We start from the raw sequence: 505,300 nt of genomic DNA on the forward strand, positions 1-505,300 counted from the left end.
TCGTTTATATATTATTCTGTAGTATAATCATCTTCATCGGTGTATCAGTCCCAAAGTGGATATTTTTATTTTTACATATATTCTTTTATTATTCTTCTTCAAACAAACACCCGGGAAAAATGGAATATTCTAATGTAAATGTTTTTTTTTATATTATTATTATTATCATTATGCTGAATGGTTAAGTTTTTAAATTTCATGAAAATGAATCATTGAAATCATCTTTTTGGAATCAAGTCATTAGTTTTTTTTTCTGAATTCAATCCATACAAAAAAAAGTAACAGTCTTCACAAATATATTCTTTTTATGGTTTGTTGTTTTTTTTTTTTTTTTTTTTTGGTTGCAAACATATTTTGAGGTTGTGTTTGATGAATCACCCTTTCTATATATTTGATATTTATCCATTTATTATTTTTTGTATAGAATTTATGTAATGTATATGATATGTACTATTTATTTGCGGAAAAGAAGTCGTGACCACATTTCCGGACAGTATAAATTTGATTTTAGGAAAATATTATCGAATTATTCTCACACAAAGAGATTTGATACAAAAGTCGAGTCATTCTAGCTTCAAGGCTTCTTCTTTGGGTTTTTTTTTTGGAGAGAGTTTTCTGAATGAATGTAAAAAATTATTTTTTTTTCTCATAATCGAGTATTTCTATGGCCTATAGAAAAGTGACTACTCTGGACTTTACAAGCAAAAAAAAAAAAAAAAAAAAAAAAAACGTGCAATAATAACAAACACAAACACCAATTCGGTTCAGTGGATTCGGTATGTCGAATGTGCAGAACCAGAATAGAAAAAAAAACCTAAATCGCATCATCAGTATGAGTCATACGAACCATGTCTAAACAAGTTGATGCGGACGAATAGATGCTACATTCATTCGAATCTAATGAAACCTTAGAGCAACATACACACACACACACACATCCACACAAGCGACAAGGGTCTGAATTTTCAATTTTTTTTTTGTTTTTTATTCTTTTTTTTTCATTTGCTCGAACTTATTCAGAGAAAAAAATTTCACGGCTGTTTAGTACAATTCAAAAAGTTTGGCCTCAGCGGAATCATTGAAATCATCATATAATGTATGGGCAGATTGTTAGTCACACATACAATACATTTGCTTCAAGCATCACGGCAGGATGTCCTCATCTTTCAGGAATTCAATATAGGAAAAAAAATCAAGACCATAAAAAAATATCATTTTTCTATTGTGGACACAATGATGATAATTAATGATTTTTATCATCATTATATGATGATTAAACCAAGATTAATCGACCATCATATATGCACACATACACACACACAAAAAAAAATTCTTATGCCCAAAAAAACCATAATTATTATTCTAATAGAATGATACGAATGAAAAAAAAATCATGTACATTTTTTCATTTTCATTTTATTATTATATAATAAAATTCAATTCAATTCAATTCAATTTGATCTGATCGATCCATCGATCTTTTTCAATAATATATTTTAGCCAAACATTTCAATGGTATCATTATTATTATTATTATTATTCGTTACACACACACACACACACACACATAAAAGAAAGACGATACAATTGTGGTACGGTATTTTGTTTTGTGTAGAATAATAAAAAACAGATGTGCCGCTTATAATAGAAAAGAAAAACACAAGAGATTTGGTCGACCAATCGACCAATAGATTTGACAAACATACAAACATTCGTCATCATCATCAACATCATGATCTAATGTGTGGATTCAAAAGATCCGGATATATTTTAGTAAGCTTTGCAAACATTAAAGCATTAATGCAATGCATTCGAAACCTAAAAATAAAAATATTTGTTCTTTTCTGGTTATCAGCGTTGTTATATTTAAACAAAAAAAAGAAAATATTCAAAGAAAAAAAATACGAATGATGAGTGCACGTGTTGTTGGTATAGTTTGGGGTCTCTGGTTTTTCTCTTTGAATGTGTAAATGATGAATATCTAAGCAACGTTATTTGAAAGATTTGATAAAGGCGATACGTGAGGAAATACCACCATCGTATTCCTAATAATTTTTTTTGTTGATGATGATAATATGATGTGATTGTCGCTTGAATCCAAAAAGATTGCTTGATGATGATGATGATGATGATGATTAACATCATCATCAAGCAATTCATGATTATCATTATACATATTCAAGCTCAGATTTTAATTAATTCCGATTCATACATATATTTGCACGTGCTATGATGTCTCACATAGGATTCTTTTGTTTTTGAGTTACAAAATTGGCTGCATGTGTGTGTAGTTGGTTATCATGTGTTCATTCTCCCATTTGAGAATTGAATTCTATGTGATTCATGAAATTCACATCTACCAATCTCATGCTGTGTGTATTTGTTTCAAAATAAAAAAAAAAAATAAAAAACACCAAATTCACATGTAACATTTGTGCTATAACAGATGATATGACATTTTTAAATTCTGTGGTTTTAGAAATTTGTCCCTTTTAGAAAAAATGAAAAAAAAATTCGCTTGTATGATTTTTCATTATTATGAACAAATGATAAATTGGTTTAGCTCAACAATTCTCATTTGAATTGGTTGAATTCATTCAAACGAATCAAAGTTCAATAGTGAAAAACGATCATCATCATAATTGTTAGTCATCATTTCAGATTCAGTAATTATCTAAATTGTTTGTTTTTGCATTGAGTTTAAACATGGAAATTAATTACCAACTCAATGGAATGTTTCTAATTAGAGACAAACATACAAACACACACACACACACACATGAACATTTGTTTTGATTACAACTGTAGTTTGTTTTTTCATTTGTTTGTAGATATAATCGAACAAACAAATGAAAAATTTGATGTTTAAATGTTGTTTGAGATATACAACGAATAATAAAAAAAAATCTTGGATCAGAAAAAAATCGAGTTCATTTTTGTGTGATCCAGTTTACTTCTTTTTATATTTTGATTGCTTACATCAAATCATTCATTCATCTGTTTATTCAACGACAAAAAAAAATTTTTTTTTTTTTTTTGAAAGACGAAAAGAAAAGTTTGTTTATTTTCTCTTTCTCTTATACAATAGTAACAGAAACAACAACAACAACAACAACCGAAACCACTCAAAATCTATGACAATTCAAATTTTAATTTCGAGTGATTCCGGATTTCTTTCTATACACTCATTGAAATAATAATAGTGTTTATTCTGTGCCACGAACAATAAGCACATTATATTTCAGTTTTTTTTTTTGATTTTTAATTTTTTTTTGTTCAAAAAGTTTTGAACACAAAAAAAATCAAAACAAAACAAATTCAAAACATCCAGACCTAAATTTAGTTTATATTATTTATTTATATGTGTGTGTCTTGTGTTTGTATGAGTGAATAATAAACCAGAAAAAAAAACAGTTCTTTGTTTGGGTCAGCAAAGTTACCGATTGACATATAACAGTAAAAATAGAAAATAAAGTTCTGCGGAATTTCATTCACAATGACACATGAATGTATAAAACTTGTTCATTATGATGACAGTTTTTTTTTCTCGGAAATGATCCTGAAACTTGTAATAGAATACATATGCACAGCAATACTTGTCATCGATTTAGTTTGATAAGAATTTGAATTCAAATATCCATACTGACAACAACCATACGAATGATGGACAGAAAAAGCTAAATGCCAATTCGACACAATTTCCTTTTTTTTTGAACGGATAGGCTGAATCGTTTGATCATGTCAATCAATAATAATAATAATTGTTAAGTAATTGGAAAAACACGTGCCCATTTTTTTTTCTTTTATTCAACAAATTATACTTGAAATTTTAATTTGACAAAACTGTTTTCGTTTGTAATAGGTTACGAAAACTCAAAAGCTTCTATATTTTGATGAGATTTAAATGTTTAAAATATTTCCCGATATAATGATCATTCAAAATGTTTTCGATTTCAATTTAAAAATAAATTTCTTTTCTACCATTTATGTAGAAAAAAAAACATTCAAGTGAAGGTGATTTAATCCTCTTTTTTTTCTATTTGATCGTAGGAGAAACCAAAACAAATCATGGTGAAAAACAAAATTCTAAAATTTTTTTACAACTTTACTGTACTATTAATATATACTATACTACTCATGATCGGTTTTTTTTCTTTTATTTGTCTCATGATGAAAAACATGATCAAATTGAATTTTTTTTCCTTTTCCGGAATCCTTCCCAGTTTAGCATGTGTATGATTCGTTGCAAAATTACACCTTTTCTCTATTATGCTGTACACACATTCATTCATGTTCATCGGAATTTAATTTTGAAATTGAATTGATTTCTTTTTTTTTAACAATGACAAAAACAAACTAAATGTGGTCACTATTCTCGGAATTCCGAAATATCAAACTTTGAAAAAAAAAGTTTTTTAGATAAAAATCAAAATCACAAACAATCGAAATCATTCAATTGGAACTATGGATAATTCAACAATAGAAATATTCCTTACAATCGTATAGAGTTGCTATTGGTGAATGAAATTCGATCAATATCGTAACGAATTCATACTATAGCCAGATGATCGGTTATTGGATTTTATTTTATTTTTTCTATTTGATTATTTCAAATACAATATCAACTGGCAAAGAAGATGACAACCACAAATGTCAAATTGAATAAGTTATTCGATTATATACAAAATATACCAAAAGTAATTTAATCTAACAAAAATTCTTGTTTCACTATTTATTTTGTATGTGGTCAAAGTGAATTGAGTATCAAATTTTCGTGATACAATGAACATCACCACTTGCATTGTATAGTCTTATAGAAAGATAGTTAATCATCATTGTTATATAATTCTCTGTCATTCAATACATACATGACATTGTAAATATTGTCTAGAAATAAAACAAACAAATTCTTATATATAATATAATGTTATAAAAATATTTGTCCTAGTTTTTCAATTCAATTCAATTTCTGGTTATTTCATCGATATTTTTTGTGTCATATTAGCAATGTAATATCGGTTATATCCAGATAAACAAGAGTAAACATACATAGCCAACACGCACATACAAAAAGATTATTGTATGTTTTTTTTCCCCATTCATTTTGTATAATGTGTGGGCGTATATTATATCATAGATGAATTTTTTTTTTAAATTGTTATACATTCTGATGAAATCGTTGAGGTTGAAAATTACCATCATTTTTCTAAATAAATAAAGGACTTGATTACTAGTAGAGTTTGGTCATTATTTCTTCGTATAAAATGAATGAATGAAGAAAAAAATCGCTGTTTTTAGCTCATATTCATTCCAACAATGAATTGAATAATTCCGACCACACCTTGATTTGTTGTTGTGTTGTATGGCTATGGTATTCTATTATTAACCAATCAACCAGAATCCAATCATTATTATTATTCTTTGGTTATTGACAATATATTGCATGAAACTATAAATTATGATTTGCTATTCATATCAATAGAAGTAAAAATTCCATTGATATGAAATTCAAATTCCATCAATTTAGACGCCATCTATCGATTCTTAAAAAAAGTTTATTTAATTTTTTTCTATAAATGTCAAAAAATTTTGGATTCCAATATTTTATTCATCGAATTTCATCCAAAAAAAGTTAATTTTCAAATGTTTAAAATACACGATAAAAAAAATACAGAATCCATTATTAAGAAATCAGAGTTTTTAGTTTTCTCTTGTTTCACGAAGACGACGAATAGCCGATCGAATGGCTGCAGCCGATGTTGTAGAAAATACATATGCACCACCAGCAACGGTCTTTTTACAGGCCTTACATTTCCAGATACCAACACATGTTCGTTTCATAGATTCCTGAAAACAATTGCAAGAAATATGAATGGTCAATTCAAAGTTTATTGCAGAAAATTCCAAACAACAAACCTTTCCACAAAATGTGCATGTATATTTAGAATGCTGAGTGATTTCCATCTTTTTTACCATTTTACGTAATGATGCACCATAACGAGTAGCATATTTGCCAACAACTCCAACCTTTTTGGTACGTTTCGACTTGAAAAAAAATAAAAGACAATTCCGAATTAGAGAATATTGTAATGATAATAATTATATTTAATAAATAAATATAGAATGAAAACAATCAGTCAATTAAACAAAATAATAACATGAAAAAAAAATTCGCACATACCATTTTTTATTGTGAATTTGATGAAAAATCAAAATTTAAAATGAAAATATACAAAAAAAAATTAGAAAATTGTCCAATTCACGGAGCAACAACGTGTGTGAGCACACGAAAAAAAAGGAAATACAATGAAAATTTTAGCGTGCATGCTCGTAAAAAGTGGTTTATTCATAAAGGCTGTTTCTGAGTTTGTAAATTTTAGTACAGTATAAAACCAAAAAGGGCAGTGCTTTAAGACATTATCACGTGATCTCGATTCAGGATACTAAAATCCTGTTGCGTATGGATTTGACACGCCCAGCCATGTCAATTCTCTGACACACACTCGCTATTAATATATATTTAGGCACGGATTATTTATAAATAGGAATAAATGACATATACGGCAATTAAATCTTCGCATGTTTTTACAGAATAAGGATCGTGGGATATTCGTGTTTCTGTGTGGGTGACACCTAATAAAGAAAGATCTTAGAAACTTGTACAAAATTTTTCAAGATTTTACACAATTTGTAATATGTGTCTGTGAGATTCAACCATTTTTTATAGATGATGGAAAATGACAGTGTAAAGTTATCATGCTATGAATGAATTAAATTAAGGAGGCTAAAAACATGTTCCAGACATGGTGTCATCAACAAACAAGTTCCGTCATGGTGATCCGAATACATTTTTTTCTCACGATTTTATTTTGTTTGGTTTACGACAATTGCCAACATGATGCGTAGCTTTGATTTTTTTCATTCAATCGTTTTGGTTCTTACATAGATTTGATTTGTAAAATTATTCACATGATAGTCATTTACTTTTTCATTCGAGGATATTCGAAACCAAAATGCCGAAAACAACGTATAGCCAAATGGTCAATAGTGAAATTGATGTTTGTGCCGATTGTAGCCAAATAAGTAAGTTTTTCTTTCTATAGACCATATCTTTATTTCTAAATAAAATCTCTATTTCTATTGGATTATTATAAACACACAGACCCCACTTGGGCTTCAATCAATCATGGCACTTTTTTATGTGATCAATGTGCCATCATACATCGTAGTCTTGGTAGTAAGTATCCAAGTAGAAATTGACCCATGATTTTATACTTTAATATTTCTCATCCTGATCCATTTCGAATAGGGATTATATCACAAATCAAGCCATTGAATTCAAACAATTGGAAATCAACTCAATTACAGATGGTATTTGACTTGTATCGTAGTGGTTCCAATTCCATTTGGGAACATACGCTTTTGGATCCACATGTATCATCTGGTAATCATCATCAAACGACTCACAATAAAGCTCATCTACGAAAGAAACCACATCCTAATGATTTATTGCATCCAAATAAAAGTGATTTTATTCGAGCTAAATATCAATCATTTGCCTTTGTGAACAAATCTCATGGTATCAAAGATGATGTTGAATCCGAAGCTGATATTAGTGAACAATTGCATTCGAGTGTACGGACACCGAATCTTAAAACAAGCCTAAGGCTTTTGATTGCTGGCGCTAATCCGTAAGTGTTGTAGATAAATGGATTGACCAAAAAAAAATAATTTTTATCGTAGGAATTACATACATTCAGAGAAATTTAATTCTCCACTTCATATGGCCGCAAGATCGGGCCAAATGTCTCAGATAGAATTATTGCTTGCTTATGGTGCCAATTCAATCATTGTTGATTCACGAAACAAATCGGCGATCGATTATGCACGTGATGCTGGCCATCATGACATTTTTCATCGATTAATTGAACATCAGTTTGATTTGACGGATACATTGACTCGTTTTATTTGTCAAGGTCGTCAACCTAATCATCGAAATGGTGAACATTTTCTCTTCGTAGATGTAAAGTCGGAATTGATCAATTATTTTGACAACACTATCGATGTTGGCAACGATAGTAATCAACTGCGAAATTCAACTGAAATGTTTCGCAATGAACTACATCAAAGCTTGCAATCATTAGGGCATAAGTTATTTCAAGAATTAACACGTGATGTCTACGATGAGCTTGATCGACGTGAAATAAATGCCTTTGTTACTGCAGCTTATTCCAATGAAAATGGAAAATTATCTATTCTACATCAACAATTGATTATACCATTTTTGCCTGTTTATCAGTATTTTTCCACCACTCGAAATCAAGGCAGACAAAAATTGGCCCTACTCAATACAAAAGAATTGACATTGTTGATTGTCGATGTTTTGAATGAAGTACGTCGCCGTGTTTACAATATACAATATGCATCAGGAAGTTTGAATAATAATAGAAATACGGATAAAGATGATCGTAACCGTAATCATGAAATTGAAAACAATGATTCAGAACCTCTTTATGATTCCGTACCATCAGAAGAGGATTATGATGATCTTAATTTTGATAGTGAATTGAACACCATTGTCAAAAATCGAAACATACAGAATCTAAATAGTATACCGGTAAAATCTTCGGATATAGCCATGAAACAAGATGTTTCCAATCCTATATCAACCAAGGAGTATAATGCCCTGAAAGAACAGGTTGTAAAATCTTCAGAATTGATTGAAGCCTTTCTCAACGAGAATAAAACAATGCGAATGGAACTTAATCATTTACAAACAAAATTGGATAAATTGACAGTTGAAAATGTTCAACTTAGACAATTTATACTTACACCATCATCATCATCTGCTAATCCTTCAATGAAGTCATCAATGATCATGAATGAACCAAAAAGTACATCAATGTTGATTGAAAGCACTGAAGATTTATTGAACAGTCATAATAATATTGTATCCTATCTACATAATCAGCAAACAACGAATCGTGTTAGGCCCCAATCAATGTCAACAATTACCAATGATTTTTCTTCACAATCGATGGCAATGATGACAATGTTGAATAAATCACCTGCATCATTAAATCATGCATCACCTTCGAGTTTATCGGTATCACCATCAAATTCTATGGCCAATTATAATAATCCTAATAATCAACGAAATTTATCACCTCATAATTATAATATGGCATTCAGCAGTAATAATAATAGCAATGATCCTACCGATCATCGTCTTCATCATTCATCATTTATAGATTCATCATCATCATTATCTAGTCAGTTACAACAAACATCGAATAATAGATCATCATCATCTCCTCATTCTCATCAACACCAACCAACCCCACCCAAACAACATCAGCCTGCGTCGCAGACAAATCAAACAAATTTGAATGAACAGCGACCATATTCAATTACGGCCGGAACCATTTTGGCTAATTCAAGTCTTTCGAAACCAAGTGCCTCAAAAACTACTTTGCCTACTAAAGATGAGGTTATTAGGAAAATTGAATTTATAACAAATGGAATCAAAGAATTGCTTATTAAAGCGAAAGAAGAAAAACATAATGAGTATGTTAATGCATTTTTACATAATTTTATTTTGAAAAATTTGTTACACAAATTTGTAGCTTGCTTGGCATAAAAAAAACTTGTTCTTTTTCGTTGTTCAGAATAATTTTGATTGACATTTCTAATTTTAGATTTCATCATTGTTCGGAACGAATATGTAATTATGTATCAGATATGATCAACTTATTCCCAGAGGTAAGCATTCATTCTTTCATAATGAAAAAAAATGCTACTAGTTCTTTGAACAGCTTCGCAACACAATGATTAATATAAAGAATAATTAGAGATTTCTCATAACGATAATGTTAATCAACTTTATTTTTGTTTTGTCCAAAGTCGATAGAGTCCTCTAATATGGATAATCTATTACAATTGAATCAGGCATTCATCGTATTACAAGGCAATGTGATTCATTTGAATGAATTGTGTCATTCATATGAAAATCGTCCTCCACCACGTTATCAACATAGCAATTCAACTCCTAATCACAAAGAAAATAATCGATATAATTACAATAAAGTTATCGATAAGGCAGCCGAAGTGGCATCATCGGTGAAATCGATCATTAACCTGTATAACATACAGACGGCGACGACAGCCACCGCCACCAATATTCAATAATTCAACATTTTAAATGATGGCTGAACTTTATATTTACAATTTAAAACATTTGTTATTGAATCTTTTTCATTTGATTTTAAAAACACTGAATTATTCACTCCAATTAATTCATCATTTTTTATTTTCTTCGAGAAAATATAATTATTTTGATCACTTTTTTCAAAAATAAAAATCTGTATTTTTCGAATCGCTCACAAAAATTATTCATTTGCTTATGATTGCTGCTGATCTTTGTCGTTATTTTTTGTTTGACTAGTCGTTCCATTATTAATGCTGCTATTATTATTATTATTATTAATATTCGGCATTGATGATTCTGTTTCAGGGTTTTTCATCTGTACATTGATCGATACATTAATCCTGTTCAACAAGTTGTGCAAAAATAAATTCATATTGTTGATGCCATTGTTAATATGATGAAGTGTTTTGACAGCTAATTCTGATGTTGCTGGCTAATTTTGAAGAAAAAAAAATTAGAGATTTGCAATTATAGGAATCTAATCCAGTGGCTTACCTCGCTTAAGATTTGATCAGCACGATTTTTTGCTCGTTCCAAACGATTATTCGTATTACGCAATAAACGGCTAAGGAATAGATCACGTCGTTCACGCGAAACTTGAAAGGCTGTCTCTAGAATTGTTTGAAGATGTCCAACTTTATCCACAATATCTTGTCGTAATTTTTGACCTTCAAGTTCATAATTGAGATTGGGTTGCTTATAAAATGGTCTCTCATCATTTAATTCCTGTGACGGTGGTGGTGGTGGTGGTGGAAGTTGATTATTGATGGCTCCAATAGCCGTTTCATTACCATCGATGCGTGATTCAGCAAATTGAATATCTTGCTGTTGTTCATTATCTACGATTGGTTCCGGTGGTTTAGGTTTTCTACTCTCAATACGATGAACAAAACGTTCACGAACTCTAGGAAACAATCGTCCTGCACTTGACCGTCGTTCACTCATCTATTATGTGTGCAATTTGACAAGCGATGATGGGTTTAGTATTTGGATTATAAAGATTAATCGAAACAAAATCATTATTACTGACTATAATTAATACTCACAAATTTTGTTAATCGAGGTCTTGAACGATTACGGCGATGTTCGATCAAATTTTGGAACGCTTGACTGGCTCGATTTACAATTTGTGATACTAGTTTGCCCCTAGCATCTGAACGTCTTTCAATAAATGAAGGCCGTTCAATTATACGAATTTGAGGTCTGAAACGAGGATGAGAAAAATAATGAACAATATGTGGATCATTTGTATATGAAATATATTCATTTGTATGTGAATAAGGATAATAATAGTGAAAACGAGATGGCTGAATATTATTAACAGTGTGTGATTCAGGAACATGATGATGTCCATATGAATACGCATATGGATAGGGTTTCAATCGATCACGATTCCTTCGAGAATTAAGATTATTATGATGGGTAGGACGTTTGGAAAAGGATTTGATTCTAGATATTCGAGGAGGAGAAAGAGAAGAAGTAGCAGGTGTCATGCGAAAGTGAGAGGAGGGAAAAGAATGATCAACATTTTTCACTAACAATAATTCACGATCGACCAATTCCATATTTGATTCAGATTTTTTATCTTCTGGATGCAGCTGCTGTTGTTTTTCTTTGTCATTTAATGATGATTTCGACAATGTTAGGGAATTATTATTATTATCATTAGTAGTATAATTGGAATCATAATTCGTTTCACCAGTAACATTAATGGCAGTGTCAATTTGTTTTTCCGCATCGATAATTATTGTCTGTTGAAAAATCAATGCCATACCCAATAATAGTAGCAGACAATAATAGCATGAAAATGACAATGAAGATGTTGGTACTGTGAAGACACTTGGAACTATGTTCTTAAGAATCGACATCTTTATTTCCAATGTGATAAGTGTTCGTGTCAAAACTTTGTTGACAACAATAACGATAGAAAGACAAGCAGAAATAATAACGGACAAATTAATTTCACTTTCACACACTCATTCACTTTTTTGTTATCGCATCATCACCAGAATAAAAGTCATTGCACTGGAAAAAAAATTGAAATTCGATTATTACAAAAATTCTTGAATCTCTTATATTACAATCTAGAATTTTATGGTGATGATATTAAAAAAAAAAGAAAAATGAGGAAAGAAAAAACTTATAATTATGTAGTCGGAAAAAAATCAACGAAAATTGAATGAAACCTTATTTGAACCTTTTTAAAAGTGATGATAGATAATGGTCAAACTAGAAAATAAGAACAAATTACATGGAACAATTTGTTTGATAATGACGATGAAAACCAGGTGACATTTACAAGGATAATAAACAGACTAAAAAAAATGCAAACAATTTTCATTTCCAATTGGTCCAAATGGTCGATCCGAAACGAAATCCCAGAAAAAGGCGAAAAAATTTAAGAAACCGAGGGAGAGAGAGAGAAAGAGAAAGGCACTATTTATTTGCACGGTTATTTTCTCTTTATCCATTTACTAATGTACCAATTTAGTTTTCTATTTTCACTTTCTCTCCGGTGACATTCGAACGGAAAATAAAAATAAAAATTTCCATTTGTAAATTTGATCAAACGAACTAAAAGGTATTCATTCATTTATTTAAACTTGTTTTTTGAATATCTTTCTTCATACACGAGACCATGTTTGTCCGATTTTATTTATTCGTTGTCCGAACATTGGATCAGACTCTAAAGAGTTTGAGAATTTTTTTTTTAATTTGAATGTTTTTTTGTTTCGAAAAAAAATCACTCATTTTTGAACCATTTTAATCACCGTACAATCTATGTTGACAAGATAGATCAACAACAACAACAAAGCTAGGCTATACAAGATTTTAAGTTATGATATTTAAAATTCAAAAAAAAAAAATAAATGGAGAAAAAACTGGACGCAAACAACATGGATGGATTAATCGATCCATCCAATCATTTATGTTATTTTTTTCAGTTGAAAATGGTGACTTTTTTTCTCATACTTGCTATTTTATTACAATTTTCTCCCGTTTTATTTTTTTTTCGATTAAAAACAAACACTGATTATGTAGTTGTTTTTTCCGTTGTTGTTTGTAGCTATCAATGAAATGGAATGGTCAGAAAAGAAAAAAATTTTCAATCAAACGTTATACATTTGTACACTAGGAAGTTATTTGAACCTGGCCATGTATCTTGCCGTTTGTTGTTGCTTGTCTACGACTTGAAGCCATTTCAATGAGAAAATGAATGAATAAATGATAAATTATTTTTTTCTTTCATATGCCATTTCGAACATACATTCAATGTCCAATGTCAATTATTATCGGCCCCGTGTAGCTACGTTCGGGCAATAAGTTGAACCACACTGTGGTGAACAAATGATGATGATGACAAGACATGATGATGAAGACGATGTTTATGATTGTGGAGAAAAAAAAATCAATTTCCTCTTTCATTACAAAAAAAAAGTAGATTAAACCTTTTCGAAATGAATCGAGTTCGAAATGAAAATTGTAAAAAAACAGGCCACTATAGACAATCAACTATAGCTATAGCCATCGATTGAATTTCGATCAAATTCGATCTCTTCATTCATTTATTGTATTCAGTTTTCTATTGGATTTTTTTTTAACAACTCGTTTATATTTTATATAACAAATTAATTATTGATATTTTGACATTAACAGATGATGTTGTTGATGGAAATCGGAAAAAGTAATCCAATAGAACAATTCGATTGAAGGAAAAAAGTTCAATTTGATTTGATTTGAATCAATATAAATACGAACATGATTCGATGATGATATAATTATAATATTACCTATCATCAACAAATCAATGCGTTGACATTGAAATAAAATTCAAATTAATGTTACAATCGATACAAAGTAAAATAAATTCAAATAGACATAGTCATCTTCTGAAACATTTTGAATGGAAAAAACAGAGCATGAAAAATTCAAAAAAAATAAGTCTGAGAGACGATTTGAAATAAAATGAATCGAATTCATAGCTTCATATTTCATTCATTCATTTCAACAATTCTGAATCATGGGTAATTAGTCATTGAATGTGTATTGTGTATTATATTTCATGAATAACAAGAATATTTATTGGGAACAAAAAAAACGCTAGAATAAACTAGAAAGAAAATCATAACTAGACAGTCAAAAAAAAAAACAAAGGACCTTATATTATTATAATCTATATATGATTTTCGTTTCTTAAGAAAAGACAATGACATGTTGAAGAGGTCACGTCAATCAGTAGTCATCGCCATTTCGATTTCCTACATAATGTTTTTTTTTATCATCGACTTTCAATTTTTTTGCATTTTATTTCTTCCGCAAACAATTCAACACAATAGCATCAACAATGATAATAATAATTGACATATAAAAACAAAAATGAAATTCTTGTCAGACGATTAGTCGTCAGAGAGAGTTATCGTCATAATAATGATGATGATGATCGTAATTAGAAACATGCAAACATGATTCTGTAGAAAAAAGGAAAGTAAGAAAAAACAATTGCCTGCTAACCGCCTATGGTGCATTCTATGGTGTATTCTATTTTCCACTATTTTTTTTAAAATAAAATGATGAGCATGAGCATAATACGCCCATATAATGATTTTTATTCGAAACTAAAAAGGTTTTTTTCCTTTTCGGTTAACAAGAACAAATGTGCGCACATGTTGAATAGTCGATTGCCGGTTTCGCGCCGGTTTGGTGCCCATGGTTTAGTTTTGGGTGGTTGTGGTGGTGGTGCTAGTACCCTTACGTCATCAATGGCCAATGGATTGTTGTTTCGGCACGCTGATATATTTCTATTTATTAGATATATTTGCCTATCTATACTATCTATAGATGAATAGACACATAAATAGAGATCGTTCTCGGAAAGAATTTTTAAACGAAACATAGCCAAAGTCAAAGCAAACCTATCACCAAATAGGCCACCACCATCATCAAACAGTCATTCATTCATTTAACTTTGTTCTGGATCCGATTCCGTATCTCAAAATTTTTTTTTTTGACAAATGTTAATTTTGTATGTGTGAATGTATGGTTAAAAAAAAGTTGTGATTACGTTTAAAAATTCGGACATCATTACATGTGAACAACCTATAAGATCGAAATTTAATTCTCACTTCATGACATGCAACCAACAACCAAAACCAGCAGCCATAAACCACAACGAACAATAAAAACAATGTTTTTTAAATGAATCTTTTATTCAAGCTCTACGGAGCAAAAAATCAAACCACCGTCACATTGAGATGGAATTGATGGAAACAATATCGATACTGGATAATTAAAGTAAGTTTGTGTCGAATTTTTTTTTGTCACGACAAATAAGAGAATGGAAAAAAATCGATTTTTATTTTGCCGTTCGAATTCTAATAAATGATTGCTCAAAATAATGATCGTGATCAAGCTGCTATCGAATAAAATCTGATTAATTTGAAAAAAAATATTCTGATAAAAGAACTAGAAGAAGAAATAGGCATTCAAACGAACCGAATATAGGAAAAGTGTGAGCGAGAGATAAAAAGAAAATAAAAGAAAAGGGTATTGGAAAATTGGCTAAGTTAATGAAAAAGATTGTTTTTTTTTTGCAATTTATCAATTTCGTCGTCAATGAATTCGAAAAAGAATAACCAGCTGGTGTTATATTAGAACAAGAATTGATTGAACGTGTGATGAATAGATTTTCATTTATTTAAATAATCCTCGGGTAGAAAAAAAAAGAAAATTAGAGCTTCGTACGAAATTCCGGAATGAAGAATAAATAAATTAGTGAATGGATGAGCAAAAAAAACAACAAAATGATGTACGGATGATCATCCTCAGCATCGAAGTTTGAATTCAATTTTTTTTCTGTCTATATCAAATGAAAATAATGTTTTTTTTTCACACATACGTCCAAAATGACACCGCTATCGGAAATTGTTTACTTTTTTTTTACTGGAATGCTACCATGTTGTAGTCGTTCGATTCTAAAAAAGCCAATTTATATCCCCCTTTTTCCCGTTCAAATAACTCTTCAAAGCCTGAATTTTAAATCTGAACAAATGAAACTTTTAATTCAATTTTTTCTGTTTTTATATTCGCACATTTATTATTATGGATGATATTCTCATCTAGTTCAATTCCATACACATTAAAAAACAATGGATAACGTGTGTTTGTTCAAACTATTCAAGTTGTTTCGCGTTTTTTATTTTCATTTGTTTTGAATCTGATTTCAATTCTCTGTCTATAAGTTTGCAACAAAAAACAAACTTGGCCCACATACACACACACACACACACACAACATACAATAAAAGCCAGTCACTGATTTTGAATTGAATTGAATCAAACATTGGTTTTGGTGATGAAAAAAAAATCCGTCTTTTGTTCTTTTTTAGTTGTTTTTGTCTGTGACGGCTATGCCAATAATATTTGTTCAAACTAAATTGAAACTTTACATTGGTCACAATAGTACATGTTTGTGTGCAAATAATAGGAACAAAATATCCGAATAGAATAGTTAATTTGCAATAATAAGCTATTGTTATGTTTCATAATAATGGCCATGGCCACCTATATGTACACACAGGTCAATGTCGATATCAAATAGAAACAGTGAAAAAAAAGGCAGCCATTGTTATGGAAATAGAAAAGAATTTTCTAGAATTTTTTATTTTTTTTTTGATACCATATGAACACCAGAAAAGATGATATTTGTAAAAATGGATAGCAAGCGAAAACTTCATACAAACAATATTATATATTGTTATAAAAAAAATAAATTAAAAACACTATGGTAATATGAGAATGGAAATAAAAATAAACCGATCGCAAAAAAAAATTTTGAATCAAATTTAAAACTTTCATGTTGAAAAAATTTGGAAAAATAATTTTCAGTTTAGAATCACAGCTGCAGAAAATGAGATTAATGATAGAATGTGAAAAGCGTTAAATTCTAATGAGAAATTCTATATCACTCATGAGGGAATGGTAATTAATTTTTGTTTCTCCTTCAATTCGTTTGAACAATGAATTGTCATTGAATCAGATGATGAGGATGATGATTATCAGTATTATATTCTATAATGGGTTCCAATCAAGTAAAACAAAACAAAACAAAAAAAAAAAACACCAAACAAATTTCTTTAGGGCAAATGTTCGATTTTTTTTTTGGTCTTCTCATAAAGAAATATGACAATGTGAAAATGTATGTGCCAAAACATCATCAAGATAACCTAATTTTATTTTTCCTTGAGCCTATGAAATAATTCATTTCGTTTTACACATTTTATTAATGAAATGAACATCAGTGAAATATTGTCTAATTTATATGTGTTTTTCAAGGACCACCATCATTATATTGTTTTCATTACATTTGGAATTTATATTCATAAATTATTTGAGCCATATGATGAAAATGTGTCCCATCAGAGAAGGAAGAGGGAAAAAAACGCACCCACATTTCGAAGTTCATTTATTTATTTATTTTTTTTAAACAATTTTCCTTTATTCAATAATCTTGAAGAGACTAATTAATTATAAATAGAGCAATCTTATTGATTGCGCTATCAGTTGCTTTTTATGTTTTTATTTGAATATGATAATCTTAGCGATTACATTGAACATGCAAGGATCGATTTTGATCAATAAACAAAATCATCATTATCAATTGATTGATTATTAATATTAACCATTATTTTTTTTCCAATTCCAAAACTAATTAGGAATTAAATTGCCTTCATCATCAATGATGATGATGATGATGATGATCCAAGCTATTATATGAACACACGCAATGCAATACAAAAACAAATACAAAAAAAAAACAGAACCAATAGAAAATATAATGTTTTCATTATTGCTAAATTCTATCAACAAATTGAATTGAGAATGAAAAACAAAAATACAACGTTTAGGTTCATTTCGTTTGGTTTGTCGTTTTGGTTTTTTTTTCGTTCTGTTATATCCTGAATAAATATTATTATTCATATTCATTAATGAAATTGATGGTTGAAAAGCGGTTATTTTGTAAAGTGAATCATGTTTACATACCTAAATTAAATTAAATTGATGATTAATAAATAATTGTCTTTTTTTCCAATTCTATTTCTATATATGTCTTCCAAGGAATCCATATCCATATACTTATTTATCTTTCGACATATTGAATTCAATATTAATATTATGTCATCATTCAAAACTACCATTCGATATATCGAATCGTTGGAAAAAAAAGTTGAATATACAAATTTGAATTGAAAATTTTTCAAACAATAATAAAAATCAACAGCAATAATCGATAATATAATCATTAGATTCGAAAGGGAATGAATGAATCGAATGAATCAGATATTCCATCATCATCAACACCACCATTACAAAGTGAAATGGATGCATTGCTTCTTGGTCGAATTAAGGTAGGTAGCAAAAAAAAAAAAAAACAAAACAAATATGTAATGCAAATATATGCCAATAATATAGACCAACAATATTAACTAAAAGTTCATGTCATTGTTTGAACGATGGTAAAAGCAAATATTTGACCATCTTGACAAAGTTTTTTTTCCTGTTCTTTGTCTTCAATGTTTCGTTTGCGTTTTGTGTTCTAAAATTCTTTTCAACACGAACATATAGACAAAACATATAGTTTCAATTACAATGATGATGATTTAGGAAAAAAAATGAAAATGTAATTTTTTTTCGTAAAATAAAAAAAAAACTCTAAAAAGAACAAATCTTACTGAAGCCCTGAAGCGTCATGATAGATTTTCTCTGTTATAATGATGATGGTACTTTTGAATTTTTGATGTTGATGAAGATGACGGCGAAAATGACATTTAGTTACATTTAGTTTTATATGTTGAGAAAAAAAATCATTGAACGGAATTAAAATTTTTTCGAACGATAATGGCATATATGAACAATATATAGGAAGAATAAATCCATCCGATAGGTAACTACCTCTAGCGACCCTGATCTCAACTAAATTCACAACTATGCAAGAAAATGAATGATATTGATCCTGAAATTAGATAGTTGACGGTTGTAAATTGGTTCTAACAATTTTTCATAAATAATATTCATTTATTAGTAGTTTTATCTAGCAGGTGTATGCAGGCTACAGATCGATAGTAGAAGTTTTAGAAAATTTATTCTACGAAAACTTAGTCAATCACAATTGAGTATTGGAAATAAAAACTTAATATATCGAGTATTGATTGAATACTATAAAAATGATTGTGAAACACTCAATACAAAGTATGAATTAGAATTATCTACTATACTATGACGCTAACGTTTGTGTGTAACTGCAACTTTTACACTCGCCAAGTGCTTGCACTGTGTACTAGCACTGTGTATTAACTTGGCATTTAATGCGGCGAAGCTGAGCCGGTCATTCCTACTTATTTTCAGTAAAAACATAACTATTTAGTATGAGCTACTCAGTGTGTGTGTGTGTGTGTGTGTGTGTCTGAACATATCGAACAGTGGGGAAAACTTTTGAATGCCTCTGAACAGTTCGTCCAGCTCAGAAGTAGAAGTCGCTTCCAAAGAAACGCATTCTGTGGTATGTAGCTTTGACAAAGCTTTTTTTCATTGTTCTAGCTCAGCACACTTTGCTGCAGATTTTGCATCCAATAGATGGTGCAGTCATTCAATAGAACATAGAAAGAGTTCGAATTCGAATTTTTCGAATTGATTATTGTGATAATGTGTCACACGTGATTTTCATTTTGTGTGCCTGTGTGAGTGTGTATTTGATGAAATCTTGCCTGAAGACTGCATTCATTGGAATGATTTTTTCTGTTTTTGTTCCCGTGATCTATGATTTACTCATCGTTTGGTAAGTTATTTCGATTATTTAACCTGATTACACCTAAAATACCTGATAACTTTTTTCATTTAAAATAAAGAAAATGGAGCATTTAAGATTCAATGTTGAGTGTCTTCATGCGATGAACCCACAAGGTTATCCTATAGGATCTATAGACACAAACTTGGATTAAACATTGGATCGATTATCATATTCATCCGCAATATTGAACCACAGAGTGGTTTGCTCAATGGCACGCGTTTATTTGTAAATAGACGCAGCATTGAAGCTCGAATATTGACAAGGAGACTATGATTCATTTTGCAGCAAAATGATCGAGATCTTAAGCTACCATTTAAATTGGTGCGTGGACGATTTCCTGTCGTATTGGCTTTTGCTCTGACAATTAATTAATGTTTTAAGGGAAATCTTTCGATAAAATAAGTGTGTACCTTCCTACACCAGTATTGCAACATGGAATGATTTATGTGGCTTTTTGCCGCTGCAAAAATCCTAATAATCTGAAGATTTTCGTTCAGGAAATTGAGGAAAAGATCAACAATGACCACAGTATCTATACCAAAAATATCATATTTCTTTAACTTATCAATTAGCAATATAATAATTATGCTGTTCGGTGTACACAACTTTTTCAACGGTATCAGGTGCAATGCACAAGTGATGGCTGACCCTGCGGTACCAAACCGAAGGCCGGAAGCAACACGCCGTGCATAGAAACCCACCGTCAGGCACGAAGCGTTAAAATTGACACCTTTGACTGGATGCCAAGTAGGGGGGGCGGCGCAGCCGTCCCCACCTGCGGGTATCCAGTTATATTGACCGTCAAGGAGTCAGCCCCGCAGGGCCAGACCAGGACAGGCGCGAAGCGCCTGTTCTCGGGCTGGTAGAATATATTATATTCATTGTTGTTTACGGCAAAATAAAACGGAACAAAAACTAATGCAGCTGCTGATATAATAATCGGCTGAATGAAAATGTATTCCATTCACTATTTCAACATTAATTCATTCAGATGAGTATTTTTAATCAGAATCTTGATTTGTTTCGGAATTTTGTCCATATTTTATTTTATTCGCATTCATGCATGCTAACCGTATTTTATATATGAGGGTATAATGAAAATGAAAATTTTTCATCCATTACACTGTGTACAGCCGAAAACAAACGATTTTTAGATTCAAGATTACATCCGTTAAGAAAACAAAAACAACCGAATATCATATGAAATTCATTCGCCAAAAATGATTCAAGTTCTTCATTCCACATTTTCTTTTATTTTGATTTCATTTTCAACATTGAATATTTTTCTTAATGTTTTTTTTTGTCTGTAAATTTAATAGTCTGTTGTTTGTTTGTATGGTCTTAAGACGAAAAACTGTTTTATCAATCAATCAATCGTCAAGCGTGAAAGAATGAATAGAAAAAGAAAGATTCTTAGTATACAATAAAATGTGTGTGCATGTGGTAATTTTTGTGAATTTATAAACGGCCACAGTGTTGGATTGCTTTCTTTTTGTCTCGGAATTTTCTATTCAGTATTTAGTGAGCACAATTCATTTTTTTTCGACCCGAATTCGAATTTGATGATCCACAGATTCAATTAGATCATCAATCCACATTCTAATGATTTTTCTTTCTACCATTTTTCTCGCATCAAACTCCATCAAGTTTCATTAAATCATGAAACTAGCTAAAAAAACTTTGGCGGGCTTTCTTGTCCAACATTTTTTTTTATGCATCTGCTTATCCAAATACAGACTCATTTCAATTTCATGCAATATGTGTTATGTGTGTTTGTATGTGGATGTTAAAATTCTTTTGATAATATACAACATACACACACACACATCACATTTCTTCAGATTCAATATGATGCCATACATTATCATCATCAACATCATCATATCACATGCGCTTGAAAGCACGAACAACCAACTAACCAAACATACAGAAACATCCAATTCTAATACGGATTCTGTTCAGAATTCTGGCATCTATCTTTCGATTCTGACTGGTTTGTTTGTTAGTTTGGTTGGTTGGTTGGTTTGCTGAATGACTGACTGACTGAATGAATGACTTGATGGCTGTTTTATTTTATTTTATTTTTTCATCTCATCACCATCATCAACATTCAATGTGTTCTTCATGTTGATTTCATGTTTATTCACCAAATTTATAGTTCCATGTTCTGTTTTTTTTCCACTTCGGCACTTGTATTTTTGTGTTCATTTATTCAGCTATTCTGGTCTTATGAACAGATTGGATTTTTTCTTTGAAGGGGTATTGATGTCTGATCCAGAAACATTGCAACAAACTTACAAAATCAACAAACAACGGTATTCACATGAAATTCCGAACAAAATAATATTATGATGAAAAAAATGTACATCATAGAATATCTGCATTCGTGAATCTAATTCATCATTGAATATATTTAAGATAGTAAAAAATAATTTTAAAAGAAAGAAGAAAAAATTTATCTGACAAAAAAAACTATCAACAGCAAGTTTTTTTTCATAAATAAAGATTTTTTTTCCTTGATCCATCTATAGGTATCTGTAAAATTACGAAACCAAATGAATTATTAAATAAATTGAATGAATTCATTAATATTCGATTGATGAGAAAAAAAAATTTCACATTGTTTTATTTGTCTATGTAAGAGTAGCAGGTGTGTATGTGTGTGTGTGTGATTTCAAATCAATCTTTTTTCAACTGTTCGAATTACATTCTCTATTCAATAATTCCATTTAGAATTTTTTCGAATAAAAAATTTAAATTTTAAATTTTTCATGTCATCATCATAATCATCAGCATCATCAGCATCAGCATTGTTATATAAACATTGAGTGTGTGTGTGTGTGTGTGTGTGACTGTGAAAGTGAGGAAATTTGTCTTCATAATTGCATGATGACAATGGTAAAAATGAAAAAAAAACAAATTCGATTAAGATTTTCACCAACAGTGACTACGACGACAATCGACGATTAGATGACAATGTAGAAAACAAGAAATAAAAATTGAGGACATGATGATGATGATAATAATTATTTATAATCACATCAGTTGTTAGATTATCACCATCATATCATCATCATCATCATCATCATCATAATGATTTAACATCATCGACGCAGATATTTGACCTGAATTGCGTTTTAAATCTTTTTTTTCAACTGATTTAAACGAATAAAGTGTTTCGCCGGTACTTGACACTAATTAATTGATCTGGTCGTCATATCAACTTTAATTTAGAATTTAAGATGTTCAATCTTATGACGATTTATATGGATATGAAAAACCAATTGAAATGAAATGTTTTTATTATATTTGTTTTAATTGATGGTTTATCTTTTTTTGTACTTTGAATCAAATCATTATTTAACTATAATATATCTGTTCACTATTTTTATTATTGGAATAATATTTTTATCAAATTGGGAAAAAAATTTGCATTTTAATTTTTTTATTAAGACAAACATCGTTTTCTTAATAAAATGATTGTTATTTAAAGTGTGTGTGTGTGTGTGTTTGAAATATTTTTTTTGTTTGTTTGTTTGCCAGTTTTCATCATTCATCAAGCAACAAGCTGTTTAAAATACTTTATTATTATCACGAATCAAATTATATTACATCGTGTTTTTTTTGTGGTTGTGAATTGTGTTGAATCGTTTTGTAATTGTTCACTAATCATCAATACAGCCATCTTATCATCGAATTGAATTGTATTTATGCGTGCCTTTTTCTTCTTTTTTTTCTCATCACAAGAGATCAAATATAATTTGTTTATTTTGTGTATGAAACATTTTATCTCTTCAATCACCTCGACAATCAATTTGAATCATTCCATTCAACTACAATAATAATAACAAAACCAACAACAATTATGACAAATACTGATGAACAACAAAATAATGTAATCACATTTTTTCCATTCTGAATTAAAACACTCTTTATTTGTGTTGAAAATCAGAAACATTTGCTTATGAATGAATTTCTAGATACAGATAAACAAACACATATTAATAGAGAATATTAGATAAATAGTGATTATTGTTGCACCACTGTCATCAAAGTTGATAGACTTTCAATATAATTTATGATCATCATAAACAAAAAAAAAATTCCATTCTTTCACAGTGATTCATTTTTATTTCATTTAGATAATGTTTGTATATATATATAAAGAATCAACAACATGAAGTATAATTTGAATGTATGATGAGGATTCTAACATTGACAATCAGCATTAATAATCTATATATTGTCCCACAATCATTATAAACTACATATATATAAATTGTCATGAGTTGGACATTGAATTTGTCCATTTACTGTCATGAACATGAATAGAAATTTTCGACCACTTTTCATTTTTATGGGAGGATGATGAGGATGGTGATGATCCATTTCTTTAATTGTAGATGAAGAATTTAGTTTTCCATTATACTATTGTTGCAATGATTGTCGAGATGATGATGATGATGATGGTGATGATGATGTTGAAATATGAAAATAAAAACCAATGTTTATCTGTCTGTTTTTGTTAATTTCATATTGACATTTGCAATTTGAAAATGAAGTATTTTGATGATAATAAATACAATGGAAAATATTATTATTCTGTATCATACACTTGAAATTGATGAGCAAACATCTGTTTCGGCTTCCGTTTGCAATAATATTCTAGATGTCATAAATTTCTGAAAAACATGTTTTTCAAAACATTTTTTTTTCAATATATTCGTTGCCATTTTTATCATTCACGATTATACGACAAAAAAAATAAAACAAAATCATCCATTAATCCAATGATTCCTTTTTTTTAATATATAAAAAAGAAAATCTTCAAATTATTGTCAATTCTGTTATCTATCTATCTTTGCTCTACTATACTCTCTCCATATTGTCATTGTTTCGTGATGTTGCATTAAATAATATAATTTGGCATTATATCATCATATCATTATTATTGTTTTTTTTGTTGCCTTGTTTTGAAAATCAAATCTTCTGCACTTTCAATTATCAATGTACGTGTGTGTGTGTGTAATGTGTGTAGTATGTATATGATGCAACCAAAATTAATTCTACACTCTGTTGTGTCAATCACTTTCATTTTATTTCACTTTATATTCACCGACCTACTATCATCATCATCATCATCATTATTATCATCTTCATTATTATCATCATAATCATTCAATTCAATATAAATTTGCACCATTCAGTCTATTCAATTTTCATGCCGATTTATATATTTGCTTATTAATCTTGCTCATAATGAATAAAAATCAATGATTCATCGCATTATATATAAACAGAGAAAATTCTACGTTATAACAAAATCATCATCATCATCATAATCACATATTCATAACGATGATGATAATGATAATCATAAAGAATATATATGCATATACCTATGGCTTCAAAGGCTTTTTTTTATTTGCTTCGTTTTTTTCTAATATGATTATATAACTAGAAATTTTACTTATAATAAAAAAAAGTGCTAAATAGACTCACCATTTATTCATCATTAATAAATCGTCATTTTTTTCGTATACATAATACATATTTCATTCTACCATATTGGAACAATGCATTCTGTATGACAACGAAAATTCAAAATAAAAACAAAATGTTGTTGATGATGACGAATGATGAACGAAGATTTTTAAAATGAGAATTTACCATTATTAAAATTAATATGGTTCAAACAGATTTTTTAAAACATACACATCAATACGCACACAAATTTGTAGATAAATTCCATCACCACCACCACCCACCAGTGTGTGGATGGATAACAATTCCATCGACACAATGACAGAGTTCGATGATGATAATGATAATGACACTGTCATTCCGGATGATTTTCGTGAAATGCATGTAAGTTGTTTCAGAACAAAATGCAAGAATCCTGCATGTATATATGATTAGGAATGTATATGGGTTGGATTATTTTATGTTTTTTTTTGGGAAAAAAAAGTTTAAAACAACATAATAAAAGATGGTGACAAAATACTAAATTATATCTGATGACTAATAATGGATGTTTTTATTTTTGTTTTTATAATTTTTTTAAATATTTCAATGAAAAAAATCCAAACAATGACATTGATATGAAATTACAACAAATCAATAAATCGTTTTCGTTAGATCCATGAAAATGACAGTTGTCTTTCTGAATTTTTTTTCTGATTAAAAATTAATTTTATCATATATTATTATTATGTCTATGATGTATAGGAGCTTTCAACGGTCGATGTCAAAACAAGCAACTGGAAAGGGACATTGATCTCTATACTAGTTATAATATTATTATCTTCAGCCATTATATTGGCTATTTATATAATCAATCCAGATATTCAATGTAAGAATAATAATCAATTTAAATTTATTAAAAGATCATAGAAAAATTAAATATCATATCATATTTCAATATAGATAAATTGATAAATGAAACCCGAGAAAAACTCAAACTAGATGAATTATTACATGGAAACTATACGGTACAGCCAACATTCAATGGTACTTGGATTAGTGATACAGAGATCACATTCATATCATCGGCCGGTGATTTTGTCCTATATGATGTTCGTGCCGATAAAACGGATACTATCATTTATGCTAGGATTATGGTAGGTATATTCAGCATATATAAAGATATTAAACGATGTAATACATAATCATGAACAAGAATTTAATGTTCAAATATATCAAATATATAAAGTGAATAGTGAATAGGAAAAAAAACAAGCTAGGGTCAACTAATAATAACTTTTGATAGTTGATTGATTATTAGGGTTAGATATATCTGATGTGTAATGATTAATGAAATTGCGTGAATTTTGATTCAATAATACACTAATGATCATAAATCATTATGATGATTATATATAGAAACAACATGAAGTTGATCGTGCCATATTGTCACCAAATCGTCAATATGTTCTATTTATCAGTCATATCAAAAATGTAAGTATCAATGTTATTTGCTTGAATTTTTCGACCGTGAATAATAATCTTTTTTTTTATCATTATTGTTTTATTCTTATTACATCATTATTATTTTTCACCATATAGATATTCCGCCATAGTACAGTGGCCCATTATAAAGCTTATCATCTATCAAATGATACGTAAGTATCGCTCTTGATGACAAAAATGTAAAATAAATGAAAGCATCTATCAAATTCCAACAAACTATTTTCTCTTGTTTTTTTTCTAAATTCAGTATTATAAATATAAGACCCCATGAAGCAAACATTGATGCTAGTTTACAGGCAGCCGAATGGGGCCGTAAAAATGCCCAATTGATTTTTGTATATGCTAACAATATTTATTATATGGCCGATCCAAGTGATAGTCAAACATATCGTATAAGTCATGATGATGATCGTTATATCTATAATGGAATACCCGATTGGATATATGAGGAAGAAATTCTGGCTTCGGGTACAGCATTCTGGTGGTCAAATGACGGCAGCCGTTTAGCATATATACGTTTTAATGATAGTCAGGTCGAAATACAAGAATATCCATGGTACGGTGATCAGGTTGATGTTGAATCACAATATCTTGGACCTATTAAAATTAAATATCCCAAGGTAAGAAAAAGTATTCATTCATTGTAATAATATTTATTTGAAAAAAAAACAAAATAAAAAACATTTTCAAGCACACACACACATTAAAATATAATGAAAATAAAAATAAAAAATGTAATATCTGCATGACTGCTTTTTACTTTTGTTAACATTGCACACGTTTCTTTTCTTTAGACAGCTTTTTGCGTGTGTGTGTGTGTGTGTGTTTTCAATTTTATTTCTTTTTTTTCAATCGGTTCTCAAATAAATGGCTTCATTAAATTTTCTATTTTATTATACATAAAAATCAGCCAGGATCAACAAATCCAACGATAACATTACATATGGTTGATCTGGAAAATTCTAGTTTTGATCCATATGAAGTTTTACCACCTATTGAATTAACAAAACAAAGGTTTGTAGAATGTGTTTGTTTGTACGTGTTGAAGTAAACAATCAATTCAAACATATTATTCTATTCTATTGCACAGCAACGATTATTATTTAACATCAGCCGCATGGGCTGATCGTGATTGTCTGATTGCCGTATGGATGACACGTGAACAAAATTATGCTTCTTACTCATGGTGTTCACCTTCATCATCCGAAATGGATCATAAATGGAAATGTAAAGAAGTAAGTTATAATAACAAATAATGCTAATTTACCCTTTTTTTAAATTAAAAAAAATTTAATTTTTATACCATTGTCCTGATAGAGTTTTCATAAACAACTCAACAATGGATGGATTGAAATTTCATCCATACATGTTGATCAATATGGTAAGAATTATTACATTTTACATGGTGATGAAAGTTCGGAACAATTTGTACAAATTATCAAAGTTAATATTAAGGTAATATAGAAATTTAATAAACATCATCATCTATAACAATTTTGTTGAAATCAATTTTTTCCATGAAAAAAAAGACCGGTGAAAAAAATTTCATTACATCTGGTAAACGTGATGTAACGAAAATATTAAAAATCATTCCAATTTATAATAACGATGGTAGTGAAAGCAATAAGATATATTATTTGGCAACCAGAACAAATAAACCTGGTGAACGACATGTATATAATGTTTTAGATAAAACTAAATGGATGTTTAATCGAAACAACAATGATGGTGATGTTGATGATACAAAGTGCATTACATGTGATCAAATCGAGCTTAATCAATGTCTATACAATCGTATTACATTCAGTAAAAATGGTACATATTATATACGGGAATGTCTTGGACCAAATATTCCTTATTCAACATTACATCTATTGAATGATGATGGTGGCAATAATAATTATACACGTGAATGGGAAATGAATGAAAAACTGAAAATGACATTGAGCCGAAAATTATTACCAACAATTGTTACGGAAATTATCAACAAAACTGATTATGGTAAGTTGATGAAGTGTCAGAATCACTTAATCAACGTATGACCATAATATTCATGTTATAGCATACAATATCATTATTCAATTAAGCTTTTTTTGTTTTGTTTTTTTTCGAGCTGACAATGATGACAAAAATTTTCATATTTTCATTTTCTTCTTTGCTTCTCAATATATATACACACATTATGATGGCTAATGTTTTGGTTTTGTCATCTGATTAACATAATTATATAGATAAGAATATTTTATAGTGATAAATTCTTTCGTCTATATCTATCTGGTGATAGCATAATATATGGCTATTGTTTTCGTTTCACGTTTGCTAAAGTTTTTTTTTTTTATTTAGAAATTGTTTGAATATGAATGTTGTATATTTTGTTGAACTTGATTGAAAGTTATTTCTCGGATCGATGCATTCGAATTCTAGAGATATTTTATTTTTTGCTTTAAAAAACTTTTCACTTGAAAGACATTTATCAGTCAGTTATATTATAAAACAGATGCTCATCTAATTTAATTATATTGACTATATATGGCCGTTTGTTTTTTTTTTCTTTTGTCAACAGTTTTGATTGTACAAATGTTTATGCCTCCATCATTTAAACCGGATAGTGTTGTAAAATATCCATTACTTATACAAGTATATGGTGGTCCAGGATCACAATATGTGAATGAAAATTTTAAAATGAATTTTGGTAAATATCTTGCCGGTAGTCGTGAAATTATCTATGCATACGTAGATGGGAGAGGTAGTGGATTTCAAGGTGAAACAATGAAACATCATCTATTCCATCGATTGGGTACAGTCGAAATGGATGATCAGATTATTGCTGCAAGGTTGGTGTTTGATTCTTTATGATAATTAAAATAATTAAATAATATAAAAATGATTAAATCGAATTCAACAGATATCTCCGAGATAAATATAATTTTATCAATCCTGATGCTATTGGTATTTGGGGCTGGAGCTATGGTATGTATTGATATATTTTGCGTTTTCAATTTCTCACCATGATTTAAAAATTTCTGCAAATCTGAATAACCACCAAAAAAAAGGTGGCTATGCTACAGCTAAAATATTAATCAAAGATCATCATGTTCGATACAGCAGTGTTTGCCTGTGGAATATCGGTAGCACCAGTCACATCATGGCTTCTATACGGTATGATTGTACAATGTGTGACGTCACAACACATGTTATGATTTTGAATATATTTCTTTAAAAAAAAATATTTTGGATACAGATTCTGCTTACACGGAACGTTATATGGGTTTACCAACAAATGAAACAATGAAAAGCTATCAAACATCGGCCGTTATGCATGATATAGATCTTATGCGTAATAAAAAATTTCTATTAATTCACGGAACAGCAGATGGTAAGTATCATTTAAAATGTAATTCGAGTATATAAGATAAAAACAATGTCGACAAACAATGAGAAACCGAAAACAAATCTCCTTGTTAATCCTATCATTTGTGAGTGTTGTCACAAATAAGGCCAAATAAAAAAAAAGAAAAAGATAATAACCATGGTAGTGAAAAAGACACCAAAAAAAATACGTCAACATTGTTATTCTTTTACGAAAATGGTTTCAAGTGTTCTTATACAAAATATTCTACCAACAACCAGACAAAAAGTTTTACCTGAAAAATTGAACGATAATTATGGTTGAAAAAAGAAGTTGTCATTTTCAAGTTTTCAAGTGTGACAAGTGTGTATATCTTTTTCATCACTTCGAATAAAGCTTGTTTGTATACTTGTGACTTATTTAGATGACGACATAGTTCCATAGTTGACTACTATAGTTCGTAAAGAAATGAAAAAAGTCAATATTTTTTTTTTTTTTTTTGCTAGTGAGAAATCTTTTTTTCATGATGTTATTTAACCCTTCAGGGTGTGCTCAGAACATCCGACCATGGGGTGAGAAAAGAAAAAAGGAATATATAAAATCAATACATTATTATATTTTATTATTATTAATTCTCTTTTGGTGTGTGTGTGTGTGTGTACAAAGTTCCTTTGTTGATATTTGATAGAAAAAAAATTTAAAATTTAAATTCCATTCTATAGAATAAAATAACAAGAATCAATCATCATGTGAAAACGTGTGAGAAAGATAGAGAGAGAGAACGAGAGAGAAAAAAAAGAGAAGGTTCAGATCACCCAAAAAACAAAAAAAAAATTCATAACGTTTTTAAATGTTGTTCATTCGTCTGGAAATTTACCCAAGCGTTCGTTTATATATGAAGATCGGAAGTTTTTTTTTTTTTGGTTCGGTTTTTTTCATCATTTCTTTAATTCCACTCATTCCTCCATCGGGAAAAAATGATTATGAATAATATGGAAATATGAAGAAAGCCAAGTTTGTGTGAAAAATAAATTTTTTTTTCATTTTAAAATAATATTTAACACATTGTAATACAAAGTAAATTTTTTTCCTGTTTATTTTCAAAATTTATTTATTAAAAATCAATTGTAGATAATGTACACATACAAAACTCAATGGTGCTAATCAAAGAATTGAATAAAGCCAATATAATGTTCAATACACAAATCTATCCGGATGAAAATCATGGACTACCCGGTGTTAGTGTACATCTTTATGAAACAATGGCCAATTTTTGGAATGAATGTTTCAAATCTGATTCATACGTTGAAGAGATTGGATTACGAAGACGACGTGTATCGAAATTTTAAACAATCAAAATACCACACACACATACACACACACACAATATATTTAAGTTCCAAAGTCATGTGCATAAATGTGGATATTTATGTGAATGTGTGTGGTAGGTGTTGAATGAAATATACAATATATATCCTTCCAAACATTTGTTATCACAATCATTATCATCATAATTTTTTATCATTATTTGTTGTCCAATATAAATGCATTTATTAAATTCGATTATATAATTACACACATTTAAGTGTCCAATCCATGTCCATGTTTTGATAAATGTTTTATGCTTTTTCATCATAATCAGCAGCACAACGAAATCCAAGATTACTTGCTGAAGTATCCTAGAAAAAAAGAAATTTATCATCATTATTATTATATTGTAAATACAAATATATCTTTCAATAAAAAAAAGATGAAATAAAGAACGAAAAATAAATAACTAACTGGTGTATTGAAACTTCTGGCAGCACAACGATAACGATAACAATATGAACGATGACACATGAATGATCCTCCTTTTTTCACTTTGTTTTCGGTGATTATTCCATTGGGAATGGAATGATTCGTCGTCCACCAATCATCATTCCATTCCCAAACATTACCAATTATATTTTTGAAGCCAAATCTATTTTGTTCAGGAAATTGATCGACTGGACAGGTCCAGCGAAAGCCATCATCACCTTGGTTTAAGTGTAAGAAATAGGAAACGATTATTTTGGTTTGTTTTTTTTTTATTTCTTATTGTTATTTGATTGTGTATAGTATACCTGTATTTTCGATTGGAAATTTCCCATGCCAAATATTCATATAATGTTCGCCTTTCGGGTTTTCTTTGTTTCCCCAAGGAAACAATCGACGTTTGAGACCGCCACGACAGGCGTATTCCCATTCGATTTCACGAGGTAAACGTTTACCAGCCCATCGGCAATATTCATTGGCATCATTCCATGATACATGCACTACTGGATGATTCATTCGTTCATTCAAGTCGGAATCGATTCCTTCCGGATGACGCCAATTTGCTCCATTGACTGGTAGCCACCATTGTGCCTGAGCAACGGCTTGAGTAATATTGGCCAAAACTTGTTCACTACACATTAGATCCAAAACAAATGATGTTCCAAAACGTTCAGCATCAGTCACAAATTTGGTCATTTGTATAAATTTTGCAAATTTTTCATTGCTAACTTCATATTTATCCAACCAAAAACTATTAACATGCATCAATCTTTCAGGCGATTCAGCATCCGCTAATATTATTGGATCATTGGTTCCCATGAAAAAATCACCCGATGGTAAAAGAATCATTTGCTGATGATCGATATCAAATGATGATGATAATCTAGAACTAACGCTATTACTGAGACAAATGTCTACATCATCTATAATTTTTGACTCTTGATTTCTATCGAATTGACTAGGACAAAACTTTAAACGATCATTATTGATACCACAGCTACAGCCATAAATGCTGATCGGATTTGGCCATAATAAGAATATCCATAACAATAGAAAATGTATGCTCTCAATAATCTGTGAAATTGAAATAGAATATGATAGAATTTATGAATTTTTCTTATGGAAATCAGTAGAATTATAGTAGGAAATATACGAATGAAATAAAATATTGAAATGAAACCGTATTTTTTTTCTCGAGATCATACGACAACGAAAAACGTCAAAATTCTTTATGGCTTCAGCTATTAGATTCTATTTAGAATCGACAAATGTATATAACTATCATTACAATAAAAAATTCAAATTTAATATGTCTATAGGAATTGTATTTATCCGTTATATTGGCTTCATACGTCATACCATATTTCAGCTAAGAAGAGATGGCTGTGGCAAAAAAAAAACAGTGCCAAAAAATGAATGCACTAGAAAGGAATTTGAAAAAAAACGAAAAACCAAGAGAATTCTTCATAAATGAGTGGATTGAAATGGCATTATCATTATTATTATTTTATATTCAACGAGCAACTCAACGAAAATAAAGGGAAAGTGAGATTGGAAAAAAAATTTGATATTCAATGTCCAGTAGTTATAGCAGTAACTGATTTTGGTTGTTATGTACGATATGGAATTACAATAACAAAAAAAAAGAAAATCTCAATAACCAAGGTAAATCCGTAGAAAAAAACAAAGCAGTATTATGTGGTTGCCATGTTGATTAATGAATTAAACTATGGTGGAATTTTTTTTTCTTTTTACTTTCTCAAAATAGAAACCATAACAAAATGACCAGCAAAAATTTTTAACATAATAATATATATATAAAAAACCAGAATAATCAGCAAAAAAAACAGATACAGAGATATTTTCATTTTCAAGTGGATTCTAATTTGTGTATAAAGGATTTGTGATTCGTAGGTCGAGCATCGAAATAAAGATTCATTGATAAATTCAATTGTAAAAAAAACAACAACAGCAACGACAACAACAAACATAAAATGGAAGAAGATTTCGAATTCGAAGACAAGGTAAGTTTATATCCTATGAGATGAATCAATTCATAGCTTATTTATCGATTCACAATCGTACATGATAAATTCCCATGTGTTGTTGTTGTTCTTGTTGTTCTCAGTTCGATAGATTGATTTTATTCATTTGGGAAAATGAACAAAAAAAAATTGCAATCCATTTATTCATTTCAATTTTGTTTGTTTCATTTGTAATTTGTCTAGTTTCATCAATTTCAAATGAAAAAAGTCTTGTTCTTTTTTTGATCAAAATCTTTTGTGTGATCGAATTTTTTTTCCTGTCATTTTAACTTTTCAACAAAGAGAAAAAGGCAAAAGACAAATTTTCTTTTATCACTTTTACAGAAACAAAACTTTTGGCATTTGACATGTCTTATCATTCCCTAATTCATTGTTGATTTCGTTTTTTTTCTTTTGGTTCAAACGATTGAATTAAAATTGAAATTTGAACGTAAATTTATCTGGTACTAGAAAAAAAAAGTTTGACATCAATTTTTTTTCATTCAACACCAATAATAATAACTGTCGATCAGATTAAATCGAATTTTCAATTTTTTTTTTGAGAAAAATTGTAAGAATTTTGTGAAAAGAAATTTTTTTCAAAGTTTTTTTTTATTAATTTTTCCGACTTATTTCTCACTTTTTCTGCTTTCGCCTTTTTGCAACTATTTTTAGCGTTATTCGAATGAATTTTCGTAAGTTCATCCCATACTAATACTGACTGTGTTTCGTGTCAAGATCGACTAGATTTAAGCTGTTGTGTTCAAATTGAATCCTTGATTTTCAATCATAATTAACATCAAGATTACACACATTACACAACTCATCAATGATGATGATAATGACCATGAACAAATATTTTTTTTATTATATAGGACAAGAATCGATTTTTTTTTCTTCACAGAAAAGCCATTCGAGTGAGTTACCCAGAATAGACAATTGTACAAACGTTCAATAATTTCGAGTAATAATGGCTTTCTTTCTATACTCTCTCATTCACAGTAGTCATCATTATCGTCGTTGTTGTTGTCGTCGATTTAATCTACACCCACAATTCCCCAAAAAGCTATACAAATGAAGTAGAGAGCATCATCATATATTTAATTTTTTTTTGTTCAGTCATAATATACGAGAGCTTTATATATCTAATATATAAATGAGATTGTTGTATAAGACGATTATTACTATGATAATAGTTGACGATCAATAATATCAATGAAGTTGTCTATAAATAATATGGCCGCAAGACTTTGGATTCTTTTTTTTCGTTTTCTTTTTATTCTTACAATCGACATCATCATCATCAATCGAACTCGACTCGATTCGATTCGATTTGTTTTGTGGCTTCACTGTAATCATCATTCAATTTAATTCTATACGATATAAAGGCCAATCTCTGGAGCAATGTATGTAGAGTTATTAAAGCTGTACTGTAGATTCTTTTTTTTTACCAGAAAAAAATGCAAGAATCAAAAATAAAAACGAGTGTGTGTGTGTGTGTGTGTATGTGTGTGCGTGTGAGAGAGAAACAGGAAAAGAAAGATCACAAAAGACAAATTATTGGACAAATAAATGAAAGGCACTAAAAAAAGGTGAATGACCAAAAGTCACGAAATTTTGTATACAAAAAACAAAAAGGATACGGAGACCACTGTGAAGAATAGATTAGGATCAAAAAAAAAAAAAAAAAAAAAAATGAAAAATTATGGAGGTGAAGCCAATGTTTCAGGGACAATGTTTTGTTGTTGATTTTAAACAAATAAGCACAACTTAAGAAAATCTTTAAAAAAATTCTTTTTTTTGCCTTTTTTTGAAACAATAAAAATAAACTTCCGAGTAGCAAGAACTCGAAGATGTAATTGATAATGAAAAACATTGGAAAAGTTTAGGCATTGCATCGGCTGTCATATCAGTAATCTGTACAATCATCATATTGGCCATATTAATTTTGACACCTTGTATGTGATTTTGGATGTTAATTTTATATACATTGAAAAAATTTTTCTAAAATATATATTGTCCTTTTTTTCAAATTAAAAATCAAATGACTAGCACGAAATACCGGTCAAAAACTTGAACCATACACTTTGGCGGAAGTATTGAGCAAAAAAATTATGCAAGCCCATCGTTTCAATGGAACATGGATTTCAGGTAAATGTATTTTTTGTTGTTTTTTTGTTTTCACATCACATTGATTATTTAAAAAAAATTTATTTTTTGTTTTGTTTTGATGAATAATTTATTGGCTATTCATAATGATGATTGAAATGGAATCCAAATCAAATGATACACATTCCAAAAAAAAAACAAAAACAAAAACGAAAAAAAGCCCATGAATTCATTTATTCATTGGACGACAAAAACATTATGCTATACGATTGTCAAAATGAACAAAGTAGACCAATAACAACGAAACTCAATACGGTAATTGTATAGTCATCAAACAATAACTCTATAGCACAAGACATTAATTCATTTCAATGCTGTCTTTTGTATGTTTGGCTTTATTTCAATTCACCAAATAAAGACAAACGATGAAATTGTTCATTTTGAAATATCTACATCACGACTTTATTTGTTGATTATCACGAAAAAATCAAATACAGCACAACGAGTAAGTCGATATATGAAATGAATATATATATACATTCAATTCAACATTAATCCATTTTATTGTTACTCTCTTTTACCGTTCAATGTTCAAAACAAATAAAATTAATAAAACAAAAAAATTTAGGAGAATTTAGAATGCGATCCATCAATGGATTATTATATCTATCGTTTAGATAATGAGTAAGTTTACCATTTTGTTTTTTTTTTGCAGCTAGTGCATTTTATTTATACCACAATACAAACGTTGACGATACATCTGATGAAATATAATTATACAAAATAAAAGATTTAGTGTAATGAATTAAAATTGAATCTTTATAATGATAACAACATGATCAACAACAACAAAAAGAAACAAAACTGAAAAGCTTAATGAAGAAAAAAAAAATAGAGAACATTACAAATATATTTGGACTATTACAATACAATGATATAGATAAATGATGAAGAAAAATGATTCTTGTCAAAAATGAGGTGAATGATAATATGCAAATATTGATAAATTGAAAATGAAACATTTTTGCTCTATTAACTAATGATAATGATTAGACAAAAATGGAAATTTTTTTACCATGTTTCATTTTATCATTCAGTTTTCTGAATCTTTTTTTTTCTATTTTTATAATAACAAACTATTATTTGCAATGTAAAATAAGCAATAACTATGAAAAAGAATCAGAAACATAGTATGTTGCAAAAAAAAAAAATATTCTTGCACGTTTGTAGGTGTGATAATAATGTAATTATATTCAAATTCAATCTCAATTTTTTATGCTGCATATGAAATAATAAATTGATATCATACGAAAATAAAAATCAGAATCTGTTTCACATTCAGCCACATGAATATATAACATGATGATATAATGATTATTGAAATGGCTGATTCAATCATCAATACATGTTCATGTATGGATGTAGTGAAATGATCATATATGATACATGTATTGATTATCAATTTGATTCAATTTGAAATCTATTAGGCTTTTTATTTATGAATAGAATTATATTTACAAACAGATGAACATTATAGTGATGAAAAAAAACGACAGTATAATTATAATTCAATTCAAAATACAATCACACAATCGAATCGTAGTTTTTTCTTCACGAAAAAGTACAACAAAAATGAACTAATGAATGAAAAAAAGAGGATAGAAAAATTTAAATTTACAAATAAAAAAAAAATTCAATTTCCATTCACTATAACGATCCAAACTGACGACCGGATACTATTCCCTAGCACTGGTTTCATTTCCAATTCCTATTTTTTTTTCTCTCACTATTTTTTTTTTCTTCACTTGGTACGTCCCACCATTAGAAACATGATCAATCTTCAAGAGGAATTCATTTCGAAATTGAAACTACTGACACAACAAAAAAATGATAATAACAATAAAAAAGATTCAAGATTGTCATCAAATTCTGTAACGGGAATGCATCACATTCCATCATCATCTTGTGTAATACAAAGCTCCCAATGGAACCCAATGGGGAATATTCTGGTATGTTCTTTATATTTCTTGTTCAGATTTTTCCCCATATATGGTAACTTTTGTTTGATTTGTTTGTTTCGAAATTTTCATTTAAAAAAATTCTTTGGTTCGATTTGAATTTAAAATTTTCTTCCATTTTTTTTATTGGAAATTCCAAATGATTGAAACATTTTTTTTGAGTTAGGATTGTATAAGGTTTTTTTGAGGAAAAGAAAAAACAAGACCTTAAGCATCTTAAAAGCTTTTTTGTCATGTTTTGAAATATTTATAGGATTTATATTTTGATGATGAATCAATTGATTGTGAAAAAAGCCAATAAGAATAGTTTCAGCTCTTTAAACTCTATATTGATGATTGGTACAATCAAGTGTTAACTAAGAACTGCTGAAAAGAATTCTTGCATGAGAAATACTTTTTGATATGATTCATATGGCATAAATAAAAGAATAAATAAAAATGAAAATAAACTGACCGCTTCCATTAGCTCGAATGGTGAAGGATTTCCGTCAATCAATCAATCAATCAATGGATAGATTCCCGATGGCCAATTCTTTAATGAGTTGTATTGAGTAATAATAATAACGAAGTTGAAATAAAGAAATCTGATGGAGAAAACACTGTTGTTTGGTGTTAAAATTAATCATTGAGACAATTCTCATTGAGACCAATAAAAATAATGGTCTTAAAGAAAAAAAAATAATGAAGATAAGCCTCATTAGAGACAATGGAATGATGAGCAATATATTGCTCATGTTTGTTTGTGTGTGCGATGATTCCGTTATCAACAATGTGATTAAAAAAATTAATTTCATTTTGTCATTTTAGCTCATCATGCATAATAATGACATCTATTGGCTGAATATGGAAGCATCAATTGCACCGTTACGTCGTATTACGATGGATGGTTCGATTTCCGATTCCATTTACAATGGAATAAATGATAATATTTATCGAGATTTTATATTTGAAAAACCAACATCATTATGGTGGTCGCCTTCTGCTAATAGACATTATCATCTATGTTATTTACAGGTGAACAATAGTCAAGTACCATTGTCAAATGTAGTCATTTATGATGACAATGATGGCTATTCCACAAACCATTACCGTTATTCTACTGTAAGTTTTTTTTCTGTAAAAAGAATCATTGAAATGGGCAGTTTTTCAAAATTTAACCAACTAGCTTAACAGTTCTATCGGTACGGCAAATCTATGGATTATTCGTATCAATGCACAAACAAATGAATACGAACAAGCTATACGAGTACAGCCTCCTGATCGACTTAATCAGTGGCCACATTATGTAGTACACGTGAATTGGCTTTCAAATGATCAATTGATCGTATTATGGTCATTACGTGATCAACGGCGAACGATTCTTGGTTCCTGTATTGAACGAAATAATTGGAAATGTGACGAGGTAATTTATTTTCATTCACTTTTTTACACAATTAATCTCACACAAAGAATTAATGATCATGTTGAAATCGAAAATCTGACGAATTTATTTCAATTAAGCTTGTCACATTAAGAAATTGGCTACGAATGAATCATGTGCCTAATAGTATAATGCCTGCATCAGCCAAACATTTGGATGAATCTTCATTAGCCACTGGAATCAATAGTGAATTATTGTTCTGTGGACAAACACCAGAGAATGGTGTGAAAACATTTTATCAGCTTTATTCATTCAATGTAAAAGTAAGTCGATAAGATTCAACGAAAAATTCGATGTGTCAATAATCATTTTTCGTTCAATAGACAAAAGTAATTAATTCCTATTTGAATGTGGCCGAACGTTATACCGAACAACGACAACATTATCAGATAATTGAACTACTTGGCTATAATAATCATTCAAAATCAGTGTTTTTTGTTGGACAATCATTGAATCAATCATCGAATGATGAAGGAGAAAAAGTGATTTCCGAACAAGATATGCGCATCAATTTATTCGTTTTTAATCTGGAACATAGCCTTGTACATTGCATTACCTGTCAATTGATTAAGTGTTATCAAGCTAAACATTTGAATAATCAATCTGTCTGTATTGATTTGGCCAATTCAGCTACAATTAACGAGAATGATGCTGATGAAGAATCATGTATTTTTCAACATGTTTACTTTAGTCCATCATCCGAATATGCAATTGTTAGCTGTTTGGTTGGAATTGTACCTAAAATTTATCTTGTAAAATTTGGTGATCAACCGGATCTTGTTGAAAGTGCGTATCGTATCATTTAAAATTATTGACTAATGAATTTTAATTTTTTATTCCATAGATATTATGCTATTTGATGATAATTCTGAATTAGAATCGCGCGTACAGTCAAAAATTATGCCCAATGTTGAGAATTTCATTTTTACTCGTGAGAATGATAATTTAATCAAATGTAAGTTTGAAGGTTCAGAATCTTTATAAAAAAAAAATAATTTTACTCCTAGATTTTCGAATCAAACTATTAACACCGCAAAATTTTGATCATGAAGAAATTGGCAAATATTCAATGCTGCTTGAAATGTATCCATCACGTCATCGTTATCATTATCTACCAAAAACAACTATAAATAGTCAAGGTACATTCCATAAACGTATCTATCCGGATTTAGAATGGGCCGTACATATGGTCACCGAACATGATTTTATTTATGCGTGGCTTGATGGGCAATTCTATCAAGATGGCAATCATTCATTACATGAATTATCATTCGAAGAATTATTGGTAGATTATTCAACCTTGATCGATTTTATTGTCACAAATATGACATTTGTCAATATCGCACAAACCTGTCTTATTGGCCATAATGTTGGCGGATATTTTGTATTAAATTCTTTATCGACAACATCGATCGAATGTGGGATTGCTATATCATCGTTCGTCGATTGGAATACAATCAGTAAGCGTAAAACAAATCTTATGAATGCAGTCATCGTATAAATTTTTTCTCTTAAATATCTATAGATAGTTTTTTGGCTGAACAATATATTGATGTGGATAAAGTACGATCAAATGATCTACAATATTTGCTCAAAATGACATTGAATTGGAAAATGCTCGAAAATAAAAATTTACTCATCATACATGGAACTTCAAACGGTACACATATTATATTATTTGTTTCACAACCAATCTTATAATCAACTTTTATTCATAGAAATGTTTCCAATCAGTCAATCAATGAGGCTGATGAAAAGTTTAACATTGGAAGAACAAAATCGTTACATTAAATTTCATCAGAATCCATCCCACGACGATATGGATGAAATGAATTGGACAAGTCATCATTTCATGGAATTATATGTTGATCATGGAAATTCATTCGACACGTTAATCGAACATTTTTATAGAAAGATCGAATTCTTTTTGTTCCAATGGATAATAGTTTAACTTGATAATAAAAAAAATCAATTTAAAAACTTGTGTGACAATTACAGCGAATTTTCCAATGTTTATGATGGCAAAGAATTCAATGATCAAGAATACGGAGATTGCCCGAAACAATCTTGTTCTCGAGTATGGCACCGGATGGAATATCGATTCGTTCACCATGATTAGCGATAATAATCACGGTTCCTAGAAAAAAGTAAAAACTTAAACACGGTACTCATAGAAAAAAAATTACCTTTTAGAACAACTCTAGATCCGAAAGTCACATCACCACTGACTGTCAAATGGATAAGTTCGACCATATCTGGTATACTAGCGAAACGGGATAAAAAGTCTCGTACTTTTGTAAAATGTGAATCACCAAGTTTGACCAAAGGCACGGATGGAAAAGAACGTAATGGATTCATAATCAATGCACCATCTTTCAACGAATATAGATTAGACATAACCAACATTAAATCCGAAGTTTTTTTCACAGGTAAAAATCGACTACGCGGCACATTTATACCGATAGCACCGCTAAAACTTTTCATTGCTGATCCAACTGCCGTTTCCAATTGAATTATGTCGATACCAGATTCCGAATGCTTATTATTGACAATGATATCCATATTCAACATTTTGTTCTCAACCAATCGTTTCAGTTCAGCCAAATTTATCCATAGATTATTCGTGTTGAAAATCTTGAATTTTTTCACGCTTTTGAATTCATCTACATGAGCTTTTGGAACTTGAGCAATTTCCAACAAACGTACATGACCTTCATATTGAATCAGTGTACCGCCCTTGACATCAGCATGCGTCTTATTTGTTACTTCCATAACATAGGTAGGCGGCGATGAAATGGATGGATTTAGTAAATAGTTCAATATGTTAAGATCAACTGTAGCGCCAAGATTGTCAATGTTCGATAAGAATACATATTTTCGACCTAATGAAAGGGAATAAAAGTTATTTTTTATTTGTAACAAATTCTTATTTAAATAACATACCAGCCTTAAGAAAATCACCGAGAAGGTCAGATTCAAAAAATGATTCATAAAAATCACCATGTCCAGGTGGATACCAATCTTCTGGATTTGAATGCACTGATGTGGAGATGGGCATTAGCGTCTCCTTATTGATGCGTGGATAACGACTTTGCATGAATGTAAAAATGGCCACACGAAAACCTGCATATTTGCGAAGCAATTTCAAGGTGCCATCATGAGTATTAAACGAATTCATCAAGACTAAAGGTACATCGGCATCATAGGTTTTGTTGAGTTTTTCAATTTGTTGGACGGTCAAATCCAAGAATGTTAAATCATTTCGAACTGGTATCACAGATTTCGGTCCCGTACAGCCCATGGATGTGCCTAGGCCACCATTCAATTTAACAACCACCAATTTATTCAGCATATCACGAATTAATTCGGAAGGAGGATCGGTTAATGTTTCATAACGACAAACTGCTTCATCAGGCAGTGGTTGAATCTTATCCCAAACGATTGCTTCATTTCCAACAATGAATTTTTCGAATAAATCTTTAAATCCACGAGCTTCTGTTTGAAATTGTTTTTTTTCATCGTCATTTTTACAGGTTAAATTCAGTTTATCCAATTCTGTGGCCAATTGATTTATGGCATCTTTTTTGGCAATCTCTTTGAATTCTGTAGTTGAACTAATTTTACGCTGATGGCGGCTAGTATTTTGATTGGAATTCATATCCAAAGTCATTGTTGGCTATGAAGGATAAAATTAAAAAAAAATTAATGTTATGTCAGGAATAATAGATAAATAATAATAAATAATGATTGAGTTCAAATTTCATTGTGTATATGGGGGCCTATATATCACCTTAGCATTCAATGAAATATAATTTTTAGCTGAACCGTTCATTTTTGATGAAAAAATTATATTAATATATCAATTATGATGAAGTTATAACTTATCGATGAATATAATATGGAAATTATGCTAACAAGAAAAATTAAAGGATTTCGAATATGAACAAATTCGATGCATTTGATCAGGATGGCTAGTTCTATTTAAATATTTTGTATGTATGATCTGACATGAGCTCATCAATTAATTGACATACAAATGGGGTTTTCAATTTATTTATTTTTTTTTTTTTTGATTATACTCAAATCCGATCAGATGATAATAATTATCCCATTATCACCAATAAATACATAGGGAAAAAAACTATTAATTGAATTGATCTATGGATCTTTTAGTATGAAAATAATCTTGTATGATAGATTTTATTGATATAAAAGAAAAATCAGAAAAATATTCAATAATGTATTATGCGGTATTGGTTTCTTTTAAAATCTCGTTATGAATAAACACTTGACATTATTTAATCTAATCTAATAATACACAATTTGGTCACACCCAAACTTATCGTCAAAACGAAAAAATTGCATCAAGTCTTTTTGTTGTGTTATGTTGATTGTTGATTATCGAGAAAAAGAAGTTCAAAGTTAAACTTAATAAAGTACAAAAAAAAAACAAACTCATTCGTCATAGGATCAGTTTTTTTCACATTTAAAAAACATCAATTTACTAAATGAATGATTGAATCAAATAAATACATCGCGGCGAATAAACATTTGTTCATTATAACAAATAACAAAAATAATATTAATTTTCATCGATCAAAATAAAAATATAGATAGAAAATTGAGTTGATCAATGATTGACATGGCATAAAAAATAATCAGCTACTGATAAAGTTGTTGTATACAGTTATATAGTAGTAGGATTGATAAATGTACTCACGTTTTTTTTTGGTTTAACAACGGTACAAAAAACAAGAACAATTGTAAGAGATCAATTGATAGATATGTATAATAAGATATTAATGATCACTTATTTTGACCATATGAATGCATATATATTTTGTATAAGTTGGATGATGATAAGAATCAAGATAATATACTTGAAATGTTTTTCAAATTATTGCCAATTTATATTCAAATTAAAGAATGTAAAAGAAATGTTCAATGTGCTTGCATGAGCAACAATTTGTTGGAAAATGCCAGCATATACATTTACAGGAAATAAAAAGCCAAAAAGGTTACATTAAATAGTAGACAAATAAGATGACAACATTGTTTTATTTTAATTTCACCATCAATCTACCACTCACCAATATAATAATGAAAATTATAGTGTGATTTTTTTATCAATATGGCCATGATAGCAGTGGTAGCTGAAAAACATGTCATTCTAAACTTTACGACGAATATTGGCAGAAGAAATGAATTTACTAATTCAATTATGATCATGAATTGCATATGTTAATGTTTGGATAAATTCCAATTAAAAAAAAATTCGAACACATGTTTTTCTAAAAACTAGCGGCTAAAAATCACTAGCCGCTAGTTCAGCACGGTGGCCATAGTAAATACTGCCATCTTTCGCGTGACCAAACATTCATTGGTTGCTATGGTTTCGGCGCGATTCATCGTTTATAACTAAAAATTTATTTATAAACAAAAAAGAATTTTTTCAGTAGTATTTTTTTTAAAATAAATTAAATAAAAAAAATATGGACCGTATGCGTCTTAAAGATAGATTAAATACTTCATCAACAGTGGATTCATCATCAATGATATCAAATGGTAATTCATTAGAAGTTTCAAAATTGCCAACTAATTCTCTAATGAATGATATTGATCGTTTAGTATCAAATTCAAAAAGAAAACACCATTTTAAAGAAAAATATCAAATCAAATGTCATCTTAGTGCAGGAGCTCATGGCATTGTCCTATGGGCAATCGATCGTCATCATTCAAATCATGAAAACTCTGATGAGATATCTAGTGCTTGTTCGCCAGAATCACCACTCATAAAATGCTCTAAAAACGATTATTACAATTTCAGTCATGATTTTCATGAAAATTCAAATGAATTACAAAAAATTAGAAATTATGCAATCAAACGAATTTTCATTCGCAATCGTATCATTCCAGTGAAATTGATTCGTGAGATTAAATCCTTACAATTTTTGAAAGGTCATCCAAATGTCATTGAAATACTTGATGTCTGTCCATCAGGCTCTACCATTAATCTGGTCTTTCCATTATTGCCTACAAATTTGACCACTCTAATCTATAGCCCAAAAGTAAACAGAATTTCTCAAGATTTATCTTTGTTAACATCCGAATTTTCCATTCGTTTTTATTTTCGTATGCTCATTAATGGTTTAGATCATCTCCATCGAAATGGCATAATTCATAGAGATTTAAAACCCTCTAACATTTTGATCGACTGGAATGGCCAATTGAAATTAGCCGATTTCGGCCAAGCACGTGCCATTGACTTTATCAAAGAAGATAGCGATCAAGAATTTTCGAATGATGTTTGTACCAGATGGTATCGTGCTCCCGAATTATTGTGGGGTTCTACTCATTATGGCTCTGAAGTCGACCTCTGGTCCTCAGGTTGCATTCTTGCCGAAATGATTCAAAAATATCCATTATTTCATGGAGAAACTGATATAGAACAATTGAGCTTGATAGTGCGGTCTTTGGGAAATCCGGAATCCGGAGAATGGACAAAAAATCTACCAGATTTTACTAAAATTCAATTTGTTCAAGTGGACTCATTCGATACGGTTGTAGAAACTGAATTACCTGGATGGTTGGAGAAATTTTCTGAAAAAAATGGTATCGAATTATATGGATCGGATTCAAGGTTGACACTAGACCTGATTTCCAAAATCATCAGATATGGTGAACGTTGTACAACTAATGACTTATTACAACATGAATATTTTCATTCTCATGATTTTACAAAGGAACAAGAATATGATACTGAAGAAAAATTTCTTATTAAACCCAAGTTCATAGAACATTTATCGGGACCTCCACCAGATATCAAAAAATAATCAAACTAACAAAACTATTGAAAAATGTTTTTTAATCATGTGGCTATTATTGTTGAAAATGAACCAAGTTAAACCAATCACGTGCAATTTGTGTATTAAATTTTTGAACTTGTTCCTTGTAAAATTTTGTCATTTTTATCTGATCATATTTGGGACGAAGCCGATAATCGTGTTGTAGACAAGTAGCAATGAAATTCTTGAAATTTTTTGAATACTTTTCTTTTGTTGTCGATAAAGTTGGAACATCTTTCGGATTCATGATTTTTGTTATGATCTCAAATGCAACTGTCCATTGTCCATAAGGATGATGACCAAGCGCCATTTCCAATAAAGTCATTCCTAAACTCCAGACATCTACACGGCAATCATATTTGAAATTTATTCCAGAATCAGTCGGTGGTTGAATTCTTTCCGGTGCTTGATAAGCAAGTGAACCCATTGTTCGTGATGAAGTCATTGAATCAATCAAACATCCGGAAATACCAAAATCACATAACTTGATTTTACCTTGGTGATTGATTAGAATGTTCGATGGTTTGATATCACGATGAATCATTTGATGAGTTTGTTTCAAATATATCAAAGCGTCAATAATTGATACTGTAACAGAACCGATAATAGATTCTGGTATAATCTGTGGAGAATTGCCGCTTTGGTACATCAGACGATCAAAACAACAATCCATCAATTCCATACAAAGCCATAGTTCGGAATCATAATTCATTAAAATATAACCAAAAAATTTGACAATGTTTTCATGTTGACTTTTGGATAACAACTCTAACTCATTCAAAACATGTTTTCGACTATCATCGTCTAGGCCATTTTCCATATTAAAGTCGAGACGATATTTCATTCGTTTCACCGCGATATGAGAACCGGATTGAAGATGCAAAAAACGCTGAACATAACCAAAATTTCCTGAACCTAAGTCACCAATCTTGCGAAAATCATTTGAAGTTAAATTTGAATATTGGTAGCCATTAATGCAGAATGATGATGAATTACAACGATTAGCTTTTTCGCTGTTGATAAAATCGGAAAGTTTAGATCGAGATGATCTTTTTTCATTGATATGAGACCATGAATTGCCTAATAAATAAACACGGTTAATAAAAACTAAAAATTCAGAGAAAATCTTACCGAAAGAAGGAGCGCCCTTCCTGACCAAATCTGCATAGATTATGTCTCTTGAAGGCTTGCAGTGGGAATGTGGTCCTGAAAAACTTAACGATAAATTTGCATTCACTTTTCGAGCAAGTCGATTTTGTCGTCTTTGTTGAGCATCAACTGAGTAGCATCTTCGATTCAACGATTGTACATTAGTTTCAGAATCTTCGGATTTAAAATCAAGTATCTCGAATTTCAAAGATTCGTCTGAGAATGATGAAAAATTCACATCTAATCCATCAATGATTTCATGTTTTTTGTAACAGATACCTCGAACCTTATTTTCATTTGAAGGTGTGGAATTTGGATCAAATTCTTGATCACCAAAATATCTTGTTCTAACTTTGCGAAAAAAATTACAAATTGTCATAGTGCTGATTGTTGCAAGTTGCTTTGAGTTTGTTTAAACGAAATATTTGGTTCAGCTTCCAAGTTGACAATGTTTGAATAATCACACCAATGTACGCTTGGCACAACATAACACAAAAATAAAAAATTGAAAATAGTTACAACTGACCTATCAAATCCGAACTTGGTTTTGCGAGATCTTAAATACAATTCTTCTAGGTGTGCTCATGTTGATGAATAGTTGTCGTTACCGAGTGACCCTGTAACGTCAATCATGTGGCCTATCATTCGCTCGACTGGACCTCCCATTCGTTTTGTTATCATTTAGTACCTGTTAGGCTCAAATTAAACTTTTTCATTAAGGTTGAAGCACTAACAAAAATAAAATAGAAAAAAAATCTAACATTGGCTAGTATGAAATGAAAATTCAAATTTCATTGAACGTCCTTTATGTACGAATTGAACAAAAAAAAATTTTCGAGTGAAATGTGTGATTCAATTTGGGTTTAATATTTTTTTATTTTGATTATGTAAAAACTATTTTTCAACTTAAAATTCTCAAAAATTAATCATGGCAGAATTGACAAAATCATTAGCATCGACTAGAGAACGTCGATCCAATGCCGGTTCTAATATGTCTAGATTGCTAGACAAAGAAGAAGAGGATGAATTTTATAAAACTCAATATGGTGGTTTCGATGAGGTATGATTCTGTATTTTGCTAATTTTTTTTTATATTAATTTTGACTGTTTTCAGATTGAGAATGACAATGATTTCTCTGCCTCTGATTCTTCAGATTCTGAAAATGTCATCGATTCTGATTTTGATATCGATGAAAATGTCGATCCAATCGTCGATGAAGATGAAGGTGAAAAAATGATCCAACAAGAAGAAAAACGGGAACGCCGAGCTGCAACAAAACGTAAATCATTTTATCGCGAACCTTGTATTAAAAAACCAACTGCGGCAATGAAATCACCATCATCTGTTGTTCGTCGTACTCCTCGAACTTCACTCATCAGTACTGTGCCTGTATCACGAAATACAACACTTCGTTCTGATGATGCACAATCGCTTTATAAAAATCTTCGCGAATCTACAAAGAAATCATCAAGAGAAACGAAAGAAAACCTTGAAGATGAACGACGTCGAAAATTAAAATCCAAGTATAAACGAAAACAACCATATCGACAGCCCACACAAGAGGAACGTTTACGTGAAGCTAAAAGAACGGAAATCGAAAATATGCGTTCCCTGGAAGCTTATAAAAATATGGAAATAGAAAAATCGAAACGTAATAAGACAAGTAAAAAGTTACCCAATGTTCCAATGATTCGTTATCAGTCGTATCGTGAAAACTCAAAAGATTCAGATCCATGCTATAGAACAATCATCTCATTTCCTAATGAAGAAATTTTCGATAATTACTTTGGAAGATATAATCAAACATCTCATAAGTCCGAAATCAATCAACAACCTCGAAAACGTCCTATTTCAGTTCTTTCTGGTCTCCCTATTCGTTACAAAGATCCTTTAACCAGATTTCCTTTTGCTAAAGCCAAAGAATTTAGTGTTATTCGCGATTCCTATGTCCGTTATTTGGAACAATCTACATTGCGAGATGATGTAACAATAAAAAAGTTTACAGACTCTTATCAATTATCGCCTGTATTGGAGTTAAAATTGGACCAAACAAATCAAACATCCAAATTAGTTATTACCGGCAATTCTAATCAATCTCAAGGGGTGACAAATCCGATCAAAGCATCCGCAGCTGTCACCACAATGGCCACAATTCATTCTACAAATGAAACGATTCGAGATGTTTGTAAATATCGAACATTGAAACCGAAAATTCCCATGTCTATTACTTCCATTTCATCCAATACTAATAGCCCTGTTTCCTGGTTGGTGATAACAACCAATAATAATAAGCCACAAGTTCAACAGGTTTCAGCTTCATCAACTAACAGCTCTCAAACTAGTAATAATACACAATGAATTTGTAATGACAAACATAAAATTTAATCATTTTTTAAAGAATAAAAGTATATGAATGAATAAATAAATTGAGTTTTACCCACGTCTATGAATAGATCTCCAAAATGTGTGAATTGATTTTTCGCGCTAGTTTCTTTCATGTGACTTGAATGATATTTTAATTTGTTGAATCTATCTTGATTCAAAATGTCTTCGTCGAATTATCGTAATCAATTGTTGAGAAAATTTCAAATGAATGGCCTTAATGTTCGTCAAGATGCCTTAAATATTTTTGAATCTGAATTCAAACATGGACAACCACCATATGAATCAATCGATGATTTTATCACTGTTCTTATAGATAAAATGTTGACCCAAATGACTTGCGAAGATTATATTATCAATTCAGAAATGGCACAAAAAGCAATAGAAATTTTGCGTGATTCCCGACAAACACAACAGCCAAATCAACAAAACCAGAATCAAATTGTTATTAGAAATACAATCGATTTGGAACAAAGTTTGGAATCAAATTTTAAGTTCCACTATCAACAATTAGTCAAACAACTGAAAAAACTTTCTGTATTTGAATCGGGACAATTTCGTTTGATGACAATCGATGAGCTAAATACATATGAATCGAATATTGAAATTAAATGCATTGTATTCGCCATGATTCGTCATGATCCGTCCAGAATAATGCAATTTTTGTTAGAAGACCCAACTGGTAAAATTCCATTTCAATTAAGTTCTCAAATTGTATGGCGAGAATGGGCAACATTCCAACATGGAATTTATCTAATTGAAGGTTTATATGAAGGTCGAAAGGATTCATTTCAGATTACATCGATTGGTCTTCCTCCACTTCCTATACAATCAAATTCGATCGATAATGTGGCAAATCATGTCGATGACGATGATCGAATGCTCATTTTATTGGCTGATATTCATCTTGATCAACCTACAACAATGGAAGCGCTAAAATTTTTATTTAATGGTTACAATTCTTTGCAACAGGTTCCCGATATTTTCATATTGATTGGGAATTTTTCCTCTACTCCTATTGATAACTTTGATTTCAAGGGTTTGTATGAAAGATTTTCGAAAACTTTTCATCATATTAATGACTTTCATTTGCAGATAACATGAAAAAGTTGGTTAAATTGATATCAACATTTAAAAAATTGTCACAACATTCAAAATTTATTTTTGTCCCTGGTCCAAATGATCCCAGCTCGGTTTCAACAGATTCATTGGTTAAGCATCAATTTACTCCGGATCATTTTCCGACAACAACTACAAGATTGAAGGATTTCCATCTTCCTTCCAACCCATTTTATGTAAGATTTGATGATCGAAAATTATGCATCTTTTCGAATCGAATTGTCAGCAAATTCGCCAAAAATGTCATAAATAGCCACGAACAGCTTCATACAACGAAATTGTCGAAAAATGATCCGACAATCATGAACGATTTTTTAAAATCTATTGGACGTTTAATCATCACCAATGCTCATATAACCGCTGGTCTTTGTCGAAATTACTCCAATTCATTATCTTTGTTTTCTCAAGCTCCTGACCTGTTGATTTTGGCTGATACTGAATCACCATATGTGGAATGTCGACCATTCGAACAAAGTTCATCACCACATTTGACTACCTCACGATCATTCTCCAAAAATAATTTTCAATTTATTGTCTATTATCCCAAAGCCAATCAATTAGAGGAATCACAAATAAGCATTTAAATTGTTCTTTTTAATAAATGGAAAATTTTATTCATTTTTAAAAATTTTGTTTAGCTTGCCGATCGCAATATTTTTCTATTGATCGTCTTATGACTTCAGCAGTGAAATCTACATCATCTTCATTTATGCACATTGGAGGTGCGATTCGAAAAACACTAGCTAGAGGACCTGAGAAAAAAAATTTATAAATAAAATTCGACTTTATATTAAAACAATTTACCTCCTCGACCGACAATCAATCCCATATCTTTACAGTCTTCGATTATTTGATCCATATGATCCTTAGGCATCGGTTTACCATGAAGCATCATTTCCATGCCTATCATTAAACCTTTGCCACGAACATCACCAACAATTTCACCATTATAGTCATCTCGAATTTTAGCCAATTTTTTCAAAAGTCTATTCCCTAGATTATGCGAACGCATCTGTAGATTATCATCATCGATTACATCCAGAACAGTTGAACCAATAGCAGATGCCAAAGGATTGCCACCAAATGTGTTGAAATAAGATCCAATTGTTAAAGTTTGAGCAATTTCAGCAGTGGTGATTACTGCAGCCATTGGAAAGCCATTTCCTATGCCTTTTGCCATTGTAACAATGTCTGGCATAATACCATGCGATTGGAATTCCCAAAAATTAGTACCGGTTCGTCCAAATCCTGTTTGAACTTCATCCATCACCATCAACCCATTTCGTTGTTTTACTAAATCATAAGCTCGTTTAATGTACTGTTTAGGATATTGCACAACACCCCCAACACCTTGAATAGATTCTGCAAACATTGCTGCAAATTTTTTTGGAAGAACTGTGTCCATTACTGTTTGTAGATCTTCAATGTAGTAATCAGCAGCTTGACAATGATCTGCATCGATACAATTACAATGTCGATTAGTTTGAATAAGAGAATCACGACAAAATCGACCACCAACACGTCCTCGATATGGATCAGGGCAGGTAACGTGATGAAAGCCAAAAGAAGTAGGTAAAGGGAATTTCCAAACACCAATAGAACATAATGGCATCGTAGAAAGGGTGCTGCCGTGATAACCATTTCTCAATGCTATAATATCAAATGCACCTGTATAAAGTCTAGACATAGTTATAGCTATATCATTGGCTTCTGATCCAGAATTACAAATAAACAAGCATCGTAATGGTTCTGGAAAATGATTGGCCAATTTGATGGCGAAATCATGTATCTCTTCGGTCAAATATAAAGAACTTGTATGCCATATTTTTGTTGATTGTTGTTGAATGGTTTCGACTAAACGAGGATGGCAATGTCCAATCGATGTCGTTAAGATACCGCCAAACATATCTTACAGAGAAGGAAAGATTCAGATTAATGGTTTTGATTATCGATAATATACAATACCGAGATAACGATTTCCAGAATCATCCCAAACATATTGCATATAGCCTTGCGTTAACATCACTGGTTTTTTATACCATGTTTTGAGACATGGATTCAAATTGATACGATGGATTTGTTCTATTTCAAATCTACTCAATTTAGTCTTTTGACGATATATTTTTTTAATATGCCAATTTTGTAAAAAAATTTATTCATTACTGACCTTATGTTTTTTTGGAATAAAATCACATGGAGGTAATTCTGGGGCAGAACATGTTGATAAAAAACGAATCCATCTAAAACATAAATTCTTCAACGAAGAAAATTGAATCTGAAGGGCCATTTCGTTAAGATAAAAATGACGTCCATTAAATTTTATAAATCATCATCATCATCACGCTTGTCAATCATCAGTACTAGCGATTGAATCAACATTTACATTTTTATCTGCCATCTATCAAATGCTTAATTTTATTCAATATTAGAGGGTAATATTTTATTTTATTTTTTTTTTTTTTTTTGATGATAAGATAAAATCGAGATTCATGACCAAGTGTTTGGCGAAAAACTATTCTGAGATACTTCATTATTTTCGAGTAAAAATCGATTATTGATGACAGATGGAACTACTATCAATAGATTAAATTATGATTTTCAATTTATTTTTGTTAAAAATGATAAATGGATAAGGCAATTTTATCACAAACATTAACATGATTCTTAATGAGAAAAATTATCAAATTCATCTTGTAGTCGTCGTTGTCGTTCCAATTCTTTGCGACGTTTTTCACTTTCAAGTGCACGCAAAGCTCGTTTTGCAGCCGTACATTTGGCTATTCGTTTATTGCGGCCAATTCCAACAAATTTACCCAAACCAAATACTTCAACAGTAACACGAATACGGCGCCCAGAATTGATTTCAGGTTTTCTAAAAAAAAAAAAAAATAGTGTTGATTTGAATTTATTAAAATGAACATATTTGGATATTTATACGAACCCAAATTTGACACTTTGTGGCTGTTTCTCCAATAATACTCTTATCGGACTTTTCGGTACCTTTTCACTGAAATTTTCTACAATAAAAATTCTTTTTAGGAAAAATAATTCAAACAATTTTCAATTCATACCTATCTCAGGTTTCATCATCGGATAATAGGCTTTCCAAACAGCCTCCAAACTCATACCAGAATCCAAATAAATTGCACCAGCAACCGATTCGAAAATATCTCCTAAAGCTTTTGGAACTTCAATATCCTCCAAGTGTTCCGCTTCGTTTTCGCTAACGAACAATTCCCAATAATTATAATTTGAATAAGAATTTTCATCCATATGTTCATCTTCGTTGCCTTGCTGAAAATCGCTTATGGCACTGAGAATCTTTTTGGATTCACCATTGGCAACATTTTGATTATAATAGATGTTAAATTTGCGAACAAAACCATCAATAACTCGATAAAGCTCGGAAGAAAGCATCATGAGATATTTATGAAAATTATACTTGACAGCCAATGCAGCAAAAAAGGTGTTATTAACTAATGCTGAACGAAGATCGGTCAAAGTACCAGGCGAATGACATCGAGAATCTTCATAAAGATATCTTGTTATAAGATAATCAAGAACAGCATCACCAAGAAACTCTAATCGTTGATAGCAATCGGTCACTGTGTTTTCATAATAAGAATTGTGTGTGAATGCTTGCACTAAATAAGCACGATCCCGGAATTGATAGCCAATAATTTTTTCAAAACGATCGAGATGATGTTTAAAATAATTTTCTTGAAGTTTGTCCTCAATTTCTTTTACTTTAGCTGCATCAGTTCGCAGATGTTTGGGAATGATCAATGGTGATCGAGGTTGTGGTAGCCATCGTTCATGTTTTTGATAAGATTCATCTTTATTTTCTGCAGAAGATTCGTAGGGCAAATTTTTGGTTATTATTTTCATTCCCTTCGGTAGTACTTTGAGTCCAAGCCAATCCATGAATTGAATAGCGCCCTGAGATCCAGAAGAAATTAGATATGTTCCGATCAACGCTTCAACACAATCGGCAATGGATTTATTCGGAATTGAATGTTGAGTCAGTAAATTATATGGCACTTTATTCGATGTTGTTTTAACATTATCCGATGATTCTTGTTCGACATTTTCTAAAGCCTTATAGAAAATTGTCAATAAAGAGTTAATCTGATTCATTTATTAATAAATACCTGATAGGAAGGTGGACACCAATTATCGACTGGTTCGAATTTCGAAGCAATCATTAATTCACCAAGATTTATTCGCTGTCCTAAACGATGTAGATTTATATTTGATATCTGTCTGCTACGCAAAAATGACAATTTCCCTTCATTCAATTCAGGACACATACAGAATAAAAATGCCGTTATTGAATACCTATTATTAAAGTGAAAAAACATAAATATTGAAAATATTAAATATATTTTACAAACTTTAAAAATGAATCGCCCACAGTTTCCAAACGTTCAAGATTAATGCCATCGCTTGAATTGGACATTGTGATTGCTTGCAATATCAAGCTTGGATGTGGTCCTATCTGCAGCTGATCGTCGGAAGTATTTTCCATTTGAAGCCATCGTGGTAATGTTTGTAAAGCTAATTGTCGCTGAACTTGAAACAGATCAATCGGATTTTTATCATTTGAAGTAAATTCGGTCAGATTTTCATCTCTATTTGGCAATAATTCACCGAATTTGACTTCAATTTTTGTAGATGATGAATTCTTCTCTGGAAAATTTACGAATTGGCTTCGGTTTTGTACTTGTTGATCAATTTTTTGATCTTCAATCTCATGTTTAATTTTCATCATTTCCAACAAACTTGTATCGATTTTTTTCATTAAAACTGACACTAATGGTTGATTGAGGTTCATATGATTTAAATTTTTGTCATTTTCAATTAAATCATATTCAGGATCACAGAAAACAGAATCACTTTCATGTTTCGAATCGGCCATTTGTTTATTTTGAATTCTGGCGACACATTGTAGCACTTGGTTTTGTTCATCATAGTACATTTCATCGAAAATTTTTCGTTTACGCAAATGTTCGGTATGTTGTTCAGCTAATGAGAATCGGTGACGATAATAATATTTTAGACTTTTCTGCTCAATCTGTCGAGAATCATATAGTAATTCAATTTTCAATATATCATAAATGACCGATTTTGTTTGATATGCATCCATTGTTTGTGTTAAGTTTTGAATTTTTAAATCCATAGCTGTCTTTGTTTTCCGATTTTTGCATCTGGAATATCTATTTGTAAAATTATCATCATCGCCTCCTTCATCATCATAATCATCGTCCTCATCGTCATCGAATGAATCTTCATCATCAAAATTAGAATCAACTAATTCATCTTCCTCATAATCGTCGCTAGAATCATTGAGATCAAAATCTGAATAGGAACCATCATCGATTTGTTCATCACTTTCATCATCATCGTCCAAATCTGATAGCGATGTTATCATTGGCTTCTGCTTTCTATTGTTGGTCTTAGTACTTTTTCTCTTTGATGAACTCATTTCCATATTCTCCGTGCATCTGGAATCATCACATTCGTCAAAATCACGTTCATTATCTTGGATGTCATCAGCTAATCCTGGCATTTTGGAATAATGTTGAATATCTTCGCAGAATTTCTCAAAATCAAACCGAAATTCGGTATTAGATGTTTTGAATTCATCGCTATTAGAATCATCATCATTTCCATCTGATTCATAAACTCTCCAATCAAAATTTGGCCCAAATTTTGATTTTATATTTGAATCAAAATTTTCTTGATCTTCCCAATATGTTGGTGAACCAGCACGAACAGGCAATGTTTTAGCTGGTTCGACGATTGGATTATTTTCATTGTCAACTTCAACTATAGCACTCTCTTCTTCAAAATCATCATCCATAAAATTCTCGGGCAAAATCGGTCTTTGACTAGAATAACTTTTATCAGAATAGCCAAACGGACCACTGATAATTTCAATTTGTGGAATTATATCACTACTGCATGAATCATAATTAATAAAATTATTATTGATTGTCTCAGCAGGATAGGATGAGCAATTTTGATTTTCAATTGTGGTAAAAAGATCATTGGAAGGTGGTGGAGCCATTGATGGATCAAAAGTATCGATGATAAAATCATCGTCTGGATTGGATACAGAAATGACTTTTTGTTTTTCATTTGATACTATTGGATCGAATTGATTTTGTTCGTGTTCTATTTTCGTCTGTTGGCGCGATTGCTCTACTAGAACAGACCATCCAAAATCTAACTTGGGCCATTTTTTTTCTTGTTGTAATTCAACAACACCAATTTTAGCTTCTTTAGCTATTTTGAAACGCAATTCTTCAGCAATCAATAGCAAATTTAAGCGATACAAAATGCAAGGTAAACAGACTGCTTTACGCCAAAATGATGCTGGAAATGGATGAATAAAACATAGCTCAGGTACAAGAATTTGTTTTTGTTGAGGATTTCTTTTTGATTGATGGTCGGAGGATTTTATTGATGATAGATGAATACCTCTACGATTTAAAAAACGAGGGGTCAACAGGTTTAAACGTGCTGATGTGTGGTCAACATCAAGCAATGGTTGCTGAAGATTAGTAATTTGTTTGCCATATTTTTGATTATAGTACTTTTCAAAAGTTTGATACTCATGATCTGGAAATGGACTTTGTGGCGTAAGATAATGACAAATTTCCGCAACATAATAGAATGCTTGAAGTTTATCTTTTCGATATTTTGGAATGACGACTGCATCTCGATAAAGTTGTTCGTCAAAAATAAATTTATTCTCATCATCCTGACGAAGTATACCTTGGTCATATGATTTGGGATCATTTTTGTGGTGCCAAATTAATTCTAAGAATTCCCAATCAATCGTCTTTTGATTATCCTGTTCGGCGTTGAAATTGATTGGAACAATGAGATAATTTCCATTTGAACCATTTTTACGATCGAAACGAAGTGAAGATTTTCCTAATGGTAAAACATTTTCAAATGTATATTGGTGGAAATTTTCAATTTGCTGACGTTTTTCGTCGGTAATTTCATAACCATTTTCAGAATCAGTGATTATTATAGGCACGATCGATATGGTGATTTCTCCCGATCGATTATAGATGGTGAAATCACAAATTGTTGGCAAACTATTTGGCGAAATTATTCCAAATGTTCGTGTAGTTTCAGCCGGATCAATAATGCGGCGTCCTCTAGTATTGTGTTCTTCGGATAATCGATATGTTAATTTCATCTGAAATTCATATAAATACTGAAAATAATAATGATTAGTGGATTCGTCATGTCGAAAGATGTTTCCACGAATAGAATCGGCAACTTTTTTATTATAATATTGACGACGTTTTGATGCTATATTACGGTTTTGAATTCGATTGTAGCGATTTCCTTTCTGATGATAAGGACCGTGACTATGATGATGTTGTTGTTGCAACACTTGATTACCCTTGGGGACACTGATAAAACAATCTTGAAGACCAAGTTTTTCTATATATCGACTTGTTTCCTTTCCGACAGGATAGAAATTCTGATCCAATTCTCCTATTTCTCTCAATGTTTTAACCGCTTCGAATGCTACCGATTGTTTGGCCAATGATTGTGTTGGCTGAATTTCCCCCATAATTTCATCTCGATATGTAGAATTTATAGGAAGATAGAGTCGACAGCGATATTTAGGAACAACTTCGTTGCTATTTTCACTGGATTCATCTTGTGAATGAACGATTTCAATTTTGTAATTCGGAACCAGTTTAGTAAATGTATCACTCGGTAACTTGTTGCAATAGCGGTTTAAAATGGATATAGCATTTTCTAATGTGAGTTGTAAAGTTGCATTTACAGATTGATTGATCTGTTTATCGAACTTTCTTGGTTTATGTATCATTGAAACTGGCAGAGATGGTTTTGATTGTGGTGGTTTAATGAAATGCATAGATGCCAAGGCCATTAAATCAAATTTTCTTGGTTCATTTTCAATGAATACTTGATTGTTCAATGGAACTAATTTGGTGAAAATTCTCTCAATGTTACAAAATTGAAGAAATTTTTCGACATATTCCTTATGGTCACTTTTTTCTACCAAAACCAAAAATTGTCCGCACTCAACACGAACTCGTCCTTTAGATTGAATAAATTGATGAAATGTTTTCGGTGGATCAAAACAGATGACCATATTGCAACGATTCACATCAAGACCTTCTGCAGACATTGATGTGGTTATCAAAAGATTACATTGTTGAGCTAAACGAAATCTTCGGAGCGTTTCTTCTTGTTGTCTATAATAGAAAATCTCATGCAAAGATTTTTGATGCTTTCGATAGTAAAAATTTTTCAATTCATTCTTTCCGTCATCTTCAGCCAAGAACACGTGATCTGGCAAAAGAAACTCGAGAATGCTTATCTTTCCAGAATTGACATCACGAGTGATGGCAACCAATTCTCGTAACCATTCATCCAAGACGAGGGCCATTGAACGGTTTTCGACATAAATTAAAGAACATATATTGGATGGGAACGTAAATGAAGAATGTGATGTTTGATGAGTCGACGGACTAGTCAATTCTTCGAAATATTCGAATAATACATGGGCTAAAAGGTGAAGTTTTGGTGCAGAAATTGAAAGAAACTGTGATAATGTCAATCGCGATTCCGATTCACTAGTCATTGATGAAGTTTCTAATTTCGCCACAATGCCTGCGTCCATGTACGATAATATTGATTTACGAATCAAACATAATGTTGAATGAGCAGCATTCAAAAGTCGAAGATAATTTGATCTTGTTTTGGCCAAAAGTAGGATAGTATCATATAATTCACGATTTACCATCTGGATTAACTTTAGGGCACACCATTCACCAAGCGTTCCAAAAATATAGAGAATATCAACAATCATTTTGGCAATAGTTTCATGATTGATAAGTTGTTCAGTGGTGATGCCTCCATCTAACGAAACGTTTGTTATAAAATTAAAAAATTGCCCAGAATAATTTCGGATCATAAACAGAGCCATACGATATTTTGTTTCATCATGAATAATGTCCGATTTTTCTTTAGAGGCCAATAATGATGGATAACATCGAAGCTTTATACGACATTGAATCGAATATTTGCTGATCATTCGAAGATCGGCATAAGTTTCACATGAACATCCGAGATTGTTTTCGATTTGTTCAATCATTTTTTCAAAAACATTGGAGGAAACGTCTTCCAAAAGTATTGAAGCAGAAAGTCCGAGAATCCTATATTGTTTTTCGTTAGTCTGGGAACGCAGTCGTCTAATTATTCTTGTATAGCAATCGTCGGTTGAAGATGTACAGAGTAAAATTTTATGAACATCATTCAAAATTAAAAGATTTAAATCTTTCGCATTAATCAATTCCTGTTCGATTAGATATTCGAAAAGATCGTCCATCATTAAATGAATATCATATGATTGAAGTTTATCACGCCAAATATCACAAGACCATTGTTTAGCATCTTCAGTTTCTAGGTATTCACCAATGCGAAGATTACAATGGGCATTGAAAACGGATGAATAAAGTTTTATGGAACTTGGCGACTTAGCCAGGAAAAATATTTTCTTAAGAGTTTTGGAGTCAGTATCGGAAGGTGATAGATGTGGATTGAAATATTTAACCAGCATTACCGAAATGAAATATCTTCCTTGACCTGGACGAAGAAAAACAATTGTGTCGCGATTCTTGCATGCTTCATATAATTCAATCTGATGACAAAAATGAAAAAATTTTTTACAATAAAATAAAAGCACGTAGACAAATTGATATCTATGTTTCTCACCTGAAAGGGACGCGGAAGAAAATCTCGATTATCGAATAATGCAAAAGAACGAATCAAACGAGTTGTAGGATGATTCATCGAATTACGATGGCCGAATTTATGCATCGTTTTCGAATTTGATGAAATAACCACATTATCGGAATTAGATGAGGATAAATTTTTGCAATTATTTGCAGCCATTTTATTGGCTGGCCTGAAATGTTTTCTGAGGAAGAATTAGTTTCAGCAAAAAAGCAAATAACAATCCAAATAGTAATAATAATAAATTGGAAATTGGATAGAAAAATGAAATCCACATGTATAAATGCACATTTGGTTATTATTGTTACTGTCTGCGAGTCTGAATTCATCTATTTTGTCTTCATGCATATCAAAACGGGTGTGGCTTAAAATTCGAAACATTATTCTTTCATTATAAACTGTCATTAGTCAGTTCATTCCGCGCCACTCTTATCACGTGATTCAATATTGGATGGATTCTTAAACACCAAAATTATCATCACCATTTATCAATAATTACATCATCATCATTTTATTTATGTGTCTGTATTTTATCGTTATTTCGATCGAGATAACATTATCTTTTTATTTTTTTTTTTGTTGCTAAATGCAAAAAAAGTTATGTAAAGACTATAAATTTCCAGCTATTTATCGTATGAGTTTCTCAATTGTTCAAATCAGCTAGCACTTGCTCATGTTTGAATATTGAATGTTGTAGTTTTTTTTATGTTCCAGATTGAACAAATTGTTATGGAATCTACTGAGCAAAATTACTTCTATCCATCGGAAAATGATAGAAATCCCATCAAACATGAACGTGATAATATTCCACGGGAAAGGATTCGAATTAATGATGATGATGATGATAATGGTGACAGTGATGTTAATGATGACAATTGCAGGCAACGGCAGCAAACGATATATTCTCAGGAAGAGTCTTTGTTATCCAACAATGGTATGATTGACAGGGAGCTATTGCAGCAAAAACTAAGATTCTATTTCATGTCACCATTGGATAAATGGAGGACTAAAAAACGATTTCCTTTCAAGCTTATATTTCAAATGTTAAAGGTCATTTTTGTCACATTTCAATTGGTGAATTTTGGTACAGAAATGTCTGATTATATAACTCAAGATGATCACATTGAAAATGCATTTCGTAATATATTATTGGATGATTGGGATCAAACTCGTGAAGTAGTTGCTTATCCACCGGCAACTGGTGATTATGCTGTTTACACTACCGAACATTTTTATTCGTCGATGGATTTTGCTATAAGAAGATTTTCTAATCTAAGTAAACTTTCCGTTGGTTGTTTCGGTTTCGAACGACGAGAATATCCTCGAATTTTGATTGAAAAAATTTTCTTTACAAAGAGAAAATTAGATCCTACTGATTTTGCTTATAATATTGAAAACAATGATTTGAATTCAGAAATATTAGATATTAAAAATCTTTATCCATCCGGTGATCAAAAATGGTTCGACGAATTCACAACGAAAAGCTATTTTCACTTGAAAAATTTTACATTATCATTCAATTCTTTATTCAAATTACATCTAATTTTTCCCTTGAGAACTATACTGTTTGAAGATGAAACAATACCCAGATGTTTTGATTTTAATGTCACTATAGTCTATGATAACCATGCACACGATGCAATGATCAAAGTTAAATTAAAAATTAATCGTTTGGCTAAACCTTGCCACTATATCTCAGATGATGGAACATTATTAAAGCAAGTTATCGGAATTGGTTTAAATCTCGACCCGAATATGACTTTGATCATGATATTAAACTATACTGTTTTGTTATTCTGTTTAATCTCGACCATGCTTTGTATACGTTCTCTATATCGTGGCCAAATACTTCGTATAGAAACAGAACAATACTTTGGAATGTTATCCAATTCACAGAACCTATCATTAGAAGATAAAATGGAATTTATTGACATGGGTTTATTAATCATATGTATTAATGATTTTCTCATCATTTGTGGTACTATAATGAAGATTCGGATGGAATCATCAGATTCGGTTGATTCGATACTATATACTAGTTGTTCGCTATTTTTAGGCATTGGAAATCTTTTGGTTTGGTTGGGATTGTTACGTTATTTTGCCTATTTTCAATCATACAACATTCTTATTGTAACATTGAAGAAATCTATTCCAAACGTTTTGCGGTTCTGTCTCTGTGCATTTTTAGTTTATGGGTTAGTGTAATTGCTGATCATTAGTTTATAAAAAAAATTGTTTAAAAATTTTATCATTTTACAGAGGATTTTGTTTTTGTGGTTGGGTCGTTTTGGGTCCTCATCATCTCAAATTTCGTACGCTTAGCTCAACATTGGAATGTTTGTTTTCACTTATGAACGGTGATGATATGTTTGCCACATTTTTTTCTACTGATGTGAAAAAATCAAGTCTTATTTGGTGGTTTAGCCGCATTTATCTTTATCTTTTCATTTCATTGTCCATATATGTGATAGTTTCGTTGTTCATTGCCATAATACTCGATGCATATGAATCGGTTCGTGATTCATATAAAGAGATCAATGACTTATCACAGTCAAATTCAACTCTAAAAAAATTTATAGAAGAATATCCAATGGACAATTTTGATGGTGGATTCCATAATAACTCTATTGTTGACCAAATTCAAAATTATTTTCGAATCTGTTTCCGTCCATCATCGAATGCTTCTTAACATATAAGAATTATAATTTAATAATATATAATTTTACGACTAAAATAGTTATGATTTTATAACTCAACTTTTAATTAATATTTAAATGAATAAAATATAAAATAGTGATTTAATTTACGAAAAATTATTTGATTTAATTATTATCATTTTTGTCACATGTACAATATTCCGTGTTGTTGTTAATGGTGTTGAAAATTATGATGCTGTAATTGTGGTGACATTATCATCATATTTGATGATGAATATGCATGATGAATCAATCATTTTAACAGGATCATGATGGCCATTTTTGTTAACCTAACCAACAACAACAACGGAATATTGTACATGTGACAAAAAATGATAATAATTGAATCAAATAATTTTTCGTAAATTAAATCACTTTATTCATTTAAATATTAAATAAAAGTTAAGTTATAAAATCATAACTATTTTAGTCATATTATAAAGTATAGTATATATATGATGATTTCTTTTTTTCGCCTATGATAAAAATTTTTTAAGGCCTCGCGATTTTCTCGGCCCTGTGTACTGGAATGTATTATTATTAAATTTAGATATAAATGTGTATATAAATAATTGGGGGGCAAATTTATAAGTGATCGGACAATTATGGTACATACCACTATCCTCCCCAACAAATAGGTTTTATAAGCGAGGGGGAGGCCAATTTATAAGTGATTGTGCGCAAACCACTATCCACCCCAACACTGACTATTTTTTAAATTACTTTAAGCGCAAGTGTAAATGTGTATATGAATAATTGGGGGGCAAATTTATAAGTGATTGTCCACTATCCTCCCCAACAAATAGGTTTTATAAGCGAGGAGGAGGCAAATTTATAAGTGATTGTCCACTATCCACCCCCAACACTTACTATTTTTTAAATTAATTTATATATATGTAATGTGTAAATGTGTATATAAATAATTGGGGGGCAAATTTATAAGTGATCGGACAATTATGGTCCATACCACTATCCTCCCCAACAAATAGGTTTTATAAGCGAGGGGGAGGCAAATTTATAAGTGATTATGCACAAACCACTATCCACCCCCAACACTGACTATTTTTTATATTACATTATGCGCAAGTGTAAATGTGTATTGTGATAATTGGGGGGCAAATTTATAAGTGATCGGCAATCACTATCCTCCCCAACAAATAGGTTTTATAAGCGAGGAGGAGGCAAATTTATAAGTGATTATGCGCAAACCACTATCCACCCCCAACACTGACTATTTTTTATATTACATTATGCGCAAGTGTAAATGTGTATTGTGATAATTGGGGGGCAAATTTATAAGTGATCGGCAATCACTATCCTCCCCAACAAATAGGTTTTATAAGCAAGGGGGAGGCAAATTTATAAGTGATTTTGCGCAAACCACTATCCACCCCCAACACTGACTATTTTTTATATTAACCCAGGCGGCCGCGATGGGATTTGAACCGACGTCGAATGTGTATATGCGTGTATATGTGTTAATGTGTGTAAATGGGGGAGGCAAATTTATAAATGATGGGGTAATTTTCCCCCTGACCATTATCCTCCCCCATAATATAGAACGTAATTATGGTCGTATATAACAATCATATTTTACGACATTACAGAAATACTTCGCTTAACGCTGCCCCGATTAGCGCTGTTTCGATATAACGCTTTGCAATTACATTACATTGCAATACATTGTTACATTGTATATGAAGAGTAAAAATGCATTATGTAAATTATGCAAAAAAAAACCCCGCTTTGCGCTGTTGTTTCGCTTTACGCTCAATATTTTTGGAACGTAACCCCGCGTTAAGCGGGGTATTACTGTATATTTGTATTATATCACTGTATATATGTAGCATTACTGGCTGCGCATGCTCCTGCCTATTTCTACTTTCCCCTATTTCGACCGAGAATGTCGGTGAGAGAGAACGAGCACGTTTTTCAGCCGAAAATTCCGAGTCAGGAACACTAATACACACAACTCGACAACAAATAAAAATCCGATTTTCACAAACGATCCCACGACATATTTATTATTAAATATTGTTCGTTTTGCATTTAATTGATTCTCACTACAACAATGGTTCATCATTATTATCAATTTGTAGAAACCATAAAGGTGATAGTCCAATTGTATCAGTAAAAAAGATGAATAGGTTTGTTAAATATTTATATGTTTCAAATTAAATTGGTTATAATTTTTTTTTCTGTTAGCTGTTCGCTATTTTTAGGCATTTGTAATCTTTTGGTTTGGTTTCCATTATTACGTTATTTTGCCTATTTTCAATCATACAACATTCTCTTATTGTAACATTAAAGAAATCTTTTCCAAACGTTTTGCGGTTCTGTCTCTGTGCATTTTTAGTTTATGGGTTAGTGTAATTGTTCATCAGTTTAAAAAAAATTATGCTTACAAAATTTTATCATTTTACAGAGGATTTTGTTTTTGTGGTTGGGTCGTTTTGGGTCCTCATCATCTCAAATTTCGTACGCTTAGTTCAACATTGGAATGTTTGTTTTCACTTATAAACGGTGATGATATGTTTGCTACATTTGCTACTCGATGCATACGAATCGGTTCGTGATTCATATAAAGAAATCAATGACTTATCACAGTCAAATTCAACTCTAAAAAAATTTATAGAAGAATATCCAATGGAGAATTTTGATTCTGGATTCCATAATAACTCATTTGTTGACCAAATTCAAAACTATTTTCGAATCTGTTTTCGCTCATCGTCGAATGCTTCTTGACATATAAGAATTAAATTTTACGACTAAAATAGTTATGATTTTATAACTCAACTTTTAATTATTAATATTTAAATGAATAAAATAGTGATTTAAATTACGAGAAATTATTTTATCATTTGTTTAATATTCTACAATTCTTGATATTCTTTATGAAAATTTTCTAGATCAGATTCCGATTTGGAGAATGAGATAATTTAATAAAAAAAACTACAAATAAAAACACGTACTATACGAATATCTTATTCCACATTTTTACAATCTGTTCTTGAGACGTTAAATCTTATACCGCAAATAATGGATTATCTTGATTACAAAATTGATCATCCTTTGGTTCCAGATTCAATTTTTTATATTTCAGATTTCCTTGATACGGATGAAGAACGAAAATTGATTGACCGCGTGATACAAGCACCGAAACCTAAATGGCAATTTCTATCAAATCGAAGCTTACAGGTTTATGGTGGATATCCAAGTACCGAAGGAATGTTGGCTGAAGATTTGCCACAGGTTTGTTAAGGACAGAAATCTCACTTACTAAACAGATTTCTATCATTAGTGGTTACAAGTCTATGCAAATAGTTTACAGAAAATGAATATTTTCGATGGTAATTTGCCCAATCAAGTATTGATCAATCGATATGAACCCGGTCAAGGAATATTGGCACATGAAGATGGGCCATTGTATCATCCAGTAGTGGCTACGATTAATACAGGATCTCATACAGTTTTGAATTTTTATGAAAAATCATTAACCGAAGGTCGGAAATATCGATTCTCTTTGCTATTATGGCCACGAAGTTTATCGATTTTAAAATATGATGCTTATAAAAAATACCTGCACGAAATAGAAGAAATAGATGTAGATAAATTTCCGATCAATAACAACGAAACATTGCCAAACAAAATAATCGTTAATTTCAATTTGATTGGAAAAAAACATTAAAGAACTAATGGATGCAAATAATTGCCTACGACGACAAACACGATATTCATTTACAATACGCTTTGTTCCCAAATGTCATAAATTGAATTTGAATAAAATATTTTTTAAAAAATAATTCCACAAATCGATCATTTATTTATATGATTATAGAAAATTTAATCAAAAATGATAAAAATTTAGGAAGTACCTTCAACAAACATTCAAAATTATTCTATAGGCTTAGAAGGTATCGTCGAACCACTAGGATCATGAATGGTGGTTGATAAACTTGATGTCAAAAAATACATAATGAATGGCTGCAATAGAGCAATAAATATCACCAAATAATATGCTGTTCGAGGATTATCACCATATTGATGCTGGTAGGAGGATTGTTGGCTTTGTTGGAGATTTGTACTCAATGCTCGAATCTATGAAGCATAAACAATAGATAGATTAATCCGACATTATCATGTGTCATGCATACTTACAAGAAAATAACCCAATGATACTGTACAATACATAAATAATATGAGATAACCATTACGTCCAAACATAATTGCAGCTAAAAGTAAAGTATCAATACTGCAATTTTTTTTAATTAATTTGAAAATATCTACTAGTTTTCATTTAAAGTTCAATGATACTTACCAAACGAATTTATATCCACCAAATGCCACCATGTGAAAGAATCCAAGTGCCGAACTTAGATTCATAACATATTTAGCAATCATAATTAGAAAAACTTCCAACAGTAGCCATGCTAGAGCACTTGAAGCATAAATTCCCAATTGTTCAGGAGCAAATTGATTACGCAATCCGAGTATGTAACCGGAGACCAAAATATAAGTTATAAATGCCATAGATGGTATATATAGATCGGGCAAATTAGGTTCATCCCTAGGCGCTACAATTTCAGAATTGTATCGAATTGACCAGTCCTATATCACAAATTTTAGAAGCAATAGATATAGATTTCTATACAAACCTTATGCAAAAATGGTGCAAATATAAGCAATAATTTTTTCATTGCATAATTTGTATCAACGGCAAAATATTGTTTTATGTTGCCCATCCAACCTTTACTTTTGTCAACTAATGATTGTGAATAAGCATCAATGGCAGCCGCGGTCATCGGATTAGATAGGAGTTGTTGACCAGCAGCCATTAAAAATTGTTGATTTGGAAACATTGGCTGATGAAATTGTTGTTGTGGTATTTGTCCCGAAGAAAATCCCGACATTGGCGGCATCGAAGGTGGTTGTTGCCAAGATGATGAGCATGACACCGGTGGAGTAGGTGAAGAAATTCCATAATTATCATTCTGGTTGAAGAAGGAATTCATTTGATTATAATTATTAAACCCTTGTGTCGATGGTGGAACCGGTGGTGAAGACGATGATGTTTTTGCTGCTGTTTGGTCAAAATTATCAGAATCGACAGTAAAATAACTTTCGGTAAACATGGGAGTTGAAGAAACATTGTCAGTACCCGATGAAATATGACGACGAGATGGTCCTAATGGATAAAGAAATAATATTCTAAACATAATTATTCGGGTAAAATAAACAAACCTGGTCGATTCAAATCCATGATGAAAATGTGAAAAATGATCAATAAAATGGTAATGACGTAAATGTTTTAATTAAAATCGTCGTCAGCAATTTAACTGATCACCAATAATTTTCAGACGCGTCAACATCAAATACTATATTTTCGACAAAACTTTTGCAATTCTTATAAAAATTTTTCCTCGGAAAATTTCCACTGTGAGCACTGTTGTCTGAATGCTCTATTGTTGATGAATGTAAAAATGGCGGGATTTTTTCTGCCTTCATCAAATGTGATATGACTTTTTTGTCTGTTGGTTCTTGATTGAATCTTTTCGATAAATGACCGACAAGTGACATATTACGATTCAATAAATATGGGAATACAAGGTTTATTACCATTAATGAAAGGTGCTGAAACAACTGTTTCCCTTTCTAGACTTCAAGGTTTGTCTATTCAAATTTGATTTTCTTATTTTCAATTCAATTAAATTTAATATTCTAAATAGATACTGTAGCTGCTGTTGATACAAATGGATGGATACATCGCGCCTGTTATAGTTGTGCTGATCGTATCTATATGGGGGAACCGACTGAAATGTTTATCCATTATTGTCTTAATTTTTGTAAAATATTAGAAAAACATCGTATCACACCTATCCTTGTTTTTGATGGACAAAGTCTTCCAGCCAAATCTGAAACAAAATTAGCCAGACAAAAACGTAAACAGGAAAAACGTGAAGAGATTGAAGTATTGTTACGCAAAGGTCGTGAAAGTGAGGCCCGTTGGCTTATGCGACAATGTGTTGATGTCACTTTTGAAATGTGTCGTCAAGTGATTGAACGTTGTCGCCAAAAACAAATTGATTGTTTGGTGGCACCGTTCGAAGCTGATGCTCAAATTACCTATTTAGTTAATAATAATTTAGCTGACTATGCAATTACTGAAGATTCTGATTTGTTAGCATTTGGTTGTAAACGAGCTTTGTATAAATTGGATCGAGAATTTGAACGTGGTAAAATGATTGATATGAGTCATTTGAACCGATGTTTCAAAAATTTGAATTTAAGAAAATTTCAACTCATGTGTATTCTATCTGGTAAGTATAAATAGAATAATTATTTATTAATTGAATTCTTGCTGATACTATTCGATTAGGTTGTGATTATGTTTCCAACATTCCTGGCATTGGGATTGGGCGTGCTCGAAAATTTTTCGAATCTTTTATTGAAGATCCAACCGCTGAGAATATGCATGTAATCTTACAAAAATTACCCTCTGTTTTGAAAATGAACGGCAAAATTAATGTTACAAACGATTATATTGAAGACTTTATTCGTGCTTCTAACACATTTGATCATCAAATCGTTTACTCACCTCAATTCGATCGATTAGTCTATCTGAATCCATTGAAGCAAAATATCGATCCCAATGAATTGAAATTATATGGTGGAAATTTTTTTTCTAATGGTGAAGAGAAATTGGACAATAATCTTAAATTTGTCACGAATTATGTATTAGGAAACGTGTGCCCAAAAACCTTGAGTATTTTAGATTCATTCATTCCTCAAAGTTTAACCATTTGGCATTCACCAGAATTCAACGAACGTATTAGATCACAGATGTCAAATCGTAATCTCGAATTAATCATTCAAAATGGTGATAAAAAAGAAGAAAAACGTATCTCAAAAATCAGCCCATCAAAAGTCAAAAGCCCAAAATTGAAAAACAATGGTAATGAAATTATTGATAGTGGGAAATCTGAGAAGAACGAAAATGATACAAATCGAAAAACAAAAACTTCGATTCAACGACGATATACCCGTAATGTATTTCGCAAACGTACGGTAGTCGATGATGGTATTGTAAAGAAATCTAAATATTTTTTACACGAAAAAATTGATGAACAAACTGACAATAGTGATGCAGAGAGCTATCTTCCTCAGCCAAAAAAATCTCGACCCGAATCTTTACAAATTTCGACTGAAGAATTGAATCAATCGTTTTCATCAATTGAGGAAGAAGAAGTCAGAACATTACAGCTATTGAATAGTTGTCAGATTGATAAACCTATTGCGAAAAGTTCATATCGACAATCCTATTCTCTATCTTCAACACAAACATCGCAATCAACATCGACATCTAATTCTCCAACTGAATTACAAATGTCCTCATCAGATCTATTTAATAAATTAATCACATTATCGAACACTCCAGATCGTAACGTCTCAAAGAAAAATACTCGAACAAAATCCTCTTCGTCAGAAACAAAAATCACTGCCACTGATATTCGTAAATTTTTTCCAAAAATTTCTCCATAATTGTAATTTTATTTTTCAAATTGGCAAGTTATTTCATTTATTTAATTGTAAATTTTTAATAAATAAATGAATTTTAAAAATAAAAATTAAAACTTTTTCAATCTGTTAGCTACGCCATCTGACGTTGCGAAACTCTTTTTTTTGGAATTATCTTTCCACAACTCAAAAATTATGAAAATGATGAAAATCAATCATGGATGTATATCTTCAAACCGAGGATATTTGCTTATGGCGTGAAATTCGAAAATTATCGCCCAAATTTTTGCCCAATATTGAAAGATTCTTTATATTTGGAGACAATTGCTCTTCGGCATTGTTGTTGACTAGAGATGAAAATCGTCGTGTGTTCGCCACTGGACAATGGATAAAAAGTTCATGTGACCTGAAAGAAATCGAAAGTCTTCGCGGAAAACAAATATTCGATGTGATTGCCACTGATTTCAAACTATACTTGGTCATTGGAGTTCAACCAAAAAGTGATGACCAATGCAATGTAATCAAAAATTTATACTCGATAATGTATAGTGAAACTGATAATGAAATGAAGCTTGAGATAGAAAATGTTCAAAATTATCATTGTTTCAAAACCAAAATGTTGGCTTTGGACCATTCCAACATTTTATGGCATTCAAATCTTTTCGATCAACAACCAAAACGCTGTCAACCACCATTAATGGATAATGAAGCAATTGTAGATTTTGTATGCTCATCAAATGTTTCATTATTGATGACCAATCGCAATCGACTTTTGTCGTGGACATCCATATCGATAGAGCCGATCCATATCAGCTGTAAATCAGATGATATCACGAAGAATACATCTATAAAAATCAAAAAATTAATTTCCTTTGATTCTGATCAATTTCTGATCATCAGCATTGATGATTATCTTTATCAATTTAGATATACGGAAAACTCAACTAAAACATTCCTTGCTGATTCTGTCAATCTAGATGGTGGTCGAATTCATGATATTATTGGTTCTCCGAATGGCTATGTGTTGGTTCTTAATGATGGAAAATGTTGGGCATACGATTGTTATGATTCAAAAATGATTCGAACTGGCCATCGTTGTCTTTCGGATGTATATTGTCTTTATTTACACAATTCTACCCCACGGCTCACATGGTTGCCAGTGGATTTGAACCAAACAATTATTCAATTCGGTTCATTTAATAATATCAAAGAATCGGATATAATTTTCGAAATACGATTTAGTAATTATATAATCACAATGAATCGTCAAACATTGATAAATCACTTAGATTATTTTCGTGAAAAATTCCAAGATGGAGAATGGTTCGATTTGGATTTCATTTATTTGGATAAATACAGTTACGCTTCATGGTATGAATATTTTCGTTTCATTTATTGTGGTCAATTACGACCATTATCGTTATGGCCTCAAGAAACTTTGATCGAACTTTATGATATGGCAAATGAATTTAATGATGATCGTCTTCGTAGATTAATACCAGAAAAAATCTATGATGAACATGCACCACCATTACCATTGAAAATAAAAAAATTGGAAAATACATAAATTTATATTCGATTTAATTTATAAAATATTTTATTTTAAATAATCATTGTCATATTGTTGTTAGGATTATGTTGATGTTTTTGTTTATGAAAACAAAAATAATAAAACATCAAAAACAATGAAGGCAATGGATGTAAAATCACCATTATAGATGCAAACATTACGATCAATATTTTTTTCCATTTCTCTTTTATAATTTCTATAAATACACAAAAAGAACAAAAAAAAATCAACATCGAAAAAAATTGAGATTAAACTTACTGTCGTCGTTCTGGGTAGAAGAAATACATTGGAAAATTTTTTTTTCAATTTTTGTCTGAAACAACAACAAACTATTATTCAATGATGTGGAATTTTGTAAACTAAAACACAGATTCAATTCTTTTGACAAGCACATTTGTATCGCTATGAATGACAAGAAAAGTATTTGAAATGATTTCATTGTAACAAGAATTGCTTGATCATTTTTTTTGCATTACTGAAAACAATGCTATTCTGGATAAATTTATTCAATTTTTTACTTGTTTATATTGGGAACGAATTTTAGATTTTGGACTAATTGTTGAAATTTTCGATTTAGACATTGTTTTCAGGCCACTGCTAATTGTTGTTGTAGTAGTAGATTTTGTCGACATCAACGGCGATCTTCGTTTAATTGTTGAGGAAATTTTCGATGGAATTTTGCTTTTTGGACTGAATTTAGACTTGACGGATTTCGTTAATTTCATTGACATTTTACCATCTGAACTCATGGCATTCAATTTTGATTGTTTAATCACAATTTTTGATTTTGTTATCGGAGATAAAGTCTGCATGGTAGATGTAACATCATCATTATCATTGTCTTCAGTAGTTTCATCGCCAGTATTCGAACGGTTAAATATTTGTTTCCAACAATACCATCCCAAAAAGAGATACATTAAGACAATTATTATTGATAATGCAATCATCAGGATTATTTGTAAAGCTCCAATGCCATTTCCTTGGCTAATTCCAGTGATTGGAACACCCTCTAAAATGAAAAAAAAAATTATGAAAATCTCAGCAGTTTAAAAATGTTTTCATGCCCAAAAACTACTAACCTTGTGGACAATTGATAAAATCTTCAATTTTAACTTTTACCACTGGTGCAGATTTGCTCATGTTGTAGAATATTTTTTCCTCAATTCTATATACATATTGATCGCCAATGAGGAAAAGATAATATTGAGTAAAAAATCCGATAGCAACATCTTTTGCTTGAAATGGTAATCCATTGCAACTAGTACCGGGAATAGGATGCATAAACAATAGTTCATCTTTTTCAATACAAATATGTTGGAATATAATGTTATTTTTCATATATTTCCAAGCCTCTTCTTCCGGATAAGATTTTGATTCCAATCTGGCAATACCTATGCTTGATTTACCAGTGGCACGATGGTTCCGCCATACAAAATATTCTGGATAACTAGCACGATTAGATATGACAAAATCATCGATATCTTCAACGATCGATTTCGGCGTTGGTATTATGAAATTCAATGTCTCATGAATTAGATTATCATCGATCCAATAATTGAGACTTTTCTGTGAGGATTGATCCATTGCTATGAAACAAAGTGATGTTTTATTCGAAAGTGTCATAAAAAATGCCGAATGTATTTGATCATATTCATAAAACTTGTTGAAACGTTGATTAACATTCAATTGAGTGAATTTGTTTATCATTGCTGATGGGTGAATTCTATCAAGATTTAAGCGAATTTTTTCTTCATCCAACATATCGGCTAATGGCGATTCATATACGAATTTATCTTTAGTTACCAGTATCAAATTGTGTTTGCTGTTCACACCAATGGCTAAAATATTCAGCATATCAAATGTTTTTACATTTTGGATACTTTCACAAATGGTCTGCCAAAAATTCAAGATAATTTCAACGTAATCACGATTTTAAACAAAGACCTACCTTAGAATCTATTGTACAAATAACAGGTTCACTAAGAATGACTATTAGAACAAAAATAACCACAACGGACAGGATAATGGCTTTGAAATTTAAACTGTTTTGAATTCTCATACTGATCCAGGAAAACGACTAAATAAAAACTATCACGCTGAATTTTCTGTACATACTTTTAATTCCCAATCGAATTTCTTAATTTTTTTTTATTTAATTATTTAATTTGATGCAAATTTAATTCATTGAAAATTGCAAATTATTTTATTTGTGAAAATCTTTCAAATCAATGCGTGCACGCATGCAAATTGAAGCTTTTGAGCAACATAACACAGGAAGCTGATTATCACATTTGTTTTTCGAAAAGACGATTTTTTCTCATTTACCGAAAATTTTTATACAATCTTCATATTCATCATTTTGATTATGGCTGTTTCTGATTCAGATGGTGATAAAATTACAATGGCAAACCAAATTTCTAGCGCAAGAAACATTGTTCATGTTTCTTGCTCACAAATCGCTCGATTGACAAATAAAGACAATGGTTTGGTAATGTTCCGTCAACGAATTCATTCTATTATTGCCATTGGAGTGGTTCAAAACATTCAAGAATTTGTCAATCGAAATATCTATACCATTGATGATTATACTGGCTCGTCTATTGAAGTTCATCTTTATAAAAATGATGTTGAAGGTAACTAAATTTGTTGTGATTTTAAAAATCAAATTCAAATATTTTAAAATAATTTATAGATGATATGGACTTTCCGATTCCTGATGTGTCTAAAGCAAATTACCTTGAAGTTATAGGTATGGCTCGTGTAATCGATAATAAATCATTTATTGTTGCATTTCGTATTCGAGTTATCAAAAATCCGAATGAAATCCCAACTCATTTTTTGAATGTGATTCAACAATCATTGTTGTTGGAAAAGCGCATGAAAGTTACGCTTAAAACAAAAGATCAACACAAACAAATAGTAAGCCTTGAATTTCAAGATTATGAAACAAACAATTTAAGCCAACTTGAAAAAACTATTTTGAATATTATTAAAAGGCATGGTAAAGGCATGTTTGGAGTGTCAAGAGATGATATTCGGCGTCATCTGGATCAAGTCAATCCAATCGATATCGATAAAAGCATTTCATTTTTGCAGGACGAATTTTTTATTTTTAGCGTTATAAACAATCGTTTTTTTAAATCCTATTAATAATGAATGATTATCTAATCCAATATCCAATAAATCTATAAGTCTAAACTTTTTTGTCGATAAACATCATTCTCCATCCATCCTGGTTCATGTGAATGTGTCTGTAATGAATGTGAACGATATTTATTCCGTTGTCCAATAAAATATTGATTCAATGTTGATTCTGGTTTAATTGTTTCGAGTACAGTTTGAAAAAGTTTTGGAGTCTTTGGTCGTTCTTTAACAATAGGTTCTACTGGAATTTGTTCAGCTACTTGAATATCGACCATTTCTTGTATTGTTTGCGGTTGATTATCAATATTTAATGTTTTTGTAGACGTTTGTTGCTGTTTTTTGCGCAAAATACGTTGAACTTTGCGTTTCAAAACATTTTCATATTCCGGATAATAACGAAGTGTTTCCCATAGATCTTGCTTTTTCAACGCAAACAACTGTGAATATCCACATGAACGGACATCTGCTGTTCGTTTGGTCTGGCCATGTAGATTGAGGATGGCAATTTCACCGAATACGGATCCTTCACCAAGTGTAACCAACACTCGACGAGTTTCAGGGTCGAATACTTGAATCGTACCTTTGTTAACAATGTACATTTCATGACCAACATCACCTTTACGGCAAATATAATCACCTGGGAGAAACAAAATTGGCTGAAGTTTCAACACCAAATCTCTCAATATACTTCTATTGATATTTTTAAATAAATCTACACGACTTAATGTATGAGAGTGAATGCACAAAGTAAGATCTGTTCGCATCTTTAGCGGTAGTACGCGAATGATTTCCGTTTCATTGAATGTTTTCTGCAAATCCCAAGTAAATTTATACCAAAATCGTACACGTTTCTGAAGATTTACAGGTACTGACAATCTTGTCATGTGTGCGGCAATTTTGTTCAATGAATCAATATAATAATTTTGATTGCGTGTTGCGTGTGCCACAATATCACGAATCTGACCAATGACCATGGCAAATACAAATACACCTAGCAACCATGCAATTAGCATATAAATTCGTTCAAATTCTGTAGTTGGTTTCGGAAGACGACCACCGATGGATGTGGTCGTTCGGAAGGCAAAATAAAAACATCTAAGGTATGGAATTCCTGTGGTAATAAAAAAAAATTAATTAACATGTACAAAAAATAAAACACTCAAACCTTTATTGTTATAAGTCCAAGGTGTATGGCCAAATCCAATCCATTCGGAAACTCGATAGTAAACACATGCACCCAGATGGATAATATATAATTCATAAATCAATGTATGAATTATACGGAAAAGGTATGGGTTTCTCGTTGCTTTATCTACACGTTCGAAAAATTCCCAAAAATCCATAATTTTTATCAAACGATTCAATCGCAATATAAGACTTGTAGCGTGAATATTTCCGCAAAAATTCCAAGCAACTAGCAAAGCGATCCAGTCGAATGGTAGTTGCGATGGAAAATCAATTAAAATGAATCGTCTTGAACGAAAATAATGCTTATGAGTGCGGCCAATCTCATCGATCCAGTTTCCGTTTTCGAGAAATTTTAATCGAGGTTTAAACCAACAACAATCGACCAAATAGATCATATCGGCGATGATGTTGATAATAATCGATTTCAATTGTTCATCACTATTGTAACGAAATACCAAACTATATGGAATCATAGTCGCATTGTAGAAAAAAATAAGCGAAACAATCAATAACCATATAATATAGATAAAACTTTGCGGTTCATAGACCGAATGTTTCAAACGCTGCCAGAATTTTCGTTCAATTTGAACATCATCATTATTTCTCCATTCATCACCGAACATTGATTCGAATAAAGCAACGGATAATTTCTTTCCCTCAATCGGCTCATCAGGACTTTCAGTATCGTCATCAGATTTTGATAATTCATCTTTCGCGTTCATCTCTTCGAAGACACGACGAACAAAATCACCACGATCAGTAAATGCTTTGACTAAATGACGCATTCTTTCCGTGATCCAGGTTGCATGCTGTGCAGAATCTTTCATCTTATCGTTTCGTGGAATAGTATCACCACCACCGCCACTACTAACTATTACAGGTATGGGTGTTTCTTATTTTCGATATAATCAATGATTTATATAAATGAGAAAAATTCGAGTGAACTTGACTTACTTTTAATATTTTGAAAGATAGAAATGGTATCTTCTTCATCGACCACATTATAAGGATAATTTTCATCATCATTTGTTCTCATTGAAGGCGATTTTATTGATGTGGAGAAATGTTCATCTTCCGTTGATCCGGATGATCGCTGCGTTGATCCAGAATTCACTCGTCGTCTGGAAGGTGATAAATCGCATTGTCTAGATAGTGGAGGTTTAAATTTTTTTGATGATTCATTAACTTGGCTTTCATTTCTAAAATTGATTATATTATTTGGTATCATATCCATAGACCAACGAAAAGATGGTTTAGAATAAATTTTAAGATAACGTTTCGCATCTTCAACTTCACCATCATCATAAGATGAACAAGTATTTGGAATTTGAATATTATCAGAATCATCATCCGATTTATTTGATTCTGAATATTCCGATAACTTTTGCTTATCAATTTTTCTATGTTCAAGATTCGGTGTTGACACGACGAGAATATCACCATTATTCGGATGAAATCGGTTGATCGATATATCTAATTCTGAATAATTTGAATCATCTAAATCGAAACTTTTCTCTTGTTCAACTGGAGCAAGAGTAGCATTGTTATCGTCAAGATTTGTTACGAATTTTTTCTTGAACAACGATTCCACTTCATCATCATCGCCATTATTTTCAATGGAGTTTTCAATTTCCATTGTTTTTCGATTCTAATCGATATGGAGCGATAACACAATTTGATTGAATTCATAAGAAACTCTAAGTTTATCTCTTTTTTTTCAATTTTTCTATCTGACCAAATTGTAATGGCTTGGCTGGAGTTGCCGCTGTAACCGAAATTACTATTTCAGGTTATATTTCTACATTTCATTGTTCATTTAATATTTGGTGTAGTGGTAAATTACCGTACACAGTTGTCATGGTTGTTTGTATTTAATCCAGGAAAAAACTAATTTAATTTAGCCCATCATCGTCATCATCACGATCAAAAAAAAAGACTCCGTATTAAATTGACAATAGCCTTAAACAAGAATTATAATAGATATATCACGCTTTTTTCATCTACCACCATAGGACAACAGGTCTTGTTGTGCAATATATATTATCCAAACACGAATGCAAGCATATATGATCTAGTCTGAATCTCAATTTCTTATAATATTTTCTATATGATCCTGGATCTGACGAAAAAATGCTACATCCCGTAATGTTTATTTATATTTCATTTAATTCATCATTATTGATAATGATTGATATTGTTGATCATGACATTATTTTTTTTTTTTTTTTATAAACTAAAGTAAACAAACATTTCGACAGAAGGAAAGAATACTTTCTGTCAAATAATGTTGACACAAGTCATTGTCATCATAATTGTTTAGCCATCTTTCAACGGCTAACCATTATGAAAATTTAAACTTTCAGTTTTTATTTTTCGATTCTTTATCGGTTTTATTAACGATTTATAATCTATGAATAATTTGGATATTGGATACTGTATTTTTTTTGAAATTATGAAATTCTTTTCATTTTCTCTTCATTTTATAATTTTGTGTTTATTGTTTGAATTTTTGTTTCGTTATTATATAATAATATTCCTATTTTATTGGTATAGAAATTGCCGTTATTTTCTTTAGATAGAAATGAATGAAAAATCAAAAAAATTCTACATTTGATTCTTTTTTTTGATTCATTGAAGGAAATGTAGACAATACGACATAATAGCAAAACAAAAAAAAAATACATGATAGGCATACTTCATAATCATCTATCATATAGATTCAATATAGTTATAACCAGTTCGGTTTCAGGATTTCCTGCTTCACTACATCTATATATAGCGTTTATTCAATTCTGTGTGAGTAATAGTTGTAGTGTCATTCAAATGGAATATATATTTGTAACTTTGCTACTACCTCCGTTTGGATCATATACAAATATTATACCAAATCATCGTTATTTACATCAATTATTGAAAAAAAAAGATTTTCGTATTTGAATTCATATGAGTTGTAATTTATTTTCTAGGAAAAAATCGTCAACAAACTTTTTGGTTCATTTCATAAATTACAAAATATTTATTTAATGTGGTAAAGAACCTTGGAGTTTTTTTCGATTTTAAATAACAAATATCGATATCGGTTGAATTTTTTTTTTTGATTAAAATTTGCTTCATACTTATTCATTCCATATGTTTTCAAGGTTGGTTGTAATTGAAAACGATCATTTTTATTGTCAATTTTTTTTTTGCTTTTTCAACTAGATATGGGCAATACGGACACCAAATTATCTTATCGACAAGCTGTAATCAATCTAACTTCCCGATCACAACCAATCGAGCCAGATGATGAATTTTGGTCACAATTTTGGCATGAAAATCATATCGATTCAATAGGCGATGTATTTGCATTGTTGACGGCTCAAGAGATCCGTCAACTTCGCGATGAATCGCCATCAAATCTTTCCACATTGTGTTATAAAGCCGTAGAACAATTGGTTAGGGTTACGGACACATTGTGCAATACGGCCAGTCAACATCGAACAGTACTCACTTGTTCTGCCTTATTGACAAGAATTCTTCCCTATCTTTTTGAAGATTCGGATTGGCGGCAATTTTTTTGGACACAATTTCCGCTTGCAGAATCGACTTCAGTTGATGAAAACAATTCGACTTTATCATCATCATATCATCCCTATAATCGGCCATTGAAATCAGATATTCCTGGATGCGAGATTCTAAACAAACAAATTCCGTTATCGCATTCATTATTGTTAGCTATCGCAGATTTAATGTTTTGTCCAGATTTTACTGTAGCACCATTAGACTCAAAAGGAAATAGATTCGGTGCGCCTGATACACCTCCCGAAGATTTACAATCAATCGATAGTTGTGAATATATTTGGGAAGCTGGAGTTGGCTGTTCCATAGGGTCACCAACATCAGCAACATACGATAATCATCGTACGCAATTGTTACGATTATTGTTGACCTGTTTCTCCGAATCAATCTATTGTTCAGCGGCACACGTTGGTCACCAGCCAAATCGTTGGATACAATTTTTCACTTCTGTCGAGAATCGTCATGCTTTACCATTATTTACATCATTGTTGAATACGGTTTTTGCATATAATCCGAATAGTTTTTTGCCGTTCAATCATCTATTATTCCAAGATTCTAAAGAACCTTTGGTGGAAGTAGCTTTACAAATCTTAATTGTCATTTTGGATCATGACTTTTCAACACCAATCTTATCATCAATAGAAGAGGCAAAAAAATCACCAGTTTCATCGCAAGATAATCTTTTTATCAATTACATAAGCCGAATACATCGTGAAGATGATTTCGAATTTATATTGAAAGGATTCACAAAACTACTAAATAATCCATTACAGCAATCATATTTGCCTAATTCGACGAAAAAAATCAAATTTCATCAGGAATTGTTGGTTTTATTTTGGAAGATTTGTGATTATAACAAAAAATTCATGTATTATGTTCTGAAAACTTGCGATGTTTTGAAAATTTTAGTACCAATTCTCTATCATTTGAATGATGCTCGTGCCGATCGATCACGCGTTGGCCTTGTACACATTGGTGTTTTCATAATTCTCCTTCTTAGTGGTGAACGTAACTTTGGCGTCCGGCTAAATCGTCCTTACCAAGCGGTGGCACCTATGGATTTACCCATTTTCTCTGGAACACATGCTGATCTATTGGTGATAGTATTTCATAAATTAATCACTACTGGTCATCAACGTTTGCAACCATTGTTTGATTGTTTACTTACAATCTTGGTTAACGTCAGTCCGTATTTGAAAACATTGTCAATGGTTGCTTCAGCCAAAATTCTTCATCTACTTGAGGCATTTTCAACACCATGGTTTTTGTTCAGCAATCCAACCAATCATCATCTGGTCTTTTTTCTGCTTGAAATATTCAACAATATTATACAATATCAGTTTGACGGTAATTCCAATTTAATTTATACAATCATACGTAAACGGCAAGTGTTTCATGCGTTGAGTAATTTGCCCACTGATTATGGTATAATTCAACGATCATTGAATCAAGCAAAGCTTCAAGCTTTGATATCAACTAATCATACTTCCGGACAAATGAAAAGATTCAATAGGCAACATTCGAGTCAATCTAGTAAACATCAAGGAAGACCTTTATCCTTGATAGAATCATCAACGGCCCAATCATCAATAATTGATTATGATGTAACGGCATCTCATTCCAACCCATCAACACCCACTGAATGCAATAATGAAAACAAAATATCATCGTTGGTTCATAAGTCTGAATCAACATCAACAAATCATAAAATTACATCAGCACCAGTCGATATGAATATTTTGACTAATGAACCATCGAATTCACCAATTCCATCATTGATCTCGACTTCAACGAATCATATGAATATTTCTTTGGCTGCTTTGCCTAAATTGGAAAAAATGACCGAAAGAACACATCCTAATCATAAAATAGATTCTGAGGATAGCGTAGGTGATAAATTCATTCAAAACAATCCTGAAGATATTGTCAACACTAATCATCACCATTGTCAAGAGCATTTATCAGCCAATCGAACGAATTCAAGAAGGCCAAAATCAATGTCAAGGCAATCATCAACAGCATCGGATGATCAATCTTCTGCTGGTTCATCTTCAAAAGGATCAAAAGATCAAAAAAATATTGCACTAGACACGGGAAGTTGGCATCCTTCGACTGATTGGATTATTTCCTGGAAACAAAAATTACCTTTGCAAACAATCATGCGAATGTTACAAGTATGCCATTTGAATAGCTCTTGTGAAATGATATTTCAATTAATTTTTTCCCATAGGTTTTAGTACCACAGGTGGAAAAAATGTGCCTGGATAAAGGAATAACAGATGAAAATGAAATATTAAAATTTCTTCAACATGGCACATTAGTAGGATTATTGCCTGTACCACATCCTATTTTGATAAGAAAATATCAGACAAACATTGGCACAACAATATGGTTTCGAACCTATATGTGGGGCATCATATATCTACGTAATAGTGATCCACCTATCTGGTATGATACGGAAGTGCGTCTGTTTGAGATTCAAAAAAGTTGAACAATTATATCAAAATAGCATACGTATCACACACACAAACAACAAATCTCAATTTATTGTTGCCCATTTTACATCATTTTCTCAACTTTATATTTGTGTATGTTATATAATGATGGAATGGCTCTTATCTGGATTTTTGAACTAATATTGGAATTTGATTTCTTGAAATTTTTTAAAATTTAAATTTCTGTACATGGTATATGAATGATACAAGTATTCACGTGATTCTCACACACGATTATAATCAAATTAAACAAATTTTTTTTTGTTCCATTTTTTGATTTTTGATTCTTAAAATTATAAATTTCATCATTTTAAATTTGATTAAAAAGATTTGTCATGGATGATTCTGTAATACTTTTGGAAAATGAAGATTCTTTACCATCTAGATCATCAGTTAACAAATGCTTGCAAAGTTTCAATGTCCAAAGAATTCGTAAACGAAAACATGAAGACAACACAAGCGGAAAATCTAACAAAAAATTGGCCACAATGAAACAACTCGATTATCAATTCACACCATGGTCCCAAATCGAAGAACTTATTATGGCTCGTTATTTCATTTATGATTCATTATACTTGGGCAATACTAGTGATTATTCATCCGAAATGGAATTTAACCAGTCGAGCCAAATTTTTAACCGTAAATTTAATTTGGATGCCAAACCAGAAAATATCATTTCTGAGCATTTACATTTGGCACATGGATGTATTTGTGATTGGATACAAAGATGTACAAACTTACCGAACAGATCCGTTCAATTTATCATGCAACATTTAAAATCAATTGAATGTATGGTGAATATTTTACTCGAAGAATTCAAATTGGAGATTATTCAGAATAACGTTGAAAATTCGAATTTTTCTATTCTTTATAACCTTTATTCGATTGGTGTAATCAACTTTTGTAATGTTTTATCAAGTTATTCAGATGAGATCTACAGCATACGTTTTTTAGCTAAGAATCTCAAATGCCCATTATGGATTGTTCAATGTCGCCATGATTTGGCTCATGCATGTTCGAATCCACCATCATTGAAAACGTTAAAAAATGCAATTACATTCGGCCTTCGATGGATGGATGAATATTTTTGGTCGGCAAATATTCATAACGAAATGCAGTTTCGATCGATCGGTCCGTTTCCAGTGTTAGATTATAGTCCACCCCAACATCTCATCTATCAAAATATGGAGCGGCAAAAAATTTATCATAATTGCTGGAACGTCGTTCTTTCACCTGATTGTACAGGAAAACGTGCTGCAAATATATTGAAACCAATCGAACGCTACATGAATCATGATCCAAATTCATTCATTGGAATTGTAGTCCAGATTTTGATTTCTGATGTTTCCAGAGTATCGAATCAGATAATAGATTTAAATTCATTTAGACCATTATTACTTCGTCGTTGCAGCCGATTGTTTCATATAGTATTTGCTTATGAGCCCGAACATATGCTATTACTTTTGCTAAATTTGATCATTGATACTGTAACAGATCTTCAAAAATCAGAAAACATACAATTGGATTCATCATTGAGTATCCAAATCGGCTGTCTATGGCTTGAACAGATCTTCAAAATGATAGTCATGCCATTAGAAAAGAAGCAAACTTCATTCGAAAAAAGTTTTCTTTTGTTACCAGACTCGAAACGTTTGCTACATGAAAATCAATTTGCTTGGTATCGTCTATTTCATAAGCTCGTGAAATTGGATCCCAATCCAATTTTGATAAGAGTCACAAGAATTTTTTATGAACAATTCCTTTGCGATGATCGAAATATATTCTTAATATCCTGGCAGAAATATCAACAAATTTTAAAATTAATGAAAATTTCGATCGGTAATGAATATCACACCAAAAATATGAATCGATCCCAACCTAATGGTAATATTTTGACGGTTGATGAATTAAAAAAAGAAATTGTTTCTAAAAAACGTTTAATAACACCACCATTGATTCGAAAAAATCCTAACTGGAATCGAGTATTCATTGGCGCTTGTTTGAATTAAAATAATAATTCACTATCACTAATTCTTATTATCACAATTGAAGGCTTGTCCCGATACACATGCGTAATGCTTTAAAACTATGTAATCTTCAAATTTGAAAATGGATCCATCCAAACCAAAATGACTCATCATCATGAATTGATTTTGTACTCGATATTTGATCGTGTAACATTATGATCCATTTCTTTTTCTTGTATATACGATAATAATAATAATAATAATAATAATTAATAAAAGAAGAAACTAATAAAATTATAATTTTTGAAATTTGAATAATATTTATCCACATTGATGCAAAAATGGCTTGATATTTGAATCATTCATCCATGACAACGTCATTGGTTTGTTTTGTTTGTATATTGTTCATTCCATTTCATTGTGAAAATCATGAGCATAAATTGTTGAACATCCCATTCCACATTCATTGGATCATCATCATAATCATAATTTTTATCACCAACATTTAAAAATAATGAAAAGGTAATGACAAAAAAAAATAAAGATGATTTGATTTATATAATCTTAACAAACATTTTAGACAATTTATATCAGTGGATATTTTTAGCAAATTGACATCATTTTTGTAATTGTATTCAAAATTGATTTTTTTTTCTCTTTGATTCGCTTAGAATAGAAAATCAATTAGTTATAGGTGAATCATTTAATGAAGTGATGTCATCTTTTGTTGAAGTTATTTACAAGTTATTTTTTTCACCACTAAGATCATTATATTGTCGATCGATTATTGAATCGACGATTGTCATCATATATTATTATTCGAAAATTTTCATCTATGATGATGATGATGATGATGTTTGCAAAACAAAAGACTTTTCCACTTATTCAAACATATAAAATATCCGAACCAATTATAAATATTTGTTCTTGTATAGTCCATCCGTCTCTTTAGTTACTAATACATCAGTTTTTGACCCACTTACCCGTTTATTATTTGTTAGTTAAAATCATCATCATTCATTATAATATCATTCCAGTTCGACTATATATATATATCAAACCCCATTTACGTCAATTGACTCTTTTCTTTTCTCCCTAATAACAAATGAACAATCGATTGAAGTATGATGATGATGATGATGGCAATGAATCATAAAGTTTCTATAAGTATGATAATAATAATTAGTTTTGAAAATCGAGATTTTTTTCTGTTTTTTTTTTTTTTTTTTTTTTTGGTTCTCAAAAGAATGACTTTCAACTATACGAAAACACCAATTGACAACGAATACCAACTAGATCCAAAAATGAAAATTGATCCAGCTATATAGTCTATATGCGGGGAAACAAACATCCTGGGGAAAAACCACAGCTAAAACCGTATTGCGGGTATTCTATGAAGACATATTCTGAACATTCATAGTTGCACAAAAATTTTTTTTTCCTATTCTCGAAACATTCTCAATTCATTTTATTGCTAGTTGATTTTGCTCAGTGTTTGATTTATCAACAACAACAACCTAAACCTAACGACAATCAACAAGAGCAAAAAAACGACAAGATAAATTGCAAATTACAAACCTCCTCAATTATTATATTCATAAGTGTTCATCAGAATAACGAATCAATAATTATAAGCTCTACAGTGCAACTTGGAAACGTTTGTGAATGTTATCAAAACTTATGCACATCACAGAATCTCATAAGTGTTTGATGTATATTTGAATGTGATTAATACTGAGCTCAACCATATTTGTATAATCGATTGGTAAAACAAGATGGAAAAATATTCTAACCTTCGTATCGTACACATTCCATTAGCTTCGATCGATGAAGATGATGACGATGATAATGATAATACTGCTAAGAATTGTGAAAACAAATCTAAAAACATAAAGGAGGTAAGCACTTTAAAACTAATGTCGTCATCACGATCCGAAGAATCAATTGAATGGAATTTTCATCAACAATTGATGAGTCCGATAAGCGATTTAAACACACCGACAACGCCTTTTACACATCATACAGTGACGAATACAACTGATACTGAAGACTTTGGCACCGATACTGGATTCTTTAGTTCAGCATCACTATCTTCATCAAAACGTTCTTCAATCGTTGATTTAGATCTTATTATCTCTAGTCTTCCATTGAATTCTTTGTCATCAAATAAGTTTTCAAATTCTGCATCAATGAGCCATGTTACAGACCATGATGATGGTGAATCATTTTTAAATGATGATGTGGCTGAGGAATCGGATGAAATGACTATTCTCAAAATGACTGATGATTTTGAGGATTTTTCTCGCGATCAAGATTCGATATCTGCATCATTAGAGGATCTGGTTAATTCGTTTGATGAAAAAGTTAAAAATTGTTTGAAAAATTATGATGAAAACGTCGACAAACTCGCTCCCGTTCAGATGCGAACATTAGATGAAGTCATCCAAAATAGACCGTAAGTAAACATTATTATAAATCATTCATTAATAACTTCATTCATAGTGCTTGGTGGACATTAACCGGAAATTATGGAGGCATTCTTCCGATCGATTGGGAGAAACTATCTCCTGAAGATCAAATCAATGAATCAATAACAACGATTATTAATGATGAGTCTGATATAGATGAAGATGATGGCGATTCAAAATTGAAAGAATTGATAGATTCATGTTTGGAAATAGAACAAGGACAGCAAGATTCAATTAAAACGGCTGAACAAGTTTTAAAAGAAATTGATGACATCATCACGGGAAAATCTTTCCAGCAAATTATGAATTGCAATTTGGATTCGAATTCTCATTGCAGTTCTTCACCGCGATGTTCAAGATCATCATCAATTGCATCGTTTGATTATATACCAGTGATTCTTCGTTCGACATTCTATCGATTCTCGTTGGACAAACTGAAAACATTCTCATTGGATCAATTACAAGATTTATATGAAGATCTGGAAGGAAAAACGCAAAAACATTCACAAGAATTAATTAATCGCCTTGCTGAACGCGATGAACTTGAATATGAGAAAGAATTAAAAAGTGCTTTTCTTTCATTGTTGGTCAAAATTCAAAAACGTCGTAAAGATTTTTATAAGAAATATGGTAATAATCAGCAACAAGGGCAACGATATCGGAAACATCGTTATCTGACCACTGTCATACCTTATTGCAAAGATATGAAATTCACTAAGAATATTCAAGCATTACAAACATTAATTAAAAGTAAGTGACTGATTCTGATCGATTTGAATTGAAATAAATTTTTCTTTGATTTGATAGTTCTTAAAGCAATGTTGGACGATTCGCCGGCTGTACCAGCCTTGCTGACTGATTATATTTTGAAATTCATTTGCCCATCAGATTTGAACCAGAATGAAAATGATCATTATCATCAGAACATACGGCCAAAATCATCACCGCAAATTTCACAGATGATAATAAAGAATAAAAAGAATGATTCGGTGAATTTTTCACGATTTCTGAATCATACTTTTCGTGCAGCATCGCTTAGATCCTTTTCATTTCGTGATTCAGTTTTCGGGGATGGATATGTTGCAACAAAAACAACAAATACAATGGCGGCACAAGATCTAGTCGATAATTACGAAAAAAGTCGATCAACATTGTTAACTAATATTCTTGACAAAGCAACCTCAAACCCGGCTTCCGTAATTTTAGCTTGACTTCAATATTGAAAAAATACATTCTTTTCACAAATCATTCTTTTGTTGCTATTGAAAATTGTCTTAAAAGAGTTTATATTTATTTAAAAACACTTACCCACAAATTCAGGATTTGGAATTTTATAGATAGAAAATTCAAAAAGTGCACTCGTTTTTTGCAAATGCTTTTTAAGATACACAACCTTTATTCCAAATTTCATTTATTTTGTCTGTTTTCGTTCAAAACTTTAATAAAAAACATGTTGAATATTAAATGATATAACCGAATATACGTTATTTTAACCGTTATTTCTGGCTTTCGATAATTTCGTTCAGAATCTCAAAAAAAAACTTTCCAAAAAATTGATTTAATCGTAAAATTTCCGTGCATTTTTTTCATTTTGAGAAATATTCCGAATTTTTTCCTAAAAAGAATTTCGCTCAATTTATATTCATTACATCTGATGCATCGATGAATCTAACTATAATGTTTCGAAAATTTTGTTTCCGTGGCCTGAATATTGCCTCAAATTTAACCCCAATCAAATATTCACAAACAAGAGCGTCAACTTTCTGCTTGAAAGGCATTCATGAGCCAGAATATTTGGATTATCTCAAGCCACAAATCCCATTTTATAATCTAATCAATATTCAGGTTTGTACTTGTAAATCTTTACTTTTTAAAACATAATTTTTATTTTTATTTGTTTCAGATAAAAGCTCATGATTTTGCAGTGTTGGAATCATACGGATCATATCTACATCGTTTATCCAATCGATTAGGACTGGTGGTGGTAAAATATTGGTGTGCACCAAATACAACGAAAAAAATTGAAACACTTCAACATGAATCTTCCGTTGTTCAACATGAATATGAATTGAATTTATATGAAAGAAATATTCAAATTGAAAAAGTTAGTTCCCGTATCATGTCATTATTAGTGGAAGTTGTTCATCGATCATTACCAGCCGGTGTTCAACTATCTATACATGAACATAATCATGAATTACATGAGAAAACACGCTATATCACTGATCATGAATTATTGCAATACAAAAAAGAATTGAAACTATTATTGGACAACAAAAAAGAAGATGAAGAGGAATTGACAAGCGGAAAAAAGAAAAAATAGATTTTTTTTTTAATTTTTATTTAAATTTCAAGATTTCCAATAAATTGAATAAACATGACAATTTTTAGTTTGTTAATCTAGATTGCTTAATTTGATATCGATGTTTTTTGGATTGTAAATGTTCTTGGTAAGATTTGCCACCACTGATTTGAACCTGACATAAATCACAATAAAATTGACCAGATATAAAAGTTTCGCTTTGATCGGCATTACTATCATCGTTACTGGCCATTCTTCGAATCGCCAATTCATCTAATAATGAATGAATTTTTTCACGTTCTAGTGGTTTAGATTGAGCTCGTAAACAGTGATCAACAATCCGAATGGCGTGATCACGAACTTTTTCATTCCATTCATTCAGATTAGTTGTATCCAAACGATAAACATTTGGTACTTCACGAATATTTTCAGAAATCAAAAATCGTCGTCGTATCCATTTTATTTGTTTGTTCACGTATGATCGGGTTCGTTGTTTGAGCATCAAAATTCCATGGCCAAGCTTCAGCTGTCCGTCATATGAAAGACGTTCTTCTTTGTTCATTACTAAATAACGATGAAATTCTTTTAGGCCTATCGTCTGAAATATTCCTTCACTGTAATCGGCCTTTTCTCTTTCAATACGCTTGGAATTATAACAATGATGAAATTCAGACAATTCATTTAATAAACCTTGATGAATCATATCATCAACTCGTGCATCTAATCTTTCATCAAGCACTTGTTTGTCACAATCAACCCAAAAAATTATTGAATTTTTAAACCTTAATGGTCCACCATGTCTGGATCCACCTTGAGATCGTTGTTCTTTAAGGATTTGGCTCATTTGGCGACCAGTTTGTTGATACACCTGCAAACATCGAATAACTTTTCTTCGATTATTAACATGCAATATATTCGCTGATTCAGGATCAATTTCAATCAAGAATCGGTGCAATTTTTCATCCGATATTGATCGTAAATTTTTATAGGTCAATTTCTGTTTTTGTAGCAAGTCATTTACAGTGTCAATTTGGTCATCTAAAATTTCTGAATGACTTTCTATCGTATCGATTTTAAATTCATTATCTGAAATTATTTCTTGTTTCGATCCGACCAATGTATCCCACAATATTGATTCAATATAGTAATTTGTTCCGCCGACGATAATAGGAATTTTTCTTTTTGATATAATTTCATCAATCTAAATAATAATAAATTAATCAATTATAAAATAATTATGCCTTGTTGAAACTTACAGATTTCATGGCAAGCTTCTGAAAATCTAAAACTGTAAATTGTTGAAATGGATCAATCAGATCGATGAGATGATGTGGAACTTGTGCTCGTTCATTTGGCAACGCCTTGTTTGTAGCAATATCTAGACCTTTATAAATCTATCAGAAAGAAATTATAAATAAAATAAATTCAAACAATTAAAAATTAAAAATAATAATAATAATTAAAACACCTGCATTGAATCAGCCGATATGATTTCAGCATTTTCATAATGTTCAGCCAATTCTAATGAAAGTTTTGTTTTTCCACATCCTGTAGCACCAATTATAACAATCATTGGATCATAACTGATTGTGGCTTTCGAAACCATTGAACAAAAATTTCGCAAATTCCAAAAAAATCTCATTTATCATTTCATGAAACGAGTGCATTATTCATCATAAAACACATTGCGGAATTTTTCGAAATTCTCATTGAGCAAGATCTGGGAAACATTATCACGTGATCATATTTTGTTGCATCATAATCATTGAAAATGAGTGATTTTGAAATTTGATTGTGTCAAATTTTCTTGCTCATTTCAAATAATTTTTGTGATTAATTCCTGACATAAAAATGGATGACCGTAATGATTTAATTGTGACAAGAACTAAAGTTCAGCATTCAGAAGATGAAAGTAATAGACATCTTTTCGAAAATTTAGAAATGAGACGTCTTGGTTTGCCTACAGAATTTTTCAGTGCAAAATCCAAAAGATTTCATAATAAAAAAAAGAAACGAAATCAAAATTTAATCATCGATCGAATATTGAATAATTTGAATGAATTTCAAATTAGTTCTTTGGATGATTCAGATGATAAAAATATTTCTAATGATAAAGTTGAAGACAAATTTAAAATACAGCATCACCTTATCGAATCAAATGTCAATGTTGAAATGTCTGAGATCTTTGAAACAAATAATTCCAATTTTGATTCTGATGAAAATTCTCAAGACTATGATAATGATGAAGAGAATGAATTGTTGGGAAATTTACAAGAAGATTTGGATGTTTCAATGGAAGAAAATGAAGATGATATTGTCGAAGTTCCAACCTTTGTTATGACAAATAACAGCTACGATTATCAAGATGTGCTGGCAAACAATTCTATCAACGATGAACAAAAAAATGGTGATAATATGATAAACTTGGATTTTGTTACTCCTAAAAAAGGTGGTGATTCAAGAAAGGAAACAAGATCAAAAAAAAGAAAGAAAAAAATCCGTTTTAATGTTTATTGGCGACAACGTTTCATACTATTTTCTCGTTTCAATCAAGGGATCAAATTAGACGATGAATCCTGGTATTCTGTTACTCCAGAAGCCATTGCAAAACATATTGCTGAACGTTTGCAAAACACATTGGCTAAACGTTATCCAAATCGTTGTAATGCCGGTTTTATAATCATGGATCCGTTTTGCGGTGCCGGTGGTAATGTCATACAATTCGCTTTACAATCTTTGATACAAAAAGTATATGCGATTGATATTGATCCTGAAAAGATTGCAATGGCCAAACACAATGCCCGTATCTATGAATGTGATGATAAAATTGAATTTATTTGTGGTGATTTTTTCGAATTGACCAAACATAATCGTTTTCGAGATTTGATCGATGCTTGTTTCTATAGTCCACCATGGGGTGGACCAAATTATATTGACCTTAAAAAATTTTCATTGAATCACATGATACCAAATGGATTCGACATTTGTCGTCATACATCTAAATATCTAACACCAAACATCATTGTGTTGTTACCAAGAAATTTTGATGAAACCGAACTTCAAAAAGTTTCTGATTTAGTTTACAATATTGATTCTAATAAACCAGCACAGCAAGCCCGAATGGTCGAATTGGAACGGAATATGATCTTCAATAAAGTCAAAACAATTACTGCTTATTTTGGTGACACAATTGATGGATTCAATGAAGTTCCTACCAAAGTTTTGTTCGAAACAGAATAAATTTATTTTAAATTTTCTCATTCATATCACAGCTATTTTGAACAATTCGATGTATCCATTGTTTTGTATCTAAAATAAAGTAATTTTTTGTTCGCCATTCTGATTCTTCATATTCGAACCATTTTTGTACGGAAAATGAAGGAAAAAAGAATTCAATCTCACGACGTGCAGTTTCAGGTGAATCCGAACCATGGGTTGCGTTTCGCGTATCAGTTATACCGAATATACCACGAATCGTTCCGGGTTGTTCCAAACGAGTTTTGAATACTTTGGTTGAACCCATAAGTTGGCGCCATTCTTGTATGGCATTTACTTTTGCTAAAACATGGATAGCTAATTCACCACTATTCATCAGGGAAACAAGACGTTCAAAAAAAAATTTTCCTTTATGTTCTTCGTAGAATGATTCTGCTTGCATTCTAGTTAAATGTATTTGAGTAGATTTTAGAAATAAAAATCCATTTTCAAAAATTATTGACCGTATTTCTTGTAAACAACTTGGATCTTTACAGATGTGTGGTTTGATGATTGCCAATGTCAATTCAAGACGTTGATCATCATTGAAGTTGTGTGTAGATTTTAATATTGAATTTTCTCGAATTATTCGCTGACGATTCGTGATTATTCGCTGTATCGATTTTGCGAAAAGATTTATTCGATTCATTTGTATCATTGCAGAACTTAACTCTGTCATATGGTTGAAATCAATGAAAACATCAATTACGTTGTTTTAGAATGGTCGATTTTTTAGAAGCGCTAAATTCAAATAGAATATAAATCCTTATACTGAACCAGGAAATATTTTGAACGCACACAAAATGAGAACGTTTGAATCGATTGTAGCTCTATAATCAAAAAAAAAAAAAAAAACGAAATCAACGGGAAACATATGTTTATTAAACGATCCAATTTGAACGTCTGGTAACTACACAACAAATCGTTACTATGGCAACGTACCAGAATTTGTGTGTATGTATGAAACATTTTATATGATGATGTGATTCAAGTAAATGGTGATTTCATTTTTGAAAACAAAAAAAAAATAAAAATAAATCGACGTTATTTTCCATTAGTATAAAAAATGAATCGGCTAAATCTAAATGAATTAGATCAACAATTGATCAACTGTACAATGGGATCGAAATCCAATTCGTCAATATCTTATGGTCAATTATATGATATTGCTCGATCGATCATTGCTATCGATTTTGATCAAACTATAAATTCGAATAACAAATCCTCTAACGATGGCAAGAATTCTGATCACGATGAACTAGAAAAAACATTGACTAAAATACTGCAATTATGTCAAACGATAATTAATTTTTTATTGGCCGACATCAGACGACTTGAAGTGGATCGTACAGAATTGACCAATCGAAATAATTTAATTCAGGAAAATCGTAAACTACGAAAACTACTACAATTGCAACAAAAATCTATCATATATAGGCGAATGAATTTTTTATCCATTACAAATTCGCCTGATCATGAATCAATCATTGATCAAAATGGAAATAATGGTAATAATGATGACAATAGCTTATATAGCTTAGATCAATTGCCCACCGATTCCAAATCTAGTTGTTTGAATTCATCGAAAATTCAATGCTCATATTGTTCGAAAATTTTCAGTGATTCTCAAGCTTTCACTAAACATTTACAACTTCGTCATTTTAGTTCCAATATTGATGATCCTTCACAATCGCTTCAATCATCTGTAGCTTCAAATCTTTCATTTGTACAGCGTATATTGCAACAACATTGTTGCTTAAAGCAGCAACAACAGGAATTATTACAGTCATCGGATATATCAGTATCAGACAGTAAAATCGAAGAATTGTGTTCAGAAATAGATATTTTGAAAGATAAACTATCAAAAACAGAAACACAGTTGAATGAAGAAAAATCTGCAAGAAGAACATTAGAAAATGATTTGAAAAATAATTTTCAAGAACAAATTCAGTCAATCAAAACAAAATTAGAAAATAAAATTAAAAAGATTCAATTACATCAACGACAACATACCAAAATAGATCATAATAATTATCAAGAAGAATTAATGGATAAAAATCACAATGAAAAAAATCAGCAACAGAAATCTAATGTTCATTCAAAAATGGATAATATGGCTAATAAAATGGAAATTTTTGAAAATGAACAAAAAATGATTACACCTGCAGAATTAATTACAAAATCAAATGAAACTGAGAATGAACCAAGTAAGTTGGAGCCGATGATTGTTACTGAAGAATCTCAATTGAAAAATTCTGAAAATGGAAAACAAATTGTTAATGAAGATGATGATAAAAAATTGAAACAAAATTTACGCATGGAATTGATCTCTCAATTAACTACAAAACGGGAACAACGTCAGAAGCAAATTCCTGTTAGCACAGAAATCAATCATACAAAGAAGCTGCAACAAACAAACAAAGGGGAAAATAATGATTCGGAATTTTCGACGAAAAAACTAGAAACAAAATCATTAAAGCAACCAACGGATAAGGCGGTTGAAAAGAACACAAAGAATAAAAATGAAATGCAACTGAATATTGTCAAAAAAGATTATGTCGACAAAGAACAAACCAAAGCCGATATTTTTAACTCTATCGAAACTCGAATCAAATCTTATCTAGATAAAGAAAATGAAATTGAGAAAGGACAAAAAGAAAATATTACGGATGAAAATCAATTTCATCAAGCAATGAAACGTATACACCAAGATCGAAATCTATTAATACAGCAATCAAGACATGATTATGATTTTGTACAGATTGAAACATCAATCCGAGATATGATCGATATGAAATTGAAGAATGAAATTCAAGAAAATGATAGTCTTCCGAATTCTGATCAAACAAAAGAAGAAGAAAAAGCACAATCTTTGGAGAACAAAATTGAAATCATTGAAATTGGAACTAAAATGAAAAAATCTCCGGAACCTGAAAAGAAAAAAGATGATACAAATTCGACAAAAGAATTACTAAACGGAACGAATAATTTAAAATCAATTCTAAAGGATCCGACAAAAATGGGCAATAATAAACGTAATATCACATTCAATAACGAAGTAATTGAGTTTGAAATTAGCCCGTTAGCTAGTGATAATGATGACGATGATGATGATTGGACACCAACTGATGATCATCTACCGATGGAGAGTGTTGAATCAGAAATCGAAATAATCAATACAAATGAAGACAATCGAGTACAATCAATGAACAATTCCAAACGAATGTTTATCATTGGTGATGATTTGAATCTTACTTTTCGTGGTGATCAAAAAAGTTCAACTACTTTCGAAGGTGAAAAAATATTTCTCAATAATGATGATGATGAAAAACAAAAATTACAAGAAATATCATCGATATCGTCATCGACCACTTCTTCGACGACCAGTTCTGAAGATGAAAATGAACAAGTTATTAGAAAAACGCCTATAAATGAACCGATAAATAACTATAATCAACAAAACATTCAACAAGTGATAAAAGTAGATGTTCATGGTAAATCATTGTTAGTCAATAGTAATGAAAACTCTCCCATTCCGGTTCCTGCAAAACGAAAGAATGTTCCTCAACCAGTTACTACTAACACATTCAATCATGCACTTAATTCGTTACTTGATAACGATAATGAAAAAATAGATAAATCCAATAATGAACAAACACGTCGTGTGTCTGAATTAGCTGAATTGATTGAGAAAAAACTTCAAAGTCCAGCACGATCTAGTCTTTCTCAAAACTCTACTAAAAAACTGCCACCCCTAGGTTCGTTATCAAATCTTAAGAAATCATCCACATCATCGTCGGATAATCAATCAATAATAGCACCAACAGGGAATGTAACTTCAACCAAAAGTGATTCAAGTTTTCTAAATAATACGAATTTGAATTCTCGAAACAATATACTTGATGCATATGATTTATATGAATTCTGAATTTTACATAATTAAATATCGTATAATAAAATTCATTAAAATAAGCATATAGACAAATTTTTTCGAAAAAATAAGCGAACATGAAATTTCTGATGGTCGAATTCTTTTTGAAAATAAAACAATCGATTGTATCGAGTAGGTTATTTTTTTTTTGGAATATTGACATACGCAATCAACGATTGGCGCCCAAAATTTTATTCACGTTAATTTAGTGATTAAATAATAAACAGATTTAAATAACGAAAAAATGGCTAACAATGATATTTCAGGTTCAAAAAATGGTAAGTTTTGAATCGATTTCAAATAGACGATAATTTTTCACTTTTGGCAATAGATATCATATTCGATTCGGAATTTATTCAATTTTATTTGGAAATTCGAAAATCTCAAGGCGAAAATGTGTTTATTTTGTTCAATCATGGATCATACTATACACTTCATGACAGCAATGCTGAATATGTTTCGAAAAATTTCCTGAACACTACTGAAAGTTTGAAGAATTTTCAAACAAAAAATCATCATACCGTTGTGTACACTTGTATCAGTCAAACACGTTTTCCATCATTAATTCGTCATTTGTTGATTGAAAATAATTTTGCTGTTGAAATCTATTCGAAGACAAATCCAAAATCGAATATCAAACAATGGCGTTTAGAAATCGAAGCTTCACCTGGTTATCTGGGCCCTTTTGAAAATCTTTTGTATGAAGCTGATGTCAATATTTCCATTCAATTATCGGCTGTCTACATTCTTGATGATGAAAATGATGATCGAAACAACCATGTTTCCGTCGTTTCTATTGATCCTATCGCATGTCAGATTTTTTTAGGACATTTCCAAGACAATGATTGTCTCCGTCAATTAGAGACTATTTTAGTTCGTTCAAACCCTAAAGAATGCTTTATTCCGAATGCAGGTAATTCCACAAAAAAATTATCTCAATTGTTAAAAAGAAATCGTGTTATGATTCGTAAATATTCAGTTCAATATCAAAGTGATAATTATCAATTGGCCACAGTATTAAAAAATTTAGCTGTACCAGAATGTCGCGAAATGGTCGAAAATTTTCTACAGCAAACTGTCAATATCAATGAAGTATTGTGTCCACTCAAACCGTTATTATTGAAGCAAAAATTGCTTGTCACTGAAGCTGAAAATATAACATCAGATGCTTCATTGAATTATCCGTTTGGTTGTTTCTTTATAAAATTGCTCAACCCAAAACAATTTCTACGTTTAGATTTATCATCCATTCAGCATTTACATTTATTCCCATCGAAACTTGATTCAAAATCGAAACATTCGCTGTTTCAAATTTTAAATCGATGCAAAACTTATTGCGGAATGAAACTTTTGGAGCAATTTCTCCGACAACCATCGACCGATTATACAACCATTCAGACTAGACTAGATATTGTGGAATTTTTCTCGGAAAACCCAGCGATTATGGATTCGATTCGAGAACAGATTCTTCCTCGGATACCAGATATGACAAAATTGTATAAAAAATTAAACACCGGTCGCTACCAAATCAAAGATGTATTTCAACTTTACTTTGTTCTGGATTATCTTCGGCGGCTAAAAACAGTCTTTGACAATCATGGTCAACAATTTCCGTTGGTAGTACAACGAATGTTAATTAATAAACTTTCGAAATATTTGGCTCAAACCAATCGATTATACATGCGTCTGGTTCAAGTTTTAGATTTGGACAATTATGCTCAATCTGGAGAATTTAAACTAAATGTGAAAACATTTCCTGAATTGACGGAAGTTAATTCTTTGATGCAACAATTTGCCAAACGTGTTCGTGAAGAGCATCGAATGTTACAGAATAAATATGATGATGGAATATCATTGGAACAAAACAAAGACATTGGTTGGTTTTATGAAATTAACAAAAAAACTATTGGAACAATTGGAGTTAAATCCGTAGTTTATCGAACGATTTCATCCAAATCCGAAAAAAGTATGAAATTTTTGACCCGATTATTGACCGAGATAAATGACGAATTTTCGACTTTGGGAAAACATTTTGAAAAATTAAGTCAGAATTGCATACGCCTTGTATTGAAAGAATGTCGTAAGTTTTTTATTGTTTCGATTTTTTAATTATCAAATTAATGATTTATCAATCACTATTTCTTATCAGAGGATGATTTGTATCGAATTTCTTCTTTGCAATCATACGTTTCTCTTTTGGACATTTTGACATCATTTGCCAAAGTTGCAACCGATTCTCCAGTGCCTTTCACTAAACCAAAGATTCTTGCACAAGGAAGCAACGAAATTGAATTGAAACAATTTCGACATCCTATTTTAGAGTCGATTAATGGTGGTCAATTCGTACCAAACGATATACGATTTAATCAATCTCGCAAAGTTTTCATAATAACTGGACCAAACATGGGTGGTAAATCAACATTATTGCGATCGGTAGCACTCTCTGTATTGATGGCTCAGATTGGATGTTTTGTACCTTGTGAATCTGCTCGTATTTCTTTGACGGATGCTATCTACACACGAATGAGTTCAAGTGATGATCAATCACTGGGCATGTCAACTTTCATGGCTGAAATGTATGAAATCGCAGGCATTCTAAAATCAGCTACACAAAATTCCTTGATATTGATCGATGAACTAGGACGTTCAACATCTACCAACGATGGATTTGGTTTGGCACAATCAATCATTGAACATATTGCTCGTGAGATCCGTGCTTATACATTATTTGCTACACATTTCCATAATTTAGGATTATCATTATCAAAAGGTTTATTACATCGTCTTCATATGCAATCCAGCTTTAATGAGTTACAACAATTAATTATTCATTATCGTGCATTGCCTGACGAAGAATCGCAATATAATTCACAATCATTTGGTATCGAAGTAATGAAATCGGTCGGAATGCCAGAACATCTCATTCGAGCAGCACAAGATCGATTGGAAAGAATCTATGATTCTACAATTGATTCAAGAATATTCAATCAAGTAATAGATACAATTATTGATGATTTTTCATTATCTAGTTCTATCGAAAAAATTTTTGATCTTGTTTAATTAACTGACATTTATAAAAATAAAAAAATTATGCTCTAAAACAAAAAATGATGTTCTTTACACGTTGATCCACCAAATTCATATTGGCAGCGGATTTAAGATTTGAAACTTTTTGAAAAAAAGAAAATTTCATTACGATTTTTATAATCACATTTCATCCATTCACTAGATGGTGTTAGTGTTCGAATCATCTTTAGCCACATGTTGAGTGAATTCAAGTTGATTTAAACTCATTTTTTCATCATCATTAAGAATGTTTGAACATCAACCAGAATGTTTGATTGAAAAATTAGAGGTTGGCTTCATAGATGAACGTGTTATTATTGATAATTATGATGAGAACCCAATAGATATTGATAATGGAGCGATAATATTATCTGTAAAATGGAAAAATGTTCTGAAACGATACGATTGGATCATAATTGAATTGATTGTCAATAATTATCAATCTCGACGTTTAGTTCAAACTTTATTCGTAGATAACGTGGAAAATATTGATGAAAAATTTTGCTATGTATCGCCACAACTTTGGTTCAATCTCCGATTTCAACCAATAAGCCAAAATCTGGCAAATGTTTTACATAAATATCCTTTGATTGAATCCGATGCTAGAATCAATGTATATAGCTCAGCAAATAATACCGAACTAATCGAACAAATTCAATTTAATCTGATACAATCACCAGATTATCCATTCGATTATGATTACGCCGATGAATTGAGCTCGTATTTTTATTGTGGCAATATTATGAAACAAAGACGATTATTGAAAGTGAACGATATAATTGTAATTAAGATTAAAGATGCAAAGTTTTTCTATAAAAATGGTCCGATATTATCATTTCATCAAATTGGTACTGTCGTATATTTTCAAATATGTCGAGTGAATCATAAAATCTCGACAGAAAATTACTACATGTTGACAACTGAACCAAACTGTGATCGAATTGAAATGTTTAAATCTGCCAATTTACAATCAATTGCGCCCACATTTATGCAATATTACTTTTCGGATAATACAAACTGTTTTAATCATAATTTTTATCAAAAAATCCTTCGTGATCAGATCGAATATTTAGCACTTGAATTTCAGCCATATTTACTTCGCATATCATCACTGCCAATTGGAACATTTTTGCTCAAAAATTATGGTGATCGAGAAACTTCAAGTTATTTGGTTCGTTTAGCAGCTCAACATTGGCATCTGCATGTTTTCGAATGTCATTCCAGTCTAGATTTATTATGTGAAGTACCACAAACGACTGAAGCAAAAATAAAAATTTTTTTCACCAAAATTCGTCAATATGCTCCATGTGTTGTATTGATACATGATTTAGATATGTTAATCAAATCAGACGCATTTGAAAATGATCGTTTAATAAATTTTTTTCGACAATCTTTGTTGGATCTAAACGTAGGAAATGTCTGGCCTATAATCATTGTTGCAACAGATCATTCCCCATTACAGAACAATAATCCGAATAAACATCCCTTATCAATCTTATTCTCTCACATGATTCGGCTGAAAAATCTTGATGACATTCAAAGAAAAAAACTTTTTACCATGGTCATTAAAAGAAAATTCAATTTGCAAATTCCAGATGATTTAACTGAAAAACTACAAATAATTGTTGATTTAAGTATCGGCCTGAATCTTGGCCAAATTATTGCCATTATAAATAACATATTTCGATGTGTTGGTTCCTCAAGTGATTTGGAAAATTTTTTAACATCAACACAAGCAGCATTAAATCGATTTCGCAATGAAAACAAGACGAATTTTACCTTACAAATACCCAAAGTACAATGGTCCGATATTGGTGGATTAGATGACGTGAAACAAGAAATCTTGGACACAATCGAACTTCCATTAAAACTTGGATTCAATTTTGATGAACTTGGTGTGAAGCGATCAGGAATTTTGCTGCATGGACCACCTGGAACTGGAAAAACTTTGCTTGCGAAAGCTGTTGCTTCCCAATGTCGAGTAAATTTTATTAGCGTTAAAGGACCTGAATTAATAAGTAAATACGTTGGCCAAAGTGAAGAGAATGTTCGTACCTTATTTGCACAAGCTCGGGCTTCATCACCTGCATTGGTATTTTTCGATGAACTTGATTCTTTAGCGCCAAGTCGGGGACGATCAGGCGATTCCGGTGGCGTCATGGATCGAGTGGTGTCACAGCTATTGGCAGAATTAGATGGAATCAGTTCAAGACAAAAGGTGAACAATGATTTGGAACCTGTAGAATCATCACCGCCTATAGTTTTTGTAATCGGAGCCACTAATCGTGTTGATCTAATCGATTCAGCTTTACTTCGTCCTGGACGTTTTGATAAAATCATCGAAGTTTCTATCCCTAAGGACCGGCAATCTCGTTTGGCAATCATCAATGCTCTTGTTAAAAATTTCCATTTCGAAGATGAACAAAAAGGCCAAATGCAACGGCATGAAATTGTCAATGAAATAGAAAAATATTTACCACCGTTATTATCTGGAGCTGATTTTTATGCTATCTGCTCTTCAGCTATGATGCTTTGCGTTAGAAGAACATTGTCCGACAATGTAAACCTAACCTGTGATTACGATGAAAGCGAAGATGAAGATCAGGGTCCTAAAAAAGCTTTAAATGTGGAATGTCGACTTGAAGATTTTAAGCAAGCGATTCGCTCAAAATATAATGTAAAATTGTAATGAAAATTTTTTAATCAAATTTCCACTTAAATAAATAATTGTTAAACTAAAAGCCCCAGAAATTTAGCCCGTGGATATTTATCTGCTAATTTTGGCCATTGTACCATGAAATGGTTAGCTAACTTTGTATGATATACAATTTTTCCTGTTAATGATAAAGATCTGGTACGGCAAAAACTTTCAACAAAAACGATGGTTGTTCGATTTGAAACAATCCGACAGGCAATAATCACAGGCATACAGACACCAGGGCCATTACATAATAAGATTCTAGGGCGTATACTTGAAATAATTTTAAATGAATGATATAATGAAATCAAACTGGTCCAAATTGATGAAATATAACTTTGATGAACTTGACGACTTCTTTGGATTCGTTGTAAATGAAATTTGATTGAATTGTTTGTTTGATTGTTCCATTCAGGAAATGTTTGGTCCAATTTATCGACGCTTAGTTTATCATCTTGAGAGGCGACGAATATGATTTCATTGATTGGCACGATTCCAAGAGTTGTCTCACTATTCGATTTATCATGATCGATCAAAGATTTGACTAATGTTAACATTTCATGGGTATGACCACCACTTCCAAGGACTGACATTAATGATTTCGGTTGACCAGATTTTTGCCCCATGAGAAGCAAGAATGCAATCGTTGTCATACAAATGACCACAAATGAAATAAACAAAACGACAAACATTTCATCGGATTAATTATCGTCAAACTTGATATGTTTACACGATTTTACGATCATTATCTCTATGAACGACTCCATCGTATATTCAATATTTTCACTCCACAAAAAAAACTTTTTGAAGGTTGATTCATGGTTATTATTTTCAGAATTTGAAACAAAACTTGGTTTTTTTCAAAAACAACTTACAATGTTGATTACAAGAATTATAACATTATATTCTCGTGGACAAAGCAAAAACATAGCAGCCAAATTTGGTCAACAAATACGAAATGATTCAACGTTTACTAAAGAAGCTGAAAAATTTATGGCCAAACATGCAAAACGTGGCAGTCCTCAAAGTCCATATATGTTAGGCCTTACTTATAAAATTCAATTGACATCAATGTTATCATTAACACATCGTATTACTGGTGTCGGTCTCGGTTTGATCATCTATGGTTTCGGTATTGCTGAATTATTATATTCAAATAAGAATTATTCACAATTGTTGGATTCATATTCGTCTGCAATTCCTTGTACATCGATTTTTAAGGTCATGTGTGGTAAGTAACAATTTTATTTTATTGAATTAATTATTAACTTGATATCAAACAATTAGGAACTGCCTTAGCATATCATACTTTCAATGGAATTCGTCATCTTTGCTGGGATATGGGTTATGGATATTCATTACCACGTCTCTATCTTACCGGTTATGCTGTTCTCGGTAAGTTTACTCAACTAGATTAAAAATTTTATCTAATTGATCACTTATTATTTCGATTAGGATTGACAGCACTTTGCATGGTAGCCATGATGGCTAAACAATAGCTGTATAACGTAAAGATATAAACAGATTCAATAATTGGAACCAAATTTAAAATATTTAGGGAATCTTAAAAATAGACCCTCTTTGTTGATATACTTAAAAATTGGTTTATTTATTTACAAATAAAAATCAAAAAGAAATTGAAAAAAATGAAATTTGAATTACAATCAAAATAAAAAATTGTTCATGAATTAATTAATACTGAATGCTGCGTTGAGTTTGTATGTCATCTAACATTTGGGCCAATTCATCATCGGTAAATCGTCCCTCTAAGCTTGGTATTAATCCTTTAGCTTCGTCTGGCGTTTCAGGAGCAAGGTTAGCAATTTGAGCCATTTCAAATTTATGTAGTTTTTTCTGTCCTAAAATCTGACGAATAGTGGCGATCGTTTCACGGTTATTGAAACGGCTAAATCTAGTTGTATAATTTACTGTTTTGTTGAACACATCAGAGAATTCCTGTTCTTCTTCAGAATTTTCATTCTGTTTGATACGATGTTGCAATAATAAATTCACTTCGGATATCAACAAGGTTTCTGTTGATGGATTTTCAAATTCTTTTGGAAATTGTAGCTCGGCCGCATTTTCTTCTTGAATATCTTGGGATACATTTGTCGTCATTTTTTGAAATGGCTGAAGAAGAATAAATTTATCAAAAAAAAAAAAAAAAAAAAATAAATAAATAATTCAATTAGCAAGTCTATACATACAGAAATGAATGTAGAAAAGAATCAGGTATAAAATTTTTTCACATTGACAATCGCTCATGAGTGGCTGAGAAACTAAACAATCGATATTAAATTAATTTAATCGACCATCACTTGTATACTGTGTTCACTCACACATACATTCGCTTGCCCTTTACATTGGCGATTTGTGGTTGCAAAGGACAATTGATAGTTTTTGTATTCAACTTATTTTGGTTAGTATTTTAAGATTTCATTTCTCTCATTCATTAAATTCTTATTGCGATACAATAATCTTTTCATAGTTACTTATAAAATCGGTAAAAATGTCTGCAGCTGCCGGTCGTTTGGCTAAACCAAAACTCCGCCGTCTCTTGTTGGATAGCCTGAGAATTCATATTCCAATTGCCTTAGGTTTAGCTGTGGCCACACAATTCAGCCTAAAATTTTTTTTCAAGGATGCTCGACGAGAAAAAATTGCTGAATTTTATCGGTAAGTTGATGAAAAATTTAATTTAAAAGTTATTAAAAAATGTATATATGCAATCTAATTTGTTACAGAACATATGATATTGAAAAAGAAGCCGAACGTTTAGAAAGAATTGGATTATATGAAGTTAGAGAATAGACGTAATAATTCAGACGTCGAATTGAGATCAAAACATTGGAATTGATTAGTACTATCCATTGATGATTAGCAATGTCATTTAAATTTATAATTATTAAATGAAATAAATAAAATCGAATGATTTTCTATAATTGTTGATCATATAATCTTGAAATTGAATTTCCATGAAAAAAGGTGGCGGCTAATAAGGTCACGTGATCTAAATAAATCTATCAATAAAGAGAATTGAGTACTGCCCTTTATGTTCGAACCGAATACCAAAGTTCATTAAATGTAACGAGCAAAGTTGAACGAATTTACGAATTTTTTCGATTGATAAAGAAGTGATATCGATTTTGATTCTTTACAAAAACAAATTCAAAAAGTTTTCCAATCATGAAACCGACTAAAACAAACGCTAATTTATCCATGAAACCGAATAAAAAACAAGATGATGTAGATATTGGAAAAACTGTTCCATTCAATTCAGATTTAAATTCTTGTGACGATGTTCGATTTCTTCGTAGTATGGAATTATTCGATATTATCAAACTAAAAATCGACCAACTCAATAAGCAAATAATCTTACAACGCCAATGTATAAATTCCATTAAAACATTTGAAAGTTTTCTTAAAGTACAATTAGAAGATAAAATGATGAACAATGATAAAAGTCAAAAAAACATTAAAACTAAATTAATACAAATCAAAAAACATTACGAAAAATTCGTTAAGACTTTTCATCTTTCTCGTAAACGTTACCGTAGAATTGAAATACGAGAACGACCATCATCCGAAATCTACAATTACCTCTGCAAACTGTTTGATTCTATAAAGGACCGAATGAGTTTCCGCCAAAGTTCGGATCCAATAGAATCGTTTTGTATTTTATTAAATCCTGTCCATATTAATCCTGATGCTCATATCGTGCTTTCAAATGGCAATGAAATTCAGGTAACCAAGTGAATGTGAACTTATTTTTAAATTTTGATTTCGATTTTGTTACAATTTTAGGATGATGATCATTCAAAAAGATCATTTGTTTCTCCCAGAGAATTACGTAGCCGTACATGTCGTCGACGTGAGCTTGATGTCAAAAATCTTAAAAATGATAAAGAATTATTCAACAAAACCAAAGATCAACATGGTAATCATTTAAATGAATATTTAAAAAGAAATACAACTAATGATAAATTGATATTTAGATAAAAAATCCATAGGTAAAAAAGGAAAAGTAAAAAAACAGGTCAATTCCAATTTGAAATCGAATGATAAGAAGAAAACAAATGTTAAAAAATCAAATAAAATATATTACTGTGACTTTTCTGATTGTGATTATCAAACTAAATCTAAATTCGCCATGGATATTCATGGGCAAAAGCATTCGGACGAAAGACCATTTGAATGTGAAACTTGTCATAAATCATTTAAAAATATTTATAGATTAAAAATTCATCAATTGGTACACCAGAATCAACGTTTTCATTGTCCCTTCGAAGGTTGTAACGCTGTATATTCGTGGTCCGATTCGTTGAAAAAGCATATTCTTGTTCATAATAATCAGGCACCCGTTCATCAATGTGATTGGCCTGGTTGTGATTATCAATCATATCGACTTGATCTATTACGGAAACATCGTACGAGACATACGGGCGAAAGAACATTTCACTGTAAATGGCCTGATTGTGGTAAAGCATTCAAAACTAGATCTGTTTTATTTGATCATGTTTCCATTCATAGAAATGAACGTAAACATGCATGCACTTGGTTCGGTTGTAATTATCGTTGTAATTTACCGGGAAATCTTCGTAAACATATTGCAATACATGAGAAGAAACTGGCTAAAAATGTCAATAACGAATAGCGAAAATAATAATTGGATAGACCATACATCCGCTAATGGTAATAATGAGTCGACGTCCAGGATCAATGTTTAGAATTTATCGTCATTATAATTTTAAATGAAAGAATTATGAATCGCAAAACTTGCTATTTTTTCACATAATTTAATTATCTTATGTCAAAATAAAATAATTGCTTAATGATTATTTAAATTAAAAGGAAAAAGGAAGGAACAATTTCCAATCTATTCGATGAAATCAATAAATAAATTTTTTTTTAATACGAAAAACATGTCTATTTCTTCATCAAAAATGATGATTTGAATCAATCAATCATTCATTATTGATTATTACAATTTTTACCGGAAATCTTTTTTATTTAGTCTTTCCTATTTTATAGTATAATATTTGTCAACACATATAACTTGTGAAAGGAAATCAAATGACCAAAACAAAGAAATTCAATGGATAATCAAGATCAGGATAGTAGAGTATTAGTGCTATTATATATTATTCAATGAATATTTTTTGGTTGCCAACACTAAATATGATGATTGTCGAAGAAACAATTTATCCAAATAATGAATCATCATCACCACAATGTAGTGAATTCATTTCGTTTTTCACTTTTCAATCGTGAACTTCGACAATTTTCGAATAATAATAATCATTGGACGATAACAAACCAACAATCATCTCATCTTATCTGACAAGTAGGTGTGGTCATACATGTAATCATTTTTTATACATATTCTTTTTTTAAACAATTTCATTTTGTCGTTGTTGAAAGAAAAAAAAAGATCATGGGAACCACCAAAAAAAAGAGTGGTGTTAATTTTATAGAATTTTGACTTTCGAACATTTCAATGTTTATTGTTGTTTAGGAAAATAAAATTTCTCACCAACAATTTTTGTTGTTGTTGTTGTTGTTGTTGTTGTAGATTTTGGTGATTCGCATTGAAGCGTTACTAATACAAAACACAATAGAAACATTCATATTCCGATGTAAATGATGATGCTAATAAATAATTGTATCTCTTTGTCACACACACGTATATGAAGGTCCATTGAAATCGGGTCTCAACCCAGAACGAAACAAAAATCGATTCACAGCATGGTTGCCACCTACTGTTGCTGTCGATGATAATCGATAGCTCAAAAATCATCAATATTGTTGTTTCCATTAAAAAAATTATCATTCATTTTGTGTCATCTTTACTTATGTGTGGATCGGAATCTATAACAATTTCCAACTACTACTATTATTAACATCATCATGTAATTCTGGAAGTTACATTTATCCAAAAATTTTTTTTGGTTAAAATTTAATCAATTTTTTCCACAAAAATCTATTCACTTGTTTTCGTTAATATAAAGCGGTCAATAAGAATTACCACTCTCTTAAAATGAACATTTGAACATCTAGGCTCATGAGAATTTGTAACAAATAATAATGGTGAAAAAATTTAGGTGTGGATTGTGACCAGTCAATCACTACTAAATTTTATACATTTGTCACAAGTAATAATTATCAACAACCTGTCTATCGTGAAATGATAAGTTTTTGAAACTGGGTCGATGAACGATGGAATTTTCTTCAAAATGCTGGTCACACATTCACATTTATCTCATCTTTTTGTAGACTTTTGACTAGACATAATAAAATAATAATCTAATGAGAGCAAATTATCAGTCAGATTTATAACGGGTCCCTAGACACCCACCATACGATAATCGTTAATGAGCGATTGCAGATTTTGATAGAAAAAACTATTAAGTTTTATTTTTATTTCATAATTTGTTTTTTCCAATAAATGATTATCGAATCTTTTTTGGTTTATATTAATATAGATATGGGTGTGTTTTTTGTGCTTATGATGTTTGTTCTTCTCTCATTTTTTTCTTTTTATTCTACACTTTCCATGTCTGAACTCTGATGTAATCGTTTGTAAGGCTTTTTAGGAACAACCCCTACTTCGAAACCGGAGAAACCAAGATGTAATTTATGTGATGATCGTCGCATTGGTGATTTCTTTGTCGTTACATTTCTAGTTGTGTGTAAGTATGTAGATCGACTGATTATCGATGACAGTGATGATGTTGAATCATGAATTTTGGTAGATAGTGCGGAAAGATTTTGCTTTTTTTGTTTTGGTTTTGGAATATTTCTATATGATGATAGTTTAGGTGATGTTCTAGGCGATGGTATATGGCGACGTGATCGTTGTGGTGGTAAAAACCATTCAAGAAAACTTCTTCGTGTTGTATCTTTATATCCAGGACGTAATTTACTTACGGGTGATCCAAAAAGTTTCGATGTATGTGCTCGATCTGAATAAGCCGAGATTATCGAATCAGATCGCATGTTCGCTGATATACCTCCTCCTTTTGGCATTGACTTTCTTTTCTTTTTCATTATCATTTTTGCCGAAATGCTTTTTCTGTTCAAGGTTTTTTTCTTTTTACTTGGTGATTGGAACTTTATCAATTTCGAATCGTGTTGTTGCTTCTGTTCATCATAATCACTGAACATCATTTGATCATTATTATACAAATCAGGTCGATTTGATTTTCCTGAACCTATTCTTTTTATTTGTGATTTTTTTCCAACCAATATTTTTGCAAAATGTTTGGCCGCTTTACCAAAATCGAATTCTTTTCCCATTTTCATTCGATTTTCCATCATTTTCATTTTAATTTCAATATCTTTTTCATCGTATTCTACTGGTTGCTTTTGTTCCTGCTGCTGTTGAACATCTAGAGCTTGTTGTTGTTCCTGATTAACTTCATTTTCCACAATGTTCTCGGCCTCAGTTACAGGTTTATTTTCAGCCTCACTTCCAACGCCAACATCAGTTTCGATTTGTTGTTGTTGTTGTTGTTCGATCAATTGTTCTGTTTCATTTGTTTCCGTTACATTCGATTCTGGTACACTTTCAATTGGTTCAATTTGCACGGGAGATTTATTATTATTCTTTTTTTTATTTCCTTTATTTTTTCCTTTTCCACCACATAAAATCAATATCATGAGCAATGATATGACTAATATGATCGACGGCATGAATCGAATATAGATCCCCTTTTTTTTACTTTCATATGGCATCAGATAATCATGTTTATTATGTGGACAATTGTGAAAATATTCATGCATCGATATTTCAGCCATCGGTAAACGAATCGAATCGTCTAAATGGCTTAAATAAGGAATAAATACTACCGAATGGCGCCATGGGAGCCAAAGATGTAACATTCGATTATTATCGATGAAACCGAAAGGAAGATGATCATCGAAAATTTTTTCATTAAATCTTTTTTCTGTCATTGGTTTATGTCCATTCAATTGTCTAATCATAATCACTGATGCTTGTTCGATTTGTGTCCAATTATACATTGCATAAGGAATCATTGGATCTATTTTTTTTATCCTTTTTCCATTATAATATGTATCTGGTTCAACTGTGATATTTTTTTTGGATGTGAATTATTAAACATTATTAAAAATTTAATTAGTAAACTAACCATAATTTTTGTTCAGATAAATACTCTGTATACGGGTGATATTTTGACCCGATTGTTTGTCGCGACTTTTAAACAAAAAATAACCGAGTGATTTCCATTTATTTCTACCACCATTGAATCCATCATGATCAATCGAATGATATATATAATCATTATCGAAAAATGGAAAATATCCCGGTTTGTTTGAAATCGAATGAATTTTTCCATTAATCAATAACACTGATTTAGATTCATCATCATTTGAGGATGAATTTGGATGAAAAAAATAATGTTGATATCTTTTACCATTATAATGGAATATATTCAACAATTGTAAACGATGAATTCCATCTGATGGCATTTGATCAGCGTCTAGCATGAAATCTGTAACATTGTACCATTTTGGATTGCAGCTTTTGTGTGGTTGATTATGATCACCATCATTATTAACATTGACGAATGTTAGATTCAATTTAGCTACATGAAAATTCTTTCTAGTAGTATATTCGATATTGTCTAATGGAATTCGATATAGACGATTATTTAATATGACTGTCAAAATATGTCGATGTTTTTTCTGCCAATTACTCTCATCAAATGTTTCAATCGATACTGATTGTAAACGACTTTTGTTGCTCAAAATTTTTGAACAAAAATTTTCAAGTTTTTTATTTTCCTGATCATCAAGTTTTGCTGAATGATTTTCATGTGTTACGGATTTGATGGTTGTATACAATGATGATGACAATGATATTGCTGGTGAATCCATAATGTTTGTCATCAAAAAAATCGTTATAATTGCCATCTGATTCATTATAAATTTTTGCATCGAATAATTTAACCAGGGCAGTTTCTTTTTTATTCTTTTAAAACGATTTTTACCAGCGATGAACAAACCTGAAATACGATTTTCACAACACAAGGAAAAAACATTTATAACCACGATAAAATATCCAAAATAAATATCCAATTTTCTAAGCATAGTATTTGTTTGTTCGAATTTTTTTTTTTAATTTCATCGGCACAAGAATTGAAGAATTTCTGGCAATAGTTTGCGGTCAAGTTAATTTAACTAACTATAAAAAACAATCACAGCAGCAGCAGCAGCAACAACAACAACAACAACAACAATAACAATCAGTCAATTTGCTACTTGTGGGAATTTTGCATACATGATTCGTAAATTGTGCACACCTGTGCGCTACTTATTCTTCTTTTTCTTCTTAGATTTTAAATGATCTCAATTCGAATTGAATTTTGTTGTTGCTTAGTTCGACCGATCATCGTCATCATAATTATTATATTGAACAATTTATTTCTCCATACTAAGAATGTACAAGAGATTATCATTACGCGTATTCAGCTCTTATCATTGACCCATTGATCAAAATGAATGGTATATCTATATACAGGGGTAGAGAGACACACCTTGACTTCTGCTTTCTACTGATACCTTTGGATGATGATTTGATTTTATGGTCAACAAACAATCACAGAAAAGATTACAGCCACAATGCTTCTGGCTTAGTTGATTTTTATCATCATCATCATCAGTGGCCTGCTTTTATTTTACGAACAAAAAGGAAGAATAAAGTTAGTTAATATTTGTTGGTAGTTGATTAGTTCTTGTTCGAATTTTATTTTGATTTTTTGCTCCTTTCAACTTGATAATATTCTATGTACTTACTAAAGTTATTAGGAGAATTTTGTCTTCCATCATTGTGAATTGACGGTGGCAGGTTAACTTTCTTCGTTTTTTATTTTATTTTATTACCAGAAAAAAATTACTATCATCATCATCAGAAAAAACAGCATCAATTCGCGTTGAAGAAGCCAAGCCTTAAAAAAAAGTTTTTTTTCCATACAAATTTCTTCCAGTTTCATTTTCTTTTCTGTCTTTCTCGCTAGTTCTGAATATTCGAAATTCATTCATTCTTATCATCAATTGGCGGTGATGATGTTTTTGGTGTTGTTATTTTTTTTACGTTTTTTTTATTTTCTTCTTTTTTGAGTGGAATGTTGTACCCTCCGGCATCGTTGGTCGCCAGAACACAAATAGATAGCCATTGCTTTCAATGATAATGATGATAGTCATCGTTTCATCATCATCAGTTTATTCAGTTTCTGGTCGGTTTCTATTTAGAGAGAGATAGAGAGAGTGAATGGAAAACTTTGCTTAACTCAGCTTTATAATATCTATCTATCTATCTATTATATATGCTTGTCAAACCTTCGATTTTTTTTTAAACTTTGCCAATTATTATCATTTTTTATTATGGAGATGTCTGGAGAGGTCCATTCTATAATATTCATCAATGATTTTTGTTTATATCTATCTCTCTGTGTATGTATTTGTGTATATGTACAACCTCTCACCTCTCTCTTTTCTCCTTTTTTTCGTAAAAGGAAAATAGTTTGAAATGAACAATAACAAAAAACTAAGATATATAGATAGTGAACTTTTGAAATGACCTCCTATCTTCATTCTAACAAAAAAAAACAGGTAAAAGGTAAAAAAAAATATGAACCACCATCATATGATGATGATGACCTTAACCTTTTAGATTTTACCGACAAATGTAATAGAGCAAAAAAAACAAGCAGCAATAATTGTTGTAACACACAAACACTGCTAGAAAGAGAGAGAGAGAGAATGAAAACAAAAATGAAAATCAAGTGGAGATGCAATTATTTGCCAATCTATCTATCTATCGATTGTTGATACCTGTGGTGGTCAGATCGAATTGTTTGTGTGTGTGTGTGTGTGTGAAAGTCAATGAATGATTTGAATGAAAACAATATGCAATGAATAAAGTAGCAACAACAAAAAAATAGTTTTCTTTTATATAAAATGTTTTTGTTTGTGTCGAATGAAATGATTAAAACATTTGAATACACACATCGATTATAGTCATTGTAATTTTTTTTATCGGAATAAATTTTTTTGTATTAATGTGAAATCTTTATCATTAACACCGTTTATCATTTTTGTCAATGCAGCCAGTATAGATAAACTGACAATTTTTTTTGTTTGTTTGTTGTGGTTGGATTATTACTATTTTCCATTTAAAATCATTACCAAATTTTGATTTTTTTTTATGAACCACATTGACGAGTGATAACGATATAAAATTATTATTATCTTTTCAAAGTGACAAAAAATATGATAAGTCAGGAATTTGTAAAAAAAAATGACGACACAAAAATTGTTTCATTACATATCACATAAAATTTTCGATTTCATTCTTTGTTCCGTAATGTTCACAGTGTCTAAAGGATAAAATGAATGAGAAAGCGAGAGAGAGTGAGAGTATAACAAAAAAAAATCAAATCTACCTCAACCTTAGAATGAACAAATGATTTTTATTCTACTTATTTGAAGATTGTCCGGTATCCAGCTGTGTGTTAGTGAAATGTACGTATTTGTATATAATTGAATTGATGTTCACAATTGGTTTGCTAGCAGTGAACAAGAAAACAAGTCAAAAATCATAATAACAAATATCGCGGCTTCTGATGTGGTTGATGAATTGAAAACAGGATAGCCAATTACAACATCAATGTTTATGTTTGTATTGAATAGAAAGATTTTAAAAAAACGTTTTTTTTTCATCATTTTCTATTCAGAATTAAGAATCGAATTAATCTTGTATCTACAACAGACAAAAGGATTCTAAATCACTTCATGAACGATGATATTCAATACGAATTAAGATATTCAATAACTACTATTGATTGAATAATAATCTGTATTGATCAGATTTTGATTCGATTCAATTTTTTTTTTCATTACTTGTTTGATTGATCGATTCATTCAAAATTGTAGAATCAAAATGTAAACGAAATAACAAGATAGAGTAACAAGAACAAATAGACAATCTTGATTGTTATCTTTTTTTACCAAAGAAGAATTATGATCGATTTTTTTTCTGAAAACAAAAATTCCTATAATTCAATGTTAATATTGATGATCAGATGATGATGGCTAGAAGCAATGTATGGAAAAAAAGGGAAAGCGGAGAAACATAACAAGTGTGTGCAGCATTTTTGAATCCATTTGTTCATGAAGAACATCGAAAGCTAGTAAAAAATTTTATTTTTTTCAAAACCCACCTGACAACGATAATGATGATGAAGATCAGCCGACCTGAAAGTTAATCAATTTGTCAATGAAAATGATCATCAACCAAACCAACCAAATGAATGAATTGAACCTAACTTATTATAGGCTCTCGAGATCATTTGTGTATACAGCTTCGAAGTAAAGAGAGAGAGAGAACAAGAAAAAAATAGCAAAAACAATCAAATTCTTGTTTAATTTCATTTGCCAATTCTTTCAAAATATGGTACTGCCCATTTCAAAAAAAAAAAAAAAAATAGAAAGCGATTTTTTTTTCTTCGTCTCTGGTCATCATCATCATCATCATCATTATTATTATTATTGCTTCAGATACAAACATGGCTGATAATCGCTTCAAACATACATACACACACAGACAGACACAAAATAAGAATATTTGTCCATTTAGATCATTGTCCAAAATCAAAAATTTTCTATGTGAATGTATCACATATGCACAAACCCAATAATTATCAATGACAGGCCAGAAATGATGATGATGATAAAGAACATGGATGCAACGTTTCCTATGTTTACAACGCGAACATCTCGCCCATCATTTTTATATGAAAATTTTGTTCATTTGTACTGAATGCAAATTTCACTTCATTTTATTTTATTTTATTTTTTTTTTTTTTGAGGGTTCATCAAAGTTCTTTCGTATTTAAGAAAAGTGAAGAGAATCAATTCGGATCACATACCATTTTATTTGACATTTGTTATATGGTCTTTTTTTTGTGAAAAGACCATCATCAAGTGCAGAGACAAAGATGATGATAATGATACTTGACCTTTTTTCTGTTGTGTTTATATGAAAACTTTGACTTGTTCTTGTTTTGGATTCTTCATTACAAGTATATTTTATATTCTTTTTTTGTATCACTTTATTTCTTATACCTGTCGTTATATAATAAAATGTGTGTGTGTTCATTTTCAATTGAACTGAATGTATTCTTTTACTTTCGATTTTTTTTCTATTACTTCTATGGAAAAAATAATCGATGACCTCGCTTGAATCAAACGATTGTTGTTTTTGATGATGATCGCAACAACAGTGGTCACCAGTTACCATCATTATAATTATAATCATCATCAATGAAATAGTGCTTAGTATACACACTAGCTACGTCATTTGGGGACGTCAACATCTATTAATTGCATAATAATTGTAATTTATTTTCAAGATATATTTTTTTTTCTTTCTTTCCCTATATATTTGAAATGATTCTATTCATTCAAATTGATTGTACCTTCCATTTTTGGTCAGGCTATAAAAGAAAAAAATTCATTTTCATTCAATGTTCAATGACCATCTATTATCCTTGAAATAGTAATAATGATGATGATCATCATAATCGTTGTTGTTGTCAAAATTCATACAGTGGAATGATTGTTCTAATCAAATCATCATCATCGAATTGAAAAATTCTTTTTTTTTTCTTGATTGATAAGTTTGATTGCAGATCTTTTTCTTGAAAATAATTCAACGATTTTTTTTCGCAAATCAAATTCCATAATAATTTTGACTTTAGAGGATAAAATCCTGATCTTTCGATTCTCGTACTATTATTAGAATAATGATAATCAGTGAAAAAATTAATGAACGTAATTAAAAAAATGAAATTTTTTTTTGATTCCATTTATTAATTTCTATTGGACCATTGATTGAGAAAAAAAAAATTCATCGACAACAGGTGTTTTTGTAACTGATCATATAGCATATCAACAGCATCATCTTTGTGTTTGATGCCTTCAAGGCATCGCGATTGTAATCAGCATTTTACTATAGATAGTTAGGGTATATATAGGGGTATCATAATCATAATTATAATCATAAATTATAAAATAACCTTTACCTTGAATACAGTCGTCGAACCTCGATGATGATGATGATCATCATCATCAATGACTGTATAGACCCCATAGACCGAGTCAAATTTGTATCAATTAATTCCAATTTTTTTCCTTTAACCTTACTAACATTTTCTCAAGTTTACCTACCAGTTTTTATTTCCATCTAGATAAATTTCTTCACCGACGACGATCAATTTGATCATCATCATCGTCTATGATGATGGAGAATTTTTTTTTCATGCATATAAGTGATATTTTTTTGTTCATAGCTTATTTTAGAAAAACTTTCGATTTGAAAATATCAGAACGAATGGTTCCCTTGGTCCATGATATATTTGAACAACAACCAACACACCGTATATAAACCAACCAACCAGACAGACCAGTTTGATCTATTTCATTTTTATTTTACATTCTGTTGAACGCATTTAAGCTAGAATGTTTTCAAAACATGGATAGTTTAGCCTAAAGCCACAAACAAACGGCTATATGGACGATATACATAATAATATATGAATGTCGAAGTTTTGACCGTCGACCACCAAAATGACGACGACGACGACCATCATCATCATCATCATTTTATCGTTACCGTCCCTATTTTTTTTCTTTCGTTCATGCTTCTGAACATTTCGATTCGATCAACGTCTCTCCCGCATTCAACACAGAAACTTATTTTCACTTGCCATTCAGGTTGTTGGTCGGCAATGTATGTATATTGACCAAAGGTCGAAACACACACTGTTTACGTTCTTCAATTCAATTCATTCTAGAATTGGTTTCTGTGCCGAAAAGATGTTCGTTTAGAAGAAATTTTTGATGATTTGATTATTATTTTACATTTATTTGTTATATTGCGTGCTCTGTAAAACTATCTATCTTTCTATCGTTTTTTTTTTGTTGAAACGAATTGATTTTGCTTGTGGTCGTGTATGTGTGCTATTCGATTAATTTTCAAATATGCATTATTGATCGAAATAATAAATGTGTTTGATTTGAATTTATTTTTCGTCATTTCTAAACAAAAAAAAACAATTGATAAAATTCAAAACAAAACAAAAAATTCCATCAAATCTTAATTTCATCAATTGACAGGTAAGAAATGCTTGAATGAATTATTACTAAAAGTGCAAAATGGTATTCGAAATGAATTTTGTTTTATTTTTTTTGTTGTGGTGATGCTGGTGATGGTGGCTAATTTACCATAACATTGAAACTGAATGACAATTCGAATGGAAAAAAAATTCACTTTCATTCATTTTTTCCGTGTATCCATTTTATTCGCCATTATTATTATTATTTTCTTTATATTCTTATTTTGATTTTCATTTTTTTTCTCTATTCGCTTGTTATGGTCCATCATCATCATCACCATTATCATAATAGTCGTTCAAGTCCAATTACTTTCATTTTACTTTGGTTGAGCAAATCAAATCAGAAAAATCTGAAAAAAAATAATGATAAATATTGAAAAGAAAATTCTCCAACCAACAAGAGATGTATAATAAAGAAAATAAAATTCTTTTGTTATATTACAAGATGAATAGCGAAAAAAAAATTAGTTCAATTTTGTTTTTGTTGTTGTTGTTGTTGTTGTTGTTTCTTTTATTGTCGATATTTCTTTCATACCAATTCATGGAGAAATTTTTAACGAAATAGAAAAAAAACAAATCCGATTCACTTTATATTATTGTAATTATGGTCACATGTTTCATTTGTTTGCTTGATACAGAGCAAAATCATCGAAGCAAAATTCAAATGTCTATAGAGAAAAAAAAGAAAGAAAATCGGTAGTCCATGAATATTTATTGTGTCCATAGGTTGAAATTTAATTCTTCAAAAAAAAATAAAAATAAAAAAAATTCTCCTGATGATAATCGATTTCAGATTCATAGCTTCTGAATTTTTATCATCATCTATCATCGTTTCTTAAGGCTATTTCTTCCGTTAATATTCATTTTTTTTGGGGTAATCCATTCGAGATATTTCGAAGTGAGTGAGAGAGGCAGGAATAGAAATTATTAAACTTTCACCATAATATTAAATCCATCTTATATATGGATTATTATTAAATAACATAATGCCTCACGGTAGGCAACTACCATCTATACATAAGCTATATTGTATCCATTTCCATATTAAAACATAAACACAATGATGAATTTAAAAAAAAATGAAAAAACGTGAATCACGTGATCAAGTTTTTGTTGTACCACTTGATCAATCACGAATAATAATAATGATAATCACAAGTAGCTTAGTTAATCGATATCGTTAGTAATATAGGAAGTATATTTATTCATTTACTTAACCAATGGATAGCAAACGAAAAAAAACCTCAAAAATGAAGAATATATTGATGATTCGTGATTCAATATTAAATCACGAGTATCACTTTGCTCGCGTTTTTGCGTTCGCACTTTGATGATGATGATGATGATGATCGTGAAAAGTATTTGGTTTCGCACCACTTTCAAATAATAAGGTGTTAATTGATTTAAATTTAGAATCATAATTATGGTTCAGTGAAAAAAAAACAATAAAAATTAAATAAATAGCAATAGTTAACGAAACAAAAAACTTAAACATTTCCGGCGTCAAATTTCATGTATTGTTTTACCCCATTTTTCTGGTCCTGTTATTTGTTTGTTTGTTTGTTTCTAGGGATAGCCCAATAATTATGTGATATATTGAATTTCATTTTTGGGAAAAACACTCTTTTTTTCTCTCAGTGAAAATCAGTTTTGCCTATCGAATTCGTTAAAAAAAACAAGAGCCCCAAAAAGACCTACATTTCTTACATCATGAATAACACAATCCAAAACAAAAGGAAATGTTTTTTGTTTGTTTGTTCGTATGTTATTCATTTCAGAGTATGGCTCGATTGATTTTTGAATATATGTGTGTGTGTGTAAAAAACACACACCTGGTTCTACTTTTTTTTTACGAAAATGAAAAATTTCTGGTTATTGAACAACGTTTGTTTTGTTGTGTGTGTGTATGTCCACCACAACATCAGGAAAAAAATGATTCCATTGTAATTTCAATTTTTCATTTGTTATTTGCCACATAAGAAAACAGAAACCTAAACAAGTGAGAGTGTAACTGTCTAAAAGTATTTGCGATTCTTGAATATAGCAAGAGAGAAGCAGAAAAAAAATTCAAGAATCATTCAAGCATGTTAGATAAAAGCATTGAACATCTCAAATGAATAAATTAGTTTATCAGCTGTTTGTGTGCTGCATATGTAATAACAAAATTTATTTACGTTTTGTTTTGTTTTTTTTTTTTTTTTGGTGAATTTCAATTCTGTTAATTTTTTTTATATACTGAACTGAATCTGGGTAAGTCATATTCAATTCCAATTCAATTTTTTGGAATTTAAAAAAACATATATTTCGATCATTTTTACTTTGAAATTTTGTTTAGCCTTATCTTTGTCTGATTGATAGATGTGTCATATGACTATTTTTTTTATGTTTCTTTTGGATTATCTTATCAAATCTCACATATATAATGTCATGATTGAGGTTTCACATTAATTAATTTTTTTTTTTTGGAGTGATTACTGGTGAAAATCAATCAATCTATCAATAAATATCTATATCGATCTTCTGATATCTTGCATTTTGAATCATAAATTTCAAGTGCAGCCCTCAACCAATATCGTGTGTGTTTTATCCTTGAAATATATAATTTATTTAATCTGATGATCGATAAATCTCAAAAAGAAAATCTTTAGATTTTTTTTTCTTTTCTTTGTTATTTGATTGCGTGTGTGTTGTTTGGTTTTTGAGATTAACAAAAAAAAAAAAAAAAAATAATTCTATTAGGTAATCTAAATTTTCATTGGTTGTTCATTATCGTTAATCGTCATTATCATTATCATGAGGAGAAATTGTCATCTTAATAATTAGAATCGTTCTGTGTGGATCATTGCAATTGAATATTTGCCAAATTTTTTAATTTGATAAAAACAATTTGTTATTATTATTAATATAATAAATGTTTAGAAGATTTCTTTATAACAAGTATTACAATAATGCAATCAAAAATTATTTTCACATTTCCAAAATGATAAATTATGCTAAGATATAATGATGATTGTGGTTACCTGTGTTACCTGATTTTCATATTTTTTTTTTATCTATAAGTACTTTATTTAGTATTTATATGAGGATCATTTTCGATTTGCTGTTTAAATGTTTGCCATCAGGTTCATTATTCTGTTGTTCATTCGATCTGTTCTGATCATCTTTTATATCTGACTTTGAACTTGACTTTGAAAAAAAAGAATGTCTCAACGATAATTGTTTTTATCAATAATAGTAGGTATGTTTAATGTATACGCGGTATGTCATTCGAAAATTATGATTGATTGATTGTTTTTTTTTTCGTTTTTGGAACACACCAAAGTAATACCAGTAGTTTCAAATGATTTCTAGCCTTTTTTTTATAAAGAGTTGTCATTATTGATCTTTTTGTTTGTTTGGTTTTGTTATTGAAAGCTTTGATTTCCTTGAAACGTTACATTGTATTTAAATTTTCTTTTTTTTTCTTTAATATATTTAGTATTTCAATATTATTAAAGGACCGCACAAGTAGAAGTACCTAGTTGAATCCATCACCATCACCACCACCACTGAATTTTTCATTCTATTTCATTCTATATTTTATGACCTCGCCTATCGATCGGTCTATTCGAGACCTACCTGAAGAAAATTGACGTCTGACATTTGAAACAAACAAATCAAAAAAAAGAGAGATTTCAGATCAAAAAGAATGGCATCAGCAACAAGTAATAATGTCTATCAACAATCACAAGACTTTATTCCAAACAATCATCATCATAATCGGCAAACAGGAGACATTTCAACTTTGACCTTTCCTCCACAAACACCACAACAACAACAGCAACAACAAAATTTTATTACGATTAACCAATTCAATATAATTGACATTCATTGTCAAGCGAATGGACAAACGCAACAACAAATTGCTTCGCCAACGCCTTCATCGTTGCCTATTATGAATAACCAAACAATCAGAATCAAAGATGAAGATAGAAACGATTCTTATTATCATCATCATAATTATCCACAAGGGCCACCATCATCTTCACCAGGTTCATCAATGTCTTCGGATTGTGATGGTCGATTAATGGTGGATAACAGAGATTACATGTCCGAAATCGATCACGCCTGCAAAATATTGGCCATTTCAGCTGGTAAGTTTCATCATAATTTTTATTTGTTTTATTTGTGTGGCTGTAGTTGTTTTAAAAACCTATTGAGGTGAAACAAGATGAATTTAGAGCATTTGATAGCTACTTGTTAGAGTCTGCATATTTTAGTATCTCTTTGAATAATTTATCGAATGATTTTCTGATAATAACCGGCTTAACAGTTGACTTAACTGTGCAAAACAAATTGAAATCTGATTGAATGTGATGTTGATAATGATACCTCCATGATTGTCGTCACAGTGTCACCAGGTCACCCGGTCAATTCGGTTTACCCTAATCAAGAAGCGAAAATGATGTGTAATGCACTGTATGCCACTGGTATCAGTTTGTGCCATACTTACAAAATCATCAAGATTATTTAATCTGATAAGTGTTTGGAATTTTTCCTGAAAAAAAAATTTAATTTTTCTGATCTCCCTGTTGATAAATAATCAAATGATTGGATTTTTTTCTTTGCCCAAATGAAAGTAGAAAACATCATGCAGATGAATTTTTCTAGATAGCAATTGTAGGATTATCGTTTTTGTTTTTTATTCTAGATTTTTTTGTAGATTCACAAAAAAAATATTTTTCTATTAATTCATATCCACAAACACCGGAAATTCTTATTTGCTTTGGCGTGTATGTTTGTGTGTGTGTGTGTGTGTGTGAGTGTATGTTTTGAAGTCAATCATGCATCCATATATATCCTATATATGTTCAGTTTACCATTTATTTGTGAACCAATAATTAAAATTCAATTTTTTTTTCTCTCTCTCTCTCACATACTACATTCGACATGGACATTATTTTTGTGTGTGCGTGTGTGTGTATTATACAGATCCTTACAATTGGAATCAAACGGATGTACGAAAATGGCTTATGTATCAACAACGTTTACATCAATTGAAATCATGTACTATTATTGAAAATGGTTTCCGCATGGATGGCATGTCATTATGTGAGCTAAATCTCGAAGATTTTCATCAAAGAATTTTAAGTTCATTGAATATGACCAACGGAAATATGGAAACATGGAATTATGCCACAGTGCTTTATCAGGAATTGAATATTTGGCGTAATGGTTAGTATTATAATTGTTTTTTATTAATTAAAAGAAAAACAAAAACTAACTGAAAAATATTGTTGAAACTAAATAGCCATTACAAAAATGTTTGAACCGGATTTTACATTTTTTGATTCATCATCATCCACCGTTGAACAATCACAAAATTATGATCAATTTCCTGTAATGAATGATAACAAATCGATGATGTTAGTACCATACAGTCGACAAGCTCAATCATCATCACCAACATCGGAAAAATCATCATCATATTGTAGTAGTAGTAGCTATGGTGGCCAACAGATGTTTAGTTATGGTAGTCATATGGATGGATACCAGAACAATGTTTCACAATCACTGCCTATGAACTCATTTTATGATCCATCATCAAATAATTCGGTCTATTCGAGCAGTCCATCTAGTTCACCACAGAGATCTTTATATTGTTCATCACCTGCCGGTAGCATTTCATCAGCATCGTCGATGATCAATAATAATTACATAACTAACCACATGCAACAACAACAACTCCCATCATCACAGCAATCAGTCGACCATATCGCCTTGAATCAGGGAAAATTTCCAGAAAATTCATATACCTCAATGTATCAAAATGTCTACGGAAATGACCTTTCTGGACATCAGGAACACATGTTTTATCCCCAACAACTTAAAAGTGAATATGGAAGCGATGGTAAAATTTTACTTTTATAAATTTTGATTATTTAAATAAAATATTCGTTTTTTTCTTTAGATGACATGTTGAGCGATGATGATCCAATCAATGGTAAATGTCCCATGATAATTTCTACACAGAAATGCCATCAAACACCAATGTCACATCAATCAGCAACAATGAAAAAACCAACCTTCAATGGTTCACGTCCACATGGTTCTTCAACTTCCATACAATTATGGCAATTTCTTAAGGAACTTTTATCACATCCAAACCAATACGAAAATGCAATTCGATGGTTAGAACGGCCACGTGGTGTTTTTAAAATTGAAGATTCTGTTCGTGTTGCTCGACTTTGGGGTCAACGAAAAAATCGTCCAGCCATGAATTATGATAAATTATCTCGTTCAATACGGCAATATTATAAGAAAGGTATCATGAAAAAGACTGAACGTGCACAACGATTGGTCTATCAATTTTGTCAACCATATGCCATGTAAGGTAATTTGGTAAAATCTGTAAATACTTATGTATTTCGTATTCTGGGTTATATCCATTGATCCATTGTTGTAATTACACTAGAGTTATTAGTGTTATCACAAGAAATTTTTCTTTAAAACAACAAAAAAAACGAAGGTATTATTCGTTTGTTAACCCAATGTTTGTATGTGTGTGTGTCGCCACTTGTAAGGTATGTGCTTTACAATGTGAATTTTTTTTTGTTTTTTTACCATATATCCTTCTTTATTGTCGAAGGATGTATAGAACAATTCCCATGTAACTGTTCTATGAACAGATTTCTCATCCTATTTTTCATACTTTTCCTTTTTTTTGTATTCACGAACATATTCCTACAAATCCAACATCATCATCATAATATATTACTGATTTCATTAATTTAATCATTTTTTTTTTTTTTGAAAAAAAACATTTATATTTTTACAAATGAACTATCTCATTTTCTATTCATTCTATATCTATATATATTTTTTATGACATTTTCTTTTAATAATCCAAATTTTTTTTTTGCCTAATCACCACATCGTCGTTGTCGCATAAAATACATAATACAAAGTTCATTTACTGATCTCCTTGAATTTTTTTCTTTTTTTTTTTTGCTTCGATTGAATCAATGGAACCAAAAAAAAAGAAAAAAAAACACATAAAGATGTTTATGATGAGAAACTAAAGTTTTTTTTTGTTTTATTATTTTTTTTATTGTACAACACAAATTATAATGCAATAATGAAATTTGTACTCGGTTACCGAGCAATAAAACCACAAAAAAATGAATGAATGAATGGATTGAATATTATCAAAGTTTATCGTAAATGAATCAAATAAAAATATCATGCTTATCGTATTAATTAGGATTAGGATTAGGATTATTATTATGATCAATTGAAAAACATAAATCTTGCTGTAATGGTGATGATCGTGATTGTGGTTGTGTTTGTTGTTGTTTGTCCATTTTAATTGACCGATCATTAGAATGAATTTGATTTAATGCATTTTCAATACGTTGTAATGCTCGTCTTAAAATTGTTTCATTGTTATCGAAAATTTTTGATGAAAAATTTATTTGATCATCATTTTCTTTGGGATGATGATTATCATTTAGCATTTGATTCAAAATCATTTGCAAATTATGTTCCAATGATGATGATTGATTGACGACTGGTTGATTGGCGAAAACTGGTCGACTTCTGTCGAAATTTATTTCATCGGATAGACTACGCACATAGGATGTTGATGTATGACGATGTATCAAAGTCTGTAGATTATCGTCATCATCATCATCATCTTCGAGACCATCATCATCGACGTCGTCAAGTTTTTCCGCTTCCTCTTCATACCTATCATCATCTAATGAAGTTGGTTGTTTAATTCGTTTATGACGTTGTTGTAATGTCAATGACGAAAGTAACTCCGTCTGGTGACTAAAATCCTCATAATCATCATCCATATCATCATCGTCGTCGTCAAAATCATCGCCATGAGTTGTGATTGTCGAGAATGTCGATAAGTGATCATCTTCTGGTCCATTATTATTCGACTCCTTCGCTAATGGTTGTGACAACGATAATGGGGGATGACAATTCGTTAATTTTGGATTAGTTTTTAATTCAACTGAAATTTCATTTTCCGATTCTTTTGATGATACATCAACAATAAGATCGTGTTTTTTCCGTTTATCGCATTCTTCGTGATCTTCATGGTTTTTGTTTTCATTGTTGATTTGACTATTTTCAGTGGTATTCGTTTCTATTTGTGTATTATTCAAAGTTTTATTCTTATTCTTTTTTCTGCGTCGACGTCTTTTTCTTTTTTTACTTCGTCCAGTTGTAGTAGAGAATCCAGCGATAGGCAATGTACCAGACTCTATCATCATCATTATTTCAGCAGTGGGAGCCATCATAATTGATTCTGGTGTAAATGATGATGATGATGATGATGAAAAGATCGATGATTGATTTGTTACTGTTGTTGCCATCGTTGGCTGTTGTCGTTGACTTGGTTGGTTAGAATTATGTTGATGTTGATATGAGGCCAAAATAAATGCAGCCAGCTGTTGTCTTAACGATTCTTTTTCTATTAACAATTCATCATTCTGATCTTGTATTTGCTATAGTTAGCGTAAAAGAAAAAAAAATAACAAGAACAGTGTTTTTTTTTGTTACCAACAACAGAAACAACACCGACATAGACCAACCTTGTTCTGTTCTTTTAATTTTTTCATTTCATTTCCTAATTGTTCGAGATTCTTGCGATCCTGTGCATTTTCCATCGATTCTAATTCGGCAATCTGTGTGGTCATAAAAAAACAACAATAACCAAGTAATGAAAAAAAACAGGCAGTTAATCAAACAATTAATACATAAACATAAAAACTAAACAAACGAATCATAAATGAAAAACAACAAACTTTTGCATTTAGATGATCAGATTCTTCAACATGACGTTGTATATCCAGAAAATTCTGTGCCAATTCATTATTCTGGCATTTCATTAGCTGACAATCAGTTTCCAGGCGTTTATTCTCCTTTATCGTCATCATCATCATCATCATCATAAAAATTTAAATGAAAGCAAATCGATTAATAATATGTATGATACGATATAATTGGTGTGTGTGTGTGTTTACTGAATCTTAACAATGTTGAAGTCAAACAACAGCAACAACAACATTATTTTCTCGAATTATAGAATTCCGGATAAATGGATGTATATATGTGGAACAACAAAAATAACTGACAATTATAAAGAAATAACAGCCAATACAGAGAAAAAATCAATAAGTCAGTATATTATAAAAACAAGTGTGGCAAAAGAAAAAAAAACTAGAGTCAAAAGCGAAATTAATAAATGATAATAGCGACAACAACAACAACAAAAAACAACGAATTCAACATAGTGAAACTGATCGACGTATTATAACCAGCCAAACAAAGTTTGCCCATTTGATGGGCGATAAGAGAAAACACCATAGTCGATCGATTCTTGAATGAATGAATTCAAAAGATGATTGATTAAGATTGAAATGATTGGCGGAAACGATCGCCATAAAGACCCCTCTATATGTGTTTGGATCCTAAATGAGCCTCGAACATTGCTATTGTTGTTGTTGCTTCACGTTTAGTAAGTAATAGTTTGGCCCACATATGTATTCGTTATCATCCGAAAAAAAATTCGAAATAAAAAAAATCGATTTTAGAGTGTCGATTTCTTGTCTATTTTTCATTTTGCGCTTTTTCCATAACAAAATTATCAACTAACAAACTATTGGGTGCCAATGAAGCTCTGAGTGGATGGGAATGGCTGAATGAAGAAATTCTTAGCCAGTTTTTTCTTCTATCCTTTTCTTCCGGTTACATACCTCTTCCAGTATTTTAATATTTGAACGAAATTTTGATAATTGTTCTTGTACGGCGTTCATTTGTCTATCAATATCTTGTCGCAGATGGCATGATTGTATGATCATAATTTCTTTTTCACGCGAAAAATCCATCTCAATCAATCGTATCTGATCCTGATATTTTTTCTCCAATATACTGTCGTTGATGATGATGATGATTATAAGCGTAAACGATGTGTGTGTGTAATGAAAACAACGACAGTGACAGCAACAAAAAACGAACAAAATGAAACAAATCGGTTAATCACCCATCATCATCAGAACAGAGCAGCCATCACCATCATCATGATCAATAACGGTACACGCCCAGAATCGAATAAGGAAAATGGAAAAAGTGTTGAAGAGAAAAAAAAGTGAAATTCGATTAATCGATTTATTTTTTGTTTCATCATCATCATCAAAAACTTACGCCAACTTTGCCTTTGAAGCATTTTCCAAACGTAAATGTTGTTCATCTACTTCTTGTGCAAGAAATTCTGCACGACAATTAGCCTGTTCCAATTGTGATTCTAAACCTTCACATTTGGCCATCATATGGTCATGTTGAATCCTATGTGCATAAGTAAAAAAAACGAGAAAAAAAAGGAGAAACCGATATTGATAAGAAAAAAATTGAATAACAAAAAAAGATGTATCCAAATTCAAATGAGCCGCAAAATGTTATCGAGAATAGAAAAATATTCTTTACTCATCTAAGAATGAGACTGAGAATTTAAAATTCCATTGATAACCAAGTCTGACCGATGTTAGTGATATTGAAAAGTTTTTTCATTTTAAAAACACATTTTTATTTTTATTTTTTGTCCATCATATGTACGCATAAATGCATTTATTCTCTATGCTCGTTGGTTTTGTCTTGCCATAACTGAGAAAGCTAAAATTTGAATTTGAAATTTTTTTTTAAAAAAAACAAAACGACAACAAAATTTGTCAAACAAAAATGTCTAATGATTATTGTCGTTAGACATTTTTATCGGATATGGTTGGAAAATTCTAAAAATAAAAATCTTTGTCTATGTTTTTGAATACAATTAAAAAAAATAGTATGTTTTATCGACATTGAAATTTTGAATGACAATTGCATTTTCAACAATCAAATAATTTTATTTGATCGATAATAACTGTATGAACAGCAAATCACAATCATCATACGCACATTATGTTCACGATGAGAGAATCGAATTTATTTTTTTTTCTTTCTCAATAAGTATCAAATTAATATAATATACACTGTGTCTAGGCTTCTTTTAAATAGCTTTTTTCTCTTATAGCCTGGTCCAACAATTACTGTAAAGAAAAAAAAACGAATTATATCAAGCCAATTGATTAACTAGATTATTACAGAATAAAGATGGAAGGAAAAATCCTGAATCGATTTGTGACATATAAATACTTAATCTCTATTTTTTTTTATTAGAACAACGAGACTAACTGGAACTGGAATCAGAATATAGGGAGAGTTTATCTCAATCTCGCTAGCTCTTGTTTTTGTATTGTTTAATTCGATGCGTTTTATCTATCGCTAGCTATCAAAACGATCACAATATAAATCGTTACATGAATTTTTTTTTCTGCCTTTTTTCACATCCGATTCATTGAAGTTGTCGTTTTTTTTTTGAAAGTTATGGTTTTAATGACTAAATCGAATTTATCGATTAGATTCTGTATTTTTTTTCAAGCACTCTTCAGTTTTTTAAATCGTTTTTTTTCCTCTCATTCGATTCTCTTTTTCATAGTTTCTTCCATCTATTGTGTTTCAAATGATGATGATGATGATAATGGTCTTCGTATCCATCTTATCGATAAAGTTTTTCAAGGATTTAAATATTTTAAAACAACAGTGAAAAAAAAATCACTCGATAACTCAATAAATGAATCGATTTTTTTTTGGTTTCTCTCGATTATCTCATCATGTGTCCGGGAATCTAAATAGAAGACATATAGACATTCCGGAAATGGAGATATATTCTTTAATTCCAATTGATTGGTTCATTTTGTTATTTAGATTTTGAAATAAACATTTTCTCATATGTTTTTTAAATTATCATAATTCAACAATCATATAACAATGATCATCATTATCATGAATACGATAAACCAAAATTCAAAAAAAAAATCATAGAATGAATTTAAACGAACAGAAAAAAATAATCGAAAAATAGAACTACTTACTTTAATTGTGCAAATTCATTTAGAATCGTAGCCAATGAGACCTAAAATGATGAAGAAGAAAAAAAGGAAAATGATTTGGTTTTTTTTTTAAAAAGAAACGAAACAAAACTACTAAACAAATTCAATTTGTCTTTTTGTACTTTAATTTTCCACTTTTTCTGGGGTTAGTGCATTTTTTTGGCAAAACAGAATAATAAATAGAATAGAATAAAAACGACTAAAATGAATGTGAATATATTTATAAATGGTTAAAGGAAAAAATTGAGTTAAGCTTTTTGGATGTTAAATGTTTTCATCATTAAAGGCGTTTCTTTTTTTTCAAACTATTCGTGTGATATATATGAACGGATGATTCGTTTAAAAAGTCATCAAAATAATAACGACAGAAAAAAGTTGAATCAAAAAAAAAATTCAAGCGTAAAATAAGAGATAAAGGAATTCAAATAGGCAAAGATCTATGATGTGATCATTCGATAAAAAAAAATAGGAAAATCGTTTTATGCATGCAAACATTTTTTTTCCGAAAAAAAACAATTAATTTTTGATGTCTTTTAAATCTTACTTGATATAATTGAGAAGAATAATGATTATCATTGTAATGATGATGAACATTCGAACATTGCTGTCGTATGGCTAAAACATATTCCAACATTTGTGACCATAATTGTTGAAGATGGATACGATATTTTCGTTGTCCCAATGATTTACCATAACCAAATAGCTGTGTACCATTTCATATAAATAGAAAATCGGGATGTACCAGAAAATAGCGAGACAGAAAAAAAGCAAAAAAAAAAAAACAAAAAACAAACTCAAATGAATTTATTGTACATTTAATTTAGAAGAAAACATTAAATTTTAACTTTCCGATGAATAACCATCATCATCATCATCATCATCATCACTATGAATGATTATTCTTTGTTAACCAGAATGAGTGAGAATGATATCTGATAAACATAACGAAAAAAAAAAATTATCGCTATGAACGAAACAATCTGCGTTGAATGAAACATGGTGGTAATGCCAGAATACTGAAAACAGTCATTTGAAGCGAGGTAGGTCATTTTTCATTTTATTTCATTTCATTTTTTTTTTTTTTTTTTGGGTTTATGCTTTACATATTACGTATCATCATACACATTAATATATTCCTGTATATGTGTGTATTTTTTTGTGTTGTCCATACAGAGAATTCATTCAATTCATACTTTTTCATACGTATGAAAAATAGGATTCTTTTTTTTTATTTTCATTATTTTACTCCTAACCATGTAGATATTGTATTTTGTGTGTGTTCAAAAACAATATATTTTGTCCGATTGTTGAATAATAATAATAACAACAACAACTACAACAACAATGACAGAAAGAATATTGGACAAGCTCTGTGTATATATTATAATCATTTTTCTTGTTTTTCTATTTCAAACAAGAATAATATTTTAATATTTCTATATGTTCCAGAAACAAAATGCAAAAAAAAACGTTATCAAGAACCAAAAATAAAAAGAGAAAAAGCCAAGAGAATTTGAATATAGAATTTTGATAAGTATAAGTGAAATGTTGTTTGTTTCTATAGATTTGATTACTTGCCATCGTAGATATTTTTTTTTTTTTTTTTGCCATAATGTTCGTTTCAACACAGACTAACCAACCGTGGAGCATATATGAATATGAACGGACATATTTGAGGCACACATTTTAAAATTTTTTTTTTATATTTTGATATTTCAGGTCGATGATAGAGAGAGAGTGGATTTATTTTGTTCAGTAGCGTTGTTATATAATAACGTTTGTATTTATTATGGATATGCAAAATTTCTTTTTTTTCAGAAAAAAAATCATTGAAACATATGATACTTAATGGTCCTTTCATAAAGATTGTTCTGTTATACACATTTTCAACAAATGAATTTCATTTTTTTTTAAATTGATAAGAATCATGTTGAAAAAAAATGATGACGGCAAAACATTATTACAATTCTTTTGATTTGAGTTTTGTGATCTTTGTGTTGTTTGGTGCCTATGTGTGTGTGTGTGTGTGTGCAGTGATGATAAAGAATCTTTTTAATTTTATTCTCTAGTTTCGTTTATTCATATGGAAAAAAATAGTAGAATAATATATAGTGACTTATAAAACAATATATACTTTCACTCACACAAACACGTTAGTTCGTAATAAAATTCACTGAAAAAAAAGAATTGCACTGGTTTTAAAATGGACTTGGTGACAACCATGTCCATGTTTTAATATTTCAACGAATACATCAGTTGTTTTCAACCTTTTATATCAAAAAAGGCATAAAAAGTCTTCGTGTGTGTGTTTGAAAAACACTATTTCGTTAGATTGTTTTGAAATGTATGCAAAGTATTACCGGCAAACCAAATATATACTAACATTAGGAACAAAATGTATGCATAAAAAAATAAAATATGCAAATTAGCTCAATTTACTATGTGAATGTGTGTGTGTGTGTATATTTGTATTGTTGTTGAAAATTTTCATCAGTATGATATGATGATGCGAAAATGAAATGAAGCAAACAAAAAAAATATAACAAGAACAACAACAATAGAAAAAGTGGAAGAATCTTTGGGACAGAAAAAAAAATAAAAAGCATAAAATAGTGGCTATAAAAAAACAAACAAACAAAACAAAACAAAAAAAATGCTGACTGTAACGAAAACAATCAATGAGAAAAAAGCAAGAGCAATGAAAGAATGGAAATGAAAGGAAAAAAAATTCGTTTTTATTCTTAAGATTCTTTGATTCAATAGAATCATCATTGTTCAGAAATTTTTTCTTTATCATCTGAATGGTATCGTCATTGAGAAATGCAAGCGGAAATGATTTTTTTTCAAATAAAAAAAATATCCTGTTCACCATCATCATCATCACTTGCTCAATTCAAAATTTTGTTTACTTTTTACTTTTAACTTGAAATTTTGTAAAAGACCAGAAGATAATATTGACATGTTGGTCGCAGTTATGAACTGATGAAACGTTTTGTTATGGAAAAAAAAACAATGATTTGTACATCAATTTGAATCAAGATTGATGAATTCCATAATCCAAAAAAAATGACAATGAATATTTTTTTTATATTATGTGTGACAAAATGTTTAACTGGATAAAATGGATTGATCTACTATGGCGAACCAATATTATCTTATTTTTATATTACGACTTTCATTATCTATATATGGCTATTTATAATTTGCCCAGATAAATGTTTGGAATATTTTCGGTTGGTAGGTTGGATTTCATTTCATTTGGTATTTTGTGTTGTGGCATTTGAAATTAGCATTAACAGTAACAGCAGCAATTACGATGATCAATCATTTTTATATATTTCCGTTGTAGATTTACGGGTATGGATCACCTCTTACTTTTCAGGATAGAAGGTCATTGATTTAATGTTTAATGTCTTGTTCATTCATGGAATAGAGAAAAAAAACATACACACACACACACATATACAATATAAAAAATAAGGCAAACGTTATTTTTTCAAAGTTAAACAGACTAAACTGGATTCATTGAACAATCTATAGGATCAATTCAAAACGATCGACAAAAAAGAATTTTCGATTGAAAATGTTTAATCGACCATGCATATGTTGCATTTTCAATATTATGCAATATGTTCGTGTTCGTATTCGTGTTTGTGTTTGTGTGTGCTAGTATTTTCCATATAAGCCGGTATTTTCAATTGAATCTCTCGACCATTGGCTTTACATCAACATAACATTCTATGCAAATGATACAAGTAAAGAAAAAAAACATACATTGAACATGGCAGAAAATTGGATTCTTTGTGGTCGAATCTATCTGATGATGAGGTTGAAAATTTATAAAAAAAATCGATACAAAGAATGATCATGATCAATCTTCAAAATGTCGATGTTGAATTCGAAAATAAAACAATTGTGTGGCTAAATTGGTCAAATCGATTAAAGTTGTTGTTGTTGTTGTTTAATAAAAACTATTGAATTTCGTATATAAATGAAAATCCGTTATCATATGTCATATGTATGTAATCACCGATCTAAAATATATTAAAGTGTAACGTCTTGGTTGATGAAATGAAAAAATCGGAAAATAAAAGAATCTTACCAAACCGAAAATATTTTCTTTTTTTTATATTTCTGATTAGATTCAACATCAGCAAAATTGAATTGTCAAAGCATGATCCCAAACTATGCAATCCATCCATGAATCGTTTGTTGTTGTTGATCGTTGGCCACACAATGAATTCAAATTCAAAAAGATTGGCACATTTCATTTCATTTGGCATGAAATGAGAAATTGAATAGAGAAAAAAAAAGGAAAAAAATGTCGCCAAACATTTAATAAATATTCATCCATATATATTCAATTGTCCATCAATAACAACATGTTTCTTTTTTTTGTCTGGGAATTTGAATCGAACCTAAATTTTGCTCATCTTCTTTTAAATAGCCTGAATGAGATTTTGTCATTTTGTCTGTCTTCATTTCAGATTCATTGATTTGGTGAATTGAATTGAAACGAAAAATGTAAAAAAAAAGAAAATGTAAGACCGTGATCAATGTGTAAATCGATCGATCCTAAATGTTCGATTCAAGATGAATAAGAAAAAAAATCGAGATAGCGAAAAAAAAATAAATGAATGAATCCAATACGAATATCGATATCAAAAATGGTTCGAATTGAAATGAAATAAATATAAATAAATGAAGATAAAAAATGAAATATGACAACAACAACAACAACAACAACAAAATACCATATTAACCTCAAATATAATAAATAAATATGAAACGGATTCATACATTTGAAATTGCTTTTTTTTCATGGGGTAGATTTTTTTTTGCATTGAAATGGAATATTTTTTTTTTCTTATTTTCTCCATATGATGATGATCAGAAGATATAATGATTACCAATCATCATCATCATCATCATCATGAAGAAATTGAATTGGCCGATTCAGGCAATATGGCCATCAACATCATCGAATATTGATAAGAATGAGAAATTTGATAGAATTGCCAATTTTTTTTCTCACCCGTCTATATATAATAATTGTGTGGATAACCAAGTTTTTGGCTGTCGAATGAAACAAAACAGAATAAGAAAAAAAAACGTTAAGATTATTCGAAATTTGGATATCGATTCCATCAATTCAATAATCATCATCAATACAATAGTTTATTATTCAAGTAGTATATACAGAATTACAATTTAGATCAAAATCGTTTAGAATTCTCTATATGCCACAACATTTTTTATTCTATTTCATCTGATAATGCCACTGATACATTCGTTGAACGTGATTAAATCCACAATACAATATTAAATGGTAGTAGCATGAATCAATAATGTGAATATGAAACAAACCAAACTTTGATAAACATGTACAACACAAAATTACATTCTACTACCATATTCAGCCAAAAAAAAAGAATGATATGGTGAATGAAAAGAATGGATACATGAAATTCGTGTTTGACGTGAAGCATCATGAACACATGTACATTCATTCATTTATTCGTTAGTACCAATTTGAATTTGTCGGTTGAGACTGGTTTGTTTTTTACTTTTTACTTGATTTTTGTTTGTCGTTTTCGACTAGTCGGTGTGTGTGTGTGTGTCTGTTTTTTCATCCGAATCACATTTTTGAATCATCCGATATAACGTATTGCCATTGTGGTTATTTGTTGATGATGATATAACCATTACCTTTATTCACTCTGGAATTTTGTTTGAATTTTTGCATTCAAGAATCATTCTTTTCTTTTTCATTGACCGTTTTTTGTGATTTGAATTATAATATACATTCCATTTAGTCATTGCAAATTCCTATTATCCATCGAATATCTACAAAAAAAAAAAACATTCCTCGTCATCAACAACATCAATACAGGGTAAGTCCACCACTAAAAAAAATTGAACGGTCCGTATATTTGTTGTTCGTGTATGTGTGTTTTTTTCTAATCACTAACGTTAAGTTCATCATATCAATCAGTTTAGTGGAAATCCCTATCATTCAAAAACTACAATGATAATAATAATAATATCCTAGAATTCATTCAAGTTTCAACAACTTGGTTGGCTGAGTTTTTTTTATTTATTGGATGGATGGATGGATGGATGATTCGTTTTCGGTTTGACACGTGCCATTTTTGTTTATCAAATTCTTCTATGCCAACAACCGAACCCAAGTGTATGTGTGAGTGAAAGATGGATTGTAGTGAGAAATGATTTCGACCAAAAAAAAAAGCTGATGATGATAATGATTCCAACGCCCCTTCATCAACATCATCATCATCGTAGTCGAGAATCGATTTTTGAATTCTATTCTTTTTTACACCATGATGATAAATTCGATTCATTGAGTAAAAGTCTATAATTATTATTATTTGAAATAACATTTATCTACAACTACTACTACTAATACTGTGGATCATTCATTTTGTTTTCATGAAAGCAGGAAGTAGACAGATTCGCTATTGAATCAAATATTACACAACAACAACAACAACAGAAAGTGAGAGAGAGAGCAAGAAAAAACTATGGATTTAAAATGGACACACAATGGCAAGAAAAAAAGAGACAGAAAAGATACTGTTCACTAGAGTGTGAAACATTTCCGTTTCCCGTGTACGTTTTTTTGTTGTTGTTGTTGCTGTTGTTGTTGTTGTTGTTGCTATTGTTATTGTTGCTGTCTATGGATTCTTTCTTCTCATTACGGATATAATTTTTTTTTCTTTTTTTTGAGTTTCACAATCACAACTAAGAATTCGTACATGTCACTTGGCTGAATTCATATTTTGTGCATCTCATATTTGATTCGATTTCAGATTTCTTTCAAAAAACTAGGTTTATTTCAATTATTTTTTTTTGTTGGCTATTGCTCATTCTTAACGGAAAAAATGTGATGATGACCTCTACTACTACAACAATGATGATGACCATTCATTGTTGTTATCATCATCATTGTATGTTTGTCTAATATATGTGTGCGGTTGATAGAATCCCAAATTCAAATTGACAATTTTATGATGATGATAGCTTATGATAGAAGGCGATGAAAAAAAGGCAAGCCAATTTTTCTATGAAAAAAAAAACAAAAAAATTTTTTTTTTTTTTGGTCTCACAAGCAAATTTTCTGCCCACACTCGATCACTGATCATCACAATAGTGAGAATAATTTCTTATCTCTTAAGATTCTGAACAACGAAAGAGAAAAAAAAATCAGAATTTAAATGAGCAACAAAAAAAAACGATAAGAATTTTAAAATTGAAAAATGTTCATTCAATTTCTTTCTCTTTACAATTTTTGAATAGGTAAGCAAAATTTATTTTTTGCTAAATTGAAAGTCTCTTTTATTTGTTTGCGTTTAGCAAAAAAAAAAAAAAAAGAAAAAAGAAAGATGAAATTTCCGGTTGATATTTTCATTTCATCATCAATTTGTGTTTGTCGTTGCGAAATAAAATGAAATGAAATGAAATGAAAGAATCACCATTAACCAATAAAAAAAGTAACCAAAAAAAAGGCTTCATTTTTTTTTTAATTTGCATTTCGATTTCCAAATGCAATGTATATATTATACAACGAAATGAAAAAAAAATTGAAATGAATTGAATTGTTGATGTTGTTCATCGTATTCAAAAAATCAATCCTACATATATATTTCTTTTCAAGCACACATTTATATACAAGACAAAAATTAAATGGAACAATGATTTTGAATAATATTTTTACAACGAAAAAAAAGGAAAACAACCAAAGTAAATCAACTTGAAGAACTACAAATGCATTTTTTTCATCTGTTAATAATAATGAAGCAATTTCGAGACAAAAAAAAAAGAAATACCAAAAATTCTATACGGATTCAATTTGAATTAGAATCGGCAATGAATGTTCGATTCGATTACAGTAAGTAAAAAAAAAGAGAAAAAGATTCATCATTGCAAGAATTGTAATGTAACACGATCCATTCATTCATGTAACATACGAAAGAATAATAATGATAATTTTTACCGATGATTGTAAAAAAAAATTCCTATTTATTGGTATATAGGAATTGTTATTTTTTCCTGAATAAAATGAATGAAAACGATGATTCTTACTTGAATGAACGAATAAATAAAATAAACGAAATGAAACGAAATGAATAAATGAATGAATGGATGAATGAATGAATGAATGAATTGAATCAAACGTGAAATGAAATGAACAACAACATCCAAATATATTTCTTGTTAACATCAACATTCAAAGAACGAATTATTCGTAAATGCTAATAATAATAAGATGATTGAAAAAAAAGTTCTGACATATATAGACCAGAGAGAGAGAGAGAGAGAGAGAGAGAGAGAGAGAGAGAGAGAGAGAGAGAGAGAGAGAGAGAGAGAGAGAGAGAGAGAGAGAGAGAGAGAGAAATTCCATTCATAATATCATTCTTTTGAATACCTTTCTTCTTCTTATTCACAATCATTATAATATCCAATCATCATCATGTATATAAGTGTATAGGTGAAATAATCGTTTTTCTCTCTATTCAATCGAAAAAATTCTTTCTTGGATATTTCAAGTGTAGAAAGAATTTTAGCCTAAACGAAAATTTTTCATCTATTCATCGAATATTACAGTTTGGTTTTTGGTACGACATTTTGAATATTTTTTTTTGTGTTAAATAATTCTTGTAAGACGTAATATAGAATTATTTTTTAGTAAGAAAGAAATAAAAATTTCACATTTTTTTTGTTTCAATTTTTTTTATATATATTGTTTTTCTATACAATTTCTAATTTTATGATTATGTTGAAAAAAAAAAATTTTCTTTACAGTAACAAACAAAAAAAATTATCATTTTATTGGCCATCTTATTCCATGAACATATATACCTTGCTGATGACAAACTATAAAATAACAACGATTGATCCACAGAGAGAGAGAGAGAGAGAGAGAGAGAGAGAACCAGCAAAACATCCCTTAGGGATATTCGTTTCATTGTCTTTTTTTTTTTATTTATTTTCTATTTCTTGCCATCGCCCATAAGATCAATATACAAAAAAAAATTCTCTTTTGCAACAACAACAACAACACCAATCATCAAATTCAGGAATCAACAGAATTTGGAATTCAATAATAAAATCAATTGGGGCTATATTCGAATTTATGAATAAAAAAATTTCCTATACCCAATAAACTAAACGTGTTTGGGTGTGATTTCATGGATAAATGTGAAATTTTCATTTGGTGTGGCAACTTGTGTGTGTGTGTGTGTTAGGGTGTATAATAGACAAAAGTTGAATGTAAAAAAAAATAACGACAACAAGTTATCAATTATTTTTCAGTTAATAAATTGGGTAAGTTTCATTAATGAATTTTTCATTTTTCAATTTCGAAAATATTATGGTGCACAATGAATTCCTTCATGATTGGCTTGTTGGTATTATCGTTTTCAAAATATTTTTTTGTTTTCATTTAAATTCATCGTCATTATCGATTTTTTTGGATTTTATAAATTTTCATTGTTGGATTTCTTCTTCATGTTTTTTCATTTCAATTCAATTTTTTCATTTTTTTGGACATTTTTTTTTGTTATTCATTTTTTAGGATTTTTTTTTTGAATTCTTCCTCACTATTGTATGTCTATCAGCATGATAAAATGAATGAAAAAAGGATTTCTTTTTTTCAAAATGTTTCTGCAACCTAATCAATTATAGATCAGCAGCTGCTACAGAATGTTTTTTTTTCTTATTTTTCTCAATCCTAGATTTTTCTTTTCTTTTTTTTCGGTTCCTTTCAAATGATGTTGATCAAAGGTTCAAATGTTCAGAATAAAAAAAAAGGCAAATGAAAGAAAATTAAATTCATCAGAGAATAGCCAAAAAAAATCATATAAAAATATGAACCAAATCAATAAAAACAACAAGACAAATGCATGAAAAGTTTAAAACAACCTAAAAAAAAATTAAAAATTAATTTACCTAGATAGTATTTTGTGAAAAACCAACCATTTTATTGAATCAGTTATAAAGGCTCACCTCACTCTTTCTGTGTGTGTATGTCTATGTTTGAAAATGAAATTGAATCTTGAAACTTTTTCTGATTTTTTTTCGGATATGTGTGTGTGTGTGTTTTTCAGGCTTCATCATTCGTAATCTCGTCACCAGAATAATATCCGCAGAATTTTTAATTGAAACTTTTTTCTTACATGAAAACCTAACGAACTTTTTTTTCAATCAAACGGAAAAATCGATTGTTTTTGTGGATTTTTTTTCAGTATAAATGGTCCAATATGGTTTTCTTTGGTGAGGATGTTGGAACTGTATAAAAAGTTCAATATAAGTTCTGACGTTTTTGTCGTTGTTGTAATAGAATGGCAATTTGTTACTGGATGTCTATTGTTTAATATATGAAACATGAAACAAATAAAGAAAAGAAAAACTTACCTTCAGGATATGTTCACCGTTTGATGAGTGGATCGATTGTTGCTGTTGTTGTTGTTGTTGTTCATCGGAACGATTTGTCAATTTTACAGTTTGATTGGTTGATACACATGAAATGGGATTTTTTTTCATGTTTTCATCATCATCTGCCATGATGATGTTGATTTTATCAGCAGCATTGTTATTATCGACATTTTTTCCAATACCATCATCATCATCATCATCATCAACTACATCATTATTGAATCCAAATGATTCCCATAGATCAATCAATATGCCAGATTCTGTATATCTGTTAAATATTGAGAATAATGTAAACAAAACAAAACAAAAAAAATTTGTCGATAATTTACAAGCAAACAAATGAAATGTGAAAGAAAATTTAATATTCATTTTTTTTTTTTTGACATTGACACATGATAATAACACGAGGTCATGCCATTCCTAAATAGCATACAATGCATACAGATGATACATTATTTAATCTAACAGACAAACAACCATTTAATCACGATTATAACGAGGCTGTCAAATTGTTACGTTGCAAAAAAAAAAAATTATTGTCAAACCATATACAAAATAAAAAAAATATATGTAATCTACTAAACCAAAAAAAATAGAATTCGTGTTGGTGTCAAGACGTTTTTTTTATCCATATAAATATTACTGTGTTTTTTCGTGGGCCTTCATATTCATTATTTGACGTAGAAATATTCCTGTCATAGATAAATGTATGTGTGTGTATGTGTGTCTGTTTATCCAACATACAAATAATGTCTTGCAAAAGTAAATCTATAAATCTTCTGAAAGATATTAATTCGAATATACAACAACAATAATGGCATCATCATGCTAGAATCCTACCATCAGGCAAGATTATTATTAATTAATTATTTTTTATTTTTTATTTTTTTTGCTTTTGCTTTTGCCCGCATTAGCATCATCATCAACAATGTTGATTTTTCTTCCTTTTCCTATTTTATTATAACGTCGAAATGATAGTATGGTAATAACACCAAAATTTATTCACTTGATTCAGAATTTAGACTAGATTTTAACGAATCCTATTCGAATGTGGTTGTCATCACCGCCACCGTCATTCATTCATACATTTGTTCATTGGTTATTCATTGTATTTTAATAATTCATAATTTAAGTAATTAACATTCATTCATCGATTCATTGAGCCGATTCGTGGTCGAAGTGGCTTTTGTAGTAGTTTTGCTATTAGCATAGTGATCTGCACATACAGAATCACGCATTATAAACTAACTATTATCAAGATTTGTGTTCACTAGAAAAAAAAATACATTGACAAATTCTAAAAGCTAAGCAATGTTTTAATAATAATAATAAAAACAAATGTTGAAACGTTTAGTTTTTTTTTCAATTACAACTTATTCCATAAGAATTTTTTTTATCTGATTCTATTTTTGTTGTATTCTATGACGTAACCATTTGAAAATAGTTGTATGAAGTCTGTTTTTCTTTTGGTCTATCATTCTACATTTCTTGAACTTAATGGAATGAAATTACTAAATTGAAATGAATGGATGAATCAAAATGAAATTGGGTACAATCATCATCATCATCATCATTGATGATGATTCACAAAAGAAAAAAAATCCAATCATCAATGATTGAACACACAAAAACATACACACACACACACACACACATACACATTCCATCACTAAAGGACAATCAATTGAATTTATAAATGTCTATATTTGCTGTCTCATCCATTCTATTATATATCTAATCTGGTTTGATGATCGAGGCAATTAAATGATTGAATCCACCGACTTTTACAAACACATGAACACATTCATATATATTGGATTTGACTTAATGAATTTGACTTTTACTTGTCCATCACACACAACATCTATCACCCAAACTATCATCATCATTTCTAGTGTTAATTTTTTGTGTTAATATTTGTTGTTGTCCAAGTTAACATAATAATAATATTTTGGATATACGATGTGAATGTTTATGTTTGTTGTTGTTTGTTGAAAGTGTATTGTGTGTGTGTGTGTGTGGATGTGTGGATGTTAATTTTGGCAAACACATTTTTTTTTTGACTTGTCCATTTCATTCTATTCTTCACATATATAAACAATAATAATAGAATTCTTTATTTAACACTACGTGTCTTGTTCCCTTTCATTGTGTATAATATGACATGTGTATATATGTTGATTGTATCTAAATCTCATAGTGTTGGTGGCGGTGTTTTCATGTCTCCTTCCTCTACTTTTTCTTCTTCTGTGTAAATCCCAATAGACCATTCTCATTTTTTTGGGTTAAGCATAGCAACAACAAAAAAAAGATGAATGACATAAAATGAAATTTGTCAATCACAAACACACACACACCAAACACATACACATATACATTTTTGTTTTCTAAAGAGAATTATTTTTCGGCTCGAATATATTTTCCATTATTAATGATCTTTGTTTGTTTTTTTCTTTTTTTTTTGTATTTTAATGATTCAAGATCCAAAAAAAAATCCAGGATTTTTATTTCTTATCATATAATGGAAATGTGTTGGTTTCTGTTTCAATTTTTTTTCTCCATTCATTCATCCATTCATTTCGGTAACAAACTATAAGATTTAATCGACAAACACAAAACAAACAATGGCCAAATGGTATAGAAAAGGTCTGTCAGATCTATGTTAAAGTCATATCGGAAGGATTTTCTTTTTTTATCGTTTCATTCTATCCTATTCTTTTGTTTTGTTCTAGCAATTTGAAATGTTGTGACAATTTTGTTTTGAGATTTTGTTATGTTTCTCATCATATTGATCAAAATGATAACGAGAATATTGTTACCGAAAATGAGAAAATGAGAAAAAAAGCATTTTTTTCCATTTGAAATTTTTGTCAATTTTTTTTCCCGTCTTGTTCGTTTTATTGATTGTGTATTATATTTAATATAAATAAGAAATTGATTCATTTTGCTTATTGTTTGTAAGATGAATGAAATTCCATATCTATTTGACTGGAACGATTTCTATCTCATTTGATTTCATTGTTATGATGTAGCTAATATTGCCATATTTAGATAATTGCATGTATGGAGATATGATATAGAATATCCTGTCACCTTGTTTTCTTTGTTTGTCTTTATAATAAATAACATTTTTCTTTAGTTCACTTTTTTTTCTCATTTATTTCGGTGTCTGGAAATGTTATGTAACGGAGATATAGAATGAATTCATTGTGTTTGTGTAAAACATTCTTTCATAACTTTAAGTCTACAACATAACTTTTGGCTTCGTTTTTTTTGGTGTGTTTTGTGTACAAACTGGAGTGTCAAGAAAAAAAAAGTTTTGATTAATTTTCTTTCGATTCTCGTGAAAATGAAATAATAATAAAAATTGCCAAACGAAAACAATAGGCAAAGTGAAAAAACTGGAAGAAGAAACTGGTAATAATAATAATAGAAACAACGACAACAACAAAAATCATGAAAGAAAAGTAAACGATGGTGTGATGCGATCAAGTTAATTTTTTTTTTTTTTTTGCTATTTATAATATTATAAATACTGATTATCAGTAAAATGAATAAATGAATCAATATCAAGATGGAGCAACAAACACATGGCTACAATACAGGATATGTGTTTGTATGGTAATCATTTGTTTGTTGCTGTATAAGTGACGTATTGAAAATTATTTCATTTTTTTTTCTACATCCAAATATTATATATCCACATAATGAATAAATTCCGCTATTTATGTATATAGTTTAAGCTTCACAATTATTTTAGTTGTGATAAGAATCTTACATCAATAATGTTTGGCTCTAAACTTTTCTATGATAATGATGATGATGATAAAAGAAAACTTTTAATATTACCACAATTCAATTCAAAACTGTCTATATATGTGTTTGTGGTTCGTAATAATAATAATAATAATATATAAATTGGGATTCAATAAAATAGTCATAGTTAATGATCATGTTGTTGTTGATGTGTTGTTTAGAACTTTATATTCACCGGTCAAACTTAGTTGTTGTTAGTCAATAGAAATATTCTGTTTGATCAATATAGACCTTGTTTTTTTCGGATGAATTCTTTTCGAATAAAATCTACCATCTACTACTGTTATGATTTAGTTACTTTGTGAAAATTCAATAAATACATGAGAAAGAAAAATTTGTCTTGTTATCCAAATGAAACAAGTTAGGTGCCTGTAGAAAATCAGTATCTTAGGCTCAACCATGTTTGTCTTGTCATGTGTGTATAGAATAAAAAGTTTAATATCCGAGAATTGAAAGAAAACTGACACACACACAGTGTATTTTGCCGTTGCCATATGTTGTTGTATTGTAAAGGTTCAAAAATTTTCCGGTTTTTGTATCTCCATATGATGGAATAAAATTTTTTCTTAGTAGCAGTAGCATGGTCCAGATTATTCTGGGCACGAAAAATATGAAATGAAAAATAAAATCTGCTTCATACTAGTGACCCGTTCGTTTTTCTACCCGTTTGAATGAATGAATGGAAAAAAATTTTTCATATCAATCGGAAATGAAATTTTTCTCAATTCCTATTTCATCTGATAATCGGATTTTTGATTCATTTCTGAAGACATAAAACCACCATTGAAAGAAAGAGAATGGGAGGAAGAAAAATAGAATCGATGGCAACTCTTTTGTTGTTGTTGTGTTTGTTATAGTTGTGATTCATTTTTGTTTTCGTAAACTATAGAATCTTATGATATCTAGATTGAAGTCGATTATGGTATATTTTTTTGTGGACATAGAAAACCACATATGAATGAATAAGACCACTGTGACAAAAATATCAAATATCATCCAATTTGCAAGAAAACCACTAAAATGGTGTCGTCGGTTGAGTGTCGATTGAGTGGTTTTACTATTTGTAATTTTGATACAGAATAAATTCCAGCTGTACACATGATATATATAACTAATAGATAGAATAGTTTCAAATTGACAAAAAAAACGAAACAAAAATGTTCATTTTTTTTTCTTTTGGTTCCACTTGTATATCATTTGTGTCTATATGTGTTCACTTGGTTCCCAAGAGATATTTGCAGTTTGGTTTGGTTTTTTTTCTCATATAACTCAGATAGACAGGAATTTTTTTTTTGTTCCTATTGAATATAGTGCACAATATAAGAATTGAGAACATACACACATACAGGAAAAAACACGTGCCAATTTTTTTTTTTTGAATTTCGTTTTCAACAACAATAATATAATTGCCACACAAACACATCATAAATAGGAAAGAAGATTTTTATTCTACTTTTTAGTCAAAATTCCATTTTTTAAGCCATTTCATCGACTTGAAAAATAACATCATATAATTGAACCAAAAAAAAAATTCAAAAAAATAAACCAAACAGTAGCATGAAAACTCTTTTTTTTGAAAAAAAAAATTTCTTATGCCCTACGGGTATCAATGCAATTAGCATCATCAAGAATATACGAATAATATGGTTGTGTGTGTGTATGTGTTTAATTCTGTTTGAAATTCTTTGTGCCAACACCAATCGATTTAAGCAGACCTTTTTTTTACTATATATTTTATAGAATTTCTTTTTTTTAATTAAAAATTCACTTGTATACGAATATAAAAAAAATTTCTACTTTTTTACATCATTCCGAAAGGGTCTGATTAATCAGCTTGAGCTCAAGGCTTTTTTTTGTTGATATGTATTTTATATAGGAAAAAAGTCTTAGAATGGTTAGTTGGCCAGAATTTTGTTGTTGTTGTTGTTGTTCTGTTTGATTCATTTTAAAAACGATAACAACAACAACAACAAAGAATGGGCCATTGTATTACGAAATGAAATACGAGAAAATATTGCAGCCATTGAGCAAAGTTGTGAAGACGAAAATAATTTTCAGCCATATATCTTATTCTGGATATATTCTGGAGACTGATGATTCGATTTTCGTTTCCATCGGTTCCATCATCAGCCATTATATAATGATCGTCAACAACAGCAACAACCAGCGAGTGAAAAAAAAACACTACTGACTAAAACTCGGTTTTTTTTACCCGTCCATATAGCCGTCTATCGTTTGATTTATGAGCCATACTGAATTCAAGTTTTTTTTCAACAGCTCAATATTATTATTTTCACTTACTTTTTTTTATCAAAACACCCATTTTTATATATTTTTTTTTTGGTCCCTATGGTTCCCCTCTCTATCATCACCATTCACTCACCAAATACACACACATACATTTTTGTTATATCGGTAAAAACACGCGCTACGTCGTTTCATATTATATTTCACACTCTTGGATTCGGTTCACTACTCTTTTTTGTTTTGTTTTGTTTTTTTCCATCATCCAAAATGGCTTCTCGATCAACAAAAATCTAACCACTTGTGATATATATAAAGTACCATTATCTTTGATTCTACAACACAATGAATGAATAGAATATTGATATGTTATGAACTTGAACCTTATCTTTTATATTACTATACACTACTATTAGCTCATTTGCCATCTGTCCTTGGATTTCTTTTTTTTTCATTGTTTTCCCAAATATATTATAAACAAAATGGAATAGCCCACTAAATTCACAATTTTACAAACGGAAGTATTAGTAGGCGCGGTTAAAAATTTTGTTTGTCTAAATTTTTTTTTTTTTGGCTCTCTCTTTCATTTTATACTGGCCTCTTTTTTCAATTACCATAAAAACACAATAATGATTACATTGTTGATGATGAATTTTTTTTCCTGTTTTATTCAATTAGAAAGAATAAGATGCCTCCTCCAGGCATCTCATCATCATCATCATTATTATTATTATTATTATTTGTCGGTGACAGTTGACTGATTTGGTGTATACGTTTATTGTTGACAAAATTTTATGATAATCTCTATCAGTCTCTGGATATATTGCTTATATATTAAGCTGCCAAAGCAGATGTTCGGCTGGAAAATGCCCATAACGTTTATCATCAAAAAAAACTTTAATTGATTTGTCTATGTCTGATCTTTGTTGTTGTTGTTGTTGTTGTTTATCAACAGCTAAAAAAGGTTGAATCACCTTTTTTGACATTCATAATATCTTACAGGAATAATGAGATGAACCTTTTTTATGACGATCTATGCAAAAACAACAAAAAAAAAATTCTGATGGATTAAAAAAAGGTCAGGAATCCTTGGTGTTGTTGTTTTTTCTATTCATTTTAATGTTTTTGTTTGGTTTTTGTTTTGTTTATTTTTTCTTTTTGTTTTTTGATAATTTTTGCTTCGTTCAAATATTTGCGTTTCATCAGTTTCCTCTATAGGAAGATCTTTGAATTTTGGAATCATAAATTTGTGTACATTGTGTGCGTGTGTAGCGGATGTTAGGATAGGCGGTTATATTTACACACATGCAGTACCCATCAATCTTGGGTTTCACAATGTTGATGATGATGATGATGATGATATCGGAACAAATGTAAACAAAGTATCAGGACTCAATGAAGGATGATAAAAAAAAATTTCGTGATGTGTGATAATGGTGTTGTCATCAGCATTGTTGATGATGTTCGAATTGAATGCAACAATCGAAACTAAACTTGGCTTTTAACTAATACCCAAAAAAAAATTCCGGTTGGTACCAATTTTCTATTCTTCTACAATCCGTGTCATCTACCATTCTCACATCTATAATAATAATGATGATGATGGAATCTTGTTATTATTATTATTATTTATTTATTTTGCTTCATTATTCACTGTTTTCAGTATCGGTCCATTCATTTACGATTTTTATGGTGAAAAAAATTCTTTCAAAATAATAATAATGGCCGTGATTTGCACAATCATTAACACTTTTTTTCGTTTATGATTCAACAAACAATAACAACAACAAGAATAATCGTATTTATGACCTGAATACATGATTAGATCTATTTATATGTTTTTTATTTTTGTTTTTCAATTTCCTTTTTCTTTTGCTTTTAATTCGTTTTAGTATTTTGTGTGTTTTGCTATTTGTTTGTGTTTTTTTCGTGTTAATTATTCTCTGGAATAATTAAAACGGAACTTCACTGATTGTCGATGTCAGGTTTCGATGATAGAACCTTGCGGGCAAACCTTTATATACTCATTGATTAGTTGTCAAATTAATTTTTTTTTCATCAACAAATTGGATGCTAGAATTATTCTACCGATTCACACCATATTTTTTTTTGTTAATGTTCGGAAAATGCATTGACGATTTCATTTTCTTCTATTTTTTGATTCTCATTTCCGTTTTAATTGTTTTTGGGAAATAAGCGGAAATTTTACCACCACCACCACCACCATCACCTCATCATCATTGATTAACCTCTTTGTCTATAATTAACAAGGAAAGCAATGTCAACTGTTTTTATTCAGACAATCAAATAGGGTTTTTTTCATTTTTTTTTTTTTGCTTTGTTTCAAAGACATTATAATTTTTTTTTTTTGGTTCATAATGCCACAAATTCTATTGCCAGAATCAAGTGAATGTGTGAAGTGATTTCTTTTTTTTTTTTGTTTTGTTTTCGGTTCAACGGTCTTGAATTCATTTAATCATTTTGTAGAATAATTTATATCCATCTTCTTCGTTGTATATTTTTTTTTATTCTCTTTTTCTCTCAGCTTATTGTCTTTTCATATAGATAATAATAAATTGTTTTGAATTTTATCGAGCAAAATATTTTTTCTCATTTATGAATGATGATGATGATGATGAATAAATAATTGAATCATGCATAATTTTTCTTACTATCCACTTGATGATGAATTTTCATCTTTAAAGCTTTTTTTTTATTCAATTCTTTAGCTAGATATATACACCATACCAAAAAATATTCCTATATGCATGGTGCATGAACTAATATTTTGCCCAAAACAAACAAACATCATTCATCAATTATCATTTGCTTTTTTTGGTTGTTGTTCATGTCATAATCATCATCATCATCATCATCATAATAGTCGTCATTGTCATTGGAAATATTATCATTATAATAATCGAAATAGATAGATAGATTTAATATGTAAAACGGCTCATATAAAAAAGAAAATATATTCTATATTTATGAACAGAATATGCAAAATTTATCCATCTAAAATAATGATGACAAAATTGAACTGCTATTGAAAAAAAAACAAAATTTCATTTCGTAAACAATCAGCAACGGGGAATGTGAAAAAAATACGCATTGTTATTCGATTATTCGATTCCACAATTCAGCGAACCATAAGAATTTCAAAAATGAAGAAAATAATCAAACAAAACAAAATGAAATGAAATGAAAAAAAGAATATTCTATCTATCTATCTCTCTCTCTCTCTATTTATATATGATGTTTCATAACAATAGCAAATCATAATGTAATCAGCTTTCGATGAGAAATATTTGAGAAAACAAAAAAAAAAACACTGAAAATTTCGTTTATTATTATTATTATTTTTTTTTTGGTCCATTGTTTTTGTTGTCGTTATTTATAATCAATGGCTCATTGTAATCATCAATGATGAGAATTAAATCAAAAAATTCCCAAAGACACAAAAGCATACACTCACACAGATTTTATTCGTATTCAAAAATTCATAATTCATTATCTTCATTCTGCTTGAAATATTTTTCCTGATGATGATGATGATGAGAGATGAAATTTTGCATTTGAATGAATTCAAAAAAAAATATTTTTCGTCAATTTTTCATCTCACGCTCTAGCAGCTAGATCCATGATTTTTGAGTCAACAATATTTACGATAATAACAATGATGATGATGATGATGATGATTATTATTATCATTATCATCATGATCGAAATAACAATTTTCATTTTTTTATATATTTTTTTTTCATTCTATTACTCCCACTCCTTCTTTTTTTTTCTTAACCGTGAATAGAATGCAAGAAGCTATTTTGGACCAAAATGGCCAAACAATTTTTCCCTTATGATCATGACAACCGTTATAGAATATTGTTCTTTAAAAATAAGATGATAGATAGTTTTTTTTTTAGTTGGTGATTGGAAATACGAAAAAAAACAAAATCGATTATGGAGAGGATGATGATGATGATGATGATCTTTCACTGGTACTGACATTCATCTGTTCCTAAATTGATAGGTGTAAAATAAAAAATGATCATTGCTGGTTGTTGTTGTTTTTCATGAATGTACCAATGAAAAAAAAAATCCTTTTCCTAAGAAACGTGAACGGTGTTCATAAAAAATCCAAATTTCTCAATGTGTGTGTGTGTGTGTGTGTGTGTGTATGTGTGTCTGTCAACCAATCTAAGCGACAAAAATGTTACCCAACAAAAAAAATTACTACTATTATTTTTTGGCACAGAAAAAAAAATCAGATCAAATTGTGAAAATGATGGCAATGATAATGAAAAATTGCAAGAAAATTGATGCAAACAATCGGACCGAAAGAGAAAAAAAAATCAAACAAACAAAGCAAAACCTTGTTTCTATTATAAAACAAGCAGTAAAAAAAATCGATCAGTATAGAAAATTTCATCATTAATCTCACCAATATCATCATCATCAGCATGATCCCGATCATCTTCATCGTCAACTACACATCATATCATTCTCTCATGTGTTTTTTTTTTATTCTACAATACGATAAAACGATTGGCCAGAAAATTTCATTGCTCATTCATACGAATACTATTCGATTCAATGATATACGATGATATATTGACTATGATATGATGATGATGATGATGGATAATGATCGATAATTCACAAAAATGAATCCCATGCCAGTTTCTGTTCTTTTTTGTTTTTTGTTTTATGTCAGATCTTTGTATGTTTACTGATGTTGTACATTATTATTATTATCATAAAACAAATACAGGTCAAATTTTTATTTTTATAGAGATCAAATTGTGTTTATATGTCCAAATAGAAATGTAATGTACTATATACTATGAGGTAATTATAATGAAATTTTATTATTAAAAATTTCATAAATCTGTTTTTGTCGTTTGAATTTTTTTCCATAAAAAAAATTGACTACGACCTTTACTAATTGAAATTGGTGGAAAAAAATGCTTTGAAATTGTTTAAAATCAGGTTATTCGTGCATCAGATTTTGTTTATTCCACTACAGTAAAAAAAATGGGAAAAAATAATATTCGACACTGGAAACTAAATAAACACAATGAAAATGAACTTTATTTATCAGGTTTGATCTAAATCAAATTCGATTTGACAAAGAGAAAATATAATAATGATAGGAATTGTGAATGATCTTGATTTTTCACTCACCATCATTTCATTCTAATAGAAAAAAATTGACATTTTTTTACACATCCTATTTCAATGAAAAATATATTTTGACATTTTTTTTTCACCATCATCAATGATGTGAGAGTTATCAATGATGAGATTTAAAGTTGAATTTTTTTCTTCTACCATTTCATTCATTCATTTTGATTGGATTCAATTCGCGATTCGATTAATCCTGCCGTTCGGATTGAGTTTTAGAATTTTTTTTCATTTTTTTTTCGTCACTCTTATTTCCATTTAGTTTTTCAACATTAAACATTTGACATTTGAAAATTTTCAAGTTTCTCATTCCGCTATTTTTTTCTTATTATTACATTGATTTAGACTTTTTTCTGTTTTTTTCTCCATTTGTTTAGTATTGTTTCAAATTTTTTTTTCTCAGTTGTCATCAAGTTTAAATGGCAATTTTTCATCGTTGTGAAATTGAATCGAATTTGATTCTTTTCCGATTCTTGTTTGTGTTTGTTTGTGTGTGTGCATAGAAAGAATGAATGAATGACATGTGAGAATAAAAAACTTTTTCTGTTCATTTTCAATCGTTTAAGCCATTTATCAATTCTTTATTTCAAACCGGAATATTTTTATTCTTTGCACTGGAATCCATTGATTGGTAACGGTCTTTTTCGTTTTCATTGGATTGTGTTTTAGATTCTGTTTTGGCCAATTTTTTTCTGTGTGCATGTGTTGATTGAAAAAAAAATCAATTTCCAATCAAAAACGATAATCTACAAAATGACAAACAGAATTGAGTAGAATCATTTTTTTTTGATTTTAATGAAAAAAATATTTTCATCCCCAAAAAATAGAAATTGAAAAAAAATGAAATTGGATAAAATTCATTTCACATTTATATTCATTCATTCTTCTAATGACAATGAATGATAATAATTTTCCACTTAGAAAAAAAAATTCCTATGAAAATAATTGTAGAATGAAAACAAAACAAAAAAAAACAAGCAAAAACTTTGAATGTGATAAAAGTGGAAACCCTCCGGAATAATCTAGGTTAAAAATAATGATACTTCAATAGCTGTATGATGATGATGATATGGAATCGCATACTAAATAATGATGATATCATGAAGAAGATGATCATCACCATCATCATCATCATCATTGTCATGTTGATGATGAAAAAATGGTTTCACATGAAAAAAAACCATTGAATCAAATGATGATGTTATAACGAATAATAAAAGCACTTGCATCATTTTGTCAGGATTTGAAGAAGAAAAAATCTCGTTTATTCGTTTTTTTTTCTTCTGTTGAACACTTTCAACAACAAACGAATGAATGAGTGAATAAATGAAAGTAAAAAAAAAAATGTCATTTGCGGCGACGATGAAGTGAATAAATGGATTTTTTTTTGCCTTTTTTTCTGATATATAGTTAAAGTAATTCTGCTGTTGTCTCGTATTCACCATTTTCATTTTTATCGCTTTTAATGATAACGAAAAAAAAATTCGTTAAATAAAAATTATTAGAAAAAAAGAAAGAAAAATTGCTTCAAACAATAACTAATATGTTGGTTCACGCATCATCAAAATATTTGATAATGTTGTATAACTGTCACCATTATATATTAAACCATATTCACATGAAACTATCACATAGTAAATTGACTACTTCCAAATGTTCTTTTAATCAACCAATATATATGAACCCCTTTCTAACCTTTAGAAATAGAAAAGATCAGTTTTCGCCTTTTATCTGTTATCTACAAGCTCAGGCGTAAAAGCTTGTACGTAAAATTTACGTATGGTTGCCTGAATCAGCATAGAAAAATCTTAGAAAATTTTGCTGAGAGCGATAGTTTCGGAAATTTTTCCCAAAAAACGTCATTTATGAATAAAAATAATTTTAATCTTTTTCTTTTTTTTATCTTTTCACTTGTCAAAAACGTTTTTTCTCGCAATATTTTTTGAAATAAACGTCTTTTCTGTTCATTTGTTTATGTTTTTCACTTTATTCAAAAAAAATGAAAAATCATTCGAATGATTCAATTGGAACAAACAATTACTTTTACTGCGTTTACTACAAACAATCTAAATTACCATTACCATTGTGTGAACAATATTGATCATAAAAAAAAGATGAGGAAACTGAACGAAGAGAAAGAGAATCACCAACTTAAAGCAGTTGTGTTTTTCGAAGCCGTGAAAAGAAAAAATCTGTGATGATTAGTGATGATCATAATATTTGCCAACAAAGATGGAAAGAGATGTAGAAAGTAAAAAAGATTATCATTGCCTTTAATAAATATATAGTAATAATAATTTGCTGTCAAGTTTCTTTTCTTTTTCGGCTTCTTCTTCGGGATCCAATCTTTTATATATATGTTCAACACACACACACACACACATGATCATAATGACAATAATAATAACGATGATGATGATAATTATTATAGCCATAATCATTATTATCATCGCTCTATGATTCTATTCAATGTTTTCTTATTTTTTCACAGGATTTACTTTCTTTTTTTTTGATTATTATTATGGTGTCATCACCATCAGCATCGTATATGAAAATGGTTGGTTTCATTTTCGGCTTGTGTGTTTGTTGTACCTTGAAAAATGAATATATAGTGAAAAGAGCGGATGATATAAGAGTTGTTGTAGGAGGTGAAAAAATTATTAATTTTTAACAAATTATAACACCGAAAAAAAGATCATATCATATCACGTCATATTGGATTTCTTGATGATATTTTCTTCTGTTTTTTTTGTTTTGTTTTTTTTTTTTTTTTTTTGGGAAATACAAGTTTTGCCATATTTTTATAGATATATGATGTACATTTATCTATTTTTTTTCGGTAGTAGTCTCGGTATTATAAGTAAGTATATATCAAGTATGAGTTAAGAATCAAGCGAGAAAAAAAGTTTATTGTTACGATAGTATAATACCCGTACTTAACTAACTATTGGAATCATTATTATTTTCTTTTTTGCCTTTTTTTTCTATTTCTTGGTTAACCTCTCTCTCTAGTAAGCCTTGTTATTCTGGTTCATGTTTGCTATGTGCTACATTATATCTCAAGGGAAATATTTTTTTTTTCTTCCAAACATTCAAACGGTACGTTCCAAAAATATAAAAATCCTTTCTTGTTATTCTGTGAGTTCTCATTTACAGAATATACCGTTATCTTTTTTTTCATATATGCATGGAATGCATATTATGCATTTCATTTTATCCAATCTAATTTGAGTGTAGAAAAGCAAAAGTGTTTTTTTTTGTTTTGCGGTTAAAATTCACTATAGTGATTCAGATGACTATCATATAAATGTCATTTTGAATAGCACAATGCAAATATATATATATATATATGGAATGATAGATTTGGTGTGAAAAAAAACCGCAATTGTAGAATAAGGTTATCAAGTTATTATTCTAAGATTCTTTTCCAGTAATACCCTGAAATGTTCGTTGTGGGATTTTTCTCTCCTTCATTCTATTTTTACCAAATTTCAAACTATTTCATACTGATCCATTGAGTTGATTCTGGTGTCTATTTTAAAAATTTTTTGCACTTTTAGCCATAGAAATTTCAAAGAAAATGATCCAGATCATCATCTGATGTTTTGAGCACAATGAATAAACAAAAAATAAAAAAATAAAAATCAACGCTATAGAAAGAATAAAGAAAAAAAAATCACAGAAAACACAAAAGGCAAAAAAGTTTTTTTTCATTCTCAACTATTGCCTATAGCAAATAAGTTCATAGCAACATCATTCATTCAGTACATGATGATGATGATGATGATGATGATGACGGCGACAACAGATCCATAAGTCTGGACCATGTTGAAGAAGAAAGTAAATGAGCGAGGTGAAAATAGTGTGATGATAACATCTTAATGGTCTCAACTTGTATCTCAAAAAAAAACTATAGCAGCTTAGTTTCAATTCAAATGAAAAAAGGCTGTATTATTATTTGATTCGTTTCACTTTGTTCTGACATTATTGTTGTTGTTGTTGTTGTTATTTTCCATTATCAATGTTCCAAGTCAAACCATAACCAAATATGTGCCTAATGTGTCTATGAGAAAGTCAGAATATCATATCACATTCACATCAAGTTGGTGGTGGTGTGTTTGTGTGTGTGTGTGTGGAATTTCATTTTAAGTGCTAGTCTTTCTTTGAAAAACAGAAGAAAGAGAAAACAACAAGAAAAATTATACACTCTGTAAATCGCAAATCGTGCAACTTTTTTTCGGGGTCTTTGCCCAAGTCTCATTTATTTAGTCTTTCTTCTAGTTTCATTCATATATATCCATTATATATTTACCGATCCAAATTCTAGTTGACTGGACCTTTAAGAATCTAAACTATGTGCATGTATGAAGAAATGAAATAAACAGATTTCATCTGCGAAAAAAGTCATCAAGAGTTTTAGCGTGTGTATAGTATAAACTTCTTAATATAAAATCAAGTTTTTTTGAAAATTGAGCAAAAAAACCGGGTTCCTCATCATCATCATCATCATTAATATCATCAAATTTAACTTCTATTGTATTATCAATCTAATGGCTACACAGAATCATCATTATGATCATGATGAGGAACGATTAAGAATTACCCGATAAAATGAAAATTACTATATTCAAATAAAAAAAAATGAAAGTTTTCATTGAGCATTTAATCATTTCCAAAGAATGGCCTTTTTACCACCACTACCATTACTGATTACATTTGTTGTCGATTTTCTTTTCTGAAGATCACACAATCATCAGAAAACAAGAATAAAAAACATTTGACAAATAAGAACAATCTGACATGAAAATAACAAAACAAAAAAAATGATTTTATACTTAATGCCATTTCTTTTCAACTATTTGCAATTAGGATTTTCGTTGATTTCCTCATCATCATCGTGAGGGTTTCAGTTGTTGTGAATGAGTATATATTAATGTCATGATGATGATGATATTACTATTATTATCGTAAATATTACCATCGTATTTAAACTAAATATCTCTTTCCAATATTTATATATACAGGGTGTTTGGAAAAATATGATTTTCAAACACACAAATTCAATCAATTTCATATTGTAATTGATGATTCTTGAAGGAAAAAAAAATTCTATCCTATATAAGTACCAGTGTGCTAAAATGTTATATTACTTATCATTATAATCATGGATATTCTCTGTAAATATTATGACCAAAAATATAATAATATATGGAATAATGACACACTAATAGCTTTTCTTTTTTTTTCTACTTTATACTTATATAATGATGATGATTCTCAAATGTTTTCTTCTGTCGACGACGATGATGATGATGATGATGATGATGATGATGACGAATAATATGATATTGGTTAGCGAGAAAAAAAAGAATCATCAAAGAATGTTAAGTTAGGAACAATGTGTTAAACTAGAATTACCAGACCCTAGGAGGGACAGAAGGACATGTCCTCCTTTCAGAAACTTTCTACACCTAACTAGAAAAATTTTTTAACCGATGTGAAACTGTATTAGTAAGCGAGTTTTCCAATAAAAAAAAACTTTGGTCGATCTGGCAACACTATGTTTTACGTTTGTGTGATTCATTTGGCCATCATCATCATCATCTTCAATCAAGATCTTTGAAGAATCTTTTTTTTTTCTTTACTATATTTGTTTCTCATACAGATTCTCGATGTTTGAGTTTCATTCATTTTGTTTGCGTGTGTGTGTGTGTGTGTGTGTGTGTATGTATGGTCCCGGTATGTCCCAGTTTTTTTCTGGTTTCGTTATCAGTAATTGTCTAGTTTTTTTTCGAGAATAGTTTCCTATTTTCTAATATGAAACACAAACGAATGATGATGTTTGCGTGGATGTGATGTATGTAATCAGTTTGATGGCCAGTAAAAAAAAATGTGTGACCAAAACATAATAATAATAATAATGAGATATATATTATTATATAACGCCATTATATTATGTGTTGGACTATAAAGAAAATAAAAAGAAATTGTCTCGATCTCGATAAATTCTTTTCTTTTTTTTTCTTGAATGAATGAAAAGATATTCCATTGTTTCGGTCATACATTACAAATACAATTTTTTTTTCGTTCATCATCATCATCTTCATCATCATCATGTCCGAAAGGCAGAAAAAACAACGACTCTTAAGAATGTGACTTATTTCCGTTCATAATATATTTTTTCACTGTAATATATTCTTATTGATATATAAAAGTAAATATAATGGTCCTGGTTGTTGTTGTTGTTGTTGCTATTGTTGTTGATGATGATGATGGCTACTTGAATGATGATAAAACTTAAATCATTATCATCATTATCATTTATTCATAGTCAAACACTGTTAATATATATAGCTGATTTAGACATTGAAAACAGAAATCTCATCATCGATACATTTTGATTGTGTTTGTGTGTGTGTGTGTTGAATCAACAACATCCGAAAACTTGACAACGTTTGTCGATTCGGCGGCAATCATTAGGAAACAAACGAAGACAAGATAATTTTGTTTTTTTCCAACAACAACAACATAGCCAACACAATTTCTTATTCACTGTTTAAAAATGTGAAATTTTTTTTTTATTCAGTTTGATTATTCTGTCAGCCGCAAACAGAATTAAATTAAAGTTTCAATAGTAAGAAAAATAGAATGCAATGGAATTGAATCCACAGCTTCAATAATAATAAAAAAAACTAAATTTTTCCTACACACTAAAATGAAAATTGAGCAGTTGAAAATGGTGTTTAAAACAAAAAAAAACCCAAAACAACAACAACTGGTCGATAAATGTCTACGGTCTTTTTTTTCCTGAAAATTTTTTAATCTAAATTTAATTGAATTTTACACACATGCACACAAACAATCGTTATGATGATAATGTTCACAAACGTTGTTCATTGCCTCCGGTATTTCAATTAACATCATTGTACACATTAACTTTCAATTTTTCTTTTTTTTTCGTTTCTTCTTCATGATGCGGTCACGGACCAAAAAAAAAACAGCCATAATTTTTCATTGACATTTCCCAAATGATTTGACACGGGAATCGTATTTTTTTATTTTATTTTAGTAGAATTTCAACAAAAAAAATAAACAAATTTCCATCATCATTTTTTTCAAATTTGATTTCAATTGTTTTTTTTTTTTTTGATTTCTTTCATTCTCTTTCTCTCTTTCACTTTATGTTTAAATCAATTCACATTGTAAAGTTTGAATCATTAACGATTTAGCAACAAATATCATCATCATCGTCGTCGTCGAGGACAATTTGATTGTCGATATGGGAATCGTTCTTATTGTTATTGTTGTTGTTGATGATGATGATGGGCATTGAAGAATAGCCAAAATAGTTTGCAACGACATCTTACATTGCCAATTCTTTTTCTATTACTATTACTACTACTACTACTATGCTATTTTTTTCAACAAACCAAATTGTGTAATAATGATAATAATAATAATAGTAAAAATGTTATGATGATGCCTTAGGATGTGTTGTTTTTATATATTTTTCTCGTTGTTGTTGTTGTTGTTGATGATCATTGTTGTTGTACGAAAATTATTATTATTATTATTATTATTGGTAAATAGAACATAGACAACAACAACAACAACAATTCTAAAACCCAATAATAATAATAATAACAAGAAAAAACTTTCATTTTATATATTATGTATGATTATATTATATTATTATATGAAAACTATAGATACATTGTTTAGACGACGACATGAACATAAAAATATCGATAGATGATTTGTAAACAAGAATTTTTTTTATGAATTCATTCATGAATTGTCGATTATTATTACATTCTTTTAGCGACAATTTAAATTATTTTTTCGAAAATTTTTTTTTGTATCTGCTGTTGTTCTGGTAACAATATTGTTGAATGATGTGTGTGGGTGTGTGTGTGTGGGTGTGTGCAGCATGAATATTCATTCTCAATCATATCATATTAAATTGGTTTGAAGAATTTTATATTCAAAATCTAATATAGTAGTGATTTTTCTTTTTTTGGTCTTTTCCATTCCAATTTTCCATGTCAAAATGGAATTGAATTAAAATTTCAGTGAAGAAAAAAAAACCTCAAAAGCCACAAAACTTTTTCTCTTATTTATTTTTTTTTTCAAAAATTAAATCAATTCTCATTTTTTTTCCATACAATTTACTTGTGTTGACAATGACAAATCGTAATCAATTTTTCAAAACAAAACAAAAAAAAATTAAAAAGTTTTGAAAAGTAGAAAAAAAAACGCAAAATTCTATTATCATCATCATGTTTATTATTATTATTGCACATTGCACTTGAATTCTCGTTCATTTATTTATTCAGTTCTTTCGGAATTCGTTTCGTTTTTTTTGACTACATTGTTTTTTTCTGTGTGTGTGTCTATGGCATTCCAATTTTAATGATTCTGACCATAATAATAATAAACTTGTCAAGTCGTTTCGTCAGGTTTTTTTTTCTCTTTTCATTCCATCCTTATATGTCAACTGTTTGTTGTTGTTGTTGTTCACATTCTTGTCATTGTCAACTTTAGCTGTTGTATAGTTAATTTTTTTTTCTATTATTAATTCTCTAAACAAAAATTTTCCAACAAAAAAAACAACAACAACAATGAAATTATCTAGAATTATTCACAACAACATCTGTTTACCATTCTGTCGTTTGTATTGATTGAATGGATTATAATTAAATTTATATAATATTTGTAAAAAAAGCCAAGATGCAAAAATGTATTCATCATTAACATGTAGAATATATATATAAGGCAAGTTCATAGGTTTATATTCTAAACTTTAGAACAAAAAATGACTTAAATATCAATATATATATAAAACAATTTAAAAATGAAAAAAAAAATCTATAATCACATAGAGTGTCATAACAACAATAACAATAAGTTCAAAGAAAAAAAAATGACAAGTATGAAATTCCGTAATTGTTTCTTTAATTAGTGTTGTTGTCTTGGAAACAACAACTGCAGCCATTTTAAAATGGATATTTTATTTTCATTGTCACGAACTTGTGATAGAATTGTTGTTACTAGAGAAAAAAAATGAACAAAGAAATAACAAAAACAAAAATAACCCGATGAAAATTATCAAAGTGTTAAATTGAATTTTCAATTCCAACAGTCATTTGTTGTTGTTGTTGCTTCAGAATTGCCATTTGTCCATTTGATATTCGTTTATATATGGTTCATATAATGAACAAGTATTAAATTGCATATATGATACTATTGTCTCAAATTGATCAAATTCTTGCGCGCGTTTTTTTTTGTTCTTTTCTGAATGAATGAAACACAAACAAAGAAAAAAGAAAGCGAATTTATTCTATATATATCTGGGATTCAATCATGATAAAGATGAAGAACCAAGAAAGAATATTACTGTGATCATCATCATCATCATTATAATGATAGGGATAATAATAAATTTTGACAGCAATTTTCTTTTATTTCACTTTTTTTTGGTTCAAAGATTTCATATTTCATTCTCAATTCATTCTTCCATCCTTTTATTCATTGTTGCTAGTGTTTTTTTTCGCTTTATATTGGTTATATACAATTTGTCATGATTTATTTTTTGCCATTATTTCTCTATGATGATGTTGTTGATGATAATAATGAGATCTGTCCACCAAACAACAACAACTTTAAAAGAAAAGTCAAATAAAATGATTTTTTGTTCTTGGTTTTTTTCATAAGCCAGACAAGTATTATATTGATACTGATGAAACTAATTGAGTACAATGGGTACCATAATAATTTTGAAAATTTTTCTCCTTTTTTAAATTAATAATTTTCAATTTTATCCATTTTTTCTTTTTCTAATCGCAGATATTTGTATAAAAAGTTTATAAATAACATGATGAAAATTGGACAAAAATTCAATAATTAAATGATGCGTCTACAGCAACAGCATTTCACACCAAGAACAACAACAGTGTCTCAACAACAACCACCACCACTATCCAATACATCACCATACGTCAATTCATCTTCATCATTATTATTGAAAAAGAATAATGTTGTAGAATTAGATTCTAGTTATAGTACGAATGGAAGCTCAAAATCAACAAGTTCAACATCAGCCATTATTATACAACCGAATGCAGCTAGTAGTAGTACATCACAGCCTGATTCATCTTCTTTGTTTTTAGTGACCGGTAGTGGTGAACAAACGGCTAGAAAAATTACATCACATTCTAATCAGCAAGAAAAATTTTCGAAACATCCAATGAATTCAACTGCAATATCAACGTTGCAACGTTTTCAACAACAACAACAACAACTAATTGGTACGCCTACTGGTTCAAATCGTCGTACCACAATGTATAGACTAAGTTCATTCAATGAATCCTCATCATCATCATCACCACCACCACCACTGCCAACATTATCATCATCGACAAACAATGGAGGCGTAACGAATGAACTTCCATTAATGACACCGACATATGAATCGATTGATGTGCATAATTTAATCGATTCTCATCATTCAACGTTTCATGATCCAACAACAACATCGGCAACAATAGCGGCTAGTGCTGCTGTTTATGTTGATTCTAGTCAAGGAACAAGCGATGGTGGCCATGAAGAATCGAATGGTTGTATGTCGGATAATCCAACGGTTACTGTACCAGATAATCATCGTTTATATCCTGGAGCCAATGGTAGTCAACATCATTATTATAGCCGAACAGCAAGTTCAATAATGCCTATGAGCGGTATAATGACACCGTTAGCATTTACACATCATCATCATCATAATCATAATCACCATTATCCACTTGCATCAACCGGAGGCGGTTATTTGACACGTTCATCACATTATTATTATCATCATCCGGATTATTATTATTATGGATCACAAACAAATGCATCAAATACATCACCACCATTATTATATGGTCGTGATATTGATGGTAGTGGAAGCTCATCACTCCGTCCATTATCATCATTCAACAAGGATGAAGATTTTGATATATTCAACGCTATATTTGCCTTGATTTCACTTATGTCACATTGTTGCTGTTCCGGATCGACATTTATATTGGCATATTTCTTATGGCGTCATGAACAGGATATGCTATTATTTTGGCTAACCATTTTTGCTACTGTGGTGCCATCCATTATCGTCAATGTTATCTCACTGAAATGGTAAATCTTTTTGGTTTCCTGTTTTTATTTTTGGACACAAAAAAAAAAGAAATACACATTGAATAAAAAAAACAAAACATTGAAAACACTTAGAGTTGATTCAAAATGCCAGAAACAATAAATAACTTAACAATAGGAGAATGATTTTCAAAGGAAAAACGTCTTTTGTTCCGTTTATTTTTGCATTGTTTTTGTTCGATTCATTTCTCGAATGATTTTCGAGTATCTGTTATTTTTCCATTTTATTTTTCTTGGCACATTTGGATTAGTATCGCTTCAATGATCAGACCTTTATTTTCATTATTTCTGTTTCGGAAATTCTCGATGACTCAATTTAGTCGATGGACCATTTGTATATATGGCCATAGTATTCGACAATTAATCACATTGAACTGACTGGCTCCATTCGATGGTTGGTTGGTTGGGTGGGTGGATAGTTGAATTGTTTGTGATTTTATGAACTGATCGCGTTTGGACGAATAAGCTAGTAGAAGACTATGACAAAAACTCCGAGGTTCATTTACGATACTTGTTTCGATTATTATTCTTGTTTGTTATTGCTGTTGTTGTTGTTGTTGTCCATGGTATAAAATAAAATGGCATTTTTTTTCTTTGTCTAAAGCAGGTTCCGTTAAGTTAATTCTTTTTATTCCGATTTTAGTCGTTATTACTGTTATTGTTGACGAATGTCGCTTAATTGATCATCACAACACATATGTAGACAATGGAATGGGCCATGTTTCTGTTGTTGTTGTGAACGAGCCACACACACACACACACACATACATATAACAAACAGAATCAAATAGCAGAACCAAACATAAAAATAATAATAGTTGGATTTTTTTTTCTGACTAGTTAATTTGATTTCAATTGTTCTCGTGAATTCCGCTTAGGCTTTGATGTATTGTATCAAGGATTTTTATATTTCAGAATAACAGAATGATGAGAGAAAAAACCACCATTACAATTGCAAAAAAAAAACAAAACAAAATGCTAACCAGCCAAATGCAAAGCGATCTGCAAGTCGATTGTAATTCTGGATTCTCTTTGAACGAATAAAAAAAACACATTACTTAACCATTTTTTCCCAATTGGACTGAAATCCGGATAGCCCTTTTTATTTGGAACAAAATCTCTACTTTTTTCCTACTATTGTCGTCAAAAAAAAATCTTATGATGATGATGGTAAAAAAAGAAACAAAATATTGAATCCATTCAAATGTCTCCAAGGGGGAAAACATGAATATAGAACACAAGAAACGGAGAAGAGAATATTGGCTAACAACAAAAAACAAGTCGAACGTCATAGTGGTTGAGAATATTGATGTTGAATGAAATAAAACCGAAAGAGAGAGAGAGAATGAGAGAATATAATAACAATAAAAATAAATGAGCTTTGAAGCTCCCAAGACTCGATACAAATGAGATGAGACAAACACACACACACACACAAACACATTTGGATTACAAAATGCATTTGAAAATCATTGAAAAAAAAAAATAGAAAAAGGATAGTAGAAATGATGAACGATTATGTCTATTGTTTGTAGGATAAGAAAAAAGATTGATAAAATGATTGTGTGTAATGGTTGTTAGACCAAAAAGATTTAAACACACATAAAATTAAGTTTTGAAAATAAAGAAATTTTGAAAAACTGTATCAAAATGAATTTGAATGAAAAAAAAACTTTGCTTTATCCGATGGTTGAAAAGTTCATTCGGAAAACTTTACATTGCCAAAAATGGTAGCATAAAGCAAAAATTATTGATCATTTTTCGATTATCATCGATCAATCAGGTCTGAAATGGTAGAAAAAAAAGAAAGGGGTCATTGTGAATTTCTGATGTTTTAATCTTGGATGTTAAATGTTATTTTGTTGTAGAACTTTTTTTTCTTTTTTTTTTTGGTTAAAAATAAATACATTTTTCGTTAATGTTCAGTTGTTTGATCACAAAATTTATATAAACAAACATTTTGCTGAAAATGGACAATCAAAATCGAATAGAAAAAGTTATTATATTCAATTGAATCACCAAATGTCACCAGATGAAACTGAAAAATGGAGAGGGGTGACGGAAAGGAAGAGGAAATTTTTTTTTCAATAATAATAAATGATAGTGATGACTATGGTCATTATCATCAGCTGTTGTTTGATGTTTTTAGAAAAGTTTTTTTTCTACGATTTATTTCGATTTTTTTTTCTCTCACTGAAAACAAATCAACCAACTTCAGTACGCTAACTAGCAACTTTTCAAAATTACTAATTATTAGTGAAAGCATGCTAAATCGAATATGATATTTATTGAATGAAAACAAATAAACAAACAAAAATTGAATCGAAATGAAAAAAAAATGTTCATCATCAATTTGTTTGGATAACGTTTTCCAACTAACGTAATACGATAAACGACGAATAAATCTTTGTCAAAGTTTTAATCTCTCATGTTTATCTGATCTCTGTCGTTTTTTTTGTTTCGGTGATTCAAAATGAAATAAATGAAGTTCTAAACTGTTTTTAGAAAGGATAGAATTCTGGTCGAATCCAATGGAAAAAAAACGAGAATAGATGAGAATGTAATGAAAAAGAAAAAATCGATTTTTTTACTCCGTTTCGATTCTAGTTTCCATTGCTGTAATAATTCAAGAATTAAATTACAATTGATTCATTTCTTCACTGTACACATGGTCATCAATTGATCATTGTTGTTGATATCCATCACATTCGAATCATTCAGACTTTGATAGTATTGTTTTCGATCCCCATCACCACCAAAAAAAACAAAACCAAACAATGTTTTCCAAGAAAAAAATCAATTGAAACGAAACGATTCAAGAGAATAATTGAAATGAACAAAATTAGTCGTCATCATTGTATTATTATTACAATTAATCAGACTTTCAGAAACTTTCAAGACTTTTTACTAGAAATTCTGTATGAGTTTTTAGAATATTTATATATTGCACCACCACACAAACATATGGATGGATAACTTTTGTAAATTGTTCCTTAGTCTTAATGTTAATGGAAGGAATATATTTGTTTGTGTATTTGATGGGAAATAATAAACAAAATATAGAGTACCACCATCATCATCATCATCACCAGCATCATACACCGAGTAGTAAATTATCATTCAATTCATTAATTGTTTCTTTCCATTCATGCGAATTGTTGTTGTTGTTGTTGTTCATTTGTTCATTTGTTCCAAATGTTAAATTGTGAATACCAATATATATGAATCATATTGAATTATATATTGAACATGTACCATGAAAAAAATATGATCGGAAACAAAATAATACCATCAGATGATGATGATGATGGAGATTAGTGCAATGTGTGTGTGTGTGTGTGTGGGTGCTTCCCGTTTTTTCCAATTCTTCATTCATCCATTTCAATTCATAATATTATCACTGTTCCTTTCAAGCTTTATTTATTAATATTAGAAATGAAGATGTTTAGTTTAGTTTCAAATAGCGGAAGAAAAACAAAAAATTCCAATAATCCTGAATAAGCAAAAATTGATCAAAAAAAAAAAAAAAAAAAAATGACTTAATTGACCACCACTGTAATGTAGCTGAATACAATACAATGATCATATCCTGAATGTTGAATGAACAATCTTCATCGTAATATCATAATATAACCAATAATAATAAATCGACTCTAACTACAAAGACCTAATAATAGTGAGTGTGATAGAAATAATTGAATGTGAATCTATAGATTCTATAGAATATGTGTTGAATTTATGAACCAAAAAAAAAAAAAAAAAAAATAAAGTTCAAAAAAGGTCAATCAATATATTGAGACCATTGGTCTCTAAATGTGAATAAAGAGTAAATTTTTTGTTTTTCATTGAGATGAGTATGAAAAAAAAATTTCTTCCGTAACAAATAACAGAATATAGAGTCATGTTATCATAATAAAAATAGTCATAGTAAAAAAAAAATTTGCCCAACCGATATCTAAAATGTCTATGTGTGTGTCTTGAATATATAATATATAACACATCCGTAACATTCAAATGTTTTTTTTTCTTTGAACAGACAAGAAATGTATACGCTTACTTGCCATGTAAACGTGAATTTGTTTTTTGATACGAATTTTTTAATAATAATAACAATATTTATTTATTATTTTATCACTTGTTTTTTTTTCTTATTTATTCTAGGTTATTGAATGACAATCATCGACAACAACATGAAAAATATCATCAACAACAGAATAATAATAATAATAATAATTCGAATGGAACAACGGCTGAACCATTTCTATTACGAAGGCCAGAAATTGGACCATGTGGTTGGATGTTTCGAATATTATTACACATTATTTTATTGGGACCAGTACTAAGGTAAGGTTGCAATTATTACAAAAATTCTCTACTACCTCTCTAGGGATATTGTCATATTCATTCATTTTACTTTTTCCATAAGACAAAATGATTTAATCAAAGATACTATACAATAATGGAACATAATCGAACAAGTTGAATGTTCATCTTGTTTTTTCTCTGATTACAAAAAAAATAGACAAGGATGACAATGTGACTATAAATTTGCGTATAGAATAAATCGCTATTGAATTGATTCAGAATAAACGTAGGCTAAATATTAATAATTATAGTGAATGAATGGAAAACATTTGAATTACAAATTTGTGATTTTTACTCTCTTTCTCTATAGAGCTGAATAGTTTCTGATGATGATCTAATTCATCTTGGTTTTGGAAAAAAAAGAAATACATTTGATTTTCGATTTTTCATTCCACGTGATAACCAGATTTCCGAAAAAAAAATTTCCAAACCAAATTTAAGATTTTGATTATTCGAATTTACTATTATATTTCATCATAGAAACGAATGAAGGAAAAAATCAAACGAATCCTCAACTGATGAAAGGAAACAAATCGAATGATTTTGTTTCCCTTCTTTTTATTCATTCATTCAATTCGTATTTTTTTCCACTATATAAAACAAATGTTAAATTAAAATTCAGCTGACGAACACAAATAGGAATCAACCGACCGACCGACCAACTAACCACTAAAACGACAAAGAATATGAGTAAAGATTTTTTTTTTACATTCAATTCAATTCTTGGTTGTTGTTTAAGCAAATGATTCAACAATGATGATGTTGTCGTTGTCAGGGGTAAGGCACAGCCACAGCCATAGACAATTGAACATTGTTATTGGTTGAAAAGACTATTTGATGGATAAATGCAGCAAAATAACATTCGAAAAAAAAATGAAAGGGAAAAAATTGTGAGTAGGGGGTTGAAAGAAGAAATATAAAATAATGTGACAAATCCAGATCTAATAATATTATTTGGTTACTATTTTTTTTCTCGTTAATGCGGTTCCATTAAGTCTCTCGTTCAATCATCTTTCATACTTGATTCAATGTTTTTTTTTTGATTCTGATTCATAAAAACACTGAATGTATAGAGTTTCAAAGATCGATTCTAGCGATTGTATTGAATTGCATTAAAAACGAATGAACAAACTGAACGAATGATGATGATGATGATGATGATGATGAGCTCTCTTGTGTTTGTTGTATATATATACAATTCTAGATGGCTTCATCATCATCATCATCATCTCGTAATAATAACATAATCGAAATACAAAAAATTATAGTCAAAAAAAAAGAATCGAATCATGGATTAATGCTTGGATGGGTTATTAATACTATATTAATGTTATATCATATTAGTGGTGCAACAAGCCAATTGATATGCAATCAATCAAAAAAAAAAACTTTCTATTTTCGATTCTAAGCAACTTTGTGAATCAATTAACATTTTCTTCTTTTCGCAGTCAATTTAATGACAAGAAGAAAAAAAAAATTATTATTATTATTCAGAAATTGTGAAAATCTGATTTAGAAAGAAAAAAATTTGTGGAAAAAAATAGACATAAATGTATTATAGATTGGATAAAAAAAAGAAAGAAATTTATTCTGAATGAATGAACACAGTGGAATCATGAATGACAGGAAAATTATTCAACTCGATGACATTTGCTGGATATTCATCGCAAAAAAAGGTCGTTGATTTCATTGGAAATATATTTCGCCCACTTCCACTAGAAAAAAAAATTTTGTTGTTTAATGTCAATCAAAGTTTGTCGTCACTATATTGCTATTGAAATAATGAATCATTTGTTAAGGTTTTCTTTTTTTTCTCTTTTTTATTCTTCATTCTACAGTTCATAGTACAAAAAAAATGCCAAACAAACTGACCAACATGTGGATGTTGTTTGATGAAAATTGACAGATTGAAAGACATGATTCCATACAAACACACACACACACACACACATACACAATGGTTAACCAATGGTCATTTCATTTCATGTCTATATTTTGATTATTGTTGTTATTCTTGAAACATGAATCTTGATGGTCATTCTTTCTTTCTTTCTCTTTGTTCCTCTCACAAAATGACACACACACAAACATGCATATTGAACAAAATGAACATTTCAATAGTGGTAGTCTATCGTCGATAACATCTCATTTCAAAGAAAAAAAAATCCCTATATATACATTATTGAATCAAGAACTTTGTGGAAAAAAAAATTTTGTATATGAAAATGCGATTTCATATCAAAGATTACAAACATTACATTATCAAACGCGTACACATCATAAATTCATTTCTTTTTCTTGACTGTCTTATTTTTTTTCTTTAAAAAATTCTAGCATACTAAGAATTGTAATAAATAGATGAATAATCCAAAAAAATAGAAAGAACGAAATAAGAATGAAAATCAAAGAAATCTAAACGAAAAACGTGACCACTTTCCCTTTGCCTTTTTTTAAACCGAATCTTTCATTTCATTCACTTATAAGTTTCATCTAAAAAAATAGCCAGTTTATTTATTATATTGTATATAAAGACATTTTATCATCCGATTCTTTAATAAAACAAGTAAACAATGAACGGAATGGAATGGAGAAAGAATTCGTCAAAAAAAAAATAACTTAAAATTGTATTGAAACATTTTTTTTCTCTGCTCAAAAATGAGATTAAATTATCTTTTACTGAATTTACTTTAACTTTCATCATTCATTCATTTATTTTTCTTATTTTTTTTTTGATTTCATAACGTTTGTGTTGGTGACTATTTTTTTTCTACATCCGAAAACTTAAAAACAAAACACGAAATATAAGCTTGCGAAATAAAACATTTCATTCTATTTTCATCCAACACATCTCGATAATGTTTAGTTATAGTATATTTTGTGTTCGTTTGTGTGGAGAAAAAAAAATTTTTTTTTTTGATTCGCAAAAGAATTTCAAATTCTTGTCCTTGATGATACTGGAAACATGAATGGTGATGTTTGGCATGTTCATAAATGTTGTTGTCCATTGATACCGATAATCGTGTCTCTGTGTATAGTCAATTTAAATAATCGATTGTGTTACATTCACCAAGCAAAAAAAGCATCAGAATAAAATAAAAAGCCTACAAATTCTTGTTCAATCCAAACAAAATCAATATTTTGTTGTAATCGTTGATGCTATTGTCGTTTTCAAGTGATTCAAGGAAAAAGAATATATTCGATTCCATTGGAAAATAATATTGAATTGCAATTTATCTACATTTTTCTATCTATCTATCTATCTATCTATTATAGAGAATTTACAATTCAAAAGTCCTATACGAGACACATTATTCGTATTAGGAATATAAATGAACTCAATGTGTACAGTGTTGAATTGATTGTATTCACAAAAAAAAAACGAAAAACGGAAAACAATCAAATCACAAATGAAATGTTCACAAAGAAAATGTTGTGCTAAATGAAAAATGCAGAATGAATGAGATTCTAACGAATTTTTGAACTCTATAGAATAGAATTAGCAAGTTGATTAATTTGAATTTGGCAAGAATTCCGTTCTGGAAAATTTTTTTTTTCGTTTATGTTCCTTTCTTCTTTATATTTAACGGATGACATTGGTCTTTATTCTTATAAATTTCTTCTTTGAAATACGATTTTTGGTCTTCCGCTAGCTATGCCGATGTCGTTTAATATGTATATTGTAATGGGGAATATTCGTACCAATCGATCGAATAGATCAAGTTCATTTGAAGTAATTTCGAATGAAAACTTTCTCTCTCTCTCTCTTTATATATATATATTCAATCTTCACTTTGAACAATCGACTATTGTGATTGGCAAAATTTTCCATTCTAATATTGAAAAGAGAAAAAAAAAATAAAGTGAAATGAAAATTAACATTGATATCAGATCCCAAGACTACCGGAAACAAGTCTTTAGAATTGAACAAGATTAAAATATCGGATTTTTTTTCACTTGACAATTTCGAATTTGGAAATAAAATAACGTATATCACACAAATGTATCTCATTTCCGCACGGCTGTTGAAAATTTCCTGTTTCATAATAATAGAAATGACGAAAAGAATGAAATGAATGCCATTTTCCCTGATATAATTCAGTCTGAAAATCTTTTCTAACCAAGAAGAAATGCAAACACATTGTGTAGTAAAACTGAAAAAAATTGTGGAAAAAACGGTGTCGAAAACCCGGTGATGTTGCCCCTCTTTTTGGTCGCAGCCACTTACCGTTAGTTTCCGACACCTAATGAATAGTGATCCATGATATGTTATTTATATTGTGTTCGTCCAAGCGATTTAAATTTTTACAGTTTATAACGATAAGGTACAGGTTAGATGATCTGATAAGAGATAACAGATAGACAAAAAAAACTATAGGAATTTTGTTTGTATAATCGATATAGATGTAATAAGCGGTATAGAGAGTGGTACAATAATCGAACATTGATCAAAATAGCCGATACGCGATGTTGAAAATTTGATAATAATAATAATCTATTTTATCATGTTTTTTTCACATTTTCTTTACTTTGTTTAAAAATCAAATTGTAATAAAATTTGCGGTTGTTTTTTTCTATAAAAATACACATGGATATAAATTTTCATTTATTCTTTTTTTTTGTTGTGCCAAAGCAAAAAGGCAATTATCCACATTGCCATGAAAATTGGATTATTCGATCATCATCATCATCATCTTCATCATAGTTTGTCATCATTATCATTATTGTTATTATTATCATTATTATTAAAGATATAATAATGGATCATTTATTGTTTGTTGATGTTTTAGAAAATTGATGTTCAGAAACAAAAATAAATAAATAACACACAGATGATTTTCTCTGGGCAAGAAAAAAAAAACATTTGAAAATGTCAATTAAGAATTATTTTTATGGCTTTAAATGGATCGTTATCACCATTTAGAAAATTTGGTAAACGAATGAATGGAATGAAAATAAACCACAACCCCAATCAAACCAAACCAATAAGTACAAAAAAAAGACATCATTAAATTTTGTAGAATAAAAATCAGTGTTTGAATCGATTCGAATGGGAAAATTTTTGGAAAGATTTTTTTTTCTGTTTCCTACTCAAAATTGATCAAAGAAAACGAAATTTTTTTTTAGCCAAAGACAATTATCGGATCGAATACCATGTATATATATATATGAATGATGTATCCATGATGTATTCTGTAACCTGATTTTTTTTTATATATAGCACAACAACAATGTTATCAAATTCTTTGATTAAAATACAACAAGATGGCGATGACAAGATGTTATCGAGAGAAAAAAAACGATATTTTTGAATTATTTATTAATTAAAACCAAAAGGATAAGGACAACATAATAGATAGCAACGACAACAGAAAACAAAAAAAAAACTGATGTAATGAATTGTTGTTGTTACATACAAACGACAAACTAAAAAAAAACTGATAATGAATGAAAACTTTTTTTTTTTCGTTATTCTCCAATCTTATCGATTCACACGATCAAAATATAGCTTCGAAAATATAACAAAGACATAGATATCTCTAGAGAGGGTGAGAGAAAAAAAAAATTCAGAAAATTTTTTTCAACATCAATGTTGTATGGACCATTTCCATTCATTCAAATGTAATTAACAAACTCATTCATTTTTAAACACACACACATACACACACACACACACACGATTCTTTTTTTTCTCGTTGTTCAATGTCAGTTCCTATCATTTAAATAATTAATTAACTAACTAATTAATTTAAAAATGCACAGAAACACACATACACACACAAAAATGAACATGTAAATATATAGAATGGAAATCTTAAGTAGTGCCATGAATATAGCCAGATAACAGACAATGAAAATATCGAAACGTTTTTCACATTTTTATAACATGAATAACGACAGCATATCTTTTTTTTCTTGTATACAGTAGTGTAAAACAAAACGAAAAAGAAAAAAATTAAATTGTTTCACTTTTGAGAATTTCCGATAAAAATTAAAAAAAAAAAAAGAAAATCAACGATACGAGTTGACAGGTTTTTGGAAATTTTAACTACCTCTCTCTTGTTAATAATGGTAAAATTATTTCTCTCCATATATCACTAATTCAACTAGGAGTTTATATAATTGAGTTTATTGAATTTCAAATTTATTCAAAAATGATTTGAATAGATTTATGATGATGATAATTGATAATTAATGATTACAAAATTCTTTAAACAAATTTTCAATCGAAAAACATCAACCCTTAACGCCATCTGCCGAAGTTTTTTCAAATTTATTAAAAATTTTGTTTTTTTTTCATTTCTTTTAGATATATCGAACTATTACGATATGGTGTTAAAAGTTGGTCGGATAAACGTCGTCGTGTTGATTATCAACAACAGAATGGTCAAAAAGATGGTGGATGGTCAACATCATCATCTACGGCATTGCCATCATTATCAACCACATTGCCTAGACCTCGTTTTCAATCATCCATTGGTCCAGGTGGTTTACCCGATTTTGAACCAGCAGTGAGTAGTGATCATCCACACAGAGAGATACTAAAATACATTTGTAATTATATCATTAAAACAGCGAAAGTCGGCTAGTCATGAGAAATCTTCATTTAATCGTATCGATTATTATCTATTAACGGTGGCCGAAGATCGTGACACTTCATTGCTAAGTTTGTTTCAATGTTTAATGCAATGTACAATACAAATGACATTGCATCTACATTCACTTATTTCACATTGGTATTTTGAGCATCATCATCATCTCAATAATTACAATCACAATTATACAGGTAAGAATAAGAGAATATTCTTTATCAATTCTTTATAATATTTTTCTATCCAATCTTTATAGAATATGTTCAGATGACCGTGATCTTTTTGGCACTGTTTGAAACCTCTTGGTCAATCAGTTCCTATCATCGAGCCTTACGTCGAGCTTCATATGATAAACGTAATCTATCAGCCTTTGGTACAATTATACAATCATTTTGGCATGGATTAACATTGGCATCCAGATTACTGGCCATTTCATTGTTCCTACATCAATTCGGTTATTGGTTATTACCGATTGGAATCGGTCATTGGGGCATAATGACCATATGGATAATGCATCAGGGAACACATTTCTTTGATTCAGAACTTGGCCGACCAAATCCTTGTCAAGAATATATGTTCAACATGCTTATCGGGTTAATTTATTTATTCATATTCATCAATCTAAAAGACGAACCAACTCGTTATAAATATTTTGCATTTTATACTGTAATTATGGTCGAAGATTTTACATTTGCTGCACTTTGGTTTTTGCGTATAGAAACTGATTATTTTTGGTCATTACGTTCATTGTTGTTTGTTGCCGTACCAATATTATTCATTGTAAGCATTCTAGTCATGCAATTCTATTATTGGTTCGTACATCCAAATGGACGTCCATTGATTGTCAATAAAGCAGCTAGATGTTGTTGATATGCATACAATCAAAGTTGATATGAAAAAAAATGACAAATGACACTCCAGTGAGAAACACGGACATCTTTTTTTTTGTTATAAATTACATTCTCATTGATAAAAATAATAAATTTCATTTTCAATTCAAACTCTTCTTTTAGTCACCCTAAAATTGGTTTATTGATTCATATATGAAAAAAAAAATAAATTTTCAATAACAAAAACTTACCCATCTTTGTCGTATTTGATTGTTAAGAAATTTGAATATGTCGATAAAAGATTAAATAGAATTGTTGATGATGATGACGGTGGTGGAGGTGATGGTTGCATATTTCGTTGATTATGATGATAATGATGTGAAACGATTGATGATGATGGTACAATTTTTTTAATCTCATAATCATTATCATCTGATGGAGATGATGATATTTCATTCGTAATCGATGATAAAATTGTTGATTGATAATCACTATGATTATGATGATGATGATGATGATGTGGAGACTCAGTTATATTCAAAGGTGAAGTATGTTGATGTTGATCACTTTGATGAATATATTGAAAAAGTCCATCAATAAATTCAGCTAATGAAACACGACCATCTTGATCAGAATCTAATTTATCAAACAATTGTTCAATAATTGTATCATTCTGAATGTTCATACCAATATGTTCACAAACACGATACAGTTCATGAACGGTTAGATATCCATCACGGCCAACATCTAATTGTTTCCAAATATCAAGTAGATATTCTTCATATGATAATGTATCATTAATTGTGGTGGTAGTATCCACTATTTCTGAATGACCATCATCACCATTCGAAGGTGTTGTTGCATAAAGTTGATCTAAATAATCATCATATTCATATGGTTCATCATCAATTTTTGGTGTTGTACTGATTACATCCAATGATGATGGTGGTGAGGTATTTGTGATTAAATCCAAAACATTATTGTTGATTATTGTTGGTGATGATGATGATGTTGTTGTAGATTGTGGACAATCATAACGATCAACGTAATAATCATCGTCCTCCATTTTTTTTTTCATTGATTGGATTAAAATTTTATTTATGCAATTTGATTGAATTTATAGAATGTGAATAGAACATCACAAGTCATCACATCGATGATCGATTTTAGTTGATGTGTAAATTCACAATGAACAGGATGGCTAATATATGAACACAATGGTTATCCATACATACAGGAAAATAGGTGATTTGAATTTTTTTTTTTTTTTTTTGAATAAAGTGAAATATTTTCATCAATGGTGATGTGTTTTTTTTGTGTGAATGAAAACAAACAAACAAACAAACAATTTTTGTTGGAATTCATCCGACCAAAACCAGTGGTCTTATAAACGCATTTCAAAGCGTTAAGTTATACAACAGAAAAAAATACTCATATTTTTTTCAGGATACCTTGTTTTAGTCATTATCGTTATGATTTTTATATACGTTCTCTATTCGACCATAACGTATAAATGTTCTTTTTTTACGTATGATATATTATATATCGAGGACGTCAACTCTTCGATGCGTTCTGGTTGTTTTTTTTTGTTGCTGTCATCGTATTCATTTAAAGAAAACGAAATATTTGTTTGGAAAAAAAGAGAAAAAGAACTATGAGAACATATGAGAACAAAAGGATATATGATTCGCAATGGTTTTCAATGAATTGGATTGCATTAAATTGTTTATGTGGTTGGTTGGTTGGTTGGTTGACAATATGAACTGTATAATAAACAGTATATATATACACAGGAGGTTCATTGAAATGGAAATGAGAAATATATTACCTGGGTAAAAATGATGATGATGTTATAATAGTGGTGGTGGCCACGGCGGTAACAGTGATGATTAGAATGATGATGATGATGATGATGGTAAAAATAGAAATCTTTGTGGTTGTCGATTATGGATAATGTTACATTAGTGATGATGGTTGCAAATGAAACAATTATGAACAACAAATGAAGATTTTTCTTTTGTTGGAAAAAGAGAGAAAAAAAAATATATTTCATAAATGATAACTCCAGATGATCATCATCGACAAAGACGACAATGATGATTATGTTGATAATATAATGATGAAATTGTCAAAAGTTCATGGACCTTATTCATCATAATGGCCAATTTTTAGCATTCAAATATGTATGTAGTCGTTGTGTATGAATTCATTCATTCATTCGGGGACAAACAACCGAAAGTAGGATTAAATTTTCCAATTCATTTCCCAGTCATCGAATCTTTTTCTTCTACTCTTCGATCATTGATTGATGAGAATTATTTTAACACAAATACATAGAAGACGAATCATTGGCATAAGATGAATACATTTAAAATTTGAATGAATGAATCAATAAATAAACATGAGGAAAAAGGTCAATCGGATTGTTGTGGTCGTTGTATATACAGTACAATCTATTGATAATCTTTGTGTTGACACCCAACATCAGATTGATCGATATGATCCATGATGTATTTGAAAATACTATTAGAACTGAAGAATAGATGGAAGATAATTTTCTGGGTCACAATATTGCAGTTTTATTTTGGGCGCCATTTATTTAACAAAAATTACGATAACTCTATAAAAATTGTTGAAGAAGACATTTGGACGTATGGCAAATCGTATTGTATTTGTCCTTGATCTTCCCTTTTTTCACAAGGTGTCAAATTTTGGAAATCTGTAGTCCGTAGAGCTGCTGCTGAGATTGGTGAATGAAATGATTGTTGCATGTCATTGTTGTCATTGTAAATCTATCGATTCAAAAATGAACGTAAAGAGAAGATTTGATAAAATTTAAAGAAAAGATATTGTCGCCCTCCTACACACACAAATACTATTCTTTATTCCAAAATGACAACTAGTTGAAATAAATTCACACATAATATCGAACGATAACCAAAAAACGTTACCAATTTGAATCAAAAAAAAAAATCGTACAAGCAAAAAATCTGCATGGCATGGATCTACATTTTTTGAAGTCGATTCGTTAGAAAATAGTAGTGGCGCCTTTGAATATCATCATTGTGGCAATAATGGATGTGTAATAATCATCATAATGGTGTGGTCGTTATCGTCACATTGAATGGTATGCAGACACAAATAGGCATTCTCTTTCTCTCAAACTACACATACAAATACATAATGGATTTACAACAATGATGATGGTCATTTTCTCGATGATATATTATCAAATGAATGAGATTTGGCCTTGGATGATTGGCGCACTCGATGATTGAGAAATAAAAATGAAAATTAGAGTTACTTCTTCTCTTACCTTGCCAGTTCTCATCACCCTTTTTTTCTATTTCAATCGTGGTTATTTTCAATTTGGTAGCAAACAGGTCTAAACTCCTTTCACTTATAATTATCAAAGGTATTTGACACACGGTAAGACAAGTGCGACGGATGATTTTATACTCTAAACTTATGAAGTGAGTAACGATGAGTTATGTAATCCGGGTAATATTTATTTACGATGGCACCATTTTGTTATTTTTTTCCAAAAAAGAAGTTCATTACAAAAACATTGACAAAAGATTTGTTTTGAAGATAATAAAAAATTTTACCAAACAAATTTGTTGTTGGACGCATTAAAAACACTGACAACACCTAGTCACTCTCTCTCATCAATAATTTGGAGTGGGATTCAGAATAGTTCTAGTCAGAATTTGTTGTCATTTTGTTCGAGGTCTGGATTCATTCTATATACCTGTTTGTTCCGTCATTGGTACGCCAAATTGGTTACTGGTATTTTTTTTTTATTTACCCATGGCAACAATATTGTGAACTGTATGTTGTTTTTTCAAATTAACTTAATTTTTGCAATGATTTTTGATTAAAGAAATTTAAAGAATTTTTATTAGCATAAATTTTTTTCACACATAATGAAATTAATAATAAAAAAAGATTTTAAAAATGTTCAAACTGGCTTGATATAAAAAAAACGACAATACAGTGATGGTTCTTAGTTTCGAACAGCATTTACAGTAAAATTACTAATCATTTCATTGATGCGATCTGGAAGTATTCTGGTTGAACGGAATTGTTGCATTTCTTCTTTGGTCATGTTGCCCAACAATTTGCCAGGAATGTGTCGGATGGAATCACGGAAATCCGGTTCATCATTAATTGCGTTTACATAGATTGAAAACAAAGCCATTACGAGAGCCAACATCATGATAACAACGAACATTAAACGGCCAGACATTTTTGCAGAGATTATAAGAGAGAGAGAGAGAGAGAGAGAGAGATTTCAACAAATTCAAAATTTTAAAAAAATTCAAAAATTTTATGATTCAATAGTTGATTATTTTGTAAAATCGTTCAGATATTGCTTTGATTAGTAGTGATAGTAGTGAAGTTGTTGGTTGTGATTTCATTGGTACCGACAAGTAGAGATTATATTTATTTTCAAACGGCATTGTTGATTGATTGTACGATGTGATTATTCTAATAATAATAATATAATTTAATATAATAATTATTTTAAATTTTAATTTGATATAATGATTATCAAATTTAAAAATAAATTAAATTTATTTTCGCTAGGTGTCGACACATTTTCGACACATTTGAATGCAGTATTGTATGAGTATTCTGTGACTATCGATTATTCGTTCATTCATTTGTTTTGCATCATATCGCAGTTTTTGTCATGTATATTGAATCAATTTCATCATCATTTTAATTTATTTAAAGCCATTATATCGAATGTTTGTAACAAAAAATTTCATTTCATCGATTCATTGTTTTATCAATATTCGGAATGGATCGTGTTTCAAAAAGGATAAAATCTAACCAAAAATGCAATCATTCTGTGAATAATTCTAACAAAACCGTTTCAACTTCAAATAATAAAATTATACCCAAAACACAAACTATTCGAAATTCCAAAGTCTCTGAAGAAACCGAACACAATCATGAAAAAATTGTTTCAATTCAATTAAATTCAATTTTGACAACCGATGATCATGTCATTCGTCCATCAAATGTTGATGAGAAAGATAAAGAGAAATCAAATCATTCTGAAAAAAGTGATGAAACATCCGATTCAACCACAACAACACAATTCGAACTATCAAAAGGACATTCAATATGTCCGATTATTAGTCGATATAAAATTGAAAGCATTTCTACTATAAAACCATTTATTCCTTTGAACGATATTTTAAATGAGAGAATCAAAAATGCATTTATAAATGGTATCGATGATCATGATGATGATGATGATGAGGATGTAGATGAAGAACAAGATACGATTGTTGTCCAACCTTTGATAAAAGCTTTAAAAAACAAACAAAAACAACAAACAAATGTCTCTTCATCGCCAAATATCAATTTCAAAAAATGGGCCGATGCTTTCAACAATGATCTGGCAAAATTGTCTGCCATCAGCGGATGATTCTTTTCAGAATTCTAGTTTTGATCGTGATCAAAATTTCGTCAATTGTTCAAGTAACAATGTTATTAATTCTACTAATGAAAATGAAAGAATAGATGATAATTTATCAATTTTGGAAGATAAAAATCCTTGTCCAAATGAAACAACAATTATATCAGATACAAGCTGCAATTTTTCTAAGCAACTATCAGAAAAGCATTTAAAAATTTCAAGAAATAAACCACCTGTACAATCAACACCATTACCTGAAATCCAACGTCGAGCATTAAAACGATTTTCACAATTAGAAATTGCAAACCATACGATCACGAAACCATCTTTCAATGATTCATTGAATGATTATTTCGATAACAACGGGGAGGATATTGAATACAGAGAATTAATCGCCGAACAAGAATCATCACAAAATAAGATGGACAAATTTTGTGACCAATCAGAACAGCACAATTTATTAGCCGAAAAAATTACATTAAGAATACCTCAATCATTACTACTTAATAATAATAGTTATAAATCATTGACACTTGAACAAATCATTGCCCAATTGAATACACACACAAATGATTTTTAAAAATACATGCTTTATTATTATTTTTAATTTAATTTGTAAAAATTAATATTCGTTTGTTATCCAATTCCATCTGTAGAGATAATTTTTTTTTTATCAGATTCAAATTCAATAATAATAATTCAAATTCAAATAATGATGATAATAATGAAAAATGTCAAAATATGTGTGTATGAATAGAAAATTTTTTGAAAAAACGACGGCGGGAAAATGTGGATGATTATGACAAAAAAAAAAATAAAAAGTGGGTATGCATTCATTAAAAATTAATTAGTTTGAAACTCGGAAACTTTGTGAGGGTGGGAAAAAAATACATCATTGATTGTATTTGGTCGTAATGAGGATGGTGATGAAAATTTTTACTTGAATGATAGTATGATTAATAATCAGGTAAAAGGATGGCCATTTATACAAAAGATGGATCAATCGAATAAACAGGATGGATTGAACAAAATTTTGATATGATTTTGAGATAATGATTTCATTTATAATTGCCTAAATTGATCAGTCCGTTGATTGTTGATCCGTTCGAACATCAGTATCAGCATAATTGAATTCGATTCCTAAATTTTGATGAATGGTCCTCGAATCAACAATATCCTGTGGATGAAACCATCGTTTAATGATATCGACTAAACCGATTGTAACTTTTTCGGCAACATCCATTTCAATGGATGAGGGTTCTAATGGTTCAGTCGTATGTCTTAAACGTTTATGTTGTATTTCTTCTAAATTCTGTAAAAGATTTTTCGTTTCTTTTAATCGTTGTTGTATCTTATCTTCTTCAGTGGTTTCTTTAAGATTCTGTTTTTCGGATAAATTTTTATCATTATTATCAATATCGAATTTTTCGCTATTTGAAGCATCAGCATTCGTTTCTGTGGCTGATGGTGTTGTGCTAGATGGTCGATACTCGCCATTCGAAACAATAGATAATAATGAATCAACATAAGATTTCGTTAAATATGAACCATCATTAGCAACGCGTTCTATCTCTTCACAATGCCTAGTTGGTTCGAATTTTTCAAATGTATTAAATAATAATAATGTATCATTATGAGTTATCGTGGATGGACCAGAATTCATATAAGGAAGATGACTACCGAATGGATTTTTTAAGGATTCTTCTAAATAGTCATATGGATGAATACGTTCCGTTTCAGGCTCTTGATAACTAGGCAAAGATGTCGTCCCTTCATTTAGGCGAGCACCAGCTAAATGGCCTAAGGTTATTTGATTATCAAGATCATCGCAACCATAATCATTAACTATGAAAGGTAACGTCGTCGTACCATCTTCTGTTTGACGACAGATAGAAATGTTATTAGTATTTTGTGGGCGAGAAAGGGTCAATGCTGGAATTTCCACTGTTGTGGTCGAAGAAGATGAGGTTTGCAACTGCTGAAGTCTATGTTGGTGTTGCTCTAAAATTTGTTGGGGCGTTGGCTCTTCAACAAGTTTTTCATCAAAACAATAATCGAATCCATTTCTGTAGTTAACAATTGAAGGTTCACATTTTGCATCATTTAATAATGATTGTAAAGATAAAGTTTTTGAAGATTTTACTGGCGTCGATAAAACACCATTCGTCATGATGGGAGTGTTTGATGTTGCAGGTATACTTGTTCCATTCATTATATTTGAAAATTTAGCATTATCCATGCCTAAATCTGAAATGGTCAATGGAGGAAATTGTTTTAAATGTTCAGCTAATTGATCACGTGCAAATATTCGAGTTTTGGCGAAATACCATAAACGAGATGCTTCACAGTAATGCATTCCTGAATGACGGTAATAACGAATGGCATTTTCGCATAATAATCTCACATCATATTTTAATTCGGCTACCGACTGATAAATATTGTGCTCAATCTTTTTGCGAATCGTGTTGAAATCCATAGGATGTTTTACCACTTGTGAATATCCAGGCGTTAATGAATCGATTACAGGCCAAGCAAATAATTTTTGTGGATCTTTCATTTCTAGACGTTTTAATAGCGATAAAAGAAAATTTTGAAATACAATTTGATTCGAAGAGGTTGCTGATTTTCGAAATTTAGATAGTGAAGTTTTCATTTTTTCACACCTTCTTAGATGCTCATACAGATTATTGGAATCACAACGAACATGACCTTTTTGTAATAATTGCCGATAAACCGAAAATGTTGGTTTTAACTTTGTATGTGACCTATGCACATCTTTATTTTCGAGTGATTTTACATCAACAGACAAAGATAATGAAGAATTCAGTGATTGTCGAGAGTCTTCTTCTTGACCACTTATCGTTTGACCATTATTAAGTTCGCCAATCATTTCATCGCCATCCGGCACAAGAGCAGAAATATCTAATTTTGAACATGAATCTACATCAATCAAATCAACCGATGAAAATATAGAATCTTGATTCATTGACATTATGACATCAACATCTTCATCATCAACATCATCGATCATTTCAACTGAATCCTGTTGTCGAATAGAAGAGGATAGAGTTTTGTTGATTTGCTCTGGATATGGATCTCCCTTGATCGATATGGAATGTCCATCGATTTCCATGCAATTACTGTCATTATTAGTTTGATCAATAATATTGAGAGAATTCTTGATAATGCTATTAGATAATAATGAAGATTGTGTTGCCGATGAATCGGTGATGTGCATTGTTTTATTATTTACATTTTTTACAGTGACAATATCATTCATTTTAGAAGTGGTGCTGAATTCTTTACTTTGGTCAATTGAATTTGTTTGCGATGGATGATCATTAATAACATGATTTGATGTGGATAATGATAAATTCTGATGGTGGTGATGATGGTGATGGTGATGATGATGTTTCTTTTTTTTCTTTTTTGCTTTTCGATTATTACTATTAATTCTATCAATCTGTTGGAAATCAACATTATGATGAAATGCATCACTATTCAATGGTAACAGTTCTGGTGGAGTCAATGTTAATGAAGAACTGTCACCGGAAGATATTCTTGCATCATGATCATCATCAGCATTATTTTTATTGATATTATTATTAAGAAAAGATGTCGTTGCATTTGATGATGCAGGTGAATATGAACCAGAGTGGCCAACTTTTAACACAATTTTCAACGGCTTAGTTGATAACGATGATGATGATGCTATTTCCATCGGTAATTGACCATTTGCAGTTGCTGATGATTCCATATTCAAAGAATTGTCAATAAATACAGAATTATTATTATCAACAATCATGGATGTAATGGATGAAGATTTTGATGAATTTTTATGTTTTTTATGCTTTACGGTACAATCAGCGGAAGAATTATTAACATTCGAATTATTATTATTATTATTATTATTAGTGCTCCCACTATCGGTAGATGATGATCCAAATCGTTCGGTCATTTTCATTGTCGATTTAAAATGAAATATCCTAAAATTAAACAATTTATATATAACAAAATGTATAAATTATATTTTAAAATACCTTGATAATTTTGGTGAATTATAATTAGCATTAATGAAAGGAAGGAAGACCATTCAATTCAAAACAAAAGGCTTATATATTTTATATACACACTGTAGAAACGCATCATTCAAACGTTTTTGATTGATTGGGATCTATCACACCAAGTCTTCTGTCAAAATGGTGAACCGGCTAATATGTTTGTATGCAATTTTATGCTATGATATTATTAAAAATGAGATTACAAAAAAATATGGATATTCAGATTTTCAATTTCGACACAAATATTTTGGCTTTCTGTTCTTTTTTTTCAGCAGCAGAGGTAGACGACGGCATAAATGACGACAAATACTAATGAATTAATACTTTTTGGAAGTTCTTTCTTTGAGTATAGTTCGATGATGAAGATGATGATGATGAGTGTCACCAACAACCACCAGTAGCATCAAAATCAAGGAAGAATGTTTATTATTATTTTTATATCATTATTTTGTTATTATTATTATCAACAACGGCCACCACCACCACCGCCACAATAATCAAAAATCTTCATTCACATGAGGGCGGGATTCGTCATTATTGTCAATATATATAAGAAAGATATATACACACATGTGAACAATGCATATATACTTTGTTGCCTTTGTCTTCAATTAGGTTTCACCAGGTTTAGTTTTGTGTAATCGCTGATGTCAAAGAACCAAGCGCGCCAAAAATTGGCAATAATTATAATATATATATCGTTGATTGATAAAAAGATTTAAATAAATGTGTGATGATTCCAATCTTTCACAAACACACACGCGATTTCCAGATGTTGATATCAAAAAAAGTCCGAATCGATGCGATCGAAACATACAACACCAAACGCATGGATTATGGACGCAGTTCATGTGTGTGACAAGAAACGCAAAATATTTGTACAACAGCGAGGGCAAAGGTTACATCATATATATTCGGTATTAAAACACAACTCATACACACTTTTTACACACATTTCGAAGGAAAGAGAGAAACCAAACGAATCGAGAGAAGCAGTTCATAACACACACCACAGGTTTCGTCGTTTTTCTTTTATGATTTTCTGGTGGCGGTCGCTGGCTTATTGTTATTGTAGTTGCTACTGCGGTTTTCACGAAACGGCCACTATCATCAACAACACCATTTTATCCCCTATTTTCGCGATAAGAACCAAGCTACAGAGAGAAAGAGCAAACGTGAGTCAATATGAGCAGATAGGGGATAGACAACAAATAAACACAGACACAAACATTTCACTCACACACACACACATTTGAAACCATGAAACACAAATCAAGCTAAAGCCAAAGCGAAGCGGACGCAAATCAACATTGAAAATCACAATTACAACAATAATGATGATGATGATGATGGTTATGCGTGGTTATGTGTTTAACTGAAAGTAACAAAACAAGTATATTATATCTGTGAGTATATACGACAATCGTACAACGATCCGTGTATGAATTCTATTGTTCACACACAGATTATATATATGCACATGCAAGATTTGTATGCAGCTACCACAATATAATAGCAAAAATTGGATCCTCGCTTTTTCTCTTTGTTTGGCTCGATACTTTAGCGTTATTCATAAAGGACGTATTTGATTTTAAAAATGTTTGATTTTAAAATTATTTTGATAATATAATTAATTAATTACGGATTAATTCACAGCGAATTTTTCATTATAATAATTATATTGAAAATTATAATAAAATAATATATAACGCTGTATCTAATGAAAAAAATATCTTCATATATTTAATATAAAATTGAATTAGTCAAAAATGGTGTAAAATAATTAATGAAAAATAAGGTGTGATGAAATTATTGTTTAGTTTGTGCATAACAAACCAGATGGCATAGTATTAAAAAAGATTATCTACTATTCTATGTCGCTTAAATTTCCACTGTAAACTGCAATTTTTACACTCTGCAAGTATAAAAAACTGTATTAACTTGGCATTTGATGCGGGGAAGCCGAGCTGGACACTCCTAATTATTTTCAGTACAAACATAACTATTTAGTATGAGCTACTCAGTGTGTGTTGTGTGTGTGTGTCTGAGCATGCGGAAAAACTTTTGAATGCCGCTGAACAGTTCGTCCAGCTCAGAAGTAGAAGTCGCTTCCAAAGAAACGCATTCTGTGGTATGTAGCTTTGACAAAGCTTTTTTTCATTGTTCTAGCTCAGCACACGTTGCTGCAGCTTTTGCATCCAATAGATGGTGCAGTCATTCAATAGAACATAGAAAGAGTTCGAATTCGAATTTTCCGAATTGATTATTGTGATAATACATGTGTCACACGTGATTTTCATTTTGTGTGCCTGTGTGAGTGTGTATTTGAAGACTGCATTTATTGGAATGATTTTTTCTATTTTTGTTTCCATGATCTATGATCTACTCATCGTTTGGTAAGTTATTTCGGTTATTTAACCTGATTACACCTAAAATACCTGATAATTTTTTTCATTTAAAATAAAGAAAATGGAGCATTTACGATATTGCAGAAAGCCACAGCGGTTGACGATTCAATGTTGAGTGTCTTCATGAGATAAACCCACAAGGTTATCCTATAGGATCTATAGACACAAACTTGGATTAAACATTGGATCGATTATCATGTTCAGTCGCAATATTGAACCACAAAGTGGTTTGCTCAATGGCACGCGTTTATTTGTAAATAGACGCAGCATTGAAGCTCGAATATTGACAAGGAGGCTATGATTCATTTTGCAGCAAAACGATCGAGATCTTAAGCTACCATTTAAATTGGTTCGTGGACGATTTCCTGTCGTATTGGCTTTTGCTCTGACAATTAATTAATGTTTTAAGGGCAATCTTTCGATAAAATAAGTGTGTACCTTCCTACACCAGTATTGCAACATGGAATGATTTATGTGGCTTTTTGCCGCTGCAAAAATCCTAATAATCTGAAGATTTTTGTTCAGGAAATTAAGGAAAAGATCAACAATGACCACAGTATCTATACCAAAAATATCGTATTTCTTCAACTTATCGATTAGCAATAATAATTATGCTGTTCGGTGTACGCAACTTTTTCAACGGTATCAGGTGCAATGCACAAGTGATGGCTGACCCTGCGGTACCAAACCGAAGGCCGGAAGCAACACGCCGTTCATAGAAACCCACCGTCAGGCACAAAGCGTTAAAATTGACACCTTTGACTGGATGCCAAGTAGGGCGGCGAAGCCGTCCCCGCCTGCGGGTTTCCAGTTATATTGACCGTCAAGGATTCATACCTTTGGCTGGGTACCAAGCAGGGGGGGCGGCGCAGCCGCCACACCTGCGGGTATCCAGCTATATTGACCGTCAAGGATTAATACCTTTGACTGGATACCAAGCAGGGGGGCGGCGCAGCCGCCACCCCTGCGGGTATCCAGCTTTATTGACCGTCAAGGATTGATACCTTTGACTGGATACCAAGCAGGGGGGGGGGCGGCGCAGCCGCCACCCCTGCGGGTATCCAGCTTTATTGACCGTCAAGGATAGACAGCCCCGCAGGGCCAGCCTGGGCAGGCGCGAAGCGCCTGTACCGGGCTGGTTTTTTTTCAATTTTTTCCTTCCGAATTAACTCTTCCGATAGATTTAATTCGCAAAATGATGTTATTAATTTTGGTGATCCTATTTGAATAACTAAACCCTAATAATCATTTTTAAATCGATCAATATCGACATGCATTCGAATTCTATAGCCAATACGGTTAGAAACGGTGATCGTTCCATATTCACTACTGTTCTTCTATATTCTGTTGATTAATTCGTTCCAAATTTGTTGTTGTCGAGAGTATTACGCCGTCAAATTTATAACAAACACACATTCCGAGTGAAAAAGCGAGACACACATTGCACGACTGTTAAATAATAATATTTTTGACATAAAAAAAGTTTTTTTTTAAATTCTCTCATTTCTCAAAGCATTGTCTGATTTTTTTTTTTTGATTGATCATTAAGAAGAATTTGTGTCGAACGTGTTCAATTTTTTTCTATAGTTTTTTTTTTGTATATATTGCTATTGTTTCTAAATGTACAAGATTCATAACCGTTAAATTTATACACATTATTCTATAGTAGGCGTAGGTGGTATATGTCAGAATTATGTGATTAACCTGAATTTTCCATCAATTCGGTCATCATTTTTTTTTCACAAGTGTACCCTTTTTCTCTCATCGAAAAGAGTACCGCCAGCACACTCATAACTATAGTGTCATAGTCATATATTCTATTTAAATCCACTTTTTTCACCTATCTAAAAAGTAACTAATGATTGGCCAGGCTATCATGACCTAAATTTGGCCTTAACGGTCACGATTAGCACGCAAACGATTCTTGTCATTCGGAAATGTGGGCTTAAAGAATACAGACGGTTCTCCAATTATGACATGTATCATAATCTTGCTCATTTTCTCGGCTAACTTATTCAAAAACAAAAAACTTTGAAAAAAAATTTCAAACTTTTGTCAAATTCTACTCAAAAATATAGTTCAACAGAATTGTGCCAAAATCAACAATACTGATTAGATTTTTTTCTGTCGGGTGAGTTTAAGAATTTTTTCTTGATAATTATTAATTTTCAAATCTTAATATCAAGCAGATGTTCACCGAAATTGATGTCCTGAAAGACTTTTATTATTCTTTTCATCATATCATCACATCGAACTCGTTTTTGATTAAATTTCAAAAATAGTACCATTTTCCAAAAATAGATGGCACTCTTATCTAATTCAGCTTTTTTTTGAAAATGAAACAGTAAATTGCATGATGTAATTCCTTTATAGTGATAAACATAAATTTTTCATTTTTTTTGGTTGCTATAGATTCAGATATTGCTTTTTATGTTGAACAAGAATAAATTTGGACAAAAATAATAGCGTCCAGTCCAATATGATGACCCATATTCTTGTTTGGATGATTTTGATATCCAACCTGATTTCATTTTTTTTTCAAAAAAAAAAAAAAAAAAAAAATATCGTGATCATTGTTTTTATATACGACAATTCTAATTCTATCACATAATTTTTTTTTATCATGTAGGTTCAGCTGAATGTTTCGGACACGTTTTGATCCGTATCATTTCCTCTTATGCAATTGGAATCGGAACCCATAGCTCAAAATGGATAAGTCACTTAAACTTTCGAAACATGATATGACCCCATATACATTTCATTTACATTCAAGTTTTGCTCAGCTATTAGCATTGATACGTCGAGGTCATTATGAAGATGTTATTGAATTATTACGGCGTGAACCACAATTACTCAAACTTCGTGATCGTATGGGTCGTTCAGCATTACATCATTGTGTTGATTGTTGGCCGCTGTCAATTAATCGGCCAAATATTAATGCTGATATTGGAAAATTATTAATAAGAATGATGCCTACGATGGTCGAATGGCAAGATCAAGAAGGCAATATTGCATTACATTTGGCTGTAATCAATGGTGATATTGCACTAGTACGACATTTACTTCGATCCATGTCAGCCGTACAGATCAACATTGCCGATTATGAACTACATACAGTTATACATTGGGCTGTGGTCAGTGGCCAATTGGTTGCCATGACGATGGCAATGGAACACGGCGCCAATCCATCAACACCAGATATTTATGGTGCCTATCCTTTACATTATGCTACACAAAATTTTCTCGACATGACAACCGGTAGCAACGTAATTACGAATAAAAATGGATCAACACGTCATCTTCAAGCACAACAATCGCATGAGCAACAATTTTTTGGTTCATCAACATATAATCTTCATCAACTTGAACCTATTCCACTACTATTTCCGGACATAAATTCAAAGTCGAGCCAACAACAATCATCATCGCAACGTCGAGCCGATTCATTACGTATCTTACATCATTTACTGACCAGGCCACAGATTGATGTCAATTGTATTGATAATGAACAACGAACACCGTTGATATGGTCCGCTAGTTCAGGTAAACTTTTCAATCTACTCTTGATTGTTCCAAATATTATTACTGCTCTAACCTTCATTTTTTTACTCATTTATTTGAATGATTTGTCGTCTTTGTTGTTGCCAAATATTCTGAACATTTTTTATGTTACCATAGCATAGACAAGAATAGCCATTGTTTTCGTGCATAATTAACTTGGATTGATAATTTAACCATTTTATATTTGTTTGTCTTTTATTTCACTGCGTTTCGCTCCAATTAACTTAGCAATGTACTGACCAGTTGTGTCTGATATTTCGGAATATTGGATAGAATATTTTTCTATATGATGATGATGATGATGAAGGCGGTTATATTTCCTATTGGTTTTAGTAATTATTTAGTCCAAGGTAACCTCAAAACGAACTGATCCACAAATTCGTTTTTGTTCGTTTGCCATCCGATTTCTCGTGATAAATCTACACGAAAATCTATATGCAATAATTTAAATCACTGTGATCATTAATGAAAATTTTGATAACTTACAAATTTTCATCATTCTGTACTAGTGTCAAATTTATTTTATATAAATGAGTAAGTTGTCTATTTAAAAATAAGGTTAAATCTATGTTCTGGTTAGAACAAAGGTTTCAAATAAAAAAAAAATTTCATTCTATACATGAGAAATGTCTCCACATTTTTTGAAACTCCGTCATTATATTCTAAAAATCATACATATACCTGGATGAATTTTTCATAACTACATTTTGAGATTACCTAAATTTGGATATATTATATTAAACAGGTTAAACGATTGCCCACCGATGCCTTGACCTCGATAGTTTATTATGACAATCATTAGAGCCATATTTTATTCATATAGAAACATATCATGAAATCGAAATCGAATATCATTTCAGTTGTTCGGATTCATAGTTACCTGACGACTAACAATTCTTTATGAATTCTGTTTTTGTTCAATTCCGACTTGGTGTTTGTCAGCTTTTCATACCATCCTTATATTGATTTGATTGAATCCTCTTTTTTTGCTGGTTATTTCATTTTCATTTTTATTTCTATCATCATCATCATTATTATTATCATTGCTTTGTGTGTGAAACATCACGGATCACACTGTAGGTAATCATGATGCATTGTTGGTTTTGGTAAAAGCTGGTGCCGAAATATCTCAACAAGATAAAGACGGACTTTCAGGTAGATTCGTGATTTTTTTTTATTAAATTGATTTCATATTATATGTGTATGGTTAGCATTACATTGTGCATCAAGCCGTGGACATTATCGTTGTGTTCATACATTGATTACAATGTGTGGTGCTGATGTACATCAATTAGATTCCGGGGGTTGTACGCCATTATTCTATGCCGTAGCACTTGGTCATCCGGATTGTGTTCGATTGTTATTGGAATCGGGTGCACAATTAGATCATCAAGATCATAAAGGCCGTACAGCAGCACATTGTGGTGCATCTAAAGGACAATTAGAAACTTTGAAAATACTTCAAGAACATGGAGCAAATTTATGGTTGAAAAATGTTCGCGGTGATTTACCACTTCATGATGCAGTTAAATCTGGACGAGTTGGTAAATGAATTTTTTTTTAAAACTAAAAATTTGAAATATTTTAATTTTGCTATTTTCTTTTCTAGATCTCGTGAAATGGTTTCTTGATCAATCACCGGAATCTGTAAATGAAGTTAATCTGTGTGGAAGATCTCCATTACATATAGCCGCCTTTAATCATAATTTAGAAATATGTAGTCTTTTAGTTTCATATGGTGCTCATATGAATCCTATTATGAAAGTTCGTAATCAATATCTTACACCATTGGATGCTGCTTTGCAGAATGGAAGCGTACGATCTACGACTGCATCGAATTTAAATGAATTACTAGATTATCTTCGACGACAGGGTGCACAGCCATTATCACAAATCGATCGTCATCTTGCAGATCAAAACGATAATAATTTTCCAATGGAAATGGAAAATACAACATTTCAGTTATCACCTTCATCAAATAAAAATATATCGATTACGAATGTTACTCTACAACAACATGATGCTCCTACTTTAGACACAACTTTTTCTAGAATCAAATCTAGACGATCACAAGAAGTGAAAATTCAGGATAATGAAACTGATCAACACCGTAAATCTAAATCAAAACTGGCTCGTTTTGATGATGATCAATCTGAATCGAATTTCTCTACAAAACTGCCTAATCTCGTAAATAATCATCAAACGAATGGACAGGGCGTACAAACCCGAGCTGTTTCATCAAAATCTGAATCCTCATCGTCACCGCCATCTTCATCGCCACCAAATTCGGTTGTGCACTCAGCTACTGCTCATCACCATCACCACCATTTCACGGATCGTATGAAAAATATTCGTGAATATGATACAGTTTTGGAAAATAATAATGGACCAGATGGAGAAACTAAACATCCTACCCATTTGAAACAAGCTATCATAACTAATGTTTATTTGACTACTACAGCACCAATAGCCGCAGCTACTGGAACATTACCACTTACATCATTAGAAAATAATGAAAACACGACCGCTTCAGGTACATCAATCGCAACAGGAACAGCATTACTTCCAGTTTATTATGTAAAGCGAGTCCCTCCATTGAAAAAACTTTCATCATCATCATCCCAAAAACGGACGAAAAAATTAAAGAAATCTCGTGTCATTGGCGATGGCCAAATTTCCGTTATATTAGAAACCCATGATACGTTTCAATCAGTGTCTGGCGATGTACGAGAACAACATACAAGGGTTCAAGATGAATTATCATCTGAAAACAACAAACAATCGAGAAAAAAATCAATAAAATTGTATGAAGACGAGGATAAAAACGAAAATGTCGATGTAGATAAGGACGAAGAAGACGATAAAATAGAAGATAATCAAAGCAATAAATCTGAATATGAAAAAGATGAAGAAATTCAAGAATCCGTAAAATTTTCTGAAACAATTTCCGGACATATTATGGATGAAAAAACACCAGATTCTGGTTTCGAAAATGAAGAGCAGCATCGTAAAATTTTATCGGTTGAAACAAAAGAAAATGAAGCTGAATTAGAAATGAAAAGGAAAAGTTTGTCTTCATTGTTGTCATCCGAATCTAATCCCGCAGATATAAAACGAAAAGATTCAAAATCATGGATAGACTCAAAGATTGAATTGAGTGCGGAAAAAACTAAAGAAGCAATAAATGACACTGCTGATCACTTTAATGAAAATATTCGATCTGATTCAAAAGATAGTCGACCAGAAATTCCACATGAATTAATACAACGAGATTTTGTTCAATCATTCAATAATGATAATGAAGACGAGAATATTGACGATAATAGCGATGATGAAAGAAGGAAACGTTCAATTTCAAATATATTAGATGAGCCTAAATTAAAAGCACAAAAATCAGTTGAAAGTTTACAATCACCAAAATTATCAACAGTCGATTCAATTGAAGATGAAGTTACATCTACAAAGTCCGGCCATGATGTTCATGAACAAAATTCCGATAAACCATTCCAAATGTTGATCATAAACATTGAACAAAAAGTTCCAAATTTAGATGAGGATGAACCAAGAATTGTTGAAGTCACTGATGATCAGGATAAAAATAATAAAGAGGAATTTGAATCTGAAACATTGGATGATCAAATCAAACAAGATGAGAATATAAATCATGATGTGAAAACTGATTCTTCAATACCACCTGATCTTCCTGAAGTGAATGAGATTGAGATCAAACAAAAAGAAATTAAATTCAAAGTCATTGACGATACACCATCCGAAATAATAGAAACAGATATCACTGGAATGCAATCAGAGGAAGCAATGGATACTACTCGCGAGAAAACTATTGATGATAATTCGGATGTAAAAAGCTTTGATGATGGTGATGATAGAAGCGTTGATGATGCTTTACATTCTATTAAAAGTGTAGATTCCACAGAGTTCAAAGTTCAAGAATCGATTCAGACTCTAGATGATCAGATAGCAAAAATTATTGATTCAAGTGCTCCATCAAATTTTGTCAATGACAATGAAGAAAATGAGCAAAAAAAATCACTTACTGAACCGAAAAATCGCGCTTTTTTACGACGAAATTCTTACACAAAAGGTTCCATTGAGATGAATGAAAATCAGCAATCAATCAAACAACAATCTAGTATCAATGATCAACTAAATGGTGCTACCGATTTAGATAACATGGATTATTCTGAAAATAAACTAAATAGTAATCAGCCAGCCTCGTCCACTGTTTTCGAATCATCATTTGGTCCTGTTCGTCAATTAAAAGGCAAGAAAAAATCTTATGATTACGTTCGTCCAAAAGTGGACTCATATTGGTCAGACGATTATCATCGTCAAAATCATCATCAGGATCGTTCACTCGGTCCTATAGTATTGTCTGGTAAACATGGTCATTGCAAACATCATCATCATCATCATGATAAACATGGCGGAAGTATGGGATATCTAGCGTCATCATCACATGATGAATATGCCCGAATCGATCCTAAAATAATCAATCAGACAGTGGAAAAATATTTGAGAAAGTTGGTAGAAATTTATATTTTAGATTTTTTTAAATTAAATTTTTTCCATCATGACTAAATATTTTAGGTACTATTTGGAACGACAATTATTTGAAGAACTATATGATTTAAAGCGCTATCAAATTCGTACTGGACGTACAAACGAACCACAATCGGTTCGACGTTTAGTAGATCGATTTCGTCGTGAAATGAAAGCACCAGGAATGTCAGAGTTTAAAGGTCCATATACTTATCGTGCTTATGAAATGTATCTTTATGGTAATAATTAATATTTTGTAATGAACACTCAATTAAAAAAATTGATTTCAGATTTACTTCGACAATTATCACGTTCTAATCAGAAAAAGCTAGCTTACATGACTAAAGTAAGCCATCATATGTTTGTATTCTATTTCATAGCATTTAATGTTTTATTTATTTATTTATTTTTTTTTGGATCAAAGTCACTTAGCTATGATGATTTAGCCACAAGTTTTGAACGTTTACAATCTGAAACTGAGGCTGCTGCTCAAGCAACATCCTGTGATCAATATCAACGACATAAACGTCAAAATCGTACATATTATTCTTCGAAAAATTTTGGCACGAATGCATCGGATGTTTCTTCCGATACATCTGATATTCCTAATGATCATCATGAATATGGAAATAGAAAAAGTGAACGAGAATCGGCTACTGCACGTCATTCCAAATTCGATCCACTATTAGATTATGATAGACATCCACATGGTTTAGTTGTTGATTATAAATATGAATATCATAAATCCCAACATCGAAGAAGAAATGATACTCAAGGTGAACTAGTAGATGTGATATGTGAGAATCTCTATAAAAGTACTGGTCTTAATGGGTCAAAGATGGATGAAATGGCAGTATCCAGAAAGATAATCCAACGTTCTGGCCAAGAAGATAACGACAATGAAACGAATAATGGTGATCATGAAAATGATTACAAAAAGAAAAGTGATGATAAATCAACAATGGCTGATGATGGACAGAATGTCGTAAAAAATATGGAATCAGACCAAAAGGTAAGGTGGCCTAGAGATAATGATGCAAGCCATAGTTATACTAAAAGAAAATGTAATGATGATGATGGATATTTGTCTCGTTGTTATCTATATGGCCACCATGGACTATCACCATTAAATTTGATTGAATCCAATTCAAATAGTCCGGATAATTTACATCGAAGATTAGTCAGATTAGCACAATCATCGCTCATTAATAACGGTAAACAAAAGAGAAAAATCTATGTATTATCAAAAAAACCGTATAAAGTAGTTGTACCACATGCTAACGAAATACATCAACGATGGCAACAGATTAAAGAACATGAACGTAAACGTAAACATTATATTCGTAATGAACATCAATCATCGTTCACATCATCATCAATAGATTCAGATGTGACACTTTGGTTTGAATTGAATCATAAATGGAGATCTTAAATTGTTAAATTTTATCCCTACTTTTGGAACGTCTGCACAACTTAATTTAACACACGATCTAATAGTTGTAGATTTGATAGTTTCATATTCACTGATTGAAAAAAAAATCATATCTTCGTTTGTTGTTGTTGAATGGATTGTTACCAAGAATCTCCACAAACCTTTATCATTGTTAACATTTGATGTGATAAAAATAACTTTAGAAATAAAATACAATAATAATTTTTCTTTGGCAATTTTTTTTTAATTTTCATTTGAGCCTTATAAGCCGTATAAGGAATCAATTATTCTAATACAAACTCATATAAATTCAATGGAATCGGATCCAAATTTGTTAAATATGTAACACGGTGTATCATTCAAAATGCATCTTATCTTCTGTCATATACATTTCATATAATAAAAATTTCGACTATTAAACGATTAAATCGTAAAAATTTGCAAATTGAAAATTATTCTGATTTTTTTAAATTATCTGATATTTTATTCTATTCTAATTTCATGAAAAAAAAATTTTTCAATTAATTAATTGGACAAGTATTTAATGTTACTTCGCCTTCAATTTTAGCATTGTTCAATGTTTGAGGCATTCCATTGATGCTCTCGATTCGTAAACAACCAAGATAATTATCTTTTACATTGTTGAGTTCAGAGCTTTTTTCTTCTTTCAGCTTTGAAGGTAAACCACCAATGTAAAGTGGATCCTTGGTATCAGTGGATGAGATTCCAGGCTGTCCAGTGCTAATTACTGTTGGTTGATCATCAATGGTTAACATGACCAAATTTTTGATTTTCAATGCCTTAATCGTATGCCATCTACCATCACAAATACCGCCTTTAACATCGTCACTTGCAGTGATAGGAATCTAATAATAAAAGATATCAATAAACAATAAATAAATAATTCATATTTTTTTTTGAAAAAATTACCGCGCCGTTATCGACTGAAAAGAAAAGTTTTCCTTTGTCCAAATAGAGTACCAAATAATCGACTTTGCCAAAAACGGCAGCCAAAATACCATACGGTTTTCTGGGTTTTATCTGCATGATCAACGTGAATTCAACTCGAACCCTAAATTCATCGAACAATTTTATATAACCTCCACCATAATGGAAAAAGTGGCCATTCTCATTTTGCATTGAACATTGAGCAACATCATATTCGCGGCCATCTTTGAATTTATATTCAATATCTCGTACTTTAATGTCTCGAATACAGCCAGCAAATGAAGACATTACATAATTATAATCATTTTTGTCAGCACTTTTCAGATGACTTTTGATTTGTGAACGTAATTCTTTGGGAACTCCACCCACAAATATTGGCGATTTAACATTTAATGCTGAAGTGCCAGCTGTTGATATTACTTCGACCGTTTCTTCGTCAACTCGCAATAGGCCAATTCTGCCTTTACGACTGAATGTTGCCGTATGCCATTGATCATCATTATAATTGGATGGTAAGACGGCAACAGCACGACCAGAGCCACAATCAAAACTATAATGCAGTTTATTATTGAGAAAATAAAGGCCCACAAAGTCAATGTTGTTTTGTGATGTTATGTAGAATAGAATACCATCCGTTTGAGTGGTTTTGAATTTAAGCTGAAAGCCACTTTCACCTTCCAAACCTTTTGCTACATCATTCGTTATTGGAAATTCATAACGACTCGAAAGGGTACTGCCGAATCTTTTTTCTTCAGGATCAGAAGAATCTTGTTCTGCTTGTGGTATTGGAGGCAATACACAGTTTTCTATTCTTGGTAGATTCAGTTGACTAGGTGGTTTTGTGTATGTTTCTGGCATTATTGTATCTTTGAAATTCCTGACAAGAATTTCATCTTCATTGATGGATAATGGACACTTTTTGAAAACGGCATTTTTTAAATTGTTGGAATCGGCAAAATTTAAAAATTTATAATTGATAGATATGTCACCTATGCAGCCAGTAAATTGTGAAAACAAATAATCATAACGATCACTTTGCATGCCACCTACGAATACGGTATCCAATCGAGAAAAATCCATTGGATCATTGATATCGATACTGAATGAATTAATATCATCTACATCCATGTCTAACGTTCTTTGATTAAAATTGATCGTAATAAAGTGCCATTTATTGTCATTATAGTATTGAGAATCGGTACGTAACAATTGATTATTACTTGTTCGTAAAATGAGCATTCCTTCCGATAAATATACAATGACAAACTTATCCCATTGTGCGTTAGTCAAATGCAAAAGCAGGCCCGACTTGACCAAAGTACGGAATTTGAAAGTGATTTGTATCATATCGTTTCTGTCAGCATCGTTTTTCATTGGATCGATTGTTTGATTTTGAAACTCTACATATGCCCGAGTAGAGACCATTTCAATGCTAAAGGAGACCACCCGTACGAACGTTGAACAACCGATAGTCACGCCAAACGATTCTTTATGCTTGATGAGATTTTGTTGAGTTGAATCGATTTGCAGATCTTTAATGCAACCATCAAATCCTTCTTTGGTGACTTCATAATAAGGATTCATTCCTCGGAATCCACCAACATAGATATTATCATCCGTTGTCAAGTCGGTGCTTAATCCCATAGCAAATCCAGATTGTTCATCACGGTTGTCCACCGTAACTAAACATTCTTTGCCTTCCCGGTTAACCTTGATGAAATGCCATTGTCCATCATTGTATGTTTGTTCGGAGGGAACTTTCGTGAATGTGCTTCCCAAATCATACTTGACCACTACTTTGCCATCATTTAATTCGATCGAAAAATATGACTTTTTTGCCGATAAAGGACTTCCAATCAAAAACAGTAAGCCGTTTTTGTTGAATGTTTTGAATTGGAAACTGACAAACACGGTGTCCTTAAAGTTCAGATCGTTTCGGGCCAAAATTATATAGCTATTTCCATTAAAACGTATATTATTTTCAGTGAATGATTCATTAGCCTGTTCATCTCCTTGAATGTTGTACGATTCTTTAGCATTCCACAAGCCCAATGGTTCATTGTCAAGAAAAACGTTGGAGATAACACCATAAAAGTGACGATTTTTGATGGTCGGACTGAGCTGAACGTTTGGAGGTGCACCGCCAATAAATATTCTGGATTGATCTCGGTCCAAATTGAAAACACTAGCCGATCCTGGTGCTATCTGTTGCGATACAGTTTCCACTTTATCGGTCAATACCTTCAATCGTATCAAACGACCAAAACGTTCGACTATGATTTGATGCCATTTTTGATCGTATGTGTTTTGTGTATCTTCAATAGTGGTTGGATTACCTGCACCAAGGTCCCAGACAAGCACCACTCTTCCTCTTCGCAATTCCAAACACATGTAATCATAGTTGATCGATTTCCGTTTTGTTTTGGTCATTTCATCCAATTCTACATCTCGTTTTACCAATTCATTTGTTTCATCAATTGGATTGCCAATGTAGACTAACATTCCTTCAGGATATTCACCTTTGAATCTCATTGAAAACTTGTTGTAAGTTGAAGATTCTACCAGATTTGGTGGATTATTTAGTTCTAGTACAGAATTTTCACCAAATCGGACTCCGACGCGCATATTGTTTGCTTGGTGACGAGCTAGCTGAATTCGTTTCTTCAAATCTGCAATTTTGTTCGAAATTGTCGATTGCATTTTCGAAAATTCTTTATTCAATTCATTGATTTCATCAGATGTGGAAATATTTTTCATTCGTTCGACATCCCTTTGAAATCTGTCGACATAGTCTTTGCTCTCTTTGACATCGCTGACAAATTCCGAATAGTCCTTGATATCTTTAGAGCCATCTTTTAGATTATCTATCGAATCGATTAAGCTATTGACTTTGCGTTGTGTATCTTGTACAATATTTGTAGCTGTTTCTATTTGGTCGATGCCAATCGGTACTGATTCCAAATTATATAGACTCTGATTGACATTCTCAAATTGTTTGCCATTGTCCATGGAAAGCAAATCAGCATGATTGATGGTAGATTCACGTTCACGAAGTTGATCAGCCAAATCATTCAAATGTCTGTCAATTTTCGTAGCTGTAGGTTCTTGATTTATCTCTTTCAGATGTTCCAAGTCGTCTTTGATGGTATTTTCCGTGTTGATTGTTTCTTTCAATTCATTCAACATAAATTCACTTTCTTGGACAGTGGTGCTTATATTATCGTATGCATTGGCTGCTTTCAACGGATCTGTTGCCTGATTTTTTGTCGATGAAATCAATTGATTTAGATAGCCGCTTTGTAGTATTTGTTCTTCTGCATGTTTTTCTGCATCCGATACATCTTTATCTAGTTCCATTAATGAATCGTTGATTTCATCACGTTTTTGTTGAAGCTTTTTTTCACTATCTGTTAACCGATTTTCTTGTTGTTCAATGTCGATTTTCATATTTTCTAATGCAACTACATTTTCTTTAGTTTGATCAATGTGGCTGCTTGCATTTTGCATGGTCGATTCAGCCTGATTCATTTGTGACTTGATTGTTTCGATTCCATTGTCTATAGCTTCTCGTAATCCATTCTGAATTATTTTTTCTGCATCAATCGTATTACTGCGTGTTGAATAGGTAAAGTTTTTCAACTCATTTATCAAACCACTTATGTTATTTCGACGCGTTGATGCTGTTTCAATGTCATCTTTCATACCTAGCCACAATGTGTAGAAATCATTTGCGGCTTTCAAAGTATCATTGAACACATTGGTATCTTTATCATAGCGTGACATATATTCATCAACAAAAGGTTTTTGCAATTCCAATAAAATTTGTTCACTTTCTGCAAGAATAACTTCGGAATTTTGATTGCCAGGATGTTCTGCTATGTTGTTTTCCAAATGCTGTATAGAATCAACAACCTCGACAGCCGATTGAAGAACTAATTTTGCTTTATTTCCAGCTCCGATAGATTCATTGTAGGCTTTGTTCACTTTGTTCAATACGTCGATTGAATTTTTTTCCAAACCATCAGCTTTAATGTCCATTTTTTCAATTTTATTCAATAAATCTTCAGAATCTTTTTTAACTTTGGTAAAGTTATGAATATTGTTAATTCGTTCATCGGTTTCGGCAAATGTTTTGTTAATACGATCTTTAAACAAGTTTATTTGCTCTTTAACACTATTCAATTTACGATATGCCAATACGGAACTGGATGTATTTTGGGTCTGTGATTCAATAAACTCTATGTCTTTGCCAATCTGATCAGCATCATCCAATAATGTGTGTGTACAATCGCCACATTCTTGACATCCAGTTTCCGGTACAAGAACCCAACGATCAGGACAGCTTTCACATTTAACGCCCACCACTCCGGGCAAACACTGACACTGTCCAGTGAATTGATTACATTGTTTTACACGTGAATATTTTTCATTACAGCCACAAGATGTACATCCATATTTGCTGTAACCCCAATAACCGGAAGCGCAAGTCCGACAGGTTTTCCCAGCAGTACCAGTTTTACATAAACATTGTCCAGAATCATCGCAATTTATGTCATGGGATGCTTCTCCACAGTTACACGGTTGACAACCTTGGCATGTTGAGAATCCGTAAAAACCGGAAGCACATCGGTTGCAATCCTTGCCAATTATATTCGATTTACACTTGCATGTTGCCGTTTTATTGTCACAGTATTCTGATCCACATTTATTACAGGAACATTCTGTACAATTTTTCTGTACAATCGAATCTCCATAATAATAATCGGCACAGCGTTCACAATGGTCTCCCGCTGAATTGAATAAACACTTTCGGCATTTTCCAGTGAACGGATCACAACTTTCGTCATCTGTAGGATCGATATTTCCACTGCATTCACATTTTTGGCAGCCTTGACCAACAATATGAGGCTGACCCCAATGTCCAGCACCACATATCTCACATCTTGTTCCATTGTAACCGTCTTTACAAGTGCAACTCAACACTGAACCAGAACTGGATACTTCACAACTAGTGGCAAAATTATTTGATTCAATCGGTAATGGACAGGCACAAATCATACAATCGTTTGGTGTTCCTTGGGTTGCATCCCCATAGTAGCCATCATGGCATCGTTCACAAAAATCACCCACGGTATTATACTTGCAATTAAAACATTGTCCAGTTATTGGATCACATGTATTCGAATGACCATTACATCTGCAAGGAACACAAGCACCCAGATATGGTCCATGTTGAATTCGATAAAATCCTTCTGCACATTCTTCACAAGATGTTCCACGATAATTTCGTGGACAAAGACATTGTTCGATGCTTGTAGCTTTTCGTTTCAATAAAGGATCGACGATTATTCTTCCACCAGTTACAGCGGTCTCCATTCGAAATTGAAATTCTATGACGATTGTATCTTGTGTTGAATCGAAATATTTGACTCGAACATAGATGGCTTGCAAATCAACAAGCGTCATCATCAATTGTTCACGTGTGACTTGGGAGTCATCCAATTTTTTAAATTCTTTTTCAAGCAATCGAATAGTGACGTTGAATTTCTCGTTAATAACCGGTGATTCGATGTTTTCATAAATCAAAGTATAATTTTTGCCGATAAAAATAATGTCTGGCATATGTGATGCTGGTTCATATTCTCTATTATTGTTAACTTTGTTGATGATGTTGTAAGAAAATTCTCCTCCATACGAAGTTATCTTGTTGCCTAAATATTCATCTGGCAATGATAAATACATTGATGATGAGGATGAATCCAATTTGTTTTCAAGTTTTTCTCTGGAAAAACTAGTTCGAATATGAAATTTTTCCGATTCGTAATCCATTTCATAATCTTCATTGATTTTCATTTGATTTATTTCCAAAATATTTTCATCCCTTGTTACATTGAGCAAATCAATCTTTTCCGCTGATATTAATTGAATGGGAACAAAGACCATTGAAGATCCAGTACATCGATCAGTGTTGCCAAAGCAAAAACATTTTGTGCAACCATTTGGATTGCTTTCTTCCAAGTGATATGAATCAGTTTTGCAGCGATCACAATACGCTCCATCAACATTTTTTTTACAATAACATCGGGCAGAATTCTGGTCACAAATTTCCGGCGTTGTACCGCGGATGTCACATCGGCATAGTTGACAGTTGGGAAAACCAAAAAATCCCGGTCGACATTTGTCACAGGATCTACCAATAACGTTTGGTCTGCAAGAGCAAATTCCTGTTTCCACATTACATCGAAGATCACGATTTTGAACACCTCTTGGATTACAAGCACAGTCTACGCATCCAATTATTCTGTCGAAGCCGAATGTTAGTGGCAAACATTTGTCGCAATCTTTACCGGTGACACCTTTAGGACAGATACAATCCCCTGTTTTCCAATGACAAATAGCTGCAAAAGAAACAGAAAAACAAACATTTTAGAATATGCGAAACAAAAAAATCAATCTAACCTGTTGATGGACAATCACATTTCTTGCAGTTGGGAAAACCATAATAACCAGTTTTGCATAGCGTACAATCACGACCAATTACGTTTTTCTTGCATTTGCACTGGCCCCCGAAGTTTTCACACTTATGATCAAAAGAGCCATCAATGTTACAATCACACGGTAATGCACCTCCATTAAAATCGACAGTTGTGGAAAAAACCAAAGATCGACAAAATTCACTTGTATTATTAGGATCAATGTAGTAGTTATTCTTTATACATTCAGCCATAATGTTTTTATGTCCATCCGATGGTTCAGAGATTAGTGATTGTTCTTGAAAATTTTCTGCAGGAATAACCATAATATAATCTAGATAAGTATCAGAAACGTTAGGTGAATTTTCATTCGTCGGAATTTTCAATGTGATTTGGAAATTCTTCTGTATGGTAAATGCAGTGGAATTCCATTCAGCGTCTTTTTGTTTCAATGCTACACGACAGCCGACATTATTTGGACAATGCTCCAAGCTTGCTACTCCACTATATAGGTGTCCATTTTGAATCAAAGCATCAATATTAAATTTCGGATTATTAGGTTGATAATAGTTGAGTATAAAATAATAGGGGCCTGGTTTTGGAACAGAGCCTCTTATATCTATCGATTGCATGGAATCATTCAGATGGACCAATAATGGTCGTGTATCACTTCCTGGATTGACTTGATTATAGTTTGGATGTTCCACAATTTGTGCTGGTTTTTGTCCAAATATTTCAGTTTCAGCTTCGATTTTGATTCCTTCTGATATTAAAGGAAAATTGGAAGTAGTACATCCATAATTTTTGTAATTACAAACGAAACTAGGTTCAATGTAATTATAAGACCATCGATTATCAAATGGTATGATGGTAATAGTGTTGACATTTAAAGATTCGCTCAATTTGGTTGGTAAAACTTGTAACTGTCTTCGTTTTTTATCACCATAGATATTTGCTGAATATTTTGCCAAAAGTTGAATACGCAATCGGAACGGATCATCTGCAACTGCATCGAAAGAAAATATTCTGCCTTCATAAGTTGTTATTGCTTGTCGACAAACAAATAAATATGGACATGCTGATAGAATATTCTTGCTTTCAAATGTCTGATTACGGTTGATATTGGTTAATTCGATTAAAATGTGAATCGATTGATTAAGGTTGTCCGGTGTATGATAGTTAAGAATGATTAAGTTTGTTCCATTTTGTTCGGCAATAAATTCGAATTCTAAATTTGAATTGTTTTCATCCATTTGTGCGAATTGATCTTTAGTTTTCAATTTTGACAAATATTCGGTCGAGTCAAACATTGATGGCTTTTGCTGGCCCGATTCTTTTACAACAAAAGCTTCAGTTACTGGTAAATGTTTGCTATTCACTGGATAGTTGGGATATGAATGCAATATACAGGTGAGATTATTCAACGGATAATAAAGACATGGACCAGTTCTTTTTTCTTGAAACAAGCTTGGATCATAATAGGCTTGTGGAATTAAAACGATATAATCAATGTAGAGATCGAATTTATCAGCTTGAAGAAATACTTGCCAAGGTCCTACGCCTAATGAAATCATTCCATTCATTTGACGACCAGTGACATAAAGTAATTTAGGCTGATTAGTTGGTTCCATCGCTATCGAAACAGTCTGTTCTTCTTCATTCATCCATTCGTTTGGCAAGAATCTAAGAATGCCATTAACTGTGTCGCTATTTTTATTAACATAATTTATAATGATCTTATAAATGCTTGTTCTGGTGATAGTGATGTTGGTGGATATCTCTTTCTGTAAAGGGCTGAAAATTGCATATCCTCTCCATGAATGGTTAGGAAATATGTCTTCATCGTAGCCGAATCTCGCAGGTGAGCCCGTTGGATTGTACCAATCTTCAGTTTCATATTGAAATTGATAAAAAGTGGGAAAATAGTTTGCATCCAATGTTTCAGAACAAGTTTTCCCTTTGATTCTGGATTTACAACGACATAGACCAGTGAATTTATCACAATCCGAGCTGACTGCACCACCAACATCACATTCACAATCGACACAGCCAAAAAGACGAGCTGAATTCAACTGATAGGTATTTGGTTTACACATGTCACAAGTTCGACCTTGTACATTTGTCTTACACATACAAACACCAGTAACTGTATCGCAAATACCGATTCGACTGATAGTTCCGTTTTGATTGCAACGACAATCTTCACAGCCATACGGATTATTCATTTGAAGATTCCAATATAAGTCTTTACATTGGTTACATATTCGACCTTTGACCCGTTCTTTGCATTCACAAAGTTTTCCTATCTCGACCTTATCACATCCACCGAATTCGGCTACTAGACCAGCTGGGTTACAATTACATTCTGGTAATAATAATAAAAATAAATAAGTTATATTTTTGAATAATTCTATGCTTTTTTTATTCACTTACCTTCACAATAAGGAAAGTTATAATAACCTTCCTTGCATTGGTCACATTTTTGACCTTCAAATCTTTCTTGGCATAAGCAATTTCCGGAGTGGTCGCAAGATAGTCCAGTTGAACCACGCCAATGGCATCGGCACTGCTCACAGTTTGGAAAATTAAAATGACCAACGGCACAATCATTGCATTTAGTTCCACCAAAATTCTTTTTACATCTACACTTTCCATTATTGTCACAAGAAGCGGATGTTGAGCCTTCCATATTACAATCGCATTTGATACAATCCGGAAATCCATAATATCCCTCGGAACATTTGCCACAGTAACCTTTCTCATAACCTTCGCGGCAGTGACATTCACCAGTAATAGGGTTGCATTTTTCTTCGGTGGAACCTTCTGGCATACATAAACAAGCTTCACATCGGGGATAGTTGTAAAAGCCTTTGTTACACTTCTGACACTTTAGTCCTCCAAAATTTGATTGACATTTGCATTGACCAGTCTCAGCATCACAAAAATTATCGATCGAATTGCTAAGATTACAGCCACAAGGCTTACAATCTGGAAATCCATAATATCCAGGTTTACATTGTTTGCAATATTTTCCTCCATAACCTTAGTCGAAAAATAAAATACCTTGTCAAACTTGAAAACAATTGTATATAATCACATACCTTCTTTACAAGGACAAGTTTCATCTTCATCACGTAATTCACACAAATTTCCAAGCGTTCCATTAGGGAAACAATGGCATTCCTGACAGGTAGGATAACCGAAATATCCAATGCTTTTAGAAAAGAATGAATGTTTTTAGACCAGATCAATATTTATAAAAAAAATCTACCTGCAACGATCGCAATCAGGTGGTTGGAAATTTTTTTTACACTCACACACACCAGTTTCATCGAAACAATTACCAGTGGAAAAATTCATATCGCATTGGCACGGTTGACATACATCAATAGCATCCAATGATTTGTCTTTTGGTCGATAGAATCCATCACGACATTTGTCACAATTGATTCCTGTAGTATTATGTTGACAATTCGTACAAACACCACCGCCTTCATATTTGCCATAAATGTTTTTGCTTTGATTTTTGGCAGCTACTTCTTCATCGAAATAACACTCATTAGAATGACCATGACAGTTGCATTTTTCACAGACAAAAGGATCATCAATGGTGGCTCTTTTCCATCGGTATTGTTGGTACCCATTACAACATTGATCACACTGTATCCCACATGTATGATGTTGACAAGCACATGATAATTTCAGCGGATCTTGTGGTGAACTTTGGTCACATTGAGAAGCATGTCCATTGCAAACACATTGTCCGCCGATATTGATATCTTTGATGCTGTAAAAATACTTAAAAACGAATCAAGAATGATTAATTAATATTACATTATTGATATAACATACACGCCTAGTTACAGTCGGTTCTTCACGAGCCACCGAAAGTAAATGACCCAAAGTAGTCTTTGGTCTCAAAAATCTCAATCGAATATTTGTAGCTGTAGTCCATTCTTGTAAGATCGTAGACATTGAGAAGTTATCAGCACTTGGTCGTCCATTGATAAGTGAAATAGCAATCTATGTGATAAAAAAAAATTGTCATCAAATTTGGCTGACAAGGGATTGACATCCATACTTCTCCGTTTTCGAGAGGCACCAACTTTGAAAATTTAGTCTCACAAATCAACGAATCATCTCTAGTGATTGGCTGTAAAGTATGCTTGCCAAAAAAATAGCTACAATCTTGTGGTGTATCAGCGAAATATTGCCAAGGCGTATAGGTCTGACCATAATCTCTTGATCTTTCCAGAATCCAGACTCCAGGTCGTGGCGAGTTTCCCATTTTGATAAAAACATATGCAACATTGAATTCCTGAAAAAATTCAGATTTATTAACAAAAAAAAAAAGTTTCATCGTAGTAATGCAATTACTTGTCCTAGATCGAGTGTAAGATTAACTTTGCTATATTGAGCTCCGCGAGAAAGTGGAGGACTTTGCCACCATCTTTCGGTACCATCAATAGCAAACTGAGGTGGATGTGCCCGTCTTGGATCATCTGGATCGCAATAATCACATGCCTGACCTTCAATCAGGTTGAAATTTTCTGATTCTTCAAGTCGATTCGATCCTACAATCTTACAGTATAGTTCCGGTTCCGGAACATTTTCACCACAAGTAGCAGTAGCAGTTATCTATAAAACAAACCATTTATAGAATTGAAATTAAAATAAATTGAAAAATATGCTCACATTTCGGCCTTCTGCGATATTAAAATATGGCGGATTTAATACTTGTGGTTTAACATGGCCATAATTTTGAAATAATAAAATCGATAACAAAATAAAGAAATTCATCCTCTTTGGTTCTTGATTCAACAAAGAGAACCAGAAGATGTTTTAAAGGATTGAAATTTTTTTTAAATTAATTTTCACTGTATTAAAAATAAAAGCATATAGAAATCAACATTGGGTTTAATTCGTTGTAATTCAATTCAATGTTTGTTAGCCCACCACATTTGGTATCAATCAACAAATGGCCAATGTGAACTCTAAAAATAACCAACAAATGTTTTCGATTAGACAAAGTAATGTATCAATGACAGAGACGTTAGCACCAAAGCTTTGATGATTTATAAAGACACAAGACAGTAAAGACCGCTAGAAAACAGATATACGTTTCAATGGTATCATCCAAAGACAAGACAACGCCTATTTTATTTTAAACGAAAAATGTTGAGTTTCAACTATACTTTTGACGATAATGTTCGCATCAATGTCAGAACCAACTAATATAGTTGACAAAAGTTTGTCGGCCATATTGGAAACTTGAACCGCGATAAAGTTTACCAAAAAAAAAAAAAAAAAATGAATGCATTCTAAATTCACATTCACATTAACAATTATCTACCAAATGTTATCTAGGGTTATTGCATTAATGCCATTTGAAAGCAAACTTTGGATATTTATTAGCTTTTCTTACAAAAAAAAAACTATCAAGTTGATATAGATTGAGTTCAAAGTTGAAATTCAAATTTATCTTTGGATGTCATCATCATCAATAATAAAATAAATTGTGATTGCATGAATGTATGATACATTAGAATAAATGCTATGTTATCATAATCATAATATATAATAATTAAAAACTTAAATTACAAAATATATCAGTCATAATAATTGAAACACAAACAAATAAATAATGAAAGGTTCATTACGAAAAAGAATCGTTCTCGATATTTGACCTTATGAACAAAATGAATGCACTCGAAGATCACTCATGGTGAATTTGTGGCCACCAGTTATTGATTAATTGATTTTGGTTCAAAAGCCAATATTTCATTGTATATCAATTCTGTCAATAACAACAACAACAACAAAAACATTAGCTTAGAAATATCATGATTTATATGATAAATATACTTTTCCATTCCATTACGGATAAATTTTGCTCTTCAAACGAATCATCAAATGGATCTGTTAATGAAATGAACGTAAGCAACAATTCAACAATAATTCCACAAGTGAGAACAATTAAGTAAGTATTAATAAAACAATTCATCATACCTGAAGCAGGTTCGTCACTTGGATCAGAATAATCAGCCAAATATGAATGACCCAAAGCTTGTTCAGCTGTAAGCCTGATATCGAACGTGATTTTCATTCATTTTATATATAATTAGGATGCATTTATTCTTACCTTTTGTCGAAATCTAGTTCAAGCATTTTTTCCAATAAATTGATTGCTGATTTATATTCACAATAAATTAATTAATCAACGGGTAAAATGAGAGAAAGCTAGCTTACCTAGAGAATCAGCAGCTGGAAATTCATCTTTGAAAATTTTTTTCTTCATTGGAGGTAATGTATTTATATAATTTCGAGCCTCCTGGCTAGTTATTTTTCTCATAAATTCTTCATCTGGTGTACCACATAATTTCATGATTTTCAACAATTGGTCAATGTCTACAATAGATTGATGAATTGAAATTTGAGTTTAAAAGAAATAAAATTAATATATATATAAAATTACGATCGCTGCCGGGGAATAATGGTCTGCCGGTGATCATTTCGGCCATAATGCATCCAACCGACCAAATATCCACTATTTAAAAAAATTTTTGGTAAACTCATTGAATAAAATAATCAATGTTATTATTATTACTTGTGGAATTATAATGCATCCAATTAAGCATTACTTCAGGAGCTCGATACCAACGTGTAGCCACGTATCCAGTCATTTCAGTTTCAGATTGTCGAGCCAGTCCAAAATCTACGATTTTGAGATCACAATTTTCATTCACCACTATATTACTTGGTTTCAAATCCTGAAGGCATTCAAACTAAAAGTATAAGAAATCGAAAAAAGAGAACATTTTTTCTTACCCGATGAATAACTCCAGCGGAATGGATATATTTTAGACCACGTAAAATTTGATACACTAATAATTTTATATGATCATCATTTAGTTTTTGAGCCTTAATTATCCGATTCAAATCCGAACTCATCAATTGATTAACAAGATAAACTTCTCGAAAGTTATCCAAAGCATTTCCAGAAGTGAAAACATCCAATAAGCCAATGACATTTTCATGATCCATGTGTTTCAAAAGTTTTAATTCACGATAAGTTCGTTTAGCATGTATGGCTGTCTGAAATGGATTGGAAATTTTTTTGATTGCCACATTTTGGTTTCCGATTTTGTCATATGCGGAGCATACTAAACCATAAGCACCTGAACCGAGAATATGTAGATTTTCATAACGATTTGGCACCTCCCAAATACTGTTACCAAGATCGATTCGTACAAAATCAGGCTTCATTTTTAATTTTTTTAAATTTCGTAGTTATTATTTATCACCAATTAGTTTCTTCTTTGTGTCAATAAATTCTTTGGTTAATTGTCTCTTTGATAATCGATTAGATAGTGATCAGTGAAAACACATTTGATGAATATAAAAACTCGTCGTCGAGTTACATCAACAATTTTTTGATTACTGATATATTAATATACTTGCAACTTCAATTGTTAAGCGATAGAGAATAGAGAAAAAGTTGGAAATTTTTTTTTATTAAGATGCTTAAGCATTCAAATATAATAATAATAATAATTACAATTATTATTCTAATTCTACATACCAACAAAAATATCAACAATGAATTGACTATATATAGGATGCTCATAATCTTCATTAAAGACAATTATTACTATCATAACATGATTAAAAACAAATTGTAAAATCAATTTTCACATAAAGTATTTAAGATATATGTAAATCAGAAGCGAAAATGAATTCTTTCCCAAGAACTTTGACAAAAAAAGTTCAGCTAAGGTCAGAAATAATTCCGAAACTCGAAGTAATATTGTTATGGAAGTATCCCATAAACTTTCGGGAAAACATGCTCGCATGCACCAATAAAAGAGACAGAAGACTAGATTTTTCTGGAAGCCATTCATTGTCTTTTGCATTTATATATTTTATAATATTGTTTGAATGAGTACTTTTAATTCGTATATTTTTGTTTAATAAATTTCGATAATTTATTCATCTTTATACCATAAAAATGGCTAAATGGGGAGAAGGTGATCCACGTTGGATTGTCGAGGAAAGACCTGATGCAACCAACGTTAATAATTGGCATTGGTAAACTTAATTGTTGTAAAGTTTTTTCAAATTTATTGAATTTTTCAATAATTCATTATAGGACTGAAAAAAATGCATCACATTGGTCAAAAGATAAATTAAAAATATTACTGGAAGGTCTTATAATTGAAGAAAATGGCTTGGGCCATTGTATAATCAAAGAGGTCAGTTCAATCGATGGTGAAGCTGTTGCTAATAATCGCAAAGGTAAATTGATCTTCTTCTATGAATGGATTATCAAATGCACATGGATTGGAGTGCTAAATGGCGATGCTACTGAATATAATGGAAAATTGGAAATTCCTAATCTAAGCGAAGAAAATAGTTCCAATGACATTACTATTGATGTATCAATCGATGATACGAATAGTGCCCAGGCTGAAGTTCTTAAAGAATTAGTTCGCACCAAAGGTCTCCATATCATTCAAGATAGAATGAAACAATACATTATAGCTTTGCGAGATGAATTTGCCAAGGATATGATAAAACCAACTAAATTGACGGAAAGTGGTAGCATCAATTCATTCCAAACCGAAGCCCAACTTAAAGAAAAAGCCAAATCAGAACTCCATTCTTCTAAACAATCTGTATCGAAAACAGTCATATCAAAAAAATCGGACAATAGTCAAACGGATCGAATCGAGACTACATCACTCAAATTAATTGAAAATTTTAAATGTACAGCGGAAGAAATATACAAAACTTTCACTGAAGAAGTCTTTCTTCAGGCATTCACTAGAAACAAGGTTAAATGTGAACCAGTTGTTGGTGGTCAATTTTCGTTGATGGATGGTAATATTGTTGGAAAATTTACTCATCTTGAACCAAACAAATGTATTCGACAATTTTGGCGACTAAAAAGCTGGCCAGCTGAACATTATTCGCAAGTCGAAATCCAAATTGAACAACAAAGTGATTCGACTAAAATCATACTTGTTCAAACTGGTGTACCGAAATTAAATGTGGATAATACAGAAGAAGGTTGGAAGAAACATTATTTTGAAAGTATTAAACGTACATTTGGATTTGCCGCTTCTTTCTATTAAGTAAAAATCAAAAATTTTCACTATATGTTTTTTGGAAATGATTTAAATGTGTTTACTCTAATACATGAAATCTTAGTTTTTTTTTAAATTTTCTTAAATAATAGTCTTGCAAAAATATAATGTGTATAAATATTGTTGTTACAATATACATATGAATTTGAAAAAAATTGATTCAATTTAAATTTTTTTGCCATCTATTTCCACCTAAATAGATCCACATCAATGTCTTGTGCATGCTGGACAGGTTTTTTGATTTTCATTGAACGAAAATTTTTGAATAAAATTTTGATTAAATTATATTTTTGTAGCAAAAAAAAAACGAAAATGTTCAGACAATCTCAAATCATATTGAAATCATGCATCACCAATCATCGCCACTTTTCTCGACGAGTTGTCCAACCAAACGTTGTGAGAATAATTAAATCTTCGGAAAATTATAAGAGACAAGCAATGGATAATAATAATATTAATCCAGAAGAATATTCTCACAAACATGTTGATGAAGGTTTTCAAGAAACAATTGCTGAGAAAAAAGTTGATAACATGGACAAAAATTGGACGAATGAAAAAATATCTGTAAATATTCCGATATTTGAGAAGAATAGCCATACTAATAATCAATTTAGTGAAACAATCATCAAAACGTTAATAAAAAAAGATAAAGCTGAAACAGTAATGCTGGAAGGAAAAAGGCTAATCAATGATGCTATTGAGAATAATTTGAAAATTACCCATATATTCTTCTCTCGTAAAGATGATTTGAAAGATATAATCGATTTGAAACGTTTAATTGAACAACAAACAACAAAATTGGTCAAAGTAACTTATAAAGAAATGAAAACTTACAGCACATTGAAAACTCCACCAGGAATTATGGCAATCGTTAAAAAACCTTATCAAGATGATTCAAAAGTCAGTAATCAGGAAAGCAATAATATGCCATTGATATTGATTTGTGATAATGTTCGAGATCCAGGTAATATGGGCACCATAATTCGGACAAGTGCTGCAGCTGGTATTGAAAAAATAATTTTAACTGAAGGCTGTGTAGACATGTGGAATCAAAAAGTGATAAAAGCTGCTGCTGGTGCTCATTTTAAAATTCCTATTATTTCGAAAATTAAATGGGATGATATACCATCAATATTACCACAAATATTCGATTTATATATAGCTGATGTTAAACATACATCTAACACCGAAAAATCTTGCTTATATTATCATCAAGTTAATTATTTTTCAAACAATAATGATCCATCAAAAGTTTTGGTCATTGGTAACGAAGCTTTCGGATTAAGTTCTAACTGTTATGAATTTGCACATACAAATAATGGATATCATTTAAAAATACCTTTATCGAATAATTCTGAAAGTCTAAATTCAGCTATAGCATCAGCCATTTTAATTTATGAAATACGTAGACAATTTGAATTTGCTAGTCATATCATGGATTAAAAAAAAATTAAATTAAATGTACAACAATGAATAAAATGAAATTTTTCTATTCAAAAACTATAATGCCCGCGTTCATCGATAGGTTGACCCATATGTGTGTAAATAGAAATAACATCATTCATAGCACAGCCAATTCACAATAAAAGCACTGACAAAAGTGACTAAGCGTTTTCTTTATTTTTATTCGTTTAAAAATTTTTAACAAATTTCCAAGATGAGTGCTATTGGATCAGGGGTAATAATAATGAATATATATTATATTAAAATTAAATATTTTAATTTATTTCATTTTTCTGAATAAACCATTCAGTACGATTTGTCAGCTTCGCAATTTTCTCCTGATGGACGTGTTTTCCAGGTGGAATATGCTCTCAAAGCAGTCGAGAATAGTGGGTTTGTATTTACGAAAAGCTTTTTTAATTCAAAATAATAATCTCGTTTTTTTATCATGATAGTACGGCAATCGCTTTAAAAGGAAAAGATGGCGTCGTTCTGGCTGTCGAAAAAATTGTCACATCAAAACTTTATGAACCAGGAACCAATAAAAGAATCTTCAAAATTGATCAACACATCACCGCTGCTGTGGCAGGTTTGTTGGCTGATGCTCGAACTATTATTGATCGAGCTCGTGAAGAGGCTCGTGATTATCGTTCACAATATGGACTTCCTATACCTATTGAACATTTAAAGAATCGCGTGGCTATGTACATGCATGCATATACATTGTACAGCGCCCTTCGTCCATTTGGCTGTTCTGTTATATTTGCTGCATATGATCCAATGGATGGTCCTAAATTATTTTGTTTGGATCCTTCTGGTATTTCTTGGGGTTACAAAGGTTGTGCCATAGGGAAGGCAAGACAAGCTGCCAAAACAGAATTGGAAAAAATCAAATTTCATGAAATGAATGTTAAAAATTTGATCAAAGAAGCATCAAGAATGTAAGAATATCTTGAATTTTGAAAATTCCTTAAGTTTTTTCATCCGAATTTTTTTTTAATCAGTATATACATGGTTCATGATAAAGAAGGCAAAGATAAACAATTCGAATTGGAAATGGCTTGGATCGGACAGGAGACGAACGGTTTGCATCAATGGGTGCCGAAACCAATCTTTGATGATGCCGTCAGCCATGCATTAAATTTGCTTAAGCAGCAAAGTGATTCAGAAGATGAAGAATCCACATCATAAAAAAAATTCTATTTTTATTTACTTAATTAACTTCAGAATAAAAATTTTTTATTAAAATATAAACATTTTTTGTGTAATAAATGATTAAGATTTAATATATTGCCATGTGTAAGTAAATTTAGTTGTAAAAAGTGTGAATAAATCATTTATGAAAATGAAGATTAAACAAGACCCAAATATTCTAATAGAGCACGGCTATATGTTGGTAAAAACAAATAGGTAAGATAGCAGGAACTGGCTGTAATTGTAAGTAATATGGTATCTGTATATATTGAAAATTAATATAAATGAATAAAATGACAAACAATGGATTATTATAGACAAATGAGCATAGTAAAACTTACTGAATAATTTCTTTTCCCATGGTTCCAACATGTATAGAGATGTTCGAAGCTCATAAACGAAATACCAATGTTTCAATCGATCAATCGAACGTGTTAATAATGATGGCATTTTGTTTATTGATCAAAGTTTGTTTGTTTTTTTTTTTTTTTTGAAAAATTAACAATAGCTAACTTGTCGATTGGAAAAAAATTCGCAATGAAAAAAAAAATGAAATTAATAGTTGTGCATAATACATACATACAAGCAAAAACTTTTATATATAAACGCCAGCGCTCATCATTAGTTTTTCTCTGGAAAATGAACTTATCATTGTAAAAATAGCATTACATATATATGATATGGATATAGCATGCATAATAATAATAATAATATTATTAATAACACCGGTGCACAAAGACCATAATTCATGATAATTCAATCTATAGGTAGGAGTTGGAATTTCATTTTTTATTTCTTCACCTCCGAATGAACGTGAATATCTCAAACTATTACTTGCAATAACAGGAAAAATTATGTATAAAATAACCAATAGTGTTGTTCTACATGTCATGATGAAAAGAAAACACATTCATTCATTCAAATGCTTAGAATATAGATAAATGTGGAATGATAATTGAAATTTTCATAATGAAAACCTCTGACAAACAAATTCGTATTTTCAATGAATATATCTTTGCTTAACCACATTTGAATAAAAAAAAATTCTCATAGAGATAGTTTTAATTCAATTCAGAAAACCAACTTAATCATAGGAAATATGTGTATGTCAGTTAGAAAAGAAAATAGAGTCATGACTATAAATGAATATATAGCTTTGAAATTATGGAATCATGTAATTAAAATGAAACAATAACAATAATAATAATAATAATAATACGATTTTGGCCAAAAAATTAATAATTATAATTTCTTTCACCTTACACCTTCATTTTCCGTTACATCATTATACTCGTACTCATATATTTGATCATTCATTCATTCTATTTTATTACCATAGTCATGAAGTGGAACTATATTAGATTCGATCAAATATAATGAATAATCCAATTCATTTATAATAAGAATTTTACCATTAGAAATGTTATGCACCATCATGTGTGTATATGTATGCGTTTATATTATTTTAGAACAGGAAAATTATTATTAAACAATGCCAATATATACAATTTATTCCTGAATTACGAAAATCAATCGACCGTTATGTGATGATCATGAAAAACAAATATATATTATATATGTGTAAAAAGAAATTATAGCACCGTTTTTCTCCCGTATTAAACACAAGGGATATGCAATTTTCTTTTCTTTTTTTTTGGTCTTCCACATTTTATTTTGGTTCAAAATAATATCATAAAAATTCCCGAATTCATTCAAGGGAAACAACAATTTTGATTAACATTTTGTGTTCTTCAAATATTCTCTCTCTCTCCATCATTTCTTCTATTTTCTATTGTCTATTTGATTTTTCTTTACATTTTTTTTCATTATTCTCTCTCTCTCTCTACAAGCTATAAATGTAGTAGAGACAAAAAATAATATCATCATTACTATAACTTTGGAATGGTTAATATATAAGTATGAACAAAATAATAATATAACCTACTACATAAATATTAAAAAAAAATCCGCGCCAATTGGAACCATACAAACATGGTATATGTGATTCTATATATTATTAAAATATTTTTCATACAATTAGTATATATGATGATGATCATGTAAATCACAAAACGTACACATATTTATATATATATAGGAATAAGAGGAAAAAAAATCAAAGGGGCAATCAGGAAAAAATAGACATTCCGATTCCATATAATAATGTTGGATGGAAAAAAAGCAACGACCATTTGGTGTGTGACCAAACAAATGCAGTAATTCAGAAATTCCACGTTTAGACAAATTGACATACACACAAATACATACCATATGTTTAAGCTGAAAATACTCCGGACACGAGTGAAATATACTTTTATTAAGTTTCTATATGAGTGTATTTTTTGGATGCTTTGAATGTAAACACCAGAATATGACCGTAGGGTTTATAGTAGCGAAATTACGGTACATTTGGATTCAATCACATTGGGTTCATTTCTCTTGTTTGGATGCTTCTACTTTTTTCTTCAATTTCCTTGTATAACGAGCTTAAACAAATCATCATCAACATCATCATTAGTTTTATCATTCCACCATATAAATGAAGTGAATGGTATGAATTGGCCGCGGCCAACATCTTTCCCGATATTGTTGCTACTATCGTTGTTCGGGAATGTAAAATGTGTGTCTAGTGAAATTCACTATCAAATGTACATGCCGCCACCAAATAACTAATACAAGCACAAACATCGATATCAGTCCAGTAAATAATAAGAAAGAGAGACCGAAAACCTAACCAACTCGATGAGAGCCTAGTGTGTGTGTGTGTGTGAAAGAAAGAGAGAGAGAGTGATGATGTTGATGATGGAGGATGGAAATATAAAAAAAAATGAGGATATGAATCGTATTCATATACATGCACATATATAATAGCGTTTGTATGAAGAATTTGAAGCATTTCAATTCTGATGTTTATGATAATAGTTGTTGTGGTGGTGGTAAACTAACTGATTGGTGATTTTAGTTATTGTAATCATTTACATCGTATAATAATATATTTGTGAATACATAAATTACCATACACAAATTTTGTCAAATAAAAGAATTATTTGACAAAATTCTTTTTCTTCAAAACAGCCATAAACATGACCATCAGCAAGCAAAAACAAATGGATTCAATTGAAATTCTTTCATAAATTCCACAATATAATTCATATAATTTTTTTTACTGGTGAAATGAAAGCCTAAATTAATTTTTTGTTTTGGTGCTTGTTGCTCAATAATTTTCCATTTGAAATTGTGACAAATTAAATTCCAATTTGTTCTTATAATCAAAAGTGATGGCAAATTTTTTCCCATTAACCATCAAAAGAAAAAAGATTTTGCTATCATTTTAACTTGATAATCGCAATTGGCCGGTTTGTGGTTTTTTTTCTGGGCTCCGTTTGCCATTTGTCAACAAGATTGTTGTCATGTGTGCCAATTTTTTTTTTGAATATGTTGATCATATGTCACCGATTTTGGTGATATAAATCTTGTTATCATTAAAACCGTCAAAAATTATTAATTTATTTATTATTACTATGGTCACTATGGCATTCAAATAACGATGGTGATAATCATCAAATTTTACTTATAATTTTGGCATTGCCAATCAAGGCATAGTCATGATTTGCCATTATATCAACGTCTAAGTTATTCTGTTTAAAAACCAGCCTGAACCAATAAGGCTAAAGTTCATCAAAACATACCATGAATCATCAATCATAAATTCAACATGCTAAACACATTGGTTGAATAGCCAAATACCATTATTTTGAACCTTCATCAATTTTTTCGTGTCATAGCGCAATCAAAAGGGAATTTTCATCCAATAACACAACAACAACATCCGTATACTACGACCAATTTAGATTTTCCGACCAAATTTTCTTTTTCGATCAATTTTTTAGTATTTATCAACAAGATGGCCAACGCCAAATCTGGTGTTCATGTTATGCAATTGAAACCAATATCAGTTCCTAAAAGTTTAATTGATGGTTGCAAATTTGTCAAATGGGACGAAGATACTGCTATTGGTGTTCCGGTTATTTTAAAAGTTGACAAAAAAGGATTTTTCCTTTATTGGACCGATCAAAACGGCGTATGTAGTCATTGAGAGTGATCAGATAAAAGTAATTATAATAATTGACATTGATTGATTTATAGGAAACTGAATTATTGGAAATATCCAGCATCAGAGATACAAGAACCGGAAAATATGCTAAAACACCAAAAAATGTTTGTTTATTTGACATTGATTTTCAACATTATAATTATAATAATGATAATGATAATCAATTACAGGATGGAAAACTCAAAGAATCAATCAACATTGGACCACAAGAAGTTACATTAGAGGATAAGACCTTGACTGTCGTTTATGGAACCGATTTTGTCAACGTAAATTTTATCAATTTTTGTACCTATTCAAAAGAAATAGCTCAAGTAAGTTTTTTCATTTTTTTTTAAATTTATAACTGTCATTCAATTTTTCGTTTCAATTACTTAATTGGAAAAAATTGTTGATCAGGAATGGACCAATGAGATATTGAAAATAGCCTATAACTTATTGGCAATCAACGCATCAGTCTATACATTCCTTGAAAAAGCTCATACAAAATTATTTTTAATGTCCGATCGTGATCGGAAATTACCTGTAAAATAGTAGGTTATTTCAACTTTTTATTTTGTATATGTAAATATAATATTTTATAAATATTTGAAATAGCATCATGAAAATGTTCGCCAATCATAAAGATGATCGTAAAAAAATTGAAAAAGCACTTGAATCATGTTCACTATCATCCGCCAAAAATGATACAATTTCGTTGGAAAAATTCGACATGAATACATTTTTCGATTTCTACAAATATCTAATCGGTAGAAATGAAGTGTTGGAAATTTTCGAAAAAATGTAAGCCATTTTATTTTCTTAACATCTATCTTGTATATAACTAAAATATATTTTAAATAGATGTGGTGATCATACATTTGGCGACATTAAAGTCATGACTGTAGAGCAATTTGTTCAATTTTTAAATAAAGAACAACGTGATCCTCGACTAAATGAAATTCTTTATCCATATGCGAATCGTTCCCGTGGAATGGATCTTATTGAACAGTATGAACCAGATATACAGATCGCTCAGAAAGGATTCTTATCGTTTGATGGATTTCTTCGTTATCTTATGAGTGATGATAATGCCATCATCCCGTCCGAAAAGTTTGATTTAAATAGCGACATGGATCAACCTTTGAGTCATTATTTTATCAATTCGAGCCACAACACTTATCTGACTGGTCATCAATTGACGGGCAGATCTTCTGTAGAAATATACCGCCAATGTCTTCTCGGTGGATGCCGTTGTATCGAGCTCGATTGCTGGAACGGTCGATCTGATGATGAACCTATTATTACACATGGATACACAGTAGTAACAGATGTTCCTTTAAAAGAAGTTCTTGAAGCAATAGCAGAAAGTGCTTTCAAAACCTCTCATTACCCTGTAATTCTTTCATTTGAGAATCATTGCTCAAACAAACAACAGTTGGCTAAAATGGCAAAATATTGTCGGCAAATATTCGGTGAAATGCTTCTCACCGAACCACTGCCGAGCCATCCCCTTAAACCAGGTGTACCATTGCCATCACCGAATCTATTATTAAAAAAGATAATCATCAAAGACAAAAAAGAACATAAACATAGTCGTCGTAAAAGCAAGAATATGGCTTCAAACCATGAAGAATCAAACATTTCCACAGCAACTTCATTTGATGAAGTCCGTCCAGAAAATACAAATCAAGCAAATATTGGCGGATCGAACAAGCAGCAGAATCAGCAACAACAATCGAGTTCGTCAACTAGCCAACAGAAAACAACTGATCTCGAAACTAATGTCAATGAAAATCATTCAAATGATATGAATTCTAGCTCTGATTTGACCAACAAAAACTATAGCTGTGATATGGAAGATCCAGAAAGCGGTGATTCCAGTTCTGACGATGATGATGTAATGAATGAAGAGCAATCCATTTCAACCGATCTTCCAGTTGCCAAAGAAACGACAGATTCCCCCTTTATATACCGATCTGAAATGTCACAATTGGTTATATACGTTCAACCCATACAATTTAGAGCATTCGATATGGCCGAAAGTAAGATTTGAAAAAAACTCTGTAAATTTCAATTATATTTTAAATCTTTTTTATTTGGCAAATAGAAAGAAACAGAAGCTTTGAAGTGTCATCATTCGATGAAACGCAGAGCACTAGTTTATTGAAAGAACAACCGGTCGATTTTGTAAAGTATGTGTATTAATCACTTCAATTCATTAAGATCAACAAAACCGTCAAAATAAATTCTTTGTTTTTTTTATCAACTAAATAGCTATAACAAAAGACAACTTAGTCGAATATATCCCAGAGGGACCCGAGTTAATTCAAGCAACTTTCTACCTCAAGTCTTCTGGAACAGTGGCTGTCAAATGGTTGCATTGAACTTTCAAACTTTAGGTAAAAATTATCTACCCATTTTCAAAAGGTTCACTAACCATTCATTATTATTTGTTTTAGATTTAGGAATGCAATTAAATTTGGGTATTTTCGAATACAATGGCCGAAACGGTTATTTATTGAAACCAGATTTTATGAGGAGACAGGATAGAAGGTTCGATCCATTTACGGAATCGACTGTAGATGGAATAATTGCCGGAACAGTTTCGATAAAGGTTTTTGATATTTATAAATGATTTATTAGAAACGATCATATTAACTAGCCTATAACCATAAATTATACACATCATTTCATACAGATCATTTCGGGCCAATTCTTATCTGACAAACGTGTTGGAACTTATGTTGAAGTAGACATGTATGGTTTACCCGCTGATACAGTTAGACGGAAAAGAACAAAAATTGTTCCAAATAATGCTTTAAATCCGATTTATGATGAAGAACCATTTGTATTCAAAAAAGTAGTGCTGCCTGATTTGGCTTGTTTAAGAATCGCAGCGTTCGAAGAAAATGGAAAATTTTTAGGCACACGAATTTTGCCCTTTGTCGGTTTAAGACCAGGCTATCGACATATTTCTCTACGAAGCGAATCTATGCAACCAGTGACCTTGCAAACATTGTTTGTGCATATAACTGTTAAGGATTACATTCCTGATGGTTTATCAGAATTGGCAGATGCTCTAGCAAATCCGATAGCTTATCAGGTGGAAAAACATGCGAAACAGTTGTTGTCTTTGATCGATGAAGGTGATGATGTTGGAGAAGAACCATACGATACTACCGTGAACAAGCCGAATTTAGCTTACTGTTCAGATTCAAGATGCGGTGAAGAAATAACAACTATGATAAACCGACAATCATCACAAGCGGAAATATCATTACATTCTTCATTAATGATGAAAGGAGATTCAATAAATAAGATGGAATTAAATGGAGCTTCAAAACCATCATCCAAAGTTTGTTCACCGACACACAAAATGTCATTAATCAGACAAGATACATTGAATCGCAAAATGAGAATCGATGATGATCTCAACGTAGAGAAGCTGAGTTCGTCATTGGAATCTAATACGGCACTTTTGGACGCTGAACCGATCGAGAAATTGAAAAAAACGAAAAACATTCAAAAAATATGTACTAAAATCGATCGTGATATTTTGACGTTACAAAAAAGATTTGAAAAGTTACGAGAAAAAATCAAAGAAAACTATATTCAAGAAGAGGATAAATTGACACCATTTTCGGATAAAAACAAAAAGCTGAATAACATTTCCAAGAGTGTCAAAAAAATCGGGTGAGTAGATGAATCAGAGCTAACCAGTCATTAGCTTTAACTACTAAAAAAACATTTTTGTTTTTAATAATTAAACTTTTTATAGTTCCAGGAAACAACCATCAAGTAGTGATGGTAAAATATCTGAAACTGAATGGAAAATCAAAGTAAGCTTATCCGTTAATTTCATATGTTTATCGTTCATTTAAATTCTAATTTATTGTATTGCACATAGATAAAAGAACTTCAAAAAACATTTTCAATCAACATTTTTAATTCATTTATGGAACAATACAAAGAAGAATTCAAAGCGTTCGAGAACAGATATGAGCAGGTTGGTAGAATAAAAATTTCGACGATATCATTATAAGCAATCAAATTAATCTACTAATAATAACGATTTATGTTTTGTTTGCATATAGTTGTGCATTGCATTGGATAAAGCAATGGAAGATTCTCAAAATTCTCAGAAACAATATCTAACTTCATTACATGATAAAGAAGTTGCGGCACTAATGAAACGGTTAGACTTACAAAACAAAGAAGAATTGACTGTGTTGAGCAAATGTCATAAAGATAAGAATGAACTAGCACGAATCAAACGAGAATTGCAACAAAAATTAATCGATCAGGCTGTTCAAGAACGACAACGACTACAGATACTTTTGGATAAACGAAAAATCGAACTGGTCGAAAAACATAAAAAACAAGAACGAAAATTACAGGAAGAGAAAAAACGAATGCTTGAAGAAAAACAACAAGAATGTAATCAAAAATCTGAACATATGCAAGCACAATTCAATCAATGTGGTGAATCTTTTTTCGTCAAAATGTTTGGCATAGAAGAATGTCAAACTTGAACAAACCATTCTTCATTTAAGTGTGAACCGTTTTATTTTGTGCTTGTGAGTGTAGCATTCGACAATTCTTTGATTCGATTCTTCAAACTGCTGCCACTTTTCCTATTTACAGAATTCAGGTGCAAACATATGCGAAAACTGTCGTGCATCCAAAAAAAAAACAATATACTATTTCATACCTAAATTAAATGCACCAAATATATTATCCTGTCACATGTGAGACGTTGTGCAATACCAATCATGATGCACTTAATTAATCATTTATGAGTAAGAAAAACTAATCAAGCTCAATTTCTTCTCCATCGACAAACACTACAATTTTGAATGCTTGCATTTCGTTCATACACAAGTGTGTGTGTGTGTGTGTGACTGAGAATACAGAAATTAAATAAAGTTCGTTGGTGTTTATTACATTTGTGATCAATCAAAAGAATTTCCAGTACAATTGAATATTGGCAAAACCATCAATCAATCAAACCAGATAAAACATTCTTATGATTATTATTATAATATCATCGTACAATGATGATATTTTTTTTTCTTCGTTTTTATATTTTTTCATTGTTTTTTTTCCATTGAAGATTTAACACGTATTGTCATTTTGTGAGTGCGTGCATGTCTGTGTGTTCTTGTGTGTTTGACATATTGATCAATCTTTTATATTATAGTTGCAACACTCAACATTCTTTTGTGATATTCTCATCTGATAGTTTTTGTCTTCTCGAATATTCTTCATTAAAATTGCAAGAAAAAATATTTTTGGACAATTAATTTATACGAGAGAAAACAATGATACGATATAAAATGAAGATTATTACTACGGTGATGAACACAATACAAATATAATTAATGAAAACAATAGAAAAAAACCACGAAGAATATAGAACCAAAACATTCTCAATTTTTTTTAAATAAATTCATTCATGTGTATCAATAATCCATTTTCTTGACCCTTGTCATCATCATCATCATCATTTTTTTCTTAAAATTTTTTTGTCTGTGCAATATTTATTCGTTATTATTATCATTTGTCTAAATAATGTTCTAATTTTCAATCAAAATTAAAAAGAAAAAAGATGAAAATGATTTTATTTCGAAAAGGTTATTACTGATTTATTTTAATGGTGAATTGTGATGACAAATGTGACAATCATTAATGATTGAGTAAAACAAAACATAAGTCACCTATTATTATAGAATTTATATTCGTAATGATCGATGCTATTAAATTTTGTTAAATGTATAAGTGTATATATAACATTAATGTTATCAAGCGAATATAAGGCGAATATTTAAAATTTTGTCAATGAAAAATGGGCATACTTTTCAACATTCCGTTATATATACACAAACACAGCAAGTGAATTCAAAAAAAAAAAACAAATAAAATGTGAATGAAGATGAAAATGAATGAGGAAATCCTAATACTATACATATGTATTCATCTGAAGGATAAACAGATATCATATACAGCAGTAAATTGCATATTGTATAGAGGTTCGAATTTTAAAGGAACAATCAATGTTGCTTGCTTCATCATCATCAGGATGGATTCTCCATGTTCAAGGCAAATGTTTTTGTTGTTGTCAATGTTGATAATGGTGATGGTGGTGGTGGTGGTGGCGGTGGTGGCAGTGTTGTGAATATTGGAACATATGAACTAAAAAAACGTTGACGCCATATAACGAGGTCCAGATACGTTTTTGGATTCTATATATGATTCCTTTTAAATGAAGACAACAACAACCAATAGAAATTTATTTACATTTCACCAATAGTATTATTATTCTCTACTTACATATAAAATTTATATAAAAGCCTGTAGATTGATGTTCAATACAAATGACATTTCCTTTAGAAATTGAATGAATCAATTTTTTAACCTTGCATTATCATTATCATCAAACATTGTCAACAAAAACATTATCCATTATGACTAAAGCATATGAATTTAATTGGTGTAGAACAGTTCCTAGTGAATTACTTAATGGTAACACGTTCGACGTCTGGGAGGAAGTTTTTATAGGATCAAAGGTAATCAATTTTCAAAAACAAATTCCAATTTATTAACTGCATCAAATAATATTATTTAGGAAAAAGGAGAAATAATCTACGAACAAGATGCATTGGTACAGGTCGACAAATTTGGCTTTTTTATTTATTGGAAATCCGAAGGAAAAGTAATGAAAATATGACACAAGTGTGTAATATGGATGTTTACCTTGGAATTTGATTCATTTTTATAGGAAGGACAAGTTTTAGAATTATGTCAAGTGAATGACATTCGTGCCGGTGGAGTTCCAAAGGTATTCACAACAATTGATATCATAATCTTAATCTTTAAACTATTGTCCGATCAATCTAGGACATCAGACTACTAGCTGAATTACAAAATCGATACAAGTATAATCTTGAAGAGATTTCATTAACAATCTGCAGTGGAACTGATATGGTCAACATTAACTATACGCACATTGTTGGACCAAATCCAGAAATAGCAAAAGTATATATATGACACACTAGCTATTATCAATTATTAATTTTAAGTTTATTTTAGATTTGGCAATTAGGATTACGATCCATAACGAATAATAATAAAGCAAATAATGTTTGCCCGATGATTTGTTTAAAAAAACAGTAATAATTTTACTTTTAAAATGAATATATATGAAACAATAATTGATTATATACTATCGATTAAATATAAATAGCTGGATGAAATTGGGTTTTCTAAGTGATTCCAATGGCGAAATACCAGTTAAAAGGTAATTTATCCGAATGTTATTTAAAATTTCTAATCTAAAACGAAAAAAATCTATTCAATTAAATAACAGTGTGGCTAAAACTTTTGCATCGGGCAAAACGGAAAAATATGTTTACCAATGCATGAAAGAAGTAAATTTACCATTTGAAAAGGTAAATGATAATCAAATTCAAAATTTTCATCAAAAATTAATTTATAGCCATGTCAAATTTTCTATAGAATGATACGATTCATCCGGATGATTGGACATTTGAAAAATTCTATCAACTTTATCATAAAATTTGTCCTCGAAGTGATATTGAAGAATTGTTCCATTCAATGTTAGTATATTGTGAATAATTGTTCATTATTTTTATGATCATTATTTGGTTATCTCGTTGATAGAACGCAAGGAAAATCCAACTACATCAATGCAAAACAATTGATCGAGTTCCTTAACGAGGTAATTTAATTAACGAAAAGAAAGATATTGACAATATTTTTTTTCAGAGACAACGTGATCCTCGACTAAATGAAATATTATATCCAATTTATGATGAAAAACGAGCCTTAGAAATTATGGCCACATATGAACAGAATCCGGACCTAACCAAACAAGGTCTACTCTCTCAAGATGGCCTAATTCGTTATCTAATGTCAAATGAGAATGCGCCCGTATTCTTAGACAGGCTGGATGTATACATGGATATGGACCAATCATTATCACACTATTATTGTAATTCTAGTCATAACACATATTTGACAGGAAGACAATTTGGTGGAAAATCATCAGTAGAAATGTAATAATAAGAATTAATAAGAACAATTCAGATATTGTAATAATAATACACAATATATAATTCAGGTATCGACAAGTTTTATTGGCTGGATGTCGTTGTGTTGAACTTGATTGTTGGGATGGTAAAGGAGAAGACCAAGAGCCAATCATCACTCACGGAAAAGCAATGTGCACGGATATTTTATTCAAAGTAAAATTTGTTTAAAACAACTTATAATTCTATTAAAATGATTTCTATATTACCATTCAACAGGATGTTATCTATGCCATTCGTGATTGTGCATTTGTTACTTCACCATATCCAGTGATATTATCGTTTGAAAATCATTGCAGGTTAGTAATGACATTTATTATTCGATAATTAATTTTTTGTTTTTAATAGCAAAAAACAACAATATAAATTGGCTAAATATTGTGATGAAATATTGGGCGATCTATTGCTGAGAGAACCACTTATAAACTTTCATTTAGAACCAAGAATGCCCCTTCCTAGCCCTAATGATTTAAAGTATAAAATTGTGATTAAAAATAAACGACTGAATCCTGAAGATGAAAAAGTGGAATTGGAACTTTGGAAAAAAGGTCAACTAGCACAAGATGAAGATGAAGAGAATGAAGATCCATCGGCAATCTTAACAACTGAAGATATCGGTAATATTCTTGAATGTTTAATGGAAAAAAGATTTCACTTTAAAATTATTTTATTCAAATTCAAAAGCTTTAGACAAAAAGGTAACAAAAGATTGTAAATCAAATTGGAATGATAAAATAATCAAAAGATGAATCAGTTTATATCACAGGAATATGCTGAACCTGAACAAATAGCAATGGCCAATTATCGATATACGGGAGCTACGCAACACATTCATCCTTATTTGTCTTCATTGGTCAATTATGCACAGCCCATTAAATTTCAAGGATTCGATGTAGCTGAAGAAAGAGAAATTTGGTATGTTATAATATCATTTTTTCGAGGAAAAATATTCTTAATCCATTCATAGTTATCATATGTCTTCGTTTGCGGAAAACACTGCATTAGGTTACCTCAAAACACAAGCCATTGAATTCGTTAACTACAACAAACGACAATTAAGCAGAATATATCCAAAAGGAACAAGAGCTGATTCGAGCAATTTTCTACCTCAAGTATTCTGGAATGCTGGTTGCCAGATGGTTGCATTAAATTTTCAGACACCCGATTTACCTATGCAATTGAATCAAGGAAAATTCGAATACAATGGCGGCTGTGGTTATCTTCTTAAACCGGATTTCATGAGAAGAAAAGATAGAATATTCGATCCGTTTGCTGAATCACCTGTTGATGGCGTTATTGCCGCTCAATGTTCCGTTAGGGTTATTAGTGGACAATTTTTGTCAGATAAAAAGGTGGGCACCTATGTTGAAGTCGATATGTATGGATTACCCACAGATACAATTAGAAAAGAATTCCGTACAAGAATGGTTCCTGCAAATGGCCTTAATCCGGTCTATAATGAAGAACCTTTTGTATTTCGCAAAGTTGTTCTCCCCGATTTGGCTGTTCTACGTATAGCTGTATATGATGAAAATGGCAAAATGCTTGGCCAAAGAATCTTACCATTGGATGGTTTACAAGCAGGCTATAGACATATATCGCTTCGGACTGAAGGAAATTTTCCAATGTCATTACCAATGTTGTTCATTTGTATTGAGCTTAAAATCTACGTACCAGATGGATTAGGTGATCTAATGGATGCACTTTCAGATCCTCGAGCATTTCTTTCTGCACAAGAAAAACGAATTGCTCAAATGAAAGCGATGGGCATTGAAGAAACGGATATTCAAAATCTGGCTCTTATTAAACAACAACGAGATGATGAAATCCGACGAGAAGAATACAAGATTGATAATATTACCATCGATATGGTAAAAGATGATAAATTCTATGTTCGTATCCTTCGTAAACTTAACAAGGAGATGGATAATTTGAGAAAGAAACACCAGAAAGAACGAACACAAATTCAAAAGAACCAATGTCTAGCTATTGAAAAACTAATGAAAACAGCCAAAAGTGTTGATTGTGATGATATGAGTCAAGATCCGACCATGATGGAATTAGTTAGACAGCAAATTAAACAATGGTCAGAGATGATCGATCGACATCATCAAGAAGAATTGGAATTATATAAAACAAACACAATAAGTGAAAGTAAAATATTGAGAAAATTATTTCAACAGCTTCAAATTTTACAAGTCAAACATCTAGAAACATTATTTGAAAAAGAAAATAAAGAAATGAAAGCTAAACAGGCAAAAATTTCGGTAGAAACGGCAAAAGAAGTGGCCAATGATAAAACATTGAGAAATAAAGCCGAAAAAGAACGACGATTAAAGGAGAAAAATAGTAATAATACGAAAAAATTTATTGAAGAAAGAAAAGCAGCGGCCGTTCGACAGAATAAAGAACGGGAAAAAATAAAAAAGATTCATGAAAAACAATGTCAGGACTTGGAAAAATTCATTGAAAATGTATGTAACCAAGTAAAGTTTGATAAATATCTTTAATTTCTATTTAATAATAATTGACATTTCCTTCCACACACACACAGAGATTGGAGATTTACAAGAACGAGCTTCTTGAATATGAATTGGAAAGCAAAATTCGGTTCTATGTATGAAAAAAAATATACAATGTTGCATATATGAAACAAAACAAGATACAATAAAATAATCAAAGTTTTGATGGATCACTGAATTTCGATGTGAATATGTAGAACAATGTAGGAAATGGTACCAATAATAATAAGAGATAATCATATTTGCCTTTCATCTCAGTCACTGAAACAATGCCAAATACGTGCAATGCCCAATGGCAAAGAACAATGATCAAATTTCGAAAATGAAACATGGCGTGAAATAAATACACATAACTTTGATCAATGTGATAGGAAAAATGAATCGCAATAGAAATCACCGACCCAATAATTAACAAATATGGAAAAACGTAATCTAAACACGGCAAAGGTTAAAAGAAAAATGATTGAAAGTTAAAAGATTTTCAAATATTAAATTAATTAGAAAAAATCATTTATGGATGGAATTGGAAATTTGACTTACAAATAACACCAGCCAACATGGCGTGTATGAACATCAATGCTGGAATCGAATACAAGACATAATAAATATTTTTAGTCAGGAAATTTTTGGAGTACAGATTTTTGATTTGGCTAGAAGATGTCAATAAGTATATAATGCAACTAACTACACGAAGATAAAAATGACGAATCAATACAAATCCAAGTGAGATCAGATAGAATAGGAATACGATTGAATAGAGTGGATATACGGCCTCATTTGTGCAATGAAAATGTTCGTTCAATGATGGATTATAAAAAAGAGTATACCAATCAGAGAAAGATTTGACACCACAAGTTTTTAACTCTAGTTTCCAATCGTTAGACAAAAGTACTGAAAGAACTGAGGCCAATATTGTCTCGCAAAAGATTGCCGTAAAAAATGTCAACGAAATAAAATTCAGTTTATCCGATCTGGTGCTCTTATCGACGAAATATAGCTGAATCAATACGAATATTACGACCATAAAAGATAGATAGATCCAATCATAAAGCTGCAGATCGTTGTCACATTGTTCACAAATGTGATCGTTGTTCGAACGAAATCCGCGAGGACATGCCTTGTTTCAAATCGTTATAATCGCAAATTGTAAATAGAATTATAAAACATTAAGCTTACCATACAATCGCTCCAAGAATCATTGATCCAAATTCGGCCACAATAAATTCCAGGACAAGAAGTGGACATTTTTAAAGATAATTCATGATTTTATTTTATATTGATTTTGTGTGAAACTAAAATTGATACTGATTTATTCTGAAACTGACTAAATGCACCTTAATGGATCATTGCAGTAAAAATAAAAACATTTTTGGTATGAAAAAACCACGCGGGTCGAAGAGTATTTTTAGTTTTAAATCTAATATAATAATAATAATAACATAACATGATGGATGTTCAACTTGCTGATAATGATAATATTATTCAACCCGAACATTATGTAATTATGCGAAAAAGTTTCAAAGTCAACACATGTAAATTAATCAAACTAGGCAGAGAAAAGTATGAGTAATTATTTAAAAATATTTGAAACAATTTCTAAACAATTATATATCAATTATTTGCAGATATTTTTTCTTTTTCAAACATAAAATACTTACCGACTCATTGATTGGTCAAAAATATGGATCGACATTTGAATTAACACAGGATAAAACTCTCAAGTTGGTTAAATTAATCGACTACCTTGATCCAATGAATCCGAATTCCAACTCAAATGACGATGGTAATATTCAACAAAAAGACAATCGTTTCTTACTGGATAATAATTCATCACAGAAGCTAACTCGAGATGATATTGAAAAGATTAAAAAAGAAAAAAGTGGTCAACAAGTGATCCGCACTTTAGTTGAAAATAGTGCCACTTTTGAGGAAAAGAATGTCTTTTCACAGGTTAAATATTTACAAAAGAAGCAGCGGAAATACGTTTGCCTTGTGACAATTATGAAACCGACTATTAAACTTTTAATGGAAATGTATTACTCACAGAGCCCTAGCAAGAATAAGTAACTAATTTATGAACAAAATCTTATAGCATGAAATATTAATTTTATTTCAATTTTATAGCTATCTCAGGATTGATAGTTTGGCTCAGATGCTAACGTTAAGCAATGTTATGGCTGGTGGTAAATATTTGGTGGTCGATTCTAACCTTGGTATATTAAGTGCATCAATATTCGAGAAAACATCTGGGAATTGTACAATTGTCCAGATAGACATGGCTGATGTTTGCAATGCTGGTCAACGTCAAGCTGTGAATGCATTGAATTTTCCTGCAGTAACTGTGGAAAAATGTTTTTCCTGTATTTCATTTAATCAAGTGGCCTCTTTGCTTATTGAAGACGCAGATAATTCTTCCGAAAATTCTAGAAAAAAGCCAAGAACAAATGCAAAACTTCAAGTGGAAGAGGAAAAAGCTATAGCTATTTTAAATGAGCAAAATCTTGATGCATTGTTATTGATGCCTAAACATCATGACCTCTGTGCATTGACTGAAACGCTCTTATGTTTTCTTTCTATTTCACGTCCATTTGTTGTATTTTCTCCATTTATTGAACCGCTCAAAGAATGCTTTCTGAGGATAAAAAATCAATGTGCATTCTTGCGATTATCGGAAACATGGCTTAGAAAATATCAAGTACTCAATGATCGAACAAGACCCGACGCAGTAATGAATGCTTGTAGTGGTTTTATTTTGACCGGAATAAAAGTCGAACCAAATAAACAATGAAACAAAATAATGATTTTAAACCAAAACCACAATGTGCCAAAGTTTATTAGTTTTCAAACATTAATTTTCAATTGCTCATTATTGATACTTGATGGCGCGCTCGTCTTCGTACCAAAATTATATTGTTGATCTTTAGGTTAAAATGAGAAATGCATTTATTAATTGATTGCCGAAATCTGTTTATCAAAAGGTTAACCAAAAGGTATACATTACTTTTATTTTCATCTTCTTTGTTGATCAATACGAATATGGCTTGGCGATCACATGGAAAAACAAACAGAGAATTGGTGGAAAATCTGAAAAGTATGTTTCAATTATTTGTTCCAAATATAACAATAATAATAACCAAAAATACAATTAAAATAGAGAATGGCATCATACAGGATTCACGCGTAGAGAATGCATTGTTATCCGTAGATCGTGGAAATTTCATTGATAACGAAAAATACGTTGATTCTCCTAGGTCGATTGGTTTTGGTGCTACCATCAGTGCTCCTCACATGGTAATGGTTCAAAAATTATTATTTGACAATTTATGCAACTTTTTTTTCATAGCATGCATATGCTCTAGAATTGCTTAAAGATCATCTTGTCGAAGGAGAAACTGTTTTAGATGTGGGTTCTGGCTCTGGTTATCTGACTGCATGCATGGCAATTATGGTAAGAATAGAATATTTATATCTGATTGTAGCATGAAGTTTTTTCCATTATAATATTAAAAATTTTTGACGTTAGCCGTAGAACTATAAATATTAGACCAATTTGTCCTCTTGGATTCTTACATTGATAATGATTTGTTCATAAAATCATCTTATTTATATAGGTTGGTCCTCAAGGTAAAGCAATTGGCATTGAACATTTTCCTGAACTAGCTTCTAAATCGCTGGAAAACATTAAAAAAGAAAATGCTGATTTATTATCTTCGAAAAGAGTCATAATTAAAGGTAACAGATAATTAATTGATAAAATAGTTTTACGCTAAAACAGTTTATTTATTGTTTCAGTTGGTGATGGAAGGAAAGGATCTCCCGAACATGCACCATTTAACGCTATTCACGTTGGAGCTGCGGCACCTATTCTCCCACAAGATGTATATTATTATGCAATTTATTGTCATAAATAAATTTTTTATTTTTTTTACATTTTTTCATAGCTGATGGATCAATTAAAACTTGGAGGCAGATTGATCATTCCTGTTGGACCAAAAGGCGGTGATCAATCCTTGGAACAAATTGACAAATTGGCTGACGGTACAATCAAGCGAAAGCGAATCATGGGTGTCATGTATGTTCCATTAACTGACAAGGATTCTCAATGGCGAAAATAAATTCATTTTCATTAATAAACGTTGATATTAAAGATTTTTAAATATTTTCAAATAAGCTTCATTTGGCTTCTTATGAGCCAGAATTGAACGAAATCGCATTAGATAAGGCCTTAGACATGTTTCATTTGATCGTGAATCTTGATTATCACGAATGTATTTGGCAATGTCATGCAAAACATAGGCCACTTCAAACGGTTTGATCTGTTCATTAATCGTTTCTGGGATGTAAACGAACGGTATACGCGGTAATATCTCATCGTTGGCTATTGTCCATAAGAATCTGTTGATGAATGATAAAATAGCAATAAGTCGAAGAGCAACATTATCATCTGATACTTACCTCTGTGTATCCAATAAATGATTTTCGTTAGAAGTAGACGATACTAAATTAGTCCTAAGCACATTGATGATACATCGAACAATCACCAAACAATTGCTCAAACTTTTCTTTCGACTTAATAATTGTAAAATATTCCATAAAATTGGATTTTGATCAAACAATCGATAAATGTGGAGATCAGTTTCGAAAGTCATCTTATTATTATAACGGAAATATAAATGTTATTATACATTTAAAATAGCAAATGAACTTTTACTTCTTACCCTGAGATGTTGAACTTGACCATCTTTAGGATCTTCTTCAAGTATCGGAACATCACGTAATAATAATTGATTCGATAATGAATTGGTAAAATTTTCGGCAAACAACGACGTATCATTCACACAATGTTCAAGCAAATCGAGTACTAATCTTTTGTTGAGAGAGGAATTTTTATTTAAGTAACGCTGTTTCTTCTGCGCTGAATAAAACGGTATTAATGGATTCTTTTTCATTTTTAAATTATTATTGCTGTTCATATTTTCGTTCAATAAACTTGGCCATTGATGACCATTGTTTGTTGGAGCATTGATAGAATTCACAGGATAATAATTGGTAAATAAATGTGACTTTTGGCGTATGAAATCGAGTGTACATCTAAGTATTATACATTCATTCAGCGGTAAAGATTCTGAGAAATTCTTAAGAAATTTTTGACAAATGACTAAACAATCCATAATTAATATCAACAGTTTTTCGTCATCATTATCATTCATTATGTCAATCAATTCGAAATAAATGTTAATCAAAGCTACACATAACCGATATTGTTGGCGCGAATATAGTTCTTGATAATGATCGAATACTCTGAGAAATATTCGTAAAATGTAGTAAACGCGAATGATATCTGTATAATCTTCATTGATATTTTGATTTAAATATTGAACCAAAATTGAAGTTTCAAATTCGATTGGCTTTGATTCTATGAATACCATTAGATTAGCCCAAAAATCCAACTTTTTGGGCTTTTGTAAATCCAAGGTTTCTTTGATACAATCGTAAACTTCATATCCAGAATCAATACGTAATGAATTGAGTAACGTTAAAAATTGATTACTAAGTTTTGGATTCGTATAATTTGAAATATTGATGGCCGGTTGTTGAGGTAAATTCATTAAATAATGAAACACTTCAACTATGAATTCCCGTCCATAATTTATACAAGTCAAATTCACTAATTTCATTTGAATTTTCTTCAATTGTGGATTACGTGTGAAGAAGAAATAATCGACAAGTTCTTGGATATGATTGCGTAATATAGCTAGCAAATAGTTGGTATTTTTTCTCTGTAAAGCCAAATTTTCAGCATTAGATTGAAGTCCATCGTAAGTAGTGTTATGTTGAAGGAGATGAGGCATATAAGAAAAATGCATAGAACTTGTATTTGATTGGATTAAATGATTTGTTCCTGAAATCGTTGCGTTCATTTGTTTGACCATCAATGACAAAATGTTCAAAACTTTTTCTATCAATTTCTCTGATGAATTTGAGTTTACTATCAAATTGAAAGAAATCTTCAGCAATTGAAAAGCATTGGGTGCATTTAAAATGCAGTACAATATGCTGGAATTCAATTCGTCGAATGTATGCAGTTCAGCAAATTCATTCATTGTTTGTACATTAACTTTTTTGACAATATCTTGAGCCAACAAATCAAGCAATGGTTTGGAATTTGTACATAAATTCAATAAAAAAGGAATGTTAGATTTTGAACAATTGACAATAGCGTAAGGGTTATGTTCTGAAACATAAGAAAGTATATAGATTGTTGCAAACGAAGACGAATGGTTGATTAACAGTTCCAAATATTGTGTCAGGAGGCGATTATCTGATATTGCTGTTAATAAATTGGCTAAAATCCAATCAGAACTAGGCGAATATTTTAAAATTTGATTAATTAAAGTTGCCGGTTCAATCATATCAATCGAATTAAATACTATTCGAATCAAGACTTGCATGAAAGAACATGGTTTCCAAAAGCTTAAGGCTTTAACCAAAGATAAACTCATTGGATCGGATTTTTCAATTAAATTGTTTTTATAGATACTGATGTTCGTAGCCAAAGTTAATGCCCAATCGGAAATTCGAACATGTTGATGATGACGATTTTGATCGCGTTTTAAAAGATTTATAAGCGCTGTAGAAATTCTAGGCAATTGTTTGTCTATCAAATTCATTACAACCAGTAAATCATTTTGTACATGATTTCCTAAAGATAAGTCTTCTTTATCAAAATCATCGATAGGCTCTTTAGGAGGACTCAATGGACAATCTTCAATGATCTCCATCGGTTCGGTTTTGCTTATTTCATCATTACGATATTTGGACGAAGTGGTTGCTGGACTTTGATTCAAAGCTTTGATAAATTGCATCAAAACAATAAATCTGGCCTTTTTAGGTTTTACATTATGTTTAAGGCATGAGTTTATTAGACAATATTGTTGGCAACATTCACGAAAAAGTGTAGTGAAGAATTCCAATACTAAATCACGATATGGTGCACCATTTTCAAGAAGATAGATTGCCGAATCCAACACTTTTTCGAGTGGAAAAATTTGATTATCTTGGAAAAAATTGAAAAATAATTTCGACGCTTGAATTTTATATGGGTCACTCATTTTTCACAGAAACGATGATTCTTTATTAAGAATAAGAATTTATGAAATACAAATTTCATTCAAACTCAACGCTGAGTTTTGTGAGACAACTTGACATGAATGCATGACAGACTGTTTTCACAAACAATGTATTTTTGAAACAAAAATTTTTCAATTCAAATAAACAAACTATACTATATATTTTACGAAATGGATTTTAATGATTTATTCAATTTGGCAATACACATTGAAATATAAAATTTCCGATATTTATCAGGTAATTTATTCAGATGCTGAAGAACTTTATCTAGATTGACATAGGCATGTGCTGCAAGTTTGAGATCCTTGTTACCATAAAAATCATTACGATCATAATGTTGAATGAGCTGTGGGTTTTTCCAAAAAAAATTCACCCCAATCGAATATTCTAATGCTTTGGTATTATGAAACCACATTGATGGTATGAACAAAGAATCGCCTGGTTCCAATATGCATTCATATCTAGTTGCGTTATTGAACATTGGATATTTTTTATCCAAATCATGGGCCTCTAGATCTATAATTTCGGATTTATCACCTTTTAAATAAAGAAAGGGTGCATCGGTTGGTGGAAAAAGAATAACTTTTTTGCGACCAATGATTTGAAGTAGAATATTTTCCATCACATCATAATGGGTCCATATGGATAAATTTCGTGACGATATACGAAGAACGCTTGAAAACAAATGTCGATTTGGGCATTCATTCTCATTAGGACAATTTTCTTCAGCACAAAAATTTATAAATTCTGGATATTCAACATCATTAGCGATTTCAGGAAATTGTTCACTCAAATTTGCGATTTCTTTGGAACTATGATTGCCTATTGATCGTAGATAATAATATAGGCCATTTTCTTCGGAACAGAGTTTCAAGAATTCGATGAAATCATAAACACAATAGCTAAAATTTTTGTTTATAAAATCCAATAAAGGACTTGTTGAAACATGTACCGAGACTTGTTTGCTCGCTATTTTCTGTCCAAAATAATCTTTATTCCAATTTCGTAAACAAGAACCAAACGCAGCTTGACGAATTATGAATGGAAGGTCCTGTGACGTTAGTTTTTTCAAAATAGTTAACAATTAAATTTTTTTTTCGATAGCACCATACCTGTTCAACAAGTGAATCAAATTTATCAGATGTCAAATTTTCAAACGTTTCGATATGATTTGTCATTTTCATGAAAAGGACGATGAGTTCTGAAAACACATGTACACAACTAATTGAGAAAAAACTTTCCATAAACTTTTCAATTAACAAAACATTTATTCAATTCACATTATTTGAAAGCTTGTATGCCTGTGATTGATCGACCAAGAATCAATGCATGAATATCATGTGTTCCTTCATATGTATTGACTGCTTCTAAATTCATCATATGTCTTATGACATGATATTCATCTGAGATTCCATTACCGCCTAACATATCCCGGCAAACTCGTGCAATGGCAAGTGCTTTGCCAGCGGAATTGCGCTTTGCTAACGAAACCATTTCGGGTTGTAACATATTTTTGTCTTTAAGTCTTCCCAAATGTAGACTGGATAGAAGGGAAAGATTAATCTCTGTTAACATGTCTGCCAATTTCAACTGAATGATTTGATTACTGGCCAATGGTTTACCAAATTGATTACGATCTAATACGTAATTTCTGGCCGTTTCAAAACAGGAGGTAGCTGCACCCATAGCGCCCCAAGAAATACCAAATCTTGCATTGGTTAGGCACATGAATGGTCCTTTTAATCCTTCAGCTTTAGGCAAAATGTTTTCCTCAGAAATTCGAACATCTTCCATAATTATCATTCCGGTAGCAGATGCTCGAAGAGAGAATTTTCCTTCGATTTTAGGCGCGGATAATCCTTTCATGCCTTTTTCAAGAATAAAGCCTCTTATTTTATTATCGCACTTAGCCCAAACCACGAAAATATCTGCAACTGGGGCATTTGTGATCCAAGTCTTTGTACCATTCAAAATATATGTCTTAGATGATGGATCATATTTGGCGTTGGTCTCCATTCCACTTGGATCACTGCCATGATTAGGTTCGGTCAGACCAAAACAGCCTACAATAATAAAAAATAAAAATAAAAAAAAATGTTTGCACAAAAACTAAAGTTTCGAACCGATTAATTCTCCTTTGGCTAATTTCGGTAGATATTTATCTTTCTGTTCTTTCGATCCAAAAGCGTAAATCGGATACATTACGAGAGAGGATTGAACGCTGACTGAGGAACGATAACCACTATCTACTCGTTCAATTTCATAGGTTATCAAGCCATAAGCGACTGATGAAACATTTGCACATCCATAACCTTCTAATGTTGGTCCAAGAGCGCCTAAAGCACCCATTTCTTTCAGAATGTTAGTATCAAAATGTTCATTCCGATTTGCTTGCAAAATTCTTGGCATCAATTGTTTGGTACAATAATATCGCATTTGATCTTTGATTTCACGTTCTTCACTCGTTAATTCATCATAGATCCTGAACGGATCTTGCCAATCAAATTTTTCATGAACAATAGTCGTTGTACATAGATTTTGTTTTTGGAACAAGTTTTTGACAAATTTTATGTCAAATCCATGACGCAAGGTGTGGAAACGATTCATCAACATTTTTGTAAAATTTCGGTACAACTAAACGACGAACACCTATATATTGTATGTGTATCAATATGTATCAATTTTCTCATCGAGTATAACCTCACAAAATCATGAGACAAAAAATCAATGAGTAACGATATTTATTTATGATGATTATATGATAATGAACCATAAAAATAAAAATTAAAAATGACATCATTCATAACGATTTTATACTATCAATCCTGTTTCATTGAATCTTGCTCATTTCAAACTTGGTGTCAATTAGTTCCTATGTTGATGAACGAGATAAATGATTAGTTGATATTTTCAATAAAATATATTACAAGTACTTCATCAGAGTCCATAAGAGATGGCATAGTCCTACAGAAAAAGAAAATAATAATATAATATATAATTTAACTTTTATAAAAATGTTTTGTATAGAACATACGAATCAATCAATGTTGTGGTTTTGATATTATTTTCAATCCATTTTAGATGATCAGCCGTTTCTTGGCTTATAACATTATTACTTGATTCATTATCATTTTGACTGCTAGATTTTTGAAATCTCATTTTCATTTCTCCTTGAGAATGAAAACAGATGAAATGATGAAAAATTCATTCATTTTAATTTAATCATACCATTTGTATTTTCAATATTGTTCGATTGACCGATTAATTCATCTTGACTTCCATCCATTAAAAGAGCAGTAAATGCATAGCTTTTTGAAATAAAGTCAATCACTAGAATTGAGATAATAAGATGAATTTATTTAAATAATACCGTTGATTGTTATTAGTAGGCCTCCATAACACCATAATAGCTACCAAAATTATTGAGAAAAGGATATGCCAATAAGCTTCATCAATCCATAAATATTTCCATGTTGTTAAACATGAAGTGAGTTTGTGCTAAATAAATTTTTAAAAATTATCAAAAGATGTTCAGAATTACTTAATGTCTATTGTTGTATTGAAAATTACATTATGAATTTGCCAAATCATAAATGAGATTGATGCCAGCACAGAAAAGACTAGAACATTTGTAAGCTGATTGAATAATTCAAGCTTAACACAGTTGCGTCTCAAACGAAGAATTTTTGTTGTTTGTACAAGATTGCTAAAAATCCACCAGCTGATAATACTGTCTAATAATGCCAAAGGCATTTCGGCAAATAGATTCCCGTTTGTAAGATCATTTTTAGGCTTTATGATTAAAAAATATCAATAAGACGACTATAATTTTACTATTGTAAAATCGTTAAATATACCTTGAAGATTCTTATGGTTGAATCAAAAGTTCCTAAAATAAAATAGAATATACCGATTGTAATGATTTTATTTCGATTTGAACCAAGATGTGGCCTGATAAAATTTGAGACAAATAAATAAAGTTGCAATATTAATATATTTATAAAATTATATTAATCCAGATATATTACCGAATAATTTCGAAACCACTCGAAACAATAATGAGAAGAACACGAGCCAATGTCCGTTTCAGACAAGAGAATAATTCCGCTAGATAGAATGTGTTACGATTCAAAATTCCATTGATATTCAATGATTGATAAACGCCAAAGAAGATTGCTTTCTCAACCATCCCTAAAAATATAATTGCTGCAATAAAAAATTGAATCTTTAGCAATTCTTGCCATCGAATCATGGAAACGATAAACCATGTAAGTGCAAATACGAAATATAAGCAAGACATAAAGCCATAAAATTTCAACAATGGATAATCGACCGCGGACAGATATTGACCAGAATTTGATTCAAAATTTATATCAACTAAATCAAGTTAGATTATCAATGAAAAAAAACTTTCAAATAAATATTAAAGCATACATACCAGTGAGATTAAAACGATGTTCGTTAGAATTTTCAAAACGGATAAAAAGTATTAATAAATAATTTCCGTCATGTGGAACAGATATTGAATGGCCATTTTTCTATGAATTGATCAAATTTTATAATAATTGTATGGAAAAATTTATAATCATACAATTTGGTGAGTGTTGGACGATTCAGAAATGTGTCTTATTGTCGAGGAACTATCACATAATGTATCATCTGTTTGACACAGTCGACTATTGGATGAATCGATCGATTCTGTTACAAACTCGCCGCGTATTAACGGTTTCAGATTAACCAAATGATTGCATGAGAATTGAAGCTCATCAGTTTTCAGATAGCTAATATTTTTATATCCAAAATCACCAAACAAAGCTGCAGGACAATGATAATACCAGCTAAAATAATCAGCCATCTAAAATGAACACATGTTGAATAGGATATATTTTTAAAATAATCAAATTCATACCATCCAATATTCAGATCCGAAATATTCTTCAAAGCATGGTGATGACCTTACAACTAAACCTACGTTGATTTTATTTTGATCTCTGGATGAAATTGGCATATCACAAGAAACTGAAAATAATTTAATAACGAAATTAATAAGGGAAATCGTAATTTTGATCATTTTTTTCTCTATACTCACTCTGCATGTGTATGGTAGAGTTAGCGAATAATGCACTATGAGCACTGAAAAAATGGCAATTTCCCTGAAATAATTGGATTTTGAGATATATGAATTTTATATAAAGATTTTAAGGCTAATCATCTTACTTCATTGTTAACTGTAAATGACCATTTAGCTTGATCTGGAAATGCCGTTACAATACAAAGAACATTTATGAACACAATATTAAATATATTGAACAACATATTAATTTTCAAAGTAACATTGTTGATTTCAAAGAATATATGAAATAATCTAACAGGTGAAAACACCCAATTTTTGATTCTGTTGCTATTTTGTTTAGTTCCGAACTAAAATAATGTACACAAAAAAAAAGATTCTTGCGAAAATCTTCACATTATTAACTCCAATAGATTGACCCATAAGTAATGCCACCTTGTGTGTCAGGATCCAGATATTTTTGTATATATAATTATATACAAGAATGTATTAATCCAATAAAATTGAAACACGTTTCGTAACGATTTATATTTTTCGTGTTAAACAATATCAATAATAAAATGTTCCTATTCATAATTTGGTTTATATTTTGCAATGGTATTATCAGCTGCAATGAAGAATTTCATTCATCCGAATCACAAATTCCTATTGCTAGTGATTTTGATTCAAACTCGAATAATCAGCATGAACCACAATCTTTGTTCTCGTTTGATGATGCTACTTTATACAAAATAAATTGGCTAGATTCTACTGATTCACAGAATAGTAATGAAACTGTAAGTATTAACACACTGGCTTTATTTTCGAAAATAAAAGACCTTTATTATCATATAGTTGATGGCTGAAGAACTCATCTTGACCAATGAGAACCAACATAAATATCGATGTATTATTCCGAATGTCTATGCAGAGGTGATAAAATGCTTTTGAAAAATTTTTAATTCAATTTTAATAACGTTTAATCATTGAACAGAATAAGCGAAATGTTAATGCAACCAAGAATGATGATCTCAATCCGTATCAACTATTGAAACCTTTATTTACAAAGAAAATATGTTCTTATCGCCCTGAAAACTATTGAAACCTTTATTTACAAAGAAAATATGTTCTTATCGCCCTGAAAACTATTGGAAGTACGAAATTTGCCATGGAAAATATATACGTCAATTTCACGAAGATCCTGGAATAAAAGTAAATGCTATCATCGGCTATCTTTCCTATAAATAAAACGGCTTTTTGATTTAGGGCTCAATTCAGGAATATTATCTAGGCACATTTGATATGGATGATTTTGCCAAATATGAAAAAATATACGAACAAATGGACGACTCATTAAAATTACCGATGATTAATATAGAAGATATGCAACTTCCTTACATTGAAGTGAATATGACCGGTGGCACATTGTGTGATTTATCAAATAAAAAACGTTTTACCAGGGTTCTGTATGTTTGTAATGAGATTGGAAAACATGAGTTGTATTCGATAAAAGAAACAACAACCTGTGAATATGAAGTTATAGTATTATCCTCTTTACTATGTCTTTCTCCCAAATTCAAGGTATTGTTTATTTATTTATGTCGGTTCTCCTTAATATCGTAATTATATTTTTTAGCTGAAAAAATCCATAGAAAACAATATCAATTGTCATGTTATGGACAAAAATACGAACAAAGTTCCAAAAGGATTTGAGCTTGGCGATATTGAATTAGAAATGAAAACTCAGAAGTCTAAAGTTAAACAAAACATTGGTGATTCGTTTTTGGAAAGCAAAACAATATTGATTAATACATTCGATAATGGCAAAGAAGTGCGTATTAACTTTATCGCCGAAACAGATGATTATGACGGCTCATTATTGAATTCACATTCGCATATAATTGCCAAATTTCTACGAGGAGAATATTGTTTAACCGGAGTAAGTATTATGCATGTATATTATATGATCAAAATTTTTTATGACCATTATAATTATTCTCAGGGATCTGGTTGGTGGAAATATGAATTTTGTTATGGAAAATCAGTTAATCAATTTCATGAAGAAAAAGGAGAAAAACGAATGATAATTAATTTGGGCAAATGGAATCTTGACAGCCACATTGAATGGATTCAGAAGGACTTATCGAGAAAACCAAAGCCAGGCAAGACACCAAAGCAAGTTTGGCATTACTATTCTTCGGGTGATTTTTGTGAATTGACACAGCGGCCTAGGACTGTGGAAGTCAAACTCAAGTAAAATTTAATTTAATTTTTATTATGATAAGGTGCAAATTTTTTTTTATATCCTAGATGCCGTTATGATCCATCAAATCCAGATTCCGTTGCCATTTATTTGATGGAACCACGAACATGTGAATATATTCTTGGGGTGAGAATATTTTTTGCACTAAATCGAATTTCATAATTACAAATGTTGTATTTTTTAAAAAACAGGTTGAATCTCCTATTATCTGTGATTTGATTAGTAATGTTGACGAATATGGCATCTTCCAATTTAGCAATGAAGAATAATGAAAAATTTGTTTTATAGTTTTCAAAAATTATTCTCTTCAATTAAAATTTAAAATTATACAGGATTACTCATGTTTGTAATATTTGAGAATTTACAATAATATCCTTTTGTATTAACATGTGTCCACATTATTTTCATGTCATGATTGGATAATTCATTACTCGTGATTCTGTCTGTATCAAATACACAACGACTTTCAATTGGAAGAATTACTGGATTCAGACGTAATAGTATAGTATCAGTAATGGTTATATTCATTTTGTAACGACAAAAACCGGTGATAAATACATCTTCTATGCCAATATATGGTATAGTTTTACTTGCTTGAAATAATTTCTTCGCAACCATCTCACTTATTGCATATCCAAAACCGGAACAATATTCTGGATATAAATTACCTAATTTTAAAATTGTATACTTTTTTCAATAAATTTTTCATTGAATAATCAAATTTACCTGGAAGCTGTTTATATTCGACAACATATTTTTGAAATTTTTTCCTTGACCGTTCAATTAGTTGTTTGTCATTGGTTTTGCCAAATGATGAGTATAAGAATAAATCTTTGATATTAGCATTTCGTAAGATTTTTCTCGAAATATTTCGACGACAAAAAATCGTATTATTACAATTTTTTGTGGAAACATTCTTCAACCATTTTATGATGTTGGGAATATGTAGATAAATATCATCATCGGTTTTGAATAAAAATTGTGCATTCGAACAATAATTGATATACCAAAAAAGCATATGAATTGATTTATGTGTCAAATTATAAAAGTTATCCTGTATATTTATCTGTACAATATCTTCATGAATAAGACTTTCGAATCTTAATCGTTCCTAAAAGTCATAGATTTAGCTCAGGTTTCTGATCATTGATGATTTATTAATACTTACTTGTATTTCGTTTGAATTGGTCAAACCAACCATAAATATAACTCTGTAATTGCCTAATTGTTGCAACAAATCTAATGCCCAGGTTTCTCTTATTGTTTGTCTTCGATCAAAATTTCCCACACTTGATAAAATGACAATCAAGAAACTAATTGTATCATTATGCAAATCACTGCATTTTTTTGAATTATTAATATTAATAGTGTAGTTTCTACCAAGAATCATATGATCTCCATGATGAACGACTGTTCCATCTTGGCTAATTTTCCATTCTCTTTTTACCTTTCAATTAAAAGAAAAAATTTATCGTTATTAAAAAACCAATTTATTCATTATGGCTGTCCCAACCTACCTGATCACCACCATTATTATTATTGGATGGAACGACCACTTCATTTTTACTATCATCATTCGGATAATGTTGATGTGTAACAGTTTTCGGATTATTTGATAATATAAAAAATGTCAATATTATTAAAACCAGAATGGACATGGAATCTAAAATTTTATTCATAATCATCATGAATTCATTGTGGATCACATGTTAAAATTGTTGAAACTTTTACCGCGCGTACATTACTGGATTAGTTACACAAACTTGAATGTGTGACGATGCTTCAGGGAAATTCAATTTCTGCTAATTTTAGGAAAAATCGAACATCAAAATGCTACTAGCTATCCGTTTTTTTTCTCCATTCATTATCAGCTTTTCATCATCCTTGTCGTCGTTCTGTTTATATTTCCCATTTCTTCCAATGTTATCTTCTTTCTGTTTATAGTTGATATGCACATATCAAGATCATCGTCAAAAGTTCCTACAAGTAGTTTACTTAAATGTGCTTTAATATTTGCCTAGAAATCGTTTGTCGTGTATGTGTATGTGGATTAAAAGAATGAATTTTAAGTTTTCTTTTCTTTATTGACTGACCTGTTTTACAAGTCCAAAAAATGTCACTATAGTATCTACAAAAATGTATATTCGAAATGTACGTTCTATTGCAATACAATACGAAATAAATTCAATCTGATTCTGGACAGTAGAGGGCGTTTGTCGATAAAAATTTGATATTTTACAGATTCTGGCCAATATTCATGCGTTCTGTATTCATTTATGGATCATATTTATATAGACTAATGATAATTTTTATATACATAGTTTTCATTAATTTTGTCTTGTATTCATCAATGGAATGGGATTCTATAATCAATAATAACTATCGAATTGCTATTCAATTTGAGGCAAACAATAATTGATTGCAATAAATTATGACCACTGTTTTAAATAATAATAATTGTGATAATAAAATAGAACAGCTGGAAAAATGTAAACGATTGTTGTCATCTCGTTTAGCGCCTTTGGCATCTTTCGAAGATTTGCCTACCGATGAGCAGAATAGTTCCAGTTCGGATGACGAGAAACAACCTCAACAATGTTCAACAAATCAAACTTTTCAATCTTCTCAAATAACTGTTTTGATAACAGATCATGATGATAATAAAATTCATTCTTGGAATGATTCTCCTCTACCACAGTGCTCATCACCATCAATAATTAGCAATAATGAAGATAGATTACTTAATTCGCAGCCAAAAGGTCTGTCAAATCGATTATCTGTTACCTATTTTTTTATGATAATCAAAAATTCTATGTTAATTAGTAACTCAAAGAAAAGGATCATGGACAGACATTTTCTTTGGAAGGAAATCGCCAACACTCATCAAGCCCAAAGAAAGAAAATTCAGTCTGTTCTCTTTCAAGTTTTCTTTCAAAGGTTTGTTCAGTGATCAATATAGATATCGACTTTAAATTTTTTATTTATTGAATAATGAAGATGATAATAAACAGCATTCTGAAACACCATTGGCTGTGATCAGTTCATCAAATAAAACACCATCATCACCAATAATAGTGGATTGCGGATTGCAATTGACAACCACTAGCATTGATGATATCTGTATCTCATCAACAACTTCCAATGATACTGTCGTTTATATTCAAAGTCCAACAGGACATTTATCTTCGATTGGCGCTGAAAAAATCTTCACAGGTAAACATGACACGATTATAAATTAGAACATTTATTGCATTTTTTTTTGAATTCAAGAATCAGAAACAGAGCTTCCAATGATAACTACTTATAATCAAATTACACAACTGGATTGCGAAAAAGATAATGAATGTGATTCATTATGCTCGTGTCAGACTGATGAACCACTTTACGATAAAAAGATTACCGATGACCAGATGAATATCGAGTACACAACTGAATGCTCCGAATGTGAAAGCGTCGTTTCTTGTTGTAATGAATATATCGCTAATAATGAATCAACCGACGATATAATTGCTGATCACGAGGACAATAATGATGATGAACAAAAAAATAACAATCGAAAACTAGATTCTAGTTATGATAGTTATGAACTTGAGATGCTTCTAAAAAATGATGAACTCGATTTGAATAGGAAGTTGTACTACTCAAACGAAGAGACTAAAATAGAATTTAATGCCAGCAATAATAACAATAGCCGTCCATTAATAAGAAAAGATCAGGATTCAAAGATCGGTTCAGATTTAGAAAGCAAAAAATTGACAACACTGCCTATTGAAAGACCACATAGTAATGTACCAGTAACAAATATCGAAAAGTTCGAAGCTTATCTCGATAAATATGCCATCGAAAACAATAAAATAAAAGAAGATAATAATAAATTGAAAATAATTCTACCAGGTATAAATATATTAAATATAACAGCATTTAAACTTAAATATTTCTCTTCTCTAGTAGACATCACAAAAGCTTCCAAGTATAGCCGTAAAAGTAATCCATTTATATGGCTACAGTTTTGCGAAAATGGCTTGAAAAGTCCAAAAATCTTGCGTAAACGTGCTAAGAGTTGTTTTCCTAGCCTAAATCCTCAATTATTCTTCAACCCTGATATTGATGCCATTTATAATAATGATGATGACGATCCTAAAGCATCACCAGGAAATTTGACGCCTATAACTCCTTTGAAAAATGTAGACTTGGATAATGATGGTGACATATTTAATGACCATTTTCAATCCAAAAGTTTTGTGACAAATGTCAAACAAAAGTACAAATTTGTCGATAACAAAAATCGATCAAGTTATGAATGTAATTGTAGCTGTGCGACAACTACAACGGCAACTAGCCCGTCCATTACTTTGACCACCAATACGAATCTCATATCAGTGACCACAACTTGTAGCGAAACGAATGTTTGTTCCGAGGTATTCATTTTTTTCTATTATTTTATTTTAAAAAATAATTATCATTTTTAAATATACAAAACAAGATGACCAGCGAAGATGATGATGAAAATGAATTGTACCATTTGTCCAAAGATGAGAACAAGAATGAGCAGACTAATCAATCATCAGATAATCCGATTGGTTCAAAGATTGAATTCAGTGAAGATCAGCCGTTACTGGTCTCTCCATGTGATTGTATCTGTCATCAGATCATTGCAAACAAAATGAATACTTTACCATCAACGAAAAAAAAATTTACATTTAAAATAAAAAAGGACGATAGGAATTTAGAAACAATGACAAGTGATGAAATCACTTCGACCGATCTTTGTCTTTTGATCTCATCATCATCATCAACGTTATCATCATCATCATCATCATCGTCGTCGTCGTCATCGTCTTCAGTATCACCCACATCTTCTACATCACCTTTGTCATCTACATGATCAATTTGATAGTTTTCTATCAAATTTCTCTTCTGATTTTGCAATCGTGGTTTTTTTCACTCAAAACAGATACACACGCAATGATGATTTTTTTTAATGGAACTGTATTTCAAAAATAAGTCTAATCAACCGATGACGAACGTAATGCACTTGTCTTGTATATACACACATGACCAGTAAAAAACTGGACACTTTCGAAAAAAGCATTACGGCCTATGGGAGAGAGGGTTTTTTCAAAGCTTCTAAAACCATGTTTTTTGTCGGAATCAAGCGAAAATATTTTACCAGTGCATAGTGAAAGAGTTGCTCTTTGAACAGTCTGAGTTTCAACTTCCGGCTACCATTTTCGAGAGTAGATGTGGGGTGTCAAAGTTTATGTAGGGGAAATTTTCGCCCCTCTCGACTGTACTGCCATCTTGCAGATTAATAAATCCCTGAGATTAGCAAAAATGTATAGACACCAATTTTCGAATGTCGTGCAATCATACTTAACATCAATTTTGACAATTTTGCATTTGTTTTAAATCTTGTTTTAAGACATAAATAAAATATATCACTACATTGGTTTATTTTGTGCCATTTTTTGTTGTAAAGTAAGAATTCAAAAATTCAAAATCGAGAAAATGACCAATATCCAACCTAACACGACCAGATCAGAATCGAGAAAATGGCAAATTTCAAAACTAACACGACCAGATCAGAATCGAGAAAACATCAAATCCAAACTAACACGATCAGTTCAAAATCGAGAAAATGACAAGTCCAACATAACACGACCATTTCAGAATCGAGAAAATAACAAGTCCAAACTAACACAATCAGTTCAGAATTCAAAATACAGAATCGAGAAAATAACAAATCCAACCTAACACAACCAGTTCAGAATTCAAAATTCAAAATCCAGAAAATAACAAGTCCAAACTAACACGACCAGTTTAGAATTCAAAATTCAAAATCAAAAAAAAAAAAAAAAAAAACAAATCCAACCTAACACAACCAGTTCATAATTCAAAATTCAAAATCGAGAATATAACAAGTCCAAACTAACACGAGCAGTTCACAATCAAGAAAATGGCAAATTCAACCTAACACGACCAGTTCAGATGGTTAGTTATTGGAATTAGTTACCAAAATTGGTTGGTTTCTATACCGTTTTTTAGATTTATTAAAAATTATTTTCAATGATGAATGGTGTTTTCCAAGATTCAGAGTTAAATAATGTTTGTTACATTTAATTAATTCGACATGTATCGGATGTTCTGCCATTGAAGATGAAAATATTTATTTTCAGAATATGTTGTTGTAATTTTCTACACAACGAATAACATTAACAAATGATCATCAAAAAAAATTTTATCTGATTCGAAAAAATGTTGTAAAAGTTGATAATAATTCAAATTCAGTTTGGATTTGTTATTTTCTTGATTTTGAACTGGTCGTGTTAGTTTGGACTTGTTATTTTCTGAATTTTGAATTTTGAATTCTGAATTGATTGTGTTAGTTTGGACTTGCCATTTTCTCGATTCTGAACTGATCGTGTTAGTTTGGATTTGATGTTTTCTCGATTCTGATCTGGTCGTGTTAGTTTTGAAATTTGCCATTTTCTCGATTCTGATCTGGTCGTGTTAGGTTGGATATTGGTCATTTTCTCGATTTTGAATTTTTGAATTCTTACTTTACAACAAAAAATGGCACAAAATAAACCAATGTAGTGATATATTTTATTTATGTCTTAAAACAAGATTTAAAACAAATGCAAAATTGTCAAAATTGATGTTAAGTATGATTGCACGACATTCGAAAATTGGTGTCTATACATTTTTGCTAATCTCAGGGATTTATTAATCTGCAAGATGGCAGTACAGTCGAGAGGGGCGAAAATTTCCCCTACATAAACTTTGACACCCCACATCTACTCTCGAAAATGGTAGCCGGAAGTTGAAACTCAGACTGTTCAAAGAGCAACTCTTTCACTATGCACTGGTAAAATATTTTCGCTTGATTCCGACAAAAAACATGGTTTTAGAAGCTTTGAAAAAACCCTCTCTCCCATAGGCCGTAATGCTTTTTTCGAAAGTGTCCAGTTTTTTACTGGTCATGTGTGTATAATATAATATTATAAAATTCATTCTTTTGAAAGACATTTTTTTTCCATTTGTGCACAATATAACATTAAAACTAAATTTTCTTCAACACCATCATCATTTTGGTAAGCCGAAGAATGTTGCACACACCTACCGAAAAAATGTGCGCGAAAATTGCGTTACTATCGAGCAATATACAACCAAATTTCTACATTTGCCTTTAAATATAAACACAAATGAAAGAGAAAGAGAGAGAGAGAAAGATATGCAAACGAATTGTGAATAATGAAGGCAATATTAAATGAAATAATTCTAAAACAAATATTTCTCAATTTTTTTTTTCTCCAATAACGGTCATGTTATCCATTTTATTCGTTCTGTCAACAGCTTCAACAGAGAAAACATGGGAACATTTTTGAAATTATAACTAATGCCAACAATAAATTGAATTTGTGTAAATTATTTACTAAACTGAGTCATAAACCATTTATATTTGGTTATTATATTCGGACTGAAGAAGAATTTCGTAATTTTAAACAAAAAAAAAATATTGGATGCGCACTTTTATTTTTTGTTCAGTACTTGTATACTATGCCGAAGATTTTCAAGATATCATTTTGATGAATTCATATTCACTTTTGCATAAATGCGGCAACAGGTTAGGTGTGTAATTGATTCAAAATTCTTGATTCTTTTCATCCGCATCACCGTCAAATCGTATCATGCTATTACAAAAATCATAATCATAATTATAAACTTCTTATCGTATGAATTAAATCACATTGCTAATCTCATCAATGATAATCATAATCATCATGATAAACATCATGGTAGTCAAAAATATGTCTAATTCAACTACAATGATGTTTTCCTGAAAGATGATGGAAGATTATTTTAGTTATTATTCATCCATCTCTTAATTCATTTTTTACGGATATATTTTAGTTTCGATTATTTCTATCTTTTATCCGTGATTCTAATAATAATTTTTTATGATAACTACCCAAATGCCAAGTTGGATAGAGTTTTCCATTCTGATTAAGCCGAAGTTAAACACAACGATATAAATATATTTTGATGAAAAATAATCAAAAATTCCTTTCATAGACATAACGAATGTAGAAAGTTGTTTTTTTTGATAGAGGAATTCATGATTTGCCATTTCTTATATCTGTAGCCAACAAGGTGGGCGTAGTAAAATGGTTGATCTACAAACCAACTGCGAACGGCAAAATGAAAAACAAGAATAGAATTTTCTCCCTTAAAGAATATTTATGAACATATTCACTATAGTGATATCATTGCCAATTTCTTTGGTTTTTTCATTCTTGGTCGGAATTGTTTGTTGGTGATCAACAACTCATTTAATTTAATTCTTGCTTTCTCTCTCTTTTTGTCTATTTAGCCAACATCACAGAAGAACCGTTAGGGGTGAGTTTGGTAGTTTGTTTGCTAGGATATTTTCTTTTTTCGATCATTTACAAAAACGAGATTCATCCACAATTTTGATCTTAATTGTCTTTGTGAATAAACAAATTTTATTTCATACATTACAAAATGGATGACATTGAACAAGAAATCGATCTTGATCAGATTACCGATGAAAATCTTTTACAAAGCTTGGTTAGTATATTGCTTATGAACCTATTTCAATATCATGATATTTATTAATTGATTCATTATCCAAAAGCTTGATCAAACTGATGATCCAGAAGATCGGAAGGTCATCAGAGATCGCATCAAAGAACTTCGATCTCAAAAAGCTGTTAAAAAAGGTAACGACAAAACGGAACCTAATCGGAATTTAATCGAATTATATTTTTTTTCATAACAGTGGAACGAGATGAAAAATTGACCCGTCTCACTAACACCAGAGAAGATATGCTACAACAAAAAAAGAAAGAAGCCGAACAACACAAGCAAAGAACAATGGCAATGTACGATAATATGGCTCGTTCGGCTCCGGCTGGTGGCGACAAAAAGCTTGACACGAATATCCTCAAACGTATACATATTTGATGATTTTTATTGAATAAATATTGAATTTTTTTGCTGATTTACAGCTACTTCACCAACACCCCGAACAACGACACCAACATCTCGAGCTCCAACAACCCCACGAACTCCCACTTCGCCCGGTTCTTTACCATCACCTATTGGACCAAAGGTAGATTTAGTTGAGGATGCAATTAAACGACGACAGAGAGAAGCTGAAGAACGAAAAAAACGAATTTTGGCAGCTTACGATGTTGCAGCAAAAACCCAACCGGCTGGCACTGTTAAGGAAGTCGATTTTGATGTTGTCAATAAAATTGATGGTATTTTTTTTTTAATAATTGGTTGATTGATTTCAGGAACAATTTTTCTTATTTTTGATAGTTTCACAATATGAGATTTCTAAAAACACATCTAATGTCGGAACTTTTCAAATGTCGGGCGGCGTTCCCATTGTCAAAAAAAGTAAGTTATATCAATTTTTTTCGGATTATGTTTATTTGAAATTCTATTTTTTTTTTTCTTTAGCACCATCTGTTCCTGCCTCACCAGTTATTGAAGCCCTTGCACCCAAGTTTCCTGCTGCAGCTGAAGAAAAGCTTGATGCTTATGAAAGAGCATTACGAGAACGTCAACGTGAATGTGAAGAACGAAAACGACGATTACTAGAATCTTACCAACAGGTTGCCAGATGTGAAGCTGGTAAGTTTAATTGGGACTAACTTTTATTATCATTTTATAATTGAAATGGTATTTGCTCTGTTCAAAAAAAGGTCCAAAAACTTTCGTCCCACCACCAAATATTGGAATCTAAGTTTCTGAACTCAAATTCGTATAAGTACTTGATTTCTGTGAGCAAATCAAATGGAATTATACTTGGTTAAAATTTCCTTTGTTTTGAAGCATTATGCCAATCTTCATAATTACACTGACACATAAGCGCCTGTAAACCTGTATTTTTTCTTGCTGAAAGCAGGAATTTTTCAGTTCTCAAACAAAGAATGATTATAAAATGCTTGACTTGATTATTTTTAATGGATTTTTTCGAATACACTTTCTATCATTTAATCGAGATAAATAAATTCCTTAAAATTTAAGTACAAGTTTTAATTGTTTCGAGTGGTTGAAAAATGTTTTTATTTTTTTCAAAATGAAAGAGGTCGAATTAATAGGGTTTACATCGAATTAATCGTATAATAATCATCATCAAATATATTACAGAAATCGCAAACTAAGTCATGAAAAACAATCGGTGGCAGTTATCATCATCAAACAATGTAATAAAATTTTTATGGCTGCAAAACTTTTATCTGCGAATGAAAATGGGTCTGCATCTTATTCATAATTAATCAACAGTACTTGGTGGTAAAGCACTACGTTGATCTTCGATTCGATTAGATTGAAAACGCATGATTAGATTGAAAAAATCTTCATCTGGTACTGTTGGGGCAAATGTCTTAATTCAAAAAAAAGTTATAATGATTATCGATAGATTTATTTATCAAATATGCTAATAATACTTACTGGTGTATTACTTTGCGTTGAAGAAACACTGATTGGCCTGTCTATGGTACGTTTTTCAGATGGTCTCTTCAATAACAACCCCGATGATGATGAGGGCATCTCGCTACGTTGATCTTCTAAACGACTTGCTTGGCAACGTATGAGCATATCGAAAAAGTCATCATCTAATGCATTTCGAGCACCAATGGTATTCAATGAATATTGACGCTGTGTGCGTTTTTTAGTCAAATTATTTTGTTGAGTATTATTAACCTTATTAGTGAAATTGGATTGAAGACCATTAGAATTGTGCGTGGTCGTACGTGTGGGCAATGTAGCTCTTTGATCATCCATGCGACGTTCTTGCATGCCAGCAATCAAATCAAAAATTGCTTCATCACCACGGATGTTGGTTTTCTTTTTGTTATTATTTATATTATTATTATTATTATTACTATTAGTTTCATCAATGAAACTAACAGTTTTGTTTGGAATGTTCTCTTTGTTGGACAGAATTTCAATTGAACATCTTTGATCATCCATACGTTTACTTTGAAACTTTGAAAGCAATTCAAAGAATTCATCGTTTCCTTTTGAAACACATTCGAAACTGGCTGCCCTAGTTCTATCTTTCATATTTGAAGCGGTTGATACTTCATCAACATTTTTACGTTGATCTGGTGTGAGGTTGAGTAATTCAAGTTTATTCATACTAATACGTTTAGGTCGCATTATATTCTTCACCCTTTCGTTTGTAGCCGATTCAAGATTAAGTTTTTGACGAAGTTTGCTGATACTGATTTCAGCATTTTCTTGTCCAGTCAAATCTCCAATTTCTTTCGAAATTTCTAAATGTTTTTGAACATATTCCATTGCTTTTTGATGATCACCGATCGCTTGTATAGCGTTGCTCAAACTCCAATAGGCTCGACCCTCGCCTATCCGGTCATTTATTTTCTTGGCTATTGCTAAATGTCGTAGATAATATTCAATAGCCATATCGAAATTTTTCAGCAAAACATATGTGTTGCCTAAACTATAACATGCTTGAGCTTCAATCAATTGATCTTTCAATTCTTCAGCCAATAATAATGTTTGTCTACAATTAAAAGAATGATTAGAGTCAAAAGATATCGTATGAAATAATATACGAACTTGTAATTTTCAATCGCTTTTTCGAATTCACCGAGAAATATATGAGCATTTCCTAAATTACAATGGGCTCTTCTCTCCGCTGCTCTATCCTTGAATTGTACCGCAATTTCCAGACGCTTAAATAAAAAATTTTTGATATAATCATAATACTTTAACAATTTTTTTCATACAAACCTTTTGATGATATTCGACAGCTTGAGAAAAATTTCCCAATAAATAATACGTATTTCCGAGATTTCCGTATGTTCGACCTTGTGCTGAATGATCACCCAAATTGATCATTAGCTCTAAATTTTCTCTATTATTTACAAATCAAATAAATGTGTGTCAAATTAAACAATAAACAAAAAAATATACTTGTAATATTTAATAGCCATTTCTAAACATCGTTCGACATCCTCTGGAAAATTGCCTGGATCATGACTTCCAAGATGACCAAGATTTTTGGCTTTCGTATGATAAATATTTCCCAGGTTGTAAAGAGCTCGTCCTTCACCAACCTAGTTGAATCATTAAAAAAAATTACGATTTACATCACATTTAAATATTACCTTATCGTTTAATTCGCGGGCAATATCAAGATGTTTTTTACAATAAGACACGGCTGAATCATATTGATTCATCATTTTTAATGTGTTACCCAAATTGCCACTCGCTTTTGCTTCGCCAATCCGATCATTTATTGATCTATATTTTGATGGATAAAATTTTTTTTTTATCAGATGAATATTCGAATTAAGATTCTGTCATTATTACTTGGCAACGGATAGATCCAATTTATGATATTCCATAGCTTTGGAATAATTGCCCAGATAAAAATAGGCATTACCCAATTGTGAATAAATGGCTGATAATGTTTTCATGTCATTAGTACCACATTTTACAGCTGCTTCAAAGAATGCAACACCACCATTAAAATCACCAACTTTGCATAGGCGTTCACCTTCGAGCGCCAATTCTAAACAAGAGACGGAATCCATGCTTGAAGCCATGTTTAATCATTAAAAAACACAGATTAATCTATAATTTGATTGAATTATTATAAAACCAATTATTACAAAACGAAATTAATGACAAGACAAGACAAGATGAAGAAAAGTAAAAAGACATACGGACACATAAACATACATTGATGAGAAAATGATGCTACTTGAGAGGAGGCAAAAGTATCAGAGGTTTTTTCAAGACCTAGCTAGGATACACAAAATGATGAATAGCAAAAAAATCCCTAATTATAAGTTGCGCGCGTCTTTCGGTTACATTTACATCAAGTTCATTGGCTCATGGGCAATTGGAAATTTTCTTGGATTTCTCAACGGATATTTTCGCTATATAACTGCCGCATGGTGTCGCTCAAATATGTTTCAGAGTGTATTTTTTTCGTACAATTTGACATGCATGGATAATGTATGCCATACGATTTTGATTTGCTATATTATTATTGTCCTACTAATAAACCTAATGATAGTAATATGGATAAATTCAAACTTGAATATGAACGATTTTTTGATCAATTCAAAGATAAAACATCAATTGTTACGAATACTATTGATCTTACCCGCTGTGATGATGATGACGACGACGATTATGAACCGATTATGAAACAGCAATATAATTCAAACGATAAACTACCTCAACAAAATCATGAAATATTCAGCTTTTCATTCGAAGAATTTCTGAAATTTTTTGAAAAATTTAAATTTGCCCATTTGATAGCATGGATGATACACAAACAGGATACGAAATTCATACGAGAATGTTTTGATGAAACAAGCGAATTCATAGTGAACAAAATGTTGTCAAAAAATTCACTAGAATCGCGTATATTTGCGTTCTACGTTCTATATGCATTGTGGGCAATGTTTTGTAGGATTCATCCTTGCATACCATTTCGAATTCGATTAAATCAACAAATGTCATTTTCTATACAAGGTTTAGTTGCCGATTCATTGAAACTGAATCAATTTGATATATCGATCGCCTACCGAAAAATGGTCACTAATGGAGCATTTGCTTATTGTCAATCGATTACATTATTAGGACCATATTATAAGGACTATATTTATAAATCACCCAAGTTGGATCTCAATGAAATGGTAAAATTTCAACATTTAAATTTCATTATTATAGTAATTATATCTTATTTCTTAATACCAATAGAATCCGTCCAATTTTTATAAAGAAATTGAATCAAACATGGAATACTACGAATCTTTATTGAATGGATTTAACAATATAGATTATTCATCTATGAAACAATGTTTTGCTGATATTAATAAAAAGTAATTGTTCAATTATTTTAATGATGAAATGAAAAATTCGTCTAATAATTTCAAATGAAGGCAACGAATTTGTTTTTCCAAATCGTAAACAAGACGGTGTTATTTTCAAAACTGTTCTTGCTTTTCGACTATTTCAGAATCGCTTTCGATTTTATTCATATTCATTCTATTGCCTGTGATGAAGACAACATTTTCTAAAAACAAAGAAATCATAATTATGTACTAATTCCATTAATAGATATAAAATAATCTTACCCGCAGTTATGTTTGTGAAATGAATATTCCCATGTTCACCTTTACGAACGTTATAGTTGATTTTTCCTTCGACAAGCACACGAGATCTGTGATTATGAAAATTTTTGTTAAATTTGTTTCCACTAAAACCTGATCCAATAGCCATACCCTTTTTGTACAACTTGTATAGTTTTTTGTACCAATCTTGGAATAAACACCTGAATCTTATGAAATTCCGATCGTTTAATCAATTCATTAGATCGATTTCGACGAAGTTCATTTGTAACCAATGTAAAAGAAGCCAAATCTACATTTTCTAATCTGGTTAATGAGGCTGGGCCGGTGGCTCGTCCTAATAGTGTAACACGATTCAGACATTTAAAAGTATCCACATTCTCCAATTGGGCTAAAAGTTTGAAATGGGAAAAATATTCGTTTGAATAAAAATATTAATTTAAAAAACATAAAAATTAGATGAAACATTCATTCTACCTTGTTCTGAATCGGAACTTTCGCCGGATAAATTTCGTCTGCTGATTATCTGACTAGATCGAAAAAAATCCTTTGAGCCAAAAAAAAATTTAATATTTTATAGAAATAAAGATTTGAGATAAAAAAAATAACGAATGGCCACTTACATTCAACATTGATCTGGCCACATTGAATCGGGATAGACTGGACATGATTATAACGAGATGATGGTAAATAAATCGATTTATATCAAATTAAATTAATGAAAAATATCTGCATAGAAACATCAATCTTACAAGCATGGATTTTTATGCATGTGCAAAGAACATGAGTTGAATGCACACAAGCATGCTGCACAGAGTTTGGTCAAATATGATGTTACCATCTGACAAGCAAATTCAAAAAATTCAAAAGAGCAAGAACATTTAATTTTTAATTTTAATCTTTTTCGATTAATTAAACGATATTCAAAAAAAAATATTGAGGTACAATAATGATTGTTATTTATAAAGTGCCAATTCAAGATAATTCGATTTTGAGGCAGCATTATATTCATCAATCAATTCTTGAACGACAACTCTAGAATTATCAAATTCATCCAGATTTTGTGAGAAAATTTCCTCGTTTTTGAAACGATCCAAAAATGCTCCTCGTTTCCTGAGTTTGTCATATTGTGATACAATCCGTTCGAATAGCTAGAATATTTATAATATAAAAAAAATTTAGCAAGCATTCAAGGAATTTTAAAGTGATATTACTCACATGAGCAATCGAAGTGTGATTGGCAATTAGTAAACCTGAAACTTTATTTGAAGTTTGTATGTATGGAGATTTTCGTGAAAGGGCTACTTGAATGTTTGCCGGACCCCATTGTATAAATGGGATTCGCTTTGATTCACGAATTCTAGCTAAACTTTTGTTGACTTCAACCGGATCAGCTTCACCTTGAATAATATTCAATATTGAAATATAGCAATGGTTATCGTTTTTGGTTTGTATTGGTGTGGAGACCATCATATTTTTATCATCAAGCAATCGACGCATTACATCCATGACAGTTGTCTTACGGACAGATGTTACTTCACTATGATTTTCTTTTTCAGTGGTAAATGGTGTATAGCCAGTCATGAGAAAATGTAGTTGAGGAAAAGGAATCAATGGTACGATCAATTCGGCTAATCGATTATTCATGAAAGAAGGATATCGCAATGTTGAAGTCGAAGCTGACATGATAGTAGAAACTAATGAATTTGTTTGTAACATGTTGGGATTTTCTACGTGTAATTTTTCCACTGCAATTCGAAATAAAGCGGCATTATCCAGAACGACAACACAATCTGCATTTTCGGTCAATCTTCGTAATGTAAGTAGTGAATTATATGGCTCAACAACAACGTCGCTACTTTCTTCTTGACTGGGAAATACGGAGTATGTTTGAATAATCTTTTTAGGAAAACGGTCTTGAATGGTTTCAAGCACATAGGAACCCATACCCGATCCAGTACCTCCAGCAATTGAATGGCACAAAATGAAACCGTCCAAAGAATCAGCACCTTCAGCTTCTCTTTCGATGATTTCGAAAAATTCTTCACTCAATGATTTTCCTTGTGAATATCCAGAGGCCCAAATATTACCAGCACCACCACCATTTTTTGAGATATAAATGTTTTCATTGTTGAATAGTTTTGAATATTTACTATTCATAATACTATTTACAACACGTGGCTCAAGATCCATTAGAATGGATCTAGGTATATAATGTTTATCATCAGATTCATAAAAAAATACATCTCTTCTTTCAATACCAGATTTCTCGGCAAATGGTTCTAATTGTCCATCACAATTGATACCATGTTCGTAACATAATTTTTTCCAAAATTCAAAGCCGACTGATTGAATTGAGCAAAAAAAATTAAAAAATGTTAAAAATCACCAACAAATGAAACTCAAAAATAAGATACCTTGGTTACCACATTGTCCCACTTGTAATGTAATGATTTCTCCAGGCATTATCGATTATTGATGCCAAATAATCAAAAAATGCAATCTGTGATTAAATTGACGGGCAAGCATGCATGCATTCAAGCGCAATATCGTATTGAACGATAAAAGAAAAACGTTTCATTGTATTTCATAATAACGGTCTAGTCGAGTCGATCAGTGCGACCTCTTTTGCAATTTTCAATTATTATTTTTTTTTTCACAAATTCACTAATATCAATTTCAATTTATTTATATTGTTAATTGTTAATTATTATATTGTTAATAATTCGAAAATGATCAACATGAGACTATGGAACGAAAAAAAATGTGATTGGTGACTACAATGTAGTTGTCATGATTGCAATCAATATTTTTCCGAAGCTTGGACATTTTGTTGTTCTTCACCTTCAGTGATAAATTCTTCATCAATTTCTTCGATAATGTCATCGTTATCAAGTTCAAATTGTTGATTGGTACCGGAAATGAATAATATTTTTTCTGTAAGTTTTAAAGTCAAAAAAATAAATATATTTGATTAGTCAATTGGAAGTAATTTTCAATGTAATAAATACCGGCAACTATGTTGGAGAAAAATTGATTTTCATATTTTCGATAATTTAGCTTTCCTTCAAGATATAATCGAGTCCTGGTAATAGATGATTTCGTTATTGATTTTAAAAATTTTGTAATTATTAGTAAAAAATGAACATTACCCTTTTGTAATTAGATTATGAGATTTTTTTGCCAAAAATGGTTGATAGACGAAAACTTTATGATAATCCGAGCGTTTCACAATTTCATTGCTTTTAGTACGACGCAATTCATTTGTAGCCATAATGAATGTAGCATAATTTGTATTATTCAATGGCTTTAAATTTGCTTCAGCTAAACATCGACCAAGAAGAATAACTTTGTTGATACATTTTGAATTATCAGGAATTTTTATCTCTATCATCAATAGGAAAATAGATTTATAATCAAAATTGTTATCAAATAATTTAAACTCTCATTAAATTCAAAACACTAACCGCTAGAAGTTTTTGAGCTAGAAAATCGTAAAGTATCAGATAAAAATCTGGAACGCTGGTTGAAATTGAATAAAAAATTTTAATTTGATACGTTGAAAACAATGTATACAATTTACCAATAGATTATGAAAATTTTTGATATTTTGATGTGCCATTTTTTTAGATGAGAAAAAAGTGATTCCAATCCAGATTGAACAATTTGAATGTTGTATAAAGAATTCAAACACTGATCATGAAAAGCATGTTTTGCAGAGCATATCATCATATGAAATTATGTATGTTCACATCATGTCGTACATGCACGGTACATGCATGTATGCATGCAACAGCCTCAACAGAATTAGTTTTGTTTCATTTTATTTGAGTTGTATTATTTTGCTTCTAACTTTTCTATCAACATTTATATTTATAGTATATAGTTGTTTTATTTGTCTAATTTATAAAATTTCAGATATAATGTCTTCAGATATAATAAATCTTCAAGCCATGAAAGTGAATCAGATACGTCGCCGTAAAAAAGTATTATTGTCAATGCTTCGACAAAATTCTGGCCTTTTATATTCATCACGTAGATTCGGTATATCTCCCAAATTCAAACTTCGTGATCAAGAAGGAGAGTTTGCAAAAGTATTCCCTCAATTAAAATCTAATCCAGAAGCATTCTATGAATATCTTGGCATGTCAGAAAAGACATTCATGCTGATATTAAATGGTATTCAGGATAAAATTACTCGCCGTTCAATTCGAAAGCCAATCAGTCCAGAAGAACAACTATTCGCTTGTATAAGGTATTGCTACAAAATTTTAATTACTGAGTATTTCTTGTTTCATAATTATGTATAAATTTTCAGATATCTAGTACAAGGTGTATCCCATCGTGTTAGCGAACAACAACTTCGTATTGCTCATCAAACAATCTCAGGCATTGTGACTAGAGTTTGTCAAGCTATTTGCGACACATTTATGGAAAAATATTTATCATTTCCTACTGTCGAAGAATTTAAACAGATTTCAAATCGATTTTGGACCACATGGAATATACCGAATTGCTTAGGCGCTATCGATGGAAAACATATTAGAATTAAGAATTCTGACAACAAATATGGTATTTACATGCAAGCTGTCACTGATGCTGATTATCGTTTCATCTGTTGTGATGTTGGTGTCTACAATGGTCAAAGCGATAAGGAATTTTTTTCCAATTCCATATTCGGTCAATCAGTAATCAATCAAACGATACAAGTTCCAACTGAATCAATGTTGCCCATCATCGAGCCGCAGATTGATTTGCCATATTTTTTCATCGGCGATGATAGCTATCCTTTGCGAACCAATTTACTTCGTCCATATCCAGAAAGATATATCAATGAACAGCAAAAAATTTTCAATTATCGACTTAACCAAGCGAAAAGAGTGGCAGAATATTCGTTTGGCGTATTGATCGATAAATTTAAATGCTTGAATTCGTCAAAATTCATGCCTGATAATTCAGACTTTATCGTTCTGACTTGTGTACTCCTGTACAATATGATTCTCACTGAAGAAGGATTCAACTATAACCAAGAAACATTTGATACATTGCGAACCACACATATTGAAAGCTCACAAAAACCAAAAACAAAGAACAACAATCCAACTTTCGATGCTAAACGAATTCGTGATATTTATGCAGAATATTTCTGCAATGCAGGATCCGTTCAATCAAATTCCATAGTGGTCATTCAGCCAACCTATACAGCTACAATTATTTAGCCATTTTATTGTACATAAATTTGTATAATTTTTTTTTTATTTTTTCCCATTAAATTTATTAAATTTTTTACATTGCTGAGTATTAACAGCTTCACAAAAAATAATCATTTGGAATGTTTACAAGCATAACGATCAATAAAACACCGTCGAGTTTGAATTTGAGATCACCAATTTTGCTGGAATTAATTTTCTTCACAACATGATCCTTGCCAAGTATATAATTAAACAAAGGATTCAATGAAAGCTTTTCTCTTTCTGCTTTAAGCATCTGTTTTCTTTTTAGCAAACTTTCTCCTTGTTTTTCCATTGTTTTGACCAATGAATCAACATCCATATAGCATTCTCATTTCTCTGGCCATATTTGTAAAACTTGATGATGTCGATTCTTGCGAGTTTTTATTTGTCCCATCTTTTGATACTCTATTAAGATGTTAGAATTTTTTGAAAATTATGATTATGATCTATTTATCAGAATACAGAAATTACAAACCTGAAATTCTAGTTCCAACCTTTTTAATTTTGATGCTATAAATAACAAATTTGAATAACCAATATAATTTACTGCAAGGAGTATGCGCTTTGTTCGGTTTGGCTATAAATTAGACGAGCATTTATTTTCACAACGTTTGTTGTATATTTTCATTCAGCTCCTTACAACGGTGAGTTCCACATTGAGTTTACGTTGAAATTATGTGTGTGTAGTTTCAGCGAGACTGTACCCTTTACGTCCACATTCAATTTTTATTTTTTTTGTGAAAAAATTCAAAAATCTAGCCAAAATTTGAAATGAATGAAGAAGAAACTATTCACCCGATAGTAGTCGATGCAAAACGTCAGAGATTAATTGAGAAATTTATAGATTCGGGTAACTTTCAAAATTTTATATTGTTAAACGATTGAATTTTCGATAAAAAAAATTTTCATCCATAGGAAAATGGCCACTTGAACTTGAAGTCGATTTTATCGAAGCCCTTAAAAAATGTCCTGCTCTTTGGGCAAAACAAACGGAATCCTTTAAAAATCCTTTGCTCAAGGCATCTCAATTAGAAAGGTTGGGGCTAGAATTTTCCGGTCTATCAGGTTTGTAATCTCGAAATTATGTTGAATAGGTAATAATTTTCAAAAAAATTCTAATTTGCTAATCTACGTTAATTGAATAGAGGCAAACATAGTGTCAAAAATCAAATTGCTAAAAGATAATTTTACACGTGTTCATAAGCAAATAGCAGCACTTGAAAATTCGAATGAAGATCAGATGGTGATTGAGGATAAAATCAAAGCGCTCAAATCAAAATGGCATCACTATGAACGATGCGAATTTTTAGCTGAACATATCAAACATCGTAATAGAGCATCAAAAGATGGAACAAATGAAAACTCGCAAGAATCGACGTCATCAGGTTTTGCAAATATGGTCAGTTGGTTTACTTCGTCGATGTCCTATCCTGAAAGATGGCAAGGAGCTGAAGATCTTCCATTTGTTAAATTTCAGCCTACCGAAAAAATGAGACAACAAAAGAATAGCCATATCAAAAATCAACGATCTCGTTTAATGCAACGTCAAAAAGAGATGACTGAATGTTATATGGATGTTGATTCATTGGTCAAAACAATGGAAAAACAAGAGGAAAGTTTGTTAAAAAGAGAACAGATGCTTAAAGCGGAAAGAGAAAAGCTTTCATTGAATCCCTTGTTTAATTATATACTTGGCAAGGATCATGTTGTGAAGAAAATTAATCCCAGCAAAATTGATGATCTCAAATTCGAACTTGACGGTGTTATTGATCGTTATGCTCGTGAACATCCCAAATGATTATTTTTTGTAAAGCTGTTAATACAGTGGTACCTCGGTTAACGATGGTAATCCGTTCCAAGACGACCATCATTAAGCGAAGCACAATTTTCTATAGCATATAATGGAAAACCAATTAATTCGTCCAGACCTAAGGTTACTTGATAGAATTATAAATCCTTAAAAACTTAATGAAAATGTAACTATTTATTTTTTGAAATTTTCAATTGCTATTATGACCCATTCAGTGATCATTAAAGAAAAAAAATCAGCTTTTAAGCTAAAAGAAAACCACTGTATTTGTTATTTATGGCGTTGTAGTGAGGTTTTGGACTTTGAATTAACGGATATATCACAAGCATGGCACGCATCACACTGGGAATGCAATGTTTTTGGGGCGCGGAAGCAATTTTTGGTTCCCATTTAGGAATAATTAGAACCAGAGTTGGATACTCAGGTGGTTCAACCAAGAATCCAACTTATCGTAATATCGGTGATCATATCGAATCGGTGGACATAGAGTTTGATCCGAACACTATTAAGTTTGAGGTATCGTTTTCGGATAATTGAATTTCAGATTAAAAACTATTTTTAATAATGATCAATATTTTTGCAAATTGATAGGAAATTCTCGAATTGTTCATGAAATCACATGATCCTACTATCAAACATAAACGCCAATACATGTCAGCCATATTCTACAGAAATGCAGATGAAAAAAATTGCATAGAACAATTTTTAGAGTTGAAAAAATCCTACTATTCCTCTCCAATAGTGACTGGAATTGTCCAGCTAGATGAATTTACAAATGCAGAGAATTATCATCAAAAATATTTTCTCCGTAAACATCCATCCATTATGCAAGAAACAGATTTGCAAGATGATTCCAAATTAATTACATCACCATTAGCTGCTAAATTGAATGGAATCTGTGCTGGTTTTGGAGCAATTGATTACATCAATGAACAAGACAAAGCAAAATTGTCACAAAAAACAGCAAATTTATTGGAAACATTTATCAAAAACGGCCCAAACATTGCCGAATGTGGACTTTGAAAAATAATTTTTTCAATGATTGATTAAAGTTTCAAAAAGTATTTTTCTTTATAGTATTTAATTTCTTCGATGCTCTTATTGATATCACCAAGGGCTCTGTGCGGTGTATTTACATTCCAGAATTCGCGATCTTTATACCACATATCTACCAAGACTTTGATTGAGGACACATCTACCATTCGATAATGTAAATGAGAAACAAATTTTGGACAATATTTGTTTAAAAATTGTCGATCCGTTGCTGCAATCAAAAATTAATAAAAATGATTATTCTCAAATAACCTAAATAATTTTAACTTTACCTATTGAATTACCGGCTAAAATTCCCTGTTTGATTTTATTTCTGACCATAAATTCTGCCAACAAGTTATCAGCTTCTTCTATTTGAATTTTGGATCGTAAACATTCTTCATAAAGGCCGTTGCTTCGAAACTGTTTTTGACACCAATCGTTCATCGATTCTAGAACCTGTGAGGAGGCATTGATATGAATGGGATCAAATTGATCCAGCTAAAAACATCAATGTGAGATATTAATTTTACGAATTTCAAAAAATAAACAACACCTTTTTTAAATCCCTGTCGGTGATTACCAAAGCTATTTCAAGCAATTGATCACGATCGACATTCAATCCAGTCATCTCACAATCAACCCAGATAAGTTTTTGAGTCATATTTTTAGATGAAAATTTTCTAAGATGATTATGACCAAGGAATAGCCAATTGGAGATTTTAAATAATGAACACTTAATGATAAACATGATATTACTATAGGACATAAATAAGTGGACATTAAAATTTTAAAGCATGCATGTATGCATGCAATAACAACATTTGCGAATAAACGCTATTCGAAATTTGAAAATTTTTTAAAATGAATTTATTGATGGTAAATAAAAATGGAGAGAGAGAGATGGATAGAATAAAATTTCCTGGTAATGAAGTAACGTCAAATAGAATGAATTAATGAAAGAGATGAAACAAGTAAAAAGTTCTTTACAAAAAAAATATTGGGAGATGATCATAGAAAAGGATTAGGAAATATAAAATGTGTTATTCATGAATACAAAATGTTTGAAATGAATATTATGAAGAATAACAATTATTCAACAATTCACGAATATCACGAATCAATGTCAATATACGATCAATGTAGTTTTTTATGGTAGCAATATCAGTGTTGATTGACCCAATGGTTGGCATATTATCGTAATACGATGAAGTTTGGCTGCCATCACAAATCGACTTTGGTGACTCATTTTCACCAATTTCGATATTCGACATCAATTTTGGTTTTTTAGTTTCCGGGTTGTTTTTTAAGTGGTCAGCTATTTTCTTTTCCGATTCAGAATCATCTAAAAATCATTTTTTATTATTTTAGAATTTCTATAACATCTATGAACTTACCATTAATTTCAAGAGCAGAGTAAATTTTTTCCAGACTATTCAAATTCCCACTAAAATTGTCAGCTATTTCCTGATTGACCATTGTATTGGATTCGATAAAAAGCTTGATTGCCAATAAATTCTTTATCGCCAAATCAATCATTATTGCTTAAAAAATAAAATCAAAGTAATATCAACTTACCCAAATTAATTGTTGGACAACTTCCATATGTCTCGGGTTTTGATTTTGTGATAAGTTATCCATCAATGGCAGTATATTTTGCTTTACAATATTGACAGTGTATACACGAGGAGATGCCTAAATAAAGAGATGAATTTTAATTAAAAGCAAATTAAAAAGATGACAATTTACCTTAGCTAGAAATGTTTTTAAAAAACGAAAAACAAGATCATCTTTCAGCCAACTTTTTTCTTTCAACAGAATAATTTTCATATAATCATGGAAAGAATTATTCACTGAAAGAAAGTCTACAATGCTGCGGGAATTGTATTCAGGGTTTTCATATGCGTCAAGCCAGAGCGTGATGAAATTATTATTGCGAAAATAAAGACTTTCTAATGCCAATTTAACAGTGAGATCGACAAGTTCTTCGAAAACCAATTCTTTTTTGATAGCAAACCGGCAAATTTCATCGATGAACGAATAATAAGGACGATAAAATTCGAAAACCATCTGATCATAATCAAAATCACGATCATGTTCATTGCTTGCATCAAGGTTGGTAACGTTGAAGCACATTTGAAATGTTGGACGTGCTGGCCGTTGGCTGGATTTAGATTGAAAAGCTTTTTGTCCTCGTTTTGGGAAATATGGTCCAATAATAAAAGGGAAATTCTGTTCGGCGAACACAATGTGTTGGAATAATAAAAATTTGGCTATACCGATAAGATAATCGTAAGGAAAAACTTTGATTAATTTAAAAATAACTTCAAACAAAGCATTCCGAAGATTTGAAGGCGTATAGGAGTTTAATAGGAATAAAAATTTTTTTACATCTAAAAATGTCTTCAAGTTTGATTTATAATCTTGTAGAGAATCATAATTTTCTTCAAAAGCTGACAATAATGATGATATAATTTTCAATAAATCAATCAATTCGGTTGTAATATGGCAAGCAGTTGCTTGATGAAACATAACATACAACGATGAGAATGATTGGAACAAAATACATAATCCGTTGTTTCGTATTATAAAGAATAAATCATCGTTAGTTTCGATCAAAGTTTTCAATACGGCAATGATAGTTCCCCAATGAACACTTGGATCCAAGGTATGTAGATACAATTTCAATGTCATGTTTTTAAAATTCATCGCTTCTTTAGTTTCATGTTCAGTTGAATCCTCGTGAACAGTGGTGAATAATTTGATCAATTTGAAAAGTTCTTGGATGGCTAATGAATATTGATTCGAATATGGAGTAATGTTTTTGAATGCCCACTGGATATTCTGATGGGATGCAAGATAACGAGAAAATGAACGCGAATGTTCACAACAAAGCCTTAATAAACCATAATAATAGGGTAACATATTTTTGTTAAACATTACTACTTCCTGATCTTCATGATCGGCTAGAATATAATTGAATGCAATCTTCTTGTACACATGTGGATTCTGAACAATACATTTGATGGAATCTTTGCATTCTTGACATGCAACATACAAAAACATCAAGAATGCCTGTTTGTTTTGATGAATAGGAATGGCTGGTTCGGATAACTTTGTCTCAAAAAGCATCCAAAAGTCATTAAAATGAGCAATAAATAAACGTTTCTGTTTTGTGTTGACCATAAGATAGGTAAGAACGAAAAAATAATTAGACAATTTTTGTGTGTTAGGCGAATGAGAATCCGAATAGATTTTGACTTTTTTGATTAGTCCGAGTAGATAGCTGAATAATTGGTCTATAATGGTTGAACTTTCTTTGTTTAAAACGATTTCCTTATTGATTGTATATGGAAACGAACGAAACGGTCGATAGTTTTGTCGAAATGAATTGTCCGAAGAAGGTACCAACGAAATCAATAATTGAGCAGTACTTGATCGAACTCTTGGTATGGAATTTTCTACCAAAAAATATATGACCCAATGATCCATAGTGGATAATACATGATCATGCAAAATTTTATTTTTGGGTACATGTTGAATTAACCATTCCAATGTCTGTAATGTTGTAGGTTCGGCTAAATCCCAAATTCTTGGCAGGATCAGTTTAGAAAAGTATGATGAAACCCAAGCAGATTCGGTAACAAATGACAAAATTTTGAAAAACATGGCGCTACTTTCTGGAAATTGAATAATTGAAGAGAATATCATGTTGATGATGTGTGAAAATAAAGAATCGTCCAGATTACAAATGGAGCAAATCAAATTAAAAGTTTGCCTCAGATTTATATTGTCTCGAATTAGTTGTTGCAGAAACTGAAAACTTTTGTTGCTGATTAGCGCATCGAAATCGTGTTTGGAAAGAATCAAATGAGAATTTCGGCTTTGAGCCTTCTCTACCAAATAGACAACCAAGCAAAGCATTTTATCTAAAGATGCTAATCTGGGAAATTTTTCATCCAATATTGGTCGAAAGGCTTGAGGTCTATCACCATTTCATTATAGAAATATAAATAAATTAATATTAAAATTTAACAGATTCACCAACAACGTTCAGTAAAAATTTTAATTTACTAACTTACCTTTCATCAAAATCTTCGTCTTCATTATCACTAAACGATTCAGAGAAATCGCCGACGATTTTTCCGTGATTGAGATAAAAGTTGACAAAAGTGGAGATTGTTCCAATCGAAAGTAATAACTTGTATTCTTCATCGCCTTGTTTGGCAAATTCCAAAAGAAATGAAAAATATTCAGCGAGATATTTGATATTCGGCCTGGCAATTATTAGATCTGAATTGACCAATGAAATCAATCGTCTGATGAAAGCCGTAACTGGCAGATTGAGCTCAACTGATGGACGGATACCATCTTCGGTTATTGACGATGCAAGTGGATGCATATAAATCGATGGATGTATTGGTTTCAGTTTTTGTATGACATGTATGCATAGGCGAACAAAGATTTGGCGTACGGTTTGATTGGAACATTTGAATAAAATTTTCATCGACCACCAATCATTTTCAGCAAGATGATTCACAATCCATTCGCAAGCCTTTTTTGAATTATTGAATTGTTTTATCAACAATTCTATCCAACTGGGAATTGTCGGTTTTTCTTTGGCATGAATTAACGTTTCTAAAACAAACAATGTTGCTAAACGTATTGAAATCAATGTTGATTGACTAGAAATAACACCAGAAAATGTGTGTGGAGTTTGTGTGACTACTCTCCAAATGAAATCAAAATATGCATGTTCAAAAATTAATTTGTCGCGTACAAACGAAATGTTATCGCTCCAAATCCAGTCGATCAATTCTTTCGATAGATTTTCAAATGTTATAGCTGCTGGAATTTGATTTTTATCATTATTAATAGTATTTATATCTTCACATTTCTCATAAAATAACATATAAGCCGAATTCGTTTTTTCGAAACTAAAATCCATAAATTTATCGTTGGTCTAAATGCAAACAAAAAAAATATGTTGATCAAGATGTTGTAAAGAATACTTATTTTTTTTATATTACCTTATCATATGTTTTGCTAGTCATCTCGCCACCAAAACATTCGGTGGCGATCTGAGCTTTATCGAATAGCTTAACTTCTGCATCATTGAATAAAAACCATTTATTTCGTGTAGGACTTTGTGGATCTCGATCCTGGATGAAACAATAATAATGACCTCCCTCAGCTGTTCCAGTGTGCACAGTTACGCCAATCAAATCATATTTAGTACTAGTTTCCTCGTTTAGCTCACCATTGTCGAATAGTTTTTCATTTGGTAGATTCAACAGATTTTTTTCTAGATATGGGGCCATGTCCAACACGAAGGGAAATGAAAAATGAGTGTTGACTTTTTCCTTGGTCATCGTTATCATATTGAAAGTATAACGCATCGTGTTAAAACACAAAATTTTTGGCAATTTTTTGATGCAAGCTCGTTTTTCAGCACGTACTTTTTTTCCACAAACCGAACAATTATACATATTATCGCCATCAAGGGTATCCTTAACAGTCAATTCGTTCAAAGATTCATAAAGATCCCGCATGTCAGCTACTTGACATCGAAGCGTATAAAATTCTTCCATAGTTTGGCTGATATGAGGACAATCTAGGGAAACCACATTGTTGGATTGTAATCCACTAAAATGTTTTTTGACCATGTCTTTAAGATCTAGAGTCATTTCTTCGAGTTTGGTAATCAGATCAGTGAAGAATTCGGTCATATCTTTTTGTTCACAGATATTTAACGGCTGATGATCCATTGTATATACTTTACAAAAGTTTTTTGGGTTATAGGCTTTTCGTTCAGATTCTTGAAGGAAAATGAACATTTTCTGCAATTCTCGCAGAATGGATTCATGCTTAATGACAGTTGACAAATTAGTAGTCAAGATAGCATTTCGTGCTTCAGTAAGCATGAAAAGATGCTGCATACAAGAAGCCATATAACAAGTTGCACCTAGGTTGGTTAATCCAACAAAATCAGAACGGCTTTCATCTTGAGGCCAATATTCCCAAGGATAAGGTGATGATCTACCAAGAATTTCATGGCGATGTTGATCAATAAGTAGATTGGTCAATATGACATAATTATCTTCATTGCCCTTGATCAATTCCAATAATAAATCAAAAGCAGTCTTACGAGTGTGAATATTTTTACATTTAGGTGATTCTCGATGATTGAACGTTGGCAAAGCAAAAAGACAATCAAATATTCTAATTATCAATTCTTTGCTTTCCTGTCTGTTTTTGATAAGTGAATTGTTCTTCAGAATAACCGTCAATAATAAAAATAGACCTTTTAGACCTTCATCTTCAGATTGATTTTTATTCAATTCAAAGTTTTCTCGATTGAATATTAGATTGGCCACTTGAATCGGTAAATTTTCAGAATCGATATCATCTTTAGAGTTAGGCTTTTGTGAATATAAATGATCAATCAAACGACAGACTAATATAAAATAATCTCTATTGCCAGGACAAAAAGTTTCTTTGTCATCAGAACAGAATCGATTTGAAATTCGTGGGATATTGACCAATGATGCTTCTTCGAGAAAACTCAACAAAACTTTGAGAAACTTTGGAAGAAATTTGCAGCACAATTCGGGATTCAGGCTTAAGAACACGCGGGAGAACACGGTACTGGATTCTTTTCTGACCATTTGATCTACATCGTCTATAAGGAGCTTTTTGATGATTTCTTTGGCATTTTTTGATTCAAAAAACAAATAGAAAACGTCAGGATCAGAATAACACCACGATGTGAAAAATGTTAATGTGATGAGCACGACTTGTGAACGTGACCAAATGGAAGTTTGATAAATGAGCTTAGAATTCATGAATACATGGTTCAAAATTATCATTATAGCGTCCAACAATTTTTCTTTATCTTCTATGATGGCCAATATTTCTGGACTGAATTTCAGCAAAGAATTTTTTTCAAGAGAGTTTTTTCGTATTCGTTTATTTTTCCGCATTTCAATATTAGAACATGAACTCAAATTGGTTTGATCGCTAGAACAAGTTTGTTAGACTGGATAGATAGATAACAAAAAAAATGCTTACCAGGTTTTGTCAAATTCTAATCTATGAATTACGTCATCATTTTTCACCGTAACTTTGGTGAATTGATATAAAATTTGAACTAACGATGTGAGACAATCTTGTTTCCATTCAGTCCAATCTCGTTTCAATTTGATCGAACTTACGACATCAATAAATGTTCGATAAAAAAAGCGTAATCCTCCAGTCTCGATAAATACCTGTGGCCAATGTTTGTTAATTTTACGGTAATTTTCTACTAATTGACAAGCGTAAATTAATTTCTGGTTGGAATTTGACGGAAAAATCTCTTTGTAAAAATCATCATAATCAACACTACAGCTGATCTCATCATTACTGAATTGATTAATAGAAAATTTTTCTTTATCATTGCTTTGAACAGCATAGAATTTTGACTCTAATTGCTGAAAATTTTTGATGATCTGGTAAGGTGTTGGTAACATCTGCACAATTTCCCAGATATTTCGAGACAGTATTCGAGCTTTTAAATTATTCACATTAATCATGTCTAATTGTTGCATCAGTATAAATAAGAGTTCGAAATTGCTTTGTTCAATTAAGAGATTCTTAGGATTTTTTTGTTTGAACTCTTCGTTCGAAAATGGCAAGGATAACACGTTTGATGATTTGGTTAAGGTGTGCTTGCAAATATGGAAAGAGATGTTGTTCATTTGGTTGTCCTTGAAATTCAATTCAAGCAAACGTTTTTCATCACAGTCAAAAGAAATTTCGTGATCTGCATGGAAATATTAATTTTAATTTTAAAAAAAATAAAACAATCATTTAATTACCGTTCAGTACTAGACAAATTAGTTGATCTAAATCTGTAGATTGGCCGGGTTCCAATGCCTTTCGAAGAGAACGCCACCAATGTTGAACTTCCGCTCGAAGATCTCCAATATAATCGAACATTGAAAATTCAAATGTATTCTTGTCGTTGAACGGTGAACAAACCATTATATTAATCACAGGTTCGGGTTTGTCAGGAATGCGATGCAATGATAGATCGAAACTAGACGAAAGCTTGAGAGAACGAAAAAAAAAGGAATATCTTGCATGGAATACTTCCAAATAAGTTTTCAGCAATATAACAGCTCTTTCAATGATCAAGAGACTTCGGTTACAAGAAATGGGAAGCAAAATTGATGCATCTTTTAAATAGCTAATACAAGAGCGAATAAATTCTTCTTCTTTATCAAAACGATTTGTACAGCTCAATAGATTGATATAATAATTATTTAGATGACGACTAGCATTCATGGAAACATTCTGGTTAGGATTCTTGAAAGCAATATCCCATAGCAGCTTCACAACAATATTAAATGTTTTAGGATTTTCACAATTTTTAGAAAGAATGAAACCATGTAGATTTTGAAGAAGTTCTAGCGAAATCAATGAAAATGATTCCGGCTTTAGGAATGGCATCTTTTCACATAATATATGCTTGATGATATCAATGTTCAAGCCGTTATTAAGCTTTATTTGATCTAAAATGATATTAGAATTCAAATCAATCAAAAATCATAAAGAGATATAGGTCACTTACTTAGAAGCCAATCAAAAAATTCATCCATAATCTCGTTAGATTCGCATTTGGTGAACACATCCCAAAGAATGTCTACATGTTCTTGCGAAAAGTTCAAATTTTCGTGCGAACCAGCATAAATAAAAACAAAACTAAGAAAATTCAGCCTTATTTGAATTTCCTCTTTGGGAGAGTAAAATTGCGATTTCAGCATACACCATTGTCGATAGTATTGATCATCTTTTTGGTCACAGTTTGCAATCGAATACTTATAATGAGTCATGAAGAGACTGAGATTGTTGAAAAACAATTTCAACATATTCTTTTCTTTTTCACAGTTGTGAATTATCTTCCGAATTAATTTACCTTCCTGATATTGATAAAATGAAGAGAATAATTTTTGAAGCAAACGCAACGATGTGATAACTGAATAATTTCTTGCCAAATTTTCCAGACAACCTGATATGAATTTAAATCGTAGTTCCCGATTACTAGCACAACAGATTGTGTTCCAGAATATTTTTTCTGCAGCATTAGCCAAATCTTCATTAAGAGAATTCAACATGTCATCTTGAAGAATATCATATAATAACGTATTTCCAGGTTTGTGCACATCAGATATTCGGAATCGAAAATCATCTTATAATGGGTGAAAATTATGGAAATGAGTTAGATTAATATATTAAATTATTTAAATTACCTCTCCATTTAGTTTTAGGTGGTTGATCTACAAAGTCTTGATGTTTATTTCGAACAGAATCTTCACTTAACAAACCAAGATCAATTTCCATTTTATTGTTATCAAAACCATCATCATCACCAGGATTCATTCTTTTGTTCTGCCATTGGATAGATGGATCAACAGCGGGATCATCGTTATTCATATATTCCTTTATTTGTATGTGACAACTCAAACTACTCAATTCATCACCTAGGCATAAAAAATGAATATAATAGATTAAAATTTTGGTTGTGATTAAATAAAATACCGTTAATTTTAAAATCATTGTCTTTTTGTGAATCAGAAACATTCTCAGTGATCTCCATATCAAATTCGCTATCCGAAGATTGATTGTCACCATCATCGCCAATATTCAATTTAGGAGCTGTTGCTTTATCCAATTCATGCATTTGTGGACTACTCAAAGTTACATCAAATTCATCCTCTTCATCTTCATCACTGACTTCTATCGAGCTTGCAGACGAACTGTTTGTCTTGATTGTTCGTTCTGAGATAGAAGAAAGGAATAAAATAAATTAGCAAACCAATATAGTTACACACACCCTAACCTTTAAATAGTGAAGACATTATGGAATTTTTATTCAAAATGCTTTCGTCGAACCCAACTTTTTCATTAGACATATATGAACAATTCGAAAGCATATCGGGCTGAATTCCATTGAATAACCAAATATATTTGATAACATTTGAAGCCAGGTTCAATGTATGTTCAGAATAATCCTTTGGTTTGATCTTCCATAAATGATTGTATAGATGATATACAATATCTATTTTGAGGTTTTTTATCAATTGGCAGAGTATATCAAGCACGTATCGTTCATAATGTTTAAGTTGGGCTGCACTCCAAATGAGATCTACATGTTCAGCGGTAAGTCTTGGCGCGATAAAATTCAGAATGAAATGGCTTTGCTTAATCATTTCTACATGTGAATTTGGTCCATAAATATTTTCAAGAATTCTGTTTTCAATCAACCATTGGCCAAGAAGATCTCTTATATTTTCCATATTTACATCTATTTTAAATAAAATTGAAATTTCGATAAAAATTAATGTTTTAATCACTTACTCATTGAGTTATGTGGGAGATCATTGTAGATAGTGATACAGGTGTTGATTTGAGCCAAACCTGATAGTCGCATTGTTAATGTTGATGATGTAAAATACTTGTGAGCAATCTTCAATCCATCTCCATCGAGGCCAAAATTATTGAAATTATATTCCTTTACAACTGACCAAATGTATTCAAACATTGCTCGGTTAGTGGTATTTCTTAAATCATTATCTCGGATTTTACACAGGTAATTTATCACATGTGTTCGCAATGTGACTAGTTCAGGATTGATAGCAGACAGATTGAAATAATACTTAAGGCTCTGTATTGTTGATATCAACGAATTGGCATAGGAGATCGTAAGACAACTTGGATCAGATTCTTTAAAACAATCGATGAACAATTTGAATCCGGATGTTTCGATGAAGTGGACGATTTTTCGCATCAAAAATATAGGCATTTCATAATCACTGAGATCACAATAGTTTGACAAGATCTTTATCTCTTTAGCCGATAATTCTTCATTTTTTGTATAATTAGAATGTTTATATGTAACATAGAGAGGAAAAGAAACTTGAAATGCCTGTAATATATGAAAATATTTAGATAAGCATTAAAAATTTTTTTGAAATATCACCTTTGACAATAATAGCAATAATCTTTCTTTATCTTCATTACTCCAATCTTCGAAGAATAATGAATATTTTGATTCCTTGGTAATAATGGTATTGAGAAAATTAAAAGATTTTATGATCACTGATTGCACCAGATTATTGAAGCGTGTAAAATTTTTTTGATCTTTATAACAACAAGTGCAATGTCTATGAGCGGAAGAATAAACAAAAAAAAATAATCATATGACGATTAACAATTACAATTATTCTTACTTGGTGGACCAATTATTCATATAATTAATCAACAAATTTAGATCATCTCTTTCCAATATATGACCATCCGGATCTTCGGATGTTTGGCATTCATCATCTGAAAATGAAAATAAATTTTTAAAAATCATGATAAATTTCTAAATGTTTATTTACATTTGGAAAGAAGAACAATCATTTCTTTACAATTATCACAAAAACTTTCTATAAGTGACATGATGATAATGAAATTCGATCACTGGGATTTTGGAATTAATATGTCTTAGTTACAGATTTTATTCGATGAAAAGAATCATTGATATATTTTAGATGATGATCATAAGTGATGAATTTATTTTTTTATTTAAAGAATATTGAAATTACATTATAATGATGGCCCGATAAATTTATTTGTTCTCAGGAATAGTGATTCTTTTTTAAACTGTTCATTCACAAAACAAAGGATTATTTAATGGACCATTGGAAATTGTTTAAAGTAAAAAATCTTCAACAATTGTTTTGGTTGTCTATTCATTTATACACTAATAATGTGTGTAAGTGGTATCATCATCACTCTTTTCTTTGCTTTTTTTTCGATGATTCGGTATCAATGAGATCATGTGTGTGGCTATAAGAGTATACAGTGGGAACTCTACTTACGAACAATTACGTTCCAGAAGAATATGTTCGTAAGTCTAATTTCTAACATTTTAATGGTAACAAATCATGTATTGAAAAAGCTTTCATTCAAAATTAGGAAATCAATTTGAACAAATGATAGACTTTCGCATATGTGTGTTTAATATAAAAACTGCTGAAAAAAAAATTTTTAATATCCGGTTGAAATTCAGTAATTTCATCATTTATAACACTTTATCAGTTTATTCGACAACTAAAAAAATCATCATTGGTTGATTCTACATTCTTTTTTTTCGTTGGAATAGTTTAGAATTTCAAATTAAGAGAAAATTTTTTTTTTTTTTTTTTTGTTAAAATTTTGTTCGTAAGTCCGAATATTCGTAAGTCGAGTAACCACTGTATTACATTTTCTAAAACCTTTTTCATACTCTACATGCTACTTACTAATAAATGGCATGTATAAATTGAAATATTTCAAAACTTATTGATATGTGGCGCGTATTTGTAAAAAATCTTTGATTAAATTTTATTTTTACATTAATAAAATATATCATATAATAATAGAATTTTTACATTAAGTTTAAATAATCATAATCAAAGAATCATTAACCACTGACAGAATCATCAGAAATTTGAGAAAGAAAACGTAATTTTTGTTGAAGTTCTGGCCGCATTGTATCTATTCGTTCATCGATATATTTCTGCAAAAGATTCCCAGTAAATCGATCTGTGGACAAAATTTTTTTTTATATAAATCTAAATATAAATGTAATATAGTTAATTACTTACATTTGAAATGATAAAACAAGTCACAAATAGTGTCGATATGATAAAGGTGAGTACATTTCTTGTCTACCGTATCCAACATTTGGTACAATTCATGAGCTATAGCAATAATACATTTAGTACGTTCACTTTGTAAACGTTGTAAAAATGGTCCAACAAAATAGCAAACCAATATCAATTGTTCTTCTGTCTGAACGATCGGTTTGATCTTTTCTTTTATGAATTGTGGCATCAAACATAATTGGCCAAATGTACCATGATACCAATAAGAATGCGATAAAGCCATTGTGTAGCTCATATCGTTCTCATAGAAATTTGCATGGCTATTTTTGAAATCAAAAATGTGAAAAAAACTCTTCCCAAGGAAAGCACGAGGATTTTTCAATAGTTCCACAAGACGTTCTTTAAGTACAGAGGAATAACTTTCAGGCAATGCCGTGAATATCAAACCGATTGCGTTGATCCATAATTCAATATCTTGTCGAGATATATTCTTATGGCTATTGGCTACAACATTGATTAATTGATTCGATACATCGAATGGTTTTCCAGGCAATGCTAAAATTTCCACACAAGTTACATACAGAGCATGTGATTGAATATTGGAAAATTCATTGAATCGATAATCGGTCATACTGAATGGACATTTGCTTGGAGAAGATAATGTGTCGACAAATCGTCCAATCAAAAATTTGTAATATTCTGGATCTAATTTTATAATTTTATTAATTATTATTATAATAAACAATCAAACATTGAGAAAATATTAATCTTACCAGGATTCCATTCTTCATCGTTATTTTTTTGACAATAATTCATAAATGGCTCAGATATGGCCCAATTTTTAGGTCGATAATCTTTAAAAGCATTAATGATAGTAAACACCAGTTTTTTCTTCAATTTCGTTTTTCCCTTTAAATTTGTTTCATAATAATGCAGGGTATTGTACAGGAATGTGATCGGGTAGCTATGAAATTTATACAGGCAGCCGTATTCATCCAATAATGTATCGACAAAATTCGAGACGAATTCATTTCCACATGAAAGCATTTCGATAAGACGATGAATAATTATATCTTATAATTAGAAAAATAATCTTTAGTCAATGAAAAAGTTCAATTTAATTGTTTGTACAAACCAAAAACTGGCAATATTCTCAAACAAATATTGCTGAAAATCGGTGGTATATTAATCTGACTTCCCAGATTGTTGACATCCTGTAAATGGTCGAAATAATATTTTTCCGGGTATTTCTAAACAAGATTAACAAGAATCAATAAGTCGTTAACTAATACGTATCGCTATATATACTATATATATACAAACCCTGAGGAAATTATTCTGTACTTCTGTCCAATTATACTGCTGCCAATGTTCGGGTGAGTTTTCTCTAACAAAATCATTAACACGATTTTTGACATCGGAATTTTTAACAATCAACAATTGAATGATGAAAAAACAAACTTGTGCTTTGTTTCCTTCAAAACTTCGTAAAGCTAGACATAATAATAGTTTATCCAAAGTAACGACGTGGCATTTCCAAATGAGATCATTCACAGCTTCTTTTGATTTGCTTACATGTGATCCACCGAGTAAATTAGCAAATTCGAGTACAAGAAAATCGGCAAAAGTTCGAAGGTGATTCGATAAAGCTTTAACACCAATTTTATCTAAAATCTTATAAGATACTTGTGGAATATGTTCATTATCCAGAAGCATTTTGTAAAGAAGACAATAAATCAACGGCGGGGTTCCTTGCGAAGTAAAATGTTTGATACGATCATTATCATTCGTTATAGATTTCCATCGACGATATTCTTCATCAACAGATTTTTTCAACTGTGCATGATTAGTTTCTTTTTTGGTACTGGATTGATAAAATTCACTGATAATCGGTGGAAAACATTGAAGCGTGAATGAAGGCCATGCCAAATTGCTATTGAGGTTTTTAATCTCTTTGAGAATTTCTTGCACCCAATGGACATATTGCTCGCTGGATAATGCTTCGGTTCCAGTTATGTGGGTAGCGCGAGCTAATGTATATATGAAAATTTTGTATAATTCTTCGGAATCTGGTGGTAAAAAATTATAAGTCTCATCGACTATCTTTGGCCGCACAGTACAAAAAGCAATAAATTCGAAACAATTAAATCCATACAAAATTTTCAATGCAGTATTTTCCATGAATGAATATAGTTGAATATGATTAATTTGAGTAACAATCGATTTGTTGAAAAGTTGTCGCAACAATTGTATTTGATTGGCACAATTTATTCGATGCAGTCGATAAGAATAGATTTCTAACAAACTAAATAGATAGCTCCATCCATGAATTTTGGAAATTTGTACCATCAACTGACTCCAAGTTTTGGTCTCTTCATGTTGATCGATTTCACTAATTGATGTTAACCGGCAATATGTTTCTACTAAATATGAAGGGAATGTTGGTACAGTTTTAGCTTGCATAACACTAAAAAAACGTTTCATTATGTATGATGTTAACCTGTCATGAATTAAACGATTTATAAAATCATCATTTATAAGTCTATAATAGAAACTCACTCTTTTCGAGTGTGAATGGTTAACGAATCAAGCATTTCCATCGAGATTGGAGGATCATCACTCATTTGCTGTACAGATGTCGATGTGTTCATTTTGTTTCTGGTTTCTAAAATATTGTCGACAAAATATCTAAATATTTTTGAGTACAATTCCGGATTGGATGAATCTAGAAATTGGTAGAAATCAAACAATAATTGGTGACATAGCATTAAATAATTGAAAAAACATACAAGAATTGCATAAAATAGCAATTGAGTAATCTTTCGTCAAATTTAAATTTGAACTATGACGTAAATAATCGATGTGTAATTTGATTGCGATTGGTATTCGAGGCTGAAATTTTAAACCATCCAAATCATTTTTTGTTATAAAAATGAAAATCGAAGCTGCTGACATTATGAAGACACTATTTCGTTTGCGGAAATCTGGCAAGGGTAGAGGTTCTTTTTCGATATATAATAGATCGAATAGTTTTAAAATATTTGAAATAATAAGATTGTCATTTTGGCTAGATGAATTGTTATCTGATGATGTTGGATATTCCATTCCGGATAATATTTGCAAGAGCGTCCACATCAAAAACTCTCGACATTTAATCAGATGTGTGATTGGTGATATTTTACTATACTCATAAAGCTTTTCCAAAAGATTGTTGATCAATAATGAAAAAGAAATATTCTGATATTGAGAAACAAAATACAGAGTTGTAGATGAGATATGATTCCAAAGCATAACAATTTGAACAATATCATTTTCCATTTGATTAAAATCAAACTGTTCAAAATTACTGATTTCAAAAATTGATTTATAATTACAGCTTTTGATGACTGTACTAACGATAAGTTCGATTAATAATTTTTCAATAATATTAATGGAACGATTGTCTTTCAAATCTTGATGTTTGGCCAACGAAAGAATATGAGCAATGGTTTCACGAGAATTGTTTTGTTCAATGATTTGCAATAATAATGTTGATTGTGGTTCATTCAATTCCTTATCATATGGTAATAGGCCTTTCAATTTGTATTTAGCAGTTTTTTCATCTAAATTTAATGAATTGATCCAGAAACAATATCCAACAATAGGCATGATACGAGGTCGTCCAGAATGTGAAACAATTTTGGCTAAATCATGAGAATGTATAATGTAAATAAAACATTATAACAAGTTATATTGGATATAATTCAACATACCAATCGGTCGAAAACTATCGACAAATACAGATATTAGTTTAGAAAACGCCTTAAAAAAGGTAAAAAGTTTGAGTTAAAGAGTTGAAACAGGAAGCAATTTATTTATTAAATTTACCCAATGACCATTTCCATTTTGTAGAACTGTGTAGAATTTATTTTGAATTTCATCAAGCACCAAGTAAGCTGGTAACAGACTTGTATCTCGATCCAAAATCAATGCTATCAAGTTATGAAAGGCATGCACTTGTTGATAGATTGATTTGGAACATTTGATTGGTATCAATGATATTTTTGAGAGTAATATAGCTAATATATCTCGCACTTCTTTATATTTGACCAGATGGATGATACGTTCAATGAAATTTAATCCATTCACCCAATAGATTTCATTGTTCAATTCAAAATTTTCTGACAGGATACAACGACAAACAATCCTTTGACCAAAAATAATGAATCATGATAAGAAATTTAAAATAAAAAATTAAGAATATACTTACATCGGTTTCACTAGATCAGCTTCAATGATACCTACTAGAAATTCAAACAGTAAATCGCTCTGTTTGTGACCGATTGTTTTACTCATTTTATCGATATAAAATTTGATATTACATTCAACAAGATTTGGTTCAACATCTTTGAAGATTGAAATCAATTTTTCTTGTAATACTTTTTTGGTTGTAAAATCATTTTGCGGTGATGTTTTGGTAAAACCTGAAAAACATTCATCTAATGAATTGTAATGCTGATGAAAAAAAAATATTAAAAATTTAATATATACACATAAATAATAATATTACAATAATTAAATCGATGTAATTTTCAATTGGTTGTGGATTTATTAATGATTCCATTATGGTCAATGTATTCATTTGAAAATTTTAATTTATTGCCGCCGCACACAAATCTACAACAATGGAATATTAATTGGAAAATAGATCAGAATACGCTCAATCAAACGCTCAGAGTGTGGTGAGACCAGAGTGTGAAATAAGCATGGTTAACTGTACTGCGCATGTCGGTTTCGAACAAAAAAAATTCGACCAAACCATCTCGCGCTTTCAGTAATTTCAATTCGTGAATATTTTTCTGATTCATCATCAGAATAATTATGTCAGTAACTTTTCATTTTTTTGGCAGTATTTTTTTTTATTCATTAAAAAAATTCTTTTTCAACAACAGTTCTTCAACAATTTTACTGACAAAATATAAAATTAATTACATAAAGTGCGCCATTTTAATTTATTAATTTTTAATTCATTTCAAAAATTATACAAAACATCAAATCATATTGTTAATAATATATTGATCACAAAAATATAAATAATTAATTAATAAAATAATTAATTTGTACATAAATACGATGGAATGATAAGATGAGAGTTATCGAATTCAATTCAAAGACTAGAATACAATGTTTATCATTACATTGTATTTTTAAAATTTAATAAATAACGTGGCCTTAATTGTTTAGGAGACAAATAGAGGAATCGTTTTGAATTACCGATTTCGAAATTCATAGGAACTATGAAGCCTAAATTATTAAAAAAAAAAATATAAATTTATCTTTACAAAAGAAAATTTTTAAGGAAATTTACCTTTCCATAGCAGATAATTGTTATCCTGATTCGAACTTGGTGATGCACTTTTTTCGTCAGATAAGATAAGGCAATCTTTACTACGAATAAATGTTTCGTAATTTTCGCTTGTTAAAACATTTATATCATCAATTTCTATTGGATTCTGTATCAAAACTTCGCAAAGTATCCAGAAATCATCCGTCTGTTCAAAATTACTAATTCTGTTAGTCAAACAAACGCCCTACAAGAAAAGGAGAAAAAAAATTAAAATTCAAAATAAATGCAAATTTTTTAATAATATACATTCATGATGATAGGCAGATCAGAATGCAGTAAAAATGTTTGGCCATCAAATCCACCAAAGAAAAAACTTAAAAATTCATAACTCTTCAAATGACACCATAGTAAATAGGTTTTGCAAGATTTATTCGTATTCCAATCGACACAGTTGTTGAATTTGAAAAACTCGTAATGGTTCAAACAATCATGATCATCATGTTGTGGACCATGCAAGTACGAACAAATAAGATCAATTTCTTCTTTATTGGTCAGAATTCGACATCGCCAACGGAACAATGAATCTAAAGAATTCCATGGATGAATGTTGGAATTTGAATGGAAAGATAAAAACAAAGATTCCATGGCGGAAACCATTGATTTTAGCTTCATGACAACGTGAATGATTTCTCGAATATTTTTCATGTTTAGTATGGGTTTAAGTTGATCATAATGAGATCCATAGATTTTAATGTGTGAATAAAATTGTTCGCTCAAGTCTATCATATCATTCAATAATTTAGGATCTTCTTTTTGATTTTTTGTCCTACTTAGATCATTAAAAGCGATTAGCTTGGACAATCGATTCAGGATGACTATTTTGATAAAAAAGAATATCTAAATGTAAGAAAATCAATATTAAATTGCCATACTCACATAAACAACGTTCGATAGATTTTGTGCTCAACTTTTTACAGGATTGATCAGGATCATTTTCGGTTTCCAGATGGAGGATTTTCATATATTTCATTATAAGTTTCTTAAAATCTGGATTTGTATTTTCATGAGAGGTTGACGATTCGGAAGTGAGTTTTTCAAAAAGCTCTTGCGAATTCCAGGAATCAAAACCTGTTTTAATATCTAAGGTGTTTCTTTCATATTTTTCTTGTACAGCAAAAACATTAACATGATCCCAATCTTCGCCAGACTTTTTAGCGAAAATCTTTTTGAAATTTTCAATGCTTTCTTCTTGAGAATCATAAAATAATTTTTTCACATTTCCTTTGGTTCCGACACGCCCCCAACGAATTGATAGACAATGTTTTGATCCAAATGAAAGTAATTGTACTTTGTAAAAATTATAGACATAATCACTATTTTGATAATCCAATTTTGTGAAAATTACATCAAAAGGAATTTTCGAAGTTTGATCTTTGATTATCCGCCTAAAAAATAAATTAGTCAAAAATTTCTAAATAAAAATAGACACACTTACTTTAGCCGATAATCTTGAGCAGTCATTGATTGCAAATCAGCCATATAATCATCATTGCATGATGAATGAGATTTGATGAAAGTTTCACAATTTGATTCAAAATGATTTATAACACAATTTTCACTCGTCACATTGTTGAATGAATGTGAGGATATATTTGAACCAATATTCAATGTTTTTTCCATCCAATTAATCAGTTGTAGTGCCTTTTTTTCCATTGAGAATCGATAGAGTTCATCAATCAGTTGATTAGTTTTATCCGATTTAGTAAGCATATTCCATAGTTTTGAATAATTAATATTAGATTTATAGTAATTGCCTGATTTGAATGGAGATATTAAATGATGAAACACGGTTAATTGATTGACATCTCTTTTTAAAATATTCAGTTGGTTATATGATACAGAGGATTTAGTTTGAGAATCTGTTTTTCGAAGAATCTCGGCATCTAACAATGAATGAATGATTTTATTGTCATTTATTAAAATTGCATGCACCAGAGGAGTACGTTCATGAGAATCGACAAAACTAATATCGACAATAAATCGTTTAGTTATTTGTAATGTTAGCAACCATTCAACTGTCGAATGGCATCGCATGATGATCGCTATTATTAGAGGAGAATATTTGATCGAAGAATATCGATTTTGATAACGATGATCATGTTCACAGAAAGCTCGATACTTTTCCATAATGGAATCTTTATTCTCTTCGATCGGATAGCTTGATAATACATTTATTTCTTGAAAATGGTCCATCTCTCCTTTTTGCAAAATCAATTCAATCAAATCCATCATATCTCGAGGCAAATCTTGACGTTCAAAGACTAATTTTTTGAAACAAAGCGGCAATAAATCGACGTTTTTTTCTTTTATTTTTTTCAATACATTGTTAATGCCAAAAGTTTTTATTAGTTTTTTGCATAGATTGAAATTCCAATTATAAAATGCCAACGAAAATAGATCAACAAAAATTGTCGATATAAGATCATCTCTAAAAATCTTTAGAAAGTCATTTTGAATTTCCATATCCAATTGTGCGCTGGTATATTTAGCAAACAGTTGCAGATATAACCGACTATATTCTTCAACATGAATGTTTGATCTTATCAAATTTGACGCATACGTCAAACACTGAGATTTGATTGATATTTGGATCAATTCATTCAATTCTTTTTGACGAATAGCCCTTTCTTGAATGAGAAAGAATGCATCTAAACAAATTAAATAGATTACGGAATGTTTTTTTTTTCATTAAATATCGCTTACCTTTCCACCCATTTTTTAAGATATGACAAAGTAAATTTATTTTAATATTCTTTTTCAAGATAAATTCCAAATTATCTAAAATCCGATTTTTTTCCGATCTCAATAATAACAACGTGCACTCTACAAGAAAAATAATAAAATGTATTAAAATTCTCATAGAAAATTTCTACAAACCTAGATGATTGTTAAGAATAGCCAATGAGAGAGGAGAATAATTATCGAGATCAATAGAGTTCGGATCAATATATTGCAAAAAGTAGGTAATGCATTGAGCAAATCCCGTTTTGGCTGCATAATGCAAAAGATTCATTTGTTTATTATCTAAAAGGTCTTGAAATTTGATTCGTTTTGTATCGATTTGTTTGAACAAATCTACTGGATCTGATGAGGTATTATTCATAAACAAATAATTGAATGCATTATATCCATTCTGATCTTTAGCATATAAATCGATATCAGTTTTCATGAATGTATTCAATAAATCGGATAATCTTGATGAAAATTTATTATTTTTGAAAGCGACATGAAGAACAGTCTGACCTATTAGAAAAAATGAAGGATAAAAATGAATAAAAAAAAGTTCTGGACAATGAAATAGACAAACCTTGATAGTTTTTCTTATTAGCATTAACTTTATGATCAATCAAAAGTTTGAAGGATTCGAGAAAATAATTCCGTTCAACATTTGCACAAATTAAATGTAATGAAGAATTGCCAAATTTATCAATATAATCGGGTTTGGCACCCAATTTTAAGAAATATGAACAAAGATTTAATGAAGAACTTTCTCTTAAGTAATAGAAAAAACAAGGCATGCTGTCAATTTCAACATTTATATTAATTTTGGAAGAAAGGAACGCTTCAGCTGATGATACATTATCATTGACCAATGCGATAGCCAACGGTGTTTGATTTGATTCGTTTCGAATATCGGACATTAGTCCGATTTTATCAATCAAACGTTTGACGATGCGACCCGGTGCATATCGAGCAGCAAGATGTATTATTGATATGTCTTTCAAAAATTCGCAGTCATAAAATTTCACTAAAAAGTCAAAAACATTTACAAGTTTGTGCTCATCATTTTCATATGTCGATGATAAATGTTCTATAATGGAAAAAATTGTAATTATTGAATCATTTTAGTTCAATCTGCTTACTTGATAACTTGATGTAAAATTCGATAGGCAAATCTCCACTTGCATTTGTTTTCATAGACAAACTTTTAAGCAGATTAAAAAAATTCTTATCCTTTTCGACTTCATTGATGATGAATCTACCGAAAGTTGAAAAATTACCTTTATTCACACGAAATTGACTAAAAATATTTGAAATTATCATGGGCCATAAATATTCATTCGTTGATAATGTTTGCAGAAAACAAAAAGTTTTGTGATGGTCATGGAAAAAACGAGAAAATGATACGTAGCATTGATTGGAAAGTGAAAAATTGATGGGAGATATTCCGGCATTATTTTTCGAATAAATATCACAATTATTTTGTAACAAAATATGTAAAGCATCTTGAATTTCATTTATCTATAGGTTTATGAAACAAACCAAATGAATATCAAACATTAATTTAAAAGTTTTTCTAAGAAGCTTACCACAGTTGGACTCGAATTTCGATATTTAGCTTCACATTTCAATAAATAATGTAGCTATATTTTGAAAAATTTGAATTAGTTATAAAAAGTATATAAGTTTTGAATCAAGATTACCGCGTTGTTTCCTTCATAGTCAGTTTTGGAAAGGTCACATTTAAATTTTTCGACAAGCATTCGCAAATGGCTAATGGTTCGACTACTTGTTATCATTGAGCAAGCCAACATTGTCATATTGATTCCGGTATCGTTGACTGGAACATTGACATTGAGGATGTTCTTTTTAAGAATGTATTGAATGAATCCTAAATGACCTTTCTTAAAAGCTGCGTATATGGGCGTCAAACCGAAAGTATTTGTATCTTTGAGATTAATATTTGTTTTCAATAACAATTCGAAACAAGAATGCCATCCATAAGCCAATGCATAATGGAATAGATTGTTGCCAAACAAATCTTTATGTGATGGATTTGCACCTATCTCGAGAAAATATGTGACAATATTTGAGTGTCCATTGATCACCTATGTATAATGAAAAAGAATTGGCATTATAAATCGGATGAAAATATAAAACTTTTCTTACAGCATAAGTCAAAGCGCAACGATTTTTTTTATCAAAGATATTGATCGTAGCTCCTTGTTCGACCAACAATTTGACAATTTCCAAATAACCATATTTGGATGCAATCATCAACGATGTTAATTCTCCTGAATGAATAGATGTTGCGAAATCAATCTGAACACGATTATCGATGAATATCTTGACAATTTCGATAAAACCTTTTTGACAAGCTATATGAAATGGTGTGTATCCTTTACGATTGTATGTATTGAATAATGATGGGATAATGCTCTGGGAAGATTCATATTGTATGATTAAATTCACATTTTGTATTCTATTGTATTTCGTGGCTAAATGCAGTGACGTATTTCCTTTAGCATCGGATAGACGTGCCGATACACCCAAGTTGAGCAAATGTTTAAGGTTGAAAAATGCTGAAAATCAGAGAAAAAATTATATTTTTTTGTAAGTTAGTCTAATAAAAACAAAAAAATCGTTTCAACATTACTTTGGCAAACAGAAGCGTAATGTATTGGCATCCATTCTTGGCAGTCATTCTGGTAGATTTGGTTAGGTGTAATAGTGATCATGTGATGAAACATGAATGGATCAGGATTAATCGCTGCAAGATGAATTGGATAGAGTTTAAGATATTTATTTACACAACATTCTAGCCACTTATTGTCACTTTCAGATAACATATAACCTTTCAAAAACTGATGAATATTATAAAAGCTCTTATTATCGAATTTAGTTTTAGAAATTTTTTCCATCATCACCACTGCTTGTTCATGATCGCCACATTTCAGCAGTGTCAAAATGTTTTTATCAAAAACTCCAAGACCATTTTTGAGCAGCGGCATCATTCTTTGAATGAAACTAAGTTTAACACCTTGTTTCAAAGCAAATTCAACATATGATTCGTCTAAAGGAAATTCTCGGTGATTATATTTCTCATATTCCTTTGCATCCATCATTAATTCACAATGATCAAGTTCCAGCGAACAAGGCAACTGATAATCATCATCGAAGCTAACAATGTTTTTTTCAATTTCCTTCAATAACTGTAACGATTTTATATCTTCTTTAATAATGGCATAATGTATTGCGTTTCTTTTAATTGAAACTGAACGAGAAATAGATATTGAGCAAATATCAAGATGGTTTTTAACGGCTAGTTTTTCAAGAAATTCATGATCATCTAATATGACAGCCCGGATCAATAATTTTGAATTCACATAAGATGATATGAATGGCAGTGTGATTTTGGTTTCGAACAAAATATTTTTTTCTTTTTGACATTGATCGATAGTTTCGTTGGCGATAGCATTTTTTGTTATTGAACCAACAATTGATATTGGTGGCGTTGTTTCGTTTATTAAGCCATGTGGTTCCGAAGAATTTTTTGTTATTTCGAATTTCGCTTTTTTTGTTCGCCTTTGAGAATCACATGATGTGGTGTTTTCATTGTCATCGTTAACGATTGTCGAAGTTGTCGTCATTGTTCCATTATTTTTTCCACTATTATCATCGACCATTGTCAATGAAGGTAACTTTATGGATTTTTTATGTTCAATCCCATCATGGTTATTATTGATTTTGGACAAAACATCTTCTTCTTTCACTTTTCCAATAATCGAAATATCTACACCATCACTTAAAACTTTACGAGGATCCGGTGGTAAATTGATTCCTTTTTCAACATCAAGTGCACGTTGAAGAATATTTAATGCACGATTTTTTTCATTATCCGGCAAAGAAATACCATCTTTTTCACGTTTTACCCGAAGATTAGTAAGAATGCATTCGAAATCTATGTAATCATCAAAATCTGGGCGGTAAATTTCTTTGTCTTCATCATTACTGTACCATTTGATTTTTATTTTACGGCCATTTTTGTAGATGTTTTGTCTAGCTCGACAAAGAAAGAAGCTGTTGTGTTCATTTCGAACTGCTAAATAATCATTGCAATTATAAATGACCATTTTTGAGTTTTTTTCATCGTTGTTATTTGTAGTCGACTGATCGTTTTCCATATTTGAACCTTCTTGTTGTCCATTACATTTGGCATCATTTTTCTGGCTTATCAATCGAGTTTTTTTGTTTTTTCTTAACACCTCACCAGTATTGGACGTTTCAGAAATTCTTCTTCTTCGAGCACGTAGATTGAAACGCTTCTCCTCTTTCATCGAATCACCAGATTCGGATTCGTTTTCTTTTTTAATTTCATCTTCATCAATCATGATTTCTCGGATGGAACCGTTTTTATTAGTCAATTGTTTGTTAGCATTATTATTATTATTACGATTTTTCGTTAAATGATTTTCAAAGGAAACATTTACCGTTGATTGCTTTATCGATAAATTTGACTCCATGTTATTATTATGATAATGATGATTGTTTACAATAAGCTTGTCATCCAATTCGAGCCGGTGAAATTTGAAAATAATTTAAATCATCATTATGGTCGGTATAGAAACAAATTGAAATAATGATTAAAACGAAAAAATACTACTCCATGTATGAAAAAAAACAAATACCACGAGGTATATATTGAGAATATGAGAATTTTGTTTGTTGAAAATTCTTACAGAATACACACTCTCATCAATTCAAGAGGATCGGCCGTCATCAAAATATTGCAGACGCTCTATAGCTCTGTATAGTCACAATGACTATCATTAACTGTACTCAGTATTCTAATGTTTACCGTTGTATGAACAATGTTTTAGCATTGTGACTATAACTTGAATTAAGTGAGAATAAAAGAAACTGCCCTGTCAGTACATATTTATGTAATATGATGATGATGATCATCATCATCATCGACAATAATGGCTGTTAGTTATAATTTTCGACTCAGTGGTGGCGCTACCAATTGGATCGATCCAACAATAAAATTATAGTGTTTGCCTCTTGAACTCTCATGTAAATGTATAAACAACATAAGTAAATGCATTTATAACGGGAACAAAGCATATCATTTTGTTTTCGGTTACTTTTAACAAAGTATCGGATGTTAACACACACACACACACGAGCCAAATGAAAATGACACAATCATTTGTCGGTTATGTGAATGATTCTATATTTGAAAAAAAAATAATAATGGTGATGATGATTCACACAGCACGTGTACGAATGGATATTATTCATGAATTATTCAATAGGAATAATAGTAAATTTAATGTAAAAAAAAAATTTTGATTCTATAAAAAAAGAATCTTAATGATGATGTAATATAAAGAAAAAAATTTATTAAATGATAAAATCTCATTCCTACATCAATTTCTAAATGTAATATATGAATATCAGTGATGAGAAAAAATGGCAAAGAAATACAAATCTGATGTTTATTGTATGTGGTGATGTATATGTATCAATCAATGTGCATTATTATTTTCATCAATAGTTGATTGTTGCCTTTGTTTTGTATTAACTTTTCGATTTGACATTTTGTTCGCCGTTGATGATGATGATTGCTTAGTCTGTGTCTTTCTATCATTTTGACATTCATTATTTCCTGTCATTGAATTACTTGTTTCCTCCGGTGCAAATCCATATTGTTCGATTATATTGGCCACTTGCTGTACATTCATTGTCTGTCCGGTTGTATTGACCGTCGATAATGATGGTAAATTTGGTGGCAATGGTACGCCTGATTGATACATATAGATTATAAGTCGACGTAATTCTTCAATAGCATTGCCTTGCATTAAGATAAAATTCTTGGCCAATAATAAAGTAGCAATTTTCGATAATTTTCGTACAGACGGAGAATGTGCGTATGGAATGACCGACCGTAATTCATCAAGGGCATCATTAAGGTCATGCATTCGACGTCGTTCTCTTGCATTTATATTTAAACGTACATGCTGTGAATTGATAAAAAATTATTCGATTATAAAATATCGATTGGTTTGAAACGAAATTGTAGAAAATATCGAAAAATGAATGAGACTTACATAATTATCACTTACATTGATCGATTTATTTAGCCGATTCTTATGTGAGCCGGAATTCTCAATGGATATAATAGCATCACAATCGAAAGTCGATTGTTGATTATGAGGATTATTAATATTGCTGTTGTTATCTTCGTTGTTACTATTTTGTTGTTTTTTCATTTTGCTTGTTATGTTTTCAATTCTTTCAAGATTATGAACAAGACGAAGATTTGATTGTTGGGGATTGAATGATAATTGTTTGGTTCGATTAGTTGATAGAAGATTATTTTTTGAACGATGCATGTCTTTACCAGTCATTGGTAGACAACAATCTTTGTTTTTTAACAAATCATGATCGTGAACCACGACACGTTTGGCCATTTCTAATGAACTATTGGCTACAAACGGTGTGTACAAATCCGAGATTGGATTGATTTTATGTTCCATTTGTTCGATGGGTAACTTTCGAATTGTTTGTGTGGTTGATGATGCAACACAAGTAGCATTAAAATAGTGATCAATCGAATGATGAATTGATATAAACTGTGATGATCCAGTTGGAACTGTTGCCGTCGGCGTTGGATCGTTATTGGTTTTGCTAGTGGCAGCTACTGTCGATACGGATGATGATGAAAACTTTGTCTTTGGCCAAATATTGTTATTAAATGTATTCAAACATGAATCACTTGATTGAAGTGTTGGTTCAACCGCATAGACCAGACTACCACTGACACTAGGACCCGAACAGGACAGATGGCCTGGCAGGGTCTTTTCCGCGATTATTCCTGGTGAACTAGGATCTTCATAATTTTTCATTATTGTTATTATATACAGAATACCAGAAAAAAAATGAAATGGACTCGGTTTTCAACAACAAATGGACAGAACAATTTCTATTGCAGCAATTTAACTACATTAACCATTTAAAATGAATGGCTTATTTATTATTGTTGTTGTTGTTGTTTGCCATATCGAAGCCACAAAATGAATAAATCCAAATTTTAGTAAATAATATTTGAAGTATTTTTTACTTTGACATTCTGTATGTTTTTTTTAGCGACGCCTTCTACAACGTTTCAACGTAACACCAATAGTAACAAATCAGAATCGAGAATCGAGCCTATATAGCCTATATACATTAAAAGATTGAACCAATGAGAAATAAATTCCCAAACGAATTTGTAGTCCTTGTTTATAACATGTTATTTTATGGTTCTCACTCCAGAAGCTGAACGGAACCCATAAAATAACAATACACATAGATACATACACAAACGACAATTGAACTAAATTGAACATTGATTTAATCAAAATGAAAAATAAAACAGTTATTATACTATACTATAGCTTTATACTTTAAACACGTTTGTCATTTTGGTTTGAACCAAACTTAACACAACACGATATGAAGATCGAATCACTGAAAAAAAAATTCTTGTAATCATCATCATCATCATGTAGCATTCATTTTCTATGGGAAAGCATTATACAAACATTGAAAATATTATGGATGATTAAGTTGTTCAACGCTTTATCTGTGGTACGATCCGATCACAGACAATCTCTGGGGTGTTGGATTCCTCGCTCGTTTTTTTTTGTTCCGATCAGATTTGTCACGCTTGTTATATACATGTGTGTATGTATGTATGTATGTATATGGATCATTGGACCGTGTTCCATGTTCGCCAATGGGGATGTTCATTCATCCATGCTTTCGCATCATCGACCGCAAAAAACTGTATATATACTATATTATGTTTACAACCAACTATGGTTGGTCGGGTCGTAATCATTAATACGAATAATGTGAATGCCAATGGCCATCATCATCATCATCATCATCATAATAATTGACTTGACTATATAGCGCAAATTCTATGAATCTAATGTCATCAAAAACAAATCTAAGTGTTGTTGAATTTAATAAACATGAACATTAAAATTGGAAAATGATGATTGTATGTCAAGATAAAATTGTTAAAGAAACACAGAATACAATCCTAGAATTAGCAGAGTTTTCCAAAAAAATAAAACAAACTCCAAATGTGAGCCTATTTTCAAATCATACTTTTAATTCCAAAGATTTGTAATAAATGTTTCGGTTAATAGGTTTATTATAATAAAAATAAAGTTTATTATAAATTATAAATCCCTGAAACTTGTATCAAAACAAATATATAACAAATATTCGAATTGTGATTTCCAGACCAATGTCGAATGGTCTGTTCCAATCTAATCAAATTCTGGCCAAACCACTCTCCAAATCTGATTATTTTGACAAAACAAAAAGTTGACAGATGTGACTGCTATGTTTCGACCAAACACGTGCCATAGTGTCACGCTTTTTCAGCTTCTCATTTATAATACAAAAAATCAATGTAGTTAATTCGATAAGTTTGTTCCGCTTTGTTCGAAATGTCAAAATGAATTCGAATCATCATCATCATCATCATCATGAATGTTGTTTTCGGTGCCGAAGTATATCGATGTTCGACAGCCACATTTCTTTCTCACAGTGAGGACAATAATAACGTTTTAAATTACTTGTACTAGCTTTCAATTTTTCATCTTGATCACTTTTTTTACCACATAATTCTTCATGTCTAACCTGTTCGATTGGTGTTGAATGCATTTTTTGCTTACATTTTTCACAAAAAAACCATCGGCGATTGTCGGTTATCGTTTCATTTCCGATTTGTTTTAAACTTATAATTAAAAATGAAAAATTTTCAACGTATAAATTGTTATCTTATTTTTACAAATAAGAACAATAAAGAAAACTTACCAATTATAATTTATAAATAAGTGATGAAAACCTCCTTTGTTATGTGAAATCGTTGCAGATTTGTTGGATCCAATGTGACCATGCTGGTCTATCAAAAATTTAGATAATTTGTTCTTATAATTCTCATGCATATCTTCTATGGTGACAATAGTATTTGTATAAATTGTTTTCAAATCCGCTGATAATAAACGTTTCATGGAATATTTGACTCGACATTTCATAAATAATTTAATTTCTTCGATCAAATTTTGTTTCAATTGAAAAAGACTTTTACCATCATCACCGACATCATCAATAGTGTCGTTATCGCGCGAATTTAAATCTTGCAGTAAAAACAAATTTTTTGTAAATTATCATTAAAAACATAACTTGAAAAACTTACCTTTGCAAATCAATATTAATAATTGGTTCAATTTGTCTCGAATTTTATATGCCCCAATCAAAAGATCCTGTCCATCTTGATAAGTATTTCAATTTGATTTCGATCCAATTATCAAAAATGATTCTACTACAATCATGATTCGTATCGATTTCCTGAGCGGATAGCAATAGAACATGTATAGCCGCCAATCGATAACAATTGCAAATATAGCTTTTGTTTGTCTCTATAAATGAAATGTAACCAAGTAAGCTATGTTCATATGATAGATCACCAAATTCACTGGATTCAATTCGTGATGGTTTAAGAAATTCAGGTTCACTATAGTAAACACTGGATGGATGTAAAACGACAAATGGTTTGTCCTATTATGGATGATAGGGATGGTCAATCACAATTTAGCATTCTCTTTCTATTCCAATTACCTTGGTGTGAAAAATCTGATCCGATCCACATTGATAGGAATTGTCTAGATCGGCAATGGAAATTTGTGGATAGAAACTAAGTACAATTATTGTTTTAATTAGATCAAATTCCTCTTTTTTCAGTGAATGTTTCTCTTCATTGTCCTGTATGCAATTAAAGGAATTAAAAGTAGATAGAAGTGATAAAAATCTATAAAGATTTTACCAACCTTAAAATAATGAGAGTCAAATAATAAATTGAATTCCAATTCTTTGTAATTATAGTGATCATCGTTGATTCGGTCATCGTCATCATTTTCATATACTTGAAGTAATTTACGTTTTTTATTATTTCGAGACATTTCTAATTCAATTTTCAATTTTTTAAATAATTTTTTTCCACTGTGTTTAGCTATTCTTTCCGTTTTGCTCAAAAATTGTTGATCACGATTGTTTACATTATGTTTATCAATCAGGCCGCTATCTTTGAGAATTTCTTCAAATTGTCTTCTTAATTTTGTTATTTCATGAAAACGTTGTTCTTCAAAGCCTAATTGTCGACACCAAGAACGTGTATTCTGATTTGAAGTTTTCATAGTGAGCCATCGCTTATAGAAATTCAAACTGCTGAATAGATCACCATCAAATGAAATCATTGATTTTCTTTCTTCGAGCATTTCTTTGTTATTTTTTGAACGAATAGTGGTCATTGATTGAACACTTAGACAAGCAGCCATCGACAATGCATATTGGTAGAGATTAATACAAACGGATAAGACCAACATTTTACCAATGGGAATATCAACTGGTAATTTTGAAAGGATTCGACCTAAGTAAGTAATATTCTCATTTTCATCCAATGTTTCATAATTGATCAAATATTTTAACGTATTCTCAATGACCATCTCATCAGGTGCTTCAATGAAAGGAAACTTGCGAACATTATTCAAACCCATTGAAATCATATTCAAAATTAACGATTCAAGCGAAACACGTTGAATCTCTGGTTTGGAAAAACTGTCAAAACTTTCGAAATCACTGTTGGAATAAAGTCTAAAACACTTTCCCGGCCCGGTTCGACCAGCTCGACCTTTTCGTTGTTCAGCCGATGCTTTGCTCACCCATATCTCTTGCAATCGATGCATACGAATTTTCGGTTCATAATACATTTCTTTCACTTTACCGGAATCGATTACAAAACGAATACCATCAATTGTAATTGATGTTTCGGCAATATTTGTTGAAAGAATACATTTACGATAACCTTCAGGAGAAATATCAAATACTTTGTCCTGTTCAGATAATGATAATGCACTGTGCAGATACATAATTATCCATCGCTTATTCTGCGCTGCATATTCTTTTAATTTTTCGCCAATAAATTCGATTTCTGCAAATCCACTTAAGAATACGAGTACATCACCACGTTCTTTGTGTTTTTAAAAAAAAAAAAATTAAAGAAAAAACAAAGAAAAAAATTATGCCATTGAATTGTTTAAATAAACAAAATATACAAACCTGTCGATGGATGTTGAGAATCAATGTGCTGAAGTATTTTCAAATAAGGTTCAGGATTAATTTTATTTGTGGCTTTGAAAATGTTCACTTTATCCGGAGGAAAGTATTCAGTTTTGATAGGATAAAGACGACCAGGAACTTTTATCACAAGACAATTGCCAAAGTAATCAGAGAATAGATCAAAGTTGACCGTTGCCGACATGAGAATAACTTTGAGATCATTTTTTCTTTTATGCAATAAACATTTGATAGCTCCCAACAGAAAATCGCTGGATAGATGACGTTCATGAATCTCATCCAAAATAATTACTTCATAATTTGAAAGCAGTGGATCTTCAATCATTTGCCGTAAAAGTAAACCTTCAGTCATAAAAATTATCTTTGTATATTTTGTTCGACTTTTTTCGAATCGAATTTGGAACCCAACTTCAGAGTTATATTGATCGACAGTTTCAAACTTTAGTCGATTACAAAGTGCAATGCAAGCGATTCGTCGAGGCTGAGTGCAACAGATTCTTTGATAGCCATTTCTCAGAAGATATTGAGGTACTTGTGTTGATTTTCCACAACCTGTATCGCCAGCAATCAAGACAACCGAATTTGATTTAATTTTATCCAAGATAGTTTCTTTATATTCATAGATTGGCAAATTTTTCTGAAATTGTATAAGCTTTTCTAATTTTTTCTCTTTTCTTTTCAGATTAAAATCGACAAATATGAGCAGGATGTTTCGGAATTCTTTTAGTTCTGCCAAAGAAATGTTGATATCTTTTAAATGAGATTCTTCCCTTAATTTGTCGATATTTATCCATTCTTCGGGAATTTTACCTGTCAATTTTTGTATCAATTTGTCGTATTTGATTGGATCATCATGACAAGTTTTTTGTTTCTTCTTTTTTTCCAGATATTTCTCCAGGAACAACCAAAATTCATCAATCTGTAACTTTGAAAACTGAACATTTATATTGAATTCATAATTGAAAAATAATTTGTTCAAATAAAATTTTTTATCACGAAAAGTTTGTATTGACATTTTGTTGTTTTTTGTAAACAAATATAGATGACGTCATTTGTGTGGAATCCCAATGAACCAGATGGATTTAAAAACATGCATGCATGCTCGTATGATGATATCGATGTGACAAATATTTTTTTTTTATCATTGTTTCATTATGGCCAATAAAAAAGGAAAAAAATTAAACTCAACTAGAAGTAATGTTTTCAAATGTACATTGATGTCTACCAGCGATGAAACGACAAAGAAAAATATCGAATATAAAAAATCTACTGATAGAATAATCAAAAGCAAACGAACAAACAACTTCTACATGAAATGTGCCAAAAATCGTCAGGACAAAGGTCTCGTCATTCTTCCTCGTAATGTGGAAACAAAAATTTACAAATTGAAAAAGATTTTACAACGTAAGAATATTGACCCAGACGAAATCAAGCAGATTATCAGGAGAAAACGTCGTGACGAGGAAAATAGACTTCGGCACGATATTAAACGTGTTTGTTTCAAATGTCGACAGCCAGGACATTTAGTATCCGATTGTCCGCTTCAATCCGATCCGGATGAACTAACAAACATTTGCTATTTTTGTTGTTCACTTGAACATAAATTATCAGAATGTACAAAGTACCAGAAAAAAATGAAACAGCTTTCTTCTGATGACGTCAATGATGTAAGCCTGCCATTTGCTAAATGTTTTGTTTGTCATCAAAATGGACATCTGACAAGAAATTGTTCAATGAATAAGAATGGTGCATTTCCACGTGGAGGTAAATGTCGTGGTTGTGGTTCGATAAACCACACACTAAAAGAATGTCCCAAGAAGAAAACTAATGTGGAAGAAGAGGAAATTTTATTGTCAACTTTTAATAACATGGATTGCGGTGTTGATGTCGATGAGTTTTCTTTAGAAAAGCTAATAACCCAAACAGGAGAAAAGAAAATTGTAAAATTTTAATATTTTATTCAATTTTTGTTCAATTAAAAGTTATGTTGTTTATTAAATTACGTAATTTTTGAATTTCTGGATCATTTTGTTCTAGAAATTTTATAATAAATGGTTTAAGATGGTCTATTTCATTTCGAAATGTTTCACTTTCTTCTTTAGCATAAAGACATAAAAAACGAAATGAAGAAATTATTATTTGTTTAATTTCAGCTTGTGAATCCATACTTTCTGCAAAAGCTTTTAGCAAAAAATGAATCAATTGGCTCACTGTTCGTTGAATGGTATCGATGGAATCAACAATCTCATCGGCATTTAATTTTAACTGGTCATCATCGGGTACATTATTCAGATCCACATTTTTGATTAACGTGAAAAAAATATGTTCAAAAATCACCAAACATCGAGTATAATGTTCGACTTCACCATTTATTAATTGTGGCCAATTCGTATGTGACCAAGTAATTTCTAATTCAATAACAATCAATTTAAGCAATAATATGAAGAATTTTGAATTATATGCTTCCCATCTTCTAAGCTTGATCCAATCTAAGCCTTCGAATTTCATTATCAACTCAGTAGAAAGATTAATAATCGAATTTCTTAATTTATCTGGGAGTCGATTCTGAAAAAGAATGAATATCTCATCGCGAAGAATTGGAATCCATTGTGCAATAACGATTTGTTGATGATTCCAAGGTCCATCTCGTATAATAATACCGATCAATTTACACAAATGGAATTTTTTCTCAGACTTATCGGAAACGAAAAATTGGCAAATTTTTTCCATAAACTTTTCAACGTTTTCATTGTTGTTAGAATTCCGTATTAAACTGATTATAATATTTGAAATATGACATTCCAATTCATTGCCTGGTGTATAACATTTGATGATCAAATTGTTGAAAAATAATTCGAATAAAAAAACCTCATCATAGAGCGACAAATTAGAGCAAATATAATCAAAACAATCTAAAATAGTTTCCACTACCTCCTGTTGAATTCTTGATGGCTTTTCTTGAGAAACGGATAATATTTCACAAAAGATCTGGATGAATTGATTTCTATTTGTCTGTTTAGCAATTTCATTGAAAAAATATGCTATAATATAGATGGCAAATTCATATTCGTCATTGTTTTCAAGATAATTTTTCAGGGATTCGATAAGAAACTGGCCATCAATTAATTGGAATATTGTTGTTTTTTCTTCTTCATCGAGGCTTAGATTAGACAATCTCTTACCAAGTAACATTAGAGTTGCTATTTTCTCTGTATTGGTTTGAGCATTTTTCAATGCATGAATAATTAGCTTAGGATTATCCATTATTATTATGGATTGGAGATGATCATATCAATCGATCACATGTATGCATGGCTAAAAAAATATGAATTTCTGAATAAAATTTCCTAACGTCATCTGGTGCTTGGATTATCAAATGTAATTTATTTAAATTTTTTCAGACTCAAAAAAAAAAAAACAGAAAACACAGAGAGTTATGAACAAAAATTATCTTCAAAAAATTAATTAAAACAATTATTAACATATTGAAGAGGAAAAAATATATACAAGTAAAATCAACAGAAATTCTTTTGAAAATTTCTTGTTTCCAATATGTGCAGAATATGTTTATAACCAAAGAATTGAGCAATATCTTTGGCAGTACGACCATATAAATCCGTTTTATGTCGATTAACATTGATAACGTTCACTAGATAATCGATAATTTCCAATTGATTTCTTTCAGTTGCCTGGAATTAGAGAAAATGAAAAAGATTATTAATTCTGTTCATATTGTTATTAACTTTATTTTCAATTTTTCATGGACACGATTAACGTTATAATTATTAAAATAATGATACAAAACAGAGGAAAATATAACGGTATAAAAAAGTGCCAGGATTTTTCTTTCAAAGAAAGTTTGTTTTAAAGGTAAAATAAATAATATATATCAAATCGAATAATCACATCGTTAAAAATATAAATAAATTAAATATTGTAATAATAAGATTAAATGGATTGGTGAAACTAAACATTTCAGGTTGTTAATAATTTACATTGATAAAAAGTGGAATAAACTATCCGCGAGTGTGTAAACATACAGCATGTATACATTGACGACCGAACGTGTCCTTCTCTTCTAATGTTGCTCCCGCCAATCGTAATGATCTTAAAAGTTGTAATTTTCCATTTGCTGCAGCACTATAGAAACAAAGAATTAAAAATTTGCATGAATAAATTGTATAAAAATAACTTTGGAAAATGATTTTGAATTCTTACTTTGTAATAAGATCACCGATTCGATTCTTGGGAAGGTCCAAAGAGGCACCAGCTTCAATCAACATTTTGATAATTTCATGTTGTTGATTTTTTATGGCCAAATGCAATGGAGTTTCATTGTTTTTATCTTTAGCATGTACATTGACACCTTCAAATAGAAGATATTTAACCACATCTTTATGACCATGGCTGACGGCTATATGCAATGGTGTACGCATATCATAATCGCAAGCACATAAATCGATGCCATTCTTTTTAAGCTGAATCAAACTCTCGACATCGCCACGGGCAGTGATAGCACAGACAATCGCTGGATATAGTGCTGAACGCAGTTTTTCGATTTCATCGGATGTTGAAACTTTTAGCGTGCTTGCGATTGCCTGAACAAGGCTGACATCTTCGACTCTTCTTTCACGAATTACAGTCATTTCGCCACGTAGATTCGTGCGTACCATCTTAGAAATTTGTCAATATGTCAATCGAATTATATATTGATAATATAATCTTGTCAGCTTACCTCTCTTTTTTTCTCTAATGACCATTCGTCTTTACTTAGAATGTATGATAGTTTAGCAAGACAGGCTTCAGGAGTCATATCTGAACCAGGTATAACACCGGCTTCTATTAGAGCGTTTCCAGTTTCATATGATGGATCGACCTTTCCATTTGGACATTGTGTTATATTTACAATAATTAAACCTCTTTTAGTGGCTTCTCGAAATTCATTCAAGATATCCTTGCGATTGGAAGGAGCATTTCCGGCTCCATATGTTTGTAGCACCACACCCTCTATAGGTTCTCGTAGAAAGACTCGAATCTGTAAAAAAAATTGAAAATGGTCAATCATTCATTTAGATTGCTGTATCTGCAAGCAAAACCTTTCGTGTACTTACCGTTTCGACTGTGATGCTAGGAAATAATCGTAATAAAGTTACATTACGATTAAGTTTTGAATGAACATGTACTTTTGCAATTGTTGAAGGTCTATAAACATTGTTCCAATCAACTATTTGTAATTCATAGTTAGTTGGTGGCAAACAGATTTAATGAAAGAAATTACTTACCATCAATTTTGATGCCAATATTGACTAGAGGTGACATGTTGGGAGAATTAAAAGCGTCCAATTTTGAGGCGCTTATTTTCGAGGTTCGATTGCCTCTGAATAATTTATTGTTGAAAAGTATGGCCACTTCAGGTATAGAATAATTGCCAGCAATTATCAATGAATTTAGCAAATTTTCTTTGGCATCACTACGAGCTTCGAAAAGCGGAATCTGTGATCCAGTAATGACAACTGTTTTGCCCAAATTTTCCAACATGAATGATAAAGCCGAAGCTGTGTATGCCATTGTATCAGTACCATGTAGTATGACAAAGCCATTGAATCGATGGTATTCTTTCTGTTATGAGCGAAAAAAAATCAGTTGCTAAAAGATAATTCAGCATTGGAAATGTTTGTCACACCTTAATATTTTGTGCAATCAAAACCCAATCATCGATGGTCATGTTCGATGAATCCAGTAATGGATCATATTCAAAAATGGTGTAAATTACTCGTTTTTTCTCTCCGGTATCACTGGTTGTTGGATCAAATGTCAATAGCATTAGTTTTTTGATGAATGAATATTTACCCAAATACTTACGGTAAAACTAGCAAATGTTCTGAATCTGGTAATAGCCAACTTTTTTCAAAATATTCAGAATCATGTAATTGGGGATATTTTTTCAACACTTGTGTAAAAGCTCCGGGACGTGGTTCATAAACTAAATTGAAAATAATTTCATGTTGAAAAAATGTATGTTCCTGTATAATCTAATAAATAATAAGTAATTAGTACCTCCAGAACCATTTTTGACCATGCCGATAGTTCCACCTGTGTAGATGACCAAAACTTTGCTTTCTTCGGCCAATGTACCATAAGATTCTATTCGGGCAATTGATTTATTTTTGCGCAATACTTTCGGTTCGAATGAAGGGTCAATGAGTTTCTGTTGTGGTATCGTTTGAGCTAGATTCAGGCTTAATCGCCGTTGACGATTTTTTGTTTTACCATTCGTTAAACCACCATTCAATGGCAGATTATTCAGTAATTCGGCATCCGAATCACAAGAATCTTCTGAAAAAAGTTTGTCAGTCATTATGTCAGTTATTATGAAGAATTTGGACCCAATAACTTAAAAATTGGTCAAAATTGAATTTAACCAAACAAAATGAATGAATGAATGAATGCCGATAATCCGTGAACAGGATAAATATCAAGTTTTATTATTGTCACAATTATAATGATTATTATTATTATTATTATTGCTATTGGCACAATTCGATAGATTCGTGGCACGATGATAACCGTTGTAAATAGAGTGATAAGAAATTTGATGCAACATTAAAAACATTAATTATTGGGGATTTCTTCAAAATGACAACAATAATAATAATAATAATAACTGTGAAAGATGATGCTTGATGATAATGATGGCCAACATATACTTTCACAGCGATATACAGGACGGTGACACTAAATTTTTTTTTTTTTTTTTTTTTGATCAAATGATTTCCAAATGTTGGAATTTCACCAAAATAATTCGGAATGATTTTTATTTGTTGGCAAAAATATCTTTTGATATCGCAAATAAGGATAATAACAACAATCAGTTTGTATTGATAAAGAAAAAATCAGATTGAATTCGAAAAATAGTGATAATTCAACAAACAAGGACTTAACAAGATGCAAATAATAATATATTATTTCTTTGACAAAAATAAACGTTTTTATAATTAACGATGATCGTATAGATTCACTGCTGTATCCAGAGATTTACTAGAGTTGAGGGTGTTCAAAATGTTGAATGATGAAGATGGCTCATAAAACAACGACTTAAATACAGTTTCGTGAATCTATCATTGAAAAAAACCGCCAATGCTTATCCCGTACATATCCAATGCAATGAAAAAACAAATAGGGAATGAAATGAGGGAGAAAAAATCGGCATAGACCGGGGAACAAAAAATTTGTTTTTGTCAAGATGAACTTCATCTCATTTTTTTCTCTTGTGTTCATATATATACGCAAATGCATATAGCTTGCAATGTGTGAATGATTGCAAAGAAAATGATAATCATCATTGAAGAGTCATATGTAAACGTCTCATGAGATTGCATCAGCTTTTTTTCCAAATGTTTTTTTCTGTTCAATACATTTATCTATATATATACTTTGGCCTATACAACAGTTTAGTTCATTCTACAGGACATGTATATGTTAAAAAAAACAAAAACAAATGTTAATCATCTACGACTACATAGTTAAAATGAGCTTACTTGATTGTGATATGAACTTACATCAGAATTTTAATAACATCTTGTTGTTTTTTAATGGTTTCTGATTATGATCATCATGATCTTTGGATCATATTTGTTGATTCAATTATTCTTATCACCTGATAAATATTTTTCTAAATTATCTCCTTAATTGATTCGAATGATCGTAGAGAATTCAATTCATAAATAGTAAATCAATTTATATGAATTAATCAAAGATCAAAGATCTGATGATCGTATGATGTTTGATAGGATTTCCATTTTAATTATTCAGGCACATATTTATCAATATCAATCAATACTTACATTTATAATGCAATTCAGTTGTTTTTTTTTTGGTTATCTTGTTTGAATGAATAGATTATACATTTGACATGTGATAACGATGATGATGACGATTATTTTTTCCAAATCATTCGAATCAATGTTGAACATCATAGCCGGATGATGTACTATCATGCTTATCACACCGTTTTTTTTCTTTACATTATAAATATACCTCATCATTTCGGGCAATACCATTTTAAATATGAGTCCATCATCTTGTCCGTTTGTTTTTGCACATTTCATTTTATTTCAATAATAATGACGTATGAAGGAATTTAAATTCGCAACTCGTGAAATTGTAATATTTGTTACAAATGGAATCTTCAAGGTTAAATATCATATTTTTTTTATAATAAAATCAATGCATGGTAACAATTAATCTCTGGTAATCTCAAATAATAATTTATTGCATTAAGAAAAACAGGTGAACAACAAAGTTATTTATTCTGAAGTTAAATAAACAACAACAGTGCAACAGTCACATCATCACATCAGCGATCATAGCTCAAAATATCATCCGATTAATTGATTAATCGATCGACCGATTTCAATTGAACATTATCATCATTCCATTTATGATGTGCCAACAATATTCCACTTTCTTTTTTAATTCTCGGACGATATTCAAATTGATCGATGAAATAGATAAAAAACAAAATTTAACTATCACGTAAACCATTCACACACACACACAGGAGCTTCATTCCAAAAAATGGTACCGTTATAATAACACGATATATGCTCTCATTTTTTTTCTCTATTGGTTTTGATCATTTCCATTACATGTGATGATACAAACATAAACGAAAACATTGATTTCTGATCGAATCATTAATCAACAATATTATTTAAAGATAATCTATAAAGTCATTTCAATCATTGATTGATTGTATGATAATAATTCAATTCGAATTGAATCAATTTGATTTGATTTGATAATTTTTTTCTATTCATTCATCAACAACATGACCGTTATATCATTAATATCGGTCAAAAGCAACAACAAAAACAACAACGATGCCGACGACGACAATAACAATTTTTTTTTTCGAATCATCAAACAGTCTGATGATGATATGACATCACCCAACATTTCATATTCTCTTTGTTTGAATGAAAAAAAATCAATCCAATTGCCAAAAAAAAAAAAATATTGGAATTCCCGCATTATAGGAAGCTATCAAACGTTTGAAAATGATTTTTCAATCATCAAACTCGATATAATCAATTGATGGAAGGATGGAAATCCCAATACCGCATTCAAAATATCGAAATAAGATTCAATTGATTTTTTTAAATTCTTAGAAAATTTTTTTTTTCATTCATTCATTCATTTGTCCAAAAAAAATTCACAAATTCAATTTAAAACATCAATGAAAAAAAAACAAAATAATAATTAAAACAATATATAATATATGGAAAAAAATATGACTAGTGTAATGAAGTGGTTTTTAATGTGTCGTTGTGATATAAGAACAGAGAAAAAAAATGAAATCTTCAATGTTAAATATGTATGTGTGCGTGTGAATGGGCAGGGAATAATGACTGAAAATGGGATGGATGAATGAATAAACAAAAAGGGGAAAAGAAACAATAAAAAGTGAATAACAAATCTAATTTGATGATGATGATGATGATGATGATAAAAAAAAAATGCGGGAGGAGCCATTTTTGTTTTTGTCTTTAATTCATATTTTTTTATATATAGTAGGTAGATGTATATCATCATTATGGCTTGGTTTTTTTTCATGATGTTTGCATTTTAATTTTTTTTTTGTATTTGTATGTATATTTCAACAATTTTTTATATGCAAACGGTTATTTGATGGTGTTAAATAAACACATCTAATCTTGATGGCTTAAAATCTTCATTTACAAATGAAAAACCTTTGAACTCGTCTTGATTGATCGACCTGATTGTTTCGACATTGGTCGGTGTTAAAACAGCTTCTTCTTTGGTAAAATCTTGATCAAAATTAGTGACATCACATTTGGCTTTCTGAATTGATTGAAAATGATGGAAAAAAGAAGGAATATTAATGATTAAAAAATATTCAATAAAATGAATCAAAAAAAAAAAATGTATAAATAAATCCACTGATGAAAAATCACTTACAATTTTTGGCTTAAATGGGGTCTTGAGTTTTTTTGCTTCCAACAATTCCCAATTGATTTCATGGAAAAATGGATGGTTTAGTATTGCACTTTCGCCGGCACTAGGCACACAACCCAAACGTTTCAAGGGATTTTTAGTTAAAAACTATTGGTTCATGGTTCATAATTTAAAATATAAAACATTTGAAAAATAATTTCAGATAATGATTTAATAAATGGAAAACATGAATGAATGAATTTATATCAAATTGAAAACATACTCCTTTGAGAATTGCGACAGCATCTTTGGAAAGCCAAACAGGATAGACAACATCATCATGTAAAATTGATTCAAATAGATCATCCTCGTTTTCGGCTTCAAAAGGTGGCTGGCCGGCCATCATTTCATACATTAAAACGCCCAATGCCCACCTTTGTTCATGAAGAAAAAAAAGTGAATTTTGTAAAAAAAATTTTCAATAAAAAAAATTACCAATCAACACAAGCTCCATAATCAAGTTCTTGTAATATTTCTGGTGCTATATAATCAGGAGTACCACAGAATGTAGATGTCGTATTATCACCAATGATATTTTCTTTGCACATGCCGAAATCGGCTAATTTACAATGTCCTTCGCTGTCCAGGAGAATATTATCTAATTTTAGATCTCTAAAATTGAAATTTATGACAAAAAAACGATTAAAAAGGATAAATTAATTCTGAATGCAAGAGATTTTAAGGAGGCAACCAATTTGCAGTACCTATATATCACACCATGTCGATGAAGAAACATCAATGCTAACGTAACTTCGGCCGCATAGAATCGAGCACGTGGTTCTTCGAATTTTCGAGCTTTTTGTATCTGGAACATTAAATCTCCACCATTGACATATTCCATAACGAAAAATAACCGATCCTGTCAAAAAATTGATTGATAAGAGTTTTAGTGTTTTTTTATTGATTGAAAATTACTTGAGTCTGAAAACATGAATGTAATGCCGTCAGGAAAGGATGCTTGGCAGCCAACGCTAGAACACGCTTTTCGGTCATGGTACAATCGACATCATCATCTTGAAGAATGACATCTTTTTTCAAAACTTTGACGGCATACACTTCGTCGGTTCCTTTCAGTTCGGCCAACATGACCTATTATTCAATAATGAGAATAAATTGGTAAAAATTCGTTCAAAAAAGAAATAATTAGCAATCACCTTTCCGAAGCTCCCTTTGCCTAAGACTTTTAAAAAGCTGAATGAGTCCAAGTCATAGCGGCGTTTAGAGCATGATTCAATCAATTGATTCAAGTTACTCTGCTGTAACGATTTTTGCTGTTGTTTTTCATCTGCAATACATAAAAAAGTAATCACGATATAATTTCAACGGATAATGATTTCTTACTATTGGTAATCAGTGAAAGACGCATGTTTGACATTGCATTGCAGAATGGTTCTTCAGAATACAATTGGTCCATGGTCATATTGGGCAATGGTGATGTATGCGATCTTTCATTGAACGATGACTTGCTAGGCGACTGTTCATTCATTGGGACTTTATTTTTCTTAGATTTATTATTACTGCACAAACTTTCACTGGAAATTCCCAATTCGCCTAATACTTCGCCAAATTTTTTTGAATTGATCCCACAGTTATTTGTCACATTTTTATGGCACCGTTTATGAACATTCATTTCACAATCTATCCATCAATTTTGATTAGTCTATAGAATTGTTCAACATGAATCATATAGAAATTACCTTCACATTTGAGGCCTTGTTTGATAATACCATATAACATAGAACCACAGTGATCACAAAATGTCGGTATCTTGTAATTATGAACGGAAAACCTATGTGGAACATTGATACTGAATCGATTGCCACTGGCCAATGCCTAAAATATAATGAATTTGTTATAATAAATTGACCTCTATTTCATATTTATAACTTACATCTTCTTCATTTGTTTTTTTACAACCAGGACATTTGACAACAACGAATTGATGACATTTCTTATGCACTACCATAGTGCATACTGTAAAAATATATTATTTATAACATAAAATTAATTGTAATTAAAACAAAGAACTATAATTTTAAAGAACTAACCTTGACATTGATATCCTTGTTTAGCTAGTCCCCAAATAAATTTATTACAATGTGAACAAAATGTCGGTTGCCTTAGGTTGGTCGTCATGAATTTATGACCATTTATTTGATGAACACGACGTCTCATGGCACCACGACGCCTATTATTGAAACCAATACGTTCATGGAATTCTTTCGGTGGTCTTAGTTCCGGTTTATTAACTAATTCAATCATAACATGTAATCTTCCTACTGGTTCCAAGTCAAGCTATTCATAAAGTATGTATTATATATGATATAAGTGATGAATAAATCTTAGTCAATCATATCAAAAATAAATAAATTACCCAAAAATCATTATCCTCATGTTTCTCTTGAATCTCATCGAATGTGAGTGAATAATTTGCTACAAATTCTTCGGATAATGCTGATTTATGAAACACTGTTAATTGCAGTGTTTTGGCTTCAATCAATTCCAGATTGAATGATTCGTTCCATACCGGTTTGAATGTACGAGATTTAGCCGTAGTTCTTTCCATTACCGAATCATCAACGGCAACATTAATGAACGGATCAATAACCATTGATTGATTCTTGCCGAGCACATGGCGAACGGACAATTGTGTAGGCTTCAGATCAGCAGCCTCGACAATTTTAAGCTTTAAAGTTCCGGTAAAAGGCATGGTGATAAACTGCGTGTGATATATGTGAGTAGGTGTATGTTTATGTTTGAATTGACTTGATTGTTGTTACTTTTTTTAAATTCGTAAACACAAAAAAAAACAGGAGATCAAATTTCAAACGGCAATAATTTTTTTTTTTTTTTGGAAATAAAATAATCTTTGACTAGGCAACTTTGAAGACTGGATCAAATGGTGAGAGTCTCATTACAGAAATACGGGAAAAAATATGAATTGTAAAGATGGTATGATATAACACATTTGACAAATCGCGTGGTGTGTCGTATGTTGGTTGTATACGTGTGTGTGTGTGTGTATGTGTGTGTGTAAATGTGTATTTGTGTGTATGTTTGCGGATACTGTAGTCACAAATGAAACATGATAATGTTGGTATGGCATTCAACAATTCCATTCATAAATGATTATCATAAACATCACGATAATATATAGCTGACCAATATTTTCAAATGATGATGATGATATTGTTTGATGTTTGAAAAAAAACATTTGGAAAATTTGCTGCCTGTGTGAATGTCAAAATTTTTTTTTTATTGAATAAATCATTCGTTTTTGAATGATTCATTCGATTCTAAAATATTTTCGATACAATTCGAATCGAACTTGATGGAAAAATGTGAATATGTTTCGATTTATTCAAACAAACAAACAAACAAAAAAGAAAAAAAAATAGGAAATAATTTGGATTGGAATTATTTTGGCAGACAAAAAAAAATAAAAGAAAATAATTATAAACAGGTCAAGAAAAATAACAACAACAACAACAAAAAAAAAATTCAGATATCAATATTGTGACAAGAATGAATGACAAGATTGGCTCGATTAATTAATAATCAATAATAATGGACGAAATGGATGGACATTGATAATTATGTTGATCAAAGAATTTAATGATGATTATGATAAAAAAAAAATAAAAATAAAATCAATAATCAAAGAGGAATCTTACAATACACCAAACAATTTATTATTAGAGTCGTTGATGATAATCATAATGACAATGGAGAAAAATTTTGATTAGATATACACACACACACACTCACAAACGAATACACACAAAATTTATACACAATGACAAGAATATGTTACAGGAAAAATTGTTGGCAGCTCAATTTGGATCATCAAGAACTTCATCATATTTTTATTTTTTGCATTTATTCCTCCCATTTCTTAACCCAAAGTTGTATATATTCAGTGACCAATTGTAAGTCACATAGTCACACAATAAATATATTAAAAATTAAAATAGATTAAAGTCTGTTGTCTGGATCATTGATGATGATGATAGTAGTGGTGGTGGTGTTGTTGTTGCTGGTGCTGGTGGTGGTGGTGGTGTTGGTGGTGGCTACCAAAAGGATAATGAGCCAGAACTGTGTTTGTATATTTTTGTATGTATGAATGTATTGAGAGAAAGACAGAAAAAGCAATAACTAAGGTATCTGAAAAGACGAAAAGAAAAAAATGAAAACGGCGACAGAAGAATCGAGTCAAGAGTGAATCCCAAATATAAAAAAAAATATTGTTCTACCTAAATAGTAATAAAAAAAAAATTATATACAAGAACTTAGTAAAAAGTTAGTATTAGTTTATGTTATTGTGTTCTACATTTAAGCTACGAAATGAATTTGTTGGTTGAATCGCGCACACAACAGCAGTCGACACGATAGAATAACGTCGATTGACACGACATATACAAAAGAATGGCACCGAATCGAATCAAACTGTGTGAATATACCCGATCAACCAATCTAAACAACCGACCTACTGATTGGGCCGAAAGACAATTTTTTTTTTCAACATAACGGTATATATAAATGTGTGTGTGTGTATGTGTGAATAGAATGGGTATGCTCAAGAATATATATTCTTGACTCATTTTCCTACCACCACCATCATCATCATCATCATCATACAAAAATATAATTCTTTCAATCACCCAAACAAAAAAAAATCTTGCTTCTAAAAACATTATCCTCCTCCTCATTATTATTACGAAGCCCTATTATGAAAAGATACATAGAAAGATACCACGATAATGGTGGTGGTTGTTATAGTGATGGTAACGGTTATAACTAACGGTGGTAGCAAAATTATCTTATACAACCTATCGTCATCATCATCATCAATTACCTTTCACGGAACAGCCACGCACACAAATAAAAAACCGATAACAGATAGAGATATCGGTGACCGTAAAAAATTGCAGTACATTATTTATTCCAACACATGATGATGATGATGATTGGATTGAATTCAATTTGTAATGAATTTAGATGCAAAGTATATATAAAAAAGGCCAATGGAATTCGATTGAAGTGTATTATTCTTACTATTTATTATTGTATGATCTACTATTATCTACCATATACTACTATATATGTCTGTTTTTTAAATCTAAATTTGCACTATTTTTACTATATGAATGATGATGACGCCATCATACACACCACCATTCACATTACAATAACCGATTTAATCGTCATCATCAGCACCAACCGTCATTATCCTCTATAGCACTCTAATTACAAACAAATTTAACAGAAAATGTTATATAACCGGTAGCGGTATTTTTTTTCTCCATTATATTTGTTAAATTCTCTTGTGATGAATATATTTAATGATGAAAATACGATGGCTGTTAACCATAAACCAAAACGTCTGTTGCTATTTTTTTTTCTGGTTGCACCACACATTGATATAATAATTTACCCATAGATAACACATATACACTGTCGCAGGTAAATTCAACTCGTCGTCAAAATGATATCGGTGGAGCAGGCAGGCACCTACAAATGAGCAAAAAAAAAAATATGATAAACTATTGTTAATAGATGTTTTCATTTCAAAAACAACACACCTCCTAATAATACTTATCATTTTCAGAAGAAACATCTTTATTTCGTTGTATATTGGATCGGTATGTGTGTTTGTGTTTGCCAAATATTACATATACAACAATAAATGATGGTAAAATTTGTTATAGTCATAAATCAAAAAAAAAAAAAAAATGAAACGTTTTTTTTATCCAACCAAAAGTAAAGGAAATCAAATAATAATAAAAAAAAGCAAAAGAAAAATCCTTTCCCTTTTTTTTCACGCAAAAGAGAATAAATATATCTCTAACAGCGACATGATAGAGCCAACATTTCCAAGTTGTTTTGGTCACAATATATAAATCCAATTTTTTTTTTAAATTCAATGTAATATTTGATATCGATTGATTGATTAATTGATCAGAAAAAATGGATTATTTTTATCAGAAAAAAAATTACTTGATTACTAAATTTATAATTAGTAAATAGACAAAAAAAAGCAAATTATTTTTATTTGAATTCTGATTCTTAATTAATTAAATATAATGTTCAACATTTTTCATACAATCACGTATTGTCACATAAAAATCCTGTATTCCTTGTTCGGAAAATATCATTGAAATAGAATCGGTTGTCGAATGATTATTGCCATCTTTGGAAGGTTTTGAACCAATTATATCGATGATGTAATTCTTTTTACGAATATTTTCACCATTTGAACTTTTTAAATCCAACATCTGTGACCATTCCAGATCTTTGAAACGAATATTTGGTTCCAATTCTAGATTTGAAATGTTGTGATATAATTTTCTCATGGATTTTTCAATAAAATTTTCAAATAATTTAAATTTATTTGTGCTACAATCAAGCCCATTATCTTGTAGTGAACGAATCAAAGTAGCATGATTGATTTGACATTTGACAGCTTCAAGCATCAAAGCATTAATAGCAAATATGAGCACTCTAATGATTTCTGAACACGATGAAATGTTAGATTGATTATTTTGAATTGTTTGATTACATTGATCGAATATAAAATATAAATCATTTTCGGTAACGTCACCCGAATTGATCAAAGATAATGCTGATAATATATCCGTTGATACATCCATGACGAAAGCAATTCCAGCTGTTGGATGTTTATAAGACTACAACTATTTCGACGATACTTTTCACTTTAGTCAAATTGGAATTGACTATTGCAATATTCCAAAATTGGTGGCGGTTCTAAAAATCGAACAAATCGACTGATTAATTTTTATGTGATTTTATTTCCATTAATTTACAATAGCTAAAATTTGCGACAAATGTTGGAAATCTATTTGTTACCAAACAATGTATCGTATTTTTATTTTATCATTTTTATTATACAAATCTGATAATATTCATTGTGATAAATTCATTGTGATTGACAATATAGAATTCATTGTTCAAGTGAAAAATAGCCTCTCTTTACCTGGCTGTGGACTTTCCGGCCATTTCGAAAGAATTGCAAATGGCCAAAACAGTTTGGATGGATCATATCCATTTGCAGCAATGCTTTATCGTTATTCAATACCATTCGGTGGTGCTGTTATCATAAATGAAAGATGGCTTTTATCTGCTGCACATAATTTTCGTGACTCGAAACAATCATCAATCTATTCGATCGGTGTGGGTTCGATCAATATCAAGCGTTTGATTATGAAGAAAATTGATAGAATAATTTTACATGAAAAATATCAAGGTCGACAGAAATACGATTTGGCATTGATCAGACTAAAAGAACCTTTGCGATTTGGCCAAACGATTCGACCTATTTGTCTTCCGGATTATTCATTTGAATCACTTAATAATTTAAAAAAAGGTCGTGCCATTGGCTGGGGTTATCGAAATTTTACTAGTTATAAAGTTTCACAGATTTTACAAGAAGTAGACCTAGATATCATTCCATTGAATGAATGTCGCAGCATTTATTCTAAACTAAAACAAGATATAATACATTCACAGATTTGTACATATACAATGAATAAAGATGCCTGTAGTGTAAGATTGTTTAATCATTTGAATCAAATTATTATTATTTCATTATAATTTGAAATTTATTCAAAAATATTTTAGGGGGATTCTGGTGGTCCATTTTTTGCCTATAGAAATGATCGAGCCATTCTTTTCGGTATCATTGATTTTGGTGTGACATGTGCGGATAATTTTCCGGGCGTTAATACGGCCGTCTCTCATTTTCTTCATTGGATTAATAGAATTTTAATAGAAAATCAATAATTTTCATTTATAAATTCAATAATGAAGGTTCGATGCCATCAATGACCATTTTCTGACGAACGGCATTTTCATTCACACCGAATCTAAGCATTCGCTTGTACATTTCTAAACTTTCATTCTGTTCTGAATTATTATTATTTGACAAATTCGTTTCAGGCTCTGATGAACTCGAATCATTTTGTTCTTTTTGTTGATGTTGAGATGTTGTCGTTTGATCAATCACTGTTTCCGTTGTATAAATTTTCGTATCATCTTGTACATTTATCCCATCCTTATCAACATTAAGCATTTCCGGCACGGTCATCACTTGATTATGTTGTTCTACCGTATTCAAATTAACATCGGCACCGATATCATTGCTTAGTAATGTACTATTCACACTATTAAGTTTCATTTCAAGGATGACTAAATTAGCAGAGATATTATCGATCTTACGATTCAAAGTGATTAATTTCGTCTCCAGATGCTCAGTAAAATCATTAAACATTCCAATCATAGCGTACATGTAATTATTGATGAACGTCACTAATGTACCATTATCCAAAGGAGAAACTTTGTTCAGTCGAAAATTTGGATTTCTAAGCAGATGAAAGTTGTGCATCATTTTCTTGATGTTGTTTTTACTGTTGGGTATATAATAAAGTTAAAATAATGAATATGTTCTTTGCTTCTCGATGTGACGAAGATATCCGTATCGATACAAACAAATTATTGCAACATTAATGATAATAACAGACAAAAATCTAGTGATTGACAAGTAACAAAATAAATCAAATCATATGACAATTATATCTAAAACTATAATACCTTTGATGATAATGTTGACCAATTTTTTTTAAAGAAAATAAAAATATGATGAAAACACCGAAACTCGATCATTTTCATAAAGAAAACGCGCCATCTAACAATGAAATTAAGAACAATATACATAATTGTTACAAATTACAATCATTTAATTGTGATAGCAATTAATTGCTTTGAAAATGATATAATTTTTATTTCGAAAAAAATCACATGATGATATGTACACGATAGGATTAATCAACTCTCATTTCGCCATTGAAATGTCAATTGAACATCTTTCTTAGGTCGAACAGTTAGATGATATACTTCATCAAATGCTTCTTCACCGCTAGGTGAAGAAATGGAAAAATTCTGCAGAATGACGACAATGTAAATAAAAAGCCATTTTTTAACAAATGTTTCGGCTACACAAGATCTTTTGCCCAGTGAGAATGGCATGAATCCTTCATGATCTCCGATCATAGTTTTACCATCATCTGTAAGAAACCTGTATGGATTGAAGCGAAATGGATGTTCCCATATAGCAGAATCGTGATGTACAGCCCATATATTAGCGACAACTAATGTATCTTTGGGAATAAAGTGACCTAAAATAGTGGCATCATCAGTAGATCTAAAAAAAGAAAAATATTGTTAAAATCACTAATTGGTAAAGAATTTATGATGTATACCTTCGTGTAAAATTGAAAGGCAGGACAGTTTTCCATCGAAATACTTCATTCAAGAATGCCGTAGTGAATGGCATTCGAATTTCATCTTTGAAATCGGGTATTCGCTGTAAGCCTATGGTTTTTTCAATCTCTTTAAACATAACTTGTTGATATTCGGTGAAATAAGCCATTGATATTAATGACCATTCAAATGATGATATAAAAGCTTCACAGCCAAAACTAAGAAATACCTGACAATTGGCTCGCAATTTATCGACTATCAATAAAAATGAAAATGAAAAGCAACAGGTTATTTTGTTTCATTTTAAAATTAATGATGATGATACTCACTAGACATTGTAGTCGATGTATAATTGGTTTTTTTGGCTTGCATCTCCAAAATATAATAATCAATTAAATCACGAATGGAAGACTCATTTCTCATTGATTTGAAATGATTTTTTGCTTCATTTCTGTTTGTATTTATTAAAATTACGCAAATGTTTTGTAATAATGATAAATATGTGATCAATGAATCTTACTTGAAAAATTTGGCAAATAATGTAAAATGATGATGATTAAACATGACAAATAATTTGTAAAAGGTTTTCGCTATCCATGATGGATATAGCGATAAAATCGAAATTCTAAGAAAAAGTGCTGAATCGAATAACGATTTCGATGAAATATAATGTCGTCCAAAGATAAATGAATAGAAAAAATTATTCACATATTTTGTGATATTTTTACGGCTTTCTATTGGAGTACCATTGGACCGTTTCAAATATATCAACAATGACTTGAGTTCATTAACTAGATTTTTGAAAATATTTGGACTATCAAAGCAGGTTTTGAATATTGTTTCAAAAAATCGACGATCTTCCCGCCAACTAGAGTGATTATCATCGATTAAACCTAAATAATAATAACGATATGATTATCATCATTATTGAAAGGATAATGATTATAACAAAAGTAATTAATTTATTTATTTATTAATACTGACTTTTCACTCCAGTTACCAATGAAAACATTGAAACATCAGGACGGCCAAGAAAAGAATCTTTTCGTAATGCATTTCTCACTGAATCCCAGTCATTTAGAATGACAATTTTTTGCTCACCAAGTGGCAGTCTACGATTGAAAATGGAAAATATTTCAATTTATTTATTTAATATGGAATATATATTACATACGTATAAATCGAACCATATTGTTCGCCAAGTTTCCAAAGAGTATGATGAGGATTTTTTCCCAAAAATGGGAGATAACCAAGCAGTGGAAAACCACTGGGACCTTTAGGCAAACGTTTATCTTTATTTAATGATACCAAATAACGTAGAAATAATAGAATCAACACTATGGAACTAAGATTAGATGTAATATAAGTTGATATCGACCATAACATTGCAAACGATGAAAAAACAAATAATCAGATTCAATTATAGATTCATAGAATTTGTTGCTGACATATTGTTTGAATCATGTGTCCGAAAAAATCAATGAATCAATTTATGAGAATTGATTTTAATTTAATATGTATCAATCATTTGATACAATTGCGTTTATTTTTATTCTATTCAACAATCGCGAAAATTTAATTTGTTCTGTACGCGTACATTTAGTACAATAATGATGATCATAATACTTTAGTGATTATGAAAAAAAAAATAAAATAAAATAAAAACCACTTGATTATTATTTCACTATTAAAATGAAATGATAATTATTGTTTACTATTATATATATTGAATTAATAGAATAGATTATTATAAAAATAAATAGTAGGCGGTAATCACACACACACGCCCATTACTCACACATACCACTTATACTACACAACACCACCACTACAACTGATGGCATAAACATACAAAAGACACGATATATGTACATATATAACCTCCGACACAAACACACAGGACACCTGACTTATATTCTACGTTTCATATTGATCCAATTGGATATTATAAAGATTATAATTCTATCCATTAAGATTAATTCTATATTATTATTATTATTGGATTTTCATGCAATCCTATGTTTCAGCTCATCCTCATGGTCCTTATATTATCCACAATATGTATAAAGAGAGAAAATAATCGATTTAGACAGCAGCATATTAGTAATAGTACTAATAGTGCCATCTCTGCATATAATTTATTTTTGTTTTATAAGGCCATTTTTTTGATCCACTTGTTGCTTCAATTAAAGATTTTTTTTTTGCTTTGAAAATGATTTTTTCTATTAACTCGTAAACAACAGGATCAGCAAAATTTGTTGTTGTTATTTTGATATTTCATTTCAATAATCGGACCATTGATTATTTTATAATGCTAATATCAACAAGTTTTCGATTGATTAGAAATTGATAACTTATTGAACGAAAAAAATAAAAATTTGATTTATAATGCCTTCAATTAATGGCTGGTATGAAGATTATGGTCAATAAATCACATTGTTTTTATCCCTCTCGTTTATTGATCTAGAATTAAAGTTCCGAGTACATGAAAAACATACACAAACATTTTATTCATACCTAGCCCATAGAGCCATTTTTTTGCTATGAGCATCACAACCAAAAAGGTGAAAAATAAGAAAGAGAGAAAAAAAATCTAGGATTTCTTCTTTTCTTGCCCAAATGTTTCGTAGCGTTTACGGACTTGGCCAAGACCGTCATAATAATCATTGATGATGCTATACACAATTTGAAATTCATTTAAGAAAAAAAAAGGAAAATATTCTCTCGAACACTTGTATAGGCGGACTTGTTTTCATCGTTAAAGAAACGAACTATTGGTCGTTTCATATAATAAGATTACTTGAAGATATATCCCACACAATTTTTCACTTCACCTATGAGGACGTAAATTTGATGCACGATTATTAATTGAACACACACACACACACACACAAACACATATCCATATATGTGGCGAACAAGCTTCAATGATGATGATGAACGGCAGTAGTCGTTGATGACTGGTTGGTCGTTTTTTCTTCGGTTTGGTCGTTCATTTCAAAGTAATCGTTGATTGCATTAATCCATACCATTCTTAGTCGAGTCAGTTTATAGTAATCATGTTATGATGATGATTTTAAAATTGAAATTTGTTTAATTCTAATGCTATTTTCACAAAACAATTGACTGACATGATATGAATACATTTTTTCCGTTACCAGTGTTTGATTCATTGTGTTGTTTGTTTGTTTGTGTGATAATCATTACAAAATGGATTCGACAGTGACCAAAACCAATCAAGATCATAATGATCAAAATGATCAAAACAAAACAAAGATGACTATAAGAAAAGAAAAGATCGTCAAAGTATCGACTGGAAAAAAATATAATCTACGAATCAAATCTAATTCAACATCATCACAACAATCAAGTAATATTAATCGAAACGTTCGTAATGAATCACGTAATCCGATTGTCAAACATAAGCCTCCACCATTGAGTAAATATCGTCGAAAGACTGCCAATTTACGAGAAAGATGTCGAATGCAAGAAATTAATGATGCATTCAAAAGATTACAAAGTGTTGTTCCTGATATATTCTCAATAACAGATGAAAGATCCAGTCAATCGATGGCTAAATTGACGAAAATCAATACGCTTAAATTGGCCGTCAATTATATTTCAGCATTGACACAAATATTACGACAACCGGAAACGGAAAGTGAATGTCCAAATTATGGCCATGATAATGAAAATATTCAACCATCGAGTGAAAATCATAAAGATAAAGCTACTATTTCCACCACAGTGACAAATCGAACCATTTCCAATAATTTGAATAATGGCAACATAAGCTGTAACAATAACAACATTCAACATGTACCAAGTTCCATGATACCGAATTTACATATAGGTATCCATAAAAATATTCACCAATATTCTAATTCTAATCAACCATATTGCAATACTAGTGAACCGATTTATTGTGGGCAATATTCATTGAATAACCATGACAGTGATACACAAAAACAAACACAGCAAAATCAAGTCGTTGGTTTGTCGAATATGATGGAAACATTTGTATTTGATCATTTAATTGATAATCGCCAACAGCAACAACAACAACAATCAGATAATAATTTTATAACAAGTAACATAATCGATTATAGACAAACAACAAGTCAACAAGCCATAATGAACATGAAAAATAATCATGATAATAATGTTAATAGTACATGCTTAGCTATAGAACAAGAGCAACAATTCAATCATCATCATCATGATAATAATAATGAACAAATGGAAGGCATCATTCTTGATGATTTGGATAGCCTATTTGATGATTATGTTTCCTGATTGATTGATTGTATGTCCGTCCTATTACTATTATATAAATAAATAAAATATAAACCTGTATATTATTATTATAATGATGATTCGTATTTTTTTTTTAAAGAAAAAGAATAAATATTCACACTTTTTTTATATACATTGAAAATCCTGTTTGAATTCAAATCTTAATCAAATTTGAATAATAATAAAGTTTTTAAAGCTAACAAACACAGTGAAGAAGAGATATGAATCCTGAAAAAAAAATTAATTTAAACAATCCAATCATTGTGTGTGTGTGTGTGTGTTTGTCTTTCTCTGCATGTGCATATATGCATATTTTGTGTGATGCGGACCTAGAATGTTTTTTTTTTATTTTATTTAATTCAACATTACTCATACTTACTTGATTCGATTTATGCATCACTATAATAATGATGATGATGATGCTAATGGTGATGACTATGAAATTCTTTTAAAGCACTCACACACACACACATAATATACTTCATAAAGAATATGATGGGTAAGAAAATGTTGCCAGACGGGCTAACTAGATCAAATACACACACACACACTTGAATCATTAACATTCGAAACGAGAGCAACAACTTGAATGAAAAAAACCAAATTAAACGAACAAGATCAAGTCGACGCCTAAAACTCATTATCAGTATCCAAGATTATGACCATATCTCTTCTTTGTCAATGAACGATAGATAGATAGAAAAATGAACGAATGAAAAAAAAAATGAAAGGTGAGATGCACACATTCATTGAAGTATGTCTATATATTATATGTTGAAGGTCAATTATTCAATACAAGTTAAAATTTTTTTCCAATTTTCGTTTTTGTTTGATTTGTATACTTTACCTGGTGTATTCCCCCCTCTTTATTCCATACAAATACGTTTTTTCATAACAACAAGCTAAAGGAATTTCAAAAATTATTAAAGACTTTTTCTTCAGTATTTAAACTAAATTTATTTACTGATAATTTCTATTGATACGTTTGAGGACATTTGAGGATTGTCATATAAAAATAGAAATAATAAAATAGAATTGATTTAATGTTTATTCTAATAAATAACATTAAAAAATATATATATAAAGTTATAATAGTCATTGTTTATAATAATCTAATAATATGTTCTACAATATAAAATTTATTATAAAAGATCGATAACAAATGGTGATGTAAGTGAACCTAATGTAAGTCCAAGACCTAAAAATGCAATCAAAAAATATCCTGACATATGACGATATTCTTCAGGCATTAATTGTGGCCCATTAACAAATACATTCAATACAAGATAACCATTAAGTAATGCGAATATAAAATTGAATATAATAAAAAATGTTTCGGATGTAAAGAACACTAAATGATGTCTAGGTTGAGCATTACAATAGAGAAAAATAGGAATGAACAATAAACGAAATAATGAAATTATCATTATGGTATATCCATGATTTTTAGTGAGCAGAACAAATTGTCCCATATATCGACCAAGAAAATCGCCCAAATTAAATACAAGAAAACATGTTATCGGTAGAATAAATTTTTCTGGTATAACAGTTTCATGATCAACAGGTGTTATTAGAACGAATAAGCTAGGATAGATGGATATTGTAACCCAAAAGACAAACGTAAGCGTTAAACAGAATGGCCACATCTATAATTCATAATGATTTTATATAAATGAGAATACGATCAATGATGATATACATTACATTTTTGAAAATTTGTCCAAATAATGACAGATTCATTGGAACATTGTTTTCCAAGCTAGATGAAACATATACAAATGATGAATAGAATGGCTATGAAAATTGTAAATAAAAATTACAATTGAAATTCAATAACTAATAATTATAAAACCTTTTTTCGTATGTACAAGTATAGTGCAAACGTTGCTATCAAAACCAAATTGGCCAGAAGAAAAAATATGAAAACATTGTTTACCAATGTACGATGTCCCAACAATGAGAATATCTTGGTGGATGCGGCAAATAAACCGGACATTGCCTGACCGGCAACCATTGTTTGTACATATTTCAAAGGAAACAATGCAGCAAGACCAATGAAAATTGCCTGAATAAAAATGGCAGCTGCATTCACAATGAATACTAGAATTAATAATATTTTCAAAAATGCATTTTGATCTGAAACGATATAAATAGATGACCATGATTATTATATCACATTAGTAATAAGAAAAATACATTACATCCATCAGTATCGATTTTGACAAAAATTGTGATTACAACAAAAGTTATGATGGTAAATAGAAAAGCAAGATGGATTTTCAAATCAATGGTAATCCTACGAAAAAATACCCATTTAAGAATCAATAGTTCACAATATTAATTTGAATTGAACTTACCTATGAAAATATTGTGTCATACTAACAAGATAAACGAGTAAAAATGGTGAATTACAGGCAATGATCAAATAACTATCAAAAAATTTCTGAAGTTCTGTCTTATCATGAGTATCTGTTGAATTTACATCTCTAAATTTGTAATTCCATAACTTTTCCACATAAAAAAAAAATCACGATTAGATTGCCGTGATATGACAAAAAAAATGTGCTCACTTACATCATCAGCAGTGATTAGAAAATTCATTGGCAACAATTGTACCAAACCAATCATGAAGAATAGAATTCGAGCCAAATGAAATCTAAAGAAATTTAAATCAGAACAAGTAAAAAAAATGTGATAATTATAACTACCTATCAATTTCGATGCTATCAATATCTTCGTTTATATTAGTCGATGATTCATACGTGTCCAGCGTTGGTTCAGATTCTCGAACATCACCATTAATGTCCAGAATTGGTTCAACATCTCGTGATGTCATTTTTTCTATGAATTCTTCTTTCAACCGTTAAATGCGTAATGTCAAAAAACAAATGTCGATTTACATAAAATTGTTGAATTTAAGAATGGTCTGATTAAGTTTTATTACATTGGATTGTTTTACTATGATATGAAAGACTAATCTCAATTTTATGGGTGTAAAAATGAAATTTTTGATATAAACTATAAATGTTTTAAGACCTAGTGTTGGTTAAGAAGTTTTTTTTTATTATCATTATTATCGTTAATGATTACCATCTTTGTTAGTATTTCAATATTTATGGAAATACACCAAATCATCCATTTTTCTGGAAATTGAGCAATGCTCAATCAAGTATTCGCAATGAGGACTATGTTTACACAACTTTTCGAGAGATCGTACATTTTGAATAGCATCTATGCCATGTGCCAAATGATCGACGATGATTTTTTGATTTGTTTACGTTTACGAAATTTCGCAGAATAAAATAATAAAACATATATGTGATGAATCTTTTTATCATAGATACAAAAAGACAATGACGAATTCAGAAAATGACCATAATCATTTGTATAGGAACAAAATGATCCTTGGCCCAATGGTACGAATTGGAACGCTACCAATGCGTATATTAGCACTTCAATATGGGGCCGATCTTGTTTATACAGATGAAATTATCGATTTTAAATTGATAAAATCGAAACGTTATGTAAATGATGCTTTAGGAACTATTGATTTCGTTGATGATGATGGTGTTGTCGTATTTCGAACTTGTTCATTGGAAAAAGACAGAGTTATATTGCAAGTATGTGTTTCATTATGAGGAATTGTAAAAATTCATTAATTTTTCACCTTGATAGATTGGAACAAACGATCCTGATCGAGCTGTCATCGCGGCACAAATGGTTGAAGATGACGTTGCCGGTATCGATATTAATATGGGTTGTCCCAAATCCTTTTCAATTAAAGGTGGTATGGGGGCTGCATTATTGAAGAAACCAGATTTGGTTCAAAACATAATTCGATCATTGAAAGCGAAAATTCGAAAACCAATCTCCTGTAAAATTCGAGTATTTGATAGTCTTGATTCTACATTGAATCTTTTGAAATTGATTGAAGAAGCTGGTGCCAATGCAATTGCCATTCATGGACGCACCATTGATGAACGACCCAGACATCCAAATCGTAATGATTATATACGTGCAGCCGCATATACATTGAATATACCGGTGATTGCCAACGGTGATTCCTGTAGAATCAACAATTATGAGGACATGAAAATTTTTCAGGAAAAAACTCGTGCTTCATCTGTTATGGTTTCACGATCAGCCATGAAGAATTGTTCAATATTTGATCCATCCAATATGATCAAAGATGTTGATGATGTGATAAAAGAATATCTTAAATTAGCGATTCGTTATGATAATACAACTGGCAACACTAAATATTGTATATTACAAATGTTGGGCAATATGCAAGAATATGGCATTGGAAAACTTGTTGCCGGTAAGAATTGTAATTAATAATTGAGTAAGCCTAATTAAATTATGGTTTTTGAATTTAGGTGCTCGTGATCTTAAAACTATCAGTGATATATATGAAATAAACGATTATTATGAAAATATCTGCAATAGTAGAAATTTGTACAAACAGATTTCTATAATTCCTACATCAATACAAGATAATGGTCATGAGGATAAATCACCCATTAACAACGATATGATTGAATTACCAATCATATTTGTTAAAAGGGTCTTCGCTCATTCAAATTATCCAAAAACCATTCTGAATAAATGGTTAATGAAAAACAATTTCGAAAATCCCCGTTTTGAAACTAAACAAATTGAGAAAAGATTCCATTCAATATTATATTTCCAAGGTAAATCATATGCTACACCATATCTGGAAAATACAAAAAAAAATGCCGAACAATCAGCAGCATTAGTGATAATTATCAAACTTGGCCTATGTGATGATCGCAAAATAATCGATACATGTATGATCAACAAAGCGGAGAATAATTCCATGTCTATACTCGAGTATCGACATCAAGGACGAACATATCTAATCAGACGTTGAACTCATTAAATTTTCATTCTTTGTATCATTCATTCTTTCAATCAAATTTTTTTTTAAATTAAATTATAAATAATTGAATTTCATCAAAGTGTCCAAAATTTTATACGACCCCTTTATAACTATTATCGACCATCAAAGCGGTAGATACACCAACCTGAATCAATTGATTTAAATTTTCCAAGTGTCTCAATGAATAGGATGATTGATATTTTAAGAAAAAAAAAATTTTATTTACAAAAATTAAATAATCAATATCAACACTAGAGGACGTTTTCATTCATCTGTTATGAAAAAAAAGAGGTCTACGTGAGAAGAGTGTTGTATACAAGATATTATTATTGCCGCCACACACGGACAAATGCCAAGATGAATTTCATTTCATTTTAGTTTTTGTTCACACAGTTCCTCAAACTATCAATTCATTGATGATATATATGTGTGTGTATGTGGAATGGAAAAAATCAGTTCATATAACCTCAATGTTTAATTTTTTTTATAGTAATTTCTCTCATTACACATTTTCAGCTATAGCAGAACAAAATCCATCATTGGCGGTTGAGATTCGTTTTTATGCATTTCAATCATCATCATGATCAATACCAAATATCTTTTTTCATAATCATCATTGTCGTCGTTGAAATTGTCATCTCTATCACCCAGGATTTCGTTTGTGTGTGTGTGTGTATCAGTTCTGTTTTGAATTTGTTTTTTTTTGTTGTTGTTTTGCATACAGTCATCAAATCATTTCATTCATTTCGAACACAATGTCATGTGAAGTTTGTGGTAAGACAGATAATCTTAAATCGTGTGGAAGATGTCTAAAAGCAAATTATTGTGGACGTGAACATCAGCTTGCACATTGGAAAGAGCATAAACGTTGGTGTGTTCAAAATGGTTACAATTACCTAAATAATAATGATAATAATAATAGTATTATCATTAACAATGGCCATCCACAACAAGAACAGTTAATGATGATTGAACAACAACTTGATCAACAAAAAATGTTCTCATCAACACCACCGTCAGGTCAATCATCATCATCATCATCATCATCTAATGATGAAATATTGAAAATTTTTAATGAGCAACAACAACAGCCTCAAATTATGAATATATTGGCTAATGATTTACAGGCAACAAACAATCAATCAATTATGATGGCGAATAACAGTGATTTAATTGTCAATAATTTCAACCCTGGAATTGTAAGTACACAATGATATATAATGATAATTCATAAAACAAAATTTCTCATATAATTTGATGTATTCACAGAATAATAGTAGCGATTTTGATTCATCCACAATTGATCAACAGCAGCATCATCAGGAAGAAGAAATTTCCGATTTCTATGCTCAACAACATCAACATTCATCTACAGGAACTATCGCAAACAATATTGTGAATAATAGTCATCAACAACTTAATTTTCGTAACCATTCATCATCTTATAGTCTTACTCATCAAAATTTAAATCGTGATAATGTTTTAAAAGATTTAAACAAATATTGTCAGATCATTCTGAAAGATATGAACAAATATGGTTTCTGCGTCATCGATGATTTTCTACAGAATGGTGACCTTATTCTAAATGAAGTAACTTTTTTGTATAAAAAAGGATTCTTTCAACCTGGTCAAGTGGTCAACATTAAAGCTAATTCCAATTCTAAATTAATACGAGGTGATCGAATCACTTGGGTGGAAGGCAATGAACAGATTTGTTGTAATATTGGTTTCCTTGTTCGAATATTGGATTCGATCATAACCCGATGCAATAATATCGCCTTTGGAGAGTTTCAAAAGTATCGAATTACCCGTAGAACGAAAGCAATGATTGCATGTTATCCTAGTAATTATACAAAATATGTTCGTCATGTGGATAATCCAAATAATGATGGACGATGTATCACGAGTATTTACTATTTGAATAAGGACTACATGCGTGAAGTAATGATAATCATAATCATGATGTTTTAGGAAATTTTTTTTCATTGTTTCAATTTTCATTTTAGCGTGATGGAGGAGTATTAAGATTATTTCCACAAATGAATGATGGAATAGTTGCTGATATTGAACCAAGATTTAATCGAGTCATTTTCTTTTGGTCTGATCGCCGTAATCCACATGAAGTGATGCCATCGACAAGGATGCGTTTCGCCATTACTGTTTGGTATTTCGATGCTAATGAACGTGAACGAGCCATTCAAAAGTATCGAGAAAATAGTAAGTTTATACACTTGTGGTATATTAGTCTTCTTATTAAAAAAAAACACTTTCTAACCTGATAGGCATTCAATGTCCAAACGATAAAGATCTGGTTCCATTTTAAGAATTTATCTTTCATCTTTCGGAAAATTATTCAGACAAAAATTGCCATTAAAAAGCACATTGTGAATTGAATTTTATTTTGTATTTGTTTAATTCATTTTGATTCATCTTGTGAAAATAATTATTTTGTAAATATAATTTAATATATAATATATAAATATTACATCTTTTTTTTATATCAAAAAAAACATGAAAAATTAATTAATTGAAATAAAAACAGACCACCATTTGAACTATATATATTTTTTATCGTCATTCCAATAAACTTGAATGAATTTTATGAAAATAAAGATATACATTGCCATCTATTGGTTGAAATTTTCAAGGTAAACACTCATCTGTATCATAAATGAATGTAGGTGTGTGTGTGTGTGTTTGTTGTTTTCGTATACGACTACATTCATTCAGTAAAAAAATACATAAAGAAACCACCAACATATAATAATGATGATGATAATATGTGATTTGACCAAAACAATTATAAAGACAATTTATATATGATTTTTTTCCTCAATTACAGAAAAAAAAACGCGAACCACAATTTTTGTTTTAGTGAAAAAAAGTTGAAAAGAATTCCAATTTAATCAATTTATTCAAATGATTCATAACGATTAATGATGAATGATGATGATGATCAACCATCATTATATTTTTGTTTGTCTTGACTATTGTCTGTTTTGATTGTTACTGGAAGTTTTTATTTCTATTGTTTGCTTGCCTATATATTAGTGTGTGTGTGTGTATGCCTGTTGAATATGCCGAATACAAGTACATCGAACAGTAATAACAAAACAACAACCACAAGCAATCATCATCAAAATATGATGGCTAATTCAATTCTTAAAATTCCCGGATTAGCAAGACCATCATCGGCCATCGAAAGACAACATTCATTTCCAGTCGATATGAAACAAGAAAAGAAAAACCATAATAATCTTACTTATAGTTTTGAACAATTCAACGCTTCTTGTGATGATGCATGGAATGATAAAATAGAGGACAAGATTTCCTATCCAAATTTGGAAAAAAATTCACAAAACTCATCAAACAATAAGCACAAGTTCGGAAACAATAAATCATCTATTCTCATCAAAGAAATCGTAAGTTTTTTTTTCATTGAAAAACATATTAATTTATGAACTATTTGTTTTATATAATAGCCTTCATCAGAATCGGCTCAGGGTCTCGCTGATAATGAATCATCACCGAAACGGCCTGAAGAAGAATCCAAAGCATCGTATCACGATCCAGATAAACTGAAAAATGGTGATCCGAAATTGGCCAAACTCAAAAAATTATTATATGAAGATGAAATCACTGATCTTAGTCTATTGCGAACAATCACATGGAGTGGAATTTCTGATGAAGTTAGGCCACTGGCATGGAAATTATTGCTTGGATACCTTCCGACTGTTCGTTCTAAACGAGCGATAGTTTCAGAAAATAAAAAAAGAGAATACCAAAATTTGGTCGCCCAATATTATCATAATAGACAAGAAAATGACGAAATGTATCGGCAAATTCATATCGATATTCCTCGAATGCAACCACTAATAACGATATTTCAGCAGCCGATTGTTAAAGATATGTTTGAACGTATTCTATACATTTGGTCCATTCGCCATCCTGCTTCCGGTTATGTTCAAGGAATGAATGATCTTGTAACACCTTTTTTCGTCACTTATCTTTCTGAATTCGTACCTGGACATTCATTCGCTGATGTTGAATTATTTGATGTGTCTACATTATCCGACGAAACATTAGCAATAATCGAAGCTGATTCATATTGGTCATTTAATAAGCTGCTTGATTCGATTCAAGATAATTATACATTTGCTCAACCTGGTATACAGCGATTGGTGAATCTGCTGTCACGTGTAGTATCTAGAGTGGATAAAAAACTACATGAACATTTAGAGAATAACTCGGTTCAATATATACAATTTGCTTTCCGGTGGATGAACAATCTACTAATAAGAGAGATTCCACTTCGATGTATAATACGTTTATGGGATACGTATCTATCCGAAGGAGCATTGTCTTCTACCTATGTGCCATCCAACAATTTTAATGATACATTTGAACCGAATTCATCATCAATGAATTGTGGAACGCCGTTCTCTTCTGCTTTCCATTTGTTTGTTTGTGCAGCATTCTTACGTTTCTGGTCAAAGAGCTTATTACAGGAGGCTGATTTTCAAGGATTAATGTTACGTTTACAAAATTTGCCCACGTTTCACTGGTCCGAGAATGAAGTAAAATTGCTTGTAGCCGATGCATATCAGCTTAAGTACGCTTTTTCACCCAATCATCTTAAAGTTTGATCATGAATGTTCTTCCATACACGAAAATACTTGTAAATATTTAACATAGCAAATCATTTTCAATCTGATGTATATTATACAATTGAAAAGCAATCAAATTACATGAATTTTATTAACGATCAGAGTGGATATTTAAGTTATAGTTTTCATTTTATTTAGCATTTGATGATGATTTTCCATTTCAGTCCATTTGAATATCGATATAAATCACATTAAATAACTTTCTAAAATCTGTTTCTCCTTTTTGATTATCTTTTCAATGTTTGGATTACGAAATTTATCGATTTGTGGATACCGTTTTAGCAATAATTTACATCGCATTGCTAAAAATTCCTTCACTTTGTCATTCAAATATTGCAAATCGGCACATTTTTCTTCAAACAATATTTCGGATTTTTTCGATTTGATCCATTTTTCGAGTCCCTCTATATATATGATGATTAAATAAAATTTTAACTAATTAATTTTGATTAGATGAACAATTACCATTATCGAGGAAGAAAATTCGAATAGTAGCCAAAACTCTTGGATTTAATCCTTTACTTTTATGTTCCAATTCATGATATCCATTGGTATCGATATCAATTTTACGGCATAACGTATCCTTCAATGAAAATTGTGGATCCTGTTTACTGATTCCAATCTTTACTCGAACCGTATTACATGGATGAGTATCATAAACGAATCCGTTGTGTAGAAAAAAATCCGAATTACTCCGGCTTCCATAACAATTGAAAATTTCTTCTCCTTTTTTATAGTCTTTCATGGCATAGAAAACCAAATTGTCTTTGATGGCATCGAAATCAGTAACCATCTTTTTGATGAAAAATAAAAAACATAAAATTCTGTGGATATTGAAAATAATTTAACTGACCTTTCCTTCCTTATGGTTACATAGATCCCAGAATGGTATCAATGCGAAAGTAGTTTGGTTTTTATCCGCTTTAGATGGAATCGAATTCTGTCTAGTCATCACAGTGGATAAAGCCCATCTGTCAAAAGAGACAAGTAATATAGAATTTTTAATTGCAATAACAAAAAAAAATAAAAGAATGGACTAACCTATAAATTTCATAAGTAAAATTTCCGAATGACTTGTTTCGCTCATTTGAGATTTTCATCCAAAAATAGGCATATTGCCTGGCCACATTGCGCTTCATTTTGACAACTTCATCAAGCAACGAGCTACCTTTAAGTTGAACCAGATCTTCTTGTGTCATATATAATACAGTTGAATACGCTGTTGGTAAAGTTTTTATATATGGCGCCCAAAAAGAGTTTGGCTTGTTCAATTCCGACAACAAATGAAAAGTTAGAATTAAATTGGGCATATGCTTGAAGATAACATCTTGAGTAAATTGATCTACAAAATAAAATTATTATTCCAATCTAAATCAATTATTTTTAGAACAAACATACTTAGTTTGATATCGGCTGCCGCTGTCTCATTGGTCATGAATACTTTGCGACTGATTTCGAATAGAACATCATTCTCATTGTGATTACTAGTGGCAAACAAACCATATTCATCATCTTTGATACGTTTGATTTCAAACTTATTAGCTGGAACTTGATTCTTGGAACACCATTCAATGAATTCTTTCAAATTATCAGCTCGTTTCGGCAGATTGAAAGCAATTTCTATTTTAAATACAAACAATAAGATAATTATTAAAAAGGATAATGGAAATACCTTTTTCAATTTCGATTATATTCTTGATAGAATCTTCAATTTGATCATTTTCATTCAGAGGATCCGAAGGATTATTGTTGTAATAATTGACTCCTAAATATAATAAAAATCATCATAAATAACATAAAATTTATTGATCACAAATCATTTATAATACTTACTTTCATAAAGATCACAAATGTGGCTTTTAAGGAGATTTTCCTTTTCCGATGACAGTGTTTTCATTTTTTAAATCTTTATTTCAGTATAACGTTCAGTGTTTTAAAATCAGAAAATATTCTAAAAAGCTTTTCATGAAAAAAATTCCTGGACACCAAATTGCCTAACAAGACTACACTAATCGACTTACAGCAAGCACCACATTCTGATTTCAGGATTTACAGAATTGCAAATTTCAAACAAATAAAATTTATTTTTAACCTAAGAAAAAAAAATTACACAATTTAAATGTTTTCATCATCATACTAAACGTGCTTATTTAAGGCCGCTGTTGCTCATTCCATATATTCCTCCTCCCACAGCTGTCTTGATCATAATAATTTTTGTTCATTTGTGCATACAAAATGATCAACATTTATGTGCACTCCTAACGATTCTTCTGATCAACATCACATCATTTGTATACATAGTTTTTGTTGCATCCATTCTTAATTTTTGCAAATCATGACAATTTCACGATATGTATGCTATGAAAAATAAACTTTTAATAATGTTTTTGAGAAAAAAAACAAGAATGGTTTAGTTATTCTTTCAAAACAAAATGATTGGCAACAACATTTTGGGCGTTGTATAATTGAAATGGTTTTTTTCCAATTTATATTATGATTATGGCTTTTGTTTTGTTCATAGTTTGCTGTTGTTGACTGTTTATATTTTGATGTATAGTTACATTTTCAAATCAAATTTTCCGCACTACATCCATAGTAGCCAAGTCTAGATTTACCAAAAAACGTTGTTATTATATCGATAATATATCGAGCCGATTGATCAACAATTTGTTCAGTTCCTATGTTAGGATTAAATTCAACCACATCCAAAGCAATCATTCTACCCGTTTGGGCAATATATTCTGCAATTTGAAATGTTTCTCTTAATGTTAGACCACCCATGACTGGTGTACCAGTTGATGGTATTATCATTGGATCCATTGAATCTACATCAAAACTAACATGTAGCTTGTTCTTATTCAATGGATCTATTTTGTCTATAGCTCTGGCAATAACTTTTTGGATTCCTAAATATTTGGATAGGTGTGTGTTATGTGTGTGTACATTGAATGATAATCATTTGGATAGGACAACAGATGTAGAAAATTTAGTTGTGAACAATTCGAACATGATAACACTTACCCAAATGATCGACATCTCTCATTGAAAAATAGGTTATGTTTAAATCTTTTAATAGCTTCAACTCTTGAATTTCCACATCACGTAGACCAATGTATACAATATTTTTGGCACTGATGCAAGGCTTGATTTGTTGATGATTTTTTTCAGAATTTTCTACTTTAGTAGCTGCTATACCATTTTTTACAAGAAACGATATAGGCATTCCATGTAGGTTTCCTGAATACGAACTTTGAACCGTATTTGCATCGGCATGAGCATCGATCCATATCTGATAAAAAAAATGAAGATTTAAACAATGAATTTTAATGGTGGAAAAACAATCTAACCAGAGATAGATCGTTGGCCAAAGCTCGTTGTGTGCCCATTACTGATCCGACAGCTATGCTATGATCACCTCCTAGAATCAAAGGAACGTATCCATTTTTAACTAAATTCTCGATACATTGACTTGATTTTTGACATATTCGCCATAAATTAAATTCATTGGGATTTTTCCATTGATTATCGTTGAGAATTAATTCATTTGGAGCAATTTCAAGTGATATATTTCCAAAATCTATGACATGATTTTGCCCGAAACAAGTGGATAGTTTATCGATCAAGCCTTTCGAACGTAATGTTTCTGGTGCTTGGTTTGTTCCCAATTTAGATTGGCCATACCAGAATGGAATGCCAATTACTCCGATATTTGAATTGGTTCGTCTCTGCTGTTGTTGCCAGCCATTTCGATATACGAATGACATGGATTTTATCGATAATTTATTCTTAAACCAATACATTTAAATTTATAATTGATTAATCTGTTGATGACATTCAAGAAATAAGAGATTCGAGAGAAAAATTTACAAAGAAATTAATTGTTTTCATACATGTGAGTTTTTCCATCAAGCTTCTAAATTTGGTGATAATGATAATGAAATGATCAAAAAATAAAGTGATAAGATTATGAAATATTTTCAATGCTGAAATCATTTTGTGATTAGAATCGTTCTCCATTACCATCGAATGATGCATCATTGAATGCATTCATTTCGGTACAATTACTTAAATATAATAATTCAGTGTATTTTTTGTAGGTAGCTATACGAATACGATTGACGGTCAAATTGATTGAATAGCAATAGAAACCGACGAACAATAGAAATATGCCCAAAAACGAAATCAGTGTATATAAAAGTAATGTAGATACATAATCTCTACATAATGTTTTCAAACGATTCTCTTTGAATAGCAACAGATAGGTTTCGTTTTGTGGCAAATGGAAAAAATGTGAAAATGGTTGCAGATTTATGGAATGTTCTTGATGTGCCATTGGATTATCAAAAGATTTTTCTACTTCGCTAACCAATTGTTCGGAATTACACAGGGTTTTCATTAGATATAAGATAAATGTAAACAGTGTAAATGTTATGAACAGCAAAAAGAATATGAGAAATATTAATTGGTTGACAGAGAATACGAAACGCATCAAACAATTGGTCGTAGAATTTCTACAGCAGAAACACATTCGTTGCGATGGTTTGCCATCGAATTTCAGGAATGATGTTGCAAATCCAATAACAAGATTGACCAGTATAACAACAGCGACAAAACCGAGAATAAACAACATAACCACTTTGATTTCATTCGACCAAGGAAAGTGTTTGTAGAATAAATCTTGTGCTAGTCGATCAATAATGCCCAACAGATGGAATATAGCTATGAAACTGATGATCAATCCGGATATAACGAAAAATGTTGAAGTTATCGTTGCATATGGAAAATTTAAGAAACATGTCCGGCAACAATCTAGGATTTTTTCACATGGATTAGTTAATCAATGAATTTTTATCAATTGAAATACTTACTGTCCGATCGAGTTGATTTGAAATTTCCAGCATTGATACTGGAATAAGAAATGTCCGCATTATGGATCATTCTGGACATTTTCGATATGCTACTTGTCTTGTGTTCCAGATATGTGAACGAATCAGTTGAAATAATAATCCAGGGTGTGTGCTGACTTTGACAACTGGCTATTAGTTATTGTTGTTTTGTTTTGTGTAATGCTCTGATGAAACGCTTGACTTGACAACTTTCAATCACTACCACCAAGCACCATCACACGACGACAACATAAATTCAGGTTTGACAACATCAAACACATACACACACACACACACACACACACACACCTTGCTCACTTTGCAACCTCGGCGGTGAAGAACGCATCATATACCTGCCGAACAAGTTCGCGAACTCTTCCATTAAAATGATTGTACTGAATTTAAATAATTGAAATTTTTCGCAAAATTTTATTTTATCATGAAATATAACGGAATGGAACGAATTTTTAGGAAAACTTGAGACCAGATTTTGTTTTTTTCATATTAGCCAAACGTTTATCCAAGTTAGATATGGTAGTAGATGGATTGTATGCAGAATGTATTGATCCAATAGTGGCGCTTGTTTTTGTTTTATTTGTCACATTTGCATGAATAGCCACTGTGGAAGATTGACGAACATAATTACCCATACCCGTTCCTGTTGTGGACATTGCCTTTAAAATCGGATGATACGGTGTCGATTGTGTAGTTGCAATCTTATTAGGGCGTTTCATTGTATCTAAAGTAGATTTCGGTGCATTCACTACCTTATTGGGATCTTTGGTAAATTGGAAATAAATTTAACCCTTACAAAAAAAAACAATTAGACCATTATTACGCTTACCGATTATCACTTTTCCACTGTTAGTCGCAACAATAGCATTTTTGTTAAGCTTTCTGCCAGTATTTTTACACTTAAAACAATACCAAATTGATCGTGGATCGTTTATATCTTTTTTGGGAACTATTGGTTTATGACATTCAGGATGAAAACATGATCGACATTCTTGACATTCTAAAAGACGATTATTGGATTCCCCTTGTTTACATATGATACATTGATTATTCACAATATTGGATGCATCATTCGAATCAAGCATTTCATTATCTTCGATATCTGTTGTCTCGGAATCTTCTTCTAAAGCTTTTGTTTTCTTATCTTCACCACGTATTCCTTGATTCAAGCTTTGCAATGAAGAAAAAGCATTCAAGATGCTATCTTTGGGTTTTCGTGATTCCTGTTGAAATAATTGTTTATTAGAATTTGTTTCATTCATTTTTGTTACTAACCAAATTATAATTCATTTTTTTAGCATGATAAAAATCCAGTAATTTTTTCAATTCATCCGATGATTCTGGCGAACGGGAATGTAATAATCGTAGACCTTTGATGAAATCTTCAATTTCCATTGTCGCTTTTATGGTTTTGAATAGGTAATTTGAAACTGTTGATTAAATATATTGACAAAAATTGTGTGCATATCAGCTGAAACACTGCATCAGTGAGCCAGACATGCTTACGTTGTGTCATTGTTGTTTTATTCACAGTCCGTTCATTGTCGTGAATTCCGTAGAATACATACATGAAATTTACAAATTTTTTACAAATATCAATTCTTCTATTAACTTTGACATTTTTAAATTATTTCATAGTTTATCAAAAATGTCCTGGTAAGTTTTATTGAAGTATTTTTTCTAAAAATTTATCCAACTTTTTTATTCGTAGCTGTAACTTATGATGATAAAACCGTTATCCACCAATTATCAAAGCAAAATGTTAATGAAAAAATATTCTTCATCACACCAACTTATTCTAGGCCTGTTCAAGAGGCCGAATTGACACGACTTTCTCATACTTTATTGTTAGTCTCCAATCTTCATTGGATTATTGTTGAAGATAGTGATCAAAAAACTTTACTTATTACGCAATTTTTGCAAAGATTATCCAAGATGAAAATCTTTGAAAATTTTGAATACACTCATCTAAATGTTGAAACACCCAAATCATTTAAAACTAGTCGTCGTGATCCAAATTGGCTTAAACCTAGAGGTGTTTGGCAACGAAATGAAGCTCTACGATGGCTCAGAGAGAACACAACCGAAAAAGGAATCGTATATTTTGGTGACGATGATAACACTTATGATCTGAGATTATTTGAAGAAATGCGTAATACTAAAAAAGTTTCAGTTTTTCCCGTTGGATTAGTTGGTGGTTTAATGGTGGAAAAACCTTTGATAGAAAACGGAAAAGTGATTGGATTCAATTCCATTTGGAAACCTAAACGAAAATTTCCAATAGACATGTCTGGTTTTGCCATAAATTCACAACTAATCCATGATAAACATGATGCTTATTTTTCGCCATATGTACCTCGTGGTTATCAAGAAACTCATCTGCTAACACAATTGATACATTCAATCAATGAACTGGAACCTAAAGCTGATTCCTGTACAAAGATATTGGTCTGGCATACCAGAACAGAAATGCCAAAATTGAAGAAAATTTAATGTCATTATTTAATGATTTTAATTCGATGTTATTTACTATCATCGGTTATAAAAATAACAAATGATTATCAATTATCAATTTTTCAATGTAATTGTGTGTACAATTTGTTACAACATATTGAAATTGAAAAATTTGATTATTGTGTTTATGAACGGGTCTTATTATGTGAATTTTAGCGCCAACTCTGGCACGACGTTTCAATCGAGTTGATTTTTATATAAATTGTATTGTTTCGTTTTAAGTTTTTTTTTAATTTAAAATGTCCGATATTCGCACCTTGCTCATGAATGCTAGACAAAATGTTCCGCCATTAAATAAAACCATCGCCAAAGAAAAGCCTAAAGAAATTATTCTGATTGGTTCGAAAAAGAATTCAATTATTAAACAGTTTGTTTCAAGTCGTAAAAAAGATGAATCATTGGAAAAGGAAGAAAAATGTCGATCGACCGAATGTTGGCAAAAAATTCGTGAAAAGATGCTCATTGAAATGGAACAAAAAAGAAATTTAGAATGGGAGCAAGAGAATTTAAACAAACGATTGGAAGATGAAAAACTCAACGAAGATGTTGAAGAAGAACTGACATTAACTGACGATGATGATAATCAAGATGATACTGATAATGAAAGTGTTGAAAGTGATAAAGAAAAAAACGAAGAAGAAAAAGCTTATGATGATGTTGATTCTGTCGAATACAATGATGGTATACATTCAATTGACGACGATGAACTCGACCATGAATCTCAAGAGCAAAAAATAAGCGAAAATATCCCATTAGATAATCAGAAGACGGATAAAGACGATATAGATAATGACGAATGTCTATTCCGTTTGAGGAAATATAAACGTTTACCCATTATTGATGACGAAGATGAAGAGAATCATGAAGAAAAGAAAAAGAACGAAAATGGAGAAAATTTCGACACTTTTTCGGAAATTGATCCACACATTTATTCTGGTCATTTTGATTATCAAGAAGATGACATTGGAAAATATGTTTCGCAGAATCTTCCGCTTACACCATTTGAAACTGTTGACTTGCAAAATCATAATCATAATAATAATCACTTTGATTCACAGATGTTGATGGAATTATGTTCTGGTCGATTCAATGATGGTAATGATGATGATGAGAACGAACATTTAGAATCAACTAAAAAAAAGCCGAAAGCTTTGAAGATCAAAGATTTTCTCGAAGATGAAGCTGAATTATCTGGAGATGAAGATGAGATTAGTAGCGACGAAAGTGATGATGAAAATGATCAAGAATTTGTTGAAAATCTCATCGAAGATGATGGCCTGCCCCATGATGATGAACTGAAAGAACAAGTGGAAAAAATTCACAAGTAAGTTAACTAATGACTCCAATATGTAATTGCAAATATGTAATTATTTTCATTCAAATTTTTCTTTTTTAAGCAAAAACATGCTCGACGAGGATAAAAGACAAATGATGATTTTGAAAGAATACTTTTTCGAAGATGGAGATCTCTATGATGACGGCCATAATCGCCGAAAAAAATTCAAATGGACTTTAAATCGAGACGAAAACGATCCTTTGGATTTCATCAATACTGTTGACGATTCAAACAGTGAGAACGGTGATTCCATCAACGAGGAAGATGATCATGATAGCCAAAACTTTCAAGAAGTAGTACGATTAAAGAGAACAATTGAACAGGTTTCCGAAGATGATCCATCCGAACGAACAGATAATAATGTGAAAAAAATGCGAATGATCAAATTGAATTCGATGAAATTTCTCACTTCGAATCGAAAGAAAAATCAATCATCATTAACATCATTTATCATTCGTGATCAGCGGCTAAAAGAGGTGATGAAAAATTCTGACGAGTCTTTAAAAACAAAGCGAACTAAAACAAATGATTCTATTAGTATATTCGATATTATTAATCAATCATAAAAGTTTTTTTTTAATCAAGCATCGATAATTTTTTGTTTCACATAAATTACACATTATCATCACAATCATCAAGAAACATTAAGAAGCAATCATCATCTAATGTTGGAAAATAGTATTCTGGTGAATGATAAAATTCTTTTAGCGGTAATTTCGTAATGTGTTGGGTATTTGAAAGATGTTTAACAAGATGTTCTGTGTTTTGAAATGAATCCCGACAGAAAAAACATTGATTAATAAGCATATTTTTTCTCATGAAATTTATAACCATTATTCGTTCATAAAAATCGTCAATGGCCAAGATTCGATCAAAATCGAAATCATGTTCTCCAAGTAAATGTTGGCGAATATTGTCGAATTTGTTTTTATATGGACAGAAAAAACAAACACAATCCAGCTTATCATCATCATCGATCCAATCATCCCAATCATTGCTAGTGTTATCAATGTAGAAATCATTTTCCTATATATATAAAAAAAACAACGAATCGATTATATTCAATAAACATTGATTTTTAAATTACCTTTTTAATTTGTTTCCAATGTTTATCATTACAAAGATAATTAATCAAATAGAATCTATCATATTCTCGATTATTCGGGTTCAACGTTTTATGACCTTTCTTACGCATATGTTCTTTAAGAACATTCCAATTTTTGAATTCCCGTTCACAATAAAGGCATAGTAATTTTTTCAGTTTATTCTCAAGAACATCCAGAAATTCATGGGCATCCAAAATATTGTCCGGATGTCCTACAAAGAAATTATGATCATTGTATAAATGATTGAATAGTTGGGCACGATTTTCAGTGAATATTTTTCTACAGAAAAGACACATTCGTGAAAAGTTGCTATCATTTCTTTGTTTTTGTGCCTCATTCAAAATGTTTTGAAGAAAATGTTTTTCGACAACATTTTTGATTGTTGTTTCATCCATTTGATACTTGTCGATTAGGAAATAATTAACAATTTTATCAAACTTTTTGAACGTAAATAGTTTACATCGATCTTCTGATTGTAGTTGATCAAGCGAATGACAATTTCTTAGAAAATCAAAAAATTCATCAACACTTTGAAATTTTGGTATCACAATCAAATGATTGTTCAACATGTGTTGTTCATAAGAACGAAAAAAATCTTCAAATACATCGTCACAATGTTCTTTAATTTCCTTACAGCAAATGAAGCAATTTATTTTTTTGATAAAATCAATAGGATCCATGTTTTTTTTTACATCCAGAATTTCTCAATTTAAATCATTCATCGATCAATGATCATTTATAAACAAACCGTCACGTACTCTATTTACAGTACATACACTCTGATAAATATTATTATTGCCATGGCAATAATTGTCAAATATGATCCATCAGTTTTAAAAAATCATTTTATGTAATCAAATCAAAGCAATGAACATTATTAATGAGATAAAATTACATTACAATCATTTCCAGCAAAAACAAGGTATATCATAAAAATGGTTATAATAATAATATTGAAAATTTTCATTGATTATTCAATTCATATAATTCGTATTTCAATTAGATTCACGAGTTTTCTTCAAAACGCTATTTCTATTCCATTTTCTCAATGATAAACATCGACTGGAAATCGATGATGATGATCTATTGTTCTTCATCTATAAAATCGATGAAGCATTAATTAATCGTCTCAAGGTATAATTGTAAAATTAATCTATTTAGTGTAATAAATGTTTAATTTGTTCATCATTTTGAAAAGATTGATGTATTTAGAAAATCAAGCACCGATTTACCTCTTGATAATCCTGCTATCGATTGGCAGGAAACGGCATTTTTGAATATAATTTTACAAAAATTAAATTATACAATCTATTTTGCAGTATTGACACGAACAAGCGCAAATCATTATCATGTATTATCTAAGCAAAAAATATCAGTATTTTCTAGCCCAAGTCAGCATTCAGTTTTGTACAAAGAAAGAATGGAAGAATATTCATATCCGATGATCAATTTTCATGTTGATAATTACGAAGAGGTAAGTTCACTATTGGTATCATTGTTTCAAGTATTACTAATTTCTGGGTTATTTAGTTTCTATTTGAAAATATTCTCAATTACCTTGAAATTATTTATATTGAACTTTTGGTTTCCTTCTCACCAACGGAAGAACCATCAGTGTTATTATCATTCTCTCTTAACTACGAATCCATCGATAATGCCTATCGTGAAAAGGTATTTTTTTTGTAAAATAATTTTTTTCCGATGAATGATTCTTATATATTTTTAGAAATCGATAATAAACGGCCAATATCTTGGGGTAGCCAAAGTTAAAGATTCAGAGACAAATGGTTTTGGCGAATTTGCAATAAAAAGAAAAATTCAACGGTAATTTTAAAGCAAACTCATATATATTTAATTATATTTTTCTTTTGAATTCAGTTCGATTTCAGATAATCCATCAAATAAATTGAATTTATCCGTAAGATTTACATTTTGTATGACTAAAATATATCTAATCTAATCTATTAATAATTCCCCATTTTTTCATCTATTTAGAGTTTTGATTATCCAGATTCATTTGTATCAAGAATTCGATCGTTAAACAATAGTCCTAATCATCTTTCACCACGTTCAACATGTCTATTATATGATGATAATTGTTTGATATTTGATTCACAAGATTTACTATCAGGTATTTATTCTTTAGTTTAGTTATATTATTATTATATAATAAAATTATACATTTGATTACAGATTTAGACAGTGAAAATTCCAATCAATTATGGTACCAGAAAGGTTTTAGTCAATTATATTTTCGTTGGAAAAATAAACAAAAAGATTTTACCAATTCATATCATTGTTTTATCACACAAATATCACTGCCATGTGAGAAAATTATTCAGAAAATTTTGTCAAATAATTGTAGAAAATCTATACTGATAATATAAATAAACGAAATGAAATAAAATAAAAAAATCATCTTTTTATGTAACAATGACGATTGTTGTTCCAATTAAAATCACTAGATGATGCTCATGTACACGGACAGACGACGGTCAAAACACATGTGATTATTTTCTTCTTTTTTTTTTACTCGGTCTTTCGTTAAAATACCCTATACTACATGACCAGTCGATAGATCGTCAAACTTGTGCCACTACTTTTCCAATGTAAATCATTGAGAAAATTGTGGAAATCATATTCTTCGTATATGTGTGTATATCAAATCAATGTGAAGCTAGCAGCTATCATGTATATACATGTATGTTTGTTTGTGCTTATATCATCACGGATGGGATATGATCGCATCATTCCATTCAATGATCTACTAATGCGATTTTTTTTTGCCTGCTTGAAGCCGGTTGTATCGAATTGTGTTTGTGGTGTGTGTGTGTGTATGGTTTGTGACCATTCATCGTCGTCATCATCTCATCATCATCATCATCATCATCATAGGTTTATTATAATTATTTTCCATACTGCTAACACATTACATACATTCATTTTCTTGAGCAAACGCATGCCAAACAAAATTGAAATCCAACCAAACAATTATTTGGTTTTGGATAATAATTTTTCGTTTAAAAAACAAATATAAATACACGGTGTAATATTGTTTGTATACATCTTTGAATTCATTCATAGTTATCTCATCCGGTTCATATTTTGATTTTTTTCAAAATTATTTGTTATAGTTTTTGGAACATTTCCCGAAAAAAAAAATATTGTAAGTACAATTTACGTTGTATTATTTTGTTTATGTGTGCATGATGCCTCTATCGTTGTCGTCGTCATCATCATCATCATAATCATCATCGATGTTTTTTTTTTTATTTACGTTGTTAATAATGTGAGAGACACAATGTCATTTGAGGATCTCTTGGTTGATTTCATCGTCGATGACGACGACGACGACGGCGGCGTATCTATCCTGTAAAGTGAAGAAAAAAAATATATAAAAGACAAGATTGAGTAAATGTGTTTGTGTGTGTGTGTCTGTGTGTGTGTGTATGTGAGATAGAGCATGGTTTGATTTAGTGGCGAGCATGTCAATGTATGTATATGATAATCATGATCCAATCATAATTATCTATTGGTTTATAATAAGATTTTCATTACATATAAACTCATTTTTGATAATAATAATAATATAAATAATAAGTTATATATTCGCCGAATTTGTACAAATAATAATAATAAATTAAATTCTTTTTTTTATTTTTCTTGTTTTATATAATTTTTTTTTCTTCTCTAATCATCGGAACTCTACAATTGAATTACAATTAAAATAAATTACTCAAATGATCAACTCTGTAAAGATTTTTGGCCATTGAATCATCATTCTTCATCTAAATGTGCCCGTGTTTTTCTTTATATGTTTTTCGATGATTTTTGTAAATTGATTCATCATTTTATGACTTTTTTCCAACCAAGATCTTCATTTCTCATATTTTTCATCCGATCTCTGAGTTCATCATCACCTCATTTAATAAAGTTCATCCTTTTTTTCATCAAATTCACAAATTTTATTAATTAATCAATCATTATTTCAAACTTGAAAACATCATGATGGCTCTAGATACAAGCAGACCAACCAGTTACCGAAATGACAATTATATTGACCAACAACAATCTATTGTTGGTGGTGATCAATCGACTGGTGGCAGAGAAATGATTACCGGCAGTGGAAATGCAGCCGTTGTCGCCACTTCCCTTTTATCGTCATCATCAACAACAAATAATCCTGCTAATAATAATAATGAACGCTATCATCCACAACAACAACAACAGCCGCAAGGACCATCTTCAACATCTCCATCACAGCAACCACCACCACCACAATCATCGGCTGATAATTTTACCGATGAAAATGGTAAATATTAGTTGCTTTTCATTGTTTTATTTATAATTTGATATTTTCAAATATATTTATATCATCAAATGATTAATGATGATGGATTTTACTTTCTATGGTTGTCAACATCAGCATTTTTTAATGTATCTTATTGAAACCTATTTCCTGTTATCTGGATGGTATATGATATACAATTCAGATAGATCATAATTCTGACTGAATTGTGGTTATTTCTAAAACAATGGTATTTCAGAAATTGACCCGATTTAAGATGGCAGCACAAGTGTTTATATGTTTTGTTCGAAAATGACGGACGAACGATGTTGATGTTGTTGGCTAATATGATGATGATGATGATGCAGAACGGTAGCGATCTTATATACATGTATATCTTATTTTATCCATGTCTTGAAGCAACGTAACTAGTTTTTTGTCGTGTGTTTTTTTTTGTTCGAACCCTTTTTTCATGATGATGAACTATCTTCGTTGAACATTGAAGCACGCACGTACTCGATGACAGGACATAGAGTGTGATTATATGAAAAAAAATTCAGAATACGCCTGTTTTTCGTGGACGACTAGCTTTATAGATTATATTTGTTTGTATTTGTATGTGTCTATTGATTATTTTGCCATCAACTTAGCCGAGAATACGACCAGCAGCAACGTCGCTATCGTCGCCACTATATTCAGATACACATTTTTTTTCCATTTATTTGGCTTGTATTTTGTTTTTTTCACCATTGATGGGATGTGTTAATGTATGTCTGTCTGTCTGTCTGACTGGTCTATTGTGGACCTCGTCTTCATTAATTTGTTGAATGTTGATTTTTGTCCACATTTACAACAATCATCAAAAATAAATCAGGGCAATTTTTCATCAATTCGGTGTTGATTTAAAATTTGACCATCATCGCAATTATCTTATTTTCTTAGAATTGATTGAAAAAATTCCATTTTAATAACATTTTTGTGTCTGATGATTGATGTGTTCCATATTCCACATGGTGGTTACATGCTTTTAGTGTGGATGGTAGTGGTGGTGTAAACTAGTAAGTGTAACAACTTTAAAGATGGTTCAAAAATTTTATGATTAGGAATTTGGATCGAATAAACATTTATTGGTTATCATCTATCTATCACCTTGAACTAGAGGTCAGAAATTAATGATGATAAAATGATCATCATCACATCGTCGTTGAACAATGTTAATGTTGTCCAGCAAAATCTTGTCCACGAATAATGCATCATTGAAGGAATAAATGAGCATGAACCTCCTATCGCTAGCTTGTTGAACACATTTTAAGCGCCGGGGAAAGGTGTGGCCATTCTGTGTATTATTTCATTAAGCCATTGCAGTGTTTCTATGCAAGTTGTATTACTGTCGATCAATTTGGATCAAAATAGATGCTATAAATTGCTTGTTGTCTGTTTTGTGTGTTAGCCGTATCGCCGACGCGCATTACTCTCTGCTCTTTTTTTGTTTGTGTGTGTGTGTGTTGCTTTACGATTGGAATATATTCAATTCACCTCTGCAGTTGGCAATTGCCAAGTGTGACCTTTCATCTTATTTTTTTGCATAACATTCTCATTTCGATTGTTATTGTCGATTATTTGTGACATATGATCATTGATCGATGAATTTTGTTAACATCATTGGTTTGTTTTGTTTTGTTTAAAACAGATGTGCAGCTTTTTTGGTATCCAGACCAAATGAGCTATTCCCCATCATCCCCATCTCAAGGTACGTACAATTATAAATTAGTATTGTCATCCATAATTTTAAATTCTACCATTGGCTCATTCTATTCTAGGTGGTAATAATGCGCAACTTTATCACCTTAAAATCTTGGTTCCGGCCGTCGCGGCTGGAGCCATCATTGGGAAAGGGGGCGAAACTATTGGCCAACTTCAGAAAGAAACCAACACTCGTGTTAAGATGTCCAAATCCAATGACTTTTATCCAGGTAGTGAGTACGTTCTTTTTGAAACTGTTTTTTGAATTTTTTCCATTCTAGGTACCAATGAGCGTGTATGCCTGATTTCTGGGCCGGTTGAAGGAATCATACGGATCAATGAATTCATAATGGAAAAGATCAAAGAAAAACCTGATCCAAATGCAAAGATGGCAATTGATTTTGACAACAAGCAGCCAGCCGAGAGAGAAAAACAAGTAAATAAAGATTTTTTTTTTTGTACAAAATGAAGAATCGTTTAATAATGTCAATTTTTGTTGGTGGAAAAGGTGAAAATCCTCGTGCCGAACAGCACAGCTGGAATGATAATAGGCAAGGCTGGTACATACATAAAACACATCAAAGAAGAGAGTGGAGCTTACGTACAAATATCTCAGAAATCATTGGATCACGCTCTAGCTGAACGCTGTATCACTGTTATTGGTGAATTTGAATCAAACAAAAAAGCTTGTCAAATGATATTAGCCAAAATTGTGGAAGATCCTCAAAGTGGAAGCTGTTTGAATGTCAGTTATGCTGATGTCACCGGTCCGGTAGCTAATTTCAATCCAACTGGTTCCCCTTATGCTAATGTGTCAAGCTCAAGTATTGGCAATTCCAACAACAGCAATCCGAATTATAGTTCTAATGGCAGTCTGAATAGCATGAGCCCAACCTTGAATAATTCTTTCAATGGCACTCAAAACACCAACAGTCCTGGCAATATGGTCCAATTCGGGAATGTATTCCAGAACTCACCTTCAGGCTCTCAAACTCAGATGATTGAGAATTTTCGAAGCATGCTTCGAGCTTGTGGCTATAGTGAAGATGCTGTCAACGAAATCTGTACTGCCATGGCTACATTGGCTAATTATGGAATGCTCGGCTTGGGTCTTGGTCTGAATGGCATGATTAATGGCACTCCGATTTTAGGGGGATTAGGAATGGGATTGACCACCGGCACTCCAACCAATAATTGTGGCATTCAAATGAATCAGAATACCTTGTTCTCACAAGGAGGTGTTCCTGGCCTTGATCAAAGTTGTAGCAATGTTCCTCAGCCTTCTGGAAATGGTGGCAACAATTTGTTCGGGCCTGTTGGTTCAGTCGGAAATTCATTATCAGCCATGGGCATTACACACGGTTCTTTCACTCATAATTCATCACCTGCAGGTCGTCAAGATCGTCTTCATATGCCAGATGGCTCTGTGTTTGAGACATTTCGTTCATCACCATCATTAAGTTCGCCTGGTAATAATAATTCGAATGTTCATCCATCAATGTCAATCAATAACAATTCATTCGGTATTGGTGCATTGCACAGTCCGAATTCTATGCGAAAAAGTCCTACTCCTACTGATCAATCTGATTTGACTCAAAACAAGCTTGAACTTGAGGTTAGTGACAACATAATCGGTGCAATTCTCGGACATGGCGGCAAATTATTAGTTGAATTACAACGTTCAAGCGGAGCTAATATTCAAATCTCAAAGAAAGGTATATTCGCTCCTGGAACTCGTAATCGAATCGTTACGATCAGCGGTTCACAAAACGCCATTCAATCTGCTCGTGTGTTGATCGAACATCAAATAAATGAAGAAGAATCAAAACGATCTAATCAACAACAACATCCACAACAGATTACCAATTTTTTGCGATAAATACATACGTCATCACCACCACATCACATTTCCCTTATATACATTAATTCTTTAATATAAAAAATTTCTTTTCTGTCTCCCTCCATCCGTCACTAACACTAACATCTACACACGCCCATACATCAACGCCAATTTTTTTCGAAAACATCCAGCCAGGGAGAAAATTCTACAACCAAGATCTTTATAGTTAAATAAGAGATTATTATATAAAAATAAATACCAGTGTTCATTTTGATTAGGGTATATATTTTCCATCCTTTTCCTGCATTACCCGTTCACATCAATTATCGTCGATATTTTGCTTCATTTAATTTTTTTTTTTTGCTCTTTCTCATTTGTTATTATCCCATTGTTAGTGTCTTTGTTTTTTCTCTTTGCTAACACCACTGATCTAATTATTATAAATTTCTTCAATTTAACTATAATTATATAATTCAATGTTTCATGTTTTTAGTCCAATTGATGAATTTTATCATGATTATATGTTGGTGAACCACCATGGATTAACCACCTAAATCATGACAATAATTATCACATCTAAGCTGATATATACAAAATGAAAAGAAAAAAAAGACATCAACAATTTGGAATTGAATTCAAAGTTTTATATTTTTAACATCTTTTTTCGAATATTAATTATTATATAAGAAATTATTCAATGATCATCTTATATTCATTCATTCATTCATACCTGACATCCCTTTCACATACAAACACATGAAAACGATCATAAAACATGCTCTAAGATCCATCTTAAATAACTTAATGGTGATATTGTCATCTCTTTATATATTACACATAAAAAGATCCATCATTTTCGGAATGAACATTTGTTATTAAAACAAGAAAAACGTGATAATATGCATTATTATATAATTCAAATAACCATACCAATCACACACACACACACACACATTTTGCCTATTTCAACATCAGATTCGAGATTGAAAATTTAATCAAATCTTTAAATATCTTTTGATTAGCAATATCTAATTGATTATGTATCGTTTCGCATCAAGTGGTTAATTTTTTTTTGTTTCTGTCACCTAAAAACAATCTTTAGTCTAAACATTCATTAATTCTTTCAAACAATTTTCTACAACCATTTTGAAAAATTAAAAAATGAAGCCTATTTTCATTGTTAAAAATCTATAATCATCGAATACAATACCGCCACCTTCATTTTCAGTCGTCATCATCATCATCATCAAGCATAATATACTAATTTTATTATAACCTGAAAAAAACCATAGAACAAAAATCCAAATCTCGTCATGAAAACATCTACCAAAAAAAAAAAAAAAAAAAAACAATCACGATATTCGAATCTGATATAGACGGCCATTAACCACATCCATTATTTTTCCGGTTACCACTTTTTCATAATCCCAGAAATCAAATTTTTTTTTGCAAGTTGCAATATTTATTGTTTTTTTTCCCTATCTTAAAATTCAAACATATTTCCACTTCTAGCTTCATTTGTTTATTTTGATTCAAATACCCCGAATACACACGATTTTTATTTTGCTTTTTTTTCATTTTTTTAAGATTAAGTTTAAAATTACGTTTTTCTTTCATTCTATCATTTTTCCGTTATCGAAAATCGAGAATGTCATTTTTCTTTTGTAAACATTTAATACATCAACACATGAAAAGAAAAAATCCATGATACAATCAATCATCAAGGACTCATAAATTATTTTGTTTCCATTAATTTTTTTTTTCTTTTTTTTTCATTCGATCGGTCCTCTGTTATGATAACTAAGTCAACTAAAAGTTACCAGCAAATTTTTTTAAAATATTCTCAAAACATATTTTAATTTTTACTCATTATCATTTTCAGATTTTTTTTTCTAAATTGTTATTATTTGCTTTAAGATCATTTCTGATGATGATGATGATGACGATGAAAATCAAGACATCACCTGAACATGCTTCATTATGTAACACATTATCATTTTTCTTAGGAGATTAATTAAATCATCATATGCCTATCTACCTTTTCATTTAACAGAATATCATCGTTCTATTCACTATCAATGTCTCTTCATAATACACACACTACATGAATTACATTTTTGTCTTCAAAAAAAACCGGATGTTTTATTTTGTGTTTCACTCATTTGTTTTTTTTTTCGATAAGATTCTCTTGTTTCTTATTTCTATATACTGCTATGATAATGAAGAAAAGATAATTATATGAATGAATTGATTTTTAACAAATGAATGAGTGATTTAATCAAATTTTTTGAAAAAAAATTGACAAAAGAAATTATTCATCATCGAAATTGGAATGATCCGATTCGTTTTCAGATATGGATGATGATGGTCGTGATGATGACCTGTTTTTATCATTAGGTCTATTTTCTTTAATTTTTCTTTTCATAGCTGGATTCAGATCCCATACTTGAACATTACCGTTTTCATGTCCGGTAAAGATGAATCTTCGGTCCCGAATGTCGATAGATAAACCACATACGGAGGTAATTTTCGATCCATCCACGGATTCTAATGTGCAAATTTTTTGGCCATTAGATGCATAGATTATATTTGCATAATTACAATCGGAATAAGGTATCTCGACAAATACTTGTTTTAAGCCTTCTTGATGTCCATATGGACCAATATCATGAAGGTTATCCAAACTATGGCCCGAATAACGGATCGCGAAATTGGATTGAGGCTTTAAACCGGGCTGTGTCGAAATCATTCCTCGAAATCGGACCAATGACCAAGTACGAACATGCAATTTAGTACACATTGTCATTAAATATTCATGGTCCAGCATTATTTTCCATATGGGGCTCAAATGTACTCGAATTGTACGGAAAAGTTGTGGCTCTTGGAATTGGGTTTCCGGATTTTGAACCAAGATATGGACCGTACCGCTTTTAGTTCCATAAGCTATTTCGATGGGACAATGTGAACAATGATTTAAATTAAACCGCCAACAATCAGAGCATAAGCATGAAATTGCTGTAATTTCTTCACCATCGGGATCTTTGTAGAATTCGTTAATTAATAGATCACCATCACTCAATCGAAAAGGAAGTTTTTGCATATCGATTAGATATATTACGCCATGATTAGAACAGAGGAAAAGATAATCCATCATTGTTTTGTTGAATGCAGTTATCACAGAGACGGTATCATTCTCTTTCAGATCTTGTTCAAACAAGCGAGAATTTTTCCAAATTCCAATGCGACCTTTTTTCTTACATAAAGTAACTAAAAAAAGAATAATTAATTAAGGTATTAAAGTTTATGTTTTTTCGCTTACCAAGTTGAGATCGAATAAAAAACAATGAATCAACACGACAGTTTTTCAAATTATAATGACCAATCTCTATAAATTTATCGATTTCAATAGGAACCCTTCTTGGTCGATATGGGTCATTATATGGATCATTATATTGATTATTATTATGCAAGTTTTCGCCATTTTTCCACAAAATAATCTCTTTTGAATAGATTGCGATCAGGAACTGTCTCACAGATGAAGATTCCAATACAAAATCCACTAATTCAATTTCGTCTGAATTGTACTCAAAATCGAAAACGCATTTCCATCCATTATTGTCAGAGAAAAAATAAAATTTGATGAAATGGTTGAATACCACGGCTAAGCCACGATCGAATGGTATCATTTGTTTAACTTCAGATGATTGATTTGATTTGAGTAAAGACTATGAAAAAAAGAAAGAACAGCAAAATTAGATTAAATCATTTACAAAAATTTACAAAACCTCAAACAGAATATTTCCGCCACAAGTTTGAGCAGACATCATATTCTCACGAAGTTCTAGTTTCTTTACTAAAGGTGTGATGCTGAAAAACTTGGCTTCATCCATCAAACTATCAAAGTTGTGCTCATTCACATTGTGTAATTTATTGGTCCGCAAATAGTTGAGAATAATTGCAAACAAATCGGGATCACGATCAATGAATATAGCACCAGAATCATCACGAGATGTTGGTATACCTCCCATCAGCATAGCTGTGAAGAATGTATCCGAGACTGAACAAAGAGTGCTTTTGCTTGTAGTGAATCTTTTTCCGCCAACATTCAGATTAATTATCTCCAGCATTGCTTCGGGAATTTTTTTAAAATGCCCAATTCTATTCTTTTTTTCTTTATGAGATAAAGAAGATGACATGGTTTTGTAAAAACATAAATTCCAAATAATAGCAAATCAAGATCACAGAATTTAGTAATATTTCAAACAAATATAGCAAAAAATTCAATGATTATCAAAATTAAGTATGATGATCAAAAACAGCAAAAAATACGACGTTCACAATCTTGAAATCCATTATCCATTATAATGTGTTTATTACAATAGACAGTTTGTAAACAAAGATTGGCCAAAATTATTTTTAATATCATTTGACGATAAAGGATGGCATTGTATGTTTCAAGTGCAACAACTAGAACAGAATTCATTCTCGGCGATTGAAATTTTTTGAATCATTGAAGAAAATGTCCAATTTGTAAATGAAATTCACCTTTCATAGTTATTTTAAATAAAATTGAAAATTTTTTATTCTAGATGAATGCTATATATATAAAAGAAATAATAAGAGAGTAAACAAATAAAATGAGGTTAAGCAGATGAATTATTTACAAAAATTAAATAAAATAAAAATCATTCTCATTTGATCGTTATAAATGGAAAATATACAAATTTTCATATAGAAAACATTCTTATTCATATGTATAGAGATAAAATAATTCAAATGAGAATGAGGGTGTTTTAGAAAAAAAAATTTTCAATTTATAATTGAATATATCCTAATCTATCCTACAGCAATCATTTTTTTCTGTACGATTATTATTATTATTACTATTGCTGTTTTCACGATTTATTTGTTTTATATTAACAGTCGACACTGAATTTGTCATCTTTGAAGTATTGTTTTGTGAATAATTGTGATAATGATGATGTGAATATTTTATGTCCACTGTATCCGAATCATTTACATCATCATTATCATGATGTTCAATGAAAGCAATGTTATTCAAAGATTTTGATTGTATGATCACTCTCATTGAAGGAGATTTATTCGTGGTTATTGATGGTGGACAATCGAATTTAGTGGTTGACTGCTGTTGTTTCGTTCGGACATTGCTTAATTTCTTTTCATTATTATTTTTGCCATAATCGAACAATGATTTATCATTATTTGGTTCAGTTAATCCAAAATTATTTGAATCTACATGACAAACATTTCCGATATTTATCGTGTCATCATCGCTTGATTTCAAAAAGTCAGGAGAACTCGAAACCGGATGCAATCCCATGTCTTTTTTACTTGGTTGTAAATCAGAAGCATTCTGAGCCCAATTATCACAACTTTCCGGTGGGTTTATTTTGGCTATATTAGATGATGAATCGGTTACAAATATATCAATCAAATGTTGTTTCTGATATTTATCTGTATCATTATTTGAAGTTTCTTGGCTTTTTGTATCAATACATGTTAGGCTATTGTCTTGAAGACTATTTTCAGCACAAATGCTACCTTCTTCTGAAACTATAGAACATTTTCGTGCAAGTGGAAGTACATAAGATGTAGAGTTTTGCGGTAGTTCCAAATTGGTTAAACTCTGAGTATGGCCGGATAGTGTTGATAAATTTTTTTGTTTATCCAAATTATTATCATTTGAAATTGTAGCTACGGTTTGAGAATCACTTCGTATTAAATCACCGTGTCTCCTGGTAATATTTCCACGTTTGTTTTGACGAAATTTATTAATCTGATGATTCGGATCTATTTGACCTTTGAACTCTCTGGTTGATTTGTCTTTTAATAATTGATATGTAGCTTTGATATAATGATGATCATTGACACTATATTCAAACGCAGAACTCTCATTTGGTTCAGCAGTTGTTTCAATATGTTCATTTCGGATAATATTTTTGATTTGATCTTTCGAGATACTGATTCCTTGATTGATCATCTGATCAATTATATAGTCATGTACCAAATTCTTGTTAGTTTTTATCGGTTCTTTTTTGCTTGTAAAATCAATTGCGGATGAATCATAATGTTGCTCATTTAACCAGGGATGATTTAGAATCTCGTTGATTGACAATCGCATGTTTGGATCTTTTTTCAATAAGCTCCTTATCAGGCCAATCGATGATTCACTTACTGATGATTTCTCTGGTGTAGTAAATGAACAGTCTAAAATTCTGGAAATTGATTTTTAGTTTGAATACAATTTTTTTAGTTATTCATTAACAAACTTGATTAAAGTTTCATTGTCATTGAATTGCATGAAAGGATTATGGCCATACAAAAGGATGTAAAGGATGCACCCTAATGCCCAAATATCAACTTTTGGACCATCATATTGGTTACCTATAATAATAATAATTCATTATAATAAGTCAAAAGATAATAATTCGATTTTATATTAATTTACCTAATAAAATTTCTGGCGCTGAGTAAGCCAATGATCCACAAGAAGTTCTAAGCAGCTCATCTTCACACCATTGATTCGAGAATCCAAAATCAATCAACTTGACCAATATATCACTCTTTTGTAGTTGATTGTTGATGATAAGAATATTTTCAGGTTTGAGATCTCGATGAACAATTTTCAAAGAATGGCAGTAGAAAATCGCTTTACATATCTAATAAAAACATTAGTTGGTATTTTTTTCATCGATAATAAATCTGATTAATGTTACCTGTCTGAAAATATGTCTTGCTTCATTCTCGTCCAAACCATCGCCATCATTCTTTTTTTGTATGTGATCATATAGATCACAAACATTATTTCCGCAATATTCTGCCAAATTAAAAAATAGTGTCTTTTGCTATTCACAATAATTTACATACCCATGACTAGATAAAGTTTGGTCCTGGTATCGATACATTGATAAAGTTTTACCACATTTGGGTGTTCGTGTCGAGATAGTATAGACCATAATTTGATTTCACAGCTCAATTGTTCTAATCCTTCTTTGGTGAGCTTTATTTTATCAACAATTTTTATAGCTACATGTTCACCTGTTTATAATATAAATATAAATAAAATGAAATTAATTCGGTAATCTAATTCATGTAGCCATTGATTTCTTACCCGTTAAACAATGTCTAGCAAGTTTTACAATTGCAAAATGACCTTTACCGAGTACATCATTCGTAATATCATAAAGGCCGGCAGCCATTTATTCATCGAATACAAAACATTCGTCGTTTTTTAATTACAAAATGGCATTGATCATGAAATTAACATTATTTGCAACTTGAAATGAATGACCCATATTAAAGAATCGAGTTTTGTTAAATATTTTTTTCAATTGTTAATAATTAGCTGAGTTTTTAGATTATGTTACACACACTTATAATTATTTGGAACAAATAATAAAAATAGTAAACAAAAATTTACATCAAAGTCAAACAAAACTGAGAGAAAAGCCATATTCTATACTCGCTTCTCATAGATGTCGTTATGAATTCTTCAATTCTAACTGGAATCTTGTTTTATATCTGATATACAATTAATGAAAAACAAAATAATTTTTATTTTTTTTCATTTCATTTCATTTTAACAATTTACAATAATAAAAAATTGTAATGAATCATTTAGCTTTTTACAGAATATTATAATAGAATTTGATAAAAATCAATCGATTTTTCATTCAATGCATTTGTATGAATATATTCCAGATTTTTCGTTGAAAAAACAAAACATAAATTAATATCTATTTCTTTCTCCTAACAACAGTCCAACCATCATTTTCAGGACAATCATTATTATCATTGTCATCGTCCATCATCATTAATGAATCCGTAGCTATTTGTTGACCACTCGTCGTCGTTTGTTCTGAACAGGAAAGTAACGATGATGGCGTTGTTAAAGTTTGTCTTTCTTTCTCTCTCTTATTTGTTTCAGTATATTTTTCTTTAGTTTGTTGTAGTTTATCCAAAACAAATTTTTGGTCACCAGCCAATATTTTTTGATAATATCCAAAAATGCTTTCCGAAATCATTTCTAACGATCCATCTTCAATAATGGTATCAAATTCATTATCTAAGATTTCTGCTATGAAATCAATAAGATCTTGGACAATAAGATGATTATTATCACGAAATAATTGAACAATTGAATCGCATAACCATTCAATTTTTGTGGTTGTATTCGGTCCACCCATACCGTTTGCAATAGAAATCTGTAAGGATGGCCAACATTCTAATGTTTCCAATATTGAACGAAGAAACAATGTTCGATCGAACATCTTTGACAAAATAATGATAAACAAAAGAAAAAAAAGATAAATATTCTTGATTCGATTGATTGAAGATTTTTTTCTTCTATTCCACGATAAATAACAACACGAGGTGTTGATGAAAAACAAATCTTAACAATGCCATCTATCGATTATAAATAATAAAACTTTGAATATGTCATTTTTGAATATATCAATGATATTGTTTTTTTTCTTGAGTCTGCGTCTTCAAATATATTTGGATGAGTAGCAAATTCACAAAGAAAAAAAACTTTGAATACAGCCAATTCTTCATCATCATCGCATTGAATATATTGCTGATGAGTTGTCCTGTTGTTGTTGTTGTTTTTAAATCGCCCATAATTTTTTTTGTCTTTATTTTTACCACACTTTGTCGAAATTGCCAATAGCAAAAAAAAAAATTTTTTTTTCATACATTTATTTACCACATACATTATTAACGAATCATTGTATGTTCTGTCACTTTATATGTAGAAAAACGCCTAGATTCACGTAAAAAGCCGCTAGTTTGTACATCATCATCAATCAAAATTGAATAAAAATCTTCATACAACGTGTGATTTTTCAATCATCATTATCCTATTATATTAATCTATTCGATTCTGTTTCGTAGTGTTTCGAAGATTTTACATATAATTATTATTTATTCAAAAAATCTACAATCGAATCGTACCTCAAAACATTCGAAAAGATTTTTTTTTTACATTAAACCAAATCCATTCCGTTTTTTTTCACTTGTAAATATAATTATTATTATTCATTAATCAATCCAATCAAAAGAAATTTTTCCGGCTGACTTTTTGACTTTGACTCGTATTTCTTTTGTTGAGTCATTAAATTTGACTCATAGCCTTTTTCATTATTATCATCACTCATCAAAATTTAGCCCAAATAGCAAGTGAAAGAAAAAACAATTGGTAGTGTTTTATTTCATTTCATCTCTTATTATTGTTAATGATATCAATTGAACGATAATTAAATACGATTATTCCAATTCAATTTAAAGGTGAGCATAGGATTTATATTATTTTTAATAAAATGATTATAACATAACACCCATTATGATGACAGTTGGATTAGATTTTAAAAGATTTTTTCTCGTCATCAAAATCGCATATCCATTACATAAAAACAATCATCAGCTGAAATAATGGCCGATTTAGATTTTGCTGATTCTTCTGCTGTACCGACAACTGATGATCCGGTAGCTGAATTTCTTGCACGTGAACAATCTGTTCTTGGCGAACTTGATGATGATTTCAATAAGGATGCCCAACCTACAACAACGACAACTGATGATATGTTTGATTCCAATGATATCAGTAAGTTTCGATTATTGAAATTAAAAAATTACAAAAATTAAACTTGTTTTTTCACTCTCAATTAAACTTATAGAATTGAATGGAGATCTAAATGAATCGGAACAAGCTAATGGGGAAATTAATAGCCTATCGAATGGTATATCGGATTTATCCTTAAATAAGTCGGCATCAGGAAGCAATACAGATCCACCTCAATCAATGATGATGAATCAGCCAATCATACCGGCTGAAGAGCCGGAATCGATAAAAAGATGGCGTGAACAACATGTAAAAAACCTTGAACTTAAAGATCAAGAAGAAAAGGAAAAAATTGAAGAACATAGGCAACAGGCCAAAAAAGAATTGGAAGAATGGTATCAAAGATATCGTGAAGAATTGGAAAAAACAAAGAAACAAAATAGGTATGTTCTATTTGTCATGTTATTCATGAAATGAGGGTGTTTTCTTGAAATTGTGGTGTTTGGTGTTAACATGTGACATAAAAAATCTTTATTCTCTTTCGTCCATTTCTTTTCATTCTTTTCTTCCATTTTGATTTTAACCAAATACAAAAAAATCTACTTTCTATCATGGGGGTGGGTGTTTTTCCCTTTTCTACTACAACCACATCTGTAAACTAACTTTTAAACTAAACAAATGTTCATTATTCTAGAGAGAATAGCAAGTAAGTTCATTTGCCAATTTAATTTTTTTTAAATATCTGCTTGCCATGGTGCTTTTATTTAAAAATTTCGTAATGTTCTAGACATTCTTTATTCTGTGTTTGCATGAGCTTTTTGTTGATGTTTTTTTTTATCAAAAATTTAATTACTAACGAATGAATTATTTTGGGAAAAAAAATTTAGAGCTGCCGAAAAAGAATTTATATCCGAACGTGACAATGAACAACCGGCAAGTAGTGGTCTAGCATGGGAAAAGATTAGTCGAATGTGTGATTTTAATCCGAAAACATCACGAAATACACGTGATACATCACGTATGCGTTCAATATTGTTACAGCTAAAACAGAATCCACCGGCGTCATCATCATCGATGGGTGGTGGTCTTTTAGGTGGTCAAAGTGCATCATAAAAAAAACAGTATAATGTCACCTGGAACAACCCGGCTATACATGCGAAACGTTTGCACACTTGAAGTCAATTTTGTCAAAACAATATCAATTTCGGCATTGAATATTTCAAAAATCACATTTAAATAAAACTTACATTAAACATTTTCATAAAGTTTTTTTTAATGAAAAGATTTTTCCTCAAATAATTCAATCAAAAAAATGACAAATATAAACAAATAAATAAACATAAAAAGCGAGGTAATTTATGATTGGATTCTAAGTCTATTTATAATTTACAAATTAATTAATATCTTGATGCCCTATATCTGGATTTATTATGAGAATAAATACATTCAATTTGTAAATTTGGCTTTTTTTTTGGTATTTTTTAATTGATTCACTTGTTGTTTTTTCAATATTTATTACTTAAATCATGTGTGTGTCAAATAGATTAGTTGGATTGATTTTTCAAATGAATTTTGTTTTTTTTTTTAATTTTACAATTATACGTACTTTGTGATTATTTTATTTTATTTTATTTTTTTTTTTTTTTGATGATTTTGATTCGAATCATTATCAGCCAATAAGGATGATGATGATGATGATGATACGGTATAGATGTTAATACAGTGCTTATCATCAAACAGATAATACCGTCCATTGTTGTATACCACTACCCTTGTTGTTATGCATATCGTTTTTACCCTCTTTCTATTACTTGTATATACAGTATTTATATGTTTCCGATTTGATATTCATTTTTGTTTATAGTGGGTGTCTGTAAAGTAACTGGCTGATTTCAATTGTATCCTAATTGTAAATCAGCCAGTGACTTTACAGACATCCAGTATATACACATCGGTTTTTTGGCTATAGTCACAATAAACCAGTTTTTTATGACTTTTCCTTTTACGAATGCCATATGTGTCGCTCTTTTCGTTTACTCGGTGTGTTTTGTTGTTGCGTTTGGCTATATGTTTTTGCTGTCTCTTGATGTACACATATAACTCGATCCCCTCTTAATAATCTTGCCTGAACAATTGAAGAAGAAACGAAACGAAGAAATCCAGCACCATCGTATCCAATTTTCGTATATACAGAGACTCAAAGTGTGTGTGTTATGGTGTGGTGGTTTGGTATGTGTCGGCCAATTTAATAATCATCATCATCATCGTCGTCGTTGTCGAGAAGATCTTTGAAGACAACAAAACAAACACAAAGAATCGAAGAAAATTTTTTATTTTATTTTCATTTGTCTTTTCCAATTTTTTATCATATGAAAATAATACCTCCCAAATCATTAACCATCATCATCATTTCATCTTTAACCAAGTGGAGGTTAGAGCTATGTGTGTGTTTGAAAAAGGCAAATAAATAACAAAATTTGTTATCAACATCAAACAACGAATCGAATATCAACTATATTTGAGCCAATCAAATCATCATCTCTTTTAACTGGATTAAAAAAAACAAACAAAAATATTCCCAGCAAATATTGTAAATCATATATAGTCTGTTTTATAATAACAACAATTCTGATTCCATATTGTAACGAAGAATATATACAACATTTGGCATAATGTGAAAACCACATCACATCACACAAACACACGCACATCATTGCCATCATGAAAACAATAATAATAAGTGTGTGTATTGTGTATGTGTGCAAACACTTGTATACATTTGTTTAATATTTTGACATCATATTTCATTATTCAATCAATTCGAATTCTGTTTCAATTTTCATTTCTATTGAATTTCCATCTCATTCAAAATCATCATAATCAAAAAAAAGTCATCCACATATTCGAATGTCAGCAAGTAGATTCGATTATATATTCTTATTATAAATAATATTCTAATTAGCTTGACATTTGTCAGGAATGGTTTGATTTGTATTCTAAAAATGAAAAAATATGAATTTAGATCATCGTTGACATCTTGAACACATGTTTATTATTTTTCTCAATTATATTTATCATCAATATTGTTTTTCATTTCATCAAATCAATTCCAAATACTAATGACATATATGATCATTCTGTACAGAATTCTTTCTAAATTAATATTTTTCCAATGATTATTATGTATAAAAGAACGAAATTGAATGAACTATTATTATGGTTATTATTATTATTATTATCTGATGTGATGTTACCTACCTAAAAACTTGATTTATTCTTTTTTCTCATTGAGAAAAAACCAATTTGTAAAGTGTATCAAAGATCAAAAGCAACCAGGAAACATAAAAAACATATATATTTAAGAAAAGTGAAGGAAAACCAAAACAAAACAGAAAAATCATCACACTGAATAATCTGATATTGTATTTTGTATAGTGTTTATCTCAAAAAAAAAGAAAAGAAAAACTCAAAAGGTCGAATTTGCTCGATTATTTTGGCTGCTTTTTAAATGTAAAATCTTATTGCCTCGTTCTCTATTTGTATATGTACAAAAAAAACAAAAAAGATAAATAACACACGCTGGAAAGCGGAAAGAATTTTGTAAATTGTTTCATCATTCTTTTTCTCACACTCAACCTGTCTGTGTCAACAAAAATCAAAGAATTGTTTCATCAACACATATTTTTTCGGCTTTGATCCCAAAGATATATTGGAATATATTGAGATATCAAACCGGAATCAATCAATTTCAACAATTTTTATTAATCAAATTTATTGTTGTCTTTCCATATTTAATTCATTAATTACTTTTGGCTCGATTCTATTTTCAAAGACAAAAATTATTATTTTGATTATCAATTGGATTGAATTATATCATCAACATTACTTATTCATCAAGCAATCGATATTCATCTTTCTGTTTGCGATATTTTTCCGCTGCAACAAATTTAAAAAAATGTTAAATGGTCAAAGTGGTACGGCTACAGCATCTCCTGCTGCAGCAACATCTAAATTAGTTGATCAAACATCGACAACACCAACTAAAGGTGTTTCATCAGTTAATCAATCATCATCATCTAATTCAAATAATGTTCAATCATCATCATCATCATCCTCTGCAACACAACAACAGGCAAATAATTCGATTGATGACGGCGTCACATCACCATCATCATCATCAACAACACAACCGAAAACTCAAGATGATGCTATGGTATCTTATATGTTTCAACGTCCACCAAATCCCGGTGGACAAGATAATAATTCAGAATTCGGTCAATATGCTGTTAAATCATCACGATGGTTTGGCGGCACCGATGAAACTACATTGATTGATGTAAGTTTTTTTCTCTCGTTATCATTTAGCTGTAAATGTTAAATTACTTTTGGTTTTTTTTCAAATAGAATAATGTACCAAGTGATACACAAGAAATTGAAGATGGTTTTAACACTTTATCATTGGACAGTGAAGGACCATTTGCTTCGACTACAAAGAAAATCTGGGGTATTGAAGATACACCATCATCGAAAAATCATGCCGATGTTGATCCATCAAAAGTATTGTTCACCGTACCCGATCCAGTTCATCAATGGGGTCGTGATTCTACTTGGAGTACTGGACCACCTTCTACAGGACCAACTGTAGCGGAAAATGGTTCAGGTCTTTCTGAACATGCTGTATCTCAACCGATTATGGTAAAACGTGCTGCTAGTGCTTACGCAAATGATGGTACACTATTATCACCTCGTTCAACAGATACTGGTGGTATTGGAATGAAAATGGCCGAATATGTTTTGAATAATTCACCATCAAAAGATAATCTAGAATCAAGACTTAATTCACGTATATTACATGACAAACAAGCTGGTGGCCAATCGGCAAGAGGCAAAAATAATGATAAAGGGCCTCATCATCATCCTAATGCTAATGGTGGCCTTGCCAACGGTTTTGGTAGTGGGAACGGAACTGATGATCCAACCAATTCTATTGATCCTGCTGCGAAACTTTTCAATCGTGCTCCAGGCCTATCGCATCAACTTTCTTCCGATGATAGTGATGAACTTGTGACCGGTGTACCGAAAAATCATCTAATGAATAAATTCGATGGAATGATGGCAGCGGCTGCTGCTGCTGCAGCAGCAGGAGGAATGCCTGGACATCATCATCCAGCACCATTTGCCGATTTTAATCCGGATCAATTACAAATGCATGGAATGGATCAATTGCATCCATTCTCTGATTACATCCCATTATCATTAGGGCCATCAGCTACAGCCGATTCATTGATGGATGGCTACGGACAAACAAATCCGGCATTATATCAACAAGTTCAACATCAAACTCGTCATGCTTCCGGATCCAATAATCCATCAACAATGTCGATACTTTCTAATCATCATCAACAGCAACAACATCTGAATATGACAACTGCTCAACAACAAAATCAGGCAATGTCTTCGGCCTCTGGTGGTCAACCATCTGCCAATGCGGCCAATATGTTTGCAGCTGCCGCCACTCAAAATCCACAGAATCCATACTTTCCGGCGGATACGTTTCCAATGAGTCATATGGCATTAGCTGCTGCCGCTGGACCAGCAATGTCAATGTCTCAATATGCAACAGCTGCGTATGGTTTTGCACCATGGAACATGTTTCCCACCGGTTTAATGCCCAATGCTGCTGTTCCACCTGGCGCCACTTCTAATGGACAAATGCAAGGTCAATCATCTGTCGGCCAAACTGGACCTTCATCGGGAATTCAACAACAGCAACAACAATCAGGTCGATCGATTTCTGGCGCTGTTAATCGCCCATTATCTCCAACAAGTCTTGCCGTTGCTGCTGCCGCGGTTCATCAACAACAACAACAACAGAATCAATCGAATGATGGAACCAGCGGTAGCAATTCACAACAACAACAACAACAACAATTAGCTGCATTGGCTACTGCTGCAGGTCCATTGCCGTTTCCATTTCCTGGAGCTCCATCAAATTTCTTCGATCAATTAGCCTCAAGTCGTGCTATGCCACAACAGGCTGCAGCCCATCTACATCGTCTTATGACACAACCACAGATGAATATGTTACAAACGGCCACTGGAAACGGCAATATGTTGGCAGCTGCGGCCGCTGCTCGAATGTTGCCAAATGCTGCTGTATCAGCGGCCAATCCGCAACAGAATCCACAATCGCAAAATAATGCCTTATTTGCGGCTGCATCAACGACTGGTCCAAATGGTAACCAACAACAGCAACAAATGTATACATCGGCTTTGCCAAATAATTCCGCAGCACTAAGTTTAGCTGCAGCAGCAGCCGCATACAATAATATTCAATCTAATCCACAAATGTTGAACAATGCTCATAGCAATAATCAAGCTGCTCCTCAATTGGCTCCCCAACAAATGGGTTTCCCTAATCCTGGTATGTATATTCCGGCACACATCTGTTGATTTATTATTGATATTATCTGATTCAATTAAGCTTTGGGTCCTATTGGAGCCTCAGGCCTAGGTAATAATGGACTTGGTAATTCTAATTCACCACGTCGTGATTCATTGGATAATCGTTCATCGAACGCCGCTGGGATGGGATCTTTAGGAAATATTTTTCCTACAATGATTTCCGAAGCAAGTATGGTCTTCAATCGACATATGGCTAATGCATTGAATGCTGCTGCTGGTCCAGCTACGGCTGCCAAAGCAAACGGCCTAAACAATGCTGCCTCATTTCATCATCCATACATCAATTCACCTGGGCCGATGGGCCTAGGATTACCGCCACCTGGAAGTAACATGACACCACCACCAATGGATGCTGTCAATCAATTTGGACCTAATGCAATGACAGGAACTGCACCCAATCAAGCTTATATGAATGGAATGCGATTGATACCGAATGTTGGACCTCCACCACCTCCCGATAGTAAATTCTTGAATCGAAACGGAATGATTAATCAACAAAATCCGTTTGCATCGGCCAATTTGAACAATACGTTTAATAATGTCGCGGCAGCTGCAGCAGTTGCAGCCCATTCATCACATCATGCTCTAGCAGCATCATTGAATTCGTCTAATCATTTACATCATTTTAGTAATGGTGCTGGTATCCATCAACAGGCGTCGGTTAATCATCATCAGTCACAAGCGAATAATTTTATTCTCAACAATACAACAACAAGCCATCGTTCCACAAGTGGTGCCAGTGGTGGCAACAATCAACGAACGTAAGTCTATATGAATGATATTTGATCAAAATAATTATTTATCCATTTTTATGAAAATAGACGGTCTATCGAGAAGAATGTTGGCCGTTCAACATTGTTAGAGGATTTTCGGAATTCACGTCTACCAAATTTGACATTACATGATCTTACTGATCATATAGTTGAATTCTCTCAAGATCAGCATGGATCTCGTTTTATTCAGCAAAAATTGGAAAGAGCTTCTGATGACGAGAAACAATTGGTGTTCAACGAGATAATTGGCCAGGCTTATCAGCTAATGACCGATGTGTTTGGCAATTATGTTATACAGAAATTTTTTGAATTTGGTACACCACAGCAAAAACAAGCTTTGGCCCAAACCATCCGTGGATCAGTTTTGGATTTAGCTCTACAAATGTATGGTTGTCGCGTGATACAAAAAGCATTGGAATCAATATCAACTGAACAACAAAAAGAGATTGTGAAAGAATTGGATGGTCATGTTCTCAAATGTGTTAAAGATCAAAATGGCAATCATGTCGTTCAAAAATGTATAGAATGTATTGAACCATCGGCATTACAATTTATTATCAACGCTTTTCAAAGCCAGGTATTATGATACATTCGAGTTACAATAATATGCATTATTGTTAATGATTTTTTTCCATTTTTCAATTCAGGTTCATGCATTATCAACCCATCCATATGGATGTCGTGTCATACAACGTATATTGGAACATTGTAACGCTGAACAAACGGCAAGCATTTTGCAAGAATTACATACACATACTGAAGCATTAGTACAAGATCAATATGGTAATTATGTTGTACAACATGTACTTGAACATGGTCGACCTGAAGATAAGACGAAAATCATTATGATGGTACGTGGTAAAGTTCTGGCATTGTCGCAGCATAAATTTGCAAGGTAATTGTCTTATGAATTTTGTGTTATTTTCAAAGTCTATAAATTATAATTTTTTTTTAAATGAACAGCAATGTTGTCGAACGATGCATCACACAGGCTATGCGTTCCGAACGTTCGATGTTGATTGAAGAAGTTTGCAATTATCCTGATAAGTAAGTATTTTTTCTGAATATTCAAATCAATTCTAAATTTTACGAATATTTTTATGCCTTGAAAAAATGTATACACAGTGCTCTATATACTATGATGAAAGATCAATATGCCAATTATGTTGTACAGAAAATGATTGAAGTAGCTGAATCACAGCAACGGAAAACATTGTTGATGCGAATCCGACCTCATGTTTCATCATTACGACGGTTTACCTATGGTAAACATATTCTTGCTAAATTGGAAAAATATATGAACACTGGATCTAAATCTGCTGCTGCTGCGGTATCTGCTGCCGTGACAACATCACCATCATCATCGACGACTACCGCAGCCCATGCAGCTGCTGCCATTTCAACTACGACTGATAATAATGTAACGGCATCATCATCATCAAATACTGTAACATCTACGACCGGTACAAATTCGAGTACAAATGGCTGCAATAATGAGCCGGTCGATAAGTAAGTCCTTCTCATATATAAGATTGAGCTTGGCTACTCTAAAAGAAAGTGAAAACTTCTTTTTCATCATCATATTTTCATAAATCACAGATAACCAATCATCGAAACACATACATGATTAATTATAAAAACTTTCATAGTTTAGTTTAGATTTTTCTTTTAATCATTTGTTTGCCATAACAAAAAAAATTCTCTTTACACACAACAAATCGGTTTTTCATGTTTTCTGGTTACAGGAAAGTCTTGAGAACACACACACACACATACGTACATAGCGAATAATGATAGAGGTCCATATCAGTGCGAGAGAAAAATAGTCGGGGAGAATCAGGAATCTTTGGATTTTGGATTATAAATATTTTTTTTTTCTAATAATTTCATTTTTTTCTGTACAAAATTTTTTTTCGATCATTGTTTTTTTTGTTGTACAAAATTTTATCAATAATTTCTTAATGTTTCTGATCTGATTATGATGCTGATCTCCGAACACATTAGTCAACGAAATTTTATTTTTCTGATTCATTTAAATAAATATGGCAGAATTAGATATACTTTTTTTCTCAGTTTTTTTTTGTTCAAAAATGTTTCCATAAAATATCCAGATCCAATGATGGTGATGATGGTGTATAGTGTGATATATAAACTATATATTGTGAAAACAAAAACAATTTTTCTAATAATTTCAATCCAAAGTGTCCAAATTGTTCGATTTTTCTCTTTGTGTGTGTGTGTGTAAGTAAAATTGTAAAATTTTTTTCTTGACAATTTATTTTCTTCCCTCTCTTTTCTCTCTCACTTGATTATGGGCTCTCATTGTGTGTTTGGTTGAAGTTTATTTTTTTCAAGAATTGATGACCGAGAAAAAATTTACTGAAAGTTAACCTAATTGATTCAAACAAAAACTGATAGTTTGATTTTTTTCCCCTTCAAAAACAAACACACTAAACAAAACAAAATTCAAACATATTTGATATATAAACATACAAATTTCAAATTATTTTAAATGAATGGAATTTATAATCATCAAAAATAATTGAATATTTGATCATTTTTGCCCTGGCCAGAATCTAATTTTTATCTAGATTAATTTCGATTTATGATTTTTGTTCAAATTCACAAAGTATTTTTATTTCCATGTCTTTTCCAAATAATTAATTTATCATCAATCAATCAACATAAGCAAACAAACAAACAAAGAACATACGATGCACACGCGTTACATATTTGTCATCATGAAAAATTTTCCTTCCGTATTTATCTACATTTTAAACTGATTGCTTGATTGATATTATCTCGTATATAATATAAATGTGTGTAATTTTTTTTCTCTTTTCGTTTATTTGAAATGTACAATTTTTTTTTGTTCGCTTTCCATTTTCATACACAAAATCTGTTCATTTATATTACACACCCACACACACACACACACACACAGACTGATAATGAAATATTGTAATTGAATTTTGTTGTTTTCAAGATGAAAACATTCGACACACACACACCTATTACATAATATTTTTTTTTCGTTTGTTTGTTCACACCGTATATATAAATATGAATCATATATTTTCTTTTTCTCTGTAAATCTATATTTGTATTTTTTCACAATTTTTTTTTTCGCTGAACGCGTATCCCTAATGATTGTGTGGATTGGTGGACACACTTTTCATGATTTTGATTTTGATTTCACCACTCCCACTGTTTTTTTTTTTTTGGGCTAAACGAATGAAACGAAAAAAAAGAATATATTGTATCTGAATGATTTATTTGATTATTATAATAATATTTGTCTAAAATCTTATAATTGTAATGGATTTTTAATCATCATCAAAAGAATATATAAAAATTATATTGTAAACAAAAAAAAAACAAAAATAATTGAATGTGGATAAATTTGTATACAAAACAGAACAGAATCGAATGTTTGTTATGATGTATCACTTTATTTGTTAATTGACGATTTTTTTTTCTGCTTTCGGCCTTCATCATTTATTCATCAAAATCTTTTGTCGATGTTGTATTAATTTATTTCGTTTTTTTTTTTGAAAACATCCATGGGATCTATCCAAAAAAAATGTATACCGAATATCATCGCATCTTCCCCTGCATTTTATTATAAATTTTTGTTTGTTTCGATGAAAAAAAATAATCCTCAATAATGTTGAGGATGATAATGGAAACAATAATTAAAAACAGAAAATCAACAATTATTTCAAATATTTATTCATGATGTTCATTATTGATTATTTGGTATTTAATATTAGCAAAAAGAAAAAATAATTTTTTTAATTGCCGAAACAATTAGTATTTGATATTGGATTGACTGACTACATAATTATCGTCCAAAATAAGCATTGTAAGCGACATATGCCTGTTGCGCTGCTTGTTTTTTTGCCTCTTTCTTGTTAGTACTTTCACCATGACCATTAAATGATTGACCATTTATAACTTTAGTTTGTAAATAACATGTACAATAATGTATGTGATCAATTTGTTTGAATGTATAATCAGGCATATTGGTAAATTGCCTGTTTTTGGAACATATAATCTGTAAATTTGATATGTAATCAAATGTTGTCGTCGTTGATGGTGATGTCGGTAATATTATGGGAGTTGTTTTTTCTATCAAACATTTTGAAGATTCGTCCGATGGTGTTGTTACCTTGATAGATGAATCTGAACGAATAGAACTTGAATTAGATTCTTCCGATTCGGATCTTGTTAGATTTTTATCGGGTTTTTCTTCATATCCAGTTTCAATTTCATACAATTGTTTACAAGCTTTTTGTTTGGCCTCCTTTTTTGACAATCCAATTCCTTCGACATCCTTACCCTTATAGGTGATTTTGCAGCAGAATTTTTTATCTGGTATCGGTTCGACTACGAATGGTAATAGTGAAAAATTATTGATCAATCTATTCATTAAGGATATATAATCCTTTGAAATGATGACATTATTATCTGACTTAATGGAATTATCCGATGGACAGGTTGCGATTTTTTCTTTTATGAAATCGATAAAATTTATTGCTTCGATGTTGTTTTGGGAACAAATTGCAAGCCAATCGATTTTTTCGTCATTAACCATTTTTATGGAATATAATTTCTGGATATAAAGAAAATCGAGTACGTCTTAACGGTAACATTAACAATAACGCCTCATAACAATGTTTGTTTAGACTGATTTACTCTGATGATTGATTGTTAATAAAAGTTGGCTGCCAAGTACGTACTATATTAAAGGCAGCTTGTTTTCAGAATTTCGCGCCCATCACACAGTAAAAAAAGTGTGGAGACCAGTCTCCAAGTTACTTTTTTTTCTGTGCACGTTGAATTTTGTATAATTAATATGATAGCCGAGTTTGTGAGTATTTTCTGTTTTTTTGGTCACGTTTTCTAACTTGTCAATTTTTCGGCATTTCAACAAATTTCTTTTTTTTCACTATATATTAATTCAATTCAAGAATGAAGTGATGGAGAATAAAAATGAATCAAGATTTTATTTTCTATTAGAAATTGGAAAAAATATTGACCATCAATCGGAACGAATGAAAAAGGCATTTGATTTCGTGAATCATAAAAATTATCGGGCCGAGTGGATCGATTTCGATTATTTAAAAATAAAAAATTTATCAACCAAAGATCCATCCTACCGGATTGTTATTGAAAATTTCGACGATTCCAATAGTTCATTCGAATATTTACGACATAAAGAATTACGAATTATCAGTCCAATTGTAATTTTTTACTGTTTTAGAAATATTTGTTTGCAACCATTTTGCGATTTACCATTAAGACCATATCCCATATTTAGCCAATGTATGCGTGGATTAGAAGTAACTAGCTCACATTTATCACCGATAAAACAACGTCAAATTAAAAATAAAATCGAAATGATGTCTGGTAAATATTGTAATAATTTACATACCACCACCTCGTTTTTGGTTACCGATTCAATGTTGTCACAAAAAACCCGTTCAGCAATTGAGAATAATATACCGATCATGAACATTGAATGGATTGAATCATGTTGGCTAAAATATCAATATGAATATCGACGAGCAGGTGAAATGGATATTGTTTCCAAATATCAGGTGCTAATTTTTCACAAGCTAAATATCGTCGTTTCAGGTGTATGTTTTTTATTGGTTTTCTGATTAATTATATATTGATTAATCATTTCTTTTTTTCTTTAGCAATCTATGAAAGAACGTGAAGAAATAAAAAATCTTGTCGAAACAAATGGTGGCCATTATAATCCTTCGTTGATAATGAAACCAATTCAAAAGAATACAATTTTATTATTGAATTCACCGAATGGAGAAAAATATAAACATGCAAAAACGATGAATATACCCTGCCTTCAAACAAAATGGATTTACGATTCACTCGAAACCGGGCATATTTTACCATTTGATCAATATTATATTGATACTGAATCAGAAAGTTCCGAGAATGATGTCCATGAAAATGTCTATAATCCAGATGAAGATGATAATTATGAAGAAATGAATGATGAAAATGAAACTCAACTCAATCAAGTTGAAGATGAAGTAGATGTCGAAAATGATGATGTTGAAGAATATGAATGCGATCATAATATGTGTTCATTAATTCAAGGTGGAAATGAAGAACAAAATTTGGAAATGAATGCACCTATTCCAACCATTATGTTTTCCGGATTTGAACGGGAAGAAAAATTACGTCTTTCAAAATTATGCAATGAAAAAATTCCCGAAATAATTATTAAAGATGATTCAATTGTCACAAGCGAACTTACACATCTCATCCTTGTTGAACCATGTGGAACTGAAAAAGTCTATGCAGCAATAGTGGCAGGTGCATTCATTTTGAAGCCAAATTACATAGAAGATTCCATTAAAACAAATACATTATTGAATGAGAAAGAATATCAATGGGGTAATGGAATTGATGATGAAAAAATCGGTACATGTTGTCCTAAATTGATGAAATCTGCAATTAAATGGAATAATCATTTAAAACAGATCAAACAATCTATGTTTCATGGACATAAATTTTTATTGTTATTCGATGTTACTAAATTCAATTGTAAAATGCTAATGTCTTGTGCAAATATTCTTCGTGCTGGAGGAGCGGAAATAATTCATCCTGATGAATTTAATAATGTTGAAAAAGAAGAACTATTAGAATTACTTCATCATATCGACTATGCTATAATTCAATGGCGTGAAGGACAAAATTTTACTATTAATCATAAATCATTGTTTGATTATATAGAATATTTTGAACAAAATGAACGTTTAATTACCGACACTATTATCTATAAGTATATAATGGAAGGTCCTGATGTTACTTTGGTAGACCTCATTGCCAAGTATCCTACCAATATTCACTAAATATTCTTAATAAACTAAATCTTTAAATAAAGTAATTTTAAATTAAATTTATGAAATTGATAATAAAGTCCACAATCAAAGTTGATATTATTACATACTATATGAACAATTCATTTTGCGGCTGATTTTTTGGTTCCCGACTCGCTCGCGTGTGTTTATTTTTGTGATGTGTTTATTATGATTAACTATTAACTATTTTTTATTTTTTGAATCATTTGATTACAATCTGAATCCTCGAATAAAATATTCTCAACTATTCCACGCAAAATTTTTCCGGGCCATCACCATAATCATTAATAATGGCGCAACCGGCTCGAACCCGTGAAGGTAAATCCATTTGTCAATCTGATGTAATCATTTCAAAAAAAATCATTTATTTTTTATCGTTAGAAATCGAACAACAAGTGGTGGAAATTCAAGCAAAAAATGCAGCTTTAGCCGCAGCAAATGGTGAAAATGAAGAAGGTCGAATATCATTGGCTAAGGCCAACATGGATACTGATATTTATGGTGGAACGAATCTAAGCAGTTATCATACATCCATACCGGCCAATGATGATGCCGAATATGATGTAAGTTTTACTCCATGTATTTATGATGACAAAAAAAACATTTTTTATCGAATACAGGATGAAGATACAGAAAATGCCAACGGCTCGGCCGATAATGAGGAATATGATGCATATAAGAAAGCGATCAATGCATTTCAGGCGCCAAAAAATTATCTACAGGATGTTGTCGATGATGTGAGTTTATTTATGTGAGTTATAAAATTATTCACATTCTAACATTACTTTTTTCAATAAATTATAGAATCATGATCCATTAGCCGATAGACGTGTACCACGAGTTGCTGATCGTGAAGATGAATATAGACGTAGATTCCGTAACCGTCAACTATCACCCGAACGTATCGACGTTTTCGCCGAAGGTAAGAATATTCGTTTTTTTAGAAACTTTTCCGGATACTCCATTCATATATTTATAATGTGTGTTAAAAAGTATGTCCAGAATCATTCGTATGATCACGGCAATTTACTTAAAAATGGTTTGTGTTGCCGTATGGAAAGAATATTTTTATTCATAAAATTGAAAACATTTTCAAGTTTTTACTAATCGACATCATTACAGGCATTCATTTTATTGAAAAAATTGTGAGCGTCAAATAACATGAACGATTAGGCATATATGATTGACATCCATAGTAAGTATTGCTCACACGACCATCATCCGGTCTAATCTACTATCTAATTCTAGTCTGAAAATATTCTGATTCATTCACTTGGCCATTGTTTGTGATCACATTCATTCACAACAGAGAAATGTAATTGTCGATTATTGTACGACACGAGTTCAGTGTTCATTTCCCGCAAAAAAACCGCTGCCGATTATTGATTTCTTTATTCACAGTGATCATAAAAATTAATCGATTTTTTCTCTTTAAAATTTTCATTTTTTCTATTATCAATCTAGGTGGTAAAACTCCTGATCCTAATGCTCGTACATATAAGATGATTATCAAAGAAACGACGTTAAGCAATGAAGAAGCTGAATTAAAAAAGAAATTATTAGAAAAAGCTAAAGCTGGTGAATTGAAACCTACGACCACATCGTCCTCATCTACATCATCATTATCTAGTGGTAACAAACGTAGACGATGGGACCAACCATCACTAGATTCTGGTGTTGGTTCAGCAACAGATAGTTGCAGTGAATTCTCGGAACCAACAGCAAAAAAATCAGCATGGGATTATCATGAAGCTGCTACACCAGCTATACCTGGTCGTTGGGATCAAACACCTGCACATGGAATGGATGGTTCAAAAACACCAGCTCAGTGGGAACCTACGCCTGTTCATATCGGAAGCAGCATTGGTGGTGCTCAGACGCCAAGCGTAGATTCGATAAACAAATCATCACGACGCAATCGTTGGGATGAAACACCCAAAACGGAACGTATAGAATCTGGATATTCGAGTTGGGCTGAAACTCCTAAAATCGATCGAATTGAAACGGATGAAGGAATTGAAAGTGAAACTCCTGGATCGTCAAAACGGCGATCACGATGGGATGAAACACCTGCATTGATGACACCATCAGGAACTACACCTATCGGCACCAAAGCAATGGCAATGGCAACACCAACTCCTAGCCATATGGTAGCCATGACACCGGAACAAATGCAAGCATTTCGTTGGGAACGTGAAATTGATGAACGAAATCGAATCTTAACCGATGAAGAATTGGATGCTCTTCTCCCACCTGGTTATAAAATCTTACCCCCACCTTCTGGTTATCAACCGATTCGTACACCGGCACGGAAGTTGATGGCCACACCAACTCCGATGGTTGGTGGATTTTTTATGCAAAAAGCCGATGAATTGGGATCAGCAGCCGGCTCCAAAATGATGATGGATCTCGAACCGAAAGGACAGAATCTACCAACGCTCAAGCCCGATGATTTGCAATATTTTGACAAACTTCTCACGGAAGTTGATGAAGAAACATTGAGTCCAGATGAACAAAAAGAACGAAAAATTATGAAACTTTTGCTAAAGATTAAGAATGGAACACCACCGATGCGAAAATCTGCCCTACGACAAATCACAGATAAAGCTCGTGAATTCGGTGCAGGTCCATTGTTCAATCAGATTCTACCATTATTAATGTCGCCTACGTTAGAAGATCAGGAAAGGCATTTATTAGTCAAAGTTATCGATCGTATCCTTTACAAACTTGATGACCTTGTTCGTCCTTATGTTCACAAAATTCTTGTCGTTATTGAACCATTATTAATTGATGAAGACTATTATGCCCGTGTTGAAGGTCGTGAAATCATATCGAATCTAGCAAAAGCTGCCGGTTTGGCAACAATGATATCAACTATGCGTCCTGATATTGAAAACGTAGATGAATACGTTCGGAACACTACGGCCCGAGCGTTTGCAGTAGTTGCATCTGCATTGGGCATTCCATCATTGTTACCATTCTTGAAAGCTGTTTGTAGAAGTAAAAAATCCTGGCAAGCTCGTCACACTGGTATTAAAATTGTCCAACAAATTGCCATTCTTATGGGATGTGCTATACTGCCACATCTTCGTAATTTGGTTGAAATTATTGAGCATGGATTGGTTGATGAACAGCAGAAAGTTCGTACGATCACGGCATTGGCATTGGCCGCGTTGGCTGAAGCTGCAACGCCATATGGTATCGAATCATTCGATTCAGTTCTTAAACCATTATGGAAAGGTATCCGTACACATCGTGGTAAAGGTTTGGCTGCCTTCTTAAAAGCTATTGGCTATCTAATACCATTGATGGATGCTGAATATGCTAATGATTATACACGTGAAGTAATGTTCATATTGATTCGTGAATTTCAATCACCGGATGAAGAGATGAAAAAAATTGTACTCAAAGTGGTTAAACAATGTTGCGGAACCGATGGTGTTGAACCGAAATATATCAAAGAAGAGGTTTTGCCACATTTCTTTCGACATTTTTGGAATCATCGTATGGCACTGGATAAACGTAATTATCGACAATTAGTAGACACAACCGTAGAGATTGCTAACAAAGTTGAAGCGGCTGAAATTATCACTCGAATTGTTGATGACCTAAAGGATGAGAATGAAGCCTATCGTAAAATGGTTATGGAAACTATTGAAAAAATTATGTCTAATCTTGGTGCATCCCAGATCGATTCTCGTCTTGAAGAACAATTGATCGATGGTATTCTTTATTCATTCCAGGAACAGACCACTGAAGATATGGTCATGTTAAATGGTTTTGGTACTGTTGTGAATACATTAGGCAAACGTGTAAAACCATATCTTCCACAGATTTGTGGTACAATTTTATGGCGTTTGAATAATAAATCTGCAAAAGTACGACAACAGGCAGCCGATTTAATATCCAAAATAGCTGTTGTTATGAAAGTGTGTCAGGAGGAGAAACTAATGAGCCATATGGGTGTTGTACTGTATGAATATCTAGGTGAAGAATATCCCGAAGTATTGGGCTCTATTTTGGGTGCATTAAAAGCCATTGTAAATGTTATAGGAATGGAAAAGATGACACCACCGATCAAAGATCTATTACCCAGATTAACACCTATTCTCAAAAATCGTCATGAAAAAGTACAGGAAAATTGTATCGATCTTGTTGGTCGTATCGCTGATCGTGGAGCTGAATATGTATCGGCTCGTGAATGGATGCGTATCTGTTTCGAACTACTGGAATTACTAAAAGCTCATAAGAAAGCAATCCGTCGAGCTGCGGTAAATACATTTGGCTACATTGCTAAAGCTATCGGTCCACATGATGTTCTTGCCACATTGTTGAATAATTTACGGGTTCAAGAGCGACAAAATCGTGTATGTACAACTGTGGCCATAGCCATCGTAGCTGAAACATGTTCTCCGTTCACTGTTCTTCCGGCTTTAATGAATGAATATCGTGTGCCAGAATTAAACGTACAAAATGGCGTACTAAAATCATTTTCGTTTCTGTTTGAATATATTGGTGAAATGGCCAAAGATTATATCTATGCTGTTACACCATTGCTCGAAGATGCTCTCATGGATCGGTAAGTTTATCAAACAACTGAATCATTGACTTTGACTAACTGGATTTTTTCACATATTTTTATTTAGTGATTTGGTTCATCGTCAAACGGCCTGTTCTGTCGTTCAGCATATGGCCCTAGGAGTATATGGATTCGGTTGTGAAGATGCGCTCACACACGTGCTGAATTATGTTTGGCCAAATATTTTTGAAACATCACCACATTTAGTTCAGGCATTCATGGGCTCAATCGAAGGTCTTCGTGTTGCAATTGGGCCTAATAAAATGTTACAATATACATTACAAGTATGTCATTGTTTTTTTCATTAATAATTCGAATCATTAATAATGTTCTTTGTTTTTTCTTTCTTTAGGGCCTATTTCATCCAGCCAGAAAAGTTCGTGATGTTTATTGGAAAGTATACAATACACTGTATATTGGTGCCCAGGATTCACTTATCGCTGGCTATCCACGTATACCGAATGATTCTACAAATAATTATATTCGCTATGAACTCGATTATACTTTATAATCATATTATTATTATTATTATTCATAAATTGGATCTGATCATCACCTACAACCATCATCATCATAAGCACCATCTTCGTTATTTTTTCATATATAAAAAAAAATTTCTTTGCTATGAAATTATTATTTTATTTCTAAGATTAAATTGAATAAATAATATCAAAGATAACTGTTTTTCTCTTTCTAACAAAACAAATTATGAATTATTTATTTTTCATTTTTATCCACACAATTGTTCCTTATGATTTTCATTGCCCTTCATTTGGGAGATTGTCTAATCAATTTTCATGAGTAAAATCAAAACATATTTTTATGGTTATGACATTTTAACTTTCCATTCATTCTTGATTAATGCAAACAATAAACTCTAGAATTTTGTCCAAAGAAATTTCATTAAGAATTCTACCATAAGTTTTAATTAATGGTATGTGTGAAAAGGAATAAGGAAGGAAAAAACCATTTTCGCTGTCCATATATCTCATACTCGCAAGTATTGTAAATAAAGATGTTCCATTTAAAAACAATCTGTAATGATAATGATAAAATTAATGAATCCTTGCATCCGCCCAAAATATGTTGTGTTTGTCCATGTAAAAGAGTTACAAACTTTTTTTTTGATTACTTTGTTGGTGTTAAAAACTTTTTTTCGTGGACTATTATCCCCATTGGGTTTTCCGATACCAATGGCATTGTACTTTTTTTTACTAAGCAATAATTTTTTTTCGTTTTTCACTTGATATGTTTTATTTAGCAATAGATTCTTTCTTTCAGAATCTGTGTGATGATTCTTACAGAATGGAACTTGAAATTCTTGAGCTAAATCGTATAAATCTCATATTTTTTTTGGACTGCTAATACCACGATATAGTAAAAACAATATAAATTTTTCATTGAGCTAATACTAATTTGGTATCAATAACAACTGAATAGGGTAGATATTGTGATTATAATTAATTTAGTTTTTATGTTTATTGGGTGGAATAATCTGAATTCTGTTATTCAATCTATATGCATGGTCAATCCATGTCTGGAACTGGAATTATTGTTATTGTCATGAGTTTTTTTTTGTTTTTGTTTTCATATAATGACGAAAATGTCGTTTTTGTTGTAAGACATCTGGCAAATTGAAAATTTATATATTGAAAAACCTTGATTAGTATTTCCTTGAGATTCTTCAATTGTAATATTTGTTTCCTATAGGATAAAATAATTGAAATGAAATTATTATATTCTATGAGAAATGATCTTTGATGATGAACACATTTGAGTGTGAATATAAATTTCAGTTAATCATAAAATGATAAAAACAAAAAAAAAGTTTGTCACTACATTCAAGAAAACAAAACTATTAACGACGTTTAAACGGACATGAAAACGATAAAGTCAAACATGAACATTGTGTCAACTTTAAGAAAAGAGGAAAAAAAATTCGTGTAAACATAACAATAAATTAATTAATTTATTTAATTATTGATGATCATCGTTATAGTCTCAATGATGATGACGATGATGTTGATAATGGTGATGATGATAATGAATTTTTTGCACTCCATGATTGTCGTCGACATGATACAAATAATGTGAATACAATACCACCAGCTATACGTAATGCAGCTGTTATATACAATATGGTCCACCATCCATGTTTGATATGATGTGGATTAGAATCTAGTATATATCCAATTATCAATGGACATATGAAACCATTTGTCATACCAATCATATTGAATATTCCGAATATTGTTGCGCTAAATTCATTAGATAAATCCGAAGGTAATGGAATCAATCCACCGGATTGTACACCATTCAATGTCATCATCAACGTTGCGGCAGCTAAAAATAATCGTTCATCACAATTAGCTACAGTAATCAATAAAAGACATATGCCACCACCGAATTGTGTGATTGATTGGCATATTTTTCTCACTGTAGTCTTATCGTATCGTTCGGATTTGATGATTTTATCCACAATTAATCCGCTGATTAATAAACTATTAAAAGTAAGCAGAAAAAAATTTGATTGATTTCGATTTTTGAAAACTACTACCATTCACCAATATTTACCTCGAACATTCACCCATATTCATAAATGCCGTAAATATTCCATTCTTTTCCAAGGGAATCTTTAATACATGATGCATGTAATCGGGAATTTTTAATATAAAAACTGTCAATGACCATATCATTGTGAAATGGGTGAATGCACCGGCCCAGATTACACGACTACTAATTAATCGAAGCCATGATAGAGATGTTTGTATTTGTTTTTTTCCCTCAATATTTGCTTGAATGTATTTAAGTTCACTATCGGATATCATCCAATGTAATGATGGATCATCGCGTATAAGAAAGAAATATAAAATGCTAAAAGTTGTTATCAATGCTCCTGTTTTGATTATTGATCATTAACACAATTTTTGATGATAAAAAAAAATAAACGAACCTGAAACATAGAAAACTGAAGGCCAACCACCGGCAAATCCATGACGGCTTAGATAACCGGCTAATGATGATGCTAAGATCGAACCAATATTACCACCAATAAATGACATCGAATTGATTGTACTCCGTTCATGATCAGGTATCCAACGTGCTGTCAATGCATAACAAGATGGAAAAATAGTTGCTTGAAATATTCCTAATATAATACGACTTGTAATCAATAAACCATAATGATTACTAAGCAAAGGTGTCAAAATGTTTATGATTCCGGATATGAATAATCCTAATGAGCATAAAATTCTAGGTCCAAATAATTCAGCCAGACGTCCGCTACCGATTTGTAAGGCAAAATATCCATAGAAAAATGCACCCAATATAACACCTTGAGTTTTTTGATTCCAATCAAAACGTTGAGCAGTTGATGATTGGAAATCCAATGTTGGTGATTGATGAGAAACATTTCCGATATTATCGGGATCTGGACAAACATCGGTAATAAATTCATTTGATTCGGATTTATTCATCGATACGATATCATTATCACGAGCCATAGCTACGATTGCTGTTGATAGATTGATACGGCCAATATAGGCCATCATAGTTGAACAAAGACATAGTATGGCAATTAAATGTCGTTTACCAAATTGCATGATGATGACGATGATGTTCGATGATTGAATGAATGCAAAAAAAAAATGATCCAACCATTTTGGCTGTCATTATAAGAAATCGAATAACATTGATCTAATTTTTAAAAAAAAATTCTAATTTAATAAAAAAAATTTTAACCGGATCGACTTATAATTATTATTGCCGTTATTATTAATGCTAAGTGATAGAAAATAAATTTTTCATTCCATGATTGTTGTAATCTCGTGATGTGATATGATTATTTGATTATTATGGATAAATTGGTACATGTCATTCCACTCGAGAGTCATTTGTGACCAAATTATCATCATCATGATCATCTAAATTGATCATTTAAATTTATTTTTGTTTTTTCTCTCTCACTCAAACACAGTTAAATTTCCATTTAAATATACCTGGATTGACAAATTTGTGCCAAATTTTTCTATTTGATTCGTTTTGTATCAATTATTTTTTCTTTCGAGAGGTATCAGAAATTTTGTTTTCCTAAAGATAAAATTACCTTAAAATCGCGACTATAAGACACATCTTATGCAAAAAAGAATGTTGATAAATAGTCTTATTTTTAATAGTTACTTTAAGGAAAAAATATCTGCATTTCGATAGTTGCATCTTATAGTCACGATTTTATGGTAATTTCTTTCATCATTTTCTTCTTTCCTTTCAAAACGATCTTTTTTTCTGATAATTGAATTTTTCCCCTTAAAATCGTTTCAGAAATTTACAATGTTCGTTCGATCTTATTATCGAACAAAAGAAAATTGTCAATGTCGGTTTGTTTGTGTTTGTCGAAAAAAATAAACGATTTCGGAATTATGGAATTAGCAATGATTCCCTCAAGTGTAAAATTTAGTTTTTACTTCTTTTTCATAGAAAAACATAAATTTGAATGTTATTGTCATCGTCAATAAGACACTTTTATGGGATTCTAAATCTATTACACGATACTCACGCAGTCCTATAAGAATTTTTTTTAAAAAAAGATGGAAAAAATCGAATTTGGCCATTTTCATTATTCGTAAAATGACAAAATGTTCTGGAACAAAGAAAAAAAAAGATTTACTTTAATTTATAATGTTTATTTGACCATTACATATGCATACATTTCTTCTCTGATTTATTGCCATTTATAAGCGAAGTATATAAAACAAATTTTTTCTGTTTAAAATTTCTTTTTCTTGATTATTCTAAATTCAGTTATTTTTCGTTTAGAGAAAAAAGTTTTAAAATTATTTCTGTGTGCATTTTTTCAGAAGCCAGATGTTTTATTTGTTATTTTTGTGGTGGTGAATAGGGAATGAATTTTCAGTGAATTAAAGAATAACGTATTATACATGAAAATGGTTCGCTGACGAACAAAAATACAAATAGAACAAAACAAAAATCATAATATTCCAAAATATATATTATTTTATTGTTTTCAATTTTTTTGTTTTTGTTTCGTTACAGTCCAACACACACACAAGCTGTGGTGGACCTTAAAATTACAAAGTAAAGATTTGATTCTTGTATCTTATTCTGTTGGTGGTATTATATATGCATTCATTATAACAAGAAATTTTTCACTGTTTTTCACACACAAATTATCACCATTCATCATGTATAACATCATATATATATTGATTATATTATTAAAGTTCACGAATATAAAATAAGTATAGAAATAATAGTTTTTGTTGAACGTGATATGTGTGATGAGATGAGATTAAGATATGATGAAGTGTTGTTCATATATTGTACTTAATTCTGATATATATCGTGTATGACAGATTGTTTCTATTTAGGAAATGTTCTGAAGGGTGAGCGTTCCAAAAAAAAGAAAAACTTCCTATAATCGAATTATCGAATCTATTTTCTGATTTGATGGATACGAATTAACGGATGTTGATGTGTGTGATGAGATTTTTTTCTTGAGGAAATTTAATTATTATCTTTTTTTTTGTTATGATTATTTGTTTGATCCAAATTTTTTATAAACCATCATCATCATCAGCATATAAATCTCTTTAATGTCAATATAATTACCGTTTTTGTTTCCCGGTAACCAAGTAGAAAAATTAAAATTTTTTCTATTTTGATTTATAAATACCAGAAACAAAGATATCATAATAATCATACCAATACAATCTGATCCTTTTTGGGTTTTATTCATTTTTTTTTGAGGGGGAGAAGGTTTCCTTGGCCCGATTAACGATCTTTTTGTCATGATACGTTTTGAGTAAAAAAACCAAACAATCTTTATCTAAAAAATCCTGAACAAAAGTGATTACCCGAAGCAGAGAAAAATTAAGACAGTCTTTCTATATTTCATCAAAATAGCATTCTTTGGTCTTATTGGTGTTAATGCCGGATAATGACGATAATTGTCTGTTGTGTTTTTTTTTTTGGTTCATACATTTGTACTAATTGTTTTTTATCGTTTACGAATGTCGTAACAGATTTTGAATCATTCAATTAATTGAAACGCGAATGGATAACCAAAAAAAAAAATTAATTTCTAACGATTATCACATTAGTGCGTTGGGCTTATTAATGAAACTGACAAAAATGGTCATTACAATTCTCATCTCATCAAGATTCTTAGCAACGCCATTATCAATGAATTTCAAGATTTAGAATTTTTCTTATGAATTATCATGTTTTTGCATACATGCTAAGTATACCACCTCTATCTTCGTGTACTAACTACCACTACTAATAATAATCGAATAAAATTAGAAAAAAATGAAATTTTAACCAGAAAGAAAAGAAAAAAAAATTAAAGGTCACACAAGTGATGTAATTTTTTTTTTGTTTGAAAATGGATTTTTGTTTCCATTGAATTTTTTGTTTTTGTTACTTCATTTGATCCTTTAATCTTTTTCTTTTCACATACACAGTGAATTTTTTTTTACCATAAACTTTGACGTTTCTCTCTCTCTTCCCTTTTAGCAGGACGAAATAATTGAAAACATTTTTTTCTTAGTGAAAAAACAAAAAAAGGAATTTTCTGTCTGTGTATGTGGGTGTATAAGACGGTGAAAAAACGCAAAGATTCCCAAACATTTTCGGCCGTGGACCAGTGTTGGCAGTAAAATTTTTCCGTGGGCCACTTTATCAAAAAACATAAAAATAATACAAATTAAAGAATGGGCAATTACAGAAAAAGCATTTCGGTCAAAAGAAATCCAAATTTCAATTGAAATTTTCGTAGAATTATGCAAAAAAAAATTTTAATTTTTCTTACCACTATTTGAGAAGAGCTGATATAATCGGATTTCAACTACCTTTTTTTATATTTTTCAGCCTCTGATTATCATCATTTTAATGCAATTTTTATTTTTATTTTTTTTTTGTTTACACAAAAAACGACTGTATGCAAAATAAAAATCATATATTGCATAATGAACAAGAGTTGACTTGACTTCCTGAATTCATCAGTACTACGGCAATAATCATCATAAATGCTTTTCATCAGGTATGGAGATTCATAATGGGTAGCTATTTACAACAAAAAAATTGCATATAAGTTGCCATGATGATAAATTTGGAATTGCTAGATTTTTTTATCATATTCAACGGAGAGAGGGAAAGATGCTTTTGGAACAAAAGTGGATTTTTCTTCTCATTCTTTTTCTTAGTTCTTGGCTTGTAGTACAAATATTTACATCAGCGAGAAAAAATTGGATAAAAGAGCCACACATAGATACACGGCAAGAATTATTGGCAATAAGTTAATTTTTTTCCTTCGAATCGAATATCATTGCTAACCGTAAAACTTTGATGTAAAACGTGAGCGCGCTGGCGATTTATATGAGAAAAAAGAGATTATTTTCTTGTGGAAAAAGTTAAGTTAGAAGCGTCTTATACACGATGTCCAGCGTATTATATTTACACATCGATTTTGGGGTAGTTCAAATTATATTATTGTTATTTCCATTATATATTTGGCAATGACAAAAGTCTCATGAGAGATATATATCAAGTATGTAAAAGAGAATCAATCATCCAAATTCTTGAAAAAAGGTGTTACAACAACAGAAAAAATTTTTTTTCTTCATTTCACACTTTTCAATTATTATCGAGGTTTTGTTTGTACATTCTTAATGCAAAGTAAAAGAGAGAAAAAAAATTGATAAATTCAATACACAAACCTCTTTGAGTGTGTTTATGTGTGTTACGTATTACGTATTATCATCATTATTGAAAATTCAATCATTCGAGATGGAAATTTTTGGAAATTGTTTCGCTTTTTTTCACTTCACTAAATGCATCATTAAACTTGTTGTTTTTGCAGTTGTTGTTGTTGTTGTTGTTGTATGAATCAACATTAAATTTTTTAATAAACAACAACATTCTTTACCATCCGGTTTGTTTGTGTTTATAATCGATTCGAATTTAAACCAATTTAAATTTGACTGATTATTATCGAAATATGTAAATATGATGATTGAAAATATTATTTGCAAATGTTATTTTGCGATTTGATTTGAATTCTGAATGTCCATTTTCTATGGTTATGCAGAAAACATAGTTAAAGGTTTCATGGTTGCTGCTACTACTGCTGTTACTTGTTATTATAGCCATTTATATTCTCGAGAATTGAAAGCATTTATTTTCTTTCCATTCATGATTTTGATGATTATGATGAGAAAATTCTTAATGTACCAAGAAAAAAAAAACAGAAAATTCTACACCACCAAATGTACTGTGTTTAGTAATATGTTTGGTAAAGATGACAATGATTATTATTATATTATAGTATTATTATAAATGTACTGAGATTTCATCATTGAATCTGTTTTTCTTTTCCTATCGAAACGTCTTGTGAATTTTTTATTAGGACAGCTGCCTCCTTTGTTGTCGTAGTCGTCTTCGTCGTCGTCATCGATGCCATACGCCGATAATGTTTTTCGGTATTATTTTTGATCTTTTTTGATATTTAGATTTTTTTTTCTTTGACTGGTGTTTTTTCCCTTCGTTTTTTTTCGCATAAAAATAATGTTATTATTATTTTTCCTTTTTTTGGAACAAAAAATTGAGTTGAAATGACGATGAAAATGTTCTAGTTTTCTCCATCGATCTATTTGATCACAAAATTTTCCATTTCAAGCTTATTACTAGATGATGACTTTACTTCTTATTACAAACAAATTGTTGAAAGTAAGTATAGAAAGAATATTAGCCTTTTGCTTGCTATATATAATTGATGAAATCGAAAAGGAAAACCTTTAAAAAAAACGTTAAGATGAAATGTAAAATCCAATTCTGGATTAAAATTCCAAAAAAATCGATAATTGCTTTTTTCTCGTTTTTTACTTTATTTTGATTATCCAATGTTCCATTATGTTTCAAGGATATGCTCTGGTTTCAATCTTGTATTTCTTCCAATCATTCAATTCGGATTTAAAACATTAATGATGAAAAAAACATTCGAATTCTTACAATGTTTTTTTTTCTTGGTTTTTGTATTGTCATCATTGATTTTAAAACGATTATTTTTTCGGTTTTGGACAAGAAAAAATATCATATTGTGTAAATTTGCGATAAAAAATAAACGAGATAAAAATTCAAAAAGATTTCCGATGGAATAAAAAAAAACAAGCAAGAATTTTAGATTTAATATTTATCACAAAAAAACTGAACACGTCATATGTGAAAAATATTCTTGATAAACAAGAATCCCGTTATCATCATGGCATTCAACATCACATAATTCTGAAAATTGTCAACAACGACGTGACGAAAAGTGAAACTAACGAAACGAAAAAAAAAATTTTCCGGAAAATCCAAAAAAAAACCGAAAATATTTTCTATTTCAAGAATTCTTAAGCTTTGAGTTTTTCATTTTATTATTATTATTGTTGTTGTTTGCTCAAATCATGTGAATTGCTTATTTTTTTTATATTTGCTTATCAAAACATTGAATTTCGTTACTTTACACTTTGTGTGTGTGTGTGTGTGTGATATATGGCCTAGATTTTCATCGAAAACATTCAAAATACTAAAAGCCCCTAAAGGAATTAACAGATCGATGCGTAGATTTTTTTTTTTTTTTTTGATTTATCAATACGTTTTAGGAAAGGAAGCATTGACCAAACAAACCGAAAATCTGATGTTTGATTGAAACAATTTTTTTCTGTTGTTTCATCATGGATTACTGTATGTGTGTGTGTGTGTGTGTGTGTGTGTGTGCGGTTTGCAATGCAAATGCGTTGACCACAATATACATAAAGACAAACATAGAAACGGAAATAAAGATTAAAAGATTTTTCGAATGAGTGAATGTGGGTAATACATTAGTGGTATAAGAGAAATGTATGAAATTATCGATTTTATTATTAAATTTATCCACTGATGCCGAAATAATGTTGATTTTGCATTTATTTATGTGAAATCAAATTTAGAGATTTTTTTCATTTGTTTTCAATTTGTGATTACCTTGATTCAAATCAAAAATAATGATGTTCGGATTGTGGCGAATCAATGAAATCGAATGAAAATCAAATAAATCAGAAAAATGGTAAGTTGCCATCCATAATTATTTCCAGTTGAATAATTCATTTGCTTGAATTGATCACAAATATGCAATGATTTTTTTTCGATCTACAAGTATTAATTGTAAATGTGGATTAATATCATTGCCGAGCAAAAAAAAAACAAATTCATAACATTGAATTACCGGCTAATATCCATATAACACTCAGGATTTTAGGCGTGAAAATGTGGCATTTGAAATGGCCAGATAAACAGAAAAATCATCATCATCATCATCATCATCAATCAAAAGAATCATCATGTTTTTTCAGAATTTGATAAATCAAGCAAATCCAAAAACATCGTATGTTATTTCCCATTGGAAATCAAAATGATGATAATACTGATGATAGAATGATTCAATGAAAAAAATTGCCTAAAAGCAATATACTGCTGCTTTATATGATTTTGGTAAAATTAGCTCTAATTATACAAATATACATGGTCAGAAAGCTAGGAAAAAAGTTTAGCAAAAAAAAAAAGGAATTCCAATCTGAATATTCAAATATCAATCAATTTCGAGTTGAATTTCTTGATAAATATATTGAGAGAAAAAAAAACCAAATCACGTCATTACAGCTCAAGGGAATTCAAAGTGAACAGAATTTGTTTTTCCCAAAAGAACCTGAATTTATTGAATTGAAAGTTTTAATTTTTTTTTCCCCGTAAAGCCAACACAAAATTTATTATTGGGAATTATCAGATAGAAAAATAAAAAAAAATTCCATTCTGATTTTATGATAACATTTAATTTTTGATTTATCAACGGCAATGATAATGATGATTTGTGTGAAATATGGATTGAGATTGATTGGATTTCGTAATCATTTCGATATGAATCAGAAAACTGAATAATAATAATGATGATGATGAATCGTTCGATCAATCGATTAGCCATATAAATGGAGCAGAAATCGATAAAAAAAAAGATTTTCAATGTGAAAAAGTCATTCATATAGATGTATAAATCATTACGGTAGATCAGAATATCCAATAATTTTAATTATAAATCAACCAAAACACACACACAACGATACAGTTATCCATACAGTTGTTATTATTCGTTGATTGGTTGGCATTTTGTATCCTGGGTTTTTTGCCCGATAATTTTTCGAATAAATGAAGAAATCATAATTATCATCTACCATGGCGGTTAATGTTGGTGGTGATGATGGTTGGCCATCCATTTACATTCGTCTACGTGTCCATCGAGTTTATCTGAAATGGAATTTTTTTTAGCTCTCTCATTCCTTTTTAGGATTCTGGATCTAATAATAAGAAAAACCGGGCATGTTCCAGAAAAAAAAGTTCTGTCTTTTTCGTTCGATACTATATACTGAACTGAACAGTATACTGACAAACAAAGCGGCTAGCTAAACACCGAATGAATTGAAGGAAAAAAACCGAACCAAAGTTATGAAAATCGAAAAATTTCAGTCAGTTCATCAGTAGATTTTATAGTGAAAGCATATTCACATGAAAATCTGATTCTTTTCTGTTTTGTTTCGATTCATAGAAAGAATCATAATAATGTTCAACATGTTTGCAGCTACTACAGCATTTCGTGGGCTTCAGCAACAACAACAACAACAACAACAACATCGTCAGAATTATGAACCAACAACATCAACAAATCTAATGACAATGACTGCTTCTATAGAACAAGAATATCCAATTTTATCAACAACAACATCGACATCATCCTTATCATCTGCTAATGTATCATCATCTTATTGTGGTATATCATCATTATCACAAATATTTAATAATGATAACTATAATCATACATTATTCAATTATATTGATCCTGTTACTATTTTATCACAATTACCATCAACAACAACAACAATGGAACAATTCTATCCGCCACCGCATATTCTATCAAATGATCTTATAGAGGCAGCTATGGCTGCAGTAGCTACTGATTATTATCAACAACAACAATCGCATTATAAATCAAAATCAGTAAACATCCTTGCTTATCCAAATGAATCAATCATTAATCAGCCATCATTTTTATATTCAACAATTCCTCATAGAAATGATTATTATCATCATCATCCATACAATCATCATTATCGTCATAATTATTCACCAAATCTTAAAAATCATCATCAACGTGTACAAAATATTAAACAGCAATCAACGATAAATCCAATAAAAACAACAGCCACTGTGAATCATAAACTACAACATTCAAATGTTAATAAACAACCAGCATCATCATTATCAAAAACGGTAGGTCTCTATATGAATCATTTTTTCGTTTAATTTTATTCAAGCATTTTGAGTGTATTTGGTGTGCGAAATTTATAACCTAAAAAAATATGTATTAGTACCTTATGCGTGTGTGTGTGTATGAAAGAGAGTACAAAAAAAATGAACAAAAAAAAATTTTCGGAAATACAATCTCCCTCCAGGGCGCCATTATCAACATTGAAAACAACATGAAAAAACACTATTTTGGTATTGTAGACCTCCAACCGATCCATAATTTTTTTTTGTTGGTTACTTGTCTTTCATATCTCTCATAAAATGCCTGATGAATCGATCCAGAGAATTTTTTTCCATTTTTTTTTTTTTTTTTGGTATCGAAACACTTGAAGATAATTATATGATGAGTAAAATAGTATAGATAAAAATAATTACAAGTAATGAATTATATTTGATGATGATGATTGTTATTGTTGTCATTGGCGGGAAAATTTGAATAGAAATTGCAATAGCTATTTAATTGGCTGAAAACCGCCAACAACAACAATAGCAAGGATTAAAAATGAATAGACAAAAATTGAAGAATAAAAACATAAAATCAAAATGGATTATTCTATTCCCATTCCTTCATTTTGAAACCGGAACAACAATTATTGGACACGTTTCGTTTCGTATAGACAAATAATAATAATAATTAAAGTACATCCGGTTTTTTTTCACCATCATTATAAATATATATATAATAATTATAATGTTTCGTTTTAATCCGGAAAAAAATAAGCTATTTATGGAAAATGGAATGAAATGAAATTTTTTTTTCTTTTTTTTTTTTTTGTTAAATATTGATCAATTTTAATGATGATGAAAAATTGTTGTTGTTGTTATATACCTGAGGCACATAATGGCAACATTTTTTCATTAATTTTATAAATTCATCAAATATCGAATATCGAATACACGCAACTTTTGTTTATTGATGAAATATTAATATTAATATATATAAATAATAATGATGATGAGTAATGAAGAATCGATTTTTGGTTCTGTTGATGTTTGTTGATCATCATCAATTTCTATTTATTCATTATTTTTTTTTTCGATGATAATCATGATTATGCAATTATGCAATTATTGTATTGGATGAAAATGCCAGAAATTTGTAATTCGGAATACTAAGTACAAATTTCATTCAATTTTTTTTCGGTCATTATATATCAATAGAGCTTTAAGATTACATAAAAACAATAACAAGAGATTGTATGGTTTATATCAAAAGAAAATGAGAAAAAAATAATGATAAAAAAAAACATTCATCATTCATAATATTATTATTATTGTCGATGATGATTATGATGAACAGGGAACATGTGTTTTTATTGTACATATACTTTTTACTTTAGTTTACATTATTTTCACTATAAATTCTGTTACAGTACTATCTTATGGCATTAACATTGAAGGATTATTAGATTGTCTTTTATTCATTCATTCATTGTGATGATGATGATGATGATGATGAATAATGCATTTTACTATCTGATTTTCATTCAAATTTCATACAAACACACATAGAGAATATTCTCGAAAATCTACATCCAAATAAAAAAAACATGTATTGATGAAATATAAGGAAACCAATGAAATCGTATAAAAGATCAATCGAAAGCTTCCAATATTGAATTCAATAGTTTCGATGATGATGAAAGCTTTTATTTTCTTTTATTCTATATTAGATTAGATTTTACAAACACTAGAATATTTTTTTTGCAATTGAAATTTTATTTTCTCTTGCTATCTTTAATGTTCGATTTTCAAAAAGTTTTTTATTTTTTTTTTGTTTATAATTCATTCGTGTGTTGGTCAAGGATGATCGATCTGTGTGTGTGTGTGTGTGTGTCTGTGTACAGTTGTTTGAAGATAAAAATCCGAAAAAAGAACTTGATTTATTTAATTAATGAGATTTTACCTGACACTGAATGACATTACCAGAATTGGCCAAACTTGTTTCAACTTTTCAATTTGTAAAGCGGAACAAAAGTCGAGATCCGGATAGATAACAAAAAATTTTTTGTTTGAATATTCATTTATCCATTTATTTATTTTTTTGATCAAATTATTGATAATCAAGAGATTCGGATATCAGAAAAAAAAATTTTATCAAAGGATTTTTCCATGAAAACAAAAAATAATTAAAAGGTATCATGATCATATATGTCAAAATGGAATGGAATTTGCAAATTTTTCTACACATTTTTACTATTATATGTCTAATATATGTCTATGAATCCAAAAAAAAAGAAATGGAATTCACAGACATTCATCTAAATTTGAAGCCATATATTTCACACATAATTGAATTCATGTGTATAGATTATGATGCTTGGTGATTGTATCGAAAAAAAAAAAATTTTTTTTTAATCAAATGACATCATGCACATATCTCTAGTTGTACTACATCTATCTATTAGTAATAAAATTGAAATTAAATTTATGCAATATTAAAAATTCAATTCAATTAATTCAGAATTCTTGTTTTTCATCAAACAATAACACGCACACACACACACAAAGATAGATAATAGACAGAAAGATAGTAAAGTATAGAATATAGTGTGAGACATAGACAGAGCAAAAAATAATTTCTTGGAAAAAATTGTGCGAAAAAAAACGAATCGAATGAAACTAGACCAAGATTCAATGTTGTATAATAATAATATAAGAGCAGTAGTAGTCTGCAAATCAAATAAGTAAATAATTTTTGATTATTCGCTATATGAATGATCATTTGATGTCCACATAATTATTGGGGCTAACATTATAGACGATGATGATGAAGACGATGACGAGAGAAAAAACCTTATTTAGGTCGGTTGTATTTTTTTTTCGTTTTTGTTTTTGTCATTTATTGCATACAATAATACGATAAATCTATATATAAAATACGGAATGGAAGTTAAATTCCTTTTCTTTCTTCATCATCATCATTATTATTAGAAAATGGATGCATTAAATTCTGTTAGTGGATCAGATTTATACACACACACACACACACACACATACATGGAAAGAAAGATAGAATCACACTTGATAACAACAAATAACTAAACGAATTCCATGGAGAAAATTGGTCTATTCGATGATGATGATGATGATTGGTCTCGATTGATGATTATCATTATATATTTCAATAGTAAATTGTAGCAATTTTTCTTGAGAAAAACTAAATCCACCGTTATTGTTGCTAAATAATTGTAATTAGAGTTAACAAAAAAAAAATGCACAGAATACACAAATGAATGAATGAGAAAGCAAGAAAGCAGGCTAGAAAAATGATCATCATAGAAATTATAATCCAAACAACTAAGAAGGAGAAAAAACATTCAAAATCCGATGTGCCTATAAAATTAATCCTCTATACGTTGTGAAACATTTGGTGCATGATAGAATGGCGGCTCATTAAAACGCAATTATTCCCAAGTGTATACATGTATCGAAATGAATGCAATTTTCTGATCAGAAAGTTTTTTTTTTGAAAATGACAAAACCCTAAAAAGATACTGAAAACTTTTGTCACCAGAATTTTATATTAAATTCTTTTCATTAAAAAATTTTCTTCAACAAACAAAATACAAAAACAAACAGAATGACCGGAAAACAAATTGATTGGCTTCAAGGCAAAAAAAAACGAATGAACAAATGATGACCATCAACAAATCGATCGATAAATCGCATGTATGAGAATATATAAATATTGTTTTGACAAAAATGTCAGCATTTATATTGGCTTATATGCTGCACACAAACAAACAACAACAACTGAACAAATTCGTGATCTCATCATCACCAACCAAATATTGTATCACACGATATTTGGTCTATAGAACATTATTCTGTGTTTAGTTTTTCATCGTGAAAAATTTTCATTTTTATCCACAATCTTTTTTTTTTGCTTCCTCTTCTATTGGTTAGCGGCTCTTAGTGTTATTGTTGACTAAATAAATAAATATAGATGAGATAAACAAATATGTCACGTAAATATGATTGGCTTGGTTGGTTGGTTGGTGTATATACAAGCAAGTTTATTATAAATGAAAGTTTCGTTTGATTATTATTATTTTGATGATGATGATGATGATGACACAAAACAATATTATTCTGTTGGAACACATCATATTAAATACAATGTATAAATCAGCTTTTTTTAGTAATGAGATTTGATTTTATCTTTATAAAGTGAACAAGCAAACAAAGACCGAACAGAAATGAATCAGTTTCAGTCTACAAAATATATTTTGAAAGTAAAAAACATTTTCATTGTTATTGTTGTTTGTGTCATTGACCATTGAACAGTGGCGAAAAATGAATAAAAATCCAGAAATGTTTCAATGAAAAAGATTATGATTAATTAATTAATCATCATCATCATAATATTAAAATTCTAATCAAGTGTAATGATGTTGGAACCTAGAGAGAGAGAGAGAGAGAAGAGAAAAATGTTCATTAATAATAATCAAACAACATTGATATCCATCGGATGTTTAAACTACTAATTCGGGAATTTCTTTTCGGACTATGCAGAAAAAAAGCTTAATGATGATTTAGCAAGTCCAATACTAATTTTGATTGATTGATTTTTTTTTGTTGTCGTAGTCAGAATAAAAATCTAATCAAAAATACGTGACATTTAAAAAAAAACATTTTTATCACATTTGTTATTTCTTAACGAAGAAATTCTGCGAAACAGGAATTTCTAGCAAATTCTCTTCATTTATCATTATCATATGTTGTTACATTCAATTATCATCATCACCACCAATAAACTAATCATGATTTTTTTTGTATGGCTCGATTAATGGCGTGAACACACTATAAATTCAATTTCAATGAACATCATTCTTGCCTATAATATTCTGTGGTGGTTTGTTTTCATGCCCAAAATTTTTTTGTTTCCAATCCACAAAATTACTTTGAAACAAACAAGCCAAAATAATGGAGAGAAAAAAAAACAATAATTGAATTTCGTAATTCAACACCTTTTGTGAAATGAAAGAGGAGAGAGAGAGAGAAAAGTTTTAAAAAACATTTTTTCATTTTCATTTCCACCATGTGGGTTTTTCATCATTATTAATTTTTTTTTTTTTTTTTTTTGTAATCATAATAATAAAATGCACGAGCATGTCTCAAATTTCATTTGCAACAAAACAAAATGAATTTGTAAACAAAGAAAAACAAATTGATCCTAAAGTTTTTGAGAAAAATTTTTAATAAACATTTTGTTTTCATTTCAAAATGAAAAATTTGAATTTTAACACATTTCATATTCACGTGTATATAACATATATATATATTGATGATTGACTTAGTATATATTTTGGTGACCACCACCACCACCACCACTTCATAAACATTTTTTTTTTTTGTTATGACAAAGAAAAACAAAACGGGAAAAAAAAGCAAAGTTTTCTGGCTTATGGATAAATTGAATTTTTTTATGCTTTATAATAATAAAGAATTGATACATATATTCGGCAACAATGCACAATGCTGCTGGTGCTATAGTAATGGATTCAAAATGTAAACTATAGGATTTACTAAACTTTTATTTGTTATTGTTGGGTGTTTTTTTTGTTTTGTTTTGTTTTTCAATTGAATAATTTATAGTTTGGTTTTGGATTTGATATTATTATTATTAATATATTAATATACAAGCTGCTGATTAATTCATTTCGATGCGAGTGAGAGAAAAATAAAACTTTTGAATTTGAGTGAATAATTTTCAAAATAAAAAAAATACTGATCAACTAAAAACTAATGGTGAATATTCTAATAATGAAACACAAAAGTGTTTAATGAAATGATCAAAAAGATGACAAAGAAAGAAAAATTGTAGATTAAAGATGAGTTTGTCATGTCAATTTCTTCAAATTCAAACGAGAAAACCAAAAAAAAAAAAATTCATTTAAAATATTTCAATGAATTGACCGGTGAAAAAAAATTCGAAATAGTCTCGAGAGAGAATATTGAGAAAACACATATTTTATCATAGTATTGATTTTCTTGTTTTTTTTGTTTCATACAAATATATAGCTATTCAAAGAATATTCTGTTTACCCAGAAATTCTCTATTTTTAGTGGTAATATATTTTCTTTTCACTAGGTTTTGTCATTGTGGAATGAAAAACTATGAAAAAAAACGATGATTATGATGAAATTAATTTGGAACATATTGATAAACAACAACAACAATAACAACATAAAGCAATGGAAATGAAATGAAAATAAATTCAGAAAAAAAAACTAAACAAATATATGAATTTTGAAGAATTTTTCCAATAATTTCCCATGAGTCTTAAGAAAACGAACGATTGATGAACCATCATTGTCACCTGATGTAAAATACAACAACCAATGATGATGATCGCTCAATATGTGTGTTAGAAACAAAACAAACAAACATTTCGAAATAAAACAAAGAACAGAAAAAATAAACATAAATTATACATTAAATTCCGAATTCAAAGCGAATCTAACGGATTCGTCCCCTTTTCCATAGTTTAGGTTGACAATACAAACACACAAATGCACACAAACATTCATTTCCATTCTAAATGAACAGAATTTCATAGAGAAGGAGAAAGATAAAGAAAAAAGACATCAAATACATTCGATTATGTTATTCATTACAATTCTATAACATACCAATATAGTGATATATCGATCTTGAATTGGTTAAATTTTTCCTATAGAAAAAAAGAGAAAAAACAACGAATGATTACATCAAATTTATTATTACAAGTAACATACATTTTATATATAATAAAAAATAGTGAGTTTTTGTTTTATAATCATTGATGATCGTATTGCCAGAAAAGAAGTAGATGCTCAAAAGGTGTATGATGATTAATAATACTAGATTAATATTGTCATTATATAGTATGGTATATTGTATGGTCATCATCTTAATCATAATCATATCATTATCATGTGATGTGGTCATACATATATTTTTTAATAACAATAACAATCATAAACGTACCAGAGAAAAATTCTGCATCATATATCAGTTTGATGCTTTTGTGGGGTTCTGGTTTTATGGTCATCCATCCAGGCTTTCTGTATTTTGGATCGATTCTAATAATAAGAATAATGATAAAGATGTGCAACGAGATCAAAAGAATAAAAAATTTCGTTTAGTCCAGTTTCATTAATTTTTATATCGGATATTGCAGCAGCAGTGATAGATGTGTTTGGGTTTGTGAAATTGGAATTTTTCATATTCATAACGGATGAAGGTCAGTGTGTAATGAAAAAACAAAACCCTTCGTTTTCGATGAGCGCAAGCGCTTATAGCGATCAAATATGATATTTTCAAGATTCTGAAACAAGAATTGTAGAGAAAAAAAAATCATCAATGTCTTAAATTAAAACGTACCATTAGTTGCCATTGATAAGAGATGATAATGACAATGTTCAAAATGCTCATTAATATCTGATGATTGATATAAAAAAAATGGAATGAGTATTAGAAAAAAAACGACAAATTGACTTTGAATCGACCAGAATCTTTTATCTACTCACTTAATTGATTGGAAAAATTATGAACATCAAACCAAAGATAAAGAAAACTTTACAATGATGATGTCCATGTACATTATTATTTTGGCAGAAATTAAATTGAATTGAATGAAATGTTTGTCTTTGTCATCTTGTTTGTTCGTTTGTACGTGTGTGTGGGCAGAAATTCGAGCTTGAATCTGTCAAAAGTTAATAAGAGTGGAATATAAAAATTATTATTATTATAATTATGAAGTTTTTTCATAAAAGAAATGAAAAACATACAATACTTGGTGTTATAAAACGTTTTGCCAACATTTGGAGTGTGAAACGAAGAATAAAAGTCAACTTTTATATATATAAAGTTTGACAATAGGATGACACATTTTTATTGCATTGTATGATCCAATATTATCTTCTATTGTCAAACAACAATATAATGTATGTGTGACAGGTTGTATGTTACAGGAAAATGACAGGTGGACACCTACAAGAATGAGAAGGATGGAATCGAAAAAAAAGTAAATAAATCAATCAAATAGAAACGCTAAATTGTTGAAATTAATGAAAAAAAATTATAAAAGCTGTGTAATAATGAAAATGAAAAAAAAGATACCAATGTGTCCGAAGTGTTAAAATTTCTGATGTTTTTGTTGTTTTGAAATATCGATACATTTGATGTTGATGTTGTTGATGATGATGATGAAATTCTTTTTCATTTTGTTTTTATTTGCAATTTTGTACATTGCAAAGCAGATGTTGATGTAATTTTGTTTGTCACTATAATCGCTGATTTGAAAAAAATGTTTTGGTTTCGTGATTATGATCTTTTTTGTTTTGTTTGGCGGAAATGGCATACTTATTCTTTCGGTTTCTTTTTTTTGAAAAAGCGAATCTCGTCGATTAGAAAATGGAAACATTTGAAGGATTTGAAACGATAAAACAGAATCAAGTATCATGATGTTAAAATGATGATAAAAGTATAGTGGCACTGTATTTTTTTCCATCAGAAAAACAATAAATGAAAGTCTATTTTTTGTCAAGTGTATATGTGATTTGAAATGAAATTAGACGTTTGATTTGTTGAAATTCCTAGGTATGAGTGTGTGTTTGGCTATTCATATATTTATATGATTGTGTGTAAACAAATGAGAAATGAAAATGGGGTGCTGTCAACAAAAAAAAAAAAAAAACTTGTTAATGATGGAAATAAAAAACAAACAGAAAAAAAACTTGCCATACACTGTGATTCTCGATAGAATTCTTTTTTTTTTTGTTTTGTTTATCACATCATGAATCCATTGTAGATGATGATTTCATTTTTGACTTTATCGTTTTCGATAATTTGATGATGATGTCAGTTTGTTTGGATTTGTCATAGAATAAATGAAAATTTATACCAAAATGTTGTTTATTGACATTTCATACATGAATAAAAAAAAATCTTTTGGAACCAACACTTTATTCCTTAATATTTCAAATTTTGATATGAATAAAATGTAAATTTGATTTATTGAGAAAAATGCATATTCATTTCAAATCTGAGTTGATATAATCATTGAAACATGGTGGAAAATGAGTTGGTTTTATTTTTGAATGTTGTAATAATAATAATTTTCATTTAATATTTATTTCATCTCTGAAATGAAAAAAAAACAAGAAATTTGTCGTAAAAGCACAAGGGAATGAAATATAAAATAAATATAAATACTGATTTTTCAAGTTTCAATGCATATCTCAATAGTGTTTTAGTTGGATGAATTTTTTTTTCGACATTTGAATCAAATCCCAAAATCAGATGATAGAAAAAACCATCAATTTCGTTTTAATTTTAGTTATTCAAAAATCGCAAATTCATTCGAAATTTTCACATCGATTTATCAAGAGTTCTAGAGTGAAAGAAAAAAAAATGAAAATTAATTAAGCTAATAATAATCAAAATAATTGCATCATTGGTAGTGGATTTCGAATTTTCACTTGAAATGAATTAAATTTTTTTTTCTTTCCAAACAATCATTTTTTCTTTTTCACTCAATTTTCAAAATCAATTAACATTTTAGATGCCCAAAAAAATTCAGCCTATGACATGGCACATGGCACTTGAACTGAAATTTAATATGAAAAATTGGTAATTTTTTGAATTCGAATTTTTTTTTTTTTTTTTTTTTTGGTTTCTAATTGATAAGGAATCTGCGCAATCGTAGATCGTAATTGAAGAAAAAACCTATCATCAACTCAATTTAATTTCATTTGGTGAGATTGGTAGCCATTTTTTTTTCCTTCATCACACACACACACACACACACACAAAAAATGGCTTTGATAATGAATGAGGCATCATTCACATACATCATGATGATAAAATGGTCAAAAAAAATTTATCAATAAAATTCGATCAATAATTATTTGATAATTTGATAATTTTTTTTTTGATTTCATCATATTTTTCAATAACAACAACAATAATGTGATGAAATTAATTTTTTTGATAAAAAAAAAAAAATTTTCGGGTAAATGTCATGTTTGTTTCGTCGTTTGGTGTACGTGTGCTTAACACAGAAAAAAAAATGGAGCGAAAAGATTAGGGAGGGGAGGATAGGATACTTGTCTATGGCCTATTGTCATTGCTACTGCTGCCTGTTGATGGTGGTTGTGGGTGGTTGTGGGTGCTTTGAAAGAATTTGATTCGATTCGAATCTTCTAAAATATCGCTATAATATCTATATCTCTTTGCTATACCACTTATGATGTGCGCAACAAGCACAAAACGGCTAATTATTATTATTCAAACATTTTGATTTTTTAGACAAAAGAAATTTTTTTTTTTTTGCTAAATACAACGATCAATTGTTGCGCATTTATTATTTATCACCTATCACTTAAAATTCGTAGATAACTTGAACAACAATTGTCATTATTCTGATCTGATCGTTGTTTTCAAAATTGATTCTCATTTTTTTTTACCTTTTTTTGGTTTCTATTTTTAAAATTTTCTAATTTTTTCACACAAATTTAATCATGTATTTAAATCATACAGTAACACCACCACATTCTCAATACACACATTTGTATGCTAGATTTTCACCAATAAAAAATCAAGATAAAAAATCTATTCCATCATATGGACCAGCAATTGATCCATTGATATATGATTTTATTTATTGTCCAGCCATTCATTATCAATTAAGTCGACAATATTTATGGGCATATAAATCGACTGATCAAATACGCAAAATTCTTGTACCAATCAATGAAGATGGTTCTCGACAACCATTCGTGCAATTCTTTCCATCCACCGATGGAGTACGAAAATTGAACCATGTTGAACAATTGAAATATTTGATGAATCAAGAATGGCATGAATTGAATCAAGAAATTTGGGTACTAAAACAGATTTTTTTTCTTCATCTGAATCTTACGAATCTTTTTTCTTTCTATTTTATTTTCTCACAGAAATTTGTCAATGGTCATAACGATTATTCAATAGGTCAAAAACCATGTAAAATTCCCCGATTCACTAGTACCGGAAATCGAAGTGATGTTGGTGCTGATCCTGCAACATTCTATTCGCCAATTTTACCAAAATTGGCCATTCAGAACTCGTTTGAAAATCAAAAACCGAATTTTGCCATTGATTCTCACGATAATGATTTATTTAATTATTCATCATCAACCATCAATTCATTGAACAATGAATCTTTTGAAAACTTTAATTCTTTATTTGATTTGTCGGCAAACAAATATACTGCCAATTATCGCGATGTATCGGATATTTCATCACGTTGTGCTACACCATCATCCGGTGTATGTTCCGTATTTTCTAGTTCACCCAATTCAAGTACATCGATTTTGAATGAAAATTTGAAACAATCAAACAATTTTTTGGCTATGTCAATGGATGAACAATTCCTTGGCCATAATGATGAAAATAATCGGATGATGCCTACGATCGAGTCGGATATCGAGCTTTCTCGTATGGGCAACATAAAACCGAATAATAATCTTGATCAATCAACTATTAATTCGGATTGGAAATTAAAAAATTTTCAAATCAATACATTACCTGTGAATAATTTGGAGGCATTGAAACCAAAACGTCTTCACGTAAGTAATATTCCTTTCCGTTATCGTGATACCGATCTTCAACAATTATTTGAGGTAAGTGTTTTGCAACTTTTTTCGAATAAAATAAAACAATTTACATACGCCTCACAGCCGTACGGTCATATTTTGAACACTGAAGTAATTTTCAACGATCGAGGGTCAAAAGTAAGATTTTCATTTCATATTTAGGAAAAAGTTCAAATATTTATCTCATTGAATATAAAAGGGATTTGGTTTTGTAACATTCGCTAATGGTTTAAGCGCCGATACTGCTCGGGATTGTTTGAACGGTCAGATCATTGATGGCCGTAAAATTGAGGTATATAATAATAATAAATTTATTTCAATGAAAGATGAATGAATGTAATTTGAATGGCTTAAAATCTGACTAATATTTGTATATCTCAACAGGTCAATAATGCCACTACACGTTCATCACGTAAAGCTGTAAACCAATATATTTATGAATCATCAATGACCACTAGTTTTTTCTAATACAGCATTTTTTTCGATCTGATTTTTTTTAATTTATCTAGTTTTTTTTCATTTTTTGTGTTCCGTTATTTTTTCTTTCTTTTGTATTTCATTTAATCCTGAATTTATGATTACATTCAATAAATTTAAATTACGTTCTCTTTTTCTTATACCCCGTCTTTTTTGAATTGTTTTGTTTGTTTTTATCTCTGATTTTTTTTTAATCTACGACTCTTAGATGTGATGAAATCCAGCTGAAATCATATGAATATGTTACCCACATCTGTATCTTTGTCATCATCATCATCATCATCATCAACAACAACAACAACAACAGCTACTACAAAGCCAAAGGATAACCATAATGATTTCAAGTAAGTTGATTATTTATTACTAGAATTTACATTATTATATCATTGATATTGTTGTTTTAGCATCTTTCGAACATTAATCCATTTACCCTGATGGTAATATTGATTAGGATTGATATTCAATAATTTTAACATTAATGGATATAGATCAACATTGATAAAACGATTATGATGATAATATTGTTCCTTAAATGATGGACCAAATGCAATGAATAATGGACGCATAATGTTCAATCGATTATCATATCCATGTTGGCCATACGATGATTCTGCTTTCCATTTTTCCTCGATTGTTTTATATAAGCTCCATCCTTCATTGGCTATCAATAGATAATCAAATATTCGACGATTACTACGGTATTGAAATCGCTTTGGTATTTGTTGTTTGCTATAAACACGAAATGTTGCTGTCGTTTTCCGTTTCTGGTTGTCAGTTCGATATGGTTCAAGTATTTTTCGAACATTTGTTTCAAATCCTTTTCGTACTTTCAATGTGTACACTGGATTCGACCCGTATGCATCATACCAAGTTTTATTTAAAAATGAATCCAATACGATTGATCGATATGGACGAATATCGGACAAACCATGATCGGAGAGAATAATAACATTTAATTTCATCGTCAAATTCAATTGCTGTAATCGATTGTAAACATAGCCAACAAATCGATCTAATCGATTAATTTGTTGTTTGGTTTGTTTACCATACGGGCCATATTTATGTCCGGTCATATCGGGTTCATGTACATACATCATACCCAAATTTGCTGGCCATAATCTATCCATTAATTTCATCAATGTCCAATCAAATTGTTCATAATAACAGGATGATTTATTGAATCGTCGCCAATAATGAGCTTGCCGGCCATGATATGGTACATGACAACCGATCCATGGTGAACAACAACTTGCTCGTCGTCGATCATCTAATTGATTTGCAATATATAGTGGTACGGCTACTGGTTCACTATTCCACCATTTTTCATCATTACCATTACCATCGGCAAAATGTTCATTAAATATTGGATCATACATTTGATTATGTATTATGCCATGTTTATCCTGATATAATCCGGTCGAAATTGAATGATGATTTGGTAATGTCTTCGTGGAAAATGTTGACAACATATAACCGGTAGTACCGAACCTACTAAGTCGATATAAATTCGGTGTAAGATCAGGATTTAAAAATTGATGACCAAAACCATCGAATGAAATGATCAATAATTTTTGTTCATCGATACATTGGATATAAATAATAGATGATAGAAATGTAGCTAAAATTATCTTATAATAAATCATAATTAAATCTTACTGATATTAAAATAAAAACTATGATCCTTCTATTTTATATTCCGGAATATGTAACAAATTCATTCACAATTTGATTGATCTGGAATGGCATTCTTTTTAGATTTCTTTGTTTCTCTTTTGTTGCTCACAACATATATATAATTCAATTCGAATCAATTTTTTTTTTCTTTTTATTTTATGCAAATTTTTTTTTGTTGTCATAAATCGAATGAAGATATGAAGGCAATTCGATGGATACGGCAACAAATTTCTACATCATCATCGTTATCGTTATCGTTATCTTCATCAAAACGTTTTTTCATTAATAGAAATTGAATCGTCTGAAATCAACAACAATATGAATTCGGTATACTTTTTTTTACATTATATTATCATTGGCTATTAATTCATTTCATTCATTCATCTATCAATCTAACAGATACGAGAGCCAACAATACAATCATGTTTTGAAACGGCAAGATTTAAGCCATATTGACGATTCAATTCATCATTAATCATCATCATCATCATCATAATAATTATGTCGCTTGTATAAAATTATTATTCATTATTCATAATATTAATTCATTTAATTAAGATAAATTATTTTTTGTCGTTGTTGTGAATAATATCCAATCCAATTTATTATTATTGTTGATTTTTTTTTCATTCATTATTTACCTAAAATCATATAATATAATTATGAATCGAATTTTTCTTTCTTTTTTTGAAAAATAAAGCTTAAATAATAATTTTTTTCATTTATTCAAATTTTTTGACAAAATGATTTTTAATTTTAAACTTATGCTTCCATCTTGTATCGTCAAATATTATTAATTGACAAGACAAGTTACAAAAACCGTCAATTTTATTGTTGGATTTGGCCATGATCTTGGTTGATCATATAAATTCTGTTCTGATGATTTTTTTTTTTAAATTTCCGATCAATAATTTGGCTTTTTTTTCTGATCAATAACCGTTTTTGTTCAATTGTTTTGACTTTGATGTAATGTAAACTAAATATAATAACAATCAAAAGCCATATATATTGGATATAATTACATTAACAATTCAGGCTGTTGTTGATAATAACAATTTTTAAACATTATTTGATTGTTCATTTTTAAAAATTGTTTCCGTTTCCTTTTTTTTGCATTAAATTTTACAATGAAAAAAACTATTTATACTGGTTGCTCTTTATAAATGTTTGATGTACTTTTTGCTAACGCATACGTACTATATAAATGATAATAAATGCTTGCTCGAAAAAATTGAGCGCGCTGTCTGAAATGATCATTATTGTGATTCGAAACAACCGTCACATGTAAAACGACCGTTACAAAACAACTTCTAAATTCATTTTTTTTTTTTTTTTTGAACAATCATTTCGATTCGATACAGTGAACAAATAACATTCAACCAAGAAATTTCAACAAGGATAAAAAAATGAATAACAATTCAATGAATAATAATGATGATGCCATACAACAATCGACATCAACCAACCCAACAACATCGATAAACATGGGACAATTATTGATGGAAAGACAAAAGCAAAAGCAACAAATTCCATTGATGGCAAAAAATTCCGATTCGAATCGATCGAATCAGGTAGCATCTACACCAGCTAATGTAAGTTGAACAATTTCTAGTTCGAATACGCCAATCTAACCCATTGTCTATGTAATCATTTATCATTAGATTAAAAGGCTTCAGGTGAACAAATGGTTCAATTCACCAACCGATCAACTATTCAGTCCTTGTAGTAAAAAATTGTACAACAAAAAAAACATTGTTCATGCCGTACATTTTGATGATGATGTTGAAAATGATGAGAATGGACAGAAATCAAACATAATGGATGACAACAATGACGATGATAATGTTGTTGATGGTGGCCTTTAAATTTTCATTGTCATTCATTTATTTGTATTAACAATTTAATAATGCATCATATTTTTTAAAATAATCTTTTTCAAAAAAAAAATTTCATTTGATTCCAAGAAAATTTTTGATTATTTCATCACATTTTTTCTGTTCCAAAATTCGAAACACAGTGGAACGGTCGACATGTTCGACGAATGAATCGAATGTTAAATGTTGTGTTTGAGATTTAGACATTTTTTCCACATCGATCATTGTAATACGTTGCCAATTCCATGATCGGATTGTTGTCCAAAATTGATCACAATCATTGTCGCTTCCTTCCACACAAATAAAACCTATCAATAATGATGAGAGAAAAAAGAAGAGAAAAAAAATCGAAAAAATAATCAAGTTTCTGTGTCAATTGAAACAAACAAAAACGAATAATCATTCATGTGAAACATGAAATCATAAAGAACACTTATTTCTTGAAAATCAAATTGTCCTTGAATGATCGACACCTACAAAATATCGTCACACGATGAAAGGAAACATAAATCGTCATCGACGACATTCTATTATTTGTGCTATTTGTTGATGGAGTGCTACTTTTATAGTATACCTGGCTTTCCAATCAACATAAATCCATTTAGATTATGTTTACGACATAGATCAATAATCGATTTTCGTTTTATAGATGAATAAATATGATGTGAATATATCCAACAACGATTGATGCATGAATTATTGTCAATTTTGTCATCATCATCATCTTTTTCAGCATTAGAATGATTCGAATCGCATTTTGATGATTTCATTTCGGTCCATATTTCAATGATTTTTGGTATGACATTAATCAAACTACCCGAATCGATAATTTCATTTTTCACTCGTTCATTTAGTTGTTTTTGAAGATTTTTATGATCATTCAACAACGAAGTATCTGTGATTCGACAATAAATTTGTAAACAATTTGGATCATCATTCGGATATTCAACAGGCATGATGAGATGAATTTCAAGCATTGTATCAACGTTGAATAACGCTGTGATTGAATGATTGAAACGATGAAAATTTTGTTCATCAATTGACCTTTGGATTTCATCATCTACACATTGTAATTGTGTAGGATACATTGAAGAAATTATAATCAATTCAGCGATACGTGGATCATCCGAATTTTGTTGTTGTTGTTGTTCCATTGTTCCATATATTTCTTCCTCAATCATTAAATATTACAATTTACCACAACAGAAGACGCCACATGAACGAGGAAAAAACTACATTCCAATTTCATTTTTGTGAGTTCAGTTCTCTCTGTTCTACACTTAATAAAAGTTATATATTGTGTGTATGTTATATTTACCATTCGCGAATAGCAAAATGATAATCCAACAGCTGACAATTTGCAATGTTTGATCATTTGCTTGGAGAATTGATGCTTTTTGATAAATTGTTGTGATATATGTTCTATGTGCAATATATATCAATAATTCTATTAAAATTGAACATTTCATCTGAAGAACGAAAATTATTCTTCAATTGTTTTTTTTACTGATTTACATTTTCTTATTATTTTTTGATCAACAATGACATCGATCATCAAATTGGATTCATCACCATCCCAGCATCGAAAACATTATAGTACATACCATCCTGATCATAATAATTATCAGAAACTTTCCAACTGTACAACCACCACTGGTAATGTTCATGTTGATGGTGTATCCACCTGGTCCAATAATCGTCATAGGCAATCATATGATAATGGTTATAAATCATATTTGTCATCCAATTCATCCAAACAATCCGATTCGATTGCAACTCATCTTACATCGCCAGAATTATCACGAAATAATATTCAAAAACATTACCTGATCAATTCACATCCAACCATTAACGATTCTAACAAAATGTAAGTTTTAAGAGATTTTCTTGTAAATCATGATTACATTCTAAAAAATCAATTCACTAGGCCATTCGATGGTATCGATGCCGTTATCGAAGAACGGACATCCTCATCATTGAATCCGATGGAAACGTCCAATGACCATTATTATCCAATATCACAATGTTTGAGTCACAGCGAATCGAATGTTTCTACATCATTCCAATTTTCGAATCGTTCCTGTAATAAATATGGATTTTTTCTGGACAATAATTCCGAAGAAGATTATGAAACACCATCAGTACAAGATTTGAAAGAAATACGAATCAAAGAACGTAAATGGCTTCAGATGCTAAACAATTGGCGTTATTATATCAATTTTAAATGGGATAAAATTCGTGATCGTTGTCGGAAAGGAATACCACATTCACTGCGGTCTCAAGCTTGGTTTCATCTTTGTGGTGCACATTTGCAGAAGAATCGTTTTCCAAATTTATATGGCGAATTACTTGAAAAAAACATTCCTAGCGATGTACAAGATGATATCTGTAAAGATTTGCATCGACAATTTCCCAATCATGAAATGTTTGCCGATCCCAGTGGTGTTGGACAAACCGATCTCTATAATGTTCTGAAAGCATTTGCCGCTTACCGTCCAAACATGGGCTATTGCCAGGCACAGGCACCGATTGCGGCTGTTTTTCTTATGCATATGCCTGCTGAACGTGCATTTTGGTGTCTGGTTGCGCTAAGTAAATATTACATAAGCGGTTATTTTATGCATAATCTTGAAGATATCCGCATACATGGTCAGATGCTGGTCGCTTTTCTCAAGAAATATTGTCCATCTGCTTACAACTTGTTGGTTTGTATTATTATTATTTAATTTAATCATTTATAATCATTATTCTAATTTAATATTTTCATCTTTGTAATCAAGAATCGACAAAATATCGAACCAGAAATCTATATGACCGAATGGTTTATGTGCATTTATTCCAGAAATATTCCTTGGCCTTCTGTCTTGAGAGTATGGGATATGTTTCTTTGTGAAGGTATAGTATTGATTGATTGATTCCACTATTTTTTTTCACTATGTGATTTTTATTACATTCATATTAAAGGTCTAACAATATTATTCAAAGTTGGCTTATATTTGGTGGATATTGCGTTGAAACATGAAACGATGAAAACATGTCCCACAATGTATGAAACATGTCAAAAATTACGAAATATTCCAAAATTATTGTTGACCGAAGATTCTTTGATACGTGGAATCAAAAGGTTCGAACTAAGAGACATTGATCTACTCAAAGAACATAAAATACAGATGAAAAAATTTCATAAATCTAAAAAACAACAAAAGTGATTTTCTTTATTTTTAACTCAATACACATAACTACCTACTTAATCAAAGAATGAATTGTTTTTTTTTGTTTTTGCCTGTGCAATTTATTTGAATTATTTTATTCGGATTTTAATAAATAAATTTATTATTATTATATTATTATTTTAAAAACAAAAACAAATGATATTTATTCGAAAAAAAATTAAACTTTCAATGATGATCACCGTATAAATGAGAATGACGACTATTTAGAATCAATATCTTGTATGTGATTTTGGATATTCATTATCATCATATTTTGTATCATAACTGTATGGATGTGGTGGATAGAGGAAATATGGATGTCGTGAATGATAATGTTTATAACGAAGACAATCATCCAATGGTGATGTTTCATTCATCGATCGAAAATCGTCGATAATAAATTTTTCAATTTCATCAATGAATGATGATACCTTAGTGAATACTAATGGAAGTTTAGCCGTATTACAATGATCACCCATCGATAGTATACCGAGTAGCACACAATGATGACCTGCATATGATACCAATGGTGTTCCGATTCCACCTACACATACATTGATGGGTGGATTTACACATAAATGACTGCTGCTCAATTGATCAGGTGACCAATTGAATTTTTTTGAACATGAATCTTTCGGTATCAGATGAGAAGATAATGATCGAAGATATGGTTTCTGATAATGTCCAAGACCCCAACCAGCGTATAGGACCGGTGCACGGCTGCCAAAATAATAACCATTTTCCCAATCATCACGTTTTGGTAATGAAATTGGTGCAAAATTACAAACCGGACTGGATAGTTTTAGGATTGCAAAATCATTATCCAATGTTTGACGATCGAATTGCTGTGAAACCTCAATCGTCTCGACATCATATTCATATGCTTTGTCATAAACACTTGAAACATTCAGATTATGACGTCCAAATCTTACGATAAAATTGCCAGATGGTTGTTGTTGTCGTTGGCCTTCTCCTCCATCTTCGCCACCACCCTCAGTTCCACCATTACCACCATTAGCATCGGTAACACATTGCGCTGAAGTAATAACCGTTTTCGGTGCTACTAATGCACCAGAACAGATGAAACGACGATCATTATTATAGATTGCAGCTAACCATGGGAATGAATTTGGTTGTGCCGGGTGTACATCGAGAAAATAGGGTGGTGGATAGTCTTGAATCAGATACGGATCGGTTTCATTGAATTCGGGTGGTTCAGGTTGTATGTGCGGTGGTGGTTGGACTTCCACATTGAATCTGGGTCCACATAATATTTGTCTCATTTTCAACGTTTGTTCATCGGTTAATGGTGAGCAGAATGTCAATTTGGAAATACAATTATTGTCCTTGAATTCTTGATATGCCTCACAGAAGGCATCATCACGCAGTGTTATATGACGAAGCTTATTGAATTTCGATTTATACAATTCATATGCGCCAACCATTGTTGTGGCCAAAATCAATAGCCACCATAATGACAATCTACCTGCTGTTGATGATGATATGAATAGAAATGGTGGCATAACGGACGTTGAGGTATTCAGTCGATCGATCTCTTTATCTGGTAAAAAACGATCGGTAAGAACCAAAAATTGTCACAAAATAACACTGAATAAATTTTTTTTCGTTTCGTTTCAGTGCCCAGAAAAAAAGTATATGGCCATTTCACTGGCAACAATCAAGTCTTTTTATAATCTCACCTTGCCTACTTGTAATTTATTGGCACTTTCTCACACACAAACCTCGAAATCAATCAATGATTACATCTCTCTCCCAATGGGCGCTCGCAATGAAGGATGTAATGAAATGTCATCACAATGTCATTGTCATTCAACAAATTTTTACCTTGGACATTTCATTATTATTGCGTAAATAATAATCCTTATTATTCAATCTAAATTGATTTAATCAATTATTCGATTGATCCTCAATGAACGAGGAAATCTTTGATTTTGTTTTGACACTATTCCCACCAAATCGACAATCAATAGCGAACACCAAACCATACAATTATCGATCAGTGTTGTAACAATGATTGTAAGTTATTTTGTGCAACAATTCAATATTAATCTTTTTTATATATAAAGTTCAAAATTATGAAAATAATAATAAATTGATCCAAAATAGAGCCACAATCAATTACAATGTTGCAGGATGGGATCTTATTTTTTTCCTTTATTCATTTTTCCCAAATGACAATCACATTTACATGGTAGCTATCGATCGATCAATCTATCTGGTTTGATCGTAAATTGCAATGAACCTTATTTCAAAACCATTATGCAAGACAAATGAAGAAGAAACCGAACTACGAAAAACACTCCCCTCGAAACAAAAAACCTTTGACCTTCAACTTATGTTGTGTTAAATAAGCAACAACCCGATGGTCAACACACACACACACAGCTCTTTATACGATTAAAAAGCCATTGCATGAAATATGGGAACATTGAGAGCAAGTTATATTCCCCTATTTGAGTACAAGCACAAAAACATACACACATATCGAAAGTAGCCTGGGTTTCGGGTTAGTGTGTGATGGTTGAAACTTGGTTTTTGCTTGTTGCGCTTGTTGTTGTTGTTGTTGGCTAAGACCCATCACCATGAGTGACATGAAGACAGACGTACATACACGCAGTGGTTATATTCTTCAAGTGGCCACTTGTTTTTTTCATTGGTCAATCATTGCCAAATGTAATTTTGATATTTTCAATTTTTCATTTAGTGTGAGAGAGAGAGAGTGAGAGAGAGAGAGAGAGTCCAAAAATTGGATTCTTGTTTAATCCTGATTTGGATTTTTGTTGTTGCCTGATTCTTTTTTATTCGCCAAGATTGTGTGTGTGTGTTTTGTGTGTATGGTGGTGAATGTCAAAAACAAAAGCAATAATTTAATTTTCGATCAACCACCAATTTATATTTGTTTCTATCGCATGTTTTTTTTTGTTTCTCAAAATCCCAATCAGATATGATGTATGTAAGTAGAAATTGATTGAATGAAATCCCTCTTTTATTTGCCCTCTCAATTCATTGATTTTTTTCCCTATTTCGATCGCTAATTCGTATTGATCTTTACAAAATTATAAATGTTTATATCAATGTTGTTATTATTAAAATATTTGTTTTCTGATTGTATTTTAATTGAAAAAATCTTTAGTCATTCGGATTTCATTTGAAAAATAATATTATGTCCATTTGTCTATATGTATTTCATAATATTTTTTGATGGAATTGGTTGAAATTTATTTCTAGATTTTCTATTCGATTCTTGATATTTCAAAACATTTCACACATAAGAGACACACACTATAGCAAATATTTTGATTCTGCGCTTCATTCCTTCTATTAAATATACGATTTGATTCTAGAGATTCTGGACCACTATTCTACAAATGAATATATCAAGCTTGCATTTGTATAAATGTTCCTTTTTCTATCTCTGATATTGCTTGATTCTCGCTCCCATTGCCTGCTGACCTAGTCTTCTAGTTTTTTCGCCTAGATTCTTACTTAGTATGGCATTCTTCCAGTTCCAAACTCATTCACATTCATCCGTTCTTTTTTCTATTCTAGTTGATTTCACCGCCTATAGCCTATAGGGCTGATCTTCAAGATGAAAATTTGTGTTGGTCTTGAAATCATATAATTTAAACATATTATACAGACATACACACAACAACAACAACAACAAAACTAAACCACCAAAACTGATGATGAACTGAACTAGTAACATGAAACAGTTATGGTTACAATTTAACCATATTAAATTATGTTTGTTGCCGATGTTCATTTTGTTTGTTGATTATATATGTTATTTTCCAATGTAAGAATATAGCTAACATACAATATGGATCACTTGATCTTTTCTTTTGTTTGGTTTGATTCCTAAATGATGTTGCAATGTATGTTTTTTTTGCGTTGTTGCAATTCTCTGGTACACTGGCTCTTTCTGTCATACTGTTTGATATTGTCAGTTTCATTATTTTTCCAATTCATTTTTTTCATGCCTGTATACACCTGATATATCGTTTTGTTGTTTATATTCGGTTGGTTCCAAATGAGAAAGTTATTCAACACCATAAAAAAATAACACCCACACAGAATAATGTCAAATAAAAGTGCAATCATATTTCTTGTTTATCAAGTTGCATTTAAAAAAATTATTTACCAAGATATTAAATTTTTTTATTTTGTCTTTTCAAAACAAACTTATTCATCACAGGAAACCAAAAACATGGAAAATGAATCAATGTCTACTATTGCCCACCGCTAAAATTTAATGGCCACCATCGTAATCATTATCATAATCATGTCTTGAAAGATTTTCCATTTTCCAAAAAGGATTCATCATCATAATCATCATCTGGTAGAATATTACAAATGGATATCGCCTCTATTAAACGAAGAGAGCCTAACCAACAACAGAATGCTGACGCCAATAATAATCTGTTGTTGGCTACGACAGCAGCAAAAAGTTACAATGACAAAAATTCATTACTCGATCTTTCATCCAACATCGCTATCATTAACAACAACAACAACGATCTCATCATCACCGAAAACGATAATGTCTTCATTAGCAAATAAAATTATGGCCAACCATCATCATGATTTTCATCCATTTATTTCGAATCATCACCACAATCAATTGCACAATATATTGAATCATAATAATAACGGTGTTATTCAACAAACAAAAACATCAACAACACCGAAATCACTTTCATTACATGACATTTATAATAATGTTCCGATAGCCACTACCACCTCTGCAAATGGTTTGTCAAATGTATTTTATAAAGTTGAAAGTTTTTATTTTTTAAAATTCTATTTAAAATAGATTTTATCATCAACCATGGATCTCAACATTCTAAATCGCCGACATGTGAGAATACACAGCTTGTACAATTGTTAAAACCGTTTTATAATTCAATGCAAATCCATATGGATAAACAACAAACATCAACAACATTGATCTCAAACGATAATTCTGGGGCTAATAACTTATATCTGATTGATTCATCAAATCGTAAGTGATATTAATTTACAACCGGAGGATCAATAATTTTTGAAATCTCATTTTAAAAAATAGAATTATCACTATTATCACAATCGAATGATTATGTTAATTCATTAACAACGGTATTGAATTCTGAAATGTTAACAAATCATCAACGAAAATCATCCAACTCGGATCAATTACATTATCAACAATCGACTTCATCAACAACGAATCCTCAAATAGGATCGAATAGTTCATCTAGCTATCTAAACGGATATGGTGGTCAATCATCATCGACATCGAATCTGGATCATATCAATAATTGTTCCGATGATATGATTGCAAACAATTCTAGTTTTAGCACTGGATTCCATCATGATATCATCAACCCAAATAAAGCAAATTTGCTTAATCCAAATAACGATTCCGATGTTGACCAGAAACCAACAAAGACGACTCGTGGCCGAAAGAAATCGAAAAGAGGCCCGTTCATCTGCCTAGAATGTCATAAAGAGTTCTGTAATCAAAGTACATTGACTAAACATATGATCACCCATAGTGATGAGAGAAAATTCGTATGTCCACAATGTAGTAAAGCATTCAAACGACATGATCATCTGAATGGTCATATGTTAACACATCGTGAACATAAACCATATGCATGTGATATTGATGGATGTGACAAATCCTATTGTGATGCACGATCACTACGACGGCATAAAGAAAAACATAAAGAGAATGCTTTGCAATTTAATGAACGTATGTATAGACTTTAAATTTATTTATATTTGCTTTTATTTCATTCATTTCCACTTTAAATAGCTTCACATCTGACAACAACGACATCATCAAAGTCTACCAATGATGAGAAAGGTATGGTTAAATTGTTGTTAAATTAATTTTTAAATTTAAAATTAATTAATTTCATCCTTTAGGAAACGATGTTTATCAACTACCCATCAATGCATCTGCACATTTACAATTTTTAGCATTACAACAGAAAAAAATTCATCGATCTGAAACAATCGATTCCAATGAAAGTGATGAGAAAATTATCTCATCTAATCATAATCGCCACAATCACAATGATAATAATAATGATAAATTAGAACATATCGCAATCGAAGAGGAACATGAACAACCACAAGAACAGGATCAAACAAAATTGATCGCCAATTCATCGGTTGAAAATGTTTCAAATTCTGATCTACATATAAACCTTTCGAATGAAAATGCTTTATTGCATCAATTATTGACAAGCAATCATAATCATCACCATCAGCTTCCACAACAAGAACCACAATTAGTGGATAAATCACTAATGAATGATTCATCATCCGATCATCGACAATCAATTATACAGAATAATAGCAACAATAATTTGACGGTCATCAAGATCAATGATAATTATATTAATGTTTGTGAAAATGATTCTGATAATTATTTTCAAACCATATTCAATAAGACAAAACATTCATTAGGAAACAAAAAAGTCGATAATAATTACAATAATCATAATTCGACAACAATAACAACGCTAGGCGATAGCAAAATCCTTGACTCGAATAAGATTGAATCAATCCACATCGGTTGAATGTTCACTTTGTTTGAAAAAATTCGAAACCATCGATGCATTAAATGTACATTTAATGAAATTACATCATAGTAACGAAACAACCTTGAAAACGAATCCATTTCTGTTTCAACAACAACTACAACAACAGCCGCCACCAAAATTATCATCGCTGATCGATCATCAATCAGTCAAAGCAAACGAACTAGTAACTCAACCACAAAATCCAAATCAGACCTATGAATTGAATATGAAAAATTATGAAATAGAGATTGCCAAAAATTTTGCCAACATTTATAATGAACATCATCATCATCATCAACAACAACAACAACACCAAATTCATAATTATCACCATCAACAAACCCAGGCTGCTAAAAATTTTGATGATATTTTTGAAAATAATCCTCAAAAGACAAATGATATTGTTGAATTTCGGAACATATTTCAACATACCTCACAACATCAACAGCAAAATGCACAATTCCTAATGACAACATCCGGTGAAATTAATGATAAACATCACCATCAAATGATTGGTAATAATCATTTATATCAAAATAATCCTGAACAACAATCTCCGCATATAATTGTAGATGAACCACATGTACATCGTACGAATTATTATCCTGATAACGAAATATCACAACCTCAACAACAACAGCAACAGACAAAAGGTTTGAATGAAGTAATGTTTTCACCAATTACACCGGTTACACCATTGAAAAATAGTTCACAATTTACATTCGAATTTTCCAATACTCAACCACCACAACAACCGATGCAATCAGCAATACAAACTGATAAAAATAATGTTGTTGTTGTTAATCAAACGGCTAAAATGGATTTTTCTAGCACCAAATCTGCAATCATTACCGATACAATTAGCAATTACGTTCAGTCATTGGAACAAGATTTTCCTTGTTTTGATACGGAAAAGAATGAGAATATTGATTTATTGCAAAAATCCTCCACGGATCAAATCGAACAAATTGTTAATGCCGATGCGAATACCTCACAAAATTTTGTTGATCATCATCTTCACCATCAATCATTGAGCACAACGAAGGAACATCATCACTTTGGTGATGAAAAGAATTTTGATTCTAATAATATGCAAAATGAACAATTTTTCTCAACAAAATCTAATGAGCCGAATAATGATGTGAAAAATATGACAACATTAACATCATCGTCAACTTTTAACAATTTTGATTTACCATCAACAAAACTAACCAGCGATCTATTCAATCGAAGAATTCAACGTAATAACTGTTTGAATGCTGATAATAATAATAATAATATTAATCGAACACGAGAATTACTTAGCATTAAACAAATAGCGGCTAGTCTAGAATCGTTTAGTCAAAATTATGAACGAAATCAACAGCAACAACAACAACAACAAATGATTAGTCATTCATATTCGGTTCCAACAACACCATGTCAAATCATACAGCATCAACAGATATTACCAGATGCTACTAATGGTAATCATCATCATAATGACGATGAATCATCATCATATCAACAACTACAGCATCATCATCAACATCAACAAATGTCACATCATCATTCACTGCCCACAACACCTATTGATCATGGTGCCCATCATCATCATCAACAACAACATTTTACCTTTAATACTGATTCCATTTATCATCAACAGCAACTAACTAATCAGCAACAGGTAGCTTCAATGCCAAATAATTCTATGGATGATACAAATCATAGTCATCATCATCATCAACAGCAGCAGCAACAACAATTCAACTTCATTTTTCCCCATGAAACTTCAACAGCAACAACAACAGCAACAGTTAATGAAGGCCATCCGAACACTGTTAATGATAATGATCCGAATGGTTTGATAGATTCTACAAGAAACTTTGAAATTACCAATTGTCTTGATGAAACAAATTATACCGATTTTTCCCTGTACAATTCCACATCCAAAGAAAACATTGAACAAGTTTTCAATTTGGATCAAAATGCTGAACAACCGCCACAATCAGCATCTATTCAATTTAATGATAACATTATCAATAGTTCACAACCGTCAAACGAAAACCAGGAAAATGTACAAAATGATTATTTTGCCCCTTCATCATCCAACCCAATTGAACCGTTCGGATATGATCTAGACGCTGATAATACTGATGGCCCATCAAATGACGGTTGTGATTTGAAATCAAATATTGTTCAATTCATGACACCACCAACCGAAATCATCAAAGAACCGATAGTGATCGATACATTCAAAACCGATCATCAGAAAAATGATTCAATAATGCGTGACATAAATGATAATTACGTAATAGACGAGAAAAAAACGGAGAAAATTCATTATCATCATACAACAACAACTTTGAAACGGTCCTGGAATGATAATCATCCATATCCTCGGATTAAATCACCGAATAATTTCATTAAATCATTGAATAAAAAACTTTCAGCCCTAAGCAATGAATATGATAATTTAAGCACAATTACACCACCGACAATAAAGAAAAAACGGCCACGGCCCGAACCATTGTACATTCCACCACATGTCAATACGACTTTCGTATATCATTCTCGACTTCGATCTCCACGTTTTTGGAATGGTGGTGGTTCGATTATAAAACCATCATACCATAATAATGATCACCATATCTCACCACCACCATATACTCCACCACCAATGTTGTCACCAGTTCGATCTGGTTCCGGTTTATTCTGGAAGATCAACAACTTCAACATGAACATCAACAACAATAGTAGCAGCAACAAACTACCTCCTTACAATACAAGTCAATTTTTTAATAGTAAAAAAATGATTTCCGATATGTTAAAAGAGAATCAGAATATGATTAATGAACCAATGTCCGATTTGAAAACACCGACAACTGCATATGAGCCCGAATATGACATTCCAACCACCGATATTCAGCCACATGTTAATATTGGTCCACAATTTCAGGCTCGTATACCGACATTCAATCCTAACCGAATGAAAATGGATTACAAATCTGAAAGAGCAATATTGCTTTGGAGTCCAACCGTTTTGGACAATCATCAAACTGATGATGAAACAATCGATCTCTATTTCAAGATCTCATGTTCAATGTGTGTGAATGGCCATGGTAACAATAAAGAATATGCAATGCATCTACTATACGATTGTCATGGTGACGTGATTGAAGCAATGGCCAAATTGATTCAAATGAATCCAACTGTCAATTCAGACCATCCATTATACCAATATTATTATGCCAGTATGTCATATTAACTTCTTTTTGTTTTGTCAATCTAATTATTATTTTTGTTTCTTTTTACTTTACTTTTCTTTATAGATCATAATGTCTGGACTGAAAATGAAATCAATTTATTCCAGAAAAGTATTTTCAAATATGACAAAGATTTTTTTCTCATTGCCGATGAGGTTCGTGCTTCATGCATTCTCCTCTTGAATAATTTAATTTACTTCTTTTTTCTGTAGATCAAAACTAAATCGGTAAAAGATTGTGTACAATTCTACTATTTATGGAAGAAAAATTCAATCGATCACTTTAAACGTTTACGTATTCTACGTCGAAAACGTGAATCAATGTTCTACGAATTAGATACAGATAATAATAATAAAAAATCCGTATCACAAACAAAACAAATTGTCGATAACTGCGATGATGATAATTCTAATCATCAATCTGTAGCTAATTCAACAACGACCAATGGTTCTAAAACATCGAAAATGTATCATTGTAAAATATGTGGCAAAAAATTCCGCAATCTTAAATCAAGATCTGCCCATATGAAAGCACATATTAATTGATTTTTTAATGAATCGATTCAAATTCCAACCTCCGACAACAACCCAACCATTATAAAAGAAAGAGAAATTTATTTTTTCTCAATCAATTGTAAATTAGTGCCTTTCCTACTCTTTCACACTTCATACTCGTTAATTGTTTTCATTTTTTTTCCCTGTTTCATTCTTCATTTTATTTGGATCTCACCGTTCGATAAATCAATTTATTGATTCGAACACAATATATTTTTTTTTCTTGTGCCAATTATTTTCCCATTTCGTTTCTATACCATAACCAAAACAAAACAAAGCTCTACTAAAAACTCAAACACACACAAACATCTACACAAAAAAATTCCTTAAAACCTCAACTATAAAAAAATGGTTATTTCATTTGTAAACTTTAAACATTCTCAATAGAGTATTTTTTTCTCGCCCCTATTCACGTTAATATTGTTCAAGCCTTTTTCACCTCAAAACAAACCAAAATTGTTGATTATATTTTATTGAAAAATTGAAAAAAAAAATTTATGTTTTCTATATATATGATGATATAATAATTATATTATTACAACTCTTTTCAATCAAAATGCACTATGTTTTTTTTGGTCACAAATTTATTCACAATTTAAATTGAAACATTGATGATTAAAATACACTTGTTGTTGATTCTAATATCTATATCTACTATATGATCCAATGTTTGTGTCGGTGAACGTTGTCGTCATAGTAGTGAATGATGATGAAAACCAAACCGGAAACGACAACATCCGTCCTAACCAAAAAAAAAATAGTGATGGCTACTACTTGGTACATGAAATAATTTTTGTTTAATAGAGGATTTAACCTGATGATTTTCATTGGTTCGTAGAACATTTATTTTGTATTTTGCCAAATGTTTACCTATCGTAGTGGACAATATTCTCTGCAACAACAACATCAGCATCATAATGTTGATTCGACGGAAAAAAATATTGAACAAATCATAACGCATCGAAATGATTGTAATAATAATAATAATAGTAATAATTATAATAATTATCGTGAAATCATTAAAGAAGCAATTGTTAATTATATTACGATCGGATGTGATGAGCCTGATGAGCAGAATTGGGAAAAATGTCGCTTGGTTTTAGTTCGTACCGATAATGATATAATGTTGGAATTTTTCCCACCAAATGCCAAATCGATGCAGCCTAAATGTGGATTGGTGTGCAATATGTTGGATGAAGTAAGAGAAACGAAACCATTGGAAATGCCTGAACGACCATATACAGCTGTTCTTCGGGTAAGTCGTCAATGGAAAATAAAATTAATGAAAAAAACTTATTGATAAATTTTAGTTTTCCAATTTTATCGAATATATCATTGAATTTAAAAATGCTCATGAATTATTCGATTGGGTACGCAAGATACGTGCACAACTTCCGCAAGGAGATACCATCAATAATGATGATGATGATCATAAGGATTACAGTGTATCAAATGATTATTTATATGATATGTTGGATGCATATCCATGGTTTCATCGTGATTTAAGCCGAACAGAATCATCTGAACTAGTGTTGAGTGGTGGCGAACAATGGTCGGGTGTTTTTCTTGTACGACAAAGTCAAACACATTTTGGTGAATGTGTTCTCACATTCAATTATTATGGCCAACAAGCTAAACATTTTCGTATCATAATCAAAGGGTCGAAAGGCGAATGTCAAATCGAACGTTTATGTTTTCGTTCCATAATTGATCTGTTGCAATATTTTCGCCAATATCCAATACCATTAAGGCATCAGCCAGATCATCAAGAGAAGGAATTTGTTTTGACTTCTTTCATTATATTTGAAAACAAGTAATTTCATAACTAACATTTTCGGATCTCTATAAAAATTTTCTTTTTTGTTTCCACTTTTGAACAGATTAAACAAAGAACCAAATGATCGGAATAGTAGTTTCTTCAATAGACGTTCATTCATCCAGCTTATGGATAATGCCAGGTGGTTAACATCACCGAAACAATCGATCGATACAAATAAAAATCGACAGATATCTAAAGCATCCGTACGATTGACCAGGGAAGAACTGCCTGCTAATTGTCTATGATTTATTATTCAAGTTGAGTGTTATCTATTTGTCTGATTGTGTGAAAATAAAAAAGTATGGAATATAATATATATAACAGCTTCATTTTGATGGCATTTATAAATAAGATTTATGAACATCATGATGACGACTATCAGTCGATGAGGTAAATGTTGAATGTGAATCATCACTACTACTCATATCGTATCCATTATCATCAGTATCTTTAGGAACATCGATCGAATGGAAACGACCACCGTCACCACGTGCTCTGTTCATTGCATGACGATGTCTTGATTCATGAAGATATTTTCGTCGTGTTTTCGATATTTTACCCTGTTGTTCGAGTTTAGCTCGGGCCAATCGTCTTTTTATGATTCGATGATATTGTTTAGCGTTTACATACAAAGGTTCCTCTTCGTTTGTGGTTGTAGTCGTATCATTTGTCGTCGTCGTTTGTGCTGATGTCTGGAAACGTGATAACATTTGTAGACCACCACCATTAGCATTCGGTACTAGAACCAGATAATTATTGGCAGTATTTTGTGATATTTGTGGCCCACTATTATTCATAATTGTTCCTGATGATTGAATTTGCAATAATCCTTGTGATGTCTGCAGCAGTTGTGAATTATCTGGACATATTATTGCCGTTTGACCATCGGTTGTTTGAAGAATTGAGCTTGTTGCAGTTTGTGGTTGTTGTGGCTGTAGGATAATCTGTTGACCAGCGGGCATGATAATTTGCGAAAATTGTTGTTGACTATGATTATTACTGCTATTCGTTTGTAATTGTATCGATTGTTGGCCGGTTGTGGATAATGCCTGAACCATTAATGGTTGTCCGGCAATTGTTATCGGTTGTCCATTATTAATTGCATTCGTATTCGACGATGCTGATGGTAGTGCTGTCGTTTGAATTAAATGACTGGCCGCAGTTTGATTAGCAGCAATCGTAATCTGTTGTTCAGTCATTGTTTGTGAACCAAATATTTCATTATGATGGATATTATTCATAATTATTGTATGTTATGCAAAATGATGATAATTAGAATAAGTGATGATAAATGAGGATCAAAAATCGCGCGTTTAATTTTTATTTGCTGAAATTATTATTTCTTATTGGGTGTTTATTATAAACAATGAATGATCCAATAGAAGAGCAGTAAACGATTGATGGAGGCAAATCATTGGCTAGAATTTTTAATTAATTCATAAACAATGTTACAAATGTATTAAACAAAGCGATAGATTAAAGGTGGTGTCAATTATTCCATCAATTAGAAATCAAATCAATATGTAGATTCATTCATCATTTTTTCCACTTCTTTCAGGTCACTAATCAGACAAGTTAATTTCTCTGGTATCACATGGAATGTCGACGTTTCATTCGTTGTGGTTGTTGGATTTGTTCGTATGGATAAAAATAATGAAGGACAATGTACGGACATTGTTTCGTTATTAAATTTAGAAATAATTTTATACGAACATTCCAACATCGGATTCACTTTTATAATTAAAAAAAATTCTAATTTCAATATTTTTTCAAATAGATTAATCAAAATTGCTTACTTTGTAAGCTTTTTTCTCTCGTCATTTGTATGATTTCGTTAAATTTATCGGCATATGCTTTTGATAGAGTTATGGAATGTTCTGATGGATTGACAAGATTATAAAATTAGTAATATGAACAAAGAAAATTATCGATTCCGAACCTTTTGGTAGACCAAGTTGTTGTAATTCATTGGATAACGTTTCACTATCCGTTTCATATTTGATAGAGGATAAAATTATAAAATTCAATGCTGCCAAAATGGCTTTTGTTTCCTCTTCATTTAACTTTGCATCAGCGGTCAGCTTACAAACATTTTGCAACTGTAGTTAAGCAACAATATAATAATGATTGAAAAAATTTGTACAAAATTGCTTACATGTAACTTTCCAGTTAAAATATGCTGCATCACTTCTTTGAGAATCAATTTCAATTTGATTGATGTTAGTTTCGAAAAAACGTTAATTTGTGCCAGTATCCAATCCTGACAATCATTGTCACCGCAAAATTTGAATTTCTGTTTATAACAAAAAAATTTTTTGAAATTTTTCGGCAACTCTTGAAGAATTTAGTTACCATTTTTTTTGTAAAATTAATGAAAGTATGGACAAAAACAAATGTTCAATTCTGGATCATAAAATTCAAAAGTGGCGCCAGAAAGTGGTGGAAAGCGGTACTATTTTATTAAAACTGACTTAAAATTGAAAATTTCTCAAAAAATATTCTTGTGGTTCTTGAAAATAGGTGTTTTTCTTACTATTTGGATGTAAATGAATAGAAATAAATAAAAATTTAAAAGATTTAACACCAATCGCAAAAATGGTCGATATGATCGTTAATGAAAATGGCATCGAATTGATACAAACATTGCCCGATGCATTTTCGATTGGATTTTTTGACATGGAATTATTGATCGATGGAAATCAATTTGAGATTTATGACATAATTGAATCACATTTAGAATTAATAAAATTTGCCCTTTTGAAATGCTATAAAAATCTTCATAATCTCATCCTACGTCATTTCATTCTAATCTAATCAATAGAATTCTCGATAATCAATCAATTCATTCGCCATTCATTTAATGTTTGAAATTAAAAGTTCATTATAATGTTGAATATTTTGATAAAACCGTGTTTTTGACAATGGCTCTGATGGCAAAGATTCATAGCTAACACAATTGACAGTTCCATATAATTTTGGTTTCAAATTCGATCCACTGATCAATCTGCTATCATTTCGGCTGCTAAGACGAATTTTGAAAAAGATGAACGCCGATAATATCATCGACATGAGCAGACAGGAGAATACAACGGCCAGAAAAGAAAGGACGAGAAATTCATTCGATGGAGCTGTAATCAAAACACATGGATTTTCAATTACCGTACTGATTAAATTTGAAACTTATAAACTTACTTTTATCGTTACAAATTAAACTAGATGGATAACATTGAATTATTCCTTCACAAACCAGATCATGATATATACAGTACTTGGAGCCACAATACAAATAATCATCCGGACAATGATCATCATGAATATCATTTAGAACTGTATAAATTGTTTTTTTTATTTGAAATTAAAATAAATACGGCTAAATTTACAGCTTTCACATACCGATAGTAGGTATCATGGCCAAATAAAATACTTTTGCACCATAGATATTCAATTGAAAAATACGACCAGGCGTTTCAATAATATCCAGAACGATTGTTTTTGGATCATCTTCACCATTGGTGAGATTATCGAACACCGTATTGGTTTGTATAATCTTCGGTATTAAACGTATATTCGAATGAACCAGTCCATTTTATGATTGTTGTACAATTACCATGTGGAACCTGTTGCTGAGGAACGTTGAAATCAATTTTAAAAACAATATTCGGCTCCGAAAGGCTTGTATTTTGTCCACAAAGTTCCGGGTATCCTAGTATAGATAACTGTTGACCATACGACGGATTTGGTCATCATAATGATAACCGTCAATAACACGAAAAACAGATAAATTCGGCTCATTTTTCAGCGCTAAAAATAAGGCCGTTGATTTTTCCAATAGTGAAAACGAAAAAAATTGAATGACTCAAAGGTCGAAAATGCGAATGATTTCATCAACAATTTTTTTGTTAGTTTGCTTAAACATTTGCTCGAATCGCAATTTGACGATAGGAAATAATCAAATCAATTCGATCAAATCACTATACGAAATGTTTATTATTGTGTTTATCATAATCAGTTTTTGATATTTGTAAATGATAATTTCAATTCATCAAGCAAACAGTTCCGTTGTGTTTCCATAGGAACCTTAAATAGGTCCAGTTAGCTATTGGTATTCAATAAAATGATATCAATTATGAATTTATTTTTGAAAATTTTATTATCTTTTGAGGAAAAAACAATTTTTAGAAAAGACAATGGAATTTGTTATTATTTAGCCTTCTTTTTCTCTATCTCTTTTTCCTTTTCTTCTTCGATCAAGGTGACAAATTTGTCAATTTCTTCGGCTGCCAATACACGCATTCGTTTGTTTTTTTCCATGACAGCCACTTCAAGGTTTTTACCTTGTACAACTTCCAATAAAGCTTTGATGGCCAATTTGATTGTCGATTCATTGGTTTCGATGGCTTCATCATTATAATTCTTTTCCAAATATTCTAGAACAGATTTAGCATTACGGCCAGTGGTATTTGCTTTCCAACCATGATACACACCGGATGGATCTGTTTGATATAGTCGTGGTGTACCATCAACATCAAATCCAGCAATAAGATTCGAAATACCAAATGGACGTCGACCATTTGATTGTGTATATTTTTGTTTAAGTTGAGCGATATAACGGGTAATGTATTCGACCGAAACCCTATCTTCAACTGTCAAACGATAACTTTGACATTCAATACGGGCACGATCAATTAGAATCCGAGCATCAGCTGTCAAACCGGCAAAGGCCATCATTACATGTTCGTCCAATAGACATATTTTTCTTACAGTTCGATCTTCTTGCAGCTTTCCAACGGATTTTTTTTCTACTGCCAGAACTACAATGTCTTTTCCGCGTACACCAACCTATCAATTAGTAAGAATAATCAACAAATATTACCATAAAATTTCAATGTAACATACCGCTGTCGAGCCTTTTTTCACAGCTTCTTGTGCATATTCCACCTGAAATAGATGACCATCTGGTGAAAATACCGTTATAGCACGATCATAACTCATATTTCAGAATTCAATGATGGGCCACAAAGATGATAATCTTGAAAAGTAAAGAACAGAAAAATAATTAGGTTTAAATAAAAAAAAATTGTTGTGGACAATGACTAAACACAATCATAATATGACAGTGTTGAATGTGTGCGAGAATTCAACACTATTCATAGACAATGTTATGTTGTGATCGAGAAAATTTAAATTTTTTTTTAACAAAATTCTTTTTATTAAAAAATATATTTTAATTGAAAAAATATGAAGCAAAGATCATCTGATTACATTTGATATTCAGAGTATTAAAATAATCATTTGAATAGATTAACAAAAATTAACAAGTTTGGATTAGAAGTTCACATATTAATCATCATCTTGGCTATTATATTTTGGTCGCTCCCAATAAACCACTTCTTTGTGGACCTTCTTGTTGACAACAAACTCTTGCCACGATGAATAGATAGGAGCTAAGACGATTTAGATATTGTACAACTGGAAGTTCAAGACCTTCATCCAGCAAAGGAATTAAACGTCGTTCTGCACGTCGACATATAGCACGTGCTAAATGTAATGAAGATGCTGCTTTACCACCAGATGGTAAGATAAAATTGCGTAATGGTGGCAATTTAGCCGTATGAACTTCTAACCATTTTTCCAAATCAATCAGGTGATTAACATTCCATTTAGTTTTACGTATTTGAAATTCATTTGATGAACTTTTCGGTGTTGCAACCGTTGCCTGTAGATCCTGTAGAATGCATTGAATTTGTTCAAGTTCATCGAGAATTACTGGATCATTGATAAATTCACGAGCAAAACCGATACATGAGGTAAGTTCATCTGTCGTACCTAATGCTTCGAATATAGCATCATCTTTTGGGCGACGTTCGCCGCTAAAAAGTCCAGATGTTCCACTATCACCTGTTCGGGTATAGATGCGAAATTTTTCTTTGCTATCCGACGATGAAAATTGATTCGTCGATGATTGGTTCAACAGATTGAATGATGAGCTAAAATGTTGACATAATAATCGTGAACGATAACGGATTGACGAACCGAATATTCGGTAAATAGGTACAGATGCCATTGCTGTTAATGTTGTTAAACATAGAAACCAAAACATGATTACGATTGAGCTATATATATTAAAGGAGAACGTAGAAGCAGCATCAATTATAAGTGTAGCTTCATACCACTCTCTTACTCAGGCACTGGTTATATATACAGAGCATGACGCCCGAAAATGTTACATCAATGACAACATATATAGTTTGGTTAATTATCTTAATCAAGTGATTTGGCGTAAGAAATTTGATTTTCGAATTGTTTTCCCTTTTCTCAAATGTCCTGTAGATTGATCAATTATTTGATTAAAGGTATGATAGGTGCAGAATATGGCCAGAAATCTATGCTTTGTACCAGCATTCAAAACCTGTACCGAAAAAGATTTAGAATTATTACAAAATTTTATTGATAAAAGTAAGAAATTAGCCGTTATAACTGGTGCTGGTATATCGACAGAAAGTGGTCTACCAGATTATCGTTCGAAAGATGTTGGTCTCTATTCACGTAGTGGTTATCGTCCAATGAATTATTCGGAATTTCTTCGTCATTATTCATCACGGCAACGATATTGGGCGCGAAGTTTTCTCGGCTGGAATTATGTTCATAATCGTCAGCCAAATATTAGCCATTTAACATTAACAGATTGGCAACGATCTGGAAAATTGGGTACCATCGTTACACAGAATGTTGATCGATTACATCATAAAGCCGGCACTGAATCTGTGCTGGAGTTACATGGAAATCTTTACAATGTTAAATGTATTCAATGTGATTATCGTATATCTAGAATTTTATTTCAAACAATTTTGGCTGAAATGAATGATGATTTACTAAATGATGAATCGATACGAACTCGGCTTGAAGAAGGTCGAAATATTTATAATCGAACTATAAGACCGGATGGTGATATCGATATAATCGATGATTTCGTTTACTCATTTCGATTTCCGATGTGTCGACGTTGTGATGGTATTCTTAAACCTGATATTGTTTTTTTCGGTGATAATGTTCAACAACAATTAGTCGAACAAATTCACCAGCAATTAAATGAATGTGATTCCCTAATAGTGTTTGGATCATCATTAAAGGTATTTTCCATATTTCGTTTCATCTTACACGCAATTCAATGCGAAAAACCATTGGCCATTGTAAACATAGGGCCGACTCGTGCTGATACATTACAAGGTAACATTTTGAAAATCGATTCCAAAATCAGTGATGTAATTACGAAAATTCAAATCTAATTTTATTGAATTCAATTTATAATGAAAATTTAAATCTAAAAAAAATTCTATTTTTTATCATTCAATTCATTTTTTGATGATGTTGATGAATTAGATAGCTCCAATTGTGAGTTCATGCTTTTCTCGTTAGATAATTCTCTTTTTGATGAACATTGTTGTTGTTGTTGTTGTTTGCAAATCAAAGTTTGATAAAGATAATTGTAATAAACATTCGAATTTGATTGAATATTTTTATTGGAACATCCCTGTTGTTGATGTTCGGCTGGTATTGTAATCGATTCGAATGTTTTTATATTTCTAGCTAATGTTGATGATGTTGATGATGATGATGATGATGGTTTCCTGATAATTTGATCACTAATTAATGGTGATAAACTGTTTGAATTGTTTCGTTCCGTCACAATCGATGCATCGATTGTACACGACTCTATTCGATTATTATTATTATTGTTATCGTCATCATTATCATCAACCACTCCCGTTTCCGTATTATTATCATCATCATTTTTTAGTATTTCATCAATAAGATATGTTTTAAATTTACGTTTTGATCGATTCGGCTGTTCGCGTTGTTGAATCGCTTGCTCTAATAATTGTTTGAATGTGAAGATTTGAAATTCTATTCCAATGTCTATATTTGACTTACCTTTGTAGATTGGTTCTGGATATTGCTGGTGCTGTTGTTGCTGTTGTTGTTGTTGTTGTTGATAATGAGCAATAATCGTGTTCCAATGACTAGATGTTGATTGATATAATGATTGCACAATTGTGGATGAATTTATGACATTCAGACTGACATTTGTCGATGATAATGTGGAAGCCGACGATGATGGGCCCATTATTTCTTGATGGCCAAAGTTTGTCACTGGCTGGACATTTGAACGAATTATCGACGATGATGATGATGGCTGTTGTTGATGATGATGCATCGATGATGTACCTGGTAATGATGAGAGATACGAACTCCGATTACTACTGGTTGTTGATTGAATGATTGATGCATCAGTTACATCGACATTATTATTGTCATTATTTTCCGTTTGATTTAATTCTTTTCGAAGTAATTCTCGTATTTCCCAAGCAAATAATGCCGGATTTTCATGTCGTAAACGAAGTATTCGTTTAACAATGTTTGGCGTTGAATTGGAATTGGAACTGGTTCCATTGTTATTTGCTGAACGATTATTTTTGCCACCTCCTTTCATTTTTTTTTTATCAATATTATTGAAAAAATGAAAATAAAGAAATTATACTTACTCAAATGATTGGTTCCCGGTTTTATCGATCCTTTCAATGATTAATATTATCAATCAATTATATTAAATTAATAATACATACAAACTTGTTGAAAATTAAAACTTACCAGTTTCATAGAAACGAGTCAATATTTTCGAAACACAACCATGTGAAACCAGTAATTGCCTTGATATATCACATGGCCTTACGCCAAGCAATGCCAATTCAATGATACGATGACGAACATGTAACGGTAATGGACGTCCATTGACAAACACGCCGCCCAATTGATTTATGCCAGCTTGACCTTTTATCATGATAAATGAGATAATTGAAACGTTTGATTTCTTTAAGGTTATTTTTCAATAAAATTTCAATCATCAATAATTATACCTGTATGAGGCATATCTATGTCTAATAACGATAACAACCAAAATGATCAAATGACCGTGAGATGACTATGTGTGTGGAAAAAGTCCTTTTTCGGTTTATCACCAATTCTGAAATGGATTCCGCCGCTGAATAACTGGCATTACTCCTGGATTCACCATATTCACGTAGATCGAACATTGAATCATTGTTATACGATAGGCCTATAACGACAATTAACACCCCCTTCAATTCATCTGATTGGTTAGATCTATTTTGGCGAAGGTGGAGCTTATGGAATATCCATGATTCAAAAACTATGTGACCAGATATATTTCTTTAATAAAAATGTTACTATGAAATGGGCTCCATGTTGGAATACATGAACAACATACAGTGAGTGTATGGCTTCATGAAGAAAATTCTTCACACTTAATAATGATGATGATGACAAAAAGGCGTGTCGCCCAACTCACAATATTATCATCGTTCCGAATTAAATACTGGAAATGGTGTTGATTATATGCCACTGTACCCGAAATGATCGTTTCATGAAGTTTCGGTCATATAACGTGATTGGTTTTTGGTTGGATTTATTTCAAGAATGAATTTCTGCCATGAACCGTCACGATTCGGCGAATTTTCGGCGTTTGGTGGGGCTAACGGGGGATATATTGATGATGATGACTCTATTACGACCAGATTTCAACAATTTGCAGTCAGGACATCTGCCATCATCACCATCACTAGCGAAATGAAAATAAAAAAAAATATTGAACAATATGAATTCATGGCTATTGTCATCGATCAACAAAATGTATGTAATGTTAAATATTAGCCAAAATCCGATAAATAATGTATCAATTTTTTTATTTAATTATGTTCGATTTAGCCATTATGAAATATTCATATTGAATCAATTCTATGAGGATTTACCGCAGAAAAAAAAGCAAATTCGTGTTTTTGATTAAAACATCTGCTCATCTCACGCTGGCTGTGGTTATCGATTTGTGTGTTCCATAAGTCAATCTAATTGAATTTCATGATGATGATCTTCATCATCATTTACGGCCAAGGTAATTTACGAGATTTTAGAACACTCATTCGATGAAGTGTCATAATAATGATTATCGTTGACAAGATCATTTCGAATAAAAACTCTGATTTTTTTTCTAAATCAGAAAAAAACCGATTTGTTTTTGTGCGACAAATTGTTCACCAATGGAAAACAACTTTTCTCACTATTTTTGACCTCTGACCCGTCACACACACACACACACACACCGACAATAAGTGTTGCACGCGGCTCGTGCCAATCGATTTCTCTTTGTCGGAAACAATCTCATCATTATCAACAACCAGACAATGGTAAAAAAAACTGGCAGCTGCGTAACTCTAGGTACCATAATAATAATAACAATAATAATTGACTATAGTTAAACTGAACAATCTTACTTTCAAACAATTGTTGTTTGTCAAGTTAGATAGTTAGTTAGTTAGTCAATCAGTTTGTATTCAAAATTGATTGAACATTTAATTAACAATAACAACATCAACAACAATGTTAATTTTCAAACACGATTGAATGATGAATCTGAGTATGGTATACAATCGTCACCTAAAACGAATCCCAATTGACTGAATTGGGTGAATAGAAAAACGAATCATTTATCGTTTCGTACCGATGACATTTTAATTGAGAGAACAAAACATTCAAGTGTCAAACAATCAATTCCTATTTCATTCAGGATAAACTAATTTTTGCTATTTGGTTGATTTTTTTTTTTTGAATGTAATTTGTAATTCTATATTGTCCATATTGTATACTCCAATAATCTGCCAACTTGAATTGTCATCCAAATTGAATGGAAATATTTGTGTGTGTGTGTGTGTGTGTGATAGAACATATTCATTTCATAACTCGATTGTCAATCGTTTATCACAATCGAACCATATACAGACAAACATACGCAAAAATTTACCGCAAACAAAATGAATTTGTTACGTTTCAAAATCGGATATTTTCCGATTTCATTATTATTATTATTATTAACGCTCAGAATTTGTCACAATCAAAAAAAAAAGAAAGCCAAGTGCTCATTTATATGATGAATAGAAAACGTTCAAAGTAAAAATCAAATCAATTATGAGAAATGAAAATGATTCGAGTGTGTGTGTGTGTTTAGTGTATGATGAAAATTCCTGGTTATTCATTGATAGTAACGGCTCACTGACCGAGACCGAAGATCACAATTGAATTGAATTGTCGCGTCAATGAATACACTCTGTTTGTGTGTGTGTGTGTGTGAGTCAGTTGACGATTTCAGTCATACGGTCGGTAAATGTATGAAACGCATGACTTGATCCATGGGCCCAACAAAAACAGATAGAGATACTTGTGATATTTTGAATGAATGACAAAATTCTTTTTACAAAGATCCACAGGAAGAGATAAGAAAATCCATCAATTTTCAACTAAAGAAAACTAATTTAATCAACATGGAATAGATGAAAATGGAGAAGGATTAAGCCATAGTGACGCGTTGCTATGAATGAGATAACAAATAAATTTATTTGAGCAGAAAATTGTTTTATTCATCATCATCATCGTTCCAAAGATTCAATGATGATAGGATCTGATCCAAACTAGATTCAAAACCTTAAAAATCTATATGAATTGTTTTTTTAAAAAATCATAAGTTTCATTTCATGATGATAGATGCCACTGTATATACAAAAAAAATTCAGGTTTTCCACTTTCGTGCAAAAAAAAATCAACTTTTCAATCATCAATCAATTCTAAATGCTAATCATGTGATCAATTTTTATCACTATCTAGTGCATTGCATCCAGGTTCTTAGATTTTCAATTGATAAAATTATAACATACAATTGACAAAACAACAAAACAATTTTCTCACATTTCCATATGTAGAACGAACGTGGATAACAATCGAATTTTTGATCATGTTTATCATTTGCAAACGATGCTTAGATTTCTCTCTCATTTCGATCATCATCAATACCTATTATTAGGTATGGTTCAAACAAGTTTTTTTTTCCTGTTCAAGCTTTACGTTCGATGAACGTACTATTGCATTGATCATTGCATCTTATTATCTTCATTTATTTATTTAGTCTCGTTTAGCATTTTTCATCATCATCATCATCATTCAGCGACAGGTCCTTTTATTTATTTCTTTGACCGCATTTGTTTGTTGTTTGATATGTGCGCACATTTGATTTTGGTTCTAAAATTCGATATAAAGAAAGAAAGAAAATATTTTTTTCATCATTACCGAACAATGGTGCACAACACACACACACACACACATTCCGAACAAATATAATCAACCGACCGACAAACCAATCTTGCATCAACCAATGAACCTCGTAATGGCCAATTGAAGAACAAGAACAGAAGAACAAGGAACACTTGTTGAGATAAAAAAAACAAGTATGTCTTGAATGAAGACCACCGCTACCACCACCATCACCATTATTCGAAGGTATATGTGCCCAAAGTCATTCACTGACAGAATTTATTTTCTTTATATTGCGAATGATCATTGAGAAGAAAAAACAACAAGTGAATTCGGTTCGATGATCATCGAACACAACGAGAAACAGAGAAAAGATAGAACATGGTATATACTTCTTACACCTACAGTTGAACTTTGAACGTCTACCGTGTCTTTTTCGTTTGGTTTCTGTGTATGTGTGTGTTGGTAATGTAGGTTGTTGTTGTTGTTGATCAACAATGATCAAAAAAATAAATTCCATATTTTTATATTTCATTCAATAGGCTTATGGTATATTTATCTTTGTGTGAAAAAAAAATTCATCTCCATTCATCATTTGCCATTTATTTGGTTTGATCATTTCAATTCATTGTGCATATCAGTTATCACTCATTGAATATTATTCATCTCAAGGTATGTATTGTTTTTGTTTGAACCTATGTTTATTATACATATATGTAACAGTTGAAAAATATTTTCAAATATAATAATGAATGATGGTTAATGATGTTAATACTATGCAGATAAATCATTTAAATGTATCGTTATAATTAGAACGCATTCAATCAATTAATTAATTAACTCGTTACATTCCTTTATCACATCATAAACACATAAGGCATTAGGAAGATTGTCAACCCTTTTATCATTATTAAAAAAAAATTGTAAAAATCAGTTTAAAGTAATTAGTCGATCATCTGCTATCATCCTGTGCAATAAGCTATATATTATATATGCTGATACAGATTGAGAAATTGTCATATTCATTCATAGGTTCTACATATAACACCCACACCCATAAACATACACACACATATTACCCCTATGTTTCGGTGTTTCAGGAACAACGACCGATCGATAACACACACACACACAAAACAAACACAGCACATGTGTGATCCATGGCTATCCAACTATATGGATGTTTTGATTTTGATTGCTGGGCATCTCAACTTGTCTTGGCTTGTTGGCTGTATAAACACGTAAAATATATCTAGGAACAAATACATCCAATAAAAGAGAGTAGTAAATAATAATAACAGTAACCAGGATCTTATTATTCGATTCTTGACATTAGTTTGTCTCAACCAATGTGTTTGAGGTTGTGATATATCAATGTTTAAATCAGAAAATTCAATGACCATGACAAAGTGATAAGGTTTTTAATAAGATTTGTTTTCAATTGAAAAACTGACCGCCGAATATGGCTCATTTTAGCTTGAATCATTTGAGCAGTTTGATTTGCTGCCATCCAAGGTATGAAAAATGGGGACATTTTACACATCAGTAGAGGACATAGTGAATTGCATTTTTTAAAATAATTCTCTTTTTAATATTTGAATCGATTTATTAATGATGAATCTATCACTATTCTATAGTCGTTTTGAATCAAGTGACTATTTTTGCTCAAATTTGCTCAACAAATTCATCAATAATCACGATAATAATCGTGAAAACGATCCGAATGAAACAACGTTGCAACGGCAATTCGCTCAAAATCGACAAGATCTAATACTGAATCATGCATCTGCAAGACCTGTGAATTCGGCGCCTTATTATTATGGAGATATAGCTTATCGCCAACCTTTCACTCGATATACGAATCATTCGGATATTTCAAACATCAATCTTTTGAATTCTAACGGTGATTGGAATCGAGCATCGATCAAGTATTCCATAATGGATGGTCTACGTGTGGGGATCAAAAATCAGGTTCGACAAAGTAATCAATATTTACGATCACCAAACGTAAATCGTTCGGATGAATTTAATGTGTCACTTCGTGGTTGGCTTTATCGGCTCGAAGGAGCCGCAATCAAACAATGGAAACGAAGATGGTGTGTCCTAGCCGATTATTGTCTCTTCTATTATAAAGGTAAATCGGATTTGCCTTGGAACAAAATTTTTTCACTAATTCAATTTACATTTTCAATAGATATGGCAGAGGAAAAGATGCTTGGTTCACTTCTATTGCCAAGCTATAAAATTAGTCCATGTTTTAGCAGTGATGGCATATCAAGGAAATTCGCATTCAAAGCTGAACATAACAATATGAAAACCTATTACTTTTCGGCCGATTCAAAAGAAATTCAACAACAATGGATGAATGCCCTTTCAATGGCTTCAATTATGCAGTTAAGCGCTATCTTTTCTGCCCAAACTAACAATGTACAACATCAACAAAATAACAATAATCTGACAAACCATGATCCTAGTAATAATCAGATCAATACAAATGATCCTCACGATCATAATAATAATGATGAACGAAAAGAATCGATATCGGATCGTCGATTAGGCCCATTATCTACATCATCCGTTCAAGATGATGAATCCGGTTTTATTGCCTATCATCAAACGAAACGTCTCGAAGATTCGAATGTTGTTCAACAATTACAACAACAACCAATTTATCCTATCAATAATTATGATGGGCAAAATTTTCTTCCAACTGCTGCAATGTATCAACAAATGGCATATAATGGATCCATGAGATTGCCAATCTATTATCCCAATCATCCGCATCATCACCATATTCATTCACAATTGAACAATGGAGAATACATAAATGCACCACCGAAACCTCAACGGCATTATTATGATTTGATGTTGCCATATGATCTACAAGATCATCACCACCATCATCAACATCAAACATATAAAATATATCACGGCCAAATGGATCCAAATTTCATTAACCAAAATTATTTCATTATTGCTAATGAACAGAATTTCATGCCATATCATACTGACATTTCGTCCGATTTTAATTATGTTCCACAGCAACAACAATCGCATGCCAATCAATTTGATCATGATTGTTTTAATCAGAATGTTGAACATTCACATCAGCAACGATTACAACTTGAACAACTACAACGTTTACCTCCCAGACCACATTCAGCCGATTTCCTTGAGCGTAATCAAGATTATGAATTGGATGATGAAGAATGTGAAACATTGTTTGCATCCAACAATAATAATAAATCCGGTGATTCATTTAATAATGATATTGTGAATCAAGATTCCCGAATAATGCCTATAAGGCCTAAATCAAGTATCGAAAAATATGATAACTACCATCACAATGGTAAAGGGTCGTATGTTTCATATAATGAAAATTATCAATCTAAATTTGATCCATATATGGCCAAAAATTTTTATCAAACCTCCCATAATGATAATGCTGATAATTCAATCATTCCGGTTTCATTGAAAAAAACTAATATCGTTGATAAATTAAATAATGCACATATTGTTACTGATACGACGACCATACCAAATCGTCCACCATTACCACAAGAATATGTTTTCCGTTTTCAACAACAAAATACTGAACATACTCAAAATATCGACGATTTAGTTGGCTTGCCAAAAACCCAATCTACATCGATCAAACGAGAAAAAAACATTACTACCTATACGTCAGACGATGAAAGTAAGTGTTTTGACAGATTTTATTTGTTTACTACCTTTAAACAACTTGATTGTTGTATCCATCAATCTTTCTCCCTTCACTGGATTATTCATTCACTTTGTCTTTATTTAATGTCCTAAAAATAACACAAATCCCATGCCTATTCAAAAGTTTAACGTGTTTAACCATTATTATCCCATTTAAAAGTATTTAAAAAAAAATAAAAAAGATTTAACTGTTATTATAGAGGCTAAAACATCAAATTCCCATCGTAATGCTATAATGGACAATGATAATAATGATGACCCATTTGAATTGAGTAAAGAAGAGTATCAAAAAGCATCGAAATTATTTTTCCAACGGCAATTGAGTTGTTCACGAACATTAAATTCAACAAGAAATGATATGGCTAAATTATCATCAAAGCAACCAAATCCAAAGGATGATTGGAATGAAATTGGCTTACCAATGCCTATTCAAAATGTAAATAGTAATGATAATGGACTTTTGAAACGAATAAACTCAGAAAAAACGAAGCCCGGTAATTTTGATGTCCAAAATCAATCGAATGAAGAATTGGAAATTAAATTTAAACTTGGTCTAAATGTTCGAACATATAGAAAACCTAAATCATCAAACCATTGTCCATCGACAACATTAGATGATAATGATAGTGTCCATAAACAATTGTATGCTGATATAAACAAAAGCAACAACAATCAAAATAATAGTCAAAATTCTACCCCCACTGCACCTTATTATTATTCTGATCTCCTAAACGAAGAACAAAAAATTGCATTACAGAAAAAACTTGGCGATTTTGCCGAACCGCCACCATTATTGTCTCGTTGTACTGCTTTGAATAATACACGTTTTCTGGGCACAACATCATTAACATTAGATAAAAAATTGTCAAACAGAACAAAAACTTTGAATACGTTGAACAATTTGAATGATGGTGATGAGAAAAAAGATTCGGATGCTGAGAAAAGACATTATTCATCATTACCTAAAAACAATAAAGTGGACCTCAAGAATTTCTCGACAACTTCACCACAACAAATTAAAGATGACAACAACCATCCAACTAATAGGATTGACCAGACAATTATTTTTTCTGAAAATGTTAATGAGAATAATCACGAACAACAACAACAACCAGAACAGCAATCAGCAAATATGCAACCCATTTATGAGAATTGTACCGAAACAAAAAGCCCAATAAAGCAAGCACCCAGTCAAGCTTCTGCTCATAGACAAAATTCTACTAACAATAAAAAACAGACCCGAAAAACACTGAAAAATAAGAATTTAAATAACGCCGATAGCCTAGGTAATTCCCAACCCCTTAACAATCTTTTGATTCGAAAAATTGAACAAAATGACAACATAGTTTTTAATCATTTATATTTCTATTTACAGATTCATTACACCAAGTTCCTATCGAAACATCGAAAAAGAAACGAAGAAAACGTAAATCAAGAGAAAATCTAAACAATGCTTCGGATTCTGAAATACAATTCACTGATGAAAAGGGTAAAAGCAATACATTTGATCGAGCATCACGGAAATATTTTCTTAAATCATCACGAAGATTTAGTGTTTCAGCAGCCGAATATGTTGGCAGAAGGCATGAAGAATTGATTCTAATGTTGATTCAATTACGTCGAAAACAATCACAATTGGCAAAAACATGTGAAAAATTACGATTACAAATGGATAGCGAAGAAAAAATGATGGAAATTGAGCCATATCGAAAAGATGATTATCAATTACGATTCAATGAACTTAGCCGAAAATGGAAAGAGGTTAATCGAGAATATCGATTACAAATACCGATCATTCAGACTATTGATCATATGATTAAGATTAAATCGAAAACTAAGCTTAATGAATTGAACAAAAAGAAAGCAGCTTCTACATCAATCTTGGATCGGGTTACCGTTGATGATGATCAATTCAATTTAGTGAAAAAAGATCGCGATAGTGTTTCGAGTGATTCTGACTCGATTCGAACAGCTGAAACACCTAACGAAAATATTGAAATATTAAAAAGACAACAAAAAGTTTTAGAGGGCGAATTGGATCGTGTTCGAGGAATGTTGACACATTCGACGAGAAAATTGGAGGAAAAAGCGGTGGAAAATGCACGAATGGAACAAGAAATGCTGTTGGCGCGAAACAAATTGAAGCAAGTGTTGGAAAATGAACAAGAGGCGATGGAAATAACCAGATCATCAAAACTTGAAGCTGAATTGGTCCATATTAACAAAGTAATCGATGATTTACATAATCGTCGTAAAGAATTAAATAATGCAATTGAAAATCTGAAAAATTCTGAAACAAAATTCATGGCAGATCGATTCAATGATGATAACGTTTATTCAGATTACCATAAATTCACCAATGAAGAATTGAAAATGGCTGTGAATAATGCTGCGGAAACCAGCCTCTATCCATTATATGAGAACATTAAAAAATCGCAAGCATTTTTAAGCAATCAAAATAGCCTGCAAATTGATCATCGTCATGTCGAGGATGATAATGATGGAGACAATGATAACGAAGATGATGATAATTTTGATCGGACAAATAATAATAATTTAAACGATGAATTTTTCACACTAAACATCAATCTGGACAAACATCATACGAATTTATCATCAACTTCACGAATATCAACCAATCTGAATGAGATCAATAATAATTTTCCGTCAAACATTCAGACAATGTGTGAATTCGATCCAAATAAAGTAATGACAATGACTTATGGCGGTGATAGTATTGTTGATCAACAGCTCAAACAGATTTATAATTATCATCATCAACCAGTGATCATACAACAACCGTCTACTAAATCAAATGAAGTGAAAACTGTTCGCGAAGTTAAACGAGAATCTGAACGTCGAAAATTTAATCATCATCAACAACAACGAACATCAACGTCATCATACAATATTGTGCGAACAAATTACGATTCCTATCTTCAAACGAATCACTATTTCAATCACAACGATAATGCTATGACGACCGAACTAAAATCCATTGATCAGGTGATGAATTTTATTATCCTAAATTATTAATCGTTTAATCAAAATTTTTTTATTTCTATTTTTAGCAAATGAAATTCGATACGGACACTGTTATTGATCATTTGACATCAAGTCCTAGCCAAAATTTTAATACACCGGATATTGTTCAAAGCACAATAAAATTAACGGACAAAACCTGATACAAATGATTTGTTCTTAATCATTGTCATCAATTATAAATTCCCATTCTAACAATTCAGTATTATTATTATTATTAGTTTGATTTGCTTTCAAATTATTGTTATATACGAAAAAAATTTGATTAAAAAAGATAAATTTTTAATTTTTGCCCAGTTTATACATGTCATGTACATTAATAATTTAATTATTCGACAATCGTTTGGTCATCATTTGAGTTGAAAACTACAATAAAAATGGGTGAACGTTATTTTCCTAATCATTATCTTGATTATAATGATGATAATGAAACTTTACTAATTGATGGATCCGAGTCGCTCATTACATCATTGTGTACTGATTTTCTCCGTCATATTCGTGTATTTCTACAGGAATTGGAATCCAATTTAACGTTATCATCTTCGAAAGATTTCACCATTTATACTGGATCAACTGGAATCGTTTTATTATATCTAAAATTATACGAATTGAATGCATTTGAAAATGAACGACAAGATATCTTACTAAAAGCCAATTCATTGATCAAACGAAGCCTGGAAAACATTGGTGGTGGAAAAGAACGATATTCGTTTCTCTGTGGACAAACTGGTGTGTTAGCGTGCAAAGTACTCATCAATCACGCGCGCGGAAAAGATTACAGTAAATATTTGAGAATTATTCGTAATTTAGCTCCGAAAATCCTCTCTGATTCGACTGAATTGCCCGATGAAATTCTTTTTGGACGTTCGGGTTTCCTATATTCCTTATTGATGATACGAGAAAAAATTGAAGATTCCGTGCAAATACTCGATGATAATCTAATTAGATCATTAGTGAAAAAATTCTTAAATCTGGTCAATTAACATCGCAAAGAGAAAAGAATTCATCGATTCCTCTGATTTATTATTGGCATGAAAAAGCATATGTCGGCGCTGCACATGGATATGCTGGCATTCTTTACATTCTACTTGAAGCTCGAAATTATCTCGATGATGAAAAAGAATTGAATACATTGATCAAGCCTACAATCGACTTTGTTCTTGGGCTACAATTCCCCGATACTGGAAATTATCGATCTTCACTGAATAATACCGAAGATCGATTGGTACATTGGTGTCATGGATCACCCGGTGTCATTCATTTGCTATCATTAGCATATCAAGTATTTGAAAAGGAAATATATTTAAATGCAGCCATAAAAGCGGCTGATGATATTTGGCATCGTGGTCTGCTCAAAAAAGGCTGTGGATTATGTCATGGTACGGCTGGCAATGGCTATGCATTTATTCGTCTGTTTCAATTGACCAACGATCAAAAATATCTTTATCGAGCTGTTAAATTTGCCGAATGGTGTTTTGAGCCTCATCAACATCGAATTAGAATCGCTGATAGGCCATATTCATTGTTTGAAGGTTTAGCTGGAACAATTTATTTTCTAGCCGATATAATTCATCCGAAACAGGCCAGATTTCCAGCATTTCAAATTAAATTTTGAGAAAAAAATTAATAATAACGAAAATTATAATTCGAATGAAATAGTTGTGTTGTTTAACTTCGATCAGCTGATTCATCAATTTTTCCACTGTTGTGTTTACATGTTCTAGCTTGTGTTACGGCAATTTCGTATTCGTATTCCAACATTGCATTCTCGTAAAACCATGCATACAAATCGTTTTTTCAAAAATACATTTCCCGATTATGATGGTACGACTTCATTTATCGATGATGATGGATCATTAAAGAATGAGCTAAAAATCTATGTTAAATCTAATTTTACTCGATTATTTGATCATTGGCAACAGCATTTAAATTCTTTCTTGCAGACAAACGATTCAAGTGTTTACACTGGTATGACTGGAGCGGCTATTCTTTATCTCAAAATTTTTGAATCAAAAATTTTTCCAAATCCTGAATCCTATCTACACAAAGCAAATGAATTGATCGAAATTGGTTTAAAAAATTTCCGCCGTATTCAAGTTCCAACCTATTTGTGCGGTGAAATTGGCCTACTAGCAACAGCTACTTTGATTTATTATTACCAAAACAAAGATTATGGCCAATTATTGAACAGTATTCTATCTATTCATTCAAATGTATGTTGCATAGAATCAAATCTGCCAGATGAAATCCTCTATGGAAGAGCTGGTTATCTTTACACATTACTATTGCTTCGATCAAAAATACCAAATCTGCATTTGCTGATTACTGATGATATGATTCGTCAGGTTATTTGTGCTATTTTGGAATCTGGTAAAAAAACTACCAAAAATTTACATAGCAAATGGCCATTAACTTATGTTTGGTATGATGAACATTATGTTGGTGCTGCTCATGGTTATGCTGGTATACTTTATCTACTTCTTAAATCTATTCAACACATTTGTTCGCAAGAACTTCAAACTTTGATACGGCCAACATTGAATATGATTGTAGATACACAATTTCAAAGTGGAAATTTTCCCGCTTGTTTGGCTGAGAATGAAGATAAATTAGTACATTGGTGTCATGGTTCTCCTGGATTAATCTATCTATTGGCCACTGCACAATCAATTTTTAAGGATGAAAAATATTTACAAGCTGCATTGAAAGCAGGCGATAATATCTGGCGCAGAGGATTATTACGAAAAGGTTATGGATTATGTCATGGAACGGCCGGAAATGCTTATGCTTTTCTATGTTTATACACATTAACTAATGATCAAAGACATCTGTACAGAGCAATCAAATTCACTGAATGGTGTTGCAGTTATGGCCAACATGGTTGTCGTACACCGGATACACCATATTCATTGTTCGAAGGTATGGCCGGCACCCTTTATTTTTTTCTCGATATCATCAATCCATTCGAAGCTGCATTTCCAGCACTCCAACTATGAATTGCATGTTTAAACAAAAACAAATTCGAAATTTTTTTATTCATCTGTATAACAACTGATTATTATTGTGTTAACAAAAAATCATGATATTCATTTAATCAAAGACAATCTGTTTAAGACCAGAATTGGTTATAATAGCTGGCGTAGTTGTTTGTTTAGGTTGGACACTTTTAAGTTCCTCAGTGACTGGTATCAGATTTTTCACCTGTGTTCGTTGTTCATCATCATCATTGGGATCGATATTAAATTTAAGATGAGTAGATTCATCCACATCATCATTTGTGCCATTCGATTTGTTTGGTAACAAACTAGGCAACAATAATGAAGAAGCTACAAATAATCCACCTACAGCGAAACAGATTAGACCGATTATTTTGATCTGATCTAAATGTTTATTGAATTCATATGCAGATTTATCAATAATACGCATCTCTTCTTGATAGCCAATATCAATTTGCATACGATTCATGGTAAAACCAATGAGAATCATTGTTACGCCAAGTAACATTAAAATTGTTCCTTTATAAAATTTATAAATATTCAATGAAAATCAACATTTCACAAATCATCAACTTACCAGAAATGAATAAAGTGACCCATAACTTTGAACGTCTATTCTGTTTGTTTGTGCTGAATATGAATCAAAAATCATTAATTCTATCTGATATGAAAAGTCAACAAAATTTCTAAACAATCTTACAATTCGGTTACATGTTCATCATATTCATTTGGATTTCGAACATTTTCATAGAAATGATGTAGATATGATCTAATGCCGAAATATCCAGTTTTAATCTCTTCATTATCATCATTCTCAGTCTTTTTATCGTTCATCTCATTCATCGTTTGTGTCTGCAACAAAAATGAAACAAAATAATTACAACGAAATATTTAAATGAAGACGAAAACCTGTTCGGATTTGTTCATCACCATATCGAATTCGCAATAACCACATAGATTTTGATTGCAATATATTGAATCAGTGAATGAATTGAATCAATGATGATCCAAATGAATTACCAAATTGTCGATTGAGAAAACAAAACCTAAAACACTGAAATAATTGCTGACATTTTGGACCGGAATAACTTTCCCCCGCTCAATATGTGTGAGCGAGAATATTGTTTGTTTAGCAACGCCTTTTTATTGAGCCAAAAAAGACTGTTTGACGCGTGTCCCAAAAGACTAATATTATTTTATAACCAAAGCAAAAAAAAAAAAAGAAAGAAACTGATTCGATATAGCAATATATTCGTCATTATAGCTCTGTAGCGGATCAAGATTTTGATTTTTTCTGAAGATTTCTATTATCATCTATTATTGATTACTTATTAGTTAGAAATTTTGATTTTTTCAATCAGAGAAAAAAAATGTCCACTCTTCTCTTTTCATTTTTTTCATGATTTTTTATATAAAATTTTGTTGTTCGATAAGCAGATTGCGACAAGCATTTTCATTTGCTGAATTTGTCCAGTAATTCGATCGATTTCTGATTCATTTTATTGTCAGACCATCTTTTTTCATCTTAATATTTTATTTTTCAATTTATTCTAGATAAAGAACTGATGAACAATATCTTTAGATGGAAAAAAAATTCTCCATTGAAAAACAGTTTCAAGCATTTGATTATTTAAACTCATTTGATTTTAATTTATGAAAGTGTTGCCATCTTTTGCCAGTAAAAAGAACTTCATCATGTATTTCATGCATACAAAAGCTCGTTTAATTTGCTCATTGTTTAAGTGCATGCCGTTGTGTGGTTTGTTGTGTTTGGAAAAATTAAATTTTCATCATAATTATTGCATCATTTTCGAAAATTGATTTTTATAATATCGAATAATTCGTTGACATTCATTCATCAATTTAAATCAAAGAATGTACAACGGAATCGGTTTACAAACCGCTCGTGGGAGCGGCACCAACGGTTATGTTCAACGTAATCTTAGTTTTGTTCATGTGTCTAAACCAAAAATCGATTATAAAACTGAAGAAGAAATTCGCCGATTTGAATCCGAATATTTAAAGGCACCAAATCGAGAGATACTCGAACATCATCGTAAACGTAAAATTGAAGTTCAATGTTTAGAATTGGAAGAAAAATTGGAAAAGAAAGGGTAACGTATTGTGTGTTGATGTTTTGTTAAATGTGTTTTCATTATTTGTATCTTTTATTGAAAAAATCTAATTAGGTTAAGCGAAGATGAAATACAAAAACGTGTAGATGAATATCGACAAGAATTGCAGCAAAAAATGCTAAAGGCATTAGAAAATCGCCAGGAATTTATTGAAGAAATTCTTAATAGTAAAGGGTAAATATTTCATTTTATTTTGAATTCAAATTTTATTATTTTAAAATCTTTGTCAGTACTGAACCAAGAATTTTATCAAAAATTCGAATTTTTTAAATTATCATATCTTTTATACACCAAAAAAAATTTTATTTTTGCTTCTGGATTCTTGCCTAGCTATATAGCATGTTAGAGAATCGGTTATATGACTACTATAGAGTCCCTGGTAACATTTATTGGTCCATGATTTTTAGCATCTCTATATAATACTGCTAATTTAGTATGTATAAATGAAATTGATGCTCGTTTTGTTGATGGGTGCAAGAAAAATTCTCTCATAGGCTCAAAATGGCCGACCATAGATTTCTATCGTTTAGTTTTTGTTATTAAATTGTTCTTGATATTCAACGATTCAAAATAATATTCTGAATTCTTATCGCAAATACACTTGATTTATTTACGACAAAAGATTTATTTAATTTGTCAATTTTTTCTTGTTGACCATCAATTTAAAAAAAAAAGATAAAACGCAAATTTTTTTGAACGAAAAAAAACTTTCTTTTTTATGATTATTTAAGAATTTCGCAAAAATAGTGATCATGTTGTTATAAAACCAACTGATCAGATCGTACATATCTTCAGTGCCTTACCAAAATAAAGTCTTCCAAAATGGGCTAAGTTTTTTGACTTTACCCTCTTCAAAAACAACAATCCAAGTCTTCCAAGATTTGTCTTCCACAGATACAAATAACTTCTTTTCAATATCATAACCATAGAATGTAGAACTATGGAAAATTCTAACACCCTTATTGCTGGTGAAAATAAGCCTCAAGCAAAATATAATAGAAATGTTTCAATAATACCTATGATTCGTCCGATTCTTGGATCGGAAACAAATCCTATTGATGATCGACAACAACAATCATCAAAATCATCTCAGCAATCATATTCTTGTAATCATGATTCTTCATCGCAATCAATATGTTGTCCACATCAGATTTTATTCAATGCATTTTCCAATCATATAATACCATTTCCATATTGTATTTATAATAATAATAACAATAGTTCCAATAGTGTTATAAATAATAAGAATAGTAAACAATTAGATCGATCAAATCAATCGAAACCATTAAGTTCAGCAGCAAAACGTCGAATACGACGTAAACGTAATCAGATGAAAAGATTTGAAGCAATCCTAACAGCAACTGCTGCTGCTACTGCCGTTTCAATTTTAAGCCATCAAAAACATTATCAACAACCGTTACATATTCATCATAACTTAACTAATAATAATCAACGAAAAATATCCAAAAACAATGGCTATCCATTGAATAATAATGATGATAATAAAAACATATCATTGAGTGTTTCAAATAAACATTTAAATAATAATAATACTAATAATACTATTAATCATAATGATAAACAATATTCTAATAACGATCCATTTTATAATTGTAAAAATGCTTCTTCCTTTAAGATAAAAAGTTGTCTGAGGTATGTAATTTTTGTTTCCGTTTCGTTGAAACAAGTTTTCCTGTAGACAAACGACTCATCATAATTGCTTGATTTTTTTCCTTTTTTTTCTTGATAATTTTAATTATTGAAAAATTAATTTTCTTTTTGATGAAAAATATTTAATTACGTTTTTATATTTACCAACACAGTGTCAAAGAGACCCATCAATTGGCCGAATTGAATCGTAATCGTAATGACAAATTAAAAGCAGCTTTAGGTATAAGCGAAGATTTTGTGGCCGGCTCGTCCATGGATATCATACGTAAAGCAAAAGAACAACAAGCTGCTAAAGAAGAAATGCTTAAAGCTAATAAAGATTTCATACAGGAAACTATTCGACAGCAAAGTGAATCAAAGGGAAATAAAAATAGTAGAAATGATGAAACCGATGCTATTAAAACATCTAAAAAGAAAATTAAGAAAGAATCAAGTTCCGATGACGATGATTCATCGGATAGTTCATCATCATCTTCATCATCAAGTGGCTCAGAATCGAATAGTTCATCCGAATCCGACTCATCATCTGAATCCGATTCAGAATCAGAAAAAAGTAGCAGCGATAGTAGTAATTCGGATAGCAATAGTTCAGAAGATGAATCATCATATGATTCACATCGTAAAAAATCTCAACCATCAAAACATCGACATGGAAGTCTCAAACATTCAACATTCCATCATCGAAATAATCGTCGACATTCCCCATCACAAAGGTCAAGATCAAAGTCACCAGCTGTTTTTGAAAATAAACGAAGATCGTATGATAATCATCATCGTATTCATCGTAAAACAAATCGCAAGGATTCTCAATCGCCAAGAAGAGACTCTCCTTCACTATCGAATGGCCGTCGTAATGATAATGTTAAAAAAATGTCTCCCGAACATGATCATCACCGATCGTCAAACAGTCGAATTAAATCGGTCGTTTCATCAAGCCATCATCGAGTTGGTCACCATCGCCATAATGATGAACGTGAAAAATCTCCATCATCCCGTTATCATCGTAGTAAATATTCATCGAGATCTAAAAGTAGAAGTCCAGTTCATTCGCGTCGAACACATCATTCTAAATTGTCAAGGAGTCGTTCTCCGTCATCATCATCTTCGTATTCGGATGATGAAATAGACGATAAGAATTATCGTCACCAAAATAAAAACAACCGAAAACGTCAACGTTCACGATCAGTATCAATATCCAATTCATCATCTAGTGATGATTATGCTCACAATTCTGGTGACAGCCCATCTCTCGGTAGACGAAATAAAAAAATGAAAAAGTAACCTATCTATAAGATAATAAATTCAAATAATAAAATTGTTTATTTATAGATATTCACGATCTCGTAGTCCATCTATACCAAGACGAAAAGGTTCGCCGAGTTTCCTTGAGAAACGCAGAATAACCAGGTATCATTAATACGTATACGGATTTTTGGAAAAACTTGGACCTTCGTTTATTTTTTTGAATGAAATTTCATTTTTTTTTCATTTTGATTCACCTATTTACTTTACTTTCTGTCAACACATTTCATTTTATTTAAGTTTAATTTTGCCCTTTTGATTTCATGATCAATGATTAAAGTAATATTTTTTTTTTGTCGATTCTTTTTTTTGCAGTTTTTATTTTGAATTTCATTTTGCACCTACCGTAGCTGCCTGAATTTTTTTTTAATTTTTAAATTTTTCTTAAAAATCTAACCTAATCGATATTATTTTTTGCTTAAATAATCAATAAAGTGCACGTAAACGACCAGTTCCCTATCGCCGTAATGGATCATCGGCATCATCATCGGGAACAACGCCATCAAACAATAAGGCTTCTATTGGTAATGTTTTTGATTTATCACCACCGCTTCGATATAGAAATTAGCATATAATAACAATGATAATACTCATACATTTCATAATAATTTATATATTGACGCTTAGAATTTCAGTAATAATAAAACTTGAGTTTTTTTTAAATCAAAAAATATATCACTGTTTATTCTGTATTGACAACATCATAGGTATGATTACGTTTTTTACGAAATCTTGTATCATTCGGATTGAAACCTTGTTCAACAGAGCCATACATAGCCCATTTAGGTGTTGGTGCCAAATAATCGATTGATGTGAATGTTTTTTCGCCATTTGATTTATAATATTCTTGGACCAATTCATTGAATTTCGGATAATCGATCCATGTCCACCATTGATCATCAATATAGAATTTTCGACGAGCTAAAAGCAGACAATTCGAATGTTCATGTTCACAGGCTAAACCATATAGTTCGGAATCAAAATCTTCCGAATACCCACGTATTCCAGATTGATTCAATTTTCGTTGTTTAATAAGTCGATTGACTTTGTCCAAAAGATCTTGGCCGAAACGAACTACCTCTTCATGCCACGGAACATTTTTCATCGTTAAGTTCGCTTCATTCATACTTGTGCCACAATAGGTTACACCTTTAATTTCAATGAAATCTGGATTGCCAATCATAATTAATTGTGCGTAGCCATCAATTTCATCTGAATTCCATGATTTAACCAAAGTCAAACGATATACGGTACGTTGTCCTTTGAAACTGAGCGACCGAAGACTTTCAAGGAAACGTTCCCAAAAATCTCGAAATAGTGGTCTATCGATTTTTTTCAATGAAGCTTTTGATGATGCATCAACAGATACATAAAGTTGGGTAACCGGATCCAATCGTTTGATCTCATCCGGAAATTGTGCATTAGTAACTAAAAAAGTCGAAATTTCATGAGAATGAAGCAAACGAATAAATTCTTTGATTTCTGGATACATAATTGGTTCACCGACTAAAGAAAGTGCACAATGTCGAACATGCATAGCTTCTTCAATTCTTTGTGGTATTACTCCAGGGACACTATTATACTGTTTGATCATGGCTTGATGAGCTTTGACAGTATTTTCAAAAATCATTTTTGGAGGATCCATGTTCCATTTCCATTCTGTACCGACCGGATTCGTGTGATGGCGCCAGCAAAATACACATTTGTTAGCACAGGCTAAACTGGGAGTTGCCTCCATACAACGATGACTTTCAATGCCATAGAAAGTGTATTTATAACAACCACCTCGTCCACGAAGCATTGCCTTTGTCCATCGACAGAGTTTCACTCCCGAATGCGAACCAATCAATTTATAGCCTTGTTTACTCAATTCTTTTCTTAGATCTGTAGTCAACATGTCTCGAATCGGTTGCGTATTAGAATCGGATTTTATCTTTTTAGAGGTCGTTACAATATCTTCGAGATCGGTGACCATTTGGTCATTTTTATTAGGTACATCTTCTTCTGCATAATCTTCATCAAATTCTTCGTTGTCATCATCATCATCAAAATTTACAAGTGTAGAGTAATTAGTTTGATCAGAGGTATTGTCGGAACAACAAGTGATTTCTTGTTCAATCAAAACTGGAAGAATTTTTTGGTACCATGATTGAAATTGATCCTCGATCGATTCGAAAGCCGAACGATCTAATAAGCTAGTTTTATATAAACATTTTGAACTTAATTTCTTCAATGCAGCGGTCAATTTGAAAGAACAGAGACAAAAATCATCACCATAAACTGAATCCCCAATACCGAGTACGGCAAAACTCAATTGATTGAGAGCATTTTTCGACAGACGAAAATCATTTGCAGCATCTTTGATCCATTGATAAAACCAACGGGCATTTTCAGGTGGTTCACCACCTGTATATGTTGGCATTAATATGATTAAATAGTTGCCATTCGATGCATCTGATAGTATTTCATCTTCAGGATCATATTGATCAGTACAAAGACATTCAATTGATTTGAATATTTGAGAGACTGAATCATTACTTTTCAATAATTGTTGTAATTTCTTCGACAAACGACGACTACTACCGGTCGTGGATCCATATAAAATCTTCAACTTAGGCTTTTGTTTCATACAATTACATTGTTGCTTTGAATCTTTGATTATTTTCACTTTTGAACATTGATTATATTTTCGATATACACCTGTCGTCAATATTAATGTTATTCCAACGGCCAAATGCGGATGTTAATTTATTATTGATTGCCAATCCCCATAAAGTGGACAAAATCTTGGAACGCATCTTGTATCACGATCTAGATTTTAAATGTCTGAATGTGGTCAAATTCAAGCGTGGATCCATGAATGCATGAAAATTGGATATTATGGAACGTTTGTTATGAACAGGCGAAGGATTTTTTTTCGATCGTTTGATTTATAAACAATCAGACTGATTTGTCATTTGATCGTTTAATTTTAAAATTTCCATTACATCCCTCATAGTAACAAATCGAATCATCTTTTGGTAAAATATCTGAGATTTAATTAAAATTTAAATTCATTAATTTAATGTTTTTTATTCCTTTAGTTATGTTACGAAAGCGGATGATACCATAATGGATAGAGCCGACATGATTTTCTATGCGTCCTGTATACCACAACAGGCACGAAATTCAATTCCATCGCCTGGATTTAATCCGGAACATTTCATATCAAATGATAAGAATGAAATATTGAAATTGATCAAACATTATAAAGGATCACGATTTAAATCCTTTGTTCAATATGATGAGGCCTTGAAATTTGTTCTGGAAGAAAACTGTGATATTGTTTCGAATGATTCTTCAAATCATATTTCACTGCAAAATAGTCCATCCTTACAAAAGGTTTCTGGTTTACAAACTGTCGCAGAAGAAACTCCACCATTTCCATCGCTCGACGCTCGAGAACTTAATGTTTTTAAACGTGCCATTGTAAATAAACAATTGGAGGCGGTTAAACAATTCGTTTACAATAATCCTCGTTATCTAATCTCAAATTACTTTGACAGTCCAACTATTATTTTTCAAGGTGCTCGATATAATGCTGTTCATTTGGCCATTCGTAACAAAAGTCCAGAAATCTTGAATTTTATTCTCGATACTATTAACTCTGTGGATTTTGTGCAAAAAATGAATCCGAATTTTAGTGAAGAATTGTTAATTGAAAAACGCGATCACTTATTAGATTTGTATCTTAATTCACCGGATAAAATTAATTTTACGATACACCATTACATATGGCTTGTAAATTTGGTGATTTAGAATGTATCACCATTCTAGTCGGTTATATACCAGTACTAGATACCAAAAAGCTAAACAAACAAAACCTATTGCCTTATCAAGTTGTCCAAGAAACTTCATTGAGAGAAAAAGTTCAAGAACTTGTCAATTCATCTGTGTTTATAACTGTGTCAAAATCGGTAGAAAATCTTGACAAATCAATCAACAAAGCTTGTCAGGTTGGGAAGAAAATGCTTGAATCTACATTGAAAAATACGCCCGAAAAAAATGTACAGATTTCAGCTTTTGTAGGTCCGATGACACCAGAACGATCACGAAAAATATACGAAATATTTAAAAGTCCGAAACGATGTACACCAGAACAACGACGTATTCGTTTACAAGATCAGGAACGAGGACTTGAACGTGTTTTTTGTGAGCTTAGTAAAGAATTGGATCTGCAATATTGTGAATATTGGCCTTTTCTTGGTAGTTTTGTTGATTTTTTTAATGAAAAAGATCTTAAAAAACTAAACGATCATCTTCGATCAGTACATGATGAATTATTTATCATAGAATCATTATCGAAATTGAATATTAAATCCAATGAAAATGACGAATCTGAAGATGAATTCCTAGATGCAATCGAAAAATCGGATGACAATGATGATGATGATGACGATATTTACTATACTCCATCAACCAGTCCTAAATTTGAATATCAAACTATAAAAATTGATTTCTACATAAATGGTCGACAAAAAGAAAAAATCGATGACGATGTTTATAATGTGGTTAGATTGGCATTGGAAAAACAATTTGTTAATCGATCATCAGACAGTTTAATGAATGTAAAATTACAATATCCATTTTTAGTTCATTGGTTTACAAATGTTGGAAATTCAGAAATTTTTCTTTGACATTTAATTGTTTTTTTTCTATGTTGTGCGTTTACAATAATTTTTGTGATGATTGTAATTTTTTTTTTTTTAAACGAAAATAATTATATTGAAAATACATTGTATTCTGAAATGAAAGAATATTTTTTGCTTTAATGATTAAAATAAAAATAAAAAGAATGAAGAAGACAATGGTAAAGTTTTTTTTGTCTTTTACATTTTTATGTGCGTGTGTGTGTGTGTGTTTACGGTTTTTTTTTGTGAAATTGATGACAATCAAAATCAATAAGGATTGATTGATCGTTTAATTTCTTCCGTCATTCATTCACATTATAAGCTTCACAAATAAGAACGAAAAAAATCAATCATTTTTGAATCAATAAAACAAAAATCGATTTATTCAATGCAATCAAACAGGCTCATATGTCAATATAATAATATTTTATAAGTAGTTATTGATGATGAAATATACGAGGAAAAAAACAAAAAAAAAATTGAAACGACCCGACTATGCTGTCAGGCATAGCGAATTTTTTTTCTATAGAAAGAAAAGTCTGGAACGTGTTTTTTGTTGTTGTTGTTGTTGTTGAAAAAATCGTATTTCGATCGATTTTCCATACTTGCATACCGTTTCATTGATCATGATAATCTATGTAATCTATGTAACAACATCATCATCATCAAAGGATCTTCTTGAAAAAAAGAACAAATTTTCAAATGATAACTCAATAAATATGTTGAGTCAATCAATTCCAAATATGTCACATAATATATTTCATTTATATCTAGATAAATGATCCATGATATGTGTGTCATCATCATCATAATGAGTTTTTTTTTTGCCCAATTATCTTTCAATCTTTATGCATTGAATTATTATAAATTCAAGTTGCCATACTTTTGCTACTGATGTTTGTATCCTGTCTTAAAAATATTGAAAATTGGAAATCTTTATCTTTTGATTAATGTGAATGTAGTGAAAAATTAATTTTCTTAATTTATACTGAAAATAAAAAACTAGTTTTATTTTTTACTTTTTTTTGAAGAAAAAAAATGAACCGATAACAAATTAATGTTTTGCTTACCTGTCACAATCAATCGATGTCATATTCATGACAAAAAAAAATGATCATTCATAATAAAATCTTTACAACAATCATCAAATGATATTTTTGTTGATTGAGTTTTTTTTTAATTATAATCATTATTCATTATCGTAATCATTTGATTGGATTCGATTTTTTGTTGTTGTTGTCGCAATCGAACGATCAGGATAATCAGGTTTGACACTTATTTTTATTGATTATTTTTTCTCTGTTCAACCTGTCAGCAATTAATTGCCTCTTTTTTTCATACAACCTATAGAGTGGTGTTTTGTGTTTTTCTTTTTAATTTTACAACATTTTGTTTTTGTTTTCTCATTCTCCGATACGACTAATCGAAAACGATTAATGACACTTGTTGATTTTGTTGTCTGTTGAATTCAATTAGATTTCAGTAATAACCGTTGTTAATGTTTGAATAATCTGAATGAAACAATCAATTCTTTTAAGCTTTTAAATCGTTAAATTAAAATGATTGAAAGAAATAAACACTCACACAAACACACACACACACACACACAAACAAGCAATCATTTTTTTCAGGTATAATTTATATATGTGTGTGTGGGTGTTTAAAACAACCAATTTACTAGTATTAAAATTCAAACACAAAAGAAAAAAAATGAGATTTCATTGGAAAAAAATTCACGCTTTTATTAGTTCACCAATCAAAAAAAAAGATATGTTGCTAACACCCACAAATAATCAATCAATCAATCGATCCAATGATCGATAATTGGTGTTTCTTTATGATGGGGAGCACGAATTTTAACGTCAGTTTTCGCTATAAATGATAAAAAAAATCAAAATGATTTATCATCAACCTGTTTATGTCTTGAATGCAAACAGGTTGTCTGATTTTATTATCTTATATAAAATCGACAGTTATTATCTTATGCTGTCAAGTAAACAAGAAAAAAAATCTGTGAATCAATCAAGCGATATGATTTAAAAAATGGTAAATAATTATGGTTGTCTTTTTTTTCGAATGATCCATATAATCAAACAAGAATCGCACGTGTAATTTTAATTTTAAATTTTTTTTTATTTTTTAATGAAGATAATTTCTTGAAAAAACGTAAAAAAAATTTGATAATTAAATCAATAATCAATCAATTTGCTATTGAATCAATTTTTTTTTTAATAATTGGATTCAACTTTCAACATCAAAATGTGAAAAAAAATGAGGCAGTAAAGCCTGCATTCAAAAAATGGATTTATTTTTCCATTTTGAGCAATTTTTTCACTAGGTGCCGCTAGATTCGCGAATCTTAAAAAAAAAAAAAAAAATATTTCCTAATTGATGTAAAATAAAAATAAAAAAAAACTGTGAAAAAATATCAGATCAGATAAGAACAGATAATAATCGTCATCATTATTATATATATCGTAATTAATGCTGCTATGCATTACTAACAATAATAAATCGTATGAATTTTTTTCGGCTTCTTTTTTTTATTATTATTCAAAATATTTAACAGGTTTCATTCCCTTCTTTTTTTTTTTTTTTTTTTTTTTTTTTTTTTTTTGATGATTACATGAACGATTGATGATGATAATAATAATGATGAAATGAATTAGAATGGGTCCGAAAATTTATTATGCCAATTAAAACGATGAACGGATTTTTTATGTTTCCATTTTTTTTCAAACAGAACGAAAATCATCAATTCGATGTGGTTGTGGAAAATAATATTTTTTTTTTTAAAGATTGTGATTACAATCTAAAAGCTTCATTTTTGGAGTTTTTTTTCTCACTTATCTTCAGATTGGAGAAGAAGAAGTGAAAAAGAAATGAAGAAAAACATTGCCAATATAATCAACTCACAACGACAACAACAACAACAACAACAACAACAACAACAAGAGACAACAAGAGACAGGTGACATATAAATTCAGAAAAGCATCCATGTTATGATAATAATACAATCAATCTTTAAGGCGAAAAAAAACCCAGATTGCATCAATTGATTTTGAAGATTTAATCGACCGATTATATTATTACATGTGTTTGAAAATAAAAATCCAAAAATTTATTATCACATTACAGTTAAAGAGATATTTCATTGACATTTTGATTTTATTTAGTATCAAACAACATAATCAACATCATCAATAACAAATATCAGTGTGTGTCTGCAGATGTGTGTGTGTGACGACAATCAGTCTGATGATTGTTACCTTATTTTTTTTCTCATTTAATTTTATATTATTTTCTTTTTTTGATGATGATGATAACAAGAAATTTTCTAAGCATGATTAATGCCAAAACATTAATTACTTTACGCACAACTAGACATGAAATTTTAATTTTTTTTTACTAAAAAATTTTTATATAGGGTATTGAATTGAAAAATATTTTCTTGTTTTTACGATGTCAACACTGATATCATGGATATTTCTTTCTTATCCATCATCATCATCATCATCATTAGCATCAGTGATCGGCAATCTTTTTTTTTTGGACAAATACCATAATCACCATGGCATAAATATCTCGGTGTGAATATCATCATGGTTTTTATTAGAAAAAAAACATCATATGTATTTCAAGTTTTAAAAAGATTTCTCCAGAAACAAATTCAATATGAATCAAATTAAATTTAATTTGATTTAATCACTCAGCATGCATTTCAATGTTGAAATGCGAAATATCTGTTATCGATTAATGGCAACAAATGATTGCAATGTATTTTCATCAATATGTGTGTGGGAGCATTCATTTATTCTATTGATCATTTTTGGAAAAAAAAATTAAAATTAAACTGAAAATGGATCATATGTTTATCTGAAAGAAAACAACAAAAAACAACCAAATATCACTGAATCTCATCATCATCATTATTATACATTTTAATCTACACTATACATAGTCAATAAACAAACATAAAAATCAATGGAAAAAATTTTTCAAATGAATAAACTTAGTCTCATCATAATTTATTCATTTATATTTATTTAAATTTGAAAAAAAATTCATTAAATCCAATGATGAATGTGTTAACATAAGTTCATAATGATATGTTCATAAATGAAAAAGAAATGAGAAAAAAACAAATCATTAATTTTTTTTTTGCTGGATTTGACTCTAAAATTTCCATCCGTTTGAATTTGATTAGTATTCATTCATTCATTCATTTATTTATTTATTCATTGATGTTGCACAACGATCAAATTAATCTTTTGATCACTTTTGATCACTTTTGGATTTCGAAAAAAAAGAATAATTTCAATCAGAAAAATGGCTGAAGAAAGATAGAAAAAAAAGATTATTTTCAAACGATAACTATATCCATTCAACAAAGATGAATGATCAAAAATGCATAAATAAATGTGTTTGAATGTCATGTCATGCATACATTCTCATTACATTTGAAAAGGTTAGAATCAATATATCATCACATGAAATTAATCACATTGGACATTCATGGATTCATCAAATAATATTGATGGCCATTTTTATTCGATAAAAACTGAAGAAAATTGATTAATCCTGATTTCAACGATTCATTTTTTTTCTTAAAATGGAAGTTTAGTAACAAACATACACCGATTATGATCTGCAGATATTTATTTTTTTTTCTTTGCAATAATAATAATGATGATGACAAAATCAAATTTTATCATTCAAAAAAAAAAAAAATATTGTGATGAGTTTAATCAATCAGCAGGATAAGCAAAAGATTATCAAAAGATTAGAAAAATAAAAATTGACAGTCTTGAATAATGAAAACATGTGGAGAAAAAATCTCCTACCTTGTAAACAAGTGTGAAAATTTTTTTTTCTTACCGGTCCTCAGCTCATCATCATCATCGTCATCATCGTTATTTGCCGTCGGTTTTAATTCTCAATCAAATAGATGCCCATTTTCGTAGTTGTTGAATGTTAGCATATTGTATAAAGCGTGAAAAGTAATTAAACATGGCGCCGTTTTTTTTTCTACAACAAATGTTTCAAACACTGTTCATCGAATGATCAATTAAAATTCGACCAAAAAAAAAATAATCGATAAAGATGAATCTTTCATGATGGTTTTGATCATCATCATAATTATCATTATTTGATTCATCAATATTCAACAAACAGACAACATTAACATTAAACGGCCCATATCATTTTCAAGATGTTATCATCATCATCATCATCATCCTCATCAACATACACTTGATATGAATGTTTTTTTTCACTATGATTATTAGCTATCCGATTTAATCCATTAATGATTATCAATCAATTAAAATCAATCTTGATACAAGCAAGAAAAAAAACTTGAATTCGATTTAATTCATTTTACATTCCAAATAGAACATTAAATTTCTGATCAAGTAAATGAACTATATAGGCAATATTATGATGATCTTTCTGTCATTATTTTGTTTTTGATTATGAAATCATAATATTGTAATAAAATACCAGTCGATATTAGTGAGTGATCTGATGAATAAAAAAAAGGGAGAGAGAGAGAGACAAGATAAGATTGATTGATTGATCGATCAATTTATACATTCATTTCCTATGAATATCAATAAACAATCCAATCAATACACTCGACCGATACATCTACAACAAGAAATGTTAAAATAAATTCAAATGGAATTGAATTAATTATGAATCGATAAAGTGTGAACAAGAGAAAAAGAGAAAAAAAAATGCCAGTCAATTTTATTTTGCCATTGGCTTCAAAGTGTTGAAAGATTTTATATAAAATGAAAATCAAAATAACAATTTGATCCCTTATTAATATCGAAAATCGTGTGTGTGTGTGTGTCAATCGGACGTAAATTAATAGCCTTAAAGCGTGTAGGTGAAATCCATTTATATTTGTTTGTTTAATATTTATTTTGATTTGATTACAATTTGAACATCGCATCTTGTCATCGATCGTTCAATAAAAAAAATTTGTTCTCCAAACAGGTGTCGACAACGTGTTCTTGTCATCGATAAATCAGATGTAATGAATGCAAGTTGATTCAATCAAAATGGATTGATTTTGCTGATTGGATAATCGATACAAAAAAAAACAAATTTTCATTTTGACATTTTGAACTTTCATTTTTTTTTCTTGTTTTTACCATTTTATGAATTTATAAATATTGTTTATTGGAAATTTTTAAACCATTAAAATTTAACAAATAATCATCGGTAATATTGATTTTGTCCATAAAGTTTAATTAGATTCACGATATATTAGTAATAACAACAAAGTTGTATACTATTATATGGCCGAAAGTTAATCCACAAAGATTGATTAATATTAATTTGATTCAATTGAAGGTATTGATTAGTGTCAAAAAAAAATTCCCTTCCCATCATATCTTATATTAGAAATTTCCAAAAGATAAAATAATCGTTCATCAATTTTTTTTTCTTTCGCCTCTTTCTTGTAATTTTATCAAGGAAAAATGAATCATTATATTCAACAGGCATACGATATATTGCCATAAATGAATGTACTGAAAGTTGACATGAATCTCGACTAATTGAGAATATGTTCTGAAAATAATAATCATGATCGTTGTTGTTGCTGTCGTTGTCATTAATTTGCGATTTGCTAGAGACAGAGAGAATAGAAAATAAAGTGTCAGTAACATTCATCATCATATTTTATCCATACACATTTGAATTTTTTTTCTTCTTTTTCTTCTTTCATATATTTCTGAAGCAAATTCCTCATATGTCATCATCTTCGTTTTTCATGTTTTCGTGTGTGTGTGTGTGTGTGGATTTATCGTTTAGACTTAACCAGAAGCGATTGCAATTTATGGGCCACGACAAATCATCAGGATTTTTTTTTCTCTTTGGTTTGTTTCCTTTCCTTTTTTTTTATTCATCATGGCTCATTTCAACAATGTTCAAACGATTCTATGGTGACTGAATGGAGTAATAGTGTGAAAGAGAGTGAGAGAGAGAGAGAAAACCGAAATGTATGTCGGTTCTGTTTGGTTTCGTTATTTTTCTTTTCTTGTCGGTTCTGTTTTTAATTTATTTTTGGGATTTGCATAAAGATAAAATACTGCTTTGTTATTTACGAAAAACAACAACAACAAAAATTTTTTTTTTTGTTTATATCCATAGATATATTTGAAAATCGAGTTATTTCTACCAAAAAAAAAGTTTGTTTCCATCATCATCATCATCATCATTACAAGGCAACTAGCCAAAGCCACAAATACATAATGGTTCGTTGGTTTTTGAGAATGCCGCCATCATAGTCTTCGTCATCGTCGTTAGTCAAGCCGACACTTTGGATGGATGTGTGTGTGTTTGTGTGTGTTCAAGCGAGCGAGAAAGAGAGAGAGAGAAAAGCCGAAAAAACGGTTGATTCGGCAGATCTTTTTATTTAATTTATTATAATATGGCTCCACATGAAATAAATGAAAATCCAACAACAAACATATATACACAAATAGAAAAAGAATCGACATTGATGTTTCTGTCTGCTAATGTGGTTTGTATGTTATTTCAATATTCCATTCAAACTAAAAGTCAAAAAAAAAATCTTACGAAGAATTATCATCATGAAAATTTTACCACATTGGTTTTTCATTTACATCCATGATAAATATAAGGCAAAAAATTGTAGAAAAGAAGACAGGAGAAAGAAAAAACAACAACAAAAAACAACAACTAATAAAAAAAATCTTATGAAGGTGATAATTGTCACCATCGTCTAAATTATGGTTTTTTTGTTTCCTATTTCTCTTTCTTTCTCTGTTTTTTTTCTGAATATTCATCCTGAAAATTCATGATGTAAATGCAAATGTGGCCAGAAATAAAAAGCAATTCATTAAATTTAATTCCATTTCATTCGAAAATGGAAATTTATGATCCAAAATATCTGGTTATATTTTATATATAAGGAAATATAAATTAGGGTTATATTACATTTTCAGACTAGAAGATTTTTTTTTTTGGCCAGGTGACAACATTTTTTTTTTTTTTTTTTTTGAAAAACATCAACGACAATGATGATGGTATTTATTTCCATAATAATACATACATACATACATTATTTTACCATAGTAAAAAAAACAGTAAATAAGATTATCATTTGCCATGAATATATATTGTAGGTGCTGATGATGATGAAGAATTTTTGAATACCAAAACTTTATGGTAAATTATTCATAAACGACTTTATTATCATTTGCATGTTTATTCTCAGGAATCTCATTTATACACAATATATCCACCGATTGTACATTATTATGAACATTCCGTGAGATGTAGTAAAGAATTTTCATCTATCATTTGTTGTTATTAAATAATGACTTTAACACACACCCATAGATGTTATTCTTGTTTAATCTATTCTAATGATCTTTGATGTGTGTGTGTGTGTGTGTGTGTGTGTGTGTGTGTGAATGACATTTAAAAGAGAAAAAAAACTAGAAAAAATAGATAATACAAACATTCTATTTATGTTTTAAGGAAGTGACTGATAATGTTAATGCATTAATGTGTGTTATTTATTAATAAAATAGTATATGTGTTTTTTTTTTTTTTTTTTTTGGTTGTTGGTTGGTTGATACATCATAAATTTTTTATTTTCTATACACAAAATTGAAGAGATTTTTTTTCCCTACTTCCATTTCAATAATTTTCTCTTGTTGACACTGTTGATGATGATAATGATAATGATGATGATCTGATGTTCATAGGGTTTAAAATCATTTATTCAGTTTCCATTATCGGCATGTTGTTTGAAATTCCTTGAATAAATTAAAGAAAAATTTATCTGCTACGTCATCACCAATTATTCACATCCTATGGATCTCAATAATAAGTTGTCAAGATTTATGATAATAATTATGTTGATGATAATGGCAAACACACGGAAATAAAATAACAAAGTTGCCACATAAAGAGATAAACAGATAAAAAAACTGTTTCAATGGGCAATTGATTATAGAAAAAAAATTATCATCACCATTATGTCAAATTAATGTGTCTTAGACAAAAAAAAACAAATATTTTTTACTGTATAAATCCTGATTGATTTACATTTCAAATCTGATAGAATTATATTCTAAATTTGATCCATAGCAATGACTACTGATGACTACTATTCAAAAAAAAAATGACCGAGAAGATAAGCGCAACAAAAAGTAAAAAAGACACTTTCATCATCCAAGATATCACTTCCCACGCTTTTATTGTCTCCATATCAATTTCAATCCTTTAATTTTAAACATTCACAAAAGATTCAAACACTCACAATTTTTGCTCCATATAATGGAATATACAAACAACGTAGGCTCACTTGTGTGTGTATGTTAGATGTCAGTATTAACACCTACGACGACGACGATGATGATGATGATCCTATCAAATATTTTTTTATTTTCAGTTGCTGTTGTAATTATAATGACGATGATGATGTTGATACTAATTATCAAGGTATGGTTTTTTCGAAATTCAGGTATCAATAAAAACAACAACAACAACAACCTTTTTTTAATGTGATTCGTTTCGTTCTCGGGATAAATCATGAAAACCAAAAAAAAAAAACAAAAAAAAATTAATTTGATGAAATCACCATCACCATACAGCATGCTACCGAAATAATAATCAACATCATCATCATCGTTGTGATTTTCATTTTCATTCCAATTTTTTTTTTTATTTTGCTTCTTCTTGATAATTATTTCAATTTATTTTTTTTTCTTTATACCATATTAGTAGTATTGATGATGTCCGTTTTCGGTAGTTATAATTATCATATAACTTTTTTTTCAAAATTGTAACTATGATTAATTAGTAAATCTTAGTGTTTATGTGTGTGTGTGTGCTGTTAATCTGGAATTCATTGGATTTGGTTCGGTTTTTTTTGGCAATTTTTTTCCTCTCTCATTATCAAAACAGAAAAAAAACTTGTGACCTTAAATATTCCAATGATTCCATGATTGAATGCAAAAAAAGAGGCACACATATAGAATTATATAGATAATCTGGTTCACTTGATAACGTTTGGTTAAAAAAAACTTAAAATTATTGCTGAAAATGCAGCTTACGAAATCAAGAAAAAAAAACATCATTAGCTTTGATCAAAAATTTTGACAGATAAAAAAAACCAGAACTTGATGTGTCGACCAAACGATGATGGTCATAATATATGGGTATCAGGAGAAGAAAAAAAAATGATTCATCATAGTTTTTATGGCCATAACAAGTCGATTGATCATTTTTGATTGAGATGAAAGAAATTTAATACACTTCTGGTCATTAGTATACGCACAAAAAGGATTTGATACGGGAATGATTAAATTATTCAAAAAAAAAGAAGAAATCTTCATGATGATGATAAATTTTTTCGAATCGAGAGAGAGAGAATGTCAAATGAAAAAAGGACAAAAATTTATATATCTTTTAAAATCATTATTTTCTAGGAATACGAAACTGTTCTGTGTATTCAATGAAGAAAGTGTAGAAAAATTATATGATTATTTTAAATGACTAATGATTCAACATCAAAGTTATGATTCTTAATCTGATATTTTTAATCAACCCCTCCTTTTATAACTATAAACCTTTAATAAATCATTTCATGTCAAAGTTTTCATTATTCATTCAATGTGATGGTGACTACGGATGTTCAATTATTGGGTCAAACAGATTACTATTTATTGGATTGTGGAAGAAAAAAAAATATCAACTGCAGGCCATTTACTATGAAGGCAAAATTGTCAATTTTTTGTTATTTTGTTCATTTAGTTTATCAGTTTGTCTGAAAAGTGGAATCCTCAAAATTTTTTATTATTATTATTATTAATTTTATTGAGATCATTTTTACGATCATTGCACGACGACATTTATGACTAAGAGTTCGGCGGCAATTTTTTTTTATAGCGACTGGACATCGTTCGATATTATCACCCAAACAGAACAGTGATGGCGACATTGATTCGACATATGTATTCACTTGTTGATTGCATGATTTTTTATCTTATTGAAAGATTGTAAAACTATTCACAAGAAATCATTTTTTTTCATAAGAATCAGAATTACTTGAAAAAAAAGAACAAAAATGAGTTATTGTGGGTCGAAAATTATTCTGTTGATTCTTTCACACACATGATTGAACTTTGAACTTAATTTTCACTCACTGTGATCATTGTGCTTTGATCTTTGTCGCCTTGTCTGTTGTATGTGAAGTTTATAACCCTCATTTTTTTGTTTGTTAGATAAGTGCGGCAAATATTTGTATGGTGGTGGTATGTATTTTTTTTTCCTACGACAAATGAACAAATAAAATAAAATTGAAATCTTTGTATATTTTTGAACCTTTTTTTTCTTTTCAATCTATTTCATTCATTCTCATAAACAAAATAAAACAAAAATCACAATTACAGCAACAATAAAATTGATTGTTTGACAAACCGACTCAATGTTCATATCTGGTCTTTTGTTTACAGAACAAAAATAGGAGATTCAGTGACTTATCAGAACTTGTCTAATGAAAAATTCTTTACACTGTCATCATGATAATTTTTATAATCGTTTATTTTTTTTTCTTAACACTCTTTTGTCGGCTTCAAGTTTTTGAGATTATTATTTTATGATGATGCATTTCAAGAATGATAGAAAGAAACAAAGAAACAATGATGAGATACAATTTTAAAACAGATTAGATAATCTTCTTTGTCATTTTAAATTGTAAAAAAAAAATTATTCATTTATAGAAAATGAAAAACGCATAGTAAATATGGATAACGAAAAAAAAAGAGAAAATCTTTGTCAATTTTATCATTTAATGTTTCCGTTTGGTTGTATAGATTCAAAAAAAAGAGAGATTAACCATATAAGAATCTATAAGCATTTTATCTTTCCACAATATGTACGGGATTTCGTTTTTTTTTTCGTTTTGCTACTTGATGTGAATAAACACCCGCCAACACACAAGCATCACATAGACATTTGAATGAGAATCTTTTTTCTTTCCTCCGAATTGATTCAAATGAGTAGGATGCAATGTTTGTGCATCAATAATAATAATGATGATGATTATAATTAAAAACGATGAATTCGTAATACTAGAAAAAAATTATAATCATCATCATTTTTTTTCTGTTTTGTTTTATTTTGGTTGCTTTTTCATCATCATAATCTTTATTGTATATAATATGTTATGATTATTGAATGATCAAAATACAACAAAAAAAAATGAAATTCGTTGCAGTAGATTCACATCTTTGCCATTTATAAATATTTATCTGAATGTTGTATGGCCGATTTTTTGTAATCACAATCAAATATGTTTGTGTGTGTGTGTGTTAAGTCCATTGAATTCATCATAATCATTATCATAATGAGTCCATGTTTGAAGAAAAATATCAAAACATCTGGACAGAATTATAATCAGAAAGCAAGTGTCTATTTGTTTGTTTGTGTGCATGTGTTTTGTAGCTAATTCAAAAAAACAACAACAACAACAACACATATTCAATTTGTCGGATTTTCAATCCCTTGTTTGATGTTTATTTGATTCTGTTTTGTTTTGTTTTTTTTTTTTTTTTTTTGTATACGAAGGCAATGATTTATTTGAGCTCTGATGCATTGCCGGATTTGCTTTGTATTCTTTCATTATATATTTTTGTTATTGTTTTCGATTCTTTCTTTCGGTATTTTGTCTCCTTCATAGATTAAGAAGGTTTTTTTCCATTCCCATCAATCTTCAAATGATTAATTCAATGGCAAAGTCGGCAAAGTGTGTGTGTGTTGTTTTGTGAATGATTACCGAATTTACAAAGAATTCCTACGCCGCTACATATTCAAGACTTTTTTTTGATTGAATGAATTTTGTTGTTTCTCATCATTCTTTTTTTTGAGAAATGATACAGAATCTCAAGAAAGAAATCAATTAAACTAAAGAAAAAAAGTTATGATTCATTTTATACATAATACAGACATTCGGATGGACAAGGCAAAAACACAATGTCTGTTTTAAATCAATATAATTGAAAATAGAAACGTCAAAAACACGATGATTATGTTATGAATTCCAAGTGTGATGATCATCACCACCATATTGCAATGACAGATCAATCTTTGTTTGTTTGGAACTTTTCTTTTTCGGTCATATATTCTCTTTTGCTTTTGATTATCATCATCATTTAAACTTTGATGAATAACATGAACAACATCATTGATTATAGATTTTAGAAGAATGATAGAAGAAAAAAAAGGTCGAATCAAAAGTCAGAATTTAGCTAGCAAAAATCATGGATTGTAATGTGATGATAGCCGTTGATGTGTGTTTGTATTTCTTCAGGATTGGCTATATGAATTTCGTATTTTTTTTGTTTTGTTTTCCATTCCCTGTAAAAAAAAATTCAGACAGAATAATTTTGTCTTGAATATTTTGTTGATGTATATCGAACACCACTTGAAACGACAGGCTGTCATTTACACACACACACACACGTGTGTGTATGTTGTATACTTATGTCACATAATTATCATCAATACAAGATTTGTTCGTTCATTTGTTGTTTGAATTTCAAAAGTTTGTCAGATTGTTGATAATCAACCCTCTCAACATATATATTATATATTTGAAGTATATAATGCTCTTGTTCTTGTCATTATAATATATATAAATAAAACAAATCATCACATCATTTGCATTTCTGGATTTTTTTTTATTTCGCTTCTTTGATTGTTGAAAAAGCTGTTTGTTGTTATATAGATGCTCATGACAGATGTCAAGTATGCACATGTCACACACACACACACACACATTCGAATCATTCACCATTTTTGACAGTTTTACTTGGAAAAGAAAGTTCCATTATAATTGGGCCATATACCATAATAATCTAGCCTATTGGAAAACAGCTCTCAATTTCAATCAAATTTGAATTTGCAAGACGTTTGATAACCATATGTTCGTTTCTTTCCTTATAATATCAAATGATTATCTGCAGACACTTACATACACACACACACACACACACACAAATCAATCAATAATAATTGATCGAAATTATCATCAATCGATCGATAAGGTAGATAATAAAATGAATTCAATGATCAAACATATAATTATTACTTTTGTATTTCAATCATCACATCATACAAGAATAGGATCAATGATCCATTGCCAACCAAATGAATAAAAGAACCATACATCTCTACGTTGAAAATGTTTGAATTCAATCGATTCATATATAAGTTAGGAGAGAGGAGTAGTTGCAGAAAAAAAACGTCAATCAATCAATCAAAATGTCATCAATGATGATGATGATGATGATGTGATCTACAATTCATCCGAAATGAATTAAACAAATTTATGGAAATGTCAATCGATCAATCTGGAATTGCTATGATCAAAAAAAAAAAAAAAAATTCACACAGCAATCATCATCATCAAGTGATAGTTGATGATGAACGACAACGATCTCAACTACGATGATAACGAACTATGGAATGAATAAGAATATAATTGGTACATTTTATCATCGACAATCACGTTTGGTAATAAAAATGACAGGCTACCACCACCACCACCACCATCATCATCACCAACACCTAGATGATGATCATTACTTTTTGGTTTTTTTTTCACCATTCTTAATAATGGTATACTATCAAAAATGAATGGATGAATGATTCCCATTATTGATGATGATAGTGATAGAAATGCCATATCAGAATGAATGATACAAATCATATGGCAAAAATGAAGAGTGAATGAATGAACCTTATAATTATGAATTGTATATCTGGTTTGTTTGTGTGTATATATCTGCCATCAATTGTCGTCATTATTTGTATGAAATTTATTCTTCAAATTTTTTTTTCTTTCAAAAATAAGACAACTTTTTGACAAGACAAAAAATGATGATTGAATGAATTATTATCATGTTTGCTATTAAACATGTCAATTAATTTTCTTTTTTTTCTCTTCTTGAATCACAACAATGACTATTATCAATTTGCAATCAAAAATGACAAACAATCTTTCAACAACAATGATAATAATAACAATATATATATATAAATAAGCAAATAACAATTGAAATCTGCTACCTGTGTTTTTCTTTTTGATTTCTAAATGAAAAAAAAAATAACAAGTGGAATTCAAGTGATCAAAACAAAACAAAACAAAAACAACATAAACATAAACACCACTCGACCATCAATGATTTTTATAGTTGTCATTTTTTTTGGGTAAAATATTTGATGGCTCTTTTAATAGCATCCGTAAAAAAAACAACACTTTTTTTGTATTTAAGAATTAAATACACAAAAAAATGTATTTATGTGTCCTTGAAGAAATTGGAATTTTTTTTTTCGCTTACAAAGATTTATCTCTTTCTTGTCAAGAAACTGTGAATGTGACTTGTGTTTCTCTTTCATTTTTTGCATTTGTGTGTATCTAAAGTGGTAGTTAGTTATAAATTTTAAATATACGAATATAGTCATCTTCCTGCGTGTGTATGTTTGTGTGTGTGTGTGTAAAGCATGTCATTTGACAGTGACAAAATTTATTACCATCATCATTATTATTATTATTACCATTTCCATCACCAACACACCACAAACGCCCCCTTCAACGAAAAAATGAATTAATATTGAAACCAAAGAAATAAAAAACAAACAAAAAAAGTTTTAACTGTTGAATTTATGAATGTAGAAAGAATTTGTATTTTCTGAATATAAATAAATGACTTTTATTTTTCAGTGGAAAAAATAAGTGTGTTTTACCATTTCCGGTGAAGAGAGAAACAGAGTGTGGTGGAAACTAGTATTTGTATTCTATTCATTTATTTTTTTTTTTTTTTTGTAAATAAATAATGATGTCTTAATGACCTTTATATGTTTTTTTTTTGCAATTTTTTTTCTGATGATTACGTGATGAATGATTGAAATATATTTTTATTGTTGTTGTTTTCTTCATGGTGCATTCTCGTTCAATTTATTCAAATTCAAATTAAATGATGATGATGATGATGATTATAATTTATGTTTCTGTTAATAAGTGTATCCCCATCATCATTATAAAAACTTTTTAAATTTAAACTATTGATTATTCTGTCTGTAAATTGTTGTGCATGATGATTTTTCATAATTATTGATTTTTTTTTATATTATCATTAATCATGAACTGAGATGAAATGAATAAGAAAAAAAAAAAAATATTTCACCACAATGATGGTAATCATCATCAATGAAATATCAAGGTCGAGACAAAATAATTCATAAATGGTTTCATGCTCAATAGCAAAAACACATACACTTTTTTATTTTTCACATTTAAAACCTTGTCAATTTTCGGTCAATATTTTTTTTTTTTGGTCTTTTTTTTATTTTCATAAAAAAATGTTGAAGATTTTAACCACTATTACCACCACCACCACCACCACCATTACCACATCCGCTTTCTTCTTGTCATAATCATAATTATCATTATTATCTTATCAACAACAGAAATGTGCAATTTAATCTATAGTTTTTTCTTTTTCATTTTTTAAACTTGCCCTAATTTTTCTGCCTTCTTGTGATAATATTCCCCATTTTTTTTTTTTTTTTTTTTTTTTTTTTTTTTTTGATAATCAAATCTGAAGCATATGAACATTATATGACAGCAAAAAAAAAAGATTTGTGAAGAAAAAAAAATCAAACGCCCAATTCATTCTGGCCAGTCTTGCTTTTATCATTATTATCATTGCAATTGTGTGTGATCAATTGATTGATTGATTGTTGATGGATAAAACGACTTATTTTACTGATTGACGATCTAATCGCTACAAATTACTAACATTTTGGCATTTTTTTTCCTTTTGCTGACAATCTGATTGTTTGTTCATAATAATAATAATAATAATACCATGATCCTGAGACAGAACTTTTTTTTCTTTTGATTTATCAACATTTGGCTATCCTTGTCATTATTTTGTTCATACCCAGATCTGTTGTGTTGGTTTTCGCTTTCCATTTCATTTCATTTGATTTCAATTTTTTTTTCTTTTGTTTGTTAAGAGTGAATTTCCCGCTTTATTTGATGATGATGATGACTGACTGACATTCATCATCATTATCAAGAATCTGAACCAATAAGTGATATTTTTTTTTTTTTTTTTTGGTTGAAAGCAGCACTTTTTCAAAAAATCATTTCAAATATATCCATAATATGATGTTGAATATTTGGGAAAAAGAAAAAAAAAACTTTGATTCGATTTTGATTGACACTTGACAATGACAAGCAAACACACACACACACACACACATCATCATCATCAGATTTTCGCTGTCATAGGCGATCAGGTCAAAGGTCTTGTGTGTGGCTCAATATGAATAAAATACACCTTCATTTATTATACCTGTCTATATTATTCTCTCAATATATGTGATATGATTATACCTTTTTTGTTGAAAAAAAAACATGATTTTGATTGACTGTCAGTTTGACATCAACAACAACAAAAACAACAATAACAACAACGACAGCAGCGGCGACGGCAGTGATGATGACCACCACCATCATCAAAATCAAAATCATCATAGGTGTCAAGATTTCTCATTTTTTTTTTTTTTTTTTTGATGGCCCCTCTCAATTTTCAATAGGCGAAAAATGCCCACACTTACGCATTAACATATTGTATTATACAGTAACAAAATTCATTCATTTGGATTGTTGGTAATTAATGTCAATCAAGAAAAAAAAATTTTTATTTTTCGATTTTTGATTTGATTTACTTTTTTTTTATTACACATGTTGTCATCTCCATTTATAATACACTACTGTCATTTCGTGGATTATTTTTCTGTATATCCTGCGGCGATAACCACATGATTCACTATGTTCTGAATGTATGTTTCATATTTTTTTCCTATTTTAATTTTGATTTTGTTATTGTTGACGTGTTTCGGCCAACCAAATGATTGTACCGAATATATATTTACAGTTGATAGAGAAAATAGAATCCGCGAGAACATTACACAAACACATACATACGTTTTTACATGTTTTTTTTTCATTGTTGAAAAGTACATTAAATAAGATTTGATTGGCAAAAAAAAAATGACACGACATACATAGATAGAGTGAAAATCAAGTGTCAGATCCATGTGTGTGTGTGTGTGTTTGTATGTGTAGGGTGCGGCATAACGACAGCGTCGGCGGTGGCAAATATGATGATGATGATGATCGTTGGATGGTTGGTGTTTGACATTCGACACATTTGATTGACATTTGGACACAAGGCATTCACTTTTTTTGTTCAATATGGCCCCCTACAATCACTGCCAAACTAACTCAACAACCAATCGAATATATTTTCAAATTCTGTATATGTTGATGATGAATAAAAGAATCATCCATCGATGATGATTCCAAGTGGCAATAAGAATGGTTTTCGAGTGGGAAAAAAATGAAATTTTTTTCAAAAATAAAATTAGTTTTAAAAAACCGTTCAAAGATGGCGAAGTTTTTCAAAAAAATCCTCAAAGTAGTGGTCTTGTTACATAGTAAGATCGATGTGAATTCAATTTATACATACAGAGTCACTCACAAACACATACGGCTAGCATAAAAACAGACAATACAGACGAACGACGTTGAATGTGAATTGGAACAAGCTTTTTCTTTCCAAAATATATCATGACCATTGATCATTGATTCGTCGTTCTCTTCACGTCATACACACCGTTATTATTTGGATTTTAGTCATCGTGCTGCATTGATCGTTTTTTGTTTGATTTTTGTTCTGGTTTGAATTTCTTTAAAATTATTGAATGGCATAATATTCTGGATTCGTTTCTGTTTCACGAAAAAAAAAATTCTTCCATTGTGCTTTTGCAGTGTGTGTGTGTGTGCCTATGTTTGTCATGCTAATGTTACAATAACAACATATTTTGTTTTTTCTCATTGAATTTTCGTCAAAAATATTCTCATTCTTGTTATCCATTTTGATGTGAAAAATTTCTAATCTTATTTCTCTGTATGCCAATGTGTACGAGCAGCCAAAATAGTGATACTGAAATAACGTCAACAACAACAAAAACATCATCCAAATCGACGAAAAATAACGATTCGGTAAAATCGATAAATTCAAATTCTCATTCAACATCGACAATAATAATAAATAAATTTAATATGCTCACCTCAACAACAACGGCATCCGCCAATCAATACCTCAGACCGGAATATCTTCCACCGGTTTCAAGTCCGGTAAGTTTTTTTTTCTTTTACTTTTGCTGGCAATATTTTTCAACAACAAAAAAAAATCTAAATCGATTTGGTCATTCTGTGTATCCTGTTCGAATTTGACAGTTTCATTTTGTTTTTATGTTTTCCAAAAAAATAATAATTTATTGCTTTTTTCCAAAAGATTTATAATGTTCGACAGCAGCAGCAGGTTTATTCAACGATTAAGCCATTTTGTTGAGTTTGTTGTTTTTTGATTCTTGAATTCCGTTCATCTGAATTGATTTCTAATGAAAGAACGAAAAAGGAAAAATCACGAAAAAGTCATAGATCAATGTGAAAAACCTGTTTTTCATCCATGATAAATGTTTTTCCAAGATGGGAGACGCGAGAAAAAAAAATCGGATATTCATCATGTAATCGGTTTTCGTCATCAAATAATCTACAAACAAAAAAAAATTGTCGGCGACGACGTCGATTTTTTTTTCTTTCAATGATAATTTAGTTCTGTCTCTTCATCTTCTTGATGATTATTTAATTTGATTTATATTTTTTCGATTCTATATATATATGCGCGACAAAGACACGCCGACAATTTCGTGACGAATTTTTATGGTCATTGAATTGATTTAGTATTATTTCGGCTTTTTAATTCGATTGTCGTTTTTGATCATATTATCGCCTTTCAAAATCGATAAATATTTATCATCACCATCATCACTATGCATGCAACAGGAATATTGTTGTTGTTGTTGTTGTTGTTGTTGTTATATTTATCCGGATTTTCTTGTTTTTTATACCAATATAAATAATTCATTCAAAAATGATCAATGTCCACTAATAAATTTAATGATCAATGACATATTCTATCAAAAAAAAAACAAAAACAAATTCATTTATCTATTGTTTGATAAATGAATTTTTTTTTTTTTTGACAAAAAGAAAAATATTAACGACTGTCAATAAACGATTCGATTCTTTTTTTTCTCCCTCTATCTGTTTTGATGACTGACTAACTGACATTTTGATAGTTTGGTATTTTTTTCAATTTGATTTGATTGATTGATTGATTGATCGATTGATCAATATATCATATGTTTCCAAGTGTCAAAATTGTTGTGAATTTTTCTCTTTCACATTTATTTATCCTTTCATAGAGAGTTCGAGTTGATTGACGTTTGATATGGTGTCAATCAATTTTTTTTTCTGAGTGACAAGAAAAAAAATCATCATCATCACCATAGTGCGGTATTTCTTCGAATGAATTGAATTTGAATGGTAATGTTGTTGCGAATATTTAACATGAACACACAGATGCAAACATACAAACGATACCATTTACAGGCAACAAAATGACGTCGTGAATACTTTATACGAAAAAAAAGAGAGGGGAATCATCATCATCATTATCATCATTGTTGTTGATGATGATGACAGCCTCGTCAATTATCATTTACATCAAATCATTCACACACACGAACGGGATTTATATTTATATTTATATTTTTTTTTGGACTGATGGTGATGATAGCAAATAATGATTTCGATGGTGGTGAAGATCCTCTTTTTCTTTCTTTCTTTTTTTCTTTCTCCCTTCGACCTGCAATCTTTTCATTTTTATTATTCTTGTTTGTTTTTTTGTATGCAATCATTTTCTACTTGTTTGTTTCATTTGTACATTGGATATGATCGATGATTGTCGTTTGATGGATTGATGGATATGGATGAAATGAATGTGAAACAAAATGAATTGATGGCAATGGTTTATGCCGCTTTTTATTGGATTCAATCATCATCATTTTAGATTACATACTTATGATGCGTGGGTGAAAGGAATGATGATGGAGATGTCGATCATTCATTTCAAATAATACACATCGTCAATCAATATTTTGTTTTCATACAATAATAATAATAATAATCATTTGACTCTTTGACGGTCAAAACATCTATCAAATAACAAGAGAAGCCATCACCACCGTCACAACTGACCGTCAACAGTTTTGATTCGTTTTTGTTTTCCTGATTTGATCGAATCCGATTGATTCGCCATTGAATCGAAAAAAATGAATGATTTTCGCCTTTTGTTCATAATTTATTTTTTTTCTGATTCATTTATTCATCTGATGATGATGATCGATCGATCGATCGATGAAGAATTATAAAGCTTTAAAACATTGAACGATGAATGAAATTCGAATCGAATGAGTCTTTTAAATTGAACAACAACATGAATTATCATTGATTGATCGATCGATCCATTTGGTCATCGATCATTTGACACCATGAATTTTTTCCCTATTATCATTTTTCCTCACTAGCTATATGCCCTCCCGTTGCCTGGTTCATAATGCCACCCATCCATACATTTATTCATTCAATCAATCAATCCATCCAATCGCTCTTTACTAACAGCGCAATTCAGATGTTATTTTGTTTGTCACAATTTATATTGTCGTTGTTTTTATTTGATTTTTTCACCCCACCCCCACTCTCTTTGCCAAATGCCATCGCGCCCAAAATGCCACCGCTTCAAGATGAGCTTCTTTCATCATTACAATACGATTGTTTATTTCAATGAATAAAATTCCAGTGGTATGGTGTGGGCTTGTTTTTTTTTTTTTTTTTTTTGAATATTGTAAAAACAAACCGAAAATGGATGAATGAATTTTTTTTTCGGTTCCAAAGATAACAACAATTTGATTGAACATGCTGGCAAATTCGTTTTTATTTTTCTTATTCATTCGTTGGTGGCGATGGTGGGTTGTTGATTATGATGGATTAGTTTTTTGTTGATGTTATTGTTTGAACGCAAGCTTAATTTATAAAGGGGCAAATAATGATGATGGCAATAACAAACAACAGCAAAAGAATGTCTATAATCTCCTCCCCCTCATTCATTTTATTCAAAGTCAAATTATTTTTATCCATCGAATTTTTTTCTACGAAAAAAAAGTCATCAATCAAATTAGAAAAGATTTTCATTCATTCACTTATGCATTTGAAATTAGATTTTTTTTTCATCATTCTTTTCCCATTTCGAATCGAATGAATGATGAATGTTATGCTTATAGCAGCAATCTTTATATCACATACATAATATAGTGTAACATAAGCAACAAGCTAATGATGTTGATGTGTGATTCTATGTGACATTAGCATTTATTTTTACCTTTTGATAATCATCATCATCATCAACAACATTTGTCTTTTTTTTCGTTTGTTCCTCCTACGCATTGTTTCTGGGACGTTCAGCTGAAAGTATTTTTTTTTTTGCAGTTAAAAAGTCGAAAAAAAACAATCTTGTTCATTACGTTTATCGATACGACGATTATTTTCATTATTATTGAAAAGTTATATGATGATAATATCCGGGAATTTTTTCTTTCTTTGTGTTTTTATGATAACATAATCGATTATCGCGATTTGCTTGTTTGTTTTGTTTAGTTCCTATTGAGACAATAGTATATATATTACATATTACTTTACGTGTGTGGTATATATTGCCTATTTACGCAAATTGTTTCTGAACGATCAGAACAGAAAAAACATTGAAACAAATCATTAATTTAAAGTTTTGTATGTATAAATGTCCATATTTGACAGACCGACCTGTCATCATTAATCGTATTCATTCATTCATATTGATCACCATCATCATCATTCGATTCTATCATTTGATCTTTCTCTGCATGTGTTTTGTCGCCGCTGTTTTCATTTTTTTTTTTTTTTGTTTTGCTTTGCTTGGAATTACATCACATTCAATTTGATTTGTCTGTCTACATATACATTTTCGGACATGAAAATAAAATTAATGAATGAATAAACTTGCCTGTCGAGTCTCGATAATGATGATGATGAAGTATGATAATGATGAATTAATAATGATTAGATTGCAATGTCGCGTTCGGCTACCGCCATAGTTTTGTTGACTGTTTCGTTAATCATTATTCAGATTTGTTTTGTATACACATGGATAAATGTGGAAAAAATTATTTGAACAAATGAAAAATCGATTTTTTTCCAATGTTTTTTTTTTTACTATCATTTAATTTCACGTCATAGTGATGATTGCTTGAGATGTAAATTTCTCATCATCATCAACAGCATCATCTTATGTCTAATCATGTGTATATCATATCTCCATGTCATGTATTCTGTTGCCCTTTGTTTGTCTATCACACACAAACGATAAGGATTAATCTTTTTGAAATAAAAATTTTCCAAAAACAAATGTCGATATCGTGCTGACCTTTTTTTTAAAAAAAAAAATCTAAACTTGATAATAGTAACAACAACTTTAGCTTAGTATAGGTGTATGATGTTCAGGATCGATCCAGAACAACAACGAAAAAAAAAATTTACCACACTGACATATTAGATTTCCAACAATGAATATATATGAATGATTGGGATCTCAAATCTTTATTTATATGTGTATAAGTGTGTCTGCATACAAGATGGATTACATTTTGTATTTCGTGTAGAAAAAAAGGCAAAATTTGTAATTCATTTTTTTTATAATAACGATCAAACTGAAAATATCCATAACATACATATCTGTGATCATGCTTTATGTTAATGAAGTATTATTTTTTTTATTTGAAAATGAAATAAATCAAAATTGACTGGGATTTTTTTTCTGTTGATAAATGATCGATGATTGGTGGTCCATCCATTTGGTCATTTTATTGTGTTTTCTGAAGGAAAAAAGTTTTTTTCTTTTTGCCAACTATGTTTTTTTTCCGATTATCGTTTTGTCTGTATAAATATATACATCCTCTATGTATTATATCTGGTGTGTGTGTGTATGCATGTCGTTTGTCATTTCCATAAGTAATTCATCAAAAAAAAAATCCATCCATTTAAATAATGATAATAGATATTGTTGTTGTTCCTGAAACAAAACATGTTTTTTCATAGATGTTTTTTTTAATGTATGATGGATGATTGTTTATATTATGATTATCACATCACATCGACATTATTATTAATTGTATACATATATGATGTTAGTCTAGTTATAAATGAATGGGGGGTGATGGATGTCCGTGAATATAATAATAATTCCTATATATATAATTTACGTTCGTTCATGTTGTTCATCTATCATGTAATCATTTAATCATTTTCTTGTTGTTGTTTTTTCTATATCAAAATTATTTAAAAAAAACACACACACACACACGCACACTAATACGTGCAAACAAACATTAAATCATCATCATCATAATCATTTTTCTTTGTTGTTATAGATTTTGTTAGTGATCAATTAACCAAAGGCATTTTTTTGTTCTATATATCATTAATAATTTCTTTTCATTATTGTATTCGCCCTATCGTCGTAGAACATGATTCATTTTTCTTCTCAATAATAATGATAATTATTTCGAGTTCAAATTCAAAAAGGTAGCATTTAAATGCTGTGTTTTTTTCCTGTTATACGATGATGATGATGATGGTGAAATTGCACCCAACAAACAACAAACAAATTCAAATCATTAATTTCCTTTTTTTTCAGATAAATAAAATTTTTTTAAAGGTGAAAGTTGTTGTTCATTGTTCGATATATTATTGCGTGTAGGAGTGGTGGTGGATAGAATTGATTTTATTATTGATTAATCAATAATTATATTTGGATGGATACCTGGCCTTTAGATATATAGAATTTTTTTTTCACTGAATTTGTTTTAATCATTTTTTCTTCACTCACTATTCCTGTGATCATGATTAATCAATCAATCATCATAATTTTTTTTTTTTTTTTTTTGATCATTATCATGATCATTTATTATTTTTTTTTAGGGAATGTTTCACACACACACACAAAAAAAACGCACGATTCATGCTTAATGATAATCATATATAGAGAAAATATATACAGACAGATGTGAATGAAAATAAATACAAATCGATTAAATATCGATTACAATCACAAACGATCATTTGTTATATAAATTTTTTTTTCTTGCTCTGCCTCTTGGCATAGCTTATGTATGTGGTTAGATAGTGAAAGAAGAATGGAAAAAAGGTGTGTCTGTCATTGACACACAAAAAAAAACATACACACGCTGGATAATTCATCTTTTCCAAGATCGATTTTCACTGTGTGTGTGTGTGTGTATGATAATGATTTCATATAATTTTTCACGTGATGATAACAAATGATCATGATGAAAATGGTTTGGTTTGGGTACCGATAATGAAGGGACAGCTACTATTAACATCAACATCGTTAATGATTACCAATTTGATGAATATGATAATAATGATAAAATTCTTCAATTCTCTTTACATTTAATGATGATGATGATGATTATCATGTTTGGCTTTTTGGTTATTCTTTTATTCATCAAGATTCATTTTTTTTTTTGTTGCCATCTGAAAATAATAATAATAACCAGTGAAAATTGGGTGTTATTTTTTATATATGTAAAGGTAGTTGCACAAGCAAGGCGCCATATTTAAAACATGAATTTTTTTCTGTTTTTTTTTTGTTTTTTGTTGTTGTTTTCATTGTCGATTATTAATGATGATTGGATTATAATGATAATATATTAAACTCAAAAGGTTTGTAGCCGCCCAAACATGTATTTTTTTTTTTTTTTTGGTTTGTTTTGTTTTGGTGTCTTTTTCTTTGAAAATGTTGCCATTACCCATTTATTCATCATCATTAATTGCTGTGGATAATGATGATGATGATGATGATGATGATGATAGACAGAAAGACACATCAATTTGTTATGATTGGTTGTTTCAAATTTTATTTCTTTTTTTTCATTTTCATATACGAAATGACAACAAACAAACAAACAAAAAAAAGAAAGAAAACAACAAAAAAATGTCTTTTACATCATTAAAAATAATGATGATGATGTTCATTCATTTTCTGAGTAAATAAAATTACATTCGAAATGAAAAATGATCATCATAATTGTTGACGTTCGTTTTTTTTTTTTTTTTTTTTTTTTTTTTTTGGTCATCATTTATTATTATTATTTAATCAAAAGTGGTGTTAATGTAATGTGGTGAATGTTTTTCAATTGATCATTATATTTGCAATCATCAAGAAAATCAAATAGGTGTATTTTGTGTGTGTGGATCAAACTCTTAGGAATTGAAATAAACACAATCATCATTATCATATTCATTACATTTAAAATAATCGATTTTTATTATTAATCGAAAATGAAAAAAAACAAAAATTCAATTTAAAATACATGTTTGAATGTAATGTATTTCTCATTATGATTATCAACTTTTAAATCATTGTTATTGGCAAACACCCAATTATCATAAATGAATAAAATTGATTGGTGTAGTTTTTGATTGATGACAATGATTGATTGTGGAAAAAAACATGTAAAAAGAGAGAGAGAGAGGACAAAAAATAATCAACAAATTATTATTTTTTCCTCTCAAACGATAATGATGTCATTCAAATTATTTGAATATGATTAACCTGCCATTGAAATATGATTAGCCAAATGGTTGTCTTTTATTTTTTTCTTTTGTTATTGATCATTCATTCATTCATTTATTAATTTATTGATTATTTTTAATTTTTGTGATAATTTTTCTTATTGATTTTTTTGATTGAAATTCACAGTATACACATTGTACATGCAACACATAGATATAATGATAAATTTGATTAATTGCTCAGGTAATCGCCAGTGATAATAAAAATGTATATATATTATTTATTACATTTGTGGCCTGTCATTTATTAAAATGTGTCATAGTCTTTTTTTCCATATAATATCGGAATTATGATGATTTTATCGACAAAGTATGTGCGTGTGTGTGTGTGTGTGTGTGTGTGTGTGTGTGTGTGAATGGGAAAACATGATATTTTTTTCACAGTTTGATTTATTCAATCTATCCAGATATAATTTTTCTAGTTATTTGAAATTTTCATTATGTTGATGATGATGATCATTTTCAATCAATTTTTTTTTCTATATGTTGTACATACATTTGACACCTTGATGCCCTGAAGCTCATATCTCTATGGCTTTAATTCATATTTTTCCTTTTCTATCTATCTATCGATTCAATTCAATTCGGATTTACTTTATTGGATGTCAAGTTGAGCTTTAAGAAAAAAATATGTAAAAAAATCTTTCCTATAAGAAAAATACACACAAACAATGATCATCAACATTTATATTTTTTTCTCGTAGTTTTTTTTATATTTCAACATTCGAATGGTGATGGCAGAAGATATATGATGAAACAAAAAACACAAGATAAGGTAACTGACAAGTTGTTTTTTTTTCTTTCTCCAGGTTATAAAGTGGATTTATCTAAATCCATTTTATGTTGTGCGTGCGTTCATGTTTTGTTTCGAATATAGACACACAAACATGATTTTTTTTCCAAATGATCAAAAAAGAAATGTGATGATAATAATAATTTGTTGATTGATTTATGATCTCTTCTCTTTCTGTCTTACCAAAAAAAAGTAAGATATAAACGATAATTGAATAGATTTGTGTTGGATTTATTTATCTATTTTCACCTTATTGTTCACATTGATTGGTTTAACAACTTTTTTTTCTCATCTCATTGATTTTTTTTTTCTTAATCAATTTTGGATGATAATATTTTTTTCTCCTTCGTATAACAATTCATTATCATTGTCATTTTCTGTTTTTTTTTTAATGTTCAAAGCTAACAAGCAATCATTTATAATAATACTTTCACTTTTTTCCATCTGAATTCATTATCACCTAACAAACAATCTGTTGTCAATCCTTCAATCAGGTAGCCAATGGCCACTAGCCATAGAAAAAAAAAATTTTCATATCAAAGGCTAAAATGATTTTCTGTATTTTTTTTTCTTGAAATAAAATTCACAAATGACATATATGTATTTATTTACTGGTGATGCTAACAAACCATTAAAATCTACATCTGTTTTATCTATTTATAGAACTATATAAATGAATGAATGATTGAAATATTTTTATGATCATTATCACGGAACCAACACATATCTCATAATCATAACTCTCATACAAGCAAAGAAAAAAAAACCTGAGGTTATTTGTTGATGATATGATCCATAAAATGAAACCTATATCATCATCATTGTGTGTGTTTGTATGTTGTGTTGTTGTCTTGTCATAAAAATGTCAAAATTATGACGATCATGATCATGATGATTATCATCATTTTTTTCTTGTTTAATATGATAGGTATCTTCCACACACACACACACGATCATCAAAACATCGTTTGACTTGAAATAAAATGCTAATAAAAAAAAAATCATAAGGTTATATATTCAAGGCAAGTGAACAACAACAACAAAAAAAATAATAAAAAACGAAAATTTTTACGACAACAACAACAACAAAAAAAAACTATCATCAAAATGCCAATGGGTAATAAGAATTTAAGAAGAGAAAAAAAAATACCAGAAAAATTATGACGATGAAAGTTATAAATCACATCAATAATAATAAATGTTAATATAATAAACACAAGTGAAAAACAGAATTTTTTTGAAAAAAATGACTAAAATAATGATAGACTTGGATGGTAATAATATCTGGTGATTGCTTGATGATGGCGATAATAATAAAATGCTCATCATCATAAAAAACGAATTTCTTTTTCATCATCATTATCATCATCATCACACACAAAGAACAAGAATGTGTGTCACAAATGAAAATTTATTACGATATTTTTTTTTGCGAAAAAGAAACTACATGTTGATGAATTAGAGTTCTGTTTTCCACTTTATCAACATTATTATTATTTGCTATGGCTAATAATTGTAACTGATTGAGAGTTTTTTTTTCAAGAAGCTAAAATCTATATATATTGAATGGATTAATAGATTAGATTTGTTGCCAGTTATCGTTGTCGAAGTTCTTATCCACACATATAATAATGATAATAAGGTTATGATTATTATTATATGGTAATCACATTATTGATATATAAATCATTTCTTTTTTTTTATCTCTCTTTCTATGTTTGTGAAAGTTTGTATATATGAGGTTTATTTGTGTTTTTTGTTTTTGTTTTTGTTTATGATTATAATTTTTTTTTGTAATAAAACACAAAAGTGTACACCAGATTTATAATTAACATCAAATGATGATGATGATGATTATTATTCTCATATTGGTAGCAGCGCTGTATCACATTTTGATAGCTAAAAAAATTAACGATCTGTGATGATGATGATGATCATAATAATATATTGATAGTGTTGAATTGATCTAGTTTTCCATAATCATTGATATATAATAATAATAATAATAATGATAATGGACATATAGAATAATCTTTAAATGATTTATGTGCTTATGACCTGTGACCCCCCATGTCTGCTTGTCTGGGTCTCTGTGTGTGTGTGTGTAAATTTTTTTTCTCTCTCCTAATAATCATGTTATTATTTGTCGAAGGCCGGTTATGGTGTGTGTTTGTTTGTGAAAAAAAAAATTAGACGGGTAATATTTTATAATATATAAGCACACACAAACAAGTCAAATCAAACAGGTATGTATTGTGTGTCTGTGTGGCTAAATCTGACACACACACACACACACACAAATTATTTACCTGCAATAATAGTAATAATTTATTGGTACCAAAACACCCATCATTTATTTTATTTTTTTTTTGTTAGAGTCTTTGGTTGATTTTTTATTATTATTGCTGTTGTTGTTTAGTTGTTTCACATATATATATACAAGACCATTCATTTAATCATCATCATTATTTGGTTCGTTTTTTTTTGGTTTTGTATGTTGCGAAAGGAACCCATATTTTATTATGTCTACCCACCACCACCACCACCACCACCATTGTATTTTTATTATCGTGTTGTGTATTTGTATGTTTTGAATATTTGTCTGTGAAATCTTTAATCCTTTATTGATGTGTGTGTGTGTATGTGTTTGAGGTGAGATTCTCATAAATTTTACTTTTTTAACGCGTGTTTTTTCTCATTTTATTACTTGAGGTTATAGTCTAAATTGTGCATGGACAATAGAATAGAGTCTCACTAGGTACTAGATCACGATCTTGTCATTTTTTTTTCATGAAATTTATTTGTGTTTCCTGTGCATGTGTGTGTGTGCCTTTGTTTGTTTGTATGGACATGTCGATCCTAAATTTCTTGGTCCTTATCTTATTTTTTACACTCTCGCCCAGTCTTATCTTATAAAAAACTTATTAACTTGGCTTATTTTTTATTTTTTTTCGCTTCGTTTCATGGAACTTTAGTGTGTTTGATTTATGTTGAATTTATCTTAGGATTAATAGAATTTTTCCATTCAAAAATGATTGACAACATTCCCTTTTTTTTACTGATGTCAATTTTCAAAGAAATTAAACAATTAAAATTTTTAAAACTAAACTAACATTCATTCATAGAGTTGTGTATGTGTGTGTAAAACACTAATAAATTTCATTATTTTTTGATGTTTTTTATTACTTTTACATTTTATTGAAAAATAAAATTATTATTTTTTTTTATCACACACACACACACATACACATCTTTGCTCTATCTCAGTTTATTCATTCAAATTCATGGTTCAACAGAAAAAAGAAAAAAGAATGATGATGATAATAATTTTATTTTAGAACTTGATTCTAAAATTCAAGAATACTTATGTATCATGTGTTAGTTTTTTTTTATTATTTGGAGTATCATTTTTTATTACACCATTGATAGTGTATATATATAGCCAACAACGATTATGTTTGATGATTATATAACCGAAACACATGCACACCATTTACCATTTTTTTTGTTCCTTTTCTCTTTAATCATGTTATAATTTTGAATCCATTGATGATGATGATGACCAAGAGTTTTTAATGTTGTCGCTTTCGTTGTTGTTATTATTATTATCATCATTTGGAACCATTCTATAACTTGGCTATGTGTTTTTACTATCCATAGGTGGGGAAAAAAATAAAAGAGGAAGGGGAGTTTATGTGTGATGGTTGATGATGATGATGATGGGCAATGAGGAGAGGGGGAAAAGCTATATTATTTTTATATAGCTTTACTATAGGATTATTTATTGAAGCCATAAAAATAAATAAATAAATTAATATTAGCCATAATAAATTATCAATGTACATTGTGTGTGTGTGTATGTATGTAACGATATATGAACCCTAAAAAGTAGTTAAAGTTTACTACACTTTTATCCATAATTTTTTTTTATTTTTATTTTTTTTTTCACTGTTCACATAGACCATGTTGTTGTTGTTGTTGTTGTTGGCCATAACACCCAACCGAATAGGAAAAAAGAATCTAAATGATTATGATGATGATGATGATGATTACCAAAAGTTATAAAATTGTTGTTGTTGTTGTTGTCAAAGCTGTACAGAAAAAAAAATTTATTTTCTTTTTTTTGGCCCTTATTTTATTTTCGTTTCATTTTCATTTTGGATTGTAAAATTTCTTTTTTTACAAAAAAAACAACAACAACACAGCAAACATATATGATCATACGAAATGTATTTATATTAAAAGTTAGAGAGAGAGAGAGATAGTTTAAAATTTTTGGCTTACTTCATCAAAAAAAAAGAAAATTATTTTCCAGGTTTTTTTTTGAAGAAAAAATTCTTTTGGCTTATGTGGTGGTATACAGTAGTTACTCTACTTACGAACAATTGCATTCCAGAAGAATGTTCGTAAGTTGAATGTTCGCAAGTCGAGCATCTACTGTAATACGGTTAACTTAATGATTTCTATGATCGATGATTACTGCTGTGGCATCATCAATCGGTATATCCTAATGTTTGCAACAAATTTCTTATTCATTTTATTTATGATGATAATAATAGTGATGAAGATCATATAATAACATATACACAAATACAACACGAATCAAACATTAAATCACGATTACGATCACGTGTCTTATCCGTTTTTTTTTTCTCTCTCTCTCTCTCTCTTTTCTCCCACCGTTGATTGATATGTTTGATATGTCTCCGTTGTGTATTATGATGGTGATTTAGTGTATTATAACACACGCACGAATGTAGATCATTATTGGATTTTTTTTTCATTGTTAGTTTTGAAAATTAAAAAAAAAATTTCTTTTCTTTTTTCCTCTCCACTGTGGAACACATGTTAAAATGAATTGAATTGAATCGGAATGGCCCATGCTGTGCTTTTGTGTTTTTTTGTGTGTGTGTGTGTGTAACATGTAATTTATCGTCCATAATGAATGATATATAGCTGTTTATAAGATTTGTTGTCTGGTTTTCTTTTTTTTTACCAATTTTTTTTATATTTTATTTCCATTCATCGCAAATTGATTGTTGATCCTTGTCGTTAACATTATACCCTTTTTCTTTTATTCTATTGGTTTTGTTCAATGAATTTTTATGTTTGATCAATTGGAATGTTTTTTTTTGTCATGTCATTCATGATGATCAATGGTGTTGTTGATTAGATATGTATGTGTATTTGAACCACATGTTGGCGGTGATTATTGTTGATATTTTTTTTTCTTCTTTCACTTATCCAAATTACGGGCTATCTATATACAATCATTTGGTTCATCCATTATCGAAATAAGCAATAGTATATATATTTGGTCCCCATGAGAATGAATGATTGAGATTGTTTATAAGTGAATCAATAGAGGGTGTATTGCAAGGTCTTATATGCAAAGATATGAGTGATTGACTTGACCCTTGACTAGATATATCTTCCGTATATTTGTTTGCCTGACCGGTCATTTGATGTTTGGTCCATTCAATTGTTTGGGTTGGATTGGCTTTTTTCTCTCTCTCGCTCTCCTCCCTCACTCTCGGGCTAAATCTCTTTTCGGTAATCGTTTTTGTCGTCATCATCATCATCATAATCATCGTCGTAATCGTAACTGGCTTACCATTTTTTCTTTGCAAGTAATTTTTCTTCTTTTTTTTCTCGCCTGTCCATGGCAATTTGAGTCGGGTTTTATTTATTATTTTCATCATTTCAATACATTACATTACCCCCTCTCTCAATAGTGTGTTGGATATTTGACACCATTTAATGTATAAGAAGGCCAAATAAAATGAATTGATATATTGATTGTTCGTGTATTTTTTTTCCTGCATTGGTATATATATTCAATTCTGTATCTGACGTACCGATCCATTAGATATATAAAACATGTGCGTGTATAGCATGTTGTTATTGTTGGTTAGTCACTTGGAAATGACTGATCGGTTTCTTTGGCCATCGAATATATAAATGATATCAATGCTGCAAAAAAAAATGAAGAAATTTATTAAGGTCCAAACATTTGTGACACACACATACATATACAAAGCAGTAAAAAATAAAAAAAATCTATTCACAATGACGTTATACGAATTCCAGAAGTCGCCTTGTCTTTTGTATGTATGTGTGTGTTCGTTTTCGCGAAAAATTGGCCGAAATTTATTACTGGATCAAATTTCATTCTAACAACAACAACAACAAAAAATCATATTAGAATGATAAAATTGTTAAATAATAGATACAAATGCCTTACCGTTTTTTTTACCGTATATATTTTGAATGACAGCTATGCATATTTGAATATGGCTTGACTAATTTCTTTTTTTTCTTCTTTTTCATTTGATTTATTTCACAGTTGGACGCAAATAAAAGTCCATTGGCATTATTAGCTAAAACCTGTTCAAGCATTGGTGTTGATAGTCCTAATCTAAAATCATTGAATGGTTCGACAAATAATTCATCCGGATCATCATCATCATCAACATCATCGAATGGTTCTTTCTCGAATAATGATTCTAATGTAACAATGAATAATAATAATCGACGAACGACACCAAAAACAAAATCCACATCATCATCAAATGATTATTTTCTAGATTCTAGTTCTCATCATCATAATCATCATCACAATAATAATAATAATAATCATCATCATCATTCAAAGCTCAATTTCAAGCCTTATGAAACTAATCATCATCATCATAGAAAATTAACAAATGAACGAGATAAATCAACATCATCACCATTGAAATCATTAACGCCAAATTCTTCAAATAATAATAAAGTGCCATCACCATCGTCGGAAAATAATAATAAAACTTCGTCATCAACATCATCGGCACAACCGCTCAGTTATACTAGTTTAGGTCTACCCGATATGCATAAAGATTCATTGGCTGCATTCTATAAAGCTTATGGATTTTTAGCACCAAATTGTTGCCCAACAACGACACCTGGCTCACCATATCCATCATTAATGCCACCACCAATAGCATTGGATAAAACCGGTGCCTATCCATCGATATATCCACCAACACCACCAGCGACGGCTGCTGCTGCTTTAGCAGCTTATAATTATTCACAACGAGTTAAAGGAATGATGCCCGCTACCGGTGCTGTTTCAAATCCACATTGTCGTGATCCTTATTGTGCTGGACAATGTGGTCCACTTCAACATAATAGTCAACATCATCCATTAGCATTGGTGGCCTTAGCATCATCTTCTGCATCTTCGACATCAACAACACCTCCATCGGCTGCTGCTACCGGTACAAACCATAGGGTTGACACCAATGGCCATTCTTCTTCACAAGCCGTTGCATCAAATGGCACATCATCAGCGGTTGGAAATAATTCAACTCAATCATCATCAAACACACCATGTACACCTGCAACATGTCCAAATGGTTGTAATCAATGTGAACATCAACGTTATTTGGCTACGTTAGCTGCTGTATATGGAAATTCATTTGCCGCTTTAGGCACCGGATACGGTGTTCTGCAATCACCATCGGCAGCAGCAGCGGCAAGTAATGCCTATGCATCATCATTGGCTGCTGCAGCCGCATTACAACAACATCATCAACGTATGATGGCTGCTGCAGCTTTAGCCGCTTCAGCAGCACCAACCGCCACAGCAGGAAATGTGTGCAATTGGATAATTGGTGATAATCATCATTGCGGAAAACGTTTCAATAATAGTGAAGAATTATTACAACATCTAAAAACGCACACATCATCAACGGCAACAAATAATTTGAATGATACATCCTCATCGGCTAATAATAGTCGTAATCCAAGTTCATCGTCACCATCAATAAACAATCAACAGCAACATTCACCATCGATAACCGGAACACCATCACCATCGGCTGGTAGTCGTGCAGGAACAGCTTCAATTAATGGATCATCATCATCTACGGCCAGTCCATCACCATCATCTCATCATCATCATAGTAATCATCGTTATCATCCTTATTCAAAATCAATGAATTTATCGAATGGTAATAATACAGTTACTACATCATCAGCTTCAGGTACAACCAATGTTTCATCAGCATCGGCACTCCCTCTCACAGTGGCACCAACATCGGCAGCATCATTATTTGGCCTAAACGGTACTACGACGAATGGCGTTGGTCTTGGACCATATGGCCATCATAATCCTCATCAACATCCACATTTAACAGGAACGACACCATCACCATTTACGGCCGCAGCAGCAGCTGCAGCGGCTGCTGCTGCTGGTTTACCATCACCATCTCCATCAAATTTTTATTATCCATTTATAGCGCCACCAAATTTTCTTGCCGGTCGTATTGGACCACCGGTACCACCATAAAATGCACACACACACACACACACAAACACACCAACAATACAACATTAATTGCCTTTCTAATTGTTTGTATTCTCTCGCCATATTGATCTTATAGTTTTTGGATTGATTAATTGATCATTGATGATGATTGTAAAAGCCTGATTTTTTTTCTCATTATTTTCAATTTGTAAAATATTTCGTCTCTTTGTTTTTTTTTCTCTGTGTCTTTTTAATTATTATCACTATTATTTTTTTTTCTGGCATTTTTCTAGTGTTTCAGAATGAATGTCATGTAATGTCACTCACAATGGAGAAAAAATTTCTGTGTAATACAATATTATATATTCTCTTACTAATTATTAATTATCGGAACAAAATGACGATAAAATAAAGCGTGAAAAACAATGATGAAAAAAAAATTTATAAATGACAAACATATCTTCCGTTTGACATTTGTTTTTGGCTCATCATCATTTCAAATGGGCCAAATTTGGCAAGTGTGTCGGTGTGTAAAAATGATGGTTGACATTATTGACATCATTTTCATGATAATTTGAGGATTATTTTTGTCATAATCATATGAAAAAAAATATGAAAATAGAATTTAATCATTTGAATAGAATTTTGTTTATAGAAATGTGTAAATTTGATAATGATCATGATGATAATGATGGAAAAAAAACAAGACAACACAAACAACAATTGTTTTGATTTAAATAATAATGATGTTGATGAGTGTTTGAACTTGGAAGCCTTTTCATTCTTGGCATCGATAAACAACATGACATTTATTTATTTATTTTTTTTTATTTTTAGTTTTATCAAACAAATCATTTATTAGCAATAAATATAAATAATTGACTAAAATAAATGAAATAAATAAATTCTTGTCATTCTTGTTGTATTTGTTTGTTATGATGATTTTCTATTTATTTCTATCTCAGTTTTTTTTTATTTTTGAATACTAAAACTGATCCAAACCGATCTTGATGTTAGACTAGAATCACTATGAATAGCAAAAAAAATGATGAAAGAATGATTTATGGATTGTTGAAGGAATTTTTTTTTATTTATGTGGATATGGAGAGAGAGAATTAAATGATTTGTGTTTCAACATGCTTGCTAACTCAATCTTTCACTCTTGTGTGTATCTAATTCATTGATGTGGAGAAGAAGAAAAAAATAAATAAAAAAAACAAGTGATTTCCATATGCCTGGTTTCTATCTTTCATGTTTTCTGTAAAAAAAATGTCTCTGCTCGTCGTCGTCGTTGTTGTTGTTGTTGTTGTTTGGTATTCATATATTTTATTTTTATTGTTGCATTGCATTCATTTATTCATATGTTAAATATAGCTAATTTGTTGGCAACATTATTTCCATATATTAAATATTTTCAAACATGAAAAATGAACGAACAAAAATGTCACAATTTTCAATCATTTTTTCAACAACAACAACAAAAAACTGAAACAAGCTAGTGAGTTCAATATAACTGTTTTTTGTTTGCGGCTTCTTTTTTTCCGAATTTATATGTGCTTTATCTTTAGAAAAAAATCTTTTTTTGCACACTTTAAATTCTGAATTTGATACACACACACACAATCTTTGTCTGAATAACTATCAACGATCGTTTTTTTTCGTGGTTTCCACCACTGTTTTTTTTTTTTTTTTTTTTTTTTTTTTTTTTTGATAATTCCATTCATGTCTTAATGGTAATGATAAAATGAAGAATGAATGAGAAAAAAAATGCCGAAATAAAAGACTGATTTCGGTGAAATATAAAGGAACGAAAGAGAGTGAGAGAGAGAGAAAAAAAAATATCAAATTACGGCCATGTTTCTTCGATTTTTTTTGTTTCTTCATCATCATCTTCATGATCTCTTTTCTCTATTCAACTTACAAATCAAATTGAAGAATGACACAAGACAGATGATATCAAGCTTTTGAAAGATTTTTTTTTCTGGATGAACGATGATGTTGATGTTGATGATGATTTTCCATATTATGTTGACGACGAATCAAAAAAAAAAAACATTGAGAAGAATAGATGAATTCCGGTGTGCAATACATATTATCATCATCATCATCATCATCATGATGAAGGAGAAAGGAATGAAGAACCTTAATGAATGAATATAAAGATTGACAAGCCGTGTCAAATTTTATTTGATGATGATGATGATGACAATATTGAAAACATTGGTGACATTTTATTCATTTATTTATTCACTATTGTTGACAAAGAATTTTTTTTTTGTTCATTCATTCATTCATTCATTCACTTATCATTGTAACTGATTCGATTTTCTGTTCTAAAGAAATATCATTGAATGAAACATGAATATAACCAAAAAGAACAGAAACAATTTGATTCTACTGAGTGAATTCTTATAAAAAGAATCGAGTTTTTTTTGTGATGTCAAATTGCGATAACTGTCATTCATTCATTCATTCATTTATTCATTCATCTATCCATCCATCCGTTCAACATCAGTTCAACAAAACAACAACAACAATAATAATAACAACAACTACATTGCCTTACATTATATTATATATATCCTTTCATCTTGTCATTCACTATGTCAGTCATTTATTCATCAACAACCAAGTCTTTGCTTTGTAAGTGTTGTGTGTGTGTGTATTAAAATCTTATGAGCAACAAGCAATACCCACAAAAAGATGAATAGCAGGGAGAAAAAGAAAAAAAAAGAAAAACCCATCAACAGGCATTTGATTGATGTCTTAATTACTTAATACACAAGCAATACACACACATACATACTCTTTTCAAGAGCTTCCGAATACATGTTATTAAGCACACTACTATAGCAATGAAGAATGAAGAAAAAAAAGAAGAAATAAAAAATTCTTTTCAAACAATTCTGTCTAATCCACACAAAAACATTTTCTTACAGGTTTAAATGATGAAGATTTGAATTCAACAATCTGTCAATGAGATACAGATATGAACACACACATTTGAATTTTGAATGAAAAATTCTTGGCTTCTACTGTGTGTATGTGTGTTGCTGATATAACAAAATAATTCAAAAACGACGATGATGAAGATGATGATTTTGATAAACAAAAACGCTTACATTCGGAGTTTTTTTTCTAAACTGATAATATTAGCTATTTGTTGATGAATTCTTATCCGGTAATGTTTTTTCTTTTCTTTTTTTTTTGTTCATTCAGTTGTGATTTATGACGTGTTATACGTCAACAAAACGATAAACTAATATGTGCAACATGAAAAGCAAAATGGATATAGTAAAAAAAAAACAAAATTCAATTTATATGTGGTCTATGGCTACTATATATATATGTATTTGCCACATTTTTTTTGCTCCATTACAATATTATGATGATGATGATGATGATGATGACAAAATATAATTAGAATTATGGTGGTCTTTTTGCTATCGTCAACACATATACATACCACGTAGAAAATTGGCAAATTCTATCATTGCATACAAGAAGCTTGCTATACATCATCATCATCATTATTATGGTTTGAATAGAAATAAAAATGAGAAAGAGACCCAGGGAGAGAGAGAGAATGAAATATCGAATGATGAATGGATCTAGAACAATGTTGGCACAATGATATATATTCTGGTCGCTGTCAAGTACACATTAAAATTCGTTTTCTTCTTTTTCTTTTTATTTCTTTTCGTTCATCTGTTTTTCTCATTCTATGACTACGTATGTATGTGTGTGTGTGTATTAATTTGCTTTTTGATTTATTATTCAACCATTTTCTTCACTATGTATTTCTAAGTCAAAAAAATATAAGGCAACCACCAAAATGCCTTCATTTATATATGTATGAAAAATATATAAAAGGAAAAAAGATATTCGTTTCAGCCAATTCAAAATGATGACAAACGTCACAATGTAAATGTTCCATTATTAACCGCATTACATGTCGTTATAAGATCTGATACCTTCTACACAGATTGTTTGATGCTATTGAAATATGGCGATGTAGGGTACATAATATATAAAAAAAAACAAGAGGAGTAAGGCCAGGTTTGGACGTCATTGTTGAAGCTTATAAATTATAATAAACCACCGTTATTTGCAAATATTTTTTTTGTGGGCCATACAAAAATAATAATAATAACAAAAAAGAAGAAAAGAGGAAAAAAACCGATCAGGAAAATAAATGGATGTGAATCTGTCTTTTTCATTTTTTTTTTTTTTTTTTTTGGTGCCAGTATTTTCTGTTTGATCCACATTTTTTTCACGCCCCATTTCAATCTGTCATCATTCGCGTTTTTTCTGGTTTTCTAGTCTTCCACTAATGGTCCACACTGAATGAGGAATGTATGTGTGTGTGTGTGTGAGTGTGGCGGACGCCCATTTTGAATGATGATGATGAACAAACCAGAACAAACGACGATTTGTGGGGATAATGATGATGATGACGATACATTGAATAGCAACAACAACAACAACCGCCATCATCAATAAAGATCCAAGGACAAGAATTAATTCAAAGTTTTAGAACACCCCATGAACAATAACAAACAAGCATGAAGAAAATAAACGACCACCACTACCACCACCATACGTCGAATGATGATGAATTGGTTTTTGTCCGAGAATTTTTGGCACGTCATTCCTTCCTTATCCTAGTCATGTCTTTTGGTACTGTATTTCTGTACATTGTTTTGTATGGCCCGTCATCATCCATTTACCCCATTAATTATTTTTATACTTATGACGTATTTTTATATATACGGTTAAACTGGAAAAAAACTCGAAAAAAAAAGTTTCAACCAAGAAAATGATGAATTATCTTGGATTATACATTATCGCCGTTGTTGTCGTCGTATAGTCGAGTATTATAACTGTATTTCGATCATTTTTTAAGATCGATTTTTTTTTTTGATCATATTCCCCGATACGTACATAAATACTGGAATTCGTAAACTTTTTTTCAACTTAAAGCTTGAATCCTTTTCAAAGAAAAGTTTTTTTTTTCATTACTGATGGACTATAAATCTCTTTTGCTAACACACGAGGAGTTTTGATTGTTGTTGTTGAAAGTAAAAAATTCAATTCACAATAAAATAAATAAAATTTCTTCTTTTTTTTCATGCAATGTGCGTGTGTTTGTGTGTGTGTTATGAGCACATTAATTTTGATTCATTTTTTTCTAGTTAGAATCACATTTAGAGCGAAAACAATGACCAACCTTAAAACTAACCAATTGACTAACCAAACTTTTTCAAATATAGCACCAAAAGATAAATTCGGTGAAATTTATGTTTATACAAAAGAAACATGTAAAACACTTTGAACTGTGCAACAATTTTTCTTAATTAATTTTCTTTGCTCATTGATTGTTAATTTTTTTTAAATGAAAATTAAATAATGACTTGGTGTGCATATTTATTTGCACCTGATGTCATCAATGGAAGAAAAAATGTTATGAACAAAAATAAATCTATGGATCAATTTTGACTGAAAATGTCAACATTGGTGGTATAGAAAAATTCTTCATATATGATGAACGATGAATGATTATTCATCCATCCATCATCAATCCATCTCTCTGGCCTTCTAGTCATCAAAAAAAAAAATGATATAACAACAACTAAAATGAATGAGACACCATCACCATTACACCATAGCATGGCCACACCGAATATAATCAAGCAACAGTAACCAGAAATGAAACTTAACTAAACGATTTTGATGATGATGAAGAAGAATGATTGGATCATCAATCACTCGGATATGTCTGTGTGTGTGTGTGTTTGTATACATTATATTTTGCGCTATTTTATTTTCTCCCTCCCTTTCAGAGTTGGTTTAATTTATTTTATCATTTGGTCCAACCAACCCAAACTAGAAGAACCAGAGTATTTTTTTTTCGTTTTGTGGCTCTTTCTCTTTGACTATTTTTCTTTACTTTTTCTGTTCTTCACGTTGTTTTGACTCTGAGACAAAGTATCTACAATTTGGTTGGTGGCCAATGTATGTGTATGTGTGTGTGTGTGTGTAACAGAATTTCGACAACAAGCCAAAATAACCATTGTACAACCTGAATGAATATTGCCTATCCTTTTTTGCCTGTCCTGGCTGTCAGTAAGTGTCAGTTCGTCGAATGATGAATGAAGATGAATCGGTGCTAATTGACCTGTATGTATTTATATATGGTATGGTATGAATTTATTTTTTGGTGTATTAGCACGTTACAAAATATAAAATTTTTTCTTAATTCAACCAAGACTTGAATAATTTCTTATTTTAGTGTATGTGTGTGTGTGTGTATGCGCGGCCACGATTAGTTATGCTCAGATAATGTTTGTTTTTTCCCAAACAAATAGATCATCCAATCTGAAAAACTTTCTAACGTTTCTAATCGAAAAGAATTTCATCGATTTGTAACCATGTTCATTATAGACATATTTATTGTTTACCGATTCACATCTATTCAATAAATTCTCGACAATTACATTGACAATATTGAACTGATAATTTGTTTTTTACTGGAACAAAAAAAAAGTTTTATTTAATTGTTTATGATGATATAGTTTCACACCATAATAACAAATATAACCGTACAGAAAAATAGGGGATAAAATATTAGAGTGTCAAATCACCATCATCATCATCATTTCTAATAATTGTTAAAGCCATAATTCATATATAATTCATATCTTTAAAGTTGACATGATTATTTTATCATTATATAAATCATAACATACAAAAAAAAAATTTATGCTACTGTTACTCTGTTAGAAACAAAACTATGTGGATGGAAATCTAAACCTGAACGAATTTTAAGTTGTTTTCTTTTGATCTATTTGTGTGTGTGTGTCTGACAAACACACACACACAGATATGTGTGAAACACATAGTGACTTGAATTATTTATCCCATTTGTATTCCCTGAAATGAGTCCAATGTATGATAAAAAAAAATGAATCACACTTTTTGTTTTCTTCTTACACAATAATGATTGAATGAATTATCATCATTTAATATGAAGCCATCGTTTTTCTTTCTTTTTTTTACTGTTGTTGTCACTGTGTGTTTTCATGCACCGTACCGTTGGTCATGATGATGATGATGAGGATAATCGTCTAAGAGAAATCAGTACAGCGAATCTTTTCCAAAAAAAAACTAACCAGGATGAAATCATAAATCAAGTCATAAATCATTGAAAGAAGAAGCATTTTTTTTCATTTTGTCATTGAATTTGAAATGAATATTTTTTTTGTCTTGTAAAAATGTAGAATATGGAAAAAAATGAAAAATATATTTGCTTACTTGTTAAAATTGAAATTCAATTCATTTTTTTCATACATAAATTTCTTCTTCTTTTTTGTTTCATCAAACATCATCATTGGTGAATAAGAATAAAATAAAGATGATGATTAATCATTGAGAAAAAAACACGAAGTTTTTTTCTTCCACATTTTTTTTATTTCAATGTTTCACGCCATTAGAGAATGAAAATTCGAAACACAATTTCGACACATTGAATCATGAAATATATCGCCAGTTTTTTTCTCGTAAAGCCAAGATGAAGAACAACATGATGATGATGGCAAATAATTTATGACCATTTGCCTTTTTTCCCTGTTTGTTTGATAATAATCATTGTCCATTTTGGTGTTTGGTTGATGGCGATAATGATGTTGATGATGAATAAAACGAATGGTGGTAATATGAAGAGAATACAATCAAGATAATAATTATCGCTTGGACATCTTAATTTCTACAATCATCATCATCATCATCATTCTTCTTCTTTTTTTTCCATTCAATTTGCATTGTCAGACACACTTTTGTTCTGATACAAATTATATTTTTTTTTTTATTCGAAGAAAATAGTTTCATTTCTTTTGTTTCATTATTTCTTTTCTTAACATTTCATATTTCATTTTTCTTTTCACAAAAGAAACATTAATAAAGAGATAATATCATCATGATGAATAAACAATGATGATGAATACAAACATTCAATTAGTAAGATGATGATGATTATTATTTTGTAACAATAATTTATTTTCGGATACGTTTAAAAGAAAATTATTGCGGGAGTGTGTGCGTGTGTGTGTATGTGTATGCATGATGATTATTCTAATCGATTCAATCGGAATGAATTCGATTCTCCCAAGTGTAACATTATTGTTGTTGAATGTTTATTTTTTTTTGTTCGTTGTCGTTTTATCAGTTTTTTTTTCGTTTCTGATTCCGTTTCATTGATGTTCCATTAGACTAATAAATAACCTGAAAACATTATGGATAATAACATGATGATGATCATCATCATATCACTAATGTTTCAGGATTTTTTTTTTAATACTGGAATACAATATTAAAAAAGTTTGAAAAGGATAGGCCAATCAATCATTGATACGTTTTTTTTATCATCACCATTGAATGATATAAATTCCCTAGTCGATATTTTGTTTCAGTTCAAGTGATTTCAAAATTCATATCTTTTCGATAAGAAATGGATCATTGTTTTTGTTGCTGTTTATTTGACAAAAAAAAATAATGTATAAAGGAAACCGTTTTTCTACTACATTTTTTTTATCAATAGTTTTCATTTGGAAACAAAAATTGATTTTTTTCAATAATAAGATGCAAAAAAATGTATTGCAAATTTTTTTTTATCACCAATCTATTGATGTTGAAGAAATAAATGTCTTGGATCAATTTTTATGATATTTTTGTCTTGATAAGAATATTGTTTCAAAAAAATTTGGTAGAAAAAAAACATTTATTTCCATCTTATCATCTTGACAGTATGCAGCAAAGTTGATTTTTTTTCCAAATTTGATTCAATCACACATTTGAATGTGAATATGGTTCGCATACATCAATATATCATCAATTGAAAGATGATTTTACCTTGTTTTAAGCAAAAAAAAAAAATTGTTTCTCCAATCGTTTATTATTACAGTACACATTGCATACGATCAATCAGTTTGAAAATGTTATTTGTAGTTTCATGAAGATTTTTATGTTCGATAGCTGATTATTCACGCAAACAAAAAAAAATTTTGAATTGGAATCAATTTCTTTCTGTATACCGGATGAGATCAATTGTTTGAAAGTGTGTGTGTGTGTGTGTATGTTCTAATATGTTTGAGTTGCGATAGTAGTTTTTTTCAGAATTTTTTTTTCATTTTTGCCATTTTCCTTTATTTAGCTTGTGTTTTTACACATTTTTATTCTTTCTTTTTTTTGTTTTGCTCATCGATGATTGATTGCTAAAGAGTGGCAAAACTCTTCTCGTGTTTTTTTTCACTCGGATATTATCATCATATATAAATGTGTGTGTGCGTGTGTGTCTATTACATATTGAGCATCATTTTGAATCAAGATTCAACTACATAATGCTAACTATTTGGACGGGAAAAAAACTTGAGTGAAACAAAACAAAACAAAACAAAAAAAAATGAAAATAAAATGATCGATGCATTTTTCATTCTTTCGACATAACTTGAAATGAATTTGTTTGTATGTATGTGTGTGTACAATATACTTACTCTTTGAAACCCATTCTCATTCAAACATGTCAAAATATAATATACAAATGAATGTGTCTTGAGAAATAAAATATATACATTGGGCAGGGTTAGATTGATTAAAGATCATCGTATAAATTGTACATGCAAACACACATACACACAATTAAAATCCCATCATTTTTATCTTGTCATTTTAGTCTTTCTATTTTTTTTTTTTTTTTTGAATCACATGTCATTTTTTTCTTCTTTTAAATCAATTTGAATTTGTCTCTTGAATATAGTAGGAATATTTGCAGAAAAAAAAGATGATGGATCACCATTAATTCATTCAGAAATTCACCATCATCAATGATAATCATCTTGAATTGAATGGATGATGACTGATCTATTCATTCATTCAAAAAAGGAAGAAATTCAATCTAATCGTCAAAATTTTTGTTTTTGAATGAAATAAATTTGTTCATTCTTTTTTTGTTTTGATTAAGAATCATAGCCAATCCAGACAAGAAGCTATTCAAAATACACCATGAAAGAAAACAAGTAATTTTCCATTCTATAACCAACAACAACAACAACAACAACATTGGATAATTTGTTTTGTATCTATAGATTGTTTATTTGTTTTAATTAATTAGAATGTTATTATAATGTTTTCAACATGAATCAAAGTGTTTGATGATGAATAAACGGACCAATTCATCATTTGGATAGATTGTTTGGCTATCATCATCATCATCATCATCATGATCATGCGAATCTAATCTACAAGGGTGCGACTTTTCTGTGTGTGTGTGTGTGTGTGTGTGTGTGAATTTTTTTGCTCTCATTTTTTTTTGTTTCAATAATCTTTTTGTTCGATAATGATAATCATCGTTATCATCAATCACTAAAGATTGGATAGGTAAATTAGACTGTCGTATATAATACATTATATTCGAATGAATGATTCTGTCGTTAACGTGAATAATGATGATAATAATAATATTGATGAACAAAACATGAAACATCATCTATTGGAATAATGATAGAAAATAGACTACCATAATTTTTTTTTTGTTGTTTATCCTACTGCTACTACTATTCTTAAATACAACACATATTGCTGTTTATAAGCAAAGAATTTTTTTTTTCAAAAGCAAAATATGTTGTGAAAAAGAAAATAAACGAAGACGAATTAGTTTTGTGACGATTAATTGTGTGTGTGTGTGTGTGTGTATGTTCGTGTATACTCTCTATACACCGAAGTCATCATCAATTTCAATTGTTTTGATTTATATTCGGGTTTGTTTTTTTCTCTTTACTTGGTTTAGACAGAAAAAAAATTCGAGAACTAATGATCGGACAATCATTTATTTTTTTTTGTCTTCAAATGAAAAACAAGTTGGCGGCATCGGTGACGGGCCATACATTGGCCAAGCATTTTTTTTTTTTTTTTTTTTTTTTTTTTGGTCTACCATGTTTTCCTACATAGCTATATAAATGATGATGATCGAGCTGTAAGAAATAACAGCAACAACAACAACAACAAAAGTAACTAAAGAAGCATCAAATAAGATGGAGTATCCCGAGAACAACAAGAAAAAAAATCATACCAATCGACAACAATAAATATATACTAACAAACACACACACACACACACATACAGACAAGAAGAATAAATAAATTGAAGATACGAAGAGAAAAAGACAAATGAGATTTTAAACAAATTATCTCTCACTCATTTATTCATTCATTCTTGTTCATGTTGTCGTTTTGGCTTCGAAATCATGGTGCTGATGATGATGATGATGATGATGATGGTGGTGTCTGGATCATCATCAATCTTCTTGGGTTCTTTTTTTTATTTTGTTTGGCTCAATTCGATCGTTCATTTCGGGTTTGTTTGCTTTTTGGAAAACTTTGATGATTTTTTTTTTCGTCCGTACATTTTCTTGTATCTTGAAGGAGACACATACACACACACACACACACACACAAACATTCATTGGAAGACAAACTGGGTGTAAAACCAAATAACCACTAAAGAATATGAGATAGATATAAAGAGCGAATAAGTGAAGACAAAATAACGAAAGAAAAAAAAACTAAAGCCGCCATTTCTTCGACCATACGACCAAACCAACAATCGATTATTCTTCGTGTCATTCTTGTTGTCGTTTTTTCTGGTACTTTCCATGGAAAAAAACCTGAAAGGCGAGGTTCATGAAATAGCCAGAGAAAAAGAAGCAAAAAAAAAAAAAACAAAAACAAAACAAAAAACAATACAAAAAATACCACCATGTCATTCTCACCAACCGAACGTTTTTTTGAACGCTGACTTGAACACATCATTTTTTATTATCATTATTCATTCTAGATTCTGTTACATTCATTCACTTTGAATTGATGCTAAGTAAACCGAAAAAAAACTTCAAATTCATCAATTATTTAGTTTCAGAAAAAAAAGTACAGGAAAAAAATTCAAATGGCATTCGACTATTTTGAAGAATAATAAATGATCATCTTCATGATGATGAACAAAATTACAAGTTGTTAAAATCCAAGACATTTGAATCGAATAAATAAAACAAACATATGCCCGAACAAAGCAGACTCCAGAATAGAATGATTCATTATGATTGTTGTTTATGGAAGAAAAATGGAAATTTTTATTCTGTCTGTGAATCATGGTGGCAGAATACACCCACCATCTGATTATGCATGAATTGAATCAAATTGTGATCATCCATTTTCCATTTCAAATATGTAGGATTAATTCAATGTTTGTTTCAATGCAATTTTTGTCAATTTTATTTGTTGTTTTTTGTGTCCATAACAGATAAAGGGAATAAATGAGCTTCAACAGATGTAATGGATGGATATTTTGGAGAAAGAAAATCAATCATTTATCCATTCAATCATTAGATCAATCGAATGATCGATCAATCAATCAATCAAGAAATCGATTTGAACGATTGATCGATCGATCGATCGATCGAATGAACGATAATCTTGGCAAATTTTTTTTCAGCAAATTTCGTTCATTTGATCCATCAACACTGAAGCCTATCCGTTTCGAGCCCTGTATTTTAATGATGACAAATCGATATATTGATGTCGATTTTCTTCAATATCTGTTTTCCATCGTCTTCGAATAATAATCTTTTTTTTCTCTTTCACTCTGGGTCTTCAAGGTTTTTTTAACGTCATTGAGGATTGAAACTTGAAATTCGAAACTCGAATACCTCGATCAATTCTGTTTTACTGTGTCTTGTTTGTTCTAATGTCATCAATCCTCATCATTCTTATCATCATCATTTGTTTGTTTGTTTGTTTTTTCATTCGCTCGTTCGTTTGTTGTTGTTTCTTCCATCGAAGACTAAAGAGCTCGTCAATCATTTTTTTCTGAGTATTTTTCTTTTTTACATTGGAAAATCTCTTTTAAAGTTAAACTTTTATTCATTTGCCATAAACAACATCGGCAAATAAATAACAAACAAACAAACAACGTTTCGTTTTTTTATTCTCTCTTTAATGTGGTCAAATGATCATCACCATCAATCGATTGGTAAGCAATTGATTTGAAATTAATTTTTATTTGGCCCACGTTCATTTTCGAAGGTCAACAATAACAACAACAACAACTTGAATGATAATCATTCATTCATTTACATTTTATTTGTTTTCAATTCGATTCGATTTGATGTCATATTTTTTCGAACAGTTCGTACTTGAAATGTCGAATTTTTTTTCAATCAATTATTTTCAGTATTTCATCCAATAACCGTATTGCGGAACAAAAGATAATTTGATGATTGATACATTTGAAATCATTTATTATGTAACAATAGCCGGAACTAGCAATGGAATCATCGTTTTAATTTTCAATTCAAACAAATGACAAATCGAATGATAAAAAATGATTGATGGAATCATCGATAAATTCAATGTGTGTGTGTGTGTGTCCGTGTGTATGAGTGAGTGATTCAAACCATGGTAAACTGAGAAGTTGTTTGTTTTCATTGTCCAATTCAACAATCAATCCATCTGGCCTATCTATCTATCTGTCTATCTATCATAAATGATATTTCTGCAAGTCAGACAAAGTAGATCAATTAATCATGATTAAATGTTTATCATTAGATTGAAGATTAGATTTGAAAATAATGCCGAAATAGTCACAGCGTAGCATAATACATAAATTATAGAATATATGGTGACAAATGAACAATTTTTTTTGTTGTCTTTTTGCTTTTTGTTCAAAATTATCTATAATAACTAATCATAATTATTATCATTTGAACAACCACCATTTGGATAATAATAGTAACAGAAGACAAATGTTTATTATTGTCATTTTAGCTTTAATTTCAGAGATTGGACAATCAAGTAATAAGTAGTGATGATGTGATTTTGTTTCGTGATGATCATTATCTTTCTATCGAACTTATACATTTAATTCAAAGATTTAACAAATGATCTCGTAACACGCAATTGATCACCATATTATGATAGTTTATAATGACAATTTTGAATTTATCATTCAAACGATCCAAACTTCTGATCAAATTTAAGCTCATTCGTCTTATATTCGTCCACAGTGTTTCTATTTTTTTCTCCAGGAATATTCTTTTCTTAATTTTTTTTTAACACGGAAAAAAAATTCAAAAGCTCAAGTTTCGCTAATTTAATTATATCCATCCGCCCAAGTGAAGCGAAACAAACAAATGACATGTTTTTGTTGTTGATAATAATAAAAGATTATTATTCTTCTTCTTTTTTTATAACGAAAAAAAAAATATTTCAAAAAGAAAAAATGAAAATGGTCGTCATTTGTTCAATATGGTGTGAGAGAATAGATAACTGTCATATACACATTGAATAAAATTAATGATTTTACACACAACACATACATTCGGGCTTGTCATGAGGCCATTACATTTTTGGTATGTATTTGGTTGGTGTGGAATCCGACAAATTTACTTGAACAAAAAAAAATAACATTGCCAAACATTGATCATTTCGTTTTCGTTGTTATAGTTGTCCCATTCATTCTACAATGAATAACCTTCATCATCATCATCATCATCAGTCAGTCGGTCAATCAGTTCATTGTATACAATTGCAGTCAAATACAAACACGAAACACACACACACAAAGATACACATACAGTCAAATCGAGTATTACAACAAATGTTGACCATTTATTTTTCAGTTGTATTAGTTGTAGTATTTTTTTTTCCAAACAAACAACAATCTGTTCTGGTCATTTTTTTTTCTCATTCACCCATCATCATCATCATCATCACCATCATTTGTTTGTTATTAATGATCCAATGAGCTTGTCAGTTACCAGAAATAAAGAGGGAAAAAGAAGTAAAAAATTAACTTTACAATAATAATAACAAAAAAAAAACAACTAATCATTAACCAAACCAAGTGTTTGTGTGTGTGTGTGTGTGTGTTTGTATGAAAATAATGATAGTTGATAATTCATTATGTATAATGTATATGGAAAAAATTTACAATCATTGTACAACTATTTTAGTTATAATGAAACTTTTTGCCGGCTTTTATCCATATGAACCAATATGAATTCGAATATTTAGTTAGTGGATGATGAATTTTACTAACAGAATAAAACTAAGACAACAACCGTATGGTTTTGAATTTACGTTTTTTTAAAAAAAAAAAAAAAAATGCTTAGATATTTTTTGTGGACAATGAAAAAAAAGTAGGAAACTGGATTTCCTTTCATTCACTTCATTCATTTATCTTTCAATGCTATTTTATATCGAAAAAATTGATTTTTTCATCTCCTCCTCCCATTTGATTTAATCTATTTTGGTTTTTAGTTTTTTCCCTCATACTTTCTAGTGTGTGTATTTTTGAATTATAAATGAATTCTTGATGACAATTTGATGATTCTCTTTCTATTTTGGTTGTTGAGCTAAAAAGTTACGATCATATCAAGAACAACAACAACAACAACACCAGCAACAAAGACATAGCATAGTTGAAAACATCTAAAAATCAGTATTGAAAAAAAATATCGATCAAATCGAACCAACAACGCTGAAATTTGCATCTTATTATTGATTCGTATTTTATTCCCATTCTTATTTCCTCAATGAATGTGCTTATGGTCATTCTTCATTCTTGATCACCATAATGATCATCATCATCAGCTATCATTAATCTTTCCGTGTCTTAATATCACACTATCATTATTATAATCATAACCATCAACAACATTACTAAGGGCCCAAGGATTGATCATGATCATCATTATCATCATCATCACCACGATCTACAACAACAACAACAACAACAATCCGCTAACAACCAATGACTTAATAGAACATAAACACACACAACATGCATATCCAACAAACCATATAAAACATACATATGATGTTTATAATAGTGAATGATGATGATGATGAAACCAGAAATGTATATCAATAGGGCCATAGGAATCCCCTAAAAAACAGTCAGCAAAACCAAGATCCAACAATAACAGCAACAACAACAACAACAAGGCTCCTCTGTATTCAAGTCATTTGTCATCATGACTGCTTCACATATAGGGGCCTCTATCTATCTTTTATACATGTGTGTGTGTGTATTCGGTTGGAATCATTCCATTCCATTCATTTTATTTCCGAGCTTTAGAACTTGTATATGTTTCGACATCATGATCATCATGATCATCATCATACACACACATACATCCCTAAATATAGCTATAGTTAGATTGAACATGAAGCCTAAGCCACACAGAATAAATGAATGAATGAAAAAAAATGAATAATGATACTGTTGTGCCAAGAGCATTAATAATAATCATTATCATCATTGTTCATTGTAT

At 30.5% G+C, this 505,300-nt stretch overlaps 123 protein-coding genes and 2 long non-coding RNA genes across 192 annotated transcripts; 64 read left to right on the top strand and 61 right to left on the bottom strand.

Annotated features, from left to right (window-relative positions):
* Nucleotides 1–5,587: 5,587 nt before the first annotated feature.
* Nucleotides 5,588–6,308, bottom strand: RpL37A (ribosomal protein L37A). The gene is made up of 3 exons (XM_047062882.2): nt 6,182–6,308; nt 5,917–6,045; nt 5,588–5,847 (listed from the first exon to the last, which is right to left on the bottom strand). The coding sequence occupies exons 1-3, from the start codon at nt 6,182–6,184 to the stop codon at nt 5,701–5,703; spliced, it is 279 nt and encodes a 92-aa protein (XP_046918838.1). The 5' UTR covers nt 6,185–6,308; the 3' UTR covers nt 5,588–5,700.
* Nucleotides 6,309–6,541: 233 nt separating this feature from the next.
* On the top strand, nt 6,542–10,388 carry Git (ARF GTPase-activating protein GIT1). The gene is made up of 6 exons (XM_047064045.2): nt 6,542–7,083; nt 7,163–7,237; nt 7,310–7,691; nt 7,744–9,567; nt 9,699–9,762; nt 9,904–10,388. Exons 1-6 carry the CDS (start codon nt 7,014–7,016, stop codon nt 10,186–10,188), a joined length of 2,700 nt encoding a protein of 899 aa, XP_046920001.2. The 5' UTR covers nt 6,542–7,013; the 3' UTR covers nt 10,189–10,388.
* Nucleotides 10,389–10,400: 12 nt separating this feature from the next.
* Nucleotides 10,401–12,501, bottom strand: LOC124500036 (uncharacterized). 5 transcript variants are annotated; one of them, XM_047064057.2, is made up of 5 exons: nt 12,184–12,205; nt 11,747–12,110; nt 11,254–11,410; nt 10,703–11,152; nt 10,401–10,640 (listed from the first exon to the last, which is right to left on the bottom strand). In XM_047064057.2, the coding sequence occupies exons 1-5, from the start codon at nt 12,185–12,187 to the stop codon at nt 10,401–10,403; spliced, it is 1,215 nt and encodes a 404-aa protein (XP_046920013.2). In that variant the 5' UTR covers nt 12,188–12,205. The 5 variants fall into 5 exon arrangements, with proteins under 5 accessions (XP_046920013.2, XP_075592104.1, XP_075592105.1 ...); XM_075735989.1 differs by adding an exon at nt 12,394–12,501 and having other exon boundaries at nt 11,254–12,291; XM_075735990.1 differs by adding an exon at nt 12,405–12,495 and having other exon boundaries at nt 11,254–12,291.
* Nucleotides 12,502–14,972: 2,471 nt separating this feature from the next.
* LOC124500030 (prolyl endopeptidase FAP) lies at nt 14,973–32,142 on the top strand. The gene is given in 17 exon segments (XM_047064048.2): nt 14,973–15,499; nt 18,322–18,611; nt 26,279–26,402; nt 26,477–26,670; nt 26,933–27,007; nt 27,116–27,171; nt 27,267–27,639; nt 27,930–28,033; nt 28,110–28,254; nt 28,337–28,474; nt 28,549–29,020; nt 29,583–29,853; nt 29,925–29,989; nt 30,073–30,113; nt 30,115–30,178; nt 30,261–30,395; nt 31,500–32,142. Coding segments are annotated over 16 exon segments (2,565 nt in total). The 5' UTR covers nt 14,973–15,499; nt 18,322–18,521; the 3' UTR covers nt 31,718–32,142.
* Nucleotides 31,873–39,137, bottom strand: LOC124500045 (formylglycine-generating enzyme). Of its 3 annotated transcripts, none has more exons than XM_047064069.2 (4): nt 38,771–39,132; nt 32,474–33,239; nt 32,151–32,386; nt 31,873–32,047 (listed from the first exon to the last, which is right to left on the bottom strand). In XM_047064069.2, the coding sequence occupies exons 1-4, from the start codon at nt 38,777–38,779 to the stop codon at nt 31,988–31,990; spliced, it is 1,071 nt and encodes a 356-aa protein (XP_046920025.1). In that variant the 5' UTR covers nt 38,780–39,132; the 3' UTR covers nt 31,873–31,987. The 3 variants fall into 3 exon arrangements, with proteins under 3 accessions (XP_046920025.1, XP_075592110.1, XP_075592109.1); XM_075735995.1 differs by lacking the exon at nt 38,771–39,132 and adding an exon at nt 35,815–36,798; XM_075735994.1 differs by lacking the exon at nt 31,873–32,047 and having other exon boundaries at nt 32,055–32,386; nt 38,771–39,137.
* LOC124500031 (A-type potassium channel modulatory protein DPP6-like) lies at nt 33,265–41,716 on the top strand. 2 transcript variants are annotated; one of them, XM_075735991.1, is made up of 15 exons: nt 33,265–34,189; nt 36,030–36,147; nt 36,242–36,340; nt 36,519–36,613; nt 36,717–36,803; nt 36,927–36,982; nt 38,046–38,307; nt 39,124–39,417; nt 39,482–39,718; nt 39,817–39,999; nt 40,060–40,522; nt 40,581–40,691; nt 40,744–41,196; nt 41,262–41,396; nt 41,455–41,716. In XM_075735991.1, exons 1-15 carry the CDS (start codon nt 34,160–34,162, stop codon nt 41,685–41,687), a joined length of 2,856 nt encoding a protein of 951 aa, XP_075592106.1. In that variant the 5' UTR covers nt 33,265–34,159; the 3' UTR covers nt 41,688–41,716. The 2 variants fall into 2 exon arrangements, with proteins under 2 accessions (XP_075592106.1, XP_075592107.1); XM_075735992.1 differs by having other exon boundaries at nt 38,124–38,307.
* UGP (UDP-glucose pyrophosphorylase) lies at nt 41,414–45,048 on the bottom strand. 3 transcript variants are annotated; one of them, XM_047064055.2, is made up of 4 exons: nt 44,457–45,048; nt 42,680–43,412; nt 41,923–42,618; nt 41,414–41,873 (listed from the first exon to the last, which is right to left on the bottom strand). In XM_047064055.2, exons 2-4 carry the CDS (start codon nt 43,404–43,406, stop codon nt 41,767–41,769), a joined length of 1,530 nt encoding a protein of 509 aa, XP_046920011.2. In that variant the 5' UTR covers nt 43,407–43,412; nt 44,457–45,048; the 3' UTR covers nt 41,414–41,766. The 3 variants fall into 3 exon arrangements, with proteins under 3 accessions (XP_046920011.2, XP_075592108.1, XP_046920010.2); XM_075735993.1 differs by lacking the exon at nt 44,457–45,048 and adding an exon at nt 44,070–44,396; XM_047064054.2 differs by lacking the exon at nt 44,457–45,048 and adding an exon at nt 43,527–44,363.
* Nucleotides 45,049–45,134: 86 nt separating this feature from the next.
* On the top strand, nt 45,135–46,693 carry LOC124500043 (cyclin-dependent kinase 1). Its single transcript, XM_047064066.2, has 2 exons — nt 45,135–45,301; nt 45,365–46,693. Exons 1-2 carry the CDS (start codon nt 45,229–45,231, stop codon nt 46,567–46,569), a joined length of 1,278 nt encoding a protein of 425 aa, XP_046920022.2. The 5' UTR covers nt 45,135–45,228; the 3' UTR covers nt 46,570–46,693.
* On the bottom strand, nt 46,616–48,109 carry LOC124500039 (dual specificity mitogen-activated protein kinase kinase sek-1). The gene is made up of 2 exons (XM_047064061.2): nt 47,713–48,109; nt 46,616–47,661 (listed from the first exon to the last, which is right to left on the bottom strand). Exons 1-2 carry the CDS (start codon nt 48,107–48,109, stop codon nt 46,616–46,618), a joined length of 1,443 nt encoding a protein of 480 aa, XP_046920017.1.
* A 407-nt stretch (nt 48,110–48,516) lies between these two features.
* On the top strand, nt 48,517–50,181 carry LOC124500041 (vacuolar protein sorting-associated protein 72 homolog). The gene is made up of 2 exons (XM_047064064.2): nt 48,517–48,790; nt 48,845–50,181. Exons 1-2 carry the CDS (start codon nt 48,659–48,661, stop codon nt 50,087–50,089), a joined length of 1,377 nt encoding a protein of 458 aa, XP_046920020.1. The 5' UTR covers nt 48,517–48,658; the 3' UTR covers nt 50,090–50,181.
* A 22-nt stretch (nt 50,182–50,203) lies between these two features.
* PolE2 (DNA polymerase epsilon subunit 2) lies at nt 50,204–51,816 on the top strand. The gene is made up of 2 exons (XM_047064060.2): nt 50,204–51,152; nt 51,209–51,816. Exons 1-2 carry the CDS (start codon nt 50,276–50,278, stop codon nt 51,814–51,816), a joined length of 1,485 nt encoding a protein of 494 aa, XP_046920016.2. The 5' UTR covers nt 50,204–50,275.
* Nucleotide 51,817: 1 nt separating this feature from the next.
* LOC124500037 (alanine--glyoxylate aminotransferase 2, mitochondrial) lies at nt 51,818–53,783 on the bottom strand. Its single transcript, XM_047064059.2, has 4 exons — nt 53,400–53,783; nt 53,198–53,339; nt 52,037–53,140; nt 51,818–51,984 (listed from the first exon to the last, which is right to left on the bottom strand). Exons 1-4 carry the CDS (start codon nt 53,517–53,519, stop codon nt 51,854–51,856), a joined length of 1,497 nt encoding a protein of 498 aa, XP_046920015.1. The 5' UTR covers nt 53,520–53,783; the 3' UTR covers nt 51,818–51,853.
* A 33-nt stretch (nt 53,784–53,816) lies between these two features.
* On the bottom strand, nt 53,817–61,325 carry Dcr-1 (Endoribonuclease Dcr-1). The gene is made up of 6 exons (XM_047064044.2): nt 61,010–61,325; nt 55,627–60,935; nt 55,384–55,570; nt 54,304–55,330; nt 54,174–54,249; nt 53,817–54,104 (listed from the first exon to the last, which is right to left on the bottom strand). The coding sequence occupies exons 1-6, from the start codon at nt 61,187–61,189 to the stop codon at nt 53,897–53,899; spliced, it is 6,987 nt and encodes a 2,328-aa protein (XP_046920000.2). The 5' UTR covers nt 61,190–61,325; the 3' UTR covers nt 53,817–53,896.
* A 228-nt stretch (nt 61,326–61,553) lies between these two features.
* On the top strand, nt 61,554–63,843 carry LOC124500033 (mucolipin-3). The gene is made up of 2 exons (XM_047064050.2): nt 61,554–63,225; nt 63,290–63,843. Exons 1-2 carry the CDS (start codon nt 61,736–61,738, stop codon nt 63,717–63,719), a joined length of 1,920 nt encoding a protein of 639 aa, XP_046920006.1. The 5' UTR covers nt 61,554–61,735; the 3' UTR covers nt 63,720–63,843.
* A 2,022-nt stretch (nt 63,844–65,865) lies between these two features.
* On the top strand, nt 65,866–66,575 carry LOC124500050 (mucolipin-3-like). The gene is given in 4 exon segments (XM_075728542.1): nt 65,866–65,873; nt 65,932–66,025; nt 66,028–66,089; nt 66,152–66,575. Coding segments are annotated over 4 exon segments (315 nt in total). The 3' UTR covers nt 66,303–66,575.
* A 163-nt stretch (nt 66,576–66,738) lies between these two features.
* Nucleotides 66,739–67,529, top strand: LOC124500047 (putative RNA/DNA demethylase ALKBH6). Its single transcript, XM_047064073.2, has 2 exons — nt 66,739–66,978; nt 67,028–67,529. The coding sequence occupies exons 1-2, from the start codon at nt 66,766–66,768 to the stop codon at nt 67,412–67,414; spliced, it is 600 nt and encodes a 199-aa protein (XP_046920029.2). The 5' UTR covers nt 66,739–66,765; the 3' UTR covers nt 67,415–67,529.
* On the bottom strand, nt 67,515–69,117 carry Yif1 (Yip1d-interacting factor 1). The gene is made up of 5 exons (XM_047064068.2): nt 68,968–69,117; nt 68,382–68,911; nt 68,045–68,334; nt 67,885–67,978; nt 67,515–67,824 (listed from the first exon to the last, which is right to left on the bottom strand). Exons 1-5 carry the CDS (start codon nt 68,984–68,986, stop codon nt 67,621–67,623), a joined length of 1,137 nt encoding a protein of 378 aa, XP_046920024.1. The 5' UTR covers nt 68,987–69,117; the 3' UTR covers nt 67,515–67,620.
* Nucleotides 69,118–69,191: 74 nt separating this feature from the next.
* tos (Exonuclease tos) lies at nt 69,192–71,370 on the top strand. Its single transcript, XM_047064052.2, has 3 exons — nt 69,192–69,390; nt 69,453–70,043; nt 70,103–71,370. The coding sequence occupies exons 1-3, from the start codon at nt 69,321–69,323 to the stop codon at nt 71,263–71,265; spliced, it is 1,824 nt and encodes a 607-aa protein (XP_046920008.1). The 5' UTR covers nt 69,192–69,320; the 3' UTR covers nt 71,266–71,370.
* Nucleotides 71,371–71,444: 74 nt separating this feature from the next.
* LOC124500042 (uncharacterized) lies at nt 71,445–72,928 on the top strand. The gene has a single exon (XM_047064065.2). It carries the CDS (start codon nt 71,459–71,461, stop codon nt 72,806–72,808), a length of 1,350 nt encoding a protein of 449 aa, XP_046920021.1. The 5' UTR covers nt 71,445–71,458; the 3' UTR covers nt 72,809–72,928.
* A 373-nt stretch (nt 72,929–73,301) lies between these two features.
* On the bottom strand, nt 73,302–74,925 carry LOC124500040 (uncharacterized). The gene is made up of 3 exons (XM_047064062.2): nt 74,760–74,925; nt 73,891–74,704; nt 73,302–73,820 (listed from the first exon to the last, which is right to left on the bottom strand). The coding sequence occupies exons 1-3, from the start codon at nt 74,868–74,870 to the stop codon at nt 73,318–73,320; spliced, it is 1,428 nt and encodes a 475-aa protein (XP_046920018.1). The 5' UTR covers nt 74,871–74,925; the 3' UTR covers nt 73,302–73,317.
* Nucleotides 74,926–75,071: 146 nt separating this feature from the next.
* Nucleotides 75,072–76,133, top strand: LOC124500046 (replication protein A 32 kDa subunit). Of its 2 annotated transcripts, XM_047064072.2 has the most exons (3): nt 75,072–75,444; nt 75,504–75,730; nt 75,808–75,948. In XM_047064072.2, the coding sequence occupies exons 1-3, from the start codon at nt 75,177–75,179 to the stop codon at nt 75,814–75,816; spliced, it is 504 nt and encodes a 167-aa protein (XP_046920028.2). In that variant the 5' UTR covers nt 75,072–75,176; the 3' UTR covers nt 75,817–75,948. The 2 variants fall into 2 exon arrangements, with proteins under 2 accessions (XP_046920028.2, XP_046920026.2); XM_047064070.2 differs by having other exon boundaries at nt 75,504–76,133.
* On the bottom strand, nt 75,997–79,023 carry LOC124497021 (cyclic nucleotide-gated channel beta-3). The gene is made up of 3 exons (XM_047060645.2): nt 78,098–79,023; nt 77,121–78,035; nt 75,997–77,066 (listed from the first exon to the last, which is right to left on the bottom strand). Exons 1-3 carry the CDS (start codon nt 78,777–78,779, stop codon nt 75,997–75,999), a joined length of 2,667 nt encoding a protein of 888 aa, XP_046916601.2. The 5' UTR covers nt 78,780–79,023.
* A 1,055-nt stretch (nt 79,024–80,078) lies between these two features.
* Nucleotides 80,079–83,466, top strand: LOC124499938 (protein HID1). Of its 2 annotated transcripts, XM_047063932.2 has the most exons (3): nt 80,079–80,283; nt 80,345–82,875; nt 82,932–83,466. In XM_047063932.2, exons 2-3 carry the CDS (start codon nt 80,347–80,349, stop codon nt 83,190–83,192), a joined length of 2,790 nt encoding a protein of 929 aa, XP_046919888.2. In that variant the 5' UTR covers nt 80,079–80,283; nt 80,345–80,346; the 3' UTR covers nt 83,193–83,466. The 2 variants fall into 2 exon arrangements, with proteins under 2 accessions (XP_046919888.2, XP_075592111.1); XM_075735996.1 differs by lacking the exon at nt 80,079–80,283 and having other exon boundaries at nt 80,312–82,875.
* On the top strand, nt 83,417–85,479 carry LOC124499935 (uncharacterized). The gene has a single exon (XM_047063928.2). The coding sequence runs from the start codon at nt 83,532–83,534 to the stop codon at nt 85,203–85,205; it is 1,674 nt and encodes a 557-aa protein (XP_046919884.2). The 5' UTR covers nt 83,417–83,531; the 3' UTR covers nt 85,206–85,479.
* Nucleotides 85,352–89,096, top strand: LOC124499933 (uncharacterized). 4 transcript variants are annotated; one of them, XM_075735997.1, is made up of 5 exons: nt 85,352–85,685; nt 86,201–86,330; nt 86,410–87,618; nt 87,666–88,381; nt 88,439–89,096. In XM_075735997.1, the coding sequence occupies exons 3-5, from the start codon at nt 86,939–86,941 to the stop codon at nt 88,840–88,842; spliced, it is 1,800 nt and encodes a 599-aa protein (XP_075592112.1). In that variant the 5' UTR covers nt 85,352–85,685; nt 86,201–86,330; nt 86,410–86,938; the 3' UTR covers nt 88,843–89,096. The 4 variants fall into 4 exon arrangements, with proteins under 4 accessions (XP_075592112.1, XP_075592115.1, XP_075592114.1 ...); XM_075736000.1 differs by lacking the exon at nt 86,201–86,330 and having other exon boundaries at nt 85,461–85,546; nt 86,350–87,618; XM_075735999.1 differs by lacking the exon at nt 86,201–86,330 and having other exon boundaries at nt 85,536–85,685; nt 86,364–87,618.
* Nucleotides 89,097–89,220: 124 nt separating this feature from the next.
* On the top strand, nt 89,221–90,030 carry mRpL48 (mitochondrial ribosomal protein L48). The gene is made up of 2 exons (XM_047063930.2): nt 89,221–89,476; nt 89,535–90,030. Exons 1-2 carry the CDS (start codon nt 89,294–89,296, stop codon nt 89,952–89,954), a joined length of 603 nt encoding a protein of 200 aa, XP_046919886.1. The 5' UTR covers nt 89,221–89,293; the 3' UTR covers nt 89,955–90,030.
* On the bottom strand, nt 89,928–91,615 carry LOC124499936 (tRNA dimethylallyltransferase). The gene is made up of 3 exons (XM_047063929.2): nt 91,402–91,615; nt 91,190–91,327; nt 89,928–91,134 (listed from the first exon to the last, which is right to left on the bottom strand). Exons 1-3 carry the CDS (start codon nt 91,573–91,575, stop codon nt 90,019–90,021), a joined length of 1,428 nt encoding a protein of 475 aa, XP_046919885.2. The 5' UTR covers nt 91,576–91,615; the 3' UTR covers nt 89,928–90,018.
* A 91-nt stretch (nt 91,616–91,706) lies between these two features.
* Nucleotides 91,707–93,953, bottom strand: LOC124499819 (nucleoside diphosphate kinase 6-like). Its single transcript, XM_047063791.2, has one exon. It carries the CDS (start codon nt 93,865–93,867, stop codon nt 93,181–93,183), a length of 687 nt encoding a protein of 228 aa, XP_046919747.1. The 5' UTR covers nt 93,868–93,953; the 3' UTR covers nt 91,707–93,180.
* On the top strand, nt 91,785–93,276 carry Tgs1 (Trimethylguanosine synthase 1). The gene has a single exon (XM_047063790.2). It carries the CDS (start codon nt 91,785–91,787, stop codon nt 93,171–93,173), a length of 1,389 nt encoding a protein of 462 aa, XP_046919746.2. The 3' UTR covers nt 93,174–93,276.
* Nucleotides 93,954–94,254: 301 nt separating the features above from the next.
* On the top strand, nt 94,255–97,116 carry LOC124497116 (uncharacterized). The gene is made up of 4 exons (XM_047060758.2): nt 94,255–95,280; nt 95,479–95,685; nt 95,920–96,481; nt 96,533–97,116. The coding sequence occupies exons 1-4, from the start codon at nt 94,255–94,257 to the stop codon at nt 97,114–97,116; spliced, it is 2,379 nt and encodes a 792-aa protein (XP_046916714.2).
* A 152-nt stretch (nt 97,117–97,268) lies between these two features.
* Nucleotides 97,269–102,926, top strand: LOC124499013 (DNA mismatch repair protein spel1). Its single transcript, XM_047062856.2, has 4 exons — nt 97,269–97,397; nt 97,451–99,199; nt 99,269–100,057; nt 102,363–102,926. Exons 1-4 carry the CDS (start codon nt 97,364–97,366, stop codon nt 102,872–102,874), a joined length of 3,084 nt encoding a protein of 1,027 aa, XP_046918812.2. The 5' UTR covers nt 97,269–97,363; the 3' UTR covers nt 102,875–102,926.
* Alg14 (ALG14, UDP-N-acetylglucosaminyltransferase subunit) lies at nt 102,862–103,575 on the bottom strand. Its single transcript, XM_047062864.2, has one exon. The coding sequence runs from the start codon at nt 103,573–103,575 to the stop codon at nt 102,916–102,918; it is 660 nt and encodes a 219-aa protein (XP_046918820.2). The 3' UTR covers nt 102,862–102,915.
* LOC124499019 (succinate dehydrogenase cytochrome b560 subunit) lies at nt 103,371–105,825 on the top strand. 2 transcript variants are annotated; one of them, XM_075736006.1, is made up of 4 exons: nt 103,371–104,114; nt 104,171–104,278; nt 105,481–105,559; nt 105,628–105,825. In XM_075736006.1, the coding sequence occupies exons 1-4, from the start codon at nt 103,637–103,639 to the stop codon at nt 105,692–105,694; spliced, it is 732 nt and encodes a 243-aa protein (XP_075592121.1). In that variant the 5' UTR covers nt 103,371–103,636; the 3' UTR covers nt 105,695–105,825. The 2 variants fall into 2 exon arrangements, with proteins under 2 accessions (XP_075592121.1, XP_046918821.2); XM_047062865.2 differs by lacking the exons at nt 105,481–105,559; nt 105,628–105,825 and adding an exon at nt 104,339–104,535.
* Nucleotides 104,464–105,296, bottom strand: Polr2D (RNA polymerase II subunit D). Its single transcript, XM_047062867.2, has 2 exons — nt 105,091–105,296; nt 104,464–105,013 (listed from the first exon to the last, which is right to left on the bottom strand). Exon 2 carries the CDS (start codon nt 104,999–105,001, stop codon nt 104,576–104,578), a length of 426 nt encoding a protein of 141 aa, XP_046918823.1. The 5' UTR covers nt 105,002–105,013; nt 105,091–105,296; the 3' UTR covers nt 104,464–104,575.
* Nucleotides 105,826–105,956: 131 nt separating the features above from the next.
* LOC124499017 (uncharacterized) lies at nt 105,957–107,740 on the top strand. 2 transcript variants are annotated; one of them, XM_047062861.2, is made up of 4 exons: nt 105,957–106,627; nt 106,688–106,820; nt 106,879–107,361; nt 107,414–107,740. In XM_047062861.2, exons 1-4 carry the CDS (start codon nt 106,070–106,072, stop codon nt 107,608–107,610), a joined length of 1,371 nt encoding a protein of 456 aa, XP_046918817.2. In that variant the 5' UTR covers nt 105,957–106,069; the 3' UTR covers nt 107,611–107,740. The 2 variants fall into 2 exon arrangements, with proteins under 2 accessions (XP_046918817.2, XP_046918818.2); XM_047062862.2 differs by having other exon boundaries at nt 106,879–107,740.
* Nucleotides 107,741–108,097: 357 nt separating this feature from the next.
* On the top strand, nt 108,098–125,251 carry LOC124499015 (uncharacterized). Of its 4 annotated transcripts, none has more exons than XM_075736005.1 (5): nt 108,098–108,227; nt 121,559–122,213; nt 123,052–123,294; nt 123,371–123,970; nt 124,031–125,251. In XM_075736005.1, exons 2-5 carry the CDS (start codon nt 121,769–121,771, stop codon nt 124,450–124,452), a joined length of 1,710 nt encoding a protein of 569 aa, XP_075592120.1. In that variant the 5' UTR covers nt 108,098–108,227; nt 121,559–121,768; the 3' UTR covers nt 124,453–125,251. The 4 variants fall into 4 exon arrangements, with proteins under 4 accessions (XP_075592120.1, XP_046918814.1, XP_046918815.1 ...); XM_047062858.2 differs by lacking the exon at nt 108,098–108,227 and adding an exon at nt 121,093–121,338; XM_047062859.2 differs by lacking the exon at nt 108,098–108,227 and adding an exon at nt 121,160–121,318.
* LOC124497211 (uncharacterized) lies at nt 109,388–111,781 on the bottom strand. The gene is made up of 2 exons (XM_075728544.1): nt 111,034–111,781; nt 109,388–110,970 (listed from the first exon to the last, which is right to left on the bottom strand). Exons 1-2 carry the CDS (start codon nt 111,779–111,781, stop codon nt 109,421–109,423), a joined length of 2,298 nt encoding a protein of 765 aa, XP_075584659.1. The 3' UTR covers nt 109,388–109,420.
* On the bottom strand, nt 124,034–179,169 carry LOC124490367 (uncharacterized). Of its 4 annotated transcripts, none has more exons than XM_075736002.1 (10): nt 176,558–179,169; nt 174,981–176,492; nt 140,493–140,781; nt 130,603–130,761; nt 130,041–130,081; nt 128,278–128,418; nt 127,830–128,004; nt 126,879–126,995; nt 126,666–126,758; nt 124,034–126,578 (listed from the first exon to the last, which is right to left on the bottom strand). In XM_075736002.1, the coding sequence occupies exons 2-10, from the start codon at nt 175,805–175,807 to the stop codon at nt 125,316–125,318; spliced, it is 3,105 nt and encodes a 1,034-aa protein (XP_075592117.1). In that variant the 5' UTR covers nt 175,808–176,492; nt 176,558–179,169; the 3' UTR covers nt 124,034–125,315. The 4 variants fall into 4 exon arrangements, with proteins under 4 accessions (XP_075592117.1, XP_075592119.1, XP_075592118.1 ...); XM_075736004.1 differs by having other exon boundaries at nt 174,981–177,521; nt 178,046–179,168; XM_075736003.1 differs by having other exon boundaries at nt 174,981–176,381; nt 176,558–179,168.
* On the top strand, nt 135,582–174,900 carry LOC124490201 (uncharacterized). 2 transcript variants are annotated; one of them, XM_047052699.2, is made up of 6 exons: nt 135,582–135,952; nt 161,604–162,926; nt 167,106–167,288; nt 173,617–173,818; nt 173,883–174,093; nt 174,156–174,900. In XM_047052699.2, the coding sequence occupies exons 2-6, from the start codon at nt 161,665–161,667 to the stop codon at nt 174,767–174,769; spliced, it is 2,472 nt and encodes an 823-aa protein (XP_046908655.2). In that variant the 5' UTR covers nt 135,582–135,952; nt 161,604–161,664; the 3' UTR covers nt 174,770–174,900. The 2 variants fall into 2 exon arrangements, with proteins under 2 accessions (XP_046908655.2, XP_046908727.2); XM_047052771.2 differs by lacking the exon at nt 135,582–135,952 and adding an exon at nt 161,482–161,519.
* Nucleotides 179,170–180,733: 1,564 nt separating the features above from the next.
* Nucleotides 180,734–185,814, bottom strand: LOC124492211 (uncharacterized). The gene is made up of 2 exons (XM_047055049.2): nt 184,204–185,814; nt 180,734–184,149 (listed from the first exon to the last, which is right to left on the bottom strand). Exons 1-2 carry the CDS (start codon nt 184,254–184,256, stop codon nt 181,245–181,247), a joined length of 2,958 nt encoding a protein of 985 aa, XP_046911005.1. The 5' UTR covers nt 184,257–185,814; the 3' UTR covers nt 180,734–181,244.
* Nucleotides 185,815–187,869: 2,055 nt separating this feature from the next.
* Nucleotides 187,870–196,421, top strand: LOC124490577 (uncharacterized). 4 transcript variants are annotated; one of them, XM_075736011.1, is made up of 10 exons: nt 187,870–188,763; nt 188,822–188,990; nt 189,262–190,175; nt 191,274–191,348; nt 191,405–191,737; nt 191,803–194,734; nt 194,802–194,992; nt 195,044–195,099; nt 195,178–195,765; nt 195,909–196,421. In XM_075736011.1, exons 3-10 carry the CDS (start codon nt 189,341–189,343, stop codon nt 195,915–195,917), a joined length of 5,019 nt encoding a protein of 1,672 aa, XP_075592126.1. In that variant the 5' UTR covers nt 187,870–188,763; nt 188,822–188,990; nt 189,262–189,340; the 3' UTR covers nt 195,918–196,421. The 4 variants fall into 4 exon arrangements, with proteins under 4 accessions (XP_075592126.1, XP_075592124.1, XP_075592125.1 ...); XM_075736009.1 differs by having other exon boundaries at nt 195,178–196,421; XM_075736010.1 differs by having other exon boundaries at nt 188,229–188,763; nt 188,822–188,976; nt 189,045–190,175; nt 195,178–196,421.
* A 222-nt stretch (nt 196,422–196,643) lies between these two features.
* Nucleotides 196,644–208,602, bottom strand: LanA (laminin subunit alpha). The gene is made up of 10 exons (XM_047053071.2): nt 208,302–208,602; nt 207,984–208,244; nt 207,688–207,924; nt 207,459–207,629; nt 206,878–207,404; nt 206,708–206,820; nt 206,040–206,648; nt 203,593–205,971; nt 197,116–203,531; nt 196,644–197,051 (listed from the first exon to the last, which is right to left on the bottom strand). Exons 1-10 carry the CDS (start codon nt 208,404–208,406, stop codon nt 196,707–196,709), a joined length of 11,163 nt encoding a protein of 3,720 aa, XP_046909027.2. The 5' UTR covers nt 208,407–208,602; the 3' UTR covers nt 196,644–196,706.
* Nucleotides 208,603–208,992: 390 nt separating this feature from the next.
* LOC124490825 (mitogen-activated protein kinase 14-like) lies at nt 208,993–211,405 on the bottom strand. The gene is made up of 9 exons (XM_075736022.1): nt 211,189–211,405; nt 210,435–211,069; nt 210,214–210,376; nt 210,082–210,153; nt 209,856–210,014; nt 209,749–209,794; nt 209,616–209,689; nt 209,472–209,525; nt 208,993–209,403 (listed from the first exon to the last, which is right to left on the bottom strand). Exons 2-9 carry the CDS (start codon nt 210,870–210,872, stop codon nt 209,351–209,353), a joined length of 1,059 nt encoding a protein of 352 aa, XP_075592137.1. The 5' UTR covers nt 210,873–211,069; nt 211,189–211,405; the 3' UTR covers nt 208,993–209,350.
* Nucleotides 211,406–211,458: 53 nt separating this feature from the next.
* Nucleotides 211,459–212,763, top strand: LOC124490816 (activator of 90 kDa heat shock protein ATPase homolog 1). The gene is made up of 2 exons (XM_047053374.2): nt 211,459–211,694; nt 211,756–212,763. Exons 1-2 carry the CDS (start codon nt 211,615–211,617, stop codon nt 212,738–212,740), a joined length of 1,065 nt encoding a protein of 354 aa, XP_046909330.2. The 5' UTR covers nt 211,459–211,614; the 3' UTR covers nt 212,741–212,763.
* A 199-nt stretch (nt 212,764–212,962) lies between these two features.
* Nucleotides 212,963–214,252, top strand: LOC124490804 (rRNA methyltransferase 3, mitochondrial). The gene has a single exon (XM_047053364.2). It carries the CDS (start codon nt 212,963–212,965, stop codon nt 214,193–214,195), a length of 1,233 nt encoding a protein of 410 aa, XP_046909320.2. The 3' UTR covers nt 214,196–214,252.
* Nucleotides 214,253–214,274: 22 nt separating this feature from the next.
* Prosalpha7 (proteasome alpha7 subunit) lies at nt 214,275–215,449 on the top strand. The gene is made up of 4 exons (XM_047053475.2): nt 214,275–214,430; nt 214,506–214,588; nt 214,651–215,136; nt 215,200–215,449. The coding sequence occupies exons 1-4, from the start codon at nt 214,410–214,412 to the stop codon at nt 215,384–215,386; spliced, it is 777 nt and encodes a 258-aa protein (XP_046909431.2). The 5' UTR covers nt 214,275–214,409; the 3' UTR covers nt 215,387–215,449.
* Nucleotides 215,418–217,928, bottom strand: LOC142598226 (serine palmitoyltransferase small subunit A-like). 2 transcript variants are annotated; one of them, XM_075736025.1, is made up of 3 exons: nt 217,658–217,928; nt 215,731–215,897; nt 215,418–215,648 (listed from the first exon to the last, which is right to left on the bottom strand). In XM_075736025.1, the coding sequence occupies exons 2-3, from the start codon at nt 215,837–215,839 to the stop codon at nt 215,548–215,550; spliced, it is 210 nt and encodes a 69-aa protein (XP_075592140.1). In that variant the 5' UTR covers nt 215,840–215,897; nt 217,658–217,928; the 3' UTR covers nt 215,418–215,547. The 2 variants fall into 2 exon arrangements, with proteins under 2 accessions (XP_075592140.1, XP_075592139.1); XM_075736024.1 differs by having other exon boundaries at nt 215,731–215,901.
* Nucleotides 217,929–218,121: 193 nt separating this feature from the next.
* Plc21C (Phospholipase C at 21C) lies at nt 218,122–225,100 on the top strand. Its single transcript, XM_047053133.2, has 13 exons — nt 218,122–219,470; nt 219,536–219,607; nt 219,674–219,814; nt 219,900–220,033; nt 220,098–220,283; nt 220,344–221,524; nt 221,590–221,674; nt 221,757–221,881; nt 221,942–222,096; nt 222,181–223,175; nt 223,261–223,321; nt 223,390–223,488; nt 223,577–225,100. The coding sequence occupies exons 1-13, from the start codon at nt 219,294–219,296 to the stop codon at nt 224,012–224,014; spliced, it is 3,849 nt and encodes a 1,282-aa protein (XP_046909089.2). The 5' UTR covers nt 218,122–219,293; the 3' UTR covers nt 224,015–225,100.
* On the bottom strand, nt 225,101–231,475 carry LOC124490852 (JNK1/MAPK8-associated membrane protein). Its single transcript, XM_047053419.2, has 4 exons — nt 231,289–231,475; nt 230,653–231,229; nt 225,813–230,544; nt 225,101–225,737 (listed from the first exon to the last, which is right to left on the bottom strand). Exons 1-3 carry the CDS (start codon nt 231,355–231,357, stop codon nt 230,267–230,269), a joined length of 924 nt encoding a protein of 307 aa, XP_046909375.1. The 5' UTR covers nt 231,358–231,475; the 3' UTR covers nt 225,101–225,737; nt 225,813–230,266.
* On the top strand, nt 225,915–230,544 carry norpA (no receptor potential A). Its single transcript, XM_075736013.1, has 17 exons — nt 225,915–226,048; nt 226,108–226,194; nt 226,261–226,320; nt 226,380–226,517; nt 226,572–226,651; nt 226,726–226,779; nt 226,849–226,930; nt 226,998–227,098; nt 227,163–227,220; nt 227,268–227,557; nt 227,623–227,746; nt 227,810–227,889; nt 227,939–228,222; nt 228,275–228,288; nt 228,357–228,505; nt 228,558–230,064; nt 230,145–230,544. Exons 1-17 carry the CDS (start codon nt 225,947–225,949, stop codon nt 230,211–230,213), a joined length of 3,279 nt encoding a protein of 1,092 aa, XP_075592128.1. The 5' UTR covers nt 225,915–225,946; the 3' UTR covers nt 230,214–230,544.
* On the top strand, nt 231,449–232,926 carry Trmt6 (tRNA methyltransferase 6 non-catalytic subunit). Its single transcript, XM_047053353.2, has 3 exons — nt 231,449–231,672; nt 231,738–232,175; nt 232,237–232,926. The coding sequence occupies exons 1-3, from the start codon at nt 231,557–231,559 to the stop codon at nt 232,898–232,900; spliced, it is 1,218 nt and encodes a 405-aa protein (XP_046909309.2). The 5' UTR covers nt 231,449–231,556; the 3' UTR covers nt 232,901–232,926.
* A 79-nt stretch (nt 232,927–233,005) lies between these two features.
* Nucleotides 233,006–234,279, top strand: Pcmt (Protein-L-isoaspartate (D-aspartate) O-methyltransferase). The gene is made up of 6 exons (XM_047053462.2): nt 233,006–233,203; nt 233,267–233,403; nt 233,456–233,560; nt 233,724–233,844; nt 233,905–233,990; nt 234,054–234,279. The coding sequence occupies exons 1-6, from the start codon at nt 233,050–233,052 to the stop codon at nt 234,225–234,227; spliced, it is 777 nt and encodes a 258-aa protein (XP_046909418.1). The 5' UTR covers nt 233,006–233,049; the 3' UTR covers nt 234,228–234,279.
* LOC124490638 (uncharacterized) lies at nt 234,007–237,330 on the bottom strand. Its single transcript, XM_047053176.2, has 3 exons — nt 234,831–237,330; nt 234,568–234,761; nt 234,007–234,507 (listed from the first exon to the last, which is right to left on the bottom strand). Exons 1-3 carry the CDS (start codon nt 237,222–237,224, stop codon nt 234,255–234,257), a joined length of 2,841 nt encoding a protein of 946 aa, XP_046909132.2. The 5' UTR covers nt 237,225–237,330; the 3' UTR covers nt 234,007–234,254.
* A 72-nt stretch (nt 237,331–237,402) lies between these two features.
* Nucleotides 237,403–238,487, bottom strand: LOC124490830 (tRNA wybutosine-synthesizing protein 5). The gene is made up of 2 exons (XM_047053397.2): nt 238,356–238,487; nt 237,403–238,294 (listed from the first exon to the last, which is right to left on the bottom strand). The coding sequence occupies exons 1-2, from the start codon at nt 238,485–238,487 to the stop codon at nt 237,407–237,409; spliced, it is 1,020 nt and encodes a 339-aa protein (XP_046909353.2). The 3' UTR covers nt 237,403–237,406.
* Nucleotides 238,488–238,491: 4 nt separating this feature from the next.
* LOC124490785 (glutaryl-CoA dehydrogenase, mitochondrial) lies at nt 238,492–240,002 on the bottom strand. Its single transcript, XM_047053341.2, has 2 exons — nt 239,367–240,002; nt 238,492–239,306 (listed from the first exon to the last, which is right to left on the bottom strand). The coding sequence occupies exons 1-2, from the start codon at nt 239,854–239,856 to the stop codon at nt 238,525–238,527; spliced, it is 1,272 nt and encodes a 423-aa protein (XP_046909297.2). The 5' UTR covers nt 239,857–240,002; the 3' UTR covers nt 238,492–238,524.
* Nucleotides 239,914–242,710, bottom strand: LOC124490708 (transmembrane protein 87A). 2 transcript variants are annotated; one of them, XM_047053268.2, is made up of 13 exons: nt 242,461–242,710; nt 242,333–242,396; nt 242,153–242,262; nt 241,835–242,098; nt 241,682–241,781; nt 241,272–241,620; nt 241,101–241,194; nt 240,814–241,035; nt 240,614–240,741; nt 240,472–240,551; nt 240,278–240,413; nt 240,177–240,207; nt 239,914–240,115 (listed from the first exon to the last, which is right to left on the bottom strand). In XM_047053268.2, exons 1-13 carry the CDS (start codon nt 242,557–242,559, stop codon nt 240,074–240,076), a joined length of 1,719 nt encoding a protein of 572 aa, XP_046909224.2. In that variant the 5' UTR covers nt 242,560–242,710; the 3' UTR covers nt 239,914–240,073. The 2 variants fall into 2 exon arrangements, with proteins under 2 accessions (XP_046909224.2, XP_075592134.1); XM_075736019.1 differs by having other exon boundaries at nt 239,968–240,115; nt 240,278–240,410.
* Nucleotides 242,711–242,805: 95 nt separating this feature from the next.
* LOC124490726 (endoplasmic reticulum lectin 1) lies at nt 242,806–245,277 on the top strand. 2 transcript variants are annotated; one of them, XM_075736020.1, is made up of 9 exons: nt 242,806–243,090; nt 243,149–243,226; nt 243,288–243,340; nt 243,390–243,505; nt 243,560–243,874; nt 243,930–244,232; nt 244,296–244,546; nt 244,604–244,682; nt 244,748–245,277. In XM_075736020.1, exons 2-9 carry the CDS (start codon nt 243,177–243,179, stop codon nt 244,823–244,825), a joined length of 1,245 nt encoding a protein of 414 aa, XP_075592135.1. In that variant the 5' UTR covers nt 242,806–243,090; nt 243,149–243,176; the 3' UTR covers nt 244,826–245,277. The 2 variants fall into 2 exon arrangements, with proteins under 2 accessions (XP_075592135.1, XP_046909236.2); XM_047053280.2 differs by having other exon boundaries at nt 242,808–243,090; nt 243,288–243,336; nt 243,387–243,505.
* LOC124490907 (beta-1,3-galactosyltransferase 5) lies at nt 244,529–246,659 on the bottom strand. Of its 2 annotated transcripts, XM_047053487.2 has the most exons (5): nt 246,297–246,659; nt 246,074–246,219; nt 245,725–246,003; nt 245,283–245,667; nt 244,529–245,224 (listed from the first exon to the last, which is right to left on the bottom strand). In XM_047053487.2, exons 2-5 carry the CDS (start codon nt 246,212–246,214, stop codon nt 244,881–244,883), a joined length of 1,149 nt encoding a protein of 382 aa, XP_046909443.2. In that variant the 5' UTR covers nt 246,215–246,219; nt 246,297–246,659; the 3' UTR covers nt 244,529–244,880. The 2 variants fall into 2 exon arrangements, with proteins under 2 accessions (XP_046909443.2, XP_075592136.1); XM_075736021.1 differs by having other exon boundaries at nt 246,074–246,659.
* Nucleotides 246,660–246,711: 52 nt separating this feature from the next.
* LOC124490658 (uncharacterized) lies at nt 246,712–253,014 on the top strand. 4 transcript variants are annotated; one of them, XR_012832530.1, is made up of 7 exons: nt 246,712–247,315; nt 247,380–247,493; nt 247,554–247,769; nt 247,827–248,974; nt 249,040–249,582; nt 251,582–251,650; nt 252,931–253,014. XR_012832530.1 is itself a non-coding variant. In XM_047053198.2 (6 exons), the coding sequence occupies exons 1-6, from the start codon at nt 246,988–246,990 to the stop codon at nt 249,439–249,441; spliced, it is 2,154 nt and encodes a 717-aa protein (XP_046909154.2). In that variant the 5' UTR covers nt 246,712–246,987; the 3' UTR covers nt 249,442–250,002. The 4 variants fall into 4 exon arrangements, 3 of the variants coding, with proteins under 3 accessions (XP_046909154.2, XP_075592129.1, XP_046909165.2); XM_047053198.2 differs by lacking the exons at nt 251,582–251,650; nt 252,931–253,014 and having other exon boundaries at nt 247,827–248,450; nt 248,505–248,974; nt 249,040–250,002; XM_047053209.2 differs by lacking the exons at nt 251,582–251,650; nt 252,931–253,014 and having other exon boundaries at nt 246,845–247,315; nt 247,827–248,450; nt 248,508–248,974; nt 249,040–250,002.
* On the top strand, nt 252,846–254,617 carry LOC124490862 (uncharacterized). The gene is made up of 7 exons (XM_047053428.2): nt 252,846–253,148; nt 253,216–253,300; nt 253,360–253,530; nt 253,589–253,843; nt 253,905–253,985; nt 254,049–254,222; nt 254,294–254,617. Exons 1-7 carry the CDS (start codon nt 253,083–253,085, stop codon nt 254,332–254,334), a joined length of 873 nt encoding a protein of 290 aa, XP_046909384.1. The 5' UTR covers nt 252,846–253,082; the 3' UTR covers nt 254,335–254,617.
* Nucleotides 254,618–254,633: 16 nt separating this feature from the next.
* Nucleotides 254,634–257,471, bottom strand: pins (G-protein-signaling modulator pins). 3 transcript variants are annotated; one of them, XM_075736018.1, is made up of 9 exons: nt 257,307–257,451; nt 257,122–257,198; nt 256,935–257,064; nt 256,730–256,865; nt 256,536–256,678; nt 256,353–256,476; nt 256,179–256,294; nt 255,045–256,122; nt 254,634–254,976 (listed from the first exon to the last, which is right to left on the bottom strand). In XM_075736018.1, exons 2-9 carry the CDS (start codon nt 257,168–257,170, stop codon nt 254,866–254,868), a joined length of 1,887 nt encoding a protein of 628 aa, XP_075592133.1. In that variant the 5' UTR covers nt 257,171–257,198; nt 257,307–257,451; the 3' UTR covers nt 254,634–254,865. The 3 variants fall into 3 exon arrangements, with proteins under 3 accessions (XP_075592133.1, XP_046909187.2, XP_046909195.2); XM_047053231.2 differs by having other exon boundaries at nt 256,935–257,198; nt 257,307–257,471; XM_047053239.2 differs by having other exon boundaries at nt 256,935–257,198; nt 257,291–257,466.
* A 60-nt stretch (nt 257,472–257,531) lies between these two features.
* On the top strand, nt 257,532–258,471 carry LOC124490871 (uncharacterized). The gene is made up of 2 exons (XM_047053438.2): nt 257,532–258,274; nt 258,339–258,471. Exons 1-2 carry the CDS (start codon nt 257,588–257,590, stop codon nt 258,462–258,464), a joined length of 813 nt encoding a protein of 270 aa, XP_046909394.1. The 5' UTR covers nt 257,532–257,587; the 3' UTR covers nt 258,465–258,471.
* Nucleotides 258,376–259,502, bottom strand: LOC124490986 (single-stranded DNA-binding protein, mitochondrial). The gene is made up of 5 exons (XM_047053576.2): nt 259,333–259,502; nt 259,187–259,256; nt 258,863–259,100; nt 258,716–258,801; nt 258,376–258,654 (listed from the first exon to the last, which is right to left on the bottom strand). The coding sequence occupies exons 1-5, from the start codon at nt 259,375–259,377 to the stop codon at nt 258,566–258,568; spliced, it is 528 nt and encodes a 175-aa protein (XP_046909532.1). The 5' UTR covers nt 259,378–259,502; the 3' UTR covers nt 258,376–258,565.
* An 87-nt stretch (nt 259,503–259,589) lies between these two features.
* LOC124490747 (tubulin gamma-1 chain) lies at nt 259,590–261,303 on the bottom strand. Its single transcript, XM_047053300.2, has 3 exons — nt 261,127–261,303; nt 259,928–261,054; nt 259,590–259,860 (listed from the first exon to the last, which is right to left on the bottom strand). Exons 1-3 carry the CDS (start codon nt 261,173–261,175, stop codon nt 259,666–259,668), a joined length of 1,371 nt encoding a protein of 456 aa, XP_046909256.1. The 5' UTR covers nt 261,176–261,303; the 3' UTR covers nt 259,590–259,665.
* Nucleotides 261,304–261,348: 45 nt separating this feature from the next.
* LOC124490975 (single-stranded DNA-binding protein, mitochondrial) lies at nt 261,349–262,432 on the bottom strand. The gene is made up of 5 exons (XM_047053565.2): nt 262,293–262,432; nt 262,177–262,231; nt 261,862–262,096; nt 261,721–261,794; nt 261,349–261,646 (listed from the first exon to the last, which is right to left on the bottom strand). The coding sequence occupies exons 1-5, from the start codon at nt 262,329–262,331 to the stop codon at nt 261,513–261,515; spliced, it is 537 nt and encodes a 178-aa protein (XP_046909521.1). The 5' UTR covers nt 262,332–262,432; the 3' UTR covers nt 261,349–261,512.
* Nucleotides 262,433–264,483: 2,051 nt separating this feature from the next.
* On the top strand, nt 264,484–266,011 carry LOC124490841 (uncharacterized). Its single transcript, XM_047053408.2, has 4 exons — nt 264,484–264,587; nt 264,703–264,793; nt 264,859–265,008; nt 265,089–266,011. Exons 1-4 carry the CDS (start codon nt 264,501–264,503, stop codon nt 265,739–265,741), a joined length of 981 nt encoding a protein of 326 aa, XP_046909364.1. The 5' UTR covers nt 264,484–264,500; the 3' UTR covers nt 265,742–266,011.
* Nucleotides 266,012–266,076: 65 nt separating this feature from the next.
* MsrA (methionine sulfoxide reductase A) lies at nt 266,077–266,817 on the top strand. Its single transcript, XM_047053510.2, has 2 exons — nt 266,077–266,269; nt 266,345–266,817. Exons 1-2 carry the CDS (start codon nt 266,081–266,083, stop codon nt 266,774–266,776), a joined length of 621 nt encoding a protein of 206 aa, XP_046909466.1. The 5' UTR covers nt 266,077–266,080; the 3' UTR covers nt 266,777–266,817.
* LOC124490915 (oligoribonuclease) lies at nt 266,800–267,565 on the bottom strand. The gene is made up of 3 exons (XM_047053500.2): nt 267,342–267,565; nt 267,079–267,286; nt 266,800–267,017 (listed from the first exon to the last, which is right to left on the bottom strand). Exons 1-3 carry the CDS (start codon nt 267,552–267,554, stop codon nt 266,800–266,802), a joined length of 639 nt encoding a protein of 212 aa, XP_046909456.1. The 5' UTR covers nt 267,555–267,565.
* Nucleotides 267,566–267,632: 67 nt separating this feature from the next.
* Nucleotides 267,633–278,591, bottom strand: puf (ubiquitinyl hydrolase 1 puf). Its single transcript, XM_047053082.2, has 16 exons — nt 278,212–278,591; nt 278,059–278,155; nt 277,809–277,992; nt 277,187–277,754; nt 276,669–277,133; nt 276,368–276,607; nt 276,079–276,309; nt 275,400–276,017; nt 274,645–275,340; nt 273,857–274,589; nt 271,816–273,805; nt 270,868–271,748; nt 268,535–270,770; nt 268,364–268,480; nt 268,183–268,303; nt 267,633–268,130 (listed from the first exon to the last, which is right to left on the bottom strand). Exons 1-16 carry the CDS (start codon nt 278,270–278,272, stop codon nt 267,862–267,864), a joined length of 9,507 nt encoding a protein of 3,168 aa, XP_046909038.1. The 5' UTR covers nt 278,273–278,591; the 3' UTR covers nt 267,633–267,861.
* A 583-nt stretch (nt 278,592–279,174) lies between these two features.
* On the bottom strand, nt 279,175–284,199 carry MED23 (mediator complex subunit 23). Its single transcript, XM_047053121.2, has 11 exons — nt 284,012–284,199; nt 283,712–283,956; nt 283,330–283,648; nt 283,215–283,263; nt 282,252–283,145; nt 282,022–282,187; nt 280,786–281,962; nt 280,598–280,712; nt 280,236–280,535; nt 279,463–280,167; nt 279,175–279,400 (listed from the first exon to the last, which is right to left on the bottom strand). Exons 1-11 carry the CDS (start codon nt 284,081–284,083, stop codon nt 279,279–279,281), a joined length of 4,164 nt encoding a protein of 1,387 aa, XP_046909077.1. The 5' UTR covers nt 284,084–284,199; the 3' UTR covers nt 279,175–279,278.
* Nucleotides 284,200–284,460: 261 nt separating this feature from the next.
* Nucleotides 284,461–299,814, bottom strand: LOC124490566 (uncharacterized). Its single transcript, XM_075736008.1, is given in 20 exon segments — nt 284,461–284,745; nt 284,810–285,032; nt 285,095–285,663; nt 285,725–286,233; nt 286,284–287,496; nt 287,552–287,671; nt 287,726–288,091; nt 288,156–288,659; nt 288,712–289,090; nt 289,159–289,212; nt 289,273–289,677; nt 289,739–290,151; nt 290,226–291,733; nt 296,121–296,369; nt 296,450–296,771; nt 296,832–296,913; nt 296,915–297,193; nt 297,254–297,397; nt 297,463–298,661; nt 298,751–299,814. Coding segments are annotated over 20 exon segments (9,681 nt in total). The 5' UTR covers nt 299,784–299,814; the 3' UTR covers nt 284,461–284,635.
* LOC124490757 (uncharacterized) lies at nt 292,960–294,624 on the bottom strand. Of its 2 annotated transcripts, none has more exons than XM_047053319.2 (2): nt 293,698–294,624; nt 292,960–293,592 (listed from the first exon to the last, which is right to left on the bottom strand). In XM_047053319.2, the coding sequence occupies exons 1-2, from the start codon at nt 294,478–294,480 to the stop codon at nt 293,101–293,103; spliced, it is 1,275 nt and encodes a 424-aa protein (XP_046909275.1). In that variant the 5' UTR covers nt 294,481–294,624; the 3' UTR covers nt 292,960–293,100. The 2 variants fall into 2 exon arrangements, with proteins under 2 accessions (XP_046909275.1, XP_046909267.1); XM_047053311.2 differs by having other exon boundaries at nt 293,683–294,624.
* A 45-nt stretch (nt 299,815–299,859) lies between the features above and the next one.
* LOC124490880 (uncharacterized) lies at nt 299,860–300,839 on the top strand. The gene has a single exon (XM_047053450.2). It carries the CDS (start codon nt 299,923–299,925, stop codon nt 300,718–300,720), a length of 798 nt encoding a protein of 265 aa, XP_046909406.2. The 5' UTR covers nt 299,860–299,922; the 3' UTR covers nt 300,721–300,839.
* Nucleotides 300,840–302,132: 1,293 nt separating this feature from the next.
* LOC124490676 (L-asparaginase 1) lies at nt 302,133–306,073 on the bottom strand. Of its 2 annotated transcripts, none has more exons than XM_047053220.2 (9): nt 304,826–306,073; nt 304,631–304,751; nt 304,452–304,563; nt 304,051–304,387; nt 303,880–303,992; nt 303,504–303,803; nt 302,987–303,441; nt 302,809–302,908; nt 302,133–302,457 (listed from the first exon to the last, which is right to left on the bottom strand). In XM_047053220.2, the coding sequence occupies exons 1-9, from the start codon at nt 305,124–305,126 to the stop codon at nt 302,284–302,286; spliced, it is 2,013 nt and encodes a 670-aa protein (XP_046909176.1). In that variant the 5' UTR covers nt 305,127–306,073; the 3' UTR covers nt 302,133–302,283. The 2 variants fall into 2 exon arrangements, with proteins under 2 accessions (XP_046909176.1, XP_075592132.1); XM_075736017.1 differs by having other exon boundaries at nt 302,764–302,908; nt 304,826–306,068.
* A 1,848-nt stretch (nt 306,074–307,921) lies between these two features.
* Nucleotides 307,922–312,905, bottom strand: Pkc98E (Protein kinase C). The gene is made up of 12 exons (XM_075736016.1): nt 311,160–312,905; nt 310,834–311,080; nt 310,677–310,759; nt 310,483–310,618; nt 310,127–310,423; nt 309,940–310,070; nt 309,701–309,874; nt 309,490–309,644; nt 309,221–309,397; nt 309,009–309,159; nt 308,750–308,893; nt 307,922–308,632 (listed from the first exon to the last, which is right to left on the bottom strand). The coding sequence occupies exons 1-12, from the start codon at nt 311,493–311,495 to the stop codon at nt 308,465–308,467; spliced, it is 2,199 nt and encodes a 732-aa protein (XP_075592131.1). The 5' UTR covers nt 311,496–312,905; the 3' UTR covers nt 307,922–308,464.
* A 1,904-nt stretch (nt 312,906–314,809) lies between these two features.
* LOC124490942 (uncharacterized) lies at nt 314,810–315,565 on the bottom strand. The gene has a single exon (XM_047053534.2). It carries the CDS (start codon nt 315,433–315,435, stop codon nt 314,860–314,862), a length of 576 nt encoding a protein of 191 aa, XP_046909490.1. The 5' UTR covers nt 315,436–315,565; the 3' UTR covers nt 314,810–314,859.
* Nucleotides 315,566–315,571: 6 nt separating this feature from the next.
* LOC124490995 (mite allergen Der p 3) lies at nt 315,572–316,585 on the top strand. The gene is made up of 2 exons (XM_047053586.2): nt 315,572–316,348; nt 316,424–316,585. The coding sequence occupies exons 1-2, from the start codon at nt 315,659–315,661 to the stop codon at nt 316,583–316,585; spliced, it is 852 nt and encodes a 283-aa protein (XP_046909542.1). The 5' UTR covers nt 315,572–315,658.
* Nucleotides 316,343–317,462, bottom strand: CCDC53 (Coiled-coil domain containing 53). Its single transcript, XM_047053523.2, has 2 exons — nt 317,393–317,462; nt 316,343–317,328 (listed from the first exon to the last, which is right to left on the bottom strand). Exon 2 carries the CDS (start codon nt 317,187–317,189, stop codon nt 316,593–316,595), a length of 597 nt encoding a protein of 198 aa, XP_046909479.1. The 5' UTR covers nt 317,190–317,328; nt 317,393–317,462; the 3' UTR covers nt 316,343–316,592.
* Nucleotides 317,463–317,520: 58 nt separating this feature from the next.
* LOC124490736 (cytochrome P450 1A1) lies at nt 317,521–319,789 on the bottom strand. Its single transcript, XM_047053290.2, has 6 exons — nt 319,236–319,789; nt 319,046–319,173; nt 318,582–318,954; nt 318,391–318,512; nt 318,061–318,316; nt 317,521–318,002 (listed from the first exon to the last, which is right to left on the bottom strand). Exons 1-6 carry the CDS (start codon nt 319,445–319,447, stop codon nt 317,627–317,629), a joined length of 1,467 nt encoding a protein of 488 aa, XP_046909246.1. The 5' UTR covers nt 319,448–319,789; the 3' UTR covers nt 317,521–317,626.
* A 945-nt stretch (nt 319,790–320,734) lies between these two features.
* tx (Helix-loop-helix protein delilah taxi) lies at nt 320,735–322,431 on the top strand. Its single transcript, XM_047060991.2, has one exon. It carries the CDS (start codon nt 321,272–321,274, stop codon nt 322,355–322,357), a length of 1,086 nt encoding a protein of 361 aa, XP_046916947.2. The 5' UTR covers nt 320,735–321,271; the 3' UTR covers nt 322,358–322,431.
* A 955-nt stretch (nt 322,432–323,386) lies between these two features.
* LOC124498722 (equilibrative nucleoside transporter 3) lies at nt 323,387–325,546 on the bottom strand. Its single transcript, XM_047062516.2, has 7 exons — nt 325,066–325,546; nt 324,932–325,013; nt 324,715–324,863; nt 324,559–324,653; nt 324,210–324,493; nt 324,062–324,151; nt 323,387–324,003 (listed from the first exon to the last, which is right to left on the bottom strand). Exons 1-7 carry the CDS (start codon nt 325,191–325,193, stop codon nt 323,500–323,502), a joined length of 1,332 nt encoding a protein of 443 aa, XP_046918472.2. The 5' UTR covers nt 325,194–325,546; the 3' UTR covers nt 323,387–323,499.
* Nucleotides 325,527–327,339, top strand: Dus2 (Dihydrouridine synthase 2). The gene is made up of 3 exons (XM_075736027.1): nt 325,527–325,977; nt 326,033–326,678; nt 326,737–327,339. The coding sequence occupies exons 1-3, from the start codon at nt 325,711–325,713 to the stop codon at nt 327,249–327,251; spliced, it is 1,428 nt and encodes a 475-aa protein (XP_075592142.1). The 5' UTR covers nt 325,527–325,710; the 3' UTR covers nt 327,252–327,339.
* A 70-nt stretch (nt 327,340–327,409) lies between these two features.
* LOC124498720 (uncharacterized) lies at nt 327,410–329,817 on the top strand. Its single transcript, XM_047062514.2, has 4 exons — nt 327,410–328,459; nt 328,530–329,201; nt 329,267–329,477; nt 329,543–329,817. The coding sequence occupies exons 1-4, from the start codon at nt 328,016–328,018 to the stop codon at nt 329,581–329,583; spliced, it is 1,368 nt and encodes a 455-aa protein (XP_046918470.1). The 5' UTR covers nt 327,410–328,015; the 3' UTR covers nt 329,584–329,817.
* A 122-nt stretch (nt 329,818–329,939) lies between these two features.
* On the top strand, nt 329,940–332,141 carry Tbc1d22 (TBC1 domain family member 22). The gene is made up of 2 exons (XM_047062512.2): nt 329,940–330,682; nt 330,743–332,141. Exons 1-2 carry the CDS (start codon nt 330,338–330,340, stop codon nt 331,904–331,906), a joined length of 1,509 nt encoding a protein of 502 aa, XP_046918468.1. The 5' UTR covers nt 329,940–330,337; the 3' UTR covers nt 331,907–332,141.
* On the bottom strand, nt 331,979–334,282 carry Setd3 (SET domain containing 3). Its single transcript, XM_047062515.2, has 7 exons — nt 333,761–334,282; nt 333,600–333,692; nt 333,326–333,547; nt 332,969–333,269; nt 332,781–332,898; nt 332,393–332,720; nt 331,979–332,331 (listed from the first exon to the last, which is right to left on the bottom strand). The coding sequence occupies exons 1-7, from the start codon at nt 333,822–333,824 to the stop codon at nt 332,114–332,116; spliced, it is 1,344 nt and encodes a 447-aa protein (XP_046918471.1). The 5' UTR covers nt 333,825–334,282; the 3' UTR covers nt 331,979–332,113.
* arg (arginase) lies at nt 334,282–337,047 on the bottom strand. Of its 2 annotated transcripts, XR_012832528.1 has the most exons (4): nt 336,796–337,047; nt 335,275–336,736; nt 334,949–335,216; nt 334,282–334,833 (listed from the first exon to the last, which is right to left on the bottom strand). XR_012832528.1 is itself a non-coding variant. In XM_047062523.2 (3 exons), the coding sequence occupies exons 1-3, from the start codon at nt 335,725–335,727 to the stop codon at nt 334,493–334,495; spliced, it is 1,062 nt and encodes a 353-aa protein (XP_046918479.2). In that variant the 5' UTR covers nt 335,728–336,704; the 3' UTR covers nt 334,282–334,492. The 2 variants fall into 2 exon arrangements, 1 of the variants encoding a protein (XP_046918479.2); XM_047062523.2 differs by lacking the exon at nt 336,796–337,047 and having other exon boundaries at nt 335,275–336,704.
* A 175-nt stretch (nt 337,048–337,222) lies between these two features.
* On the bottom strand, nt 337,223–338,334 carry LOC124498728 (integrator complex subunit 12). Its single transcript, XM_047062522.2, has 3 exons — nt 338,104–338,334; nt 337,658–338,051; nt 337,223–337,591 (listed from the first exon to the last, which is right to left on the bottom strand). Exons 1-3 carry the CDS (start codon nt 338,221–338,223, stop codon nt 337,281–337,283), a joined length of 825 nt encoding a protein of 274 aa, XP_046918478.1. The 5' UTR covers nt 338,224–338,334; the 3' UTR covers nt 337,223–337,280.
* Nucleotides 338,307–341,764, top strand: LOC124498727 (uncharacterized). Its single transcript, XM_047062520.2, has 4 exons — nt 338,307–338,484; nt 338,540–339,311; nt 339,788–340,666; nt 340,740–341,764. Exons 1-4 carry the CDS (start codon nt 338,397–338,399, stop codon nt 341,242–341,244), a joined length of 2,244 nt encoding a protein of 747 aa, XP_046918476.2. The 5' UTR covers nt 338,307–338,396; the 3' UTR covers nt 341,245–341,764.
* Nucleotides 341,234–342,561, bottom strand: LOC124498723 (zinc finger protein 277). Its single transcript, XM_047062517.2, has 2 exons — nt 341,766–342,561; nt 341,234–341,704 (listed from the first exon to the last, which is right to left on the bottom strand). The coding sequence occupies exons 1-2, from the start codon at nt 342,462–342,464 to the stop codon at nt 341,291–341,293; spliced, it is 1,113 nt and encodes a 370-aa protein (XP_046918473.1). The 5' UTR covers nt 342,465–342,561; the 3' UTR covers nt 341,234–341,290.
* LOC124498725 (uncharacterized protein KIAA0930 homolog) lies at nt 342,521–344,218 on the top strand. The gene is made up of 8 exons (XM_047062518.2): nt 342,521–342,706; nt 342,788–342,918; nt 342,983–343,258; nt 343,315–343,455; nt 343,511–343,608; nt 343,663–343,702; nt 343,780–343,915; nt 343,978–344,218. The coding sequence occupies exons 1-8, from the start codon at nt 342,652–342,654 to the stop codon at nt 344,169–344,171; spliced, it is 1,071 nt and encodes a 356-aa protein (XP_046918474.1). The 5' UTR covers nt 342,521–342,651; the 3' UTR covers nt 344,172–344,218.
* Nucleotides 344,219–344,315: 97 nt separating this feature from the next.
* ps (RNA-binding protein Nova-1-like protein passilla) lies at nt 344,316–351,917 on the top strand. 7 transcript variants are annotated; one of them, XM_075736029.1, is made up of 6 exons: nt 344,316–344,950; nt 345,543–346,096; nt 347,763–347,822; nt 347,893–348,048; nt 348,097–348,251; nt 348,324–351,917. In XM_075736029.1, the coding sequence occupies exons 2-6, from the start codon at nt 345,790–345,792 to the stop codon at nt 349,692–349,694; spliced, it is 2,049 nt and encodes a 682-aa protein (XP_075592144.1). In that variant the 5' UTR covers nt 344,316–344,950; nt 345,543–345,789; the 3' UTR covers nt 349,695–351,917. The 7 variants fall into 7 exon arrangements, with proteins under 7 accessions (XP_075592144.1, XP_075592145.1, XP_075592146.1 ...); XM_075736030.1 differs by having other exon boundaries at nt 347,893–348,045; XM_075736031.1 differs by lacking the exon at nt 344,316–344,950 and adding an exon at nt 345,013–345,277 and having other exon boundaries at nt 347,893–348,045.
* Nucleotides 351,903–354,064, bottom strand: LOC124499958 (SH3KBP1-binding protein 1). The gene is made up of 3 exons (XM_047063958.2): nt 353,441–354,064; nt 352,975–353,380; nt 351,903–352,922 (listed from the first exon to the last, which is right to left on the bottom strand). The coding sequence occupies exons 1-3, from the start codon at nt 353,849–353,851 to the stop codon at nt 351,967–351,969; spliced, it is 1,773 nt and encodes a 590-aa protein (XP_046919914.2). The 5' UTR covers nt 353,852–354,064; the 3' UTR covers nt 351,903–351,966.
* Nucleotides 354,065–354,212: 148 nt separating this feature from the next.
* Nucleotides 354,213–357,131, bottom strand: LOC124497402 (uncharacterized). Its single transcript, XM_047061088.2, has 6 exons — nt 356,788–357,131; nt 356,544–356,714; nt 356,393–356,493; nt 356,125–356,335; nt 355,946–356,060; nt 354,213–355,891 (listed from the first exon to the last, which is right to left on the bottom strand). The coding sequence occupies exons 1-6, from the start codon at nt 356,873–356,875 to the stop codon at nt 354,487–354,489; spliced, it is 2,091 nt and encodes a 696-aa protein (XP_046917044.1). The 5' UTR covers nt 356,876–357,131; the 3' UTR covers nt 354,213–354,486.
* A 96-nt stretch (nt 357,132–357,227) lies between these two features.
* LOC124499419 (pre-rRNA-processing protein TSR2 homolog) lies at nt 357,228–358,077 on the bottom strand. Its single transcript, XM_047063324.2, has one exon. The coding sequence runs from the start codon at nt 357,944–357,946 to the stop codon at nt 357,413–357,415; it is 534 nt and encodes a 177-aa protein (XP_046919280.1). The 5' UTR covers nt 357,947–358,077; the 3' UTR covers nt 357,228–357,412.
* A 95-nt stretch (nt 358,078–358,172) lies between these two features.
* On the top strand, nt 358,173–360,503 carry LOC124499418 (clathrin light chain). Of its 4 annotated transcripts, none has more exons than XM_047063321.2 (5): nt 358,173–358,964; nt 359,030–359,280; nt 359,354–359,681; nt 359,933–359,944; nt 360,126–360,503. In XM_047063321.2, the coding sequence occupies exons 2-5, from the start codon at nt 359,109–359,111 to the stop codon at nt 360,349–360,351; spliced, it is 738 nt and encodes a 245-aa protein (XP_046919277.1). In that variant the 5' UTR covers nt 358,173–358,964; nt 359,030–359,108; the 3' UTR covers nt 360,352–360,503. The 4 variants fall into 4 exon arrangements, with proteins under 4 accessions (XP_046919277.1, XP_046919279.1, XP_046919278.1 ...); XM_047063322.2 differs by having other exon boundaries at nt 358,218–358,964; nt 359,101–359,280; XM_047063323.2 differs by lacking the exon at nt 359,933–359,944.
* A 754-nt stretch (nt 360,504–361,257) lies between these two features.
* Nucleotides 361,258–371,150, top strand: LOC124489956 (uncharacterized). Its single transcript, XM_047052397.2, has 7 exons — nt 361,258–363,574; nt 363,643–365,662; nt 365,723–366,464; nt 366,525–367,053; nt 367,124–367,371; nt 367,440–367,523; nt 367,602–371,150. The coding sequence occupies exons 1-7, from the start codon at nt 363,194–363,196 to the stop codon at nt 367,987–367,989; spliced, it is 4,392 nt and encodes a 1,463-aa protein (XP_046908353.2). The 5' UTR covers nt 361,258–363,193; the 3' UTR covers nt 367,990–371,150.
* On the bottom strand, nt 370,186–371,073 carry LOC124500069 (uncharacterized). Its single transcript, XM_047064099.2, has one exon. The coding sequence runs from the start codon at nt 371,071–371,073 to the stop codon at nt 370,321–370,323; it is 753 nt and encodes a 250-aa protein (XP_046920055.1). The 3' UTR covers nt 370,186–370,320.
* A 118-nt stretch (nt 371,151–371,268) lies between the features above and the next one.
* LOC124500068 (uncharacterized) lies at nt 371,269–373,410 on the top strand. The gene is made up of 3 exons (XM_047064098.2): nt 371,269–371,349; nt 371,450–372,118; nt 372,182–373,410. The coding sequence occupies exons 1-3, from the start codon at nt 371,335–371,337 to the stop codon at nt 373,361–373,363; spliced, it is 1,866 nt and encodes a 621-aa protein (XP_046920054.2). The 5' UTR covers nt 371,269–371,334; the 3' UTR covers nt 373,364–373,410.
* A 95-nt stretch (nt 373,411–373,505) lies between these two features.
* Sf3b1 (splicing factor 3b subunit 1) lies at nt 373,506–378,657 on the top strand. 3 transcript variants are annotated; one of them, XM_047063450.2, is made up of 7 exons: nt 373,506–373,690; nt 373,754–373,935; nt 373,993–374,109; nt 374,177–374,294; nt 374,837–377,951; nt 378,019–378,235; nt 378,304–378,657. In XM_047063450.2, exons 1-7 carry the CDS (start codon nt 373,663–373,665, stop codon nt 378,460–378,462), a joined length of 3,936 nt encoding a protein of 1,311 aa, XP_046919406.2. In that variant the 5' UTR covers nt 373,506–373,662; the 3' UTR covers nt 378,463–378,657. The 3 variants fall into 3 exon arrangements, with proteins under 3 accessions (XP_046919406.2, XP_046919415.1, XP_046919424.1); XM_047063459.2 differs by lacking the exons at nt 373,506–373,690; nt 373,754–373,935; nt 373,993–374,109 and adding an exon at nt 374,495–374,567; XM_047063468.2 differs by lacking the exons at nt 373,506–373,690; nt 373,754–373,935; nt 373,993–374,109; nt 374,177–374,294 and adding exons at nt 374,366–374,567; nt 374,621–374,687.
* A 519-nt stretch (nt 378,658–379,176) lies between these two features.
* On the bottom strand, nt 379,177–381,644 carry LOC124499655 (putative inorganic phosphate cotransporter). The gene is made up of 3 exons (XM_047063593.2): nt 380,905–381,644; nt 380,526–380,847; nt 379,177–380,452 (listed from the first exon to the last, which is right to left on the bottom strand). The coding sequence occupies exons 1-3, from the start codon at nt 381,551–381,553 to the stop codon at nt 379,945–379,947; spliced, it is 1,479 nt and encodes a 492-aa protein (XP_046919549.1). The 5' UTR covers nt 381,554–381,644; the 3' UTR covers nt 379,177–379,944.
* Nucleotides 381,645–387,277: 5,633 nt separating this feature from the next.
* Nucleotides 387,278–404,894, top strand: LOC124492143 (uncharacterized). Of its 7 annotated transcripts, XM_075736041.1 has the most exons (7): nt 389,532–390,308; nt 401,292–401,996; nt 402,054–402,107; nt 402,169–402,261; nt 402,354–402,389; nt 402,655–402,790; nt 402,851–403,737. In XM_075736041.1, the coding sequence occupies exons 1-6, from the start codon at nt 389,601–389,603 to the stop codon at nt 402,658–402,660; spliced, it is 1,602 nt and encodes a 533-aa protein (XP_075592156.1). In that variant the 5' UTR covers nt 389,532–389,600; the 3' UTR covers nt 402,661–402,790; nt 402,851–403,737. The 7 variants fall into 7 exon arrangements, with proteins under 7 accessions (XP_075592151.1, XP_075592156.1, XP_075592153.1 ...); XM_075736036.1 differs by adding an exon at nt 387,278–387,417 and having other exon boundaries at nt 389,587–390,308; nt 401,292–402,107; nt 402,354–402,790; XM_075736038.1 differs by lacking the exon at nt 402,851–403,737 and adding exons at nt 404,316–404,447; nt 404,520–404,894 and having other exon boundaries at nt 401,292–402,107; nt 402,354–402,790.
* LOC124492162 (uncharacterized) lies at nt 397,122–399,724 on the bottom strand. Of its 2 annotated transcripts, none has more exons than XR_012832532.1 (7): nt 399,076–399,724; nt 398,698–399,007; nt 398,455–398,627; nt 398,124–398,325; nt 397,863–398,038; nt 397,717–397,773; nt 397,122–397,415 (listed from the first exon to the last, which is right to left on the bottom strand). It is a non-coding gene; the product is annotated as an uncharacterized LOC124492162 (long non-coding RNA). The 2 variants fall into 2 exon arrangements; XR_012832531.1 differs by having other exon boundaries at nt 397,122–397,660.
* Nucleotides 402,847–404,089, bottom strand: LOC124497607 (bis(5'-adenosyl)-triphosphatase ENPP4). Its single transcript, XM_075736042.1, has 2 exons — nt 402,921–404,089; nt 402,847–402,877 (listed from the first exon to the last, which is right to left on the bottom strand). The coding sequence occupies exons 1-2, from the start codon at nt 404,087–404,089 to the stop codon at nt 402,847–402,849; spliced, it is 1,200 nt and encodes a 399-aa protein (XP_075592157.1).
* A 435-nt stretch (nt 404,895–405,329) lies between the features above and the next one.
* LOC124499361 (uncharacterized) lies at nt 405,330–406,106 on the top strand. Its single transcript, XM_047063261.2, has 2 exons — nt 405,330–405,712; nt 405,782–406,106. Exons 1-2 carry the CDS (start codon nt 405,527–405,529, stop codon nt 405,983–405,985), a joined length of 390 nt encoding a protein of 129 aa, XP_046919217.1. The 5' UTR covers nt 405,330–405,526; the 3' UTR covers nt 405,986–406,106.
* On the bottom strand, nt 405,987–407,175 carry LOC124499363 (RWD domain-containing protein 2B). The gene is made up of 2 exons (XM_047063263.2): nt 406,569–407,175; nt 405,987–406,302 (listed from the first exon to the last, which is right to left on the bottom strand). Exons 1-2 carry the CDS (start codon nt 407,173–407,175, stop codon nt 406,070–406,072), a joined length of 840 nt encoding a protein of 279 aa, XP_046919219.2. The 3' UTR covers nt 405,987–406,069.
* On the top strand, nt 406,873–409,363 carry LOC124499362 (TBC1 domain family member whacked). Its single transcript, XM_047063262.2, has 4 exons — nt 406,873–407,861; nt 407,922–408,699; nt 408,775–408,889; nt 408,959–409,363. Exons 1-4 carry the CDS (start codon nt 407,536–407,538, stop codon nt 409,201–409,203), a joined length of 1,464 nt encoding a protein of 487 aa, XP_046919218.2. The 5' UTR covers nt 406,873–407,535; the 3' UTR covers nt 409,204–409,363.
* Nucleotides 409,350–411,324, bottom strand: LOC124490953 (chymotrypsin-C). The gene has a single exon (XM_047053544.2). The coding sequence runs from the start codon at nt 410,727–410,729 to the stop codon at nt 409,437–409,439; it is 1,293 nt and encodes a 430-aa protein (XP_046909500.1). The 5' UTR covers nt 410,730–411,324; the 3' UTR covers nt 409,350–409,436.
* A 432-nt stretch (nt 411,325–411,756) lies between these two features.
* On the top strand, nt 411,757–418,111 carry LOC142597302 (uncharacterized). Of its 5 annotated transcripts, none has more exons than XM_075736050.1 (6): nt 411,757–411,900; nt 413,426–413,981; nt 414,044–414,232; nt 414,296–414,964; nt 415,028–415,078; nt 415,141–415,799. In XM_075736050.1, the coding sequence occupies exons 2-6, from the start codon at nt 413,630–413,632 to the stop codon at nt 415,797–415,799; spliced, it is 1,920 nt and encodes a 639-aa protein (XP_075592165.1). In that variant the 5' UTR covers nt 411,757–411,900; nt 413,426–413,629. The 5 variants fall into 5 exon arrangements, with proteins under 5 accessions (XP_075592165.1, XP_075592164.1, XP_075592168.1 ...); XM_075736049.1 differs by lacking the exon at nt 411,757–411,900 and adding an exon at nt 412,027–412,180; XM_075736053.1 differs by lacking the exon at nt 411,757–411,900 and adding an exon at nt 412,792–413,026 and having other exon boundaries at nt 415,141–418,110.
* LOC124490964 (uncharacterized) lies at nt 415,239–420,245 on the top strand. The gene is made up of 3 exons (XM_075736046.1): nt 415,239–419,035; nt 419,114–419,202; nt 419,260–420,245. Exons 1-3 carry the CDS (start codon nt 415,855–415,857, stop codon nt 419,590–419,592), a joined length of 3,603 nt encoding a protein of 1,200 aa, XP_075592161.1. The 5' UTR covers nt 415,239–415,854; the 3' UTR covers nt 419,593–420,245.
* Nucleotides 420,246–420,309: 64 nt separating this feature from the next.
* Lnk (SH2B adapter-like protein Lnk) lies at nt 420,310–422,794 on the top strand. Its single transcript, XM_047061406.2, has 3 exons — nt 420,310–420,856; nt 420,912–421,414; nt 421,482–422,794. The coding sequence occupies exons 1-3, from the start codon at nt 420,464–420,466 to the stop codon at nt 421,663–421,665; spliced, it is 1,080 nt and encodes a 359-aa protein (XP_046917362.2). The 5' UTR covers nt 420,310–420,463; the 3' UTR covers nt 421,666–422,794.
* Nf-YA (nuclear factor Y-box A) lies at nt 421,646–422,706 on the bottom strand. Its single transcript, XM_047061427.2, has one exon. The coding sequence runs from the start codon at nt 422,659–422,661 to the stop codon at nt 421,762–421,764; it is 900 nt and encodes a 299-aa protein (XP_046917383.2). The 5' UTR covers nt 422,662–422,706; the 3' UTR covers nt 421,646–421,761.
* Nucleotides 422,795–422,821: 27 nt separating the features above from the next.
* On the bottom strand, nt 422,822–425,329 carry LOC124497704 (uncharacterized). Its single transcript, XM_075736055.1, is given in 9 exon segments — nt 422,822–423,151; nt 423,217–423,297; nt 423,360–423,519; nt 423,576–423,713; nt 424,382–424,548; nt 424,613–424,747; nt 424,814–424,991; nt 424,993–425,121; nt 425,123–425,329. Coding segments are annotated over 9 exon segments (1,293 nt in total). The 5' UTR covers nt 425,213–425,329; the 3' UTR covers nt 422,822–422,936.
* A 222-nt stretch (nt 425,330–425,551) lies between these two features.
* LOC124497768 (proteasome subunit alpha type-7) lies at nt 425,552–426,534 on the bottom strand. The gene is made up of 2 exons (XM_047061449.2): nt 426,317–426,534; nt 425,552–426,259 (listed from the first exon to the last, which is right to left on the bottom strand). Exons 1-2 carry the CDS (start codon nt 426,410–426,412, stop codon nt 425,621–425,623), a joined length of 735 nt encoding a protein of 244 aa, XP_046917405.1. The 5' UTR covers nt 426,413–426,534; the 3' UTR covers nt 425,552–425,620.
* Nucleotides 426,535–426,605: 71 nt separating this feature from the next.
* On the bottom strand, nt 426,606–427,601 carry LOC124497757 (corrinoid adenosyltransferase MMAB). The gene is given in 2 exon segments (XM_047061438.2): nt 426,606–426,817; nt 426,819–427,601. Coding segments are annotated over 2 exon segments (759 nt in total). The 5' UTR covers nt 427,521–427,601; the 3' UTR covers nt 426,606–426,760.
* A 190-nt stretch (nt 427,602–427,791) lies between these two features.
* Nucleotides 427,792–428,927, top strand: LOC124497737 (NAD-dependent protein deacylase Sirt4). Its single transcript, XM_047061417.2, has one exon. It carries the CDS (start codon nt 427,792–427,794, stop codon nt 428,704–428,706), a length of 915 nt encoding a protein of 304 aa, XP_046917373.2. The 3' UTR covers nt 428,707–428,927.
* LOC124497715 (uncharacterized) lies at nt 428,754–430,363 on the bottom strand. Its single transcript, XM_075736054.1, has 4 exons — nt 430,336–430,363; nt 430,070–430,249; nt 429,964–429,993; nt 428,754–429,904 (listed from the first exon to the last, which is right to left on the bottom strand). The coding sequence occupies exons 1-4, from the start codon at nt 430,346–430,348 to the stop codon at nt 428,754–428,756; spliced, it is 1,374 nt and encodes a 457-aa protein (XP_075592169.1). The 5' UTR covers nt 430,349–430,363.
* A 629-nt stretch (nt 430,364–430,992) lies between these two features.
* On the top strand, nt 430,993–431,572 carry LOC142598227 (uncharacterized). The gene is made up of 3 exons (XR_012832533.1): nt 430,993–431,128; nt 431,204–431,387; nt 431,493–431,572. It is a non-coding gene; the product is annotated as an uncharacterized LOC142598227 (long non-coding RNA).
* Nucleotides 431,573–432,666: 1,094 nt separating this feature from the next.
* Nucleotides 432,667–440,624, top strand: kmr (pleckstrin homology domain-containing family A member kramer). 5 transcript variants are annotated; one of them, XM_075736044.1, is made up of 8 exons: nt 432,667–433,346; nt 433,449–434,043; nt 434,116–434,245; nt 435,211–435,707; nt 435,768–437,270; nt 437,479–438,582; nt 438,672–440,302; nt 440,368–440,624. In XM_075736044.1, the coding sequence occupies exons 4-8, from the start codon at nt 435,512–435,514 to the stop codon at nt 440,479–440,481; spliced, it is 4,548 nt and encodes a 1,515-aa protein (XP_075592159.1). In that variant the 5' UTR covers nt 432,667–433,346; nt 433,449–434,043; nt 434,116–434,245; nt 435,211–435,511; the 3' UTR covers nt 440,482–440,624. The 5 variants fall into 5 exon arrangements, with proteins under 5 accessions (XP_075592159.1, XP_075592160.1, XP_075592158.1 ...); XM_075736045.1 differs by having other exon boundaries at nt 437,497–438,582; XM_075736043.1 differs by lacking the exons at nt 432,667–433,346; nt 433,449–434,043; nt 434,116–434,245 and adding an exon at nt 434,831–435,088.
* Nucleotides 440,625–440,646: 22 nt separating this feature from the next.
* Nucleotides 440,647–441,987, top strand: LOC124497705 (lanC-like protein 2). The gene is given in 2 exon segments (XM_047061384.2): nt 440,647–441,285; nt 441,288–441,987. Coding segments are annotated over 2 exon segments (1,236 nt in total). The 5' UTR covers nt 440,647–440,715; the 3' UTR covers nt 441,954–441,987.
* Nucleotides 441,988–442,116: 129 nt separating this feature from the next.
* LOC124497812 (glutathione S-transferase LANCL1) lies at nt 442,117–443,947 on the top strand. The gene has a single exon (XM_047061525.2). It carries the CDS (start codon nt 442,117–442,119, stop codon nt 443,332–443,334), a length of 1,218 nt encoding a protein of 405 aa, XP_046917481.2. The 3' UTR covers nt 443,335–443,947.
* Nucleotides 443,343–444,558, bottom strand: LOC124497779 (neurensin-1). 2 transcript variants are annotated; one of them, XM_047061467.2, is made up of 4 exons: nt 444,265–444,558; nt 444,035–444,186; nt 443,912–443,964; nt 443,343–443,853 (listed from the first exon to the last, which is right to left on the bottom strand). In XM_047061467.2, exons 1-4 carry the CDS (start codon nt 444,265–444,267, stop codon nt 443,429–443,431), a joined length of 633 nt encoding a protein of 210 aa, XP_046917423.2. In that variant the 5' UTR covers nt 444,268–444,558; the 3' UTR covers nt 443,343–443,428. The 2 variants fall into 2 exon arrangements, with proteins under 2 accessions (XP_046917423.2, XP_046917416.2); XM_047061460.2 differs by having other exon boundaries at nt 444,244–444,558.
* A 509-nt stretch (nt 444,559–445,067) lies between these two features.
* LOC124500554 (uncharacterized) lies at nt 445,068–451,319 on the top strand. 3 transcript variants are annotated; one of them, XM_047064642.2, is made up of 5 exons: nt 445,068–445,448; nt 445,524–445,643; nt 447,293–448,417; nt 448,470–448,547; nt 448,878–451,319. In XM_047064642.2, exons 1-5 carry the CDS (start codon nt 445,210–445,212, stop codon nt 449,008–449,010), a joined length of 1,695 nt encoding a protein of 564 aa, XP_046920598.2. In that variant the 5' UTR covers nt 445,068–445,209; the 3' UTR covers nt 449,011–451,319. The 3 variants fall into 3 exon arrangements, with proteins under 3 accessions (XP_046920598.2, XP_075592163.1, XP_075592162.1); XM_075736048.1 differs by lacking the exon at nt 448,878–451,319 and having other exon boundaries at nt 448,470–448,742; XM_075736047.1 differs by lacking the exons at nt 445,068–445,448; nt 445,524–445,643 and adding an exon at nt 445,694–447,122.
* Nucleotides 449,095–451,071, bottom strand: LOC124500543 (S-adenosyl-L-methionine-dependent tRNA 4-demethylwyosine synthase TYW1). The gene has a single exon (XM_047064631.2). The coding sequence runs from the start codon at nt 451,069–451,071 to the stop codon at nt 449,125–449,127; it is 1,947 nt and encodes a 648-aa protein (XP_046920587.2). The 3' UTR covers nt 449,095–449,124.
* Nucleotides 451,320–451,329: 10 nt separating the features above from the next.
* On the top strand, nt 451,330–453,281 carry Ankle2 (ankyrin repeat and LEM domain-containing protein 2). Its single transcript, XM_047064653.2, is given in 3 exon segments — nt 451,330–451,462; nt 451,526–452,198; nt 452,201–453,281. Coding segments are annotated over 2 exon segments (1,563 nt in total). The 5' UTR covers nt 451,330–451,462; nt 451,526–451,553; the 3' UTR covers nt 453,119–453,281.
* Nucleotides 453,282–471,812: 18,531 nt separating this feature from the next.
* Nucleotides 471,813–489,358, top strand: LOC124493052 (uncharacterized). The gene is made up of 2 exons (XM_047056106.2): nt 471,813–472,377; nt 486,975–489,358. The coding sequence occupies exons 1-2, from the start codon at nt 472,150–472,152 to the stop codon at nt 488,958–488,960; spliced, it is 2,214 nt and encodes a 737-aa protein (XP_046912062.2). The 5' UTR covers nt 471,813–472,149; the 3' UTR covers nt 488,961–489,358.
* Nucleotides 489,359–505,300: the final 15,942 nt, after the last annotated feature.

The sequence above is a fragment of the Dermatophagoides farinae genome, chromosome 2 (genome assembly GCF_024713945.1).
Source record: "Dermatophagoides farinae isolate YC_2012a chromosome 2, ASM2471394v1, whole genome shotgun sequence".
Lineage (NCBI taxonomy): Eukaryota > Metazoa > Arthropoda > Arachnida > Sarcoptiformes > Pyroglyphidae > Dermatophagoides > Dermatophagoides farinae.

Coding starts and splice junctions, on each gene's coding strand:
- RpL37A (XM_047062882.2), bottom strand. Junction 5,848..5,916: donor CATGCACATTTTGTGGAAAG/GTTTGTTGTTTG, acceptor AATTGTTTTCAG/GAATCTATGAAACGAACATG.
- Git (XM_047064045.2), top strand. CDS start 7,014: ATGCCGAAAACAACGTATAGCCAAATGGTCAATAGTGAAATTGATGTT. Junction 9,568..9,698: donor AAAGAAGAAAAACATAATGA/GTATGTTAATGC, acceptor TTCTAATTTTAG/ATTTCATCATTGTTCGGAAC. Junction 9,763..9,903: donor TGATCAACTTATTCCCAGAG/GTAAGCATTCAT, acceptor TTTTGTCCAAAG/TCGATAGAGTCCTCTAATAT.
- LOC124500036 (XM_075735988.1), bottom strand. Junction 11,153..11,253: donor GACCTCGATTAACAAAATTT/GTGAGTATTAAT, acceptor CACACATAATAG/ATGAGTGAACGACGGTCAAG. Junction 10,641..10,702: donor CTGATCAAATCTTAAGCGAG/GTAAGCCACTGG, acceptor CTTCAAAATTAG/CCAGCAACATCAGAATTAGC.
- LOC124500031 (XM_075735991.1), top strand. CDS start 34,160: ATGGAAGAAGATTTCGAATTCGAAGACAAG. Junction 34,190..36,029: donor ATTTCGAATTCGAAGACAAG/GTAAGTTTATAT, acceptor ACTTCCGAGTAG/CAAGAACTCGAAGATGTAAT. Junction 36,341..36,518: donor CAATGGAACATGGATTTCAG/GTAAATGTATTT, acceptor AACGAAAAAAAG/CCCATGAATTCATTTATTCA.
- LOC124500045 (XM_075735994.1), bottom strand. Junction 32,387..32,473: donor ATTTCCAATCGAAAATACAG/GTATACTATACA, acceptor ACTTAAACCAAG/GTGATGATGGCTTTCGCTGG.
- UGP (XM_047064054.2), bottom strand. CDS start 43,568: ATGAACGGTTCAGCTAAAAATTATATTTCATTGAATGCTAAG. Junction 42,619..42,679: donor CGGTGATTTTCTTAAGGCTG/GTATGTTATTTA, acceptor CCCTTTCATTAG/GTCGAAAATATGTATTCTTA. Junction 41,874..41,922: donor ATCTAGAGTTGTTCTAAAAG/GTAATTTTTTTT, acceptor ACTTTTTTCTAG/GAACCGTGATTATTATCGCT.
- LOC124500043 (XM_047064066.2), top strand. CDS start 45,229: ATGGACCGTATGCGTCTTAAAGATAGATTAAATACTTCATCAACAGTG. Junction 45,302..45,364: donor ATCATCAATGATATCAAATG/GTAATTCATTAG, acceptor TTGATCGTTTAG/TATCAAATTCAAAAAGAAAA.
- LOC124500039 (XM_047064061.2), bottom strand. CDS start 48,109: ATGACAATTTGTAATTTTTTTCGCAAAGTTAGAACAAGATATTTTGGT. Junction 47,662..47,712: donor GAAGGGCGCTCCTTCTTTCG/GTAAGATTTTCT, acceptor TTTATTTATTAG/GCAATTCATGGTCTCATATC.
- LOC124500041 (XM_047064064.2), top strand. CDS start 48,659: ATGGCAGAATTGACAAAATCATTAGCATCGACTAGAGAACGTCGATCC. Junction 48,791..48,844: donor AATATGGTGGTTTCGATGAG/GTATGATTCTGT, acceptor GACTGTTTTCAG/ATTGAGAATGACAATGATTT.
- PolE2 (XM_047064060.2), top strand. CDS start 50,276: ATGTCTTCGTCGAATTATCGTAATCAATTGTTGAGAAAATTTCAAATG. Junction 51,153..51,208: donor TGATAACTTTGATTTCAAGG/GTTTGTATGAAA, acceptor TTTCATTTGCAG/ATAACATGAAAAAGTTGGTT.
- LOC124500037 (XM_047064059.2), bottom strand. CDS start 53,519: ATGGCCCTTCAGATTCAATTTTCTTCGTTGAAGAATTTATGTTTTAGA. Junction 53,340..53,399: donor TTATTCCAAAAAAACATAAG/GTCAGTAATGAA, acceptor TATCGTCAAAAG/ACTAAATTGAGTAGATTTGA. Junction 53,141..53,197: donor TTCTGGAAATCGTTATCTCG/GTATTGTATATT, acceptor CTTCTCTGTAAG/ATATGTTTGGCGGTATCTTA.
- Dcr-1 (XM_047064044.2), bottom strand. CDS start 61,189: ATGGCTGCAAATAATTGCAAAAATTTATCCTCATCTAATTCCGATAAT. Junction 60,936..61,009: donor TTCTTCCGCGTCCCTTTCAG/GTGAGAAACATA, acceptor TTTTGTCATCAG/ATTGAATTATATGAAGCATG. Junction 54,105..54,173: donor CCACAAAGTGTCAAATTTGG/GTTCGTATAAAT, acceptor TTTTTTTTTTAG/AAAACCTGAAATCAATTCTG.
- LOC124500033 (XM_047064050.2), top strand. CDS start 61,736: ATGTTCCAGATTGAACAAATTGTTATGGAATCTACTGAGCAAAATTAC. Junction 63,226..63,289: donor TGTGCATTTTTAGTTTATGG/GTTAGTGTAATT, acceptor ATCATTTTACAG/AGGATTTTGTTTTTGTGGTT.
- LOC124500047 (XM_047064073.2), top strand. CDS start 66,766: ATGGATTATCTTGATTACAAAATTGATCATCCTTTGGTTCCAGATTCA. Junction 66,979..67,027: donor TGGCTGAAGATTTGCCACAG/GTTTGTTAAGGA, acceptor TTCTATCATTAG/TGGTTACAAGTCTATGCAAA.
- Yif1 (XM_047064068.2), bottom strand. Junction 67,979..68,044: donor GGTGGATATAAATTCGTTTG/GTAAGTATCATT, acceptor AAAAAATTGCAG/TATTGATACTTTACTTTTAG. Junction 67,825..67,884: donor TATCATTGGGTTATTTTCTT/GTAAGTATGCAT, acceptor TATGCTTCATAG/ATTCGAGCATTGAGTACAAA.
- tos (XM_047064052.2), top strand. CDS start 69,321: ATGGGAATACAAGGTTTATTACCATTAATGAAAGGTGCTGAAACAACT. Junction 69,391..69,452: donor TTCCCTTTCTAGACTTCAAG/GTTTGTCTATTC, acceptor TATTCTAAATAG/ATACTGTAGCTGCTGTTGAT. Junction 70,044..70,102: donor ACTCATGTGTATTCTATCTG/GTAAGTATAAAT, acceptor CTATTCGATTAG/GTTGTGATTATGTTTCCAAC.
- LOC124500042 (XM_047064065.2), top strand. CDS start 71,459: ATGGATGTATATCTTCAAACCGAGGATATTTGCTTATGGCGTGAAATT.
- LOC124500040 (XM_047064062.2), bottom strand. CDS start 74,870: ATGAGAATTCAAAACAGTTTAAATTTCAAAGCCATTATCCTGTCCGTT. Junction 74,705..74,759: donor TTTGTACAATAGATTCTAAG/GTAGGTCTTTGT, acceptor AATTTTTGGCAG/ACCATTTGTGAAAGTATCCA. Junction 73,821..73,890: donor TTTTATCAATTGTCCACAAG/GTTAGTAGTTTT, acceptor TTTTCATTTTAG/AGGGTGTTCCAATCACTGGA.
- LOC124500046 (XM_047064070.2), top strand. CDS start 75,177: ATGGCTGTTTCTGATTCAGATGGTGATAAAATTACAATGGCAAACCAA. Junction 75,445..75,503: donor TTATAAAAATGATGTTGAAG/GTAACTAAATTT, acceptor AATAATTTATAG/ATGATATGGACTTTCCGATT.
- LOC124497021 (XM_047060645.2), bottom strand. CDS start 78,779: ATGGAAATTGAAAACTCCATTGAAAATAATGGCGATGATGATGAAGTG. Junction 78,036..78,097: donor TATCTTTCAAAATATTAAAA/GTAAGTCAAGTT, acceptor ATCGAAAATAAG/AAACACCCATACCTGTAATA. Junction 77,067..77,120: donor TTGGACTTATAACAATAAAG/GTTTGAGTGTTT, acceptor TTATTACCACAG/GAATTCCATACCTTAGATGT.
- LOC124499938 (XM_047063932.2), top strand. CDS start 80,347: ATGGGCAATACGGACACCAAATTATCTTATCGACAAGCTGTAATCAAT. Junction 82,876..82,931: donor CAATCATGCGAATGTTACAA/GTATGCCATTTG, acceptor TTTTTCCCATAG/GTTTTAGTACCACAGGTGGA.
- LOC124499935 (XM_047063928.2), top strand. CDS start 83,532: ATGGATGATTCTGTAATACTTTTGGAAAATGAAGATTCTTTACCATCT.
- LOC124499933 (XM_075735997.1), top strand. CDS start 86,939: ATGGAAAAATATTCTAACCTTCGTATCGTACACATTCCATTAGCTTCG. Junction 87,619..87,665: donor GAAGTCATCCAAAATAGACC/GTAAGTAAACAT, acceptor CTTCATTCATAG/TGCTTGGTGGACATTAACCG. Junction 88,382..88,438: donor ATTACAAACATTAATTAAAA/GTAAGTGACTGA, acceptor TTGATTTGATAG/TTCTTAAAGCAATGTTGGAC.
- mRpL48 (XM_047063930.2), top strand. CDS start 89,294: ATGAATCTAACTATAATGTTTCGAAAATTTTGTTTCCGTGGCCTGAAT. Junction 89,477..89,534: donor ATAATCTAATCAATATTCAG/GTTTGTACTTGT, acceptor TATTTGTTTCAG/ATAAAAGCTCATGATTTTGC.
- LOC124499936 (XM_047063929.2), bottom strand. CDS start 91,575: ATGAGATTTTTTTGGAATTTGCGAAATTTTTGTTCAATGGTTTCGAAA. Junction 91,328..91,401: donor TATCGGCTGATTCAATGCAG/GTGTTTTAATTA, acceptor TCTTTCTGATAG/ATTTATAAAGGTCTAGATAT. Junction 91,135..91,189: donor AGAAGCTTGCCATGAAATCT/GTAAGTTTCAAC, acceptor ATTATTATTTAG/ATTGATGAAATTATATCAAA.
- Tgs1 (XM_047063790.2), top strand. CDS start 91,785: ATGGATGACCGTAATGATTTAATTGTGACAAGAACTAAAGTTCAGCAT.
- LOC124499819 (XM_047063791.2), bottom strand. CDS start 93,867: ATGACAGAGTTAAGTTCTGCAATGATACAAATGAATCGAATAAATCTT.
- LOC124497116 (XM_047060758.2), top strand. CDS start 94,255: ATGAATCGGCTAAATCTAAATGAATTAGATCAACAATTGATCAACTGT. Junction 95,686..95,919: donor AGCAACCAACGGATAAGGCG/GTTGAAAAGAAC, acceptor CTATTAATACAG/CAATCAAGACATGATTATGA. Junction 96,482..96,532: donor AAGTTCAACTACTTTCGAAG/GTGAAAAAATAT, acceptor AAAAATTACAAG/AAATATCATCGATATCGTCA.
- LOC124499013 (XM_047062856.2), top strand. CDS start 97,364: ATGGCTAACAATGATATTTCAGGTTCAAAAAATG. Junction 99,200..99,268: donor CCTTGTATTGAAAGAATGTC/GTAAGTTTTTTA, acceptor ATTTCTTATCAG/AGGATGATTTGTATCGAATT. Junction 100,058..102,362: donor TCTCATTCGAGCAGCACAAG/ATCGATTGGAAA, acceptor GAGTGGTGTCAC/AGCTATTGGCAGAATTAGAT.
- Alg14 (XM_047062864.2), bottom strand. CDS start 103,575: ATGTTTGTCGTTTTGTTTATTTCATTTGTGGTCATTTGTATGACAACG.
- LOC124499019 (XM_075736006.1), top strand. CDS start 103,637: ATGAACGACTCCATCGTATATTCAATATTTTCACTCCACAAAAAAAAC. Junction 104,115..104,170: donor GATTTTTAAGGTCATGTGTG/GTAAGTAACAAT, acceptor TCAAACAATTAG/GAACTGCCTTAGCATATCAT. Junction 105,560..105,627: donor AAAATTGCTGAATTTTATCG/GTAAGTTGATGA, acceptor AATTTGTTACAG/AACATATGATATTGAAAAAG.
- Polr2D (XM_047062867.2), bottom strand. CDS start 105,001: ATGACGACAAATGTATCCCAAGATATTCAAGAAGAAAATGCGGCCGAG.
- LOC124499017 (XM_047062861.2), top strand. CDS start 106,070: ATGAAACCGACTAAAACAAACGCTAATTTATCCATGAAACCGAATAAA. Junction 106,821..106,878: donor CAAAACCAAAGATCAACATG/GTAATCATTTAA, acceptor ATTGATATTTAG/ATAAAAAATCCATAGGTAAA. Junction 107,362..107,413: donor CTGTAAATGGCCTGATTGTG/GTAAAGCATTCA, acceptor TTCCATTCATAG/AAATGAACGTAAACATGCAT.
- LOC124497211 (XM_075728544.1), bottom strand. CDS start 111,781: ATGGATTCACCAGCAATATCATTGTCATCATCATTGTATACAACCATC. Junction 110,971..111,033: donor TTATCTGAACAAAAATTATG/GTTAGTTTACTA, acceptor AAAATATCACAG/TTGAACCAGATACATATTAT.
- LOC124499015 (XM_075736005.1), top strand. CDS start 121,769: ATGGCATCAGCAACAAGTAATAATGTCTATCAACAATCACAAGACTTT. Junction 123,295..123,370: donor ATTGAATATTTGGCGTAATG/GTTAGTATTATA, acceptor GAAACTAAATAG/CCATTACAAAAATGTTTGAA. Junction 123,971..124,030: donor AAGTGAATATGGAAGCGATG/GTAAAATTTTAC, acceptor TTTTTTCTTTAG/ATGACATGTTGAGCGATGAT.
- LOC124490201 (XM_047052699.2), top strand. CDS start 161,665: ATGATGCGTCTACAGCAACAGCATTTCACACCAAGAACAACAACAGTG. Junction 167,289..173,616: donor TTATTGGGACCAGTACTAAG/GTAAGGTTGCAA, acceptor CATTTCTTTTAG/ATATATCGAACTATTACGAT. Junction 173,819..173,882: donor TACCCGATTTTGAACCAGCA/GTGAGTAGTGAT, acceptor TCATTAAAACAG/CGAAAGTCGGCTAGTCATGA.
- LOC124490367 (XM_075736002.1), bottom strand. CDS start 175,807: ATGAAAAAAAAAATGGAGGACGATGATTATTACGTTGATCGTTATGAT. Junction 126,996..127,829: donor ATATTAAAATACTGGAAGAG/GTATGTAACCGG, acceptor ATGACGATAAAG/GAGAATAAACGCCTGGAAAC. Junction 126,579..126,665: donor AATTAAAAGAACAGAACAAG/GTTGGTCTATGT, acceptor CGCTAACTATAG/CAAATACAAGATCAGAATGA.
- LOC124492211 (XM_047055049.2), bottom strand. CDS start 184,256: ATGGTCTTCCTTCCTTTCATTAATGCTAATTATAATTCACCAAAATTA. Junction 184,150..184,203: donor AATTCACCAAAATTATCAAG/GTATTTTAAAAT, acceptor GTTTAATTTTAG/GATATTTCATTTTAAATCGA.
- LOC124490577 (XM_075736009.1), top strand. CDS start 189,341: ATGGATAAGTCACTTAAACTTTCGAAACATGATATGACCCCATATACA. Junction 191,738..191,802: donor AGTTAAATCTGGACGAGTTG/GTAAATGAATTT, acceptor TTTCTTTTCTAG/ATCTCGTGAAATGGTTTCTT. Junction 194,735..194,801: donor GTGGAAAAATATTTGAGAAA/GTTGGTAGAAAT, acceptor TAAATATTTTAG/GTACTATTTGGAACGACAAT.
- LanA (XM_047053071.2), bottom strand. CDS start 208,406: ATGAATTTCTTTATTTTGTTATCGATTTTATTATTTCAAAATTATGGC. Junction 207,925..207,983: donor TTACACTCGATCTAGGACAA/GTAATTGCATTA, acceptor GAATTTTTTCAG/GAATTCAATGTTGCATATGT. Junction 197,052..197,115: donor TTTCAGTCGATAACGGCGCG/GTAATTTTTTCA, acceptor TTTTATTATTAG/ATTCCTATCACTGCAAGTGA.
- LOC124490825 (XM_075736022.1), bottom strand. CDS start 210,872: ATGAAGCCTGATTTTGTACGAATCGATCTTGGTAACAGTATTTGGGAG. Junction 210,377..210,434: donor CCGCTGGAGTTATTCATCGG/GTAAGAAAAAAT, acceptor GAATGCCTTCAG/GATTTGAAACCAAGTAATAT. Junction 210,015..210,081: donor ATTATTCCCCGGCAGCGATC/GTAATTTTATAT, acceptor AATCTATTGTAG/ACATTGACCAATTGTTGAAA.
- LOC124490816 (XM_047053374.2), top strand. CDS start 211,615: ATGGCTAAATGGGGAGAAGGTGATCCACGTTGGATTGTCGAGGAAAGA. Junction 211,695..211,755: donor AACGTTAATAATTGGCATTG/GTAAACTTAATT, acceptor AATTCATTATAG/GACTGAAAAAAATGCATCAC.
- LOC124490804 (XM_047053364.2), top strand. CDS start 212,963: ATGTCTTGTGCATGCTGGACAGGTTTTTTGATTTTCATTGAACGAAAA.
- Prosalpha7 (XM_047053475.2), top strand. CDS start 214,410: ATGAGTGCTATTGGATCAGGG. Junction 214,431..214,505: donor TGAGTGCTATTGGATCAGGG/GTAATAATAATG, acceptor TAAACCATTCAG/TACGATTTGTCAGCTTCGCA. Junction 215,137..215,199: donor ATCAAAGAAGCATCAAGAAT/GTAAGAATATCT, acceptor TTTTTTAATCAG/TATATACATGGTTCATGATA.
- LOC142598226 (XM_075736025.1), bottom strand. CDS start 215,839: ATGCCATCATTATTAACACGTTCGATTGATCGATTGAAACATTGGTAT. Junction 215,649..215,730: donor ATGGGAAAAGAAATTATTCA/GTAAGTTTTACT, acceptor CAATATATACAG/ATACCATATTACTTACAATT.
- Plc21C (XM_047053133.2), top strand. CDS start 219,294: ATGGCCAACGCCAAATCTGGTGTTCATGTTATGCAATTGAAACCAATA. Junction 219,471..219,535: donor ATTGGACCGATCAAAACGGC/GTATGTAGTCAT, acceptor ATTGATTTATAG/GAAACTGAATTATTGGAAAT. Junction 219,815..219,899: donor ATTCAAAAGAAATAGCTCAA/GTAAGTTTTTTC, acceptor ATTGTTGATCAG/GAATGGACCAATGAGATATT.
- norpA (XM_075736013.1), top strand. CDS start 225,947: ATGACTAAAGCATATGAATTTAATTGGTGTAGAACAGTTCCTAGTGAA. Junction 226,049..226,107: donor AAGTTTTTATAGGATCAAAG/GTAATCAATTTT, acceptor AATATTATTTAG/GAAAAAGGAGAAATAATCTA. Junction 227,558..227,622: donor GGAAAATCATCAGTAGAAAT/GTAATAATAAGA, acceptor TATATAATTCAG/GTATCGACAAGTTTTATTGG.
- LOC124490852 (XM_047053419.2), bottom strand. CDS start 231,357: ATGTCCACTTCTTGTCCTGGAATTTATTGTGGCCGAATTTGGATCAAT. Junction 231,230..231,288: donor ATTCTTGGAGCGATTGTATG/GTAAGCTTAATG, acceptor ATTTGAAACAAG/GCATGTCCTCGCGGATTTCG. Junction 230,545..230,652: donor CATGTTGGCTGGTGTTATTT/GTAAGTCAAATT, acceptor TGCCGTGTTTAG/ATTACGTTTTTCCATATTTG.
- Trmt6 (XM_047053353.2), top strand. CDS start 231,557: ATGATGGATGTTCAACTTGCTGATAATGATAATATTATTCAACCCGAA. Junction 231,673..231,737: donor ATCAAACTAGGCAGAGAAAA/GTATGAGTAATT, acceptor AATTATTTGCAG/ATATTTTTTCTTTTTCAAAC. Junction 232,176..232,236: donor CAGAGCCCTAGCAAGAATAA/GTAACTAATTTA, acceptor TCAATTTTATAG/CTATCTCAGGATTGATAGTT.
- Pcmt (XM_047053462.2), top strand. CDS start 233,050: ATGCATTTATTAATTGATTGCCGAAATCTGTTTATCAAAAGGTTAACC. Junction 233,204..233,266: donor ATTGGTGGAAAATCTGAAAA/GTATGTTTCAAT, acceptor CAATTAAAATAG/AGAATGGCATCATACAGGAT. Junction 233,991..234,053: donor CACCTATTCTCCCACAAGAT/GTATATTATTAT, acceptor ATTTTTTCATAG/CTGATGGATCAATTAAAACT.
- LOC124490638 (XM_047053176.2), bottom strand. CDS start 237,224: ATGAGTGACCCATATAAAATTCAAGCGTCGAAATTATTTTTCAATTTT. Junction 234,762..234,830: donor GTCAAGTTCAACATCTCAGG/GTAAGAAGTAAA, acceptor TATAATAATAAG/ATGACTTTCGAAACTGATCT. Junction 234,508..234,567: donor CATTTATTGGATACACAGAG/GTAAGTATCAGA, acceptor ATTCATCAACAG/ATTCTTATGGACAATAGCCA.
- LOC124490830 (XM_047053397.2), bottom strand. CDS start 238,487: ATGGAAAGTTTTTTCTCAATTAGTTGTGTACATGTGTTTTCAGAACTC. Junction 238,295..238,355: donor TTGATTCACTTGTTGAACAG/GTATGGTGCTAT, acceptor CTAACGTCACAG/GACCTTCCATTCATAATTCG.
- LOC124490785 (XM_047053341.2), bottom strand. CDS start 239,856: ATGTTGATGAATCGTTTCCACACCTTGCGTCATGGATTTGACATAAAA. Junction 239,307..239,366: donor AGCCAAAGGAGAATTAATCG/GTTCGAAACTTT, acceptor TTATTATTGTAG/GCTGTTTTGGTCTGACCGAA.
- LOC124490708 (XM_047053268.2), bottom strand. CDS start 242,559: ATGTTGTTCAATATATTTAATATTGTGTTCATAAATGTTCTTTGTATT. Junction 242,099..242,152: donor TCGGATCTGAATATTGGATG/GTATGAATTTGA, acceptor TGTTCATTTTAG/ATGGCTGATTATTTTAGCTG. Junction 240,414..240,471: donor CAATATTGAAAATACAAATG/GTATGATTAAAT, acceptor TTCATTCTCAAG/GAGAAATGAAAATGAGATTT.
- LOC124490726 (XM_047053280.2), top strand. CDS start 242,875: ATGTTCCTATTCATAATTTGGTTTATATTTTGCAATGGTATTATCAGC. Junction 243,091..243,148: donor CACAGAATAGTAATGAAACT/GTAAGTATTAAC, acceptor ATTATCATATAG/TTGATGGCTGAAGAACTCAT. Junction 243,875..243,929: donor GTCTTTCTCCCAAATTCAAG/GTATTGTTTATT, acceptor TATATTTTTTAG/CTGAAAAAATCCATAGAAAA.
- LOC124490907 (XM_075736021.1), bottom strand. CDS start 246,244: ATGATGATTATGAATAAAATTTTAGATTCCATGTCCATTCTGGTTTTA. Junction 246,004..246,073: donor ATAATAATGGTGGTGATCAG/GTAGGTTGGGAC, acceptor TTTAATTGAAAG/GTAAAAAGAGAATGGAAAAT. Junction 245,225..245,282: donor CGAATATAAACAGCTTCCAG/GTAAATTTGATT, acceptor TTTTAAAATTAG/GTAATTTATATCCAGAATAT.
- LOC124490658 (XM_075736014.1), top strand. CDS start 246,988: ATGACCACTGTTTTAAATAATAATAATTGTGATAATAAAATAGAACAG. Junction 247,770..247,826: donor CGCTGAAAAAATCTTCACAG/GTAAACATGACA, acceptor TTTGAATTCAAG/AATCAGAAACAGAGCTTCCA. Junction 248,975..249,039: donor AAACGAATGTTTGTTCCGAG/GTATTCATTTTT, acceptor ATACAAAACAAG/ATGACCAGCGAAGATGATGA.
- LOC124490862 (XM_047053428.2), top strand. CDS start 253,083: ATGGATGACATTGAACAAGAAATCGATCTTGATCAGATTACCGATGAA. Junction 253,149..253,215: donor AAAATCTTTTACAAAGCTTG/GTTAGTATATTG, acceptor ATTATCCAAAAG/CTTGATCAAACTGATGATCC. Junction 253,844..253,904: donor TGTTGTCAATAAAATTGATG/GTATTTTTTTTT, acceptor TATTTTTGATAG/TTTCACAATATGAGATTTCT.
- pins (XM_047053231.2), bottom strand. CDS start 257,170: ATGGCTTCAAGCATGGATTCCGTCTCTTGTTTAGAATTGGCGCTCGAA. Junction 256,679..256,729: donor CCCGCGAATTAAACGATAAG/GTAATATTTAAA, acceptor TGATTCAACTAG/GTTGGTGAAGGACGAGCTCT. Junction 256,295..256,352: donor CTGTCGAATATCATCAAAAG/GTTTGTATGAAA, acceptor TTTTTATTTAAG/CGTCTGGAAATTGCGGTACA.
- LOC124490871 (XM_047053438.2), top strand. CDS start 257,588: ATGCCATACGATTTTGATTTGCTATATTATTATTGTCCTACTAATAAA. Junction 258,275..258,338: donor AGTTGGATCTCAATGAAATG/GTAAAATTTCAA, acceptor TAATACCAATAG/AATCCGTCCAATTTTTATAA.
- LOC124490986 (XM_047053576.2), bottom strand. CDS start 259,377: ATGTCCAGTCTATCCCGATTCAATGTGGCCAGATCAATGTTGAAT. Junction 259,257..259,332: donor TGGCCAGATCAATGTTGAAT/GTAAGTGGCCAT, acceptor TTTGGCTCAAAG/GATTTTTTTCGATCTAGTCA. Junction 258,802..258,862: donor ATACAAGTTGTACAAAAAGG/GTATGGCTATTG, acceptor TCATAATCACAG/ATCTCGTGTGCTTGTCGAAG.
- LOC124490747 (XM_047053300.2), bottom strand. CDS start 261,175: ATGCCTGGAGAAATCATTACATTACAAGTGGGACAATGTGGTAACCAA. Junction 261,055..261,126: donor GGGACAATGTGGTAACCAAG/GTATCTTATTTT, acceptor CAATTCAATCAG/TCGGCTTTGAATTTTGGAAA. Junction 259,861..259,927: donor ATCACACTTCGATTGCTCAT/GTGAGTAATATC, acceptor TAAATATTCTAG/CTATTCGAACGGATTGTATC.
- LOC124490975 (XM_047053565.2), bottom strand. CDS start 262,331: ATGGCACATCAAAATATCAAAAATTTTCATAATCTATTG. Junction 262,097..262,176: donor TAGCTCAAAAACTTCTAGCG/GTTAGTGTTTTG, acceptor TATTGATGATAG/AGATAAAAATTCCTGATAAT. Junction 261,647..261,720: donor TTTCTCCAACATAGTTGCCG/GTATTTATTACA, acceptor TAAAACTTACAG/AAAAAATATTATTCATTTCC.
- LOC124490841 (XM_047053408.2), top strand. CDS start 264,501: ATGCGCTTTGTTCGGTTTGGCTATAAATTAGACGAGCATTTATTTTCA. Junction 264,794..264,858: donor TGAGAAATTTATAGATTCGG/GTAACTTTCAAA, acceptor TTTCATCCATAG/GAAAATGGCCACTTGAACTT. Junction 265,009..265,088: donor AGAATTTTCCGGTCTATCAG/GTTTGTAATCTC, acceptor TTAATTGAATAG/AGGCAAACATAGTGTCAAAA.
- MsrA (XM_047053510.2), top strand. CDS start 266,081: ATGGCACGCATCACACTGGGAATGCAATGTTTTTGGGGCGCGGAAGCA. Junction 266,270..266,344: donor CGAACACTATTAAGTTTGAG/GTATCGTTTTCG, acceptor GCAAATTGATAG/GAAATTCTCGAATTGTTCAT.
- LOC124490915 (XM_047053500.2), bottom strand. CDS start 267,554: ATGTCCTATAGTAATATCATGTTTATCATTAAGTGTTCATTATTTAAA. Junction 267,287..267,341: donor CCGACAGGGATTTAAAAAAG/GTGTTGTTTATT, acceptor TGATGTTTTTAG/CTGGATCAATTTGATCCCAT. Junction 267,018..267,078: donor TTTAGCCGGTAATTCAATAG/GTAAAGTTAAAA, acceptor TTTTGATTGCAG/CAACGGATCGACAATTTTTA.
- puf (XM_047053082.2), bottom strand. CDS start 278,272: ATGTCACTTATAGAAAGTTTTTGTGATAATTGTAAAGAAATGATTGTT. Junction 276,608..276,668: donor AATGTCTTCACTATTTAAAG/GTTAGGGTGTGT, acceptor CTTCTATCTCAG/AACGAACAATCAAGACAAAC. Junction 276,310..276,367: donor CAATGATTTTAAAATTAACG/GTATTTTATTTA, acceptor TTTTATGCCTAG/GTGATGAATTGAGTAGTTTG.
- MED23 (XM_047053121.2), bottom strand. CDS start 284,083: ATGAATACATTGACCATAATGGAATCATTAATAAATCCACAACCAATT. Junction 283,649..283,711: donor GCTGATCTAGTGAAACCGAT/GTAAGTATATTC, acceptor TTTTGGTCAAAG/GATTGTTTGTCGTTGTATCC. Junction 280,713..280,785: donor TACAGAATAATTTCCTCAGG/GTTTGTATATAT, acceptor AATCTTGTTTAG/AAATACCCGGAAAAATATTA.
- LOC124490757 (XM_047053311.2), bottom strand. CDS start 294,480: ATGAAAAATTATGAAGATCCTAGTTCACCAGGAATAATCGCGGAAAAG. Junction 293,593..293,682: donor TCAATGTAAGTGATAATTAT/GTAAGTCTCATT, acceptor ATCAATTCACAG/CATGTACGTTTAAATATAAA.
- LOC124490880 (XM_047053450.2), top strand. CDS start 299,923: ATGGCCAATAAAAAAGGAAAAAAATTAAACTCAACTAGAAGTAATGTT.
- LOC124490676 (XM_047053220.2), bottom strand. CDS start 305,126: ATGACTGACAAACTTTTTTCAGAAGATTCTTGTGATTCGGATGCCGAA. Junction 303,442..303,503: donor CATTAGAGAAAAAAAGAGAG/GTAAGCTGACAA, acceptor CAAATTTCTAAG/ATGGTACGCACGAATCTACG. Junction 302,458..302,808: donor GTCGTCAATGTATACATGCT/GTATGTTTACAC, acceptor CTCTAATTCCAG/GCAACTGAAAGAAATCAATT.
- Pkc98E (XM_075736016.1), bottom strand. CDS start 311,495: ATGCCTTTTACCGGAACTTTAAAGCTTAAAATTGTCGAGGCTGCTGAT. Junction 309,875..309,939: donor GCAAAGGGAGCTTCGGAAAG/GTGATTGCTAAT, acceptor ATTGAATAATAG/GTCATGTTGGCCGAACTGAA. Junction 309,160..309,220: donor TATGGAGCTTGTGTTGATTG/GTAATTTTTTTT, acceptor TCATGAACAAAG/GTGGGCATTGGGCGTTTTAA.
- LOC124490942 (XM_047053534.2), bottom strand. CDS start 315,435: ATGGATGTATCAACGGATATATTATCAGCATTATCTTTGATCAATTCG.
- LOC124490995 (XM_047053586.2), top strand. CDS start 315,659: ATGTATCGTATTTTTATTTTATCATTTTTATTATACAAATCTGATAAT. Junction 316,349..316,423: donor TGAATAAAGATGCCTGTAGT/GTAAGATTGTTT, acceptor AAAATATTTTAG/GGGGATTCTGGTGGTCCATT.
- CCDC53 (XM_047053523.2), bottom strand. CDS start 317,189: ATGATGCACAACTTTCATCTGCTTAGAAATCCAAATTTTCGACTGAAC.
- LOC124490736 (XM_047053290.2), bottom strand. CDS start 319,447: ATGTTATGGTCGATATCAACTTATATTACATCTAATCTTAGTTCCATA. Junction 318,955..319,045: donor ATTGGTAACTGGAGTGAAAA/GTCAGTATTAAT, acceptor ATTATTATTTAG/GTTTAATCGATGATAATCAC. Junction 318,317..318,390: donor TACATCGACTACAATGTCTA/GTGAGTATCATC, acceptor TTTTATTGATAG/TCGATAAATTGCGAGCCAAT.
- tx (XM_047060991.2), top strand. CDS start 321,272: ATGGATTCGACAGTGACCAAAACCAATCAAGATCATAATGATCAAAAT.
- LOC124498722 (XM_047062516.2), bottom strand. CDS start 325,193: ATGACATCACGAGATGTTGAACCAATTCTGGACATTAATGGTGATGTT. Junction 324,654..324,714: donor ATGACACAATATTTTCATAG/GTAAGTTCAATT, acceptor ATTTTTTCGTAG/GATTACCATTGATTTGAAAA. Junction 324,494..324,558: donor CAAAATCGATACTGATGGAT/GTAATGTATTTT, acceptor ATATCGTTTCAG/ATCAAAATGCATTTTTGAAA.
- Dus2 (XM_075736027.1), top strand. CDS start 325,711: ATGACGAATTCAGAAAATGACCATAATCATTTGTATAGGAACAAAATG. Junction 325,978..326,032: donor AAGACAGAGTTATATTGCAA/GTATGTGTTTCA, acceptor TCACCTTGATAG/ATTGGAACAAACGATCCTGA. Junction 326,679..326,736: donor CATTGGAAAACTTGTTGCCG/GTAAGAATTGTA, acceptor TTTTGAATTTAG/GTGCTCGTGATCTTAAAACT.
- LOC124498720 (XM_047062514.2), top strand. CDS start 328,016: ATGTCATGTGAAGTTTGTGGTAAGACAGATAATCTTAAATCGTGTGGA. Junction 328,460..328,529: donor ATAATTTCAACCCTGGAATT/GTAAGTACACAA, acceptor ATGTATTCACAG/AATAATAGTAGCGATTTTGA. Junction 329,202..329,266: donor ATAAGGACTACATGCGTGAA/GTAATGATAATC, acceptor TTTTCATTTTAG/CGTGATGGAGGAGTATTAAG.
- Tbc1d22 (XM_047062512.2), top strand. CDS start 330,338: ATGCCGAATACAAGTACATCGAACAGTAATAACAAAACAACAACCACA. Junction 330,683..330,742: donor CTATTCTCATCAAAGAAATC/GTAAGTTTTTTT, acceptor TTTATATAATAG/CCTTCATCAGAATCGGCTCA.
- Setd3 (XM_047062515.2), bottom strand. CDS start 333,824: ATGAAAACACTGTCATCGGAAAAGGAAAATCTCCTTAAAAGCCACATT. Junction 332,721..332,780: donor GTAACCATAAGGAAGGAAAG/GTCAGTTAAATT, acceptor TTCATCAAAAAG/ATGGTTACTGATTTCGATGC. Junction 332,332..332,392: donor AATTTTCTTCCTCGATAATG/GTAATTGTTCAT, acceptor TCATATATATAG/AGGGACTCGAAAAATGGATC.
- arg (XM_047062523.2), bottom strand. CDS start 335,727: ATGTATTGGTTTAAGAATAAATTATCGATAAAATCCATGTCATTCGTA. Junction 335,217..335,274: donor TGGCCAACGATCTATCTCTG/GTTAGATTGTTT, acceptor TTTTTTTATCAG/ATATGGATCGATGCTCATGC. Junction 334,834..334,948: donor GAGAGATGTCGATCATTTGG/GTAAGTGTTATC, acceptor CCAAATATTTAG/GAATCCAAAAAGTTATTGCC.
- LOC124498728 (XM_047062522.2), bottom strand. CDS start 338,223: ATGGAAATTGAAGATTTCATCAAAGGTCTACGATTATTACATTCCCGT. Junction 338,052..338,103: donor AAAAAATGAATTATAATTTG/GTTAGTAACAAA, acceptor TTATTTCAACAG/GAATCACGAAAACCCAAAGA. Junction 337,592..337,657: donor CAGTGGAAAAGTGATAATCG/GTAAGCGTAATA, acceptor AATTTACCAAAG/ATCCCAATAAGGTAGTGAAT.
- LOC124498727 (XM_047062520.2), top strand. CDS start 338,397: ATGAAATTTACAAATTTTTTACAAATATCAATTCTTCTATTAACTTTG. Junction 338,485..338,539: donor AGTTTATCAAAAATGTCCTG/GTAAGTTTTATT, acceptor TTTTATTCGTAG/CTGTAACTTATGATGATAAA. Junction 339,312..339,787: donor ACAGAAATGCCAAAATTGAA/GAAAATTTAATG, acceptor TTGGCAAAAAAT/TCGTGAAAAGATGCTCATTG.
- LOC124498723 (XM_047062517.2), bottom strand. CDS start 342,464: ATGGATCCTATTGATTTTATCAAAAAAATAAATTGCTTCATTTGCTGT. Junction 341,705..341,765: donor ATTGGAAACAAATTAAAAAG/GTAATTTAAAAA, acceptor TTATATATATAG/GAAAATGATTTCTACATTGA.
- LOC124498725 (XM_047062518.2), top strand. CDS start 342,652: ATGAACATTATTAATGAGATAAAATTACATTACAATCATTTCCAGCAA. Junction 342,707..342,787: donor TCATTTCCAGCAAAAACAAG/GTATATCATAAA, acceptor TATTTCAATTAG/ATTCACGAGTTTTCTTCAAA. Junction 343,703..343,779: donor CAAATAAATTGAATTTATCC/GTAAGATTTACA, acceptor TCATCTATTTAG/AGTTTTGATTATCCAGATTC.
- ps (XM_075736029.1), top strand. CDS start 345,790: ATGATGGCTCTAGATACAAGCAGACCAACCAGTTACCGAAATGACAAT. Junction 346,097..347,762: donor TAATTTTACCGATGAAAATG/GTAAATATTAGT, acceptor TGTTTAAAACAG/ATGTGCAGCTTTTTTGGTAT. Junction 348,049..348,096: donor CAATGACTTTTATCCAGGTA/GTGAGTACGTTC, acceptor TTTCCATTCTAG/GTACCAATGAGCGTGTATGC.
- LOC124499958 (XM_047063958.2), bottom strand. CDS start 353,851: ATGTCATCTTCTTTATCTCATAAAGAAAAAAAGAATAGAATTGGGCAT. Junction 353,381..353,440: donor GCGGAAATATTCTGTTTGAG/GTTTTGTAAATT, acceptor TTTTTTTCATAG/TCTTTACTCAAATCAAATCA. Junction 352,923..352,974: donor TTTTATTCGATCTCAACTTG/GTAAGCGAAAAA, acceptor TTCTTTTTTTAG/TTACTTTATGTAAGAAAAAA.
- LOC124497402 (XM_047061088.2), bottom strand. CDS start 356,875: ATGGCTGCCGGCCTTTATGATATTACGAATGATGTACTCGGTAAAGGT. Junction 356,061..356,124: donor AGCGCCAGAAATTTTATTAG/GTAAATTAATAT, acceptor TTATTATTATAG/GTAACCAATATGATGGTCCA. Junction 355,892..355,945: donor GACAATGAAACTTTAATCAA/GTTTGTTAATGA, acceptor ATCAATTTCCAG/AATTTTAGACTGTTCATTTA.
- LOC124499419 (XM_047063324.2), bottom strand. CDS start 357,946: ATGTTCGATCGAACATTGTTTCTTCGTTCAATATTGGAAACATTAGAA.
- LOC124499418 (XM_047063321.2), top strand. CDS start 359,109: ATGGCCGATTTAGATTTTGCTGATTCTTCTGCTGTACCGACAACTGAT. Junction 359,281..359,353: donor GTTTGATTCCAATGATATCA/GTAAGTTTCGAT, acceptor TTAAACTTATAG/AATTGAATGGAGATCTAAAT.
- LOC124489956 (XM_047052397.2), top strand. CDS start 363,194: ATGTTAAATGGTCAAAGTGGTACGGCTACAGCATCTCCTGCTGCAGCA. Junction 366,465..366,524: donor GGTGGCAACAATCAACGAAC/GTAAGTCTATAT, acceptor TTATGAAAATAG/ACGGTCTATCGAGAAGAATG. Junction 367,054..367,123: donor TCAACGCTTTTCAAAGCCAG/GTATTATGATAC, acceptor TTTTCAATTCAG/GTTCATGCATTATCAACCCA.
- LOC124500069 (XM_047064099.2), bottom strand. CDS start 371,073: ATGGTTAATGACGAAAAAATCGATTGGCTTGCAATTTGTTCCCAAAAC.
- LOC124500068 (XM_047064098.2), top strand. Junction 372,119..372,181: donor TAAATATCGTCGTTTCAGGT/GTATGTTTTTTA, acceptor TTTTTTCTTTAG/CAATCTATGAAAGAACGTGA.
- Sf3b1 (XM_047063450.2), top strand. CDS start 373,663: ATGGCGCAACCGGCTCGAACCCGTGAAG. Junction 373,936..373,992: donor ATGATGATGCCGAATATGAT/GTAAGTTTTACT, acceptor TATCGAATACAG/GATGAAGATACAGAAAATGC. Junction 378,236..378,303: donor TGTTACAATATACATTACAA/GTATGTCATTGT, acceptor TTCTTTCTTTAG/GGCCTATTTCATCCAGCCAG.
- LOC124499655 (XM_047063593.2), bottom strand. CDS start 381,553: ATGCAATTTGGTAAACGACATTTAATTGCCATACTATGTCTTTGTTCA. Junction 380,848..380,904: donor TTCAGTTTTCTATGTTTCAG/GTTCGTTTATTT, acceptor TAATCAAAACAG/GAGCATTGATAACAACTTTT. Junction 380,453..380,525: donor AATATGGGTGAATGTTCGAG/GTAAATATTGGT, acceptor TACTTTTAATAG/TTTATTAATCAGCGGATTAA.
- LOC124492143 (XM_075736036.1), top strand. CDS start 389,601: ATGTTCAACATGTTTGCAGCTACTACAGCATTTCGTGGGCTTCAGCAA. Junction 390,309..401,291: donor CATCATCATTATCAAAAACG/GTAGGTCTCTAT, acceptor ATTTTCTCACAG/AAATTTGTCAATGGTCATAA. Junction 402,108..402,168: donor TCAACGATCGAGGGTCAAAA/GTAAGATTTTCA, acceptor TGAATATAAAAG/GGATTTGGTTTTGTAACATT.
- LOC124497607 (XM_075736042.1), bottom strand. CDS start 404,089: ATGATTTATTATAAGATAATTTTAGCTACATTTCTATCATCTATTATT. Junction 402,878..402,920: donor GTTGATCTATATCCATTAAT/GTTAAAATTATT, acceptor TATTACCATCAG/GGTAAATGGATTAATGTTCG.
- LOC124499361 (XM_047063261.2), top strand. CDS start 405,527: ATGAATAACAATTCAATGAATAATAATGATGATGCCATACAACAATCG. Junction 405,713..405,781: donor TAGCATCTACACCAGCTAAT/GTAAGTTGAACA, acceptor ATTTATCATTAG/ATTAAAAGGCTTCAGGTGAA.
- LOC124499363 (XM_047063263.2), bottom strand. CDS start 407,175: ATGATTGAGGAAGAAATATATGGAACAATGGAACAACAACAACAACAA. Junction 406,303..406,568: donor TATGTTGATTGGAAAGCCAG/GTATACTATAAA, acceptor CATTATTGATAG/GTTTTATTTGTGTGGAAGGA.
- LOC124499362 (XM_047063262.2), top strand. CDS start 407,536: ATGACATCGATCATCAAATTGGATTCATCACCATCCCAGCATCGAAAA. Junction 407,862..407,921: donor ATTAACGATTCTAACAAAAT/GTAAGTTTTAAG, acceptor TCAATTCACTAG/GCCATTCGATGGTATCGATG. Junction 408,890..408,958: donor GGATATGTTTCTTTGTGAAG/GTATAGTATTGA, acceptor TTCATATTAAAG/GTCTAACAATATTATTCAAA.
- LOC124490953 (XM_047053544.2), bottom strand. CDS start 410,729: ATGCCACCATTTCTATTCATATCATCATCAACAGCAGGTAGATTGTCA.
- LOC142597302 (XM_075736050.1), top strand. CDS start 413,630: ATGCTGACGCCAATAATAATCTGTTGTTGGCTACGACAGCAGCAAAAA. Junction 414,233..414,295: donor TCTGATTGATTCATCAAATC/GTAAGTGATATT, acceptor TTTAAAAAATAG/AATTATCACTATTATCACAA. Junction 415,079..415,140: donor GTCTACCAATGATGAGAAAG/GTATGGTTAAAT, acceptor TTCATCCTTTAG/GAAACGATGTTTATCAACTA.
- LOC124490964 (XM_075736046.1), top strand. CDS start 415,855: ATGAAATTACATCATAGTAACGAAACAACCTTGAAAACGAATCCATTT. Junction 419,036..419,113: donor ATACCAATATTATTATGCCA/GTATGTCATATT, acceptor TTTTCTTTATAG/ATCATAATGTCTGGACTGAA. Junction 419,203..419,259: donor TTTTTCTCATTGCCGATGAG/GTTCGTGCTTCA, acceptor TTTTTTCTGTAG/ATCAAAACTAAATCGGTAAA.
- Lnk (XM_047061406.2), top strand. CDS start 420,464: ATGTTTACCTATCGTAGTGGACAATATTCTCTGCAACAACAACATCAG. Junction 420,857..420,911: donor CATATACAGCTGTTCTTCGG/GTAAGTCGTCAA, acceptor GATAAATTTTAG/TTTTCCAATTTTATCGAATA. Junction 421,415..421,481: donor TTCATTATATTTGAAAACAA/GTAATTTCATAA, acceptor ACTTTTGAACAG/ATTAAACAAAGAACCAAATG.
- Nf-YA (XM_047061427.2), bottom strand. CDS start 422,661: ATGAATAATATCCATCATAATGAAATATTTGGTTCACAAACAATGACT.
- LOC124497768 (XM_047061449.2), bottom strand. CDS start 426,412: ATGAGTTATGATCGTGCTATAACGGTATTTTCACCAGATGGTCATCTA. Junction 426,260..426,316: donor TGAAAAAAGGCTCGACAGCG/GTATGTTACATT, acceptor ACTAATTGATAG/GTTGGTGTACGCGGAAAAGA.
- LOC124497737 (XM_047061417.2), top strand. CDS start 427,792: ATGGCCAGAAATCTATGCTTTGTACCAGCATTCAAAACCTGTACCGAA.
- LOC124497715 (XM_075736054.1), bottom strand. Junction 429,994..430,069: donor GACTCGTTTCTATGAAACTG/GTAAGTTTTAAT, acceptor AATCATTGAAAG/GATCGATAAAACCGGGAACC. Junction 429,905..429,963: donor ACCGGGAACCAATCATTTGA/GTAAGTATAATT, acceptor AAAAAATGAAAG/GAGGTGGCAAAAATAATCGT.
- kmr (XM_075736043.1), top strand. CDS start 435,036: ATGGCTCATTTTAGCTTGAATCATTTGAGCAGTTTGATTTGCTGCCAT. Junction 435,708..435,767: donor TTGTCTCTTCTATTATAAAG/GTAAATCGGATT, acceptor CATTTTCAATAG/ATATGGCAGAGGAAAAGATG. Junction 437,271..437,478: donor CTATACGTCAGACGATGAAA/GTAAGTGTTTTG, acceptor AAAATAAAAAAG/ATTTAACTGTTATTATAGAG.
- LOC124497812 (XM_047061525.2), top strand. CDS start 442,117: ATGCATACAAATCGTTTTTTCAAAAATACATTTCCCGATTATGATGGT.
- LOC124497779 (XM_047061460.2), bottom strand. CDS start 444,267: ATGGTGATGAACAAATCCGAACAG. Junction 444,187..444,243: donor TGATGAACAAATCCGAACAG/GTTTTCGTCTTC, acceptor TTTTTGTTGCAG/ACACAAACGATGAATGAGAT. Junction 443,854..443,911: donor GGTCACTTTATTCATTTCTG/GTAAGTTGATGA, acceptor AATTTTATAAAG/GAACAATTTTAATGTTACTT.
- LOC124500554 (XM_075736047.1), top strand. CDS start 446,410: ATGGAAAATTCTAACACCCTTATTGCTGGTGAAAATAAGCCTCAAGCA. Junction 447,123..447,292: donor AAGATAAAAAGTTGTCTGAG/GTATGTAATTTT, acceptor TTACCAACACAG/TGTCAAAGAGACCCATCAAT. Junction 448,548..448,877: donor GAGAAACGCAGAATAACCAG/GTATCATTAATA, acceptor TAATCAATAAAG/TGCACGTAAACGACCAGTTC.
- LOC124500543 (XM_047064631.2), bottom strand. CDS start 451,071: ATGAAACAAAAGCCTAAGTTGAAGATTTTATATGGATCCACGACCGGT.
- LOC124493052 (XM_047056106.2), top strand. CDS start 472,150: ATGCCAATGTGTACGAGCAGCCAAAATAGTGATACTGAAATAACGTCA. Junction 472,378..486,974: donor TTCCACCGGTTTCAAGTCCG/GTAAGTTTTTTT, acceptor TTTATTTCACAG/TTGGACGCAAATAAAAGTCC.